This window comes from Corvus moneduloides, chromosome 12, assembly GCF_009650955.1.
Source record: "Corvus moneduloides isolate bCorMon1 chromosome 12, bCorMon1.pri, whole genome shotgun sequence".
In the NCBI taxonomy this organism is placed as follows: domain Eukaryota; kingdom Metazoa; phylum Chordata; class Aves; order Passeriformes; family Corvidae; genus Corvus; species Corvus moneduloides.
In genome coordinates, this window is record NC_045487.1 from 6,487,749 (window position 1) to 6,969,294 (window position 481,546).

The 481,546-nt window shown below is 49.0% G+C and overlaps 28 protein-coding genes and 2 non-coding genes across 60 annotated transcripts; 16 read left to right on the top strand and 14 right to left on the bottom strand.

Annotated features, from left to right (window-relative positions):
• Positions 1 to 305: 305 nt before the first annotated feature.
• On the bottom strand, positions 306 to 18,159 carry KATNB1 (katanin regulatory subunit B1). 4 transcript variants are annotated; one of them, XM_032121628.1, is made up of 20 exons: positions 18,032 to 18,157; positions 17,812 to 17,961; positions 14,446 to 14,576; positions 12,260 to 12,377; positions 10,475 to 10,575; positions 9,912 to 9,953; positions 9,175 to 9,258; positions 8,110 to 8,225; positions 7,536 to 7,607; positions 7,131 to 7,281; positions 6,553 to 6,740; positions 6,296 to 6,429; positions 5,466 to 5,513; positions 5,218 to 5,294; positions 4,461 to 4,580; positions 3,530 to 3,679; positions 3,139 to 3,215; positions 2,677 to 2,751; positions 1,886 to 2,002; positions 306 to 1,305 (listed from the first exon to the last, which is right to left on the bottom strand). In XM_032121628.1, exons 2-20 carry the CDS (start codon positions 17,849 to 17,851, stop codon positions 1,173 to 1,175), a joined length of 1,974 nt encoding a protein of 657 aa, XP_031977519.1. In that variant the 5' UTR covers positions 17,852 to 17,961; positions 18,032 to 18,157; the 3' UTR covers positions 306 to 1,172. The 4 variants fall into 4 exon arrangements, with proteins under 4 accessions (XP_031977519.1, XP_031977521.1, XP_031977518.1 ...); XM_032121630.1 differs by having other exon boundaries at positions 6,296 to 6,426; positions 17,812 to 18,159; XM_032121627.1 differs by having other exon boundaries at positions 17,812 to 18,157.
• A 1,351-nt stretch (positions 18,160 to 19,510) lies between these two features.
• DRC7 (dynein regulatory complex subunit 7) lies at positions 19,511 to 32,735 on the bottom strand. 5 transcript variants are annotated; one of them, XM_032122092.1, is made up of 16 exons: positions 32,651 to 32,735; positions 31,514 to 31,658; positions 30,817 to 30,991; positions 29,820 to 29,945; positions 28,490 to 28,684; positions 28,034 to 28,177; positions 27,493 to 27,711; positions 26,670 to 26,780; positions 25,798 to 25,873; positions 25,168 to 25,296; positions 24,771 to 24,899; positions 24,061 to 24,287; positions 22,971 to 23,186; positions 21,791 to 21,901; positions 20,590 to 20,691; positions 19,511 to 19,906 (listed from the first exon to the last, which is right to left on the bottom strand). In XM_032122092.1, exons 2-16 carry the CDS (start codon positions 31,645 to 31,647, stop codon positions 19,793 to 19,795), a joined length of 2,208 nt encoding a protein of 735 aa, XP_031977983.1. In that variant the 5' UTR covers positions 31,648 to 31,658; positions 32,651 to 32,735; the 3' UTR covers positions 19,511 to 19,792. The 5 variants fall into 5 exon arrangements, with proteins under 5 accessions (XP_031977983.1, XP_031977982.1, XP_031977984.1 ...); XM_032122091.1 differs by lacking the exon at positions 32,651 to 32,735 and adding an exon at positions 32,225 to 32,279; XM_032122093.1 differs by lacking the exon at positions 32,651 to 32,735 and adding an exon at positions 32,168 to 32,199.
• Position 32,736: 1 nt separating this feature from the next.
• LOC116450046 (uromodulin-like) lies at positions 32,737 to 38,616 on the top strand. The gene is made up of 9 exons (XM_032122096.1): positions 32,737 to 33,852; positions 34,700 to 34,766; positions 35,280 to 35,447; positions 36,027 to 36,232; positions 36,752 to 36,912; positions 37,113 to 37,358; positions 37,527 to 37,686; positions 37,980 to 38,124; positions 38,462 to 38,616. The coding sequence occupies exons 1-9, from the start codon at positions 33,850 to 33,852 to the stop codon at positions 38,560 to 38,562; spliced, it is 1,257 nt and encodes a 418-aa protein (XP_031977987.1). The 5' UTR covers positions 32,737 to 33,849; the 3' UTR covers positions 38,563 to 38,616.
• Positions 38,617 to 39,103: 487 nt separating this feature from the next.
• Positions 39,104 to 45,383, bottom strand: ADGRG3 (adhesion G protein-coupled receptor G3). Of its 5 annotated transcripts, XM_032121888.1 has the most exons (13): positions 44,580 to 45,383; positions 44,102 to 44,131; positions 43,854 to 44,013; positions 43,663 to 43,774; positions 42,977 to 43,117; positions 42,766 to 42,888; positions 42,643 to 42,682; positions 42,464 to 42,564; positions 41,875 to 41,987; positions 41,441 to 41,724; positions 41,055 to 41,148; positions 40,327 to 40,613; positions 39,104 to 39,888 (listed from the first exon to the last, which is right to left on the bottom strand). In XM_032121888.1, exons 1-13 carry the CDS (start codon positions 44,755 to 44,757, stop codon positions 39,773 to 39,775), a joined length of 1,779 nt encoding a protein of 592 aa, XP_031977779.1. In that variant the 5' UTR covers positions 44,758 to 45,383; the 3' UTR covers positions 39,104 to 39,772. The 5 variants fall into 5 exon arrangements, 4 of the variants coding, with proteins under 4 accessions (XP_031977779.1, XP_031977776.1, XP_031977777.1 ...); XM_032121885.1 differs by having other exon boundaries at positions 40,327 to 41,148; XM_032121886.1 differs by having other exon boundaries at positions 42,464 to 42,682.
• A 101-nt stretch (positions 45,384 to 45,484) lies between these two features.
• ADGRG1 (adhesion G protein-coupled receptor G1) lies at positions 45,485 to 57,902 on the bottom strand. The gene is made up of 14 exons (XM_032121889.1): positions 57,634 to 57,902; positions 52,268 to 52,355; positions 51,328 to 51,753; positions 50,736 to 50,859; positions 50,507 to 50,654; positions 50,302 to 50,430; positions 49,965 to 50,081; positions 49,357 to 49,402; positions 48,903 to 49,003; positions 48,711 to 48,826; positions 47,501 to 47,775; positions 46,767 to 46,878; positions 46,297 to 46,565; positions 45,485 to 46,130 (listed from the first exon to the last, which is right to left on the bottom strand). The coding sequence occupies exons 2-14, from the start codon at positions 52,305 to 52,307 to the stop codon at positions 46,027 to 46,029; spliced, it is 2,007 nt and encodes a 668-aa protein (XP_031977780.1). The 5' UTR covers positions 52,308 to 52,355; positions 57,634 to 57,902; the 3' UTR covers positions 45,485 to 46,026.
• Positions 57,903 to 64,998: 7,096 nt separating this feature from the next.
• CCDC102A (coiled-coil domain containing 102A) lies at positions 64,999 to 71,752 on the top strand. Of its 3 annotated transcripts, none has more exons than XM_032122037.1 (9): positions 64,999 to 65,048; positions 66,790 to 67,356; positions 68,496 to 68,698; positions 68,814 to 68,922; positions 69,161 to 69,277; positions 69,361 to 69,570; positions 69,827 to 69,997; positions 70,094 to 70,197; positions 71,230 to 71,752. In XM_032122037.1, the coding sequence occupies exons 2-9, from the start codon at positions 66,838 to 66,840 to the stop codon at positions 71,354 to 71,356; spliced, it is 1,560 nt and encodes a 519-aa protein (XP_031977928.1). In that variant the 5' UTR covers positions 64,999 to 65,048; positions 66,790 to 66,837; the 3' UTR covers positions 71,357 to 71,752. The 3 variants fall into 3 exon arrangements, with proteins under 3 accessions (XP_031977928.1, XP_031977930.1, XP_031977929.1); XM_032122039.1 differs by lacking the exon at positions 64,999 to 65,048 and adding an exon at positions 65,230 to 65,322; XM_032122038.1 differs by lacking the exon at positions 64,999 to 65,048 and having other exon boundaries at positions 65,384 to 67,356.
• Positions 71,753 to 72,501: 749 nt separating this feature from the next.
• Positions 72,502 to 77,939, top strand: DOK4 (docking protein 4). 2 transcript variants are annotated; one of them, XM_032121716.1, is made up of 9 exons: positions 72,502 to 72,583; positions 73,655 to 73,863; positions 74,741 to 74,848; positions 75,085 to 75,199; positions 75,296 to 75,415; positions 75,505 to 75,694; positions 76,003 to 76,141; positions 76,233 to 76,356; positions 76,450 to 77,939. In XM_032121716.1, the coding sequence occupies exons 2-9, from the start codon at positions 73,798 to 73,800 to the stop codon at positions 76,572 to 76,574; spliced, it is 987 nt and encodes a 328-aa protein (XP_031977607.1). In that variant the 5' UTR covers positions 72,502 to 72,583; positions 73,655 to 73,797; the 3' UTR covers positions 76,575 to 77,939. The 2 variants fall into 2 exon arrangements, with proteins under 2 accessions (XP_031977607.1, XP_031977608.1); XM_032121717.1 differs by lacking the exon at positions 74,741 to 74,848.
• A 1,264-nt stretch (positions 77,940 to 79,203) lies between these two features.
• POLR2C (RNA polymerase II subunit C) lies at positions 79,204 to 85,111 on the bottom strand. The gene is made up of 9 exons (XM_032121715.1): positions 84,929 to 85,111; positions 84,664 to 84,713; positions 84,343 to 84,411; positions 84,125 to 84,177; positions 83,887 to 84,015; positions 83,137 to 83,188; positions 82,503 to 82,671; positions 80,385 to 80,459; positions 79,204 to 79,714 (listed from the first exon to the last, which is right to left on the bottom strand). Exons 1-9 carry the CDS (start codon positions 85,012 to 85,014, stop codon positions 79,570 to 79,572), a joined length of 828 nt encoding a protein of 275 aa, XP_031977606.1. The 5' UTR covers positions 85,015 to 85,111; the 3' UTR covers positions 79,204 to 79,569.
• Positions 85,112 to 85,140: 29 nt separating this feature from the next.
• COQ9 (coenzyme Q9) lies at positions 85,141 to 92,141 on the bottom strand. The gene is made up of 9 exons (XM_032121718.1): positions 92,069 to 92,141; positions 91,166 to 91,337; positions 90,450 to 90,585; positions 89,951 to 90,093; positions 89,605 to 89,689; positions 88,347 to 88,451; positions 87,029 to 87,184; positions 86,599 to 86,652; positions 85,141 to 85,264 (listed from the first exon to the last, which is right to left on the bottom strand). Exons 1-9 carry the CDS (start codon positions 92,124 to 92,126, stop codon positions 85,229 to 85,231), a joined length of 945 nt encoding a protein of 314 aa, XP_031977609.1. The 5' UTR covers positions 92,127 to 92,141; the 3' UTR covers positions 85,141 to 85,228.
• On the top strand, positions 92,131 to 99,233 carry CIAPIN1 (cytokine induced apoptosis inhibitor 1). The gene is made up of 9 exons (XM_032121719.1): positions 92,131 to 92,213; positions 94,163 to 94,345; positions 94,640 to 94,792; positions 95,665 to 95,741; positions 95,987 to 96,155; positions 96,365 to 96,438; positions 96,768 to 96,883; positions 97,402 to 97,471; positions 97,998 to 99,233. The coding sequence occupies exons 2-9, from the start codon at positions 94,189 to 94,191 to the stop codon at positions 98,106 to 98,108; spliced, it is 927 nt and encodes a 308-aa protein (XP_031977610.1). The 5' UTR covers positions 92,131 to 92,213; positions 94,163 to 94,188; the 3' UTR covers positions 98,109 to 99,233.
• Positions 99,234 to 101,968: 2,735 nt separating this feature from the next.
• LOC116450013 lies at positions 101,969 to 108,260 on the bottom strand. Of its 3 annotated transcripts, XM_032122040.1 has the most exons (7): positions 108,162 to 108,260; positions 107,214 to 107,579; positions 104,547 to 104,810; positions 104,149 to 104,199; positions 103,653 to 103,757; positions 103,133 to 103,179; positions 101,969 to 102,835 (listed from the first exon to the last, which is right to left on the bottom strand). In XM_032122040.1, exons 2-7 carry the CDS (start codon positions 107,278 to 107,280, stop codon positions 102,647 to 102,649), a joined length of 723 nt encoding a protein of 240 aa, XP_031977931.1. In that variant the 5' UTR covers positions 107,281 to 107,579; positions 108,162 to 108,260; the 3' UTR covers positions 101,969 to 102,646. The 3 variants fall into 3 exon arrangements, with proteins under 3 accessions (XP_031977931.1, XP_031977933.1, XP_031977932.1); XM_032122042.1 differs by lacking the exon at positions 108,162 to 108,260 and having other exon boundaries at positions 103,142 to 103,179; positions 107,214 to 108,155; XM_032122041.1 differs by lacking the exon at positions 108,162 to 108,260 and having other exon boundaries at positions 106,042 to 108,155.
• A 121-nt stretch (positions 108,261 to 108,381) lies between these two features.
• GFOD2 (glucose-fructose oxidoreductase domain containing 2) lies at positions 108,382 to 120,805 on the top strand. Of its 2 annotated transcripts, none has more exons than XM_032121963.1 (3): positions 108,382 to 108,477; positions 113,531 to 113,874; positions 118,538 to 120,805. In XM_032121963.1, exons 2-3 carry the CDS (start codon positions 113,616 to 113,618, stop codon positions 119,434 to 119,436), a joined length of 1,158 nt encoding a protein of 385 aa, XP_031977854.1. In that variant the 5' UTR covers positions 108,382 to 108,477; positions 113,531 to 113,615; the 3' UTR covers positions 119,437 to 120,805. The 2 variants fall into 2 exon arrangements, with proteins under 2 accessions (XP_031977854.1, XP_031977855.1); XM_032121964.1 differs by lacking the exon at positions 108,382 to 108,477 and adding an exon at positions 108,697 to 113,337.
• Positions 120,806 to 121,971: 1,166 nt separating this feature from the next.
• ENKD1 (enkurin domain containing 1) lies at positions 121,972 to 134,008 on the top strand. 4 transcript variants are annotated; one of them, XM_032121893.1, is made up of 9 exons: positions 121,972 to 122,058; positions 124,692 to 124,803; positions 126,323 to 126,451; positions 126,726 to 126,956; positions 128,076 to 128,248; positions 130,339 to 130,500; positions 131,595 to 131,764; positions 132,644 to 132,780; positions 133,259 to 134,008. In XM_032121893.1, the coding sequence occupies exons 3-9, from the start codon at positions 126,367 to 126,369 to the stop codon at positions 133,417 to 133,419; spliced, it is 1,119 nt and encodes a 372-aa protein (XP_031977784.1). In that variant the 5' UTR covers positions 121,972 to 122,058; positions 124,692 to 124,803; positions 126,323 to 126,366; the 3' UTR covers positions 133,420 to 134,008. The 4 variants fall into 4 exon arrangements, with proteins under 4 accessions (XP_031977784.1, XP_031977785.1, XP_031977783.1 ...); XM_032121894.1 differs by having other exon boundaries at positions 126,345 to 126,451; XM_032121892.1 differs by lacking the exon at positions 124,692 to 124,803 and having other exon boundaries at positions 121,980 to 122,058.
• Positions 134,009 to 135,589: 1,581 nt separating this feature from the next.
• Positions 135,590 to 141,021, bottom strand: PARD6A (par-6 family cell polarity regulator alpha). Of its 2 annotated transcripts, none has more exons than XM_032121897.1 (3): positions 140,924 to 141,021; positions 139,408 to 139,630; positions 135,590 to 136,666 (listed from the first exon to the last, which is right to left on the bottom strand). In XM_032121897.1, the coding sequence occupies exons 1-3, from the start codon at positions 140,984 to 140,986 to the stop codon at positions 135,882 to 135,884; spliced, it is 1,071 nt and encodes a 356-aa protein (XP_031977788.1). In that variant the 5' UTR covers positions 140,987 to 141,021; the 3' UTR covers positions 135,590 to 135,881. The 2 variants fall into 2 exon arrangements, with proteins under 2 accessions (XP_031977788.1, XP_031977787.1); XM_032121896.1 differs by having other exon boundaries at positions 135,590 to 136,669.
• A 10,562-nt stretch (positions 141,022 to 151,583) lies between these two features.
• HERPUD1 (homocysteine inducible ER protein with ubiquitin like domain 1) lies at positions 151,584 to 158,664 on the top strand. Its single transcript, XM_032121997.1, has 8 exons — positions 151,584 to 151,748; positions 153,103 to 153,180; positions 153,267 to 153,341; positions 154,391 to 154,512; positions 154,984 to 155,106; positions 155,709 to 156,047; positions 156,905 to 157,010; positions 157,620 to 158,664. Exons 1-8 carry the CDS (start codon positions 151,617 to 151,619, stop codon positions 157,785 to 157,787), a joined length of 1,143 nt encoding a protein of 380 aa, XP_031977888.1. The 5' UTR covers positions 151,584 to 151,616; the 3' UTR covers positions 157,788 to 158,664.
• A 5,778-nt stretch (positions 158,665 to 164,442) lies between these two features.
• On the top strand, positions 164,443 to 172,188 carry CETP (cholesteryl ester transfer protein). 2 transcript variants are annotated; one of them, XM_032122139.1, is made up of 16 exons: positions 164,452 to 164,651; positions 165,639 to 165,753; positions 166,515 to 166,649; positions 167,163 to 167,233; positions 167,657 to 167,744; positions 167,855 to 167,924; positions 168,213 to 168,273; positions 168,872 to 168,963; positions 169,202 to 169,381; positions 169,792 to 169,842; positions 170,182 to 170,349; positions 171,134 to 171,201; positions 171,321 to 171,363; positions 171,450 to 171,519; positions 171,844 to 171,929; positions 172,024 to 172,188. In XM_032122139.1, exons 1-16 carry the CDS (start codon positions 164,507 to 164,509, stop codon positions 172,096 to 172,098), a joined length of 1,518 nt encoding a protein of 505 aa, XP_031978030.1. In that variant the 5' UTR covers positions 164,452 to 164,506; the 3' UTR covers positions 172,099 to 172,188. The 2 variants fall into 2 exon arrangements, with proteins under 2 accessions (XP_031978031.1, XP_031978030.1); XM_032122140.1 differs by lacking the exons at positions 171,844 to 171,929; positions 172,024 to 172,188 and adding an exon at positions 170,874 to 171,013 and having other exon boundaries at positions 164,443 to 164,651; positions 171,450 to 171,495.
• A 2,135-nt stretch (positions 172,189 to 174,323) lies between these two features.
• Positions 174,324 to 211,363, top strand: NLRC5 (NLR family CARD domain containing 5). Of its 3 annotated transcripts, none has more exons than XM_032122016.1 (48): positions 174,324 to 174,394; positions 178,453 to 178,602; positions 179,482 to 179,782; positions 181,136 to 181,198; positions 182,335 to 182,400; positions 182,818 to 184,570; positions 184,954 to 185,037; positions 185,400 to 185,483; positions 185,562 to 185,645; positions 187,170 to 187,259; positions 188,099 to 188,149; positions 188,506 to 188,571; positions 188,804 to 188,887; positions 189,225 to 189,308; positions 189,448 to 189,537; positions 190,137 to 190,202; positions 191,309 to 191,386; positions 191,819 to 191,902; positions 192,066 to 192,149; positions 193,115 to 193,204; positions 193,329 to 193,376; positions 193,838 to 193,906; positions 194,609 to 194,692; positions 195,455 to 195,538; positions 196,406 to 196,495; positions 196,605 to 196,667; positions 197,237 to 197,320; positions 197,939 to 198,022; positions 198,636 to 198,725; positions 199,643 to 199,708; positions 200,206 to 200,289; positions 200,365 to 200,448; positions 200,949 to 201,035; positions 201,485 to 201,565; positions 202,105 to 202,188; positions 202,554 to 202,637; positions 202,872 to 202,955; positions 203,459 to 203,542; positions 203,635 to 203,718; positions 204,390 to 204,473; positions 205,332 to 205,415; positions 206,268 to 206,351; positions 207,019 to 207,102; positions 207,876 to 207,959; positions 208,081 to 208,164; positions 208,654 to 208,737; positions 209,028 to 209,111; positions 209,553 to 211,363. In XM_032122016.1, exons 2-48 carry the CDS (start codon positions 178,597 to 178,599, stop codon positions 209,632 to 209,634), a joined length of 5,580 nt encoding a protein of 1,859 aa, XP_031977907.1. In that variant the 5' UTR covers positions 174,324 to 174,394; positions 178,453 to 178,596; the 3' UTR covers positions 209,635 to 211,363. The 3 variants fall into 3 exon arrangements, with proteins under 3 accessions (XP_031977907.1, XP_031977908.1, XP_031977909.1); XM_032122017.1 differs by having other exon boundaries at positions 193,841 to 193,906; XM_032122018.1 differs by lacking the exon at positions 189,448 to 189,537.
• A 2,926-nt stretch (positions 211,364 to 214,289) lies between these two features.
• CPNE2 (copine 2) lies at positions 214,290 to 259,146 on the top strand. 2 transcript variants are annotated; one of them, XM_032121900.1, is made up of 16 exons: positions 214,290 to 214,394; positions 225,345 to 225,541; positions 231,317 to 231,496; positions 234,554 to 234,628; positions 237,329 to 237,400; positions 240,955 to 241,038; positions 244,131 to 244,220; positions 244,452 to 244,550; positions 245,350 to 245,436; positions 245,615 to 245,674; positions 248,421 to 248,554; positions 249,210 to 249,264; positions 253,281 to 253,332; positions 254,240 to 254,373; positions 257,420 to 257,656; positions 258,558 to 259,146. In XM_032121900.1, the coding sequence occupies exons 2-16, from the start codon at positions 225,374 to 225,376 to the stop codon at positions 258,663 to 258,665; spliced, it is 1,635 nt and encodes a 544-aa protein (XP_031977791.1). In that variant the 5' UTR covers positions 214,290 to 214,394; positions 225,345 to 225,373; the 3' UTR covers positions 258,666 to 259,146. The 2 variants fall into 2 exon arrangements, with proteins under 2 accessions (XP_031977791.1, XP_031977792.1); XM_032121901.1 differs by lacking the exon at positions 214,290 to 214,394 and adding an exon at positions 219,613 to 219,750.
• Positions 259,147 to 261,852: 2,706 nt separating this feature from the next.
• On the bottom strand, positions 261,853 to 275,755 carry PSME3IP1 (proteasome activator subunit 3 interacting protein 1). Of its 2 annotated transcripts, XM_032121961.1 has the most exons (7): positions 275,650 to 275,754; positions 272,115 to 272,260; positions 271,846 to 271,944; positions 269,889 to 270,010; positions 265,774 to 265,907; positions 263,743 to 263,807; positions 261,853 to 262,599 (listed from the first exon to the last, which is right to left on the bottom strand). In XM_032121961.1, the coding sequence occupies exons 2-7, from the start codon at positions 272,242 to 272,244 to the stop codon at positions 262,382 to 262,384; spliced, it is 768 nt and encodes a 255-aa protein (XP_031977852.1). In that variant the 5' UTR covers positions 272,245 to 272,260; positions 275,650 to 275,754; the 3' UTR covers positions 261,853 to 262,381. The 2 variants fall into 2 exon arrangements, with proteins under 2 accessions (XP_031977852.1, XP_031977853.1); XM_032121962.1 differs by lacking the exon at positions 271,846 to 271,944 and having other exon boundaries at positions 275,650 to 275,755.
• Positions 275,756 to 276,019: 264 nt separating this feature from the next.
• On the top strand, positions 276,020 to 311,862 carry RSPRY1 (ring finger and SPRY domain containing 1). 2 transcript variants are annotated; one of them, XM_032121846.1, is made up of 16 exons: positions 276,020 to 276,125; positions 285,809 to 285,991; positions 288,032 to 288,528; positions 291,471 to 291,523; positions 292,987 to 293,099; positions 295,673 to 295,799; positions 297,181 to 297,239; positions 297,578 to 297,644; positions 298,289 to 298,420; positions 299,714 to 299,829; positions 300,611 to 300,754; positions 303,526 to 303,637; positions 304,643 to 304,745; positions 305,862 to 306,014; positions 308,151 to 308,255; positions 309,200 to 311,862. In XM_032121846.1, the coding sequence occupies exons 3-16, from the start codon at positions 288,182 to 288,184 to the stop codon at positions 309,294 to 309,296; spliced, it is 1,728 nt and encodes a 575-aa protein (XP_031977737.1). In that variant the 5' UTR covers positions 276,020 to 276,125; positions 285,809 to 285,991; positions 288,032 to 288,181; the 3' UTR covers positions 309,297 to 311,862. The 2 variants fall into 2 exon arrangements, with proteins under 2 accessions (XP_031977737.1, XP_031977738.1); XM_032121847.1 differs by having other exon boundaries at positions 276,029 to 276,125; positions 285,900 to 285,991.
• Positions 311,863 to 312,209: 347 nt separating this feature from the next.
• On the top strand, positions 312,210 to 320,750 carry ARL2BP (ADP ribosylation factor like GTPase 2 binding protein). 3 transcript variants are annotated; one of them, XM_032122068.1, is made up of 7 exons: positions 312,210 to 312,294; positions 313,011 to 313,128; positions 315,233 to 315,291; positions 316,762 to 316,868; positions 317,537 to 317,622; positions 318,454 to 318,550; positions 319,638 to 320,750. In XM_032122068.1, exons 2-7 carry the CDS (start codon positions 313,091 to 313,093, stop codon positions 319,698 to 319,700), a joined length of 450 nt encoding a protein of 149 aa, XP_031977959.1. In that variant the 5' UTR covers positions 312,210 to 312,294; positions 313,011 to 313,090; the 3' UTR covers positions 319,701 to 320,750. The 3 variants fall into 3 exon arrangements, with proteins under 3 accessions (XP_031977959.1, XP_031977960.1, XP_031977961.1); XM_032122069.1 differs by lacking the exon at positions 319,638 to 320,750 and adding an exon at positions 319,110 to 319,631; XM_032122070.1 differs by lacking the exons at positions 312,210 to 312,294; positions 313,011 to 313,128 and adding an exon at positions 313,148 to 315,123.
• Positions 320,751 to 321,440: 690 nt separating this feature from the next.
• On the bottom strand, positions 321,441 to 324,275 carry PLLP (plasmolipin). Its single transcript, XM_032122138.1, has 4 exons — positions 324,149 to 324,275; positions 322,651 to 322,824; positions 322,154 to 322,273; positions 321,441 to 322,074 (listed from the first exon to the last, which is right to left on the bottom strand). Exons 1-4 carry the CDS (start codon positions 324,251 to 324,253, stop codon positions 321,961 to 321,963), a joined length of 513 nt encoding a protein of 170 aa, XP_031978029.1. The 5' UTR covers positions 324,254 to 324,275; the 3' UTR covers positions 321,441 to 321,960.
• An 807-nt stretch (positions 324,276 to 325,082) lies between these two features.
• On the top strand, positions 325,083 to 325,165 carry TRNAL-CAG. Its single transcript has one exon. It is a non-coding gene; the product is annotated as a tRNA-Leu (tRNA).
• A 134-nt stretch (positions 325,166 to 325,299) lies between these two features.
• On the bottom strand, positions 325,300 to 325,382 carry TRNAL-CAG. Its single transcript has one exon. It is a non-coding gene; the product is annotated as a tRNA-Leu (tRNA).
• A 1,032-nt stretch (positions 325,383 to 326,414) lies between these two features.
• Positions 326,415 to 329,268, bottom strand: THAP11 (THAP domain containing 11). The gene has a single exon (XM_032121742.1). It carries the CDS (start codon positions 329,245 to 329,247, stop codon positions 328,516 to 328,518), a length of 732 nt encoding a protein of 243 aa, XP_031977633.1. The 5' UTR covers positions 329,248 to 329,268; the 3' UTR covers positions 326,415 to 328,515.
• On the top strand, positions 329,225 to 344,632 carry CENPT (centromere protein T). Its single transcript, XM_032121741.1, has 13 exons — positions 329,225 to 329,572; positions 330,110 to 330,236; positions 330,768 to 330,861; positions 331,034 to 331,167; positions 331,932 to 331,965; positions 333,096 to 333,238; positions 333,705 to 334,133; positions 336,798 to 336,974; positions 337,300 to 337,503; positions 340,145 to 340,235; positions 341,488 to 341,652; positions 342,400 to 342,504; positions 344,233 to 344,632. The coding sequence occupies exons 1-13, from the start codon at positions 329,246 to 329,248 to the stop codon at positions 344,354 to 344,356; spliced, it is 2,154 nt and encodes a 717-aa protein (XP_031977632.1). The 5' UTR covers positions 329,225 to 329,245; the 3' UTR covers positions 344,357 to 344,632.
• Positions 344,633 to 346,854: 2,222 nt separating this feature from the next.
• Positions 346,855 to 416,531, top strand: RANBP10 (RAN binding protein 10). 2 transcript variants are annotated; one of them, XM_032122234.1, is made up of 14 exons: positions 346,855 to 347,074; positions 347,966 to 348,077; positions 364,812 to 364,864; positions 383,301 to 383,468; positions 390,949 to 390,971; positions 396,962 to 397,146; positions 398,796 to 398,908; positions 401,266 to 401,374; positions 402,302 to 402,450; positions 404,360 to 404,555; positions 405,915 to 406,039; positions 406,925 to 407,070; positions 407,556 to 407,667; positions 409,476 to 416,531. In XM_032122234.1, exons 1-14 carry the CDS (start codon positions 346,870 to 346,872, stop codon positions 409,604 to 409,606), a joined length of 1,827 nt encoding a protein of 608 aa, XP_031978125.1. In that variant the 5' UTR covers positions 346,855 to 346,869; the 3' UTR covers positions 409,607 to 416,531. The 2 variants fall into 2 exon arrangements, with proteins under 2 accessions (XP_031978125.1, XP_031978126.1); XM_032122235.1 differs by having other exon boundaries at positions 406,928 to 407,070.
• An 834-nt stretch (positions 416,532 to 417,365) lies between these two features.
• CCL17 (C-C motif chemokine ligand 17) lies at positions 417,366 to 423,552 on the bottom strand. Its single transcript, XM_032122171.1, has 7 exons — positions 423,415 to 423,552; positions 422,920 to 423,031; positions 422,458 to 422,556; positions 420,737 to 420,770; positions 418,787 to 418,928; positions 418,057 to 418,162; positions 417,366 to 417,707 (listed from the first exon to the last, which is right to left on the bottom strand). The coding sequence occupies exons 1-7, from the start codon at positions 423,479 to 423,481 to the stop codon at positions 417,617 to 417,619; spliced, it is 651 nt and encodes a 216-aa protein (XP_031978062.1). The 5' UTR covers positions 423,482 to 423,552; the 3' UTR covers positions 417,366 to 417,616.
• A 5,277-nt stretch (positions 423,553 to 428,829) lies between these two features.
• On the bottom strand, positions 428,830 to 436,086 carry CX3CL1 (C-X3-C motif chemokine ligand 1). The gene is made up of 3 exons (XM_032122236.1): positions 435,819 to 436,086; positions 433,143 to 433,266; positions 428,830 to 432,506 (listed from the first exon to the last, which is right to left on the bottom strand). The coding sequence occupies exons 1-3, from the start codon at positions 435,886 to 435,888 to the stop codon at positions 431,405 to 431,407; spliced, it is 1,296 nt and encodes a 431-aa protein (XP_031978127.1). The 5' UTR covers positions 435,889 to 436,086; the 3' UTR covers positions 428,830 to 431,404.
• Positions 436,087 to 445,555: 9,469 nt separating this feature from the next.
• On the top strand, positions 445,556 to 479,689 carry LOC116450072 (hydrocephalus-inducing protein homolog). The gene is made up of 33 exons (XM_032122115.1): positions 445,556 to 445,974; positions 447,093 to 447,218; positions 447,480 to 447,599; positions 448,074 to 448,273; positions 450,115 to 450,239; positions 450,795 to 450,996; positions 451,429 to 451,612; positions 451,963 to 452,062; positions 452,555 to 452,673; positions 453,238 to 453,461; positions 454,292 to 454,359; positions 455,750 to 455,985; positions 456,719 to 456,819; positions 458,053 to 458,188; positions 458,637 to 458,801; positions 460,954 to 461,106; positions 463,620 to 463,858; positions 464,193 to 464,448; positions 465,442 to 465,585; positions 465,753 to 465,896; positions 466,384 to 466,697; positions 468,271 to 468,454; positions 469,578 to 469,676; positions 470,380 to 470,589; positions 471,385 to 471,522; positions 473,086 to 473,263; positions 473,778 to 473,936; positions 474,042 to 474,295; positions 474,962 to 475,095; positions 476,103 to 476,239; positions 477,092 to 477,213; positions 477,289 to 477,416; positions 478,280 to 479,689. The coding sequence occupies exons 1-33, from the start codon at positions 445,714 to 445,716 to the stop codon at positions 478,356 to 478,358; spliced, it is 5,439 nt and encodes a 1,812-aa protein (XP_031978006.1). The 5' UTR covers positions 445,556 to 445,713; the 3' UTR covers positions 478,359 to 479,689.
• The last annotated feature ends 1,857 nt before the right edge of the window (positions 479,690 to 481,546 follow it).

The window sequence follows — 481,546 nt, forward strand, 5'->3', positions numbered from 1 at the left end:
CACCACAGCCTCCCAGCAGGATGGGTGAGAATGGTCAGCTTCCCCTGGGACAGGCAGGGAATAGAGCTCTGCTTTTCCTGGGCACTCCCAGCCAGGAGCCACACCAAGGTGAAGAGGACTTCCAAGAGATTCAGGCATTTAACACAACTTTAAAAAAAATTACAAATATTTTAATAAAATTCATTATAAGTTACAGATTCCTGGAGAACAGGCTCCAGTGTATAAAATGGGAGACAGGCTGGGAAGAGCAGGGAAAGCACCAACAGGAACCTCTTTCCCCAGAGGAAAGAAGAAAGAGGGACAGAAAGGTTCTGACAGACATTTATTGGGGGAAAAAAACAAAACCAAACCTCTAAGAATGGTCCAGTGGATGTAGAAAGACATAAATCAGTCCATGTCCCTCTGTTCCTCCACCCTTCCAAATCCTCACCCCCAAAGGCAAACACATACGACGAGTCCTGTTTAAGTCACATATTTTAACAGGTCCAGGTAGACCTCAGATCCAAGCACAGTCTGAAGATACTGATCTTCTGCAGCCCTGGGTGCCAGCAGGGATGTCTGAGAAGCCAAGAGAAAGTCTCTTGGTTCAGGTCCTTGAGATGCACCGGCACAGTGGCACAGTGTCCTTGCCCATGTCAGATGAAGCCAAAGGGGCTGGTCCCCCATGGCAGTTGAAGTCCCTTCTGCATGGAAAGGGCATCCACCCCACAGCAGGCGTTTGTGGGGCGGTGGCTGCAGTCCTCAGCAGCTGCACAGCGAGAGCACGGCCCTGGCCCACAGGGCCAAGCAACAAGAACCGACAGCACAAGCGGGAAGGAGGGGTGACAGCAGGCTCAGAGCCCTCCTGCAGGGACAGGCCAGCACACAGAGCAGCCCAGAGCTTGATGCTGAGATGAAGAGCTGAAATGAAGCAGCTTCCCTACAGGGCTTTGTGGGGTCCTCCACCCGCCAGGGCCCCTCACACAGCACACACGTCTCTCCACTCGGGTCCTCCATCCAGCCCGTAAGGCACGAGGGCTGGCTGGGCGACCAGCCAGGCAGATTCCATTTCCCTACCATGCTGGAGAGGGGCAGGGGGAAAAGACGGACACACGGAGAGATCTGAAATCCAGCCAGACCACGAGCAGGGGAAGCTTGGCCACCTGTATTTGTACATGAGGAGGTGGTGGCTGTTAGTCCAGGACAGCCATGAGGAGAAGCAGTTCCCGAAAGGCACTACCATGGCGGCCGCTGAGCCCAGACTTGTTCTTAACAACATTGCTGATGTTTTTCAGCTGCTTGTAGCACAACTTGCATTTGTGAAGCCTGGAAAAAAATGACAGCAGACACAGCATGAATCCTTAGTTGCCTGAGGTGTGGCTGTTCCTGCAGTGCCAGAGAGGCAACTCAGCAGGAGAGAAAAGTCCTGAAAATGGCCTGGAAGAGGCTGAAATGTGAGCACAGCTCTGCAAAAACACCAGGCATTCAGCCCATGTCCTGATGAGACAGGAGAATGGCATCCACATTAAGGGCTCTTTCACCCCTCTTCCCCCTTTGGCAGCACAGTCCAGGGAGGAAGGAGGTACTGTTTTCCAAAGGCCAACTCTCAGAGAAGAGCTATTCAAACTCAAAATCCAGGGCCTGGCTACCAACTCATGTGTCTTGTGAGGCAGAGGGGGAAGCCACAGGGTGGTTTTACTCCCAATACTTTGTTTAGGTATGATTCAAGATACAGAGACAAAGGGAAAAGCAGTCCTTGGCCTTTTCCTCTGAGCAGGAAAGTTTGGTGTTTGCAGACAAAGGGAAGGCATGTCCAGTCTGGTATCAGAGCCTTGATGGCAAGGACATAGCTCTCTCAAGAGAAAGGCTGGTCCCAGCTGGGAGCAAGTGGAAGCGTGTGCCTCACCTTTCCTCTCTGCTGATGTCCACTCCAACAGAAGGTGGTGCAGCAAGGATGTCTGTGATGAGTGGCAGGAATCTCTGGAGAATGAGCTTCAGGGATGTGCAGCCAGTCTGCACGTAACTGAAAAACAGAATCGGGTCCCACCTGAATTTCATTCCTGTCCCCCCAGCACGCAGCCCTCAAACAACCCCACTCCACCACCTGTAAGCAGGGAAGGAGAGCAACAGCCAAGTACCAACAATACATCTTAGTTAAAGCTTTCACAAAGCAAGCCTGTTCCAAAGGTCCTGGCACATACCCCACCAAGTGGGACCTCTCTGCTCAAGGGTAGAGATGTCCTGCCAAGGGAACCTGGCAGGAACCTCTCTCCCAGAAGAAAGGAAGAGCAGAAACTCCCTCTTAAGGGAGAGGCTGCAATGTTTTCCCCCTAAAGATGAGTCCCCAGGGCTGTTGCAGGACTTCATTCCCCTTGTCCCAAGCTGACAGCTTCACTCCCAGCAGTGTGCAAAGCCCATTTGTCTTACATGGCCCCTCCTGGCTGCCAGAGCTGTCTTCCATCCAACACATCTACCACAAATCCCACTATCCTGCTCCTCCTGCCCATGCATACTTTCCGTGTCTTTTCCCACACACACCTGGCAACTCCATCATTCTTTTTCAGGTGTCATATCAGCATGGTACTGTATCTGCAGTGGTATCTCAGGATTTTCTTTCGGGTACAAAATGCCCAGCAGAGCTCCCCTATCACTACCTACACCCTGTCCCACAAACACACCATGCTCTTAGGGCCTCACCTTTCGTATTTGCTTTGGAGCAGTTTTTCTATCTGCGGCAGGACTATAGTACACAAATCCAGCTTCCAGAGAGACCTGAAAAGGACATATCCTGAGACTGGAGACTGAGGCTCTACAAAGCTGAGCCAACACAAATAACACTTCCTAGCAAATGCCCAGACAGAGACACTCAAGTTCACTGAGCAAGTTCACTGACTCCCCCTCGTGAGAGAAAGTGGCAGGTTCTGACATATTTCTTTGACTTTCAGCAGAATTACTTTATGAAGCCCAAGACTTTGATTTTCCTTGGCCTCAAACAACTCCAGCAGTTACTGTCACTGCAGGCTTGAAGATGCAACTACAAGCACATGAACTTCATGCCTCCATGGCCCACTGGACATGGGGCAGGTAAAAGGCAGAGCTCCCAACTCGCAGCCAGGCAGCTCTTGAGCATCCCAGGGGCTGACCCCACCCAGGACTCACGCTTTTTGGTTGACAATATTCAAGAGATCCACGACAACAGACAGATCATTGATTGCCACTGCAGAGTCCAGAGAGTTCTGAGAGAGAAGGGGAAGAAAAAGTCACCTACTGCAAAGCTCAAACTGGTTGGGCTAATGCAAATTTGTATCTAGTGCTGCTCTTCCAAAACAAGGTAGAGGAAACGTGAAGATGGCTAGGGAACTCTCTCATGGGAAAGTTTTTTTGGTGACCATTCAGCTGCAGGTGGGACACAGTAGCACTCTGTGGTGCACCCCTGGGAACAAAAGCTGTGAGACCCCATGTTTTGTATGAGGCAGAATCAGCCCCAGACACACAAACAGAGCTGCTCAGCTGCTCCCCTCATGAGCCCTAGGTATCTCCTCATGCTTGCCTTGATATCACTGGTGCTCCATACAGCCCGCACGGTGTCCAGGTTCTTGTGGCGGCTGGTGAGCACCACACACATGGTCTCGTGGCCTTTCCTGATCTGGGACATGGCTTCCTCATCCACCAGCTCCGTCTGGCTTTGGTTTTTCACAGCCTGGAAGTACAGACACCAATAACAGAGCAGGATGGCACGGAAAGGTGGGAGCTTTCTCTGGCCTAGGTGAGAGCCCATTTTGGCAGACAGGATGTCAGTGAATACTGATTTCTTTGCAGATGGTTGTAAAAACCTTTTGAAATGGAAATGCTCAATTTGTTCTGGTTTCAGTTACTGATTTTCTGCTTTTTCTACTATGTCAATCACGAACATGTTTAAAGCTTTGGGAAAACTCTCAAAAAAGATGAATTTAAAGTAAGTTTTCAAAACCAGTATGTTTTAATAAAGAAATGTTTTCACATAAACCCTATTTTTTTATGCGAAACACTTGTTTGGAAACAGCAAATTTTATTAGAAAGCATAGATACAAAATTTATTAGACTCTCAATTTGCTTCCTGCCCAGGCCATGCTAGAACAACTACTTCCTTTGTTCACATTTAGACCTTGGGATCATCAGGATGCTCTGGTCTTTCCCCCTTTTTAAGACAAGAGAATACCCTCCCCAGGAGAGACCAAGAAGCCTCCAAGATGCAAGAGGCAGAGATTCCTGTGAAATTATTATGTACATGTAATAGCAGACACCAGTTTTTTAAATGAACCACTATCTGGTACATGGAATAGTTCAGTGACTGTCTCACCCCTTGCTCTCTGCTTTGGTAACAGCTTTTTCATGAGCAGGGCTCAACTCTGCTGTATTTACACCAACCACAATGGGGGACCCCCTTTCAGATGCCACCCAACATAGACATTGGCTGGAAAACATTATCCAGAGACACTTACTGGGAGAAAGTCAGAGGCCTTCAGGCCAATGGGCTCATTCCTGGCTGCCGGAATCACTGATGGCTCTGTTCTGCTCAAAGAAGTTGAGGAGGCAATCGCTGGCCTCTGGACTGGATCAGGCTGCAGAAGAAATTGGGATAAAAGCTCTAGCAGGAACAGTCTGGCCCTAGTCTGGTGACCTTTATTTCTGACCTGCTTTCTTCTCACAGCAGGGTCCTAACGCAGCAGCAGTCTCCAGTTTGCTAGCATAGTTTAAGAGGCAATAAAGTATCTCTCAGGTACACACCGCTATGTAATTAAGGTTTGTAAAGAACATGGAGATACCCCAGCAGAAGTGCCAAGTGCTGTTACTGTTATGAAATTAGGGCAATGGGCTGTGGCCAGCCTGAAGGCTAAGAGAGAATTCTAAAGAAGCCAGTATAATGAATCCTGGCACATCAGCTGCTTGCAGTTTTGGCAACAAAACGGCCTCTGTTCAAGCATTTGTAGAAACCTGGCACTTGGTTCTCTTGAGTGCCCCAATTCTGAGATGCAAGGAGAAGCACCACTGCAAGCACAAGCAGCAAACTAAAACAATAGACCCGGTCGGAGGCTTGGCCTTGGTTCTACTGCTAAGGCAGCAGCACAAAGCCTAGAGCTGCACTTTTACTGCCCTTCAGTAAACAATCAGCCCAAGTAGAAATCACAAATTCCCCAGCTCTGCACATTGTTCACAGAGGGGGCAGGAACAGCAATTCATAGATCACACAGTACGTACGAGCTCTTGCTTTGGCAACGAGGTCTGGACATCCGCAGCTTGGCTGGGCTTCACTGCTTCCTTTGCAGTTCCAGGCTCTACCAAGAGGGAGAGAAGTGGGAAAGCAGAAACTGATGGTCACTTTCAAGAGTTGAGAGCAAGGGTTCTGTTTAGCTACACTGCAAGGAGCCATTTCTGCCTCCAGGCAGCTCTCCCTCTTTTGAGGGCCATTAACCCTATCCCCACCAAGGGGTCATTTCCATACTCACCATCCTCAGGAGGGGCTGGAAAGGGCTCATTTCGAGGAGGAGTTCGGCCTACAGAATAAGATTAAAAAAATAAACAAATGAAGGAGCATCCAAGGCTACTGATAAGTGGTAAGTCAACCTTGGAGCAGAGAAATCTCCAACAACTCCACACATGAGAGTAATCAGTGATACAACAAGCAGAGTTATCTCCTTTAGGCCCTGACACTATTGTTGAGTTTAGCTTTCAGCCTTCATGGATAGGAGGGACAAAACCGACCCGTCGTTCACTGCTGCTGTAGAGGTGTGAAGCCTGAGACAAGGCACTGTCACAACAAATGATACTAGAAAAAATCCACCTCCTGTTATTTATTTATATAAGCAAATAAAAATAATTGCTATGAATTCCTCAGAAAGAGTATCTCATTTTATCATTTACATAAAAATGAGATACAGACACTGCACAATGCCTCCTAAACAACAATCTTTGCTTTAACAAAACATTTTGCCTTTCCTTCTTTAACGAAGGCTGCTGATCTCATACATATCAAAATTCTAAGCTAATAAAATTTCCTTAACACTCTAATCAGGATAGGAAGGCAGCACGTTTACAATAAAGCTCTGGATTCTGAGGCTTCAAACAGACATCACTGTACCCTAGTAAAGGTGCCACCTTTCAGCTGCCCACCAACATGATCTGTGCTTCAGAATATTAAAGAAAAGCTTTCTGAACTCTCCAGTCACAGGTGAAGTCTCTGTTACAGTAAGCCAAAGGTCAGTTCTACTGAATCAGTTTAGTGTCCTCATCTCAAACCCAAACCCTACTCAAAAGCACAAAAACCCCTGGTACTGACAGATCGCATTCTTGGGCTGGAAGATCTCTTTGTAATCCTCCTGGTTCTGGATCTCAGCCTTTGACTCCTTCTCATCCCGGTCATCTTCACTGCTAGGACTGTGCCTCTCACTCTCCGAATTGTGCTTCACTCTGCTGTGGAAAAAGAGTTGTTGTCAGGGGAAGCCGTATTGTCAGAGAGAGAGAGAGAGCGAGCACTGAGTGCCTGGTGCATTTCCTTAAAATCTTGAAATTCAACAAGCCAGCAGACTCCCTCACCTCTGTGGCTTGCTGCAGCTCGTTGAGGGCCTGTCATAGATGCGGCGAAGGGAGGACCCTGTGGGGGTAGGTGGCACAAGAGGCTGGTCGTCCCTGATCAACCCATGAGGAATAGAATCTGACTTTGGGACTCTGCTGAGATCCACAACGAAGGAAGAGACTGTGCTTTGTGCAAAGGAAACGCCTATCTGCAGAGGCAAAAGATCAAGGTAATTCACCAAGGAGTGGGGTGCACACCAGCCCTTTTGAGAACAGGAGTGATGCAGTGACCCTCAGCAACTGCGCTTGAGGACTGCGCAGTTCAGTGCTGAGGATTTTTCAACCTGAAGTTGCCAGCAATTTATGAAAAGCTTGGATAGAACTTTTGCCAAGTATAGCTTCTAAATACTGGTCAAACTAAGCCCGAGTTCTTTCCTCCAGAAGCCAAAGAGACACGAAGTGGAGCACAAGGCACACAGCCTTTGGGCATGCTGCAAGCCCTGACACAATCTTACAGGTCTGAAGGCCTGCAAGGAGGCAGCAGGATTTTATCTTGTGTTTCACAGCTGCCTCCCCCCGCCTCAGGAGCAGTGCCTTACCAGCTGGTTGTTGCTGATAGACAAGTCAGCTACTTTTCCCCAGTTCACCAAGACCACATCAAAACAGCGCTCTGGCTCCCAGCCGTACACACGCAGTGAATCCTGGAAGCCGCTGTACAAGCAGCAGCCATCTGGGTTGAAGAGCACACACCTGGGAGGAAGGCAGGAAGAGAATCAGGCACAGCATTCCCACCTTGCTCAGTCCTTGTGGGTCTCTGACTACACTGAACACCTTCAGTTCTGTTTCTAACAATGAACCTTCCAATCTGGTGTGCAACCTGGTGGGCCTGTGCAACATCTCCAGCAGCCCAGACTTCTCCCCAGTAACGTCTCTCTCTGAGGAAACCCTCCCTTCACCCCACCTTTAGTCTCTGCCCAGTACATTTCAGTAGGAATTTAATGTACCTGACAGGAGTAGCTTCCTCTTCAATACAGCTCACAACTTGAAACTTCTCCAAGTCCCAGAACCGAACAGTCCTGTACACACAACACAACAAAATTCATTGCTCTAGAAATCACAGTAGGATCCAGATTTTTAACAAAACAGTTAGAATGACTTTTGCTGTTGTGCACATACAGTGACCCTAGACAGAAGGCTGGTCTAGCTAAGATCCATGAATCCAGACAGGGATACTCAGAGGCTCTAGACACAGACAGGCATTTAGAGCTGACCCAGAGCTAAGAGAACACCCTGCCAGCTGAGCAGGGCTGCCTGCTGTTCACACAGGATGTCAGCTGGATTAGAGAGATGCTTGGGGCTACACATTGGTTTCTAGTGTGGCAGAAGGTGCCATCAATTTTGGATGAGAAGGGAAGATCTCCATGTTCTGCCCATCACAGATGATGTCCAGATGTCTGGCTCTTGCAATAGCAGGTTTGAGTTGTGTGACATTCCTCTTTGTCATGTTTCTACAAGGAAGAGCATCAGGAAATAGAACAGACATACACATTTCTCTTCTTTCTCCCTCCCCTTATGTACCTGTCAGAGCTGCCAGAAGCCAAAAGGTATTCATTGGGATGGAATTCAACAACGTTTACTGGGCCAGTGTGTCCTGTAAACTCAAACATTAACTTCCCAGCAGTCAGATCCCACAGCTGAAAGGAGGAAAGAACAGAGACTCTTGAAGAGATTTAATGTTAGAGATTTCCAATACACTTGGGATTTCCTTGTACTGGCAACCTTCTAACACTTCCCCCCTCCAAGAACAGGATCAAGTCTGTCAAAGAAAGCAATAATCAAGGAAAAAGTACCATCCCAGTCATTTAAGGTTTTGTTTTGGTTTTGGGTTTGGTTTTTTTTGCATTATCTTTTATTTTCCATGTAATTTGTCCCTGAGAAGTTTCTATTTTATATTTAGAGACTGAGACAAAATATAGCAGTTCCATCTGTCCCCACAGACTGTATCTCAAAAGTGAACAAACAAAATTCCAAAAGCTCTGAATCCCTTTGGAATTCCCTCTTCCTGTGCTCTAGTCTCCACTTGAAAATGCAGGGAAATAACTGATCAGTTAATCATGTGAAACTGAAGATCAGTCCTTCATCCCCATTCCTCATACTCCATGTGAAACAACTGAAGTCACTACCTCAGTCAATACTTTTCTGAACTCCTTCTCTTACTCTGTTCAGTCCTGACACCAATTTTCAGACTGATAATCACATGTAATGTATATAATACAAGCAGAACCAGAAATTAGTCTGGTGAAGCAACGTGCTGTGGACAACTCATTCTACAAGGTTTACTGAGGCCAATGTTCAGGTACCACAGCTCTACTACCATCAAAACATTAATTTTTCTGTGCATAGTCTTTCCCAATATGTCTGCTGGATAAGGGCATTTCAACACATGCAGCTCTTCTATGGGTGTTGAGGGCCATCAGACACGATCCCCATAAGAAAACTGGTCTCTGCAAAGCCATGGGGCTCAGTCAGCTGCCTAATGAATGATGGGTGTTTATGAGTGAGTGCTGGCAATGCCTGGTAAAAAGACAATCCCAGCATTCCCATGTGCTGCAAGCACATAAGGATGGTGTCACAATAAATTACCTTTACAGTGTGATCATCAGCAGCAGAGGCCACCCATTTCCCATCAGGGCTAAAGCGGAGACACCGAACTGCTTCTGTGTGACCCTGAAATGAGGAAAAACAGTGTTCTGGCTTTTGTCTTTCAATCCTATACAATATAATAAACCAAAATCAATTAAGTGTTTTACAGAGTTCACAGCTTGCAGAACACAACACTGTACTCAAGACACTACACCCAGCCACACTAAATGTGTGTCATCTCTCTCATCTAGACATTAATGCCATCAGTTTGAGTATGGTAAATACAGATCTGGCTTCACTAATACGAATTAGTTCTAAATTACAGATTTACATATGGTCAGATAGAAGTGCTGTGACAGTCTCCAGTTTCTACACAAAATTAATATACAGCAAGTTCTTTAGGTAGAAGAAGGTCCCAAGAACAGAACCATCTCAGTGCAGAGGTAATACCATTAACAATATAAAGAAACCCTTAGGATGCTCTCAATCCCCCACTGAAGCCATCCTCACTATAGCACATTATATCCATTGATACCCCATAATATCCATTTCATATTCCCATACAGCTTGCAGAGGCCTGCTGAGGTTTGCCAGGCCACTTCACAAATCGTGCAGATCTTATTCTCATGCTGGAAAACCAGGAAGTTAATTGTACATAGTCACATTTAGGTTTGCTCACAAGTCCTCAAAAGAAATATTTCTCCCCTCTTTGCCTGAAACCTAATGAAACATCATACCTTGAATGTGAAGATACAGCCTTTTCTTCTTACATCCCAGAGCTACAAGGAAGAAAAGCAAACAAATGATACTTTTAGAGCAGTGTGTGGGGAGCCCAAGGGTCCTGCCAGAACAAGGGGTCTCTGTGTCACCAAGCTAACAGACACTGCAGAATGAAGGGGCTGCTGAACCCCTGTTGGCCTCAGGGGCATTTTCTAACTCCCCAAGCGAGAATCAATCCTGGAAGGTCTCTCTTACTACAGCAGCTCAGTTCTGACAGTCAAACACCAGCCTGAGGAAGCAGATATAATCCACAACAAGCAGGACATCTGTGCTTGCTGACACCAGGTCTTGGCTGGCACCTTACTCAGAGCCACATTCCACACCAGAGGAGTCACATTCATGAGCTGGCTGTGAAAATACAGGCACGGATTTCACAAGCACTCACAAATACACCTGCCCACACATGGAAATGATGATGTGCAGCATCTACCAACAGCTCAACACAAAACACGTTCTGGCACTCTTCAAAACAAAGACACTGCAGGTAAAGAGGGAAATCTCTAGTGGAAGCTGGTATTACCTTAATGTTGGTGTCCAAGGAGCCAGATGCCACAAAGCTTCCAAAAGGATGGAAATGAAGGCTGCAGATATTCGCTTTGTGACCTGGTAAGGTACGAAGAACTGGGAAAAAAAAAGGCAGAGCAGAAAGAAGGAATAGGGGAAAAATATTTAATAGTTCACTTCCACACGGAAGTGTAGCCATACTATTGCCACCGTTATTTTATGGAAATATATATTATTTTGTGGAAACACCTCTGACTTTACCCTGGCAATGCAAAGAAACAACAATAGAAAGGCAATGATCAATGAACCTAATGGAAGCCCTGTCCTTAGGTATGGAAGCTATGGATAGAATTCCAAAGGTCTCCATTCTGAAAATGAGGCAGCTGGCAGGCAGTGCATCTTCCCACTTGTTACACAGACAGCAAAATGGGCCAGAGGAGGAACAGTTTGAGCCAGGAAGTGAAACGGTCTTGACTGCCTGCAGCATTCACCTTGCAGTTATTAGACAGACCCTTTCCCAGGACTCTGCATCCCCATCCAGGCACCACCTCTTAGGTTCCAATATTCACCCCAGACTCCTTCAATTGTCCCTTGCAAGAATCCTTATAAAGACAGAAAATGGATGCTTAGGAAGCAGGAGACCAAGAAACGATCAGAGTGTTTCAGCAAGTCATCAAGTAACACCCCCTGTAATTCTGGAAACCAGAAAGGACCAGTAGAACTGGTACATCCTATCTCGGCAAGCAGTGACAAATGCAGAACTCAACTCTAAGAAAAATTGCTCAGATAATAATAAGGGAAATCCCTCTCCCTCATCCGTCATCTGGAACAAGCTGATGATTCCCCTGGCAGAAATCAGCTCTTGAGCCAGAGCTGGGGTGATCATTTGCACAGACACTGGCTCATAGGTCTTCTAATAAATGCACCCAGATCAGCTACTCCCCACAGGCCGAGCCAAAGTATTCCATAACTGAACTGATTCTAACTGTCTGAATGACAAAAGTGCTTTTCATTATTGATGCTGCCTGTGGTTTGCCTGCTTAGCTCAGACAGTGTAAGTCTATTTTCATTACACATTCCTTCTATGAAGAAGCAGCAACCTATAAGAAATACTCAGTCATTTTCTGGTATTCCTGCTGGAATGCACTCAAGTGATTTAAGATACCTTTGAAAACTCATGCTAGGATTTGAGCAAAATGCAATAAATAAAGCATGATTCAACAGTGGTCTTTAAAGGATCAGAGCTTGATGAGTTCATAGCTTTTACAGTTTATTAAAAATTAGGTCTTTGTCTATTTATGTGGCCATGCAAGAGCAGGAGAGCAGAAAAATTGCTTGAGGAAAAAAGAAAAGTTAGAACCTAAGAACTAGAAGTCAACAAGCAGGGGATTCCTGCATTTTTGCAGAACCTAATAAACTTAAAACTTCCAAGCTGATTTGGGATCCTTTTATTAAGGTTGGCAACTTGAAGCTGAGACTGAATACAAATTCTATATGCCTAGTTATCTACACATGCATGGAAACTGATCTGGAATGTAGATTTTGACACACTCAGGTCAAAACCATAGAAACTAGTTCCTCAGATCAGTGTCCCCAGTACATGTCCAAATTTCTGCTCAAGCATGAATACACCTCTACAGCCTCAGCAGAAGGACAAAAAAGAGTTGCAGATGAAGATGAAAGCAATGCCAGTCTCCTGCTCCTTCTTAAATCAGGAACCTTCTGGGTCAGCACAGATATTAAGCATAAGGATTCTCCAAAGAGTGTGCATGAACAGAAGCAGAAACTCATGGACACATACCTTTGGCAGCTTCCAGGTCCCAAACTCGAATGGATCCTGATCGGGACCCTGCAACTATGAGCTTCTCATTTGGGTTGACCTGTAGGCTCTCGATGGGGGTTGTGTGGCCAGTCAAGCTCTGCAAAGAAAACCATCAGTCACAGTCAACAGCTGCTGGCACAGCCCTGTATGAACCACAGCATCGCTCATACCTGAGGGGTGACTCTTTAGCCATGAGTTGGGACCACCTGGCTGTGCCACCAGTCCTTTTTTCTCAGCAGCCACCAGTATGGCAGAGCACACTAAAGCCCATCACTGCACCCAGCGCAGCACACCTGTCTTCCCACATTATCCCACTTTCTGGGGCACACTGACTAAGTTTTAAAGGATCCATCAACAGAGACACAGGTAGTTAAACATTAGGTGTGGATGCTCAGACAAGGCTGACACATTCTTACATCATAAAAATTATGCTGTGGTAGCACAATGGCACTGTGTTTGCTCTAAATGGGTCATGTAAGCGTCATGAACCAGTTACAAAATCAAAGCAAGAGCAAAAGCAGGGCTACTTTGAGATCTTCACACAAGCACCAAGCCATAGGTTGCTGTCAGCAATGGATGTCACAGTGACAGCATGGTGCTAATTCTGAAGTACTGACTTGAGGCTTAAGGCAGTAATTCACATGTATCAAGTTCCTTTCATCCTTGAGCACCTGAAAGCTTACAAATTACATCAGCGTTTTGAAAAGGCCGACATTTTAGTAGAATACAAGAATATTTAAAACTAGCTCTAGAAAACAAATTCCACCACTGCAGACTTTCTGCTTGCCAAATAAGCAGTATTCTCTGCTTTACTCCATCCTCAAATATGTCTTTTTAAATAGCTACACCGGCTCTGTGCCTCCCACACACATACAGAGGCTGGGAATGCCAGTTGGAAGCTGCCTGTTCTGATGGCACTTTCTTAGGAATCCATGTGCAATTGAAATCCTCTACAAACTCCACAGCTGCAACTGCCATTGCTAGTGAGAACTAGAGCTCACACTTAAACCAGGTCACAAGGTTACTTGAAAAGTTCCTCTTCTCCCTCTTTCCCAACATCTAAACATCCATAATCCTTATAATATAAACACTAAAAACTAATTTCAGAGGACAACCCCAAAAATCAAGATTCCTTTGACATACAAGAATGGCACAGGCAGCTTCAGTCAGCCCCTGCCTGTCAGAAACAGCAGCTCCCAACGCCTGTGGTTCCCAGGAAGCACAAGAGAGGTGCAGCTCTCTGATCCCACAGAAAGGGTACAGAGTCAGTTCTTCAACCTTCTTCTTGAGTAAGGCAATAGTCCAGTTTCAAACTACAGTCATGCTACCACCAAGGGCCTGGAAAGACACTGCTTGACTACACTGTGCAAGAAGCACAGCCCTGCCAAAGGTGACCCTTCATACACTGAATGAACAGAAAAATAAAGCACACACGTTCTCCTTTTAGCCTTTTTGACTTGACTTTCCTGATTTCTTCCTCACAAGGCTCACACTGGCTAGAGCAATGCCTTCAATACCACAACATTATTGTGTTGTTAATTAAACAAATGACAAGAGACACGTGCTAAAGCTGGTTTTATACAACACCCACTCAAAGTGATGCAGGATAGATATCTGTTAAATATATATTTATGGTGCACTTTAGTGATCACTGCTGGGGTAACCCTACCCTTGCTAACACGCTGCCAACAGAGTTACTCCTCCCCAGCCTACAGCAAACTATTGTGGCAACCTTTGTGCTGACAGTTAGGGATGGTGGCACAGGTGGGAATGCATCCTGCTGGGGATAGCCCCTGCTGTGACTGCGAACCCCAGGGTATAAAACTGGCCCCTGTAGCCTGCACTATAAAACTAGCTGTTCTTGCACAAAACTCTTCCTTTAATTATTTGTAGACTGGTAATATATAAAGCACAATATTCTTTATCTGAGTAAGCACTGGCCCAGCTCAAGCATTCCCACTATACCTCTAGAGCAGTGGACCCACCAGGCACCCAATCCTGTCCCTACCTTTAGCTAGAATCTGGTTACACAGCTTTGTGTTGGCAAACTCTATTCACAAGTCCCACAGGCTCCACCCCAACAATCTCTCCCCTCATTCCCTACCCTCCAAACCCCAGAATTAATATTCCCATCCCACAAAAGCTGAAAACAGGCCTGTTCTTACCATGATGCAGTTGGGCTTGCTAACTGACCATATGTTGACCCGACAGTCATCACCTCCAGTGGCCAGCATCCGGCCCGAACCTTTTCCCAGGACTACCGAGGACACATTGCTGCTGTGGGCCATGATTTCTTCTGCACAAAACAAAGCAAACACTTATTACAGATTAGTATAAAAATTTTCATCCCATCCCTCCAAAAGGTCTAAAAAAAATATTCTTCCTCCAGAAACTCTTTCCAGTTTCCACTGGACAAGCTGCAGCAGCCCACTGTTCAGATAAGAAGTCACACTATTATCTTGCTTTGAACAGTCCCTCTTGGCTCTGCCTGCTGCACTTAAAACATTTGCTGACCAAAGCTTCACAACTCCAGCGCTCACATGGCTTACTAAAAGCATCTTCTCCCACTTGCAGCAGCTCAGGAGCTTTTGAAGATTTGCTCAAATGCAGCAACCTGATCACAGAAGGTGCTTTACCTGCAATAATGCACAGCAGCCAGAGTCATCTAGTGAAAGGGCCTCTAATCCTGTTCTAGACAGCAGCAGCAGACAATCCAACCTGAGAGGAACTGGCAGAGGAGCAGCAGTACTGTTCGCTGCCTTACCCAGAAGAAAAGTCAGACTCAGCAGCGGGGAGAGGTGGAGCTCCCTCCCCTGAGTTTTGGCAGAGGCTTTGCTACATCCCCACTAGGTAACACAGGCAAAACTGAGCACTGCAGAGCATGCAACTATGACAAAGGAGAGTGAATATCTATCCAAAAGGGCAGAAAATAACAAATCTGATTGATGCTAAATGACTGTTAAAAAGCCAGGAGCTGAGAGGAAGTTCTGACACTGCAACAACAGAACTCTATGGCAACCTCATCAGAAAGAAACCAATTTGGGACAAAAAAGAAGCCGAATGAGCATCTTTGCTTAGACATCTCACAGCGGAATTTTCAGTTCACTCAACATTTTGGCAAGGGCTTTTGGCAGATGCATTTACCAACATCTTCACCTGACTGTTCTCTTCTTTGAAAGGTCACAGGCTTTGACCGAATAGTTATGAAACTGTAAAAATAGTTATGAGTCTGTAAAAAGGCTAGGTAGCATCAATGCAGCTTTCGTTCAGATTGTTTGGCTGGGAGGAGCAATTTGATTATTTTACATGCAACACTAATCCAAAAGGATATTAGATGGTTGCAATAATAATTACAGGTACTTTGATCTCAAACTCTCAAGACTTTTTTTGAAAGCAAAACTGCGCAACTTTCACTTGGGCTGGAGAAATACCTTTCAAATTACAAAGGTAACTGGGCCATAAATTACGTGTGAAGGGCAAATCTGAAAATATACCTGCATTGCGTTGAAAGACCAAACTTCCATATAAAAATGCTAAAACAAAGCCCGTATGGATACACAGACTAGAAGGTAACCAAAAGTACAATTAGCATTAATAGACCAACTCACTAGTTAAAATTGAAAGGACAGATGCTGAGCACTGCTGCTGGAACAAGTGTGTCAGCAGCTCCACTTTTTCCCTCTTGATTTCCTTCTTAATAATATATTGTAAGTTTAAAAGTCACTGTGGAAACATCCAAGCCTCTCTTCATAAAAGCCAGGTGATAACCTGACATCTGCCTTGGCCAGAGAGGTTCATTCGCTCCCCCATGAATGCCTTACACACACAAATTTTTTGTTTCATGAAGTTCTTGTCACCAGCTATCACCCACCAGCCCAGCACCACTAAACTCCTAATTAGCATTGCTGAAACATCCCTAACACTCAGAATGCTCTAAAGAGGATGCTAAGATGGGGCAGAGCCTAGTAAAAATGAAGATCGAGAACTTCTGCCCACCTAAGGAGAATGGAGATGCATAGACTACCAGCTTTTCCTGCAACTGGAGTTTCAGGGATGGGAAGATAACATAGCAAACTGGCTTTCTGCTCAAAAAGATACAAAATTCCTCAGTCAGTTATCTCAGATGACTTCATGTGTTACCAGTCAAGAACACTATTTCTGCCAGCCAGTTTCCAGACCCCACTCATTGACTAAAGCAACTGATCACATCCTATTGCTTCTAAGCATTCCCCAACAGCCCCTATGAAATAGCTCACCAGTGACCAGCTAGAAATTGGTAGTCAGCAACAGTCTACTGCTCCTTCAGAGGAAGAATAATGGACATGAAACCAGCAGATTCTTACTGTCTCTTTCAAACCAATTTCAAGACAGTGGGACACACAGGCCCTGCAAAGACTACCCCAGTCCTCCTGCAGCAGAGAGCTCAGTAAACCTTCTGTAACAAGTGAGCACCAATGAAGGACAACCCAACAGAGGCTAAGTTTGGGACCTTCTCCCTGATACTGAGGGAATTCCCCACCGCAATCTGGCAGTCTCCATTGAATGACAGAATATTCTAAGTTGAAAGGGACCCACAAGGATCATCAAATCCTATTCCTGCTTGTCCTGCACAGGACAAACCCCGCTTAGCCTGAGAGCGTTGTCCAAACGCAGGGTTGGTGCTGTGACCACCTCCCTGGGGAGCGTGTTCCTGTGTGTAACCACCCTCTGGGTGAAGAACCTTTTCCTAATATTCAGCCTAAACTTCCCCTGGCACAGCTCCAGACACTCCCTCAGGTCCTGTCATTGATCACAGACAGCAGAGATCGGAGCTGTCCCTCCAACACACTCATGAGGAAGCTGCAGCGCAAAATAAGCTCTGCCCTCAGTCTCCTCTTCTCCAGGCTGAACAAGCCAAGAGACCTCAATCACTCCTTTGCATGGCTTCTCTAGACCCTTCACCATACTCATAATCCTTCTTTGGATGTTCTGTTACAGCTTTAGATCCTTCTTGAACTGTGGTGCCCCCAGACTCGAGGTGAGGCTGCACCAGCACAAAGCAGAGCAGGACCATCACCTTCCTCGATGCACCCCAGGACACAGATGGCCCTTTGGGCTACCAGGGCACACTGATGACTCATTTTCAACTTGCAACCGACCAGGAACCCCACATCCCTTTCTGTGGGGCTGTTCTCCAGCCTCTCATTCCCCAGCCTCTCCCTACATCCAGGGTTGCCCCTTGACAGGTGCCCCATCCCTCATTGCCTCGGTTGTTCTTGTACTACAGTAGAACCATGTGGGGTTAGACAGGCTCTTAGCCTCGTGCTGCATCAACTAGTCAGAAAAAATAAAGGCCGTGACCCTTTGAAAACAGCACTGATAAGGCCACGCTATTCACTGTGCCGCTATGTTTTCCAACAGGACTTTCAGGAGTTAAATATTCCAGCCAGCAATGTAAAAAGAGGGCCGGGGCACCACATCCAGGGCAGGGATGAGGTGGCTCCCATCCCTCCCCGCTCCCAGCCGGGGCGGCTCCCCCGCCCGGCACTCACGCAGCTTCCATGCCGTCTTCGTGGTGACGGCCACGGCCATGGCTCAGCGCGGCGCCTCTCGGGCGGGCAGCGCCTTTCTCCTCCCGGCGAGGCTCCGCTCTGCTAGCGCGTCCTACGGCCAGGCCGTGCACCGGGGCTGCCCCGGCCGTCCTGCGGGCACACAAACACGGTCACGGCGAGACCCTCCTGAGAGGCGGCACGGCGGGGGACGAGGCCTCACCGCTGATGAACATCACGGGACGGGAGCGCTGGTCGGGCCGAGGGCGATCGCCTGGACGCTGGTGGCAGCGAGGCCCGGCGGTACCGGACCGGGACCCCCTGCCCGCCACCGCCCTACAACCGGCCCCTCACAACAACCCCGCGCCGCGCCGGGCGGTTGCCCGGGCTCCGCGCACCGCTCGGCCAATGGCAAGCGAGGGCGGGGTGGTTGCCACAGCGACGGCAGCGCGGCCGCCACTCACAGCGCGGCTTATTGGCGGAGCCCGGCAGGCGCGGCCAATGAGGAGGCGGCGCTCTGGATGGGGGCCGCCATTTTGCGGGGCCGCCCTGAGGGGCGGGGGCCGGACAGCTCCCGCTCTGCGGCCGGTTCGGGGCGCGCAGCTGCCCCGGAACTCCCGTGAGGGCGGCCGGGGTCGTTCCCGGACCTCGTAGCTCACGGTCTGCCGGCGGTTGAGGCCGTCGTGTCCCAGAAGGCGGTTCCTGGGTGTCACGGGCATGGTGGGAGCGGGACTCCTGCGAGGCTTCTGTGCCTCTCGCCGCCCGGCTGAGGTGCGGTCGCGCCGCTTGTGCGTTTCTCGCCGTCTCTGAAGCCGGTCACTCCACCAACAGAGAAAAATCAAATTAATTTGACGCTACTCCTTGATAATGACCCAAGAATGCAGGCTGAATTTCAAAGATCATATTCTTAAAGCGCAGGAGCGATGGATCCCGGCAAGAGGAAATCGGGCAAAAATGCCAGGAGGCCTCCGTGGATGGATAAGGAGCTGCTGAGCAGTAGAGGGGGGAAAAAAAAAAAAAAAGACCGTAGAAAAGACGACTTTTTTCTCAGAAAGGAAAAATAAACTTTCAGGAAGTGGAAACCAGGACAGGTGGCTTTGGAGGAATACAGGGAAATCCCATGGCCGGGGGGTTGGGACTAGATGATCTTTAAGGGCCATTCCAACTCCGTAATGTTCTATGATTCTGTAATACGCATTTGCTGATGGTTTGGCAGCTGCTGTGTCCCTAATGCCTGTAAAAGGATTTTTAAATTAATTTATTCTGGTGTCTCCTCTGGTATTGAATTAACATTGATGAGTTCATAACTACAGCATTATACAGGGCAAAGTTTTGTCATTATAGGGCTCTAAATGAGGTCAAAGAAATGTTATATTTATGAACTCACCAGTTCAAAACCTTTGCTTACGCAAAACTGAATTATAAATTCGTTAAAATATTATGTTGGGAAAGAATCAGTATTACTAAATAATCCTGCTCCTGATGCCAAGCAGCTATGGAGCAGATTTGGAAAAGAAGAGCCCTGAAAGACTGTGTATGGTTTGTCTCCCTTTCTGAAGCAGACCTTAGAGCCAAGGTCCAATTCAGACTCAGTCTCAAAAATGATGGGGTTTCAAGAGGACACAACTGATGTAATTGCAGATGGGCCTTAGAAAAAAATAGGGGAAAGGAAATGGTGCAAATTCATTAAAATCTCCACAAATGTGATGATAGTGAAAGATTTATTGCAGGCAGCTCCAGAAAAGGAATGAAGAAATCAGTAACGCCTGAGGTGCCCAGCCAGGAGAGGATTCTTGAGCACCATCTCTTTAAGTTTCTATTGTGCCAACTGCTTTTCTGTAGAAGAAGAAGGGGGATATCAGAGGAAAACTGCAGTGGGACATGGACTAGAATATTTTACAGAGTAGCTTCAGTTTCATGTTCTGGGGGGCTGACTGATAAACCTCCCCTGCTAAGGCAGTCATTCCCAGTCCCTGCTGAGTCTCTAGAACGAGGAGTTGGTTGCAGTGTGATGGGTGAGGGATTCATCCTCCCCTCTGATGAGCTGATTCTTGTTCTCCAAGGAACTCTGGGAGCTCTTCTGCTCCTCTTTCAGCACCTGTGAGGGAACAAGCAACCAGAAGTCAGGGAAATAGAGAGGAAAGTGAGGAACAAAGGCACACAAAAGCACAACTCAGAATTCAGGGAGCTGAGATGAAGGAAACCACAAATTGGAGCAGATTTATTTTTGAGGGGGCAAAAAGTTTGAGATGAGGTCTTAGGACAAGAAGAAAACAAGGGGAATCAAAATGTGAAGCAGGAAGAGGCAGCAAATCCAAATGTGTTGCCTCACCAGAGTAAAGAAGCCCTGAAGAACCAAAGCATCTGTGATTGAGATAAGGACTAAATTTCACCCTGGAGCTATTTTGTTCTTTGATCTCACATGCTAATTACAAATAAATATATATCTATATATACAGGCATATTTATGGCTCTCTTAAAATACTCCCCCCATAATCCCTATTATCAACTAAACATTCTTAATTATTTTCTTTATTAACTAAACACAGTAACACAGTAATATTTCTTGGAGATGCAAGTTTTTCCAGAAAGTAGAAGGTGACCATAGCGTGACCATGTTATGTTTCCCTGGGAGGGCAATTGAAACTGTGCTGTGATTTGTCCCAAAATATTTTAATGATATTAAAAGCTCTTCAGAGATAATTCCTGAGAGAGAAAAAGCTGACTCTGGATTTCTTTGACCACATGTATTGAATGCTGACATTAATGAAGTTTACCTACCGTGGCTTCATGCTGTTTTCCTCTCCTTGCAGTGTTATACATTGAAACTGACAATTTAATATTGGCTTCCTCATGCTCACGTTCCGTCAAAATATTTAACATCTTCCAAGAAATCAGAAGAAAGACCCCTCAGCATCCCCACAAAATGACTGTACCCTTACATGCTTGACCTGCTAACAGAGCAGATGCTGCATACAAGAATTGTAGAATAAGGTTAAATATAGATCTGTACAAATATGTCCGTGTCCTGCTGGTAGATCAAGCTGATAGTAGTCTTAATTTTAGATTGTTACTCTGTATGAAATTCTTGAATCCAGTTATTGATATTAACCGTTAAGAAAGCTTTTCTGGCATCACAGTTTTGGCACTACTTTAAAAATTGCACAGATAGCTTTGGCTTATTCTTTGTCTTATACAGGATATGCAGCACAAGCAATGGGAATATTTTGTCTGTTGATACATCAACACTGAGAAATTTGGCAAGGTGGTTCATGGGGTCACACTGAACTAGCCTCAAATTTCTGAGGAAAAAATGCAATTTTTGCAAAGTTGTTCTTAATTATTACTTATATTCTGGGCTAATATAGTTAAGCATTCCCTCTGCAGCTCCTTCAGGGGTTTCTCTTCCTCAAAAAACATTAAAGAAATCCAATAGCTGTGCCTCCATCTGCTAGAATGGTTATATTTATCATGAAGTTATCACAAAGAACATGGATGTGTTATACCAGTCAGTGTGATTAGCAGTACAAGCAAAGTATTTTATGAAGTATTTCCCTACAGTTTCTCACACAAGTCACTTCAGTATTTTGGATAGGATTTCCTGGCAATGCCTAGTACCTAGATACAGCACTACGTACAGTATCCTTTCCTTTTGGCCTCATTCCTGGGCAAATGGCAGATAGGCTTCCAGATGCCCCAGTTCATATATTGTCATTTGCGCTCTGAAACTCTTCTTCAAAGGGGAGGAAGAGTAAGAGCAGGAGCAGGAAAGTGTGTAACTCTCCATAAATACACTACAGCTACGTCTTCACTGAACAATGCCTGGGTAGCAAGCATGATAATTCAGCATGGAGACCAGCTTTCTCTTTTATCACAGTTTATGCTGAGGAGGCTTTGGCCTCCAGTCAGCTGGAGGCAACCAGTCAGCTGAGACTGTTTCCACGCCTGATCAGCCCTGACACTGTGGACACCTCCCTGTTACCTCTGCTTCAGAGTCCCGGACTTGTTGCTTCAGCAGCTTCTGTTCTGCTCTCAGCTCCCACAGCAAGTTGTACAGATGGAGCATGTTCCTGTGTTTCTCCGGGGCCCACGGCTGGAAGCAGATAAGTCAGTGAAAAACAGCAGCACTCTCTGGGTACACAGGATCGGGTACTCTGCTGACAGAAACTGGCACAATCCTGCTATAGCCAATAAAGCAACCCTAATTTCCGTCATTGAAACATCGAACCCATGGTCAGCATGGGTTTCTCAGACTTCATTTTGATTTGGAATCCATCAGTAATGTGAGCCAGATGGTATGTCTTGCACTTTGCTGATGCTGCTGTTTTATAGTTGGAATGAAATTAGATGAATAGGAATGTATAGAAACAGAGATGAAAAAAATGGGACTCCTGCAATGGTGTTCTGTGTATTCTCCCCAGTGGGAAACAGAAATTAAAAAAACCCCATAACATTAAAAAAATTCCCTATTTTTAATCTCTGTTTGGCTTTTTAAGGGTAATTGTGCAGCATCTCTGCAGAATTTACTGGCAGACTTCTGCGTCTGGTTACAGACTCGCATTGATGATGTTAGTGGGGTGACCTCTCACCCCTGATGAGATCATTTGGCTTAATGGCAGCACTCCACTTTTTTTGGGAATACCTTTAATTTAAGGCTATCTATCTATCTATCTGCAATGTATTAAGCCTCAGCATCTTGCTCTGCATCTGCAGGGTAAACACTGGGAGATTTAAGGAATGACAGGACTCAAGAAGCCCATGGCAGAAACAGAACCACAATACACAGTGTCTGCCTTTGCTGCTCTGTTCTCTCTCTTCTTGAAGAGGGAACAGCAGAGGAAATTTCAGCTTCCCTGCCACGTATCTGCAGAACTGAGCCCAACAGCTGCTGAACCTGCATTTTGCAGGGTACCAGGGAATGTGGGATCTGCCTGATGACCAAATCTGGGAAGATGACTTCAAGCATGGTTAGAGCAGGCCTGTCATGCCACATTATGTCCTGCACTCCCAGTCACTCCCAGCATGGCAGCACATCTGCCAGGCAGTTGGTGTTGTCAGCCTGGAGGTGTGCAGGTGGAGTAGAGGGGCAGCATGGAACATGTCATGCTTGTAGTTCTTCCACTGACATTTCACCTTCCCTTTGTGTCTTGCCATCTTCATACCTGGTATGTGACAGAGTTTTCTCGGCTCAGGAAGATTTCGTCTTCTCTCTTCTCCCTCCCTATTACTCTGCAGAAAACCACCTTTGAGGCAATGGTGTCATGAACCTCAAGGTGATACGTCAGCTGGATGATATCATCTATGACCATAAAGATACGTTCCTCTATATCTTCGTCAGCAGGCTTTTCTGGATTTCTGTGGAAATACTCCTTGATTTGCTAATGGAGAGTGAAAAAAAGATATGGAAGCAAGTTAGAAACACAAAACTGGCAAGTTACAGATTTGAGTAAAAACCCATGGTAAAAACTGTGCTTTTCTGCCTGGACTTGCATCTCTTGGCCAATGGTCCTACTGTTCTTGCATATGTCTTAAAAAAACCCCACCATAAAGCTGTTTAAAGCAATACAGAAGTCTCCTATTTGTGGAGTTGAGTATGCTCAAGTTAGCTTGGGATGCATCCCTGCCTGAGGGTTCTTCAGGAAGCAAGATATTTTGGAGAAAAGCAAACTTTCCCACATTTCCCAATATAGGGAAGGAAAAGGTAGCATGTTGGGTGCTAGTTCAAAGACAGGCCACTGCATGGTTCTGTCTTGGCAGGTGATGTGTCTGAGCCATACACACTGCCAGATGTCAGATTTCCTCCTCCTGTTCTGCAAACCAGATCTGATAAGAGGAAGAGGTAGATTACCTGCCTGTAACAAATCAGAGTGATGGGACAATTCATCAGGAACCTAAAATTATATTAGTTTGGGCTCAGCACACAAAATCATTTTCCTAGTTTTGAATCTTGTGAAAATTTTGTTCCAAAGTCATGGTCAGGTTTTTTTTCTTTCCTCTGACACACAATTTCCAAGCCTTAGTTTCCCAGTTTAATTCTAGGTGCTCAATGCCATTTCTGACAACTGGTCACACTGTAGCTGTCTGTCAGGCAAGCAACTGTGAGACACAGCAGCTGAACAATGCTTGGATGTCTCATCTGGAGTTTTACCTCAGCCATGCCCACTGAAAATGAACTCAAGCCCCAGGCAGTATGTTTTACATACTATAAATATCAGAGGGACACATATTTTTCTGTTCCTGCCTTGGCCATACCACTATAGGCCGGGGGTTAGCATCAGTTCTGATGCCAGCCGTTTGCATTTTCTTGTCTCTTTCGCCAAGCTCTATGTGCCGCATGTGCAGGAAGTCCTCCCGCCCCACGAAGTGCTCTGTTATCTCAGTAGCATTTTCAAAACGTTTCCAGAGGCCATCAACTCGTGCTGTATGGTAATACTCCACTGTGTGTCCAGTCTCAGGTTCCAGCGATGTGTAGGAGTGAGCTAAGGATATATCACACACATTTTCAGAGTTAGCAGCCATAATACACTGAACACAAGCGTGTCCAGGGGACGTCTCATTTTCTTCAGCTTTAGCAACAGATCTGATGCAGGACTTACCCCCAGCTGCACTGAACAAACATAATCTCTCACTGAACACTGAGAGAACAAACATAATCCTAAAGAGAAAGTTTCATCTTCTATCAATTCTACTGATAAAGGTAGAAATGTATTACCCTGATATACATGATAACTATGTATTTTTCTAATACATAGAACACTACATAGCTGGGTAAGCACTGCCCAGGACTGCAAGCCACCAATCCAACTCTCTACTCTTCACTGGAGACCATTTTATTTATCTAGGCAATTTATCCCACAAGTATCCTGTCCCCCCACCTTTCAGCTTTGGGCTTTTGCCATTGCTAGAAAGGCATCCTGTGGAATCCCGTCAGCTGCAGGGACTGCCCAAATGAGCTGGAATACCTTTAAGAAGGAGGGGGTGTCCTGGCCTGAAATAGTCTGTGATCAGCTGTGTTTGTTTATTCACTTCTCTCATATACAACAGGTCTTCTCGATGTTTGAACCACTCCTTCACCTCCACTTCTTCAGTACCTGGCAGGAGACAAGTCATTTTGCAACCTTAGGTCACCCTGTTGGAGGTGGCAAAATTCTGATGAGCTCTAGCAATGCTGGAAAGTTTAGGGGCTCGACAGACAGTGAGCATGATGAAAAGGTTGAGGATATGGTAGATAATTCCCCCACAAAGGTGAAAGGAGAATGAGAAGAGAGACTCTGTCAGAAAGCAGACCACCTCCCCCTCTCCATCAGCGTGCCCCAGGCTGTTTGCTCAGTGTGTGGAGTGTTCATTTGTCCCCCTTACAGTCTGAGTCTGTGTAGACAGTGACACGTTCCACCAGCCCATCTCCATTCGCATACGCCGCCCATTTCTCCAGTTTTGCTTTATTGTACAGGATCACCTTCTTCCCCTGGGAAAAGGGATTCTCATATTCTGCAGTGGGCAAGAGAGATGTCAGACAAATTGACTCCCCTGTACTCAGCCCAAAAAAAAAAGAATTAAGAGGGAGAAAACCATGGTCTAAGGGACACTATGCATTTATTTATTGCATTCTGCTGCCAATAAAGCTGTTCAAACCCTGCCTATTGTCCTTTAATGTTATAATGGTATAATAACTTTTTTCTCTCCCAAAACAGGTATTTGATAATGCAGGGGCAGTTCCTTGTGGGTAGCAGTAACAGAAAGACCATTCCAGGAAAAATTCTCAGCTGGCAGGAAAACACAGCGTGGGTGTGGGTGTGTGTCTGTGGAGGATGAGACAGTGCAGCACTGAGGGCAGCCACTTGAACCAATAGCTGTTGTGGCCATCATCTATTGTGCTTCACTGTTACTGTTTGACCACCCTGAAGGGAGAACCCAGTGAGATAAACGAATGTCCCAAATCCACTGAAAGGTCAGCTGGGGGCAAGCAAAAGGCAAAGGAAGAATACATACCTCTGTAAGATACCTTAATTGGGGCTACCCACGATAGTGGCATCTCAAAGCTCATGTCTATTTCCTCCTTTTCCTGCTGAAACAGAAGAAGAGATTTGTGGTTTTGGCAGCGTCTCTTACTGTGCCAGGAGGCATTTTGGTTCTGGTGAATCACAGTGATCAGAGCTCAGCTCGTGCGAGGCTGTGCTGGTCCTGAGGAACACCATGGCACAGTTACGACAGCACATCCCTACTTGAGCCTGATGAAATGATCTTCTCCTGGCCACTGCTTGTGCTGGGCAGGGAATGAAGGTGGCAATCACCAAAATGACCAGATTATTTGATGTAGACCCTGGAGGGCTTTTTGCTCCCCAGTTATGGGCACAGGCTGCGAAGAGTAGAGAGCAAGAGGGAATTGTTATTGGCATTCCTCCGTCCTGCTGTGCATGGCTGTTTTATCATGGTGTCTTCTCCCAACAGGACAACATTTTTTGCTTCTAGTACACAGCACTTTTTGTATATTGACATACATTATTTCTGCATTTTGTTGGCAGCTCCACCTTGCAGCCAGAAGGGGAAAGTGACCAGCACAGAAAGAATGTCCAGAAAAATCTCGTTCTGGATTTTATTTTTAAAAACTATTTCACCCCAAATGTCAATGCACTGGAGGTTTACAGAGATCCCTAGCCACTTATGACACCTGAAGTACCACTTGGGGTCCTGCTTCAGAAAGCATCAGAACTCTTCAAGATTGAGAAGGAATCTCAACTTGGCCAGAGTAGAAGGGATCTGACCTGGAGAAGGCAGCAGGCAGGCAGACATACACGGGCCTACGGGCACACTGGTTCCAAACAGCGTCCCCAGTGCACAAGGGCATCGCTTGGGTCACTCACCATGTCATCTGTGTCTTTCTTGGGTGACTCTGTGGGCAACTGAGAGGGCTCGTTGCTCTCTGAAAACATAATTTCCCAGCAGATAGAATCACTCAAGTCAAAGCTGAGATCCTAGGGCATACAGGAAAAACACTTCTAACTACAGGGCATTGTCAAGGGCCTGACACTAAACTTGACCACTGCCTCAATATGTCTGTGGTGCTCTGGACCTGCCTGGGTGTCAGAGACTTTAAGGACTCTAGAGATCTGGACCTCAGTGAGGTGAGCTCCTCAGACCCTTGGCTGGCTGGTGGGACCCCAAAGACTGTCCCTGTGCCTAGAGGTTGCAGAACCCATTCCTCATGGTGTGTCTTCCACAGATGAGAGGAAGTGGCTGGGAATACTTCTGCCTCCTTCCTCAGGGCAAGCATGGCCCCAAGGGCAAGCTGATCTAACTCAGACCCTCACCTTCCAGACTGTGTGTGTGCTGGGGAGTAGCTGAGGTGTGGGAAGAGCCTAATTGAGATCTTACCTGCCTTGAACCACGCCTGACGGACCCAAAACATCCTCTGCCTCAAAAGCTGTTGTTTGAGAGAATGACTGCCTAGCCTAAAAGCTGAAACTCTAGCACTGTAGGGATTTAATAGATGTGATCTGTATTTGCTAACTCAGAGTCTGGGATGTCCTGGAGTAGTTCCATAGTCTATGTAATCAGAGCAACATGACCAAAACCAACACAAGGAATGGTTAAGTGGAAACTGGACCACTACAGGTCTTGGACTTCCCCAGGACTCAGGTTAACCCAGCTGTCCCTCACATCCCCAGGGTACTAAGGGCTCCCTACCTTGCAGCCTTGCCGGCAGTCCTGCATGTTCACCCAGTAGTTCCTGTGGTTCCAGATGCTCTCAATCCCAAGGAAGCACTCATCCGTGGTGCTGTGGTGGTTTCCTGTGAACGGGTTGATGAAGAAGGTCTCGGGAACCTTCCTTTTCCCAGACAGAAGCAGAACCCATGCGTGCACCCGTAAGCCGTGCAAAGGGTCTCGCTTGGGCTTTTCCACCTCCTGTAGCACAGAGGATACAGCAATAGTTATTGCCATTTTATTGCCACTATAATCCAACCCAAGGGCAATCTCATCCTTTCCTCTGCCCACTTCTAAAGAACTCCAGGCTCTTAATGCTCTTTAAAAGTGAGGTAGTACATACCCAGCACATGTTCCTGTGCCAGCACACACTGTGCTCCTGGAGGCCAAGTGCTCATGGTCATGATCAAGGTCGTGTCATACTTCACAGAGGAGGGTGTGAGCTCCTCTTTTTGGCCAGCTATTACCTGTGTCTCAGCTCTTCTTCCTGGAGCTCACAGGAAGATGGACCTCGCTAACTCACCATGACAACCTCCTCTTCTCTTTCCTCCTCTTGTCCAGGTTCAGTTTCTTCCTCCTTCTTGTCCTTCTGCTGAAGCTCAAACTTGCTCTGTGGCTCTAAAGGGTACTTAATTCTGTACTTGTTGGGGTCCTCCTCTTTTGGTTCCTGCAAAAGCAGGGTATTACTATGAAACCCAGCAGAGATCAAGAGAAGGAAGTAAATGTATGGCTTACAGGTACCTCCCAGTTCCCAGCACTTGGCAGTTTGCAATATTGCACCTGGTGAGCAGAAATTCAGTGAAGCCAAAGAGGCCTTGTAAGGAACTGTAGAAAATCACTCAAAAGATGCCTTTGGTGAGGTCCCTGGTACAGACTGAAACCCAGTGTGCACCCCTAGCTCAGCTCTGGAACTCACTGGACATGAACAGGCTGAGCATGCGTGCTGGGCTCCTCCCTGCCTGCTCACTGCAGGTCTCACCTCCAGTGGCTTCCTGAGCAGTGGGCACACCTCCTGAGTCTGGTCCAGGGAGCACATTTCACGGGTGGCATATCCATGTACACAGTAGGCATCGTAGCCAGCCCCGATCAGCAGGGAGCACAGCAGCACAGTGAAGTCAAAGCAGTTCCCTCGCTGGTATTTCAGGATGGTGGTTGGGGAATAGAGCGAACTGGGCTTGAAAGAGAGAGATGCAAGTTCATAGTGCTTGTCATATGGAGCTGAAACATGCACCAGGCAGAGAGCGGGGGAGAGAGGCATTGCCCACATCCCTGGGCTCTGCACACATTGGGAATCTGTTATATAACATTCATTTAAAAGCCACAGACTCTAAAAGTCCCCTCCAAAGTGATCTGGGGAAACTCTGACCCCAAATCTGGTGACAAATTTACCCACAGGAAGAGAAGGGCATGCCAAACTCATTAAACTGCTGAAAACCTAATGCTAATCACAATCCTGGAATGGGATTTCCCTCTATCTCCTGCTGTTCTGGCTGCAGTATTTCCAAGGAAAACACCCATAAGCTAAATTATAGTTCACAGGAGGAAATATATTTCCTGGCCCTCACTGGAGAGCAAAAAAAGATCAGTACATACATACTGCATACAGAGAGGTTCTACTCCCACTCAGATCTCAGACATCACCTAAGGTGATCAAGGCAGTCTCCATCTGCTAAATAGAGATACCTTCTCTATGGTCACAAAGTGCCAGAGCTCATCTTGAGACCCTGGGACTCTTGGGACAGCCTGCAGCTGGTGTAGATTGTTTGGGTCACTCTGCAGTCCTTGCTAGCAAGGAGTGTGTTCTCTTAGCTGACTCTCATCAAGATCTTGCTGCAACTCTGGCATTATCCCTTTTTGCTAACCTAGAAATCTCCCTTCAACCATCCCAAAATATCCCCAGATATGACAATAGAAATGCCTAAAAGTCCCTAAGAATGGGTCATGGAGGTCAAGTATCATCCCCTAGGGTTTATGTGCTCCTCTGTTACAAGGTGTCTTGGTTTTTGGAGGGAAAGCTTGTCAGCCATTGCCTCCCACAGTACACCAGCTGCTCATCTGGGCTGGCTGAAAGCAGGGTCTGGTCTTGAAGAAATGGTGTTTAATTACTTAGAAGGTACCACACTGAACATGCACCGGGACTGTGGGTCCAACAGAGTGCACAGGGGCTGGGAAAATCAGGGGGTTGCCTAAATAGTGAGATGGTGGAAGTGTCAAAGACCTCTGTAAGCCCAGCCACTGGGACCTCCCCACTGAGAAGTCCTTCTGTCACCTCTGTTATGTCTCTGATGGGACTGCAGCCCCTTTCTTACCAGTGTGATTGGGCACTTGAGGGGCTCCATGATGAGGTAATCACAGACAAAGCTGGCACAGCCTGACCAGTAGTACAGCTCTGGGAAAGGCAGCAGGGTTGGCCTCAATGTCGTGCTTACAAACTTCTGCAAGGCAACAAGAGGATTTTTGGTTATCCAACAGGGCCTTGGCAGAGTCTCCTGCCCAAAGCCATCCTCAGACCACCCCTGGATGTTGCAGCTCATATCAGGACCTCCCTAGAGCATATCAACAGCATCAGTATCCCTCCTCTCCAGTTCCAAGATGGAAATTTCATGGAGTTGGGAGGTCATCTGCTTGCCTGTGGCTGAAACTTCAAGCTCATCTCAGACACATTCCCGATGTGAGCCAGTTCTTCTCTTCATTTTTAAGCAAGTCAAATAACTACTGCCCTTTCTGGCTTTTACATCCTCCAGCATTTTTTTTTTTCTTTTTGCCTTGCATGTTAATGATACAACAAATTTTGGGGAAAGCTAGTACACAGTAGCAATTCCAGGTGCCCAGGGGGAACATCAGGTACAGAACTCGACAACAGTTGTACAGCTTGGGCCCAGCAAAAACAAAACCAGACCACAAACTTCCACATTTACTTCCTTCCCTGTAACTTCTGTGAAGTTCAGAGTAAGATCTAACTCTGCATCCATACTCCCTATCTGTGGCTGAGCCTGAGCCTTATCTATTTCATGTTTCTTTTACTTCTCTTTATGTTTCTGTGGTCTCTCCTGTTTCCTAAGCATCACTCTGCAGCCCACATGGCAACACCACCACTTATATGGCACAATGTGCTCATGGATTTGGACAGCCAGGGTGTTCCCAGGGTTCTGTGTGCCTGCTCAGGGGCTGTGGGTTCAGCCAGCAGGTTCCCATTCCCTTTAGCCAGGAAGGAGGGCAGGAGGGGCTGCTGTTCTTTCACAGCATTTGGCACTATGGAAGCCAAGTGCTCCGTGTGCTGTGGGCCAGCCCCACAGCACCCCATACCTGCACACCACACTCGTTGACTGGGTGGACGAAGAGCGGCTTGCGGTCAGGGCACAGGTGAGTGTACTGCTCGAGGAAATGGTCAGCAAGCTGCAGCAGTTCCCTTTCCTGCCGGGAATTTGTCTTGTACGAAGATGGTAAGTGGGATGTGTCAATGGAGCTCCAGTCAAAACCACTTATGTGGCAGGGGGAGGCAGAGAGACACAAGTAATAAGCCAGGAACAATACAGGCAAGGTGACCTGCTATCAAAACATGGCAGGGCTTCCCTGTTTTACAGGTAAAAAATGGGGACCATATCCAAGGATATGATTTTGACACAGCCGAACATCTCTGGAGCAATGGCAAGCTGACATATACCCAGAGTCTCAGGGGATCTTTATACAGTGGTGAATGGATGTACAATCAACCAAGTTACCTTGTCTTACTTGCACATGCATGCTCTTGGACAAACTCATCAGGCACATGAAACTTGCTCAGTCCCATCCCTGTGCAGGGGGACCACACGTGCCATCCACACCTGTGCATCCATCCACACCTGTGCATCCATCCACACGTGCCATCCACACCTGTGCATCCATCCACACCTGTGCATCCATCCACACGTGCCATCCACACCTGTGCATCCATCCATACCCTGTGGGCCCCAAAGGGAACGTCTCTGCTCATCCCAGCCATGGGCAGACACACGTGACTTACGGTACATCACTTGGGACAGAGGCTTCCTCCACAGTTATATCTGCCTCCAAGTCATCGAGGAAATCACTGCTATTTAAAGAGTTCGCATCTTCTGGTGTTTGCCCCACTTCCTCCGTCTCCTCCAGGGCCTCCATTCTGCCTGGCACTACAGGAACGCACACACCAGGTGAATTCAGGGGTGGGACCCAGCTACACAGGAACAGAGAAACACATCGCGGCCACAGTGGTTTGGCACATGAGCATGGCTGAGCCAGCCAGAACCATGAGAGTAAAGGGAGAGCACGGAGTTTGGGCTGGGTTTGGTAAATAAGCGGCTCTGTGTTCCTGGACACCCTAAGCGTGGCAGAGCAGGCAGAGCCTGGCTCGGTAGGGCAGAGCACGTCCCCATGTTCAGAATGTGTACCCCGTGTCCTCCCTCCTGCCGGGGATGCTGCTGGCGGGGCAGGAGCTCCATCAATCCGCTGGGCACCGGCCGTGCCCCAGCCCGCAGCCGCGCAGGGGCCTTGGAGGGAGCGGGACGCTCTGCGGAGCCGGCAGCCCCCAAGGGCAGCGGGGGCCCTGTATCACCCGCCGGCGCGGGGGGTGTTCGTGTGCCGTCCCTGCGGTCAGGCTGACCCCGAGCGGGGCACACGGCGGGCACAGGGAGGCACAGACCTTGCCCGGGGGGCCCCGCAGCGCTCCCGGCCCTGCCCCGCGCGGCCGCCCCCTCACCCGCGGCTCCAAGGGCAGCGCGGCCGCTCCCGGGCCCGGCGCGGCTCCGCAGCGCTCACCGTGGCAACGCCACGGCCGCGGCACCGGGCACAGGGACCTGCGGCTCCCCCGCGCCGCCAGCCCGGCCGGGACACCCCCAGGGTCCCCCCAGACCTCCCGCCACAGTCCCCGGGCCCCGAGGCTCCTCGGGACCCCCGCGCACCCCCGGCGCTGCCCCAGCCCCCGCCCGGCCCCCAGCACCGCGCCCCGGGGCCGCTGGGAGAAGGGGACAACGAGGAGCAAAAGGAGGGGACATCGGCCAGCGCCTGCCCGCCACCGCGGCTGAGCCATCGCACTCCGAGACCTGCTCCGAAACTCACGAGTTCGGCTCTCCTAAAATGAAAGCCACCCCCAGCCATCCTTCTCCTTTGTTGCAGAGGCGCTTACCCAAAAGCTGGCACCAGACAACTTGTTCTCTTTTTCTTTCTCTTTCTCTTTTTTTTCTTCTTCTTTACCGTTTCCTTTTTCTTTCTCTTTTTACTTTTTCTATTTTCGTTTTACTTTTTAAAAATTTTTTTCCTATTTGATTTTTAATTGGCAGTTCACTAGGCTGTACACAGGATCAGGTGCTAAACACTTTTTTTTCTGGTTTGTTGTTGTGGTTAAGAAAAAATATGGATTGATGGACGGATGTTCACACTAGGTGCTCTGTTAAGGTCACTGTAGCAATTAAAGCTCTGAGAATGCACAGACTGCAGTCAAAATATATCAAGAAACATCATTTTGAGTGATTAAGGCAGTTTGCAGATGGTTACTGTTGCCCAAATGGCATGAAGCTGTGTTGAGGGCAGGAGGCAGGGGTTTAGGTTGGATATTAGGAACAGGTTCTTCCCCCAAAGGTTGTTTGGGCACTGGAAAAGGCTCCCCAGGGAAATGGTCACAGCACCAAGCCTGCCAGAGTTCAAGGAACATTTGGACAATGCTCTGAGAGGCACGGGGTGGGACTGCTGGGGGTGATCCTGTGCAAGGGCCAGGAGTTGGACTCAATCCTTGTGGGTGCATTTCAACTCAGGATATTCTATGAAACAAAGTGGGGTAGGACCCTCCATCTCTCGCCAGTTACTTCTCAGCAGTTCTTAGATGCCAGAAGTCAATAAAAAACCGGATAAGGCAAATATATGTTGTGGTTCCAAAACTGTGTGTACTGGGCACCCAAAGTTATCTGGCCTTCGCATGTGCCACTGTGGTATCTGTTGTTATTGCTGCATCAAAAACAGGTACCACAAAACCAGCTGGATGCAGAGACCCCAGATTCCTGAGGGTTTTGCTGTTACTCCCTGTTTGGGATCCTATCAGGGCCATGAATTGGGTCGGCATTCACGAGCTGTCGGCTCATTGGAAGCGCCGTCTGTGCCCGGAGGATGGACTTTCACAGAGTCCTTTCCTCCCCAGCCGCCGAGAGATGCTAAACTGGCTCTCGTGCAATCCCAGAGGCAGCCAGTTTGCGTGGGGGAGAGGGATGAGCTGCCGGAAGGCAATATAAGGCACACAGCAGGAGGCACAGAGCAACCCCGAGTGTGACGACCCACCCTTAATGCAAAGGAACCAGGGCAGTGGTGGATGGAGGAGCAGAGAGCAGCCTGGCAATGGTAAGTGGAATGAGTACAAGGTGGTGGGATCTCTCAGGCTTGCTGCAGCAAGCAAGGAGCAGAGCAGGGAATGAACCCTCCTTGCCCAGCAGTCTCGCAGTCACAGCTGCACAGGGTCGGTGGAGGCAGGTACGGGTGTGCTGTGTGAGGGGGGCTTTTGGTGTTGGCTTTGCCCTGCTCTCAGAGCACTGACAGAGCATTGCCCAGCCACCAGTCCTGGCTGACTCACATCCACATCTCTGATAAGGAGTATCTGGTGTCCAGGACTAATCCAGCACTGTAATCCATTATCTGTACCAACAGAAGATATTGACTTAATCTGAGTCCTTTTAACACTAATTTTAGTCATGTTCAAGGCTTGGGTTTGGTTTTTTACCCCGTTGTCTCCTTGTTATGGATATGGTTTACTGGAACAGTGAGGATCCTTTTACAAATCCTAACTCTTCAAACGAGTTGTAGTGGCAAGAGGGTAACTCCTTTCCTCTTTGGGGACCCCAGACTGATGCCTCAGCTGTGCAGTTTTACTTAAATTGCCTGTTCTTACTTAAATGTGGCTTTATCACTGTCAGCACATCCCTGGGGGTCTAAGGGCTTGTTTCTCCCACCTCCTCTTTCTGGAATAGCTACCTAAATTCAGGATAGTGTTTGACCCTTGTGTTAACCTGATGGGGGAAGGCTGATCAGGCCCTTTGGGTTGGGTAATGACTTTGTGCCATGGAACCTAGGAAATACAGTACAGAAATTATTGCACCCATGCTTGAGGGTTCACTCTTTCTGAATGACTGCAAACATCTCCAGTGAATTTAATAACAAATCCGAGTTATCCAGAGCCTGCTTGTTTTTCCAGGAAAGGACTGTGAGATGTTTGCTGCTGCTCTCTGTGCTCTGCCTGGCTGGCTGTGAAGGCAACAAGAGTGAGTCTCCCTGTGCTCTGCCCCTGCTGGGTCATAGATGGGTAGTATGGAAAGGAGAGGTCAAACCCTCACCTGATCCATGCTCAAGTTCCTCATTCAGGGCACTGCTGAAAGCTGTTAAGGCAGAACAACAGAGTAGGGCTCAGTGAGGCAGGAGCTGGGGTGCAGGAGTCAGCAAAATAGGCAGAAACTGCAGGCTCTCCACCCAAGCCACAGAGGGTGTGTAAACCATGGAAATGGGCACAGGTGCTGCAATGTGCCACCACGCTCCTTAGTGACAGTGACAGGCCCTGTGGCTCTGATCCAGATTACAGCTGTGCTGAGGAGGTCTCACAGCTTCCCAGCAAGCTGAGGCAGCAGGTTCTTCCTCGGATGTGTCTGCTCTGGCTCTAGGCAAAGATCTCAGGCCTTGAGAGCTGTGCAGAGCTTCCTGCAGCGGGGTGAGTTCTCAAATCTCTCATCAGGGAGATATTCTTGCTGCATTTCAGCTTCCTTGCCTTTCCTTTGCTGCAGGTGAGCTGGCAAGCACCCATGGCCTGGGGCCAGGGGTTGCCCTCCGTGTCAAGAGGAGCCTAGACGCCTGTCTGCCAAACCCGTGCCAGCACCAGGGGCAGTGCCAGGTGACAGAGGACAGACCAGTTTGCAGCTGCAAGCCAGGCTTCACAGGGGAGTTCTGTCAAGGTAGGGCTGGTGAGCCCTCCCCAGTCTGTCCATGGGCACTGGAGGGAAGGGTGATGGGCACAGTACGCTGGTGTTACCATTGCTCTCCACTCCTGGAGCACATCCCAGCTCCTGGTTCAGGTGCATTCCCCGCCAATATAACCATATTCTGGCTACATGCTGGTACAAGATGCAGCCACAGGCCATTTTCTCCTTCCCCAAAAGCCTTCATTTCTTGGCTGTGCCATGGTGTAGCAGGGCATGCTGCAGGGCACAGCTGCCTCACAGTCTCAGAACAAGCACATGCACCCTGGCACAGATATAGTGAAGTCCCTTCCAGACACTGACCAAAAACTGTGTCTTCCTCTGAAGGAAAGGGTCACTGTCCCTGTCCGGTGCCCTTGACAGACTGGGGGGGTTCAGCCCTCGAAAGGGACCAGACTGCCCTTTGCCCAGTGTCTCTGAAGAGCCCTAGAGCAGCCTGCACCAAGGATGGGACAAGGGGCTGCTGAGCTCAGTGGGACTGTGCCATCCCCCAGCTGACCTAGGGCTCCTTCAGGCCTCTCCCTTATTGCTATTGCAGATGGCTTTTTCCCCCAGATGTGGTACTGAAGTTGGCCTGCGAGGAAGAGCTCATGAAGATGATGGTGAGGAAGGAGGTGTTTGAGCTCTTGAAAATCCCGCTGGAGCTTGTCCACTTGAAGAACCAGGCATGCAAGGTTTCAGAGAAGGAAGAAGAGGGTGAGCTGTTCTTTGCAGCCACTCTCACAGGTGAAAACCACACTGCCTGTGGATCAGTAATCCAGGTGAGGATCCATAGATCCGAATCTGTGAGAGGAGCAGATATGCTGAGCGGGTACAGCGAAGGGCAGCCCCAAAGGCTTTTCCTTCTGGGTGCTGTAAAGTTTTCATTCCCCTTGAAAGTCTTTCCTGCAGATGTCAGAAAGCTCTTCCATCTCTGCCAAACCCCTGCTGGCAGCACATTTTGTCTTATTTAGAAGAGCTTGGAAGTCTCACTGTGCACTGATAACAGCCCTCAGCTTTCTGGAAACATTCTCTGAACTTTGCAGCCATGGCCCCTTGATCCCTCACTTGCTTCATGGAGCAGGAAGGGTGCAGAGGAAATGGTGCTCCAGCTCTGCATTGCGCAGAAGAGCCCTGTGCTCACTACAGTGACTCCTGTGCCAGCAGCCCCCAGACACAAGCTAGAACCCCAGCAGAAATCCAGGCCTGGAGCAGCTATAGCTGAATTGCACCCTCTGAACTTGCAGCTCTGTGTATGGCTTTAATCATGGTCTGGAGACTTAATTTCTGTGTCGTTCCAGCAAAACAGCTCCCACATCTCGTACTCCAACGTCATTGAGTCAGAGCAGGAAGCCCACAGGGCCATGATCTCCCGGAGTTTTCAGCTTGAGGTGCACTTCTCCTGCATCTACGCCTACGAGCAGGTTGTGAGACTGCCCTTTGCTCTCACTGCTGTTGACAAGTAAGTGTCCCATTTCACCTTGCTGCTGGCATGGTGTCTTTGAGTTTGGAGAAAAATAGATTCAGTGAGATAATTTGCAAAGGCCCTAGGAAGCCCCTAGAGAGCTCTGAGAGCAATGCCAGGCACTCTGGTGGCCTCACTTGTACTATGTCCTTCCCACTTTCTTGTTCTGCTCGTCAGCTCTCATCCTCTGCTCTCAGGCTGGTACAGTTCGTGGTCAGAGAAGGACGCTTCAATGTCAGCATGAGACTGTACAAGTCCCCCTCCTACCTCCAGCCTTATCACCTGCCAAGTGTGGCTGTCCCCCTTACGGACACACTCTATGTCCTGCTGAAGATGGAAGGGCAGCACCAGGTCAAGTACTTCCTGCTGAGTGTTTTGGACTGCTGGGCCACACCGAGTGTGGATCCACACCAGGACATGCAGCACAAGCTCATTGAGCAGGGGTGAGTGCAGTGCCCCCAGCACATCCAGTCTCCCTGCACCACAGTGTGTCAAGGACTGAGATAGAAATAGGCCTGTTCAGTTAAGCCTGTGTCCCTGTGGGATGTGGTGTCCCAGGCTGGGATGCTCCACCTCATTTGCCACGCACTGATCCAGCCCTCATGTCCCAGGTGTCCCCATGATGAGACGGTGACCTATCTGAATGCCATCGGGGAGAGCACTTCTGCCAAGTTCAGCTTCCAGATGTTTCAGTTTGTTGGTTACCCCGAGGTGTTCCTGCACTGCCGTGTCCAGCTCTGTCTTCCTGACAGCCCAGAGCCCTGTGCCAAGGTGAGCTCCCTTGCTGGTCTGCACTGTGCCCTGGCTGGGTGTGGGACCTCCCTTCCCTAGGCCTGCTGCTTGGAGAAGGGGCTCTCTTCTGGTTTTGGGTGCCTCACAAAATAAACACCGCCCAGAATCAGGAGCTCAGCCCAGTGCCCTGAACCAAAGGTACGAGAGCCTGAACCCACCAGAGAGCTCCTTTCCCTCTTCACTGGGAAAGGAAGGGAGGTCAACAGGCTGACCCGAGTGCAGGGTGCTTCTCCCCTGCCCTCCCATCACCCTTCCCTTGGCTTTGTTGACAGCAATGCCCCGGGCACTGGAGGAACAGGCGGGCGCTGGCAGATGACTACAATAGGATTGTCTCCTACGGGCCCATCCACCTGCTGGCTGCTCCTTCCTCAGGAGCAGAGACCCATCATTCCAGCACTGACCAGAAGGACCCAGCGGGTATGTATGTCCTCCTGAGCACCGAGGTCAGTCCAGGAGATCCAAGCAGCAGTCCAGGAGCAGGGCTGGGGGCAAGCCCACCTACAGCATGGCTCAGACCAGGCATGCATGCTGAGCTGTGTGGAACTCCTGGGCAGCAGCGGTGGGTGGAGGCCATTTGAGGTGACTGAGTCCCACTAGTGCCCTCAGAATCCCAAAGTACCCCCAGCTCCAGTGGCTCCTGCCCTTCACAGGAAGTGACCTCCCTGAATCTATCCCCAGTCAGACATGCCACACCAGGGCTCAGAGCTGGCTCAGGGGACCCAGATACATAACCAATCTCTCTCCTCTTTGGCAGGACCCAGCCCGTGGCTCTCTGGGGCCCTCGTTCCGCTGTGTGTGCTCGCTGTGCTCACCGTGGCTGCTGCCGCCGTCAGCGTGGGGCGGCGAATGGTTTAGGAAACAGCTGTTTCCCAATAAACGAATGTTTCTCAATAAATGAAGTAGCAGAGAGGCTCTTGCTGTGTCTTTATGGGTGTTTTAGGGAAGGGGGTAACGGTTGGATGCAAACAGTGCTTGAAGGGTGAGGTGCTTCAGAGTTTCTGTTTCCTGTAGCATCTCTTGGACCTTAGCCCCTCTAGGCCCACGGTCTCTAAACTCAAAGTATGTACCTAGGGATGGGAGGATCCTTCCTCCTGCTTCCCAGAGAGTCACCCTGGCATGTGGGAAGATGGAAGTACCCCACTCTAGATACCTGCCCTCCCAAAGCTGGTCTTTACATAGTTCTGTGCAACACCAAAGTAGCATTAGCAGAGAAGGGGCTGCTTTGTGCATGCACGTGTGTGTGTGCACTCATCCTTAGTGATTTCTGCCTTAATTCATGACATTTCTCTTTTCATTCATGACAAATTACCAGCAAAACTTGTGTCCATTGATACATCCCTAATATAAAGCAAATAACAAACAATACTGTAGGTATTAAAGACTAAATTCACAGTGCTCAGAGAGCTGGCAGGGATTTAATATTAAAATACAGATCAGGACAAGACAGTAGTTGCCCTGCAAGGCAGCTGTGTGTGCATTTTGGCTGAAGCACAGTGTCCATGAGGGAATTGTCACTGGCTCCAGAAGGTGTTTTGCAGGAAGGATATCCAGCATATCTCTGCCAGAGAGCAGGGAGATGTACTGCAAAGAAGCTCATGGGTTGCCTCTTCTTTTTGCCGACTCCCAGACACAAACCTCCCACATCTGGGCTGGAGCAAGTCAATCCTCTCCCTCCACTGTCAGGAAACTCACTGCTGGGCTGGTTCAGCACTAAAGACCACTTTTGACAAAGAGGGTGATGGCTCTTTCATGGCTGAAGGCAGGTGCTCTGTGGGCTTCCTCCTTGTCCCCTGGGGAATGAGATCAGGAGCCCCTCAAGACCATGGAAGTGCAGCCTGGAGAGACTTTGCAGAAGCATCATCTCTGGAGCTCCTTGCCCAGGGCCACCCACCAGGAATGAAAGGGATGAAGCAAAGAGCCCTGCTGAGGTGGATCATGCCCACTGAGGGGTAAACTGAGGTGTGGTAAACTGATCCCTCCCTCTGTGAGGAAGCTGCATCTGCCAGGATCAAAGATTGCTCTCAGTGGATGCAGGTGCAGGCAGGAAGAGAGGTCCAGCCAGGAGCTAGTCCTGGGAGGCTGTGGTGGTTTTGTCATGTCTGGTGATGTAGGAGAGGGAACCAGTGGTCTCCTTTGTCTTCGGGTAGTAGAGGACGACCAACCAGATGAATATGAAGATTCCTGCAGGGAAAGGAAGACAAACACTCAGCAGCAGCAGGAGACTGGGAAGTATCTTGCCTTTACCTTGCCAGGATGCTCATGACACTTCCACTTCCAGGGGGTTCCCTCATCTCACTCCTGTCCCCCCCTCCTTAAGGTGAACCATTTGGCTGGGACACGCCATGAGTGGATAATGTCCCTAGTCCTCTGCTAAGGAATGTCTTCCTTGCAGGAAAACCACCACCACAGGTGGGGTGGATGTAGTTGGAAGCCATGAGCAGCTCCATGCTGGTGGCTGAGACCTACTGCTTGACGTGCCCTGCCAAAAGGAAGGGTATGACAGTGCTGGGAAGATGGTGGTACCTTGGGATCCCTGGTCAACCCACAGCCAGGCTGGCTCCTGCCTCCTCCATCTTCCCCACCCAAGCCCAGGGAAGTCAGCTCAGAGTGAATGCTGACCTTGGAGAGAGTTGAGGATGGTGAAGATGTAGAGCACGGCCGCGGAAGAGATGCCGTAGGTGAGGAATGCCAGAGCCCAGGTGGCTCCCAGCAGGCAGAAGAGCCCTGCTGCCACCAGAGTCACCTTCCAGGGCTTACGGTGTCCCTGCACTGCCCCAGTGTTCCGCAAGCTGCAGCTCTTCTGGGTCACCACCCCGAAGACAGCCATGTTGAAGAGGAAGATGAGGCCAAAGTAGCCACAGTTGGTGATGTAGTGGACCAGAAGATGTTCGGAAGTGATCCAGCACCTGAAAAGAGACAACCGTGGTGCCTCCAGCAGCCCTGCAAACCCCAGCAGCACCCATGGGAGCCTTCCCTGTGGGTCTTTTTGGGGATGGAGGGACACCCTTGTGCTGGGGGATTTTCCAAGGCCAGGTGAAGCAGAGGGACAGTGGTGCATATCACTGCCCTTGTGTTGCTCAGCTGGGAGGGAGCCTGGGGAAGCTCCAGGTGGACCTTGGACGTCCCTCCATGACCTGGGAGGGCTGCAGGTGTCACTGAGAAGGCTCAGCATGAGAGGTGGGGGTGGCTGATGTGTTGCAATCACAATTAAGGAAGCAGAAGCAGAAGCATGGCGTAAAGCCAAGCCAGATGGGTGCAATCCCTGACCAGTGCGCTCCTGGCAGGACTGAGCTACCCCTCCCCGTGCCAAAGGGCCACCTGAGCCCTGGGGGCAGTGGCACACGCACAGGTGGGCTATGACCTGGTGCTCCATGTTCTGGATGCTGTATTCTCCATAGCTGCCAATAACTCCTGCCACTCCCACCACGAGAACGGGGAAGCCTGGAAGAAGGGAGACACAATCACGGAATTGTTTAGGTTGGAAAAAACCTCTAAGATCATCAAGTCCAGCCATTAACTCAGCACTGCCACGTTCACCACTAAACCATATCCCCAGGTGCCACAGCCACACATCTTTTGAACGCTTCCAGGGATGGTAATTCCACCACTGCCCAGGGCACCCTGTTCCAGTGCTTGAACACCCTTTCAGTGAAGAATTTTTCCCAAATATCCAATCCAAACCTCCCACTGCCCCTCTCACCCCCCATCTCTCGTCCAGGCTGGTGGTGCTCACCCCAGCCAATCAGGCACAGCTTTGCCAGGTAGTGGTGGATGTAGATGCCCAGGACCTTGACAAAGAGGAGGTAGAGCTGACAGCCCTCCAGCGCCGTCCAGGTGAAGCAGCAGAGCAGGCAATAGTGGGTGAGCCCCCCCAGGACTCTACAGGTCCTTGGGTGGCTCCTGCCAGAGAGCCCACTGTTGAGCAGGAAGACCAGGTTAAGGAGGAACAGGCTGCCCACGAGGTTGATGTGCAGCCCCAGGTTGATGTGGACGGTCTCTTCAAACCTGAACCTACACCTGAGTGTCCCCAGAGGGACCAGGAAAGGCAGGGGTCACAGCTGAGCAGCGCCCTGTGCTGTACCACAGCAGGTCCACGCACAGGCACCGAAATTGCCTCACATCTCTCCCAGGCTGACAAGCCCTCATGGAGCTGCTGGCACACCCCACCTTATGAAGATGCAGAAGGCGATGGTGAAGATGGCGAAAGCCATGGCTACCCCGCAGCCAGCAGTGGCAACAGCTATCAAGGCTTTTGCTGTGGAGCTGTCCAGAGCTGGGTTCTGCCAAACATGCAGATGTTGAGTTAGACAGGCCCTGGACCAGCCTAGAAAACCTAACTGCAGCTACCAGAGCCATGGGGCTGATAACCCCAGTGGGCTGCTGCAGAGACCCCGTACCAGCCCCCAGTCTGGCCCCCGGAAGGTCTTCAGGGGAAGCAGAGCAGTGGTGGCTCAGAGGAGATGCTCTGAGGTGGGGTGAGGGGTGGGTGAAGTGGACCACCATGCACACCCTCCTGGGAGTCTCCCCCAGGATGTGGGACCTCGAGCCTTGCTGTGTCAGAGCCTGCACAAGGCTGAGGCCTTTTCCAGCCTGTCCTGCTCAGCTGACCTGCTGCTGCCCTCCTGAGCTGGGGCCTGGGCTTGCCTGGGAACAGCTATAACTGTCTCTGGGTGGCTACTCATGACACCCGAGGGGCCACCAAAGTGAGAAGGCAGCACCGCCAGGGCACAGGAGCTGCAGGAAGTGGGATCATCACCAGGAGGAGGGTGAAGAAGGTGAGATGGTCGCAGGAGCAGACTGTCCCCTTGTCCCCGGGCTGCGTTTCACATCCACTGCTGCTCCAGCCTCCTGCCTGCCCTGCAACAGGCACGTGGGGATGGCTGTGAGTGCTGGGCACAGCACCTGTGCCCTGCCCCGCACCCGACGAGGATGTACCTTTGCTGGGATCCCAGAAAACGCATTGCAGGGTGACGCCCTGCAGTGGGGAAGAGCAGCATCAGCCGGCGCCACGGGGAGGGGCACTGGAGGGGAGATGGAGGGCAGGCAGGGCTGACTTACGTGGGGCAGCTGCCTGTGGGCGAAGGTGAGCTTCACAGGGTCCTGCAGCCCCGAGATGCTGCTCTCTCCCACTGTGATGCCCACCACGGTGTTGTCCAAGACCTGTGCTGTCTGGTTGACTTCCTGTGGAGGGGAAACGCTGCCAGAGCTGAGCTGGTGGTTAGCAAGTGCTGGTGGCAGCATGAAGGATGCTGGCAATGCCAGCTCATACCTTGAACATGCCAAGCTGCTGGATATCGAGGACTGTCACCACCACACTCACTGTTTGGCTACTCAGGGACCGGAATATCTCCCTGGGGAGGTGGATTTTACCTGTCTCTCCTTTCTCTGTGGTGTTCAGCCTGCTGGGGCCCTGTGGCAGAGAGCAGTGAGAGGCTGTTGCTGGCAGGTCACCTCTCTGTTCAGGACCCACCAATCTTGCTCCAGGCACAAATTCGGCCCTGCACAGGTGGGTTTGCAGGAGCCCTGAGGGCAGAAGGGGAGAACCTCATCCCCAGCACCCAGCATCCATGGGGGCAGAGCTGGCAGTGGGACCTCACAAATTCTCTACCCACCATCACCCACACACATGGTCCCCTGGGACATTCAGAGCCTGGGAGAGCCTGTGGGTGGGCAGGAGGCACAAGGTCACACATGTTCCTCCTCCTTTCCTACCTCACCCTCCCTCTGACCACCTCAGTCTGCTGAGATGGCTCCTTGGGGAGGGCTCTTTCCTCCCAAGCACCACTTCATGTGACTCCTTGCCAAGGGATGTTGAAGTTGACATGGGCCTGTGATGCAACCCCACAGGGAGGAGGAAGAGCACTGCAGGGCACACCAAGCCCTGGGGCAGGGGCTGAGGGATGCTTGCAAGGTGTGGGTCCTTCCAAGCAAGGGAGAGGGAGGGGCACATCTCACCGTCGTGGGGGAGAAGGTGATGAGGACGTCTCGGGTGACGTCCTCCCTGCTGACACTCAGGAGCAGCGTCTTGAGCCCTTCCAGCAAACTGTGCTGCCCCGACTGCAGCAGCCTGCGGGACAGGGGGCTGTGGGACAGGTGGACACGGGGACTGAGCCCAAAAACCCTGCCATGGCCACCCCTGCCACTACCTGAACAAGCGCTCCCGCAGGCAGGCACAGGCGCGGCTCTCAGAGTGCCACAGCTCCAGGCAGTGCCGGGACAAGTGCAGGAGGTGGGTGATGTTGCCTGGGTTCTGCTGCTTCACCATCACGTTGCAGCACTCATGGTGCTCATCACCCCGAAAAAGGGCTGGGAGGATGGGAGCAGGTGACCACTGGGCACCACAGCAGTGGGTGGGCACTGGGAGCAAGGGTGGGAAGGGGAGGGGACCACTCACCAGAACAGCTGTCCCGTCCTTTGGCAACATCTGGAAGAGGAGTACATGGAGAAACAAGGGGGGAAACACCAAAATCCAGGGCCAGCCCTCCCCCTGTCCGGAGGGAAAGGGGAAGGGAAGGCAGGAGAGTCTGGCGGCTGCCAGGTTTTAAAGGAACAGTCCTGCAGTTACGTGGGCTTCAAAACACCTGAACAGCGATCAGAGCTGGTGAGGGCAAAACTGCTGTGCCCAGCCTGCCAGAGGGGCTCACAAAGGAGACCCCAGACTGCTGGTCCCAGGTTTTAACAAAGCGCCCAGCAACAACCCCCCCCAGCCTCTGTACATCCCAGTGGGGATGCCCCCCTCTGGCCTGTCCACATTTCAGGATGAAATCCCCACATGGTCTTTTGGTGAACACTTTCCCATGAGAAAACCTTCCCACAAAGCCCATGCATCCCCTGGGTTAGGGATGCCTGTCCCCACTTCACCTGCCACTCACCAGGCAGCAGCAGAAGCAGCAGGACAGTGCCCAGGAACAGGTTCATGCCGCTTTGTGGGGTCTCCTGGCTGCCCCTGGCCATCCCACCACACTCTGCTCCCCTTGTCCCGGCAGCTTTGCTCCTCCCCAGGCTCCCCCGGGGCTTGTGGCCGCTTCCGAGGCAACAGCCGTTCCTCATTTCCCTTCTGGGAACCCCTCACGCCTTCCTGTGGCTGGCAAGTGACCTGTCCCAGCTCACAGCAACGGCAACAACCGCCAGAGCTGCCGAGTTTCCCCCGTGGCTCCTTCCCATGACCGCCCCAGGGCTTTTTGCTTTCCCTTTCTCCCCACAGTCCTGCCCTCTCCCCACAGTTGATGGCCCTCACCAGCCCGGCAAATGCTGGAGCATCCTCCTCCTAAATGGGGCATCACCACAACCCTCTAGGATAAAACATCCTGTGCCTGGCAAGGCACCCCTGCCCCAGCTGGGTGCTGGAAGGTGGGTGGAGGGGAATGATCCAAAACCACCTGGAAGGGGAATGGTGGGATGGGAGATGTGGTGCTGTGCTTGCAAGAGGCACAGCCAGGACAGCCAGACTCTGCCTGGCCCCACAGCCACTGAGGGGATGATCCCCATCCTGTGATGTCTCCCTCTTCAGATCCCTGTCCTCCACCTGCCTCCCTTTCTGCTGGGTAGTGATGGTCCCGAGAGACTTCCCAAGCCGTGGTATCTCCCTCCGTCACCCCAACCCCAACGGCACCAGGCAGCCAGTGCTCTGCCAGGAGCACCATTATCGGTCCCAGCTCAGCAGGATCCTACAGGGTAAAATGCTGGGTCCTGACCCAGAAATGGGGTAACCCAGAGGAGAGGTGGATCCCATCAGAGAGCCCACCAACACACCAAGCAGAGACCCCAGCAAAACACATTCCAAGAGGAACAACTTTAATGGGCACAACTCTGGTGTGCAGGCACGCTCACTGAACTCCTACATCACCCAAAAATAGACATTCAACAAAATAACAAAAATAGATTATTCCAGCTGCCTGAGGGTGTAGTGGGGGCAGAGTCCTTCTATCTTCCCTGGGCAAGAACCCTCATGGTGACCACCAGCAGGGGCTGAAAACTGGGCCTTTCCCACTCATCATCCCTGGCCTCAGGACATGGGAGGGGACATCCAAAGGCACTGGGGACCCTCTCCCTTCCACTTTTTACAGCCCCCACTGCCTGGGTAAGCATCCCTCCCTCCCTCCCTCCCTCCTGCCCCAAGGATGCCAAGCCTGTCAGAATGGAGTGGGTGGGGAAATTGGGGAGAGGGCCAGCAGCGGTGAGGGGTGGCCAGCCCCACTGTGGGTCCCTGGGCTCCTTGCAGCTCTACGGGGCAAGAGCAGTAGCAAAGCAGATGGTGTGGTCCTTCTTGTGGCCGTCCTTGGCGTGGGGAGCTCTGGCACGGCACAGCCACCATGGGGCTCAGCTGCTGCTGGGCTGCAGCTTGGCACTGTCAGAGCTGCTCTGCTCTGCAGACTTCCTCGCCTGCAGCACCATGGTCCAGTACCAGAGGAAGATGAGGAAACCTGGGAGAGGGGAGAGGAAGCATTGGTGAACCTCCTTGAAGGACAAACAGCAGTTGAGAGCGAGCCACCCAGCCTGACAGAGTTCCTCCTGCACCCCATCACCACCCCACCTACACCCCGTGAAAATCCTGGTGCCCTTCAGAGGAGCCCAGAGTCACAGGCTCACCTTGGAGGGAGTTGATGATGGTGAAGATGTAGAGGGAGACAAGGCAGAACACACCAGAGGTGAAGGAGAAGAAGATCAGTGCCCAGGGGATGCCCAGCAGGATGCTCAGCCCAAAGAGGGCCAGGACGTGCTTGAGCTTGTGACCTTTTTTGTTTTGCCGGAGGATCTCCCGGACCATGGCCCCCAGCATGACCGAGTTAAAGAGGAACACCAGGCTGAAGAAACCCAGGTTCACGATGTTATGGATCAGGGGGCTCGTGATCCAGCATCTGGAGGGAGGAGAAAGGGCAGAGCATTACGCTGTGTCATCCCACAGGGACACAAGTTGGGAAGTGTGGTACCAGCCCAAAACCCAGGAAGGGGTGATGCCCCGGCACAAAACCCCAGAAAAGCCCCAGGCCATGGTGAAGGTTTAGCCAGCTGACTTTACCTGTGAGCAGAGACCAGGTAACCCATCTCCCATGACTTACATGGTTGCGTTGATGGATCTGCCATCAATGGATTCATAGATGGGAACGGAGAAGGAGCCGTAGTTCGTCCAGCTAGCCAGGAAGATCAACATCACACAGCAGATGGGGAATCCTGGGTGCAAAGAGCAGAGTGAAGTGGCTGCCCTACTCCCTGGCCTTTGGACCTTCTGGAAGGACCTGTTGCCCCTTTCTCTCTGCATAGAGCACAAGCCAACATCCTCCCTCCCACCAGGAAACCAAGGATGGAGCACATGACAAGGGCACCTGGCATAAGCCCCAGCCTGGGAGGGAGCAGTGCTGTGCTGATCCCAGCTGGGGACCTCCCAGGGATGTGGAGCTTTAGGCCATGAAAGATCCTAAGATCTTCCTGCCATTACCTCTAGCCCAAAGCATGGCAGAGAAGCATGGGCACTTCCCTCATCCAGCCCATCTCTCTGGGCTGTCCTGGATGTTTCTTTCAGAAAGAGATGATCCCATTACTATTTAAAGATCCCAAGTGGTGGCTCTCACATGTCTCCATTGCTGGGTGACCCCCAGGGTGACCCACCCTTGCTCTAGCACCAGCTTCTGCTTCAGCCTTCAAGTCTCCTTCTCCACCAAGGCTCTTGACAGACGCCTGCTCCCCCACAGCTGTGTCTCCATCCCCATCTAGGCATCGTGTCTGGTGGGAAAGACCTACCCGAGTGCCCCTCCACCCTGTGCCCTCAGGATGTCTCTGCCTCCCCCATGCTCACCCCAGCCCACCAGGCAGAGCTTGCGGAGGAAGTGGTCATGGTAGGCGTTGAAGACTTCAATCACAAGCCGGTAGAGGTTGTAGCCCTCAATGCCCATCCAGGTGAGGCAGCTCAGGAGTGCAAAGTGCAGAAGCAGCCCCCCGACTCTGCAGACGGCCTCGCTGCCGCTGCCAGCCAAGTGCTCGGAGATGAGGAAGGTGACGTCCAGGACGAAGATTGCGACCAGCAGGTTCATGTGGATGTACATGCTCGTGATCTGGTCTCGTTGCTTGCTTCTGGAGAATCAAAAGCAGCAGACCTCACCACCATGCCTGGCCAGCACCAATGGTGCCCACAACACCCCACAGCCCTTCAGGGGCAACTCGCCCCAGCAGAAGAGCAAGGAGACTTTCTGGTAATGCGAGGGACTGAGAGACCAACCCCACAGGTGGGAACACCCATCCCCCACGCAAATCCAGCCCCCTGCAGCTGACCCTGAATTGAAGATGCTCAAAGGGCTGAAGCACTTCTCCTGTGGAGACACGTTGAGTGAGTTGAGGTTGTGTGGCCTGGAGAAAGCTCCAGGGAGACCTTAAAGCACACCCCTGTGCCTAAAGAGAGCTGGAGAGGGACTTTGAACAAGGGCATGGAGTGACAGGACAAGGGGGAATGGCTTCAAACTGAGGGCAAGTTTAGATTAGATATTTGGAAGAAATTCTTCCCTGTGAGGGTGGTGAGGCCCTGGCACAAGTTGCCCAGAGAAGTTGTGGTTGCCCCATCCCTGGAAGTGTTCAAGGCCAGGCGGGGGGGTTGGAAATGAATGATCTTTCAGTCCCTTCCAACCCAAACCATTCTATGTTTTTATGATTCTATGATTTCAGGTCTGAATCATCTGCTTAGGATCAGTGGCATGACTCAGGAGAAGACACCCACATTCTTCTCCAGGTCCTTGAAAAGATCTTTGCAGACTTCTGCTTGCTGCATCCATAACAATAACCAAGGAGATTTTCCAAAATCATTGAAAAGAGCTGGTGTTCCTGAGCACCCTGCAGGAGACCTGACCAAGAGGGTGGATCCTGTACAGGAGAACTCTGCTTTCTTCAAGCAAGGCTCCTTCATGATGCTTCTAGCCAGGCCACCAACTGCCCATGGACAGCTTGTGCCCACCCAGGTGCTGATGGCCAGGGACAGGACACAGAGAGGGGGCGTGGGGTGAGCCATCAGACTGTACCTGAAGTAGAGGAAGAAAATGGTGCAAATGGATGCCAAAGCCGAGATCAGGCAGCCAACGTAGGTTATGATACTCAGGTAATTCCTGTGCAGGGGGGTGATGTCTGGAGAGGATACCTGAGGAGGAGGAGAGGTGGTGAGGAAGAACAGCCAGTGGGAATGATGTAGGGATGTGAGGGAAGGTGCTACCCACCAAGAGCACAGCAAAGTAGGTGAGGTGGTTGCACTTGCACTCTGTCTGGCTGCTCCCTGCCACTGTTGTACACCCATAGCTGTCCCAGCTCCCAGAACTGGCTGTGCAAGAGAAAGGGAGAGCATCTGGTGAGCAGCAGGAACATCTGCCTTGGGCTAAAGGATCTTCAGGGCAAGGTGTCCATGGAAAGAGGGAGAACAAGAGTGGCGAGTCCCAGCTTGTCCCAGGCCAAGCACACATATTCAAATAGCTCCCTCAGCATGAGAACCCATCCCTAGGGAAGGGGAAAGCTCTTAGGTTAGCTATGGAGGGAAAACCTGACATCTGCCCTGTGGGAACGGCTTATGGAGATGGAGTGAGGAAGGGAAGTGCAGAGCAACCTTCGCCCTGCTGGCGGGGCTGTGGTACCTTGGAAAAAGGGCCTGACTTCACACCCAAGGGCAGGGGCACTCACCAGAGGCGTCCTCCTGCCAGAAGACGCACAGTGGGGTGATGTTCGTCTGCAATGACAAAACCACAGGCCCTGGTCAGGATGTAGTTGTGGGTTTGTTGCCTGCCCAGAACTTTTGTTAGGGGACAACATGAGGCAGGAGGCAAGATGGTCTCAGGAGACAAGCTATGACTTTGATAAACCAGACTCCCCCTACAATGGGAGTGGGCTCCTGGCAGTGACCACTCTGTTAACCATCTGATGGAGCAGATACCTCCTCCCACGTCCTCTTTTCCAAACAAGGGGTTCAGCTTTGAGCAGGCACCTGGCAGAGCCATGAATGAGCCAAGGGGCTATTAACTCAGAGTGTCCCCAGCCCTGGGGACTGTTCTGGATGTGACACATCTGCCATGAGGCATTTCCTGGAGAGGGGAAGGCAGTGCCACCACTAGTGCACACAGTGAAGCCATGATTGCGATACAGCCCCAGAAGACACAGCAGACCCTGCACAGGTAGGCCAAGGGCATGGAAGTGCTGGATTGTGACCACACCCTAAGCTGGCGAGGCCTGAGCCCTCCTTCCCCCTCCATTCCTGGTGGGATCAGGTTCTATGAGGCTGTTTCCCCACCTACCGGCAGCTCGTCATGGAAGAAAGTGAGGACCACCGGGTCAGAGAGGTTGGCCACAACTGTGTCCACCAGGGAGATGCTGACTACCTTGTTACCCAGGACATGGCTGCTGTTTTCATCCTGTTAGAGAAGAGGAGAAGGTGGCAGTGTGGGAAAGGAGAGCTGCCAGGTGTGAAGCAGAGGAGAGTTCCCAAGAAGGAGATCCCAGGACTTTCCCTGTCAAGCTTTTAGCTCATCTTTGAAGCATCTTCTCCCCGTGAGCACCAGCAGCCTGGTCTGGTGGCATCCCTGCAGCCCTGTACCACGGGACACCCCACCATGCCATTCACGTGGGCATTACCTGGAACATGGTCTGCCTGTTAATGTCCATGAGGAGCACTCTGTGTTCCACCACCTCCTCCCTCTCCTTCACCATCATGAACAGGCTGCTTGGCAGGTCCACTGTGAATCCCTGGACTTCTCCACCCTCCTGCAAGGAAAGACTCATCAGGAGAGAGAGTCGGGAGAGAGCACAAGAGCATTAAGGCAGACTTTCCAGGACCCACCTCTCTCTGGGAAGCAAAGGTCAGGTGCTGAGGAGCCCGACTGGGCTGGACCCTCAGGACAGTTGCGTGCACAGTGGCGTTCCCAAAGGTCTGGTTCTGCCCTTCGAGCTCCACCTTGGCCAGCATCTTCTCCAGCTTCCCAAGTTTGCTGTTGGGGAAGGGGCACAGTGAGCTGGATGCAGCAGGCACACATCGGCAGTGGCAGGAATGGGGCGAGCTGGGGACTCACCGCCGGAGCCTCTGCTGCTCCGTGGCTCCCATGGCTGGTGCTGGGGGCTGGGCAAGGAGGCTGTTGAAGGAGGTGAGCTGCTCCTCCACATCCTGCTCCCAGACAGGCATGCTCTCTGAAAAGGCTGATGGAAAGGAAATGCCATGAAATGCAGGGGTAGATCTGGCTTTTTCATGCCCTGAACTACCTGGCACAGCCCTGGTGGGAGCAGAAAGCAGAGAGCTTCAAGGTGACTCCAAGCCAGGGAAGCTGATAGTGACCCCAACCCGCAGGGCTTTTCTGCCACATGGAGCTCAGCTCCCACTGAGGCCATGGGGACCTCATGGTGGAGACTGGACCCTAAGAAACCACTGCAAAGACCTCAATTTTCCAGGATTTCAAGTGGCATTTTTGAAAATCTCCACCTTTAGGGATGCTGTCTTTGGGCTGCTTCAAGAAAACCTGCATCCCCTTCCATCACCCTTCAGCTATCTTCATATCACCAGGCTAAACCATATACTGGGAAACAACCAGTGCTCTGATGATGCTAGAGAACAGACTTGGGATAAAACAATTCTTTAATTTCCCTAAAATAACATTAAACTGCATTTACCAAGAAAGGCGTATTCAACTTTAGCATCCATGGAGGTGTTCTTCCCACCCTTTTCGATGTAGGACACATTGAAGATGTACGCGCTGGTTCTTTCAGTCTTCTGACTCTCCTGTCCCCCGGGGATGCTGCTGGATGGGTCCCCACCCAGGAGGATGCTTTGCTTCCCATATGCCAGCCACAGGGTCCTGTTGGACTCGAACCAGTAGATGCAGAAGCGGTACCTGCCCAAGGGGGGGGGCAGGTTGTACTTGTAGGAAGATTTTCTCCTGTTTGGCGAAAAGGGCGCTTTTATTATCAGTGCCTGGGCCGTGTTCTTGATGATGATGGAGTCACGGTCGTGCTCGTAGATGACAGAGCTCTCCTGGGTCTGGTTTCGGTCACCGCAGAAGCGGAAATCCTCTTCCCTGTGGCCATTGGCTCCCACCCCTGCATTGTACAAGCACACAGAGACAGCAGATCAGCTGGAGGGACAGCCAGCCCTGGCAAACATTGCAGCCCTGCAGCAGCTGTCACACGGCACGCCAGGCTCTCCACCCCAGTTACCCCAACCCTGTCCTATGGGCTGCAGGACACCAGCCACCTCCCCAATGTCACAGCCACGCTGCAAGGATCTGCCAGGGCCCCTCGGGCAACAGGACCTCCTGTCTTTCAGGGACACCCTCTCCCATGTGCTACCACCCACATCAGCAGAGACTGAAAGAGGACTTCTCCATTCCCAGAAGGGATGGATGGAGACCATCTCCTTTCCCTGGAAAGGACACATTCTGCCCAAAAGACCCACCAGAGGCACACTGGCCCATGAGATGTTTGACTTTTGTGGAAGCCTTGGTTGCATACACCTCATGGTGGCCCCCAGCCAAAGTTTTGGGGCTGCCAGTTACTCCCAGCAGCCCAAACCCAGCTCACCATCCCAAGGCAGGGCACAACCGGGATAGTCTACCTTGGAGAGGGGAGAGAAGGAGCAGGAAGAGAACCTTCATCCTGGGCAGCTCTCTACTTTGGCTTGGCCTTCGAGGAGACAGCAGAGCCTGGAAAAGGGAAAGGAAAAGGGGCCACATGAGCATTTGAGTATCCCCCATGCCATGGGGGCAGGGATGGAGAGCAAAGGCTGTGCAGGTGGGACACCAGCCAGTGTCACAGCCAGCTCCCTGCTGCCTCTGTCTCCATGAGGAGCCAGGATCACTGGGCATCCAACCTGCCTGTGGGCTGGAAGGATGGCAGAGGCTGGAAGCCCCTGAGCTCTCAGCACAGAGAGGGTGCCCCAGCACTCCAGCACAGGCTCCAATCACCTACGAATCCACATAGGAGGGGTCCCCTCTTCCGCTCTCTGCTCCATATCTCACTTAACACCTTGCCTTGTTATCATAAATGATAGGAACAGAAGGAAACTGTGGTTTCCTAACTTGCCAGCCCTAAAATTATTTTCTTGGGTGCTTTCAGCTCCTGCAGATTAGCTGAGGAGCTGGGCACGTTGCAAACCGCTCCATCATTTCATCCTGCAGAAGCAGGCTCTCCCAGGCACATCCTGGCAAGGCCAGCACAGCAACCATGGCTGCCCAAATCTGCTGCCCCCAACCAGCTGGGCCACATCCTGCACAGCCCCTTTGCCCATCCCTTCATCTGGCATTCTGCTCCACCACCCTTTTCTTTGTCTTTGCACAAGAGCAGGGCTTCTGTGACCTCCACCCAGGCCAGCACTGAGCACCCTTGGGTGCTGCTACACCCCTGAGCTCACCCAGCTACGCCTTCACACATACAGCCTTTTTCATCCTGCCTTCTGCCTGCCCCAGGCCACAAACTGCATCTCAAGCTCTGCTGGGATGCACCAAGTGTCATCTCCTCCTCACCCTGCTGTCACCTCAACCATGGGACACACCCTGCCAGGATCTGGCAGCCAGCAGAAGCCCCTCCAGGTCTGACACAGTATTGGTGGGGGCTGCTGGAGCAGCTGGCCCAGCAGAACACTTGTCAATGCCCAAAGTGAAGCCAGCACCCTGTTTGCCACTGCTGCACCCCCATCCTGTACCGCTCTCAAACATCCCCTCAAAGCCCACCAGCTGTCAAGTCCTGTTCTGTTTGCTGTGAGTGGCTGCTGGGGCACCAACCAGCATCACCTGCAAAGGCTTGTGAGTGCTCCCAGGTGCTCAGGGGTCTTGGGATGGGAAGGCTGGGGAAAAATCACTTGCCTGAGAACTCATTAGCAGATTTCTCCCACCAGTACAGGCTTTGTCTGGAAGTTTCTGTAGCCAGCACGCATCCTGCATGGGTGTACAGCCCACTCCCTGTCCCTCCCTGTCTATTTCTTGTGGCAATTTATCATCGGAAGACAGCGGCTTCGGGTTGTTAATTAACCGCTGCCGCGGCTGTAACTAAGTGACACTAACGAGGTCTCCCAGTGTGAGGTGGGAGGGTATGGCACAGGCATGACTTGGCAGCAGTAAATGGATTTGGATGGGGCTGGCACCCCGGTGCCTTGCCACGTACTTGGGACTGATGCATAAATATCCAAAAAACATAGACCTGGGGTGGCAAAATGCTGTTGGAGATGGGAAACACCTGGATCACTTAAAAGCAATGGAGCTGCACGTGAATTCCAACCGTGTTGAGGCAGCACAGAGCTGGCACACCAATAATGCATCGCCGCTGGATGGGGAATGCTGAATCCTAACGAGGCTTCAGCCCATCCCACTATGCTGACATCTTTAAGATTTTATTGGGATGGTTGGAGGAGAGAATCAGCCCTTTTCAGCTGTTACTCAACTGGGACCAGAAATCCCTACGGGAAAGTGGGTGGGGGGGCCGGTATTTCCCCTCCGAGCCCTGTATGGTCCCGCTCGCCCTGACTCCGATTGTCGTTTCCTGAGCTGAACAATAGCAAGAGAAAATCCCCTGAAAATGGTTTCACAGTGAGAAACCACGGCTTCCATCCACGCTGGCAATAAGAATAGGAAAGGTAGCCGGATGTGCTGAGTTCTCATCAGAGCTGAATCCTGCCTCGTCATCTTCCCATACCCGGATGGCAGTGGGGAAAAATTGCTGGTTTGGCCTCAAAATCAAGCAGATTATGTACAAAGAGGTGGCAGACACTCTGCCAGGGCTGCACAGCTTGGAGCAGGCTCCCTTATCAGCAGAGAGGGAGGCTCAGGCCCAGACACCAGTTCGTATCCTTCCATCACCATTAACATACTGGTCTTGGAAAGAAAAGCCAAAGCATTATATTGAGGTCTCTAAACCTTAGGTGAATGGGGGAGGAAAAAATACTAAAAAAAACCACGAATAAAAAGCCCAGTGTTTACTACCACCTTAATGCTTTCTGGGTAACTTGGCAGCAGGTATTTAAGCTTTTGGAGGTGGCACGTGGCTTTTGGATATGACGTTTTTTTCAAGGAGAAGGGAAGATGCTCTGATGACTCAAACAAACACCGGAAACAGGGAGATCCAGGGGCTTTTATCTCTTTTCCTTTCAGGTCCGTTAGGAAAGTGACGCTCTGTTCCTCGAGATGTTAATGAGTCTGAAGCTCGTCACCACAGTGGGTTATTCAGGCAGGGACTCAGCAACATGATGAGGAAACTGTGGCACGGAGAGGCAAGCCAGGACGGGCTCCCAGAGATACAAAACAGCTTTGCATAAACAGCTTCCTATAGCAGGGGCCACAGAAAATGTGCCCTAGGTCTGGAGCTGTCCAAGGATGTGAGGACCCCATCGTGGTCCCTCTGCAAAGGCATGCCCCAGTGTCGGTATCTGAGTGCTTCACAAAGTGCCCTTGTCCTTGGCCAGTGGCGTGTGTCCGGCAGGGGCCAGCCACACGTTATTCATGCCATCGGCATGTGATTCCCGGCACCGGTGGGCGGCCGGGGCCGACCGGGCGCGTTTGTTAATGCCCTAAGAGTCGAGGGGCAGCTGCACTGCGCCGGCAGCCCGGCAGGGACAAGCTGTGCCACGGGGAGAGGTGCAGTGCTTCAGCTTTTCCCAGGCCACGGTGCTGCACAGAAGGCCCAGCACCTTCAAGATGAGTCTTGCCAGCAGGATGAAACCAGATCTGATAGTGATTCCCACGGGAGCAGCACAGCTCCCTGCCAGATCTGTTCTTTGCCAGCCAATGGCAGCCGTCCCTTCCCACACAGGCGTGGGGAGAACCAAGGGGAGGCTGGCACAGGTGCCTGACAGTGCCTGGGGCTCCTGAGACAGAGAGTTTGCTTAGAGCTAGGTCTTGACATTCAAAACCTTTTTAAAATTTTCCATTTCCTAAAAAGCACCACAAACAGAAATATCACAGTGAACTAACCCAGCACTTCCTTCAGTGCCAGGGCAACACGGCGCCCGGCTCGGTGGCACACAAAGACTGCGGCTTCGGCAGCAGCCACACACGCTCTGCCAGGTACACCTACACTGGGCTGAGGCTGATGTGACACAGCAACAAAGTGGTGCAAGCACATCTCTGGCCACAGGGGCTACAGACAATTGTCCTTGCCACGTACTCCCACCACACAGACTTCTTTGAGAGTGACCCCATGTCTCCTCCTGCATATCAGCCCTATCTTCCCTCCATCCCCCTTCCAAACTACTCCCTTGGGTTTCAAATGGCTCCCAAAACACCCTGTCCCCTCCCAGGTCTTACTCGCCTTCACGTGAGCTGGGTCCCCACTGCTTGCCTGGGTGCCAGGGAAGGGAGGTGCAGGGCAGTGCAAAGTAGCTCAGGACCACCCCAAATCAGGCTCCCAGGCACTTGGCACAGAAAACAAGGTGCTGGAGCCTGGTGAGGGCAAAGCCTGCAGCACCCAAGGAGCCAGGTAAGAGACTGTGGGCCCCTCGGATTCCTGCCAGACCCCAGCTGTCGGGTGAGCTGATGGGAAAGGAGTTGGTGAGTCCAAGCGCTCCTGAAAAACAGGCGCCGACAGGCTGTGCCCAGCTGGTCCCGTGCAGACATTGGCACGCTGGGAGCCACCCAGCCTGCTGTCTGCAAACCACACAGCTCTGCGCCTGCACCCACGGGTGCCACCACAAGGTGCAGGGATGGCCAAATCCCAGGGATCCCCGTTCAGGCAACACACAGTTGTTTGCAAACCTGTTACTCTGCGAATAGCAGCCCCCAGGCCGTGGGATTAAGAGCTGGACTGCAACCAAGTATGCAGCATTTCAGTCCTTGGCTTAATTCACATGGGAGCTGCGAACCCAGCAAGGGACATGGCAAACCCCCCTATGGCTGCAGTCCCGGGCTCAAAGGATTTGCCCCCCCTCCTCCCCATTTCTGAAACACTCCTGGCTCCCCGCTGGCGGTGGAGCTTGGGGAGGGGTTACTGCAGCCCTCAGACCATGAAATGAGCTTTGGCTGCCTTCCCTCCTCAACAGCCATTCGGACTTGCTGCCAGGAGGTTATTCCAGGAGACTTCATTTCAATTCTCCAGCTGGTCTCGCTGGGTTTTGCTGGTCTCTCTGGAGGGGCAGCACAGACAGCGGACAGGGACCACCCCAAGCATCCTACATCCCATATCCCGCAGAGACATGCCGGGACCGGCAGCAGCAAACTGGGATGTTGCAGGAGGAATCCCCCCAAAAGGCATTTTAGGGAAGGGAGATCACCCTGTCGAGACATGCCAGCGATCCCACGGGAATGCTGCACCCTCCGCCGGGAGGGAGGAAGGGAAGGAATGGGGTGTGCTGGTGGTTCCCATAAAGTGGAAAGCAATGGCCACACACCGGGCCGACGGCCGGTGGAGATTCGTGGAGCTCAGCTCTGCCGCTGGCAGCAGCCCGGAACAGCCGGTCCCGGGCAGCTCAGGGGGCTTTGTGGCTTCATGGCCCAGGAATCCAGCCTGGCTCCCGGGCAGAGGAGTGCGAGCCCCATGGAGCAGGGATGAAGGTTGGTTTCACAGAAAACTGGCACCATGGCCACGAGCAGAGACCCCGGGCTCTGCCCAGCCGGAGGCATCACACCCACCGCTGAGCCCCCGCACCCACCGGAGCGGGGTGCAGCTCGGGCCCCCCCATAGAGACCCCTCCGCTCCATCCGTCCAGGCTGCTCTCTGCCCAAGCAAGCCGGGGCGCTGCCCGATGCCACCGCCCGCGCGGAGCCCCAGTGCCCCCCAGCTCTGCTGGGCTGCCCCAGCCCCGGCTGACGCCCACCCCGCTCACTCCCCACCCCGTGCTCCCGCCGCTCTGCCCGCGCCCGGAGCGCCGCAGCATCTTCTCGGCTCCCGATGCCGAGCAAACGCCCCTCAACGCGGCCTTTGGGACCCCCACGGCGGACACCGGGCGCCCCGATCCTCCCTCGTCCCCGGTTCAACCACTCCCCGTTGCTCCCATACCTGGACCCGGGGCGGGCTCGGCACGGCCCGGCACCGCCCGGCACCGCCCGGCTCCGCACGGGACGGCTCGGCTGGGCTGGCACGGCTCGGCACGGTTCGGTTCAGCACCACTCCACACCTCGCAGCCCGGCTCGCTCAGCGCGGTGCCCCGGGAGCAGCGCCCCGCCCCGTCCCGTACCCCCGGAGGCGGTGACTCAGCGGGGCGGTACCGGAGTGCCCCGCACCGACCCCTCCAAGACCCCCGCGATCTCTGCGGCAGCCGCGGGGTCACCGCCGTCGCTCACGGCACCTGCCCAGTTCGGCCCGGCCCGGCTCTGCCAAGTTCGGTTCAGCTCGGCACGTCACGGCTCGGCTCAGCACCTCGCAGCCCGGCTCGGCACCTCGCAGCCCGGCTCGGCTCAGAGCGGTATCCCGGGACCAGCGGCCGCACCCCGTCCCCCAGCGAGACCCTCCGAGGTCGCTGCGGGGGCTGAGGGGCCGCTGCCCTCGGTCACGGCACCTGCCCGGTTCGGCTCGGCCCGGCTCAGCCTGCGAGCACCGCGCTGGGAGCACCGGGCTGCGTCCCCCCGGCCGGCACCGGCACCACGATGGGCTGGGGGAGCTCGGCTGGGGACAGCCGGGCGTGCCGGGTCCCGCCGCCCTTCAGCGGGCTGGCGGGCATCCAGCGGCGGCCCGGGGCCGGAGGAGCCGGAGCCAGGAGGCTGCACGCCTGACTGCCAACGGGATTAAAAAATAACAATTAATGGGAAAGCAGCCGGGACGGAGTGTCCCCGTGACCCCTGTCCCGCTCCCCGCAGGGTGTGAGGGAGGAAAGGAGCAGGGCAAGGAGCCCAGATCCCAGGAGAGGCATACACAGCACTCCCCCGGAGCAGGTGGGCTGGGATCTGGGGTGTAGAGCCTGCATACGACCCCAGGGCTCCCAGCACCCACCCCAAGGCTGGAGATGGGCACCCCTGGCCCTGAGTGGGAGCTGAGGCTGGAAGCGTAGAGGCAGCACTGTCGGAGTGGGTAAAGCTGCTGCCAAGCAGCGCCTGCATCCAGCCCTTTGTGTGCCCCGGGAAACAGACGGGCTGGAGAAAGCCGAGACGCAGGGAGTGGAGGGAGCAGGGCGGGGGGAGGGCTCCGGGAAGTGCCCTGGGTAAATAGTTGCTCTTGCAGATATTTTCAATGGCTTGAATGAGACTTTTCTTTCTGCAGAGGGAAGGGTGGAAACAACGTCCCGCTCCAGCAGGCAAGGGGATGGACCTTGATCCACAAGGATTGTGCCACCACAGGTGCCACGGCTGCTTTGGGATCCCTGGAGCAGGAGACACCCCGCACGCTTGCATCGCCCCACCGCTTGGTTTAATTTCCATTCCAAGCCCCCAATTTTCCTGGCTGCCACGGGACAAGGCTCCCATGGGAAGCAGCTCACATGGCCGGACCGTGGCTAAAGCGGCCGGACCATGGCTAACAGAGCCGCCTTTGAAGTCCGGCGGTCCCCAAGCCTCGGGGAGCTGGGCCAGCTCTGAAACGCACGCTCATGGCAACCAGAGCCGCGGGAGCATCGCGGTGAGCCAAGCCTCCCACTGCGGGTCACCCCGACCGGCTCCTTCGGGAAACGCCATAAATCCACCTCCCGGGAATAACTCTGCTAAACCCAAGATTAGGCTCTCCTGGAGAGGGGAATTAGGTACAGACCCCTCGGACCAGCGAGGAAAGGACTTTTTGCTGCTGTTCATGGAACAAAGAGCCTTTTGTCTGCATTTGACGTTATCAGGAGTTATTTTTAGGTCAACGACTGCACTTGCTGGTGTTGTCGGGATTATCTGTAAATCGACAGACCTTCAAAGACACTGCCCGAGCACGAAGAGGGAGGAAATCCTTGTGTTGTCTCTTGCAAGGGACATTTGCCCTTGGGCTCGGCCTGATAAGGGTTTATTGCTCAAGATGGGGAATTCCTATAAAAGCCCTACAACATCTTAAGAGTCCTAAGAGCTCCTAAACCCATTAAAGGTCCTAAATATGCTTAAAGTTCCTGAAAGTCCTAAAAGATGCTGAAAGCCCTAAAAGATCCTGAAAGCCCTGAAAGTTCCTAAAGCACTAAAACCTCCTAAATGCCCTAAAATCCCCTAAAGCCCTAAAAGTTCCTGAATAACCTTGAAGTTCGTAAAACCCCTAAAAATTACTAAAAGCCCTAAGAGTTTTTAAACCCCTTAGAAGTTCCTAAAAGTCCTAAAAGATACTAAAAGTCCCAAGAGCTTCTAAACCCCTCAAAAGTTCCTAAAAGCCTCAGATGTTCCAAAAAGGCTTAAAGTCCCTAAAACCCCTTCAATTACCTGAAAGCCCTTAAAGCTCCAAAAGAACCCAAAGACTTCCAAAATCCTCTAAAAGCCCTAAATCTTCCTAAAAGCTCCTTAAGGCTCCGGCGCCGGCAGCAGGCAGAAGGGAGCATGCCAGCAGATCACGGCGGCGTGGCGATGGGATGGGCAGACTCCGGCAAGAGAGGGCACGTCGCACCAGGCTGCTGCCAAACAAGTGAGACAAGTGTGGGCAGGGGAGCCCTGGCACCGTCTGCAGCCGAGGGCTGTGCCAGCCCCACTGCCAAGTGCTGCCAGCCCCACTACCCAGCGGTGCCAGCCCCACTGCCACGGTGCTCAGACCCCCTAAAAGCCCCTTGGGTGCCCCCAGCAAAAATGCAACCATAAACACGGCTCAGCCCAGCTCCACTGGAGGGAGGTGGAAGAGGATGAGGAAGCAGATGGGTGCTGGTGGGAGGGGATGCCCCCAGATCTCTCATCCAAATCTGGTGAGCAATGCCAGGGCAGCCTTGGGAATCTCGGAGGATGGTGATCCTAGGGGAAAGCCTCAGCTACCTTTGAGCGGCTGTGGGTGCTGATGCTCCCCCATTGCTGCTGCTCCACCTCCCTCAGCCTTCCCTCTGGAAAAACATCCGGTGGGGAGGTGGGTCCACCCCACCCCACGTCGGGATTTGTCCCTCAACAATACCAGCGGCTCAACAGGTGCCAAGGCTGTAAAACCTCAACCTGTAGGCACAGCAACAAACCCGGATTATTTGTTTAGGCTCAGCTTTGCAAATAAACCCCTGGTGATGTCAGGGAAGTCTGGGGGAAAATTGGTCCCTGGGGGTATCTGCACAAGTGCCAGGTGAGGATGCTCCCATGGGATGCGGTAATTAGGCTCATCAGCTCCCCAGCAGACAAGTCCCAAAGGCAGATCCCAAAATGAAGCCAAGGTCTTCTTCAAACCTTCCATTTCCCACATGGATTTAGTGTCTTTCCTGGCTGCTTGTTTCCCCAAAATCTGGAGCATCTGCTATAATTCCACAGCTTTGCCCCTGAAGCCAGGCACCGTGGTGCCACCAACCTGCCTCTCCTGGAGAGAAAAGGATGGCGCAATCCCTCCAGCAGCCTGACCCTGGCCTCCTGCCAGGTAAGGTGCCTGGAAAGGTAAATGGCACCATTTCTCCTTGAGAAGATCATAGGGGCCGGGCCCCCTCCTGCCCGTGCTGCCAGGTGCTGGATTGAGCCGGCCCTGGCACCGTGGCACTGAGCAGGTGGGAGGCTTGATCCCAACTCGTGCTCCCCGGGGGCCTTGGGGAGTGCTTTGACCCTGCTCCTGGTGTGGCAGGGTGGGAAAAGGGTGACCCCTGGTCACCAGCAGTGGTCACCAGCAGCTACTCAAGAACCAGCATGTCCCACCAGTCCCCAACAGGCTCAGCTCCGTGGAGACCACACAGGGATGCAGTGTTCCCGCTGCCAGGAGGCAACCACCGAGTGATTGTTTTCCAAGCGCGACCGGATACCGGAACAAGGTGGATGTATGCAGACATCGGCAGCCAGCGTGACTCACACCACAAACCCTGAAATCTCGAGATGGGGAGAAGGGGCACGTAAAGCGCTGGGATGTGACTCTCCCTCGCTGGGGCTCATGGGGGAAAGTCGGGCACTTGGCACCTCACCAAACCCGCAGGCCTCTCAGTGAATAGCTGAAGTCACCCGCCGGAGCGGTGAGCCATGCACAGCTCATCCCCGCGCGGCGAGATGTGAGCCGGGGGCACGGCGGGGCCCTGCGGGCTGCGGGGAGGGGGCACAGAGCCCCGGCGGGACCGGCCTTTGTCCGGGATGCCGGCGGCACTGACGGGAACGCGGCGGCGCTGGTTGCCCTTTGTGCGCGGAACAAAGAACAACAGCCAGAGGCTTCCTTCGCTGTCCAGAAGCGGGAAGGAGCCAGAAAGGGAAACGTCACTCGGCAGAAATGGGCAGCGTATCCCGGTGGTGCTCGGTCCCCTGCCACCGGCCCAGAAACCGGCAGCACCAGCTAAGGGCACCTCCCTGGCGCACCCTGCAGGTACAAGCACGGGCGCGGTGGGGACCCTGATGTCACCACAGGCAGATTTGCCATGCCGTTGATGCTGGTCTGCGTCCCAGCAGGCGGAGCGGGATGCTCACCTCCAAAATCTCAGGCGTTAGGAGAGGCAAACCCTGGCCACGCTTCCAGGTGAAGTCTGGTTTATAGGGATGCACCACGGGATCAGGGCTGACTCGCTGCCCCCAGCTGTTGGATTTAGCCCCTGCAATTTTCCTGGCTATTTGTTTTCCACAGTCTGGATTGCTTCAACTCCGAAAGTCTTTGCTCACCTTGAGGAGCTCTGCTTGGTGTCTGGCTTCTTAAGTGAGAGCGGGAGGAAAGCCGAGTATCAGTTCACTTACTCACTTCGCATCCTCTCCTCCACCCAAACTCCTCTGCCCGATGCCAAGACAAAGCCCTGCTCACCCGTTTTCCCGCCACCCCAGGGCTGCAGATGGCCTCCATCCCTGAGCCGGATTTGGGGCGAGAGGGAGAGCTTTTGGTGTGGTGCTGTCGTGGATGAAAACCCAGGGTTGTGGTGGTTTTGAGGTGCCCCAGCCTTACAAACACCCTTGCCAGCCTGCAGCCGTGCTGGCACCAAATGGATTTGGGGGATGCAGCCGGAGAGCCCCAGTTTTTGACTGTGCCTTGTGAGATGCGCAGTGGCAGCTCCTCAAGGGGGCTCAGAGGTCCCCTCCCATTTGTCAGGGGACACTTCGGCACCGCTCACCGGCACCGCCGCAGTCCCGCATCGCCACCGGCCGTCCCTGCGCGTGCTTAGTCCCGGTCCGGGACCATTCCTGCGATCCTTGTGCCATCTAGTGGGACCTGCACCAACCTCACGGCGGGGTGCCCGAGCGGCAGCGGACGGTGGCGGGTCCCCGGCCAGAGCCGCCCGGCTCTCCCGGCAGTGGAGGAGATGCAGACGGGCAATCAAAAGGCGCTTCTAAAGAGAAGCAGCGGTCAGCGCTGATCGCTAACAGAGACACCACGGGCAGGGGGGCAGCCGTGGTCCCCAGGAGAGACAGCACCCAGAGGGGCCGAGCTGCAGCCCCCCAGCAGCAGCAGCTCCCACTGCCCAGAGATTCGGCTTTCAGCCCCAGTGCTGTGCCCAGAGTGCCAGGGTGCTCAAACTGTCCGGGATGCACGCTGTGCCCGAGGTTCATGCTGTGCCTGACACCTTTGCTGTGTGTGCAGCCTGCGCTGTGCCCAGTGTGCCTGGGATATATGGTGTGCCAGGGATTCCTGGGACGTACGGGGTGCTGATCTCCACTCTCTGGTGACCAGAGAAAGGATACAGGAGATGGAATGAAGTTGCTTCAGGGGAAGTATAGTTTGGACATTAGGAAAAGGCTCTTCACTGAGAAGATGGTAAGAGATAGGAACAGGCTTCCCAGAGAAGAGATCATGGCATCAAGCCTGCCAGAGTTAAGGAGTGTCTGGACGACATTCTTCATCATATGGTTTACTTTCAGGTTGTCCTGCAGGGAGTTGGACTCGATGTTTCTTCTGTGTCCCTTCGAACTCAGGACAATCTGGTTCTGAGATACCACAGTTTGATGCTATTGCCAGGATGGAGCCAGATTCCTCCATGACACCCCCAGTCACCACTGCACAGCTCTCCAGCAATGCCAGCTGGCCTAGCTAAGGGAACAAAGGTCTTTTTTTTTTACCCAAAATGGTTAGGTTTGCCCCAAGAGGCTTCATCTTGTGCTCCAGGGGCTGCTGGGTCCAACGGCAGGGCTGTGGCCATGTGCAGAGGGGCGGGGAGCAGGGATGGCTCAGCCACACCAGTGCTCATTGGGGGGCAGCGATGCCACCCTGCGCTTGCCCAGCGCCTGCAGCCACTTGTGCAACATTTCTAGGTCTCAGTTTATGACGTAGGGCAACCATCCGCTTCAATCTGACCTATCCCAAATGGGAGGTCCTTGGGAACAGATTTAAGGGGGCCTGCTGGCCATGGTCAGGCACCCTGCGTCAGGCTGGAAACCCAGAACTGGAGGAGAAGGGCGCCAGGACGATGATACTTGGACCACAGAGATGGGTCACTGGCCACATCTTCAGGTGATGTGCTCCGGACCAAGGAGGTTTGATTTTTGCAAGGGTAAACCCCACAAATCCCAGGATGCTGCAATGCATCCTTGAGCCTGCTGGTGTCACCAAGACACGCACGTCCTAGCAAACAGTAAACCCATGCTTGGAAAAAACTTTGCTGGTTTTAGTGCCGAGAGCGGGTTAAAGCCGCAACCACGCACCCGCAGCTCTGGCCAAACCGCCTGCAAAATCGCTTCACCGGCTGCAAGAGACGGCGCCGGCTCCCCTGGCACAAGACACTGGGATAGGGGCGTAGGAGAGCAAAGCATCCCTCGCCTCCAGCTTTTTGGGGTTGTTTCCAGCAGAAAAATTCCGATCTTGGAAAGAACACGCACGAGCTTTGCAGGTTTGCTTTAATTTGCTTTGGTTTTCCCTGCTGCGCTCGGTCTTGGGGGAGAAAAAGGTGTTGGTGTCCCATGGCATCGATTCCACGTTCCGCGGGACACGAATCCTCTCGGCCGCTAGTATTTCCACATTTTTTTGCCTGAAAGGCATCCAGCAAAAGGAAAGAGACGGGCAAAATGGTGGTTTGGGGTTTTGCCGCTTGGTCAGGAGGGAGCCAACACGCGTATCTGTGGGGATGCAGATGCTGCGTGGCCACCGCTCACCCGGGGGGCCCCGTGTCCCCCGGCCCGGCACCCACGCCCTGGGGCAGACACGAGTGTGCAGCCCAGCAACCCCCACGGGCAAACACCCGTCACACGCGTGTCCGGGCCCCCACGCGCGATCCGCGTGTGCAGGGCTGCGCGCAGCCCCCCGAGCACCGGAACCCCACGCGTGCGGCCCCCCCGCCCGTGCCACGGGGCAGGACACGCAGCGCGGCCCGGGACCGGCCCCCGGGCGCGGGCGGGGGGCGGGAGCGGCGGCGGGGGGAGGAGGAGGAGGGGGAGGAGGAGGAGGAGACTCGGCCGCAGCGCCCCGGCCCGCGCGGGCCGCCCGCACCACCGCCGCCACCGCGCCGGCACCGCCGGGTGAGGGACCGGACCGGACCGGGCCGGGCCGGGCTGGGCTGGGCCGGGCGGGCGGCGGCACCGGCAGCACCGGGAAACTTGCGAGGAACTTTGGCGGGGGAGGGGCCGCGCCGGGCCGGGCCGGGCCGGGCCGCGGAGGGGCGGGCGGGGCCGTGGCGAACCGGGCGGGGCCGGGCCGAGCGGTGCTGGGCGGTGCCGGCCGTCCCGGGCCGGACCCGGAGGAATTCCGGCGGAGCGGAGGAATGCGGGGCTCCCGCCGCCCGGGCCGCGGCGGGTGAGCGACAGCGCCCGCCGCCAACGGGGAGGCGCGGGGGGCCGGCGGGGCCGCCCCCGCCCGGAGCCCGCGGGGAGGGGGCGCGATCCGCGCGGGCCGGTGATCCACGCGTGCTTCCCGCGGGTGTTCCAGGGGTGTCCATGAGCCATGCGTGCTTCCCGCGGGCGTCCCATGGATGCTCGTGCTCCACGCGTGCTTCCTGCTGGTGTTCCAGGGGTGTCCGTGAGCCACGCATGCTTCCCGCCATGTCCCGTCTGCTCCACACGTGCTCCCTGAGGGTGTTGCAGTGGTGTCTGTGATCCATGCGTGCTCCCCGTGGGTGTTCCAGGGGTGCCCTGGGTCCACGCGTGCTCCCCGTGGACGCTGCATGGTTGCCGGTGCTCTGCATGTGCTCCCGTGGGGTTTGCGTGGGTGCCTGTGCACCATCTGTGCTCCCGTGGGCGCTGCTTGTGCCGGGTCCTGCCAGTGCCTGGGATTCCTCCAGGAGCAGCCCAGAGAGTACAGGCCTGGGCTTGCTGCTGAGTTTTAGCACAACTTCACCATTTCAGCAAATATCACCAGAAAAATTAGGTTTTTCCCCCATGCAAATCCCAGAACTGCCGTCGGCCTCTGCTCCCGCTGCTCCAGCACTGGTTCTCCCAGCCCAGCTGGATTTTGTAGCAGGTCTGGGCTGCACCGTCCCAAAAACCCGCCGGGGCTGCGGGCAGCCGCGGCTGGACCCTGTACTTATCCCATTAGGACACACAGCAGCCTCCCATTGAGGTTTCCTGGGGCGGTCTGCCTGCCTGGCCGCACCGGGATATGAGATCCAGGACAGAATGTGAGGTCTGTGCCGAGATGTGAGGTCCATGCCCGGGGTGGAGACACTCAGCACCGGCCCTTTGTTGCGGCATCACCGGAGAGCACATCCAGCTGCCGGGACACTGTCCTGCCAGCATGCCACACCAGTCCGGCAGCTCCGGCTCTCCTTCCGGAGCTGTTCCGGCTTTGCTGGCGCCGGATCCAGGCTGTAATCCTCGCTGGAGCTGCTGGGGTGCAGCTGAGTACCCCAACCCCAGCACCGGGGAGAGTCTTGGAGGCTCTCAGATTATGTCATCAGATGACCTCATGCAGATGACATCATGCGAATAACATGTAGATGTCTTCCCTTCATTGTGGTGCGCTGGCAGAGGTGCCTGCAGAGCCAAGCTGGGACAAGGTGCCGGTGGCTGAGCAGTGGGCTGTGGTCCTCATTGGGGACCTCACTGATGTCTTCATTGGGGATCTGGCTGGAGCCATCACTTGGCTGCTTACTGGGGACCTGGCTGGGGACATTGCCAGAGTGTTCCCTGAGGACCTGGCTAGGCTCCATTCCAGGGATCTTGTCACTCAGCGTGCTGCTCCCCTAAGCCAGGGACCGTGCCCCTGCCACCCCTTCCCTCCAGCCACCTACTGCAGTCCCCACCTGACCCCTCCTGTCTCCTGCAGGTCCCTGGCTGCAGGACGGTGATGGCCATGCCCTAGGGGAGCCCTGCCATGAGCCAAAGCGGGGCGTCTCGCCTGGCCGGCTCCCCGCCGCTGCCGGGGGGCTCGCTCCTGGCCCTGCTGGCCCCCGAGCCCTCCCCATCCCCTCCCAGCGGGACACCCTCGCCCGGGCCCCCGCCGGCGTTGCTCGAAGGGGACTGGGAAGGGCGGGAGGAGCTGCGGCTGCGGGAGCTGGAGGAGGCGCGGGCGCGGGCGGCCCAGATGGAGAAGACGATGCGCTGGTGGTCGGACTGCACGGCCAACTGGCGTGAGAAATGGAGCAAGGTGCGAGCCGAGCGCAACCGGGCGCGCGAGGAGGTGCGGCAGCTGCGGCACCGGCTGGAGGCCCTCACCAAGGAGCTCGCCAGCCTCCGCCGCGACCGTGACCGCGACCGGCCGGACGAGCGCCCGCCACGGCCACCGCCACAACCCAGCGCTGGCAGCTCACCCGCTGATGGAGCAGAGGGGGACGCTGGCCCTGAGCAAGAGCCTGTGCGGGATGTGGGGGCTGAGGTGCCCCAAAAAGCCAAGGTGAGGGTGCGGGGCTGCCCCGGGTGAGCAGGGCTGGCAGGGGAGCAGGGGAGCTCCTCATCCTTGTAAGCTACCCATGTGTACCCCCAAATCACCACTGCCTGTCCTGTAAAGATGGGCAGTGTGGGGGGACCGCTCTTGGGGCAAGATTGGGAGGGTCAGATCCCACTCAGAGCAGTACAGGGTGTTCAGACCCCCCCTTGGATTAGCATGGGGGGTGTCAGACCCCTCCAAGCAGGATTTTTGGCTCAGACGCCTTTCTGAGCAGCATAGGATGGGCAGACACCTCTTGAAGCAGTACAGAGCAGTCAGACCCCTCTTGGAACAGCATTGGGGGCATCAGACTCCTCAGAGCAGTGTCATGAGGAGGTCCAGAGCCCTCATAGCCCCATGCAGCGAGATCACCTTGGCACTGGCACCAGTCCCTTTCCTGGGGCTTTCCCTTTGGAGGCACTAGGCAAAAATCACTGTGCCAGTACAGGGGATGGTGGCATTGGCAGTGCTGGTGGCATCTCCCAGCCATGGCTCAAATGTTAGGGTGTCCATATGGGCTTCTGGCAGAGATTTGTGCTGAAGGAAGGAGGAGGAGGAAGAAGGGGACACCAGAACCACCTCAGGGATGCTCCCAGCTGCTTCAGCCATCCCTCCTCTGCTGCTGTTGACTCTGTCACAGCACAGAAGTCACTGCTTGGGGTGCAATGCCGTGACAGTTCAGTCCACCTGACAGCACAGCTGCCAAGCGACAAATCCGAAACTAATGTGAGCATCCCCCACGGGCTCCACACTTGGTCCCCAGGGACACCCTGTCCCCCAGAAACCCCTGTGGCTCATTTACTGTGTGCTCAGAGCACCTGGTAGAAGGTCACCCACGTGGCAGTCCTGGGTGAGATCAGTGTCATAAATTGGTTTGGATACCAAATTTCCAGCACAGCAGGGAGCTGGCAGCAGAGTGTGGTCATGTATGGTAGCTCCCCTCCATGAATGGGGCAAGTCCCTCTCCATCAGCCTGAGGGGATCCCTGGGGAATGGAGAGAGAGAAGCTCTTGGTTATGGGGTGAGGGCTAGGTGCTGTAGGGGCTGGGAAGCCAGGGCTGCCCCCTCACCCTGTCCCCTGTGCTGGGCCACCCACGGCGCCACAGGAGCTGGAGCTGATGGAAAACATCTTGACGAGCAAGCAGGACGAGAGCTGGGAGCAGCGGGGCCCCCGGGCCTCCTTCAGCCGCCAGGAACGAAGCCGCCTGCTCTGGGAGGACGTCAGCGTCGTGGAGGAGGATGCCACCAAAGTCACTGCCCTGAAGCTGAGGCTGGATGAGTCCCAAAAAGTGCTGCTCAAGGAGCGGGAGTGAGTGCTTGGGGCATCATCCTTGCAGGGTGCCAGCTGATACCAGCCTGGTCCCCACTGGGATGGGATGTCCCATGGGGTCCTGCAGGCTGTCACCAGCATTGCCTCTCCCCAGGGACAAGCTGGCGCTCAGCAAGAACATCGAGAAGCTGGAGGGCGAGCTCAGCCAGTGGAAGATCAAGTACGAGGAGCTCAACAAGAACAAGCAGGAGGTGATGAAGCAGGTGAGCGAGGTGCCTGGGGAGCAGAGGTGCCCCTGGGGGTGGCCTGTCCCTCAGAGGGTGGCACATCCTGATGGACGTGGTGGCCCTCAGCCACTTCCCCAACTCCAGGTTGCTTGTTAAGGGTCTTCATTAGTGCTACGGATCCAACATTCACAGAGGTTGGGTGGCTGAGTGTGGGCAGGGCTCAGATGGAAGGTGGGTGCTCACAGCCCCCTTTGGGTGCCATGTCCCCCCACAGCTCAACATCCTGAAGGAGATTCATCAGGACGAGCTGGGGCGCATCTCCGAGGACCTGGAGGATGAGCTGGGGGCTCGCTCCAGCATGGACAAGAAACTGGCTGAACTGCGTGCAGAGGTGAGGCCGAACCCCAGTGTGGGGGCAGAGGGAGCAGCGAGGGGGTCCTGCTGCCCTCCAGCCACCCCGTGCCCCTGTCCCAGATGGAGCGGCTGCAGGCAGAGAACGCGGCTGAGTGGGGCCGGCGGGAGCGGCTGGAGACGGAGAAGCTCAACCTGGAGCGGGAGAACAAGAAGCTGCGGGCGCAGATTGAGGACCTGGAGGAGGTGCTGGCTCGCAAGCGGCGCCAGACAGCCAGTGCTCTGGACACTGACCTCAAAACCATCCAGGCTGAGCTCTTCGAGAAGAACAAGGTGCCATAGGGGTGGTGCTGTCCCCCTCCACCCCATCCCTAGCTGACTCTGTCATGGGGCTCAGCGTCCCCAAGGACTCCCTCCAGCCCAAATTTTGCCACCACACTTGAAGGGATGGTGGTGACCCCGTCCTTGCTCCATCAGCTCCTGGGTCATGGGGTGGGGCAATGGGAGAGGTCCCTGGGGAGGGAGAAGGGGACACCCAGTGGTGGGGGTGGCTGTCCCACGCTCAGCCTGTGCCCCATACCCCCCACAGGAGCTGGCCGACCTGAAGCACATCCACACCAAGCTGAAGAAGCAGTACCAGGAGAAGATGGCTGAGCTGGCCCATGCCAACCGCCGTGTGGAGCAGCACGAGGGAGAGGTGAAGAAGCTGCGCCTGAGGGTGGAGGAGCTGAAGAAGGAGCTGGCCCAAGCTGAGGATGAGGTGGGAAAGCTCATGCTGGTGGAGAGGGTCAGGGAGAGCTGTTCTGCTCCCTCCACAGCTGCCAACAGCACCATCCCATCCCATCCCATCCCACAGCTGGATGAGGCCCACAACCAGACGCGGAAGCTGCAGCGGTCGCTGGATGAGCAGACAGAGCAGAGCGAGAGCTTCCAGGTGCAGCTGGAGCATCTGCAGTCCCGGTGAGCAGGGGCTGGGTGAGCCACATAGGGACCAGCAAGGATGGCATGATGTTCTCCTTGCCACCATCCCTCAACCAGCATCCGCCTGGTTGAACTCTTGGCTAAGCATGGCCAAAGTGCCTCCCACACCTTCGGAAGGGGCACAGCCATCCTCTGAGCAGTCTTCACCCCACTGCGAGCTGGGTGGCATTCACCTCCCAGTTAAACCAGCATAAGACTGCCCAGAGACCAGCACAGCCCAGTTTTATGCTGCTTAGGGTTGCACCCACCAGTACCCAGGGCCAGGGCAGGCTCCTAGCATCCCCACATCAGTTCGGGGAGGTGGGAGCTGAGTTTTCTTGCCCTCAAAACTTTCTCCAGCGCTGCTTTGCCTCTCCAGCAGTAAAGAGCTGAAATGGCTGTGGGATCGATGCCGCGGCTCCAGGAGGCGCTGGGGGGGGTTTATAATCGTCCTTTATTTTATTGGGACATCTGCATTAAATCATGGACGCATAATGGAGGATTCATAACCCCCCCCCCCCCCCCAGACTCCCTGTGCACTCAACCCTAAATAATTCATGCTTTCCAGTAAAGTGTAGTGGACTGGTCGGATCTCACTGGATCCTGGGCCTTTGGATTTCAAATTTGATTCATAAATTTTCCTTGATGAATTTTCACGCAAGAGCAAGTGGGGAGCTACAACCACCGCAGGCTCCTGGGAATGGGGACTCCTGGGGTTTTTGGGGGTTCCTCATTTTAGGGTGATGACACCTCCCTGCTCTGCACTCCTGTCTGGGTCTGTGCTGCCCAGCCCTGGAGGGGTTTAGCCTGTGCCCCACTTGTGCTGAGCACCATCCACAGCCCCCTGGCCCCATGCCAGAGTGTTGGCCCCAGGCTGGGGGGGCTCATCCTGCACCCAGAGCTTAGTGAGCACTGCAGGAAGGAGTCTCCCCAGGGTGCAGTCGTGCTGTAGGGGTGCAGGGGGATGGGCTCAGCTTCAGGGCCCCCCCAGGGCCGTGCTGCTGCCCCCACCCCAGCAGCTGTTCCTCGCAGGCTGCGGCGGCAGCAGAGCACTCCACTTTTCGGCAAGATGCGCAGCACCCGCTTCGGCCCTGACGACGCTGGGGACGGCACCAGTGACCCTGACGAGGACGAGGACCTGCAGATACAGGTGCCCTAGAGCCCAGGGCCAGTGCCACCACCGCAGGACGTCCCACATCAGTCCTCTGCATTCAAGTGCATGTTGCCACAGGGCCCAGCTGTGCAGTGATCCTTGTAGAGATGGGGAAACTGAGGCATGGAGCAGTGGAGAGAAATTTGCCCAGGGGTGCTCCAAACTCACTGCCTCTTGGATGGTGTTGGATGCCCCTTCAGCCACTGGCATCTCCCAGAACACTGATGTGGCCACCAAAGCCAGCATCGCTGAGGAGCCCAGGAGGAGGAGGCACAGGCAGAGAGAGGCACCAAGCCTGGCAGCCAAAAACTGCCCACTTCTTTTTATATATATTATATATATGTATGTATTTGTATATGATTTTTTATTATAAATACAGAGCCCAGATGGGCCCAGGCTCTGGTGGTGGTGTGAGCTGCTGGTCTGTCCCCACACAGGAGCGAGGGTGGGGAGGGGACACTTCGGGGAGAATCAGCATTTCTTCACCAGCCATGCACGGGTCTGAATGTCACCCACTGGCATCCCTATCCCCATGCCTGGTGTGGGGCTAAAGCCTGTCCCTGGGCCTGTGCAGTGAAAGGTGTTCCCCCAGAGCTGCTCACCCTGGGGAGGTGCTGAGCCAGGGCTGCAGAGGTGCTCACCTGTGGGTGCTGATCATCCCAGCACAGCCCCTTCAGCCCAGCCCCCCAGTGCAGGGCCTTGGGGGCTTTGGAGGCGCTCAGACACAACCTTATTAAAAATTAATATTTCAATGAGCTAATCCCCTCGCTCTGCCTTTTAATTGATTGGATAAAAGCGCAGCTCTTTGCTGCTCATGGCGTTTTTTAATGCCCTTTTATTTCCAGCGATTATTCATATTTTTATGGCCCAACAAGTGAGGCTGCAGGGGTAGGGGTGCCTGGGGGCAGTTTTAGTGAGAGGCCTGGAAACCACTTTGGGGGGCATAGAGGGGGGAATGGAGACACACCTGAGCTGAGGGACAGACAAGAGGCTGCTGCCGCCGCCCGTCAGTCGCTGCGGGGTGTTCACTCTGAAGCCTAGTGATGGAAACCTCTTTCCAGGGCGGCCGGTTGTGCCTCTGGTTGGGCAGCCCGGGGGTGGAGGGGGGGTACCGGGGCGGGGGCGGGCCCTGGAGAGGCGGGGCCGGGCGGGGCGGGGCCGGGCGGGGCCGAGCGGCTCCGGGGCTCGCAGGACGCGGAGGCTCCGGCGGGTCCGCTCGCACCGGGAGGCCGGGTAAGGCGGGGGGACCGGGGGGGGAACGGGGGCGGGCGGAGAGGGTGACACAGGACGGGGCTTGACCGAGGTTTGGGTTGACAAGTGTCGGGGGCAAGCGGGCGGGGGGTGACAGCGCCGGGAGGGATGTGCCGGTGGGAGCCCTGCGGGTGATGGGTGGTGAGGGGTTGGGGGCCGCCAGGTGTGGGAGTGCCGAGGTGACAGGTCGGGGGTAGGGGGCAGGAGGCATCTCCGAGCATCTCTGAGTTCCCTTGGGGTGTTCATGTGCGTGGGGTGGGGTGACGGGGATGGGGAAATGGGGGGGATATTCCCCTCAGAGGCGAGCGCTGCCCCCGGCCTCTGTCAGGATAGCGGGAGGTCCCCAAGGTGCTGTCCCAGTCCTCTGGGTGCTGGGCTTTGGGGAGTAGGGCGTCACTGGCGTGGAGGAGCATCCCCGGGGATGGCCCTGTTCTGTTTCCTGGGTTACTGCCTTCTGCCTGGGACTTCTCCAGCTGGGAGAGGAACCTGGTCCCCACCTGGTCCCACCGGTTGGGGCTGGGGGAACCAGCAGGGACCAGGCTGAGCGAGGCCGAGCTCATGGTAGGACTGGAGAGAGGCTGGGTTACACCAGGGGGTGTAAGCTTGGAAGCCGGGGTCCCTCTGGCAGCTGGTGCTGGCCGAAACACCCCACACCAGAGCTGGCCTGGCCAACAGGAGGTCGTTACCGCTGGACCGTACTGGTGCCCGGCCACCGGGGCCATGTTGCTGCCCAAGCGAGCAGCCTGGGAGGAAGGAGGTGATGGAGGTGCGAGAGGTGATGGAGACCTGCGGGCGAGGTCTGGTGTGGGTGTCCCCTCGGACACATGTTGGAGATGGTGGCAGGGGACCGACCACTTGTCTGTGCCATCCTGGCTCCACTGTCCTGGCAGGGGTTAACACCGGACTGTTCCACTCGGATGGTTCAGGCAGCGAAAGGAGGAGGAAGAGGAGGAGGAGGAGGAGGAGGGGAAGGAGGAGGAGGAGGACGACGAGGAGGAGGGGGAGGAGGACGAGGAAGATGTCACCCGTCGGTCTGTCATTTCTCTTTTTCAGCCAGCATGGGGGACACTGCTAGCACCAAGCTGGGCCGGTGGTGAGACAGGAGGGGTACGGAGGAAGAGGATGGAGGGGGGGGGGGCGAAAGTGAAGGCAGCCCCCCCCTCCCAAAATATCCCCTACCCTATCGAGCCATCGCCATGGCGACGAATTTTAACGACATCATCAAGCAGGGCTATGTGAGGATGAAGAGCAAGAAGCTGGGGGTGAGTGGGGATCTTGGGGAATGGGGGAGTGTGGGGGAGAACACCCATGGATTTGGGGTGCTGGTTTCCCTGTGAGGTGACGTGGCCAGGTACCTCTTGCGGCATCCTGTGCCCCTGTTTTGGGGTTGAATAAGCAGCATTTTGGGGGCTGTGGTGGCAGAGGAGTGGGGGATGGCAGGGAGAGGCCACTTGTTGGTACCCAAATCACCCAGCAGCCCCAGGGGTCCAGCTCCTGCACCGGCCGGATCCTGCACCGAGTAACACCCGTTCACCTGTCCCAGGTCACCCAGGGTGTGGGGGATATTCCTGAGCCCTCCTTTACCCCCGTGCCTCAGTTTCCCTGCACACGCAGTTTGGCATCGGGGATGCTCCTCACCGGCAGAGGTTGGAGCTGCTGGGTGCAAATTAGGGTGGTGTGGGACTGCAGCACCCATAGGTGGGGGGTCAGGGGGTTTGGTCGCCCATCTCCATGGCTTGGAGCCGGCAGCAACGAGCATGCTGGGTAATTTCATGCTAATTAGGGAGAACAAAGAGGGAGCGGGCTCGAGTGGGGGGGACATGCCCGGGGACGGTGGCCCCACCACCCTCAGAAGCAGGGGCTGTAGGAGAGGGGACGGGGAAATGCCAGAACAGCGGTCCCCTTGAGAGCTTTGTCTGTGTTCATTAATTAAGCTCTGTAATTAGCACTGGCGGGGGGTGGGGGCAGATGATGGCAGCCTCGGCATATCCCTATCGCCAGCATCGCCTCCTGTCCCCAGGCCAGCAGGGTCGGCAGAACCAGGCACGGGTCCTGGGGATGGGGACAGGGGGACGTGCGGATGTGGTGGGGACAGGGACCCCCAGGGGCCCCGAGCAGCCGCCGCTGTCTGTCCGGCAGATCTACCGCCGGTGCTGGCTGGTCTTCCGCAAATCCTCCAGCAAAGGGCCCCAGCGCCTGGAGAAGTACCCGGATGAGAAGTCGGCGTGCCTGCGTGGGTGCCCCAAGGTGAGGGGCTGCGCTGGAGGGGTGCTGGGGTGCTGCCCGCTGCTCGCGGACCCGTGCCAGAGCAGGTCCTTCTTTGCCGAAACTTGCTGGGTGGCTGTCCCCACGCGCTCCGGAGGGGGATGCAGCTGGCTCTGGGTGCAGCAGGGAACAGGGGCTGGGTGCAGCGGGTGACAGGGTCTGGGAGCAGCAGCTGGGGTCTGGGTGCAGCCCTCGGTGACCCCTTAACTCCTCTGCAGGTCACCGAGATCAGCAATGTCAAGTGCATCACGCGGCTGCCCAAGGAGACCAAGAGACAGGCGGTGGCCATCGTTTTCACCGACGACTCCGCCCGGACCTTCACCTGCGACTCAGGTACGGGGCAGTGCCCAGGGAAGCTGGGCTGGGGGTGCTGGGTGGGGCACCCCGGCGTGGCCAGGGTCGCCCAGGGGCTGCCGTGGTGTCTTGCAGAGCTGGAGGCGGAGGAGTGGTACAAGACGCTGTCGGTGGAGTGCCTGGGCGCCCGCCTGAACGACATCAGCCTGGGGGAGCCCGACCTGCTGGCGCCCGGCGTGCAGTGCGAGCAGACGGGTGAGCGCGGCGGCGAGTGCTCGCCCGGGGCTCCGCCTCGCTGCACCCCCCGCAGATTATTTTATTTTCTATTTTTTTCCTGTCTCCAGACCGGTTCAACGTGTTCCTCCTCCCCTGCCCCAACCTGGACGTTTATGGCGAGTGCAAGCTGCAGATCACCCACGAAAACATCTACCTCTGGGACACGCACAACCCCCGGGTGAAGCTGGTCTCCTGGCCCCTCTGCTCCCTGCGCCGCTACGGCCGCGACGCCACCCGCTTCACCTTCGAGGCTGGACGGTGAGAAGTCACCCTTGCTGGGACAGGGATCACCACTGTGTGCCTTCGTCCAGCTTGGTGCTCCAGGCAGTGGCATTGCTGGCATCATCACAGGCTGGCCTGAGGCTGGGGTGGTGGCCTTGGCCTGTACAGTGTGCCCGTGGCAGGGGGGGCTTGGAGCTGGTTCTGGTCCCAGCTCAACACCATGAAGGGACATAGGAACAGCTCTAACAGCGTGGGAGCTGTACCAGCTGCCACCTGGGGTGGGGTTTTTTTTATCATCCCTTGGCTTGAAGACCCTGGTGACATCCTGTGCCACATCCCCGTAGGATGTGCGACGCAGGAGAAGGTCTCTACACCTTCCAGACGCAGGAGGGCGAGCAGATCTACCAGCGCGTGCACAGCGCCACTTTGGCCATCGCTGAGCAGCACAAGAGGGTCCTGCTGGAGATGGAGAAGAATGTCAGGGTGAGCTCCAGCCCACGCTAACGGGGGGACACAGCTGGGGGAGACTCCAGGGGCCCTGTGTCACCCTCCTCCCCCCTCTCATCCACTGCAGCTGCTGAACAAGGGCACTGAGCACTTCTCCTACCCCTGCACCCCCACGACCATGCTGCCCCGCAGTGCCTACTGGCACCACATCACTGGCTCCCAGAACATGGCCGAGTCCTCCAGCTATGCCGGTGAGTGTCCCCACCCCACCCCGAGGAGCTGCTGCTCCCCCAGCCCCTGGAGCTTTCCCCACCAGGTGAACCCATCCTCTGCTTTGTCCCCAGGAGAGGCGTATGCAGGTGCCCAGGCCAGCTCGGACACCGACCTCCTCAACAGGTTCATCTTGCTGAAGCCAAAGTCCTCCAAAAGCGACAAGCCTGAAGGCAGGGAGCCCACATCGTCCCCGTGAGCTGGTGTAGGGGGACTGTGGCAGCGGTCCCCTTTTTCTTCTCCAAGGGGTGGCAAGGATGAAGGCAGCCACCCCTCAGAATCCCCAGTAGACCGAGCTGGGGCACCTCCGTGCCAAGACCTTGGGAAGCAGGCACTGGCTCACGCCCTGGTCTGGCGTTAGTGGAGGTGATGGCTGGCTCAGCCTCAACTGACTTCAAATATATATTGAATATCCATATTGTAAGAGATATTTCCTTCTCACATGAATGCAAATGTGGTGGCTGCTGAAGAGCCCTTGGGCAGATGTCCAGAGGTTTTTGACTCTCGGGGATCCAGCTGGGAGGTGAAGAGAGTTGGGGGGGTCAAGAAATTCGGAGTCTTCTGCATGGCAGGAAGGCTGGAGCATCATTCTGCCATGGCCATGGAGCAGCATTGGAGGATGCAGCTGTGCCAGGCTGATGGTGCAGGGTCCCACCCCCCTATGAAGAGTGGGGTGCTCCTGAGGACACCCTGCCACCCCTGAGCTGATTTTTGCACTTCAAGCTATTTAAACACTCGCTGTAGAATTGAGATGTCTCAGGAGAAACTGGTTTTCCTTCCAGGGGGGTTGGCTGGGGTGAGCGGCCGGGCAGAGCTGAGCTCCCCGGCTTCTCCCACCCAAACACTCCTCACTCCTCCCACAGCTGTGTCCCCCTGCCGTGCCCCCAGTTTATCTGCTGGTGGGCAACCATGGGACTGGTTTTGGCCAGTAGCATCTGTCTCTCAAGGGGCAGCTTTGTGGATACGAGAAGCCCCAGGGCAGAGAAACCCATGCTGATGAGGAGAGAGCCACATTCCTCTGTGCATTCCCATAGCCCTCACTCCCTCCTCACCCACTGGGGTTGGAACTGGGCTTCATGTGCTGAACTTAAAAGCAATTGATTTTTTTCTAGTTCTCCTATTTATTGACCTCCTTTAGAAGGGCTATCTTTTTATTGCCGTGCAAACCTTGGTGTTTCTTTGGAGTCCTCTTCCGTCTGGGTTGGATGCTTGGTGGTTTTATTTCTGCGCTTTAAAGCTCCAGGTCCATGTGTTGGGCACAGGGAGTGTCGTGATGTGGGAATCTGTGGTCTGTAAATACTGTGTTTCAGGGTGGTGTAGCTTGTGGCTGAGGGGACGTGGGGACAGAGAAAGGCTGCTCCTCGCAGCATGGCTGGGCACAGAGGGGCTCTGGGACCCCAGCACTGCCCAGCAGTGTGTCCCCCCTGGGGTGAGAGGTGGAACTTGCTCTTTTTCTGGCTACGCACCTCATCTGGAAAAGATTTAACATTTGTTACCAAAAATGTTTGGGTTTTCTGTTTTTTAAGGAGTTGCTCAATGAATAAACAACCCTTATCCACATCCACCCTTCCTGTTTGTCTGTTCCATCCAAGCGCGCTCGGGAAGCGCAAGTGGGAGTAGTGCCTGCCAGAGAGAAAAATGCTGATGGGGGGAGATTTCCTGAGGTTCCTGGCAGCAGGCTTGGCTCAGGGCTTTGTTCTGCCTCCAGCCATGGCCAGGACATTTCAAGTGAAGCCCTAAAACCACTGGGAGAGGAAGAAGGGTGGAGCGAGTTGCCACTCTCCATCAAACAACCCGAAGTGGAACAGCATGCCAGCAGCCCACTGTCACCCTTGCCTCCAGCTCCCCGGAGCTCCAGGGATGTGCCAGGGCGGTGGTGGCTCCAAGTCCCCACGTGAAGGTGTTTCAAGGCACACCATCTCCCAGCTCTCCCAGAGCTGTGCCAGGTAAGTTATCCATGCCATGACTGCCTGGCAGCACTGGCCTCAAGGTAAGACAGCCACGCCAGCCAGCGCAGTGACCCCTCCAGGGACGGGGACATGGGGACCCATGCTGCAGCCAGCTCTGCCATGGGAAGGAAATGGAAGCAGCAGCCTGGAGAGGAAGGCAATGCTGACATGGGCTGCTCTCCCCAGCTCAGCATGACCCTGTCACTACTCCCTGAACTATCCCCATCCACAGCGGGATGAGCACAGGGGCACACAGGCCTTCCCCTCCCTCCCAGCCTCCATGGTACAGGAGCTGTGGGTCTCTCCAGGAAAGTGTCACCAATAAGCTCATCCCAAGCCATGCTGGGCACTGATGGAGGGGAGGAGGAGGGGTGACAAAGGCCATTGCTGGAGCCTTTCAGCCACTGCCAGGGGGGTCAGGGCATGGGATCTGCACCAAGCTCTAGCCCAGCATACACTGGGGGCTGTGGGCACAAAGAAAGGTATCAGCCAGAGGCCATTACTGACAGACCCCGTGCCACCTAGCTCCTCAGAGAAAGGTTATACAGCACGGGTGGAGCCTGTTCCTGAGGAGTCTGTAAGTACAGCTTCACCTGCCTGGCCCAGCTGAGCTCCCCTACAGTGCTGCCTTCTGCAGCAACTCACCCACCCCAGCCTCAAACATCTGCTTTAAAAGCAAGCCCGGATCAATGAACGACGGGCTGCCTGCAGGAGGGGTGCTGCTCTCCTCAGGAGATAATGTCACAAGCAGCAATCAGCATCAGTGAGCAATGCTCCCTCCAAAGCAGATCTCATTAAGTTAATGTCTATTGGACAGAAGTAAATGATGTGACATCTCCTCCAGCAGCCTCGGATGAGCTTTCAGGGATGACAGAAAAATGTGGGGGTAAGGCTTTATTCAGCACAGTAAAAAACGGACATGTAAATAAAGCAGGGTTGTGTAACAAAGGTACACGCTTCCCGATCCCAAACACCATATGGCCAAAATCCAGCACCAGAACCAAAACTCTGGGATCACTTAGAAACAAAGCCTGCCCCAGCTAAGATGCTCACTGACTGGTTCCCCTCCTGTTTTACCCTCCACATCACAATGGCTTTCCCTGGGAAGGAAGGCCAGGGAAGAGGCGTCACCAACCAGGTGCTGGGCCAGGAAAGGCAGAGGGAGATGGTGGGGAGGTAAAAGCCTCTCCCTAGATCTCAGCCAGGCATCACTCACAGCTCAGCACTCTCTTGCAAGGAGCCACCTCAGTTGATAGTGAGGACGTCACTCTGGATCTCATGGCTCAGCTGTGTCTGGAGATCGCTCAGTTTCTTCTTGAGGCCGGACAGTGCAGACAGGACGATGGTCTCGGGGCGCAGAGAACCGCAGGACTCCACGTTGTAATAAAACCTGAGGTTACAATGCAAGGGGTTAAGTCACCATCTGCTCTGCAAGGAGGTGCACATTATTTCAGCCATCCATGTCCACAGCAGGGAGATCTGCCTGGAATCCCAACCATCATCATCATCATCATCATCATCATCATCATCATCATCATCATTCACCGCCCAAGCAGGGTACAGCCAGTGCTGCCCCTCTACAACCATCACACCAACACTCACAACTTCATGGGCTGTAAGAGCACTTCTGATATTGATTTCTGTTCAGCACTGTGACCTGCGAGCCACCACAGAGCCCCAGGCCAGGGACTAGGGCTGGCTGAGGCACTTTTGCAGTGTAAGTAACACCAGCAATCAAGAGCGTGAGACACACACAGGTGAATGAATACCTTAAGCCAGGGTATTTCCCCCACAGGCCTCACACTCCACCGAGTGTGCACCACCCTACCTGGCAACACAAACTCAGGAGTACTGTCTAGTATCTCCCAGAGGGGAAAACCTGCCAGACCTGGGCATATCACCACTTAACACCAACTCCTGCCCTGCTTTTCAGGGAATGTCAGCTCCCTGGTCTGGCAATTTCAGCACAAAGTAGACACTCCTCTATTAATGAGAGCCCGTGAGATGCACCCAGCCAGTCACGCCATCTTCCAGCTGCAGCACTGCATTCAGCTCCCTACCTTTCTGGCTTCCCATTGGGGTCATAGGGAGCCTGAGCATCCTCATCATCGATCTCCGAGTACTCACTCTTGGGCCTGGAATCAGAGAGCAGGAGAGGTTAGCACAGAGCCCCTGTTCCAGCCTGGCCCCACAGAGCCCAGGCACTCAGTTTGGCCCCAGAGAGTAAGCTCTGGGGCTCACATCCAGCACACAACAGGGTGGTTATCAAACATCAAGTTACAGAAAAGAGCTGTCTCACATTGCTCTTTCTGGCTCCTCATTAATGCCACAGAGTAATCCAGCAGCACTGCAAGAAGAGGATCAGCCCTGCTATGCCCAAACTCATCAAGCCCTGTACTGTGGCTCATAAACCACCTACACTGGTACAAACAATCTGGCAGCTGCTCACAGTGAAGGGATATCAATTCCTGAAGGGACTGTGTTTATGGAGCCTAGATGCTTTTATGGAGTAATGGACCTTGGGTTATCTTTTCTTTCTACTTTCCACTGGGCCAGGAAAGCAATGGAATACTCCAGTACTCAAGTCTGTGAAGCCCAGTTGGCTTGAACCCAGCAGGAAAAAAACCTCAGACATCAGCTGCATCAGTGAGCTCCATCCTGATGTCCTGTGCCTCCACTCCTCTACCAAAATCACTGCAATACCTGTGTGTCACATCTTTCTACCTGCTGCATCCCTTGGTTTATAGAGCACCACACCAGAGAGACTGTGTGGAACCCCTTAATCCGTGTAAGAAAACCCAGAGCCTTGAGCTGTCTGAGAAGCCAGCACAGAAAATCCTGTACCTACCAAGGTCTCCCACTGGCCTTCCTCTGCCCTTCTGCAATGCCCAGAAACACTGATCCCAGCACCCTGTAATCAGCTGCCTGAAATAAAACTGTATTTTTCAAACAAACCCTCTGCCTTTACAAACCACTGAGAGAGATGAAGTGCTAATTAATGGAGTTGGGATTTCTTGTTACTTGCAGAACCACCCATGACCAAAACAGTGCAGAGGTTTCCACCACCCTGACAGCTGTTTGGAGAGTCTAGCTGTATGCCAGTGTTCTGCCAACAGCCTCAAAAAGCAACTACCATGAAAAACTAAACCAAAAATCATAGCTAGCCTTGGAGAGCAGAAGCCTTTGGCTCTGTATTGTCTTCACAGGGAGTCAGATGAACTTGGAAAGAGAGACATATCATCAAGAACTGGCAGCTCCAATATCAAACCTCTTGTGGGATTTTTCCAACTTTTACATATATTTTGTCTAGAACTTCTCAAAAACTGTTTCCTGGTGTCCTGTTGTATGCCACACCAGGCTCCTGAGCCTGCAACCCATCAATGCTTACAGCAGCACATCCACTACCCTGCCCGGTCCCTGCTCTCAACCTGCCTTGCCTGAAGCACCTGGTTCCTCGCTATGCTCCTGGCTCCAGCGTGCTCAGTGGCAGGATGTCTGCTACGTGATCACTGGGATACAGAGCCAGGAGCAGCTCAGGTACCTGTTCATGAAAAGTGATGATGGATAAAGGCCTTGCCCATCGAAAGCAGGGCAGCAGGTTTCCAAATGTAAACTCACGTCACTTTTGGATGAGAAGCAGCATGCAACTTGTGCAGAATGGTATTTCAGAGGAGAGGAAAGGGCCAGAGAGGGAAACCCTGCCAAAGCTCAGGCTCCAGGAGTGAGGAGATGTATGGGTTAAATCAGAGCCATACTGGGCTTCCTTAAGCCAGGCTGAAAAATCAGCCTTGCAACCCAACCTTCCACTCTTTGCTCTCATAGCAGCTTCTTTCTTCTCATATGGATCTGTTCCTTCCTCAGACCTTACCTGACCTACAAAACACTTGCACAGGGAAGATCAGCAACAAGTGGTGAAAAGGGGCATAAAAGCAAGGTAAACCAGCAGTGATGGTACGTGAGGGAGGACAAGAGATGACCACAAACCAGTCCACCTTGTGTGCAGCTGCAAACAAGTGACTGGCCTTGCTACCCAAACCCAGGAGCCGAGTCTGTGCAAGGGGATGTGGCAGGCACGCTCCCCATCACTTACTGACCCAAATTATCCCCAGGGCTGAAGAGTAAGTTGTTGGCTGCTGGAAAATCTTTCCCAGTCCCTGCAGACAGACACCAGGACATACCACTCCTCTGGTTTGGGGTACACCGTGTGCCTCAGAGCGTTGTCGGGGTCGTACTCGAAGGCCACGCCGGCCGTGGGGTTCCACTTGGCGTGTTCCTTGCCAAAGCCCTTCTTGGCATAGGCTCGCAGCCGCAGCTCCTGCCCCTTGCGCAGCTTCACGATCAGGATGTCTGGAAAAGCACACACTGGTTTGAGAAGGCTGCAGAGGAGAAATGAGTGTGCAGGATCACACTGCAGCAAAGGCAGATTTTTGGTGTCCAGGAAGATGTCACCAGCATCCAGGGTTTGCTTGGATTTTTAGAGGGGCTCAGCTGTGTCCCCAGAGCAGCTAAGTAAAAAGGAGCTGCACAGGCCCCCAGGGAACAGCCAACATCACATCATTTCACTTCTTTGCTGTCTGTAAGCTCTCATAAGGAGAGACAGAAGCACCCTCTGGCTTTAGTTCTGGGACAATCTGTAAGTGGCATTAAGACAAAACACTACCCCACTGATGCAGTGACACCAGCAGCTCAGAAGTATCCGATTTATGGCTGCCTTATGGTTGCACAGCTAGTAAAGGAAGAATGAGTTCAAAGAACGTGAGAGAAAAGTTAATTTCCTCCTCCAGCTCTTATTCCCAGTGACCCACCACTCACCATCCTGCTCCACATAGTCATTGGGGTCGTTGTCTCTGCTCCGAGATGTCACCTGCAGCAGCAGAACAAAAGCAAGCAAATTATGACAAGATCAGCTTGGATGAGTGCTCCAGCCCTGCACAGCACATCTGCTCAGTTCCCAAAGTCACTCCCACAGCTGCCGTAGATGACACACAGCACTCAGAGCACCTCAGCCAAAGGCAAGTAACAGACAGCAGGCTCCAGATGGGCTTTACCCAGGCAGACATCATCACCAGCAGGAGCAGCCTCAGGGTGTGGTGACATCTGGATCCACCTCAACAGTGTATTAGAACATTCTCTGTAAGTCCCTTTGCATCTGTCCCACTTTGGCACCACCAACCCTCCCCAAGATGACCGCACAGGAGCTGTTTGGCAGCACTGCCCTGGCCCAGGCTCCTCACACTCTGCCATGCTGAGAGCCAAGAACCAGCAAGCCAGAGGCCTGTCAAGGGACAGCCAAGGATTTTGGGATGAGGGTTGCAGGATGAGGCCATACTGCTCTGCACCCCATCAGACAGCAAGTGAAAGACAACACAGCAGAGATGAGGAGGACACTGGCACACACGCTGCTTCTGCAGCTATTCCTGCTTTGCTCTCCCACTACAGTTTAAGTGGAGCTTTGGGCGATGTGAAACATGCTCAGAGGCCTTGCTGTGTCTACATTCCATGTGTTTGCTACCCTGCCTCAGCAGGAACGCAGAGCAGGACGCGCAGAGGGACGGCACCAACCGGAATGACACGGGGGTTGTTGGAGATGAGGTCGCGGGATGTGACGTGCCGAGTCTGGTCCTCGTTGCAGCGGACATCCAGCGTGAACTCCACGGAGCACTCCGGGCAGAACTCGTCACACGTGCAGTCCTGGGACACACACATGGGTTCTTCATGCAAGAAACTGCCAGAGCTTTCCATCAGATCAAACACGCACCACCCTCAAAAATGATTCCCCCCAGCATTTCGCCTGACTCACTCTGGAATATTGCATCTTATCCACAATGTCATCGCTGGTGAGTGGGATGAGACCTGTGGGAAGCAGGAAATCAGAGGAATGTCTGAGTGAGACCACAAGAGCCCCTAACTCTCCTGCCAAGACAGTGGAGGAACAGCACCTGACAAAGGTGCTTCAGCATCTCTGGACTGATTTTGCCCACAACCCGCCTTCATCTTCCTCCCCACCCCAGCACTCACCCAGTCTGTGTGCAATGAATTCATCGTGGAGCACGGAGGAGTTGGCATCTATCTGGACCCAGTCAATGGCTGCAGAGAAGAGAAAGTCACAAGCTGAGAAATACTCATGTGGGGAAAAGCCAGCCTGTGAGGTCACAGAAAACATTACAGAGACTGCAGAGACACACCGAGGCAGCATCTGCAGGGCACAGTACTGCCCGAGCACGGGTAAGGAGAGCCAAAAGCAGCGGGGAGGTGCCGGAGAACACGGAGGGGAAGTGATGGGAGCCACAGGGAGGGCAGCCTAAGGGACTGAGACCACAGGCAAGCAAAAGGCCTCACCTATGATGGGGACTTCTGCGATGAACACTCTTCGAATGGAATTTGCCACCCTGACGGAGGGAAACACCCGTGTTTAGGCATGAGGGAGCGTGGGGCTGCGGGCCCGCACAGACGCCGGCCAGAGCTTCTGCGGGGCTTTGCCTCAAGAGACCCTCTCGGAGACGCCCTCGGGGAGGCCGGGCCCGTGGGGCCGCTCCCGGGGCCTCCCGCGGCCGCTTCACCCCCGGGCCCGCCCGCCCCGGCCCGGCTCCGCGGCGGTGCTCACGCCAGGTCCGTGTTCTCGATGATGAACTTGACGTTCTCGTCCGTCAGCTCGGTGATGCGCACGGTGGGCTGGTTGGCATACGGCATGGCTGCCCGGCCCCGATCCCGGCCCCGATCCCGATCCCGGCCCCGATCCCGCCGCCCGGAGCGCCCGCCCGGTCCGTCCCCACCCCGCTCCCCCCGGCCCCGGTGCGCCCGCAAAAAGAGTCCGTGCCAGGCTGAGTACGACTTTATTGGTGCCGGGGAAGGGCCGGGCGCGGCTCCTCCGGTGCTCGCCACCGCCATCGCCACCGCCGCCGCCTCACCGGCGCTGGTTCAGCCCCGCCAGGTTCTTGATCTGTGGGCACAGGGAGAACGGGGTTTAGTGCCGCTGTCCCGGGGCGGCCGCCGGAGCAGGTGCCGAGGGGAGGCCCCTGTGCTGCGAGCAGTGATGCGGGGGGCGAGAGGCATCACTGTGGTCTGGGGACAGGCAAGGATCAAACTGGATCCACCTCCGGCCACCCCTCTGACCGGAACCTGCACTCCCGGTCAGTAGGTTTCAGCTTGGGTTTATTTCTGCGGCCATGCAGACCTCGGCAGTGAATTTACGCTCACTCATTCATTTTGCAGAGACCTGCAGAACTCAGCACGCCTGGACAGTGCTACCCTCGGGACACCCTGGACGTGGGAGGTTCGGGATGTGTTCCCCTAATAGTTATGTATTGGGATGATTCTGCCCTAAAGCCATCTGACTACAACCCAGCCCGCTTCAGAATCCATCCAGTTCCTCCCGTTTATCTGTGCAGTGGATCTGCTGCAGGGACAGACCAAACCTCGGCAATGGGAGATATCCCAGACCCGAGAGCATCGTGTGGATGTAAAACGGAGCCCGGGATTTCTCTAGTGGAGGATCCTTTTGGCATATGCAGGTATGAAAGAGGAGAGACACTAAATTTCACCATAACTGCAGGGGGAAGGAGGTGGGAGAAATTATTGAGAAGTGCTTCATCAGTAAAAACAATTTCTAATTTATGTTCCAGCCTGTTTGTCTTGTCCTGATACAAGGTAAATGTATTTCTGGTAACAAGGAAATCACTTTGTTGCTAAATGCGATGGGAGTTGTCCGAAAATAGAATCACAGCAAGGCCCTGAAGCCCGTCAAAAGTCACTCCTGGGTACACAAAGAGCTATTTCTCAGAGGAAGTGCAGTTCCCTCTGCATGGACAGAAAGCAGTCCAGGACACTACCAAGAAGTGAATGAATTCTTGGAAGGGCACTGGGGTCAAATGAAACAGCCTGAGGAAGTCACCCTGCTGGCTCAGGGACAGGTGCCACCTCCCAAGTATCCATGGGGCCACTGACCCTCTGTCAAGATTTCCAGCACAGGGCCTGGCAGAGGGAGAGATCTTGTGACAAGCAAGGGAGGACAGTTGTATTTATTCTGGTCACCTCTCTCATCCCTAAAGCTCACCCTGCAGCTTCTGACGTACTTTCCTTATGCTCTATTACAAGTTATTTCACCACAAAACAGTGAACTAACGCCAAACTACCCAGGAAATCACCCTTAAGTAAATCTAAGTTATGAAAGACGATTGTTTTTCCATGTTGTCCTCTAGATTTGGGAGGAAAACACATGATGACATTCAGAAGCAATTCTGCTCTCACAGCCCAGCTGGTTTCAGCATTACTTACAGTAACTGCAGCTCCCATCAGACCCTGGACAACGGCTTCTCCAGTGGATTGTACCTGGGAGACACAGGGAGAACACGACCTTTTGCTTCCTGCAGTTGCACTTGTGGCCCCCAAACACACAGATGGAACGGACAACAAACGTATTTGCTACAGAAAGGTGCTGACAGCACCACAGACAAGTGACAGCCGCAGATAGGACACATGGAAGGGGTTTCCTGGGATGTCTCCTAACCATTGGGACAGTCTGACAAAGAGGGCAGCTACATGTCATTTTACTAAAAAACACATAATAGTTTATTGATTGTGAACTGACAGCAACAAGGGTGTCTCTCAGCAGATGTGGGATCTGCAGGATGGAAAAGCCAGGTGTGCCCGCATATATCCTTGGGGAGAAGGGATTTGCTGCATGCACACTTGTCCCTAAGGTTACCTGACTGGCAGTATTGCTCATGGTCATGGCATCAGCTACTCTGTTTTCCAGGAAGCGCCAAGTATCCTCGAAGTCAGGGGACGAGTCCTGCATCATCACCAGCTCAGTGGTGTTGTAGATGCCAGTGAGCACAGCCCGGCGAGTGTACCAGTTAAACTGCAGGGGCACAGGAGGACAGAGACAAAGCTGTGATCTGAATGCACATCAAGAGTGCAGCTATCAGAGAACAGCAAGGGAAAATCACACACCCACAGCACGTTCCTTCCCCATACAGGCGAAGTTGCCATAGGCAGCTGGATCTCTCAGGGCCTGTGACAAAACTCTTTCTGTTCTCTTTGTGCTCCTAAAAACCCACGTGAAGGAGTCTCTGAGGCATGAGAATACTCTGCCTGGCTCCTGGTGTTGGGAAAAGCGACCTGCTGTGAGGACTTTAAATCCCTTTACTGGGAAAGAGGGAGCAGGCTCAGCATCACAGCTTGCCCGGAAAACTCATGTAACCAGTCAGAAGGTGCAAACAAAACACCAACATTAGAACCTCTTCTAATCCCTGCATCAGTGAGACTTTAGGAACAGCTCAGTGCAGACACTAGCTCCAACATGTTGATTTGACTTGCATAACACATAAGGGACTTTCAGTTCCTGAAGCAATTGTGTTCTTTCAGTTGTCTTCTGGTTTATTCCTTTAATTTTTCGGCCATCTTATTTATTTTTCACTGCAGTAGCTTCTCTTTTATACACAGATAAAAGAAGTTTATTAAAGTAGTTTGTTAAAATGGTTCATTTAGCTTTTTCCATCTCTCCCTACATCTATAAGAATTAAAGTAATTTATTAATTGCTATAATTAAGGTTATAATTTTCTTTTATTTCCTGCCAGAAAGATGAAAGCTTTAATAAGCTACTGGTATTTTTAGGTAGGTTCTTTAAAGGTTTTCAAGTCAAGTCTGTAAATGCTACTGCTGGTGGAAGAGAGCTGTTTGACAGACCCACTGCTCACTCACTGAAAACAGGATCAACTTCTTAGTCTCAAAATCTCAACAACTTTGTCTGTATCTTCAAAAACAAAAAAGAAGAGCACTTAAGAGCCTAGGAAAGTAGGTCCTTTTAATTTGCACTAATCCCATTGGCAGTAATTTGCATTTAGTCTCAGTGGCTCTTAAGAAATTAGACTGTAGTTTATAAAGACCCTTGGGTCCCTCTGCAATGTCTTCTTCACTCAACAAAGGAGCCATTTGCAGAGGGACTCAACCCCACTCCTACTTGAACCCATGATTTTGCTGAGGGGTAGAACCAGCTTGTCCCCAAAGCACAAGGACTCACATCTGTGGACTGGTCCCCAGCATAGTGCCAGATATCATCGATCATGCAGGTGAGGAGGTTGAGGCTCGAAGGGATGTTACGTGGGAGTAACAGGACACTCAGGGCCTGCAAAGGAAACACACACAGAAATGGGAGCCCAAGAGAGAAGGATGCAATTTAAGCAGACCAACAGTGCTCTGCTCTGTTATGTTTTCCCTGTTGCTGCTGACTTGCCTCCAGCTCCCAGTGACAAGTCCTCCCAGCTCTTTGCAGTCCTTACAAGCAACAGGATGTGCAGGGAACACACAGTGTGGCTGGCAAGTTCAGGCCTCACCCTGTACTGGAGCCGAAAGATCCCTGCTCAGTTCAGACATCCCTGTGCCTCTCTGGCATGGAAACATCTGAGGCTCAGCTGACTCATCCTGTGCTGTGCCCTTGTGGGTAGGGAGTCACATCTCTCATTTCTCTGAATTTGACTTTGAACTCAAGAGTGGCAACCAAGGGCAGAACAGCACCAGCCATAATGGCCCTGCTGGGATCCTGCAGCCTTTGAACATAATCACACAATGCCAGGAGAGACACAAACCACCCACATCCTTCACAAGGTAAATTATGCTAATCTGGAAGAACAACATGAAGCCTGTACTCTCTCTCTGTGCATGGGGTGCTGGATTCAGCTGCCCAGAGGCCAGCAGTGGTTCTGGACAGAGGCTGACCTCACAGCAATCTTTGCAGCCCAAGATTAGGAACTCTTTGCTTGTCACTGTGGCCACAATTCAATTCCTTTCCCACGCTGGGAAGAACGGCTTGAGAGTTAAATCTGTATTTTGAAGCATGGAGCCCTCTCAGTTCACAGCTCTACCCTCAGGCTGCCAGGGTTTTGTCAGTCAATGACAGTTTCCTGCAGCAAAGCAGTTCTGCATTTCCAGGTGTCAGGTGATCCCAGTGCAGCCACAGCAACGCTGCACAGAGCCTGACTTGCAGTGACACTGCAAATAGGACTGAGCAGAGACACAGGTTATACCCTGGGGATGCCAGATGGGTGGAGTGAACAACAGAGAGCTTTGCCTTTCCAGAACTGCGAGAAATAGTTGCTCTAAGGTCACCTTTAACTGCCTCCTTCCAAGGTTGCTCTCCTCTTGAAGGCTACTAATCATTTGAACCAGCCAGGGCTTCATTTACAACCTTGAACTAATCTGGTGGAGAGACTATGTTGAAAGTCACAGGGTGTTTAAAATACACACACGCAAAGGAGACAATGTTGGTATTACTTTTATACCTGGGGCCATTTCTCAATATATGGAATCAGCATCCTCAGTCTGGCTTCCACAGCATGCCTCAAGAATTCATCTATAGGCTTCTTCCTGGGTAAGGAAAAAAATAATTAGGAAGCACATCCAAGTTAAATTCAATTCTGATCTTGAAAGATCAATCTCCACCTGGCTTAGCATTAGATAAGCAAAGTGTTATATATCCTTCATGCCTTTGGTTCTAGTCTGTATCTGGGAAAATGGCTTTATTTGGGTAGACTACACTTTTAACTTATCTGTGTCCCAGGTGGCCTCTCTGTCTACGCAGTTCCCAAAATCTGCAAAGGAAGACATTTGTTCACACCTAGTACTCACTCTGCTTCACCCAGCTGCACTAGTTTCTGCTCCTTCTCCAGCAGCTTGGACAATTTGGTGTTGCACTCAGACACGAAGTGCAGGATCAGTTCACTGCCATCACTGTGAAACATCCCTGCTGCAGCAACAGAGAGGCCCAGGGTCTGTAGGGAAGAGGGGAGAAGCACAGACCAGGTCAGACACTGCTAAGAGGGATCCAGCTAGAAAAAGTTTCATTAATTTTGTGGAAGACATTATGTGAATTTAAACAAAACAACGCTGCATTAAAAAGCACTTCCTGTACATGTTTTCCTCTCTTTAGGATCACTACTCTACCTCATGCCTTAGTCTAACTCTGAGGGGGTTATCTGTAGCAGCTGGGTTTCATTCCGGCCCAGTAGCATTTGCTGACTTAGGTGCATCGCCCAAGAGTATGTGGGGGAAGCATGCAGGCCTGGCTGTCTCTGCACTTCAGCTCCATCCAGTTTTCAACTGGTTTGTTGCTTCTGTCCCCACATACCTTGGCTCCCTCTGCAATGGCCTCTGCAGTCCAGCCATGTTCAGGCACAAACTCCAGCGCCGCTGTGAGGATTCGATGCTGCAGCTGCTCCTCGCTCTCATAGTCCTCAGACTCCTGGCCACCCTGGCCAGTGTAACTATGAGAAGGTATTGTTACAGTGAGGGGAATGTCACCACCAAACATCAGAACCCTGGACTCTGCCACTCACTCACTGACACCAGGCACATTTTGAGACATGCTTAGTATAAATCTGGCCTCCTCCAGTAAAATCCTTCCCTGTCCAGAAAAACGATTCTTAACGCACCTTTGCTGTGAGAGAAGAGAAAAATAAGGGAAGGAGGGCTCAATGCAGATGCCTACACAGAGACCAATCAGCCCCACATTCCCCCTCCTTTACAGAAAACTAAACTACAACCTTTTCTAACACGGGCATATGGTCAACATATTGTCCCTATTTTTTTAGATTTACACAAAAATCCAGAAGCAAAGACATACCCTTTGCAGACAAGAAAGCTTCCCTCTTGAAAGCAAGTCCCATACTGTTTCCATGGTGGAATTTGCACTGTCACAGCAAACCAGCTCTCTAGCTGCTACAGTCTGGGGCTCCTTAACTCTGGATCTTGTTGTCTTCAAGTTTCAGATGCGAGTTTCAGGAAAGCAAAAGCCCTCCAATCCCTCTGCCCGTGGGACAGTGCCAGAAGGAGCTGGTGAGTTACCTGGGGCAAGGGCCCTGGGGTTCCTCTTCAGGCTGGTGCCCAGCTGGAGGCGAATCAAAGTGCTGCTGAGAGGAAGATGTCAATGGCTCCTTCCTGTGCTCGTCGGATGCTCTCCTCAGCGTAGCCGAGGCCTGGAGAGCACGGAGTGGTGGGTAGTGCTGGCACCTGACCACTGCAAGGGAAACCAAGAGTCAGCATCTCCTTCCCACACCAGGACACACAGAAAATTCAGGTGGAGAGTTGTGGTGAACACAGCTGAAAAGAACAGAAATTCGTAGAGCCTTTTTTTACGCTTCTGATTAGTTCCAGTCTCAGCTGAGCTCATGTCTACGTGAAAAAAAATAAAGCAAAAATGTTTTGTGAGGGAAAGAACAGTGAAAATGGCATGTATTGCAAATAGTTTCCCAATCTTGGACTGGAAACCAGGCACCCAAACATGCCCTGTCCCCTTTTTAGCCCTGATTAAGGGGTTAGGTGGAAGGCACTGACCTCCGAGCAGGGGCCAAGAGGCAAGTCCTACTCGGGAGCCGAACAGCCGTGACAAGACACCACATCGTAATCACTGACCGATTACTCAACGACACTCTGGGGGGAACTTTTAATTTAGCCGCTGGTTTTTGGGTTCGTTGGTTTGTGTTTTTTTTAACAAATTTCGTTTCACGGCCGACGCTTTTAAAGAAAATACCACCCAGCAACCCCTCCTTCAAACCCACCCGCTCGGCGCCCGCCGCGGTTCCCTCACAGCCCTCGTGCCCTTCACCTCACCTTACCCCGCCCCGCCCCGCCCCGCCCCGATCATCGGGGCGCGCGCACGGGAGCGCGCACGGGAGCGCGCACGGGAGCGCGCCTCCCCCCCCCCTTCCCTCCCCGCGCCGCGCCCCCGGCGCGCCCCCCGCCCCTCACCCGCGCGGCCCCGCCACAGCCGCCAGCCCGCGCGCCGCAGCCCGCCCGCCGCCGCCATCTTGGAAGCGGGCAGAGCGCGATGACGTCGCGGTGACGGCGTCAGACCGGGACGAGCGACCGGGGGCGAGCGGGCCGAGCGAGGGAGGTGAGCGGGGAGCGCGGCGGACGGGGACGGCGGTCCCCCTTTTTTCCCCTTAAAAATCTTTTCTCAGACCTCGCCTGAAGCGGTGTAGGGGGGGGCGGGGGACGGACTGTGTGTGTGTGTTTAATTCCTTCACGAAATTCCCCTACGTGTCCTGTCCTTGCTCCCTCCAAACCGTCCCTGCTCGGCGACCGAGAGGTTTAATTTCGCCTGTTCTCCATGTGCTTAAAATGCGCACCTGCTGTAGGGCCCGCAGCCTTGCGCCGCGTCCCGGCCGCTGGAAGCCGGAGCATTCCCGGCCGCTGGAAGCTGGCTGTGCTGCGTCAGGAGGCTGCAGTTTACAGCCCTGACGTGCTGCAGAACCCTGGAATGGTTTGGGTTGGAAGGGACCGTCACGATCATCCCGTTCCAACACAGCAGGTTTCTGATCCCGCTGAAGCGGAACCTGCGGTATTGTTTAGTCCCTTTCCTTTCCCTGTTCCTCAGGGACTGTTAAATGTGTGCGACACGGAGATAAGGGCCCCTCCTCACACCACCCACCCGGCATCTTCGGCCTCCTCCCCGCATCTCAGGGCACTGAAGGTGGTGGTGCTGTTGGTGCAGGTTGGGCTCTGACTGATCTTGAAAGGTCACAGCCTGCTGTTCAGAGAGGAAGGTGTCACTTCGGGTTTATCTTTCCCACCTTAGCCTAACAGCTTAAGTATCTCTTGATATTTTCAGCTTTCTTCTTGGGAAAGGTGACTTTTTAATGGGATTAATATGTGTGTTCATGAGTGTTACTGTCTGCTGTAGCTGCTTAGCTTGTGTCACACATGCAAAGCCAGCTGTGAGATGTTACAACCTGCGGTGTACATTCGAGGTGTACATTCCCCACCTGGTTGGCATTGTGGTTGTTTTAGTGTGAATTCCTACCTGAGTAGCTGAGAAAAGGCACAGAGTGCCCCATTCTAAATTTGTTTGCAGTTTCCAGGAGAGAGGGGGAGTCCACAGCACCCAGAGCCAGAGGAACTGTAGGTCAAAATCCACTCCCCACCTGACTGCAGTTAAATTTGCTACAGCATATCCACGAGCTGTGCTTCAGTGACAGCGTTGTGGCAATAAGGCATTACCCAGGATGTGTGATGTAGTGATTCCTGGTAAAGACCTTGCTTACAGCTGTCTCTCCTGAAGTAGGTGTGTGGTGTGCAGCTAATTGAAGACATGCTGGGCAACTGTTCTGGTCACCAGTGCTCTCTGTTCTCTGTGGTTGTGTTAAATTATGAAGAAAATAGGTTTATGTTGGATAGAGGAAAGAGGAGAGGTCATCGGGTTCAGTAGCTGGTGCTGCTGTGAGAACTGGTGATGATGGGATACTATTGCCATACAAAGAATACAATCTCATATAAAGTATCAGTGAGACAGCTTTCTCAAAACTGTCACTGAAGGTTCTGTTCTGCTCCTCCCTCCCTGTAATTTGCTCACCCTGTGCAACCAATCATAACGGTGGGAAGAGCCTCAATCTGGAATGCTGGAATGCTGAAAGTTACTTTTTTCTTCTGTTGTACTGCGTAAGCAAACTCTGCTAGGTTGTGTTTGGAGTAGGAGAGACAAGGCAGTGTTTATATTCAAATAGCTGTCACTGCTCAGGAAATTCAGAAATGCTGTCTTATTCAGATTTTTAAGGAAAGCAGGTGAGTTTTTTGTTGTTTTTTGGTTTCTTTAAAGCACAGCATGCAGCCTTCCAGCAAAACTAGTGCCTGAACGGGAGAGAAACTGAGTTATGGCCTGAAGTGTAGCTCTTTCTTCATGTCCTTTTAACGCACAGCTTGTGGGAACTTTGTGCTGCCTGCCTCCAGAAAATTATCCCCATTTATTAAAAAACACCTCAACCGATTACATCACAGTGCACAGAGGTTTGTGCTGTGCTCAGCACTTACCCTTCCTCTCCTTCTCCCGCCCTGTTCCTCTCCCAGCCACTGCCAGGTTTGCTGCTGCTGAAATGGGGGAGTATGGAGTCACTCCAGGCCAGCGTGTGGCCATCGTCTGGGACAGCTCCTCGCCGGTCGAAGGCCTCAAGGATTTGGTGGATAAAGTCCAGGCGCTGGTGGGAGCTGATAATCGTGTCTCTGTGGAAAACGTTAACCAGCTGCCTCAGTGTAAGAATGAGCTTAATTTTTCACTGTTTCCTTAACAGGGTAAGGGTTCTGCTGCTGTGTGAGCCAACACCTTCCTGCTTTGGGAGTCAGCACTCAGAACATCACCTGCTGCTGGCTCTTACCCTGGGCAATCCAGCAGGGGAAGTGTTGCACCCTGGCCGTGCTTCTATGCTTGGTGTCTTTAGTCAGTTGTTGCTGTTGCACACAAGCATGAGGGCTGAGGGAGGTGGAACTGGTGTATTAAGCTGTATGTGTACATGTGTAAAATTGTACCATCTTCCTCTTTCTTCTCAGCGGCTCACAGGGAGTCCAGTTTTGATGTAATCCTCTCGGGCATGGTACCAGGCAGTACAGCACAGCACAGTGTGGAGCTCCTGGCAGAAGTAGCTCGGATACTTAAGCCAGGGGGCCGTGTCCTCCTGAAAGAACCAGTGGTTACAGAATCAGGTGAGAGAATCTTGCTTCCATGGCAACATAGCATTTCTCGTGAGGATTAGGCTGAAATAGAAAGGACAGGAACCCCAATTGATGTTCAGAGATTTTCATTCTCCTGATACACTAACCCAAATCACGAGGTTTTTATCCTGTGCTTAAGCTGGTATCCATCAGAGATGTTTGCAGTCACTCTGCTTCTATCAAAAATGCTGGATAGGCTTGTTCCTAAACTACACTGAAAAGCTTCAGTGATCACTGTTTTCTCCTCAGGGTGCAATGTTAAGTAGTTGTAGATGTTGTGTTTCTGAGGAGCTTCCAAAGTGGTTTTAAAAACAGGTAACAGGTGCTGAAGAGAGTGCCCCAGAAGCCAGTTGAGAAATAGTTATCCAGAAAAGGTTAAAAGTGGTTGGACTGGGGTTTAAGAGAAAAGCCAGAGCGCCTGCCATGGTACAGCTAGAGGAGCCATGAGAAGGTGAACACAAGATGATTTCTTAATGTAATGTGTTCATTTAGGAGTCCATGTTTTGAAAACTTTATGAGTAGTTTTCTTTAATAAGTAAAAATGTTTGGGAGTGAGTTTGTTTGGGGTTTGAGGCTGGGTTTTTTATCTTATTTCAATGGGTATTGATTGGGTTGAGTAAAGTTTTGGCATATATAGAACATACTTGGAGCTAGAATGGGTTTGTGACCCCACGCTGTTATTTTAATGAACAAGCTGCTGCTGCTTTTTCTGCTTTGTTCCTGCTGTCAAGCAGAAAGGGCCCAATTTTAGTGCAGAGGTTTGGCTCAAGAACTTCCCTCTAAAGTTCTTGCTCTTCCAGGTTTCTCAGTGAGCTGTATTCTTGTTCTTGCCTCCTCCTACTCTCTGCTTTTGTGTCTTGCAGGAAGCAATGGCAAAATCAAGACAGCAGCCAAGCTCCTCACAACTCTGACTCTCTCTGGGTTGGTGGAAGTGAAGGAGGTAGGCATGTGTTCACCATTTCCAGAAATGCCTTCGGGCAGTTGCTTGGGGATTTGCTGGGAGATGAAGTTTTTAGCTACCCTGGTTTGCTGTAAATGGCCACTGCCTGGCACAAACTTTAGTTATTGTCAGCGTGGTGTTTTTCTTCAGGATTGAAAGTACTGACTATCTGTTCACTGGAATGCTGGGCTTGGTGGTAAAAGAAGGGGTTCTGCATGAGGTTAACTTAAAATCTTACTTTGCAGCTGCAAAAGGAAGCGCTGAGCCCAGAGGAGGTCCAGTCTGTCGGAGAACATCTGGGTTACCAAGGCAGTGACCTTCTCATTGTTCAGATAGAAGGCAGGAAGCCCAATTTCGAAGTGGGATCCTCCAGTCAGCTCAAACTGTCCTTTGCCAAGACACCTGGTCCTTCAGGTAAGGAGTGGAGCATGCTGAATATCTGGATTTCCTGGCTCTCAGTGACAGGCATCACTTGGAACAGGGAGACAGTTCCCAAGCAGGGAGTGCTACAGTAAAAACCTATGAAGTCGGGCTTTCCAAAATTGCTTGAACTCTTTATTTGTTGGGAGTAGATGGGGTAAAAGCTGCAATAACTGCTGTTTCTTCCTTTGTTTTGACTCCAGGAAAACCCTCTGTGGACCCAGCTGCTGCCAAGCTGTGGACACTGTCTGCCAATGATATGAATGATGAAGAGATGGTAAGTGGTTTTTTTTTGTGAGGCTTTGCTATTCTTTCTCTCTCCCCATTCTTTCCTATTCTAAATACTTTCAGTCATGCCTGTTAGGAAGCTTTACAACTTCAGAGGTAGAAAAATCTCCCTAAGACAAAATAGCTCATCTCCTTCATGGGGTCTGGAGAGCTCAGTGGTGTGGTGAGGGCAGAGAGGAGGCAGGGATAAGAGGGCACAGCTGCAGCACTTTAATGCCTGTGTACAGATAGCACCATGTCTTCGAACGTAACTTAGCAGTGTCATTCCCTACTGAAAAGTCCATTTCCTGCATTTTGTTTCCCATGGTGTGTTTTCAGGATCTTTTGGACTCTGATGAGCTGTTGGATTCAGAAGATTTGAAAAAGCCAGATCCATCATCCCTCAGAGCTCCATCCTGCAAAGAAACGGGCAAAAAGAAAGCCTGCAAGAACTGGTCAGTGCTGGAATTGATGTATCGGTGAACCTTTCAACTGGAGCATTAAACTCTTAAGAGTTGGAGGGATTTAAAAACGATTGTAGGCAATTTGCTGTTCTTCAGAGCCTTATTCTCTTGGTTCATGTCCTTTCTTATCTTAGTTATTGGAATGTAAACACAAATACAATGAGAATTGGCCTGTGACTGCTACAAATTATCACAATGGTGTGTATTATCAACAGCCATCCTGGAGGTGGCTGCATAGCTTGTGCAGCTTGCCTAAAACCCTGGTTTCTCACATTCCAAGGAGAAACAGCACAAGTAGCGAGTGCTGTAGTGTCATTTCCCACTCAGTTTTAACTTGAGGAGTGTTTCAACACTTGCTATACAAACCATGGTGCTGAAGAACAAAGTGAGGAGCGTGAGTCCCAGAGTCAGCTGTGAGGGCTGTTGCACGTGAGTAGGGCTGGCACAAGTGTTGATGACTCATGACCTTTAAGCAGAAAGATGCAGGTGACTTCTTTGTTTTTCTTCAGCACATGTGGCCTGGCTGAAGAACTGGAACAGGAGAAGAAGAGCTCACAGCCCAAATCTGCCTGTGGAAATGTAATTAGTAATTTTTGTCTCTGTACTGTGGTTTGCAGTATATGATCTCTGTGTAAGAATTGCATTCCCTAGTAACTGCTGTCTGAGCTGGATCACTGCTTCCACACACTGCCTCTGCAGCTTCTGCAGAGCTCCAGCCTTTGCCCTGTGCTCACGGGCTCTGTACCAGCACATGCTGTCTTTTCTGTCTTCCTAGGGGAGTCAGAGTGAGCAGTGAGCCTTTTCCCCCTGCTCAGAAGCTAACCAGGGATCTGCTCAAGGAGGGCTGCCTTTGGGGAGCTCAGGGGACTCCCCCAGCCTGGGCACACCGGGTGGGGTGGAGACATTTCTGTGTGAGCCCAATGCCTGCACAGCTCTGCCATCCGCACTAACCAGATGTGTTGAGAAGGGGGTAGAAGGGAAGCAGTTTCTGTGCTCTTACATGCTGAGGAGCATGAGACATCTCTTGAGCTGGAGAAACCATGTCACGGGAAGAAACCTGAAAGTGGCACCTGATAACAGACAGTGCTTCTCTTTCCCTTGCCAGTGCTACCTGGGGGATGCATTCCGCTGTGCCAGCTGCCCTTACCTGGGGATGCCTGCCTTCAAGCCTGGAGAGAAGATTCTCCTGCAAGAGAACCAGCTGCACGATGCCTAACAAAGACATGTCCTGCCAAGGACTCTGCTGCTTTTCCGTCACTCTGAGGTTCTTCCTGCAGTCCTCATCCTCTCAAACTCATGCTCTCCACCTAATACTCCATGTGTGGAGGGACACTGCGGGCACTGACACTGCTGTGAGCTCACCGCTTGCCATCAGCCTTGGGCTACCTGATCGTCTGGTGACAAGTCATGTATTAGACTTCATGTTACACCTTGTTTTGGCTGACCTGACTTGATCCTGGACGCTGGCTGTCACAGCATGTCCCACCAGCAGAGGGAAGTACAGTCACGTGTCAGGTTGTCCTTGTGTGCCTGTGGCATTTCCCATGCCCGTTTCCTACAGCTCTAATTAGTCCTGATTTTCCCTGGTGAATCAGCAGCTCTGGCTCAGCCCCCGGCATGAGTGGGCTCCTGCTCTCTTTGAAATTTGAACCTGCAGCCCCTTATCATGTGGAGATGGCTCAGCAGCTCCTGTGGCAAGTCAGGAGCTTGAGCAGTATGTACACTTAGCAGTATGTACTCTTAGCAGTGTGCATGATCTTCTTAGGAAAGGCTGGCAGGCATGATCAATTTCCAGGTGTTTTGGGAGTCCCCTACCCCCAGCTGTTTCCAGCAAAATGACAAAGTTTCAGTCCCACCAAGAACTCCTGCCTTTAAGGCAGGGAGCTGATGAAACTAAACTGATAACACAAGGGCAATCTGAGACTGTCACCTCTCTTGGTGGTCACCCAAGTGAGTTACCTGCAGTGTCAAATACTTAAGAACATAGCAATAACTTAATCTCTAGATGATCTTTGGTCGCCATCTGCTCCCTCTCTGTGAGATACTATTTATTTGTGTAGTTACTGCTAGTGAAGCATCCTGCAGGTGTGGGATGAGGGTGCTGTTCACATTTTGTGCCGGGCTTGCTTCTCACCCAGGGAGGGGGAGGAGGAAAGCCCACATCCAGTGTCTCAGTGGGGATTGTTTTGTTTGGGGCTCTTGCGCTACAGGATGTGACTGCTTATTGTGTGCTACCTGAGTTACTAAACTCATGGAGGGTGCTGGGATGAAAGGCTGCTCTGTTCTTGAAATAAAAGTGACCAATAATAAAGCCTTTGTTTTAAGGCTGGTATGAGTGGTATTCTAAGTGTGTTTCTCCTTCTTCTTGGCCTCTCAGGGATTTCTCAAACTGTTCAAATATTAGGTTGCATCACCTATCTTTCACTCTTCCCCAGTCCTTGCGTCTGTCATCAGCAAGAACCGCTGCCAAGGAGACAGCAGTTGTGTGGTAAACCACCTGTCCAACCAACTTGCTGCTCCTAGCTCATGATGTAAGGAAGTGGGCAAAAGCCTCTGCACACTTATGGCCTTTGAGAGTTTTATTGCCTTTTCTCAGCCTCACTGGTAGGAGAAAATCAGATCTCTATGATGTCCCTGATAAAAGGCATCCCTTACCCTGAACTCCACTTTCCTCTTGCCCAAACTGGGAGAAGCAGCAGTTTTACTTTTGTTTCTCTGCATGAGTCAGCCTTCCTTTGTATGGCCAGCAGAGCTTGAGGGGCAGCAAGGACACATTCCATGCTCCTGGCAGGAAAACCCATCAGGGATGTTTCACCCACCTGCCCTGGGTGCACACAAGGACAAGGGGCCCTCTCCATATGGAGGTGTTTGGGGCAAGGAGAGCATTACTGCGTTACTGCTTTATCTTCACACGTTTGCTTAGCTGCTTGTGATAGCATCTTTTTGAGAAGTGAAATTTGGAGGCTCAGCTCTGGCTGTAGTAGCTGCTTCACCTTTTTAAAAATAGCCAATGAGCAAAGATGCTGCCCCCACCCTTCCTGCTTGCATGGGAGAGGTTACCTCAGCTACTTCCTCCAGCAGCCCTGGCTGCCTTTCCCCCCCTCTTGCTTACTCATGTTGCTGCTCCAAGGCTATTTCATATCTTCTTGCCTGGTTCCCTGTTAAAAAAGCTATCCCAGATCTGATTGAGTCGCTAGTTTCCCTGCTGTTGACCTGGGGAAACAGTCTTTGGAGAGTTTTTATCAATTCCCCATTAACCTTGGGCACAAAGGAGGATGCAAATGCAGCACTATGAATGTCCCAGCTTCCTCCATTTCATTGATCAATAACTCTTCCCTGGTGAAGCAATGAGCCACATTTTCCCCTCCACTTCTTTTTAAGGCAGTTAAGCAAATGCAGAGCCTTTGGCAGCCCTTGTTAATCTTAAATTGATTTGTACCTCAGCTTTCCATTTTTGTCTCTTTGCAATTTAGTGAGCATGTCATTCTGCTCATACCCTTTGTGGTTTTCCTCATGGCCTTCTATTTTGACCAGTGGGATTCTGAAGAACTCTGCAGCTGTATTTGCCTCCTCTGAAACTTGCCCCCTTCCCTCAGCAAATAATAACTGGCTACCAACACTGTTAGTACAAGTCTCAGGTGTCTGGATCAGCTCTTCTTGAATTCATGAGCAGTCTGTCCCTCTTAGTTGAAGGTTTTTAAAACCCTTTTCTCCTTAAAATAACAACATAAGTAATTTCATGCTATAGACACATGAGAAGGGTTGTGCTGGTCCAGCTGAAGGACCACCTAGCCTGGCTATAGAGTATCATGGGATCCTTTTAGGTCAGAAAAAAGATGTTTGAGTCCAAGTTACCCCAGCACTGCCAAGCTGGTGCAGGTGTTTATGTCACTGGTGGCAGGAATATTGATGGGGCATTGAATGGAACTTGGTCATGCAGGTGCTGATGATGTCATGCCTGGCAGAGGAGCTGATGGGGTGAGTGTGAGAACCTGGCCCATGACAGATACACTTCACTTCTCACCTTACAGGATACTAGTACTAAACCAAAATCTATCTTGTCTGTCCTATTGACCAGCAGGCAACTACTTCACTCTATCAATATCGTTATCAGGAAAAGGCCAATTAGAGCTGTCCCTGAACTGCAGCTGGACTGCACACCAGTGACCCTCCTCTTGGGCTGGGAGCCCTCTCAAAATTAGAAATACCTTACCTGAGATGAAGAGAACCCTTCTTTATCCAAGGTGGAGAGATCCCTCACCTATGACAGATCCTCATTAAGTCACTGATAGCTTGCTGAACATATACTATGGAACATTACTAACCCATGTAGTTACTCCAAATTATAATAAACTTTGTATGGATAATTCATTAAGCATAAAGCATTGTCCAAGTCTGAGAATAAGACTGGACTGAGCTGCACTGTGGTGCCAGAAGAGGTTTGAAAAGCAGGAGGGTCCACTCAAACTTATAACCCAGTGGGAGGGTCCTCCTTATTCTTCCTGTCTACAATCCCCACATTGAATCATTCTAACTCAATGATCAATTTTCAAGGTTAGCCCCTCCATACATTCTCATTTGTTTAGCTAATTGAACTTAGAAATCCAGTGGGTGCTCTGTCAACCCTTACTGACAGTCCCCCACTTTATTCTGATCTGTTTTCATTCTACTCACTCCTAGGATTCTCAAAGTCCATCTCCACACCATCTCAAGGTGTTCCTCACTGCTTCCATACTATGATCCCATTCTGTGTCAGCCATTGGCCATGGTTTTCCCCCAGCTGCTTCTTCCCCTTCTTTGATTACACTCCTGGATTTTATACACTTGTGTAGGGCAAACACCACTTCAAATAATGGTTGGACATCTGCCCAAGTTGGATCATATGCTCTGAGAATAATCCAGAAGATCTGGACTACCTTTTTGGGGTCATCTCTGAACCTGAGCATCTGTTGTGGCTGTAACACTAAATCATCAGAGCTATGTGGTGGTTTCAAACCCAGCAGGAAAATTAACTCCACTCAAGCTGCCCCTCTTCCCCTATCCTCTTCCAACAGCAGAGGAAATACCAGCAGAGACTACAAGTGGGAATCACATTTTTACTGCAAAACTCACAATAAACACAACAGTATCAATAAAAGAGGGCACAAAAGAGAGTGCTCTACCCACGAGAAGGGTATTCACCACCAAACCAGCAAAAACACCTAACCACTCCCAGTACAAAGTAGATCCATGTGCATCACTGCAGCAGCACCTCTGTGAAGCAAGAAATGCTTTTCCATCCTTGCCCCTTGTGTTTCAAGTGAGTGAAACAGAGCAAGGTCAACACACATCACAGCAGGTGCCTGCACCAGAGAAAATCCAGAAAATTCCTCCAGGATTTCTCATGGCCATGCCACCCAGCACATCCAGGACCAAGCTCTTCCTGAACACCATGTTGGCCACACAGTGCACAGTGTCATTCCTGAAACACGGAGCAAGTAGCTAGAGGAGCCTCTGTCAGTGACAGGAGACACTGAAAAGAGTTGCTGAGGCTTGGCAGTGCTTGGAGCTGCAGAAGGCAAGGGGAAAATGGGCTCAAGAGCCCTGTCCTCACCGTGAGACATGGCTTCTTCCAGGGGAACATAAAGCAGGGTTGTGCAGCCACTTGGGGTAATAGGTGGCTTTGGTCACCGAGATTGCACTGCTGTATGAGCTAACACCTAGTTTTTGAGGAGGATGACCCCAACAGGTGGACAACAAGCTGCTCACCCTCCCTCATTCACCCTCTTCCTTGGGGGAGACATCCACCTCTGTGCTGGCAGCACTGCCATCCCCACCACTCTGCTTCTGTTGTGATGGCTTGATCTCAGTGTAAATGACGTTGGAGGAAGCAGATCCTGTCCCCTTGTTTCTAAAATTCAGGTTGGCATAGGTCAGGTCTGCGGTCCCTGTCACTGGAGCCACCTGCAGGGAGAGAGCAATGAGTAGAGCCTTGGCTTTTCTTTCTGTGTCTTCCCTGCTAATATTTTTCCACTGGCACAACTCTTTGTGCTGCCCAAGCATTACCCAGCTTGCTCAGAAATGCCACCTACTCAAACACTCATAAGCCCTTATTTAATAGGAATTAATAAGTGTTTAGAACCATGTTTTCAGAAAGCAAAGCTGATTTTACTGTGAAATCCTTTAAGTGGGTATTCAACAGCCAATGCTTTTTTTGACGGGGAAGAGGAAGCAATAGGTGCAAAGCTGTCCCTGGCTTACCATACTGACCTGATTCCCCTTCACCACTTCCCCACTCATGAGCTCTCCTGAAAAAGGAAACCTAGTTTAAACACAGTAGTCAAAACAATGACAATGATCATTATTTTAAATTAAGAAAATAATGAAAGAATAAAGCCAACATCTGCATTGGTCCTGCTTTTGTTGCAGGAGAGGATGCGGCACTGTGGCTCTGTGGTTCTGAAGATAGCCAAAGGGCTGGAGGGATTGGAAAGGACTTAAAAGCCCTTGAAGGGGCTGGATGAGAGCCCTGAGATGAACACTTCTGGATATGCAAGACCTGTTTCAATCACACAACAGGTTGTGTCATAACCAGACTCCCACCAGCAACTGGCCAGAAGGAAGGGAGAGGGGTGAACCTTCTCACCATGCTGGGACAGCTTGTTCAGGAGGACAGACTTATGAAGGGAACACAGAGTGAGCAGGAGCAGTAGGATGTCAAAGATGGACATCTCCCAAGCCTGGCTCTGTCCAGACCAACAGTTGAGGAAGAAATGCCAACCTGTTCTGTTCCTTCTGCACTGCCACAGCAGGAAGCCAATTACTGGCATGTAAAGGAGCGTCCCGACTGCAAAGCCAAAGAGGATGCACAGGAGGAGGTTAAGTCCTGCACACAAAACATCACAGAGGCACTTGTGAGCCACCATCCCCCCATGCAGGGATACATGCTGCCATTGCCTTCTTCATGGCAGGGTTAGATTCTTCCAAGACTTGGGCTTCCAGACCCTGAACCACCCACAGCATCAGGGTGCTGACAAAATCCTGTGGGGAACGGTCTCCAAACTCATCCCAACTCAGCCAGGGGGTAGTTGGAACATCAGAGCCCCTTCCCAGCATCAGAGCCTCTGATCCACTGGTACCTAGCCCAGTCTGGCAGTTGGTCCCACCCACTCATGGGAAAACATCTGGATGTTTTTCCCCTTACTGCTCCTCCCTCTTTTTCCCTGAAGACTCCTCCTGGCCCCCACTCTAGCAGTCAGGGGACTGTGGGGATGTACCTGTCCAGATCTTCTCTGTGACATTGGTCTGAGATTCTGCAGAGCCACAGCCTGAAAGGCAGAAACATGAGAGAGAGACTGTCCAGGCGCAGAGAACACCCTGCACCCTGCTCTGCTTTGGAGCAGGAGCCTTGAACCCACAGTCTGGGCTGTCCTGCTCCTGCCACCATAGCTCCAGCCATGGCAGCTGGAGTATACAGCAGGTCCTATTTCAAGGAACCAATGGCCCAGAAGCTCCATGGTGGGATCTGCCAAAAGGTGCCTTGCTGGGTTGGCTCCTCCAGTTCTTGGGATGGTTTCAGGGGAAACAACACATGGAGGAACCAGAAAAGCACTGGATATAGCATCCTTCTCTGCCCACTCATCTCCCCCATGAACACGGACCCACGGCCACTTACTGAGAACTGCTGCTTGTGTGCTGTTTCCAGCGTCTGTCGAGTTTGGTCTTGTGATGAAGACCCTACACATACAGATCCCTGTGTGGGCTGTACTCATGTTTGAGCTGGTGAAATTCATACAGTTTTCTCCTGGAACCACAATGTTGGTTTGATTCTTCACTTCCAGACATTTAAGTTTGTACCTATTCACCTGCATTGTGAGATTCTCCAAACAAATCTCGCACTGCACAGTGGTGCCTGGCTCTCCCAGCTCACTGGCTGTTCCTGGAAGAAACAAAACCAGAAGTGATAGCAGAAATATTTATGATCTTTCAGGGTCATGTCCCAAGTGTCACTCATGAAAGACAAGGTGAAATGACTGTCCTTTCCTGCACCAGCTGATGATCTCTTCCAAATCTGACTGCTAAGCATTCCTCAGCACTCAACACTGGAATGTTGCACGTTGACTAGTGCCACTGGACACTGTGCAGTGCACAAACTTTTCTGTGTCTCAGGAAGGACTGAAAACGTGAGGATCAGGGGGCAGGCACCTCCTCCTCCTGTGACACAGGCACCCAAGCAGGAAGTGCCTCAGGCTCCACCATTTCATGGAGCATGAGGTGGGACTGAGGGATTGGCAGTGGAGAATGGTCAGGCCTAGAGAAGCAAAGAAAATATAGTAGACAGATCCCTGCAGCCTCTCTGGCTTCATCCCACCCCCTAATGCTCACTCTGGAGTACTTCAGAATCACTGCTGAATCTCTGAGCTGAATTCATCTTCACATGTTCTCAGCTGAGTCCTCCCTCTCTCACCTCTCTTCAGTCCTTTCTTTCCACTCTAAGGGGTGTTAGAGGACTTCTGTCCCTTACCACCCTTGCTCAGTTCAGAACATCTGTTCTTGGATGTGTTGTGCTCTCCATCCTGCGTATGTACGTTCCTGCATGTGCTTTGTTCATGCTGGCAAAGATGAGTTGGGCCAGATGATTTTTCTTCTCCATATCATTCTGCTGTTTTCCATTGTTTCAGGTGACATTAAAACACTTCACCTCCCTGGCAGGGCTGCTCGAGCCTGCCTGGGGCAGACACTGTAAGATGAGATCTAACCCTACCAACACATCAACTGTGGCTGAAATCTGGTGAGCAAGTCCTGCTGGAAAAAAAACCCCTATAAACAGTTGGTTTTGGGTTAAGGAATATCCACATCTGCCATGTGAAGCTGACCCCTTCTGCAATAATCAGGCTTATAAGCGTTCCTGTTTCCTTCCCCCCTGACTGTTTTCTCTCCCTGCTGCTGAAGGCGAAGCTGGTTTGAAGCCCCCCAAGCTCACAGCCTGTGTGTGCACAGTTGCCAGGGGGACCCCTCTGCAAGGCACATGGCAAGGTGCTGGCACAGAAGACGGGCTAAACGATGCAAGAGGAGAGGAAAAGGCAGCAGCAGGCACTTCCCACACCTTCTGCAGGCATAAGCAAAGAGGGAAGAGCTCAGAGCAGAGGCAAGGGCACTGGGGGACTCACCAACTGGCAGCCAGGTAAGGAGCAGCAGGGGCAGAAAGGTGTTGGTTAGCCAGAGCTCCATGCTTCCCAACAGCCTACTGGTGACCACGCTGGGTGCCTGGTGGGATCGGTCGGGAGCCTCCGTCCCTGCCTGCAGCGTGGGGGTCACTGCTCAGCCGAGGGGAGCTGAAGCCTTGCTGGGACCTCGCCCCTTCGCCACTGGGCCAGGCAGTTCCCTCTGTGCTCACAGGCTTCCCCTCTCTTCCCCTTCTCTTGCCTCAGCCCAATTCTTATCTCCTCTCTTCTCTGTTTCCTCCTCCGGTTTCATCCTGACCACACGTTCTTGGCCCCGAGACCCAAGTAATGCATGCGGGAGCTGCTGATGGCCATTTCCCACTACTCTAGGGTCCAGTCCAGCAGCTCCCTGCCGCTTCCCCAGTTTCCTACAGCACCACCTCCCCACACCACCCCAGTCTGTTTTGTTTTACACCGGGGAATGGACCCCTTGGAGGAAGCAGTGCTGCTGTCACAGCGGGGGTGGGGTGATGTCCACACCCACCTGGTGATCGGGTGTGCTCGCTGAGCTCAGGTGGGAACCCACACACCCTGCCAGCCCCCAGGGACCTGCGGTTTGACATGGGGATGGGCTTGATCTGAGTGTTCTGGTTGTGGGATGTACACGGCCCTGCAGAGCCCTGCCCCCTGCTCTGGCCACGAGTACCCAGATCCCAGCTCCAGCCCAGCCCCTGTATTCCCCTGCCACCTCAGGCATGAGGGACACTAGGACAGGAACATCCACCAGGCCAGACACAGCTTGTGTCACCCCTGCCACAAAAGGGACATGGGCAGCAGTCAGCAGGTGCAGGTTGCTCTGTCTCCCCAGCTTCTGCGGGTGCAATCTCTGCTGCTCCCCACTGCCTGCCACTGCTTTTCCTCTTTGAGTTCAGAGCAAAACCTCCTCCCATCTGCCATTTCCTCCCCTTTAGCTTCTATCAGCATCCACAGTAACCACCCTCCACACCGTGGTGGGCACACACAGCCCAGCCACACGTGTCTCTAGAAGAAAGGGTGTTCACTGGAGCTCTTCTCCACCAGCCAGTGCAACCTCCTGGCTGAAGCTGAGGTCTCATCTGCAAACCAACCCACATGAGGAAACAGCAACACCAGCATAATATTTGCCGATAAGAGGGTACCAGATCCACAGGAATGACAAGTGAGAGGTTCTGTGTTCCTCTTGCTCTCCCCTCTGGACCTCTTCATCTCTTCCCATGCTCTTTCTGATGTTCACTTCCTCTCTGCATTCAAGTCATCTCCACTCATCTCACAATTGCATAATGATGTGTACTTGTTCGCTTCCTTCCCTTTGATCTCTATTCTGGTTCTCACGTTTCCTGGCACTGATGAAGCCAAGACCTTCTCCAGCAGGAAGTGCCTTCCCAGTCTTCCCAGCTGTGGTGCTGGGGGAACTAAAGGTTAATGTCTTGCCTTCTGCTGACTCCACAGAGCTCCTCTCCTATCAGAGTCTCTTCCAGCTCCACAGCAATATTCCATGGTGTTCTCTGCCAAGGAGAAAGGAGAGCAGGAAATGACAATGCTGCTGTTAATAGCATACAGGGTGCCCCATCAGGAGCAGCTATACCAGGCACTATACAGTGTCCACAGCAACAGCTGTCCATGGCTGCAGAGCTCCTCAGGAGCTCCCCACTCCCTTGAAGTGAACGAGGAAAATACAGAACGTGCCACCACGGTCTTCCTCTCCCAACTGCTGGGAGCCGGCCAGGAGCCTCCCGTGTGATGCTGGGGAGGATGAGGAGCAGTGTGAGAAGAGCTGTCCTCAGTCGGCCCGTGGTGGCTTTACAGAGGCTCCTCCTTGGGTGCTCTGCCCTCTGCAGGGTCGCCAAAAGCCATCCTGCCCTCCGCCTGAACCTCACAGCCCTGTGGGGCTGACGGGGCTCGCAAGCACATTGATCTGAGGTCCCGGAGCCCTCACGGAGCTAGGCATGGAAGGGTACGGTGACACCGAGCAGGATGTGTCTGCAGAGACTGGAGGTGTCCCGGGCTCCCTGGGGCAGAGCATCGTCAGGAGGCGGCCGCCCCGAGACCCCGATACGGGCACAGCCCGAGAGCCCGGAGCCCCTCACCGTAGCGCTGACCGCGGGGATGACGCGGCCCCGAGCTGATCTCTCATTGGCTGCTGTCTCTGTCCGTTACACCAAGTCCCGCCTCCCCGCCCATCTCCTGCCGTAGGATTGGGCGTCCCTCACGCGGCGCGTGAAGCCCCCTGGGCGCCGCCATGGCTGCGGCCGCTGCCCGGCGGAGGGGCGGTGCGGCGCTGGGCTGCCGCGCATGCGCGGGCCGGGCAGGGGCGCCGCCCCGGGAGCGCGCGGCCGCCTCGGGAGCGCGCCCGGCCCGAGGATGCACCAGGCGGGACAAGCCCGGCGGCCCGGCCGGGCACAGGTGAGGGTGGCTCGGACCTCCCGAGTCCCCTGGGCTCCTCCGCTGTTCCGGAGCCGCTGGGCGGCGATGGCGGCGCGGCCCTGCCAGAGGGCGCGGGGCCGGGAGCGGCTGAGAAGGGGCCGGGGGTACCAGCTCCGTGTGGGCCGGTGGGGTGGGGTGGGGTGAGGTGAGGTGAGGTGAGGTGGGGCCTTGTCCCATCCAGACCCCTGAAGGGGGTAGGTCAGGTGAGGTGAGGCGAGGTGACCCCTGCCCTGTTCCAGAGGTGAGGCGAGGTCAGATGAGCTCTGTCCCGTCCAGCCCTGTGAAGAACCCGCACACGACGAGCAGCTGCCCGAGCCCCGCACCTCCGGGCAGCACAGAGCATCGTGGGCCATGCCGGAGGCATCCCTGGGGCAGCCATGGCCATGCCATGAGCTTTGCATGAAAGCCGGTTTGGTTTCCAGGATTTTCCAACTGCTCCTGTCTCCGGCACGGTCCTCATTGCCACCTTCGACCTCGGGTGGCACCTGTGGGAAGTGTGCCTGGAACGGGGCCTTTGCTGCTGTACATGCAGACCAGGAAGGACAGAATGCTGTGCTGGGCTTGTCTCGAGGTGTGGTGGGAGTTCCTTGAAGCTGTGGACTCGTGGGTTATCACACAACCCGCTGGCACTGAATCAAAAGCATGTTTAGTAAAGAAAGCACGTCAGTTTTGACATCAACATGTGAACCATTTCATACAGAGCCTCAGGTATATTCATGCCAGAGGGCAGAAGTGCTTGCTGGTGTGCTCCTCCACCATGTACCTCATCTTGGAACCCAGATGGAACTTTTTAGAATAAGTTGGAGAATGTGAAAAGCTTTCTCTTTATGCAGAGCCAGTGCTACCCTGGCCAGTACCTTTCTGGACATAGGCTGTTACTCTTTCACTATCTGACCATCTGTAATGGTCTACAGCAGTTTCTGGGCCCTGTGATCTTTGACTGTACTATTTAATTTTTGAGACTTCTGCCTTTGGAGCTCCCAGACTGCTTCAACATGGAAGTGAACGGGATCCTTTAGGAACCGTCAGGTTTTTCATTGCATTGGGTCACAAAACTTCTTGTTGCTATGTGTATCAAGAGTCAAAAAGCTCCTTTCAGTGACTGGGATGGGACTTCAAACTCGCTGTGAAATTCAGCAAGAATTGAGGTGTTTTGTGGCCACCAAAAAAGGAATGGTAGAGCTCTTAAGTGGTTCTGCTGGGAAATTTTAGTCAGAATGATGTTGCAAAATTGATTATTTCATCTCTGTTAGATTGATTTTTATCTCCTGACATGCAAGGTATCTGTGGCAGTCTAGTTTCAGTTGCCCATAAAAGCTCTGCCTTTTGGGTGTTCCAGGGGAGGGTTCTCATTACAGTGTTCATTCCAGTGTTTGACCACTGGAGAGGTTGATGCACTAGGACTTTAATTGGCTTTTAAAAGGCTTTTCATGATTTTTGTAACTAATTTGCTGAGGCTTGTTGGAAGGTTTGAGGCTTGGTGGGTTCTAAAGTAAATATGTAGAAATTGAACCTAATTCTAAGCTGGTGCTGGTAGCAGTTTCTTTCTCAGAGCTGTTTCCATGCTCTGCTGAATCCAATTGTGTGTAGGTTTCAGTTCAGTGCTAGATGTGACTTCTGTGCATTCAGTGAGCCTCAGTGGATAGACAAGAGTCTCTCTTCTCTCCTGTAAATGACAAATGTCTGCATTGTCTCATGGCAAGGGCACTTCACAACTTTAAAAAGTCTGCTGCAAGGAACCACCTCCTTCAGATTGTTTTGATCCTGCCTTCTCTGAGCTCCATTTGATGTGCTCTTGTGTGGTGAAGGACTGTGAAAATTTCAGTTTTCTCCATCCTAAGCCACACTTGACTTTATTACCTGTGATGTCTCTTCCAAATCGAGGAATCTTTCCTTGCTTAGGTCTTCCTTTTCAGAAGATTTTGATGCTTTTGATCACCTCTGCAACACTTGCAGTTCTGTTCCCTCCCCACTTAGAGGAGAAGTACCAGATATGCACATAGCGCTCCAGACGATGGTGCTCTGGGGACTTACGTGGTGGCACAGTGCTGTTCTTTTGGGATGTCTGTTCGTTCTTCCTAAACTGTTAATTACAGCTGCCTCTCCTCAGCGGTGCCTTGTTCAGACACAGAGGGTTTAGGCTGTTTCCTCAGGGTGGCCTGGGCTGGAATCCCTCATCTGCCAGCACTGGAGTGTGTCTGCAGTGTGCGTGTGAAGGGTGGAGTACCCATGTGTACCCCTTTTTTGAAGCTCCCATTATGGGTTTTTCAGCATCTGCTCCAGTTCTGCTTGTGCCCCGTGTGCTCTGTGACTTGCCCTGTGTAATGACTGTCTTTTTGCTGCCCTTCAACATCCACATCCATCCTGCTGCACCTGCCCTTCCAAACCAGGACTTCCCAGTTGGTGAAAGTCTGGTGGGGGAAGAGGAGGCTGCAGGTGGCTCTCAGGGGAGGGCAGAGAAGCATGTCTTCTGCTCAGGGCTACTCTGCAGAGCTTGGTGGCTGCAATATTTGGGGGTCTCCAGCCCTGTGGGGCCCTCTGAGCCGTGTCTCCATACCCAGAGAACTGGGGCTGCCTTGCTGGAAGTCATTGCTGAAGCTGGGTTGGCCACTTCTTGATTTGTGGTGGTACTAGTGGTGAGCTGGTGACCTGAAGTTCTTGTAGCATCAGGAGCTGGTGCGTGGTAGTTAATCACTAGATTTTGTAGGTTTGTGCCATAGGTCTTAGTGATACCAAAGTAGAAGTATGCTATGTTTTAGGATAAGTGAGTTTAAAATTAATTCCACCTGACTGAGATTTTTTTAAAGATACAGTTGGATGGAAAACAGGAGAGAGTAACACTTAAAATGAGCAATTGTTAGCGAAATCAGCTTGTCTGAGTCTCCTGTTGCACATGCTGTGGTGTGCATTCTTAGAGCATTTTCAATGAATTCAGGCTTTTCTAAACTGTTGTGGTGTTGTGTAATTTGGACATTGTTGAGCACGTCTGTGTGATCTGGTGCAAGCAGGCACACACTCACCTGGTCTCTGTTCCACCTCACTTTGTGTCCCTTCAAATGAAGATGATGCTCTTTCTGCTGTAAGAATTTTTAATTCTTCCAGATCATAAACTGCCAAACAGATTTGTGGGGACTTCAAGAGTTATGCTTGCTGTCCATCCAGTTGCAAGATTTTATTTTTGTTTGTGTGATTTATATAAAGCAAGCCTGGGTACAAGCCATCCTCCTTGCCAGTATCCCAGGATCCCACCCCTTTATGTAGACTAGTAAATATTTTCAAGATCTTTTTGATCTTTGTCACTGCTAAATGTTGGATGAAAAGGAGTTTATGCCAATGAACTTTGTTCATCCTTATAAAGAACGACAGTGACAGTATCACTGCAAATGCTGCATCACACAGAATAAGGAAAAACATACTGAATTATTTAAGTAAATAATTCATAAGCTGTTTAATAGCATCTGTAAGCATTTGTGCATTTTGGAAGATAAATATTCTCAAGCATTTCTGTTTTCTAGTTTAGTGTCTGTACTACAAAAATACCTGGGAATTCAGTCAGGGTTCAGTTTTATAACAGGTGCTGGGCAGTGTAGGCACCCCCAGACTAATGAGATGCTGATTACAAACAAAGCACTTGCACTGGCAGTCGTTTCACTTCTGTGCTGGTACTGCCCAGAGCTGTGTCAGGATTTGCTTTCATGTGTTGTAACTTAATGTGAGTATCTTGGGATGGGGAGATGAGTAACACGCTCTTTCTGAAACAGGCCATGATTCTTGCTGGTCATAGATGTCTTTTCCAAAGGTGTTGATCTGGTGCAGGTACCAGTTCTCTTTTAAAATATGACCTTTGCTCTTTCATTGTAAGCTTCTAACAAAAACTGAACTCATCATGTTTTTCTCTCTAAAAAAATAATTCACACAAGGTCAAGTGGGCGTAGTAGATGACAACTCAGAAAGGCACAGAACAAAAGCTGGATCACAGGTTTCTGTGGTGTCAGAGGTTGAGGAGACTTCTGATGTCTCTCCTTGAAGTTGGTGCTAAAGCAAATGCTAATGGCAGTTTGGCCAGCTGTGAACAGCAGCTGTGCTAAGGCAGCCTGGCAGGTAGGGATTGAAGGAATTGATTTACCAGGAAATACTTGAAAGAACAAAAGGAGTGTGCCTTGACCAAATGTTTGTGTGTAGGGATTATAATAATTCTGTGCAAACCCTGCATTCCTGGAGGTTAAGTGGCATAGGCAGAAGGAGATATTTTTGACTGTCCTGAGCTAAGTAAAGCTTTCTACTACCCACAGTGGACACAGAGGAGCGCCCTTTTCCTTTCGGAAAGCAGCTTTCTGCGTATTTAAACACTGGCATTTTGTCTCCTTGTAGCCTTCTCCTCCCCAGGCAAAAAAAAGCTCACTGAATCCAGGCTTTCCCCCCAGGACATATTTTCTAAATGTTCTCTGGACTGACTTATCTATTTGCCATAAAATTATTAAGGTCCAAGTAGTTGTTTTCAGTTTGTGTATTTAATTTGGAAGAAAGATTTATGTGCCCCAAAGCATGTCTATTATTTCCAGCTATTTCAATTGGTCTAATAAAAGATATTACCTCATCTCACAAACCTTTATCTCATTTGGGGACTTACATCATCACAAATAGAGCAGCACTGCTTTTACTGCCGGTGTGACAGACTCTGTGTCCTGTCCTCTTGGTGCTTCCTGTCACTCCCAGTTTGTGCCTCTCTCTGTCTGGTTTGTCCTGCATTCTTGTGTGTGTTTCTGTCCCCATGTGCTGAGCTTTGAAGCTGAGGAGATGACTTTGTCAAGCTGCTTTCTTACCATTCTTCTGCAACAGGTTTGTTAGACTTGTCCCTTAATATGGTATCTCTACAGATGGCAGCAGCTTTTGGGGGTTTTGGTTTTTGTCATTAGGATGTTTGAGAATGTTGAAAGCCATGAGAAGGACTGAAGGTGGCATTCAGGATAGATGTGTTTGATACCATAATGTGCCTTTTGTTGATAATGACTTACAACTTTTCACATTTTAGGAAGTGTGGATGGAACACCAAGCTGAGGAGCTGAACATTTTATTGAAGGCCTGTGTGTAGACCCTGATGCTTGAATGAATGAAGAATGAAAATGCTCCCTGGAGTGGGTGTGTTTGGAACTGGTAGTGCTGCCCGGGTCCTGGTACCCTTGCTGAGGGCAGAAGGCTTCTCCATTGAGGCTCTTTGGGGGAAGACTGAAGAGGAAGCCAAACAGCTGGCAGAGGAAATGAACATCTCCTTCTACACGAGTCGGACTGACGATGTCTTGCTGCATCAGGACGTAGATTTGGTTTGCATCAACATCCCTCCACCACTAACTCGGCAAATCGCTGTGAAGGCTCTAGGTACCTTTTTATCCTTGCAGTTGGACCAAAAATCCGTAGCTTGTTGGCAGACTGAAATTTGGAGCTGTTATCCCAGCACAATTCTGATTGCACCAAAGGGCAAATGCAGTGCTAGAAGTTTCATGTGGCATTGGTAGTGGCATTTGTGAGAAAAGTTACCTGGGGTTTTTTTTGTAAAAATACTGTTTATAATTGCTTATAGCTCTGCTTGAACCAATTGGGCTAAAATATCTCATTCTGTTCAGACTGAACTTATGGTAGGGAGTTTATAATAAAAATCAGCTGTATCAGAGATAATAATGAGAGGGTAAAATGGAAATTAAAAATACCCAAAGCAACCAAAAAAAACAACAACCCAACCCCAAACAAAACAACTTGAATTGTTTAATTAATTTCAAATTTTCTGTACTAGAAAACAGATTTGCCTGGAAGGGGAGGGTTGTTCAGCTCTGATTTGTTTTCCCCACAAGTAAAATCAAACTTGGAACTTGAAAGCCTTTGAAAAAATATTTTTATGCACTAAGTAGAATCTTGTGAATTCGGATCTAAGAGATGCTGTTTTAGCTGTGACCCTGACCACTACCTGGACCACTCCTGGGACATCCATGGCCATAGCAGGCTGCTGTGATCCCAGGTGGAGGAATCCTACTACATGACACAGGAGGGCAGACGTTGGGGACAGCAGGAGGAATCCAGCTAGATGAGAAAGAAGGGATGACACCCCTTGGTGTCTGACTGGTTGGGCAGGGAGATGGGAGCCAACTGCCCGGGTATCCTGACATTTCTTCATTCCCCAGTGTAGTGTTAATGTCCTCTCCTGTAGTGCAGCGTGGGTGTCGGTTTGCGTGTAATTCTGTAAATAACAAGGGTGATATTTTTACTGTGTTTACAGGAGATACACAAGTTAATTTTAGGACAGGTAATCTCAGACCATGTGAGCCAGGGTGGTTTGTTGTGCCTCTTTGCTCTACGGTAATTTCTTTTGGAAGTAAACAAGTCCCTGCACAAACATTTGCAATGCCACTTAGATATGCAGAGACAGATTTGAGGCTTTTTTTTTCCTTTTCTTTTTAGGTTGTTAGATTTGTTTGTTTACCTCATTAGAGTACTGTCCTTTGAATTTTAAGGTATTCTGATTTTTAAATATTTGAACTGTAAGTTAGAATTTATCTCTTCAAATATGCTAAAAGCTCTTTAGAGCACTTGTTAGGTAATATGCATTTCACTAGGTCTTGCAGCTCTTGATGATCAAGTGGGCTAAAAAAGAGAGGATTGAATCTTCTTTGGTGAATTATTAACTAAAAGGGTTTGGGATTCCTTCATGGAAGGCTGGAAACCCGTAAGATGGCATTGTCCAGAGGAGGAAAAGGAGTAAAGCTGGTGCAGAAGTACAGAGGTTGTATGTATGCTTGAATGCAAATTTAGGAAGTGGAAGGCTGAAAAAGCCAGGGAAATGGATGGATGTAGCAGGAAAAGGTAACAATCACTTCCTCTGTCCTGAGATGTTTTGATCTGCAAACTGACGCAGACATCTCAGTGTGATGCTGACCTTGCCTTTCAGATTTCCAGGTTCATTGCAGTGGTATTTGTAAGTCTGCTGCTCAGTATGTTGTGACTTATTTAAAGCCATTGTTGGGTGGTTTCCTGTGCCTGAATGTTCAGAAGGAACACAGAACCAGGGTAGAGCCAACTTCTTTGGAAGTTGGGGTTGATACAGTGATGGTTATAATCAGAGAATTATTGGCTGCGAATTGTTTATAACAGATCGATGTTTACTCACCAAGAGACTGGGCTTTAGGAAATGTCAGATGTGGTGCAGTAATAATAGTCTTGTGTGTTGTGTTTTGTTGGGTTTGGTTTGTTTGTTTTAAAGTGCTGACACTTCTATTACTTATTTTTCTACATTTTTCTACTTTTTTTTAAATTGTGCTTTCATTTTTGTTCCTGGCAAAGAGGAGAAAGAGACCCAGTTTTTCTAGGTGGTGCAGTTTCTTTGCCTAAGTTTCTTACTGACAGACATCCACGAACAAGCCTGGGGACAAAGCAGTGACAAATGGTTTGAGTTCATGAACCAGACAGAACAGATCAAAGCCCAGGGGATAGTTCACATTAAAATGAGTGTAATCTTATGGTTTATCTCCACAACAGGCGAAGCATGAAGCTCTCCTTAAATTTGTGCTTCTTTTGATCTCAGAGGAACTAAATAAATTTCACCCAATGTCTGTGTTGTGGTTGATGTCCCACAGTTAAATGCACCCATCCATGTGTTCATGTCTCCTGGCTGGTGAGGGCCTCAGCTGAAAATTTTGCAGCTGTGGTTTAGGAAAACAATATGGTACAAAGTTCAGGTTATTCATTACCAAAACAATAGTAGCAATCCCAGGGATGTAAGTTGCACTACCTTGGAAAACAAAAGGCATGGCCATTACTTTTGTAAGGGACCTTGTAGCCATCTCTGACTTGGCCCTTGTCCTTGCTTCATGGCCATCTCTGTGAGCTTGGGAACAGCTGGAGGGATGTTCCACTGATGGCAACAGCAGGATTATCCCAGAACTGTTATGGTGTTCCCAGGTCTCCATGCTGGCACTCCAGCAGTGCACGGTGGGCTGCTGAGCTGTCAGTGTGCTGCACTGGCTGCCACCCCAAAAAAAGGCATCAACCAGTTTTAGCTCCTCAAGAGGCCCAGCCTGGGCTGCCACAACAGGCACAGCACTGAGCAAGGGCGAGGCTGGGCAGCAGAGCAAGGACAGCCCGGTGTGAGGAGCCGCCTGGCGTGACACGGCTGTCCCCAGGCTTGGCCCTCTCTGCTCTCAGTCCCCCCTGCAGGGACCCAGGGCTGTGTGGGTGGGGGAGCAGCACCAGCAGAGCACTGGCTGCAGAGCTGTACCCTGGGTGTACATGGAGCCAGAGTCACTTCGGTTTTCTGCAAGCTTTGAGGCTGCGGATCTGCTCGGGATGCTGTGAGCATCCTTTTGCTTTTTCTGGTGGTGTTTTACTGTAACCTGGCTTGGAGACAAGTGCCATTTAAACAAGGCAGATAAACTGGGGCTGAGGCAGCTCCAGATGCTTGTCCAGGTGCTTCAGCTAGCCCTGCAAAGTACTGAACCGAGTGCTGTGCCTCAGCTTGGCAGCAGGACTGGGGACAGGGGAGTTAGAAATGGTCCCTGAAATGGGGGGTTACCAATGGACAGCCAGGGTGTCTACTGGGAGTTTGACCTTACCCTTTGTTCATTAAAGCTGCTGTAGACTCGTATCGATTTAGGGGATTTCTCACTTGTAGTCTTGTCATTTTCTGACCGGATTTCGCTTGTGTCTATTAGTAGAGGTCCTGGGTCTGCTGTAGGCGCCCTGTGGCTGAGCTGGGCACGGCGATGTGTCACGGGAGCGCGCTGGCCCCTGAAGGTTCCTGAAGGGCTGGCTGGGTGCAGCCGGGAGGGGGAGCACGGAGAGCGGGAGCCGCAGTGGGGAATCTGCCTTCCCTCGTGTGCCGGGGACAGACTCAGGGGCCTGTGCTGGTACCTTCTCACCAGGAGTCGATTAAAAGCTGTTCTGAGCAGGGAGCACAGTCTGCTCTGGCTAAGGAGGAGCTTTCAGACAGGTGCCTACCACCGTGTGCAGTGATTCCTGCAATTCTTGGGCAGAGACTGTGGTGTGCCATGACGGACCTTCAGGTCTGATATCACCAGTTAGTGTCTGTAACAACCATGTTAGGAATAACATGGTTATTACACTGAAAAATGTTTAGGTAAGTATTTGATCAGAACAGATGTGAAATAGGAAAAAAACAGGAAAACTAAAGCCTTGCCATGAGAAGGGGAATACTAGAAAAGCTCCAAATGTAAGAATTGGTTAAAACTTGTATTGTTGTGCTCTTTTGTATTACTTTATTTCTGCTTTAAAGTTAGGGGGGAAAAAAAGGATTATTGACTGCCCCGATTCATTTGGGCTGAGCAGGATGTAAAGTGCATCAGTAGCAATAAAAGTGCAGTGGGTCGGCTTGGGGGTGCAGCTCCTGTCACAAAGTAACTCAGTCACTTTTTGTCTGATTGTACAAGCAGGCTGTATGTGCAGATCAAAATTATTTGCTTTCTGATTAGAAATGGTTGTTTTAAAACAGTCCACTTGCCAAAACATTAGTTCTAATTGTTGTGTTCAGTGCTCAGAATCTGTATGTCTTTTATATGTAAGTAACTTGTATGTCCCATTTCTAGTAATTAATTAAAAATAATAAATTTATAGTGATGGTGAAATACAAAGTGAAAATCAAATCTCCCCTCACCACTTCCCTGCAGGGTACATGACTTTTTTTCTTCCTCCTCTGGCTATACAGGTATTTAAATAATTTTGTAACTATAGCACTCATATTGTGTCTTGTTTTGATGCCATGTGATGCCATTTGAACATTTCTCTTTCATGATGTAAAAATCCTCTCTTTATCTGGAGCCTCTCTCTGTGAGACTTTGTCAGCTCTGCAACTGGAGCATCTTGGAAACAGTGTTGAGTCTTGCTTGGCATTCCTATTTTAGTTCCCAGACCTTTACCTTAGAAATTGCAGCACAAAAGCCAAACTCTTAAAAACACCACTTCTTGAGAGCCTTTGGGGCATCTGAGCACGTTTTGTTCATGTGTGCTAAATACTGTATTTTTTTCATTTGTGCTGCAGGGATAGGGAAGAACGTGCTGTGTGAGAAAGCTGCTACCTCTGTGGATGCCTTCAGGATGGTCACAGCTGCCAGGTATTACCCCAAGCTGATGAGCATCGTTGGCAATGTTCTCCGCTTCCTGCCCGCCTTTGTGAAGATGAAGCAGCTGATAGAGGAGCACTACGTGGGCAACGTCATCATCTGCGACGTGCGAGTCTACGGGGGAAGCCTGCTCAGCCACCAGTACAACTGGATCTGTGACGAGCTCATGGGTGGGGGTGGGCTGCACACGATGGGCACCTACATCATCGACCTCCTGACTCACCTCACCAGCAGGAGGGCAGAGAAGGTGCACGGTTTGCTCAAGACTTTTGTGAAGCAGAACACGGCCATCAGCGGGATCCGCCACGTCACCAGCGATGACTTCTGCGTTTTCCAGATGCTCATGAGCGACGGTGTCTGTTGCACTGTGACTCTCAACTTCAACATGCCCGGATCGTTCATCCATGAGGTCATGATTGTGGGGTCTGCCGGTCGCCTCATAGCTCGTGGGACAGACTTGTACGGGCAGAAGAACACTGCGCTCCAGGAAGAACTACTGTTTACAGACTCTCTGCCTGTCAACAAGGGCCTTCTGGATAAGGGGTTTAAAGACATCCCTCTGCTTTACCTGAAAGGAATGGTGTACATGGTGCAAGCCCTGCGGCAGTCTTTCCAAGACCAGGAAGACCGTCGGACATGGGATCATAAACCTGTGTCTATGGCAGCCTCTTTTGAAGATGGTCTGTACATGCAGAGTGTGGTAGAGGCCATCAAGAAATCAAGTAGGTCAGGTGAGTGGGAGACTGTGGAGGTGATGAATGAGGAACCAGATGCCAACCAGAACCTCTGTGAGGCACTTCAAAGAAATAACTTATGAACTTTCCTACCTTGGAAAATAGGACAATAAACACTTCTGGCTGTAATGTAAAAAAAACCCCTGTTTTTAAGATATGTAGATTCTTATTTAATAGCCTGAGTTTCTTGGTTTTTTTAAACATGTAAAATATGTTCTGATAGGAACAGTTCTGGTTTAAATTGTTTAAAGAGTTTTAAATGTTTCTGTTTTTTGCAAACATTTAATTTTTATCTTGGAGACTGGTAGGAAAACTTGAATTGCCCTTTGCACTTGCAGTAGCTGAAGTGAATCGTGGGATCTCTGCCATTGTGTGGCTTGGAAATGGGACACAACTCCCGTTGCACAGGTTGCTGATTTAACCATGAGAGCATGTAGAGCAAGATCAGGGAGTATCTGTTGTTCAGATGCCTTTTTCTTCTCTCTTGGAGACTGATTTACGTTTTAATCCTCAGTTTGTAAAATTTTATGAAAGAGTTTAGTGATGTTAACAGGTCTCTAAACTCCTATAGGACAAAAAGTAGGAGGAATGGATTAAAGTTAGTAACATAAGGATCAGCCTTTTGGCTTCCTGTAAATGTCTGTCAAATTCATTCAAACTGGTGTTTTATTTAAATGATACTATAATTCTCTGTTGTTGGTGTCTTGGCAGGAAAATCTTCAGGAAGTCTGTGATGCATTGAGCTATTCTTCCATATCTGTAGACATTATTCCTTCTACTGAAGAGGCTGCCTGCATCCAGCAGCTGTTTTTCCATAAGCTCTGTGCCTGTCAGTTGTGTTTACTGCCTGGCAGCACCGGTGCCGTGCCTGTGGGGCCGCATTCTCATTTCTGTGACTGTTAATAAATAAATGCCTCCCAGGGTCACGGGATTGCCACAGTTTCGTGGGTAACAAAGTTGTACAGCAGTAACCTTTCAGGGACCTGAAAGTGGAAGGAAGGAGGTATTTCCTACCTCTTGCAGCTCTCTTAACCCGTTGGCTGGGTAACTGTCACACTACACGCATCCTGATAGTTGAGAGAACAGAGACTGAACTGCCATGGGTAAATGTGCTCCTGATCTCAAACACTGGCTATTAACCCTCTGGCCCAGCCCACCCTCACGCTCTCCTGTAGCTGGTGTCCAGTGGAGAGATTTGTTGGCACATGATGGGGTGGAAGTTCATTCCTTTTGAGAAATGTTTCTCTCTGAGGCAGGTATGTGGAAAGGATAGTCTAATTTTACTACATTTGTTTTGTGTACTTGAAAGCTTTTTTTAAAATGTATTTCCCACTAAATTGTAACCCTGTGTATTTATGTATATTAACATGCACGCTGCTGTTTCATAAGCTGGACCTTCCTGAAAAGTATCATGTTTTCTACAGAAATAAAAAGTTGTGTTTGATGAGGGAATTCTCTCTGCAGCTGTGTGCTTGTGTTTGATTTAGTCAAGCTAAAACCATCCTAATAAAAGTGAACAGGAGACTCAGAGCTGGCACTCAGTATCTGGTGAACCCTTCCCTACTCCTTATAGAAGTTGCCAGAAGACACCAAGTAAGAAGCAAAATCCCTGCAGTACTGATGGGACTGCTTTCCTTGTTTGGTGTGTAAATTAGGTATTCACCTTTGGATATTTACTTTCCAGACTCTGTCAGAAACAAGTCTACTGCTGTGCTGTTTTAAAGGGTGGGAGCGTGGCTGCTTTTGTGCTCTGCGCAATCTCATCTCTACTGTGAGCTGTGTGAAGGAAGTGAAGGGAAATTCAGTTCTTCACCCAGAAGGTGGTTGGGCACTGGAATAGGCTCTCCAGGGAAGTGGTCGTGGCCCCAAGCTTGCCAGAGTTCAAGGAGAATTTGGACAATGCTCTGAGAGGCACAGGATGGGATTCTTGGGCTTGTCCTGTGCAGGGCCAGAAGTTGTACTCGATCCTGCCATAGGTGTGAGTATCTAATGTTATGTGGAGTGTGTGTGCTATGTAAAATGGATGAGATAATGTGTCCTGAGCTGACCTGGAAGTCACCACCTTCATTCAGATAGAAGAGCTCTGACTCTTTTCATGGCAGTTTGGGGCCTGTTTTGAAGCTGTCCTTCTGGAGCTGAGAACCTTCCTTTGTGCCTTTGTCACTAAGTTTGTATTGGGCAGAAAAAATCCAAAGTGCAGCTCCTTCTCTAGGAGAAGAAGGAAACACAAAACATCTCTAGGTGATCCCAGTGAAGGAAGGAGGGTGCCGAGACTCCTGGGTGCGAAGGAGACATGCCCGCAGATTTGTGCGGAGATGTGAAAGGGGCCTCTCGTGGGCTGGCTACAGCCTGAAGCTGCCCTGCCCAGGCACAGCAGGATGGTGACCACAGGAGCGCTCCTTTGGGCGAGGCAGATCCCAGCCGTGAAGCCTGGATTCTCCCGTGCAATCCCTGTGTGTTTAACGCAGATGTTGTGCAGTAGGGACCGGGGCCGGCCGGGGGGTCAGTGCCTCCCACGTGCTGCGGCTGCCCCGGCACAACCGGCGGGGCCGAGGGAGCAGCGCCGGGGGCGCTCCGGGCCGGGCCCGCCCCTCCCGGCGGAAGCGGCGGTTGCCGGGGAGCGGCGGGGCCGGGCCGGGCCCTCGGCTGCCTGCGGGCGGGCCCAGCCCAGCCCGGCCGGGAGCGCTTCTCCGCGGCCTCCCTCGGTGAGTCCTCTCGGGGCAGCCACACGGGCCCTGCCCGGCCCGGGGCCGCCCGCCGGGGCTCGGGAGCGGCGCGGGCCGGGGACGGCGGGGAGCCGGGCCCGGGGCAGAGGCAGCGCCCGCGGGGGAAGGCTGTGGGCCCCTGGCACCCCGGGACTGCGCTGCTGGCAGCGCCTCCCGAACCTCTCTCCCCGGACGAAGGGAGCCAGGAATGTCCCATCCCCCAGCGGTGTCCCATCCCCCAGCGGTGTCCCATCCCCCGGCGGTGTCCGGTCCCCCGGCGGTGTCCGGTCCCCCGGCGGTGTCCGCTGTCTCTCGCCGCGGTGCCGGGTCTCCGCACGTGTTCCCAGGCAGGGCTGGTGTTGATCTCCCGTGCCAGCCCGGCCGGAGGAGTCGCGGGTGCCACACAAGCTCCAGCCTCAGCACGGGGCTCGTCCTTGCGTCCGAGAGGAATCCCACGCGTTGAGGTGGGGCCTCCGTGTCGTCATTTGCCCTTGCCCTCCAGAGAGAGGACTGGGCTGCAGCTCTGTAATATCCACATCAGTGTCTGCCCATCTTCCCCGGCCCTCGTTCAGCTCCTGCTCCAGCTGCTGCAGGACATGCATCTGACTCCCTGGGCAGTCTGTCCAAGCTGGCTTTATTCCAAAAGGGCTGTTGGTAGACACCAGCTCCCAGAAATGCAAATACCACTATCACACCTGGCTGTACCTGCCCCTCTGTTTTCAGAGAGACAAAAGGAAAAATGAGTCTTTGAGACTGCCAGGTGGGGAAGAGCTGGTGAGACCTGGGGAAACCTGCCTGTGGAATAGTATTAGAAGGAGAATATTAATCTCTCCCATAGCAGTCAGCAAGGAGAAAGCTTACGCAGGGACAAAAACTACTGGGTAGTTTCACAGCACATTGACCTCTGGTTCTAACTCCCAGTTCTTCAGGAGGGATGGTCACAGATCCAGGAACCCCGCTGCTTCTGTGCAGCCCTCGGGCATGGAAGTTATCCTGATGTGACTTTCCATTTCAGCTAAAACTGTTGAGGAAGGAATCAAACATGCAAGACCAGCTGCACAGAGATTAGCCCTTTGATTTGCTGCAGATGACTTGCTCTGCTTATCACAGCTTATCACAGCCGTGGGATGTTTTTTCCCATGCTTTTTGCAGAGATTGGCTCATGAAGGCAAGAAGCTGGGCTGGCATCAGCTCTGTGTGTGGTAGCAGCTTCCTGGCCAGGGACCCAGGCACAGTGAAAATGTCATCTGTGAAGAAAAGGGAATGCTTCAAAGTCAGATGCAGTGGGTTCAAGGCTGTGAAATACACCTGCCTGAGGCTTGTCTGTTCCCATGTTTTGCAGTTACCTTAACTACAATGCCAAAAACAAGCCACAAAAGGAAGCTGTGGTTCTTACAGGCTCTGAAAGGGCTCAGTTTACCAGGGGAATAAGTAGCATTTTTACCACTTGGTCAGCTGCAGCAAAGGGCACAGAGTCGAGTTAATGGCCGTTAAACTTGCAGACACTCTGGGAGAGAGAGGGCTGGAACCTGCATCGCTTGACTCCTAGGCCAGCATAAAGCCATGGTTCTAGAGGAGAAGGGAGCAGCACGCTGGAGTGAATGAGCAGTGTTGAAGTTGTTGGGTTACTCCAGCAACTGCTCTGTGCCTCCTGTAGCTGTGCGGGGTGGCTGGGAGCTGTGACTCTTCCCCAGGGAGTCTGCAGGCTGGCAGGGTGGAGGAAGAGAGAGGAGTTGCACGCATATATCTGTTTACCTGAACTTTTTCAGCCTGGTTTGCAGAGTGTGGCTGCATCTCGCAGCCTGTGAATGCATAAATGGTGTGTGTCTGGTGGCAGCAGGTCGGGTACTGCGTTGTTGATGTTCAGCTTTCTGATGTGGTGGTAGAGAAGATGCTTTCCTGGGTGCAAGCAGTGATCAGGTCGCTGCCCAAGAGGGCTGACCCTGTTCCCTCATCCCTCTCCTCTGTGTTCATAAGTACATTCTCCTGCTGTGTTACCCCGGTGCTTGCTCCAGTGCTTCTCTGATCCCCCAGTGGAAGTAAAAGCCATGTCCCTTTTGGACAAAAGGTTACGTGGGCAGAAAACGAACCCAGTGAAAGAAGTGACTTGTTTGAGGCAGGGGTAGTGAATGGCATTGACTCAGCAGCCCAGGACTGTTGGTGCTGCAAAGCTGTCCCAAGAAATGAAGCTGGTAGGAATGACAGCAGAGGAGGTCACACATCCCCTCCTGGCAGGAGTGAGCCGTGAGGGTCTCTCACTCATGTCCCCCAAATAGGCCCGTGGTCAGCAGGAGCAGAGCAGCAGCTTGGGAGGTCTGTACCAGTGGTTGGTAACTGAGGCTTGGCAGCTGCTTCCTGGGGCTGGGACACCGGTGCTGGGGGCTTGTGTCCCTCATAGGTCCCTACACAGGCAAGGTGCTCTCTATTGTAATGAGGTTGTCTGATCTTATAAGATCCCAAGCCAGAGGTGATGTGACTTGCAAATCAGGGAGTGGGTGTCATTTGCAAATTCCCTGCAGCAGGGCAGGGTGCAGCTGGGATGTGAAGGTATAAAATGAGCCTTCCATCCCTGCCTCCCATCAACTTGCCTTTCCTCCTTCAATCCCCCGCAGTAATTGTCTGCTCTGTTACAGGTCTTGATTTCAGCCTGTCATTTTGCGTGTAAATCACTGGGTTGAGACTCGAGTTCAGATCAAGATCAGATGTGCATTTCAAAGCCAGTAGCTGCTCTGGAGTGATCTCATGGTGAATGCTTTTTTTTTTTTTTTTGTCTAGAATAAGAGATCCTGTTCTGGCTTAGTTGGATCCATTATGAGGAGATTAAATAATACCTAGCCAGCATCCTTCTTTTATCTCTGGCTGAGAGTCTGTGCCTGCTTTTCAGAAATAGCTTTTCCAAAGCAGCTGGGTGCAGGCTGCACATGCATGCTGGTGTGCAGCAGTCAGCACTGCTTACATTGCCTCTGCCGCTGTGTCCAGGAGATGAATAACAGCGTTTTGCTAATGGGTCTCATGTCAACAGGGGTGATTTAGCAAGAAAAAGACTGCAGTGCATTAGTTGCTAAGACTCAGACTCACTCAGCCTTGCCCTGATCGTTTATTGGTTTATAAATTAAACTGCAGATGCTGCGTCCCGTCAGTGCTGGCATGTCGAGGATCCTGAAAGGGGTTCTTCCCATCGAGTTGTCTCAGAAATGTTTAAATTACTGCCTCAGGAGTCAGGGAGTGCAGGTTGTAGCCCCAGCTCTTACAGAAGTGACTCCAGCCAAGCTGCCCTGGCACCTGTCAAAATCATGGTGTGACTCTGGTGAGGCTCTTGTGGCATCTGCTGAGAGCTCACCAGCAGTCTGTGCCTGCTGGTATGGCATCCTGCATCCTCATGTTCTGAGCAGGTTTGTTGTAGGCATAAAAATGTTATCCAGGAGATCTTGGTGGACAGTGCAGGGAAATTGATGCTGGCTGCTCCTGTCCCTTCCTGGTGGAAAGGTCTGTGCTTCTGTCGTGGGGAGGAGAGAGGCAACAGGGACCTGTGTGGGCCAGGGCAGGAACTTCTGGATCTGTGCTGCTTTGAAAAGTACTTCAGAAACGAAAAACATGTTATTCTAAGCGGGTAACTCTGTTCTCCCCAAAATCTGAGATACCATCTGGGCTCTTCCCCAGAAATCCAGTCTCTGCCCCTGCATGGTCCTGGAGTGAAATGTTTTGTCTTTTTGTAAAGTGTTTGTCCTTCTGAGGGTCAGCCCCAGCCTGCTCAGGGGTGGTGCCAGCACAGGTGTGTTCTCAGGGAGGATATGGATGGCTGAGTGGTGCAGGGGCTTCAGCTTCTTCTGGACAGGTTGTGTTTGAACCACAGGAGACATTTAGAGGGAGCCCAAGGTGCAGGATAATTCAAATCTCAGGCTAAAACCTGTCAGATGATGGCCAGCCACCTTGTGTTTCCTGTTCACTCCTTCTGTGTCTGCGTTGGACGTTTCCATATGGGAGGACAAAGCCAGGAAGGATTTTTTATACCGAAGGTACCAATATTACAGCAACTGTGGACATTTTCAGCACCAGTAAAAACACTGATTAGACCCACAGTAGGGACAGGGCTGCTGGACCCCTTGTTTCACCTGCATGAAGTCCAATTTGGTTTCTATCTGCAGGACATCTCTGTAGCTGGGGGTGAGCTGTCAAATGAAAGTCAGAAATTCCCAGATATAGATATAGATATAAAATGTAGCTTTTCAGTGGCTCAGTGGGCCCTGTTCATTTCTGTTCTCAGTGGTGGTTGGTTTCTGTGGCAGAGGCAGAGCAACGTGTGGCAGGATGTGTGAAGGGCCATCCAGGATTTCTGGACCCATTCCTCCAGACCCAACACTCTTTCCAGAGTATTACAAACGTCCCTTCTCAGGTGAGTCCTTGATGCTTGTTACAGGTTTGGGGGTTTGTGCTTTGGCATGACACAGCTTGATGTCTTTATCCCTTGGCGTCCTCGACAGTCTCTATTCAGATTGATGAAGGTGCTTCTGATGGTGATCCTAAAGTGGTCTGTACAGCTGGTTGAAAGATGGGAAAGCATAAGGCTGAGATGGAGAGTGGATCTTCACATTGTTTGTAGGCTGTGGATGCAGAAAACTGAGGTAAGATCATTTCCTGGCAAGGTTCTCCTTTTTCTGTCTCTACAGCTCGAGGGAGGCTGGAAGGAAATGCTCAGAAGCTGTGTTTAACTTTAACCTCTGGCCCCCTGGACCCAGTTCCCAACCCGTACCTCGCTTTGGGCAGTGCCCGCCAGGCCCAGCCAGCCCCCCGCATTCGCCCCAGCGGGAAGGACTTCCTGGAGAAGGGACAGAAAGGGACACTCAGCCTCTTACTGCAGCTTGAAGGGATCTCCCTTGACAGGGAGCTGCCAGTCAAGAGTAAGTACAGCCAAATCACTGCTGGCTTCAGCTGCCTTTGGGGCCAAGGATGAAGCTTTGGGGATTTGGGATGGATTCCCAGGATCTGATGCCTGAGGACAGCTTGAGCTTCACAGGGCTCGTCACCCCATCTCCAGCTTTTGGCCTGGCACTGGAGTCACCTGTGCTAGAACCTGTAATGTTTTGGCCTCCCTGGCTCCAGTTTCAGGTTTAGAATGGGAAGAGGGACTTTAAAAAAGGTGCAAAAATTTGGACTTCTTTATAGTAAAACTTACATAGGAATCAAGTAAAACCTCGATGTATTGAGGATGTTTAACATGGCAAGTTCCTTGTTGGGGAAGCCAGGCGGGATTTGGGAAGAGTGTCTGTGTATGTAGATGTGAGAACATCCAAAAGATGTTCTTTTCTCCAGGAATGTCACCCAGAATACATTCAGAGGTCCAGGAAGGAGATAAGGCTGAGCACTGTGTGTCATTTTAATTTACTTCATGTGCTGGCACTGCCCTTAGCCTGGTGCCAGTGTGGTGAATGCCACAACTGCTGTGCCCAAGTAGGGTGGGGAACAGGTCTGGTTATGTCATCTGAGATATTCCCTGTCTTGGGGAGCCCAAGGAAGGGTAATTTTTGATTCTAAAACGAAACAGAAAAAATCCCTAATCCATAGTCTTGATTGTGTCCCCTTGAATATGGGACAATGGCTGACCCTGAAACCAGGAGCAGTGCAAGCTCAAGGCTCTGCAGCTGCCATTAATCAGCCCTCTCCACTTCAGAAACACCATGGGAGCTGACATGGGAATTGACCTCACTCTTGAGAGGATGCTGGCATGGCTTGTCTGGCATAGTCCATACTGGAACAAGTGGAGAACAAGGGAGTCTGTGGACACAGCAGTGTGCAACAGACCTGTGCTGATGCTCCTCTGGCAGAAGAGTCGGTCTGGAAGTGTGCACCTAACAGGGGCAGGATGTAGAGATGGTCTAGTCTGCAGGAGAGGGGAGAGCTTGCTGGTTCTCTGGGCTGTTGGACCAGAAGGGATCTGTGGCTCTGGTGCCAGCACTCCGAGAGCCTGTGTCCTGTGGCAGTGTCTGGAAGGTGAAAGTGTGTCTCCCCTTGCTGAGCAGGGAAAGAGGCCAAGGACTACGAGAAGGAAAATGTGAGGCGGATAAAGGAGATTCAGAAGAAGTGCAAAGAGAAGGAGCGAGCCCAAGAGCACAGCCAGCCCAAGCCTGTGAAAGCTCTGTGGAAGTCCCAGAAATATGAAAATGTGGAGTCAAAGGTGAAGGCCAAACTGCAGGTTGGTATCTATGGAGGAGCTCTTGAACTCTCCAGGCTCGGGATGTGGCTCAGCCATGAGGGACGGTGGGATGATGGAGACAGGGGAGTCCTGGAGCCTGCAGGATCTGGGGGCATCTCAGTGCTGAAGCACAATGGGCAGATGTGGCAGTGGGGCTGTGAGTGAGTGTGTGCTTTGGGTCCAGAGAGTGATTGCTGCAGTAATCCCTGTCCTGTTTCCCCCTTGTAGCCATATTTCCTGCTGAGGGATGCTCCCATCTGGCTTTTCAGCTTCCCCGTGTTTGGGGCAGCGCTTCTCTGCAGTTTGTGCCAGAAGGCTGTGGCATTTTGTCCCACGGATTGTGGTTCTCAGGGATAGGTCTGCAGGCTGCGTTGAGCCTCAGTCCAACTGTTCCCAGCCTGTGGATACACAGTGGGCAGTGTGTATCCACACATTCTTCCCTGAATAATTGTCCTGGTGAACAACCACTGCTCAGTGGGGGCACACAGACATCTCCAGGCACTCAGGGTTGAGGCCTCATAGATCAGCACAGCCTGTGAGCATGCTGAATTGGATCCTTTAAGTTCCTCCTCATCTCTGCATTGCTTCCCTTTCATCTGTGGCCAGCTTTTGATGCTAAAGTGACGTGTATTGATAACAACTGCAAAAATTGGCAAGATGATTCCCAAGCCAGTGGTTCCAACTGCTGTGTCCCTTCTTCCTGGTGTGTCACCAACCTCTTTGGTGTCTGTGACCCTTCCACACATGGGAGCAAACCCACAAATGCTTCAAGAACACAAGCCTACGCTCTTGTTTGACAAGTCCTCTGGGTTAGAGGAAGATTGAGCTCATTTCTTCCTTTGTTTTGGGGAAAGGGGGTGGTCTCTGCGCAGGCAGTTTCTGCGTGGTGCATTACTTGTGCTCTGTGTATTCCTCCAGAGAGGCCCTGGCAGTGACTCATGATGCTTTAACTGTTGCTGTGGCTCTCCTGGAGCTCAGGTGTTCTCTGTGAAGGATCTTCATCTTCTGTGGAGCTGCTACTGCTGCTCAGAGTTCCAGTTGATTCTGCTGGATCTTGGTGACTAATGCAGAGTTTCTTCTCTGTCATCTGTCCCTGAGGCTGTTACCTGTTGCAGTTGCCTTGGAAAGGGCTCTGGCAGTCCCAGGGCTGCCGTGGAGGGAGGTGGGGCAAGCTGTTCTCTGCACTCCTGAGGTCACAGACTCACTCAACTTTGAGCCAGCTGTGCTAGGTAAAGGCAATTCTCATTAACTTACCAGAGAGATCCAGATCTCCTGTTGAAACAAGACTGATCATCCTTAGAGCATGAACAGCCTGGGCAGTGCTGAGGGCACCCCATACCCTGCTCCTCACACCCAGCCCAGCAATGTGGCTGCCCAGTCCCACCATCAGTCTGCAGCTCTGCCCACCTGAAAGGGCTAGGCAGGAAGGAATCTCCAGGGAGCTGCAGCTCAGCTGAGACCTTGGATATTTGTAAAGATCTGGGGGTGGCCCTGTTCAGTTCCCATCACTTCCAAGGGCAGAGCAGTGTCCTTGCTGCATTTATTGTAAGGTCACCCCCTTGCCACAGTGTCAACTTTCAGTTTTCAGGGTTTGTTTGCAACAAGACTGTCTGACATAGTCCCAGACCACCTGCTAGACATCAAGTACTGTCACCTGGTGCCAGTGCTAACCATAGCCATTGAAGATGCCCCTCAGTGCTATTCCACCAGACTCCTTCACCCTCTGCTCCTTTTTCTTTCTAGAGTGATATAGCCACAGATCTGAGGTGCTGAGCAGAGCAGCACTTGAGAACAGCACCTCAGCAGGCAGCTTCGTGCCTCCCTGTTTGATCCAAATGTGTTTCTGCAGACTCCCCCACCATTTCTTAGCAATTCTTTACAAAGTTCAGATCCCAGGTCCAGATCTGTGGCTGACTACAGATTGTCTTCCCCCAAGAACTTCTGCCAGGTCATGGCAGAAGGTGTGTGCTGTCGTGTGCCTGCTGGAAACCCGTGGCTGAGCTTGTGGTTGACCACCCAAACTTGGTTGGGAGGGTTTCTCTTTGCTCCAACCTCCCTCCACTGGTGGATCTTTTCTTGCCTTTCCCCAGGAGACCTCCCCACCTCCAAATCCCGAGGCTGTGAATTTCCTGAGGGCATATTCTCGCTGTGGCTCTGGGATCAAGCCGTGCAGACCACTGTCCCCAAGGCCTGTCAGAGCAAAAGCAGGAGCAGGCACAGAGGCTCCAGAGGCACAGGGTGCTGAAACCAAGGTGAGTTACACACTACCTGCATCCATCCCAGGGACTTCTGGCACTCATCCATTGCTCCTGCTTTGAACCCTTCATGCCTTCTAAAGTGTTGGGTCAGGTGTGCTGCATGAGTAGGGAGATCTGTAAATACTGATCCTGGCTGAAGGGAAGGAACAGGGTCTTGGTCACTGGGGTGGTGAGATGGGTGTTCAGGGGTTGTTAATGCTACCTTCTGACTTCATCTTCACTCAAAGAGATCATGAAGTTCCCTTTGAAAATTCCACCTCCTCATGCCAGCAATCTCAAATCTGCTCTTCCAAGGGCTTTGTGGGAGGTCTTGGAGATTTGAAGGCTGTTCCCACTGTAATCAAAGGATCTGTGGCTTCTGGATGTTAGATAAAAATTTGGGAAATGGGTGTGCTTTTTAGTAAGGAGAGTTAAATCAGCATGAGTAGTTAAACCTTTCAAGTAGTCTGTTTGGGAGGTCCTAAACAGCTCCATGACTCATGTCCTTTTCCCTTGGCAAGTGTGAGGTTGTCAGTTTGTTGGTTCCTAAATGCCATAAATGACTTAATTAAACAGGACATGATCTCCAAAGGAGGAAAACCAGGAAAACCTTAAATGCAAACACAGCCACCTTCTCCCCTGTTTTGTCCAGCAGAGGAGCTGTTGTGGAGGTGCTGTCTTTGGGGAGGTGGCCCAAGGATCAGCAAAGTTCCTGCTCTGCCAGGGGTTCTGGTGCATTTCCTGGCCTGGTGAGCGTCCAACCTGTTTTTCCTCTGCCCTCAAAATGCACCAGGAGGAGCCATGGGGACTATGTCAAGCCTGTTTATTTCTGTCCTTCTAGCTTTTAAGGCATGTGATCATCTTGGGGACCTCAAAGAGGTCAGGTTTAGGCTTGGCTTTTGGTGCCTGCCTTCCCAAACCACAGCCATAGCTCTTGCCTGTCTGTGGCTGCACACTGAGACAGGCTGTGCCGAGAGTCTGCCTGTCCTGCTGTCTTACAATTCAGTATCTTGTGTGGTGCCTCTTTCCTTTTTCCCTCCCCTGGGCAGTGGCAGCTGGCTGTGTGCATGCCCAGCCTGCCCCTGATGCCTCTCTCTCTCTTCTCCCAGATGCAGGTGGAGGGCAGGAGTATTGACTTCATCAGGCACAACGCCTGCGCTGCCAAGCGGGCCCCGCTGCGCCGCTCCCAGTCCCTGCAGGCGCTGGCCGAGCTGCTGCAGCAGAAGCACCGGGAGCAGGAGGAATACAACGCCAAGCAAAAGGGCCACGTCCCCCAGTAGTATGTGTGCCCCTCTCTGCTCCACGGGACTGTGACAGCCTTGATTGAAACCCCCAGCTTCTGCCCAGAGAGATGGGCTGGGCACAGAGGCGCGCTCGCCGTGTGCAGCGGTGCCATTTTCTGTCACCTGGGGAGTAAACGCTGGCCCTCCTGCTTTCTTGTCTTAACCAGCATCCCATGCCCAGTGTGACAGGCTCAGGGAGAGTTTTGTGTCCTCCTCCCTTGCTTGCTGTTGTACAATGATGCTGATAGGGGGAAGCTCTGTGTACCTTGAGAAATGTGCTCCTGCCCCTTTGTAAGCTTTGTTCCACGTGATGTAGCTTTGGCATTGAAAGATCTGGTATTGGAGAGGCAGACATCTCTCAGCTCTGCCTCACAAGTGTTCATCCTGCCTTGGGCCTGGGTTCTGAGGAACATCCAGCTAGTGCCGTGCATTTTGGGGTTCTGCATGGAAAACATGGTTCCTGGTGACCCTATCCTAGGAATGACCATGGTGCCAGTCCTTTGGCTGTGCTGTCCTCTGCCAGCATCCCTGGCCATGAGCTGCTCTGTTCATTCTGCCACTGGCCCACAGAAAGTTTGGCGAGGACTCAGTGAGCCAGAAACGAGGAGCAACAGCCCTTGTCTCCAAGTTGGCCTGAGTACATCTCTCCCAGCAGCCCTTTGGTGCATGTGGAGCACATTTGCTGGTCCACGCATGTGGGTTAGACCCGGTGTGTCCCCCACCACAAGGGTGTGTGCCAGCACGTGGGGCCCTGTGGTTCAGCCAGCGACACAGAGCCTGGCAGGGTTTGAAGGGCACATTCCTGGCCTCTGCCTGCGCCCCTGGGCCACCCCTCCTGCCAGATGTGCTGACAGCTGCTCTCCTTTGCCTCACAGCCTGCTGGAGAGGAAGGAGCTGTGGCGCAAGCAGATGGAGGAGCGACTGCGAAACCTGCCAGACCCCGACACGCCGCCCGGTCACACCATGATGCCAGAGAGCCAGCGGCTGGAGACCCTCAGCAATCTGAAGCAGAGTAAGAGCAAAAGGAACTGGGATTCCAGCTCAGAAAAACAGGCAATCCTAGACAGGATAAGGGAGAAGAGACACAGGGACACAGATTCCTGCCACTTGGAGAGGTGCCTGGATTAAGGCATGTGTAGGCAGGGTGTGAGCTGTGTGCATGGAAAGAGCAATCAATCAATCAGTGTCCTGCAGGTTGCAGGACTGGCTCTCTGCAGCAGTCTTGTCCAGTGGACCTGATGTTAGGGTTGCTATTGCTCCTAAAATGTTCAAAGTATTTTGGTTGGAAGGGACCTTCAGAGGTCTCTAGTCCAATCCTTGGTTCTCAAAGCTGGAGCAAGTCCCTCAAGTCCTCCTCCAGCTGAGCTTTAAATAGAGGGATTCTAGGTCCTTGTTCTGCTCCTGCCATCATGTTCGTGGTCATAACATTAGAAAAAGGATGGATTTTTTTGCTCTCCAACTTACACAACTTTTTTTTTTCTCTTTCACAGGCCAGGAGCAGCTGATAAAGGATCTGGTTCTGCTGCCAATGCGTGGAGACAGCCTCAAGATGCAGAAGAGGCGGGTAGAGCTCGAGAGGAAGCTCTCCCAGATAGAAGAGGCAATCAAAATTTTCTCAAGGCCCAAGGTTTTCATCAAGTTGGACTCCTGAGCTGGTGGGGCCAGGTGTGCTGTGCTGCTCTGCCTGAACATCCTTTATTGCTGGGCAAGAATGGACATCACTTTGGGAGGGAAGGAGAGGAAGCCAAGTTCCATACCCTGGGCCCATGCAGGTGCTGATACAGTGTCCAATATGCAGCTGGCATCTCTTGCTGACCTTTCAGTGCTGTGTCTTGACCACAGAAAAGGGAGGGAGATGCCTTAGTAAAGGCCCTGCTCAATGGTCTGGAGAACAGTTGTCTCTGCTGCTTGACTTCTCACAGATCAGCTCTCTACTCCAGATCCGTGGCATCACCTCTTACTTTCCCTTTTTTTCCTACTTCTAGAAATTGGTAGAAGGTTTCTTGTGCTGCTTCCTGTAGTGTTCCTTGTCACCCTCTTTCTCCTGAGCTGGACCATGGCCATGGCTCATCCTGAGCACCTCAGGGGACAGCTTGGGGACAAGGAAGAGGCACAGAGCTTCAGTGTTTTCTGCCCAGGGAAGGGCTGGGCTGTCAGGAGGATCTGGTGGGGTGTCTGGAGAAGCCTTTGTTGTCTGTGGGGCAGGAGATACTCCAATAAATCATCATTTCCATCCTGCAGTGTGTGTGCAGCTCCCAGGGGACCCAGCAGGGCCTGAGGAGTGGTGTGGGCAGCAGCAACCAGCAGCACTGGCACAGTGCAGGCAGGGGATGAGCCGTGGGTTTCAGAGGGCCGGGTGCTGGGACGTGGTGGTGGACATGGAGTGGAGACTGTGCAAAATCCTGACAGATCTCCATCCACAGGCTGGCAGCACAGAGCTGGGCAGGTGCCATCGTGGAGGTGAGCTCACTGCTGCCTTACCTGCAGATGCCATGCAGGAACCTGCACAGACCTTTGCAGGGATCCTGCTGCATGAAGCAAAGGAAAATTTAAGGTGTAAGGGATTGCTGGAGGGCTTGGTGCATCTCCTGCTCAGCAGAGGTGTGATGCCACAGCTTGGAGCCATATCCAGCTGAATTAAGAGAACTTCCAGGGATGAGGTTGCCCCCATCACCTTGCTGGGGCTCTGTCTCCAGACAGTGCCAGCCTCAGGGGGAACACTTTTTCCCCTGAAATCCCATCACGTTTTCCCATGTTGCAGCCTTTGCTGTTGCTCTGTCTCCTTTCGCTACAGGGTGGGGATACTGTGCACAGATCCCTCAAGCAGCTGCCTTATTGCAGGGGTTGCTCCATCCTGGGCAGGATTTTGTGGGGTGGGGATATTGTGGAGTCTTCCAGCCCAGCCTGTGTCACCTGGCACACTGCAGTGCCCTGGGATGTCAGGGCTGATGCCACTGCCAAGGGCTGGGAAATACTTTGGCACTTGAGGGCTGGAGGAGGTGAGATGCCAACTGGAAAATCACCCCATGTGCCCCTGGGGCCACCTCAGGGCAAACCCCACAGCCAGGCTGAGCCGGCTGGATGAGAGGGACTGGGGGCCATGGGCACAGCCCCTGGGCACCTCCCAGCCCAAAACAAGCCTGGGCTAACCAGCCCTGCTGCCAGATCTGCTCTCTGGTCTGTCTGGGCCCTGGCTGTGTGCCCTGAGTGCCCTCAGCCCTTGCTGCATTCCCTGCCTGCCCTGGCCTGGCTGAGGCTGTGAATGGAGAGTTGGCGCTGACTTTTCAGACCCTGAGAGCTGCAGGTCTTCCTCCTTGCCAGTCCCACCACAAGCCCTTGGCAGCAGTGAGTGCCACCATCAGCTTGGCACTTTGGGAGAGGAACTGAGGGTGCTGGGAGCCCCAGCAGAGCAACAGGGGCAGGTATGCACTGCCCCCTGCCCTGAGCTTGGGGCTGAAGAAGGAGGATGGGGCTGCACTATCCCCAGCAGCACTTGCAGGGCTGAGTGACAGCCAAGGTGCTGCTGCCAGACCAGTGGCCTCACCTGCATTAGTGAAGGCACTGCAGCAGGGACAAGGTGGGAATGGAGGGGCCAAGCAAGGCTCATTGCATCAGGCCAGATGGCTGCCCGAAGCAGCCTGGACATGTGCCATGGGACAGACATGATGGGTCTTGATGGGTCACCCAGCAGAGCAGCAAAGCCACAAGCTGTGCCAAGGTCAAGGCCACCACTTCCAGGCACTGCCTTACGTGCACAGGGCTGGGGTACCCACCCGCTGTCCCCCTCCTCCCTGCAGTGACACGAACCAGGGACAAGCACGGTGCTTTCTAGAAAAAGTTTTACTGTCCATTGCAATATATTAATGATGCATATTTCAATAAAACAATTAAAAACTCCCTCTTGCTTGGAAGGGGAGGCAAAGGGGCTCAGAAGGGCAGTGCCCGGCTCGAGTGGGTGCCACAGTGGGGCTCCCGGGGACGCGGGGGGTGGGAGAGGGCAGTGGGCAGCGCCTCTCCACCCCTGCCCGCTGGCCGCATCATCACCCCGGTGTCCACATCCAGCCTGGATGAGCAGAAACCCGGCCGGCCACCGAGCGGCACAGGCCCCTGCAGCTATAGGGTGAGGAGGGTGCCATCCTCCCGTCCACTGCCCCTGCCAGGGCTGCCGTCGTGGCTGCCGAGGGACTGCAGGGAGCCCCGCGAGCTGTGCGGGGACAGGCTCCGCTGGAGGGGTCCGTCCGCGGGGCCCCCGTTGGGGCAGCCCCCAGGGATGTAGTGGGACGCGCTGTCGCTCTCGATGACCAGGTCGCCCTCCTCGTCGCTCTCGGCCGTGCTGTAGTTGCTCAGGTACTGCGAGGCCGGGCTGGGGGTCTGCTGGCTGGGGGTGCTGTCCGTGGACATGCCGGAGCTGCCCGAGGCCTTGCTGCTGCGGATGACGTTGTTGCGCTGGTTGGCCGGCTTGACAGTGATGATGAGGTTGTGGCTGTTGGCCACCATCATGTCCGTCACTTGGTCCAGAGACTTGCCAGCCACATCGATGCCATTCACCTCCAGGATCTCGTCGCTCACTGCCAGCAGCCCCGTGCTCTCGGCCAGGCCACCCTTCACCAGGCGGGAGATGAAGATGCCGGGCACCTTCTCGACGCCCTGCGGGGCCACGCGCACGCTGATGCCGTCGCGGATGTAGAAGCCCAGCGGTTTGTCGGAGCCGTGCTTGTGGAGCCGCACGCGCCGGTGGGTCTCGGGCAGGATGTCCACGTCGATGATGGAGGAGATCTGGCGGAAGTCCTGGGGCATCCCGATGAGGAGGTGAGGCTTGGCCCGGTAGTGTGCTGGGCGCAGCAGCCCCTTCTTCTTCCGCTGCAAGGAGTTGGAGGCGAAGACGCTGGCATCAGACTCTGCTGTAGGGAGCAAGGGAGGACACAGGTCAGGCACCGCAGCTGCTGGGGACACGAACGTGTGCCCTTGGCCCCAGGTGCTGGCGCAGCGGTCAGGAGAAGGGCCCAGCTCACAGGTCTCACTGGCTTTTCCTCCCCAGATCATCAGCCTGGCTTTCCCTGCAGCCTGTCTCTGCTGGGGCCCGTCTCCTGGGATTACCCAGCGTACACAGGCCAGGATTACTGGGATCGAGGCAGTGATTCAGCCTTAATCACACTTTAAGCCAAACTCTGCAGTTTAACACTAGAGCTGCCAGCCCTGATGGTGTGGGAGCTGCAGCCATGCCCCAGTTTGGGTTTGGGGAGAGAGGATCCCCCCCATGAGTGTGCTGTGGTGGCAGCCAACTCCCTTAGCGTGAGTCCAACCCCAGGAGACAGCACCAGAGTTCCCTGCCCCACTAGAGCAGGGCTATCACTGGCATGGGTTAGTGATAGCCACCGCTGTGTCCTGAAGAACTCTGCCACCCCCAGGAACAGAGACTCCCCACCTCCTGGAAATCCATCCCAGGGCTGCAGCATCCTCAGGGCCCCTGAATATCCCAGACTGTGATTTGTGCCAGTGTCTCTCATTCCACTATCAGGTACCTTCACGAAGGGTTTGACTCTCTCCTTCTGAACCGTGCCCTGGGGCTGCTCTGTCAGGCCCAGCTCCAACCCATCATGTGTGGCCTCATCCACCAGGTGCTGCGGAGTATCCCCTGCTTCCTCTCTGGTTTCTCTCCATGTCTTTCCATTGGGGAGCCCAGATCTGGATGCTCCATGGTCAGCACATTCCCCACAGTGTCCCCCACCAGCATCTGGACCCTGCTCCAGCTGCAGGGCTGCTGGGGATCCCCCCAGGCCCAGGGGACATGGGATTTCTCCCTAGCCAAGCCAGCCTGACAGGGCTCCTGGCTTATAAATATCTCCCTGCACACACAGCCTTGGCATATTTTTAGCTCGGGGAAGGGCGGCGGAGGCTTTCCCACAGCTATTTCAGCACACAGCTCCTCTCCAAGGGGCGCAGAGTGGCTGGGCCAGGCAGGTGCAGCACACCAAGGGTGAGACCCACAGTAGTGCTGGCAATGTCCCACACTTTCCCCTGCCCCTCCCATGAGCCTTGGCCCAAGGAGGGGCAGTGCTGTTGTCCCAGCCAGGCTGCCCCACAGGGATGGCTTCACCCAACGGGGTGATGGCACAGAGGAGAGCCCAGCTGCAGCCTTTGCTTTTTGCCCCACTGTGGCAGGACTGGCTGCTGCGGAGCCCACTGATGGGAGCACACCCGTGTGTGTGCACAGCTCCCTGCAGCCGGCGGTCTGAGAGGCTCTGCAGCCACATTCCTCAGCGACCCAGACCGGTTCAACGACAGCCCAGCCTTGGGATGACCTGGATCCATTTTAAATTAGCTGTGAATCACCCAGGACTTGCTCCTGGCCTCTCTGCACACCTCCCTGTGGTGCTGCCGGCCCCTCGGCCCCTCTCCTGCGGGCACAGCCAGGTGCTGGGGCTCCCTGGTGCTGCCTGCTCGCCTTCCTTATCAGGCTGCCCATGGAGCACGCAGAGCCTGCTCGCTCTCCACATTGTGCTGTCTTGGCACAGTCAGCCATGGGCCCTCACAGGCTTTTCCAGCAGCAGACAGGGTGGATCTTGGGAGCAGGAGCGGTGCTCCCACAGCAGCCCAGGCACACCCACCCCTGCACCAGCACTCCATGTCACAGCCTGGGTCCAAGGAACAGGGGATGGTTTGGTGCTGGCAGCAACAGCCCCTGAGCACACCACGGGCTCCAGCAGCCTGGATCACTGCTGCCAGCCCCCACACCATGTGGCCACAGAGGAAACACATGTCCAGGGCATCCCACACCACCCTGATGCAAAAGCCCAGGAAAACTGGCACAGCAGCCAGGGCTGGCCACCAGCATCACCCCTCACCCAGAGACTTCATACCACTAACATGAGCTGGAAACACAGACTCGCTCTGGATGCTGTGCTGGGAAAACTGTGGCTCTGGGTCAGACTCTGGCTCTGTGAACTGCTGACTGATGATGCTATGAAAGAGAAAATCTCGGTGCTACTAAACTGAGTGGAAGGGGATGGGCTTGTTTTCCCTGCAAACAGGAGAAATACTCTGAGTATTTGTCACTTGGAGGCTTTCATCCTCGCCGAGACGCTGCTCTCAGGATGTTATCAGGTGCAAGGAAGTGGTTCCCTGGGAATATGCCACTAAGGTCAGGGCAAGCCCCTGATCTGCCAGGGAGGCACCAAGCCTCTTCCCAATATCAAAAATCCAGCGGCACCCAGCACCCTGAGAGCTCTGCCAAAATGATGGCTGTTGCCTCCTCAGGGCAGGGAGCCTGATGAGGTTGCTGGCGCAGCGCTCACGGGAGTAACACGGGTGTTATCTGGGAGCCCACGCAAGCTTGGCTGGAAAACACAACTTCAAAGGGGTGAATTTCAAGGATCTGCCTTTGCTCACCAGGTCGCACGAGGCTGGGCTGGGGCAGGTGCCCTCGGCTGCCAGGGAGAGCCTGTGTGGGTGCCACAGCCCTGGCAGGGTTCTGGGAGCCTTCCAGTGCCACCATCTCCACATCCATCCACCAAAGCAGTGGCTGGAGGGTATGTGACCAGCCATGCCCCTGCTGGCACAGTCCAAAGGTGGAACCAGAAGTACTGCGGGATGTGGCTCATCTCTCTTGATAGGAGGACAGATCCGGTGCCCTGCTTACCCTTCTTCTGGATGATGACCCTGAGGAGGGGGTTGGCAGAGGACAGGGCTTTGTGGTAGTTGTCGTCATTGTTGATGGGCAGGAGGTCGCCGTGGATGTCCGTGTAGCCCAGGAGCACGTCCACCCGTGGGATCTGGTGCACTGTCTGCAGCAGCTGGTAGAAGTCCTGGAAGCTGCCGGCTCCGGAGCGCTTCATGGCAAAGCGGCGAAATTCAGCGTCGAACTGCAGAGGAGGACGAGGAAGAGGAGGAAGAGGGGGACTCTGGGCAGGGCTGGCTCCGGCCGGCAGGACCGATGCAGGCAGGGCACCACAGAGAGCTGCCCCAGGGCAGGCAGAGCCTTGATGCTGCCGGCTCCGGAGCCCGGCCGCACCAAGGCAGCAGTGTCAGTCAGGAAGAGCCCGTCCCAAAAACAAAGTAAAAGGAGCGAAGCCGTTTTCCTGCCCAAACATTGAAGTGATGGGGCAGAGAGATGGCCCCGCGGCAGAGGAAGGACCCTGTGGCCGTACCACCAGCCGTGGCAGACTCCGTGCTGCCGGGAGGCCCTTCCCTGCGACACGGGCGCTGCCGTAGCACCTGGTGAGCAACAGTGCTAATTAATGCCTCCTTCCGTCACGACGAAGGGGAAGCCAATTAAGAACAGGCTGAGGAACACTGCGAGGATCGGGCTGCCCGCGGGGGTCACACCCCAGCTGTCGGGGTAGGCGGTGGCCACCACGTCCTGGGAAAGGGGGCACCCTGCACCCTGCCGGGGGTCCCGAGCAGGCAATGGCACAGCTGGGCGAGTGCACATCTGCATAAGGGTGCAGAAAGGAAGTGCACACATCTGGGTGAGCACAGAGATGGCTGGGTAGGCACAGGTGGATAATGGTGCATAGCTGGGTGAGTGCACACATCTGGACAAGGGTGTGCCAGGTGAGCACATATCTGGGTAAGCAGACACGTCTGGGGGAGATCACAACTGGGCGAGCGCACAGTCATGCAGGTGTGCACATCTGGATGCACGACAGGGGCTCGTCCCTTGCTGGGGGTGCACATCTGGGTGATGGCATAGCCGGGGATGCGCATGCCTTGGCGAGCACGCACATCTGGATGAGTAGACATCTGGGCGAGGTGTGTCCCCGGGGTGACCGCACACCCAGCACACCCGCACCGGCGGGGCCACCCCGCACACCGCGGCTGCGGGAACGGCGCACCGGCGCCCTGCGCATCTGGCGAGCGCTCCGCTGCGGCGTTCCCACGGCCGCGCCGAGCGAGCCCGCAGCCCGGCAGAGCCCACGGTGGCGGGACGCCGCGGCCGCCGGGCCGGGCTGGGCTCGGGGAGGCTCCGGGCAGCGCCGCCGCAGCACAGGGGAGCGGAGAGCCCGCACGGCCTGGCTCCCGCGCCGCTCCCCGGTGCGCGGTGCCACCCCACGTGTGCTGCCCGACGCGGGGGCGACGCGCTCGGTCGTGACCCGGCGGAACCGGCACCGGCATCGGCATCAGCATCACCGGCCCTGTCCCCGGCGGGCGCTTACCTTGCTCTTGACCTCGATGACGGGCTCGGCGGAGCGCGCCGGCGTGCGGTGGTGCTTGGCCATGGTGCGGGCCGGGCCGGGCCGCGGGGCCGCGCCGCCACCGCCGCTCCCGCGGCCACGGGGGATTTTCACCGGCCATGACGTCACCGGCGGGCAGGCCGGGCGCCGCCGCGCCATTGGCCCAGGCGGGGCCGGGGGCGGGGCCGGGCGGCTGCTGACAACGTCGCCGTGGTAACGGGGGTGGGGACGGGCGGGCGGCAGGACCCCCTCCTCATCCTCATCCTCATCCTCATCCTCATCCTCATCCTCATCCTCATCCCTGTCCGCATCCCCGTCCCCATCTCAATCCCCTCCACGTCGGCCCCGTCGCTCCACCCGAGCACGGCTCCACTCCCCGTTGGGCCGCCGCCGAGCCGGGACGGCACCGGGCACCGCGCCGGTAACCTCGGGCGTCCCATCGCTGTCAGGAACCTCACTAGCGACGCATTAAACCCAACAGCGGCCCCTCTTTGGGGACACCGGGCTCCGGCACGCGGCCAGCATCCGCACGGAATCCCCTCGAATGTCACCGGTGGAAGCCTCGACCCCGTCCGGGAATATCCCGGCGTTTCCCCATGCTGGCGGGAGGCTTCCAATGCTACCGGTTTGGTGGCCTTTGGCAGAGGGTAGCAGGGAACGTTTTCCAACTGTGCCCCTCGTTTCCCAACTGTGCCCCTCGTTTCCCACCTCCTGGTTACACGTTCGTTCTGGTTTTTCTCCCTTGTCTGGCAGGGAAGTTCTGTGCTGCCCTGGAGCAGTGTGGGCCAGGGAAGGTTCATTGTTTCAGGGATGATTTGCTTTGCTGAGCAGTGGAACAGCTGAGGGAGTGGAGGGAAACTGCCCAAGTTCACCGGGTGTGCAGCAAAGCCTCTCCGTGCCCGTCCCAGTACCAGGCTGCCAGGACATGCAGCTAGAGCACATCTCCTCGGTGCTGCCGGGCTGTGTCCACAGGTGATGCCCTTGGGATGTGTCTCTGGCAGAACTGGCTCGCTCGGGCACAGAAACACTCAGAGACAGCCAAAGAGCCCCTTCCCCGCAGACCCCGCTGCAGTGCAGCTCTGCTGGCAATGCCAGAGCACGCCGTGAGCTCCCTGCCTGCCGGCACCAGGGCCACCTGCCCCAGCGCCTGAACGAGACCGAATTCTTGTTCATGGACTGCGAGGAATCTTGGAGCCAAAGGGGTCATGACAGCAGTACCATGAAACAGTTTTTAAAGCCAGACACCTAACGAATACAGTGCTTCCGACAGAATAAACATATCGAACCAAGCCCGCAGAATCAGCTTGGCTTGTCTGGATTCTTGCTGCCCTTTGATCCCTGCCCTATCCTGGCCCAGGGAGCAACCTCTGGACAGGACAGAATTGTATCACACCCCGGCATCCCCACAGCACCAGGCCTGCGTTAGCTGGACTGTGGCTCCTGGCAGGCTCATCCCCTGCGTCACCGTGCCTGGGTGAGCACAGGAGCGTGCCAGGCTGAGAGACTGTGGGGCATCTCCTCATGTCCTGGCAAATTCTCTGCCGGCTGTTCCTGCTGTGCTGAGTGATTGCCACGCCATGAAAACCAGCCTGACCACAAACAGAGCTGTAAACTCATCAGCAATACCCCGCTCAGCCCCCACCGTTTTTGTTTTTTTTTTTTTTAAACAGAGTAATTGTGTTGAGGTCGGAGAGATAATCCTGATTTACACCGTGGTTAATATTTACGCAGGTGACAAAAGCAGCTTGCAGCCCTTCATCTCCAATTTTGGTAAATTGAAGTTAATTGTTCAGCAGGACAGTAGGGTGATGTGCTGGTCACACCTTCTGTATTACAGCTGGTGATGGGGTCAGTGGCTCTGACCCAGGAAGAGGTGACCGGTCCGGGGAGATGGTCCCAAAAGGAATCGCCTTCCCAAGGCCCGGTGTCTTCCCTCAGCTGCTGGCAGGAGGGCCCTTGCAGAGACTGTCAGCTCTTTAGTGATTATCAGCTCGTGATTCCAGCTCAGCTCTGCAGGGCAGCCTCCAGGCCAAGCCAGACCAGAGAGAGACAAGAGGCTCGTGTGGCTGGTTCTGCACGGAAGGAGCTTTATTGTCGGTCCGTACTCCGGCGAAGGGGAAAGCCAGGGATGAAAGCTCTCTCTGACCCACAGGGGCAGAGGCCTTTGCTTTTATAGGGATACAGGGGATGGGTAAAGGCCAATGGGTTACAAAGGATCTGCATAGGGTCTCCTAAAGGATTGTGGGTCTGTCTTTTCTCACCGTGACCAAAGAAGTGGTTGCCTTTCCAGGGAGTCCTGCTGGGCGATTATGAAATCTCTTATCTCAGCAGAGATCCCTCCAGGGCAGGGGCTGGGCATACCCCACAATTCCATACCTAGGAATAATTTGTTCTAAGAGGGTTTTACATACTACATTGGCTGTGGCTCTGACAGTGGGAACAGCTTTCACCCAATGGGGAAGATGGTCTGTTATTACTAACAAGAATTTCCACCTCTGCACTTGGGCGAGGTCAGTAAAGTCCACTTGGATACTTTGAAATGGTTGGAGAGCCAACTCATGACCTCCTGAAGTTGTTTTTCTCATCACCTTCTTATTTACTTTTTGGCAAACCATACATCTTTCAGTTATTTGTTTAGCCAACCCATAAATTCCAATACACCCATAATTCCTTAGAAAGTGATCACACAAAGCCTTAGTACCCCAATGAGTTTTTGATGCATGTTTTCTAATATTTTTCTGGTGAGTGACTTATTAAGTAACTGCCTTCTGTCAGGAAGTTTCCATTTTCCACATTCGTCTGGCTTTCCCCCCCTTCTTACTTAATTCTTTTTCCTCTGTTTCACTGAATTTTGTAGTCTCCAATTTTTTGCTCTTTGAGGTGAAAATTAACACAACCCTTTTTATCCCATTCCCTGCAGCATCCTCAGCCCCCCCGATCTGCCAAACTGCCTCCTCCCATCTCTGAGGCCACTCCCCCGGTGTCCCCCCATATGTACCACAGCTCTCTCTTCAGGCAATTCCAATGCCTCTAAAACCTCCAAAAGAAGTCTCCCATGCATCAACCCCTTTCCCTCTGAACCAAGCAATCCCCTTTCTTCCCAGATTTCCTAAAGGCATGCACCCCTCCAAAAGCGTACCTTGAATCAGTAGATGTATTTCCCTTCTTGTGTGCGAAATATTCCAGTGTGCATAGTCCCCCCATCAACTAAAGCATACCCTGACATTCTTTTTCCTTGGACCCATCTGGAAGAACCGTCTACAGATATTATTTCCTTCTGAAAGAGCTTGTTCCTCGAGATGGAACTTTGGTGTTTTGCTTCTCCTTTCAGAGGAGCAGCAGAAGCGGTCGTTGCCAGGGGAACGGTGCAGGCGAGGGAGGGAGGGGGGGTAGGAGGTGGGAATCCTCTCGGAGGCCGATTCCTCCAGGAGCGGGGGAGCAAAGGCGGAGGCTGCTGCCGGCACCGCCAAGGGCACCAGCTCTTGGGGCCGGTACCAGAGGCTGGCGTGGAGCCTCTGCACGGGTCCGCAGCAGCCACGGCGCCAGGAGGCCGAGCTGCCGGCGGGCCCAGCGCGGCCCGCGGAGCCGAAGCCGGGTTCAATGGAGCCGCGGCAGAGAACGCAGCGGGGGCACGGGCTGCTGGAACGGCCGCAGACATCGGGACCGGGGCCGGGACTGGGGCCGGAGTCGGGACTGGGGCCGCCAGCGGGGCCAGGGCAGGGCCGGGGCGGGCCCCAAAAGCGGCGGGCTGGGCTGGTGTGGAGCGGAGAGCCGGGCTGGGGACGGGCACAGGGACACCGAAAGCGGCGGGCTGGGCTGGTGTGGAGCGGAGAGCCGGGCTAGGGCCGGGCACAGGGACACCGAAAGCGGCGGGCTGGGCTGGTGTGGAGCGGAGAGCCGGGCTGGGGCCGGGCACAGGGACACCGAAAGCGGCGGGCTGGGAGCTGTGGAGCGGAGAGCCGGGCTAGGGATGGGCACAGGGACACCGAAAGCGGCGGGCTGGGCTGGTGTGGAGCGGAGAGCCGGGCTGGGGACGGGCACAGGGACACCGTGAGGGGGGGGCTGGGCTGGTGTGGAGCGGAGAGCCGGGCTAGGGCCGGGCACAGGGACACCGAAAGCGGCGGGCTGGGCTGGTGTGGAGCGGAGAGCCGGGCTAGGGCCGGGCACAGGGACACCGAAAGCGGCGGGCTGGGCTGGTGTGGAGCGGAGAGCCGGGCTAGGGCCGGGCACAGGGACACCGAAAGCGGCGGGCTGGGGTGGTGTGGAGCGGAGAGCCGGGCTGGGGACGGGCACAGGGACACCGTGAGGGGGGGGCTGGGCTGGTGTGGAGCGGAGAGCCGGGCTGGGGACGGGCACAGGGACACCGAAAGCGGCGGGCTGGGAGCTGTGGAGCGGAGAGCCGGGCTAGGGCCGGGCACAGGGACACCGAAGGCGGCGGGCTGGGCTGGTGTGGAGCGGAGAGCCGGGCTGGGGACGGGCACAGGGACACCGTGAGGGGGGGGCTGGGCTGGTGTGGAGCGGAGAGCCGGGCTGGGGCCGGGCACAGGGACACCGAAAGCGGCGGGCTGGGCTGGTGTGGAGCGGAGAGCCGGGCTAGGGACGGGCACAGGGACACCGTAAGGGGGGGCTGGGCTACCGCTGGAGCCGCAGGGGCTGGAGGGGGCGGCGGGAACAGCGGGGCTACCGGCGGAGCCGCCGCCGCCGGGACAAGCGGTGGAGCCGCGGGCGGTGCCTGAGAGCCGGCACAGGCGGGCCCTCGGGCTCCGGGAGCGGCGCTGCAGCTGCGAGCGGCGCCACAGGAGCCTGGGCTTGGGGTGAGGCAGGCGGGAATGGAGGGGGCGATGCTTCCAGGGGCTCCCAGCCCTTCTCTTTCTTGTTTGCCCTTTTCTCCTTTCCTTGGGTCTCCGACAACTTTAAAATTCTTATCCCCTTAGACTCTGTTTCCCACCCAGCATGAAGCATACTTGATTTCTTCTGTGTTAACGAGTTCTTTTGAATTTATAAATACTTGCGTTAGCGATGATGCGCCCTGCCCGCGGAGGGACCCGGCGGAGGGACTATTTGTGATGCGGTCCTGGCCGCGGAGGGATCAGCGGTGATGCAACCCCGCTCATTTCTATTTTCCCAAAATTCTGAAATGTCTGCGATCCCAAAAGAAGGATTTTTGTTTCTATCATTACTGAAAGAGTTTGGCATTATTATTGTACTTACAATTCTTTTCCTTCGTTTTTTCCTGAGTCCAATACAGAGCTGGTTTCTCGCGGACCCACCAGGTAAAAGTTCCGTTACTGACTGTCGATCACTTACAGGGACTATTTCCTACTTCGTTGAGGAAATTGTTCCCGCTACGCCAGGGACACTCCTCTCCTATCGCAGTTGAACTCAGTACCCACCCTGCTGGGCTGTTTTCTCCCCTTATCCTTGTCCGATTCCACTTAAGGACTTCTGTTGGGCTCAAGCTACTGCCTTTCCATGGCCATTCCTCTGCCATCAGAGGCCCTCCACAGACCCAGCAGTTGGTTACATTCAGCTCCTTACCTATCCTTTCCCCTAATTCCACAAACAGATTTTTTTTTCTCAATTTTGAGATTTCATTTTTTTAATTGTTGTTTGAATTTCACATACATATCTTGAATTGGGGTTGATACAGAGTTAGATTGTTGTGCTGGCTTTGCCTCTTTATTTACTAGTTGTTCTTTTACTAAGCTTGAGACTTTATTCCCAACAATACATGTGAAACAAACCCATCTTTCTCCTTTTGGAGTGCTCCCACTCATTCCTAGGTTTTCTACAATCCAGTGCTTTTTCCCATTCTGCATACAGTTTTCTACTTTGGATGGGTTGTAACAGAGACTGTTGACATGGGTACGTGCAATGAAAAAAGAACCTGGGTGTTTTCCAAGTACAGCTTTCAGTAACACCCATGGCGTGGCTGTGTCGGTATCCCCAGAGGGCAGAGACAAAAGAGGAGTGACAGATAAAGGAATAACAGAGGTCCCATATGGCTGATACCTCCACCCCCCGTGCCTATGGGGCTGCTGCCCACAGCAGAGGTATGTGATCTTCTTGGTGGCAGCTACAGTGGTCATTGGGCCTTGCCCTCTATTTCCTCGTCACTTCCTTTTCGCTGATTTCCAGGCAAATTGCTTTTGACACTTCTTAATTGTAGCTTCCCACTATTCCTCAGGTATCTCCCATTCAACAGGCACTAGTAATTCCCATCCACAAAGCAGGGTTACTATTTCAGCTGTTCTTTGCTCTACCTGGATGGGGAATAGATTTGGCATTCGACACTTCATGCAGTGAGTGTCGTTTCTGTGAACTACAATACCAATATTTTTTACACTCTAGACATTTACATTTAACCCAGCTAGCATGTCCAGTACTAGGATGAATTAGACAGGGTATGTGGTATGGCACTGTTGGAGGTAGCAATTCCTCCTCCTTTTTGAAATAAATCACAGGCTAAGGCCAGAATATGAGAACCCTCAGCCCGAAATAGTCCTGATCCTCCTGTTTGGAGTGGAAGGATTCCTCCCCAAGGAGGGTATCGGAGGTGTCTCAGGACCTGTCCAGGCAACACTTGAAACCACTGCTATAAGCTTCGCCTTATTTCCCAATCAGGTGTGATTCTTGGTGTATCTCTTGAATCATTTGGGTTTTTCCAGTGCATTAACCCCCAGTTCCCTCTTAAGAGTTACCTTGGAATCCCCAGGCTTAGATGTTCTAGTCCACTCCTTAGGTTCCTGCACGGGTCCTTTGATTCTGCTGCCGTGGATCCACCCTCGCTCCTTGGCCCGGATCGCTGCCTCAGTCGTCAGTAGCACCTGAAAAGGACCTTTCCCTTGTGCAGCTAAAGATTGCTCCTTCCATGTTTTTACTAACACCCACTCCCCTGGATGGATGTTATGGATTTTAAAGTCTAAAGGAGTGGTTTGAGGGATTATCCCTTTTAACCACAAATCTTCAAGGGTCCTTGCAATTGTGTTGACATATTCTTTAACACTCATTCCCCTAATTCATAGGTAGCAGTTTCATTTTGGGTGTTCAAAAAGGGTAACCCAAACTATAGGAAAAGGGTTCATGAAGGATGTCTGGACTTCAGGCAGCTCTCTTGAAAGCTGTTTATTGCATAGGCCAAGTCACAGCATTTCAGGGAGTGGGTATCCAGAGCCAGCCTCACAGCTGTCAGCTACAGATTGTAGGCATCCCTGAACCTTTCTGTTCAAGAGAGCATTGTACACCTTTCTTTGCTGAGTATCCCAATACATAACAACTAACAAGCACCATACACAACACCTTTACATTTGCCTATAGCCTATCTTAGCTACTACTACCACCATACTATACATATCCTATAGAACCCTACAGTCAGCAGCATCCACTCACAAGAGCAAGCAAGCTACAATTCAAGCTCACAGTGCAACACTTTCAGACCTCTCTTTTTCCTGCCATATCAACATTCCTTGTCTGCCTGCCATAGCTCTCTTCCTGGCAAAAACATGTTTTCTATTTACTTATGCTCTTCCTGAGACCCATCCACCTGGTGAAAAACATGTCCTTGTTTGCAGTCACATACCTCTGTCCTAACCACAAAAATCTTCCAATTCATCTCCAACCTTTGTCCTCTCACCCATTCAGTGATCAATGTTTCAGCAAACATCTTCCACTCTACATCAAAACCTGCTTTCATTTCTATCCCATCCTCAGGCTCCACACTCAGAGATCTCTCTGCCAAGCCCACACATCTGCGAAACTTTCTTACCAAACTTTCATCTTCAACACCAACCATCATTTCGTAAGGTGACACTCTCAGGTCTGACCTGGTTGTGTCTGAACTCTCAATAAAGCCAGAGGTTGGCATTTTACCCATGACATTTGAGTTTCAATTATTAATTCAGTTAAGGTTCTCTTTAAAGTTTGTTTCATCCTCTCTACCCGTCCTGAACTCTGTGGGTGCCATGGGGTATGTAGTTCTCATTTTATTCTTAAGGCTTGAGTTAGTTGCTGTAAAACTTTTGATGTAAAGTGTGTCTATCTTATTAACCATGCCATGTCAAGACACAGCTCAGGCCAGGTCAGGGGTCCAATGGCTGTTCGGGCACCAGTTATTACAGCTGGTGATGGGGTCAGTGGCTCTGACCCAGGAAGAGGTGACCGGTCCGGGGAGATGGTCCCAAAAGGAATCGCCTTCCCAAGGCCCGGTGTCTTCCCTCAGCTGCTGGCAGGAGGGCCCTTGCAGAGACTGTCAGCTCTTTAGTGATTATCAGCTCGTGATTCCAGCTCAGCTCTGCAGGGCAGCCTCCAGGCCAAGCCAGACCAGAGAGAGACAAGAGGCTCGTGTGGCTGGTTCCGCACGGAAGGAGCTTTATTGTCGGTCCGTACTCCGGCGAAGGGGAAAGCCAGGGATGAAAGCTCTCTCTGACCCACAGGGGCAGAGGCCTTTGCTTTTATAGGGATACAGGGGATGGGTAAAGGCCAATGGGTTACAAAGGATCTGCATAGGGTCTCCTAAAGGATTGTGGGTCTGTCTTTTCTCACCGTGACCAAAGAAGTGGTTGCCTTTCCAGGGAGTCCTGCTGGGCGATTATGAAATCTCTTATCTCAGCAGAGATCCCTCCAGGGCAGGGGCTGGGCATACCCCACACTTCTGGTTTGTGCTGTGGCCCCTTATCTGCTGCCACAGAGTGAGCTAAGCTAAGCAGACAGTATCAGGGCAAGTGTTTGTTTTGCCTTAGTCCCAGGAGCTCTGAATGAACCTCTGGAACTGGAGCATGGGCTACCTGATGTTGAGATGTGTCCACTGACTCCAGATCCACCAGTTCTTGGCTGCTGTGGGTGAGGGCAGTGAGGGCCTGGCTCTCTGGGGGGTCCAGCACCCCCAGACATGGAGGGGGGCTGCTGAGGTTTAGCACTCAGGTGCCTCAGGAGGTCGTTCCTCCAGCCCCTGCTCCAAGCCAGGTCAGTGCTGGATTCAGGTAAGTTTGTCCAGTGAGCAGGCATTTTTCCCAGCAATGGCTCAGACAAAGAATGGGCAGAGAGCAGCTCAGCTGAGTCCTGCCCCTCTTGTCTGTGATGAAGGAGAAACACAGGAGCCTGAGCTCGAGGCAGGATCAGCATTGGGGCTACAGCTGCTCACCTGGTCCACGGGCCAGCAACAGCACAGGGAGTCCCAGATAAAACACACAGAGTCTGAGATCCTGGTTTCACTCCAACACCTGCACAGCCTTGCCCTGTCCCTGCCACCCATGGGAGCTCTCTTGGCTCTCTGACTTAACTCTGCAACCAATCGAGCAGCAAAGTCACCTTGATCCTAATGGAGGACAATGGCAAGAATGGCCCTGGACACTGCGTTTGTCTTTCCCCACTGCCATTAGGAGCTGAGGAACAGGGATCATGGTCTGTCCTGATGGAGCAAGAGCAGCAAATAGCTCTGGCAGTGTCTCCTTGCGTTGCTGGGACACAGCAGAGGTTGGGGAGGAAGAGCCCACCTGGGCACTGAGCCCGCCCAGGGACAGCAAGGACAGAGCAGGCAGGAACGCAGCCTCAGTGCTCGCTGTGGGATGTGACAGAGAAATGGGCTCCGATGGAATTCTCCACCCGCACAAGGACATACCCTGGCAGCTGCAGAGGGTTCACCGGACCAGACCCAGGCTCAGCTCAGTTCTTCATGATTTTGTTTTGCCGGCTCCCACGGCAGCGCTGCCCTTTGGCTCGGCTCTTCCCCGGGAAGCCGCGGGGTGATGCATCCCCGTGGCAGAGTGTCTTTGCTGGTTGCTAAATCTGCTCTTGGCTGCAGACTCATCCGTGCCTTTGGGCAACAGGTCTGGCTGCCGAGGAATACTGAGCAGCTCCTGAAGCACGCAGTCAATACCTGGTGCCAAGAGATAAACCCGACGTCTCACGTTCCTACGGTTCTGTTTTGAAGGACGCGAAAACCCCCTCCTGGTGCATCAGGATCATTACCACGGGATTTTTAGACGCTGGATCGCATCTCACAGGAAGATGGGCATAAGGAGGAGCACTCAGAAGCTGCTGGTCCACATTTTTATGGCTTTTTATTTTTTGTCAGTAAAAATTTCATGAATTATTAATTTTCCCCAGCATCTCTGCACACTTCTTTTGGCTCCATCCAGAAGTTTGGTTTGTGTACCTGTACCCACAAAGCCCGCAGCAAACCTACACATCGCCGGTAAAATAACCACAGGAAAAAGGGGGGTATTTCACCGGGATCATGCCGTGGATCCAGCACGTGCAGGGCTGTGCTGCTCCAGTGGGCGGAGGGGAGAGGGAAGGCGAAGCAAAGGATCCCTAAGAGCTGCGTTGATGCCGGAGGTGATGTGGTGGAGAGACGGAAGGAGGGAGAGAGGCACAACAGCGCTACCCCCCGGGCCATGGCCTCCGTCCCTCACGGCCGGGGCGGGGCGGGGCGGGGCGGGTCACGGTCGCCGTGGTGACGGCATAGCCCCGCCCCCACCCGGCACCGCCCAATCAGCGCCTCCGTTTCCTCAAGGCGCCTCACGCGAGGCACCGTCCCATTGGCCCACGTGGAAGCCCCCGCCCCTGTCCCGGTCGCGGCCAATCAGCCGCAGCCACCGCGGCCCTGCGGCGGGGCGGGCCCCTATAAAAGCCTCGCCGGGAAGGTTTTGCAATCGCCGCCCGCCTCGCGCCCGCGATGGAGGAGCAGCTGTCGTTGCTGGTCCGGAGTCCCGCGCAGCGGCACCGCGACCTCCGGCTCCGCGCTGAGCCCGCCTGGACCGTGCGCCGGCTCAAGACCGAGCTGCGCCGGCTCCTGCCCGACGCGCCGGTGAGTGCGCCATCCTCTCTTCCCGCAGCCTCGCCGGGCGGGTCCCCTCGTCGAGCGGGTCCCTGCGGGCGGCCTCGCCGGGCGGGTGGATGGGTGGTGGGCGCTGAGTCCCCGCGGGGCAGCGGCGGCAGCTGCCGTGGGGCTCTCGCGGGGCTCCGGGACCGGTACGTGCCCCCCCGGGGTGTCCCGGTTGCGTCAGCTGCGCTTGGGGCGGGCTCGGGCTATTTTGGGACTTGTTTATGGCCCGGCCGCGGTTAATCATTAACCGCCCTCCCGGGACGGCGCGTCCTGCAGGTGTGTGGGGACGTCAGCGCCCGCGGGAGCCCGCTGGCACCGGGCTGTGCCCGGCAGCAGCGCCCGGGCACCGCACCCAGCCGGGCAGCGGGCGGCCAAGGCCCTTCCTGGCGGGTTGAGGGCGTGTTCCCGCTGGACGGGAGGCACAGCGCTGTGCACGGCGGGGTGGCGGCGCTTGTGGGGATGAAATGCAGAAGTGTGACTTCCCCCTGAGCCGCTGGACACGAGAGCTGACGCGTGAGTGCTGCTGGAGCAGCTGCGCTCCGTGTCCCGCTGCTCCCACGGGCAGTGCTCCCACAGGAGGGTGTGTGGCCTTCACAGAATCAATAAACTTGGAAAAGACCTCCAAGATCATCAAGGTCAACCTTCGACTAAATGCTGCTATGCCTACTAAACGACATTGTGAAATGTCATGGCTATACTTACTTTTTGAAGAGTTCCAGGGATAGTGACTCCACTGCTTCTCTGGGTAGCCCATTCCAATGTTTAACCATTCCTTCACTGAAGAATTTTTCATAGTATCCAACTGGAGACTGCCCTGTAAACTTAAGGCTGTCACTAGTTGCCAGGGAGAAGGCCTGGTTCCCATGCTTTTGCCATGCTTTCCCTGGGAGTGTGGTGATCACCCAGAAACAGGCTCCATGTGCTTCCACCAGCTGCTGTGGGACAGCTCCTGATGAAGAGCTGCTGGGTCCCATCAGATGGGGTGTAACAGATTCACTTGACACCACCTCTGGTGCTGATCAGATTAGATGGAACTCCAAACCTCAGTTTCTAAGAAACATGAATGTTTTTGTTGGGACTGTAAAAAAGACGGCATGTAACCAAGTTCTTTGCCCAAGGGACTTTGTATTCTTCTGCAGGTTTGGACCTCAGTAATATCACACTTGGGCATTTAGTTGTTCGCATCACTTCAGCTGAGTTTAGATGTGCACAATTCCCTCTGCACCTTAGTGTGGGGGATACTCCTGGCTCCATGCCTCTCTCCATCACTTGTAAGTTGTGTTGGTTAGTGCTTGGCAAAGCAAATAATCCTATTCTTTGTTTTCTTTCTTCAAAGCCTGAAGAGGACCAAAAGCTGATTTATTCTGGGAAGCTGCTGCTTGATCACCACTGTCTGGGAGAATTGTTGCCAAAGGTATAAAAAAGTATCTTTTATGATGTACTGCAATATATCTAGAGAAGTGATTTTTTTTTTTTAACAGATCATCCTTTATATTTCAGCAAGGGGAGCTGCATGCTCTTCATTTGGTGTACAACTTCAAGACTCCTGCAAATATGCAAGAAACCAAAGCAGAGGTAATTAGACTTAAGTTAATTCTGAATCTTGGGCTTGTAACTAAAAATGAGGAGTGTTGGATGGCCATTTTAAAGTTCCCTGTTACTGCAGGTTTTCCCTATTAGTGCAACAGCAGTATTGCTTTGTGATAATTTGTTTGGGAATGTGAGAATGTATTTGGATTAAGCTGAGTAAACAAATTGTGTCTACATTTTATCAGTAAAGATTCTCATGGCATCTGTTAAAAAATATCAGATGTAGTTGTGACCTGCTGCTCAGGGGAGAAATCCTTTCTGGTAAATTCAGTTTTATTAAATAGAATATGACTTGTTGTGTCCCAGGCACTCTTTTGGACAGATTGAGCTTGTGGTCAGAAGAGAGAAGCAGAGGGAAGTGGTTCTGATCTGTATGGGGAGGGAAGAAGGCTGAGAGCTACAGACACTTAAACTGCTGCCATTAATGACTCATCTTTGGCTTCCTCTCTACAGGCTCAGCCTTAGTGCTTGAGCTCGGTATGGACTGGTCTCAATTACAAATGGCCAAAACTCATTCTTTAAAGTGGCTGGGCAAAGGTTTGTACAGGTGTGATCCTGTTGCCCATTATAGACAATGTGAGCAAACCCTACCCATGCCTGGTGGTTGCTAGATGGGAGCCAGCTTTGGCTGGATGTTGGACAGATGTATCACCACAGGACAGCTCTTCAACTCCATGTACAGCAGTTTGTGCAAGCAGTACAAATTTGCCATAGGAAAAAACCAAAGTGTCTTTTATATTTTATATTTTTATAACCAGATGGACACTGAATGTGTGCATAAGTAGCAAATACAGTATAGATCTTGTGAAAGGGAAGAGTAGCATCAAATCAGTCTTGCATCCAAGTTGTTTTGTTTCAGGAGCTTTACTGATAGAGGTGCTTGTGGCATGGTGCCCAAGAGCAGGGGCAGGACTGAGAGGTGCTGTGCAGGACTAGGTGTTAAAACAAGGGCATATTCTGTGGGGTGCAACCTTTTTGCATAAAGTGTGTGTAGTGTCCTGAGTAAACCTCACTGGCTGCATTCCTGTCTGTAGGTTAAAGCTGATCAGCCCAAGTTACCATCAGAAGCCAGGCAGGAATCAACTGTGTCTTCCTCAAGTGGTGGAAGATTGAGGAGCTCTTCAGGTGGCCACTCTTCAGCAGAAGCCAGTAATGGGTAAATACAATTTTATGTACATCTTTAAAGGTTTTTAAATGATGTGTTTGATGTCAGCTCCTTATGCCATATATACTGTCATAAGTCCATAGAGCATGGACCAATATGGTGAGGATTTATATAAAAGCTTTAGTGGATGTAGAATAATTTGGATTGGAAGGGAGCCTTAAAGGCTATCTAGTCCAACTCTCTGCCATGAGGGATGCCTTCCACTAGATCAGGGTGCTCTGTCCAACCTGGCCTTGAACACCTCTGAAAATGTGGCCTCTAAAGGAAGATGCACTGCTCTGTTAGTTGAAAATCTTCCCTTTATTCATGTGAATAAAGGGGTGTCTTTAATAATCTAGAAGGAAGAATTGTAGTTGGGTGCACAAAATGGCAGAAGCTATTTACATTGTTCTGTAATAAATTACTCTTGCCATTTGTCCATGAATAGTGTTTGCTAATGAATGTGTTCAAATTTTGACCAAGGCTGGAAACAACTCAGCGTCCCTTCCAGAGCATGGCTCCTGGCTTCTCTGCTTACACAACCTACAGCATGCTTCAGATGTCCTGGTTCCAGCAGATTTATGCAAGACAGTATTACATGCAATAGTAAGTGTTCTATTCCAAGCTGCCAGTAGGAAGTAGAAACTGTAATATGAGAAATTTGAGAGCTCCTGGCAATTCTTCCTCTTTTGATGGTGCTTGGGGGCTTTTTCATTGTAACTTGTGCTGAATGTTGTGGGAATGTACCCTGTACTGTGCTGCTCTGTTGCCGTTCAGGCCAGTGGTTCTGAATCTTGCCCATTGCATCTCTGACTCTCCATTGGGAGGGCAGGTGTCTCTAGAGTAAATCTGATCCTGCTGATGAGCCTTTGCTCTTTTTCTGACTGCTCAAAGTAGCACACAGCATTGACTGGAAATCAGTCATAGGTCAAGCTGAGACTTGCAGAAGGCTTTTACACTATCTGCAGATTGCTCTAAATATTTTTTTTTTTTTGAGTATAGACATTATAAAGGGAAAGGTGCCTGTTTTGACTTGCTGAAGTGACTATACAGCTGTTATGGGTAGAACTAAAACTTGTTTTTAACCCTTTTGTGGCATCTAAACTTGATGCTTTCTACTTACAAGTGATCTGACTCAGACAGATTTTCAGGGCTTGTGTGAAAGAATTTGACTAAGCCTCATTCTGTACTTTATTCTCTGTTTCCAGCCTGGCTTCTACTGCTGCATCTTCTGACCCATCCCATGCACAGCGTTCTCAGGAGATACCAGTGACACCTCCAGCTCCTCTCCCAGACCCATTTCCTGCCCAAAACCAGCCCGGAAACCAGAATGTTGCTGCTCAGGTTAATGCAGTGGTTGACCAGAACTTGAGGATGAATGCCCAAGGGGGGCCCCTCCTGGAGGAAGATGAGGAGGGTGGCAATCGAGACTGGTTGGACTGGCTCTACTCAGCAACGCTGTTATATGTTTTTGTCAACATGGTCTATTTCTACTCCAGTATCAGCAGACTCCTCCTCGTTATGGGTGGCACTGTTCTGATGTATCTGTAAGTGTATGGTGTTAATATTTGCTGTTCAGAAGGGTTTCACAGAAGTACTGAGCTCTGTGCTGTGCTCAGCTCCCTGGCAGCTGAGCTTCATAGGACTCTTGGACCGACCTGGAAAGGGCAAACCACTCCTCCATATTCTGGTATAACTTAGTATTTAGAAAAAAGAGAATGATGCCTATGCCTGGATTAAATGAAGAATGTGGCTGATCTCACTAGGGTTTTGCAGTTTCTGGTGTGGCTCTCTTTCTAGTTCAGAAAACTGCTTGAAACTAAAGTAACCCCTGTTGTAAAGCTCTAGCAGCTCAGCAGCATAGAGCAGACCTGTAGGTTCCATGTAGAAAATGACAGTTATTTGTTGGGAAACAAGTGGTTGAAGTCTGGAAAGAGGGTCTCACACTTGCTGTTTCATGCATCCATGCAGTTTTTCTGCTGTGTTGCACTTCTGGAGAGAAGACCAGGCTGAACTGAAAGGAGTGTCCTGAACTGCCTTTGAACCTCTCTGGGTGGGGGGATATAATTAGGATAAACACACAGTAATGATAATGGACCCTCAGCTGCCATGCTTGGGATGTCTTACCTGAGAAAGATAATCTGCCCTCCAAAATTCTTTGATCACCTATGGAACAAGTGACTTAGGTCTCTGAATTTTAGGTCTAGGAGTTAAAACTGGAGCAGCTCTTCCAACATCTATGTAGACTGGGAGAGTGAAGGTTAATTGTTCCACTGGAACTCCTTAAATTTTACTGTTGCTAGTTGCCACCAGCTCTGACCAGTCAGATGTGCAGCTGTTGTGTAACAGGATGAGTAATGTTGAAACAGCATTAATTAATTAATGAACCTGTTGCCTTCCCCAGGCACCATGCTGGATGGTTCCCATTTAGACGAAGACCAGTTCAGCCCTTCCCAGGCAATGTTCCTCCTCAAGCTGCTCTAAACCAGGACCAGAACAATAACTTACAGGTATTGTTTTGCTATATTTTTAAACCATGAAACCCTGTGAAGTTTTGCTTTTGGTTTAATAATTATGTGTAGTAGAAAAAACTTTTTCTTGGAACTTCTGTAAGAGCCTGTCTTCCATGGGGGAATAATTGCCACCTGAGTCCTTCATTGATGTAGCAAATTCCTTTCTTCTACAAAATATTTCAGGCTGAATGTTACCTTTTAGCTGCTTCTGTCCTTTAGGAAGTTGTAATGGGGGGTGGTCTGTCACAGGCTGGAACTGAGGGCAGGGTTCAGGGTACACCTCTGTAGGATTTGGGTCTGGAAGAAGTCCAAGTCTTTGATTTCAAGCTGACAGTTCTGATGCCAATGAAAGTTAATTAGCTGTAAATACATAATTCACATGATCTGGTGCTTGATGGCTGTCCTGGACAGTGTTCTTGGACACCAGTGTGAGCTAACCAGTACTGCCAATGTGCAGCTTGGGTTTTTGACTTTGGATCTGGGGCTACTTGAAAAATTTTGTATTCAAACAGTGACATTTGGGAAACAAAACCGCACAGTTTGATGCCTGATTTTTCTAATGTATTTCTGAAATTCTCCTTTACCAAATATGCTTTATTTTGGCAGGGGGAAAATGGAGGCAGAACAAATGAGTCTGAGGTGCCTCCTGATGAGGGACAGGCTTTCCAAGAACTGCAGCAGGCCAACCCTTCGCTCATGAGCACAGCGTGGGTTTTTTTCAAGACTTTCTTTGCATCCCTCCTTCCAGAAGGGCCTGGACTGACCCGCAACTGATTTGTCACCAATCTGCTTGTCTGGAACTGCAGTGGACACCTGAGAGAACTGGATACCAACTCCAGACCAGGCATGGAAAGGGATGGCACTTCCTCTAGCTTTCACTGACCAAGCAAATAAAGCTGCAAGAAGCCTTACATCATTACAGCCTAGAGACTGAGATGCTTGTCCTCATTGCAAAGAACTTTGTTGCGTAGCATTTATTAGGTATCTGTGTAGAGGCTTGGCATTGTGGACTTGTGCACTAAAGGCACAGGCTCTGAGTGGGTGTGCAAAAATGTTAGGGAAGCAAATTGCTTCTTCTGTGCAATGTGATTCCTGTTGGAATGTTTCAAATGCTATTTTAATTACACTGAGTGTAGGACCTCAAACAAAAATTGCTAGATATGCATTAGCAGATTTTTAGGAAAGATCTATTGTTAAATTGCTTCAACAATATTTTAACTTTTCTTTGTAAATATTTTCCTATGAAGAATGTATTGTGCAATCTACTTGTTGGACAAAGTGGAGGACTGTAAGATTCAGTGATGTGGATAAGCAATTACCTCAGTGGAGTTGTGGACTAAATTTCATATTGCCAAATTCAGATAGTTCAAATTCAAGACTTAATTCCCCCTGCCCTTGCCCCTTCCCCCTGTTCCCCTGCCAAATCATGGGGGAAGAGTGTGTCCAGGTCTAAATAAATTTAGCAAAAACTTATGCAAAATGTAAACTTCTTCACTGCTTTTGGATGCAAAGTTAAAGCAGTCTAATTCCTGTATTCAACTTTGCCTCTCACTCCAGTGCAACTCTCTTGTATTACTTCATTGTGTTCCTTTTAGTTTCTGATATGGTTAAGGGCTGTTATTGCAATAAAATTTGCAGGCATTTATATCCACACTTGTATATATCCTCTACAGCAATCAGAAGACTACCTGTGCAAAGCACAGCATGTGCTCTTGCCTGTTTTTTATTGAAGTCATGATGAGGGAGTTGGGATATGAGGGGAAAAGGTGCTTCCAGAGCTTTAAACTCAGTTCCTTGCCCAACTGTGTTCCTCAGCAGCCTTTAGCAGGTAAAGTGCTTTGGGTAGCTTGGAGTTTGTTTTGCTTGTGGAAAGCTGCTAACAGAAGGGTTGTGGACATCTTGAAATGGGTGATTGTGTAGATACTTGGAAAGTTGGGCTCCTTGAGCCCTGCTTGTGACTCCTGGTGGAGTTGTAACACTCCCTTGGCTCAGGGTTTTAATTTGGCTTGCAATGTGATGTCTAAGAACAGCTGCCTCTGCTGGAACTTGTCATTCTTTTCCTCTGCTGCCTGCACTTGGCAGGACAGTTTGTTTAGGAGTGTCTTGGCAGGGCCAGCACACATCAGTTGGGACAAACAGTTGTAGCAGGTAATGCTTGATCTTGCTACTGCAGATCGGACTGATGTAGGACATGGTTTGTTGGTGTTACCTGTGGAAGCAACTTAATCATGGTGGTGTTTTTATTTGAGCAAATTCCTTTCCAGGCTTGTTTTTTCTGCCATATCTTCAGTTTGCTGGAGTCTTGGAGGATGAGTAGGACAGTGGTAAAATAGTCTAACTATTTAGAATAAAACAATTAGAGAGGAGGTCAGTTTTGTTACTACAGATATATCCTGCATAAGCCTTTGAGGATGTTCCTGGAGGAGGTGCCCACTCTTTCTTGCCTTGCTAATGCTCTGGTGCTGCTCTGGGAATCGCAATCCCTGAACAAAGGTGTCCCCAGGCTTTTGCACCCTCGCAGTCTGTGTCTCTGTCCCTGTGGTAGGCACAGGGTGGGTGCCAGGTGACAGCCATTCCCCCACCCCAGACACAGCTGCAGCTCACACAGCAGCTGCACCCCAAGCTGCTGCACTGGGTGTGTTCCTTATCAAGGGTGTTTTATGAATCATGGATTTTTCTCCCTCAGAGTGTAGCAAACCATCACTTGGGTGTCTTGGCAAAATGCCTAAATTAACTGAGCTGTGCCTGTGCTTGGACTTAGCAGGAGAGGGCAGTTCCTGGCAGCCAAAAATAAACTGGTTTGGTATGGTTGAGGCAGCAAGTACATAAGTGCTGGATTACTTGTGAAATCTCTAATCTGAAAATTTATCAGAGACAGCAAAACATCTGTTGTCTTAGGCTTTTGGTGTTCCCAGGAGCAGGCACATGGGTTTAGAACTAGTTGAGAAACTAATGAAGTGTAGCTAATGCCACTGCAGGGATGCAGTGGGAATCCTGGACCTTTGAGAACATTTTCCTCATGGCTCTGCCACTGGGGTGGAGGGGAGCCATGACTGCAGCAGAGGACACATAATGTGGAAGTAAACCCTGTGTAATCCTGTAGAGGCAGCTGCCAGTGATGCACCCAGGCAGGAGCATTGGGATGTGAGGGAACAGTGCCTGGCTGAGAGCTCCAAGCACCTGTGACTGAGCCAGCCTGGTGTTATGAGGAGTTGGGTGGCCCTAACCCTGTCACTGACCCCTGACCAGTGGAGGCCTCTGGTCACCCGAGGCAGCCTGGGAGCAAGCATGGATGAGTGAGGCATGAAAGGATCTGAGGCAGCTCAGCTTGGAGGGATGTCAATGTAAACAGTGAGGTATGTAAGGAGGGATGGCAAGGAAGGGGATAGAGCCTGGATGCCATCTGTGGGTGACAGCATGGCCCTGAAGATGAGGGAATCCAGATTAGACATAAGGAAAACATGAGCCTTGAATATTCCAGAGCAGGACTGCAAGAGCAAGACTATCCCCTCTGCTGGGACAGAAGTTGCAGAGACCAGAAGGGGCCTTGAGGCTGTGGGTTTAGGAGGCTGAGTTTGCCTTGGCTCACGCTTCAAGCTCAGATTCTGCTGCTGGTTTAGCTCCTCTGCATGCTTGTGAGAGGTGCTGTGTGCAGATCTGCTGGAGCAGCACCTGCTGCAGCACCCTGCCTGTTCAGCATGTGTTGTGCTCCTGAGAGCAGGCAGGTAGTGGCAGTGAAAGTCCTCTGAAGGTCCATAGGGTGGCAAAGTGAGCAGCAGGATAAAGCCAGTTCCTCTGCTGCTGTGTCCCCTGATACACTCTGGCAGCTGCTCCTGGTTGAGAGCAGTTCTCTGTCCCCACTGAGAAACAAGTCAGGGAGAAATGTACAATCTGTTTTTCTCAGACACCTTTGTTCTTGTTGTGGAAACTCCTAACAGGCTGCTTTCTTGGGGAACCACTCAAGTCCTATTTGTCACTACGGATATGGTCCTGTCCTCAGCTCCTGGAACATAAATCTCATGGGAATGAGGTTGCTGCTGAGCAGATAAGCTGGCGATGGTGGTGTGTTTGTTTGTGTCTGGTTTCCACTTTTCTCAGAAGAGCTGTTTCACTTATGCACTTGCTTGCCTGTTGTCTCTGCTCTCAGCAGCCAGAGCCATCCCAACAGCTCTGCCTGTGTCCAGCTGAGTGTTACAACCTCCCTCTGGTCTTTGCCCTGTGATCCATTTCTAGCTGTGGGATTTTCAAAGCCGTGCACACAATCGTGTCTCTTCAGACACCATGCCAGCTCCTCCCCCACTGTGTTACCAAACGTGCCAACTGCATCTTCATCACCTCCCTCCAGCCCTTCTGCTGCATAAGAATAGCTCTTGAAATGTCTGCTAGTGTTTAATGTGGTGTGAATTTCGAATGGAATGATATCATGGAGGTGAATCAGTTTTGGTGTACAGCTGGGTCACAAACCTTCAGTGAGGGCCTTGAGGTCAGTTCATGTTCAGCTGCTTGCCTGGGAGGGTTGGACAAATCCTGGCTTCTGGGCCCATGTCTTGTGTCAGCTCAGTGGCCTCCCCGGTTTCTTATAGCAGCACTGAAAGTTGTATTTGCTGCTCTTTCAGTGCAGATTTGGCAGTGCAGGGTCAGTGCCACAAAAGTACAGCTGGCTGCACTTCCAGCTCCAACCCAGCTGCCCTGGGCACCCTCAGCTGCGAAAAGCCTGGGCTGACTTAGGGCCACCTGTGTGTGCCAGCTTATTTTTTCTTTTTAGAGGTTGTTATGGATGATACCAGTACAGAAGAGAAGGAATTGAGCTGACTTCAGGGGAATTTGGAGTTGCAGTGGGTTAGCCCTTCCCTGAGGTCAGGACATTACCCAAGGAGACTCCTTGAGGCTGAGACCCCTCACTTTATCATGTGATTGTGGATTCCAGGTTACTCTTGCTTTCTAAAATTTTGAGACCTCTTGAGTAACTCGGGTAGTACCAATTTCATTTGGCATCACAAATCTGTATTCAAATGTTGGCATAGCTTTAATTTATTTAACTGGTTTATAAAATATTAATATTTTTATTAACATTTGAATATGTTATTTGTCTCAATTTTATAAACCTCTAGGACAGATGGGAGCAGCAGTCTTTGGGCTGACCCCCCCTGCCATCCCAGGGCTGACCTGCTGTGTGAATTCTGGCAGTGGTGCTGGGGCCCATCCTGCTGACGGGTGCAGCCAGGGTACCTGGAAGGCTCTCTCAGGAAGCATCTGCAGGGTAACACCAAATGTTTTGGTCAATGCAGCACAAAGATTAATGGCACTGTGATGTACCTCTGCCCTGGACAACGTGGGGATAAACAACCCCAGTTACAGGACAGCCCTCAGCTAGGTGGTGAGTACATGTGTGCGTGCACGGCCTTCAGATAAAGCCTTACACAGCAAATATTTATCAAAACATCTTCCAGCATCCCCTTTGCAGCTTGGGTGCTTAATTTTCTTTGGGGCTTAAAGCCTGCCCTGCCTCCTGCTAGCCAAAATTAACCTTTCCTTAGGCTTTTAAATCTGACCTGATTTGTCCTAGCCTGACCTTGCACTGGGAGGAGGGTGGGCTGTGGTGTCCCTGCTGCCCTGGCCTCTGTCTGGTTACTCCAGGACAAGGATGCTCACAGCATCTCTGTGTTCCACATGCTTTTGCTATTGTAGGCAGAAAGTCTCCAGCCTTCCTGTTCCCAGTGGAGGTCAATGCCCGGCAGTTCCCTGTCCTCCTTTTCTCCGAGCTCTGGTTGTCTGCTGACAGCAAACTCTGGGGCAGTGCTGGGGCAGGGGAGCTGGCCTGTGGGGGGGCTGTGAATGTACTGGATCTACCAGGACCAGCACAATTGGTCTGGGCTCTTGGGCTTTCTGCCTTTATCTACGCTGGGACACTGGTGACAAATACCTTTGTATGAAAATGCCCATTTTCCCTTTCCCCCAGGCTGATGTGAATTGCTGCCCTGGGCAAAGAGGTGGTTGTGGCCTCCTGGGGCCTGCAGGATTCCCTCTGTGCTGGATGTTGGCCAGTGTGCCCACACCCCTTGAACTGAGAGCTGTAGGGCAGAAAATAGAGCTGTTAGATGGTCAAATCCTCTTGAATTCAATCCTTTTGTAACATGCCCATGCTCTTTGCAGCTGCCCTGGGAAGAGCTCTCCCAGCCAGGGCAGTGGGGATGCCACGGCCGCTGAGATGATGCCATGTGGGAGCTCTGCTGCTCAAGCACCTGCTGTCTTTGTGCGTTGTGTTTCCAACAATTAGCTGTTCATTTATAAAGCACTTTGGGCTGGCAGCAGGCAGCCTGTCCACAGCCACCATGCTGCTCTCCTGGAGAAGCCAGGCTTCCCTCGGCGGGTCAGTGACCGTGAGTGCCTCCCGCAGGGTACCCGAGGCCATTCACTTCCTCAACTCAGGAAGAAAACAACACGGCAGGGTGGGGCTGCTGGACTGCGGGGTCCCCTCAGGAAGTGTGCTCACCCTGCACAGGGAGAGGAGGGAGGCTGGCATCTTGTCTTGCTCAGGGGGTTGAGGGTGCTCCTGCAGCACTGCAAAGTTCTTATCTGTCCTTCTCCATCAGTCTTTGCTGGCAGAAAGATTCACAAGAACTGTGTTGTGAGCCTCCTGGCTGAAGTAACCCCACTCTGTTTTATCCTGGAGTTTGTTTTGGGGTTGGGATGGGCCCCAGCAGCACAGCAGAGGTGTGGGAGGACAGCAGCATGCAGAGCACAGGTGTGTGCGTGGAGTGGATGTGAACTTGGGTCTCTCATGTTCCCCAAATAGCAGCTGAGAGTCTGGGTGCACGAAAAACTTCACCTTAGTGGGATTTTGCCCATCTGGATGGTGGCAAATAAGATTTTCAACTGATCCAGCCAAGAGGCAGAAAACATCCTAGTCTTATGGTCACAAAGCTTTGCAGGGATGTGGGAGATGGGGGTTCACCCAGTGGTAGCAGGAAGCACCCTCTTCCCAGGAGTGTGCCTCTGTTTCCCCACAGTGTGTATAAAATCAGTGGAAGGGGGAGCAGTTAATTATGTAGGTCCTTTCAAACAGGACTTTGCTGGGGAGTTACTGCAGGAATGCAAAATAAGGAATATTTCTGCATGAAGAAAAAATTGTGAACTGGCTTGAGGCAGCATGTGAGGCTGCTGCCTCGACTTTATCCTCTTCCAGTCTCCATCCCCCTCCAGCTTTTTCCACCCGCCCTGGTAACTCATGTGTAACTTTAACATGAGTTAAAGCAGTCTTGGCAGGAGCACCAAGCCCTGCAGCCCAAACTCCTGCCGAGGGAGGAAGGCAGTGTGCGACATGAAGGGTGTTAAGGAAACTATAGGAAGATTAGGAAATTGTGATGAATTTTGATAAGTGGAGGAAGCAGGTCATGTCCTGCTTCGAGTGGGCTCTGCTGGGGGTATGAAAGCAGCCTCTGCCTCTGCCAAGAGCCACTTGGTCTCATCAGTGCTCTCTGCTCTTGCTGAAGATGTGCTGGGCTGGCAGGATGATGCTGGGGACCTTCAGCATCTTGCTAGTGCTGGTCCACGCAGCAGCAGCGTGTGATTTTGGGCCCTTCCCCTACAGAGCCACAGGGATCGTCTGCAGGATGACCAAGCCCGCGGCATTGCTGTGTAAGTGCCTGCTCTTTGGGGCTGTGTTTGCCCCGTCTCTGCCAGAAGGTAGTGACAGATCAGCCAAGTGAGGGGGTTTCTTGCTTCTCTGTCTCTTGTGTAAACACCTGCCTGGGAGCACAGGTTAAAGCATGGGCACCTGATCTGAACAGGCAAAGGAACTTGAAAATTGTCCCCCACCCCTCTCCTCAGCCGCAGGGTTTAGTGCTGTTGCTGTTGGGGCTTGGCATGATGAAAGAGCTTGAATAAATGTGTGTTTGATTTCTCTCCTCACTGCAATCTCATCTCTTGGGGTCGCTCTGCAGAAGTGGGGAAATGTTCTCTGCTGCTGTGGGCTTATTTGCAAGGATTTGGGAGTTTTGCAGGTGGGGGAAGAACTTAGTTCTTCTGTGGAGGGTAGGATCAGCTGTGTCCTGTCCCATCCAACAGTGGTACATGCAGAGAAAGATGTATTCATGCTGGACCAAACTAAGAGATGGCATTTCTGGAAGGAAAAACCATGTACAAGCATGTGCCTGAGGCTGAGGCTGGAATGGGCTGGATAATGTCAGGAAAATGGGCACAGAAACTTGAGTATCAGAATTTTTTCTTTGTAGACCCAAGAGCTGACTGCAATACAAGTAAGCAGCAACAAAGCAAAGCACTGGGGTAAAGTCAACAGCTTATGTGGTGTCAGGATGAGCACAGCCTTGACCTTTCCAAAATCTGCTCCTGAGGTGTGTGAAAGCTGGCCATGATTCCCTGGAATCAGTTCCTGCTGATGGCTGTCGAGCCACATGTGCTGTTGTCTCTTGCTGCCATCAACTGTCAGAGTTAGGGAATTTTAATTTTTTAATTTACTCTGAAACTACTTCTAAGTGCTTTCTTAATCTAATGGACATGCCTCAGATAAAAGCCTTCGGTAGTGCTTTAATCCAGAGTGCGGATCTGGTTTGCAGCTAGCAGAGGTTGCAGTTTGACATCTTTGCCCTTTTCTTCCACTGCCAGTGAACAAGGAAACGGCCCAGGTCATTCAAGCAGCCTTCAGAAATGCCAAATTCCCAAACATCACTGGGGAAAGGTCCATGCGGCTCCTCGGCCGGGTGGCTTATGGGCTGACCAAGTGAGTATCTCCACGTCTCTGTGCCAGGGGAGGTGATGGGAAAGAGAGTGGAACAGGAATGGGCCTTGGAGGGAGCTTTGATCCAGCAATTCCTGGTGAAAGCAAAGGTCTGGACTGGGACAGACACACTTTTGGGTCTAAGTCTTGCTGACAATTTGCGTGTCAAGGTTTAGTCTGCTGCTGTGCTATTTAAGAGTTATTTTATTTTTCCAACTGAGTGGGCAGGCAGCAAGGCAGCGTGTAGGGGGGCAGTAATGTCCCTGTGGGCTGGGGCACCTGTGGCCACCAATGACAGATGGTGCCCAGTGCACATTGAGAGGCAGAGGGGACACATCCAGGGCTGCCAGAGCCACCCCTGTCAGCAGGATGTCACTTGGCTGTGCCTTGTGACAAACCAGGCTGGGTGTTGCTGTGTTACTCATTTTTATTTTGGGACCACAAACTCAGTGGTGCATTCCCAGAACAGACTTCCTGCCATAACCATGGCTGCACAGAGCTCTGCAATAAAACAGGGCTGCATTGCTCCATGTTTCCTGTTTAAAGCATTCCACAACCTTGTGTGCAAATATTGTGAGGGAGGCACAGTCCACAAAGGCTGAGCAAAAGCATCACTGTCACTGTCCTTGTGCCTGGCCCTGGGATTTGCAAAAGCTCTGGAGTCTGGCATGGGTCCCTCAGAATTCCTCAGGAATAAACCTGTCCTGCCCAATCACAGAAAACAGCTCTGGGTTGGGGACAAACTGTGTTTCTGTTGTTTCTAGCATCCAGGTCAACGATTTGTCCATAGAGAGGAGCCAGGTGGAGCTCAAGGAGGACAATGCCATTCACATTGCCATTAAAAACGTGACAGCCTTGTTCAAAGGGACCCTCACCTATGGCTACGCCGGGGCCTGGTTGTAAGTACCTGGGTCTGGGGGCTGCTGAACCCCACAGCCCAGCTCCTGCTGCTGCCCGTGGGACTGGCCCATGACACAAGTAGAAGTGAGGGGACTGCACTTCCCAGTCTCTCTGGCAATGGCAGCACTGATGATTGCCTGAGACAGGATTTTATACTTTAGCAGAGCTGCTGAGCCCCATCACTGCTCTGCTCATCTTGCTTTCTGCCTTTCTGCCCTCACCTTGCATGACGAGACCAGATGGCCAAAGCATATGAGTTGACTTCTTCCCTCCCCTTCACTTCTCTGTAAAGTCTGACTGGATAAAAAGGGGAGTTTAAAGCTCCTAAGTGCCACGAAGGCAGCAGTTTGCAATGATTTAAAGCCAGAGTACCTGAAATGGGCCGTGGTATGCTGGGGGTTTGCCCACTGCAGGGCAAGGACTGATGGGAGAGGTGTTATAAGATCCACATCTGTCGGGGAGAAGCTGCTCCTGGCACAGGTTCCTAAATCTCCCCTCTTCTGCCATTACAGTTTGCAGCTTTTTCATTCAGTTGATTTTGAAATTGAGTCTTCCATTGACCTCCAGCTAAGCATCAAACTGAGTAAGTATGTTACAATACCCAAACTTTTTGCAGTACAACTTAATTCCCTCCATGCTCTGGTTTGTGGGTTGCATGTACTCTTCAGGTTCTCCTGGGTCATGGTAGGGGACAGCTGAGTCTCTGATGGCAGGAGCTAGGGCAGCTGGCAGGTATCCAGATACAGCATGAAGAAGGGTGCCTGGTAGACCAGCCCAGCTGGAGCTGTGAGCAGAAACCCTTGATCCAGGTGCAAGGGTAGCCACATCTGCCCTGACTTGGCAGGGTCTGGAATCTTTTGGAAACATACCCTGGAGATGTGGGGAACCCTGGCTGGCCCTCTGCAGTGATGCCCTGCTCCAGGCCTGCAGTGTCTGCAAAGTGCACTCATCCTTCTCATCTGAGTAACAAATAATTTGTTTTTCTTTTTCCTTTCGTCCCATGCAGTGTGCCAAAAGGACCAAGTGGTTCCTGATGCCTCAGGCTGCTACCTGACTTTCCACAAACTCACACTTCACCTCCAAGGAGACAAGCAGTGAGTCTGCCCCCTTTCAAAATGTAGATTTGTGGTCCCCCTGCCGGCCCCTACTCACCCAAATAAGCAGACCACGGGTGGTCCTTGACTGTGCTCCCTGTCTTACATAGACCTGGCTGGCTGAAGCAGCTCTTCACAGATTTCATCTCCTTCACTCTGAAGCTTGTCCTCAAGAGGGAGGTAAGATCAGCCTGGGGACAGAGGAAAGCTCTGTGTAGCTTTGTAAGCCACACATTTTTCTTGCCCACAAGACAGTAGCAGTGTAATGTTAGTGCTCATGAAAAATAAGACAAATAAATTGAATCCACAAAAAAAAAAGAAAGCTTGGACAAAGTGAGAGGTGTTGCTGACCCTGAGGCTGCTGGACTCTGACCAACAGCCCCCACATCTCAATGAGGTTCAGCTCTGCTCTACAATCCAAAATCCTACCCCTTTCTCTAATTTTTGCCCCCTCTTCTCCTCATGTAGGTGTGCAAGGAAATAAATGCTGTTTCTCAGATGCTGACAAATTTTATACTTGATTTAGCAGGTAAATATTCCTGTTCTTTCTGCTTTCTGTTTTTGTGTGCAGCTTTTCATGTTTGAGCCCCAACAGAGCAGTAGCCACATCCATCAAAAATGTCCTTCTGAAATGTGTATGGGATCCCAAGCCCTTAGACAGCAGCAAAATAAACCTTGGTAATGTTATGTTTGGAATTTTCTGCATCAGGTTGATCTTTAAGGGTGATTGCACAGATTCAAAGATACATTTCAATTCATAAGGAATTTCTCCTTCAGTATGTACTGGCCAGCTGTGCAGGATACTGCAGGACCAACGTTAGCTAGAACAGGAGCATGCATTGCAGTATTAGGGATGAGATATCAGAGTATCAGGAGATTTTCCCAGTCCCAAATACCAGGGAAAAGGAGTGGAATGTAAAACTGAGCATAATTATTTCCCAGTGAAGAAATGGAGTCGGTGAGCTGTATTAGGATCAGCACTAGCATCCAAAGGAGTGGGAACCTTTGTCCCATCCCTGTGTCCTTTATAGCTCCCAGTCACCTGTACCAAGTCCTAAAAGCAACTGTCACAAGCTCTGCTTAAGGTCCTATTTCTGATGTGAGGTTTCTGTGTTTCCTTCCTGCAGCCGATTTTGTCCGGGATAAGGATATCATTGTTGATATCTCCCTTGCATCAGATCCTGTAATTAAAGCAAGCTACATAGAATCCCATCACAAGGTGAAGTAACCCAGGCTGCTCAGAAATGTTTCCTGGCCATGGTGTGCTCTGGAGGACTTGGAGAGGCTGGTTCCATGGGGCTGTGCCGTGCTGTGGCACTGCAGCCTGGGCTGATGCCAACCTGCTACCTGCTCTGTGTCCAGCCAGGCCTTCGCCTTGCAATGGAAATGCAGGTGTTGACTTTTTGTCCTATCTCCCTGCTGCTTGCTGTGGCCAACACACTTGTTATCCTTTACAGGGCCTTGTCCTGTACAGGAACAACTCCAGCGTGCTCAGTGACTCTGTTTTCTCCCCGTCACTGCTGACCGAGTCCCGAATGCTCTACTTCTGGTTCTCTGAGCACAGCCTCAGCTCTCTGGCTTCAGCAGCTTTCTTAGATGGGCAACTGGTGTTGAACTTCACAGGGGAGAAATTGCAGGTGATTCCCAGAGGGGTACCCTCCTTACCTCATACATCATGTTCTGGGGAGAAAGAGAAAAATTCACTAAATGCCATGTTTTGGTGAGAGCTGGTTTCTGTAGAAGATAGAAATGTACAGTCAGTCACTGCATGTGATCCTGAAATTAGTGCCTCATCAGGAGTGTGCTCCCAGGCAGTGTTATTCCCTTCAGTGATAATACCAGCTGACAGAAACCTTATCTGCCGAATTGTAAAGGGATGTGATTTTCTGGGGGAACACTGAAAAGCGTGAGACCTGGGGGAGTTCAGCCATGACCTGCACTGGGCACAGGGCCCACCTTGGTGCTCTGGCCTGTCCAGCCTGCACCAGGGGCAACCATAACCTCGTCTTTTGTTTTTCCACAATCTGTTTCTGGTTTGTTTCTGAAGGAACTCTTTGAGATGGAAGACACAGAAGTGCAGCGGAAGGCAGTGCAGATGGTAACTTTTTGTCTTATTCAGAATATTGTATGTCAAATGAGGAAATTTCACATGGATTCTGTTGCATTGTAATAACTTGGGTTCCTCCTTTGACAACCTGAGTCTTGGGTGGGCCTGATGGAGAAAAACAGGGGCTGATGGAGAAGCAGTTTTGCTTTGCAAGGAGGATTTCTCCATCTTCCATGCTGGCACAATTTCCCTGAAACCTGGCTGAGTTATTGGGCTTGTATGAAGAGAAGGAGGAACTGGGGACTGCAAAAGGAATGCAGCTGTGTGGCAAGTTGGCAGGAAATTGGTATGGAAAAAGCCCGACTCATCTGCTGCTCCTTACTTGACCAGGTTTTTCAAGGCACATCCTATAATGACTCTGTGGCCAAGGTGTGGAGTCTCACCCAGCCCCAGATTTCTCCTCAGCCTGAAGGGACAGTCGTGAGGTCCTTGGTAGCAGTGGAAGTCAGCATCCTTCCTGCAGGAGAAGAACCCCTGGTGGCTCTGTACATGGAGAAGGTCAGTTCTTGCACCTCCTGACTGTGCAGACCTTGGGACAGGCTCTGTCCTGAGTCAGGACCATTCCTGGTGTGCAGGGACAGCAGTGGCAGGGAGTCCTTTGGGAAGGGTGGGTGGCTAAACCATGGGAGGTGGAGAAGGCAGATCAGTTTCTTTTAACATTCTCATCTGTTCTTTAGACATTTGAGGCTGAGAATGATGGTGGTGACCATGTTGGCCCTCTATTAGGCCAGCCCACTATCAGGGTGCAAGGTGGTCAAAGCAGCAGAAAGCTCTGATGAGCCCCCATTAACATTTATTTGACACAGGGTAGTGTCAGTGAGATATTTTAGGAGAGAATGGAGGCACCATGGGAATGTATTTATTTTGAAATCTCCTTGTTCCCAAATTTTAGCTCTGGCCTCCACTTAGAGGATAGTTGTGTCTGAAATGGAGATGCAGCTCTGAAGAATGTGAAGCCCAAAATATAACCTTTTCCTCACAGAGAAACACCACCTCACACAGCAATTTCCATCCTTACACAGGACTTGGTTCACAAAATAGCAAAAGTCCAGTGGATGAGCCATCCTGGAGCCCCAGAGACTGAGGCTCTGGGCCTGAGGGGGGAGTTTGTTGCATGCAAGTGGAGAAGGAAAATGCTGGCCTTCTCTAGCAATACCTGGAGGTAAAGCCAAAAGGACGTTGAACTCTGGCTTCTAGAAAACAACCCAAAATGTCCAAATGCAGTTCCCTCCTATAAGGAAAGATTAGCTAAGCCTCTACTCTGCTGCTCTTCCCTCTGCAGGAAATCACAGTCACTATCCAAGCTACCTATGAAGAAAAGAAACTCATTTTGCAGCCTGTGGACTCCAGGTTGGTACTGTGGTCTCTTGAGAGTTGCCTCTTTTGTCCCATATTTAAGAGCAGCACAAAAAGAGGATCTCTGCAGATCTTAGTGACTTTTCTTCCCTTTTTTTCCCCCTTCCCTCCAGTATAGAGATTAAAGTGTTTAAATGTACAGCTGATCCAAGCGGGGTAAGTCCAGAAAAAAGTATTCTCTAAGTTATTTGGGACTAAATGATGTCTTTAAAGCATTTCTGTACTAATTTTCTGGTTTTCAGAAGGACCCATCCATACAAAGGTTCCTGCAGAACATGATCTTGGTTGCTGGCATTCCAGAAGTAACTTCAAGTGAGTTTTCCTTTTGGGGAAGTGCCAACATACTCCATAAATTGTCTAACATCCCATCTCCTAAACTGGAGCACTGAAAAAATACATCAATAACACTGACAACTGGGAAGGGGGTAACCACGTTAATGTTTTGAAATGCTGCCAGATTCACTTGGGGAATGAGGAACCCTTTGTAAATGGCTGAGAAAGGAAAAGTGAGTTTTCTGTCAGGCTGAAAGTTGTGGGGCATTGAGGCACAATTAGCTTTTGGCAATAGGCAGCACATGATGAGCAGCAAGCCAGGATGGACGTCCCTGTAACTGGATGGGTTTGCTGATTCCATAGGTATTGGATCAGCTCTGACTTCCCTGATGAACAGCAAAAGGCTCGATCTCTTTGATATCATAAATCCTGAGATCATCACCAGAAAAGTAAGCAGAGCTCAGAACTGCCTGGCCCTCAAAGCCCTCTTGGGAGTGTGGCATGAACTAACATAGTATTTTCTGTTATTTCCCTACTTTTTAGGGATATGTAATTGTACAGCTTGACTTTGGCTTCCCAAGTCATTTGCTTCTTCATTTTCTTGAGAAAAGTTGGTAGAGCTGATCCCTTCACAGAAGAGCACAGAAACTTGTGTAGAACCAGAAAGATTGTGTCTGAACCAATTAAAAGACAAGCTGATTTAAATCAGTTTTGATTGAATTTTATTTCCTTTTTCTGACAAACATTCTAGGCTCTGTACAATTGTACTTACATGGAGCCTTTCTTCTGCAAAGATTTTGAAGTCTGCACCTCAATCCACACTACTTTTTCAGGATCTTTTATAGGGCTTGTGTGCTTAGGAGTCAGGGCTGGGTTCCTGAAGTGCACAGGCTTTCGGTTAGCGCCCTCATAAGGCAGCAGAAATGGGTTTTGCCACCTTTTGGCATCTCTGTTGTTACATTTTGGAAATACAGCGCCTTTTGTGCTCATCCTGGGTTTCACTTCTGCCAAGAGTCTCCTGATGTTGACAGAATCCAGCAAGTCAAATGATATTACCAAACTCCAAGTAAGCTCAGAACCAGTAATGCTAAAAGACCTGGATATGGCTGAAAAAAGTAAACAGGATGTGAATTTGCAGTGCAGTACAATAACAGAGAGATCTTGTGCCCAGGGTAATTTCTTTACAGACCCTGGTGGCTCTGTGTAGAGCTCCAAACTGATAATGCCCATGTTGAGCCAGTGACAGCAAAGATGAGAAAAGCAATGAAAATTATAAGGAAATCAAAGAGATTATAAGAGAAAGTGTAAGTGTCTAGTCAGGCAGCAAGTTCCTGTTCCTTTCTACTACAGTGCAATAATTTATCTCAAGTGGCTGAGTTATTTTCCTGTACCAGATCATGCTTCTCTTTTTTTGTCTTGGAGGAGATCTTTGGTGACAAATCCAACACCTGTAATGGTGATCACATTAACAGAGGTAGAGAGGATGTTCTCCTCCCCCACAGAGCAGTATAAAAGTATTAAAGTTGGTCCCAGAAAGAGGCTGCTAGCAGGATGGGCTCTGTTTCCTGAGCTCCTTGGGTATGGTGGTTGCTCCCTCTGTGTTGCCATGGATGTCCTCCCTGGGATATGAGCCAGGTCCCTCTGACCTGCTCCTCTCTCACCCGCAACACCAGAGGCACTTCCTTCTTCTGCGTGACTGCTGAGCTGAACATCCCTTCAGTGGTCCTGGCGTCCAGGCTGGTGGGGGAGGAGGCTGGAAGGGGCTCAGTGCCTCCATGGCAGCCAAGGAAGGTCTGACCCAGCTGTGTCCATGCAACAGCAGGAGCCGAGGGGTACCAGAGGTGTGATGCTGTGGTGTGGCTGACTGTGGCCTGGAAGAAGCCCTGGTATAGTGGGCAGTTTTCTACCTCCCTTTCCACCCTGTTCCCATCGCTGCCTCTGCCAGCTATTTCAGTGCCAACTATTTCAGTACCAGCTAAGGGCTTGTCCATGTTCCCTCCTGCTCTAAAGCCACCACTGCTCAGGTGTTTTCACTCCCTGCATGACAATATCTGCTGAAGACCATGGGACTTGGCTTCTATCAAGCCACAGCGCTTTGGTTGTCCTAAATGACACTCCCCACTAGAGGAGTGAGTATTAATAAAAAGGAAATGGCAGGAAAAAACCCACCTTTTTTCTGCTTTTGAGGTGCCTTGCCCCTCTGGGGGTATTCAGTGGGGACTGGACTGGGCTGCCCTTCCATGGGGACAAAGGAGGGCAGTGGAGCTGGGAAAGGATCGGGAGCAGCAGTTTCATGAGGAGCAGCTGAGGGAACTGGGAGGATTCAGCTTGGAGAAAAAGAGGCTCAGGGAGGACCTTGCCACTCTACAACTCCCTGAACGGAGGGTGGAGCCGGGTGGGGCTCTGTCTGTCTCTTCTACCAGGTAGTAAGTGACAGAACAAGAGCAAATTGCCTCAAGTTACAACAGGGGAGAATTAGGTTGGATATTAGGGAAAATGCCTTCACCAGAAGGGGGGACAGCCTGTGCAGGGCAGAGGTGACAGTGTTCCAAAGCTGTATAGATGTGGCACCTGGTGACACGGTTCAGTAGTGAACATAGCAATGCTTAATGATCGGACGCGATGATGTCAGAGGTCTTTTCCAAACTAAACTATTCCAGGGGGGAGCGGTGAGACCTCCTCTGCCTTCACGGGGGTCCCGAGCTGCTTTCCCCATCCCCGGCGGCCGCCGCTCCTCCCCAGCCCGGCGGGGAGCTCCCGCGGGAGCGATGCCGGAGCGGGGGCGATGCCGGTGCCGGGCCGCTCGGCAGCCGCACGTGGTTTCCCGGCAAAGCCGCTTCGCCGCTCTGGTTTCGGTTTCGAGCGCGGCGCTGCCGCTGTCCCGGGCTGGCCGCGGCGGGACGGAGCGGGGCAGGTGAGCGCGGCGGGACGGGGTCATCGCGCTGGGCACCGCGGGGAGGGACGGGGAGAGGGAGTCCTGCTGCGAGCCCCACGAGGGTTTGGGGACTGGGGGTCTGGCTCTTTGCTCCCCAGCTCTTAGGCGTTCATATCCTATGGGAAAAGCCGGGATAGGGAACGGAATCTTGAACGCTGGAAAACACCTTCAAGGCCATCGAGTCCAAACTTTAGCCGAACAGGTGACTTGTGCTCCCAGGCACAGGGTGGACCAGAGGCGGGCTGGGAGGTGGCAAAGTGAGGCAGAATCTGGTAGGTGTCACCGCCGGCTCCCCCATCCATTCCCGGTTCCCCAGAGCTCCCCCACTCCCTGCGCTGTGCTCAAGGCAGGACAACCGGAGTCAGTGTTTTTGCCCGCAGACACAGGTGTTGCTGGACCTGGGTGTTTTTTCTTCTCTGATAAGTGATTATGGCACAGTGCAGTGTGCCCTCTTGACTTCTCTGGAACTCGGCTGCAGGCTCCCTCTGGTTTTCCAATACAACTTCCCTGGCCTTCAGAGCAATATTAGTAACATTTCATTGTTTGGTGCCGCCCATCCTGCTAGATCTGGAGATCTCTGCACACACAGCTCTATCTAGACATGGGATCTTTTATCAAATCATTCGCATCTGCTACAATTTCACTTAAACCTTGTCTTCATTCCAAAGGAAAAGCAACTTGTTTTATCCTCTTAGATATAATGGAAGAGGGAATTAAATATTTCCCCGTGTGCCAGAATAATCAGATTTATGCACGTAAATAGAAATATTCTCATTGCAAGTGCCTTAACCAAAACCAAGTCCGAGTTTACTCCACGAAGAGCATATTACGCTTCTTCTGTTCTGACTGGATATTTTTGCTCATTTCTCTCTTTTTACTGCAGATGAATTTTTAGTTGGGGAATTCCTGAATGATTTTACTTTCATTTTGCTCAGTCTTTTGTTCATCAGGTCCCAAAAGGCACAGAAGGACTTCGAAGTCTCGGGATGGTGCTGGGTTAGCACCTGGGGAAATTAAAGCAGTGGATATTGTCCTCCAGCTTGGTTGTTTGGTGACCCCCACACTGATTTTGGTGCTGGGGCTCTCTTTCTGGGCTTCCAGTAAGTACCCTGTGCCCCCAGAGCAGGCAAGAAGTTGATAGATTTGCAACAGGGAGTTTCACATTTCAGTTTAATTTTTTGTGGCTGGGAATGGTGCAAATGCCAAGTTGCGGAGAGAAAATTAAATTTTGCAAAGTGTTTTAAAGATGGTTTTGCATTTGAAGCACAAGGGTGAAGGCTGAAAAATGTTCTGGCTTTTCTTGGGAGGTTTTCGTGCTTCATTTTGGGGTCAGAGGTGTTTTACTGAAGGTAACTGCCAGTCATTCCTGATGATCTTATTGAGCAGAGCAGTAGCACAGGAGCTGTGCGGTGTCACTGAGCTTTCAACGAACTTTTCAGTGTTGTTTCGTTTTTGAATATGAGTCTTTCATTAATTTGTGAGTCTACTCTTTGTCTGAGTGGCTTTCAGTCTTCATTGGCATTAAGGTCTGATTTCATTCATTTATGTATGTATTTAATATGGCTTTATTAAGTCTGTTGTTCTTGGTCATCAGGGGAATAAGGTCAGGACATTGCTGTCTACAGATTTCTGGTTTTTTGCTGGAGAAATGTAAAATGAAATTTCCCAAAGCTTAACTGATAAGCCTACTGGAAAATGGAGTTTGGTTAGCAGGAAGCCCTGTTAATTTTCAGTTTGTTTAAGTTTGAGAAGCTTAAATGTTTTCTTTCAAACTTTCCAGTTAATTGAAACTTTTTTTCTTTGTTTTAAATGCATGTGTTACTATTGGAGTCCTTTATTTGTATGATTAAGGCTATAAAAAGAACCTCATAACAAAACATTTTGAATGAAAACTTGCAGAGTCCTTTCCAGTAAGGTTCAGAATTTAAGTTTTTGACAACATGCTTGACGACAGTTTTTGACAGCCTGAGGACAAAACCAATCATAGCTAAGCCCCATTTTTTTATCATTTCACCAGGACCATATTTCTTGTTTTTGTTAGAATAGTGAATGACAGGCAAGAAGGGTAAATGACAGGCATTAGAGAATATTTAAAAGCTGTGGGCGTTTACCCACATTTTGCTGGGTCCAAGAGCTGCCTCACTTTTTACATAATTTATCCTGAAAGTCTGATCTGGAATGGGAACAGGGTGAAGTCTTTCTTGCACTGATACCGTATTGTAACAGTGTATGGCGATGCTGTATAGGAACCAGCTTTGACCTGAAGAGTCTGAGTAGAACAGTGCACAATACCACAAGCTTTGCTCTTATCAGATGTCTGCTTGGTTTTTGGAGCACAGGAACAGAGGAGGTGGATTAGATGCTTTCCATCCAGCCTCCTGCTGTAGCGCTTGGGTCACATCCCTTTGCTGCATTAGTTTGCCTCAGTCTCAAAACATCCAAGGCTGTTCAAAGAGGTGGCACAGAGAGGGCAGAAAGTGGTGATGGATGAAGAGGGAAGAGATATCCTCTTAAACATGAGTGGAACAAATGTCTAGACCAATTTTACCTCCAGTTTTCCAACTTGGCACCTTCTTTTGTTTTGTCTTCAGCTTCTGGGTGCATGCCATGCCCAGCAGCCATGTGGAGAGGTGTTCCCTGAGTGCAATGTGCCCCAGGTAGTGGCATGGCTCTGCTCCAGCACAACCATAACTTTATGATGAATTAGGGGATGTCTCTGCTCAGACAGAAAGGTCTTGACTCTTTCCATCAGAGTGCCCTTCTGTTGTTTTGAGTTCTTCCCTTGGCTCCATAGAAATCTCCCACTTTGCTCCTTGGCCAGATCAAAAAGGTGGCAAAAATAAAAGCCTGAAGGGGTTTGTTGTACTTTTACTGAATACATGAATGGTCAGTGTGGAGGAGAGCCTGTCTGGGGAGTGAGGGCTGAGCACTAGAGCAGGTGAGTTCTGCAGCATGACTCCCATGTGCCTCCACCCTGGTTGTGGTGGGGTGGCCGCTGCCCTTGGCTTGGGAACACATTTGCTCAGAAAACAGCACTTGCTAGGGAATGGCACCATGTGCACCATCCCTGTTGGGGATGAAAGCATATGACCCAACACGATGTTTCCACTCAGCACTTTTTGCTGAACTGGACTGGTCACTGTCCCATCCCCCCCCCCCCACCTAAACTTGGGTGTTACGGCAACCATGGGAGCTTTTCCCTCACCACACACAGTGCAGCAGTCTTGGACCTGGAGGGCCTGTTCTGTCCAAGTGAAACACAGGTAGCTGGTGGGGGGCTGGAGCTTGGAGGTTTCTCCCTGTCGTTGCATATCTGCAAACACTGTAGTTGTAGTTGGATGTGGGTTTCAATATTCCTGTAGGGTTCTGTCTGCTGGACACAGCACAGTCCTGATGCTGCTGTAGCCAGGCTGGGACCCTGCTGCAGGATGTTTGCAGTTGTGCCAGATGGTGATCGTGCTCCTCTTCCCTTTCCCTCTGGCAAGGGTGGCTGGACACCAACTGCCACCAGCTGCAGGGCAGGCTGAAATTTCCCTTCGCCATTTCTGCTGAGAGGTGGGGAGCTGGCACTGACACTGGGGGCATTTTCAGCCCCCTACACTTGAAACTCTTTTGTGAAAGCTGTGTAGTCTCAGAGGATCAGCTTTTCACAGCTTTTCTGGTGTGACTGATTGCCTGACTTGAGCAAGATGCTGCTGCTTCTGCATCAGCTTCCACGGAGGGGCTAAGAGCAGCAGAGTGGCATAGCCCAGCTCAAATCAGACAGTGACACCAGAAAAGCTGTGATTCCCATGACATGTTCCTCTAAAGCTGTCTTCACTTGCAGCCTAGGGCACAAGGCTCAGTCCTGCATTTTCATCAGACCAGGAGTGAATCCTCAAATGTTGAAACTTTGTGGTCACTGCTGGTTTGAGTGAGAAGAGATGAAAAACATCACAGCTGACCCTTGGGTCAAAGGCAGGGCTTTTAGATTTGTGACCCATGTAATTTCCATGGCCTGGCATGTCTACATCAAGCTCTGTTGTTGTTATCCCCAGGCATTTGCACCAAGTGAGGCATGTCCCACATATTGGGGTGTGTCTGTGTGCTGAGACTGCCTCTAGCAGATTGATTCTCTGTTAGAATATGGAGCAGAAGCCACCTTTGCACTTGACAACTGGAAGGAGACTGATTACACCACAATGCAGGTAGGAGATTTTGTGCATGGCTTTGTGGGAAGGAAGTGGGAATGGAGGTGGCATTGTCACCAAAGCAGAAATGAGTTGTTCCTCCCCAAAGAATGAGCAGCAAGAACAGTTACCTGAGCCCTTTGTGCAGGGGAGTCCTGCACAAACTTGTGCAGCTGAACAGGTAAAGCAAAAGCTGCACACACAAGGAAAGCAAAACAAGGAATTCATTCACAACTTCTCATGGGAAAGCAGGTGCTCTGCCATCTCCAGGAAAACAGGGCTCCATCACATGTAATGGTGATGTGGGAAGACAAACATCATCACTCTAACTCCCTGCCTTCCTCCTTCTTATCCCAGCTTTATATTCTGAGTATGATGCCATATGGCCAGTTGAAGTCAGCTGTCCTGGCTATGTTCCCTCCCAACTTCTTGTGCATCCCCAGTCTATTTGTTGGTAGGGTGTTATGAGAAGCAGAAAAAGCCTTGACTCTGTGTAAGCAGTGTAAGCATTCAAGTCAAGGCTTGAATGATAACAAAAACATCCCTGACCTCCCCAGAGGTCCTGGTACATGTGAGAGATGCTTGGGATGTTATATTTGGCTGATGGCCGCTGCAGCAATACCAATGTCAACAGCTTCTCCCTGGCTGGTGCCAGAGAGACTGCCATGGATTGCTCCTGTCCTTCCCAGTCCTGCTGTCCGGCACTGTGCAGACAAAGACTGCCAGCCTTGCACCATCATGACTGGGCTCAGATCTCTACTCGATACTCTGGGAGTAAGGGCAAGAAATTCTGGGTTAGGCCAAGCGGTAGAAAAGCAGATAAAGCCATGAAGGGCTGTGTGGGTGAACATCTTGTGCTCCTGTGCCCGTTGCTGCCCTTTGTCTTCACCCCTCTAGCCCCCATTTCAGGATGACGATCTAGACCTGAGAGCAGCTGTAGCAAGAGCCCGCCCCCAGCTCGTGGAGTTCCTCAGTCACTGTCCCGACTGGCTGCTCATGACTTCCCAGCCCTTTGTCCCCGAGGCGGCCCTGAGCAGACTGGATGGAATCACTGACCACAAAGAAAAAGCCTCAGTGCTCCTTGACCTGCTGGAGAAGGCTGGTCCTGCTGCCTGGAAACACTTTGCACAGTCCGTTTGCATGGAGTATGACCTACCCCTGGATCTGGAGATCCTGCTCATGAGTTCTGCAGGAGAAGGTAAGAGAGGTCAGGCCAGCTTCCTCTGAGCAAACACCGCCAACACCTTGGCCACCCATCACCATCACCCAGTCTAGGCAGTGAGACCACCAGTGCCCTCATTTTGCATGGCCTTGTTTTTCTTGGAAGCACAACTTCTGGCTTAGAAATGTAATTTGAGGTTAAAAAACCTCCCAACATAAACAGATTAAACCAATAAAAATTGTGCACCCCCATCTCCAATAAAGCTGGGAGGCAATTTTTGGATGGATTTATTTGAAGGAGAAAAGACTACAATATCTTTGTTCTGTGGACTTTTAATCGTTATTTTTTAATTTTCCTGATCCAGAAAGGCAAGAAATACAGAAGTTTAAAATTACCACACAAAACCACTTCCCCACATCTCTCATTAGCAGAGGCTTTAGAGAAAACGATGCAGTTCATAAGGACCACAGTCAGTGTGTGTTATCTTGCAAACTACAGACTGTGCACACGCTCTCCCTTGTGAGGGCTTGTGGCACCAGCTAAGCTGTGCCCCTCCTTTAGTGGGTTGCTTTATCTGGTGATAAATTCTCTTCTGCATGAAGTCTGACAGGATAATACCTTCTCAACGGTACTGTTTTTCACATCCTGCTTGCAGTAACTCTTATGAGTTGCATCAGTTGGGTGGATCCAGCCTTTGTGACTAACTGCAGCAGCAGCTATTTTGGGAGATATGAAACAGGGCAAAGACCAGACAAGCAACAGGGAATGTGGACCATTGGGGGATTTCTCTCAGGACTGAAGCTGAAACAGTTTTCAGCCTTTTGATTCTGTGACATATCATAAAAGAAGATGTCTCTTAAGGTTATGGAGCTGGCTTATGCTTGTTTAACTTTTGTAGTAACAGCTGAGCATCACTAATCCTTCTGAAGGTGAATTGCTTCTGGTTATGCTGAGGGGGTTTTGTGGCAGCTTTGAGCCGTGCAGAGAGTCAGAGAAGGCCGTTGACTGGGCTGCTGACTCTGCCAGTGGTTTATTCACAGAAAACCCTGTTTTCAGGAGCAGGAAAGTAGGGCTTCCCTTTTGGGCCACATTGTGGTTTCAGACCAGCCAAAGCTGCCCATACGCTTGAGTTTGTTTGTATCAGAGAGAAAAGTTGTTTTTCTCCTCCTTCGAAAGCAGAATTTACCTGTACTTTAGAGCAATCTGAAAGGAAAACATCAGATGGGGACCCTGAAACCTGGATGTTTGCATCCCTCACACTGAGTCTTGGTTTGTGCCACTGTCTGTGTTGCAAGCTGCTCACCTTTTGTCTCTGGCCAGCAGCATGCCAAATTTCAAGAGCAGAATGCTCACATTAACCATATCTAATTTCCCATTCAACTCTTTTAGGCAACTTCAGCCAGACAGAAGAAGCATCCACAGATACGAGAGCCCAGTCATCTGTGCCAAAAGGTAAGGCCAGAACAGACCCTGGGGCACTGTGCTCTTGGAGTTTATTTTCTCTGCCCATGGCCTGGGCAGGGCTACAAACACACCAAGTATTGCTGCTCAGCATTGGCAAGGTGTGGAGAAACCACTGCAACTTCATGTTTCATTGTTCTGTTCTTGGTGCTTTCCATGTGAACCTCCCCTGTTTTTGTTTTCCCTCCCTGAATTTCAGAAAAGCCTTGCTGGCCCTCTGCTAAGGAACTCTCTCATTTTAGTTTCTCTGCAAGAATCTCCCACCCACTCTACAAAACCCATGCTTTTTGCACTTTTACTGTGGTCAGTTCATTGGTAGGTGGAGGAAGTTGGTCTGGCTTTTAAAGAAAGAGCAGAAAAATTATTCAGGCATTGATCAAGCAGAAACCACTCCAGAGTTGTCAAAATATGAGCTTAAAATAACAGATAGTAGGGTTTTCTTCAGGGCTGAATTTGGAACTTCCTAGTTGGTGCAGATCATGAAGAGACACTTCTGCCTCTGCTTTTTGCTCAGAGACTTCCGAGTCACAGCACTGCAAATGTCACATGGCACTGTCTTGTGTGTCACAGGCAGATTGAAGATCTTGAAAACAAGAAGGAAAAAGTGACCTCTGCTCTGCATTCAGACTGCTGCCAGCTGCTGTGCTGTCCTAGTGAGACTGTCTTGCCAGTTGCTGGTGGAATGGAAATGTGAAAATAGTGCTGAATCTTACTAAGACCAGTTAAGAAAGACGTGCCTCTTTCAGCTCTGGCAATTCTTGCCATCTGACAGTGCACCATAAAAAACCAGGGAATTAACCACCATGAACAACCTTGGGAATCTGTGGGCCCTGCATTCCCCAGAAGCAGATATTCCCTGCCACGTTCCCCAGGATAACAAAGCAGTTCTTGTGTTCAAAGCAAGGCAGGTGCATCACCCAGCCCACAAAAAAACTCACCTGTGAGGTGCTGGTGGCCCATCTCAGAAAAAGCAATTCTGTAATCTCAGCCTGAGTTTACAAATTGTTTTGTCTGTCCAATTTTTCCTCTTCAGCTCCCCAAATGCTTTGCTGGGGAGTCTTGCCCAGCTTTAATACACTGCCATTCAAAATGCTCTTTTGACACGGTTCTGACCTTTCGATTTTCAGGGTCTGCTCGCCGTCGCCATTGCAGCAGCTCTGGGGGTGACAAGGATGCCAAACAGCAACGACTGGGTATGTGGGTGTTCCAGAAGCTGTGCTGGGCTTCCCTCTTAGGAAAGGACCTATTTAACATCTTTGCAGAAACACCCAAGAAATCAGCTTCCAGGGTTAAGAGGCCAGCGTGGGTGAAGAGGGAGCTGGTGAACAGGGAATAATGTACATAATGCACAGATACCTAATTCTCACCTTAGAGATAGTAAGGTTTAGTTTTCATATGAAGCTGTTTCATCTTTTTCCTGAATGTTGTTCTCCTTTGGCCTCTGTGCAAAAATAGGAAAAGTTAAGGGTTATTTTCATGAGTTCAAAATTCGTCATTTCTACCCAGCAACCTCTGATCAGGGCCATTGTTTCTAAGTGGTATTTTGGATCTGTAATGACTCACAACTAACTTTTTCACCCTCATACCCCCTCTGTTGTCTTCTCTCACAGATTCATCTGCAAAGTACCGGCATCTCCTCATTGATTCTATCCGCCAGAGGTATGGAAGCAGGAGAGAAGCAGGAGCAGAAGCACAGGAACAAACACAGCCACCTTTCAACCAAGCCTTTGTCAACGTTGTCATTCATCAGAGAAAAGTCCCCCGCTTAAAAGAGAGAACAGAGAAACCCCGAGAGGATGTGGCAGGTGCTCCTGAGCCAGAAGAATGTGCAGATACAGCCATGAAAGTGTCAGATCTGTTTTGTAGTGAGGCCCCATCGGACACGACAAAGGTGGTCTTTTTGTTTGGTAAACCAGGTACAGGCAAGACCAGGCTAATGCACAGGATTTGTCAGAAATGGGCAGAAGGTGTCCTACCTCACTTTCTCTTCACTTTCCTGTTTGAGTTTCGGCAGCTGAATTTGTTGAAAAGCAAATTGACCCTGAAGGAGCTTTTGTTTGACATGTTCCTTCAGCCAGAGGACAGCCCTGACGCAGTGTTCCAGGACCTTCTGGAGAATGCCCAGCAGACACTGATCATCTTTGATGGGCTGGATGAGTTTGCAGCTAACATGGATGTGTCATTCTCCTCTAAGAGAGGCCCAGCTGTTACCTCCCCTATGTCCATAGCCCAGCTCTTTGCAGACCTTTGTCACGGGAAGCTCCTGCCTGGTTGCACAGTGCTGGTCACCAGCCGACCTAAGAGGCTACCTGACTTCTTATTATGTACAGTAGGTGTGTTGGCAGAAATTTGGGGATTTGACCATAAGAAGGTTGAGGAATATATCAGCCACTATTTTCGTCAGCATTCATTCCGAGAACGAGCCATTGCTCATGTGAAGAACAACACCAAGCTCCTCAGCATGTGCTTCATCCCTGCTCTGTGTAACATTGTGTGCATCTGCTTGGAGTATTTGCTCCTTAAACACCAGATGAGTGTGGAGCTTCCCCAGACTATGACACAGTTTTATATCAAAATGTTTCTCATCTTCCTAAACAAACAGCAGGGAGACTGCGCGGGCGATGAGGAGACTCAGCTGAACTGTAACAAAAAGGCCATTTTGGGTCTGTTTGATCTTGCACTGAGAGGCCTGGAAGAGAAGAAACTTGTATTTTATGTTGATGATATTCCCGAGGATGTGAAGGAATTTGCTTCCTTGCATGGATTGCTGACTCTATTTGAGGTGAAGACGAGTGGCACTTGCCCAGAGGTTGGCTATGCCTTTGTGCACTTGAGCTTGCAGGAGTTTTTTGCAGCACTGTGTCTCATGGTGAGTAGGAGGGTGGACAAGAATTACTTGAAGAAGAAGTTCTTCTTGAAGTCAAAATGGACTTTAAAGAATGAGACAAAGACCGAGTTTATGGAGAGTTTTCACATATTTCTCTCGGGCTTGTCGTCAAAAGAGTGTAGGACATTTCTGATGCTGCTAGCAGAGCAAGATGAAGCGTGGGTGCAGGAAAAGCAGGATGTGATCCTGCAATCTCTCAAGAAACTGGCAGCCACTCATCTGACAGGGCCTAAGGTCCTTGAGCTCTGCCACTGCACCTTTGAAACGCAAAACCTCGACGTAGCCCAGCACATTGGGAGCCTGCTGAATTTCAAGTATGAGTTTAAAAACTTTAGACTGACAACTCTGGACATGTCGGCTTTGGTTTTTGTCATAAACTCGGGCCAGGATTTGACTTGTTTGGATTTTGCAGGATGTCTTGTGGACCTTGAGTGTTTGGAGGTTCTGGCTGGCTGTAAAAATGTGGAACACTTGAGGTAAACACAGTGAGTGCTGTGAGCTGATGGGTGGGGAGAAGGACTAATGAGTTGGAAGGTCAGGCCTCAAGTTTGTTCTAGAAGAGAAAGGCGATGTGGGAAAATTTGATCTGAACAGCATAACTTCAGTACTGCAGAAATGTAGGAAATAAAGAATTTATGAGTGATTGAAGGATAATAAGGTGATAAATCCATTCTGGCTGTATTTTTGTATTTGTTTTTTCCATTTTGATTAATATGAACAACAGGGTAGTTAATGCAGTAGATAAGAGGGAAGATGATAGGCATTTCTCAACACTATGAGGGCAGGGTGAGTCCTGCAAGCAAATGAAAATATCAGCTTTTGGTGTGTTTGTCTTTTTCCCCTTTTCTTCACATTTTAGCTTTCGTAGCAGGAGATGTGGTGATGACTTTGCTGCTGCTCTTTCAAAGGGCTTACGAGGAATGGGAAGCCTGAGGAAATTAGAGTAAGTCTTTGCTTGTAACATCAGTGCCTTCTCCCTTCCTGTCTGTTCCCTACCAGTTCAGTGACATTGGCTCACTCCAGGCTCACTCCACTGTTCTGTGCTGTGTAGGGAGGGTAACAGTGCTACACAGAGCACCACAGACATGAGTGCCTCTTGCTTTATGCTGGCATCAAGAGCAGTATTGTGTTGCCCTGCTGGAAAAGGAGTATGAAGTTGGTTGCAGGTGGCAGAGCCAGGCTGCTGCCTCTGTGTCTGTGTGCTGGGCACACGGTGCAGGCACAGGTCTGAGACAGGCTTGCCATGTGCTGCAGGGGATTCTAGTCCTCGCTCTGCTTGGTTTGAGTGATCCTTTCTCTTTCCAGGTTGACAGGCGGGAGCATCACAGCTGAGGGGATGACTAACTTGGTCCAGTCTGCATCACACTGCCTCCAGCTTGAGGAAATAAAGTGAGTGTGTTGTGGCAATGACCATCAAATCAACCACTCCGTCCTTGGTTATGCTAATGAGAATGAATCTGTGTGCAGCTTGCAGGGCAATCGGATACGGGACCCAGAAGTGAAGAGGGTGATGGACCTGTTTTCCAGAATGGAAAAGCTGAAGAAAGTAGAGTGAGTAAAAATGGCTTAAACCTATTAAAAATGGTAGCTACTGTGAAGCCAAGCATAGCACAGAGATATGTGGGCCACCAAACCAAGGCACAGACACTTAAGTGCAAGCAGGACTGTGCTGGACTCAGTTTGAGATAGACCCAGCCTCACAGTTCTTATCCAGGTGTCTTAAAATCATCCCAAGGGAGTCCTGGCAGCACTGACACCTCTCCAGGAATTACAATGCATGTGCTCAGCTCAGTGCCTAGCTTGACTTTTTCTTCTCTTCCCCTTGGTGAAGTTCAGGTTGAGATGTCTCACCTCTGATTAAGGGAGGATTGGCTCCATCAGAGCTTCTCAACCTTTCCAGAGCCCTCTTCTCCTGTGCTGCTCCTTCAAACGCTCCAGTGGCAGTCCAGTGCTGACTGAGAGGGACAGCCTGCCAGCAAAACTCCCAGCATGGATCTGCAGCTTTTTAGGTGGAAAGAACCAGCCTGGCTTGTGAAGGGATTTAAAGCCTTTGAAGAGCTGCCAGGGGCAGTTGAAGCAGCAGCAGAGCTGCTGCAAGTGCTGGAGTCTGAGTGTAGTTTGTGTGACAGGACAGGGATAGACACAAAGCTATGAGGACAGAGCACTGCCTACTCACCCCAGCTGAAAGGGAGAGACTCTGCTTTTAAAGGTCTTCCACACACCCTCAGGTGCAAGCAGGTGAATCCAAAATACCTGCAGTCATTGCTGGATCCCATCCAGGAATGAACTACTGGCTTTGCCATATGGTTAGAAGTGTTTAAAAGCATGGCAGAAGGAGGGAGGAAAGGAGGAATGTACCTGCTCCTCTTGCTTTCCTGGGCACACTGATAACAGCTTGTGGGGAATGCCAGCCTGCCCCCAGAGAAGCAGCTTATCCTATGGAAAAGGCAGGAGACCAGTGCCATTTGTAATCACCCCTCCCTCACCCGTCTCTATCACACAGACACAGACACACACAGAGTGCAGTTCTCAGGGATGATTCCTTCGAGGCTCTCTGGAAAGGTGCCCCATGGCCCTGAGAACAAGCAGATCTTGCATTTCATATTTAATGAGGTCCAACGAGTAATGAAACAGAATGAACATGCAATTAAAGAACAAATCCTCGGAGGCTGGAGGATTGTGTTCAGGCCTCACTGCTTTAATAAGCCACACTTAAACTGGATTTGTTGTAGTGGGAGTTTAACTGCACTGTGGGTTGGTGGTGCAATCATGAAGGTATGAAGAACCTCCACTAACTAACCCTAAACTGGTTAATGACCCTTCTGCTGCACATAGAAGAGTTATCTCTGATTCTAAATTCATGGGAGCTATAGCTTGCAGAGAAAGAACTATGATCTGATAATGCTTTTGTCGAGTCCTAGATGCAAAATTCAGAAGTTTGGGGGAAATCCGCTAACTAAAAGAACGTGTGTGCGCTTCAGGATGTCTGGGGAACAGAGCAGAGGGCATTTGTGTAGCAAAAGAATGTGCTGTGGAGTCCAGCAGCTGAGGTTTTGTTTTTCCTCATGTTCACAGCCTGAGCAACAACCATCTTTCTTTGAACGCTGTTCTCAGTTTGGCAAAGGAAGGCATCGTGTGTCAAAATGTTACTGAACTGTGTGTCAGGTACCAATACTTGAGAGTTCTTACAAAAGCAAGTAGGTTGTCTCTTTAGATACTGACTTTAAATGGACACTGTTTTTCAGCTTAATTGTTGGCAAAATCAATTTGACTCATTTTTTCTTTTCTATTGGAAACAAAATGTGAATTCATCATACCATGTACTTCCTCTTTGTATTTTGAATAGGTCATTTTATCCTTGGTCTATAAAACCATTTGCAGGGTGTGACATTTCTTCCTGCATAAGAGAATTTAAACTTGCTTTTAAGCTCTCCAATATATCAGTCAGGAAATTCTTTACCAACTAGCATAAATTTGCTATCAGTCAGCTAAGTTTACTGAAAATGTGTGGATTTAGCTCTAGTTCTGCGTTCCTTTAAATTACAGGGTTTGGGGTTTTCATGTGTCCAGGATGACAAAGGGTAGATTTTTTAAATCATTGTGTTTCTTGTGGTTGTCTTATGTTCTAAGTTTAACAGGTCAAAGTAATCCCTGGTGTAACTCAAATTGCATATGGCTTTTTCTTATTTTTCTTGCTGGAAGGGAGTTTCTACTGAACCTTTTCCCAACAAACTTCTGGTCTTGCAAAAAAAACCAAACTCCTGGCCCAATCTTTTTCACTGTGTGACTGTCTCATCTGCACTGCAACCCCAGCTCAACACGTGGGGTGTCCTCTGCCCTCTGAGCACGTGGCTGCTGCTTGGCTGTGCCAACGACCTGGTGACGCAGGTGTCAAGGCCCTCTTTAGTATCCAGGCAAAAGCTTTGGTCCTTAGCAAACACCTCTGCTAAACAAATGGCATCCTTACACCTGTTCCCTAATACTCACCTGGATCTCTTTTTCAGGGTGGACACCACGATTATTTGTTTTTCTGGCGCATCTGAGAAAGGTCCAAGGTGAGAAACTGCACTGTGTTCAGTTATGCTGATTGAAACCATCAGCTTGGTGTCACCATAAACCACACTGACAGCAGAACTGGTGACCTCTGCCCTTGCAGCTGGCAGGGCTGGGTCCTCCTGAGCGATGAGAAATGTAACTAAAATAGCTGGTTTTGCACACACCTACAACCAGATCCACAAAAGCAGATCTTTAGTGCCTGTGTAAGCTTGAAGTGCCATGTTTCTATTGCAAAGCTGCTGAAAAACACACAACACTGACCTTGTGGTTTCTGCTAGAAAATATAAACCAGGACCCAAGTTGTCAGATATTTCATGAAGGCATATTAAAAGCCAAATATCTTGCTTGTTTGCAGATCTTTGGATTTGAAGTTGGAAGAGAATAAAGAACATGTAATTCCAACTAGACACGTGAAGTTATGGTAAGAGTAGACATTGAAAGTCCTGCTGGTGCATGTGATTTGCAGATGACAGGTACTGTAGAAGGGCAGGAATAGCAGATGTGTTGGTCCTTAAGGAGAGAGGGTATTTCCACATGTGGGAAAGTGTGAAATAAACCTGAATCAGTAAAGAAAAATAACAACAGAAATCCTATCTGGCCCAGACAGTGGCACCCCCAGCCCCTCATTGCTCACTAACCCTTCCTGTTCACAGCTTGCAGGATCACAGACTGTCTTCCCAACATGCCAAGAGGATTGTGGCCATTCTCCAGAGCTGTTCCTGTCTCTCTGAAGTGGAGTGAGTGCCTCCTTTCCTTCCTGTTGAGTGGCTGCAGGCAGGTGGTGGGAGCAGGGGATCATAGAAGGACAGACTGATTTGGGATGGAAGGAGCCTTAAAGATCATAGATTTTCTAAAGCAAGGTGATTTGGGTCTAAAACATGAGTCGTGTTGCCCAAGGGCTAAAACTTTTTTGGCTGAAGTTGATTCATGCAGAAATAAGCAAAGAAGGTTGATCTGGGACAGAAGAACAGTCCAGGAAAAAAGCAACTGTAAGAAAGGGAAAGCAAGCAGGTTTTGAGAGCTTTGTTGTTTTTCCTGTTCAAATCAGTCCTAACTAACTGGAAAATGCTTCAGTTTATCAGGCAACAAGCTTGGAGATGAAGGCTGCAGTTGCCTGCTGGAAAGCCTCACCTGCATATCGATTTCAAAACAGCTGAAGTAAGTGTTGCCTTGTACAAAACCAACTTGACCTCTTCTGAAGTGAAATGGTGTCAAGCATGCAGGACACTGGTAACTGCTTTACTAGGACAGTCCTGTGAGATTTCAGGGACCAGCTAATTGCCTTTTTCTTTCGTAGTCTCAGTCAAAACCACCTCTCTGTCACTGGCATTTGCAACCTGTTGAAGTCAGTAAATACCTGCCCGAAGGTGATGGAGGTGCAGGTCAGGTATGTAGGTCTTGAATCGTTCCTGGGGCTAATCCCAATATACAAGTCTGGGAGTCGTGCTCTGAGGTTTTTGTTGAGTGAGCTCAGGAGTGCGGTGGGTGAAGAACATGTCCCAGGGTGGTTGCTAACACTGACGCTTGGGGATACATTGCTGTAAGCTGATTTATCAGAGCCATCAACCACAATTTGAGAGCTTACAAAACTGGCTGTCCTTTCGTGCATGGCGGAGTTTTAAAACGCTTCCCTGCTCTCTGCCTTGGGAAGTTCTGGAGACAGGAGATCTCTGCGGAGCATGAGAACTGGTGACACCTCGTGGAGCAGAACTGGAAGTTCTCCTCTAGTAGTTGAAAACACACTGGAGTTCAAGTATAGCAATTTTGTCTGTGCTTTGTCTAGTGACTCAGAGAAACTGGATCATCAGATATTGCATCATTTGATCCAACCAGGATTTAAAACTGATGGAGATTATTTTTTCTTGCTTTGGGAGTGTTTTAAGCACAAGTGATTGGCGTCACCAGAGTTTTGCAGAACAAAACCAAACAAGAAGTCCTGTAAATAATCAAGCCATGACATCGATTGATTACTTCTCTTCTTCACAGCCTTTGTCGTGATATTGCAGTCCTGAGGTTTAGAGAAGACAGAGAGTTTGCTTCCATTCCTCCTAGGTAGGCTGTGTGCACAAATGGTGTTATCTCAGCATCCTGTTTAGTTCCTGCATCCTGTGTAGGTACCAAGGGTAGCATTTTACTTCACAGCAATTCCTACCTCCCTCCCCAGCCCCCAAATCTAAATGTAGAACTGTCTTCTGGCTTTCTCAGCCACTTTAAAAGTTGCCACTGCCTTCTGTAGTGTTTTATGTCCCTAGAGCACACTTCTACCCACAGCATCCTAAGCAGAGCAGGCTGTTTAATGACACCTGTGCTATCTGATAATAGTGAGGGTAAGAAACCAAGTGAATGCCACACCAAATTCTGAAAAGATTCACAGATCCATGCAGTTCAGAACACTAAGCATTCTGGATCATGGCACTCCTAAATCCGAGATGTTTGGAGTTTAATTTTTCCCCTCAGAAAAATATGGTTAAAACATCTCATCCTGAAGGTTTTGACCAAGAAATGGTTTCCTGTTGCTCCTGGAATTTTAGGTTCACTGTTTATACCTTTGTTCTCTGTGGACTGAGGCCACTGTAAAATAGCATTTCCCATGGTACACCTGCATTCCACCTCTTGGCCAGAGAGAAACAGCAGAGCTGTCACGGGGTACAGCCCGATGGTTGTGCTTGAAAGAGAGTGACAGCCTGAGACACATGATCTGTGGTTTCCTTTAAGGCACCAGTGACATTTCAAACTCTGATGGTTCAAGATTTGCATGTTCCATTTAGTTATGAATAGTCATATTTAGTTATAGTTTTAATGTTTGTAGTTGTGGTTTTTAGTTACAGTGTTACAGTTTAGTTAGTTACAGGCAGTTCCATTTAGTTATATATAGTCAGATTTTTGTACACTCTTCACAAAACTTGTTTAGGCAAAAGCTAAATTCAGCAAAATTCAGCTAAATTCAGCAAAAGCTGAATTCTCCATCAAACTGTATCTTAGATAGAAATATCTTTCCCCTTCTCCCCAGTTGCCTGCATGCTGAAATATTTGGTTAGAAAAGGAGAGCTTGCAATTGGCAAGATACAGGCATGGGCTGGAGCCATGGTAGCCCCAGGGATTTGCCAAATTGCTAAAGCAAAAGTGTTTTACCTTTGTCTGGCTTTGTGCTCACTTAGGGAAGAGTCTGTGTTCTCTACTGATGACCAACAACATGGGGAGGAAAACCAGACAACTAACAATTCCCCAAAAATAAGGTACCTTGGCCAATTTTCATTGTACTTCATGCAAGTCCTATCTCTGGATCCTGTATCCAATGTAACCTGCACCCCTGAGTGGTGAATCACAAGAGAACTGGGACTCTCCCCAGTGCCAGCAGCGCGGGGTGCAGCTGCCATGGAAGCTGCAGGCTGTGCTCTGGGTGGGGGGAATGGCTGGAGCCCCCAGCGAGGGGCTGTGACCTGGTACCCACCCTGAGCCTTACAAAGGACACAGGGACCTGCAGTGCCGGGCAGGGGGTGGCCCATCACCTGGAGACTCTGTGGGAGCTGGTGAACAGCAAGGTACTTCAAGGGGATTGTTTAATTTCATTATCTCCTCATTGATTCTCTAGTTTTCAGAGGAGTGAAGTTGATAGCCTTGTTTGAAATCCTGCAGACCTGGCTGCTTGATTTCTTTTTTCCCCATAGACTGACAGACTGTAATTTTCAAGCCAGTGACCTGAAGAATCTGTGTGCAGTCCTGAAGGAATGTGGCCGCATCTCCGAGCTGGAGTGAGTCCTCCTTAACTCCCATGGTCTTTACCTGCAGTTATTTGAGATGCTGAGAGAATGCCACTTGTTTGTTCTGCAGGGTTGTATTATTATAGATAATAGAGCTGATGGTGCCTATTGGGTTTTTTACCATGAAAATGAAATGCCTTTCTTTAAATCCTAGCCTATCACGTAATTATCTGGGAGATGAGGGACTTCTGCAGCTGTTTCAGTGCCTGCCAAAACTGAAAATGTTACGTTCTCTCAAGTGAGTAGCTCCTGTTTTTTCTTTATGCATGGATTGGGTTTTGTGAAGTATTGTTTGTGGAAGCACAGTGCACATTTGGGAAGGGCTCTTCAGGATCAGTTTCAGCGATGTTCTGTGTTGGGCAGATGCACTGTGCTGTGTGTGTGTCTCCACCTCCAGTCCAGAACAGATTGACTCCACCTGAAGCTTGATTGAGTTCCGTGCCTGAGAGCCCCTGTGCTTGCTCCTCCATGAAGGGGACAGGTGTTCTTGTGTCAGGTGTGGCACCTGGTTTCTGAAACGGCCAGAGGTCTTTAGCAACTCACTGCATTTTTCCTCTTCGAGTTCCTCATTGGCAGTGGGAGCAGTCCTTCCTCTCCTGAGGGGAACAGCTTTGGAGGAAGGGAAGTGCTGGGAAGCTTCAGCTTCAGTGATGGAGTCTGAATTCATCTGCAGTGGTGGCTTGTGTTTATCTGGGTATTTCACCTGGCACTCCCAGTGCAAGTGCACTGTACAGAACTGTGGCTTAAGGAGTATGGCACCATTCTGCACTATTGAAAGAAATATTTATTGTTCCTGTTCGATTGATTGAACTGTTCCCAAGACAAGACTGCTCCAGTTACTATCTCACTAGAACAGGTGGCCCTGAGAGACTGTGAATTCTCTGTCTTTGGAGGTGTTAAAAACCCAGATGTACAATGTCCTGAGCAGTCTCCTCCATGCTAACCCTCCTCTGAGCAGGAGAGTTTGACTAGATCAGCTCAGTTCCAGCCTCAGTTATTCTGTGATTCTCTGAACACTAAAAGTGAAGGACGAATTTAAAATATATGGGAGTGAGTTGTGCTTGCAGAACTGTAGTTGGAAACACAGGCAGAAGGCAGCAAAGAAGCAGCCTGAGAGTGCTGCACAAAGATCACTGTTCTGTGGCGTGGTGTAAATTGCTCAGTTCTGCTTGCAGCAGCTGATTTCACCTTTTCTTCCTGTAGGTTTAACAACAACCAGATCTCCCTGAACTCTGTGTTTTTCTTAGCTCAGTCCTTATCTACACTGCAACACATTAAAACAGTGAGCCTCAGGTATGACCAGGAGAACTTTTGCTATTTTTTTGCTATTTAAAACCTCAAGCTGTGGGTTTTGAGGAGTGATACGGGACCTTGTGCTGTCAAACCCCATGCTGATGATGCTCTTTTCTGGTTACAGCTTAGGACGCACACAGGTGGTTCACCTGACCTTTTGGGAAAGAGTCAGGTAAAATCATACCCACTCATCTAAGCCCTTTAAACTTCTTGTGAAATTCTAAACAGAAGGTGATGTGTGGTCCCTGAGGTGTGTCAGCCAAAGAGCCCCTTGGCTCCAGACTCCAGCCAGGGTGGGGGACGCACAGTGAGCTGTTCCAGGGCTGATGGATTGACAGCAGCTTGAGGGCATGGCTTAGCCAGCAGCATCCAGCTGCTGATACAGGCTGCAGTCATCTCCCTGCTGGGCCAGGACACAGCCACTGCCCAAGTGCTGAGTGCATGCAGAACTCTCTGGAAGAGGGGTAGTAAGGCTCTTTTTCTTCTGGGGATGGGCTGAGCCTCATTCCGGCAGGCGGTGAGGGAAAGCAGATTGGAACATGAGGCCACTGCCTCACCCCCTTCATGGGGAGTTGGCTACATAGGGGCAAGAACATCAGCAAAACTCATGGGGCTGAACTGTTCTTTCCCCAGAAGCACCGGCAGATGGAGAAGTGGTTCCCTGGCACATCCCAAGGAGGAAGCAAAAGGACGGTGCTTTTGGTATGGCAGCCCCAGCTTCCCTTTGTCACCAGGACTGTAGGGAGAGATGATTGTGGGGGTTTGTGTCTTTAGTGCAGCGTGGTGTGTGGGACAGACCCATCCCTTCAGCTGTCTCCTCAGAGAGGAAAATAAATAGTGCATCTTTTGCTTGGTTTGAGGGGATTGTCTTGCTTTCCAGCAGGGGAAGTTTCTACCCATAAATAATGAGAGACAGATCTGTCTGGCTACTACATTTGTCTCATGGAGACCTGCCAGATTGTCACCCAAAAAGGCTTCTATTATTTCCTTTTTGGAGAAGGGCATAGGAGGCACCATTTCCAGCCTTCCTCTGGGAGAGCTGAGACAGTGCAGAGCAGGGAAAGATGCTGTCCAGTCTCCAGAGACAACTGAATGACCAATGACGTGGCTCTAGGGAGGCAACACCCAAGTATGGGTATTTTGGTGGACTGCCTCTCTCGAATCAGCTCAGGGATGGTGAAGTCATCTGGTTGTCACAGGTTTTGATTTCTCAGTCCTAGACTGAGGGTAGCAAAAAATATATATTTTATATATATATATATATATATATATATATATATATATATATAGTGGAAGTGAGAGGGACGTTATGGGCCTTGTCCTGGGATGTCAGGCTCTGGGATATGCAGGGAATGCTGGCATCCTGTGGTCATGTTCAGCTCCTGAGTGCTTTGTTTGCTTCAGTCTCAGGGACTGCAGAGTGGGTCCAGAGGATGTGACCAGGCTGTGCCAGATCCTGGCTCAATGTCCCCAGCTGACAGAAATCGAGTAAGTATGGTGCACTTGTCAGCCTGTCTGCCTGTCTGTCTGTCTCCCCAACCCCCAGACACAGATTTGATGTTCAGGGTAGCAGCTGGTGTACATCAGCTCTCCTCTCACCACATTTTCCAGGGAGTCCCCACAGAACTTCACCCAGATACTTAGATAAACCCAGGCTTCCTACTGCCCTGTTTCAAAGAGACCTTGGCCTCTCCTAAGTCTACTATATCAGTGTGTGAATACCCCAGAACACATGTGTTCTCATAATCTTCCTTGGTCCTGTGTCAAGACACAGTTTTTGTCATCTATTCCTTGAGACTTTGGCTTGTACTACAGCCAGAGCAAGAGCTCCTGGCCCACTAAGCCATGAACTCTGCTCCTGAAGAGGTGGTCACTCCAGGCAGGAGCTTGGCACCAAGAAAATTGGAAGAATATTGGTCAGAACAAAAACTGAGGAAGAGCAAATAAAAGTAACGTAATACCCCTATTGCCTGCATGAAAGACATCAGTAGCATCATTTTATAAATGTACAGTAATGGAAAAGTAAGACTCTTGAAACTGGAATGCTAATTGGCTGTAGGATGTAGAGAAACACAGAGATCAGGCTGTAAGGACTAAATCTTGCCCAACTTTCATGGCATTTCTGGACATGTCCTTTTACAGAATTTGCCCATAACACCGTGTGTGTGTGCATGTCCATGTAAATGTTATAGAAGTAATTAGGGATTGAACCAGTTTCTCCTGGGTTTTGTTTCCTTCCATGTTTTACAGTCTGACTGGAAATTCATTGAGTGTCCAGAGCCTTGAAAGATTACTGAGCTTTCTGCCATCCCTCTGTCATCTGACACTGCTGAGGTAATGTTTGGGGTCCCTGCTTTGACTGCTGCCATGAAACATTGGTTTGAGAAGTGTTAATACCACAGCATATCTTAGGAGCATTAATCAGTAATTGTAGACAAAGGCAAAGAAAATGCAGAAATGCTTTCACACCCATTCTTTTCTTGTTCCTAGAAGAAAAGCAGCACTTTAATGGTATTTAGCAGAGAGGAAAAAAGGACAGGAGGAAAGCTATCTGCCCTAGGCACAGCATACCATATAATCCTCATTTAGCAGCTCCCATGGGACACGACTTCCAGCATCCACGACAAGTGTAGGAAATGTTGGTTGACACACCAGCTGTTTGTGTGGTCAGTGTCTCCCAGCTCTGCCCCTGCATGCATCTGACATCCTGCCACACTTGACACCAAAGGTGTTTTCTGGCAGCATATCAGCCATTTATGCTGGAATTCGGGCCAGAGAAGCGCTGTCAGGGGCTAGGGCACTCCACTGTGTGGACAAAAAGCCCAGAAGGAACTTGGCCATCTTTTACAAGATGTTGCAGCATGAAGGAGCTGCAGGGTCTCGTGAGACTGAGTTTGCCCAGTCAGGAGGTTGCTTCCAATGTGGGGTACCTCTAGTCCAGTAGCCCCAAAGAGGAGTTGTTCAGTGTAAGCCCTTGGTCTGTACCCCCTTTTTAGTCAAAGGGGACAAAAGGAGACTCTCCTTTAGTTAAAGGGTGCCAATGCTCAAATCTTCAGGTCCTTGCTCCCTCATCCTGAGTTAAATGGGACGTATCCAATATTTTGTGTCTCAAAATGAACAATGGGGAAATTGGGCCAGGTGTATGGGAGCCTCTCTTCTTAGGACCTGATTTAATTGTTTCTTCTTTCCCCTCCTTTACAGTATTAGGAGAAACCCCTTGTCCCCACGTTGTGCTGTTTTGCTCCTCAACTCCATCAACCTCTGTGAGCGGGTCAGAGTGGTGGAAGTCTGGTAAGACACTCAGACTGTTTGGAGCCCAGCAGCTCAGCCTTAAAGGGACTACAAAGCCTGTCATCTTTGAAGATCAGTGCTGAAGGGCTGTCCTTTGTGTCTGCTTTAGGTCAAGTGAAAATGCCTTCTTGCACTTAGGAGCAAGCATGCGAAGCCAAAGGACATCCTGCAGGTACTGGCATAGAACACTCACTGTGATTCACTTGTGGCTGGGTTTGAAGCACTAGTGCAGGGAGCCAGATTGCCTCTTGTATTGAGAATTCATGGGCTGGTGGCCAAGGAGCTTGGGCTAGCAGCTTAAGATTTAGGGCTCAATTCCTCTGCTAAAGTGCAATTCAGAACCATTTGGATGCATTGGGATGGCAGAGAGCCGTGCTTTTCTCTTTTTTTCTGGACTGCTTATGATCATCTTGAGTTGCACCAAATTCTGCTGCACAAGCACCGGAATTGAGCCCTCTTCACTGCGTTTTCCAAATGTGTGCCTCAAATTCTGGGTGATAATCTCCATATGAACATCTGTGTGATGTGAGATGTGTCTGCAGCCTCGCTGGGAGCAATGGTTCCTAAGTACCCCTGGAGAGAAAACTGTCAAGTGTCTCCATTTTGGCACCAAGGAGATGGCAAAAAACATGAATGCTCCACAGAGACTGGTGTAAAAGTGCAGCTGCTGGTGGGCAGTTCTCAGTGCTTGGGCTGAGCTGGTTGCTGGTCATGCTTTAACTCTCCTGCTGTTTCACACAGGCTGACGGGCTGTGCCATTGGGGAAGGGCAGGTAGAGGAGCTCTGCAACATCCTGGAGCAGCACGGGTGGCTGGCAGAAGTAGAGTAAGTAGGGCCTGGGGTGTTACTATGACCTTGAGCAGAGTCACTGAGGGAGAGCTCTGTTTGTGGGGTTCAGCATTGCCTGGAGTTTCCCAGCCTGTCTGCGAGGGTATGTGTGCTCATTCAGACTGCTGAGAAACACAATCAGTTGGAAATAACACAGGTCCTTTTGTGCTGGTGGGACAACTTCCTTGGGATCTTCACTCCATGACTGTTTTGAGGCATTTGTTGCTTCACTTGAGCTCTTCATTTGAGCTTGCTCTGGAGCTTATGCATGAGGTAGTTTCATAAGGCAGTGGTTTGTTTTAAACAGACCATTATTGGCTAAACTAGAATTTAATTCCAGGAAATTTGAGCTTTTTCTTCAAAGCTTCTCAGAGGAGCATTGCTGTTTAAAAGAATAATAGACTTATAGAATAATTTGCTTTGGAAAGGATCTTTAAAGGCCATCTAGTCTAACCCCCTGTCATGAGCAGGGACATCTTCAACTAGATCAGGTTTCTCAGAACCCTGTCCAACCAGGTCTTGAATATTTCCAGGGATGGGGAAACCCCCACCTCTCTGGGCAACCTGTTTCAAAGGCTGAGTTTTGGTTGGCCACATTGTTCTTCTGCCTTTCAGTCTCTCCAGGAATCAGCTGGGAGATGAAGGCCTGAGGTGCCTCTTGGACCACTTGCATCGAGTGCCCGGTACCTGTTCCCTCAAGTAAGAGAACACACAGTGAATCTGAGGGGTGTTGGTGTGATCCCTCCTGAAGCTGGTGCTTGTGCTTCTTGCCCTCTCCTGCCTTAGGAGGAAAGCTCTGAGTCATGAGCACAACATGAGACCTCCAGACCACAGTGACTCAGGGTCTGCTCCAAAACCTGCAGAAATAAGCAAAGGTCTTTTTATTAGGGTCAGCAGGAAATAGCAATGACCAGAGCGGGGAGGTGCGACTGAAGTTGACCCAGCCTCCAGAGTTTTCAGTTCATCACTTTTCTGTGTGTGTTGTCCTCTTTGAGTAACTCAAGACCTGCAGGTGCTGTGAGCTGAGCTGTGTCCTATAGCAGCCTTTCCCCTTCCCTTTCTGGTGGGACAGTAAGTGCTCCAGCTGCGGCTGCCTCTGAAGTGCAAGAAACAAACTGCATTTACTGTGTCCCCCAAGTCATCAGCTCTGTGTCCTGGAGGGGTTCTGTGCATTGACCACAGCTGAAGGGTCTCAGCACCCCCCAAACTGCTCTGTCTTTTTTGCCAACTGGAATTTTGCCTCTGTGGCTGAGGAGTCTGGGGACAACCCTGACTCCTGACACATGAAAATCCTTCCTTCTCTTTTGTGCAGTCTCAGCCATAATGGGATTTCTCAGGATGGAGTCCTGCATCTCATAAATGCCTTTGTCACATCTGGAAACACTACTGAAGTTCAAGTCAGGTGACTGTTGCTCTTCATTAATTCTTCCCTGCTTGTTTTCCTTTTAATTATTGAAAATTTGTCATTTTCAGGTAATAATGAGGGCTACGTTTTCAACTACCTTTATGTCCAACTGCCTAAAGCATTTGTTTATGTCCATTTCTAATGGCCAAACATAGCTGCCAAGCAGAACTATCTTTCCACAGGGCCAGGTTATTTTTGTGTATAGAGACACAGATACTCAGCTGTACCACTTATTGTCATGTATGTATCTGTTAATGAACCTCTTCAGGGCAGGAGTCAGCATTTGCTGTCTAAGGTTCTCTCCAGTATGTTGAGATTTCAGAGGCAATAGAAAGCAATTTCCCATGTTCTTTACTTGGATTTGCATCTTTATCTCCTTTCCTCTCAGGCAAAAATATCCCCATGGGCTCTGGGCCCGTTGCTAGGGCATGCAGTGCTTTTCTCACAGATTCCAGTCATGGGACTGGGCCATGCTGCACATCTGTGGGACCTTATCAGTGTTTATGTTCATGGGACCAGTTGGTCTGTCCTGAGCTGATTTTAACCGGGGCACTTCCATTCATTCCTGCTGTTACATGTGGTGCTGAATCTTTGGGCTACTTTAAAGCAGATAAGTCTCCTTTTGTACCTCTCCCCAGAGCTCAGCTGAGAGTGCAGAGGAGGCAGATAAAAGCAGGACAGGTCAGGATTCCTTCTCCAAACAGCAGTGCTGCTTTATGCCAATTTAGCTTTAGTGAGGTATTATTGAAGCATTTCCCTGGGCTAGTTTATTTCAGGGAGAGGTGAGCTGGGCCAGGTACCTCTGTCACTGCTGTGCTGGATTGCTTTCTGGAGTTAAGTATCATTAAATTCTGACCACTGGGAAAAATAGTAATTATCCCTCTAAATCTCGTACTCGTGTCTTCTCTGTGCAGTTTGTGCTCCAAAGCAACTTTAATCATCAAGCTGACAAGTGGACATGACCCAAGAAAGATTTTGAGGTAATGTTACAGACTTCTTGTGGTGATTTCTTTGGCAAAGGTGGTGTCCTTTTTCTAGGGACAAGGCAGACAAAACCTCTTTATGCCCCTGGCTTCTGGCATGGAGATATTTTATATTAATAGCTGACATGTTTCCTTTGACTCACCTTCAGAGAAGAGCTTTCTCACATCACAGAGAATCCCACATCCCTTTTTCTCTTTGCTTCCCCACTGCCTGTTCCCCACCTGGGCACCTGTAGGTGTGCCTCCAGTCCCTGTCACAGGACAGGGTGCTACAAAAACCAGTGCCACCGTAGCATGCAGGAATGTTCTACCAGAACACCTCAACAGATGCTTTTGAAGTGTTCCCACAATTGTTTTTGGAAGCCCTTAAAGGTGTTTCAGGTTTTTGTGCCATCCTTCTTTCTCTGTGGGGTTAGGCTTTGATGCCTGAGATTTCTGGATCAGAAAGCCTGAAACGTGATGAACTAAGGCAGTTCTCTCTCTCATCCTTTCAGACTGGCAGAGTGCAACTTTCAGCCAGAGCACTCGGAAAAGCTGTTCTCACTCCTGGAAAAGTGCACTGGTCTGACAGAGTACACGTGAGTTAAGGGCTCTTGGACCCGTTTGGGTGGGCTCGTTTGTGAGCTGTTCATTACAGTGAGCTTTGGTTCTAGGTCCTCAAATAACAACGTGACAGTCCAAGCTGCAGAAAGACTTTTGCATTCCCTGAGTAAAGATCTGGGGCTGCTGAAAATCAGGTACTGTTTCACTGTTCTTTTTTAGATACTGCTCTGAGGCTGGTCTGATCTTCTAAAATCTCCTTTCATCAAAACCAAAAGTGAACCATGTTTCTTCCAAAGGCGGGTAGCATTGGCCTGAGAAATTTCCATGGCTGACTCTGTTACTGGTATTTGGCTTTATCTCCTTGATTCCTACTGAGCCTTGTGTAGAGCTCTGGCCAGAAACTGTGCTGACTCTGTAGAGCACTGCCAGCCTTACAAAGAAGGGTGATAATTCTGGTGGACACATTCCTACTGCCAGAGCATCCTGCTCTTTACCTGGGTAGCAAATTCTCCACTCCTCTGCAGGGAAGCTGGGCTACTTCTGCCTGTTGCCAGTTTGCACCCTGTTTCCCATGCAGACATTACTCTGCTAAGCCAAGCAGCCTTGCCATGTATTGAGAGTGTGGAACACTCAGCTGACAGAGATGGATCCATGCATGTGAATAAAGCAGAGCTGCCTGCATTCTCCTTTGCAGCATAGAAGAGCCATGGGTGTGCAAAGAGAGAGTCATGAACCTTCTTGAGCTGGCTGTCCAGGTCTCTGGAAACATTACTGAGATCACGTAAGTGGCACCTCAGGTTCTGGTGTCTTTCAGATATTTTCTTTTAGCCTGATACTCTTAAGGAAATGGGACTGAAGCCAGCCCTGGATCTTCTGTTCTTTATTCGCTGTCTCCAGTGCATTTGTGAGCTATTAGTCCACTTGAAGCAATTTTAACCCAAACGGCTGGTGGGTAGAAGTGCTTAGAAGGTTTGTGGTCGCACAACTCAGAAGGTTTAATGGAAAGGAGACCATGTTCCTGGTTGCTCTTGGGAAAAAGGGGGCCAAGGTTAGGCTGGCTTTGGAGCTAGTTTAAACATTACAAACCTCTTCAGAGATGGATGATTAGCTTTCATCTTCCAGCAGAGTCCTGTCCCATCTGGTCCTCCTGATTTTTCCTACAGAAAATAGTATTTTTTCTCCCTCAGGAGTTCACAGTTTTATGATGTTCTCTAATCTCTACCTTTTCAGGATATGTAAAGATAAAACCCTCTTCCAATTAGTCATAAGTTTCCCAAACTGCCTGGAGAAGGTAGAATCAGTCATTAGCAGGTGAGAAAGCAACTATTTATCATTATTTTCTGCGTGCTCAAAATTTCACTGTGGGATGAAAAATATTTTCAGAGTGTCTAAGGCTCTGGTCTCCATGGGTTCAGTCTCAGAGTGCCTCTGTGCCACACATGTGGAAGAAATCTTCTGCTCGTGCATGTGTCGTTTGGGCTGCTCTTGTTCAGGCACATACTGGACCTAAACATGTAAAAAAATCCACCTACCTTTCTGGGAGCAAATGGGAAACAGGAGCACTTTGAAAAACCTTAGGACATGTTGGCTTCTGCATGAGTGTGCAGAGAGAGCAGCAGCAGTGTCCTTTTGTGCAGCTGAAGGAAGAGGCAGCTCTTGTCCTGGGCAGTGGGGATGGGCTCTGTTTCTCTATGCTGAACAGTGACATAAATGGGACATGGCAGGAAAGCCCCAGGTGGGCACTTGAAAGCCCTGATCTGTCCCTAATTGTGTCCCTGGGGGGCACCAGATGCTGCAGTGGGCTCTGCTGATCCTCACTGACAGTTGTGTTGTGTGTTTGTATCCTGCAGACTGAGTCTGTACAAGCCAGAAATCAAGAACTCCTCCTTCTGCCAAAGGCTTTGTGAAAAATGTGCTCAGCTTCAGGAGCTGAGGTGAGTTGCCAGGCATTGTAAAGGATTTTCTGGGAGGGGAGTAGCTTGTCCTTGGGAGTGTAGCATACTGAACACACAGCAGGGCATGGTAGAGGCCAGTTCAAGGTCCCAGTCCCTGCCCTTTGGGTGCCCTACGTGGAATGTTTGAATGGAAAATAGAAAAAACCCATAGACCTGGTGGCTTCCTGGGGTATCCTTTGAAATCATCTAACTCTCCCTGTGCCCAGCTCCCATGGGACTTTGCCAAGTACCAGTGTTGTGTCACTCCTTCAATGTCCCAGCACTGCTGTGCTTTATCTGTGAGCCTGGCACAGAGTTTTAGCCACCCCTGGACATAGCCCAGACCTGTCATTCCCTCCTTGCAGATGGTCTCACGTGGAACTCCATGAGGATGAAGCAGAAATGCTAGTCAGGATTTTGCTACCCCTTCCAGAGCTGAAGATGTTTGGGTATGTCCAGCAGTGACCTTTTCCACATATTTATTATTTGCTCAATCCTGTGCCTCACACCATTCCTCTTAGTTCTGCACACAAGGGGCGTGGAAATCTCTCCAAACTTACTGGTCCCTGATGTCTGTGCTGTCTGGGATTTGGGATGGGCCAGTTTGCCTGTCAGTGGAGTAATCTCTTCTTTCTCAGTGTGCTGAGACCTAATCTCCTCATTTGATCCTTGCTGTTTTGCAGGCTGACCTCTAGCAGTGTTACACCAACTGGAATCGATTATTTGATCTCAGGCTTGCAGAATTGCCAGGCCATTGAAGAGCTCAAGTGAGTGTGCTGTTACCAGGCTGTCCAGGTCTTTCTAGAAGCTCTAGCTAAACTTTGGCCTCTCTTCTGCATGTACTGTGGACAGATGTACTTTTCCTGATGGCTGGAGGACTTCAGATAGGGAAGAAGCAACAATTCTTTTTTATTTGTAACAAACAGTGAGTGAGAGACAGAGATTAGTAGTCTGGGGCAGGGAATTCCAGTGGAGAATCAAATGTTTTGGTAGGTTTTTTGCATGGATCTTGTTGTCTTGTGGTCACCTTGCTCCATGAGGGTCTGGGCTCTTGCTCAAACCTCAACAGAGGTTTGGGATTCTGCTGGTATTTTATCAGAATCCAGACAGGTTCATTAGAATTGTGTTAGAGAAGAAAACTGAAAATTATTCACAGGGACTGGAATACACTTCCCTATCTTTCTCACCCTTGTTTCACCACCCTCTGTGCCGAGTGCTCACACGACTGTCCCCGGGTAGTTAACTGTGCCTTTGTTATTTCACCTCTCAGCCTGGAATCCATGAAACTCAGCAGTGCTGCCATCCCGGAGCTTGTCCTGGGGCTTTGTGAGATGCCATCCCTGAAAAGGCTTAGGTAAGTATGTGACTGCAGCTCAGCTCTGGCCTGGCTTGAGATGCTGAGTAGCAGGGGTTTAATGTCCCTTTTCCTGGGGCTGTTGTTTTCAGCTTGAACCACAACAGTATTGGTAATGATGGCTGCTCCAGACTCGCAGGAGCCTTGAGGAATATGCACAACATGGAGGAAATCAAGTAAGTTTCTCCTTTCTTGCAGGGAGGTGACCATTAGTGCCAACATTTGGAGAGACCAGATGTGCCTATACACGGTGTTGTAACAAAAGCAGAGAGGTTGCAAAATGCTCGTATATGAGATACCTTGGACTAGAGGAAATCAGAACTTGATGTTCAGAAAATGAAACTTTGGTCTTATACCACTCTGCTGCAGTCATGTAGAAAATGGATTAAACAGGATCTAAATCTTCCCTGGGATCCAGAATAGGACTAGAGACTCCCTTCTGTCTTGGGAAAGCCTCAGACCCAGAATTTGCCTGGTCTGCAAAGATCTGAATCTGAAGTCAACCCCAGGCTTGCTCTGCTTTCTCCCTCTCTCTCTTGCCAGATGCTGTCCATTCTCCACTGTAGCAATTTGGAAAATAATAACAACCTCTCTTCATCCTGTCTTGGTATTCTGGCTGAAGTAATTTCCCACCCATCAACAGGATCCAGTGATTTTAATTGTTCTTTGCAATTTTTTAAATTCCTCATTAACACCTATTAATTTTTTGTGACATAGCTGAGACAAACAGCTCTTTGATTCTGCTGGCAAGGCCTGAGGTGTCATCCAACAAATGGGACACATTAAATAAGATCTTGTACTTTGCCTGGCATTTTCCTTTACAACACAACCTTCCTTCTCTTTAAAGTTTAAGCCACAACAAGATTGGAGATCTAGGCCTGATAAATCTTGCTGCTGTCCTGCTGGAAATGCAAAACCTGAAGAAAATCGAGTGAGTCCCTTTGTTTCGGCTCAGCTGTTTTGCTCATGGCCCTGGTTGGTGGGGAAGCCTGTGTGGGAATCCCTGTGCTGCCTTCTCTTAGACAATGTTCCACCTTCCAGCATTTTCAATGCACAATCCACCAAACCAATGGAAGGTGTTCCCTCTCCTGCCCTTCCTCTGTACAGCCAGGACTGGCCACGACTTTCTCTGCAGAGCAGAGACTCCCTGAGGGTGAAGGTTATGGCTATGTCCTCGTGCTCCAGAGACATTTGCCAGCCCTCACCAGCTGCTCAAACATGGAGATCTCTGGCTCAGTTGTGCCCTGGAAAATAAATCTGCAGCCTGTGGGGAATCTTACAAGTCTCATACCCAAGCAGCACCTTTCCTTGGGGTGTGTAGGGTTCCCAGTGTGGTGGCCCCCTGTGTGTCCACACTGCTTTCTTTTACTAGTGGAAGTAGAGGTGAAATTGAGAATCTGTCAAAGCCAGGACATGGCTTCTAGGCAAGGCTCTCCGAGACATGGATTCAAACTGCTCCTTCTCCCAGGGAAAAGAAATTAGAGCATCCAGGCTCTTTGTTAGGCCCAGCTCTAGGAGTAAGCCTTGTACCTTTTTGAAATTAAAAACCTGGAAATGACTTGAAGCAAGAAAAAGAAATTCCCAGTTCTGTCTGCGAGAGGGACAACTGCTCCTTCCCCCAGTACCTGCAGGGCCAGGAGTTACTCAGCACTTGACAAAAGAACCTAAAATTCCCCAGATCATTTCCCAGAGACCCAAGTCTCCCATCACAGCAGGCAAACAGTGAAATATCTTAAGCTGGTACATTCTGGTTCTCATTTAGTCACTGAGAGTCTCATGCTTCTTTTAGCCTTTCAGGGAATTGTCCTAGTCCTGCTGGAGGGGAAAAGCTGATGGAAGCTCTTGCCCATTGCAAGCACATCAAGGAGTTACTGTAAGTGTGTCATTTCCAGTGTCCCTTTGGGAAGATGGGCAAAAATCAAGGCATAGAAATCTGATATGGCTTCAATAAAGATAAGATCCGTTTTACCACTGATTCTTGTGAGAGCAGGGTAAAAACTCTCTGCTACACACCACAGAAATGTGTGGTGCTGGGTGTGGAGGGTTTGGGGATTGGTTGCTGGATTGCCTTGAAGATTTCTAAGAACTGTACAGTCTGCATCAGTGGACTAATGGATTCAAGAGCTGAATCTGCAGGTTTATAGGGAGTGTCTCAGGCATAGAGCTGTTCAGTGCCTGTGTTGCCCAAGAAATCACCATTAATCTATGTGGCTGCAAAAATGGAGGAGAAGTGGACAGGTAAACGCTTTACATATTCAGATATATTGATGTTCTGTTCCAGACCAGTTTAAAGAATGAATGTGCCCTGCCATGTTAAATAAATAAAATTTAAAATTATCGAGTAAGAAAAAGTTACAGTTAAACTGAGCTGTCCATGTAACCATCAGATTACAGTGTGTGGACTAAGGGCACATATGAAAAAGTGCAATTTCACTTCAATTCCAGCTCCGGTAACTCAGTAAGAAAGGGAGACAAGCGTGCTCCAGAGAAGTACAGATCGATTTTACTTCCCTGTTTAACTTCTGCTGCAGGATTGAAAAACCTCATTGTGTTTCTTCCTCCCACCCTCAGAGTCCTTTGAATCAGGGACATTGGGTCCTTTCAGCACAGTCCCAGGCACATGTGGGTGAGGAATGGGGATCACACATCCATGTGGGTCACACACGGGTGAGGAATGAGGCTCTGGACTTCACTGCCAGTAACATTTCATTTCTGCTTCTTCCAGACTATCAAGGAATGGTTTTGGAGACAGGACAGCAGTGACACTTGCCCTCTGTCTGCCTCACATGACCAACCTGAAGATCCTGCAGTAAGTGCCAGCCTCTGCACCAGGAAGGCTGGATATCCTGGGGAATATGTGGATCGCTGAAGGAAGGAATGGGAAAAGGCACTGGTGTCTTGTTTAGAGAGCAATTTCAGTGTCCCAGGATTGAGAAGCCCTCCACAATTATTCTGCTGTAAAAGTCACATAAACCCTTCTTGCTTAATCTCTTGCAGCATTAGTTTTAGAGATGAACCAGGTAGTGAGTATACAGTAAAATAAGCCTTAAAATTGTTTCTGAGTATGTTGGTTTCTGATGCCTCTGGTGGAATGTAAGCATAAAGATGAGCATCTTTTCTGGACCCTCACTTTTTTGTGCAGCCACCTCTGAGTCATTTCTTTTACCTGAACTCAGTGATATTGTATTTTCAAAATTTTTGTGGGAGTCTTTCCAGGACTCTAACATGTAGGACTTTCTTGTACTGTTTCATAGTAACAAAGCAAGGAATTGGTGAGCTAGAAGAGCTCACTGGGCTCAGTTAGCCTAGAGGTGTCTCTTCCAGCCTGTGTCTAAGACATCATCAAAAGATAACTTAGAAAAGGAATCTCACTGGTGGGAGACCACCTCTGGATAGGTTCTTGGCAAGTTAAATATAAGCTTTTGTTACAGCTTTATTCCAAAATAATCCTCCAATGCTTATGTTTCCTTTGTTAGCTTCCAGAACAATAACATCGGGCAGGCAGGAGGGCTGGAGCTGGCCAGAGCCCTGGTGGTGTGTGGGCTGCTGGAAGAGATAAGGTAGGACATGGCAGGTGCACTTGGGATGGTGCCAAACATATCACAGACTGGTTTGGGTTGGAAAGGACCTTTGATGATCATCTCATTCCAATCCCCCTGCCGTAGGCAGGGACGCTTTCTACTATCCCAGGCTGCTCCAAGCCCTGTCCAGCCTGGCCTTGGACAATTCCAGGGATGGGGCAGCCACAGCTTCTCTGGGCACCCTGTGCCAGGGCGTCACTACCCTTACCAGGAAGAATTTCTGCTTCCTAATATCCAATCTAACCCTGCCCTTTGTCAGCTTGAAGCCATTCTCTCTTGTCCTGTCTCTCCATGCCGTTGTTCAAAGTCTCTCTCCAGCTCCCTTCTAGCCCTTCTAGGTACTGGAAGGTCGTCTTCTCACTCTCCCTTACTGTCATTTCCTCTCAAGTCACACCAGTCATTAACTCCAGTATAACTTTTTATTTCCAGTTTCACATGCAACACATGATGTGCTGCAGATCTGTCCTTTGATACAAGTATAACCCCGTGTTTCCATCTGCAAGCAATTCCCTGCTGCAAGGACTGAGGTTGTGAGTTACAGCAGGGCTGTCATTCCCACTGTACCAAGCAGTGAATTGACCTAAAATTGCTATGTACTGATCTGGCTCATCCCCGCTGTCTACACAGTCCTCACTTAGTCTGGGTGGTAGTTATTAACTTGCTAGTTCACATAATTACATTTTCATGGTGGCTTTTCTCTGACGGTACCTGCTTTTTCTGCACCACTCAAAGCTTTTCCATTACCCTTACAGTTTAGCAGAAAATCACCTTGGGGAACAGAGTATCCATGCCCTGTCTGAGGGGCTGCCATGCTTCAAACGCCTCCAGAAGATTGAGTGAGTACCGGGGCACTGAGGGCTGCTGGGCCAGAGCGTGGCAGGACGTGGTGCCACGTGGTGTTCCCCACGGTTCTGACACCAGCTCACCGTGCCCTCTGTTCTCTCCCTGCTGCTGCAGCTTGAAATTCTGTGGAATCACTGATGATGCTTCAAGATCACTCTCTCTTGGCTTCCGACAATGCCCTTCCATGGAGGAGATAATGTGAGTGTGGGGATGGATGGGGAGACACTTCAGCACACACAGGTCGCTCTTGTTTTAATGTCTGCTCCTATTTGGAACTGCAGGGCACTTCTGACCCTGCTGAATACTTGTTAATATTTTACAAGTACTTAGTACACTAAGTACTTTTCGGTGGTAAATGTAGCAGTAATTAACTAATTGATGAAATACACTGCTAGAACATGTCATGGCATAAAGCTGTGTGCTCAGCAGTCATTTCTATCTTCCACATCTCATTCCCTGGGCGTGCAGGGCTCTGAGATAACCACAGTCCACAGACACGCCCTAGTGTCTTATCATATATGGAAATATGTGGTGAAACGGAGGAAACTCCTCAAAATTAAGCTTGTAATCCAGGGGAATGTTTACCTGTCATGATAAGAAGGTGATTAGCTCTTGCAAACTGGCTAATCCATGAGGGGAAATGTCACAGTAGTGGCACTCACAATTGGGATTTCTTGTCTGCTTTAGACTGTCCTGGAATGCCCTTGGAGATGGAGGAGCCCGAGAGTTGGCCACTGCTCTCCCAGAGATGGCAAAGCTGAAGGTGTTAGAGTGAGTACAGCCCTGAGAAAAACCCTGGGAAGACTCATTTGTCTGTCATTGAGCCTTCAATCACAGGACTTCCGAAGAGGGGGATGTACATTAGGAACAGCAGGCAGGCTTCTGCAGTTTAACTTCTTGCTTAGCCTGCTCCATGATGCACCAAGGGCCAGCCCTGCCTGGCTGATACACTTGAAGTAGCACTGATTTTATTTAAGGTGATTACAGCATGGGACTATTCAGCTGTTTTCCACTCTGGATTTGTTTTGGATTTCAAAATTCTCTTTTGATTTTTAAAACAGCCTGGAGAAAAACCGCATTGGAGCCTGTGGGGCCAAAAAGCTCGCAGAGAAACTTGCCAAGTGCCCAGAAATTCAGTTCATAAGGTGAGCAGGTATCACAGAGCTCTATGGCTGGGTCTTGGCTCAGCAAGGAGAAGTCAGGGTGACCAGTCTGGGGACAGATGTGACCTATTCCCCTGCTGCCCTGGGTTAGCTGGCATGGAATAGGGTATTGCATGGAGTACAGACACAAGCCAAGCAAGCTGAGGGTTTTCTAGGACAGCTCCACCTCCCAAGAAAGTCCAGGGAAAAAAGGAACTGAAAATCTTGCTGGCTTTAAATGAGGCAAAAATGAAGAGCCAGTTGTGTCATGTCTCCATCAGGGAGTTGTTGCATTTGTTCTTAAAAGTTTTCTTTCTCTCGTTCCTCCTGGTTTCACTTCTGATGTACATTCCTGCCCTGTCCCACTCTCTCCTGGGATCCATATCTTCCAGATACTTGGGTACCATACTTAGTCCTACAGTAACACATTTGCTGTCCTTGCAGACTGTGGGACAATCCAGTGCCCAAGGGCCTCGCTGAGAGTTTGACAAGACAAGACTCAAGACTGTGTTTCTCCTTCAGCTAGAAAAGAAGACCCTTTGCCTAACTAGGAGTTACTCTCCGTCTCCCACTGCCCTCAAAACTGCACTGAAGAACCCAGGAGCTCAAAGTTCCTACAACTGAATGCTGTAACTATTGGGTCTTTCTTTGCTGCACTGAACCAAGTGTAGACACTGTGGTTTTTTGTTTGTGTTGGGTTGGGTTTTTTTGTTGTTTGTTTTTGTTGGGGTTTTTTTGTTTGTTTTGTTTCTTGATAGCTTTTATTGTACTGAAGAGCAAAATACTGTCAAGAGTACTTACTTTCCAGAAAGTTATCAGCAAATAGTGATAAGAATGCTTATGTACTACACACTATTTATTTATGTATTGCACTAGTGAAAAAGGGACACAATCACCTCCATCCAAGCTTCAACTGTATTAAAAGTTAAATACTTAGTCTTTATTTTGAGGGAGGGGCAGTGAGTGACAGACCCAGAAAGAACAGGGGCCATGATTAAGTTCTCACATACAGTCACAAAAAAGCAGATATGAGTTTTTCTCAGAGCTGTGAGATTTTGGAGTCACCATCCCTGGAAGTGTTCAAAAAATGTGTGGATGTGGCACTTGGAGACATGGTTTAGTGATGAACATATTGATGCTGGGTTAAGGGTCTGATTCAATGATCTTAGAGATCTTTTCCAACCCTAACAATTCTATGATTGTATTATTCTAGGATGAGATGCATCTTCTCAGGCATCCAGAAAGCCAGCAGAGTATTTAATTATCCTTAATCAAGATTACAACACCTACAGGGTGTTGCAATAAAAGAATACACATCCTCCAGGAGAGGATGTAAAATTATTTACAAAATTGTCAATTGTTGGCATTGTTACAGATGAACTCCAACAGGCTGCTTGAAAATCATCTGTAACTGTGTGAAATTCCTCTATGATTTTTAGGAAAAAAATCACAGAATCACAGATTGACTTGGAAGGGACCTTAAAGACCTAGTTCCAAACCCCCTGCCATGGGCAGGGACACCTCACACTAGACCAGGTTTCTCAAATCCAGGTGGCCTTGAACACTTCCAGGGATGGGGCAGCCACAGCTTTTACTGGGAGAAGAAAAAAAAGGTAAGAAAAAAAAAATATTTGGTTTTGTTTTCTTCATAACAGCCTCTTTTTCACACAGAATTGCCTCAGTTTTCTGACAAAAACTTCAGGATGTTTGAAATTTCAAGTCATTGCCCAAAAAAGATCAATATTTATACTGTGGTAACAAGAAAACGCTGATACTGCCATAAATTTCAATGAGAAAATTGAAAGGACTGAGGTTGTAAAACAACTTGTAAGAAAACTGACTGCTCTGAGTGGGAGGAATGTGCTACTACTGATTATTTTCATGTGGGGTTTTGTAGAGCTTTGTGGGGCTTTTGGACTGGTTGCACTAACCTCTTTCAGGGGAAGCAAGGGGTCAATTAGCTTGAAACGTTATCCACATGAAAGATCCTTCAAGTCTCTACTATCCCCTGAACCCCAAAGCCTGTGTGTCTCTGGGCAGTGGATGCTGGACCTGTGGGAACTGCAGGGAGAAGAAGATCCCAAACACCGAGTTTGCTGCTCCTTAGAGGAGACAGACTGAAACTGCCCTTGGACCCGTGGAATTCTGGCTTGTGTCACAGGAGTGCAGCCACACTGTTCTCCTCTATTACCCACTGCTATAATGTTTTCTTTACGTGTTTGTGCTGGAAATATTCGAGTCTTGTGGTGGATTTATTTATGGATTGTGTTTGCAGCAGTGTTTGCCTGGGGAGATGTAACTGATCTGATTTGGGCAGGGCAGGCATCTGGAATGAGCTGGAAATGCTGGTCCAGCAAACCTTTGGGCAAATGGTTGTGAACAGCTGGTGCTGGTTATTGCTGGGGGAGCCACTGTCCCTATTTAAAGATCGGCAGCATGCTCTGTGACATGATGACGTGGTGGTGTAAAAGTGGGACACATTTTGCAGAGACTACTGTGAACAGGATTTAAAAATAAAAACAAAGGGAAAAAGAGGTAGTGAAATTTGTCATGAGGACATAATTCAATGGAGTAAGCAAGTACCTCAGATCTAAACACTGGCACTTAGGAAAAGCTTCACCAAATGTGGTGAATAGATATGAGGAGGAAATTCTTCCCTGTGAGGGTGGTGAAGCACTGGCACAGGCTGTCCAGAGAAGCTGTGGCTGTCCCATCCCTGGAAGTGTCCAAGGCCAGGTTGGATGGGACTTGGAGCAGCCTGGGATAGTGGAAGGTGTCACTGCCCACGGCAGGAAGTTGGAACGAGATGATCTTTAAGCTCCCCTCACACCCAAACTATTCTATGATAAATGAGATCTGAGATTCGCCCCCTGCAGTTCCCCTGATTCCTGAAGTCAGGAACTCTAGCTCTGTACCGTGAGGTTTGCAGGGACATAACACAGCACGCTGCAGATTCTCTTGCAGCACTGCTCTTAAGATGTTAAAAGAGGGACTCTGAAATCCAACTGCACACCTGCATTTCTCAGGGTCTTCCCCAAATTCAGGATTCCAGTCTGACCTGAGAAAGTGACCATCCAAACGGGAGCCAGGGAAGGGAACTTGCCCGAACAGCAATGTTTTCCAGAACACCAGGTGTCAGCAAAACCTCAAAAATGGGGAGTGGGTCTCTGTAATCCAGCGGTTCTGGATAAAAACGGGCTCTGTGCTGTATTTTGTGTGCATGGGTTGCATTTTTTTCAAAATCAGAGATTTGGACCGAGTTGTACACGGAGCACAACAACACAATCGGTCTGTGGCTCATTTCTTCCATGTCATGCCAAGGACTTCTGGGGCGTGCTTCCCATTTCCATTGTGCTTGCGATGTCCATGTTCCAGCTTGTGCTCATTTCTGAAAGTTTCTGAGGTGAACTTGGGGGCTTTGTCCAGTTTTGAGGGGTTAAATGAATCTTCTGGAATGCAGAAGACGTGAGGCTATTAGGGATTGTGTGTGATGGCCGAACACCAAACCGATTCCCAACCACCTAATTACCGTGGGCCATTTTTAGAGCTGTTACTATTAGGTTTCTGATTTATCATGGTCCAAAAACGGAAATGCATCAGGACTCTCTGCACACCCCTATTGTTTCAGGCTGCCTGCAGTCTCTGGAAGACAATGTCTGAGCTAGTCAGTACTGGTTTCATACACAGAAGGGATTTTGCCCCCTGAGACCAGATCTTTAGAAAGAAATACTGTGCTGTAAATAAACACGCTGCTGGAGGGTGGGAGGGAGCCTGGATTTTGTGCTGGGAGCAGCTGGAGCCAGGCTGGGATGGGCTCCTGCACACGATGGCGGCAGCTCCAAAGAGCTGGAAATGCAGCCGCTGTTTCCCCTCTGCTAAAACCAGTTCCAGGTAGCCCTGAACCTGCTGTGACTTGGGACCATCGTACTGGCAGGAGAGAAAACACAGGAAAAACTTATCTGGGAGAAAACAGGCATACTGGCATTTGTGAAATACCGTCTGCCTCTCCCTTTTCCCCTCAGAGTGACATTTTAAGCCTCAGGCAAGGAGGTAGGAGGGCAAGTCTGGCACAGACCCCACTTCTCCCACTGAATTCCTCTTTCAGGCACAACCTCATCCCTTTCTGTGATGGTTTCTGGCCAGGTTTACACAGAAAGAACGGGTTGCTCCTAAACACGAGGCTCAGCTTTTAGCTGGATGTTGGCTGTTGTGTTGCCTGAGCTGAGCAGGAGCACTGGTGACCCCATAGCCTGTCCCGTGTCCACTGCTCCACTCCTGGGGCTGGGAGGGGAGTGGGGCTGGCAGAGGGAGCACCTTGTGTGTGCTAAAAACTTGGGGCCTTAAAATTCCTCTGCCTTCCACAGCTCAGGGTGAAGGAGAGGAAAGTATTCCAGCTGGCCAGGGGAATACGGGAGTTGCTTATTTGCCTATGATCTTTCTAAGCACGAGCAGAGCCCATAGTAAAGAGCTCTGAACAAACACAGATGGTTTATTTAATCGGCAGCCTCAGAGGGAGGCTTTCAGCCTTATTACCCTATCTCTACACCAAAAACATCTCTATAAACATCCTGGACACCTGATGATGTGTCCACCAAGTGTCGCGTGAGGTTGCTAATGGCACGTTGGGGTCAAACCCCGGTGGTACCAGCCTCGAAGGGACCACATGCAGCTCCTTGGGGTGAATAGGGTGATGGGTCAGTGTGACAGTGGCCAGCCCTGTGGGTTGGGTTCCCCTTCACGTCTGGGGTGTGCATTTGGGCCTGCTTGTTTTCCTTCTTTAACCAGCTTTTCCCCATGGGAAGTGGAATCGGGGGGATACGGTCCAGGCCTGCATGATTTTGACACTGGGAAGCACCCACATTAGCTGGGCAGGGAGAACCCTGCTTACACCCAAACAGCACAAAACCCAATGGTTTTGCTTAAAAGTGACGGGTGTTGATCCAACAAAAGTTGTTTTCCTTGGATCTGAGTGCATAACACCGACAATAATTTTCTATATGTATTTTTTAGGCTGTTTTTAAGCTTTTTGCTTTTTTCTTTTTTTCCCCGAAGCAGCCAGCGAAGAAGTTTTGGGGTGGATCTCTTTCTCTTTTTTTTAAAATCCGAAACGGATGATGCTCGTTCCGGGAGGGGGGAGCCCGAGCACGGCCGCGCCCGCCGCCCGCCCCTCGCCATCAGCGTACGGGGCGGGTGGGCGGTGATGGCGAGGGGCGGGCGCGGCCGTGGGGAGGTTCTGAGCCCGCAGCCCCGCGGGAGCTGCTCGGCTCGGCCCGGCCCGGCCCGGCGGTGAGTACCGGCAGCCCCCGAGGAGGGCCCGGGGATAACGGAGCGGGGCGAGGAGCGGGGCTGCCCGGCGGGATCGTCTCGCGTGGGTCGGGCGGGTGGTGAGATACCGGGTGGGAGGGTGGGAGGGTGTTGCTGGCCGGGACAGCGTAACACCGGTGTCAGCCGCTGGATGGGGACTGCAGGGCAGTGTCCCGCAGGGCTCGTCCCGAGGTGTGTGGTGGCGCTTCTGCCCTCTATCCGTTTGGACAGATCCTCCGTCCTCCCAGACAGACCCTTCGTCTGCTGGGACAGACCCTCTGTCCCCTGGGACAGACCCTCCATCCTCGACCCTTCATTTCCAGGGACAGATCCTCCATCCCCGAGACAGACCTTTCATTCCTTGACCATCCCTCAGGATAGTCCCCCTGTCACGTTATGCTCCCCTTCCCCAGCCCAGGTCCCTTCATTCATAGGCGGTGTGGAAGTTGTTCTGTCCCCACTCTCTGTGTGTCTGTATCCACTTCTAAAGATGTCAGCTGGGCGTGCGAGCCCCAGGCAAATGCCAGGGCCTGGTGGCTTCACTCCCCAAGCCTGGGGATATTTGTAGGGCTTTTTCCTGGCAGCTGCTGCAAGCCCCTCTCTTTATCTTCTGGCATTGAGGCACAGGGGGGATCTGGCGAGTTGGAGGCTGGAGAATCACAGAGTGGTTTCTTCAGGAGCTGTTTGCAGCCCGATGCTGCTACAGCTGGCGATGATATCCTTCATGCCATGCATTTTGGGGGGACTGGGAGGGTTTACGCTCACGGATGTGCTGCCTCTCCCTCCTCTGTGCCCAGCAAGACGCTTTGTTCTCTGAGGAAGAGGCGAGCGGAGCGTTTCGCTCAGCAGTGTGAGGGTGCTTGGGGGATGGCAGGCAGGGAGGTGTTTTCCTGTCAGCTCTGCCAGCCTGAAGACCTGATGCAATAAGTCTTTGTGTGAATAACCCTAATTTAGGCAAGTGGCTGGACTAAAGCCAGTGGGGCTGCAGGACTTGGTGGGCAAACACACCCTTTGGAGCTGGTCACCACAAGGAGGGTGGAATAGGAAATAGAGGTGAGTAGAGAGCTGAGCTTCGGTGACAGAAACATCTCCGAAGGGGCTGGGTCCGTGCTGCTGACTCCCCAGGGTGTGAGCTGCTTTGTAGAAAGGAATTGGGAGGATCCTCATGAGCCTCGAGGACCAGGTTTGAACCTCCTGGCAATACACCTGAACCTTGCTGGAAAAGCTGGAGTTGCAAGCACAGCCCAGGTGTGCTCAGTTCTGATCCTACTCCCCTGTCACCTGCATCAGCCTCCTCGAGCCAGCCCAGGTACTGGGGCCTGTGATGCCACTGTGCTTTTCTGCAGTCATAAAATTATTTCTTATCAGCCAGAAATAGCCTTCCACTGAAGCCCGTTGGGGGCAGGGAATGGAGAGATGGGAGGAGGAAGGCTGGGAACAAAAGCTCGGGACATGTGGAAAGGAGCTGTTTTGAAGAATGCAGTCAGTGGAGGATGTTTTCCTGTAGTTGCCTTAGGGAAATGCTGCATTTGCTTTGGTTACAGCTGTCCGATAGCCTGGGACATACGTTTTCTGGTGATGTGTGTTTTTCTTTCCCTGCTGTTGCTGCTGGAGCATCCTGACTGGGATAATGTGGAGGGAAGGAGCGAGAGCATCTAGTGAGGCTTCCAAGTGTCCCCAAAATTTCATCTTCTTGTGGTGTAGGCAGCCCCTAGCACCTGACTTGAGTAGACACGCAGTCCTGGAGCTGCTCTCTAAGAGCCAACATGGTCCCCAACCCCCTGGGGACAGAGTTTCCCAGCAGCCTGCCTCCACTGGCACTGTTGGCATGTGCCCCATTGTTCCCAGGACCTGCTTGGTCAGGAACACAGTTTGCATCTCTTGGAGGGGCTGCAGGCACTGCCCTGTAGCAGTGTGAGGGTGGGCAGGGTTGTCTGACTGCTGTGGCGTTTCTCTCTCCCTGCAGCCCCTTGAGCTCTCCAGCTAAAGGGAACTGAGATCCTGAGGATCAACGGGTTGTCCTTGGGACATCCTTGCTCCTGGGGTCTGTGCTGCAAACAGCAAGGGACTTCATGCTGGTTGCTGACAAGCTGGTGCAGTTTGTGAAGCCATTGCTTGTCGGGGTTAGACAACTCCAGTGCATGGCCAGTGTGTGCTGTAGGAGGGGGCCCGGGCCCCAGGAACTGGGGATTCCAGTGTGGAAAATCCTCAGCTGCTGGAGCTGAGCTGTGGATGAAGATGCTCTTTGCACTGGGGGGATATATCAGCTGCACAGCCCTCGGCAGTCCTCGATTCTGCTCCTCTTCCAGCAATCCCCCTCCCTCACCCCAAAACAGCAGGATTTTGTGGTGCTGGAGCAGCTGCTAGCTACCCCGTGATTTACCAGTCTGCCCAGTTGTGTATTGGAATTGCATCAGCTTTGTTTGCCTTTTAGCAGTCTCAGTGTGGTGTGTAAAGAGTCTGGGAGGAATAACTTCTCCTGCTCCTCTTACACTTGGTGGAAAGAGTTTCCCACTGACTTCAGTGGAAACCTCTGCCCGGGGGGAGCTGGCCGGAGCCGCTCGCACCACCATAAATCAGGGCTTGTTCTCCGGGAGTCGTCGGTGTGCTGGGAACATAATTCCGGGTTAATTGATGAAAAGCAATGCTTGCAGCCTCCTGTCTGGGCTCAGAGCTGCCAGCTCTCATAAGGAACTCTTTATGTGAGAACCTTGGCTGGTGTTCAGAGGCAGGGTGGGGGGATAGAAGGAAAGGTGAATTTTCTGGTGTGGTGGAGTAGCCTGGCATTTGAAATAATGCTCCTGGCGGGATGTAAAACCCACAAAACAGTGAGGGGAAAAAAAAAAAAGAATTGAACATTTCCCCACCTTTTCAGCCCCTGAAATCTTACAGTTTGTCTTTTAAACCTCCATAAAGTATTTGTTGAGGGACCTGAGTCATTTCTTTTTTTGCTGCTTTGGCTCAGTTTCCTGGCTGCTGGCTTTGCAAGGTTACTTGTTAGGATCATGGGAGCAGGGGAAAAATTAATTCCTAGGAACTCAGGTGAGTTTGGAGATCATAACATTGTTAAAATGCCAGAAAAACAAGTGAGTGTGAAATTCAGCAAGAAGGGCTCCAGTTTTATTTGTCTGCTGCTTTTGCTAAGGCCTTGTGTTTGCGAGCTGTCATATTTTCTGCCTGTAGCCAGCAGGAAAAATCTTGTGTCTAAAATAGTCGCCTTCACCCCAGCCCTGGATTTTCCATCATCACGTGATCCCAGAAGCTGAGGATTTAGGAAGAAACATCAGCTGTCGTGAGGCTGATTTTAAAAATGAGACAAGCTGGGAACACAAGTTTTGCTGTTAAACAAGTCCAGTGCTGTGCAACCATTTAAACCCAGTCTGATATTCCCTCAAGCGGTGTCTAAAGCTGTTGAGAAGGGGTCGAGAATTAGTCAGACGTCATTCTCATAAACCACAGCATTTTTGTGTCGCTGGCACACAATTCTGTCTCAGGGTGAAGCTTCACACATCAAGTGGCAGCATCTCTCTGCTGCAAAGCAGGCCAAAAAAATTAAAATTCTGTGGGAAAATGTTGGATGTTAGTGACAAAAATCCCGTCTGTGAAGGGGAACGGATGGGGGGCTCTGGGTGGTGGGATGGAAGGGAAAGGGGAAGGTGGCTCCAGCCATGGGGACATCAGTGCTCTGCATGACTTGGTGTTGGTGTCCCAGTGCAAATGAGTGTTGCACATAAGTACCCATGAATTAATATTTATCTTATCAGCTTATCTGAAGCTCTGGCTGCTTTAGGGATGACATGGTGCATGGGATGGAGGGACCTGCACAGCTGCCTGCTACTGGGGCTGTTCTGGCTGGCATGAGGTTAGGCTGACGTGCAGTGAGGTCCAAAAGCAGTTAAGGATATTTCTGATCACATAAATGATGATTTTTTCCTTCCCCTCTCACATGTGATAGATGGTGTTGGCTGGGAACAGGAATCCAATTAAGATTCAGAAAGCCAGCATTTTTGTTTTCAATAGCATAGAAAAGTGGTTAATAAGTTAAACAGCCTGTTGTATACACCGTGCATAGTTAGTATGTGGGAGGTTCCCTGTGCACCTGTGAGGGAGCCCTGCTGGCTGCGTGTCCTCTGCAGCCCAGCCACCCTCCCCACAGCCCTGATCCTTCACATTCCATGGGGCCTGCCTTTAATTAAGTCCACTTTTCCCTCCAAATCCAGTTGTGAAACAGATCTATCCCCTCTCCTTGTGACAGTATACCCAGTTTCATCTGGCTGCTGTAGATGGGGCAGGGAATTTTTAATACTGGAAGTTAAAATATGCCCCAAATCCTGGGAGTGCTCTGTCCCCCCTCCCTGCATCTCCTGGTTTGCTTGTTTGTCCCACCCGGTGCACGTGTCTGACAAGAGCATCGCTGCCCTGGGGAGGTAGGAGATTTGTGTTTGGCGTTTCCCTCTTTGGGACAGAGGCTCCCACGGGTGCTGCCTGTGGCTGCTCCCGCAGGACTGAGCCTCCCACTCACCTGCAGAACGGGCAGCGTCCATTTCTGCCTGGGAACGCAGTGGGTGCAGAGCCCGCACACGAACCTTTTCCTTGGGTCTGCCTTGTAGGGCGGTTGTATGCAGGGTTTGATGTGATCGCCACGATTCACAGCGACATCACGATGTTTTCTGCCCTGAATCACAGATTTCCCTAAATTGAGCCCCAGAGGAAACTCGTAGTCAAGCGAGAACGTGCAATCCCTTCTCTGCGCATCTGAGCCAAATGCGTGCGTGCCAGTGGAGACGGGAACGGGGTCGCTCTGTGCGGCTCGGCCCTCGCTGTGTGTCCTGAACGGAGGGGGCTGCTACGCTCTCACCTCGCCCTGCTCCTTATTTCCCCTTTCTGCTGTGTGAGCAGCACGCCTGGCAGGCACACATGGGTCTGGTGCATGGTGCGGGACGGCAGCAAGGCTGGGCTCTGCCTCCCGCACAGGCACCCCGGTGCAGTTGGCTGGTAGCAGCCGTCAGAGCCCCTCTGTTTTCTCTCCGGTTTTGAGGAAGGACTTTTTCCTGTGTTTTTGTTGGGTTTTTTTTCCCCACGTTGTGGTTTTCTGAGCACACTCCCTGAACGCGCCCAGCCCCTGCAGCTGCTCCCGGCCCGTGTCACCAATGGTGCTGCCTCCGTGCCCGCGTCACCGCGGGGTGTGCAGGAGCGGGTTTTGCTTTCGTTTGCCAGCCCGGAGCCCTGGGCCCTGTGACGACGGCTGAGGATTGCAGAAACACCCTGAGAGCTCAGTGGCTCCGCTCTCTTCGGAGCACTTGTGTCTCCTGCTCTTGGGGCTCGTGATTTCTCGCCGGTAAGTGGGTTTAGATACTCTGGGGGACATCTTCAGACTTCATCTGTAGAGGGTTGGAGAACAAATTTGATCTTTGCTCCCCGGTGACAGGGCAGGCTCTGCCCGAAGCTGCCTCCATGCTGGCAGCACATAAAGGTGTTCGGTGTTCCTCTCACATCCCTGGCTTGCTGAGATTTCTATTTTTGGTGTCTCTGTGGGTGTGTGCCCCTCTGAGGACCTGGGTCCATCCTCTGGTCCTGGAGCAGTGGCCAGGCAGCGGCCATGCCCCTGCTGCTGCAGAGAGACCATCTTAAACCCCACAGGGATGCTGGCATAGGGGCTTTTGCCTTTCCCGGTGCCCTCCAGCAGCTCACCTGAGCTACAGGAGGGCTGCTCGGGACAGAGCAGTCCCAGGTCCTTCCAGTTCCTGCTCAGATGGGAAAGCAGTCAGGGTGGCAAGTTTGATTGTCACAGGGGGACCCTTAGAATCATCATCAAGGCTGTGAGGTGGCTGTGAGGGGAGCAGGGATGCAGGGCAGGGGGGAGACTGTGTGGAGGAGTCACTCCTACCCTGCGGACCCTTCAGTGTGAGCCAGGCTCTTCGGTAATGCCACTGCCTCCTGGAGTCCAGCAGCTGCTGTGCCATGCGTGGGGATGGCAGAGAGGCTGCTGGAGTTGGTGGATTCATGCTTGACATCAGCAGTGGCTGTCTCAGCTCTGTATTGGGTACGGGAAAGTGCTTTGCAGTTGCTTTTCAGGTGATGATAATTTCAAAATGAGACGAGCCACTTTGGGGGCACTCCAGCTCTGGTGCCACAGGGTTTGCCTTGGAGTTTTCTTGCGATTTGTGACTCCCAGGGCACCTTGAGTGACTTCTCAGAGCTCTGCTGATCATCACCCCCTGGAGAAGCTTTGCTGGGTGCTGCCCATGTGCCAGTTGGTGCAGACACTTGGAGTTTCAGCAAGATGGGCACTGCCCTCACTGGCACCAAACCTGCAAAGGTGGGTGAGAGCTTTTCTGGGGACAGCAGCAGTCTGAGAGGAGTTGGCCCTGTGGGTGGAGACGGCCCAAGCATGACCTGGAGAAGCAGCCGCTGTCACACCAGTGGCCACTAGCCCTTGAGAGGGATTTTTGCAGCACTGGTGTAAAAAGCCCAGCTGTTGGCACAAGCAGCATTGTCTATTGTAGCCCATTAGGGACAGGTTCCATCAGGAAGGGTTCATTAGAGAAATCACTTAATTAGGTTGTCCTGAAACACTTTGTCCTTCTGTATCAGGTGCCAGAGTGTCTCAGTACAGTCCCCTTGGCTTCCAGCAGGCAGGACTGTGGATCTTGTGCATCAGGCTGGAAACAAGAGCCCTGCCTGGGCATCTCCCTCTGCCAGGTTTACCCCAAATCTCTGTGAATTTGGGAGCGTTTGAGTGCAGTCCCAGCTGTGCTGCCTATGTTGGGATGCTCAGAGGCAGTTTTCAGCCTTTCCCTGCCTCATGGAAGAGATAGGGATTCTCTGATGGTAGCAGGTACCCAAGGAACATCTACAGGGATGTACCAAGCATCCCCTTTCTGCCTCCCAGCCTGCTCACCTGGGGCAGAGGCACTTGCTGGGATACCGGCAGCAAGGTGCTGTGTACATGACTAATTGCAGGTGTGTGCAGAAGGTAATGAGGCTGCTAAAAGAACCAGGTGCAAGCAGTGAATCCACTGAGTTGCCCGGGTGGGACTGAGAGACAAACATTTTTGCTTTGCAGAAGGATTCTGGAGATTACTCTGTTTGTTGGCAGGAGAGAGCAAAGTGGCCATTGTGAGTTGCAGTGGTGTGGGGTGCTGCCTCAGGCTTCCACTGCAGTTCATCCTGACTTTTCCTGGCATCTCCAGCTCCATATGTCCTGTGTTTCAGCTTTTCTTCTGCTCTGGGCAATGAGCTTCTGTATCCTCACACTCCTCTCCTGCTTCAGTCTTCTGACAACCTGTTTTCACCTGCTCCTAGTCCTCCCTCGGTACCGCTGCTCTGCCTCTGTGTCTCCCCTGCCTGTGAGCTCAGATATGTGATTTATAACAACCCCAATTTACCTGTTCCATACTCCTCTCGCATTTTCACGTTCCTGAAAGGAATTTTGCTTCCACAATTGCAGTAGGCTGTAGTGGGACAGCCTTAGTGGGGAAACAGTCACAGGTGACTTTTGTGGGCTATTACAGAAGCCATGGACCATGCCAAAGAAGGAACTCCTGTTCCCTGGGACAGACACAGCAGGATCTTGCATGGTATCACTGCTGGGTGTCGGTACTTCCGGGGCTGTTTCAAATATGCCTGGAATTGGCTATGAAAAGAAATGATTTCTTTCATGAGAGAAGACCACTGAATTTAGGGCACTATTAAGATTTTAAAAAAACCCAAAATGTTTCACATAAAGCACAGCTTTATTTTTTCCCCTCTGTTTTTTCTTGTTTATGCTTAAAACAGAGCTTTAGCATGACCCAAGGAACTGCTGCTCATGAGGCTGCTCTTCTGCAGAGGGAAAGGGGACCTCTTCAGTCACAAGTTAATTTGCAAAACAGATATCTCCTTCCCCTCCTTCCCTTTTGGATAAGAGAGGAAGTAAAGGTCCGAGGTTTTTCTGCTGACCTTTTTTACACTTTGTAAAAGTGCTTTGGCAATCTGCTGTAGTGCTGGGGTACCATGGGATGAGACTCTGCTCTGGGACTGCTAGATGTTCTTAGGGTTCTTAGGTTCCTCAGGGTAGCCCCAGGGCTTGTGTGCACCCCCAGCCAGCAAAACCCTGCTCTGTGGGATGTTGTGGACATGGAACAGCTTGGAAATGACCAAGCCATGGAGGAAAAAGTACTTGAAAGTTATAAACACAAAGATGTTCTGTTCAGAAGGTCCTGGAAACTGGAGCCCAAACAGGCTTTGGTGACTGTGTCCCTCCATTCTGGTCCTGCTCTTGTGACACCTCTTGATAGCAGGGGTGACCATGGGGCAGTCAAACCTTCAGGTGTGTCCCTGAGACCTCTCATTGGTAACCTGGCCGTGTTTTGGTGGGTGAGCACGTGTCTGGGTGCTCGGCACGGAGCCGGCAGCTGGGATAGTACATCAGGAGAATATCTGGCTGCAGACGCTGAGCAAGTCACAGGACTTTGTTAAGGGCAGTGACTGTGGGGAGAGGAGAACAAAAATGGGAGGAGAGACTGGAATACAGATGATGGCGTGCTGACTCTTTTGGTGCCAGCTCAAATACCCCCTGAATTTAAAGCTTTTGTGGGGTGTTAGAATGGTGCTGGCTCGCTCATGGTACCTCAGATGTGAGGCCTCTGAGCTGGGGGGACCCGTGGCTGCTGCTGAGGCAGCAAGGGCTGAACCCACACGTGGCCCTGTGGAAGGTGCTGGATCCATGCAGGTGCAGCAAGAGGACGGTGCTGGATCTGTGCCAGCGCAGTGGCAGGAGAGGTGGCTTTCCAGTGTTTGCTCTGGCTGGTGCTGGCCATCTCCTCATCCCAGTGCCTGTCATGCCCGTGCGCACCCTGGGGAGCCGGACAGTCTGAGCTCAGGGGCTGGAGCATGGGTGACGTGCTGTACACCAAGAGGATGTTTTGGTGTCTGTCAGCCCTGGGAAAAAAGGTTTTTCCACTGAGTCACTTGCTGCCTCTGCTTTTTATGAGACAGCACTGAGATCTGGGGGAAGGGGAGATGGAAAAACCCAGCCCAGATCTCCCTGCTCGGGCAGGACCAGGCCCATGCCAGCACAGCTGCCCCGTGTTTGCTTTTCAGAGGGAGCAGCAGACAGACAGCAGCATAAATAGAACAGGCTTGGCTATTTTAAGACATTGATTACATGATCTGTGCATTAAAGAAAAATAATTAAGTAAAATCTTCACTTCAGCTGCAGCTGGCAACATGGGCTTGGGTAGAGCAGAGGCAGGGACAGGCACCTTGGAGTTGGTCCCCCAGCCACAGTGGATGAGCCATGAGGACTTTTACTTCTCCATGTGTTCCTCCTTGATGCTGTGGTACATGGAAGGTTGTCCCTATGTGCCACCATTTTGGTGTCACACTGGCACCGTTCTGGCGTTGTGCTGCTGTGCGCAGGGAGTGATGGCACGAGATAGGCTTGGGCCAGGCAAGGGGGAGCCACACTTGGGAAAGGGACTGTTTTGGTGATGTACAGGAGTGTGTGCAGCCAAGGATGGGGATTTCTTTCTTCTGGAGAAGTTTCTGGGTTCTTAGGGAACTGGGATGTTTGTACCACTCTTTCCCTGAGCAGCGGGCTGGGATGAAGAGCTTGTGTTTACTGGTGGGGGTTAAAACCAGGCTTGTTTCTGGTGACTTAGTGCCAAGCAGAGATCTTGGCAGGCAGGAGAGGAGGGCTCCATGCCTTGGAAGCTGGAGCTGTTTTCTGCTCAGAATTCATTGCAGCAGGGCTGAGCACTCAGGAGAGCCGGTGGTGAGCCCGGAGCTCCCTCTCCCACAGCCCTGCCGGGATCACCCTATCCCTGCCCTCCGTCCCCATTCCAGCTTGGAAGCTGAGCTGCAAGGGAAAAGGGCAGCAGCCGAGCTCCCAGCAGCACAAGGGCTTGTAAATACTCATACCCAGGCAAAACAAATAGATAATATTAATTGGGGTTTCAATGCCAAACAGAAGCAGATGGTTTATCAAGGTGGAAGAAGACAATGTTTGGGGCTTTCAGATAAAGTAGATGAGCCAGGAGCCACTCTTGAAAAAGAAGACGAAAGGTATTAAAGCAGCTGCTGAGAAGAGCTCACTCTCCACTAGCAACCACAGCCACAAAGGCTTGTTAGTATAAATTCATCTGAAAATGCTTTTTCTTCTCTTTTTTCTCCCCTTTCTTCTCCATGGAACACCACTGGTAGTTTGTGACAAGTAAGATGTACATCAGAAGTCAAGACTGTCCTGCAGGATGGGGTTTTGCACTAATAATGGTATAAAATGCATTTATCTCTGCAAAATGGCTTTGGTAGCAGACTTTTGATAAGATTTTAAATGGATTTTTAGTTAGGGCCCTGTAAATCGTGCTGCAGGTCATGCAGTGGTTGTCACATTTGCCTTAAGCTTCTCGTCACTTTTTAACTGCTGCCAGAGCCACAGTTGTCTGCTGGCCTGGGAAGCAGAGTGGAGATGAGGCTGATCGAGGGTTGGAGCTGCCCTGCAGCACACTCACCCTCACAGTCTCACCCCCTTCCCTATGATGATTTGCAGGGCAGAGCTCAAGTTTGCCCCTTGTAGCTTAGGTCCATGGTCTGTTGCTTGGGGACAGCCAGACAGTAATCAGGTTTGTGCTGAAGGATGCTGTGGAATCCTCACCACAAACAAAAGCCCAGCGTGCTGGAAGGAGAGGTTGGGGAGTCCCCTTTCCCTTGAGGGGATAAGCAGAAGATGTTACCTTTCCTTGAAAATCTGTTATTTATGGAACAAACTCACAGCAGGTCGTGGGTACTCCGCTGGGAGATGGAGCCAGGAAAGCCTCATGGCTTAGATCACGTGTGTAACTTAGAGCAAGAGGCTCTGCCTGTGGCCACTCTGTGGCCAGCTCAGCAGTGCTGACAGAATGTTTGCTGCCTCCCAGCACTGAGGTTTGTCCCTGTCCTCCTGTCCCACAGACTGCCTGGAGCTGCTGCCACCGGGGCCCATGGCGTACACCATGACTCCCACGACAGCGGGGCCCATTGGCTCCCAGTACTGCGTCTGCAAAGTCGAGTTGTCCATCTGCGGCCAAAACCTTCTGGACAGGGATGTCACTTCCAAATCCGACCCCTTCTGTGTCCTCTTCATGGAAGTCAATGGGAAGTGGGTGGAGGTAAGTCCTGATGTTGTGTGGATTTACTCCTCCTGTGGTTTGCTTGTGCTGTGTCCTTCTCTCTGTGCTCGTTCCTCCCTGAGCAGAAGTGGAAGCTTTTCTGGTGCTCCTGAGGCTGTGTGTGGCACCACTGTGTAAATTCTTCTGGTTTTTCCCCCATCAGTGCTTTCTGCTTTGTGCTGGGTAAATTTTACTGCAAATTCTTTTATACCTGCAGCTGGTAGTTGGTCTGGGAGGGAGCAGGGTAGGCAGAGTATGGATGTGTGATGGATACAGGCACCCACGTTGGGTGCAGCAGAAAATGAGCATAAATGGGCTCTAAGTTACGCATGTGATTTAAAATCATGTAAACCAAACAAAAATTTTCCCAGTTCCAGGGAAATTAGGTGGTCTCATTTTTTCAGGTACTTGGCCAAGGAGCCAGTGAATCACCAGCACCACCTCAAGTGTCCAGCAGCTGATCTCACATTCAGGGGAAAACCTCACCTTGCCATGGTCTGCAATTAACTTTTTTCAACAGCCTGGATGAGACTAATGAGCTTTTCAACCTTGATAGGTGTCATCTCTGACCTAATTCTGCTTTTCAGGAATTTCTATTTCTGTCAGTAATGTCTCAGTCCAGCAGTTTTGATCCTGAAGCTTCCTTTGCAATACAAACATGTGGTGCTTTTAGTTTTTTTTTTTTCTTTTCCTCTGCTATTTTTAGCTTATTTTTAATTGGCATGGTAGGCACTGGATGTGAACCTTGGGTGGCAGCTTGCTCAAGTGCTCTGCTGCCATGGTGTCAGCAGAGGTGGAATGGGCTGGCAAGGGGTGTTGGTGTGAACTGGCTCTGGTCAGTAGCACCTCAGGGACACCGTTGGGATCGAGATCCCCCAGCATTCCCACGTGGCAGGGGTGGTGTGTGGGTTTGGGTCGTGGCTGGGTGCCGGGCAGGGTCAGGAGAGGTGGGATTGCCCTTGCAAGCCTCGCTGAATGGGATGTTTGATGGACTTTTGGCAACTCATGCTATGTGGTTCAGAGCTACTCCATTGCTCTGCGTGGATTTTGGCCACACAGACGTGCCCCTTGCCCTAAGATGAACCTCTCCTGTCTGAAAGTTATGGCCTCAATAACACAGCTGAAGTGTAGGGGATGGATGAGGACAGAATAAGTTCATTGGTGTGAACCCATCCCACCCCACTGCCCCTTGGTCCTCCACACCAGATTAGGGACACATCCCAAGCTTTGGACCTGGTTTGGATGGTGGGTCTCCTCCTTTGGCACCAGCCCTGGTGCTGGTTCTGAGCTGGATGGTGGAGCTGTGGCACCAGCTGATGCCAGCAGGAAGATTTCTGCTTGCTGTTCTTTCTAGCTGTCACATTTGTTCCCAAATACAATTATTTGTCTCTCTGAGCTTAATAGGAATTAAAAAATCTCTGTGAATCAGCCTTGGAGGGGTGGGGGATGGGGGAGGGAGGGACAATAAACCACAGGCTGGGAAGTGAAGATGGTTGATGTGTAAATGTTCTGCCCGGTGATGTCATCTCACAGAAGCCATGAAAGAGTTGACCTGTGGCACCAGGAACAGGGACATGGGACACATGACTCAGCCCTGTAGCTGCCTTTGCGCCCCTGAGTCATCCAGGCTGTCCTGCACCTTCAGCATGAACTTCCCCTGACACTTCAGACACCATCTCCCTGTGTTGGAGCATGAGGCACCTCCATGTGCTGGGGATGCTTGAAGGTCTCCAGCCAACCTCTGTTTGAACACTGGAAGACTCTCCAGCTGCATTCACTGAACACAAGGGCAATTGCTGGAGATGATTTCCCGGTTTTGTGCTTGATTTGCAGAATCATGGAATCGTGGAGTGGTTTCTGTTGGAAGGGACCTTAAAGATCACCTCGTTCCTACCCCCCCACCATGGCCCTTGCTTGAAGCCACATCCAACCTGGCCTTGAACACTTCCAGGGATGGGGCAGCCACAGCTTCTCTGGACAACCTGTGCCAGGGCCTCACCACCCTCACAGGGAAGAATTTCTTTCAAATATCTAACCTAACCCTGCCCTCTGTCAGTGTGAAGCCATTCCCCCTTGCCCTGTCACTCCATGCCCTTGTCCAAAGTCCCTCTCCAGCTCTCTTCTAGCCCTTTCAGGTATTCTAAGGTCTCCCCTGAGCCTTCTGTCGTCCAGGCTGAACAATCCCAAGGCTCTCAGCCTTTTCTCACAGGAGAGGCACTCCATCCCTCTTATTGTCTTTGTGGCCCTTTGAGGCTCTTATCCAAACAGATTTCTTTAATTAGCCTGGCTGCCTCTTAAAAACCCTTGTGCTTTTCTGCTTTTGGGTGGCAAAGGCACCTCTGTTCTTTGCAGGGACTGAAGATCCATAAGCACTGAGGTGGAGGGGATGGCAGGAGCTGATGGCAGGTGAGGGATGGTGTGTGAAGAGGCCTCGTCTGTGATGGTCACCAGCAAGGTGACTTGTGCTCACCAAACCAAAGATCAAACCTTGTGCAGCTGTCAACTGGGGTTTGGGATATTGTTGTGCTTCACACTGGCACTAGGCAGGAGATAGAACTGTTGAATCTGGGTGTTGAAGAAGCCCCATCACTCCCAAGGTTACCTCAAGCTGGCTGGAGTTTTCATACCCTTCCTTCAGCCACCTCTTCCAGAATGGAGTTGGAGATGGGACCTCATGTTATCTCCTTCAGACTGGGGTCTGGGTGTGAAAGGACTGGTTTCCCTTGGTCCCTGGCTTCCAGTAGTTCAAAGAACATGGAAAGACCTGAAGTCCATCTCTGCTGCCTGTGCAGTCTCCTGTCCTGGGCCTGAAGGGGGATTTGTGTGCGTTGTGCTGCTGAAATAAAGCAGAGCTGTGGATGCCCTCTGCTCCTGGTCCACAGCATCCCTGAGCAGATGCTTGGCTCCTTCGGTACGGGATGGCAGCAGAGAGGGGAGGATCTGTGTGAAGCTGTGTGGCCCTGGCCAGCTCACAGCCCACTGGTGTTGATGGGTTTGATTCCCCGGAGTGCAGCAGGTGGCTATTCTGGGAAGACAGCATTTACTTTAGTCGTTTCTTGGCAATTAAGACAGACTAAGCGAGCAATTTCAAAAAAACCCTGCGATCGTTGGGTGTATATATAGCAAACTCACCACATTTCCACTGAGCCCCTCCAAAACCTGCCTTCTGTGCTGAATTAGTTTCTTTGGGACTAAGGTATGTGTTTGCTTTTTCTTTTTTTTTTTTTTGGTTTTTTTTTGGAGGCTTTTTCCTGCTCTGCTTATTCCTGGCTCAGTAGCTCTGGCAGACATCCCACCATCCCACAGCCTGGTGCTGCCCAGGGATGCCAGCACAGGGGCTGCTTTCCAGAGAGGTCTTGCCCTGGGATCTGGGATGCACAGGCAGCTCAGCCTCGCCCAGGACTGGGTGTCCTGGCTGCAAGACACGGTGGAATGCCAAACAGGGCCATGGCATTGATGCCTTAGGTTTTAATGTTTATATTTTTCAAATTCTATACTGCTTAGTGTTAACTCTGAAGTTTCTTGTAGCCTGTTAATTTCTGCTCTCTCATGCTAGGTAGACATAACAAAGCCTCTCCGGGCCTGCTCTCCAAGGACACTCAGACCGTCCTAGTATAAACCAAAGAGCCTCTAAGGGGAGCAGCTGGAGGGGAAATTACATGATTAAACTGAAGCTTTAATTGGAGAATTAACCCTGATATGCAAATGAACCAAACCTATAAAAGTGTGAAGAACTCGTGACCTGTTGTCCATCTTGGGGTCCATCTTGGCAATAGCCTCTGGCTCCCCAGGGGTACCTTTGAAGGCTTTTCAAATAAATACCTACTTTTATTCCTTTATTCCTGTCTAGTCTCTGTTTCTAGGAGGCCTCTTAAGGCATCAGCATGGCCAGAGGCTTCATGCTGTCCCACAGAGAGACGGGATGGTCTTTCCAGACACTGAGGGCAGCAGCTTTTGATAAAATCACACTGGACAGTGCCTGTGTTTCCTTGTTTTAATAGTCCATGTTACCATATCCTGGGATAACAGGGTGATGTGGCAAAATGCCAGTGCTGTCACGACAGCTTCCACTGGACCAGGTTACTCAGAGTCGCATCCAACCCGGCCTTGAACACTTCCAGGGATGAGGCAACCACAACTTCTCTGGACAACCTGTGCCAGTGACTCACCACCTTCACAGGCAAGAATTTCTTCAGAATATCTAATCTAAACCTGCCCTTTGTCAGTTTGAAGCCATTCCCCCTTGTCCTGTCACTCCAGACCTTTGTCCAAATTCCCTCTCCAGATCTCTTGGACCCCTTTACATGCTGGAAGATTCTCAGAGGTCTCCCCAGAGCCTTATCTTCTCTGGGCTGAACACTGATATCAGTATGATACCAACTGTTGCTCTCCTAACAAAGCTCCTGCTTGCTTTGCATGCTGGAGGATTTTTCCCCCAGCTGTGGGTGTTTCTTGTTCAGCTCTCAGGCTCTGCTGCCCAGGCCCTTCCTGCCCCTTGCAGCTTCATAAGGGTATTTTGTATGTTGGGCTCTAAACTTGTGCTGGTCTTATGCCTTTCAGGGTGTCTGGGGAGAAATATGGGTCCTGACATTAGAATTCAGACTCTCCTTGCCCAATGACTTCTGGAAGTAAATAGACCAGCTTTTCTCAGGCTCAGTGTCCCAGTTTTCCCAGTTTCTAACACTTTGGCCAAAACCATGGGAATTTGTGCAAGCTCATGACAGGATCCCAGCTGGTGCTGCCACCCTTCCCAGCCCTCCTGCAGTGTGAGTTATGGGGTTTTGGAGGATCATTCCATTACTGGAGGGCAGCATTCTGGGATCTCTGTCATGACTGCCCTCAGGATTTGGTTTTTTTTGGCTCACACAAGGCTTTCTGTCCACCTGTGCCACGCAGTGTTGTAAACCCACACTTCCATCAGCTGTCTGCCAAGTTTCCTCTGCTCTTATCACTGCTCTTGGCCATGGGATGCTGCAGAGAGCCGTGGTGCTTCCCCTCTGATAGCGAGTTCCCCCCATGCCTTCCAGTTTCCATCATCCTCTCTGTGCCTGCCCTTCCAGTTCATCAGGGACATCACTGCTTCCAGCCTGCTCCCAATAGCTCGGAGTGACAATGCCTATTGAAGTTTTGTCTCTGAGCCCTCCCTGCCTCTTGTTTCTAGTAATGCTTGATGAAATCTATGAAAAAGGGACTGCAGTGATGGTTTTTTATCTTTTTTTCTGTGGAAGGCCAACAAAGAAGAAACCACATGGATGTTTTGGTTTGAGGTCTAGAGCGAAATGCTAGAGAGTTGTGTTCCGGCTCATCACACTTCTTGTTTTGCTTGTCCTTGTTGCTGGCTGCACAACCTGGAAGAAACAAGTTTGGCACTAGAGCTGTGAGGGTCTGGTTGAGGATCAGAGGTGTGTGAGAGCCTCAGCTCCTGGGAGAACAGGACTTAGAAGCAAATGAAGCAATTCTGGCTTCAGTAATCCTCAAATCCCTGCCGAACCCTGGCTGGGTGAGTGCTTCCATCCTGGCTGTTGGATGGGGTGGGTTGTCCAGCGCTGTGTACCCATCCTCGGGAGGCAGCTCTGCATGACGTGCCATTGTGTGTTTAGATGGGTCCCAGCTTGTGCAGCTGGGTGTCACAGCCTGTGTTCAGGGACAGCACTGCTGAGGGCCTGGCCTGCTCGTTCTGATGGTCACCACTGGGTTTCTGGGTGGCTCTGGCTGAATTCAGTTTCAGTTACAAAGCTGTGATGCACTTGCCTAAATGCCTCTTTTTCTTTGCAGCTGGACCGGACAGAGACAGCTGTGAACAACCTCAACCCAGCTTTTGCCAAGAAGTTCATCATTGACTACCACTTTGAAGAAGTGCAAAAGCTCAAGTTTGCCCTGTTTGACCAGGACAAGTCAAGCACGCAGCTGTATGAGCATGACTTCTTGGGCGAGTTCTCCTGCACTCTGGGCACGGTGAGTCTGAGGTCCCTGCAGCAAAGGGACCCTGAAACTCATCACCCAGAGCGATGTGGGGAGATTGCAGCTGCTCTTCTTACCTCATGCAAAGTTTTCTGGCTCCGTCCTGGAAATACAGATTTAATTCACTTGTCACACTTCAGCTATTGAGGTTGAACTGTTCCACATCAGGGCCACTCTCTATTTGTTCAAGTCTAAGGTAATCACAGTGTGGGTCTCTTCTGGTGCTGGCAAAGAGGCATCAGCTGGGGGCTTTTGGAAGTATCTCTGTCACACCATGGGTTATAGTAAGGACCCTGATGACCAGCTGGATTTGGGCTTGGGAAACTTCCAGATATTTAAACTTCCAGATATTATCATGACAAAAGTTAGTCTGCCTTTCTATCTCAGTTTGGTTTTTCTCTTTCTGACAGTTTTGTCCATTGTTGTTGTGTAGTAAAACATCCCTCCTGCCTGAGCATGTTGGTGCTGGAATGTGTCTTCTGCTTTTCCTGTGGAAAAGCTTTCGGGACACAAGGCATTTTATAAGTTTTGGAAGGTCTTTTCATTCATGAGCCCAGACCCTGTTAGAAGCTGGCAGCTACATTCTCCAAATGTCTTTGTCCTCTGGCTCAGAAGCAGGGAATGAGGAGGATTTTTTCCATCTTTTTGCAGCATCTGGCAGCTGAGGGCTGCTGTGGTACCTAGCACAAATGCAGAGGCTGGGAGAAACTGCTTGTGTTGTGCTCAGTGCTGGGATGGGGAGGAAGGAGGGACTGTAATAGATGGGTCAGCCTGGGGAGCCAGCCCAGGGTGCTCAGGGAGGCTCATGAACACAATTGCTTTGTTACACAGACTGCAGCATGGCAGGCAGGACCAGGGACTTTACCACTGCCAGCTCAAGAGCTTGACGTGTTGGAAGAGCACTGACATTTACAGAGTTTGAAGTTTAAAGGCTGGAGTTTTGGAAGTGCTCTGTGATGACCTAATTCTGCTCCTGCAGAAGTTAAGAGACAGTGCAGGCAATAGCTCTGGCCTGTGTTCAGTGGTTCAGCCCAAACCTATCCTCTACCATTCATTCTGCTGTTAGTTACACATCCAGCTCCAGTGTGGGGTAGATCAGCAAGGGCTGCTTGTGAAGGTCATGGCCTTGGTGGAAGCTGCAAGCAGAGGATTCACGGACAGAAGGAAACAGAACTGAAACCTTGCTGTTCGTGAATGTGGCTCTGCAGCAGTCCAGGGCTCTGCGGGCCCATGTTGGAGAAGAACATTATCCATATGCAGTGGGGAGGCAGGTGGAAGTGTCTGAACCATCTCCTCCTGCTTGTTGGGTTTCTCAGATGATCTCAACCCTTCTGGTGCTTGGGAAGGTGATTATATCAGAGATGAGCCTGGACAGACCCTCCTGGGTTGTGGTAATGCCAGGGATGGGCAGCTGTTGGCAGGTCTCACATCCGGGGGATCTCTCAGAACAGCTGATGGTTTTGCCATGGTGGCATCGCTGTCTGCTGTGTCTTTGGGCACAGCTGGTAGGCTTAGTCTGTCAGAAAGAAGATAGCTTGGAACTCTGCAACCTTGCACCAGTATTTTCACTCTGCAAAAGAGAACTTGACCTGTGCCCAGTTTTTGCAGCAGTTCCCATGTCAGCTTCTTGGTGACTTTTAGTCCACAACAAGACACCAGCTTGGAATGGAGGAATCTTTTCATTTCCCTTTTTTCCTTGAAATCCTGTTAGCCTTCTTTCCCTGTGGCCAGCATGGGCTTGCAGCACAGCCCAGTCGTAGAGCAGAGGTGGACTGGAGAGGTGGCACGAGTGCAAGGATGAGGAGAGGGGTGAAGCGAAGTGGATGGGGGCTTGTGGGTTCAGCCACCCTGCTGTGGGTTTCCTGCTCTGGGTTTCCTGATAGCTGGAGTTTGCCTGGTGAGATGTTTCCATAAGGTCTCAGAAGAGGAGGGCAGCTGTGGGCAGCAGCAACTGCCCAGTAAGAATCTGACTTTTCAGTTCTGAGTTTGCATCGGAGCTCTTGTCAGATTAGCTGGATTGCTTAGTGCAGCTAATGAGGGCTGTAGTAGGATTTAAAAGGACAGTTAGATCATTCCCAGGCCTGTAATGACCTCTGTGGCCAAAGGAAATGTAGCAGGGATTAGACTCCAGGCTGGAGGGTGTCCGTGATTCCTGCTAGGATTGTGAGGAGGTTTGTCCTGCCTGTACACAGTGTGGCACAGAGATCTGGTTACACTGTCTGGTGATTCCTGTCGATCAAAAGCTCTGGGACTTGGCTGTCTCCTCACAAATGGAAAGGCATTTTGCTTTGAAATTGCAGGAATCACAGGGTCACAGAATGGTTTGGGTTGAAAGGGACCTTTAAAGCTCATCTAGTCTCGAAGGGGACCCACTAGATGTGGGATCAGGGCACAGGTAGTTCCAGCAGGTTGCTGGATCTCCATGTGGGTGTCTGCACCTCATAAGGAAAAACGACAGGTTCCTCAGATCTGAAGGAGACTGAAACTCACTGAGCTGGGAAGAATCTCAAGGGTTTAATTCATCTCCCAGTTTATTCTGTCTGTCCTGTTACAAACCAGAAGTGGAGGGGAGAACATGCCTTTGGGGCTGCTGACCCTGCACAGGGGGTCCAGAATGATGCTGGGGGAGAGCATCCAGCTTGTGATCAGGATCCACCCATGGAAACGTGTCCTGCAAGCCAGGTGCTGGCAGGGGTCATGTTAGAAATATGTAAAATGGGTTTGAGAGATTGAGTGCTGGTTTTTCTGGGAACAAATTGCAGTAGCTCGGTCTGTGTGAGGACCCACTGATCTCCTCCACTGGTCCCTGGGTTCAGTGGGCAGCAGTGCTTCAGCCTCCTGTGCCATCACTTCTCTGCATTGTGCACCCCGAGGGCTGGGCTGTCAGTGGTGATATTCCCACTCTCACGGTCATCCCTGGATATTGGTGCCTTTCTTCTACTGTTGTGAATGCTTAATCTGAATTAATTAACATGAGCAATGATCAGTTGCTTATGAGTCTGCTTTTGATCACTTGTGCTATAATGGCTTTATTGTCTTTGGCTTCTCTAGATTGTCTCCAGCAAGAAAATAACACGGACTCTCCTTCTGGGGAATGGCAAGCCGGCTGGGAAGGGGATGATAACGGTAAGTTTGCTCCTCTGTGTTATCTCTGACTGTGTAAAGGTGGGTGGGGACAATGCAGGACACTTGCACAGGGTCCAGGAGATTGGGGTGTATCTCTTGAATATTTTTTGCTTTACTTCTTGTTTTCCTGGCCACTTTGGTCTGTTTGGAGGATGGTTTATTTGGGACAGGGACAATCTTGCCCAGTGTCTGTCTGGTGCTTAGCACTGCGAGTCTTCAACTTCTGCTTCAGTCTCAGAAATAAAAAAGACTTCAGTCTGGAGAAGTACCAAGTAAATCTATGCTGCTGTTGTTTGTTATCTGGTACGAGGCGCCTGCTCAGATCTCCCTGGTGCAGTGGCAGGTAAGAGGGCTCATTCCTGTTCCAGGGATGGGTGATTTTGTTTGTAGGATGAGGATGTGCCATGGCAACAACTCTCATAGCAACAGCCACTGAGTCTGATGCAGACCCCTTCGGGCAGTGGCCTTCCTGCTGCGGGTCTCTTTAGTGATGTTTTTTTTAAAAAGAAGAGACTAAATTTAGGTGTGTTTCTGTTCTACCACAGCTCCCATTTTTTGGATCTCGACTGTGTTACGGGTTTTGTGAGATGTGCAGCTGGGCTGCAAAGTTGTGGAAGGAAAGGCCAATAAGGAGTTAAACTTCTGTCAGGTTTAAAAGCACTGGAGAGGTTTAAAAGCCCGGGACCTGGTGCATCTCCACTGCTGTTCGCTTTAGAGGAATGTATTTTTCTCTCTTAATTGCTGCAGTTAGTCTTTAAGTGCGAGGGAAAAGCTGCAGTGAGGTTTAGAAGCGGGGCCATTCCCAAGGCTCTCTACATCCCATCCAATGATTGAGTGGGAAGAGCTGGAAAAGCTTCCAGTCAAGTTCAAAGGTTACATGCTTTAGAAAAAGGAAAGTCCTGTGTCATGAAGCATCCAAGGGGCAGAGACATCTGCTTCATTTTGCACAACAGATAAAATTTCCTGATCTGGGGTTTTTTGCCCTGGCCTGGACTAGGTGATGGCAACAGGGTCTTGTGTGGTGGGCACCTTTCCTTGCTGCTTGGCATGGTGCTGGAGCACAGGCTATGGACACCACTGGAGGAGCAGGCTTCAGGGAGTTTGGAGCCAAAGCCTGACTTCCGTGCCCTCATTCCCTTCAGTTTTGCCCAACTATCCATTTTCTTAACTGAGGTGCCACACGGGTGAATGCAGCAGAAGAACCTCAGCTGAATGGATGGGACTGTGTGGGGTCCCTAGATTTGAAGAGAAAAGATCCCAAAGCAAACCTCCATGTTTGTAGAAGTCAGTCCTAAAATCTTGCTGCACACCTCTTCTGGACATAGCGGAGGGGATGTTGTCATTGTCCGTGCTGGCCAAGAGAAGATGCCACCAGCAACCTGTGGCAGGGTGGCACAAGGACATTCCTGGCTTGTCTGCACAGCCTGACTTTTACAGCCTACAGCCAGCCCTGAAGTGCTGGACCCCAACTAGGTATGCTTTGTGGGGCTCAAGAAAGGGCAAATTTCATCCGCCTCCCTACAGCGCCTCTTCCTCCTGCTGGTTTTGGTGACTGCTTACACCCACCAGGGACTAAGTGGGAGAGAAAAGTAATACCATGGCATGGCAGTAGGGAACTTCTGTATGGAGCAGAGGGGAAAACTGGGGGTTTTATGCAGTGAATGGATCCTCTGTGGACCAAAGAGTTGTGTCCGCCTTGGGGATGCTGGGGGGTTGGCCAGGACCTGTGGCTTATCCCCTCACCCAGCTGCCCAGGCAGATGCAAAAGCTGCATCTCTGCCTCCTCATCTCTGCCAGCTCCCCAGCTCTCCTAAGTGCCAATAACCCTCTGATTGCTCGTTCTGTAGAAAATTGTCCCCTGGAGTTCTGCAGGTTCTTCTAAAAGCCTTGGTGTAATGACACTGCATAACTTCAGTGCAGGACAGCCCCTTGTGAGAGCCAGCAACCAGCCATGCTTGGGACACTGTGCACAAGGACAGTGTCCATGCTGTGCTCCTGGCTGTTCTGGTGCTGGCTCCTGCCCTGGGAGAAGGAGGAGGCAGGTGGGAATGCTGGGGAACAGCTCAGCCCACCCCAAGAGATAAGAGGAAGGAGAGGTGGGGAGCAGATGCTTGGGCAGAAAAAAAAAGACAAGTGATTCAGAAAATGGCTTGTAATAAAAGTGAATAAAATGTGGGGTTTTGTTATAAACATTCCTTTAAAATACCAAGAGACTGATTAGACCATATTCCAGACAAAACTGGCCCACTGGGGGTTGGCAGCTGAAGCCCTTCTAGAACACATGTGAATAAAGTCTCTTAAACTGAAGTGGTCTGGGCTGTGCTCCTGCCTGCTGCAGGTCCTCAGGAGCAATCATGGAATATTCATCCTTGGAGCTGCGTCATCAGGTAGTTTTGTGGAGATATGGCTCAAGTCCTGGGTTCCACCAGCACCTCCCCTAAGGGATGGGATGACTGTTTTTGCCATTCCCAGCCCAGAACGTGGAGGATGAGGTGGCACATCTTGCTGGCAAGGGTTTATATGGCTTCTCCTTCCTCTGGGCTTGGTCCTTGGAGGCTTCTCCAGGTCCTGAATGAGTCCTGGTGCAGAAAAGCCATGTGGGACCAAATCCAGCATGACACCCAAGAAAGGGGTTGAGTTTTTTACCAGAAGCTTTGTTTTTTGTGCTGAAAATGAATGCAGCCTTCCCTTGTCTTTCAGATAGCTGCCCAGGAGCTCTCAGATAACAGGGTGATTACTCTGAGCATGGCTGGCAGAAAACTGGATAAAAAGGTGAGTGGAGCTGTGTCTGGGGGATGCAATGTTAAACTTCTGTCCTTGGATTTAAAGAACCCTGCTTTGGGTATAGCAGTGACAGAAAGCAGTCCCACTGGAGAAAGCATCAGGGTGAAACTGGGTGAGACCTGCTGGCTGCTGGGTACAGCTGCGCCTCAGTTTCCCCATTGTCATGGTATTTCCTCCTTCATCACACGTCTTGAGATGGAAGGATTCTGTGTGGCACAGGAGCTGTGTAACAGCATGTCTCAGGGACAGCAGATCTGCTTCAGTGGTAGTTCTTTGGAATTGCCTCCTGACAGAGCTGGAAGTTTTGATGCCCTTTGACTCCGTATCTTAGGTGTGCTGAGAGCTCCTGGCTTGTTGCCTTCAGCCCCTCTGGAAAGGGAGCAAACATCTGCATCTGTATCAAACTGTAGGGTCTGTCTTCTCCAGGGAAGAAGTGTGGATCTCACAGAGGCAGGTAACACATGAGCTTTGGATATGATGCACAGGAAGCACTGAGCCTCTCTGAACAGCATCTTCTGACCTTACTTACCAGGCAACCAGAGCTATTCCTCTTGAACCAGTGCTGTTGCTAAGCAATCAATGGGAATATTATTTTTCCTTCTTCCTAGTCTCTCCAGAGCTTATTTTATTGGCAGGATGGCCCTCAGTTTTTTTGTAAACAGGGTAAAGCAAGCAGTCAGGCAGAAGGGTATTTGGTGGGGCAGAAGATGTGGTTCATCCAGTCCCATTGTTCAAACTGGACAGAGATCTGGTTTATCCGAGTGCTTTTTCCCACCTGTTGGAAATGGCTGTTTTCACACCCTTCTACTTACCTTGCCTAGTGCAAGGAGCCAAATGCCCCCGTTAAGAGGTAACAAATAACAACAGCTCCATTTAATCTCTAGGTGTCAGCAGAAAGATTGTGCTCAGTGACTGCCTGCTGTCACCAAGAACTAACAAGGTTTCTTTGCCAGTTCCCATACTGCAGGACAGAGTTGCAGTGCTCAAAGTCCTGCTCCTGAGCAAAGGATGCTCAGGTCACCTCATGCAAATTAAAATGGCCCTTGAACAAGGAAATTGAATGGAAAACAGTATTTTTGAATCATTTTTGGTTATGGGTGAAATGCAGCTGTGGGAGCTGGTTAAAACTTGTTTAAGCTTAGGAAAGACAGTGAAAAATAGAATAAACAAAAGAAAACCAAGGCTAAGGTTGCAGCCTGGGGAGTTACAGCATCCTGTACCACACAGCACAGAGCTGGGGAGCATGGCTAGAGGCTCAGACGTTATAGAAAGGGATTGGATCTCACAGGATTTTGTGGTGGGGTCATGGGATCATCTTTGGTGCACACACCGAGCTGAAACTGTGGGCATCCCTTACTGGCAGCTGTGCCACAAACGCTTCCTGGAGCTGTGCTCAGCCCCAAGCAGCTCCTTCTGCTGTGGCTACCCTGAGGCTGGGAGCTCTCTGAGGCTGCAGGCAGGGCCTCCTCTCCATCACATGTCCATTCCCTCCACCTGCAGCTCACTACCTTGATTTAAATGTTGAAGCTGCAAGGCAGGAGCATGTCAGCAGCAGATTCAGCCTGAGGCTCTTGTACCTTATGTCAGATCAGTTCTTGGGAGAGTTGTTGAAAGATAAAGTGTCTTGCAGAAGAGGAGGTACTTCCACCTGGGACCAGCCATGTGAAGCCCAGAGCTGTCTGTGCCACCACAGTGGTGGGCACAGCAGGAGGGCAGTGATGCTTCAGCATGGCTGGGGGACAGCAAGTGCTGTGAGCCAGGACTGCTGCTGAAGGCTGTGATTTAGGAAGCTGTATCTGCTGGAAGTGCCAGCTCTGCCCTCCTTCTCCATGGTGTGTAAAAACCAGTTTGGATCATTTAGATTCCTGGACCAATTTGCAGATCGATCTGGTCTGCTGAGCTTCTTTGGTTGCTCAGTTTCCATTTCCCGCCAGGTTTGCAGGGGTGAGATGTGTGTGGGTTTGATGTTTTAAAATAGCAGCCCACAATCTTGTGGCTTGGAGGCATCTCCTACTCTGCTTTGAACAGAACAAGGCCGACCAGACTTGCAAGCCAGGCTGATCCATGTGGGATGGCAGCAGGCATCCTTCAAAGCTCCCCGCTGCCCTCGGAGCTGCTGCCTCCACCAGCCCACGCTGGGCTGGTGCTGATGAAGCTGCATTGGGTTGGAGGTTAAGTGAGCACAGGCAGGGTCAGGTACCCACCCCTGGTTCTTTAATCCATCTATGAAGCCTGAAAGTGCCAAATCCAGGTGGTGGGTGAGCAGGATCAGAGCTGTGCTATAACCATAATGCTGCAGAAGGAATGGCTTGTGTTTCTATCTTACAAACGTGTGAAAAAGGGTAGGAAAAAAATAACCTCATCTCACCAGGGAGCATCCCTGTGAGCCTTTATGGTCTGCTTCTCTGCAGAAGAATTTTGACTGAAGCAGGTTGTAGTTTCCCCAAGCCAAAACACTTTGCAGCGATTTACTTTTCTGTCTGGCTTCAGAAACAGGGTTTAGATAGAAATGTTGACAGATTTTCTGCTGGGACATCGCTAGAACCCGTGTGCATCCCAGCTGCCATCTCCTGGGCTGGTTGTGGACAGGCGATCCTGGAGTGTCCATGTTTCCCCCTCCTCCATGCACAGCGCCTTGCATCCCCACTGTATCACTCAGAAGCCCAAAAAGCTCCTGTTCAAACCCACAGAGAGCTCCTCCAGCTCTTTGAAGGACTCAGACACCCATCTCCCTCTAGGAGGAATACCCAACTGAAATAACTTGAGCTCTCAATAGATTGTCTGGAATATTTGGGACTTGGTTTCTTGTTAGCAGCTTCTTGGTTTTTTTCTGAATGGGAATGAAGTTCTGCCTAGACAAGCTGGAGTTTCCCTGTCAGTGCCACCAGCGCCTCCTGCTTCCCCGGGCTGCGGGTGCCGAAGCAGCCCCCGTGCTGATTCCCAGCAGGGGCGTGTGTGTATGTGTACATATTCCTCATAAAGCAGCAGCCCTTTGTCGGGGGATTATCTGAGGAGATGCTGGCAGGAGAGGCAGCACACACTGACTCAGGGCTGCGTATCTCAGAGGGTGTTACATGATCTCTGTCAACACCAGGGCAGCTCGCTCCTTAAAGATTTCCTCTGCTTATGCTGTACTGCTGTGTGTAGGAGGGTGGATTTTTTTTCCTTCCTTCCCTAAGACACTTCATAATTCTGTTTCTCCTTTGAAGCTGTGGATGTTTTTCCAAGCCCAAACGCAGCTGCCTCCCAGCTGGGGTTGTTTTCCGTGGCATCTGTGTCCAGAGAGCTTGTCGGGTACAGGCACGTGCTGGGGTGCCAACACACCCAAAAATGTGGTGGGGAAATCAAGGGGATTCACACAACCAGGATGGGGAGGTGGGCCGGATGCTGGCCATGGGTGCTGCCTGTTTGCCAGTGTGCCTGACCCGGCCCCATGAGGACAGGAGAATGTCTGCAGGGCTGGCACTGCCAGGGTAACATCTCTCTTGGACCTCTGCTGCTTGCAGAGCACCATGTAACCCATCCTGTTCTTCTCCCTCCAGGACCTTTTTGGGAAGTCAGATCCCTTCTTGGAGTTTCATAAACCAGGTGACGATGGGAAGTGGATGCTGGTTCATAGAACAGAGGTGAGCAAAACTCCAACCTGAGCTGCTCAGACACCCCCATCCTCCATCCTCACATCAGCTTCTCTTGCCCTTCATGGTGTTATCCACTGCCTGTAGAGCAGGGTGGGGATCCAGGGATTTCAAAACCTTACAGCTCTCTTCCGGGTGTCCAGCTGAGGCTGCTGGACTCCAGCAGATGAAGATTCACTGAGGCTAGCAAAGTCTTGAGATCTTTTCTGTACTGTTCACTGCTGTATCTAGCATGCAGACAGGGAGATGGTCTTGAAGCCCAAGATAATCTCTAGGCTCATCCTGGGCTTAGACTGAGCCGTGGACCACTCTCCCTCCACTTGCTGGAGTATCAGGATGAGCTGTGACCTGGGGAGATGGTGGAGAGAGGTGATGTGAGGTGGGGAAAGGTTAAAATGAGCTTTTGCCACACCTTCCCCTAAGCTGGGTGTTCAGGCACCTCCAGTTTCAGTGCATGAGCACTTGGCCTCATGTCTCATTGAGCCAGAGCCACAGCCAAGGAGGCAGAGACCCCAGGTCTTGGTGGATCTGATCAGGGCTGGCTGAGCCCTCCTCTCCCTCATTTATACCTGCTGTGATATTTTGATCCGAGCTCCCTCTGGTTACAATCTCGAGCTGCTAAAGCCAGTGATGTTAGAAATACCAGGCACAGCACGGGCAGGGAGAAACAGACTGGCTTCTGCTTTAACAATGGACTAATAAGTACTTTTCAACTGCTTATTTTCTTCTCCTCAAAGCTTGTTTCAAGGCTTTTTTAGTTTGCACGTAGTTCGGGCCAGCTGGCAGAGAGAGGAGGGGAATCACTGGCAAGGGGAACTCACAGCAGCCTCCATGGCAGAGGAAGAGAGCTCCATTCCACCCCATCTCATACCCTTCTTTTTCCATCCCTTTTCTTGCCCCCTCAAGGCCTGGTTAAGGAGCCTATTGTACCATCACAGGAAACTGCTGTAACAAAACACAGGGTGAGCTGAGGTGGAAGGAGAAAGTGGTGTTTATTTACAAAGTCTCTCCATATGTTCGGTTTTACCACATCTGTGTGAAGTCCATGAGGTTTTCCTTCACTCATACACCCACATGCACATGAGCACCAGGGTGTGGGTAACACCTTGTGTCCTGTGGTACCAGTACAGGCCATCCTTACAACCCCAGCTCTGCTGTTTATTTTTCGGTGCTTTCCCACACACCTTTCTGTGCATATTTAGTTCATATCAACCTTAGTATTTCTCCTGTATTTCTGTGGGAGCAGGCTGGGACCTTGCTTGGCTTTTTCCTCATGATTCAGTGTGGGTAGCTGGGCTTTGACTCAACAAGACGTGTTTCTCAGATGTGGGGATTTGCAGTGGCCTCCAGTCCTACCTCCTGGAAGAGGCGTGGGATTTGGGAAGGTGACTGTGCACCAGCCATTGCTGGGATCTCCATAAGCATGTCAGGTTTGTGGGGAGCAGATGTCTGTACTGGTGTTTCCTCTGAGTTGCTGCCCAGTTCCTCCACTGTCCTGTCTCACTGGATCAAGGTCTAGCCAAGTTTTCTTTCAAGTAATGGATGCTCCAACAGCCTGCACCTTACCAGCCCCAAATGCATCCAGCTGCCCTGGGAGGAATCCCACGTTAGGTGACCCATCCCTGGAAGTATTCAAGGCCAGGTTGAAACAGAGCTCGGAGCAACCTGGTCTAGTGGAAGGTGTCCCTGCCCATGGCAGGGGTTTGGAGCTGGATTATCGTTAAGGTTCCTTATAACCCAAACCATTCTATGATTCTGTGACCATCTTTGTGTTACTAGGCTGGATGCAAAGAAATAAAGTTCTCCATTCTTGCAGCTTTCGGTGCAGGAATATAACCAGCGCTCAGTCTGATGCTGGCATTTCTCCTGCCACAACGAACAGGGCAGGTCTGACAGGGCAGGATTAGTGCACTATTGCAGCCTGTTATCTAAGCACAAGTGTGAATGCTCAGCTGGAGATACTGGATCCTTCCCCACCCTCCCTGGTGACCTGGCAGCCTATGGGCAGCATCCTGGGGTGTGTGGGCTCCCCCTGCTCTTCCACACTCCTGGAGGAGGTGTTTACAAATTCAACTAAACTGTTCCTGCAGGTTTCCCCTGCTCTCAGTAAGAGCCTGGCTGTCAAACAAGATGCCCATTCCAGGTCCCGTGCAGCTGTTTGCCCGCAGCAGCAGCCATGAATCTCTTCCTCGCTGCTCTGTGCTGTGACTGTTCCAGCTGCAAAGATCCAAGGTCCTCCATGCCAGATATCCCCCATGTTTGCCTTGAACAGAGAAGGGTTAATTTGCTGCTTATGCCTGACTTTCTTAATATCCATGTGACTCTCTCTCTCTGTGAGCACCACACCTTTTGTGAAAGAGGATCTTTGCCTGCCCCGCAGGCACCTCCGATGTACGCAGCGTGTGCCTGGAGCCCGCTCGAGTTTGCTTAGGTTTCTACTGAGTGAATGCATTCTCTCAGGAAATGTCAAAAAGCATCAATTAATATTTCTCCAGCTCAGGCAGCAGATGTTACACAGATGAGACAAGAGAGCTTAATGTGCCCAGGGATGTTTTGGCTTTCCAGAGCTGGTTGCAGCATCTTGCTGCTCCATCTTCGTGGTGGTCAGACCCCACATGGATTCAGGCTGTGTTTGGGTGCTCGGGGGCTGTAAGCAATGAGTAGGGGGCAAGCAGTGGGATGCAGAGGGCATATATAGTAGCTGCTGGCCTGGGAGTTGTGGGGTGAGTGGCTGTGCCTGTGCTCTGGGCAAGGCTGTACTCTGGGCATGGCTGTGCCATGCTGCCCAGGGTGGCACAGCTGTTCTCTCAGGCAGTTTCGTTTAATTGCTCCCAGAGGTGGATAAATCACCCAATGCAACGAAAACAAACCTGGTTTAACTCACACGTTCTGCAGCCTGAGGAGGGGAAGCTGCTGTGTCTCAGTTACGGAGGCAGGAGAGGGCTGAGACAGGCTTGCCTTGCCTGGCCTGTCCCACTGGGAACCTGGTTCAGGGTCACTTTTGGAGGTGTGTCCCTGCTTTGTCCTGATCTCTACCTGTGGATGTGCCCATTGTAACAGCATCCCTCTGCTCACACCCCCAGGTGATCAAATACACACTGGACCCTGTCTGGAAGCCGTTCACTGTGCCTTTGGTGTCACTGTGTGATGGAGATATGGAGAAGCTGATAAAGGTAAGGGGCAGCCCTCTGGCTTGTATTGTGGGGATCAGCCTCTGGGACTGACTGTTAAACATCTAAACCCCCATGACTGGCTCATTAAAAAAACCCAAAGCAACAAATGTCCAAAACAACAAAAAACACCTTGTTTGGGGTCTCCAGCAGGAGAGGTTGGGGACTTCAGCATGTTTCCTTGCAGGAGATAGTTCCTGTGTCTGAGGCTGGTTTGTGCTCCTTCCACCCCAGGTGGTGTGTTACGACTATGACAGTGATGGGGGACACGACTTCATCGGGGAGTTCCAGACCTCAGTGGCCAGGTTGTGTGAAGCCCAAGATGCCTCTCCAGTAAGTGCTGACATGCTTTTGGGGAAGAATGGGGAAGAGGCTCCTCGGGGTTGGTGACAGACTTTGGTACTTGCACCTTCAACCTGTGCTGAGAAGAAGCCAAGTCCAGATTCCTTTCTCCTTTCCCCCGCACCGTGAGTGACCCTGGCTATGGTTGTAGTTAAAACATCTGAGCTAGAGAGAGCTAAGGCAGACTTTGCTGAAAATCAGGCTCTGCTGGGATGTCTGAAGCAGCACCCATTATTTGGGGTGCCCTGTGGTTTGGGGGGCCAGAAGGGGAGGTGTGACTTGCTGGTGGGGCTGCATCTGCAGCAGGGGCAGCCTGGTTCCCAGGAGTGCAGGTCCTATGCAGCTCCACACCAGTTTTGTGCCAAAGGTGTCCCCATTTTCCCCAGAAGTGCTGGCCAAGGTCCTTGGCAGATGCCTCCTGCCTGAAGGTGTGTTGTGAAGGCCCCTGGATAGCAGGGCTTTGCACTGCTGCCTTCACTAGGATTGCAAACCAGCAGATCTTGGCTGAGGCACAGGGGCGTGTAAAACACTGTGTATGGTGCATTGAGTTTCCTCTCTGGGCAAACTGAGGCATGAAAGTGCCCTGTCTAGGACTGCACAAGATGGGGGTGCCAGAGGCAGACACTGAGCCCGTTTTTCCTCTGGATTTGCAACCTATAGCCTGGCAATAAAATCTTCTCTTTCAGCACTGGAGGGAGGGTATGCCCAGGACATGCTGCTGGTGGCATCTGCAGCCACATGGCACAGCCCAGCACTGCTCTCACACCAGGGTCTATCTTATGTGTTACAGCTCGAGCTAGAGTGCATTAACCCCAAAAAGCAAAAGAAGAAAAAGAATTACAAGAACTCTGGGATCATCATTGTCAAGTCCTGCAAAGTGAGTATGTCACTGACATGTTTCCTTCAGCTCGTGACTGAGCTTGGGTCTTTCAGAGCTCCCCCATCCCTTCTGCCTCTGCCTCCCTTATGTTTCCAAGGACAGGCCCTGCATAGCCTGAATAATGATGACAATGATGACAGTTGCTGAAACACTGGTTTTTTGTTTTTTCTTTCAGATAACCAGAGATTTCTCCTTCCTGGACTACATCCTGGGAGGCTGCCAACTGATGTTTACCGTAAGGACTTTTGCTTCTCCTTGCCCAGTGATAGTAACAGCTGTGTAATGGGCAGAACTGGGGAGGGAGGTTCTGTGTGAGATTCGGCACCAGCTTGGGGTGACTTCTCATGACAGTGAGGAGCTGCCCGTTTTGCTGTTAAACCATGTGGGTTTGGGGATTCTGGGGATGCTCAGGTACATCCAGTAGCATGGAGGGCGCTGGCTGGACTTTGGCTGACGGCCAGATGTTCAAAAAGACCTTCTGACCCTTCACAAAATGTCACCAACTTCTCTCCCCACTTCAGGCTTTAACCACCCATGGTTTTTTATGGAATCTCTCCTTATTCTGAACCCAGATGAGAGGCTTTGGGATGTTAAAGAGATGGTTTTCTGTGTTTTTACTGACATTTCCACCTTCTTTCAAGCTGGACCACAGCTTATCAGGAGTAAATAAGCAAGAACATGACAATCCTGAGTGAAATCACCACAATGCAGAACTGGGGTTCTCAATTTCTGCAAACTTTTCTCGTGCAGTATCCAGAGAGCCGCAGGCACTCGCAGTTAGTTCAGTTTGTATTTTGTTGTTTTATCTGAAAACATGATGGGGGAAGAGCAGGAGGAGGAGGAAGAGTTGCCATAGGAACAGCAATGATTGGGAGAGCTTTTTGTGTGCTGTTCTGCCTATGTGTGCTTTGGTCTTGGTGCTGGAGAGTGAATAGAAGAGAAAATCAGTGAATTTATTGGTAGTACAGAGCTCTTGCGTGAATTAGGTTTGAATGTAGAAATCTTCCCCCCATCTAAAGATCTGCTGGTTATTGGAGGGCTCCTCCTCCTCCCAAGGCATCTTTGGTCCAAAGGGTGTGTTTCCGAAGGGTGCACCACTGCAGAAACACCTGAGCTGGAAGGAGGATGCTGCACACACCCCCTGCAATTTGGAAAGGCCACTGGTGTCCTCCCCACCGAGGGAGGGGGAGGGGAGAGAAGGGCTGAAGTCACAGAGAAGAGAGTTTTGGACCCAGTCACATGCCTAGTGTTGGAAGCAGACCAGCTGTGTCCCTCTCAGACCCATTGCCCGAGTCCTGCTCTTGATGACGTTGCTTGCATGAGCAGGGCCCCTGCCTGGCTGACTTCACTGAGCCCCCACCCTGTGTCTCAGTTTCCCTCTTGCTCTCTGGCCATGGTGGCTTGGCCAGAGCTGGGTGCAGGGGCATTACAGAAGTGAACCACAGGTTTGGTGAGGCCGTACAGTTGTTTGATGAAGAAGTTGGGTCTTTGTGGAACCATAGGGTGGTTTGGGTTGGAAGGGACCTTCAAAGATCATCTCGTTCCACCCCCCTGCCATGGGCAGGGACAACTTCCATTAGACCAGGTTGCCCAGAGCTTCATCCAACCTGCTCTTGGACACTTCCAGGGATGGGGCAGCCACAGCTTCTCTGGGCAACTTGTGCCTCACCACCCTCATCGTGCAACATTTCTCCCTTACCTCCAATCCAAACCCAGCCTCTTCCAGTTTAAAAACGTGTTCCCTTGTCCTGCCATGTGGCGGGCAATTGACCTGTGGTACAAGAGACAGAGAGAGCTCTTGGTAAGACAGCCTCTGGTGCCAAAGACTTAGTGGTTATGGTGAGGGAAAGGAGCCTCTCCCAGGATGCCGTGTTTGGTTATGGTAATGCACCCCAGTTTGATTGCCCGGTTGGCTCCTGGTGTTAGCCACACCCCTGTACTTGAGCTCGAGCTGTGACGTGCTCGGGGTCATTTGCCTCTAGAACCCTTCACAGGTTGTAGCAATAAACTGCTTTCTGTGGAACTCTACTCAAGGACCCTTCTCAACTCCGTGCCATCAGCTTAATGTTACTGGAGCCATCCCTGTGTCTGTGTGCTCCTGCCTGTGAGCCACAGAGCCCGCAGGGAGCTCAGTAATCCTGACATGCCTGTTTTACCAGCCAGCCTGCTACAAGGTGGTGGCACGTCCTGGGCTGTGATGTCTTCTTATCCCAGCCAGGCCAAGGTCCCTTCTCAGGCAAACTGCCATTTGCCCTCTCCCATGATGGATATGGAGCAAAATCTCCCTCAGAATCCCTGAGCTCAATTTAGCCAGTGGAGTTATTTTGGGTTTGCCTCTTCCCAACTCTTCCTTCCCAGTCATATCAAATTGGGTGGCTCAGCATCTCGCCTCTTCTGACCAGATTTATCTGGGTCTGAGGCATTTCTACAAATGCCTTTAAATAGAAAGCCTCATTGAGGATGGAGGAAAAGGAGTGCCTTCCTGACAGAGTCCCCTGAGAGCTCAGCATATATTGGTCTCTGGGGAAGCCTGGTGAAGAGCAGATGTTCCTGCCTACAGGGAAAGATCTGCTCAGGGTTGTTATTCTTTGGTCAAAGACCTTGAGATCCAAATACCCAGATGGCCCTGGCTGCCTTGGTGCCATGGGGCTGCTCAGTTCCTGGGAGATGGGCAGCGAGAGTCCTGAGCTGGAGGTGGTGATGGCTTGCTCCAGGAGTAGGGGCTGCCTGGGGACACCTTATGTGATGCTCATTGATGAAAAGTGGAGCTGTAAGAGTGAATGACTTTGCCTAAGGTAGTATTTAATCAGCTTTTTGCAGGGAAGGTGCAGAAATGGATTTTGTTAAACTTTTTCAAAAACTTGAGGTTTGGTGTTTGAGGGAACTGTGTGTGGGCCTCACAGCAGTGAAGGCTTGGTGGCCAGGTCTCTGGTGGCATTTGCTGACAGAGGATAGGTTTATGCATCTCTCTTGTCCTCCAGGTTGGGATTGACTTCACAGCTTCCAACGGGAACCCCCAAGAACCCTCCTCTTTGCACTACATCAACCCCTTGGGGACAAACGAGTACTTGTCGGCCATCTGGGCTGTCGGCCAGATCATCCAGGACTATGACTCGTAAGCACCGTGCCCTTCTGCCACTACCCCTGATTTGCAGATGTTTCCCTGGCTTGCCAAGAGGCTTCTGGGATGCATCTGCCTTGATGCAGGGCTAAGTAATACCTTAAGGATGTTATTTACCATAAACATTGGGGTGCAGGAGGAGAGGGTTGAGACAGGCTTTCTCCTCTCCCCCCATTGCTGCTGTGGATTGTTAGCAGAGGTGGAGCATCATCTTCTGGGGGCAGGTGCCCTCAGCTTGCTGTTGTTTACTGTTTACTGTGATCCCAGATTGCCTCATTCTTCAGGCATCCAGTGGAGTGGAGAGAAGATCAGAAAAACATAATCTCAGACACTGATAGAGAAAACAAAACAGACGTATTTTGCTCTCACTGTGATGCCTTTTGTGACCAAAATGGATTGTTTATTTTTTAAAATCTCCAGGGTTACATGCCTGCAAGGGACGCCTGTGTTTGGGCAAGAGGATGCTCCTGGTCTCTAAGGGAAACAGAGCAAAGCTGGACTCTTTTTTCCTCTAAAGATCAAATTCAGGGGGGAATATCTATTCTCTCTGTTCAGCTCCCATTTAAAAGCACTGTATGTTTTGGGAGAAGCTGTGCAAGCCTGCCTTGTGTGTGTCAGTACACCCATATGTTTTCCTCCTTCTCTTTAGAGACAAGATGTTTCCTGCTCTGGGATTCGGCGCCCAGCTCCCGCCAGACTGGAAGGTGAAGTGCTGAGTGTTTGAGATGGGTTTGTCCTGATATTGCCTGGGCAGGAGCAGAACTGCCAGGGCTTGGTCAGGGAAAAGCTGCTGGTGAGAGGGGGAATAGGCAGATGTGGAGCCTCAGCCGGTGAGATGTGTCAGTGTGGGTGGGCAGCAAGGCAAGGATGGGGCATAAGCAGCCCATTCCTTCATTCTGCACTGGCATGAAAGCAGCAGCTCCCTGGCATTAATGGGCAGAGCCAGGCATTGATTCATTTTCCTGGCAGAAGGCAAGAACAATTCTGGGGAAGGGAAAAGGCCTCTGGATGCATGTGTCAGACGGCAGCTAAGTCTGGAAGGGGGCTGGGAGCAGGGGAGCCTTGATGTGATGTTGCACAGGCAGAGCCTGCAAGGACTGAAGCAGAGGAGCTTTCCCAAAAACCCACCTTGATCTTTGGTTAGGATTAGACACTGGTCCTGCAAGGGCTGAGCTGTGCATCCTGCTCATCTGGAGGGCGGGCAATGGGGCTGTTCCTGCAGCCTGGCTGGCAGATGGGGAGCATCTTCTCATGGCTGAGACAATGTGCTGGGACACCACCATCATTAATTACTGGCTGGGTCTTTTGGCCGCTCTTTGCTCACGCCCTTCATGTGCATTTTCTTTCTGCTCACTGGTTTTGAGGCGTTCCCAGCTTCAGGCTGGGGTTGAATCTCAGCGAGCCCTTTGTGTTCTGTGGGAGGGGAGCTGTGCTCTAGGCTGAGCACAGCGGGGCACATAAGTCATGAGCAGCTGGGAACTGGGCTGGGAAGCTCATCACTGCCAGCCCTCGTGGCTGGGGATGTCCTGCCCGCTCCGGCTTTGTGCTTTTCTCTGCTCTCCCAGCAGCCAGAATTCATATGACTCAAGTGGGAGCTCTTGCTGTTTGCCAGCCACAGAAGGAGATCCCTCCATGTGCAGTTTGGGGCTGATTCATCCTCCTTGGCCTGCAAATGTCTCTGGTCTGTCACTTTATCCCTTTTGTTGGGAAAATCTAGGTAGGCAGCTTCCAAGGTCTAAGAGCCAGCTGCTGCCAGGGATTTATTACTTGGGGAGAAGAATGGGAATGGCAAATGCAGTAGGGATGGAAAGAGCACAGCAGCTCGGGATCATCATGGTGAGCATCCCGTTCTGCTGCCCATGTGTGTGAGTCAGTGCCCACAGGAAAGGCATTGCTGGGTTGGAAACAGCCCTTCTGACAAGACTGGAGGTGGATACTGGGTTGAGGATGCTGGCTGAGGGCTCTGCACGTGCCTCCTGCAGCCTCCTGTGGGCCTGGAGATGCTCTGTAAAAGCTACCAGAAAAAAACTCCTTGTTTTTGCCCAGAATGATTTCTAAGCCTAAGTAAACCCCAGTGGGGAGCAGCTTCTCCCTCCCCAGGTGCTTGGCCCATGCCTGCAGGTCGCCCATGACTCATCAGTTGTCTTGTGTTTTCAGTGGGGCCATCCCTGGTGCATCTCCCTGCACCACTCCAGCCTGGGGCTTCATCTCACCCCAGCTCTCTCTGAGCATCACTGGCTCCACTCACTCATTAAAAGATTTTTTGGCTATCAAGGCTTGTTGGGTAATTTCAAAGCCAAAGCAGCAGCTCTTTGTGAAAACCTGTGACAGTGGACAGAGAACAGGGACCCACAGACCCAAGTAAAGATTGCCAAGAGATACAGAGGTATAAATGGTGCTTTGTGCTCCCGTTGCCATGGCTCCCCCAACGCTTCTCAGGCGCCCATCGGAGCAAGATGTTTTGCACACAAAAGTCGCGTTGGAAATGTCAAAGAACATCTTGCCGTGTAACAGCTCTGTAGAGAGCCTCGAGTGGTTTCCTAGTAGGGAACAGGAGAGGGGAGCAGATGGGTTGTGGTTTCTGGGGGCTGAGCAAAGGCAAGGCAGCAGCAGAGAGGAGGATTCTTTATGTCGGAGCCACACCGGTCACCTGGATTTGGGAGATGGGATCAGCCAAAGGAAGCTGGTGGCTTCACCGATGTGCAACCCCCATCCTTTTGCCTTTTATATATAGGGAAACTGAGTCATGGCAGGGGTGGGATTCCTTGGGGGGATGCCAGAGAACCCTCTGTGAGGTTGGTCGTACCCTTTGGGGTGGTTCAAAAGTTTCTCCCTGTGAGTTTCTGGGGAATGGGATACCTGTAGGTGCTCCATGTACATTTAACTGGACTCCACAGAAACTGTTTTCAAAGTACAAGCTGAATAGAGAATGACATCCTTTCTTTTAAATTTTTTGTTATTTTGAAGCCCTCCTGTTGATTTTTTAGCAGATACATATATAGAGAAAGCGAGATAGATATATATTTATATATATATATGTAAAATTCATAAACTCCAGAGGAGGTTTTGCAACATTTCTGCCACGTAGGGGTTCTGCTCTGTAGACAGTGAGGAACGCAGCTTCAAACCATTTCATTGCTTCTTAAAAGAAAGATAAACCCCTCTTTTGCAGTGCAAAACATGGAAATATTTCTGCCTGCCTTGTCTATAAATACTTGTGGCAGAATTTTGAATATCTTCTTAAAAAAAAAGGAAGCAAGCCCATTACAACCACAAATCAGCTGAATTTGGGTATATTGCCCAAAATCAAGGCTTCTGTGAGAAGGGGTGTTCGCAAAACACAGTTGTGCATTCAGCTTGTCTCTAACCTGGTGGCTGCGAGTGTTCCTGGTTGTGCTCTGCAGGCCCGGAGAGACCTGAGCAGGCTGTGGCCAGTCAGGCAGCCCATCAGCTTTGCAGCACAGGGAAGACTTTTGGTTGACTTTACTTCTGTTTGGTTGCTATTTCCCACCCTACAGCCTCTTGTAAAAACAGTTTCTGCTGCTTCTGACACAATGCCCAGCATAATTGGAAAGTCTGAATCAGACGCGTGGTGCATTTGCAGCCTTGGGAGGACTCCGGCTTCAGACGGCGCTTTGGAGGACACTCGTTTTGCCAGCATTGGGAATATGCGTGTCCCCAAGCAATTCCCTTGCTGAAAAGCTCAGCAAACCTCCACCCTTCTGAGAGAGAGACAATATTCTTGTTTTGTAATGCTGGCATGAAGAGGGTGGGACCTTTTTGTTTCAGAGTCCTTGAGCTGGTGGCCTGAAAGCCCAAATCACCCCTTCAACTTTCAGAGGTGCTGGAAGAGGCAGTTGCACATCCTTGATGCTCCTGAGAATTTGTTTGCTTCTTAGAGTGCCTAAATTGCTGGGAGCAGAGTGAGGAATGCCTAACCCCACACATGTGGTGGCTGTTCCACAAGCAGGCTCTTGACCCACACCAGCACTGGAAAGGTTCATACTGGCAGCCAGGAGCCCTTTCTTGCAGCTGGGCTGCTGCGCTGCCTTTGCTGGCAGAGACAGGTTCAAAGCAACTGCTGTCCAGTGCATCAGGCCAGGGATCAAGGTGTGAGGGCTGTCTGCTCTTGCCAGTGTCCCACAAGACCCTCTCCTTCAGCTTGAAAGGAGGTGGTGGAAAAGCTAAAGGATCTTGGATGTGCTGTGGCATCATCCTCCTGCAGAGAGATGGGGAATGGAGATGCTGCCAGGAGTGGACTCCCTGTGATGAGTTTGGGTTTTCTCCCTTTATAACCTGTAATAGGATGAAGTCATTTCTCCTAGTGACTGGTGAGATGGCACAACTGGCTGAGAGCCTCCCTTCTGCCTGCTTCCCCTCGGGGCTGCCAGTGGGAAGCCACGGAGACAAACCTGCTTTGGTAACTGTAGAAGAATGTATGGTGTGATAATTTCAGGAGACTCCATGATGGGGGCGCTGGGGAACTGGTTCATCCTCAAGTGCTGCTCAGCCCTGACCATGTTTGTGTTTGCTGTTTGGGTAGCAGAGGGCTGGGAGGTGTCACTGATCCAGCAGGATGGACCATAACTCTGTGACTACCTGTTTCTGCTCTAGGGAAGCATCACACCTAAACCTGCCCTGCAGCATCAGCTAAACTCTTAGTGAGCTGCCTGCCCTGCACTGGCCCTGCAAGTTAATTTGGGTCTTTTCTTCTCCACAGGTATCCCATGAGTTTGCCATTAACTTCAATCCCAGGAATCCATTCTGTTCAGGTAAGCATCTACCAGGCCTTTAGGACTCCTTAGGTGCCTTCAGTGCTTTCTGTCCTTCCTCTGCATTTCTTCAATGACATCTTCATCCGTAGTGGTGTTCAAGGCCAGGTTGGATGGGGCCCTGAGCAACCTGATCTAGTGGGTGGCATCCCCACCCACGTCAGCATGGTTGGCACTAGATGATCTCAAAGGTCCCTTCCAACATGAACCATTCTATGATCATGGGGGTCTTTCAAGGCGTGTTCAGAGACAGGCATGAGCGGTGAAGCAGAGCACATGCTAAAGGCACACTCAGAGGAAAGCAGAGAAAATTTGGGGGTGTGTAGGAAGGCCCAGGGTAAAATGCAACTGGATTCAGACTGTGTAAAATCCGCCTTCGCTCTGCTGTCTGGTGTGTCCTACCAGCCGTCTGCTCCCCCAGCAAGGCTGAAAGAAACACAGGGCCTGTTTAGCAGATGGGGAATTCAGACTTAATGCTCCATTTGGCAGCTGAGAGCTGCTCACAGTGATGGCTGAAGGACTGCTCAGATCCGAAGTGGTAAGGGCTACTGTGGACCCTCTCTATCTGTTTTTTGGTTATGTTCAGAGACCAGGAGTTGCTTTTCTTTTTGCTCCTCCTCCTTGGCTGATTCTGAGATTTTTTCACAGTCCCAAAGGATGCCTTCATTGACTGTGGGCACTACAAAGGCTTCCCTACCACAGAAGGTCTGAGGACCCACTGCAGAGTGACCAAAGAGCAAAGCTTGAATATTCAGAAATTTGGGGTGGAAGAAACTCGTGGATCTGGATGAGTCAGGCAGGAAGAGGGGGGAATAGATCTGACTTCAGCTCCATGACAGCATGAGCTAATGATTCCTAACTGGGTTGTGACACTCTGTAATGCCTGGTTTCTCTGCTTTCCCTGAAGGTGTGGAGGGCATTGTCCAAGCATACTCTGCCTGCCTGCCCCACATCCGCTTCTACGGACCCACCAACTTCTCCCCCATCATCAACCACGTGGCTCGTTTTGCAGCTCAAGCCACCCAACAGGAAACTGCATCAGTAAGTCCGTAAGATTCCGTAACGTGATGGCAGTCCTGATGGCTTTGGGCAGGGGAACACAAAGCCTGAGCTGGGTTTTGTGTCTTTCCCTTCTCTGTGGGTCCAGTCTTGTCAGTGGTGACCAAGGTGTCCTCTTAGGGGTGTGAAGAGCATGAGAAGTCTGCAAGATAGAGCTCCCTTGGGTCCATGTGACAGCAGGCTGCCCATGGAGGATGGTAGATCTGGCCCCTGGGTTTTGCTGGCCAAAACAGCTCAGCTTGGGCATCATCAGTTGCATGGCAGGAGATGTTGGGGTAAAAGCTTCCCTGATTCCTGCCTGGAACAAAGTGGGATCACACCTGAAACCTCTTCCCCACGAGGACCTTTTCCAGCCTTGCTGTGAGTGCTGTTGCTCTTCCCAGCTCCAGGCATAAGGAAATACGGAATTTGGTTTAATTCAGCACAGATCCAGGTCGCTCCTCATTTTTTCATTTTCTCTGTCACTGTCAGTGGGGGAGGGAGAGCCCACGGGCTCAGCACTGAGCAGAGGCGCTAATCGTATGCAAATTGCACCCCTCTGCTGGCACTAATAGTTTAATCAAGGGAGATTTTAAATAATGGGCACTAATAGTGCCGTCAGAGGCAAGCCTGGCTTGGCTCGGGCATTTTTTTGGCAGCACAAAGCGTTATTGATGAGGGATCTCACTCCCCCGGGGTCTTCTCCTCTTCCATCTCATCTTCAGCTCGTGCATCAAAGCCACCCCTGGTGCTGACAGCTTCAGTGGCTGCCTGGACCTGCCCTCCTCTTCCTCCCGCTCTCGCTTGCTCCCAGCATTTCAAATAAAACCAAAAAAACCTTGTAGTTTTTCCATAGCAACATAGATCACAAACAGAGCCCTCAGCTCTTAAGGGATGGGAGACTAAAACATCCTGGGGCTGGGGGAGGGACAGAGGGATATTACACCATTTGTCTCTTGGGGAAGGATTAATAAGCTTTGAGGAATTAAAACTCACCTTTCCAGCAGGGTCCCTGCATCCAAACTGCCCCTTTTCTTACCTCATGCTGTTTAATGCTGCCAATCCCTTCAAGTCCCGCTCACCCTCCTGAACCTAATTGCTGATATCATTAACAAATGGATCAGGAATCATCCCAGGAGCCCACGTGGATGCAGAGGTCGGCCATTTTAACAACAAAAGGATGAGAAAGGAGGCAGGTGCTGCTGGATTGGTGTGCCATGGACCCCCCAGCCTGGTCCCTGTGCACCAGCAGCTCTGATTGCGGCTTGGCTGGGTGCTGCAGCTGGAGCCCAGAGGTGCCACCAGCACCCCTTTCCTGCTGTCATTTACTGACACTGCCAAAACTGTCGCTGCTCCTTGGGGAATCTCCCACTGATGCTTTCTGGCAGTGCCCGCTGCTCCCTTGCTAATAGTGATGCTCATCGCCCCTACACAGCCCCTGGGCTTTGAAGCTGATCCCCAGCATCAGCTCTTCCTCCTTTTGACCTCTGAAATATGTTGTGATAAACATTTGACAAGCTCTGCCTCCCCACCCCTTTTCCTGCATACTTGCCAGCATTTTTCTCTGATCATGTTACGGATTTCACAGAAAAAAGGGAACAAAGGGAAATAGCCCTTTCCATGTTTCCAGTAGAGAGGCCAGGCAGGGAAGGGGAGAATCAGCTTAAAGTCATTCTCAGCTGCTCCCCTCAAGGTTTTATACTCTTCCTCCCTATACGCGTTCCCAGACAGGGTGAGGTCTGAGTCCTGCTTCCAGTTATGACCAGTGCAGGTCCTCTCCTGAAGTTTACTCTTGTCCTCTAGACTCACATGTTGCAGATCTGCTCTGCAAACTTATGTTTCACCATGATTTGCTCTCAAAAGTTCATATTTAGATAAAAACTAAACCCTGGGCAGTGCTGTGTAGGCAGGGTTAATGCATCAAAAGGGGCTGGAGTGGGGAAGGGTCTGGCTTGGGAAAACCTCCTCACCTCTGTCGTCAGGTTGTGTTTAAGCTCTGCGCAGCCTTGGAGTTTAGCACTGGAGACCATCAAGAAAAGATGAAGCTTAGGGAAGGTTTCAGGAGATGTGGGCTGGAGGAAGACCAGAAAAACAGGCTTGGGGCAGCACTCCCTCCTTTGCTTTTCCAGGACGCTGCACTAGCGGTTTTCAGAGGAAATGGAAAGAATGAGGAGCGGAACAAAAGGCTTTAATGCTCTTAAGTGCTTGTTTTCGTCATTTCTCCAGCACACACAAGCTCTGTAATGTGCCAAAATTGAGCCATTACCTTCCCTGGAGATGGAGGAGATGGGATTTTGGGGGGTCCACATCCTTCAGATGTGCTGAGCTGAGTCCAGCAGGACCATCTGTCCATCTGTTTGTTTGTTCATCCTTCCACAGCTCTGCAGGACTGCTCCTGGTGCCCTCCTTTTCCCAAGGGAAGGAGAGCAGCCTCTGATGCTGCTGCTCTGTCATCCCCCAGCTTGCTGGTACCCTCTGCATCCCCTCTCAGTGCCTCTCATACCCATGGCTTTTTACGGGAGATGGACAAGCCCTGAGCATGGGATGGCCCCACAGCCTGGTAGTGCAATAGGGGAGATGCTTCCCATCAGTGCAGGGAGATGTTGATGGGGAGCACCCCAAAACACACCCCACTGTGTGCAGGCAGGGGGAGATTTAATCTCCCAGCTGGGCTCATGTCCCAGCTCTGAACTCCTCCTGGCCCTGACATAAAAGTCCTGTACAGTTTAGAGGTTGGGTTTTTTGCATCATTAAGTACAATAAATCAGTAATTCAGAAAAATATTTAGGAGTGGGACTTGGTTTGTTATTTCTTCAAGATCTTTCAAAAGCCAGGGGGAATAGGAACCCTGAATTTCTGGGTTCTGCTAAAGGGAGTGATGCTAGCTGTCCTGGGAAATAGTGAACCTCACTCCCAAATCCCCAGGGGACCTGCCATCCCTCGACATGTGAAGCACCTTGTCCACTCACAGCCCTCACTGTGAGCCCTGGCTGCAGTGTGAGGGTGCTGGCATCCCAGTGGGTCTGACCCTGTGCCCTCCCCTCCACAGCAATACTTCATCCTCCTCATCATCACAGATGGGGTGATCAGCGACATGGACGAGACGAGGCACGCCGTGGTGCAGGCGTCCAAGCTGCCCATGTCCATCATCATCGTGGGCGTGGGCAATGCTGACTTTGCTGCCATGGAGTTCCTGGATGGGGACAGTCGGGTGCTGCGCTCCTACACCGGCGAGGAGGCCGTGCGCGACATCGTCCAGTTCGTGCCCTTCCGGAATTTCCGCAACGTGAGTGAGGGCAGCGGGGAGGTGATCACAGGGAGCAATGGGGTGTCAAGCCTGGAAATGACCCTGGAAGCAAACAACCATGGTAGAGGTAGATAGAAGCAAGAGGTACCTGCCTGTCTTACTCTGTCTTACCATCCCTCAGGGATGCTCCAGCATGGATCACATAAATCAGCGCTGCAGGCAGGGACAGAGAGGCTCTGCATCTCTAGTGGGACCTGAGCTCCCCCCTGTTTCTCCATCCCCTGTCATTGTCAGACGGGTGGGAGCAAACACCAGTGACTCAGAGCAGGGTCTGGGTTCCTGCAGCAGGGTGGGGCAGCACTGGGCTCACGTCCCTCGCCACAGTCCTGTGATGGTTTTGGTGTTTCCCACACAGGTTTCATCCAGCACCCGTGATGTGCCACACACCAAGGGCTTCATGCTTAGTTGTCCTGAGTGTGAGCCCTATGCCCCTGATCCCCTGTAGGAAGGGGCAATGGTGGCACTGGCCCTGCATATCCCCTCTGTGGAATGGTCCATTGCAATCATCCAGGAGACAGCTCTGGGCAGAGGCTGTTGCTGGCACAGGATTGATTGCCAAGGATGCAGCTTGTGCTTATCTTCCCCTTTTTCTGAAACTTACTGGTGTCTTTCTATTTCACCTCCTGGTACTCATACCTGTTTTTTCTGACCTTTCATGACCCAGCATGTTTTATTCCTCTGTACCAGTGAATTATGTCCTGGAGGGAAGGGTAGTATAGAATATAATAATCCCAGGTGTATAAAATGCTGGCTATCAGTAGACTCTAGGGGGTATTAAATGAAATGCGAAGATCTGGAGTTGGGGATAGCCCAGACACGTTTGCTTGGTTGGTCCCCTGTGGCTGTCCTAACACTGGTGTTGGTTCCCTTTGGCTCACAGGTCCCCAAGGAGACCCTGGCCAAAGCTGTGCTGGCAGAGCTGCCCCAGCAAGTTGTGCAGTACTTCAAGCACCAAAACCTGCCACCCATCAACTCGGAGCCCGCGTAGAGCTGTGCCAGGCTGCACCCTCTGCATGTTGCCGAAGCCTGTTGGTCCTGCCGAAAGCACATTCCACATGCTTTTAAGAGAAGAATACCCTCCCTGAAACACTTTGTACTTCTTAATTTAATTGCTAAGTTCTTAAGACTCATTCCAGCGAAGGGTCTGGATTAATTTTGTACAGTCTTGGCCCGAGGTAACACTAAGCAGCCAGGCCATGCCTTGGTCCTGCTCTGTTGAGTCACTTTTCAGTATTGAATGTACTTTGTATAATTTCAGTGGTACAGGATATAATTTTTATGATCAAAACTTGCTTTTTCCAAGCAATGAAATGCTTAATATATTATTATCATGCAATGAACTGGTCGTTGTATAGTTCATGTATTTGCGTTGTACCTGTACATGTCAGGTTCCGTGTTCATTTTTATACTGTGTACATGTTATATTTGTTATACTCAGGTTAATAAAGAAACTTGGACATTTAAAACAAGAGTCTCCTAGATGGGAAGGTCTGGGAGCAGCTAACACTGTCAGCAGTGCTGGGTGTTTGGAGTTACCCTGACAGGGCCTGTCCTGGTCCCTCAGATGCTCTGCTGGCTGTGCCCCAGGATCAGCCGCACGCTGTCAACGACAGCATCCCAGAGGCAGACTTAGTGAAGGTGGATATCCTGGGGAAGGCAGCATGCCCTTAATGCCTCCCTGAGCTGGGTCTGTGTGCTTGGGAAACCTCAGTGACCCCACAACAAACCATCAAAGGGAGTTTCACGGTTCACTGCTGCTTCAGCTCTAGAAAATTTTCCAAGTCTGAGTAACAAAAGCTCCCTGCTGCCTGGGAGAAGATGGGCTAGGTAATGAAATCCTGCTCTCTAGCAGTTCCTCGAGCTGCTCATCAGCAATGTGCTAATTGCTGCTTTCTGCTGTTCCTAACTAGATTAAGGTCTTTTGAAGTTGAGGATGCTGATGAATATCCATCAGGGATCACCAGGCCTACTCCAAACTCAAGCAGACTTTACCTCCCTCCTCCCTGTTAGTGGAAGCTTTTGAGATGGGAGGTTGCTGTCCCTATGTAAAGCCTGCAGCCCTTTCTGCACACGCTACTGGTTGTGCTCTCTGCCACCGACCACCCAGCAACCTTGTGGCTGTCACTGCTGTCACGGAGTCACCAGCACACAGATGGCCCTGGGCAGTCCCACAGTGAGCTGGCTCTAAGCACAGTGCTGGGTGAGACCCCATCCCTTGGGGGAGGTGGGACTGCTCCGTGAAACATTTGCCTTGCAAAACCTCCTGGAAGGAAAAATAAACAGCCTTCCAAAGGGAGAAGCAGCCTTTGAAGGGTGGCTTGTTTAAAAATAATGCTGTATCCAGCTCAGCTTCCAGATCGAAGTCTGCGGCTTTGGAAAAATTACTTTTTTTTTTTAATTTCCATAAGAGAACCTCACACGCAGCTGCAGGAGCTTGTAAGCTCTTCTGCTAGTAGAGTATTTGTGGGGGTTTGTGGGGTTTTTTTAACACCTCGCTGAAGCTTTAACAACTAGCACAGACAACAAGCGGTTTATTGAGCTGTCCCTGGGGAGGGGATGAAGCACACACTATGCAGTCATGGTTTTTTCTTAGAAATAACCAAAAAAAAGTATCTAAATCCACCAGTGAATGAGAGTTGCTGGAGCCAGCCAAAGCCAGCTCTTTGTCTCCAGCTTTGGCGGCCCAGGGCAAGGTTACTGCCACAGCTGCCCTTTTCAGGTCTGATTTATCCTTCATCCCATGCACTCTTCACTTCCCAGCACATCTCCCAGGGCACTGGAGTATTTTAATGTCAGGTGGCTTCTGCTGTACGAAGGTAAATGGGACCAACGGATGGAGTGAGGAGCTGGGACAGCTCTGCAGTTTGTTTACATGGGCCAGGCCCTGAGAACAGCAGAGCTGACTCAAAGGCATTCCCCAAGTGTCCTACTCCATTCTTTTAGGAATGGGAGAAAGGCAGAGGACCCTCACATCTGCTTTTCCTGGATTATGTATCCTCCTGGCCTTGCATGGCTCAGTATAAACACCATCTCACCTGCAGCCCACCACCACATCTACCACAACTGGCTGGCAACTCCCACTATAAATTTCTGTCTAAATCAGGTATTTTGATTGCAGCTGTGCAAGATACCACTCAGGATGCTCAGCATGCTCACAGCTGGGCCAGGTTGCTCTGACTCTACAGTCAGGTTATTGATCTAGTTTAATGCCAGGGAAGAACACCAGCAGCTCTTTTTTTTAATTCAAGTTGCCTCTGCAACTTTAATAAAAAAACATATTTTTTTTTTTTTTTGTGCATCACTTCCATTTCACTCCATAGCTCAGTAAGATGAAAGTCACAAAAGCAAAGCATTAGGGAGGCTGCATGAGATCTATTTATTTTCCACCTGAAAGTGCCTTAATTACAGTAACTAAAGAAGAGGCAGGAGCAACTCTGGAGTAAACACAGGAGGTGCCAGGCAGCCCAGAACAGGGGAGGAATTACAGTGTGTCTGTAAGGATCTGATTGTAGAACAGGGCTGTGCAAACAGAAAGGGTATTTGGCTAAGGATAGCTTCATTGTGACCACAACTCTCCCCATTTCCTTTGGAAAGTTCAACACTCAAGCTAAGGCATGAATCCACTACAGGCCTTGTTTTCTCTGCTTTTAGCCCAGCTGCTCCCTCACAAGTCCCTCAGTGTTGTGTCCAGGTAACTGTCCATTGGTATGCACTTACCAAGTGCTATCTCACAAGTGTAGCACATGAAGCAGGATTGCACAAAGACACTTCCACCCCTGAGAAGCTGAGCTGAGCTGTTCCAACCCTCTGAATTCCCATTAGCACACTGAGATTGAAAGGCCCTCAGCCCTACCTCTGGAGTTCTCCAGCTTCTGTACAAAGGAGTTTGGCTGAACAGAGGAATTCCACCCACTCTGGATTCATGCCCTTCAGGACACTGCTACTGAAAAGCTGTATAACTTGTCAAGCTCCCATGCTGGAGCAACAGCCTTTGAGCAGAAAAGCCAACTGCAGTTCCTGTGAACCCACTCAGACCAAGTTTTCCATTACCACCTCTGCTTTTGTGGGAAGCTGACCTACACCTCTCCTGGGTGGTGGTTTGAGGGAAGGGCTGGTTGGGTAGAGCAGAAATTGATTAATGGAATGAGAACAATTATGAATGGCACAAGCAGAGATAAAAAAATGCATTCAGAACGTCTTTAATCATGTAACACTAAAACTTCTTTACAGTGTCATGGCAATCTACACTTCACCATCTGCTCAAATTTGGTTCTGCCCCCATTTTTCAAATACAGAATAAAAATGACATTTTAAAACAGAACACATGGCTGCTTCTACAAGACTTCACTGTTCAAGTGATTATTTTTTGCCTGTTAGTCTTGTATAGACTCCTTAAATCAACATAATTCTTTCCATAAGAATTGTAAAAGATAAAGCTCTCTCCTTCATAGCCTCAGACCTTTGTTACATGGTTAGGTGTGCCTTCTGCTTTAGGATGGCAGCTTTTCTTCCAGGCTCAGTATGCACCCCAGAAATGGAAAGCTGGGGGTGGGGGGGAAATAATGAGTTACTTTAGGAGTTATCTGAGTGTATTAAAGTTGAGAGGTTAGCTAGAAAGATTATATTTGGGGCAGAAGGATGCAACAAGCATCCACCAGGGCTTTGGAAGATATTCTGCACTACGTTACACACGGAGGGATTTCGTTATGGACCATCAAAGAAACTGTTGCCACGAAAGACAGAAGAGACAATCTTCCCAGTGGAATTAATAGTGCCTTCGCTGTCCGAGCTGGACTCCGAATCACTGCTCCCCGAGTAGGCGCCCAGGCCAGGCAGGATCCCAATGCACACGGCTGCTGAGGGACAATGCACTGTGGAGCCTCCCACTGAGCTGCTTCCCAAGGGAACACAGGAGGGTTTTTCTGCAAGAGAGAAACCTCAGTCAGAAAAGAGAGTGCAGAAAAGGGCTTTCAATCAATCCAGGAACCACCACGTGTCACTCACCTGCTTTTCCCACATAAGTGGCGGATGATTTCAGGATTTAATTGAAGCATAAGGCAGCTTTATGCTGTAATAAAGCCATTCTGACAGGAAGGACTTGCTACCTCAGGGGATTTTTTTTTCTACTCATCGCTAGTTTAAGCCCGGCTCTATGCTGGCATTACAGATTTTTTATTCTAAAGTTGTCAGTTTGATGCTTGTCAAGTACCAAACCCACTAAACAAGAATAAATGGCTCTGCTTTGAGTAACTGAGTATTTTTTTTGCAATATAACAGCATAGTTGAGAAAAAGTTTTATTCCATCGTTCTGCTAGCCAACATCTCCCATCTTCCATGGCTAATTAATTATTTCTGCTGTTCTGAAAGTTTACTGAACAGAAGGAGATTCAGGAAGCGCCTTGGGTTGTCGTTACACAATTGCAGCTCACCCGATTTGTGTCAGAGTATCTTGACAGAAAGTCAATTGCAGCCCTGACAGCTAAAGCTAAAACACAACTTAATTTTTATTCTAGTTCCCCACAATTTTCTGAAACAAATTCATTTCAGGATGGACCAAATCACTTCAGAGCATGAAGCTGAAATGGATGTATACAAATACATCCAATGCTGCTGTGAAGAGGAAGGGGACGATCTGTTCTCCATGTCTCTTGCCCACAGAACAAGCATTAGGGTTGAAATGCACCTAAGGAGACTTCCATCAGTTATCAGGTTAAATTCTTTGAGATTAAATCAGTTAAGTGTTAGAATAAACTCTCTAAGGAAGGTGCACAGTCTTTATCTGTGGAGACTTAAGAGGAGCTTAAACAAACATCTGTCAGAACTGGTTTAGGCAGGGGACATCCTGATAACCCACAGAGGTTCCCTGCAGCCCTATTTTCCATGAAGGCTGTCAGCACCCACACTTAGCATTTCCACTGCTTTAAAAGAGAACATGCCAACCAAACTCTGTGCTGTCTTGCCCAGTGAAGGAACAGGAAGGCAAAACCTCTATGAGATTTAACCCCAAGTCAATTGCTGCTCAGTGACAGACACACATCTTCCCACATGCAGAAGTTGGGACATACCTTGATTCTTTTCGTCATGGTCAGTGTCTAGTTTCAACCTCTTCACACTGTTACCACCATCTGAACTGTGGAAAAAATAAGAAAGTGTCTTGTCTTAAGTGGTCTTGGCAACCACTTAATTACTGTGAAGTCATTGCTACATCTTTGCCTCAAATGCTGCAGCAAATGCCAGCAAGGTCCCCTGATGACCATCACCACTTCCACCGCCAGTAACTGAGGCTCCTTGGGGAACATGTGGGATCCAAGGAAGCATCAACATCTACACTACAAGTATCATTTGTTAAGCTGGGAAAGGAACACGCCTCATGGAGTCCTAGTCAAACCCCTTGCACAGCAACCCAGAGCTGCCTATTCAGCAGGATGTGCCCCACAGGAGACTGGGAATGACTACCTGAGCTTCAGGCACCCACATGACCACAGCCTGGCACATGTGGATGATTACCACGCTTGCTGGTGCTAACATCCATGGCTTTTCCCTTCCAGGGCTTCCTTCCCCTCCTTCAAGCATCTAGAGAGCCTGTTCTAAAACATCTAGAAATCTTGCACCCAGTACGCCCAGACAGTTTTATAGCAATTCACACAGCTGCAGTGTCTAGAAAAGTCCTTTTTTGGGTCCAAAGTGGCACTGGGAGAAAGGAGTATGGCTTGGACTTCTGACTGTTCAGAGCTTTCATAGCTCTCCCCTGTCACTGCTCAGATTCCCCCGCCTGCTCCTGCATGTTCCCAATTCTAAGCCATCCACATAAATAAATGCTTCCCAGATTCAGCTGTGATGAACTGATGAAGCATGAGCATTATTATGCATTAACTCTTTTCTGTCCCTATCAGAACACACAGTACAGATGAAAGGTTACTCTGTGCAGAGAGTTTTTAATAGTAATACATCCTTTACAGGAAATTACAAAGCTCAGGGAGCAGATGTTGCTACACTTGCTTTGGGCCACTTTGCAATAGAAGATAAGATGGCAAAAATAGAAGACTGCAAAGCAAGTCTGCAATGGCACTGACATGTCAGTTAAGATGCTCTCTTTAAACAGATGCCATCTGCAGACTTTAGAAGTACCATTAAGCACATGCCAGCTCCTTTTCTACATCCTACTGGGTTAAGTACTAGTAGTTACAAGACAAAAACAACATTATTGGCTGCTTGTTATCAGCTCAGGGTTTTTCTTCTCTGCCTTCTCAAAACCCAAACTATCACCCAACCCCACAGACATTAGGTGGTGGAAGTGCTCACTTCAGTTTTCAGACACGCAATTACTGCTGTACTGGGAGCTAAACATCACCCTACAAGTTAAGCTTCTAAATTAATCTTGCATTCTCTGAGACAATTTGAACACACTGAATTTTGAGATGTCAGTAATCATTTTAAGTATTAGATGATTCATCTGTGGGAAATAAGTCAGGTCCCACATGCCTGGTTTCTCCATAACCTGTAGCACACCAGCAGCTGTGTTTGCAGGCCAAGATCAAAGCAGCAAACACATCACAAACCCAGCTGCCACCTCCCTGGGGTGGAAAGGGTGTTGATGCATCAGTGCAAACCACTGAGGAACACGGCAAGTTTCTCTGATGTCCTCAGGACCAAACTGTCACACAAAGCTCCTCTCTTGTAACCCCATGCTGTCCTGAGCAGAGATTAAAACAATCCATTTTTAACACAGGTAAAATTGGCTGATAAATTAGGCAACCTGAATGAAATTGCATTTGTGAGGTGACACTGATATCTACAAACAGAGACATAAAATAGATTCCCTCGATCCCCAAGCAGGATTGCCCAAGCCTGGCACTCTAAAATGAAGAGTCTACCCACTTGCTTTACACACGCTTATCTATTTGAATTGCTTCATGTTTTTCCCCACAGTTTGTGAGAGCCTATAGAAACAAGACTGGTCTTTTCTTATACCTTCCCCCTTTTTTCTTTAGGGCTAAGGTTTACACCTCACTCTCTGGAGGCAGTTTTGGCCTGCCTCCCTTTACACTGCTAACTGGGTTCCGTTCCTCATGAATTTATAGAGGTGTGAAACTAACCTTCTGTGTTTCACAGCTCCTGCCAACAGCTTTGCCTGAGAAAATTTGTTCTTGTTTTCCACTGACTTCATGGGCAATTTCTTCTCAGTTTCCTTCTTTGGGTCCATACTGACTCCCACTTTAGTGAGAGTGCTGTGAATTAAGGGTTAAGGATCAACTGGGAAGGAACGGGGAGAACAGACATTTCCTCCCTGATATATTTAGCCAGCTCTGCTGACAGCAGTGACTGAAGTTCATTCACATATTCTATCAAAATAAATTTATTTGTAATGACATTAGCTGGTACCCTCGGCCAAAATAGAAGATACTTCACCCTCTGGGGTCAGAGCTCTGTCAGGTATCAGGGCCAGCTCTCCCATGCTGAAGATGTCCAGGCAGCAGCCTGGGAGCTGCTGTTCAGAAGCCAGAAAGGTGTTAACATAAGACACCCAGCATCCATAAACATATCCACCATGCTTCCTTTTCCTAAAGGCCTTAGAAAAGCAAAAAAGGTCAGGCTGGACCAAAATGAACAAACCAAACAGGCAATGCAGTACTTCCCCTTCCACGGGGATCAACACATTTGTAATTCAAATTTGCTGCTCCACACTCTAATCCTTACCAGAAAAGCTAAGTAGCAATATGTGCACTCACTTCCACTCCTCGAATCATCTTTTTGCTGAGCCCAGCAGATTTCAGCCTAGCAAGACAGAACAGTTCCATTTTTTTGGGTTTGGTCTTTAGCACTCTACCTTTTCAGCTCATCTCTCTGTAAGGGCCACAAGGCTGCAACTGCTAGTCCAAGCACCAACCCCAAGAGGAAGGAGACAGACTGGTTAAGGGGGAACGTGGTCCAAGATTCACCCAAAAAGACTACAACTGCACAGAAAAGCTGAGTAGATTTAAACAGTGTTAGCAAGGTGGAATGAAGCTGAAACCTATAATGAAGTAGAGAAGCTTAAGCAGGTTTTCAGATGGGATAAGAAGGAGCTGGGTCTGTTTATTACTAGGGCACACTCTACACACACTGAACACGTCTCCTTATGGCAGCATCTGATAACAATGTCCAGCTGCATCTGATGAAGGGGATCCGTCAAAGACCCTGTTTGTAGATGAGATGCCAGGAGAGTCACACAAAATTCTGCAAAAATTTTAACTGCACAGGCAAAGGCAAATTAACCTGTTTAAAAGCATGTTTAAAAGCATGTTTATTAAGTCAAATCTAGTATTCTAACAGTTTCTCCTCCGACAATTCCACAAACTGGAGTTTCACAGGTGCCCCAGTCACTGCAGACATATACTGGATAGTGAATTTCACATTGACGGCCCATATATTTGAAGCCATAGCTTTTTTCCCCACTGAACATTTACAAATCAAAAACTCTTAGACTTTGCTTTGAAATGACACACTCAGTCTCCAATCACTTTACAGTCAGGAACATTCAGATGCCATTTCTTATTTGATTTTCCTAAGGATAAAGCAGTAACCCAGACTGCTCCTCACTTCAAGAGAAAGTCTTCTCAGCCCAAACCACTGTTCAATTTTATCTATTTTTGAGATGGCACAGGAGTGCCATCCTGTGGCTGTCCAGAGCCATCTGAAAGCTCCTTGCACCGAACACGGTTTGATGTTGCCACACAATTCTTTCACACGCTGCAGTGTTCAACTTCCACATTTAGGTCCATTACCTTGTTATATTCTAAGCCTGGCTAAGGAACTCAAAGGCTTTTCTTTTAAAAGATACCAAATTACAGGCTTTAGCTTCCATCCAGGGTGGCATTCTCCTAAAACTCCTCAACTAGAAAGGCACAGCACATTTTTAGTAGGTATTTTATACATCCTGCTGTCATTAGCAAATGTAATGCTATATACAGCCAAGAAGTGTTCCCTCTGAGGAAGGCAACATTAGAAATAAACCTCTCAATCTTAAATATCAACTGCACTAAACAAGCTGTCCTTCAGTAAAGCCAGCTTCTTGGAGGGGAACTGTTCCTACATTTAGGTAGCAGTGAAGACAAGATGATCTTGTTCGCAAATACTTCTTGGAAATGGCTTAAAAAAAAATTGTAAATCTTTATCTGGACAGTGGGGTCTGGATAGGGTAAGGAACAAATGTAGTTGTTCATGCAGGAGAAAGAAAAATTCCTATTCATCCATGCATATGAATCTCTTATGCTCAAGAGTACATTAAAATATTCCAAGGCATTTTTATCCTGAAGATGTGTAATTTTGTGATTGTTCAACCCGAAAAATTAAGGAAAAGAAAATCTCTGTACTTGAATATTATGCAGTTTTTACCATGAAATTCATGCCTCTGGGTAGCTTAAATTAGATGCTATACCAGGAAAAAGAGCAAATAATGAAACCCATTGGGTTGACATTCCTCTTATTAATTTGGAAGAGCACTTAAACAGTACCTAGAGATGCAGCACATTTACCTAGTACACAATTTTTTTGTAACAGGTTTTGTTACTGCAGTGATAAACCATTAGTAACAAACTGCAGAAGCAAAAAACACTTTTGCATTTCAGAACACCACCAAAAGTTTCAAACAATTAATTTTGCTCCGAGGCTGCTTGAAATATTATTGTTAAATAAAAAGAACTTTAAAAAGGAAATTAAATGGGTAACATTTCTGATTTTCGCATGAGATGAGGTGACTACAAAACATTCTCCCTTCCTCCACCCCATCAGCAATAAGTTCTACAGTTTAATTTTTACAGCAAGACTTCGGATTCAGAGCCACCAATATTGCTAAGACTGAGTTAAGATGGCCTGAACATCTTGATCAGGCCATTCAGGGATCTGGGTGTTATGTGGCTAATTCAAGGCAACTCAAGATTCCCTCGGGGCTGGTATGGTTCACCCCAGATGTACGTGACATAACGAGAGCTGTCAGCTGCTCCCACAGCCCAATCTTACACTGCACAACCCTGGATCAGCCAGCCCCGCGAGCAACCATCACTGAAACTAAATATATCCCACGAATACCCCATTACTAGATCCAGCAAATCACGAAAATACTCCAAATGCATAAACTAACTGCAGCCTATTTCTGAAGTTAAAAAATTGCATCAGCTTTTTCATAAACGTATTCCTGAGCTAATTGAGATGCTCTTCACAGGACACATGCTCCAAATAGTAAATCATTGACTAACACAAGGTAAGACCAATCTTTATAGTATCAGCACTATTCAATTTTATTTGCTGACTGGTTTTGGTCACCTCCTTGTGTCCACAAACTCTTTCATTTATACTAAAGCTTCCCTGAGAACTTGTGTCTTGCTCACCCATGACTCAAAAGCAATAGAGACAAAGAAACCATCAGATTCTGCATAGGTTCAGTAAACGTCAAAAAAGCAGTATTTTGATAAGCACAGAAATTCGCAAATCATTCCAACCTCCCTTGACTGGCACTAATTAGAGAGAAAAAACATCCTATATGATTTTCCAGCATATCTTCAAGAAAATTAGGCATTTAACAGCAAAGCCACACTGTCCTGCTCTTAGTCCTGCCTATAAGTGTGTATTACCCAAAGGAGCCAAGTCTCCATGGGCTTCTCCCAGAAGAAAGTCAGCACATTTGCACAGATGTATTTAATTTCTCATCCTGCAGGTATCAGCAAGGGAGAAAGTATCTAATACTTCAAGAAGAGTAACAGAGAGAGCAATTCAAACATTATTTCAAACACATATATTAAAATCAGGCAATATACAACACAAATAAAATTTGTATTGTATACAAATACAAAAATTATTATTTAATTTTCCCTAAGAAGACAAAAGGAAAATAATAGAAATAAGAGGCTGGTTTTTCTTTGTGTTCTCATTCTCTTTTTAGTGATGGTATTATCATGACCCCAGTAACAGAAAAAAACCAAACCACAACCAAAGCCCAAAACAATGGAGAGGGGAGAAGGAAAGAAAAATACCAAAAAAGTGGGAGTTGAGGGGGGAATATCAAACATTGCAGTGGTCTATCAAAGCTACAATGAAACCATTAAACTTTGAAAGTGTATCATTATACACGTTCTGTAAAGTAGTTTTATAAAAAGAATGTCAACCGACAGAACAAACTCCAGCCCATTCTTACCCTCCTCTAGGTAACCACCAGCCATTTTAGTGCAAAGGATATTCTGTATTCATTTAGTTCTTTCAGCTCTTCTTCCCTTCGTTGCTTTTCTAGTAGCTCTTGCTGCCGAGAAACCTCATCAAGGAAATGCGTCTCATCTTCATCTAAGCCTCTTACCATATTTTCTGAATAAAGAAAAAAGAAATTTGTTGTTTTGGTTTCAGATACCAAGTCTAAGTCTGTCTCCTCAGAATGTTCTTCAACCAACCAATAACCTAAAAAAACCACATTACTTCTTCCCTCAGAAATCTTGCCTCAAAATAGGAAGTACATTTTCTAGAGCAAACAATTAGTAGCTAATTAGTTTTAACACCTGTTCAAAAAAAAAAAAGTAGAAGCAAGACAACTCCTAATGTCCAAATAAAAACAAATTCTTTCTAAACATGCTATCCTACTTTAAGGAAAGTACATGCAGCAGGAAGGTCTTTTATTTCCTGTTCTGCAAATGTTCAGCGTCTCTTGAGCACACAATTTAATTAGAATGACAATAAACAGTGTGTTTTAGAAAGACCAAATCTTGCTGTTTGTAGTCACCATTAGAAATCTTAGCCCAAACATCACCTTTAGTCTTCATTAAAGTTGAATTCCATCTGAGGATTTTTAGGCTTTTACATGAAGTCACCATATTTTTAACCTCCACCCACATAGGCAAGCCCCAGTCACTTTAAGGGCGTTAAATTATCATTTACACTGATAATTAGCAAGCTTGTGTCTTTGACAGAAAAGCTCTGGAAATCAATTATTATTTGAGGTTACTTTATAAAAGCCAATCCCTGCTCCTTCCAACTCACGCAGAGCTCATTCATAAATCTTTAAACAGTAACTTGTAGCACTCACTATTACTGCTGAGGGCCCCCTCAGAGAGCAGAAGTAGCGAAACTTGGGACATTTTTTGAAGCAAGTGACATGAATTAATTTTATTTTCTGCCTGCCTCATCTGCAAACTAAGAGGAGCAGCCACTGAGGTCCTTTGAGCTGAGGTTTTATTGAGGTTCCCTCCTAGGCACGCTGCAGTAGGTTTTGCTCTCCAGGTTAGCTGGTATCTAATATTCTGCTGTGGTTGCCTTAAAAGCAGAAGTGGGTTTACTTCTCAGGGCTGCTTCCCATTCCAGTACTTGGTTTACCAAAGCAAAGGTGTTGCAGATCTAATATAACTGAGCAAGAAAAACTATTAATTTAGACAGTTATTAGAATCCCTTCCCATTCAGGCTGACAGCAGTCAGGTTTTGGGTGGCTCCTTGGACAAGAATTGCTTAGTCATGTCACCAAAAATGACTGGGATCAAAAGTTTACTGAAGTTAACTGTAAACTCTCCAGTTGGAAAGAATCCTGTAGGCCCAGTTGGAGACTTTAATGCATTAATGCTGCTATCTGTATTTTCCATTTTTCAAAGGGCTTTTCTATAAAACCAGAAATTCAAACATCAAGAAAAATTAGGTTCCCATTTCATTAGAAGAGTCAAACATCTACTTTTGAAGAATCAAAACAATGTAAATTTACTTCTTCCAAATCATAATCTTAACTCTCAAATCACTTTCAGTCAAATAATTATGGCTTGAAAATGTAATAGCTGCTCTAACAGGATTTTTTAATTGATTCAAGCAGCTGAGTTAAAGCATGAGTTCAATAGTCACAAAACCACAATACACTTCCACTTTTCCATGAATTGCTATCAAGTTTGGTTGGTTTTTGTTTGATTTGATTTGATTTTACATGCAATATAAGCCTAGTATTCAACACTTTACAGGAATGCAGCTTTGTAACTGCAAACACCTTTTGAGTTTTGCACATGTGCAGTGCTGCCTCAGTATCCAGAACGCATTCCTTTAAGAATCCAGGATTTCAATAATACTCTCCTGAAGCCTTTGTTTCCCTCTCAGAGAGGGAGACAAGACACACAGATATGTCCTTTTGTCAGAAGTTGTGCATGCAACACATGCAGTTTGCTGCTGGTGCTTACTGAATTTAAATTGCTCCTCAAACTCCTGCTGCTTCTTTTCTCTCTGTTCCTGGAGCCTTTCATACAACGACCGTGGGTCATATGCCTCCTCTGGGCATTCTGAAAGGAACAAATCAGGATGGGAGACCATACGTTAGAAACACTCCGTTTCTTCATGTAAAAACCTTTTGAAATTATAGAATACAAGCCATTCCTTTTTATTTCTATTTCCCACAAAAGTGAAATATTCTCAGATCTTCTTCCTGTAATTATTAAAATTTATCCCATACCTTTTGGATCCTCAGGTTTTCGGACCTTTTCCCATTCCTCTTGCCTTCTCTTTCGTCGCTCCTCTAGCTCTGCTTCAGATACAAACCTCTTGTTAATCACAAGGTCAGCAGTACCATCTCCTCCATCCATTGTGGAATAGTGTCTCCTAAAAACACAATATGAAAGATATCAGGAGTCTGATTATGCTTTCCAATGAGTGAAACATTACTGAACATCCTGAAAAACAGACCTGCTGCCCTTAAAATAACTTCAGTTCTCTAAAGAACACTTCATAGTAAGCACTGAGACACCAACTCACTGTATAACTGCTAAGACTAATAAGCATCATCTATTACTCCTCCTTTACTCTTTTTCATTATTACATCTTTCCTGCTAGTTTTCTACCTCTGTTTTTCTGAAAGTCGTATTTTAATGGATTTACTTTGCTTAAATAAATATTAAAAATCACCTACACTCCCATTCTTTTATTTCTGTTCTTCCACGTCTCTGTTCGGAAGAGAAATAAAGTGAGAGCAAAACATCAAATCCCAAGTTCTTTTTGCCCAACCTATGGAAATTTGAGAAAGCTTGCCTGTTTTCAGTTGTTGAATGCATGTATTTATAAGTGATTAATAGTGAGATTTCAGAAATTAGCAACTGTTCTGGTTTTGGCTGGGACAGAATTAAGCTTCTTAGCAGATAGTACAGCTCTGTGGTTTGGATTTAGTGTGACAGTAAAATTGATAACACTTGCAGTTTTAGTTGTTGCTCAGTAATGCTCTAAGCCAGGACTCCTCAGTGTCTCATGCTCTGACAGTGAGGAGCTACACAAGAAGCCGGGAGGGAGCATGGCCAGGACAGCTGTCCCGAACTGGCCAAAGGGATATTCCATAGAACCGTGCCCAGTATATAAACTGGGGGGAGCTGGCTGGGATTGGCTGATCACTCTTCAAGAACAGGCTGGGTACAGGTGAGCAAGAACAAGAACAAGAACAGGTGGTGAGCAACTATATTGAGAATCACTTGCTTGTCTTGGGTTTACTCCTCTGTCTCCTCTTCACTGCTGTTACTATTGTTAGTTTATAATCAATACTATTAGTATTAATACTGTATTTATTTTGTTTCCATTATCAAATTGTTCTGATCTCAACCCCTGACACTTATTTCTCCCTGTCCTCCTCCCTGATGAGGCAGGGCAGGGAGGGAGCAACTCTGAGGTGCTCAATAGCAACTCATCTCTCCAGCCTCAAAAACCTCCTGCAGCTCCCTGCAGCCCCAGGGAGAGCTGAGCTGGGACAGGCTGTGCTCGGGGCTGTCGGGGTAACCTGGAGTTCAACCAGTGAGTGAGAGAGGGAATTCCCCAAGGCTAAAACAGAGCTTGGGTTAGAGAATGAGCAGCGCTTCCCCTGAAGAGAGCACAGCCCCTTCCCACACAGTGCAGCCACCCTCTGCTTCAAGATTTCAATACGAGGTGCAGGGTGAAGATGCTCCAAGTAGTCGACTTAACAAGGAGACTTGTCTTGACACCCATAAGCCCAGGATGAAACGAACTGCTTCTGTAAGTCTAGGCATCTCCTTTCAGAATTATTCTGCCAGCTCCATGCTACGCAATAAAGCCCTAATGCCTGCTTTTGTTTCAAGCCTGTACATCAAAACTGTACACAGAAGTACAACACGAACACAACCAACAGAGCTTTTCATTTAAAGACATACTAACGTAACTTTTTTCTGTTTTATTATCTCCCTGATATAACTGCAGCAAGTTAAGGACTACAGATGACTGCTCACAGTTCTGCCAAGCACTATTAATTTGGGATCTCACCCTGTCTGCATTTCAGCACGGAAGAGATCCCAGAACAGTTGCTCTTCCAAGGAGGAAGGGATGCAGTAGCCCAAGTAAGGGAAGAAACCTGTTTATCATCCTTCCTTCATACCACAAGGAATCACTCCTGCAGGCAGTCCGGAAATCCTTACAAAAACTGATACTTTTATGGGATATCATTTCTAACAAAAAAGAAAAAATTGAGGTCTCAGGAGAAATCCAGGTTAGAGCACTGGACAAATTTTTGTTACAGCAGGATGCATTCTGAAGGTGGGTGTTATCAAAAGAAGTTAAGACAAAAGGATTCTCTTAATAGTAGGCGACAGGAAGGACAGATCTAGGGCTGGTGATTTTCTCTTTTTTTAACTTTTCTTTCTTTCTTTTTTAATATCTAACCAAAAAATCCACCTTAAGACAAGTCCACTTTCCAGACAGCATGGAACACTCGCTCTTTTGAGTGTAATTTCTGAAGGTGGTTCAAGCTGGAAACCTACAGAGAAGATAAAAATTGAATCTCACTGCTGAGTACAGGTCCTGATCACAAGGGAGCTTTCCTATCCAAGTGCTGCCTAAACGACATAATTTATTTCTCCACTTGTGTCATCTCAACCCATATACTTAGGGAGGAAACAAAAGGTTCCAATACAGTGGTGAGAGACAGTAATAAAACCAAACTGAGAGAGAGGGATTCTACGAGAACATAGTATCCTCTGGGGACTAAAGCCTTCAGCAGCAAACCACCTGGATCAGTCAGTTCACTTAGACAGTATATTTTAAGATACATGAAGTGGATTAGGGTTTAATTATGGCCTGAGATGCAGCAATGGTGTTTTCAATACTGTCCTGAAAACTCGTGTCTGATACTGACAACCCCATCTTGGGGCACAGGGATGTGGGAGGAAAAAAACCCATCAAGCAGCATCATACTAAAGTTCGCTTACACTTACAAAGTTTGCTAACTTGTTATATTCTTTGCCCTCTCACATCTGAAGCAAACACACACAAACCAGACCCAACAAAAAACATGTACTTGGCAACTTTCCCCTGTTTATCTGTGTTTTCGTCTGGTGACTGTATTCTAGGGCTATGGTGTCACTGCAAATGACAGAAGTTTGTCACAGCTGCAGACTGCAGGGTTTTACACTACCAGATGGTAACACCCCCAGAATCAAAAAACCTCCCAAACTTTACAGCCCTTGCCACCACCTAGGCTCGAACACGTGTAGAGCAGCGACGGTGTCTTGGGTACCCGTGTGCAGCTTCCAATACATTCAGCCCCCATTAAATAACAAAGATTACTTTACCTACTCATTTCATCAACCCACCATTGAACCAACTCGGGCAGCGCTCCCCGCACCCCCGCAGCACATCAAATATCGCGCTGCGTGCCGAGCCCGGAGCCGCCCCGGAGACGGAGGGCATTAATCGCTCCCCATCAGCTGAACCCGCCCCCGGGCCCCGCTTCCTGCGGTGTCCGCGGAGCTCAATGCGGGGAACCCTCCTGGGCGTGCCGGGCTCGGGCTGCTCCGAGCCCTCACTGCGACCTCTTCTCCCCACCTTCCCTCCAGCCCCTCGTCCCGGGAGCGGCCCCCGGCCCACCGCGCGCGCAGGGCCCAGGCCCGGCCCCCTTCATCCCTGCACCCAAAGGGCCCCGCGGCCCAGCCACGGCCGCTTTCCTCGCCCCCGGGCGCTTTCCCCGGTCCCGCCGCCCCGGGCCCGCCCCCGGCACGTACCGCGGCCCCTCACAGCGAGCGGCACCGCCGGGCCCGCAGCGCCGCCATTGACCCCGCTCCCCTCCGCCGGCCGCCCCGCCCCTTCCGCCCGCCACAGCCAACCGAGAGAGCCCTTCCTCCGGCGGCCCCGCCCCCGCGGCAGCCAATCCCCGCCGCACTTACGGCAGGCAGAGCGGCGCGCGGAGGGGACGGGGGTTGGCTGACGGGAGGACGTCACGGAGACCCCGAGCCGCGATTGGGCGAAGCTCTCGTGCCGGGGGCGGGGCCGAGGGCGGGGCGGGTCGCCCGGGAGACGGCGGGGGGCGGGGCCGCGGGGCGGGCGGGGCCTGGGCCCGGGGCGGGGCCGCGCCGTGAGTCGCCTCCATCTTTCGGCACAAAGGAGCGGCGGCAGCGCCGGGCCGGGGCCGGTTAGGGGCGGAGGGCGCGCGGTTCGCGGCGGCCCCGCTGCGCTCCCGGCGGGGCTGCGCGGAGCTGAGGTGAGGCAGGGCGGGCGGGGCCCGGCGGGCGGATGCTGCGGGGCTGGGGTGGAGCGGGGCGCGCATTGGGCTCGGGGAAGGGACAGCGCCGGGCTGGGCGCTGGTGGCCCCGGTGCCGGCCGTGCGTTAATGAGCGAAGGCACCGTGCTTACCCGAACCCGCTCTCCGCTTCCCTGGGGGCCGCCGGGGCAGGTGCAGGTTGGGGCGGGGGCCGGGCCAGCGCAGCCCCCCCGGCCCCAGGCAGCGGCCCGGGGTCCCGTCGGCTCTGGTGGCTGATGCAGCTGCCCCCCAGAGATTGTAGCAACCCCCCGGCTGCCTCTCCGGGGCCACCGGTACCTCTCCTCCCGGGGGGGGCAACCAGCGCGAAGAGGCGGGTGGCCGAGGTGCAGCCCCCGGGTGGCCGAGGTGCAGCCCCCGGGTGGCCGAGGTGCAGCCCCCGGGCTCGCTGAGCTCTCCCGGAGGCCCCGGAGCTGGGCAGAGCTGAGCTCGCGTGTGGAGTTGGGAGCTCGGTAAAGAAAGCGGCAAACGGTGAATGAAAGGTGGGTTTGGCGAGCTGGGGCGCCCCGAGTCCGGCGCTGCTCAGGGCCGGGAGGGGTTGGAAGTTCCTAACGGCGCCTCCCGGGTGCGGGGAGAGCTCCCGGGTGCTCGTATGACTTGCAAAACAAGGGCTTGGCTATAGCGGTTTTGGTGTGCGAGGGGCAAAATGACATCGAATCGCGGAATCGCAGACTCGACGTGCTGCCCTGGCAGCTCGGAAACACGACAGTGTTCTTGAGCCCTTGAATATTGTTACATGAATGTGAGGAGTCAGAATCCTGAAAACTATTTCTCGCTCTCAGTGTAAGAGTATTTATGCAGAGCGAGTTTTCTGTCTTTACAGAGGAGGTATGAAGGTGTGGAGCAGGCCACTCGTTTACCTGTATCTTTTGTTTTGCATTCTTAAGCAATAGATTAGGCAGCGGCACCTTTGCTACGGGTTGCGGTAACACCTCGGCTCTGCTCTGTTCTCCCACTTCAGTGCTTATAAAGCAGGATTTTTTTCACTGCTTGTATTATGCCCGTATCGAGCATGAGTTTCTCTTTTAAGCGCTTTGATTCCGTCCTGCTGATCGCTGTTTCTATCTTGCATGCCTTCGTTGACCCCCTCTTTTTAGGAACTGCTGTTCTTTTATATGTTCTGCCGTGTAGCAGTAGGTGCAGTGTCCCTTCTGGCCACAATCTTAATGTAGGTCCCAAGAACGACTGTAGTCACCTTACTTTTCATTTTCTGTTTTGTTATTGCAAACTCCCATCCCTGAGGCCAGAGTTCATTTTGGTGCTCAGCTGGTGTTATCAGTTTTTCTCACACAGTGAAACTTTGGTCCATGGAGAAAGACATTAGAGCTGCCTTTTCTCTCCTAAATTTATTCAGCCTGCTCTGTTTTCTGAATGCTGGTGTGTTTGGTGGGGTTTTGTTTCATTTTATGTCTGCATCAGTGTCTGTTTTCTTCAATACAAGAGATTTTTTTTTTCTACTTAGCACTAGCTTTGCCTCAGGATTTTTGTTTTTCTGTCCTTTGTCTTGCATTGAATGCATGTATTTGTTTTGGTGTTGTTTTCTCATGGTGGTCCTCAGCTCAGTTCTGCTTTTCTACTAATTTTCTCTATATCCATCACTGCCATGAGGTTATCATCATGTGGAAGCCTACATCCACTTGTGTACTGTGACTTTCCCTTGTTTACTTCCTGGTATTAAAATTTTTGCTATTTTCTTGCTAAACTATACAGATTTTTAAGCGGTGAATGTTCTCATCACCTATGAGCCATCTGAAATACTCCCTTGCATCTTGTCTCCTCTTGGATTCCTGCATTTGACTGTGGATTTCCGGAGGACTGTGCATTCTCAAAACTTGTCATATTATTTTAAGAGTCTGTGATGCTGTTAAATGTGGTTTTGTTCTGCATTTATCCAAATGCACAGAATTGATCTGTTCTTTGATCTAAATCTGGCCCATTCTTCTGTAAGCGCTTTTGCCTGTGTCTTTGTTCTCTGCCGAAGTCCACTCAGCAAGAGAGGCCCTTTCTCCTCCTGGCACCCATTCCTCTGTCCCTCCCTTTAGGACATTGCTATTATTGCTTTGTGCCCCAGTCTCTGCTGTTTGTTTCTATTTACAGGTCTGCTTGAACAGATTGTGAATTTCCCGTGGTGTGTTCTTTTTCAGATGAGTGAAGCACAATTGTAGTTGCATGATCACTTCTTGTCTCTGCCCTTTTCAGCCAGATGTTCTCTTGAGGTTCCTGCTAACTGAAAGTTTTCAGCTTCCCCTGTCCATCACTTGAGTAGGAAGCTCCTCCAGGGTATTTTAGTGCTGTGTTTTGCATTCTGCACAACTCTTGTCATAACTCTTGCTGATGCTGATTGTTTATTAGCTTAGCCTTGCTTGTTTACCCACTCTTACATTGCTGATAGACCTAATCCAGCTTGTCCACCTCCCTTATCAGCTGTGATACCAGTGTGTGCTTGCATGGACATGGGCTTATTGGTTTCCCTGAGGTCTTTAACTTTCCTTTTTATTTACTTTCAGCCTCTTATACGTGGAGTTTGACTGCAATGCTTCGTGGTAGCCACTGTGGTATCCTACTCTGTGGCCTCATAATTTGGTGATCAGTCAGTGGCTCCCTTGTACTCTCACTGATAGATTATTTTGTGCTTTTCTTAATGTTCTTTTTTCTTCCTCTTGAGGGACATGATGGTTTTCTGCACAACCCTGCAGTGCTCTTCTTTGGTACATTATCAGTGTTTTCACATAGGAGGTCTTGGCTTGCAATGCATTTCATTTGCTGTGAATCTAATGGATAGGACTGAAATAGATCACTTATAATATTTTGGTTCCCTCCTATAAAGTAAAACATCTCTCATTTTCTGCCCATCAGGTGGAATCAGAGTCAATTTTCCTCAAGCTTTTTTCTTGTTTGTTAAAATTAAGGAATAACAGAAAGAGATTTAGTAGTGTAAGCAGTAAGTTAGTGATAAAGGCAGTGATTTGTCATGGAACACTTCCTGGCCTGTAACTCTTTAGGTTTCTTCATTCAAATTCTTTCATATCATTATCTCCCCTACCTGGCAATGTGCTGTGTTTGGAAATGTTCTCTGCTGGTCATGTAGTTATGTGGTGATATCCTCACAAAGTGGAGCAAGGCTCATCATGTGGACTGTGTGGTTTCCCTCTCAACACAGAGGCAGCAACTTAAAATGCTGTCACCTTGTAGTAAATTGAAGGCCAGCTAATGTCATGATATTTATCCTGTTCTGCTCTGTTATCAATGTGTTGTGTTCAGCATTTCAAACTGCTTTTGTGGGGTTTGTTTCCTCTATTAAACTAATGATTACTCAGTAGACTTTGAATTTATTCATTCATTTTAAAGCAGTGCAGGCAGTGGTTCTTTGCTGGGATTCCTTGTCTTTCAAGTATCTCATGTGCTTTGTATTTCCTTGTGTCCTCACAATATATTTTATTTTCCTGGTCTGTGTGTGGTAACTGTAAAGTTGGCATTGCAGGGCAGTGGCTGTGCCAGCATGACCTTTATTTCCTTTTCTATTCTTCATTATGTTGCTGAGGTCTAATAAAAGTCAAATGTTCACACATGACTCATGAGGTTGCGTGACTGACCAATGCATCACGATCTCTCTTCAGCAGTGCTTGTAATTACCTGCCCTTGATCTACCATTACTGTGACCAAACTTGTGCTTTGGAAGCACAGTTCTGCCACGGGAACTTTGTGTAGTTGGTGGGCTTTGCCCATTCAGTCAGGATACCTGGCAGTCCAAAGTGTGGGATGAGGTTGTTACTCCTTGGTTTTAATCCATGTTTGTTAGATGGAATTCAGTGAGTTGCCATGATCAGTAACAAGAAATCCATCTTTTTCCTAATAAATCTCTCCCCTTGGGGAAGGAGTGGTTTCTGAGTATATGAAACACAACTGTAATTAATTTTCTCCCTTTCTAAGGTGCTTTTTTTTTTTTTTTTGGTAGAAAATGCTTCCCTTTTGCTCTAATTATCTGCATATCTTGGTGTTTTGTTAGATGTGAGGAGAAGGACAAGAGTTGAGGACATTTTGATCTGAAGTGTTGGCACGGGTTTTTGGATTGCTGGCTTCAGTGCATGTGCACAAACAGATACAATTACAGCTTGAATCATAGGTTAGAGGGCAGCTGGTGAACTAGGAGGCTGCACTGTTCATGTGTATCTTACACCTTCCTGCAGACAGTGGGACATGCTAGAAAGTCATACTGAAAAAAGGAAATCCAGCATGCTTTTTTTTTTTTTATTCTTTTTTTCTAAAAGCAAAGCTGTCTGGCATGGAGCAGGCTTAGAATTGTTCTCCCTGCTTTTAAAAACATTCAGCTAATGGTGAATGAAGAATGGTGTGTGTTTGCACTCAAACTCTGGTTAATGTATCAGTCCTGAAATAAAAGATTAAAAAAAAAAGTTACAATAGGTGAGTTATCCTCTCTTTAGAGCATTACCCCTTTGTAACATTTAGTGAAGGGATGTTTAAATGTAATGATCAAAATAATTTAATCTTAATTCTCCTGAAATGCCTCAGAAAGTTATTTAACAGAAGCCCCAGGTGACTGAGACTTTGCATTCCTGGTACTATTACAGGATTTTGAAAGCCTCTTAAATAGTTTTTGAACTTTCTGCCTTTTATGACTAAACTGGGTGCAGAGTCTTGCTTAAACCATATGTAGACTGCCTCGTGAGACACATACGTGCTCATCTTCCTCCCACTTCTTACCCACCTGCGCTTGTCCGAGCAGTCTCTAGGGCAGTCAGCCCCCCTCCCCTCCTTTGACCAACTTCCCTCTGGGTTTCTTCGTACTGACAGAGGCCCTAAAGCACTGTAAGAAAATACCACAGCTCAGTGGTTGGAGCAGAACACCTGTGAGACCTGGCAGAAGCACTTGTTACACGTGGCTGGCTAATCCACACTGGGATCTCTCGTTCAGTGTGCTTCACTGGGAGACTTGTAGCAGGGCAGAAAGGAAAGGCCCTGAAGGCAGAATTTGAAGAGACAAATGGGGAGAAATGAAGCTGAGTTCTTGTGTGGGTGGGTTTTAATTTAGTGAGATAAGGGGGTTCCAGTGACCTGCCCAGGGCTGTGCATCAGGTATTCTTCAGCCCTGGGAGCCCCAGGTAGTTCAGGAATCACGCTTTCCATGAGTGCTTCCAAGGCAGGTTTGCTAACCTAGTGACCTACATGTTGTATTGGACTCAGATGACAGTCTCTTGAGCAGCTGTCACTGTATCCACTAACAGGAGGAAAGAGTTAGAAGGACATTTCCTGCTCTGCCAATACAGTCCTGAACTTTGTCTAACGAGGAGCAGCCAGCTTTCCATGGCTGGCAGAGAAGGCCACAAAGGTGGCTCTCAACTCTGGCCACTGGAAGGTCAGGCCATCCTCTGATGCTGCTTTGATTATCCAGAAATGGAAGTGTCTTCAGCCTGTTTCTAGACATTGTCTGCTCTGTGCCCTGCTCACTGAGGCAGTTGTCAGACAGCTGACAATGCAGGCTTCCAACTGAGGCATCACTGAGTTTTTCAGCAATGCTGTCAAAATGTTACACTGAAAGCAGTTTTTGGACATGTGAATTTTACATGTTCATAACAGCTTAGTCATGCCGTGTAGCTGAGCTTAGTTCTGTGGTCTACAGCTGGAGACTGTTCTGCCTTCTACAGAATAGTTCTGCACCCAATGTTCCCCAGAAAACAAGCCCAGTTCTGAGTTAGAAAAAACAAAAGCACGGAGATTAGTTTAGACAAGAAACAGCCAACCTCTGGGTTGCCACTGTTCTGGTTCAGTTACCTGAAGCTTGTGGTTTGCTGACAAGAATCTGTCCCTGCTTCCAGCACTCCCTCCTTGTAGCATATTCCTGGTTCCCAGAGTGTGATGCCTTGGATGCCCCTGTGTTAGCCCTAATTCTAGTTCCCAATGTGACTGAGCTGGCTAGTCTCTTGACTTGCCTCTCAAAATGTTTTTGTGGTTTATATTTTGCTCATGTACAAGGTGCTTTAAGTATTGCAGTTTACAAGGAGTTGATCTTCACATGACTGAAGAGAACTTTTCATTGGTTTCTGGATACTGACACAGATAAAGCCTTTTCCTTTCTGAAATGGACTATTGTAAATTTTACTAGAAAAAAGCTTTTTTTTTTTTTTTTTTTTTTTTTGGTATGGTTTCTTTGCCATTCTACAGTTCTGTTTGCTATGCAAAGAGTCACTTTCCTCCCAGCATTGTCTGTTCTGGAATTTCTTGTGGATTTTTTGGGAGACGTTTTGGGTTTTTTTGGTGGGGTTTTCTTATTTAATTTTGAATCCTGATATCATGAAGGCCTTTGTTAGAATTGTATTGTTGATAACGCCTTTAACTTTCTGGGCAGCAAGGAAGATTAACTTGAATTAATTGAAAGAGTTATTTATAAGCCTCCAAATGAATGTCTGTGCCAAAACTTAATAGGGTATAGCTAATCGATTTTATTTCATGTGCTTGTATCCCTGCAGTTTATAGGATTAGTGTTCCTTGCCATCTACAGGGCATTATCTTTATCTTCCTGCCACTTCTGAAGCAGTGCGTTATACTCCGCTCCTTGGGCAGCTGCTGAGCTTGTTCAGCTCTGCCAGACCACGTCATCCTGCTGGAGGCACCTCTTGTTCAACTTCACTGGGCTGTCAGATACCACTATCTCTTTAAAAGATCATTATCTCAGAAGTGCTTTCATCTGCCTCAAAGCATAACTTAAGCTCTGTCTCTGATAAGAAATTTAATGATCCATCTGTGGCTTGGGGAGCTGAGAAGCAGGAAGCGTGATCGATACCAGCTTTGATTTAGATGTGAAGCAAAGTTGAGGTTTTCTGGAGGCTGTAGTACAAAGGACAGTTCCACCTAAATGATTGTGAGATGACAAATGATGACCTCTGAGATGGGGAAGCTCAGAAGGTGGTAAATGCTTCCGTTTCCCTTTCAGAAAAAAAGCTGAACAGTCTAATGCCTGACATGTCCTAGTGTCTCTGTATCCAGAAGTAAGGGAAAAACTGTGCAGGGAGGAATCCCTACCAGGCCTGATCTGGAGACACTCATTTAAGTGAGAAAATGAAATTCACTTTAAATCCATGTTGCAATTTTAGTGTTCCTGTACCAGCTTAAAAAAGGGGTTTAAAGGAAGTGAAAAGACAAAGGAGTGCAATGAGCAAGTGACTATAAAATCTGACTTTCACAGTGAGTCTACAGAAAAAGAAGCTGTGGTGGTAGTTACTGTCTGCTTCTTTCTGCTTCTACTGTTACCACATCAAGTCAAACAAGAGATCAGATCCTCCAGCTCCTGTGTGTTTGTGACAAAGATGAATTACCTGGACAAGACATCAGGGTTAAAGCCTGATTGTTTGTGTAGTAAACCTTGTACAACCCTGGGGGTTTTCACTGATGAGCACTTGTGCAGGAGCTGGAAAGCTTTGAGACATGATGAGTCTCACTTTGTGAAACTGGCAAGCTCAAGGTCAGTCTGCTTTCAGTTTAGGGTGCTCTTGCTACAGCGAGAAAGCAACCAGCTGTGGCAATGGCTTTGTGAAATGCTGCATGCCAGTAAAGGCTGCTTCCCATCGAGTTTTGACACTAGTCTTAATCCTCCAAGGTATTTTTAAATAGAATTGAATTAGGGGTTTGCTTCAGATTACACAATATGGTGGTTGGTTACCACATGCAAAAGAACCAGCAAGGTATTTACTGACTCCTCCCGAAGCCTGCAGTCCCCTGACTGCGTGCACTGTGTGGTACCACGCTGGACACCCAGCAGCTCCTTCTCTTTAGTTGCACAAGTCTTACAGGTGAGAGGTTGACCTTGCATGTCAATGGGATCTCCTGAGAAAGTCTCCATTTCACATTCTAGCTGTATGTAATTTACTGGAAATTCTTGGTTTTCACTACTATCCCCATCATTTCAAAATTAAATTAGTCTCCTTGTTATAAAAGCTTGTTTTGCAAACAGCCTTCTTCTTTTTCTTATTCCTGTATCAAAGTTGATTATCTTGCAATGATTAATAGCTGTGTTTCCTCCTAGTTTGAACTTTCATCTGACTGGCATCACAAGTATTTCCATGTCTTCCTTTTTAGGAGCATTATTTCTTTGGGAAAGAAATGCTGAGGAAATATTTCTAATTACTTTATCTCCTTAATAGGAAACTGCTGGCCAAAACTCTCACAGTTTTGCTTTTGAAAAACTGTCAACTTTACTGTATGGTTTGTTGACTGAGCTCTTGTGTTACTCTGCTCAAGAGGAGAAATCACTGGTCTTACTCTTGTAGTGGTGACAGAAACTGGAAAAGTGTTTTTGGTAGCTGAAACCCTCCTCGTTTGTGTGCACGAGGGGTTTTTTGTTTGCTTGGCGCTGCACTCCATTTCATGGAAAGAAGAGGCATTTTCCATCATGAGGCAGTATTATGGTTGGCTGTAACCAAATATTTGAGGGGATGAATCACCGACTCTTGGGCTGCACATTGCAGAGAAATGATCCCAGTGCCACTTGGAGCCAACTCCTCCACTGGCGTGCTCGGTCGGATGATCCAGAGGAGGCCTGTCTGGGGCAGGCTGGGCATCTGCACTCCCACAGCATCCCTTTCAATGGATGATGATTTCATCTTTCCCATTTGGACCTGCAACCATGGCAGGTTGGTCACCCTGTGGAGCTCGTAACTCCTTTGTGCATCCATGCACTTGCTTGAGCCTGCTAGGAGAGCAGCTGCTTTCTGTGGTGGGGATGGTCCCAGTGGCCCATCCAGTGGAGGTGTGTGGGGGCACAGGAGGCTGCAGCTGCTTTTCTCCCATGCAGGGAAGGGGTCCTGCTCCAGCAGCACGTGATCCTGGGGCTTTGTCGAGGGCAAGATGTGCTGGAGCAGCTGTTCAGTGGGTGTCCCACAGGGGCTCTCTGGTGTAGAGAAGGGGTCAGGCATTAGCATTTTGTGCTGTTTGGTGAGAGGTATCAGTAGCAGCTATTTCTTATAGAATAACAACTTGTATTTTTATTATTTTCCTTTGCACTTCAGAACCTTTCTTCCTGCATTCGAGCTCTATCCAGACAAACTGGTTTGTGAGCAGATCTGTAGCAATCTCTCCTACCTTGTGTTCCTAATTATTTAGCCTTTCAGTTTGTTTGAGGCTTGACAATGAGCTCCTTGTATGTGATGGTGAGCAAGAGCCAAGTGAATGCTGTCAAACCCAGCTCTTTACTAAATAAGGGGAGTTTATCCTGTCATTTCTCTCTTCCTGTTATCTAATCAACTTTTATAGTGTACTTTTATTTTCTGCTGTGTCTACTTGAGGGTGATCTGGAGCAGATACTATTGCTTCTCTTCTTCCTCCAGTAGGGAGTAATTTGAGGTGAGGAGTTGGTCACTGCTCTGCACTTGGTGCTGTGGTGTCTGAAATACCAGGGCTGTAAAAACAGGTTGGGTTTTCTGTATCCATGTCTAGTCTTAAAGCTTGTAGATGACAAAGGGTTTTGAAGCCTTGATAGAATTCCCTCTGTAAAGGCTGGATATAGCTGAAAATAACAGCACGGCTTGATGTCATGGCAGGTGTAGGGAGGAGGTGGAGTACATTTACCTTAGATGCAGTTTCCAAGTGAATTCTTTCTTTCCTTCTGTCCTCAGGGACTCCTCAGCGTAGTTCCTAGAAGTGACAGCAGAGTCAGTAATGACTCACTGCCCGCCATAAAGGCTTACAGAGCACTGCCTTTTCCAGATACGACTTTGTGCCCTGGAGGAGAACAATCCACTTCTGCTACAGCACTTTGTGAGCACCCCCAGCCATTCCTGAACCAAGCAAACTTACAGGTGAGTTGATCATAATTACTTGTTTTTAATCACACTTTAAGTTGACAGCCAGAAAAACTTAGGTTTCAATAATCAGCTTTAATCTTGACATATGTCTATTGTTGTTTCTTTAGGTAGGGTCTTACTCACTGCTAATCTCTAAAATACAGCTTTTCCATTCTTGTTTATGACAAGATAGATTCACTGTGTTAACATTTCCATAAGTTACAGAACAACTTTATTCAGATTCTAAATCTGTAACAGTTTTACATTTTAGTATTATCTTGCTAAAATGCCCTTAAATGACCTAGATTCATAAATACATACATACTCCCTAGGAAGACATGTTTTGCATTTAACATAACTAGTTGTTTTTAAAATCAATAAAGTAATTTGAACCGGTTGTGAACTTAGACAATTCTGTTTGAGGTCCTTGCAATCTGCACTGGCACCTCTCATCTGCTTGTGACTCGCTGACTGAGAAGGTGACAGCTCTATTGGCTCAGATGGAAGGACTCTGAGCCTGGTAGCCAAACTTCTCAGGGGATAAGGCAAGCATGATGTGATGCTGAAACCCTTTTAATGATCTGTGGTTTAGGAGTTTCTTGAACAAGAAGTCAAGATCTTTTATTTTTTTCCAATTAATGTCCCTTGAGGAACTGATTTTTTTTTTCTTAGTTAGCCTCCAGTTAGTTTCTTGATATTGAACATTTCACTGTGCTAAAAGATGATGTGCTTCAAACTACAGAAGTGCCTGTGAGAGCTTTTCCAGTGACAGCTGACATCCCAAGACTTGCTCATATGACCAGTGTCTGGCTTCCTGAATGTTGTTGTGATCTTGTCCCAAAGGGCAGCCAGCAACTGCAGAGTTGCCAGTTGGCTCTGATGGTGGGGGCTTTCCACATTTGAAAGGTGTCAGCTCTTTGACTTCCTTTTGAATTTAGGGTGCTACGTGTCTGCTGTTAACGAGATTATTAATAATATCGTTAATAATTGTTAATTAATCTTCGATTAATAATCAAAGAATAGTAATAACCTATTACAGGATATTCACCGTAACTTCTAGTGTAAATGTTAAATTTGATTCCTAAAAGGATAAAAGTTAGTTATTTATTCTGACATGCTTGAAGTGTGTAAGTAATGAAATTATATCTTTTGTAGGGTTTTATTTTACCTGAGACTTTATGTAAGGTTCTACAGAAATATGTCCTATGGCTTGAAACATAACTTGTTATGAAACAGGGCTTTGAATCCTTTTTCTCTTGCATTTTCAAGTTAACAATTGGGAGAGACTGCCCTGTGGTCTCAGCTGCTACTGGGCCTGTATGTGATCCAAACCATTTGAATGAAGAACAGAAGAATGATTGAATTAGTCTTTGTTCCCAAAAAGGGAAGATTGGTTTGACACTAGATCCAAACAGGCACACAACACCCATTTCAAAATCCCAGTTAGATTTGTAAGGCATTGAAATGGTGTCTGTAATTCCTGTTTAGTTCAGCGTTGGTGCTGCTTTAGGTGAGAACGCAGGAGATGCAGGCATTTTCCAAAAATGTTTGTTTATGCACAGGTGGACTAAATGGTTCTCTGTTAAATCTATTGTTGTAAGATTAGTTCTTTACAATTTTGCCTATTTTATAGTCTGAAAATGTTCCTGATGTGAAATGAGAACCTTAAGTGTACAGCCTTTATTGGGGTGGCATAAGCCATATGTCTCTGTAAAGGGTAAATGAAACTGGTTCGTTGATACTTAGTATTTAAAGGGTAGTGGTGTGCAAGATTTACAGACAAACTTGTTCCTCTGCATCCAAAATCCGTGAAGGAGCTGGGAAGTAATAGGTAGTGTAGAAAGGAATGGTGCGTGGGCGAGAGCTGCTTACCAGGGGAACTTCCTCCTCCTCCTCTTCCTTCCTTTCCCTTTCCCCACAATAGACTTCAGGTAAAGCCTTGTGTTTCTTAGCTGCTTTATCCACCAAAACTGATTCTGTTTACTAAAATAGGAATTCTTCTGTTGTTCTCTAGCAGTAGTAACACTGACTCTTGTTCCGGGTTTGCTTTTTCAGACCTCCTTCTGGATGACCAATGTGTGTTTTAAGTGATTCTGTCGGCAGCTAAGTCTCCAACTTCCCACTCATTCCAGCTGGTAGCAACGTTTATAATGCAAAAAGATCACCGTCCAGGATCACACAAACATTTCTCTTAAAACTTCCTAGATGATTGTAGTTGCTTTGGTTGTGTTCTATGCTAGCAGAAGCCTTTTCCAAGGTCTGCTGTTGACTCTAGAGCACTACATTCCCCATTTCCTGGGAGCCTTGGGGGCTGGCAGCATGGGAAACTCGTGTGTTTGCCGTGACGACAGCGGGGCCGAGGACAACGTGGACTCTCAGGGCCGGCAAACGGAGAACAGCAGAGCACGCATCCCTGAAGCAAGAAGCCACCCAAGGGACCCTGTCCGTCCGCCCAGGAGGGGCCGAGGACCTCATGAACCAAGAAGGAAAAAACAGAATGTGGATGGGCTGGTACTTGACACACTGGCTGTAATTCGGACGTTGGTAGATAAGTAAGTACCTCCTCAAGGAATAATTCAACATGAATGAAAATGTTCTTGTCTTCTCTCAAACTGTGGCTCCAGCCTCTCACCGATCTACACCTGACCCTCCCTGAAGCAGCCACGTGTTTCCATCTGCAGGCTTAGGAGAGGAGCACCTTTCCTAGGTAATAGAAGTAGCTCCTGAGTGCCCAGGTACAGACTCTTCCAGGAGCTGAGGAGCTTTCTCACAGTTCCTGTATGGGCCTACACCCATGTGGGATGAGGAGTGTGCTCAGGATTTCTTACCTGGCACAGATACACAGTTTAGGAAGCAATAAACATTCCAGAGTCTGGGAACTTCTGTCCTAAAAATTGGTTGTTGTGCAGTTTTCTCTTTGCAGGCTGTATTTAACTACTTTGGAAATGGTGAAGCAAAATAGGGAGCTTTGATCTTTGTTAGCCTGGATAAACAGACTGAGGTTTTCCTTCCAGTTATAAGTCTGACTACTTTTTAAAGATCTCATGTTGTGACTGCCCAACTCACAATCCCAGTATTGCATTCCTGGCATGCTCAAAGCATCCATTAAGGGTGTGGGGGGTATTTATGGGCCCATCCTTTTTTTTTGGTCTCTTTTTGATTTTGTGTTGCTTTCTACAAAGTTTTAAAAGGCCCTTAAAAATGATGGGTTAAGTTAGCTTGTCACCTTTTGGATTAGGTGCAGTGTAGGAATTGAGAAGATCAGATCTGAAGGAAAAACCTTATTCCAGCCTGACAGCTGGGGTTTGAGTTTAAGGTGGATGAGGCTCAGAATAAGTGAGGCTTGATTCATGTACCTACATCAACTCTGGAATGTGCCTGCAGAGGAGGAGTTTGCTTTCCTGCTGTCTTTAAGCACAAATACCATGACTGATGTTTTTCACGAACATTTAAGTCTTAAGGTGTGTGTTTGGTTGGTTTTTTAACAGGTTTTATTTTGTGCTCTGTCTTCAAATGGTGAAGTTAAAATCATGGCAAACGTTTTTTAAAGTCTGCCCACATGCTGTCTCCTTTCCCCCAAGTTCAGCTCCCTAAGCTGTTTCACAACACTTTTGAGCACAGTTGATCCTGTTCCTGTGGGTACTGCAATCAGTGTTGTAATCTTGTAGGCACTTTCCTATGCTACTGAGGGACAATAAGCGTAGTTATTTCACTGCCCCTGGAGTTATTTCACTGCCCCTGTTTCTGACAAATTCCTGAAGCTACTGTATTTTTACAGGGGTTTTTTTGCAGACTGTAGTGAAATGCACTGTGATAAACAATGAATAGTTGCTTTCCCTGTTTGCTATTTGTTTGTTTTTTCTTGGGGTTCCTTTTTTTTTCTTATTGTTGTTTGGTTTTATCAAATCTCAAAGTTCTGACCTAAAACATGTCTGACAACTGATAATTTTTTTTCTGTCCTATCTGGAGATAGCTGCTTTCTAGAAGCTTAATTTCATAAACTCAGAAGGATAAATTCTAAATTTGGGGCTTATATGAAAAGCTGCCTTGCAAATTAAGAAATTCCCAAAATGGCTATTTTGTTTCAAAATGAGGAAGGTGTGTCCTGGAGGAGATGTTTGGAAATTAAGTGGTTAAAATGGCAAATCAATGGGACAGGACTGTCCTTTGCTCAGTGCCAGTACTGTGAACATCTGCTACCTAGGACAAAATCAGAAATCTTGCAGATAAAAATGTCATTCTTTATCATAGCCTTTACTTGTACTTATGGTTGGGATTTTTGTTGGGATTTTTTTTCTCCTTTCTTTGAATCTTTCTATCCTTTCTCCTGATGTAATTCTGCAGTACTGCACTTTTTTCCTTCTGGGCAGATTACTTTCCTGAAGAAAGGTGAAGATGCTTCAAGTTAAAAAAAAAAAAAGCCAACTGTTTGTTTTTAAATGTTGTGGCAATATAAAAATGGGATAAACTTCACTTTAGCATTTTCTTGTGGAAATATTTAAGAATGTGTTCACCTTTTTGTAAGGAAAAAAAGGACATGTATTTACATCATATATATTACATCAAAGCTGAAATTTTTCTCTTCTTTAGATTGATTTCTCAAACTAGCTAGCTTTATTATCTTCATAATTAATGTTGAAATTTTATAAAATTCCTCTGTATTTCACATTTCCAATTTCTTTTCAGATCTGTGTGATAAAAATTGAGCGTGGAACATAAAGTCTAAGCCTGGGGCTAGTTCTCAGTGCCCAAGGAGCACTGAATAAAGTATTTTAGGACATGCTGCTGGATAAGCTTTTTCTGGACCTGGAGGTGCTTACTGAACAGGATTTTGGGGTCTTGCTTTAGGTACTTTCACTGGCAGTGCGTGCTCAGATACACAAGCTTTGTGTCCTTACTTCAGCAAACTGGACTGAGGAGCTGATCTCTTGAACTTTTTGTGATTTTCATGTTGGAAAGGGGGTTGGGTTAAGTGTTTTCTGTTAAACTGCCTTAACTATTTCTTTTAACTGCTCTTGCTTGAAGACTGTGATGCTGGTGGCTTCCCTTTTAAGTTTTGTGGTGGTTTTTTTAATATATTTATATATTTAGCAAAGAATTTCTGAGAAAAAAAATCCTGTTGAAGCGATGCCCCTTATGCACTGCTCTGGGTTCACTTTGTGACCTCTGACATGCAGTGCCTCATTATGTACTACAAGGAACATGCTAATGAACAGCACCAAGCCTATTATGTTCAGCTTTTAGACATGCAGATGTGGATCACAATTTCCTTGTCAGCTGTTGCAGATGTGCAGATGTTGATGCTGAGCCAGAGAGAGGCTCAAATCCCATCTGTGTTTCAGATGTGAAAATGACATTAGCAATGTGCAGCCTGTGTAACTTCCTTTTGTTAAATGGTTACTGGATTTGTTTTCTGTCTGTGTAGAATCATTTTACTCAGTGTATTACGTTGATGATTGTGTGTAAATTTTGACCTGTGTAATATCTCTTTCAGTGACCAGGAGCCTCCTTATTCAATGATCACGTTGCATGAAATGGCGGAAACAGGTATCGAGGCATTGTGTTGGGCATTTCAGTTGTGACTCACAAGCAAAAGAAATGGAACAAACCCCAAGTCCCTCTTTTCTTTGCAAAGAAAAATACACTGCAGCAGGCTGTGTTAGGATGTGGTGTGCAGCTTTGGGGATGTGTGAACCAGAACACAGTTCTGCCCTTCAGAGCTTCACTGAGCTCACTGCGTTGGCCTGAAGTTTTTTTGAATTCAGTTAAACTTCCCACATGAGCTCTCCAGAAGCAGCCAATGGATGGCCCCAAACACATCGTAGTGGCATTAAAGTGTAAGCCACAAAGAATGGCTGTTTGCAGCTGAGCAGGAACAACCTCTATGTGTACATAGACAGGGCTAAGCCAATGTGCTCCGGTGTTGGCCACAAGCACGTTCCTTTAGGTTTGGGTATTGCTGACCCGAGACCTCTTCTTTACTGATGTATTTGTCCCAACCCCATCACTAAGTGTTCCTGCAAGACAAGCCACATTTGTAGCAAGGGCTGTGTTATCTTTGCTACAGTAGGAGAAATTCTCCCAGCTTAAGACTTCAAGCAGGCTTCTGGTTTAGGTGAATTTTTCTCTTTACTTAATAATGTTGGTACTGGTCTTAGGAAGTAATATTTCTGTATTAAAGTAAATTATTCAGCCCAGTTAGATATTACAGCATTTCAATAAAATGTTTTTCAGGGGAATGTGCTATGAGAACTCAAACCCCAGTGTGTTACTGCTGTGCTGTTGTTGAAGGGAGTGCTGCTCCTTCTACCTCACTCACCTATATACAGATACAGACTGTCTTTATTTTCACTTTTAAGGGAGCTATTTTCTTGTAACTCCAAATCTGTTTACTTTAAGAGTAGTTTAACATCTTCTATGTGGATTGTTGTCTGCTTGCAAGTAAAAGCCCTTATCTACTCATTCAACAGTGATAGCTGTTCCTTAGGAAAACAAACGTTCTTTAGACCAGCAGGCATGCGAAAACGCCACTGAGTTTCTCTGAACCTCATGTTACTGCAGGGAACTCAGGAAGAGGGATTTGATTGTGGTTAAAAGAAGTATTTCCTCAGTGTCATTGTGTATGCAGCATTTAACACTTAAGAGTTGACATTGCATGCTGAACTCTGGAGTATCACACTAGAACAAAGTACTTGTCCATACCACCATGAGTATTCCTTCTTAATAGTAGTGGGAGCTAAAGGATGCTCTGGCCTGGGCTAGACTATTCTACAAACAGTAGAGATGTTCACTATTACCCAAGCTGCTGTAAACTTTTTCTTTCTTGAATGTAAGCTTCTAACCTACTGCAAACTACGACAGTGGTGTAAAAAGCAAACTGTTTTTTCCCAATGTCTCTAAGCTCACTGGGTAATTTTGAGGATTTTTCAGTTTACATTTAGGGATGTATTTTGAACACTTCTGCATTGCACTGTTAATTCTGAGTGTGATTTCTGTTTTGTGGTTGACAGATGAAGGCTGGTTGGAAGTTGTCCAGTCTTTAATTAGAGTTATTCCATTAGAAGATCCCCTGGGACCAGCTGTTATAACGCTACTACTTGATGAATGTCCACTGCCAACAAAAGTGAGTCGAAAGCACATGTGTTTATCTGTGGCTGGATGTCAGTTATTCGTGGTTGCCACACCCATGATCTCTCTGGGTGGGTTTCACCAGTGATGCAAGACTGCTAGTGGCTCAGAATATGGGTGTAACATTCAACTTCGAGTAATTTGGGGTGACTTGGTGTCTAAATGCTAATTAATGCTAGGAGCATTCCCAAAAAAGGTAAATTTGGTTCATGGGGAAGGAACAAGAGACCTTTGGGTTTTGGCCGCTTTTCTTGCCACTCTTTCCTGCCACGTGGTACTTACACTGTGCAGGGAGGGTGTGCAGGTGCTGCAAAAGCTGCACAAGTTCTGCCCTTTTGTTCTTTCATTTGCAAAGCTGCGTGTTGACAAGTTACTTTGAAATTGTTCCTGCCCTGCACGTGAGGAATGTGACACAATGGCTGTGTTAAGCTAAGCAAATGACATTTTTTAACTATGAAATGAGAATACTTTTGTTTTACTGGCCACTAATCTGATTTTGGGTGGACAGATGACCTGAGGTGTTCCTACTGTGTTGGTGTAGGTGTGTAAGTGAAAGCCGCAGGCATTTAGGATGCTAAACATAATGTTTGTACAGAGAACTTGTCTGTCTTCAAATGTTTGTCATGATCTCGTTTCTTGAGAAATTGATGATCATATCATTGCAGCTTTCATTTCTGAAGCTCCTGATGCTGCCAGTTTTAGTCTTCCATTGGTGTTGTTAGGAATATAAAGAGCTGGTTACGTCAGTGACTGGAGAATTGGTCAAGTTCTCAAACTACCTGACGTGGGTTTGTTTCCTCTAGGCTATTGATTAAACTTATCTGAGACTTTGAAACAAGAGAAATTTATTATGACTGTCATATAGACTGCTGAATTATTTTGAAAATGAAGCTATGACTAGAAACTTTGTCTGCTTTAAAAAGAGATCAGGAAATGGAGACCACTACGAATGCATCATAGGAAGAGTGATTTTGGACTTTTTGTTTGGCTCTACAATGTACTTGGCAATCAAATGATTTGTTTTTCAAAACCCACATGACTTTTATTTGGGTACTTTTAAGGAGTTTGCTATAAAATAGTTGACGTTATCAAGACAAAAGGAGTGAGGTCCCTTTTTTTCTGGGGTGCACAGTGGTTTTTCCTGTGTCTTTACAGCACAAGGAGCTGCAGCTGTGGGGTCTGCTGGCCACATGTGACCTAGTAAAGTTGTGCTGCTGTTCATTTTCTTTCTATACAGGATAATTTTTAAGTTTTTTGTCTTATAGATTTTAAGTCAGTGCCTCACTTCCATGACAGCTGGAGAACAGCAGCAAGCTGTATTTCATTTTCTGTTATTGCAGGCTATAAAGTCCATAAAGTTAAAAGGGCAGTGCAGTAAACTGTTTATTCTATAAAGTCTTTATTTAACTCAAAGTAGTTGATCTCTCTGACAGTTCTAATAATGGCTAAAAGCACTATCAGAGTATGTCAAGAGTCTAATTTTAGTGAGTCTTTTCCATCCCAAGTCTGTAGCTCAGTCATTCTTTCTTCTTTCTCTGTTCTTTCCACTTAGCTCAGTCCTGTTCATCAGTTCTGTTTTTGTGGCTTTCCTTTTAAGAACATAACTACTTTTCAGTGTGATCTCTGTACAGACCTCAGACTCTAGCACAGTCAACTGATTTGAGTGTGGCTCAACACAGTTCAAAAAACCACATCTATTCAACTTGAGCAGTGCTCATTTTTCCTCCAAATGGCTGCTGATGACTTCAATATGAGGAGTTCTTCTGTTTTAATTAGATCCTTGCCTGAGATTATGCAGTTTCAATCTGAATCAGCTAAAACTTTCATGAAGTCTGGAAAGCTGAGGAGAATTTGGAACTTTTCAGGGTGGGGTTCTCCCTGTGGGATGACTTGTTCTGGCTCTAGATTAACCCCTAACTACCCTGAAAATGCAGAGTATGCTCTAGACCTATCTTGAATTTTATTCATACCATATTGCCTGAACAAAGCAAGTCAAAGCATGACATGTTAGATTTATTACCCTTATTGGTTACTTCCTAAATTTGTGTGACTACAGAAAACCATTTAGGCTCTCAAGAATACAGTTTGAGACATCCTGTAAAGTTGACAACATCCTAAATTTATGATGGGAATTTGGGCTTTTTGGGGAGGGGGCGTGTCTCTTTAGTCCTGAATTCTAAAATCTGCAACAGTCCCTTTCTTTTGAAAAGGGTGTCAGTTTTAGGACGCTGGAAATAGATCAGATGACAGTGGTGCCATATGTGCTAATTGCTTCCTATTGCCACGAGGAGCTCACTTAGGTATGTCCAGAAGTGTCCTGAGCTGTTGATCACAATTACCAACAATCTGGTGGTAATTTTAAAGTTACAGCTCTTAGGTCTGTTGAGCTTTTCTTCTCATCTGTCCATTGTTATCTTCTTATCTTAGGAGATAACCACCCCATGCTGTCTGTAATATGATGCTGACTTTAGTAATGTAGCATAAAAACCAATCTGTTGAACGATACTGAATTAGGGGAAACTGTATCTGTCAGTAACGTTGAAGAGATTTCTGATTTTTCTTTTGCAGGATGCATTGCAGAAGTTAACTGAAATATTAAACTTAAGTGGAGTTGCTGCTTGCCAGGATGCTTGTCACCCTGCCAAGCACCGGAACACGACTGCAGTGCTCGGCTGCTTGGCAGAGAAATTAGCAGGTAAAGCCCTGGGGTTCTCCTCACAACACCTGGGGCTCTCTACAACACCTTCTGCTTTAGCACCCATGATGCAGACTAGGTCAGAAGTGTTTTCTTAGACCTGAATAATGTTCTGCATAGAGGGGGTGCCAGGCATGACAGAATCTGGTTGATTCGAATGTCTGAATGAGCCATTCACAAATCCTTCTGATGAGTGGTTAGTGATTGAGGATCACTGTTTGTTATACTGCCTTAGCACTGGTAATCAGTCTGTTCTGCAGTCCCACTCTGGCTGTGAATTATTGAGGACACATTCTCCAGAGTGTAGGCAGGAGTATCAAGTTAGTGGTCTTGGAGGCTGTATAGAAATAAAAAAGAAATATGCTTTTTCCAGTAGACATGTCTTATTCTATTGTAGATAGCTGAAAAGATTCTCTTCTGTGTTGCTTAAAAGAGAATTGCTAAGATTCTATTTTAAGTGACTTTTCATATAGAATTTTATTCCCTGTCTTTCCTAGTACACTGTTGGAAGCTGATGATTAAGTTTCCTTCCTGCTGATGGTCTGTTTTGTATCTAGTTTTTTTTTCCTTTTCTGAAAGTGGGCAGGAAATAGAGGGGAAAAAGTGATTGTCCGGTGTCATCTAATGGTTATTAAAACCCAATTACTGTATTTCTGTGAAAAAACAAGTAAAGAACAAGGTCTGGAAGTATTTTTGTACTGTGATACTTCTACTCTATTATACTAAGCCAAAATGAGATACTGTCTCCACTTTCATCTTAGTGGACACAGATCTCATTGTGTCAGCTCAGGCAACAAATCTGTTAATGAAGTGGTGGAACCCACTGCAATTTTTTAAGAGTTTGTAGATGCCAGAGTTTGATTCCCTTGTGTCTCTCTCTTGATTAAGTGGATGCTATTTCAGGGCTTTTCCATTTTAAATTGGCTGCTTGCTCTGGTGCTGCTGCAAGCTATATCATTAACTATCAAGTTGGCCCTATCAGGTGCTCAGTTTTGCTTATTTTGAGCTATTGATAAATGGAGCTGGTCTTCACACATTGACTCTGGAAGTAAAGGGGAGACAGTCTCTTTTCAAAAGTAATGAGCGTGAAAACGCTGCGTGGAGGCTGCTGCAGTCTCGCTCCAAAATCTGAGGTATGGCTAGAACTCTGTACCCACTTAGAGCAGTGAACTGGACAGGACTAATGTGCCAGTAACTGTGTGATTATTAAATGTGCATCAAGTATTTTGCTGGGAACAATGATAATAGTTCTATATTATAGTTTTGCTTTGCTGTGAAGTTCTTCAGTGGTCTTTAATTTGTTACCTTGTGTTTAAAAGATCTGTGGTGATGGGTATGTGGTAGTTCCCATGGCGGCATTTAATTTCTGATGTTCTTGCAGGTCCTGCGAGCATAGGCTTACTCAGCCCAGGCATATTGGAATATTTACTTCACAGCTTGGTAAGTGTCTTTGATCTTTTTGTATGTACCCATACATAGCAATTATAATGCAATTTTTTTATTGTTATTATTGTGAAAAGTTGATATTTAGCAGACATGACTCCAGTAGTGTATGTTACAAAAAACTGAGATTCCAGAGCCTGTGGGATCTCCATCTTTGGAGATTAATTAGAAGTCAGTGGAACAAGGCTCTGATCTATTTGAGCCAGCTCTCCACAGGAGGGTGGAATACAGGAACTTTGGAGACTCCTTTGAACCTAAAACCTTCTGTGACAGACTTGCAACTCTGTCTATCTGTGCTGGGTATTAATTAATTTTTTCTTGCTGCCTGTGTTTAGAACTTCCAGTCCCACCCAACAGTGATGCTTTTTGCACTAATAGCACTGGAGAAGTTTGCACAAACAAGTGAGTATTGGCCTGGTACTGCTCTTAACACTGTGGCTTCTGCTGCATGATTGTCATTTGCTTTACCTGATCACTTGTGAGCATGAGAGTCTGCATTGGTATTTATTGCTGTAGTGACATCCCTCTACCCCTCAAAACCCTTGAGATACTTGCTGAAACTTTTCCCTGTTAGAAATTGCTATAAAAGGATTTGTGAGATGATGCCTTTGTCACTGACATAAATCTGTATTAGAGTTGGACAACAGTTAGGACTGGGAGTTTTTAGGCAGGAAAAAATATTTTTTTGCTTTAATGACACCCTCACCCAAAAGCCCTTATGAGATTTGCTGAAACTCAGTCCTTCTCATCTTAGAAATTACTACATAATGACTTACGACATGAGACCTTTGTTACTTGAAAAGAAATAAATCAGTATGGGAGAGATGGAGAACAGCCATGATCAGTCTCTTGATGCAGCTCTGTGCTGAGAAGTGAAGCTGAATGAAGATAATTCCACATCTGCTTGGGGGAACAATTTCATGCTGCTTGTAATACTGAAGTTTAGATGTGTGTAGAGAGTTCTCCTGCATTTGTAGGCTGTTACTATTTTTAACTAAACTTGCCCTTCACTTACAGCAATTATTCTTTTTGCTCTTAAATTGCAGGTGAAAATAAAATGACAGTTTCTGAATCGTGCATTAGCGACCAACTGATCTTGCTGGAGAAATGGACAGATAATCCAGACTACTTAAAACGCCAGGTTGGATTCTGTGCCCAGTGGAGTTTAGACAATCTGTGTAGGTATAACAAAGTGATGGATTTATTTAATAGTAACCACTCCTCCAAAGAGATGGAGGACTGCTTTGTGTTTGCTTTGTATGAACACTTGGTGTACCTGACTGGATTTGTAATACCTCCTTGAAAAAGAAAACAAACAAAAAAACCCCACACCAACAAATATATCCAGTGTAATTGTATGGAAAGAAAATTCTGGCAAGGAAAATGTTTTTGAAAGGAAGTGGTTTGTACTCTGCAAGTTGGAGCTGCAAGGAAAATTCTTCTTTGCACCAATTTCTTGTAACCCACACTTCAGCAAATGTGCTGAGTGGCTCAACAGTGCAGCTCTGTCTCTGTGGAACGTCTGGATTATTGACGTGTCCTGGTGATGGCCACTCCTGTGGTCATTCCCCACTGGTGCACTGGCTCAAAGAATTACTAAAGACTTTTTAAAGTAAATATACTTTTTGATTTTTTTGATAAAAAGTAAAAAGCGTTTGGCAAAGTGCTGCTCTGAGTCAATCTCTTGGATGACTAAAAATCACTGAATGTGCTTATTAGTTGTGATTTCAAGGGTGCAGCAACTCTAATGACCTTGTATTTTCTAATGCCTTTTAGATAAATTTGGGTAAAAGGTCTGTTGGGCTTTAGGGGCTTTAGTCAGCTTATGGAAAGCCAATGTCAGCTGTGTTTAGTAAATGTCCGTGTAAGTGTTGCAGCAGGTTTGAGTTATATGAAGGGTCCTAAGATAAGATCTTTGACTTGTAAATTAACATTTATGTGTCAGCAATTTGACACCTGGCAAGAGAAATGCTTATGATCCTTCCATGTAGAAAGGGCAAGCAGGGAGAGAGAGAGCTGCTGTGGCTCAGTTCATCACTTGAATCACTTAAAAATGAGACAGTAGAAACCTTTAAATCCTTGTTTTCCCCTTCTTCCCTATCCCCAAATCTGTTTCCACTGTAATGAATCAGAAAAACTCTCCCCACTGAATATACAAATACAATGGTAAATCCTGAAATAGGGGCATCTTGGTGTGACCTTGGATGCCTTCCACTTGCCTGTGGGTTTCCTGCAAGTTCTAATTATATTGTGGGAGTTCTGGTCAGAGGCACAGGTTGTGCTTTCATATTTAGAGGGTATTTAACACACAGTGTATTGGAGGCTGTTTTCATGCAGGCAAAATCTGTGTTTCATTCAGTTAGGCCAAAAATTACCTGGATCCTAGGGAGACTGACTATCAGTGTATGAAGTGTTTAAAATCAAGTTTTGCAGCAGTAACTAAAACTGGTTGGGTTTGGGTTTTTTTTCAGTTTTAAAAGAAGGCAGGCAGTTTACATATGAGAAGGTTGACTTGACCAACATTAGGGCTATGCTGAACAGTAACGATGTCAGTGAATACCTGAAGATCTCGCCACATGGATTAGAGGTAGGAAATTGTTTCATGTTTTCAACCTGAAAAAGAGGCTGAAGAAAAAGGCAGGTTTTGCTTTTGTACTTGCTCCTGAGATTTTTCTAGAATGAATCCAAGTTGTCTGCCAGCTTTGTACAGAAAACTTGCTTTGTCATCAGAGGGTTGTAACATCACTACACTGATTTCAGTTGTAGAAATGTTCACACTAAAGTAATGCCTGTACCTGTGCCCCAAAACTTCAGGGAAGTGAGGAGGATTCTTAAGAGTCAGATGGCTTTTCACTTACTTAGTGAACAATTTTAGTGAAAGTGTCATTCTATTGTTTGTCCTGTCTCATCTTGAAAAGCTCATAGCAGTCAGATTTGTCTTGGCCACGTGGGGTTTCTTCCTTCCTCTGTAACTCCTTCTAAAAACTTGTTTGACTGCTTAGAGATGAATTTTCATGAATTAACATTGAATTATGTTAATAATTGTCCTTCATACCAGGAATCAGTTAATAACCAATGATTTATGTTTTCCTGTCTTGGTTGTCTTAGTCTTTAAATCTTTAAATTGTTGCTGTCAAGTTTCTGCTTTTTTTTTTTTTTTTTGCCTGTGGCTTAACCACTGAACAGTTTTCAGTCTTGCCCACTCACTAGTTTGTGTGACAACTACTGCTATAAAGAGAGGTCACTTTGTCTGAAATGCATCTAAAATTATGTTGGTATATTCTTATATGCAAGAAACTTGATCCAGGGAAGAAAGGTGTTTGAATGCTGATTCTGTAGACACTGAATTTTTTGTTTGGATTGGGTAGGCGCGATGTGATGCCTCGTCCTTCGAAAGCGTAAGATGCACATTCTGTGTCGATTCTGGAGTCTGGTACTATGAAGTTACAGTCATTACTTCAGGAGTGATGCAGATAGGATGGGCAACCAAAGACAGCAAATTTCTCAACCATGTGAGTACCTGCAATGTCATCGAGCTGGGGATGTAACATCAGTGGTTTTCTTCTTACAACATCTAGGAAAATAGCTCTGGTTATTCTGTGGTCATAACTGAGCACTTGCTTGTTTCCTTCAAATTTTGTGTCCATGAAGAGCTGTTTTTGCTGAATTTGGTGGTACAAGAGAAGTCAGTATTGTCATTGCTACAGACTGGCACTGTTCACCCAAGTCATCCAGAGCTGCAGCAGAGGCAGCTTGTTATCTGCTGGCTGTTGTCTGGAAGCTATAGGGAACTTATTTCTTGTAGCATAATCTCTTGGAAATTCTTTAGATAACAGTAGTTCCTGTCTGGTTTTGGAAGTAAACAATAAGTCACTAGGAACAGCAGTTTCTCATGCACTGTCTTTTACACAGGTCACCAAGCAGCAATTTCATCATCCTCTTTAACATATTTTCCTATTAAATTAAATTTCACAAGGGAAATAATTAAAATTTCACTCTGGGATAGCATGGTATCATTGGACTTGCTGGTAGCAGGAATATGGTACAGTCTGGGAATGCAAAAGCTTCTTTTTAATTAAAAATAAGGATTACAAAAAGATTAAACCCTCTACCTTCTTGCCTTTTCCTGAGAGTACAGAACAAGTACACAGTCTTATTTTATAGTTTGCTTTACTGTCCCTCTCATCCAGATAATTTTGTATCTTATTCTTAGTTCTAAATATTCTTCTTCCTACTATTTACTTACAAGATTGTGTACTTGCTAGCATTAAAGCAAAATGTGCCATGTGCACGTGAAGTCCAAACACAGTCAGTCATCATGGAGATGTCACTAGGTCTTCCTTCTTAAATCTTTGCAGTAACTCTGCATGGCTCTTAGAAGCTTTGTATGCTTTTTATGCTATAGTATAACCTGTTTCAGTATTTCCATAATAAGAAAGAGTAATGGTTACTACCCAAAAAACTTGTCTACTTCAGCTTAGAGTTAATTTTCTGTATTATCAGCCTTCCAAATGACCATTAAAGTTCATTGAAGTGCAAGCTAGAATTTTAGGACAAAAGGTATGTTAGGCCTAGCCTAGTGCTGAGAATGGAAACAGTGCTGGGATTTTAAGTTGGCACTTCTACTGGCTAAGCTGGAGTGAGAAATTCACCTGTAGCCCTTCTTTACTGTTGGAATTGCATGGTCTTCTGTTCCTACTTAGAATTTATTTTAGGAGAAGAATTATATATTTAATGTAGAGATAAGCAGTTAAAACTGCTCATTTCTGATTATTATAGAAAAAGTCATTCTACAGCTGAGTCAAATACAGAAGCTAATATGAAGATAGGCCAAATACACACATGTGAGTAAATATTGATTGTGGGGTATGAGAGAAATACATTAAGGAGATTAAACAAACACCAGGGGTGAGAAACCCAATGGGAATGCAAGAGTAGCTTCTCTCACCATTTAACTTAAGTATTCCTGTGAGTTCAGAGGTCTTGCTCTATTTCTTGTAATTATTCATGGAAATAGCATTGTCTTCTGCTGATGTAAAACATGCATATATCTCTGTGTCACATCCGAAGTCCAGTCCCACATTTTTAGAATGGAAGTGTGATTTAAGTAAAAAAAAAACCACACAAAAGAAAAACAACACCAAACAAACAAAAATACCGTGCAGACCTGTGCTGAGCACAGTCCTTGTAGACACTGAGTGTTACAGAAACTGTCTGAAATAAAAGGCCATGTGTCTGCCTTTAGACTGCTAAGAGGCTTAAAAGATTTTTTTTTTTTTTTCCCCCACTTACTGTTAAGGAGCTTGGTGTATGTGCATTTTTCTGTGAGTGTGTCCTGTACAAGGTATGAAAATGGGAGATGTCATCTCTAAATAGGATGATTTTTCTGTTGCTGCAGCTGTTTTGCTGGTGGCCAAATGCTGCTCTTATTCATCAGGTGTGTGCCTGAAATACAAGGGATATTATCCTCTGGGTATGTCACAAACACAGCCCTCAGAAGCCATATGCTCTTTATTTACAGCATCTGTAACAAAAAGACTTGTCCTAAATATGACATTAAACACCCATTAGCTGGGCTTAGCTTTAATTTGGGACATGGGAGGCTTGTGTAATCAGATGCTGTCTGGTATTTGCACTCCAGACAAACCATGCTGAGGAAGTTACTTACCTTCCATAATGCTTTTGGGTTTCACGGTTGGGCTCTGCTACGTGACAGATTTTTCTCCCACTCTGAAACTCTTTAGTTTTGTGTTTGCCTTGGACCTTAGCACTATCACTTGATAATGTTTTCACCATTTGAGGGAGCCTGGCACTGAAAGGGACACAATATGCAACAAATTAGGTGAAGGGCCTGTATGTTTGTTCTCTGTGTGTGCTGTGGGTGCTGGTGGCACATGGATATCTTGTGGGGAAAGGCATTACAAATTTGGTACTGGGACTTCAAGATAAGACAGTGGTTATTCTGTGGTGATTTTTTAAGATGCAAAAATTTAACCTATTTGGGTACTAGGATTTTTAAATACTTTGACAGGAGTCATTTGAGGTCACAGAGAATGGAAGACACTTTGGAAACAATATCCCCTTCTCCCTTCCTCCTCACCCCAACAAATTCCGTTTTGATGTGAAAATGAAACTGACTAGTTTAAAGGAAAAAATTACCTTCATGGGGGGAGGGAGATACCCTTCCTGCTCTTGGAAGAGTGGTTTAGGTGAATGAAAATACACTTCAGCCCTCTGTGTGAGGAATGGCTGCAGGCTGAAATGTTCTGCTCCCTTTCTAAAGGAAGGTTACGGCATCGGGGACGATGAATACTCCTGTGCATACGATGGCTGCCGGCAGCTGATTTGGTATAATGCCAGAAGTAAACCACATTCCCATCCCTGTTGGAAAGAAGGTATTCAGTCTATCTTCTCCTGTTTATCCTAACTGTAGATTTCTGCACAGGATTTTTTTCCCCTTTCTGTTCATAGGTGTGAACAAAGCAGTTACTGCCTAATTCTGATGTTCGTAAAGTTTAATAATCACTGTGTCTTTAGCAGTGGTTTAAATGTGCACAGTGGGCACTACAGTCTTGTTCCCCAGTCTGTGTAAAGAGACTCTTGTTGGTTAATTGCTTTTTCTTTTCAAATGCAGAGGAAAAATCATAGCACCAATTAATATTGGACATTTAACCATGAGACCTTTTTTCACATGTTTGAAGTCGTACACAACAGGGCTGAAATCTTCCTTTCTGGGTTGAAAGAGTTGTTTTAGAGAAGGGAAAAAACCTTGATCTCTGAATTAGACTTTTTTTTTTTCTTTTTTAAGGAGGAGTTGCACTGTCTTGCTTACTTTAAATTCTTGGATAACTACTTGGACAGCAAAGTTCTGTTCTTGATCTCAGCTTTGAAATCTTGGTAGGATTCTGTGCATGCCATGCTTGTGTGAACTGTGCCGCCTTCTCTTCTATTAAAATTTTCCCCCAAGGATGGCTAAATTAAAACACCTCTGAAAAATAAATAGCACAAGCATATTGGAAATTTCTCCTCAGAACACCCACTTGCTAAAGTCTATCTTCAACAGGTGTAAAATAGCCAAGGAGTGACAGAGTGCAGCTTTCTTCTGGCTTTGGCAAATACTCTGCAATACTTCTACAACTATATAGTATTAATGCTCTGGCAGACTAAAATAATTAAGTTTTTTTACTATTTTCTCTTGGGTTTTTTGATTTTGGTTTGGGTTAGTTTTTTTTTTTTCGTTGCTGTCTGTATCAATGTTTCTTCTTTTGTGCTTTTGCAAACAGTTCCTTTTAAGTAAGACAGCTCACAGTGACATATGTGATACTTGAAACAATAACTGTTTCGGCTGTTGGCATTTAACAGAAATTAAATCTTTAAATTATTTTTGTTTTGCATGTAAGGAGACACAATAGGATTTCTACTAGACTTGCAAGAAAAGCAAATGATCTTCTATTTAAATGGAAACCAGCTTCCTGCTGAGAAGCAAGTATTTTCATCTGCTGTGTAAGTATCTGCTCATTTGGAAGGACATGACCTCTGTGGATAATTGTTTTAATTATATAAAGAGTTTCCAATTTGAGATGTAAATTCATATTTACTTACCTGAAGCCATCATTAAGCAAGTTTCCCTGTTGAAAGTTGCTTAGAAATCAGTAAGAAGGATATAATTTTACAGGTGGATTTCAGGGTCCAAAATAAATACTTTAGACTTTCCAAAGGTAGGTTCAACTCAATGTTTTATACTGTCAAATTAGCATAGCATTAAAATAGAATGAGGCTGTAGCAAAGATGAACAATTTTCTGGTGCCTGAGGAATTTATCTTCTGAAAAATAAAGCCTATCTTGTAAATGTTGGAGAGGGCTTGTTAACTGACTGCTGTTCACTGGGGTCAGCTCCTGGAGCAGCACATTGAACATTCATCAGAGGATGTCTCTTGGTAGCATTGCAGGCAGGTGTTGGGCTTATTTTGCCAGCTGTTGTTAAAATTAACACATGGTGAACTCCTCTAACTCTCATAGGGAAGTTCAGCCTTTTACTTTGGAAAAGATAAGCTGGTGTAATACTTGAGAAAGCAGCTTCCTATGCAGCTTCATGAAACATTACAGTACTTTGTCAATTAATCCTACCATGCTAATAATTTCATCCATGTTTTCTCCTCAAAATAAAGTTCAAGACGCAGGTAAAGAGCAGTTCAGTTTAAAGAGCTGCTGAGAATCTTCTTTATTCAGCCTTTAGTGCTCTGTTCTTTGAGTATGTAATTGATAAACTTGAGTACTTGTTAGAACTTGGGGTATTACTGAATTTTGGCCCTTTCTGTAAATTTGAAAGAGATGATAGTTGTGGTTTTGAAAGTGTGACTAATACAAGTTGTACAGTAGGCACTTTATTGACTGACTCAGTAAGAAATTCAGATAAATCCTGATAGTAAATTCAGGAATTAAGAACTAAACAAGGTAAGTATGTGCAGCTGCAATGTGCTGTTCTCCCAGTTAGCTGCAAAACACTGGTATTAAACTTGTCTCTGTCTCAGGGTATATTTTCAAATGGTAATAGTAACATGTCTGGAAAGCTCTGCTGTTATTTAAGTCATTCTAAAATGCCTGTCCATCATGTTGCAGATCGGGCTTTTTTGCTGCAGCAAGTTTCATGTCCTATCAACAATGTGAGTTCAACTTTGGGGCAAAACCCTTCAAGTACCCACCACCAGTGAAGTTTAGTACCTTCAATGATCATGCCTTTCTGACAGCAGAAGAGAAAATCATTTTGCCCAGGTAATCCTCCTACCTTGTGTGTTTGCATGCAGACAAATAAAATGCTTCACTGATGAGTTGCGAAGTCTTGCCTTGTACTCAGCAAATTAATTTCTTACGGGGTCATACTTCCATAGGTCCCTCTTCTAAAATGATGAGGCAATAGGCTCCAGTGCAATTTCATCAGTAGGGCAGGAGATGTGCAACCAAAATCGATTACATTAAAATATATCTTGTAATAGTAAGCTAAATTAAAATGAACCAGTACCATATAGTAAGCTGTTTTAGTAAAAGTACCTTCTGCCATCCAAGAATTTTTAGGTTGATTGAGGAGGTATAGTCTTAATTAGAAAAAAAGAGGTGCTATTTAAAATTGACCTAGTTTGTGGTGTTGGCAGCATGGAGGTGCTGAATGATTGCAAATCTTGAAATTGTCCTTTTCTGGTCCTGATGAAAATTTCCCCATTTTTGAATGATAGTACTGACAAAGGGTATTCAAATTTAGAAGTGTTTTTCCACCTAAATATAATTCAAACCAGATAGAAACAGGTCTGGATACATTCTTCTTTAACTTTTTCCAAACTTCTGGCAGGAATGAAAACTAACAGCTCATCTGATTTAAGTTATTAGTAATAAAATAACTTACTGGAACACAAACAGTAACAGATACAGTGTAGTCGGGTATGTACCCTGGATTTCCAGCTTTGTCTGAAGATAGCCCTCAGACTGGTGCTGATGTATGTGACTGAAACAAACCTAAGTTGCAACTAATCAAGTGGGGGCGAGGTTGTTGGAGAGGTACCCCAGCTGTAATAAAATTCAGAGCCTAATTTTGAATTACCTAGCTTTGATCAAGTGTATTTGAGGTACTTAAGGATCATAGTGTTTAAAAATAAAAGAAAACCCTTACTTCTGGGTTGGAGTCACACATTGGCAAAGTCTGAGGCTCAGGATATTGTATTTATGCAGAGAAAATCAAATGCAGCTTGCAAAATCTTTCTGTGCTTGCATATAGCCAGAGTAAATTACACCTGCTTGAGACTGCAGGTGCTTTAAGTGAAGAGTCTGATTTAAGATGATCTGTTAGGTACAAATTTGTCACCCTCCCTTTTCAAATTAAGTGTTCTTCTGTCTTAGTAGTGTCCCACACTGGATGAGGGGTTTGCAGTTTCTGGCTGATGCTCAGATGGGACTGGTGTTGTTCTGGCACGGCTCTTGCAATGTTCAGGCAATAGCTCTGAGAGCTGTTACATGATGGTGCCAAAAGATGAGAGATCAGCTCAGAGAGACTGGTTTCCTGTTAATGCCTGACTGGTGAAACCTGGCCTCCTGTGTTACAGACCATTCATTATGCAATAGCACTGAAAGGCTCCATTCAAGGTTGGACACTGTTGTTCTTTGTGTAAACAAAGATCATCCCTGCCCTACAGCCTGAACTGCTTGGAAATGATAAACCAATCCTAAATTAAAAGATAGCTTTGATCATCTTAAAAGTGATAGGAGATAAGGCAAAGGCCTGTATGAGTGGACCCTAATTATCCATGACAGGATTTAACAGAAACTCATGCAGAGCTGTGCTGAATTTAGTGCATCTGGTGTTGGGGCAAGACACATCACCCTGCCATTGAGCAGTTTTGATGAGTGGTGTGTGTGTTCCAGATGGGAAATGTCTCATTTCATCAAATAGGGGATTTTTATCTGTTTAGTCTCCCTTGTGGCTGTTGCCATACTGGAATGTTGATTTAATTTGCAGGTTTTATTCTTTTAAACTGTGTTAGAGCATTATAGGGTTTCTGTATATTGTTGATACATGGGTTTGTGAGGTTTATTTACTTGGGGTTTTTTTCTTAAGGCCTAGAAGTACCCACGTACAAAGAACAATTTCTTTAAATGTTCAGCTGCAGGAACTAGGAGAATTGTTATTTGATCCCCTCTTTGTCCCTTTCTGACAGACCAGAATAGGGAAGCAAAGACTGTTTTGCAGGTCTCTGGGTGTGTTAAGCCTTTTTTTGTGGGAAGTTGTGATCGATGTTTATCAGCAGTGTGGTGTAGCACAGGCAGGTGTTATGTTGGCCTTGATGCAATTCTCAGAATAGTTTTGAATCTATTGCTTTGAGTCAAACGAATTTTTGAGGGAGTCTGTTTCTCTCCCTTCAGACACAGGCGCCTGGCTTTGCTGAAGCAAGTGAGTATCAGAGAGAACTGCTGCACACTTTGCTGTGATGAGGTAGCAGACACAGAACTCAGGCCGTGTGGACACAGGTAAAACCTTAAAAAAACCCAAAACCAAAGAAATAGGAAAATGTGTGTGTGACATTCAGCTTAGATGAGGCCGTATGTAGTCCCTGCTCATCTTGATTGATTCCCCAGGATAAAGGAAATAACCTTCCCTCCTTTTAAGGATGTGACATGCAGAGGTTAAACACAGTATTCCCATTGTTCCCCTCACCCTAGACCTGAGCAGATTGAACCCCTAATTCTGTGTGTGTTTGGAGAAGTATTGAGGCTACATCTATGTGCTGCCCTGGGCTACTGAGTCTTAATTCCCTGATGTCAAAGGCTTTACTGATTAGTGCTTGATACTGGTGCTGCAAAATCCAGATCACGTGAGGAGTGCAGAAAATTCATAATATACTCACATACTCATGAAATGTTCAGCAGATGGATTGTCTCAAGTCACAAATTCCTCTAAAAGCTAAAAATGAGACAGCAGTACGAGTTATACCATAATAGCACTTGCCTGCCTTTAAGCAGCCTACTAGGAAATGAATCCAGTTAAGCCAATTCCTTAGGGTTTTAGAGCACTCATGGAAGGAATCTTGCCATGTGTCTAGATGCTGGAAAGTTAAAAAGAGATGTGCCTGGTGTGTGCCAGTAAGAAGTGGAGAAGTTGCTGCAGGGCACTGGGGCTGCTGCTCTCCAGACCAGCATGAGTGCTAGGATTAATGAGCACAGGGAAGTGGGATCCCGACCAACTGCAGGAGCAGCTGCAGGTCTGGGAGATGCTGAGCAGCAGGAGCTCCTCTCAAAGCCTGTAAATGGATCCACACCTGACTTGCAATGCCTAATCTCCACACTGAGGGACTTAACTTGACTGTGCCTCTGGCAGGCTGGCTGAACTGCTTAGTGCTTGTATTATTTTGTTGTTGTTGATTAGCTTTTCATACTGTAAAAGCAGGCTTTAACTGATTTTTCTTCTCCTTCAGTGACCTGTGCATGGAGTGTGCCTTGCAACTGGAGACCTGCCCTTTGTGTCGACAGGAAATACAAACCCGAGTCAGACAGATCTCTCACATTTCATGACACATGTGGAGAAATACCACAGACTTGTTTTTAATGAACTCCAACCAATACTGAAAGGGGAAAGCATCTCTAACCAGTCTTTATGCACATAGAACCATAGCCACGGCCAGATTTCATGCTAACTTGTAATCTGTTAATCTTAAAACCGAAATCTTTAATAAGCTATTTCCAGCTGCCAGCAATGGGAGCTGGTTTCAGCAGTCAGGAGCTATGGCTATTGGTTCCTCCGAGCAAGAGCAGAGGGAGTTGTCTCTTCTTCCCCTTTTCCTTCTCGCCTGTCACAAGTGCTGAAAAAATTTGCACTGGAAGTACACATACAATGCATTTTAGAAAAGAAGAGAAAATAAGTATTTCCTAAAACAGGGCTGTGCTGTCTTGTGCTCGAAAGTCTCTTTTTTTGGCAGAAGTCAGTACTAAAAAAAGAATGCCAATGTTTTCCTGTTTAATGTAGCCTCCTGCTGGTCAGAGACTCTGTATTTTCCGATATTAAACTGCTCACAGACTGAATCTGTACACAGACTGATTTGAAAAGACAGTGTGGAGACTGTAGAGAAACTCACAGGTTTTAATAACTTGGTAATTCCAAAGAATGTTCTGATTTGTTTTTAAAACGTTAAAAGATTAGTGGTATTTTCAAGTACATGATGTTTCTGATGCTTTTAACTTCAGTACCCACATTTTTTGGTGAGGTTATAATTTTCAGGAGGTATTCTTAACTAATTATAATGCTGGACTGGAATTAATTTGATATTCTGGGTATTTTTTAAGGTATCATCAAACATCTTTTTTAATCAGTGTTGTTTTTGAAAGTTAGCTCAATTTTTCCAAAGTGAATATATCTTAAAATATTAGAGGAGTATTCTGGACCAGTTTATTTAAAACAAGGTTATTTGGATAGCAGTTTCAGTCTTATTCTTAACTCCTTAAAAATGCACCTTGCTTGCCACATGTCAGTCCTGCTCTGAGCAGGTTTGGGGCCACACTTCCTATTTTTGGTAGGGATCATACAGTGGGAATCTCTGCTCCACTTTAATTACACATTTGTGATGTTTGTATGTTAAGGATGCACTTCGGTAGGCAGCTCTTGACTTTTACTAGGTTTCTACAAGGAATCAGGGTTCACAGCTGGTGTCAGGGAAGTAGCACAAAAATCGGTGGGGTTCTGCTTATTTTGCACCAACTGAGGATATGACTTGGTCTCTTCCAAGTCTTGCACCAGTTGATTTTTTTTTTAAATTGTCTGTATAGTAGAACTTTGCTAATTCACACACAACTTACACCAAAACCATCCCACTTCTTGGCAGTGATTCAGCAGCAGAGGCTGTTGTAGTGAATTCTCATGGTGTGATGTAACTTATTTTTAAAATCATTAATTATCTTTATTGTACTATGAAGCGCTAACAAAGCAGAGCTGAGGCTGCTTCTTCCTGCTGAGTGCTCTGGCTTCCTACTGACCTCCGTAGGAGCTGGGATCTCTGCACACAGGTTCCAGAACCCAGCTCTCTAGCAACTCCTTTCACCTTCTGCCTTTGCTAACTCAAGGGTGCTGAACTTCATCCAGACATGTGTGAATTAGGAAAGTTCTGTCCATCATTTTTATGTTGACTTTTGTCCAAATGTAGACTGGATTCAGAAGCAGAGTGCTCGTTAGTGTTTTTGCTAAAATGTGGATTCTCTTCCACCTTGGATGCCTGGTTTGATTAAAGTCAGACTGGCAAATCTGTGCCACAGGGATCTCATTTCCTCGCTGACTGTACTTTACAATGTTTTGCTGTATCCATGTTTTCAGTCAGGGCTGAGTCCCTTCCAGCTCGGTGTTCAGTGAGCAAACATGACTGCCATCACTGCCACAAGGGTCACTTGAAATGAAGTTTTAAGCGCTTCCAAATGCAATGGTCAGTTTTTATCCCTAAGGTACAAAGTTACAAATCATACTTTAGGGAAGAGGTGGGACAGAACCATTTTGAACTCTGCCTTACTAGAGTCTAGTAACTTCAGGGCTTTGGTTTCCCTGGCCAGGATTAACTGAGGTAAAATTTTCAGAAGTGCCTAGGACTCCTACTTTGTATCAACTGCTCTATGAGATTAAGGTCTTCAGGCCCAAGTCCACAATGGCTTCTAGGCATCTGCTGTCCCCTTGGACTGGAGGTGACCTTAGAGCCCCTCTGTCTTTGTGGACATGGGACTAAGTGCCTGTGTTCTTTGTGGAAAAGATGTGAATGCTTTGGAAAATTTTGCCCCAGACCGTCTTCCATGCAGCTGGTGCTGGGCAGAGGAAGCCAATGGTGGCAGAGGAGGGAGCTGTGTTGCAGAGAAGCAGAGAACTGTCCTGTTCATTTCACAAAGGGAAAGACTGTACACTTTGACTGGCTTTCTGCCGCCATCCACGCCGGGGGCACCTTTGTCAAGCTGGATACTCCATGACAAGTGCGGTGTCACCATTGCTCCCTCCCCTCCCCCTGGCTTTGGGGAGAGGGATGGGAGGTGGTGACTCCACAGGCCCTCATCGGGGGAAATGAATTGTAGCAAAGTTGTCCATTCAACAATAAAAACATCCTGAAGGCTGTTTGTTGTTCTTTAATTCCTGTCCTGGTGAGAGCGGGGCACCCGTATGCGCTCGGGGGGAATATTCGTGCCGGGGCGGCCCAGGTCATCGCTCTGATCGCTGGGCTGCAGCAGCTGCGTGCTGTCCCCAACCCTCGGAGCTCTACTCTCTGATGAGAAACCCCTTTTACTAACGCCACTCCCAAGCGAGTACCGCTGTCTCACTGTCCGCCCCGCAGGCCGGGACCCGGCCCGCCCAGGACGCGCTCCCCAGCCCGCCATGGCGGCGGCCCCGCCTTCCCGCGCGGCCCCCGCCGCGCTCTGATTGGCCGGGCGGGCCGGGGGCGGGCCCAGCGCGCCGGAGCCGCGCTGCCATTGGCTGCGGGCGGGGCGGAAGAGCGCGTTCCCCAGGAGACGGCCCGAGGGGAGGGGGCTCCGCGCCGGCCTGAGGGCAGTGAGTGCGGGCGGGGGGCGCGGGGCCGCGGTCCCGGGGAACGGGGGGATGCCACTGCCGAGGCGCTTTGTGGAGAAGGGAGAGTGACGGCCCGCTGTCCTGGGTCCCTTTGAGGAAAGGGAGACAGGCGGACTGGGTGCCGGGGGAGGGACGGGGCTTTGCCCCCTGCCGTGTTCGCGGTGGTGCCCCGGGGCTGCTCCGAGGGCCGGCGGTGGGTACAGCCCGGCGAGGGTGGCGGGAGCAGCGGGTTCCCATCGCCAGCGGCCCCGGGGTGCGTGTGCCCTGTTCCCGGCGTGGATCGGCATCTGCTGACAGCCACGGGCCGAGCGTCCGGCCGGGACACAGCCCCTGGGATCGCTGTCCAAAGCCTGGCCTGCGAGCCGGGTCTGGGACACACTGGAGCAGGGTGGCACTTTCATCTTATCTGGCTTCAGTTCTATAATAGCCATAGATGTTTCAGGAGAAAAGATGTAGAGGTGACCCGAAACCCCTTTATAGGGACTGGTTGCATTTTGAGCCTGTTCTCTGAATAGGTAGAAAAAGTTTCTAGAGAATTTGGGTTATTGCAGAAAAGTAGTAGAAGTAACTTTGGAAGAATGTGATGTTGGAATTCCTATGTTTAAAAATTAAAATTTATCTCCTGATTTGCTCTTTGGGAAATGTATGGTAATTTAGCAATTGAATTTATATTAACACTAAGTCGTGTTATTCCTTAGCACTTTGGTCAAAAAGAAGAAATAACCACTAACAGCAGCAACATACAGATTATCTCTTCCACTCTGGCTAGGCAGGAACAATGGAGACTTCTGATGGAGAAAGTTTGGGTGTAGCCACGTGAGTATGCTACATTCTCATGTGTCAGATTTTCAATAAGCTAATTGCTAATTAAAATATCTTAATAGGAATATAATTACACGAATGAACTTACACCATGCTGATGAGTAGATTCTGCCTCAGGAGAACAAAGGTGCAGAATGCAAAGCTGCAAGAGGAAATAACATCAGTGCAGAGTTAGGTGAACTAAATATCACTGTGGTCAGTGTGGCACTGGGTACCTCTGCTGAGGGATCAGAGCAAGCTGAAAGGCTTGGAAATTGCTTTTTCCGGTGTTCATTTTAAATTCAGAATTTCTCCTTTTCAAGAGTGTTTGTTGTCTTATGTCGTTGATCCTGGGAGGAGACTCTTCCTCTGTGTTTCAGTGCCCTCCGTCTAAACCTGAGACCATTCACAGGTGACCTCAACCAAATTTCACACTGGCAGATTCTAAATGTTGCTTCATCCCACAAGTGTCTGCCATACCCTTCTCCTAAGAGTTGTGGCAGAAGGGGATGTGTGACTGTGCCTCTGTCATGCATGGATTTAACTCTTTCAGCCTCAGACTCTCACAAATGGCCCCATGCCAGGGCTGCTTCAGCGGCACAGGTTGTGCTGGCCCAAACTGGGGATGATGAGGTGAATTAAACCACAGGGTTGGTGAGCACGTGTCTCTGTAGGTGTGCGGATGCACGTGTGTTGTATAAAGAGATGGAACTGGTGTCTTTTGGAACAGTTAAAATTCCATTATTTGCACGGACTTAAACCAGGGTTTAAATTAACACTTTTTCTGTTGCTGTTAGGATAAGCTATAAAACTAGCAGTAACATTTATTTGGAGGGGGAGAAAAGAGTGGAAATTATGCATAGCAAAGCCTGCATGCCAAGGGAAGCACTGAGGCCAGGTGAGCTGCCCGGGTGTGTCCCCTGGGCCGGGCCAGGCCAGCCCCGCTCCCGGCCCTGTGCCGCCCTCTCGTGGGCTCTTCCAGGCCTTGCCTTGGCTCCGCTCATCTCCCAGGATCAGGAATGTTGTTGCTAGGATATCGTTCGCTGAGCTGACGCCTTTTTAAATCAAAGGTTTCTTAATTTTTCCTGATCAGAGCGAGCCTGATTATAGGTAAACTGTCGGCTAAACTACTATTGGATTAATTTCACTGGAGTAGTCTCTAATAGCAAAGTAACTTTAATGAGCTTTTCAAAACTTTGAAGGGCTATCCTGCTCTGTTTACTGATGAGAAAGAAACATTCAATTGAATTTAAATGGTGCTTTCACTGATCGAGGCTAATTTTTTTTCTTAAGGACAAATGTCCCTGTTTCTTTGAGACTTGTTACCCTCGTGTGAGAAAAGCTTGTCTTTCATCTCTTGGAGAATATAGGAAGAGTTCATCTCCCATTAAAGATGAGCTGTGAATGCCAAAGACATCCTGTGGATTATTTACTGTGTCTGAACAAGTTGCACAATAATAGATCCAGACTCCTGATGCTTGTACCAAGGGTTTCTTCCCTGGATGACTTCAGATCCATAATGGTGTTTAATATTTGCTCATGATAGAATAATCTTAGGAGAGTCTCCCATTTATTTGGGGCACAAGAGGATGTTTCTTGCATAATAACAATATTTAAGTTCTTCAGTTATGTAGTACTTGTGTATACATTCAGTTTAAGTGGTTCCACAAGACCAAGTATTTCAAAATATTCTCTAGAGTGTCTACAGGTCTGTGATCACCATGTGCAGTTAATGCAGGAAAGAGAAGGGAAACTGGTAGCAGCTGGGATTTGTGGGTTGGAAAAGGCTTAATTTGCTGTTCTAATTACACTCTTTACATTCTTTTGCAGCAGAACTAGAATTATCTTGACAGTAATGCCAGTAAAACAACATTTATTCTTCCTTGCAGTTAGGCACCTTACTGGGAGGAAATAGAGTAGAGGCCTGATGAGAATCTCCATGGAGCAGTCTTCTCATCAGTGCCATGGATTATTTTGTAGGTTGAAACTAGGAAGTTTTTCAGTTATCTTGTAGTTACTGGGTTTATTTGTACTTAGGCTTTTGTTAACACTTTTTAATTTTGACTTTAATTTCTGCTGTGGTCAAAATATATGCAGTTCTGTCTTCCTTTGCTTTCAGCTCCACCACTTCTGATGAGTTTGATGCAGTTGTTGGCTATCTGGAGGATATCATAATGGGTAAGGTCTGCAAGTAGGTACAGACAACAACAGAACTGCTAAACATGTTGCCAGCTGCTCTTCTATTAATTAGCCAGCAGAGCTAAAATAGCTCCTGTCTGCTTCATGGAAGCTTTCCTTCCTTTCTTCCCATGAACCCCTAACCTGGCAGTGTAGTAAAAATATACATAGAAGTCTTCTGTGTGCTTATGACTCCTGAAAATTATTCTCCACATCACTGCAGTACACTGCTTCTTAGAGAAACAGTAAAGATGCTTGTGCATCTCACAGAGAAATCAAAGCTTTCTGGGATTTTTATGGAAAACACTGTGAAAGATACCTTCCCTTCCCGAGCTCTGCCCAAACTTGTCCTAATTTGTCTGTCAGGATGTTCTTAGAAGCCACCATGGTGTGTCTGGGCAGTTTTTTGCAGTGCCCAGCTGCTGCTGCTGCAGGGAGCCGTCTGCACTCTGATATAAAGTGTCTGAGCTGCAGACTGAGAGTTGGTGCTGTTCCAGCACTGAAAGCTGCAAGAATGGGGAACCTTACTTCTTTGTATCCAGCCTTAAAGCACGAAGATGGTGATAGAATCACAGAATGTTTTGAGTTGGAATGGACCTTAAAGATCACTGAACCCCCCTGCCATGGGCAGGGACACCTTCCACTAGACCAGGTTGCTCACAATCCCATCCAGCCTGGCCTCAGGCAATAAAAGGTGCTCAGTTCTCAAGGCTGTGGTTTTAACTGAGAAGTCAGTGTGTGCAGGGAAGTAGTTTGCAAGGTGCCAAGGCAGAACTCATGCTGATCAGCCATCAGCTGCTTTATAGGAACAGCACATCGTTTCTTTGGTCACGTCCTTCCCAGAGAGATGCAGATTCTGCAGCCTCAGTTGCCTAGTGATGCAGTTGAATCTGGAGAAATGCTAACAAAACTAATTTGGAACATGTCAGAGTTTGGAAAGCTGTGACTGGTGTCCTTTACCAGTGTTTATAGGTAAACTTTCTCTTCAGACCTGTTCTGTGGAATTCAATAGTGACCTCCCATGTTAATTTTTACTCTTATTTTCTTCCACAACTGGAAAAAAATTCTTTGGCAGTTGGAAATTAATCTGGGAGTTTCACTAATATTTGTAAATTCAAAGGGAAAAACATTGAGTTCTTGTAGGGAAGAGGTATTCACTTAATAAAAAATACAGATGTTTTGCTGACTTTAGAGTCAGAGCAAAAAGAGGTTCTGAATAAATAACTTTATTAATAAATGTAGAGCAGGAGGACTGTTTTGGTAATATTTCACCAGCAGCCTGTGTCCTCCCAGAGATGGGTCAGAAGTGGTGGTTTGGCAGCAGCTGCGGTGCTGATGTGATGAACTCTGCACATGTGCAGGGCTCTGTGGTTACAGCAGGGAAGCAGAGGATCAGCGAATGTGGGTTTGTGTTACAGAAGGAATGACCAAACTTGTAACTCTGTGCTGCATTTCTGTTGTTGTTGTCAGATGATGATTTCCAGTTAATACAGAGGAATTTTTTGGAGAAGCACTACCAGGAGTTTGATGACTCAGAAGAAAACAAGCTCATCTATACTGACATTTTTAATGAATATGTAAGATGCCTTTTCCTATTTTTCTTGTGTATTGCTTTTTTATCTTTATATAGTTTTCCCTTTATAAAATGTTAGCTTACATGGAGCAGATCCCAACATGATTCCTGTCTCCTTCAGAAGCACAGCCATGATCTGCAAGCAAGAAGGGTTTTTCCTGAGGCTTTAGGTTCCTTTCTTTTTTTGTTTCATACAAAATTTTCTAGAGATATTTTGTAAGTTGTGTAGCTCCCTTGAACAGAAATTTAGCCTATTGCTGTAGTAAATAATGTGTTTAGCATGTGTGCAAAGTTTCTTCTTTTCCAGTTGTAGTATATCTTGTATTGGATAATTCAATCACATCCTTCATGCAAAGCATAATCAAGAAACTAAACCAGTTTACTATTCAGTACCATTAAATCAGTTGAAAATAATTTTTTCCTAAAAATACAAATATAAATACAAATAGTCAGTGTTTGTTCTCACCAATATCCCCAGCAAACAATGTGCAGCTCTGTGCCTCAGGGCTGGTGTGAGAACAGAACCAGCAGCACCCACTGAGGAATCTGCAGTTGTGCCCAGTGAGGATCATGCAGAGTGTCAAGAAGGTGTCAGTGTAAGGATGCTGTTTGAAATCTGCTTCTGAAATCTGTTGTGATCTTATTGGGGTGGTTTGTCTGGGTTTTTTTCAGATCTCTTTAGTAGAGAAATACATTGAAGAGAAGTTGCTTGATCGGATTCGTGGGTTTGATATGGTTGCTTTCACAGTGTCATTGCAGTAAGTCTCTGCTTTGCTTTTGGCTGAGGGGTGGCTTATGTGCCTCTCAGTTATTTCTTTTTATCTAAAGCTTAGGTTTGACTGTTCTCCCCTTAGATACTGGTTCCACTTTAACTTAAAAAAAGAAGTGTTCACACAGGCAGTGGCTGATCACTTTTCTTGCCTTCAGCATGTCCTGCTACTCTAAATTTCTGAATTGTCATGCTAAAATACATTGGGTCCCAAGGGGTAGGAAGAGAAATTGGAATGAGAGCACTGGAGGATTTTCATATTTCTTGTCACTTTGAAGCCAGACCCTTAAAAGGCTGGGTCTTGTTTATTTCTTCCAGCCACTTCAGTAGCCTGGTGGTGTTTCAGTCATGTGGTTAAATTCTTTCATTGCAATTTTTGTATGGAGCATTCAGAGAAGAGTTTGGTTTGTGTTCAGATTTTGCATCAGGTCATTTTAGCTTAACCAGCTTCATGAAGAGATTGTTTTGAAAGATCACTGTTTTTCCCCTTGAATAAGAAAATCAAGTGTAATTGGGAGCTGAGTATCTTAAAATATTTGAATCTGTTTAATTTGTAATGCTTCTTAAATAAACAGGTTTGGTTTTCAAGGACTGATGTGATACTCTTAGGTCTTGGATGTAGATAAATGTAATAATGTAGTTGGATTGGAAATAATGCATGGTAATATTTGGCTGCAGTTTTGCTATATGATAACCTGCAGTAACATTCTTGTTTAAATACTGATACAGTTCTACTTGTCCTTTTTTGACCTTGTACCATTTTAAAATAACAATTTTTTCTCACACTATTTTCTCACTCCCCAACTTCTTTTCTCTGTAGACAACACAAAGATGAAATGCCAGGTGACATATTTGATCTGCTTCTCACATTCACAGACTTTCTGGCTTTCAAAGAAATGTTCTTGGAATACAGAGCTGTGAGTATATCACATTGTTTATTTTCAGTGGCACAGTAGCTGTTGGTTTTGTGTAGCTCCACCTGAGAGTGCTGAAGGTAGAGTTACTACAGTAGGTTACAGTATTTAATCAAAGGCTCTACCAGAGTCAAAAGAAAAATTAATTCACTGAGTGCCTTTTTAAACTCAAACTGCACATTTAATAATTTCTAGAAAACATGAATGAAGCTGGCATGTGAGCAGCTCTTCAGGAACACCACACTTCCTGCATCTGTGAACATTGTTTTCCAAATGAACAGAAGGGAACACTTTTTCACTGTGAAGGTCTCTGAGCACTGTCAGAGCTTCCTTGCCTAGAGAGGGTGTGGAGTCTCCATCCTTGGAGATATTCTCAAGTTGTCTGGACATGGTCCTGAGTGGCCCTGCTTGAGCATGGGGTTTGGCCCAGATGGCCTCCGGAGATCCTTTCCCTCCTTGGCCATTCTGATTCTACAGTATCTTTTTTTTATTTTTTATCCCTAGTCTATCCAAAATTAACTTTTTAAGCCTCTTTCATTTGTTTTCTCCTCTCTGTGCTTAGCAAAACTGCTAAGGTTTTTGGATGATGTTTTTCCTGGCAAAATGAAAATCAGTGCTCTCCAGTGTCTGTCCAGTCCTGTTCGACAAGGACCAAAAGCGTCACAGTTGTGGTTATGCCTCTGCCCCTTCCCCATCCCTGTGAATTTTGTGGAAATGGGGACAGGCTGAAGAGAAAGAGTCAGTCCATGTGTCAGCAGCAGGAGGAGTTTCAGATGGGATTTGCAGATTGGGGTGTCCTAAGAGGCAAATGACAGGAGCCAGATTTCAGTAGATCCCTGAGCCACCGGCACAGCATTCCCAACCAGATGTGAGCAAGACTCTGCTCTGACATGGACAGACAGCCCCCTCACCCCAGGGATTCCTGCACAATCTTGTTGGACTCACATTCAATCACACATGCTCAAGTAACATGTAATTTTCTCTTGATTTGATGCAGCAAGCAGAGAATGTATTGCCTGTTTCATTTTCTTAAATGCTTATTCCAAAACAGCATGGAGTCACGGATTTCTCTTTTTTTCCATGTTTGTAGGAAAAAGAAGGTCGAAGTCTGGATTTAAGCAGTGCGTTAGTGGTGACTTCATTAAACCATTAAACAAGTCATTCTGAAGGGAGTTCTGTTGTATTTTAAGCAAGGTCTACTAAGATTTCAGAGGTGAAAGGCAGCGATTCCCAAGAGACGGCTGGGACGGAGGGGTGGGGACTCGGCTCCACATCGACTCTGAGGGCGGTGGGTGTGTGGGCAGGGCCAGGATTGTGGGCCCCTCTCAAGGGGGTGAAATCAAAGCTTTCTGGAGTTTTATACCCTTTTACAAAATGGATGGAAGAGACTGGGAGAGGCAGCTTTCCCTTTCCCAGCTCTACCCAAACTTCTCCTAACGTGTCTGCCAGGATCTTAGAAGCCGCTGTGGTTTGTCTGGGCCATTTTCTGCAGTGCCCAGCTGCTGCTGCTGCTGCTGCAGGGAGCTTTTTGCACTCTGATATAAAGTGTCTGAGCTGCAGTTTGAGCTCATTGTTCTTTGTCCTGTCTGCTGAACACAGAACAGTTTATTCCTTCTATTCTTGCAGCACCATTGTTTAACTGGAAATCATCCAGTTCCAACCCCCCTGCCATGGGCAGGGACACCTTCCACTAGACCAGGTTGCTCACAATCCCATCCAGCCTGGCCTCAGGCAATAAAAGGTGCTCAGTTCTCAAGGCTGTGGTTTTAACTGAGAAGTCAGTGTGTGCAGGGAAGTAGTTTGCAAGGTGCCAAGGCAGAACTCATGCTGATCAGCCATCAGCTGCTTTATAGGAACAGCACATCGTTTCTTTGGTCACGTCCTTCCCAAAGAGATGCAGATTCTGCAGCCTCAGTTGCCTAGTGATGCAGTTGAATCTGGAGAAATGCTAACAAAACTAATTTGGAACATGTCAGAGTTTGGAAAGCTGAGACTGGTGTCCTTTATCAGCGTTTATAGGTAAGCTTTCTCTTTAGACTATGGAATTCAATAGTGACCTCCCATGTTTATTTTTATTAATTTTATTTTTTTATTTCCTTACTGTTCCTGATTTATATGTATGTCTATATATTCATATTTGTGGAAATTTGACCCTTGATTTACTCACTGACAACCAAATAAAGGCAGATCTGTCATGGGCCAATGCCATGTGTCCAGTTCATTTTCAGTTCTCACCTTCCAACAATGCAGTTCCATTTCCTGAGTCTGCCTCTGCAGACAACCTGGTGAAACCTCTCCCATGCAGAGCATGCAGTAAGATTTGCAGTGTAGCTCACCTTGCACCAGCTTTTGAACGCACTGAAGCTACTTTTACTACTTTGTACAAGAACGGTGTGAAAGGAAAAGCTGCTCTGCCTGGCTGGGCATCACTTCTCGTTCTGACAAACACCCAAAAGGTGAAATTTGTGTTCTGCAGCATGGGAGGAGCAGCATGGTTCTTCCCTCTCCCAAGGTGCTGATCCTGTGTTCCCAGAGCTTTTGCAGACTTGATTGTAATTTCTGAAAATGACCTGCAGCTAATGGGCAAAATTGACTTGCTGGTTAATTAGGTGAACTCGGGAGTGTGTGGTGCTGAGCCAGGAAGAGGGAGTGATCAAAGCCTTGGCACCTCGTTCGTATTCTTGTGGTCTTGGATGCACACTCTGAGCGTGTGTGTGCATAAAGCAATGAGAGGTGAACCCTGTGGACTTGTTCCTTCCATAGCCCACATGGGCTAAAACCCACATGGAGTGGGAAGGGACCGTCACCTCTGCAGTGACATCTCTGCTGTCCCTGCTGTGCTGTATGTGCTGCCTCCTCACAAGACAAGTTTTCTCATGACAGAATCCAGTGCTGGATTTAGGAATGTTTTTATTTAAAGCATAAAATTTATATTCAAATTGTTAGAAATCAATACAAGAGCAGTTACGACTGCTTCCTTTGCTTCTCCCATCTTCCAGCTCTGCCACTGTTTCTGCACCCCGTTAATTGCAATTACTTACACTGTAGCTGTGAATGAGCAGAGAGGAGAGCCTGGGCTTGGGTTAGTGAATTTTAGTACTGGACTGTGCCAAATTGGCTGAGCCCCCTCAGTGGAGCTGCTCCAGTGAGGATCCAGATGACCCCCAGGGATGAGCAGGAGCTGCAGCCCCAGTGAGCCCCAGTGGCGATGCTGGTGGGGCTGTGCTGTGGGCACGTCAGCTGGAAGCATCATCGGAAACCACAGGGCAGCATCCATGTGAGCCAGTGCTGACCACTACTGCCCACACAGGCTGGTCCCAAAACGAGCCCTGGTGGCACATGAGGCTCCAAGCCACCAAGCCTGGTACAAGCTGGCGCAGGGGGGCCCGTGGCTGGGCTTTGCTGTCCACTCCTTACGCGTGGTCAGTCACTTGGCTGGTGGCCGCGTTGCTGCCGAGCCCTTTCCAGGCGCGGAAGCTGAGGAAGGTGCTCACCCCATAGGTGATCATCGTGACACAGGCAAAGAACTGCAAAAGGAGCAGATGCCACGTGTGACCGCGGTGGCTGCCACAGTCCCTCGGCCCTCCCCTGCCCGCCAGTACTCACGGAGGCGGCAGCTCTGCGGTTGTAGTCCCACTGCCGCCAGGACGTCGGCTGCACAGCAGCCGCGCACGTCACGAAGGCGGTGATGTACAGCACGGTGGCCACAGCGTTGTAGATCATCAGCTGGGGAAAGCAAAGAGGAGGTTGTGAGGTCTGGGCTCAGGCTCATGCCTGCTGGGATGAGACAGGAGCAAAAGGCTCAGGTTCACATTCCTCCCCATTCCCCAGGAGAACACATTAAATGCTCCCCAGGTTGTGTTGGGAGGTTTTTGGATGACACCACAACTGCAGCAGTTGGTGGCTGTAACTTTCTGGATTGACACAGGACTTTCTGGTTTGAGCATTTTCAAAGCAATTGAGGAGCAGAATGAAACAATGTCACTGTGCAAAGTGCAGGGGACTTTGCTCCATCAGCCCAGAAGAGCCTGAAGCCTTCCCAGACTATCGTTCGAAGATGTTTCCCTCTTGGGATCCCCCCTCACTCCCTCTTGGCTACACACCACGAGGGGCCAGGGGATCATGTAGAACTTCTGATGAAGCTGCAGGAGGTAAGTCACGAAGAAAAGGAGTGTTAGAATCCAGAAGAAGAGGGACACAAACATCACCCAGCCATACGCCGCGTGCAGGTGGTACGTTGTGGCGGCGATGAGAGACCACACCAGTAAACCGAGCACCTGTGGGGTGAAACAGGGAACATGTTCAGGGGCTGGTTCCTGCAGGTGAAACACAGAACATCACAAGCCCAGGCACACCAGCACCAAGAGCAGCTGGGTTCCCCTCACTCCAGGAAAGCAGCAGCAAACTTGGCAGGAGAAGGGCTCCTTGGAAAGCCGCTCTGCCCCTGTGTAAGCCCACACCACTTATTGTCATGAGGAAACACAACAGCCTTTGTCCTGCCCGCATCCAACACCCTGGTGCTTGGCCGCCCCGACAATGCCTCCTTGTCTGTCTCATCCATTTCTGACACTCGTGATCACAAAATATGTGCTGGGGAGAAACATGTATAGGGGGCTCCTGCAAGAGTGAGAGGTGGCACGTGTGAGCTGCCCTGCTCTGGCTGCTGGCAGGGAAAGCAGGCGCCTGTTTAACAGTCTGGCCTAGGCAAGGGGCTGGAGAGGTGGGACCATCTGCAGAGTTGAAAGGTCTCTGCTGCTTGTCTTGCTTCCACCTCTCTTTCCTGACGCTCCTACAAGGCACCCCCAGCATCCTTCCCGGCCCCTTCCCTGAGCATTTGTCCCTGCGTCACCACCAGCTCAGCCATGCCCAGGGGTTGGAATCTGGAGCCAGGAGCCAGGTCTGTGCCAGCTGTTCCCCAGCGGCTGCTCGGGGCACATCCCACTGCTGCCCCCACAACACTGCCCCGAGGAGAGGGGACGAGCGAACAGGCTCCCACGCGGCGGTGCAGCACCGTAGGCAGCTGAACACCCACCAATTTGCATTCATGTGGCACCCGACGTCCCGGGGAGAGTACCAGCGGGAGATTATTGTGGTTGCCCGCTGAAGCAACGGGGAGGTGATGCTGCTGCTCGGTTTGACGGTGCAAAGACCCTTGGGCTCTTCTGAGAGCAGCCGCCAAAGCCTGGGAGGACAGCCTGGACAGCTGGGAGTGTTTCAGGGAGCGTGAGAGCCCCACGAGCAACCCCAGCACACCTCAGTTGGAGTCACTGTGCTTCACACACCCCCGACCCACCGGCTGTGCCCTGCGGAGATGTCGGCACGGATCAGCCCGTGCCTGGCACTGGGAACCACCATGTACTGAGCGGAGTTACCACCGGCAAGGGGTGTGAGCACAAGAATCCGAATTTTCCTCTGGCTTTACAGAGGGAAGGATGAGAGAAGGGGCTGCACTGTCTTGGGGCTGGGGACTAGCTAGGGTTAGACAGCGGAGATGGGGTCGGAGTGGCAGCCAAAGGGACCCCGGGCTGTTTCCAGCCGAAGAAAAGCGCCAAAGTGGGTGATGCCCTCCCCCCTCCGCTGTGCCCCCTCCCCGGTACTCACGGCCTGGGCGCCCATCAGCCCCCCGAGCGGCGAGAGCAAAAAGGAGCCGTCCAGGGCCGGGGGGGAGCCCGGGGAGGCGCTCCGGGCGCCGGGCAGCCCCGCCATGCCGCGCACCGGCCCCGGGACGGCCCCTCCGCGGGCGGGGCGCGGGTGGGTCCGGGGCGGCCGGGCTGAGCCCCGCGGCTGCCCCCGCCCCGCCACCCCGGGGCGTGCGGCGGAACCTGCGCCCGGCGCCGCGCTGCACTCCCGGTGTGTCCCGGTGTGTCCCGTACCGGGGTACTGCCGACACAGGGCGGCCCCCGCCGTGCCAGCCCCCGCTCCCCGCATCCTGGCGATGCTCTGCCTGGAGCAGCCCGGGCCACCGCGAGCTTTCTGTGCAGCCGTGTCCTGCTCGGTGCCCACCGGCGACATTTGGTGGCCCCCAGCGCGTCCTGGTGCCTGACGTTGATCGTCTGCGGGGCCCGGGCGACACGCGTCTCCTTGTTAAAGCCTGGAATAATTTGGGTTGGAAGTGATCTTAAAGCACCTCGTTCCAACCTCCTGCCTTGCAGGGACACCTTCCACTAGACCAGGTTGCTCCAAGCCCTTGGCCTTGCTCTAACCTGGCCTTGAACACTTCCAGGGACAGGGCAGCCACAGCTTCTCTGGACAATCTGCGTAGTGCCTCATCACCCTCCGCTCCAGGAGATTCCTGTCAGCCCGTATCTCGGGCCGGTCCAGATCCCTCTGAGGGGCAGCAGGACCCTCTGGACTCTCAGCCACTGCTCCCAGTTTGGTATCACGTGCCGAGGGTCCCGTCACGCAGGTCGTTAATGCAGACCGTGACACAGGGCTGGGCCCGGTGCTGTCCGCGGGGTGTCCCGGCAGGGAGCGGACACAACCGCCCGGCTGAGATCTCGATGGGACGTGGCCACAGGACACGAATCAGCGGCGGGTCAGGATGGCCGAGCGGTCTAAGGCGCTGCGTTCAGGTCGCAGTCTCCCCTGGAGGCGTGGGTTCGAATCCCACTTCTGACAGCTACTTTTGCGCCGCCCGGCGGCCGCTTTTGGCTGGGGAAGGCGGAAAAAAAAACCGCAACGGAACAAACGTACGAAATGAAAAGCAATGAACGAATGAACTCCGGGTGAGGCTAATGCAAAAAGCCACCCGTTGTCAGAAGTGGGATTCGAACCCACGCCTCCAGGGGAGACTGCGACCTGAACGCAGCGCCTTAGACCGCTCGGCCATCCTGACACCGCTGGGCTGTCCTCGCGGCCCGTGCTGCATTTGAGGGTCCTCTGCGAACGTTCCTTGAGCTCTCTCAGAATTCGGGCCGTGAGCGCCTCCCCAGAGAGCCTTTTCCAATGCCCGACCCGACCACCCTCTGGGTGAAGAACCTTTTCCTAACGTCCAGCCTAAACGTCCCCTGGCACAGCTTCAGCCGTTCCCTCGGATCCTGTCACTGGTCACAGACAGCAGCGATCGGTGCTGCCCCTCTGCTGCTTCTCCGGAGGAAGCTGCAGCCCTCAAGGAGCTCTGCCCTCAGTATCCTCTTCTGCACGCTGAACAGGACAAGTACCCTCATCCACTCCTCACATGGCTTCCCCTCTAGACCCTACACCATCCTCATGGCCTCCTTTGGATGCTCTGTTACAGCTTTAGATACTTCTTGTACTGTGGTGCCCAAACCTGCTCCCAGAACTCAAGGTGAGGCTGCAGCAGCACAGAGCGAAGTGGGACAATCACCTCCCCATCCTGCAGCTTCATTTAACATTCCCAGTTCAACGAAAAAATGTGATGGTTGAGGCACAGCTGAAAATTTTGCTGCTTACATTTGCTTGAGACTAACAGCTCTCAATCAATCTGAAACCAGGAACTTTGGCAAGTGGAATTACAAGTTCTAAGAGCACATGCAAGCTCTTCCGTGCACTAGGCTGGTTCATGGGAGGCCATGCCTTCCCCTTCTTCCACCGGGTGTTAGACAGGAGAGCCATGCTGGGGGAAGCGCTGTGGGGAGCCTGGCTCTCTGCTCAAATCCCTCCTGGTTACACAGAGAGCAGCCTGTGACTGATTGCTCATCCAAATGGCTCCAACCTCTGCGTAGGTAGGTGTGTGTTACACTGAACTGACCTCAAAATCGTCTTCCTCACCCTACATGAATGCAAAGATATCCCCACATTCCAGCTGTGGAGTTCATGAAGAATAAAAAGATGGTACAAAAGAGAAGACAAGCTACAGCCACAATCCTTTCAGAAATACATATATACACCACAAGGAGACAGGAAACATAAGAAAACAAAATATACTTTATTAAAATTAAGCATGTTAGCACCTCAGTGTAACCTGGAGAAGTCAAACAGTCCAGCAGGTAACCAGTCCAGCAAGGCTGAATGGCTGAACATCCTGAAGTGCATCCCAATGGTAGAAAAAGTACCATGACTGTCACGACATGCACATTCTCAACAAGCTCAGATGCACAACCAGCCTCGTTTGCAAGGAGGGATGTTGTGCTGCCTACCGTCTTGATGGGAGCATCTAGAGCTGCTGGACCAATCACATATGTTAGATCCAATAGTGGAGCAGGTATCTTCTTGTCCTACAAAAAAAACCAAAAACAAACCCAAAACAACAAGCCAAACCAACCAAACAAAAAAACTGCTGCTAACTCGACTCGCAGAAAAATCAGTATAGCACAGAGCTGGAGAGCTACATCTCAGATTGGAGAATAAATTAAACTGAAGTAACAGGAAGTACTTAGTACATGGATAGACATGTAGTATCCTTACAGCTGACCATCCAACTTGGCAGACACGTTAATAAAAAATGACCCATGCATCACATAGCAGGCTGTGACAACCTGGAGCTGAACAGGCTTCAGGACTCACAGAGAAACCTCCGGCTACAAAACCCCACTGTGCCCTTTTGTTCGATCGTATACAGTGTTGAAGCTGATGGTTGTAAAGCTACATTAGCCAGTGTTACAAAGATTACATAATTTCAAACTAAAGATACCTTTTACATTTAGAAAATACCTCTATAAAATTTAGTAAAAGTGACATCCCAATCTACCGAATGCAATGCACTCTGGTTCCAGAAGGATCTCACAGACCCAGGGAACACCTGGGAATTCTTCCCTCGAAGGTAAATATGGGCACACTGTGGTGAAGTGCCTTTTGTTCTCAACATCCATCGTCATGGCCCCCTGCCACAGGGCTGTGCTGGGGTGCCAGATACTCCCCTTCTCCTCCTCCTCCAAACTGCTGAGGGATCTGTTCCACTGGCTAGGCTGGCAGTGCATAACCAAGCCAAACCCGTGGCTTTGCTACCCTCACTCCACCCTCTTTCTAGCCAACGTTGATTTGGTTGCCTGTTGCAGAAAGTGAAGGGACTGATGCTGGCTAGAAACAGAGACTACACAATCATTCCACATAGATTTGTTACAATACTCTTAAATCTTGGTTTAGAACACACAAGCAGGTTTTAGTATGGTTTTGCCTAATGTACAGATTATTAGTCATGCCAACTAGTTTAGGATTAGACAGGAAAGGTTTGCAACCACTGCAGGTAAAGTCACTTCTGTTTCATCCCGGTTCTCTGAACGAAAGCCAAGGATTAAAATTCCGATGTGTTACAAAGCCTCCATTTCATCAGAGGGAGTCTTAAGCCAGTGGGATAAACTACAGCTGTCAAACGCCACCGGGTTCTTTGTACCAGACTGTAATCCTTACTGTTGTCGAGAGCATCGAGACATCTGTAACCAATACGCACATACTGCAGAGAAAGCAGAAACTACACGGTACAAGAACACTCTTTAATCTGGGGGTTCTGTCACGCTAGGAAGAGCAGTCTTTTATGGCATCAGTAATTTACTGAAGAAACACATCACCCTGAGAGGGTTTCTAAAGCTTTCCTCCACTGAGCAAGGCTGATCGCGACATCACCGACCATTCCTATGACGGGTACAGTGCCCACGGCAGTCGGACACGCCTTCTCCAGGGTAGTGTTGCTGTTACCTCACTTGACACAGAGCGAGTTTATTTGCTGAAAACTGATACCCTACGTCCACTTAGTGACGACTCGGGTCCCATCCACGCTACGAGCAGCGCGTTCTGACACTGCCGGCACAGAGCGGGTTTGATGGGCCCGGTGTGAGGTGACACCGGAGATAACGTCGGGGTGATAACGGAGCTGGGCACCGAGCTGATCCAGTCCAGGCAGGAGAATCCGATGGCGAGGCCTTGCCCGGCTGGGAGCTGCTGTGGCATGGGCTGAGCCGGGCACCTGAGAGGCCGTGGTCCATCCCATCTCTGCTCTGCCCGGCACCGCATCGAGGGCGGCGGAGGCTCCGGGATGGAGAGCCCCGCGCCGGGCCGGGCCCCGGCAGCCCTCAGAGGCCGTGGCGCTTGCGGGTGCCGGCGCTGGCGGCGTGGAGCAGCCGGTCCTTCTCGCGGATCTCCTCGCGGAGCTGGGCCTCGGCCAGGCGCAGACGACGGATGCTGCCCTTCATCTCCTTCATCTTCACCTCCAGCAGCGCGATGATGTCGCGCTGCTCGTTCAGCTTCCTCAGCAGCTCCTCCGACGTGGTGCCCGACGACAGCGAGTACGAGTGATCGGGGGGGCCGCCCTCCACCGGGCTCTCCTCCCCCGCCGCCGCCGCCGCCGGTACCGGCACCGGCAGCCGCGCGGGGCTGGGCCCGATGGTGGCGGCGGCCCCGAGCTCCACCTGCACCGTCAGGTCGATGGGCTTCACGTCCTCGGCCGCGCCCCCTGCAGGGGCCTCGGCGGCGGCCGCGGGGCCCTGCGGGGCGGCGGCGGCGGCGGCAGCGGGGCGGGGGCGCCGGGCCCGCTGAGCCTTGCGCTCGTTGACGCCGCGCAGCGGGAAGATGGTGGGGACCCGCACCAGGTAGGACTTGCGGCCGCCCTGGAAGTGCTCGCTGCAGACGCGGTGGCCCGTGGTGGGCTGGAAGGTGCTGAAGCAGCCGCTGACGCCCGCCCGGGAGACGTTCTTGAGCCAGAGGCGCCGCAGCTCCTCGTCCTTGGGGAAGGTGTAGAAGTGCAGCGCCTTGTCGCGGTGCGAGTTGTTGTAGCACCCCGGTACGCAGCAGGTGAAGCCCGGCATGGCCTCGCGGGGCGGGGGGACACCCGCGGCGAGCGGGGCGAGCGGCCCCGCCGAACTACAGCTCCCACAAGGCCCGCGCGGCCTCTCGCCGCCGCCGCCGCCGCCGCCCCGGAACTACGCGGACCACAATGCACCGCGCTGCCGGCGGAACTACCCGCCCCACACTGCGCCGCGGCCCCTCCCGGCGCGCGCACGCATCTCGCGAGAGGCGGCGGGGCGCGCGAGGTGTGCGGCCGTTAGCGGTCCCGTCATGGCTGACGGGCGGTCCCCGGCCGGGCCCGGCCTCAGGCGCAGCGGCCGCCACAACGCGCGGGCGGCGGCCCAGGTGCCGCAAGGGGTCCGGGAGGGCGGGAGGAAGGGAAGAAAAGAAAGAAAGGAGGAAAGAGAGTCGCTGTCGGGATGGACCATCCCGTGGGACTCGCCCGGCTCCGCCTGCCCGGTCGCTCTCGGTTTGAGATAGAAGCGAGTCCCCTGAAGCAGGAGCGGAGGCAGCTCTCTCGCCCTTTTTCGCATTTAATCGTGGAAAATGGGCCGACGCCCCTCGCCTTTCGCGCTGGCCGGGTACCCCTCGGCATGTTTAGGTCGCGGCTGTGCTCTGAGGCCACTCGGGATTTCGTCCACAGGAGGGTTTTGCACTGGAGCCCACCTGGGTGATACCCGAGCTGAATTGTCTCCCGTCCACACGTGAGGTGCCACCATTGTCAAAAAGTCTACGCGCAATTTCTCTTTGGAATTTGGAAAAAGTTTCTTATCAGCTGGCCTAGCTTGTTATTAGAAGATGGGTGGTGGATGCTTTTGATGTTGTGGTCTTTAATAATATAAATACTAGTGTTGAATTGCTTGTCTTTTGATTTCCCTCTAGACTGGATCGAGTCTAGAAAACAAGAGTAAATCTGTCAGAAGCACCTTGGTGAAGCAGAGACAGGCAGCGTTCCCTGATCTCAAAAATGGCACACCACGGCTTCTACTCAAGAGAGTCATGCAGAACGGTAAGTGTCTTTTTTTCAGGAGACTTGAGAACAGAAAGACAATGCTTTGGTAGAGTTGAGAAAACTTTAAAATCCTTTCCCTGTTACATGGAACAGAAATCAGATTGTTGTATGACTGATTTAGGTAACAGAGGAATCACTGCAGGGCAGCTGAATGTGGGATACAACTGTCTGAGAGACCAGGCCTTGCACTGGTGAAATCATAGCTTTGAAGATCCTCTTCAAAGCCCTCTTCAGGTGGTCTTCTTATCCTGGTGTCTGAGCACATAATCCTGGTGCTGCCTTTGGCTGTAGGATCGGGTGTGAGTTATAGAGGCACATTCTGCTGCAGTGCAGGGAACCCCCGTGCTGCCAGCTGTCACTGTTGGCTTTGTCACAGCCAGTAGAACCCAAACAGTTTTCACTAGGTCTTAATTTTAACCCATTAATAAGTGTAATTTACAGCCTGTAGTGTAGATGTGACAGTCTGCTGCGTTTTGGTGCTCTTGCTGTACTGAATTGTGGAAAGGAAATGTTCTGGTTTGTTGGCAGAACCCCAAGTTTCACCTCTGGCACCTCAGATATCTAACCATAAAGACATGGAAGAAGCTCATTCAGAAGTCCCATCTAAGAGAGTTTCAAGCATGTAAGTAGGGGTTTTTTATAATTTTCACTTTTATTACAATGCCAGGTATAGCTGCAGTTCCTGTGGTGGGATTAGGGAGCAGGACTTCTCTACTTATGTTTCAGTGATCAGAGTTGCATCTTGTCAGGTGGGATTATCAGAAATGTCTCTCCAGCTTGGTTTGTTTTGGTAGGGGGGAATTGCAGCTGCCAGATGTTGCTGCTGAGGACACATCTGTCAGCGTATTCCACATGACAAAGAAGAGAAAGAAACTCAGCATTTCTGAGTTTGAGAGAGCAGCAGAGAGACGACTTCCCCAGAACCAAGGTAAGGCTGCAGTCAAGGATTATCTTGTTCAGTGCTGCATTTGCTGTCAGCTGGTTCTCACCTGCTCAGCTCAGTTGTTAGGAGCTGCCCAGCTGGGCAGTTGTAGGTTTGGAATCCAGATTGCAGTATCTCATGCAAAGGGGATAATGGAAAAAATAAAAGCACCTATCCTACTGTATATAACTTATTTACTACTTTTGCAGCTTGGTGCTTTTTGAGTTTTGAAGTGTCTCCAGAGGAAGCAATCCCTGTCTTCCTCTCAATTCTAGAAACTTTAAAATACAAGCAGCTGCATACTTTCCATTGCAATTATATAAAAATAATTATGAAGTTCCTGGTGAGCAGAACAGGTTCGAGTTCCAGTTTCATCAAGAGTTTGTGGAATAGTTGTCTGTGCTTCTAAAGCTCCAGATGTGTTTGGGTTGGGTTGCTGAAGGGTGGTTGTGACCAAGGCCTAACATCTTGCTATCAATGTGGTAAAATTAAAATTATTAAGTCTGAGGGTATAGGCCATGTTAAATTTTCATTGAAATAACTGTTTTCTTACCCTTTCAGAAATTGCTTATTAGATTTCTAATACACAGTTCTGAAATGTAGACATGAAATAGTGAAGTGACTGTCATCTAATTCTGTTTGCATCAAAGTGTGACTTTTGAGGATTGTAGCGTGACTGGCTCTGAAAAGAGGAAGATCCATTGGGATGTTCCTGTAGCCTGTTGTGTAAAGGGTTATTTCTCAACTAATGTGCCATTGATTTTTTCTAGCTCAGTCAACGTTGGACAGCACAATTATGACTCGGTGAGTTTAATCTAAAATGTCTTAACTTCTGTCTGTCCCGAGTTTAGCTGCCTTCACTGATCACATCTGAAGTGGTGAAGAACAGTGCAGATACCTGGGTTCATGTTAAAGACCTGTGTTAATGTTAGCAGTAACACATTCACCTGCCCCTCTGCTGATGGAATTTGAAGGTGTTACACCACACACCTTTTGATTTTCAGGAACTGTGGCTCTGCACTGTGTGCCTGGGTTGGTCTAGCTTGTATTGCTGCTGTTGCTCCTATTTTTATTTGCTAGGATCATTCCTTTTTTCCTTTTGTTTTCATGCTTCCAACAGTAAGTCAGTACACAGTACTGGTTGGTAGTCTCATCATATCAGTTGCATCTATGCAGTATTTTCTGGACTTTAAAAGCTTTTTAGTGAGTCAAAGAACTTACTTTCCTGTGTTGCCTGGGTACTTTGCAAATGACCCTGGCCAAAGTCAGCGCATTATTTCACCTTTCTCAGTGCAGCCCTTGCCTGGGGTGCCACACAAGATGCTTCTTGGGGCTGCATTCTGTAGTTTTGACTTTAAACCCTCTGAACTCCCTTTTTACTTGGGTTGCCTGGAGAGAGGGGCAGGAGGTCATTGAGTATGGTCAGTCTCCAGGGTGTGAAACACCTCCAGTGAGAAACATCTTTTCCTGTGCTTTATGTGTTGCTATCAGCTCCCATCTCAAAACAGTCACAGTGTGTTGGTAGCTGTACTTTGCTGAGAGTATTGATATTAAGTAGCTTCTTAAACTTGTTGGGAAGTCCTCCTACCACCCCACTGTCATCTGGAGTATGTCTTCACTCTCAAACATTTGTTTTCTCTTTTTTTTGTTACTTAAGATTTTTTTAAATTTATGAACCTTTTGTCAGCTGTAGTGTTGCAGTGTCTCAGGGAGGCTGTAAACCAGTCTGCTTACTGATATCTGTGACACATAGCGTGATGTTGGGTGATACTATGAAAATAATTCATTTAGACTGACATATAATCTTCAAGGGTTTTTTGGAGAAATTTCTCCCAGTTCTGTGAAATGTGTCACTGTTAGTGCCACCATGTCTGTATTCTGAGGGTAAAAGGGGAGTGTGATTTTGACAAATGATTTCTTCCCTCTTTTTGCAGATCCCTTCGTATGTCTGTGGGTTCCTTGATGGCCCCAGACACTGTTGAGAAGAGGGGCTTGCTCCGGAGGCCAAAAACCCGCAAGGCTGTTGACATGCAAGCTTTTGAAGGCAGAGTAGAACAGAACCTGCTGAAGAGCAAAGGTTTCTTTTGTGTTGTTACTTCTCTTTTGGGAGGCAGGGCCTTACGTAAAGGGGCTTGTAGAAGCAGTTACTGAAGCATGGTCTGTGTTTTAGGATTTAAAATTTACTAATACATTTGCAGAAATAGAGTGGGATTTGAGAAGCAAGATTAGAATGAGGCTCTGCCTCAGCAGTTCCTTTGCTTCTATGCACTTAAATATGTGCTTTGTCCAGTTTGGTGATATAAGCCACAGGAATTGTTTGGGATCATTTTCTTCTGTGGGTACGGAGGTCTCTTGGTTTGGTAGGGGGAGAGCTGGGGGCACTGAAGTGGGGTCATAGAGTTTCAGTGTTTGATCTGTTGAGGATGAGTAAAATTTGGTTGAATGACTGAAATTCTGAATTACACAAGTCTTGGTAGTAAAGTGTGTCCCTATGACCTTGAACAGTTTTTCACATAAAATCTGTTTTAAAACTTTCTAAACAGAACAGAACTACCTTGTGGACTCACAATCTGCATCTGGGATTCGAACAAGCATCCTGACAAGTGATGCGGAAATGATGATGAATAGCACCGAGCTCTTTGTTCAGTCCCAGCTGGATGAACAGAGCCAGAATAAACTTTTTGCTCTTGAACCCCAGCTGTCAGACTCAAAAACTTCAGCACAGAGGAGCCTGATTTCTGATGTAGATCAAGAGGAATCAAGGCCAGAGGGCCTGGTATCCAGTGTGGGCACAAATGAGGGAAGGACCCAAAGATACTCCAAGAGCTCAAGCCTTGATCATGGGCATGTTGACAGAATGAGACATGTATCTACAGAAACACCTGTAAAACAGCAAGAAGATAAGCAGGATCATTCCCAGCAGAGTCAGCCAATGGAACAGGTTTCTTTTCCTGAAGAGGAAGTGGTTTGCAGTGAGTACTATGGCTTAAGGCTTAGGCTTAGCAGGTATTATCTGAAGTTACAGAGTGGTTGAGGTAGAAAGGGACCTCAAGGTTATTTTCTCCAACCCCTCTGCTCTGGCAGGGCCACATAGAGCAGGTTGCCCAGGACCCTGTCTAAGTGGCTCTTACCAGTCTCCAAGGGTAATGACTGCAAATTCTCTTCTTTATGTTCAGATGGAGCCTCCAGTCTGTTCCAGTCTGTGGCAGTTGCCTTTTCTCCTGACACTGGGCACCACTGGAAAGAGTCTGGCTCTGTCTGCCTTACACCCTACTTTCAGACACTTGTGTATATTGATGAGATCTGCCCCGAGCTTTCTCTTCTCTAGGCTGAGCAGTCCCAGCTCTCTCAGCCTTTCCTTCTAGGAGAGATGTTTCAGTCCCTTAACTGTCCTGGTGGCCTTTTGCTAGACTCTCCACTGGGTCCATCTCTCCTTTGTACTGGGACACCAGAAGTGGGCACTCTAAATTGGTCACAAAAAATAAGGAGATACGTAGGACATGTAGCAGACATGGAAGGAGTCTGGAAGTTTGTAGTCCAGACCTTCACTGTGATGTGCTCACTTACTTGTCACAGCCAATCTCTTCACTGTCTCCAGGGCCTTAAAAATCCTTGGACAGAGGCAGTTGCCTCCCTGCTCACTCTGTACCAACACTTTGCAATTCCTATTGTTTGCCAGTTTTTTCCTGGTGTCTGGTACCTTTCTTTGGCATTCATTTCCCTGGCCTAGTCCTGGTTGTGTAAGTGGGAACACATTTTCCTCATACTGCTTGGACCAGGCAAAAGTTGTTTTGAAAGGACAGGGGGAGGAATCGACAGAAAAAGGTTAGTTGCTCAGAGGAGCTCAGTGGTAGGCATTTTTAGGACAAAGAGATAGATACGCAGAGAAAAGTGTGGAGGATGTGGAATAGGGGACTGGATCAAATGAGAGGAAGATGTGGGGGAGTGAGCATATCTTTAAAACACTGGAGTTAGTAAGGCATTCATGTCAGAAGTTAATGGTGACCTAGTTCTCCTCTACCACAGGAGGCTGCTCTCAGTGTTGCTCCTCAGTGTCAACTGAAAAATGGTTGAAAGGATTCTTCCAACTGGTTCCTAAGATTCAGTGCAAACTCCCTAAACTGCTTCGAGTACACACAAGTGTTTCTTGTGTGTCTTCTTCTCCCTGCTTGGTTTTTTATTTACCAGGAAAGCTAAAAGAAAGTTTAAAAAGCTACCAGGAGACACATTAATGATCTGTTCTAGCTGTTTGTAGATGGAGCTCCTCTCTGTCCTCCAGAAGTTCAAGTAAATATTTGGAATCCCCAGTCACTCTAAGTCTTTCCAGCATGTCTTTGAGAGAAGTTGTGTCCCATGTAATTGAAGACCTAGAAATAAGTGATACAGAAGAAGAGATGATTAATACAGTTAACGGAGTGGAACAGGAAAAGATTTTCCAAGAGGGTAAGAAGTGCTTTGAGTGTAGAAAGGGAATGGAGTATAATCTGATTTAAACAGAGTTTTTGAGGTGACTTGCAGAGTAAAATAAGACTTAATTGTACATAAGATGCTGGAATTGAACATTTCCAGATAAGCTCTCTAAAAGTGGGCTGTGACTGGAAGTGGAATAAGGGTTCTTATGTTTTGGCAGGTCTGTAGTACTGCTCGGCTTCCCATAGGAAAGACGAAGAGCTCTCTCTTGGCAAAGAATACATCTGGCTAATCTAAGCTAGTTAATATTTCACTTCACTTTAGGCCCTGTGTTGGTGTAAGCAGCCCAGTATTCTGGTTAGTGAGAGTGGTATAACTGATTTTTGCACCACCTTTGGCCAGATGTCTTTGTGCCCTTCACTTGAGCTTGGGGTCCCAAAAGTATAAGGCCTTGCCACACTTGTACTTTCGAGTGTGAAAATTCCCAGTCACTGGAGGGGATGATAAAAGTGCAGTTTGACAGCTTTTGGTTCTGGACTCAGCCAAGATTTCCAAACCCTTCAGCAAGTGACAGCATTATGAGAGTGCCCAATTTTCTCAAAGGAATTACTTGGGTGGGTTTCTGCTTAACAGAGCTACATAGTAACAGATATGTGGACTGTATATGTAGTATAAAGGAAAAAGGAATGCTTAAGTAGTCAGTGGCTCAAGTGTTTTAAACAAAAGCAAGTCATGTGCCTATGTATTTTTCATCCTGCCTGCCAGAGGCTTGTCCAGGATGGTTAAAACCACTTTAGGCTCTCTTCTCTTTGTAATGGAGTATATCTCTTACAAAATTGTTTATTCAGAAAAACGGAGGAAATGAGGAGGAGAATCTGAGCACAAACTCCAGGTATTGTTAGATTTAAAGGAAAAGAAATTGGTCTTTCACACAATCACCAAAATTTGGAATAGCCATAGAGATGGCAGATCTGGAGGAGCTCTGCTTACTGTAAGTAAAATTCCTTCATCGGGATCTGATGTGCCCCTAATTAGGTAGCTGTGGAGCAAACACAGGAAAAGTTGGGCATTTCTCAGCTATAAAGGGAATTGCATCTGCTTTTCTTATTCACAGCTTAATGGCTGAGTTTATTTATCACAAATAAATTCTAGTGGTGGTTAAACTGTGTGCTGGCGGTTGGGGGTTTTTTTGTAGGTAAGATGTATGATAGAATTTCTTATTTTAGCTGCAGAATGTGGTGCAAGTGCTGAATATTCTGAACATTTGGAGAAGAAACTGGCTGAAAAAGCAGAATTGCAGATAACTCCAGCACAGGACAGCAGAGGTGAAACAGAAATGGCTCCTTCAGCAGGAGAGGAACTGGCAGAAGGCAACGTTGGAGCCCACGGCTCTCCCGGAGCTGGTGAGGACACCTCTAATGTTGACAGCTCTCTTTAGTGCCAAAGATCTCTCATGCTGCATGACTGGTATCAGTGCTGAGACAGAGACTTAATTTCCTTTACATTGTGGAATCTGGGCTAATTACTGGGGAAATATCAAACCAATTTTGTCATTTTAAGCTGGAAGACTGCATTTTATTTTAAGGGAAACCAAAATTGTACTGGTGGTAGTATTTAGAAATGTGTAGTTACAGCAGGTTTCTTTGATTAAAATTTACAAGTAGAAGTTCCAGAATCAAGCAAAGGTACTTGTTTCAGGGCTTTGTTTTTCCTGTTTTGGAAATGTAGAACGTGAGATTACCAAAGGCATTGGAGCTGAAAGTCCAGGCAGGCACTCTCATGCCTTTTCCTCATTCGATAAACCTGGGATGACTCCATCAGATGAAACTGATGAACAAGGAGATGAACTACAGGACCAGGCTATCATGCTAGAGTTGGATAATTCAGTGGAAGAGCCTTCTGAGGATGAAGCTGGACACCCTGCAAGTCAAGGTGAGGAACAGAAGGCGGTTGGAGAATTTTTTCCTCCTAGGCTGAAGAACAGCAGAGGTTAATAATGTTATTAACTGTTTAGTCCATCAGAGAGTCCAGGGGAAACTGTTGGCTGCTGTTTCTAGGGCCAGATCATTACTGGCTCATCAGGTGCTCCAGAGACCAAGATCATCTTGTACTTTTTGAGGTGAAAGTAATGGAAGTGCCCAAAACAGATGAAACTGAGTGCAAAGTGAGGTTATACAGTGACATAGGGATATCCTCCAGTCTGTTCTTTCCTTCCTGACTCCTAATTTCATGCCAATTTTTTAATGTCTTACCATTGAGTTGGTGTTACCACAGCCATTTATGTGACTTCAGACTTGAAACGTAATTTAGAACCCTGTATTTTGTATGTGTAGTTACAGGTTTCCTTTCCAGTTAACAAAAGTAGTAGCCCGGTTTTCCAGAAAGCTGAGAGAAAGTGTCTACTTCTAAACAGCTCTTCAGAAACTGCATCAGTCTGGCCCAAGAGTGCTGATGCCTTTTGGAAGAACAAATACATCAGACTGAGTTATCTTTGATCAAGGCCATGTTTGAGAATGCCCAGAATGTATTTTAGTGATGTCTCTTGGAACTGGTCTTAGTCTTTTGAAGAACAATACACCCTGAAGTATAAAGCTGAACAAAGAACATCCTAAAACCCATTGCGAAAATTTTGGCCATATTCAGCTGTAATGAAAATATCTATGTCTGTGTGTATTTGTGCAGTGTGCACAAGCACAACAGTTGAACTGATAGCCACAAGAAAAGCTGTAGGTGTTCTTAGGGTGTCTACAGTTGTGTTAATATGCTTATCTTGTACACAGCTGTATGAAGAGGTGGAAAGATCTGGCTGCAGATCTCACTGATAGGGTGGAACAGTAAGAGTAGCACCATACAGGTGTCATTGGACAAGAGGAGGAAGAAAAGGGAAAAAAATTATGTCCTTTTGTCATAAATCTTGCCTTGGACACTTCAGCATAACCAGTCCCTTTCCCTACATCCTGCTCCCTGTTCCTCCAGTGCACAGAAATGTTTATTCAGAAGAAGCTTGTAGGTTACTCGGTTCAGTCTGGACCGGGCGTAGACAGACGGAGACGAGAGATCTCTATAGGCAGGTCTTGGGACACATGGGGTTTATTGTAAAAGCGTGGGTATAAGGGCACTGCTCAGAGCTGCCAGACTCAGCTCTGAGCAGGCCCAAGAGAGCAAGAGAGTAAACGGGTGAGAGAGAGAGAGTGTAAGAGCAAGAGTGGAAGTAAGAGCAGGAGTGGAATAGTGAAGTCCTGGTTACAATACAATAAATCATCTTCTGTACTGAATATTCTAATTGTCACTAACCAATCTAATACAAGATACAAATCCTATAGCATTTACATACAGCCTATAAGAGTTCTTATATTACCATAGAGTGTTACATCTTAACTTCTAAAAACTACTCTTTGGACCCCTTCTGCTGAGCTAGTAGGGTCTGCTCTGACCCTTGGACCTGCTTGCAAGCAGAGGGTATTGTTCCATCAAGAAGGGATTACCTTCAGTCGGCCATACCATTGTTTTCTAGTTGTTCAGTAACTAAGACCTGGTATTTCAAAAGTGGCTTTCATTTCGATGTTGCCTGTAGTTTTCATATTCCCAAAATCTTTTGTCAGGCAATCATATTTATAAGGCTTTCCTGTTTCATCTTCCCCAACAAAGCTAATGCAGGCAACCACAGTGGTTTCACCCAGTCCTGCTTTCTCTGAGAGATTTCTGACCCTTTCATCTGGGGAGTTCAACTCTCAGTAGTCCCTGAAGCCTCTAGTAGTTGGGCTTGGCTTCTCTAAGAAGACAGGTGTCCAAGCCCTTTTAAGGGATCTTTGTGAAGTTGACGCCATTACCAGATAGGCTGGATTACTTGGCTGCACTCAGCTTCCAAGGGAAGCTGTTAGGCAAGAAGCCCTGTATGATCACTCCTCTTCTAGACAGGAAGCTGCTCAGTATTTCTATTAACATTGTTTTCTTTCCTTTGTTATGAAGTGAAGTGCAAGAGTGAAGTTAGACAATGCAGATTAGACTTGGAGGAAGCTGCTATGGGTTCATAGCAGGGAACATGTGAGATGCTGATAACAGGAGCCTTGCCTGGAGGGAGTTATGACAATCTGCAAACAGGGAGAAGTTTATATTCTGGCCCCTGTAATGTGAGTCGGTAGCTCAGCTTGTCCCTTTGTTCAGGAGAATTTGCCAGTGGCTTAGCAAGATGACAAAGAGGGAGCTTGTAGACTTTGAAGTTCTTTCTGGTTAAAAAGGCTGCAGCTTTGTGGCAACCTAAGTTAACCCAGCCATTAGCCCCTGCAGCCTGGCCCTGAGTGAGTGTGTCCCTGCAGCCTGCCCAGCCAGCTGGGCCAGCACAGGGGCCCGAGGGGAGCCCCCAGCCTGTGTGGCAGGAGCTGTGGGGGTGGCACTGCAGCAGCCAGCAGCTGTGCTGGCTCAGGGTGCTGTGGGGACACAGCCAGAGCACAGGAAGTGTGACCAGGACCAGGCGTGTCGGGAGGTGCCTGGTTTTCTGTCTGCTGCAGCAGCACTGCTTTCTCCAGGAGCTCTGGAAAGAGACTTCAGTTCCTCAAGTACTTTTTTTCCCCAGAGGTTTCCATGAAGACTCCTGCATTTGTCCGTGCTCCAGCCTACAACCTCCTGCTGTCAACTCCACATGTTGCAAAACCTGCTGCTCCCAGGTAAGCCTAAGCCACATCCAGCAGTGGCCTGGCAGAAGTGGGGCTGGGGGGAGAGCAGAGCCCAGCTTTGCCAGCTGTTCTGAAGGCTTTGGTTCTTTCAGTGCTGTAGCAGCTGAGTTCAGAGTGAATTGAGTGAATGTCAGTGCTCTTCCAGAGCAGGTCTGATGTCTTAAGGCTTTCCAGTGAACGTTCTTGTAATATTTTCTTGTGCTGAAGGGCAAAACTTTTCCTAGGAGTTTTTCAATTGGTAGGCTACTCTGGAGCCATAGTCTCCAGTATGGGATGCAGAGGCCCTTGCAGAAGAGGGGTAATTAAAGGTGACAGGACTCTGATCACATGGAATGACATACTTGCATTGACTGCAGAAGCCTAGAGCTGTGTGCAGTTGCCATGTGCTGACTATAGAATGAAGCTGTCCTAGAGGCAGAAAGTGAACCTGTCTTCTGCATTACTCCAAATTAGTTAACATTTGTATTGTCTTAATTAGAAATTTGGTGAAGCCGTTTGCTTCATCAGAACCACTAGCAGTGGGTCCTAGGGAACAGGAGGAATTTTCTAGCCCATGACTTTAGATTTTTGTCTATTAAAGCAATAAACAAGAAGACAAAATTCTTGTGCCCACATACAGGTGGACTGGCAAGAGTCAAGTGATCCACACACTCTTTCTGGGGGTTTTGCATGTGTTCTATTGCTGAGGTTCTATTTTTTTCCTGTTGTTTTCCAATCATGTACTGAGTGAATCCATGGATTTCACTTAACTCTTCCCTATTACAATTTTTCCTATTTTAGAATGGAAGACAATTGTAACTTCCTTTAGGACTTACGGTCTTGTTTAAGGGGGGGAAAAAACCCCAAAACCCACCAAAAAAGCCCTCATTGAAGTTCTTAATAGTGCAGAAGGATTCCCTGCAGAGCAGCCTCCTCTGTCCACCGATGCAGAGGTGACTTGTGGTGCCTCAAACTTTGTGCACTACTGGAAAGGGAATACTGCAGGGATGCAGTGGAAACTGCACTCATGTATTGGAGAGAACTCCAGTTTGCTGGCAGTGTGTTACATGAGCATGCTGGAATCAAGGGAACTCTTTGCAAACTGCCCTGTTTGGGCATGAGAGTTTTGAAGAATTGGGAGGGAGGAAGAATGAAGAGCTCAAGATAGTTCTTGTCCCTTCCAGTTCAGCTTAGGGTTTCTCCAAACTCAGCCTGGTGTTCTCTGCCGTTCATTCAATGTGTGAATTTTCAATTTCCCTCAAAGGTCTCCCGTGCAGCTGTTGCAGCCTAAGACAGTTCCAAAGAGATTGAAAACATCCCAGAGGAGACCATGTGAGCCTCAAATGCCAAGGAGTTTGATAAAGGAGATATTCAGACATTTTGTTAAAATGCCAGTGACCAGAGATGCATTCAAAATTGTTGAAAAATGGTAAGTAGCAACAAACTGCTCTTTCCATTATTTTTAGTGCTGGGTTTTCTTTCTTTCTTGAAGTAATAAATCTGTTTGGAGTGTTGCTGACAAGCTGACAGCCTTCTCTCTTCAGCTGGAAACAGTCTTGGGAGGCCTGATAAAAACAGGGGCAGAAATGTGCAAAGTGCCTTGGGCTGCTGTGTGGGTATCTGATCAGTGCAGCCTTGCAGGAGCATCTGGGTTTTGTCCCAGCAAATTGTACCAGTCACAGTCTTGTCATGATCAATTTCCATGGGCAGGATGGCTCTGGACAATGGTCATTGTGCTGGGCACAGTGAGGGTGTTCCACTGGAATCCAGGTTTCTCAGCTTTTTGAATCCTTCTACCTTGTTGCCTTCATGAGTAAAATCTGTGGATTTTTTGAACAGTGTCACTGCAGTAGCCAGTAGTCTGACCCTCAGTGCTGATTTCTCTCTCACTGGTGTCAGCCCCTGTTCCTGCACGTGTGGGAAGTTTGGGAAAGGTTCTGGTTGTCAGATGTGCAGCTGTTTCACAGCTGTCTTGGCAGTGAAGTTCCAGGGAGCCTGAGCTGAGGAGTCAAGCTTTGTCCGTGGGCTGGAGAGTTTCTTCTCCCCCAGCTTTCCCTGGCAGGCTGGGACCTGAACAATGACCAGCTCTAGTGCAGCTTGCCCTGCAGAAGTGGGTGAGTAGATGGTGTTCACATGGTTCAGTCTGATTTGATTTCCCTCCTCATTGTTCCCTCAGCTCTGAGAGATACTTCAAGCAGGTGAGCGATGATCTGGAAGCTTACGCCCGCCATGCAGGGAGGAAGACAGTGGAGGTGGCTGACCTGGAAATCCTCATGAGAAGGTAATGGAAGGGTTGTTGCTAAACTGCAGTGGTGGTTGGTGGTGCTTTGATAGCCCAGTAAACCTTGGTTGTTGCCAGGGTGTGCACCAGCAGTGTTTGCACAGTAAGTATGGGATCTTGAGATTTACTCTGTGTGAGGCCACTTCTGTCCCAGGAGATATCCGTGGACTTGGGTTGCACCACTGAGTGACAGTGGTGGTGGAGGGGCAAGAGGAAGTAGTGAAGGGTTGTGAGTGCAAGGAGTTATCTGAGGAGCCAAGAGGAGAGGGATTTGTGTAAGGGTGAAGCAGTAATGTCTGGGAAATGAGTAGAAAAAGTAGAGAAACGCTAAGAGGGAGGCTGGGCTACCCTGTTTGCATCCTTGAGTGATGTCTTTGCTAAAAGCACCTGCAGCTGACACTGTGAGCATTTTCACATGTCCTGCTGTCTGTTTTGGTGACTTCCTCTTCCAAACAAAATACACCTCTTCCTGCTGCTGCACAAGCTGATACTTGGGATCCAAACTGACAATTCCTCTCCAGAGCAGGAGAAGAAGCCTCCAGGCCAGGCAGCCAGGGCTGGCCTCTCATAACAGCAACATTCCTAGACAGCAACCTGGAAGAGCTGTTTTCGGAGCTGCCTCACTGGTGCTCTGTCCTCTGGACTCCCCCAGCTGCCTCATCTCCTGCCTGAATTCACTTTGTTCTGTTACGAAAACACAAGGGATTTATTCTTGGCTTGGAAGCCCACTGTAAAACTCTGTGAGGCCTGAAGCAATCCACCACTTTTCATTTAAAGTCATTACTCCAGGTTGTTGTTCTTGCTCTCCACTGGAAGAGTTTCAAATGTGATGTTAAAGTCACTTGGGGGATGGTGCAGGGCACAGCTGATGACATGAGCTTTGCATGAGCCTCTGTAGGTAGTGCTGGTGCTGCTGCTTAAAAAGAACAATCTATTGCTGTCCTGATCCAGAGATTTCATTTTCCCACCTGGCAGGTGTGTGCTGAGGTTGGTATGAGCAGGCCAGGAGGCATGATGGGTTAGTTGCCCTGGTTTGAGAATTCCATGTACTTGTTGTTTCACTTTGTTCTAGGTGTCTTTACGCTTTTTTACTGCCTCATAAAGAGATCAGGAATTGTTGCTGGCTCATGCATAAGAACAGTATTTCTGTTCCTTCCACACAGAAAGTGTGAATAAATGCTGCACTTTTTTTCTTTCTACAAAACTGGGAGATGCTGATTTTTTCAGGCCAGTCAGCTAAACAGTGTACTGGAAAACTACATGGCCTACACAGTTGGCAAATGCCAACCACCTCTGAGTTGTGACTGTAAAAATATCTGGGTACTGAGCTATTTCCTTCTGTCACATCATTCTGTGCACGTCTTCAAATGGTAGAATTTATCCTATGGTAGGTGGATTGTGAATTTAAAAAGCAGTGAGCCTCTACTTTGGTCCTGATCAATATAGCTGAATATCCCCATGGTAAACAGTGGGAAGCTCTGTGGGAAGCTGGTGTGCAGGAACCCTCTGGGTCTGCTCTGCTGTGTGGGCAATCCTGGCATTGCACCATGCACAGGAGCTGAGAAGCTGCCAGCAAACACGAGTCTGGAGCTGTTTGTCACAAGCAGCCAGAGCATTTCAGCTCTTAAATGCAAAAACATCACTGCAAGAAAACCTTACTCTGACATCGAATGGAAACACATTTCACTAACAGCTCTTGTTTCTTCTCTGCTCTCCTTTTGGACAAAGGCAAGGGCTGGTGACAGACAAGATGCCATTGAATGTGCTGATAGAGAACTACCTCCCTCTGGAGTACCGGAAGATCCTGATTCCAGTTGCTGTGAGTGGAAATAAAGTGATCCCCTCCAAGTGAAGGTGCAGTCATGGCCTCTGTGGGTGAGAAGATGGTCTGCTCCCAGGGGCTGGCTGTGGATTGTTCCATATCACTGCTCCAGGTGATGCTTTTCCACACGTAAGCAATCAGGCAAAGACTGCTGGATGTTCTCCGGAGTGGAGGCAGGTTGTGCTGTGGCCACCACACCACCCTGCTGGTCTCACCAGCCTTTGTCACAAGTGATTTGACTATCCATATTTTTGTATGTTACCTTTGAATACGTGTACAGCTCAGATAAATAAAATGTTACATGTATTCTGTGTCATGCCAATGCTGCTTATGCCAGTGAGCTGAGAGGCTCCTGAGCATTGTGGTGTTCAAACTGTTCCTCGCAGGCATTTAGCGGTGTTGGTGCTCTTCATGCCAGCCAGGTGTTTGTGTTTGACACACCTGTGTGGTTTCTGTTGCTCTGCTCCCAGTGGGAGCCATGGTGCCCCTTTGTTTTCCCCTGGTGTTCCTGTACTGGGAGTTGGTGTGCAGCTGGTCCATGCTGTGCTCCCTCATCCTCCTCACACAGGCAAAACTCTTGTGTATGATTGTACTGCTTCCAGTGAGCCTAAACCACACCAGGAATGAGGTCTGACACAGCAAAGGGTGCCAAGGACTGTGACTTTGTAAAACAATTCAGAAGCTGGGAAAGAATAATGCCTGTCAAATGTACCAGTTTTGGAGGGATGGAGATGGGTATTGAACTTTCTCTTCAGTGTCCTTCTGGGGGGTCAGTGTGACATGAGTTGTTTCTCCCCATCCTGAGCCTGTCCTAAATCCTACTGCAAGTATGGATCCTTCTCTCTGGGCTGTGCTGTGTGTGCAGTATAGCTTCCTAAAACTACAGCCAAATGGCACCAGTTACAGGGACTCCTGGAAATCCAGCCAGCTCCTGGCAGCAGAACTTGGAAGTTAAACAGGTTTTGCACAAAACTAAAGGACGTGATGGCCAATAGAGTTAAAATCTCTTCAGCAGGCAATGCCAATCCAAAGGGCAGGCATTTTTCAAGTTTGGTGGGGGTTTTTTTAACATTATTCCATAAATACCACGAAGAGCATTTTTGCTGATACAGTGTGACTGAAGTGTTGGAAAGACAAGGGTCCTTTGAGAAGCTCTGCTGGGAGCAGTAAATGCATGTCCTGCATGGATGGGATTCCCTTCTCCAATGTGTGTCAGAGTTCACTTTCTTCTCATAAGAAGGTGCAGCTTCCCGGGGAAGAATGGGAGGGGATGGTGCTTTGCACCTGCTGCCTGTCACAGTAGTGGGCTGGCATTGGGTTTGGATGTTTCACAGGAATTCTTCAACTCCCCAGAGCCTTTTCCTTGGACTGGATGTATTTCAAACAATTGATACCTCTTTGGCAGTCTGGAGTCTCAGAGGTTGTAACTTTTTGTATCAAACTTTGGCTTGTACAGATCCATAAATACATATAACTATATATCTAAGCATATAAAGTCGAAATATGTAACTATATAAATATTCTCTCAAGTAAGGGAAGATCATACTCTCAAGAGAGCCTTGTGTCAGACCTGTAACTTCAGCTGCTGGGAGCTCTCTTTAGTCAGGTCGAGAGGCTGCAGCTCTTTCCTTAAGTAGGTCTCCAGGTGCTCTGACGATCATAGGTTTGGAACGACGACAAGGGCCTGTTTATTGCTATGGAGACATGGAAAAAGAATGGAAACATGGAATTAAGTGCGTCACATACAGAAGAATGAACTCATAGTGTAAGTCAGCTCAGGGATCTTGTTTTTCTTCCTGCTGACCGTGGCTTCACAGCAGGAGTTCCGTTTTTTTACTGTACTCTGAAGACAAACAGATGGGGAAAAAAAATATGTACAAAGGCTGTATATCCACATGGATGCAGCTGAGAACCAAAGGAGCCGTTGTGAGCTGCAGCGGGCCGGCCGCGGTCCCTCATCCACGCCCTGGCAGCGCAGAGCCGCTGGTTATTCCGGTTGCTGGGATTTGCCGGAGCCGCCCGTGGCTGCGCTCGGTTCCTTCCTCAGTCCCGGAGCCGCCATGGCGCGCGCGCTCCGTTTACCCGTCGCTATGGCAACGGCCACGCCCGCAGGACCCCCTCCCGCGCCTCCATAGCTGCCCACGCAGCGCCTGACGCGCGGGCGCCGCGCGGCGGCCGAAACCGGCCCGTGCGCGGAGGCGGCCGGCGGGCGCCTGCAAGTGCGGGGCGGCACTTGGGCGCCGCGTTGTCGTGGAGCACGCTGGGAACGGGAGTCCCCGCACCCCACGGCGCTGATGGGAGCGGAGCGGAACGGGGACACGATTCCCAGCGTGCAGCGCGCCGGGGGGAGGGACGGGGGCTTTGCTTGCGCAGCCTCTCGGGAGTTGTAGTCTCAGCGAGAGCCGGGGACGAGGGGGTGGGCGTGACGTGGACTGCGCTTCCCGTCGGGCAGCGCGGCCCCATTGTGGGCACGCTCGCAGCCCATTGGCTGCCGGCCGCGGCTGGGCCTCGCTCCCCTCCCGCTGACACAAAGCGGGTCCAAGATGGCGGAGGCGGGCGCGGGGAGCCCGCGCGGCGGGGACGCGGCGCCGCCGGGGCCGCCCGAGGAGCAGGAGCTGAGCCGGCGCCTCCGCCGTCTCTACCCCGCCGTCAACCAGGACGAGACGCCGCTGCCGCGCTCCTGGAGCCCCAAGGACAAGTACAACTACATCGGCCTCTCGCAGGGCAACCTGCGCGTCCACTACAAAGGTGCCGGGCTGGGGCGGCGGCGCCGGGTTCGGCTTCGGCCCGGAGCGGGACGGCCCCGGCGTGGCCCTCGGCCCGGCTGCTCCGCGGGGCTCGCCGGGCGTGGGCTGAGTCGGCAGCGGGTCCGGCGGCCCCGGGGCAGGGGCGCCGTGAGCAGCGCGGGGACGGGAGGCGCCGAGCTCCGGCCGCGGGGCGCCCGCTTGGCCCGGGGTCCCGGCTGGGCTGCTTGGGCCGGGCTGCCTGCGCTCGGGAGCGGAGGCGCTGGGGAGCCGGGGTCTCTCCCCGGCGGAGTGTGTGGCCTTATATAACGCTGTGCGGTGTCGCTCGCCTGGGCCCGGTGCAGCCAGACCGTCTGTTTACTCTGTCATCCTGCTTAAAACCCGGCCGAGCGGTCGGATGGCCCCGACACGCTGCGTAGCTGGGGCTTTGGCTCCTCGGGTTTACACCAAATAGCTGTTCATAGACTTGTAGTGTGATGTTTTCCTTGCTTGCTATTGGAGCTGTTCTCCCTACCCACCCAGCGGAGAACTGATTATTCCTTTTCCTGCCTGGCTAGTAAACACTGATGTCATTCCCCTCTTGTGTAATCATTTTTGTCTTCTGTCTGTGTACCTTGGTCTTCAAATTATGTTTGTGGGGAGGGGGAGAGGTGTTACTGAGAGTCTTTCTCAGAAACTTCATAGTGAAAACAAAGGGAAAATTAAAATGCTCGTGCTGTAGGAATTGTTCCTGGTGGCAGTGCAGGGTTGCATATCCTGGTTCTCTGGAAAGTGTGCTTTAAATGGCTGGCTCCGTGTAGAAACAAATCCCTGCTGGCTTCAGATAGTGAGGTTTTAGATCAGGATGTTTGAGAGGCCAGATCCCCTCAGTACTTACATTTCTGTTCTTTCTTAGGTCACGGTAAAAATCACAAAGATGCTGCCTCGGTCAGGGCCACTCACCCCATCCCTGCAGCCTGTGGCATTTATTACTTTGAAGTGAAGATCGTCAGTAAAGGTAGAGATGGGTAAGTGCCTCATTCCAGCTCAATGGCTGGGGATGTGTGTCTGGCAGCTCTGCTGGACTCTGGCCTCCTTTCCAGAAGCGTTCGAGGTCCCGTGGCTGCTGGGTGCAGCAGGCAGGTACAGCATGGGCAGGTTTTGTCCTCCTGGTGAATAGATGTAAAGGAGGTGGAATGCCCTGGAAGCAGAGGCACTGGCACAGCTGTGTCCTGAGCTCTTTGAGGTGGGCACTTCTAAAAAAACTCAGTAAACTGTGGGTCTCCAGTGCAATTTGAATTAAAATAGGTTTTCTTCTTGCTGGCAAGGTTTAGTCACTCTGATTTCTGGAATTATGATGCCTTAGAAATGAAGTGAAGCAGAAGGGAGGAACCTTGAGCTTGATTTTGGACTGCTGCAGTGGTGTTGACATGGGGAAGAGTGGTTATAGGAGTGCTGGAGCACTGGGGCAGGCAATAAAGGGGCATTTCTGTCAAGGTCTGGAGTTCTCCTGCTAATGTGGATTTAATTTTTACTCATTATGAAGGTGTCAGCCTGCTGTGTGTGGATGTCCTTGGCACTGTTCATTGCTAAAGGATGAATATGGCAGGAATATTATCCAGAAGGGAAAGTCACACAGGAAGAGGAGTTGGGTGTCACTAATTAATCCAGTCCTTCAAGTATGACATTTGAACTCTGACCGGTTGAAGGGTTGTGGGGAAGGGCAGCAAATGTTCCTACTAAAAACCAAATGAAAGTGACAACTTGTTACAGTTGAATTTTTTTGCTGTCATTGTTGAACTGAGAAGTGGCCTACTTGTAAAGGGACTTGGAAGGATCTCGGGCTGTGCTGCATTTAGGCCCTTGATAATTACCAGGTTATCTGTAGAGGTGGATGCTGGGCTGAATTCCTTACAAATGCAGGGAAAAGACCATCTTTACTCCTTCATTTTACTGACCTGGCTATTAACTGCTTGTCTGTTTTGAAACACTGCCCTTGATTAGTTTATGTAACTGCTAAAACTGAAATCATTTGCAGTGAGCTTCAAGACAATTTTCCAAAGAAATCACATTACAAAAGGTCACTGAACAGTACTTAATCCTTACTGCACTCTAGATCAATCTTAAAGGGAGATAATGGAATTTTCTGCTTGTCTCCCAAGATCAGAGTTTTCTGTATTAACGATCTGTTGTTTTTATTGTATTCTGTAATTAGTGACTTTCCAGGAATAATTCCAAAGAGACAGAACCATGTGTGTTAACACAGCAACCTGAACAGGAGCTGCTGATAGCTCTGATCCAAAGGGCAGTGGCGAGGCTTTGAGAGCCTCTCTGATGTCTCAGCCATTCCTGTGCTTTGTTTTTCTTTTGCTGGTAGAGACAGATCCAACTTGTATCTCGCACAGGGTGGTGCTGGGGATTTGTGGTTGTGAATTTCCACTGTAGCTGCTGCCTGGCTGTCACTTGAGAAGGTGCTTTTGTGTATGTCACCTTTAATAGTTTGAATTGTTCCTGCTGGAGGCTCAGTGTGTTGTACTAGTGAGCTGTGGCAGAGATCTCTTTTGAGGAGGCTCCCCAGTGTTTATTCCACCATCGTGACTTCAGTTTAAAGGACTGAAAGTCCAGACATCTAAAGAAGGGATCGAGGGAATGAAGTTTTCAAGCAGTGTAAGTGGCAAAGGTTGTCCCTAGGAACAACACTGGCAGCCCTTTAGTAAGGGAGGAGGAAGAGGAGTCCTTCTGAGCTCATTTCCAGATGGGTATTCCAGGTGTAAAGCCTCTGCCCTAGAGCTGGTTATTTGACTTCTGTATGAGGTGGTGAGGTAAAGATGTGAAGTTATTCCCTGTGTATCTCTTCTTGGAGTTTGTGATGGCATTTCACATTTAGGTTTAAAATGTGAGTGATTTGGTTTTGAAACAAGACTTACTCAAGAAAGGCTTTGGTGAAATGAATTTCAGGAAGTGTTGAGGAGTCTGATTTTGCTCAAAGGTGTTGTCTTTCTGTGCTCACAGTTGTTAGTTAAGGGCTCTGCACTCTGGTTAGATACTGACACTTGCTAATAAACAACAGAAACGAAGGTTTCAGATAAGAAATGGGATAGAAGCTCCCAGTGGCTTTTAATGGAGAAGAATCCCAAACCTCACATGATGCCTTTTTGCAGCCTGCCAAGAGATGTTGCCTGTGTGTGACATGCTCTGATAAGAGGCTTCTTGAATTGGCATCAGGCAGTGCCATTTTGGATTGGTGATGTCACTGTGGTAGAGAAACCTGAGCTATGGAGATGACTCAGGTGTCAGGACCACCTTTTTAACTTCTCCCCTGTTCTTCATTGGACTAAGGGGATTTAAAACCAGTATGCTCTGGTTCTCTCCTCTGTTTTCTCCCACCCCATCATATCCTAGCAGTCAAAACACATGTCCTTGCCTCCCCCCATTTTCCAGGCTGAGAACTCCTGTGCTCACCCCAGAGCCAGCACAAGGGAAGAGGGAGGGAGGGACTGCAGCAGCACAGGTACAAGTTGCTTTGCACTGCCACAGCTGCTAGAAAAACTCCCTCTTCTGCACTGTCTTGTCTCCCCTGTGCCTTAATGCACCAGCCCCAGAAAGGTGCTTTTGCTAGAGAAGCAAACAAAATTATTTATGAAAGCTCTGCCTTTGCCGTCGCTGGACTTTTCTGCCTTAGCATCAGTGAAAGCATTTACTGGTGGATATTTCAAAGCAAGTACAGCATCCAAAAAGTCCATTTGGTGTTCGTAAGAAACTTTTATGATTGATGAGCTTTTCTTAGCTTTGGATCTTCCACTGCTCATGAGATAAAACCACAATCCTTTGAGAGAAACAAGCATGATTCAAACTTACTTTTAGTTGAATGGTGGCCATTTCTCATCCTGGTGGATTTAGTCTTTGCTGATAAGAGGTCATGTTTATTTATTGGGTTTGTTTTTTGTGCAGTTTTGGTTTGTTTTGTTTTTTTCTGGGAGAGGGGAGGCTGCCAGGATACCACTGAAAAATTGCCTTGACAAGGTTTGTAGGTAACATGAAACAAATCAGATCTGTCAGTAGGTTGATCTGTTGCTACTTCCTTGCGGGGGGAGATCGTTCTTATCCTCAGAGAGCAGAGGAGAACTTAGTTTGCAGTCTCTTGTCCCAGCCCTCTTCTCACCTCCTTGTCTGTGCTGAGCACACAGGGAGTGGTTCCACAGCACTTCAGGATGATACATGTCAGGGCTGTGGGACTCTGCCCTTGAATTTGCTGTATGTTTCTACTCCTTCCCTCGTGCTGACAGACTGCTACCCTATCCTCTGGTGAGCTGGTTCAGGGAGATAACTGGTGGAAAGCTGGCCAGAAAATAATGAATGATGATTTCATCTATTGACGTCACTGTCAGAAATTGCTCCCTTTTTTTTCCCCTCTTTAAATTGAGGACTACTTTTCAGGGTTCCCTTCCCTGACAGTAATTGAAGGCAAGTCCATAAAGGGATGGGCTGAGCTGGGAGACAGAAGGGTAGCATTGCAGCAACCCTCAGTTCCATTCAAAGTGTTGTTGAACAGTTTTAAGACTTGCTGGTAGTTAATTCCTGAACCATTGTGTGCTTGTCTCCTGAGTGTTGTCAACTGGAACAAAAGGACAAGAGGCAATGGGTCACAAGTTGTAGCAAGGGAAATGCCAGCTGGACATAAAAAAGAACTTTGCTTTGTGAAACTGGTTATGCACCCAGACAGAATGCCTGGAGAGGCACTGGCATCTCCCTCATCAAATTTGCCTAGGGGAGCCCTCAGTCTGCTGACTGATAGAAGTTTCAGAATTACTTATGCTTTGAGCAGAAGGATGAAGAAGGAATGTCCCAAGGTCCCTTCCCGTCCAAACCTCTCCATGAATCTGTGGATGGCTTGCTTCCAGCATTCCTCAGATGAGCAGATTGGCAGAAATGCCTGTGACTCTTCTGCTCCTGAGCTGCCACAAATAACTCAGGCTTTTATAACAATGCTGTTTGTAACAGTTCAGCCTTAGCTGTATTTGAAGCACTAAACTCTTCCTCTCTCCCTCCAATACGTGGTTCTGTTTGGTGGTGATTTGTCAGCACATCTCAGCCTCTGTTTCCCCACTAGATGATCTCTGCTTGGTAAACAGGAACAGGGAGAGACTCATTAGGGTAGGGCAGCCAACCCACAACTTAGAGGCTGTTGTGACTCAGAAGGACATGTCATCCTTGTTGTCCTCTTTATGCTGGGGCAAGGTGAGCTGCCTGTGGGTGACAGTGCATGTTCCTGACCACCAGTTTGGTTTCTTGACTGGTTTTACCTCCCCCAGCCACGTGCTGGGTTGTGATGGAGTGTGAGTGGGGAGGACATTCCAGAGGCCAGCCCTGATGATGCACAAGGTTCTGGATTCTGGCAAAAGTCACCTGTCCTGCAGCCTCCTCTCCATTTCTGAGCTGCTCCTGGAACAGACAGCCCAGCAGCCTGTGGATTGCCTTTGCAATGGCAGTTTGCTGTCAACAGCTGTCTTTTTCTGGGAATGGTTTGGTCTTGGACAGCTGCTTACTCACGGATGCTTGGGTGTGCTGGCATCCTGACCTCTCCGGTGGGGACAGAGCCACTGCCTGCCCATGGCAACTCTGTGCAAACACAGCAAGTGTGCTCTGTGGGCAGAGGAGGTGCCAAGGGGCCTGGCCCTCTGTGCCAGGGCAGCCCAGTGGTTTCATGAGGATTTTGAGCCATCCCAGGAAGCATCCCAGTATGGGTTTTCTTTTTGCCATGATGGGTTTTTGTGTGCCGGCACTAGTGACTTGTAGTGAGCTCGACTGTGTTCACAGTCTTTTTGCTGGATCAGTACCTGAAACAGTGATTTCTGCATTAGGTGAAGACCCAGAAAGGCAGGAGAGGGAAGCTGGAAAGACATAAGCCACAGGGAATGCTGGTATCCTTCTTCCAGCACCGTTCTACAGTTGCTTTGAGCTGTGTAGCCTCTTGTCCAGAGATACTGGTCAGCACTAGCTTAGGTTGAGGGCAGTTTTCTGGGAGAGGGAGAAGAGAGTTCTTTGAGGAGAGTGGCTGAAGAGCTAATCGAGCTTAGTCCATACCATAGTTTATTTCAGATCTTCCTTTAGCTTTCATACACAAGTGCACCATAAGCCAGACTTAAAAATAGCTTAGTTTCTCTCTGACTGAAAAAGAAAAATAAAGGTCAGATGTGTTGGTTGGTTGCAGTCTGTACATTAGTAACAAATCATCTGCCCCTTTCCTTGCTTATGTTTCTCCTTGCCAACTTTCCATTTCTCCTCAGCATATGGTGAGTGTGATGGCTCTGTGAAAAGCCTTTTGCTTGTGTGCTCTAATGGATTCCAGATGCTGACAGAGGCCTGTCCCTGGAGCACTCTTGACAGCACTGCCTGCTTATGCTCAGACACTTTGGAGTGTCCTGCCTGTCTGGATGTGGCTGTAGGGAAGGCTAAGGGATATTCTATGGGAACTGAGGATTTCTCGTGTGATTCCTGATTTGTCACTGATAAGTCTGTAAATAATTGATTTCCTCCCCCTTTTTATGTTTTTCCATCCTGGTTTCCAAGAATCCAAAACCAGCAGAGAGAGGGGGTTGTTCTGTTTGCAGGTAGGTCTGCTTGTTTGAATTTATGCTGTTCTGCAGACATTCATTTAAACAACCCAACACATAAATAAAGCCCCCAGGTAGATTCCATAAACAGTTCCTGCCTTGTTCCCATTTGCAGATTGCCCAAGCAAGTCCTTCTTGCTCAGCTGCCAACTGTGCCTTGATGCTCTCAGGTGTAGAGACTCATTTTCTGCAGAGGTTTCCTGTCAATTGGTGACACCTCATACAAGCTGTTATTTCTTTGTCATTGTTCTGCTATGCTCTTCAAAAAGGGAGTAATATTGAGAGCAGCTTTTCAGTGTAAAGCAGTCATGAGGTTTGAATATCTGATTTGCAATTTTTAACATTTTTCTTTAATTCCTTTCTTTTTTTATCAATGAAGTGGAAATTTAAACTGAGTGTTTTCTAGCAGTATCATGGGCCATCCATTGTAATAGTTGAATATCAATTTATCATTAAAATAATTTGTGAAATAAGGCAACAAAATGCAAGCAGTGATGGTGATATGTGACTTTTTCACTTGTGATGTGTGCATTTAGGTATGTCTGAGGTCTGAGATTTCCTGGATTTCAGACTGTGATAATTGTTTTTGTTGTTGTTGGGATTTTTTGTTCACCTGCTTATGAAATTTTGCACAGTAAAGAAGAAAAAATTCAGGAAGGGGTTATTTTTGTTTCGTTATTTTTTCTTCCCCCCCCCCCCCCCTTCTGAGTATCTGTTATAGAAATGGTAAGAGTATGAAAAAAGCAAACTCTAGCAAAATCCACATCTTTAGAAGATATGTAAAACATTACTATGCTCAGTTCCTCAGAATATGTTTGCAGTTAAATCACAGAATAATGGGAACTAATCATTTACATATTCTAAGCTTGCAGATCTAAGGAATTCTGTTTAATAATTAAATTTTGTAAGTTGGATAACTTTTATATAGGGAAAACCTTTTTCTTTCGCTTGAGAAGCCTTGAAATGATGAACTGCTGAAGACTTTATCATTCACTGTGAAGCTTTGACTCTTTTTCTTCAACTCTCCACTGAAGCTGAATTGTGATGATTGTGTTATATTGACTCTGCAACCAGATTCACTTTTTAAACTGCTTTTCTAGCAGTGGGATTTACTTTGTACCTGTGATACAACACTGGATCTCTGTTTTCACACTACAGTCTGCCTGCTTGTTTACAAGTTCTTTGTATGGATGCTCTGGTCCACATGAAGCCTTTGTCCCTTGTTGTGGAGATGTCAGTGTGTAAAGATCTGTGAGTTCAGTGTGTGGTGCTTTCCCAGTGCTTACCCCAGCTCTGACTCTCTGCTGCTGTTTAAAGAGAAAGTGTTCTTATTTCACCAATACATCTCTCAAAACTTCAGGTGTTACTTTCTCTCTTGTGTGTTTTCCACATAATTTGCCCCCTCTCCAGATCTTATGTAAATACTGCAGGTACTTCTTTCTGTAGTTTCTTTAATTATTGGCAGGTAAATCCTCCTTTCATAAGAATTGTTACTATCCAAGCATAAACCAGAGGAAATTAGCCTAAAAGGCTGTGAGAATATCCCTTAAGCTGGTGGTGGAGTGTTTTCTTCTGATTTGGGTATTGCATTTATATTGTTCCCCCTGTTTTTCAGAGGAAAAAACAGGGGCTCAAGGTACATTTTGAATCTGTCTGTTATGATGGACTGAAATGCAAGAGTAGTCACCAAAATGAAACAGTCTTTAAATGACTTGCCCTCTTTTGGATGCCTTTCTGTTAGACATTTGTGGTAACTCTAGCATCTTTCTTTACTGTTTTCTAGGTTTTGTTCATGGCAGAAAAAAATGTTCTGTTGCTTTGACTGGCAATCAAACAATCTTAAGTCCATTCAGTCATGAAAACCTGTTTAACTTCCCTAATATATTTTCAGTGAATATGAGCAATGCATTTGGAAGTGAGGTTTGTTAATCAGCAGGACAACCTGAACAAAAATCCTACTTATTCAGTTGGGTGTAACCAGAATAAATAATCAGAGAATGAGTATCAGTAATGCTTTGTTCTGTTCCCAGACTTTAGGCACCATTTGTCACTGAGATGGTTTGTGTGTGAACTTTGTTGGATATCAGCTGACTTGGAGAATGAGTCAGCTGCCAAGAGTGAAAAAAACAATAAATTGGTGGGACACCTTTGCTTCAGCTCCATTTGCATTTGAACACAGGGTTTGGGGTTCTGTTGGATGTGGTGATGCTTGGGGTAGCAGATGGAGAAACTGGTTATTCTGGACAGATTTTAATGGTGATTTTACCCTGGTGGTGCTCGTATTTTACCTTTTCTTTCTTACATGGTGCTCAGGTCAAGTCTTCTTCTCTGTATTTTTGATCTTTCAGTGTTCCTACAAACATCAATCTACATCATCAGTCTTTTCCTCTCCAGAAGGTAACACAGACAAGGGATGGATTTGGCCCTTCCTACAGCTGGCAGATACCAGTTGAACGTGATCCTAAAATTGGAAGGGAGCTGGGAATATGATACCTTGGTCTATCAAAAATAGCCTTTCATTCTTCCTCTGTCATTTTGTCACCAATTACTCATAAACACCCTGACAAGATGTGTTATGTTACCAGATTGCTGCCTCTCAGTTTTGTCCTGCTCACTCACCTTCCCTTCCATGATCTTCAGCTTTTAAGGCTTCTCTGCCTTCCCGAGGGCTGATGTACAATGGACTCCTCTGTGCCTCAGGATACTTGTAGTTGTTTTTAATGAGCTCTTAAAAATTGTATTTTCTTCCCTTTATCCACTTCTTTTCAGCCTTGCATTATTTGTCTTTACTGACCTCTTCTTGGGGATTTGGGATTCTTCCTAGAGCCCATCAGTGCTGTTTCTGAAGCACCAGCACAGAACAGCACTATATGCACAAATAAAACCAGAACCACGTCCACTCTGGAGATTATATTCCATTATGAAGTAGTTCCAAAATATTTGTTGTTAGACTAAGGAATCGGAGACAGTTGGAATCCAGTATTTTACGTGCCATAGGTAATTTTTTTAAACAGATGTAACTTGTTTTTTCACTTCCTTAAAACAATGTTCCCCTTCCCCCACCAGAACTGCGACAATGTGGTTTCAAGTGGTAAGTTGATAAGGGTTATCATTTCTAGCCACTCTTTAAACCTGGCATGAAGTCAGGACCCACCTCAGACAAGAGTGATAGTTCACAGCTTTGCACAAGAGACTGTGAAAGTCTCTGAAATGCCACCAGTGTGGTGTATTATTCACCTCTAACTTAATTTAGTTTGTTTATTTTAGATTTAACTGTGTGTGTTGAAAGAGTGGGGTGCATAATAGCTGGGAGGACAGGATTCCTACCATGTAGGTGTGGTTATTAGAAAAAACTGCAGGATACAGGAAGCCTTTGACTCACAAACCTCTGCAAGAGTGGAACATCCCTTGTTTGACTCGTGGCTCAGTGGGATTGCGTAGCTTTGGCTGAGCCATGTAATAAAATGCCAGTCCCAGGAATTTCTCCCTTATGTTGTGTTAATGTTGGTTCACAACTGAGCAGGGAACGACTGCTTTACTGGAAGTCATGGCCTTCAGAACAAATTATTCAACCTCTCTGGTCTTAACTCTTCAAGTTTGGACCTTGGTGCCTGTTGGCATCCCTGGCAGTCTTGTTCCAGCCTCCTATACTGTGCCAGGGTGGGACTGGGACTGGGAAAGAAGAGTTCTGGGCTGGTGGGTGTTACCCAACCAGTGTAGTTTTTCCCCCTTTGTTTCCCCAGCTTTCAGATGGGTTGAATTTTGTCTGCCATCTGGGTGAACCTCAGAGCCACTTGAAAGAAGAGTGGCAGGGATCGTTTCACCATCCTGACTTGGTACCTTTCAACAGGTTAAACAATAAATACAGGGGAAACCTGTAGATGTTATTTATTATTTATGCTGTCTTTCTCCTGGCAGAGCTTAAAAAATCTGCCTTGCTAATTGTTTCCTAGTGTTAGAGATGAGTATTCAGTCCAAGTTTACTGGAGGGAGTCTTGCAGCTTTTTGAGTAAAGAAATACCTCTTTTTGTTTAAAGTACACTGCTTGTCCAGTGAGGACCTTGGGCTAATTGCTTTCTCCCTCCTTCTGCCCTGCCTTTATTTTGCACATGGCAATGCTTCTCAAGTGCTGGGTGCTTTCCAGGGAGATGTCCTTTGCTCCTGGAATTCTTGAAACTGAAGAATGTAGTACAGGTCTGCATGACTTCTGTTGCTGTGTTCTCCTCTGTTTGACTCAATGAGTTCTTCATTCCTGCACTGGAAAAGCCAAATAGATGCAAATCCTGGAATTTCAGCATTAGCTGCTTGCTGTCAAAGGGCAGGACTGTTCTGAAGTTTTTCTGCTGGGTTCGCAAGGATTTTTGTGGGTTTCTTCATACAAAGTAGCTTTAGACTACACAAGAAACTTTTCTTATGTTGACTTTTTGGCAGGTTCTCTGGGTATCAGCTCGTCATCTCATCTGGATATCTGTGGTTTGTTCTGGAGAAGCATCTTTTGACTCAAAGAATTGCTTCTCATATGGGTGGATTCCCCTTCTGGGACAAACTAAACACAGCCATCAGTGTCTCTTCTATGACTGTAATGCTTAGAACAGCCTCATTAAGGGATCTTTGTTTCCGTTTAGGTCAGTCAAATGTTGACACTCCTGTGAAATAACTTTTCTCATTGTTTTTCAGCTAGTTTCTGCCCAGTGGCAATATATAATTCTTCCTGACTGAGTCAGTGCATTTATGATCTTTTCTATCTTTATAAATTTTAATTTAGAAGTACAGTCATCATTTTGGTCTTCCATGTATTTTCCAAGGGAATGTCTTTTATTGACAGAAACAAAAGATAATACCTATTTTTAAAAAATAAACAGATTTAAAATGCAACTTTGAAAACATCTGTGCTGCAGAGTCCACCACACAAGTTGTCTTAGGAGCCAGAAGTGAACGCTGTCCTGTTTAGATGTCACTGTGCTGGAGCAGCTACATGTGGGTGTTTACTGCTAAAGTACTTGGGAACTGGGGAAGGGACCCAGGAAGCTTTGTGTCTTTGAGCCTAATCTTAGCACAGTCATGGTGCTGTAAGACCTAGAGGGAAGAATCCTGGGAATACTGCTGGTTGTGTGTGGAGCCGGCATCTTCTGACATGAGAGCTTTTTACCAAGGTCCTTCATTCTTCTGCTGTGGCCAAGGAGAGCCAGGGCGTGGATAAAACAGGCAGAGCTGATGTCGTGGCTGGTGTTCAGTGTGGCTAATTTCAGTCACATTTTCTAAAGCAACCACTATTGGGCAGGGCTGAGGTGAAGTGGGAGTCTGGAAGAATTTGGTGCTATGGTAACTGCCAAGGCTGCTGGTGAGTGGAAACAAGACTGTTCTGACTGAATCACCAGCATGTGTCTGCGTTTATTTTTGTCAGTCTGCTCTATTTGGAATTGGTCTACTGATGCAGCATTTTTGAAGCTTCACATTAGGTGTGGGGGGCAGTTCCAAGTATTTCGCTGCTGAGAAGGTGGTTTTAGGAGGTCACTTTTGCTTAGCTTTGCATCTTACCTATGATGGATAATGGACATAAAATGTATTATTACCCCCAAAATAACTTTTTTCCTGTTTGAGACTGGGTGCTAACATTCCTGTGCATCCTTTTTCTTAAGAGGCTCTTTGAATCTCTCAAAAAGGAACTCCAGTTAAGGAATACCCCACAGGGAGTCTGTCTACACTATAATGGTCCAAAACCAGGGGTGATACAGGCAGGCAGACCATAGAGATTTATGTTGAATGATATTGAATATCATAATTGATTCATTAAAATAAAAAAAAAAAGGCAGTAATTTGCTCTCCCAAAAATACTGTTTAACTAGTATTGAATTTGTTGCATATACAAAACTGGTTTGGAGCATTTGGAATCGAGGAAGTGAGAAGCTGTTCTGCACCAAGAAGTTCAGAAAACATCTGATGCTTTTGGGGGTGGTGGAGTTGAATAATAATTTTTTTTTACCTCCCAATTATCAAGAGAATAGGGTGATTTTTTTGTTTGAGGCTTTGTAGATTTTAAAGCTCATTTCATCCATTACTTCTGGTACATAAATTGATTGTAGATGGGAAAAGCAAAGTAGCACTTTCTAAAACAAAACCCAGCAGTCAAGTCTGTGACAATTTGAAGTTCTGGGTATAAGATGTGGGCTGTGGAGTTGAAACTCAGCATGGTGAGGGAGTCTGTTTTTATTTTAGGTTGTCTGCAAATTCTGTGTGCAGTTTTACAGCCATTAAGGTCTTATTTTTAAAGTTTGTCTTGAGCTTTAAATGGGATCAGAAGTTGAAGAGCAAAAAACTGTGAACCAGGAAGGCTTGTGGTCATGTTCCTTTTTTTTTTAAGCAATATATTTCCATGGTGTTGTGTATCTAGATTAAAGTGTAGTTCTAAATTTAGTATTTGTGGAGTTGTAATGCTTGCTTTTTATAAAAATACAAGCTTCCAGTCTCAATTTAAAGCTATATTGTCTGAAAATGGAAAGATACTATTCTGTAAGTTTTGTCTTTGGTTATGTGCATCAGATTTGCTGCTGTACACAAAAGAGGGGGATGAATCTGCATAGAAAATAATGAAGTTAAGCAGGATAAGCCAAAGTGGGTGATGACCTATTTTATCTGAGTTCAACAACTAGGTTATTTCCTCTAATTTCCAATGTTTTCCTTAGTGTTGCCACCCATGTGGTGCAGTACAGTGCAGTGAGCCAGCAAGGGATGGGGACAAAGGGCACCCATTGAAGTGCTGCAGCTGGGATTGTGCTGAAGCTGTGCCAAGGCTGTGTGCAGAGGTGTCCTCTCTGTTCAGTTCTAGGTCTGTTAATGTCAACAGCAGCAGATGTAGAGGCAGAGGAGCAGACAAGCACCCTCAGGCAGTAAAGAGGGATGAAGTTGGCCTGTGGCCCTGTGCCAGCAGAGCTGTGCTGTGTGATACTGAAAGGAAGGAATCTGACACCACCACAAGACAAAGTGGCCACAGTTCTGCAGTGTTTTACCTTCAGCTGAGCCAAATAGATCAGGACATAAGAAACATTCCCTATGCCAAGAGGCATGTCCTGCTCTTTGAACAAGATTTGTCACAGCCAACAAATTTGGGACGTCTGGAGCTCAGTGATGTGACCTGGTGAAGTTGGTGGGGATGGTTCTGCCAGAGAAGCAGAATGGTCTGCTCCTGGACAGGTTTTTGTTCAGTGTTTCAGACCTGCCAGTGTCAGGATGAGCTCTCTGGTGTTACTGCTTCAGGCTTAGATGGTGCTTTTATATTGAGTTGAAGCAGTTGTGTACTTTGAATCACAGCTCCCCTCAGGTTTGAACAGTTGGCAGAGGTGGCACTTGTCACTGCTCTCACAGAGTTGAGTGCAGTTGTAGCTGTGGACTGGGATCCTGGCTGCTTGCACACGTAGTTGAAAAAAAAACACGTGGCAAAACCCACCATGTAGTAAGGAAATCTCTGTAGCAGCAGAAGATTCCAGACTCAGTTGGAATACAGAAACTGAACAAGAACTCCCTTATCTGCCAGTGCACTAAGAAAGTGGCAGTGAAGAGCTGGAGTACTCCCTGAAGATAGAGGGGAAAGTCTTCTGTATTGTGCCTGGAAGGCTGTAAACATATCCCCAAATTCAGTTTATTAGAGATGCATGTATGTCAGATGACACCATGAGGCTGAATTTTTAGATGCCATAAATGCCTGCTTTGGAGAGGCTCTCGTGAGTCAGGGAACTCATGAGGATGTAACTTCTGACTCGTGCTCTGAGCAGTGCAGAAAATGTTTGCAAGAAAGGTGTGTTTAGAAGATGCTCTGCAGCACTGACCATAATCACTCATGTTTGGTGTGCTTTGAGGAGTGCTATGAAAGGTCCCCAGACCCTCCCACTTCAGTGTTCATCCAAAAACCCCACCACCTAACAACAAAAAAAGCCAGAAAACAAACCTTATAAATTGAAGAAGCTTGTTTAAGAATAGCTAATAAAATCAGAAGGGTTAAATGCTTTGAGATGGTACAGAGACTGTTTAAGAAGACATTTTATTGGAGGATGAGACAGTTGACAAAATTAGACACAGGGATGAGAGGCAATAGAGATACACACCCCAAAAGTTTAAATTTTATTCAATGAGAAAAATTGAAAGAACAAACCCTTAAGCTTAAAAAACCCAATAGGGTTGACCAAAATGAGTTGAGGGACATCTGGCTCAAGGTCCGAAATCTTAAAGGAATATTTTTCCCTCCCAACATATCAGGGATGGGAAGCAAGCTGGAGTCTCTAAAACCAAGAGATAATGCAGGAGAACTCCTTATGAAGAACTTTGAGAACGTAGGAATGTTTAGAGGGTCATAAATGCCAGTCTTTTGCTTTTAAAGGATTGTCCTTCTGAAGAGAAAGAGTTAATACAGCAACAATGTCATTTGTCAACAAAACATATGCCAGTCTTTGTTTTTAAATGGTAACTTGGTTCCTGTTGAAGGATTAATACAACAACCCATAAAAGACAGGAAGAGATCATTGGGGTTATCTGGTCTTCATTCAAGAGTTCTAAAGAATGAAATAGCTGAGTCATGGACTATGGAATGTGACATTTAAAAAGTCTTGATTACAGAGAAGAGATGCGTGTCTGTGGGGTTTTTTTCCCCCCAAGGGATCCAGAGGAATGAGATCACATAGTCCTTCCTCTAAAGTCCCTTCCATCCTTGAGATCTCTGTATCAGAGCAGAACCTTCCTTGTTGCTTTTCTTGAACGCAAGGTTCAGGAGCTCAAGGGCTCAGGGTGGATATGCCGGGCAGTCACCACAGCATGTGCAGTGTGTGAGTTCAGGGTTGTGCTGTACATCAGCAACCAGTCTTTCCTGGATGATCTCATCTCCTTGACCACTAGGAAGAGAGCTGGGTTTAGCTGGTATGATCACATCAGGACTTGTGTTTGTGTGTGGCTCAGGGAGTTCTGTTTTCTCAGCGTGGTTGATAACCTGTTCTATGCACTGCAAACCGAGAGTTTGCTGCCTCTTTGCTCTCTCTGTTGGTCTGAGGAGGAAGGGTCTGCATCCTCTGGGAGCTGGTGCACTTCAGAAACAGAGCATGTCTTTAAAAGAAAGGATTGACTTAATTTAAAGCAGTGTAAAACTGGGCTTCAAGGATTTGAAATCCAGACGGTCATGCTACCAAAATGTGGCGTGTACAAGAGAGTTGGCCATGTTTGCGAAGATGGTCTCTTCTCCCAGGTAACAAGTGATGGGACAAGAGGAAATGGCCAGAAGTTGCATCAGGGAGGTGTAAGTTGGATATCAGGAAAACTTTCTTCATGGAAAGGTTTGTCAAGCACTGGAATAGGCTGCCCAGGGAGGTGCTAGAGTCCCCATCCCTGGAGGGATTTAAAAGATGAATGGCTGTGGCACTTTGGGACGTGGTTTAGTGGTGAGCTTGGCAGTTTTGGTCAATAGTTGGAGTCAACAATCTTAAAGGTATTTTTCCACCAAAACAATTCTATTTTGTGCTATTAAAGAAATTATAGGCTAAGATTTTATAAACTTGCAGATCTCTAAGGATTAAAATTTCCGTGTAAACAAAAACCAATCAGTTATTACCATTTCCACGTGACGGTGACTGAGATGGGGAAGTCAAGGACAGGGAGCAGTTTCTGCAGGGGACTTAATGCACATAACTTGAAGAAATTGTAACTAAGGGGTGAAATTCTGAAATAGTATTTTCATAGCTGATTAATGTTTTATGGAGCAGGTGGCCAAGGAAGCCACAGAAAGAAAACTGATAGCGTGGAAGAATAGCAGGACACTGTATGTAGTACTACAGTATGTAGGACTACTGGCTGTAGCCCCCTTGGATTCTTACTTTTACAAGAACAACAGCCCAACAGTTAGTTTCAAAGCTCAGTAACCTAAAAATATGGGAGTGTGTTGAAAAAAAACCTGAGCTGTGTTAACAGAGGATATTTAGAGAATTACAGACCATGCAAATTAGCAGAAACAGAAGACACAAAATGGGAATGTGCATAAGTATTTCAGTGAGGAAGAGGAGACTTTGTGAAGGCTGGCTTTGCCTTACTGTCCTGCTGGATAGGTGCAAAAGGATTCTCATGAGGGCAGAATGAACAATCCAGACTTGATACAAAAAATGGCCTCTGAGCTGCCTCTTAGAGTGCAGGGTCAAGCTGTGTCCCACTTCCATGGAAAATTGAGTTCAGTTCTCATCTGCAGTCAAAAAATAAATGCAGTAATAGAGATCAGGAGGGGGAGGGATAGAAACCAAAACAGAGAACATTGTTATGCTGTTATCTGTAATAATCACTGTGGGCTTGTGTTGTGCGATGCTGGTGGCTCTGGTTATTCCCTGCTTCTCAAAGAACTTACAGAACTGGAAGTGTAGCAGGAGCATTGAGGTAGAGATGAGCTTCCATAAGAACAGCTGAGTAGACTGTGATTAACCAGCCTTGAGAAGAGACCTTTGGGGGCTGGGGTGTGAATCAGGACTTTAAAATCCTTGAGAAAGTTGTCCGGAAAATGCTTTTCCTCTCTCTTCTAATTTTAAAAATGCAAGTACAAAGGAAAAATAGGTTGGGCAGGAATTGAATGGGGGAGCTGTAGGATGTTGCCTTTTCAAAGAGCTTACAGAGGTTCAGAAAGTGAGATTGTGTAGAATATATACTGGACAATGCAAGAATGTTCTTGGAAAGTACAACTGTGTGCTCTGTCCTCTGCATCCACTATCAGCTATTTCTGGAGACAGTACATCAGGCTAGACAGACATCTGTCCTCATATACTTTATCTGCACTTAGGTGGTTTTTTACTGTCTTGTTAATCACCTATATAAATAGGTTTTTTTCTGATATATGGGTAAAAACACCTCACAAATACCAAACTGGAAATTACATTGCTGATTGTTTTCCTTTTCCTAGCAATTAAGAACTAAAGAGTAGCTGTAGTTGTACATCAGAAAGCCGTCAGTTAGTGATATTTTATTTTGGATTCAATAAAAGACACGAGTAATGGAAAATCTTTAGTGATTTTGTCATTCTTAAATAATTTGTGTGTGGGTTGGGTTTATTTTAGGGCTGTATTTCTGCTGCAGGGGATCTTGTGCCTTAACCGTTCTCTTGCTTGACTGGTATTTTGTTTGGTTTTTTTGAAGGTACATGGGAATAGGACTTTCTGCTCAAGGAGTCAACATGAACAGGCTTCCTGGTAAGTCACTGTTAAGGTTTGTTTTGACTTACAATCTGTGTTAAATGTTCATTTGAAATAAAGATTTTTCTATATTAATATAAATAAATCAGTGACTGTGTGTTTCTATTAATAAAATTGCATTACTGTAATTGTCTTATATCTGGAAGTTTCAACCTATTGAGTGTTAAATTGAGTTACTGGTGTTGTCAATGCAGCCATGATGATTTTAGCAGATAACAGAAATTAATACTAAACTAATGAGTAATAGGCAAGATGATGACCTTTCAGACAGGCAAACTCTTCTTCGTGTCTGAAAAGTAAGTAGGAAACTCATTTTGCATATAACCTCTATATTCCACTTGATAAATTTACATGAAAGAATCTGAAAATGACAGGATAATTGGCCTGTTGTATTGTCTCTTCTTTCCTTCTTCCCACTGAAAGACTACAAAAAGTGGTATTTCCAGTTAATATTGTTGCTGCTTTTGTTTGAAATGTGTGTTTTTAGGTTTGCCTCTAAGTTGGTTAAGTGGCTTGTTTTTGGAAATAAGTAATTGGTAATCCTTCTTTAACAACATCCAATTTATTGAGTAAAACAACAATTTCTAGGTATGTATTGACATAGTGGCTTCTGTGCCAGAAATTCTTTCAACTGGGCTTGAAATTGGAAGTTTGTATTTGGTAGAAAGTAAATGTTCCAGGATGCCAGGATGAATGACAGCTGGTCAGTGGTGGGGGCTTTTTTGGCCTTGGGTGTTACTTCTGGTGAAAGATGAAATCTGTGTTCGGCCCTTATTATGGATGTTGGTATTTCTCAAGGAGAATATTTTGTGAATGTCCTAACAAAAGAGAGATCTGGAAACTGTCTTGGGGAGAATGGTTTCAGTGACACCTGTGCTTTAAAGAATTTGCACCTTACTGCAAAATGTATTCGTTTGTTATGACAACTGCACCAGTCAGCCCTACTCTCTCTGCACTTCCTCTCCCCCAGTCCTCCTGATCCAAGTGGGTTGTGTGCCATGTACAAGGCAAAGCACAAATGTAGTCCCGTCATCTCCTTCCAGGGCTGAAGCGTTTGGCAAAGGGGTTGTTCAAGAAATGGCTCCATGGCTTGTGTGGTGCAAAGATGGGGGGAATGTCTTCTAGACTTGGCCTGCAGATAGTTAGTTGGATTATGCTTAATTTAGGATTCTCCTGGGGTTATAACATAGGCACATACACACAGAGTTCAGCACTAACCTGAGATGGTGTGTGCTGAATGTCTCATGTGTGCTGTCTCAAAATAGAACAGCCAGTGTAATTTCTTTTTTTTCTTTTTTTTCTTTTTTTTTTTCCCTTTGGTGACTAAAAATTACCCAAACCACTTCTGATAAATGGCTTTAAAGCCTGGGAGTTACATGGGCAGCATTTGTGGCCCGTTTGAGTCAAAGTGCCTGTATACCACTATCCTTTTTTGAGTGCATGTGGTGAACATGGAATTCTTTTCTCTCAGTGAAATAAAGCATAAAGTGAACTTGAGACTTGAGATAGTGCTTGTTTAGCAATGAATTGTACAAATTTCATCCTATGAACCTGTTGTTTGTTTGATCACATGCAGATTATGCTGCCAAGAGTCATTCTGTAGTCATAGTTAGGTCGCTCTCCCATCATTTCTGTAAGATTAACTGCATGGCTCTGTATTACAGCTCAATAATTATCTTCCCGGCTTTTGGAGAATGAGTCTGGGGTTTTTTTAGTATATTGTTCAAGTAACTGAAGTGAGAAACATATTTCTAGGCTTAACTGTTATCAGGTCCTTCACAGCACAGAGTAAGTGAGAGCTCACAACGAAGTGACAAACTTTGGAGTCTTGACTTGGCTTCATGTCAAAGTGTAATTTTAACTTTTTGTGACCTGAAACCGTGCCAGGTTTGTCTCCTTAGACTCTTTTTAAGTCACTTCTGCTTTAACAGATCGATTTTCACTCAGTTTGCTACCAGGGAAGTGTATAACCACTGCAAGTGGTGGTTGGGAGCCCAGAGCCTGGTACAGGAGCCAAAGTTGGTCCCTTTCTTGTTCCCTGTTTCACTGGGGATCCTTGACACCCTGGCAGTCCTAATTCAAAGAACAATCTCACTGCTGGGTTCTGTCTCAAACTCCTTTTCCCCCCACAAGGACAAACACTTTGGCTATATCCAGTTCCAAGTCAGGGCATTTGTGCTTTATTCCAGATTTATTTTGGCGTCAGCCCAGCTGGGTGCTGGTGGGGGTAGTGCTGAGCTGTCTCTGAAGGTTACAACTGTGATTGGAGCAGCATGAACTGAGTTCCCTTAACTATCCCTCTCTGCATTGGGAATAGAGACTGCTTTTAATTGGAGAGTTTCCTGTCCATATTTGACTCAGGGTTTCTTCGTGCTGTGCTTTGAAATTCAGTCAGCAGGTCTGACATGATTGTGGGATTATTATTAACTACCAACTTTTGTGACCCTGACATATCTTGATTTTTAAAAATTGTTTTAGAGACATTTAGAACATTTACTAATGAGCATTCTGCTTTAAACCAGTGGCTTTTATTGAAATGTCTGCTCACTTCTTTCCCCACATACAATGTTTTTTCACGTATGCTCAGCATTTTGGTATTTGAGGATGAAATTACATGTTGCAGCTGAACTGATCTAACTCAGTGTCATCAGAGGAGAGAAACCTGACCCTTCCCTCCTCCCCACCCCATCTGCACAGTCACTCTTCTTCCCTGGTGCAAGCCCTTGGCTCTGGCAGTTGCCTTGGCCGGGCCAGGCCAGCTTTCAGGCCAGGCAGGAACCTGCCTGCCTCTCTGCTGTGTTGGGGTTGTGGTGGGCTGGTTCCTTCAGGACTCGTGGAGCAATGCTCTTAGCTGTGCATCCTGCCTATAACATCTCAATGTATTTTATTTTATTTTATTTTATTTTATTTTATTTTAATTTTATTTTATTTTATTTTATTATTATTTAGCCCTCAGTCCAGTAAGTTTTTCTGAGCCCAACTGAAAGTTGGTTGTTTGCTACAGGTTTTACCAAACCTTCATAAAACAGGAAGATGGTAAGTGTCCTGTCTTTAACATGGGTGAGATTGCACACTAGAAATTATTCTCCCATAATGTGATGTTCTGCATTGGTCAAGTCCTTCATGCTGTTGAGAAATAACATCTCATTTGTTTGAGCTCTTTGAGAGTAACCCAGCAGGAGCATAGAGCCAGGCAGAGAGGGAAGGGAGGATGAATCTCTAAAGTAGCAGCAAGGTCTTAGTTCAGCCTAAGATGTTGTGAAACCACACCCTTAGGCATACCCTGCTTCAGTTTCTTAAACAGTATAGATAGGATCTGACCAATCACTTTTAGAGACTTTAAACACCCTCTGGTTAATAAATGACTTGCCCTGCTATGCAGCATTGTACATGCTGAAGGGAGTGCCAGCTTTCACTCACCATTCTTTGGTTTTCAGAAACATTGGTAATTTTTTCAGCTTGCTTTTCAAACAAAGGGATACTGCTTGGCTTTTTCACCATCTGCCTGCTCCAAACCCTCTGTTAAAAGAACAAGCTTTCAAACTCAGTAATACTTTATGGACTTGAATTAGTGTGCAGCCAGATAAATCAAGAGAATTTGGTGTACAGAAACCTGCTCCGTGTTGGGGTTTGGCTTCTGGGACTGTAGTGCTGTAAGCCAGGCCTGCAAAACCAGAAACAGTTTGTCCAGAGTCTGTTCTGCAAAAGGTCCTTGTGAGTGACCCATTTTTGTAGACATGAAGATAAAATAAAAATGAGCCCTGGGAATTAAGAATTCCCTATGCTCTCCTCCTCTGTGAAAGCCATCCTTCATCCTCCATAAACCAACATGTGGACTGGGCTTTTCATTTTAGCTTTGTTTAGAGATCCTTTCCTTTGAATTTTCCTGCTAATAGGTTTTTGTTGACATTTTAGGTAGGACTTTATTTCTTCTCAGCTTATTTTACATGCTGTCAGAGGAGAGATGCAAGCAGGGGAGAAAGACTGCCTAGTACTCTGTCCTCCTGTTCCATTCTCTGAGAGGAAAAAGTTACTTATTTCTTCCTTAGTGATGTTCCCAAGGGTTTTTCAAGCTGGTGTGCTCCCCTCTGGGAGCAACCAGAGAAGAGAGGCTGGATAGGTATTGTATCATAAAATCATAGAATGTCCCAATTTGGTAGGGACTCAGAAGGATCATCGAGTCCAGCTCCTGGTCCTGCACAAGTAAAATTCTCATGGGAAGATGTTATTCCTCATCAGAGTTGGGGATGGGTTTCTGCAGAGGCTCTATATTTAGATTTTCAAACCTCAATTTGACAAAGCTCTTGGCAGCCTCATGTAACTCTGAAGTTAATCCTGCTACAAGTGGGAAGTTTGGCAAAAGACATCCAGATTTACCTTCTATCCAGCTTTCATTTTGATGTGGTTTATTTTTTATTTCTATGTTTCTTCTTTTGTTTTCTATGATTGGCATGGAATCTTTCTACTTCAGATGTGTTTAAGGAAGTTTTCAGTTTATGCTTTGGTTTGCCACTTACTGTGATTCCACTGACAAACAAAGGACCTGTGCTAAAGGACTCAGTCCCAGTGCTAAATGTAATAATTATAGAAGCTGAGACCTCACCAAATCATCTGATCTGAAGCAAATTCAGTTATGCATTAGTCCTGCCTGACAGGTGTGTGCCTAAACCAGTCTTTCATTATTTTTCTGGCAACTTCTTCCAACACTGTCCTTATGTTGGAAACTTTTCCTGATGACAAAGCTGAATATCCCATGTAGTCTGAGTCTATTCTTGGATCACGTGGAGGGGGAAAATAATTAATTTCTTTCCTCTTTGTAGCTCTGTACATGAAAACCTCTATCACTGCTTTGTTGTCTTCTCTCCAGATCACACATCCCTGGCTCTTCACCCTTCCCTGTTTGTCAGGTTTCCTTGATTTATGACAACTCTTGTAGACGTTTTCTGAACATTTAATCACTGGATGTATCACAAGCACCAGTATCTTACTTTTTATAGTAAAAGAAAACATTAAAATTCAGAGCAAGTCCAGGAAGTGGCTCTTATCCCATCTTGCAAACAAGGGCAAAGGAAAATCCTTGCCAAGCTTTCAGAGTTCTTAAGGCTTCAGCAGAAATGGGAGGGGAGGAAGCTACGTGGTTACCTGGGAAAAGAAGGCCTTTGGCTTCTAAAGCAATCAGCAAAAGCCCTAAAGTATGGGATTATATACATGAACAGTATGTGGCAAACAAACAGTGATTGAGTCTGCTTTCAGAGCCTCTTGGCTACATCAGCAGCTTGGACACACTGCTTTATTTTCTGTCTTTAGAAGTAATTTCTATTGAGTTTATTTATTTATGCAGCTGATGAAGTGCTGTCTTATAGTACCTTATGGTGTTTGTCCTGCTGCAAAGCTCTTTCAGAACTATCCTTAAAAAACAGTTGTCCAAAATGGCACATGGGATTTCCACATGGTGTCACAGCAAAGCCTTAGACAGGTGTTAGTTACACATGCAGCGAGTCCTTCAGCTGGCTGTGCTAGTTCCTATCCACAAAATTGCTTATGCCTCCAGTACCCTCTAATTTATCCTATCAAACCAGTTTGTGGGGCTGCGTGTGAAATGGGTCACGTAATTGGGTTAATAATAGTGGGTGGGGGGCACTGTTTGATTCTGGAGTTGTTAGTAACTTGGATCTGTCCACTTGCCTGCTTCATCACACAGGTAATGCGGGTTGAAACAGCTCCTCTGGGAAACTTTATTCTCAGGAATCACGTGGCTGACAGTGGTTGGAGGTTAGTTTTGATTGAAAGAGATGTATTGAAAACCTCAATTAAATTTCCCTCCAATTAACAGTTATCATGGTCATGGAGACATTTTTACAAAGGGGCATCTTTACAGGCATACTGGGCTGAAGCTGACTTGGCTGGCTGAATTTTTATTTAGGCTGAGAGCTCTTAAAACTTCACTTGGGTGGCCTTTTTGCTGACTTAACTATATTTTTACCTGAAAGCGTAATTTGTACCTCCTAAGAGGTCATCAGTATGTTTAGAAATGGCAGGTTTTAGCACTGCACAGTGGAAGAAAAGAGAGCTAAGTGGGTCAGTGTGATGGGTCAGCTCCAGAATTACTGAATCCATTTGTGCAGAATGGATTTTTAGAGAAAATTCCTCACTACATGAGAGCTCGCCTGGGTGGGTGAAGATTATTGTGGTACGTAGAACAGTGGTGGATAAAAAACATACACTACTAAAAAAAGATACATGTTACAGCAGATTTGAGATTTCTGGCTTTTGTAAGTCAGAGCCCTTTGGATTTATCTACATGAGTCTCTTATTTTTGGAGAAGGGGTTTATTTATGTAAGTGTATCTCCGGGTTGTCACTACTGCCTGTACTTTTATTTACATCTTTGGTTGTGCTACCCTTGTTTCTTCTAAACTAAACTGCAAGATGCACTCCAGAATCACAGTTAGTGCTCTCCAGCCTCTAATAACTGCTCAGTCCACAACACAAGGCTAAGCAATACAGGCTACCCAGCCCCATTTGAGAAAAAAAATTTAAAAACCTCATACTGGAGGAAGTGTTCTGAGACTGGTTGAAACTGGTTGTTTCTTTCTTGAATCTGCTCCTACTGTACTGTACCATCTGCTATTTTCAAATAGCTTTTTTAAATTTTTTTTAAGTTTAAGTCAAAATTAAGGTCATACTAAAGAAATTAATAAGAAATTTGGGCTTCTTGTAGTAAAACAAAAGGATTTCCTTTGAACTGAAGCTTTCACATATTTTTAGTGTTAAGATTTTTTCCCCATATGGAATTAATCTTGTGTTCAGTGTATGTAAAATGCCATCATAGGAGAGTAATCTGATGAGTGCTTAATTTTTGTTCATCCTGGGCATACATAACTCTTTTTTTTTCTTTTTTCATCTTCTCTCTAAATTCTATGTACATGTATTCTATCTATATTTTAATGGCTACCCTGCTGCATCATGTGTTGAAGAATCTGAGTTCCTCTGGCCTTACTTAACTCACTCTCATCTTTTTTCCTCCTGCTTCTACTCTCTGCAGATCAGTTGAATACCTTTCAAAAATTAAAATTTAAAACCACAAAATTTTTAAAATTTGAAATTTTAGAATTCTCAAAATTAAATGATCTCTATTAAAAAAAAGTCTTTGTGGGAATCTTTGGAGTTTGTGGTTGACTTGTCCACTGCCCATCAGCTTCAGCTGAGCTCCACTGAACTGCTCAGTTGTCTTTTCATCCCATGTCAGCTTTCTCTTTTTTAATCAGTTTTTTCAGTTTATGTGCTGAGCTAACCTGAACTTTTATGAAAATTCCAGCTTGAATACTGAAACAGATTTGTTGCATGTGCTGTGCATTCATTCACATCCCGTCTTTGTCCCCTCGAAGAACTGCAAGTTCTTTCTTTCACATTCTTCAGTTTTTCAGAAATCATTAATGGGCTTTCTGACAAAGTTCGGATTTGAAAGATCTAAATTTCACAGACATCCAAAGTTAAAACTTGCTGGTGTGTCATGAAAAGAATTAACTGGGTGTACTCTGTGTGGGTGCCTTGTGGTATGGGAGGGAAGGTTGTGGACTGAATTTGTGTATGAGGATGGTGGTGATGGTTTTGTTATGAATTACACATTGAGTGAATGGAAATTTAGGTAAGTTTGTGTTGTTTTTTGAATAACCTGAATTCACATCAGCCATTCTTTACCCTGGCAGCTGCCAGAGCTCCTTCCTCACACGCTCCTGTGCTCGGCACATTTGGGGTGTTGCCCCTAAGGAACTTATCATGCACAGAGCTGAGCACAGCTTGGTTGGGTGGGTGTGTTCTAGAACACAAGCCTTGTGCTCAGGGCTGATACTGGCTGAGCTGGCGTGGCACAGGGGGGTTGGACAAATGTCTTCGTTCCTTCATTATACGTGCTGAGGGGTGACACCAGAGCGATCAGGTCCTCAGATGAGATCAGACCTGATGCTATCAGGTGTGTTCAGAGCTGGAGAGTAACAAAACCAGCTCCTGAACCGCAGAATTGTGATGAATTACCTTCTGAATTAAGGTTAAATTTAATATCATGTTTTATTTATGGCTATGTGTATGAAAACTAGGACTGTATAAAGTAAAAGTTTGTGCCTTTTTCCCTTTCCAACTGACTTTAGTTCACGTGTTTGCTCGTATCGATTGTGATGATTGTCCTGTGTGCAGCCAGAGAAACTGCTGCCAGCCATTTGGGTGGGTTTTTAGGGAAGTGTTGGGTTTCTTTTCTTTTTCTTTTTTTTTTTTTTTGGTCTGTTGAATTAGACTGTCTTAGGGCACCCAGACTTCAGGTTTGACTGGAGGAGGCAGGCTGAGGCTCCGGCTGAGCTCTCAGCAGCCATGCCTCTGCTCCCTGGAGTAGTTGGGAAAGTGCTTTGCCATTAAAGCTGAACAAAACCATGAATCAGTATTTCAAGACAGTAATCCTGGCCTTGGAAAATAACCAAAGAAAGTGTTTCCACTGGCCATGAAGTGCTCAGACATCAGTATGGGTAAGTGATTCTCACTCAGGGGTTACGGCTGAACCATGGTTTTGCATGCCCTGATTTCTCTGCCGTATCTCTTTCAGAGCTGGGCTGACCTCTTTTAGAGGTGCTCTGCTCTGTTCTCATGCAACATGTTCCCAGAGATGTATGATATGGGTATGCTGGAGCTCCTGCCTTTGCATGGAGTTCTCTGTCATCCAGCAGGTTGTGTTGGTTTTGTGCCATGTGAAAACAGGGTTTCCAAAGCAGAGCAGAGATGGCATTGCACAGGGGGGTTTGGGGTTTGGCCTTCACCAATGCCACAGGTTGCATCTCCAGCTGTAGCACAGATGATGGAAAATCCAGGTATCTTAGTGACAGCTAAGAGTTGACTGGCACTTTAGAGACAGCAATTTAGCTGTCAAGTCATAATCACAGCACTGCTTGTTTTTCAGATTAAAACAAATTCTTTAATGTGGCCGTACCTATTGTCGGAGCCGTTTGGATAAAAGGTACCATCAACACAAAGCTCAGTTTCACTACAACTCAAGCTGCTGGTAGCAGCTATTTCTACTGATAGCAGCTATTTCTACTGATGGATAAATATGATCCTCTTCAGAAAACCCTGTTGCTTCACCTTGATTAATATGGAAAGTATTTAAGAAACCTCAGTTTAGAATCTAGAAGGCCTTATTGCAACCTCTTAACATCTGTTGCACATCTTAACACAGAGATGTGCTTCTTCTGGAAGACTTCTCTCTCCATAAGGGCTTGTGTTTAGATAAGTGGAATAATGAGTGGAACATAATTTTCTTAGCTCATTAAATACCATTTTAGGGATTGTTTTTAATAGTAGCTGGACATGAGCCCCCTGCATTCTACAGTGAACTCTAACATTGCTTTTGGCTGAATCACTGAACTGTCCTGCCATGATATCTCTGTAAAATGCCCATTATCTTGCAAGGTTTTGCTGGAGGTGTCTTAATATTTTATAAAGGTGTTCTTGCCATCAGCTGAAGGTTGAAAAGTTGGCCCATAAATGAACATATGAATTATTTAGTATGATGAGATTTGAAGCCTATGTATGTTATAAGCTTTTGATTTTAACTTGCCCTTTACCCGTTCCACTAAATAGATAAATGGAAAAGCTCCTCATCTGACTCCTTTTCCCATCCCTATCCTGCGTTATTTTGTACCCCTGCTCTGCTTCCCACCTCCTCCAGTGTGGTGTGTCAGGGAATATAATGGATATAATAGTGCAGTGGTGACCTGATCATGCGAGAGAGGCTTTTCCTTTGTAGATAGAATCAGCCTGTTCTGTAGTTGTTTTAACCATGGTGTGCTCTTCACAGGGCTGTAAATGGCTTGTAGCACATCTTGACCTCTCTGGTGTAGGAAAAGCCAGATCATGTTCTGACTCTGGCAGAAGATGGACCCATCAAGCTTGTAAGTTAGGAGGACTTGCTGTCTTTATTCATTCAAGGAAGTAGGATTTTTATCTTGATTACTACATTCTGTGGTGAGGTGCATGCTAAGGAATAATGAAATGGACTCCTTACAAATTTCTGGGGCTGGTGGAACAGACCTTTCCTGTTGAAAAGGTATTGCCTGTGTTGCAGCCATCCAGAGCCTTCTGATTTTGTTTTTTCTCTTTATGAGTCAATGGGTAGTGCCACTTTATATAATGGTGTAGACTATGGTTTGATGTTGTTTTGAAGGCTAGTTAACATGCGGTAGTTGTTAAATGCTAGGACTTGCTGATCTGGTCTAAAAATCACTGTGCTGGATCAATATTGTGAAAAATTGAATTGTACAGTGTTATTCTGCTTGTTGTCTCCATGGTGGATCAGGTAATGCTTGTTAGCACCCACATTCTGCTCAATCTCCCACACTCTTGAGTCATACTGATTTTTGGGTCACTGTGTCCTTTTTTTCCTGTGCTCTGTTAATATGAGAGAGATGTTGTGATTCCTTTTTTTTTCTTTTTTTCCTCTCCTTTGGATTCTTGCCACACGTAAGTCTTGCTGTGAGGATTTGGTCTGAGTTTTGTCTCTTTTACAGTTGCAAGTACTTGATTGAAAAACATGGAATAGCTTCTGAGCCAAAGCTGCAGCCAGGCCTGCCAAGAGTCCTGCGCTCTCTGATTAGCATCACCTGCTGTGGCTGTGCAGGGGCCAAACTGACTCTGCTTCATCTGCTGGGACCTGGGGTGAGGGGGAGGCCATGAGCAGCAGTGCCTGGCTGGGGTGTGTGTGGTGTTGGGCTGCACTGCTCCATGGCCTTGTACAGCATTCAGTGGGATACTGCAAAGGTTGTGGGACCTGAACCCATCCGGCCCATACTGTGGGAAGTTTGTGCTCCATGGGGTAAAGTGGTTTTAGTCTCTGTACAAGCATTGGTCCTGTAGTGCAGGGTTTGCCCTTCTACTGCGTTCAGTCATTTTGCCACCTTGTAGAAGAAATAGAAGCTGTTGTAAGCAAGAAAAGTTGGGGATGTTTCTAGCTAGGGTTTCCTCATATCCTGGTGACCCTGGGTAAGTGGGTTTTAGGGTCTTTTTTTTTTTTTTTTTTTTTTACCCTTGACATGTTCTGGGCAGATGTCCAGGCCCTTGAAGTTCTGCCAGGGAGATGCTGTAATGTTTTAAGCACGCTGTTCCCTGGTCCTATTCCTGTCCTGCAGTTGGTGTTGTGACTGTACCTAGACAGTTGTTCCATGCCAGGGCCATGCCTCCCCTATGCCCACCACCCCAGATCTATAACATAGGTTGCTGTGGCCATTGAGCAGCTATTTTTGTAGGCTCATTGTGGAAACAGAAAGATGTGTTGCAGCACTAATAGTTGATTTGATTCTAAAGCATGATTGAATAAAGAAAAGCAAATCAACCACCCTGCTCTCCCCCGAACATGTGCTGTGTGTGGAGCTTCATAAGGCTTGGCATAAATGCTTTAAAACTGACTTACAACTGAGATGCTGCAGCACCTCAGATGCTTCCCTGGGGTAGCAGGCTTCTCATGGCCAAGCATTTGACTTCTGAGGCTGTAGGAGCACCAGAGCTTGCTCAGCCTTCCTTTTACTGGGGTCAAAGGCCTGCATTCACTGTTCTGGACTGATGTGCACCAGAGGCACATCTACTTGCAGAGCCAAATCCACTGGAAGATGGAGTAATCAAGAGAGGGTGGTTCTACTTCTCCTGTGGTACTGGCTCCTGCCCCATATTCATTGTTGTCCTGTCCTTGCCTGGGACTGCTCAGCCCAGGATGGTGCAGAAGCAACATCCTACTTCTCTGTGCACCAGATTCCATCTGTTCAGCCTCTGTTGAACATACCTTCCCCTCCCCTCATGCTCTGCTACTGCCGAAGACCCATAGCTGGCTGAGCAATAGCAGCCTGCTCAGCACAGTGCATGGAAAAGGCCCTGCCTCCCACTGGAACGAGGTCCAGCAGCAGCTCTGGGCTCTGCTGCTGCACCCACCCTCCACATCCCATTCCCCAAGCACTGTACAAGCAAAGTTTGTACATCTGTTTTTGCTGGACTTTGGATTCAATAAATCTTATAAAATTATTTTGTTTGGTTTATTTCAGTGTGTTGACACAAGTTCTTGTCCCTTTGCAGCTAGTGTTTGCACACTACTCGTCCTGGCATGGGCAGCTGTGGGAAGCTAGGGTTGCTGACCCAGGGGAGTGGGAAGAGAAATGCCACAGGCAAAATACTCGACAAGAATAGAGGGGAGAAAAATGAAAAGTGTCCCAAAATATGAAAGAGAGAAAGCAGGTAGAGATAAAATTTGGAAAGACTGTAGAGCAGTCACTGGGGTCTGTCCTGAAGAATAAGCCTCAAACTCTCCCATTACTCCTGATACTACAGACACAAAACCTATTGACAAATCTTCATATTCTTTCTGAGGAACTTCATCTGCTCTTCATATGCCCAGACATGCTTCACCATTCTTTACAGCTTCAGATGTCCAAGGTTTCCCTGACTGCAGGGAGGTTACCACTGCATGCGTGGTCAGCAAGTCTCTGCCCTTTGCAGCAGCTTCTACACCCATTTTTGGTGAATGCTTGGGCTGAGTTGCAGTAGAACATGTTTCTTCTCTGGAATGTTCATGGGCAGGGAAGGGTCCATGTGTCAGTGATAAAGTTCATCTGTCTACCAACATCTTTAGCCCAGCAAGTGCAGAGCAGGAAGAGTCTGACATGTCTGGGTATAACTCACTGGAAAAGTATGTTTTCCATGATCACTGAGCCTCGCGTGTCAGTCCTTTGGCATGTCATCAGAGGGGATCTCAGTACAGATCCTTGTGGGTGTTGCCTTCCCTGTTCCCCTGTGCCCAATGGCAAGTTGGACATGTTTGAACCTCGATGCACTGGGGGATGTCATCACCTTGGCTTTCTTCTCCATGCTGTGTGAACAAAGCATCAGGCCAGAAAAGGCGTGGTGAAAATACTGACCTTGGTAACTTGCATCAGGGCATCCTGCCTCATCCATCCATCCATCCATCCATCCATCCATCCATCCATCCATCCATCCATCCATCCATCCATCCATCCATCCTCTATATGATGCTCCATGCTTTCAAGGTTGAGCAGCATATCCAGGTCCTGGTTTTCCAAGGTGTGAGATGTAGCCATGATGCCAGTTTTGCCCAGAGCCTACCAGAAGTTCTGTGCTCATTGCTGGTGCTCTTGAAGCAGAGAGCTAAATTGCCATGTTATTTCCATGGTGCTGAGACGTAAATGGTCACCCAGCTCAACAGAGCCACTTCCCACTTGCTGCCTTCTAAGGCAGTCTGATCTCTGAAGTCAGGATCTGACCAAAAAGTCAAGAGTAATGCAAGGCTGACATTGAATGGGAAAGTTGGGATTGAACAGGGACGGATGTAGGACAGTCAGGGATAGTAGTAGCACACTACATCTAACTCCAGTGCTTGCTTAAGAGTGAGTGTTTATCAGTTTATCCTGTAACTGTGTCCTGAAGTAACTCAAGTCTTTTCTGCCACGTGTCTGGCATTGCATAATTCTGACCTGTTTATCAAGCAGAAGCAATGGAACTTGCTGTTCATTTTTTTTCCCCTATGTTTTGGGATCAAGGTGGTCTGCCAAGAAGGTCAGCATATCAACTTTTTCTTGTTAGCAGGCCAAACAGAACTTCAGTTTGGTGCTGAACATATAAAAATGTCCTCCCGAGCCCTACTCATGGTTTTTGTTTTTCTTTCTTCCCGTTCTTTGATTGCACAATCTGAGCTATTCTGCATCTTGTTAGTAAATATGTAAGTATGTTTGGGTTTGGATGTTGAAGGGTTCAATTCAAAGGGATGTAAATTTAACCTCTTTTTACTCAATTAGGTGCTGAGGTCCTACCTGTAGAGTGGTTGTGATTCTATTATTTGCATGTTCAAAGGGTTGTCTTCAAAATGAGCTGTAGTGAGAACAGTGTTAGAGTCAGGACGTTGAGGTTCTGCTTTGACCACTGCCATGGGCCAGGTGGCCAAATCCTTTCTGTTCTTGGCCCGTCTCCCCTATTTAAATGATTTTGTGCTTTTGAAGAGAGGACGGGGAAGGGAAGGGAAAGGAAAGGAGGAGAGAACTGTGAACTGGACCCTGCAGCCACTCTAGCTCACTTGATTTTAGTCTGTAGAGTACAGTCCATCAGAAGTCCGTGACCTGTGTTTTATAAGAAAAAGCACATTCTCCAATTTTGTCCATGTTTCTGAAATTTTGAGAGAAATCTGCACTTGCATTTGAGAATTTTTAGACTTGGCCACAACTGCATGTAGGTGCTTAGTGTCCATTGCTCTAGACATAGCTATCACCAAGAGACTAAAATGGGATGTTCTTTAAACAGCCTTGTTGGAATGAGGTACCAGTCACCAGCTGTCAGTGCATGGGTTCTCCCAGAGTTTTCTTAGGAGCAGCTGCCTGCACCTCTCTGTCCTGGGATTTACAGCTTGAACTGCTGAGGACTGTGAGATTGGGGGTGGTGAGAGGTGCTGGGGGAACTGTGGGAGCCAGCTGAGGCGATGTGCCTCATGAGAATCTGTGCAGAGGGAGCATTGTCACAAGAGCAGTGAGGCATTCTGGAGTGATTACAATGGCTGCATGGAAACATCAGGTCAGTAGTAAAAAGGACAATAAAGGGAAAATGCTGGGATTAACTTGTAGAGGGCTAGGGAACAGTGCAGAGAACAACTGCAGCCTGCTTCCCTTCTCCATGGGGCACCTTCATCTCCATTCTCACAAGTAACTCAGTAAATCCAGAAAAGGTTCAGATGATGATGGTCAGAAAAGCAGGAAATAGCTAAATAAATTAGGAGTCATCAGCCTGGAAAAGGGATAATTATAGGGGATTTTGCAGAGGTCTGCATACTGACCTGTATTCTGGAGACACCAAATCCGTAGTTTGCCATCTTCTCCAGTGCAAGAACTACAGGATATCCAGTACAAGTAGTAGGAGGCATGTTTTCACTGCTGGCTGTTACACTGTCAATCTCCTTGTTGCAGGACACAGTGAACGGTATGAGTGCATATGTACTTAATGGAGGATTGAGCAATTTAATGGAAACAGAATCCTTTCAGGAATACTGAGTGAACAGAATCTCCATCTGGCTCTGTCTGTCTGTGCTTACAGATGGTTGGAAAGTGGTAACACTGTTCAGTCAGGGTGGGATATGTGCACATCCTGTACTGCTGTCTCACTTCTTGAAGAGCATCATTGTCTGGGCTGACCTACTATCCCACAGGGACAGCCTTTTTAAGAGCGTGTAGGTATCACCTCGTCTCTGCCTTCCAGGTCACAACGGTGACTTCTGCAAGTCCTTGAGTACAAGTGGCACAGAGGTTAAACTGTCTGGAGATAATTGCAGATGCAGGTGTGGGGAGGGCTTTCAGGAAGTTCTGATTCAGGCCTTATTAAAGCACTGCTGGATTTTTTAGAGGAAGATGTTGAGTACCTGGAGGCTCAAAGGGTGTTGGGGGAGTCACAGAGGAGGTTGTAATATGCTGGACCCATTCCTAGGTGGCGATAGCAAATTGTTAATGATGCAGGAAAAACCCAAGTTTTCAGAAAGTGTTTTGAGAAAAGTTGGAGTCTGTTTTCAAAGCACATGTGCTGAGTTACTCCCCACTCTGCTGGTAATCCAGGATAATGCCAAATGCTTTCAATAGGGATACAGTATTTAAATCAACAGGCCCAGATAACTTTGACCTAGAAATACTAGAAGTGCTGATTGTTGTTTTTAATTCGGATTATTAGGAAATTTCAGAAGATTGGCTGAAGCTGGCCAATGCTGGAATAACCTGTATGCCACCACCCTCATGTTTATTTTGGGCAGAATTTTAGAAATAGGGATCTGGTTTTTATTAATAAATAACTTAAGGTTAGGCATATAATTCATGCCACTCAGCTTATGTTTACAGTGAGTACAGTAAGTTCACTCAAACAACTCTGGCTTGTTTTTTTAAGATGACCATGGTGATCTGATAAGGCTGGCAGTCTAGATTTAAAGCCCCTAGTGTGGTGCCAGGTCCAAGTTCAGCACTACACAGCATTTGTGTTGAGAAAATGAACTCTACGTATCATTAGCAGAGTGCTGGGTGAGCAAATTTTCTTAAGTGGTAATGTTAGGGGTTTTCAGTGGAGAATAAGATTCAAAACAAGCTTTTTCCAGGCATTGTTGCTGTATGTACCATGTTTGTCATTGTCTTCAAAGGCCTTTATTCAGTCACTTTTCTCTGGAGTTCACCACCACCGTTGGTGTTGCAGCAAGAACTGACACTGTGAAGCTCAAGTCATAAAGGGACAGGAGGAGGGTTTTTTCAGTAGGATCAGCTGTGATCTGTAGGTAATGAAACCTTTATTTCTTACATTGCTGAACCAGTAAAGTCTGCATTGGTACAAGTATTTAGTGGGCTCATCCTCACTGTTGGACACACTGTTGTATTTCTTACAGGAGCCTTACCCACTACATGATGTGTAAGCACCTCACTGCTTAGATGTAACTGATGACAAGTTCTTGGTAGATGCTTTGTAATGCCAAGAATGTTTTGTATGCAGAAGACCTAGAAGTTTGTATTTGGATTGTGTTACGAGTAGGTTAGGAGATAAATTGATTTAAGTTATCATCTGAATTACAACTTACCAAGAGCTTCACTAGAGCAGTTCTGAATTGACACTCATGTGACAGGTCTGGTTTTGGGGAGACTAAAGTAATAGATCAGTGATGGTAACAGAGAAAGTAAAAGGGATAGTGGAAAGGAGCCACGATTTTAAAAATTCAAAAATATTTCAGTGATATTTTTACTGGATGGAGTCTTAGCAGTGGAAGTTTGACAACAGACTCTAGAGCCCCTATCGCTTCCTCCTTTGTTTTGGCAAGTCGATTTGGCATCGTTTTTGTGCTTGCTGAGGGTGCTGCCCGTGCTGTTGTCCCTGTCTTTCATGAAGATACGAAACAGGACTGGTGCTACTGTCAACAGCTTGTTTGGAGCTGATCCGAGGGACGACGGAGCTGACTCTTGGAACATCTCAGTCTGTTCCTGTTGGATGTGTGGGACTAAATAGAGGAAATTACTCATTGTTTCTAAACTAGAATTTGCTGGGAGTCCTTCATGCCTTTCACTCCCAAACTTTGCTCTGAGGTCCAAAATCTTGGACTGTGGCATGTTTCAGTCTTGCTTCATTCCCTGACTTTCCCACTGGCATTCATTTGGTGTGCTGCAATAAACAGGGGGCCTTAGACATGCACTGGCTGTTCTGTGCTTTTTCTGAGAAACCCTGAGCATGTGAGTGCTGATGCCACAGTGTTGTAGCACTATTTTACAAGATAAATTTCTAGTGCCCTCATGTTGTTGGTTTTGGAGGAAAATCCTGGCTCGCAGAAGTGCTCCAGCCCACCTTCCCAGGGCTCTGCTCTGTAGTTCTCAGTGTGCTCAGTCTTTTTGTGCCTCATTGCAGGATGTGCACTTCCTGCACAGTCTTTGTGTTTGTTACATAGTCCCTTTGCCAGAGCCATCACTCCACATTTAACAGATCCTGCACTACCCTTGGGTTGTTTAAGGTCAGTAGATGGCCAAAGCACCTTCTTTGCTTCCCTAAGGATCCAGTCATATCCATTTAAAACACAGGTGTCTCTTTGTAATGTTGTATCTGACTTTTTGGTAGAAGTCTGTCTCTCTGTGAGATGTGGCTTTGATTCTGCAATTCATAGGAATGCTCCAAATGAAATTACTGGCAGATAAAACAGAAAAGAACAAGTGGGCAGGGTGCAATCCCTGAGCCCAGCTGTAACCCTTAGCACAACGTTAACTGGCAGAAGAAATAAAAAATACTAATATTAGAATTGACCACTTTGCAAACTGCCCATTGGCATTTAAGGATTGTGTTTTAAGCTGTCTGGAGAATGGGAAATTTTGTATTCTAAGGGAGGCATAGAAATCCTTATCAACTGTTAGAAGGGAAATGTAGATTTGAGAATGCAAAAATTGCCTCTGTCCATTGGTACACCTGTGACAGCCCTTACAGACAAAGCTGCAACTGTCTGAGAATTATTTTGTTAAATGCTTTTGCTGGAAGATTGTGTTTTTGAGAAACACAAGTGTTTTACAAAAAGAGTTTGTTTCACCTCAGGTAAGATAAAAGAGAAACAGGGGTTTAATGTGTTGTTTTTTTTTTTTTAATCTATCAGAGTGACTTCTGACAAGTTGTTCTTTGTATTATTTCTCATAAGGGATAAATGATGTTGAAATGCCAATGATGTGTTCTGATTAAAAACCATTAATTTCTTTCCAGTTACCAGTATGTGAAAATTAATACTGGGATGAATCAGGAGTGGAAATCAAATTTTAAAACTACTACAGAAAATGGTGTCCTGAGAGCTGTAGTAGTTCCATGTGGTTCTGCTGAGCTGGCTTCACTGCTGTCCTGTTCTTTTGCCTTGTCTTTTGCAGGATGGGATAAACATTCTTATGGGTACCATGGTGACGATGGACACTCCTTCTGTTCCTCGGGGACAGGGCAGCCCTACGGCCCCACATTCACCACTGGAGATGTGATCGGCTGCTGTGTCAACCTTATCAACAATACCTGCTTCTACACAAAAAATGGCCACAGTTTAGGTAGGTGAAGGAAGGTGTCTCAGGAGAGGGATGCTCCAGCCCTGCTCTCGCTGCTCCTTAATACTTTGCTTGTATTGTAACTCTTGTCCCACACCTGTGAGTAAGGTTTAAGAAATGGCAGAGGAAAAGAGCTCTCAGCAGGAGTCAGCAGTTGTAAATTGGCTCCAAGACAGAAATACTTCCAGCAGGTAAAATGGTTTCTATGCTGCTCAGTTTGTTTATATATGTTAGAATTTCATCCACAGCTTCTGCTTTCCTCTGCTACTGCACAGTGGGTGGGAGGTTGGATAAGATGTCTAATGGCTGGACAACAGGGAAAGAAAGAAGTGGGAAGTTTAATTAGTGTGTTGTGCAGCTGCCTACAAAGCCATGGTACTGGTGTCTTCATTTTTGAAGGGACTGGTCCATCTGAAAGCCTCAACATGTTGGTCCGAGCATTCCCAGAGCCAGACATTAATTCAGCACAAGAGGTCTTATTTAAGCACTGAGACCTAATTTGGTTCATTCCACACTTGTTTCAGTAATTGTCCTAAAGTTACAGACTTAAAGATTTTGCCCAAATTAATGCCTCAGATGTTTTCCAGGCATCTGTCATATCTTATTTGTCTAAAATAGAAACTTCTGGCCATTTTCCCCTAAAATACCTTTTCCTTGGATGACATGTTCTCCACCCCAGATAAATTCTTGTCTTTTTTTTTTTTTTTTTTTTTTTTTTTTTGTCATATAAGATGTGCAGTAAGTTTTTGTAAGTTCATCTCACATTTCGTGCTGGGATTCATTTGAATTGGCAGGGAGGGACAAGCACTCCTTTCCTTTGCTTCTCCTTGCTTTGTCAATTCTACTTTGTTGAGTTCAAGATTAAATTGGTAGAAAAATACCCCGCTCAAAACACTTAACAGAGCAGAATTGTTTTGAGTTACTGGCTGGGCTGAAGGAAGGAGTGGGATTGGAGTGCAGTGTGTGCCTGGAGAGTGCAGAATTTTTGGTGAGCTCTCAGGAAAAGTACTGGGCTCCCCAATATTAGAGAGAGATTGACTTACTGGAGAGAGTCCAGCAAAGGGCTGCCAAGGTGATGAAGGAGTTGGAGCATCTGTCCCAGGAGGAAAGGCTGGCAGAGCTGGGGCTGTTCTGTCTGCCCATGTCAGTCCAGTGACTGGTAAGACAAGTAGAGGCTTGGAAGCATCAGCTGATGGAGGAGGAGCTTTTGCTTAGGAATGAGACAAGATAAAACAACAGCGACTGAGGTATGAAATAGTTAAAAAAAATTCACAAAATCTCTCCTTTTAGTTGCTGTCCTTGATTTTTAGCATGTATTTACACAGAAGCCCTGTAGTGGTTTGTGCTGTGCTCCTCTTGATGTTTTCTGTTGTTGAAGTGAGTGGTTTTCCAGCTTCACTGTTTTTCACCCTGATGGTGCTGTTGTTACTTTTCATCACAACAGAAGTGTGAGAGTCAGGAGGAGGCTAGGTCTTCTATTTAATGAATACAAATTTGTTCATTTGAAATTCAATTTCTTTTTAATGACCAGAATCTGCACAGTATAAGCTGTTCAGTTGAAAAGTTGTTGCTTTCTCCTTGTCTGTTTTGTATCCAGGACTGTGTTATGCCTGGGTGTCTGGGCAGGTGAAGCCAAGTAAAGAGCCCAGTTCAGTAACTTCTGTTACCTTTCATCATTACCACCCTCTGATTCTTTGCCTCATGTCCTTGCTCAGAGATTTGTTTTGTTTGAGACATTACCTAGTCTTTCTTTCTTAAATTTAAGTGTTCCTTTTCTTTCAAAGATGGGGCTTTTTCGGATGGAAGACTTGTGTTTTTCTAATCTGACACTGAATGACCACTTGAGGAACAGCCTATCCCAGCAGTGAACAATGCCAGTGGGAAGAAAGAGGAAAGGAAGGGAATTCAGCTACCATACTTAGAGAACAGCATTAGATATAAGCATTGCTGTCCCCTGGGTGTCCTCTTGAGCTCTTCAGATGTACAGTACAAGACATGAGCTGTCTGAGAAAAGGACAGGTAGAAGCCTCTCCTGAGCATTCACAGCTGGCTCCTGTGTGTACCAGCTTTTCTTTGAGCTGTAGTGGCATAATGGTTGTACTGAGAGAGGAGAGGTGGTGTGGTTAGAGGAGACAGGGAAGGAAGGGCAGAAGGGAGCAGCAGACCTCAGGCCTTGCCGGGTGACCCCACAATAGCTGCAGGAACATTTTACTGCCTTTTTACAAAAGCAGAATGAAAACCTCACCTGAGGAGGCTCTTGGTAAGGGCCATCAGTGTCTGTTTGTATCACTGATAAAGAAACACAGTGTCCAGGAGAAGTGCTTCCTGTGGAATGCTGAGGAGAGGAGCCCCTTGACCAGGGGTTACACAGCTCCTCGTGGGCACGGAGCAGAGAGATGTCGGGAGGGGGTGAGATAGGTGTCAGCAGAGGAACCAAGGCCAAGTGGAGGCAGGAGCAGTGATTTATTGGGAAGTCAGAATGCTTTCTTCCCTGATGGAAGCAACTCCTTGAAGGTCTTGAACTTCCATGATATTTAGTGCTAACTTGAGAATCTCATTTCTGTGTTGTGTGAACCCAGGGTTTACCAGGAAGTGGATGAATGTGTTTTTTCTTGGTGTTCCCTGACATAAAGCTGTGGAAGCCATGTATGTCTCCTCCTAGGAGATGAGGTAATTGTGTAATCCTACTGCAGATGCCAAGAATATTCATGAGGCTAATCAGCCCCTTTGTGAGGCCATTTAGCTTGAGAGCAGGGTTTCAGGGTTTGAATTTGTCTTTCTTTTAATGGAATTACTGTAGCTTTGTCTTTCCAATTCACCCTTCACCATTTAAGTCCTCTCCTTTTCATCAATTAATTAGACACCCCCCTTTTGTTTTCCTTGCAATTTCTTCTGTTGCTTAACTATTATCTTCCATTGTCTCCATACTTTTTCATTTAATCAGATCCATCAGGAGCACTGTATAAGAACTGTTTTCTTGGCCATCACAAATTCTGGATGTTCTGGTTGGAGCTAAGTCTTGAACTTTGTTTGGAGACGTCACATGAAAACTGTTTGACATCGTATGTAGTCTTAATTCTCTGTTCTGGAAAATGTCTTGAATGTCTTCTGGCTGCTGATGAAACACTTTTGACAAGTTCTGAGCAGAGTCCTGGCAGTAAAAAACATAATGAGATGTGGCTAGAAGGGTGATGAGAGTGAATTTGGAGAGAAAGAGGGAGAAATGTTGGGGCGCCAGCCATTAAGCAGAAAGTCTTGGACCAGGACATGAGGAGGAAGTGTGGCTGCTACAGGTCTCTGGGTTTAAGTGGATGAGTTTGCTCAGGGACTAATGTAGGAGTGTCTCAGATCTCAGACTTTGACAGCACACCAAGGTAAATGGAGCAACAGGGCTATAAAAAGAGCATTGAACCCTCTGAAGCCTTGGCATAGAAAACTTACCGTAGTTTGAGTTCTAGCGCAGGCTCTTGGAAAGACCAAGTTAACCTAAAAAGTAAAATATCCATTCTGCAGTCAGTTTAGAGACTAGGAGGAACATTGGGGGTAATGCAGAAATCTCTTGTCATAGAGAGACACAGATGTCAGTCCCAGGTTTAATAGGTTTGACCCCAAAGCTTCAAATGAAGTTTGCAGACGGCAAGAACATTGGGATGTTCAAAACAAGACTTCAGATGAATCAAATTTAAAATCATAGAATCCTGGAATGATTTGGGTTGGAGAGGACCTTAAAGATCATGTTGTTCCAACCCCTCTGCTGTGGGCAGGGACACCTTCCACTAGATCAGGTTGCACAGGGCTCCATCCACCCTGGTCTTGAACACTTCCAGGGATGGAGCAGCCACAGCTTCACTGGACAACCTGTGCCGGGGCCTCACCACCCTCATTCACTACCAAAATTAATAGAAAATACCAGACTTGGCTACAGCCTTGTTCTCTGTATGAGCAGTTTTACCCAAGTGGCCTGATTGGAGGATATCTGTTTCCAAGGGCATGTAGAACTGTGTGGGTTTGACAGTGCTTCTCCTCAGCAGCACATTGGAGAAGTATTCAAGTATTTTCCTGGGCTGCCATTTCCTAGTCTGCTCTTTAGGATGCCCACCCTGCTGAATGTGTTGTGTTTATTGCAATCCACCAGCACTGCTTAAGGATTCTCTGGATCACAGTTACCTAAACAGATGCTGGAGTACCCTGCTGTGCAGGCAGTGGAGTGCTGTGGCTGATCACCCAAATTCATGTTGTCTTATGCAAATTGAATTCTGAAAGTGGCCAGTCATGAGGCAGACAGGATGATTGTTGCTGGGTGGAGAGCAGAGATGGGCTGGAAGGTCCATGAACATGTTGTGTGCATGGGGTTGTGTGTAAGTGCACTTCAGTCATGGGAAGTGGAAGTCCTTTGATTGGTTGGCAGGTGAAGATGTCAATCACACTGTGCCCTAGCACTGAACGTTCATTTAATGTCTTTGTATCACTGCCTTGATGATCACATTAACATCATGGACTTAGGGGGGAGGCTCTTCACACGCTCGCTCTTGCTTCCTGACCTATGTGTCCAGTCCTTAAGTCTTTAAGAAGGTTGTGGTTTTAAGTTGGATCCAGGCTTTGGAGGGGCTGCAGAGAAAGCAAACAGTTTCACATTCAAGCTGTGATTATTTTGCTTTCTGCTGTTGGCTCTCCTGGATGCAGGTGTGTAGCAGGGCAGATGCAGAAACTCTTAAGCAGACGTGTCTGTGCAACAGATCAAGTGCTGTCTGCATAAAGCATTTTATTAGTCTGAGTTACATAACAGAAGGTGGAAAACATACATTTGTCTCATTGTAAAGTCAATGTAATAAGTTTATTTATAGACTCAGAATAATTTTCTCAGGGAGGGATCTCTGGAGGTCAAGCATCCAACGCCCTGCTGAAAGCAGGCCCAACTAGATCATGTTACTCAGAAATGCATCAAGTCTTTACTGTCTCCAAGAATGAAGATGACCTGGGGGCTTTTCTGGTCCTGATTCAGTGTTTGGCCACAATTCATACTGAATTTTTCTAATTAGAATTTTCCATGTTGCAGCTTGTCTCTGTTGTCTCCTGTCTCCTGCCACCGTGCATCTCTGAGAAAAGCCTTTTTTCTACCCTCCTATATGACAGTTGTAGGCAGCAATAAGTGTCTGCCCTAATGTTTTTAAGACTGAACAGAGTCTTTTCCCTTAGCCTGTCTTTGTCTTGCTGGCCTCTGGTGGACTCACTCCAGTCTCACTGTGTCCTGTGTTGGGGAGCCCAAAAGTGAACATCATAACCAAAGTGTAGGCTAACAAGTGTTGGAAAAGAAGGGAGAAATCCCATCCTTTAACCTACACTCTCACTAATACAACTCAGGATGTGGTTGATCTCCTTTGCCACAAGGACCTACCATTGGCTCCTGCTCTGCTTGTTGCCCAGCAGGACCCTGAATCTTTTCTGCAGATCTGCTTTCTCTCCAGTCAGTCTCATCCTGTCCTGTTTTCTGGGAGTATCACAACCTGGTGGCAGGGCTCTTCAGTTGCTTTTGTTGAGCTTTGGGAGGCTTGTGCTGCATCATTTCTCCAGCTGAAGCACTGTGCCCTCCAGCCTATTGTCCACTCTCCTGTTTGGTGACACCTGTGAGGCTGCTGGGAGCACACTTTGTCCCGTTGTCCAGATCATTAATGGAAGATATGAAACTGTTTTGGCCCTGCCATTGATCCCTGAGGGACAACTCTTGGACTTTGAGCTGCTGATCACAACTCTTCCATCCTGACAGTTCAGCCAATTTTCCACCCACCTTGTAGTACATTCAAAAACCATATGCTTGTCCAGGTGCTGGAAGCAGCTTCCAGCCACACAGCTACACAAGCCTGGCCACCTTTGGCTCTGCGAGGTGCTGGGGGCAGAGGAAGACTCCAGAAGGCTCAAGGAGATTGGCCTCATTCTGGCATAAGGGTAGGAACAAGTTTTCATCCACCTTTTCATCCAGCTGAGCAAAATAGTTGCAAAGTCAAAGAAAGGTTTGAGTGAGGAATAATATCTGGGCAAAGTGACAGGGTGAGAGAAATGCTTACTGAACGTTTTCCTCAACCACGTGTTCAGCATCACCTGCGTGCACAATCTTTGGCTGGGTTGTAGAGAGGGTGCTCGATAAACAAGGTCCAAACTGCCAGGATGTTCATTAAACCATATTGGTTATCTGCCAGGATGGTAATTTAACTTTATTGGCTGTTTCTTTAGTAAAATATTCAGGATTTCTTTCTGAGCATTTGATTTGGATCTGTGCTGTTTGGAATAGAAATTATTTGTTTCCTATGTTGAGTCCTAAAACTAGTTTAAATTACCATTTCAGACTGATCTGGTAACGTTACATTACAGCTCTGGGTTAAAATAGTCCTAAAATTAAAAACAGAGGGTGGTGTTCTCCTGCTTCTGCAGTGCCTTCCAGTGCCAGGCAGAAGGGAAGGAGGAGAGGTGGGACGTGTGTGAGAACTGGGTGTACTGGTGTGGGTACCAGCCGTCCTCTGGCTGGGGACAGAAAGCATACTTGGGAGCACACATGGGAAAAGACTGCAGCTTTCAGACTGACTCCTGGAATGTTAGCTGGAAGTATGGATTTAGCTCAGCCTGATGAGGTGATGGCAGCAGTGTCCCCTGTGCTATTGGTGAGGGTGACCCAAAGCCTGTGAGTAGAGCTGCTGTCTCTGGCTGATCTGTCTCACTGTGCTGCTGCCTGGCTGCACCCGTGGCCAGAGAGGGAGGAGAGGCACCGTCCTTTGGAGCAGTTACTGGCATCTAAATCAGATGCAGAGCTGTGCCTGGGGTAGCCTGGCTGTGGTGAGTGTTGTCTCTAGCCAGAACTCTGTTAGCCATCCCAGGCAATGGCTGCCTTGGCTTAAAAGCCTCTTTTCTGGTATGCCAAGTGTAAATAAAAAGCAAAACTGTACGCTTTTTTCCCATCTCTTCTATTTGGAACTGTAGCAGCTGAGTTGAGGATGAGGCTGTTCTTTGCACAGCATTTCTCAGGTGTTCCTGGCTGCAGCTTGGTCCTGTTGCAGGGCTGTTCCCCAGCTGTAATGCCAAGTGTTGAATGTTCATTCCTGTCTCTGGCTGATAAGAAGAACCAGTTACAGCCTAAACCAAAACAATTTTATACTAAAACTCTGTTTCTAACACCAAAGTGAGTCTTGAAAACTAACTGCTTCCTAGTAACAGGGGGAGAAGCAAAGGAAAGAGGAGCTGCTTTTAGAAAACCAGATTTTTGTGAGAGATGTTGAAAACATTTAGGCTTTTTCCTGAACCTTTCTCCAGATGCAAACCTTGCAGAGGAGGGGAATGGGGAGGGAAGTTACTTCTAAATACTTAAGGTGGTGAAATGCAGGGTCAGAGCTGGGATTTATTGGAATGCAGTAATGTTTTGTAGCATGTTAAGGATGTAGTCAAGCAGGGAAAAAAATCCTTTGTCTTTTTAATTCTAATATTTTTCCCCCCACAGGTATAGCCTTTACAGACCTCCCTGTAAGTACACCTATTTTCAGTATTTTAACTAAGGATGCAAACAGAAGGGAGGGGGAAGAGTGTGGGGGTGTGATTTTTTTTTTCTGTTTGATGGCCTGTTAAAAAAACATATGATAACACACATTACTGAATGATGTGGATGCTCCTTTTTCTGAAACGTCATAATCCTGTGACTGGGTTTGTGGGCTACTCACATACCTCTTCTCATCTCTCACCACCTCTAAGAATATGTTGCTCCTTCTCCTGGAATTAAAGCAAGGATGCAAACTTCATTACAGGTCATTGTCTTCCAAATGCAGCTTCGACTCTGAGGAGGACGACACGTGCATAGTTACACTGATGTCCAGTCAGGTCTCACAAAAGCACAGGGGGTCATGCACAAGAAAATGTTCCCTCTTTTCTAGACCCAAGTGTTCCTGGACAAGGAGGATGTGTTTAGTGAAAAAAGGTAAAACCAAGTCAGGCATACACCAACACATCCACTGCATCCATCTCTCATACACAGGACTTCTTGTCCCTAAGGTTGCACTCCTGTCTTTGTTCTTAATAACCCCAAATGAACTTCCTCTGAGAAATTTCTTAGTTTTGATAACTTTTTTAGGCCTCCAAAGTCATCCATTTTCTTGGCTGACTTTCCTGCCTGTTGTGTGGAGGAAAGGTTCCTTTGCTTTGTTCTGTACTTCCTGCCAAAAAAATTTATCTTGTTCCTCTAATTTTTGTATTGTGAGAAATGGTGGCTAGCACTCCCTGTTCACCTTCCCAATGGAATTTAGGGCTTTACAGATCTCTCCCATATCCCAACTACAGCCTGCACTTAAATTGCAGTTATTTGATTGGCCTTTTCACATCAGCTGTCAATACAGGGTTGGGCTTTTTTAGTCCTAGGGTCTTTGAACTTGGTAACATTGCAGTGTGTTCTAAACCAGAAACTCTTTATGTGGGTTGTTTCACAGCAGTTCATTCACTTGGTCCAAGTACAGTTTATTAAAGTACAAGAACATTTTGCCTGTCCATGAAGATTAACCTTTTGGAGTGAGGTCTTGTGACAACCTTGCATCCCCAGCAAGAAAATGCTTCTGTGATGTGCCCCTTAGTTTTTGGTGCTGTTTGTTTTCCCTCTGGATATAGATTGCATTAGTAGTCACAGGTTTACCATATTCCTCCTAATTTTTTCACCACTTTGTCTTCTGATTTGGCTAGACTGCTTCTCCTTCTGCAACAGGAGCAGTCTCCATGTTGAGATAGATAGAGAATTGGTATTTAGGCAGCTGTCCAGCACATGTAGCACTGCTTTGTCATTTACAGCTCAAGTGTTGCCGTGGAGCTTCACAGGACAGATTTGGCAGGTTGAAATTCCCTGTCCTGCTTAACTTAACTTGCATCCTGTTGATGCTGGAGTGCACAGTGAGCTGACGTAGACATTTAATGTTCATGTGTAAGCTGTTCACCTCTGTGCTGAGTCTCTGCTAGGCACAGGGGATGAGCAGCTGGGCAAGCAGAGCAGAAAGGAGGGTGTTCGCTGCAGTGAGGTCTTGGAGTGCTGCTGAGATTGAACTCAAAACTCTCCTGAGCCCCTGGCATCTCCTTGTCCTGCTGTTTCTTGATCTGGTTGGATCATCCTCACAGGATCTCAGGCTTGTTTGTCTGTATGTCTTGTGCAGAAGAGATGTTTGAGTGTGAAACTGGGAGAAGATCTGGCCAGGGTAGGTTTTGGCAGATTCCTTATGGTGAAGTCTCCAGTGGTTAAATGGTGTGTAAATGGTCTCTGTGCCTTTTACCAGCCAGTTTGCTGAACTGTTTTCTGGGGAAAGCCCCTTCTGGCTTTTACAGCAGCAGCTAATCCATGACACTCTTTCTGGGCCAGGAAGGAGAACAGCTGATGCCCTGTAGGCCTCCTACTATTGAGAATTATCCTTCAAGAGGTAATTCCTCTTTAAAAAGAGGAGAGAAGCTTGACTGCGTCTTTTCTCCCCTTAACCATGGATGTGAGCAAGGATGGGAGACTTCTGCCTCCGTGTGGATCTAGGACACTCTTCTGCATATGCTAAATCACTCTGCTGCTCTGCTGGCAGCTTCATCCTAAGGATGCCTGCACCTGACTTCAGCATTCTATTTTCCAATATCCTTCCCTTGGATTACTGCTTTCTTCCTTCACCCTTGCAGATACCAATGTATTCCATGTGCTCTTTTTGCTCCCTTGGTCCATGGATTATTGGTTGCTTCAAGCAGTTGAGGTTTCCTAAAGAAGGGGATGCCAAACCCAAGATAGACTTTGGTTTAAATATGAAGAATATTGTCAGAGATTGTAGAAGTCTTGAGGCAGTAGAGAATACGAAGTTGGCCACTTGTAGGTCATGTTTTTCATTTATTATAGTTCTCTGATCCAGGCTCAAACACAATATCCAGTCATTATAAGGTAAAGAAGAGAAAATATCCATTATAGGAAAGAGATGGAATGTAATCTGTGGTTTTTACCTGCTAAAACTGCAGTTCTAACAGTTTAACTGCAAACAGGAGTGGGAACAGCAAACTTACCTGAGTGACCCTTGAAGTGCTCTGGTTTGAGCAGCTCCACATGGATTTTTTGGCTCTGACCCATTCCTCATTACTCACCCTTCCAGGAGGGCTTTAAGGGAGAGCTTTTCCTTCTGTTACAGCCTAAGGGGTGTTGAAGCTGACTGGTAACATACATCTGTGAGAAGCTTGGCCAGTAAGCCCCATTACTTCCACGCTTTTTAAGATGAAATCTTAGGGTTGTCTCACGGCTCATCAGTGAGATTACACAAGGAATTAAATTGACCCTTCAAAATATTGCTAGGTGGGAAATAATTTCCTTGCTTGTTCCAAAATTCCCCTTTCAGAGGCAAATGGGGAAGACAATATTTTGCAAAATTCACAATATTAGGAAGTTGAAATGGGTACTTTAATTTGAAAATCAGAGACACACATGTTGAAACATACTTGCTTTGGCTTATTTCAGTTTCCAATAAAGGGTGTTTTCATTTGTACAAAAATACTGTGATAGGAAAAAACCACATTTTGGCTTAGCACAGGCTGAAGTTAAAACCAGAATAACTGCTGGAAATATGAGTGAATTCCCACAGAGGGAGTTTCCTTTTTTTTTTTTTTTTTTTTTTTTTGCCAATTTAAGTCAGTGCTCAGGCCTAACTGTTATTTACACAAGCCTGGATCAGGTCTATCCTGCCTGGAGGTTTGAAGGAACAATAGGAGATGAAAAAAAACCAGAAGAGCCCAGGGTGGGATTGTAGGAGTGCAAAGGCACAAGGGGCTTAAAAAACAGGTCAAGATGAACAAGGGGGTTGTGAGCAACTGGCCACGAACATCAGGGCAAGAGGTGGGCCAAATGTCATGGGGAAGGTATTCCTGAAGAACTTGGAAGGAAAAGCATCTCCTGGGTCAGTGGGTTCTGGGATCTGCATCTGGCAGGGTGCTGGAGATACGTGTAGTTCCCAACAGCTGCTAACCAGAGAGAACACATCCACATGTCAAAAATGGAATTTTAACTCAGAGATTATTTCAGAGACATAGAGGGTAGGCAGTTTCTGCTCAAAGATGAACTTAGCCAAAAGTGATTGAAAAATACATGACATCCTTTAAACTGGGGGGGCGGGGGGGGGGAATGCTTCCAACTTCCAAGTATTTTGGGTGTCTTATTCCAGGCTTTGGAAGCCCTTAGGTTTAAGATACCAAGAAGATAATAAAAAGTCTGAAGTCTGGACTGTGGAAAATGTCTGATCCCTCATTAGAGATATGTCCTTGTCAGCCAGTTTTGAAAGAATGGAGGCATTTTCCTCTGGCTCTTCCCTTATCATGCTGTATTTACTTTGCACATCTCTAACCTAGAGAGTTCCTTGGTGTGGGAACACGAAAGGAGGAGGTGTGGTGAGTCAGCAGCGATGCAGTCATTCTGATCTCTGTTTTCAATTTACAGCCTGTATTTATGGGTTCATTTCTTTCCTTTGTTTTTTCAGGTTTGATAATTTCAGAGGTAGAGGAGGTTGGTCAGGATCTTACCCAGTTCAGTTTTGAAAACTTTTCTGAGCACAGAGATGCTGCAGTTCCTCTTGGAACCTGTTCCAGGCCTAAATAATCCTCATCAGGAAAGATTTCTTCCTTATTTCCCATCAAGTATTCCTGGCTGCAGCTCATGCTATTGCCCATTCACTGAACACCTTTGAGAAGAATCTGTCTCCATCTATTTTATCACCTCCCCCTTGGGAGTGGAACACTTGCAGTTAGATTTTCCTTTTTGCCTCCCTTCCCCAAGCTAACGCCCTCAGCCTCTCCACGTATGCCATGCACTCCAGCCCTCTGACCATCTTAGCAGAACTCCACTGGATCCTGTTTGGGAGTGTCCGTCTTGTCCTGGGGATGTGGATGAGGAAGCAGGGAGCTGACTATGTCCTGCAGGTGAAGCCACCCCAGTGGAAACAGAGGAGCCATCACTTCCTGCTGCCTGCTGGCTCCCCTTTTGCCACTGACCAGGATTAGGCTGAGCTCTACCTCATAACAAGGATTTTACCTTTAGTAAAAGCAAAATCCACAACTACAGTAGGTCTCAAAGGGTCATCAATGACATTGCCCATGTTTCAGGTCTCTGCCACAGTGAAGAATAATTTGAAGAAATTTTCCAGATAATTGTAGGAAAGCCCATGTCTGTTGCTATAGAGGAGGAGATAGTCATCCTAGGTTTCTGACTGGACTTAAGGAGAGAGGTCTGCCCCTCTGCTGTTCTAATATCTGATATGGGCTCAGCCCTGAGCCAGGCATCACAGCCAGGCACATTCCAGACTTCAGTTCCATACACGTGTCCCTGTGCCTTGCCCAGTGTCCAGTTTCTGGCTGGATCAGTCTCCACTGTTTTAGAGCAAAGTGGAAAAAACCCAACACCAAACAGTTCCTGAGTGGTATGAGAGAGATTCCTTCCCCCACCCTGCAGGCTCTCAGCACATGCTGTGAAGCAGAGAATGAGTGAAGTTTGTGTCTGTTTTGCAAACATAAAAGTAATTTGTGCTGCACAGAAGTAACGTGACAGTGAGTGAAACACGCTCTTGAAAAATGTGATCGGAGTGATGAGAACCAGGCACCCCTGTGCCTTTTCTGATGCTGTTTCTCTTTTCCCAGCATTTAAGTGGGCTCAGGGATTCAGTTTGTATCCATAACCTTATTCTTAAAATAGCATGAGTTCAGAGAACTTCTAATAGACTTTGAACACCTATTTTCAATTGCATCATCCTTAGAAGCTGAATTATTGGCTGAATTTTAGAGGCATTTTCGTGGTAATCTTTTTATTTTCCCTGTGTTCTGGTGATGGGTCAAAGCTTCCATTTGGATCCATAGACTTATTCTTAAAATGAAATTCATCTATCAGTAGTGTAATTTCTTGTGTGGATGTCTTGGGATCATCAAAGACCTAACCTCAGAGCTCCACCACTGTCTGTTCCCTTTTCATCAGAGATGTAGAAGACTTAGGTAATGATTTCCAAGGAATAAAATAGTTCAGTTGAAACAGGAGGGAGTACATAGATCCATTGATTGAGACCACGCACCTTTCAATAATAATTATTATTATTATTATTGTTATTATTTTTATCGCTATTACTATTATTGTTGTTATTATTGCCATTATTATTGCTGTTGTTGTTACTGTGTTATCTGCTGCCTCTTGAAGCTTGGTAAAAAATTCAGAAAACTAATCCAGAAGTGACCATCCACAGACAGCAGTCATGGCCTCGATCCTAGGCTGCTAGGGGATTGAACCCATTGTTCTGGTTTGATGCCATAACTTTTCATAAATGCACAATAAGTCACAGGATTCCTTGAGAAGTACCCAAAGGGCTGGTGCCTCTTCCAATTCCAGTATATTTACTTCAGTTTAAAGAGCAGCTCTTCGGTTTGACCAAACCGTGTAACTGGAACTAGGAGGAGAAAGCTGTGTTTAATACAGGTTTGTTTTTCTTCCTTCCCAGTCAAACCTCTACCCTACAGTGGGTCTCCAGACGCCAGGAGAGATCGTGGATGCCAACTTTGGGCAGCAGCCCTTTGTGTTTGACATTGAGGACTACATGAGGGAGTGGAGGGCGAAGATCCAGAGCACCATTAAGCGGTTTCCCATAGGAGACAGGCTGGGAGAGTGGCAAGCCATGCTGCAGAAGTAAGTCACTGCCTTGGTGTTCAGCTTCTTCCATTTTGGTAGGCATTAAATACTTCTTAAATGCTAATTGATGCTGTCTTATGGCCAAAAATGCCACTCAGTGCATTTTGCTCAAATTGTTTTACCCTTTGTTTTGTTGTTTAAGAGTCTTTCCTGGGTAGATTGCTGCTGTTTCAAATGTAAAAGATATGGGAGAAGTTTTCAGCCAAAGATTGCCTGAAAGCTTGTAGGAATGGAAGAACACACATTTTGAGGTGATGCACTGGGGGAAGGGAGAAGATAAGAAGTCTTAACCTAGGAGAACAGCCAGTATGTAAGTCAGCTGAATTCAGAAATGAAAGAGCAAGAAATAGCCTAAACCAAAGGCTTCCAAGCCTAACTGAAGGCACAATTATGACATTTTATAAATTTATGAATATTGAAAGCACTTCCCATTGCAAAAGAGGATTGAGTGAAACTTGATGAGAACAGTTGGCAGGAGTTGTCAGAGGTCAGGAGTGTTACTGATGCTGCCTGCTTCCAAACTCCTTCCAAAATGGGACTAAATTAGAGAGCCAGGACCTCCCCTAACAAGAGCTGTTGATTCTGCTGCAATGGGACAAATTTATCCGTGTATTTGTTCCTTGTGTTCTCCAGAATTTTTTCTTATGTGCACAGTGGAGTTGTCTGGGTCACCACTCTGGAGTTCCTCCCGTAGAGCTCTTGGGCAGAAGCACTTGTATTTAACACAACTTCTAAAAATGACACACCTGCTTGCAGTGTTATGCCTAAAAATGATTGCTGCCTCATAAAATACTCGTTTCTTTTACTGAAAGTAGCCAAGTTGGGTGTGGGCTCTGAGCTGTGACTCGATCAGATCAATGCCAGCTTCATCATGAGAAGCCCCTTTTGAGATTCATCATGAGAAGCTTTGAAATCCTTTGCTGGCTTTTTAGATTTTGTTAAAATGCAGTAAGCATTAACATTGAGTTACTATGTCCTGGGAAGGCACAAGTGCATTAGAAATGGTCTGTTCAGGAAGACTTTTTTGTTGTGTTTGTTTTCTGACAGTGATACTCCTCCTTCCCCCAAGATTTTTTGAAAATGCAACTTCAAAGTATGTTAATGTTTTTAAAATCAGTGCTGACAGTCACCAGATTAAAATATCTGTGAATGTCCAGAATTCATAAGGAGGTTGAACTACTAAAGATATAATTGCAGGCAAATAAGCAATGGAAGAAATTCAGGACCAGAATATTTTCTTCTTTTTTACATGTACTTGAAAGCCATGAACCTCTCTGAAGTTCAGATTTATGTCTATAGAGGGTGTCACAGGCAGTAACACAGTACTGAGTCCTTACAAGTGACCCTTGGACAGCAGTCATTAAATAAATAAATACTGTACATACATTGAGATTCTTAATATTTTAATTTTTTCTTCCACTCTGTAAAGTGAATTTAGAGCTTCCCTCCTGTTTGCAGAGGATCAGGTGCCTGTCTTGTAAATATACACAGTTTGGACCCAGAAACAGAACCTTGGTTATGTCCTAAGCAAGCTGAGTTTGTCACTGAAATTGCAACTTCTGTTGTGTTGATTTCTTTTTTTCTCCAGTGTGATGACTCTGTTTCACCAGAGCCTCATCATCTCTTTGTATTTTCTTTTTTTCTAGTATGGTTTCGTCATATTTGGTTCACCATGGGTACTGTTCAACAGCAACTGCCTTTGCCAGAGTCACAGACACCACAATCCAGGAAGAACAGACCTCAATAAAGAATAGACAAAGTAAGGCTCTCGAGTAGTCATTCCTCAAGTGTGTTCCCCTTGGGACTCTGCAGAGGAGTGAATGCTGTGGAAGTTACTCCATGAGAGTACAAAGCTGTCCACAGCACACTGCTGACCATGGAGTAGGGCTTGGGAACCTCTGCTAGGAGCACCTTTCCCATCATCACTGCACCCTCTCCACACTCTGCCATCTTTGCCTGGAGAAATGCCCTATTCTTTCCTGTCCCTGTCTGCTCTGCTTGGCCTTTACCTAGCTGAGATCACTGTGCCCCAGAGATGCCTTTGGGTTTGAGTTCTTCACTGCAGGCTGTTGCAGCAGGGGCAGTTCCATTAGCCTGGGCACAGGGACTCAGACACATCCATTTAGTTTCATTGCAGCTCCCAGAGTTAAGGACTCTTCCAGTCCCTCTGCACGTTGTGATTTCAGGTAATGTGTACGTGCTGAGGGGTTTTCAAATTCACAGCCAACGTGTTCAGCTCACACTGAGTGAAGAAGTGGTGTTCTGTGTCTGTTTTGGTTGCTGCTGTTTGCTCCCAAGTGGCTCATCTCTCAGTTGGTAGGGCTGTCAGCACTTTTGGTCCTGCAGAATAAGGCTTGCAGCTTTCTCCTGCTGTACCTGTTTTTTTAAGCTTTTCTATTCACTGGCTCAGCGTGCAGAGTGGCAGAACATTGGTGTGTTTTCTGCATTCTCCTGGCTGTTGAATACAGGCCACATCCCTGTACATTTCCCTTCCCTTTGTGAACTGTTTCTCACATGACTGTTACGTATCAGAGCATTGTGCCCCTTTGTGGCTCGCTCTCCATACATTGCATGTGCTTAGCCAGCATTCGGGTTCATGTGGGGACTCTGCTTTTAAATAACTTGCAGTTGCTGCCTGTTAGTGCTGATGGGCTTTGTGCTTTCCAGGTCATGCATTATGCAACCCTGACCCCAGCCAGTGTTCCCAGTGGTGTGGGTTTAAGTGGCAGAGCCTCACGGGAGGCACGCGAGACGGTGCGGGCTCATTTGTCTGAGGACAGGTGACAAGGCAGATGGAGGGAAGGAATACAGAGCCCTGAAGCTGGGGCTTGAATAAAAGGTGTGAGGAAAACACAGATGGGAAAACAAAAAGAGGGGGAAATATAAAAGGGAATGACATCTGTGAGAGTTGCCAAACAATGCAAAGCAGAGCTGTCAAAAGCAGCAAGACGAGAAAATGGACATGCAAGAGAGTGAAATGAGAGCTCTGTGTTGGTGTGAGAGCCATGGCTTTGGTTCCAGATTTCAACTACGATAACAACCAGATAGACACTGAGAAGTGGGAGACAAGTCAAGTCATTGCAGTTTGTTACTGGGATTGTTAATGAAGATTACCAGGCTGGGCTTCCAACTGCTCCAACGCTTTGTGAAAGCCACAGCCTGTTGTTACCAGAGGCTCTGCTTGCAAAGCACCTCACAGGCCCTTCCAAACCTTCCCTCTGCTATTTGTAAGGAGTGCTGGAAAAACAATGCAGTTTTAAGTACATTTAATTTTTATCTGTAAGTACACTTAGAAAAAAAAAATGTGAGTCACTGTAGATCAGCAGCATCTCTGAGCATCTCGAGTCTTGCACTCGTGTCTTCTGACCCACTGAAGGAACATGCATGGGACATGAACACCCAGCATGATAAGTGTCTTCTGCCTTTTATCTTTGCACCTCCTAGAAGTGCACAACTCATTGAGCTGTTTCTAGCTTAGTCAACAGCTAGTTCTCAGAGCTAGTTTGGCTCATTGTAGCATTACTTCTCTGGGAATATACTGACATCGACTTGAGGAACACAGTTTTGTTGATACAATTACTTTTGCTTAGAGGTAGGAATATTGGGGAAGCAGTACTGTGCTATGGTTTAAGCCCACAAACCCTCTGAGAATACTCCGTTTATCTCGTGCTCAACTGTACATACACTTCCAAGCACGAACCAGCCAGACAATGCAGTATGAAGGTGACCTAGGGACTTGCCCTCTGAAATTGTCACTTCCCCAGCAGCCTCCTTGTTTCCATCCAGCTGGCGTATCCTGCTTTCGTTTCCATTGCTGCAGAGCTCTGTGACTAAAGGAGTAAAGTCTCAGAGCACCCCATCCCAACCCCATCCCAACTCACCCACTCCATCCTTCAGATCCTTCTGCTCTTGATGGTTTTTTGCTACTAACAGATCCTTCCTCATTTTCACAGAGTTTTCCTCACCCTAATCCATAATAAACCAAATGTGGTCTCCAGTTCTCCCAAGCCTTTGTGCAAGGTGGTAGTGGGGAGCTGGGTGGAATGTATGAGACAGCTCTTCTGGCTTTTCCTGTGGGCTGATCCTGTGTATCACTAGGTCTCCTTTTGCTTTCAGGAATACAGAAGCTAGTATTAGCAGGCAGAGTGGGAGAGGCTATAGAAGCCACCCAGCAGCTCTATCCTGGCCTCCTAGAACATAACCCCAACCTGCTCTTCATGTTAAAGTAAGTATGAAAAGCTTTATGCTCCCTAATGCTGAAATGTGTATATGAAGGAAGAAGAGCCTGTCCAGACATCCAGTCTGGCTGCACACCTTGCTCTGAATTTAAACTGTTTGGGATCCCTTTGGGAGCCCTTTGCACAGTGCTTGTAGCAACGTAGAGCAGCTTTTGTTGCTGCTCAGACCCAGTATGGCTTTGCCTCATGATGTCAGGCATAGGTGGGTGAATTTTAGTTCTACTGACTGCCAGAAATTCCTTCAGTGGAGTTTCTTTACTGGTCTTGTGGAGATCTTGCAGCGCTGGAGCAGTGGCAGTCACTGTGAAGGTTCCTAGAAAGCCAGATGAATGGAAAAGGCTCTCTGGGGTAGAGACTAAAGGAAAAAGTGTCCCAGTTCTCCCAGCTGTACAGAGTGGCTCTTCCCAGACTTCTGAGACATATGAGGACAATTTCCAGTAAAGCTAAATGAGGAGCTGTCCTCACTGTCACTTGGATATTGCATTTTTTACTCTTCCTTCTCTATTTTCCATTAGGCACCAGTATTTTTAGGTTGATGGAGTAGTGAAGGAGTAATGGTGTTTGACAGATTTAGTATCTTCTCCCTGAAAAAAACCCTCCACAATTTAATTCTGGAGTACCTGCAGAGGAGCTGGAGCTGAAAGCTGTAAAGGAACAGTTTTTTCTTAGCACAGTGGAATTAAACTTGCTTTTTTGGGAATGTCTCAACATCCGTTAGCATCAGAGGTGAAGTTTCTGAGCTCCTTCCTCTATAGCATCATCAGAGCACTCACAATACAAAGGCATCAGAAGTCTGAAATGTTTCTTTGAAAGCTTCTAGCACTTCCCCCCCCACTCAGGAGCTGAGGCAGGCTCAGTGCAGAGCATCCTGGCTGTCACGCACCCTTTGTCCCTCTCGCCTCCCATGAAACCAGGTGCCGGCAGTTCGTGGAGATGGTGAATGGCACGGACAGTGAAGTGCGTTGTTTCAGTGCCCGCAGCCCCAGATCCCAGGACAGCTACCCCGGCTCCCCCAGCTTAAGTCCTAGACATGGATCAAGCAACTCACACGTTCACAGTACTGGTAAGTGTGTCCTGTGTCTCCAGGTGAGGAGAGCAGATGTCAAAGGTGGACTTGGTTCTGTATGACATTACCTGCTGCTTTCCATGTGTTATTCTCTGAAATGCTCCTTTCCTTCCCCAGCTGAGGGGATATTCTTTTACTGTGAGTGTCTCTACCCTGTCACAGAATTGGTTTTGCATTAGTTATTTTCCACAATTGTCTGCAGAGCAGGTTTATTTCAGAATAAAAAAGCTTTTGAAGGCAGTCTTCTCCTGCAGCCACCTGTCACTCAGGGTTTCACTGATGGAGTGCTGAGAGGAGGTCTAGAAAGCAAAGCCTGTTTTCTGTACCTTGGAGTCTGCAAAATAATTGCTTTTCAGAAAGAACTGAGCAGAAGCTGCATTGCCAATGGAGCAAAAGGTCAGGGGGATGCATTGCATAAAAGCTTCTCCCTACCCCATGGACTTTACCTTGCAAGCTCTAAACATGTGAGAAGGGAACAGTTCTGTTCCAGTAAAACCCATCTCTGGAGCATCAACTCTGGAGTTTGGGAAATTAAACTTTAGAATTTGAAGTGGAAAGAACAGGATAAATGAGGACACCTAAGATAGCCTCCCTAGGTAATTACTGACTGCAGCTTTGGATCTGGAGTGAGCCAGGAAAAATGACCTGCAGAGCCCTTGGAAGCAGGCTGAGCTGCTTCACTGAGCTGTGAGCTGCTCACAGCCATCTGAGTGTGTTTTGGGTTGGTATTCCCACTGCTGCATGTGACAAACGGTGGACAGGCAAATATTTAAGGAAAAGGAAGACGATTATTTGAATACTTCCAAGCTGTCACTCACCTTTCCAAGCCAGTATCTTTGTTTTCTTGTGCTGTGTTGTGAGAAGCCCTGGGTGTGTTTCTTTGGCTAGATAGTCAGAACAATCTCATCAGTCCATAAAAGCTCTTGGTAATACCCATGTCTACATCTGCAACTGCCATGCAAGGCAGCATTTATATATATTTGTCTCTACACACGGACATCACCTTCCACAGTTCTCTGTCAGACCTTGTACTTTTGAAAGAGTGGTAATTTCACCCGAACATATTTTAGAGATGAAGCAGAACTGTTGTGAACAGTCTATTCTGTCTTTGTCATTAAAATGCACAAAACAGCCCATTTGAATCTTTGTGTTGCTGTGATAGAAAATAGAAATACATTCCCTGCTACAAATGTAATTGTGGGGTCAGCTGATCAATTTGGATATATCACTATCACCTCTGGAGGAACAGCCATGCCAGGTCACATCATTTCGCCAAGGTCCTGTGATCAATGTTGGTTGCCTAGGGAAGAATAAGAAGACAAGTCCAGAGTGAGCTTTTTCCAAAATATTAAAGCCCCTGTCAGTTCTGAGTCCAGATAAAACTTGTGGTAATGAGCAGACATTTGTGTCCTGTGTCAGTGTGTTCTGCAGCTTGATAAGCACCTTTTGTGGAGGAGCAGGTGAAATTTAAAGCCTGACTCTCAGTGATTTCTGTTCTCCTGAACAAGGAAGGTTAGCTTGTGCTCATTAAGAGGATTGCTATTATTTGCTGAGTGTTGGGTGAATCAAGTACATCCCTAACTTCAGATAGGTTGTGGAAAGCCTGGGCAGTTCTGCTTAGCAGTAATTTCTGTACTTGTGAACTGTTTCTGCCAATCTCTAATTTACAGCCCATTTTTAGAACTTCATGAAGCTCAGATGTTGCTGGTGAGCAGTGGGGTTCCTTTCATATTCATTTGTGTCTTCTCTAAACCCCACTGAATTTAAGAATGAGGAACCAGAATTTAAGATCTGCAGTCTTACTTTGTTTTCTTCCTTTGGGGCCTGCTGTCCTGCTAAACTGTTGGCTTCACAGCAGAGTGATATTGTCAGTCTGGTCTCATTTTTCTTTCTTCTTGGCTTTCAGGAGCAGATAGTCCAACCTGTAGCAATGGAGTCATGTCCACAAAAAGCAAACAGAGTCACAGTAAATACCCAACACTGAGTTCATCATCTTCATCTTCTTCTTCCTCTTCCCCTTCATCTGTGAACTACTCTGAGTCCAATTCTACAGATTCTACCAAATCTCAGCAGCACAGTAGTACGAGTAATCAAGAAACCAGGTATTGATTTTCCTCTGGAGACACCTGAGGGAGGGTGGGATGGTGGGAAAAGTCTCAGTCTGCTTTCTAAGGAGCCAGAAGGGCATCTATCCTGCCCTTTTGAACAGTATTTGCTAACTACAAGGGCACTACTATTCCCAGCAGACAGAAACCTGTTCTGGCTCCCCTGTTTTGGCTCAAGCTTGGAGGTTCATCTCATAAGGAATATTATGATGCTCTTGTTTCAGGCACCAGGCTGTCCCATTACACTGATGCCACTGGAGCCCAATGTGATAGATTGCCCAGAAGCTTTCCCAGTCAGCCTGGCATTGTTTCTGCTGCCTCAGCCAGGCACTTGTTCCTGCTGAGCAGCTTTCCTGCCCTGTACTGGGTGAGGCAGCAGCTCAGGCCACTACTGGCTTGGTGCATTGCTCTCGTGTGTAATTTCCTTGGGCTGCCTGTTGCCCTGTTCCTTCCAGGTGAGCCTGAGCCAGCAGTAATTTGTTTCATGCTGTGACAGCAGGTCAGACTGAGCCTCCCTTCTCCAAGAAGCCACAGGTGATCCAGCAGTTCAGTGCAGTCACTGCTGCCTTTCTGGAGTGTGGAGCAGAGTGAGCTGTGGTGAAAACTGAGCTTCTTTTGGGCTCACTCTCCACACTGCTGTTGCAGGGCTGTCTGAGGCCCCACTGGAGCAGAGGGTGTCATTGTGATTAAAAGAATCTCTTGCTAATTGCAGCTGGCACTCATCCTTTGAGTGCTGTGCTGAGCATGGCTTGCAGAGCAGTTTGTAGGCTCAGTTGTGACTTCTGGAGTGCCACCTAGCATGTAACTGAGTGAGAAACACTTGTTCAGACTCAATTTACCAGAATCGTTTAATGATGCTGGATTTGTCATTCTTTTTTTTAAAATGTAGAGCCCAAGTTCCAGTGAGATTTTCTCATAATTTCAGTTAATCAGTGGTTAATCAGCAGTCTCAGCCTGCTGTCTTGGACATTTGAATGTTCAGTAATGCACTGTTTGCAAGGACTGGGGACATATCATAGCCAAGATTCCCCTCCTGTGCAGTCTCTGAATGTGTTATCTGTTACCTGGCTGCTGTTTGCTGTCCCAGGGATCACCACTTCCTGAAGGAAAAATGCAAAGCACTCTGCACCTGGAATTATGATAGGCACTTAGGGAACAGAAACCTGCTTCATAAGTTGTCTTCAGAAGCCTGCAACAATTTTTGCTGCATTGACTTGGACCATCTGGCTCCCTGTAGTCCCACTGGCACCTTTTCTGGTGTGCTGGCCATTGCTGGGCACTGTTTGGCACATAAGCTCTTCATTTCTTACCTTTTTAATTGAGACATCTGACCTTTCTTCCCTCCTTTCACCTCAGTGACAGCGAGATGGAAATGGAGGCTGAGCATTATCCCAATGGAGTCCTGGAAAATTCATCCACCAGGATAATGAATGGCACCTACAAACATGAAGAGATCCTGCAGACAGATGAGTCCAGCATGGGTAGGCCCTCAGAGGCAGGAGGGTTAAAGGGAAATAGAAGGATCTGGTATCAAAAGTTGAAACTGTGATTGGATTGTGGGGAAAAAGCATATACTTTGGGCTTCTTTCCCCACCTACTGAATGAAGTGCTGCTTCATGGGGAAAATTAAAATTAATCTGTCCTGGAACTAAAACTAGGTCTGGCTTTTCATAGACTCACAGCAGTGCTGGTGATATTTTGGAGCAGGGAAAGCAATAGGAGTCAAAGGTTTGTTCCATGCTGGTCATGAAATGGAGCTCAGAGCAGTCCTGGCAGAAGTGCCTGCTGGGGAGCTGAGCTGGGCTGTGCCAGGCTGGGGATGTCCAGCTGCAGAGTGGCCTCAGCACAGCTGCTCAGCCATGACTGTCTTGTCTGTGGGTGCTTTAGCCAGGAGGGAGCAGATGAATCAGCTACACTTCCTCTGAAACTGATTCCTCCAGTTCTGATGGCTCCTGTGGGCACTAATACGGGGAAACGGGTGGCGTTGGCATCTCGACTGAAAGTTTTCTGAGTCCGGGATTTGTTAGACCAGGGGTTTCTGGGTTATGTATGCTGCATTACCTGCATGGAAGGGTAACAGATTGGAGTTGCAAGCTCCCAGGATTTTATCCCAGGAGACAAGATTTCTAGGTAGTCCTCAGGCATTTAACAGAGCTCAAATCTTCCCTGTATCTAACAGGCACTATGACAAACCCACTACTGGCTGTTGTAGGGCAGGGATCACAGAAAGCTTCCACTGGGATAAACCTAGGGCAGGAAGCAGCTACCTGCTCCAGAAGGGGAAGGAGTTTATGGCTATCATGACACACATTGGGCATTGGTGAGGAATGCAAGATGATTGTTCCTTCTCCACTGCTTTTCCTTAGAAGACAGCTGCCCCCAGAGGCAGCTCTGTGGAGGGAACCACGCTGCCACAGAGAGGATGATCCAGTTTGGACGGGAGCTGCAGGTCCTGAGTGAGCAGCTTTGCAGAGAATATGGGAAGAACACCATGCACAAAAAGATGCTTCAGGTAAGCTGGGGCCTTGTGCTGCATTGCAGCAATTCTCTGGGCCAGGTCTGGGGTTGTGGGTTCCCTTGCAGACACCTGGGTAGCCCCCACTTCTGCACCTGCTGAGCAAGAAGGGACCTACATGGGGATCAGAGATCAAAATATGAATGTAGAGCATCTACACCCAATTCTCAGCACTAGAGAGAAGAAATACAGCTCCTGCCTAGCTTCCTGGAGCAACTGCATGCTCTTCTTCTCTCCAGGTGGCACTCTACCTGCCTTCCCGTGCTGGCTCCCCTGCCAGGTGGAGGGGGCACCCTCTTTAATCCACTATCTTGATGGCCCACTGTGGTCCCTTGCTGCCAAGAAGAAAAGGGCCATTTCTTTTCAGGAGGTAGGCACCTGTCACCGTGGTGATGGCAGGAGGTGCCCCTGCTGGACTTGGTGGTTTTCCTGTGTATTTGCAGCCCTGCCTGACCTCACTGTGCCTTTCTGTTCTCTCACAGGATGCCTTTAGCTTGTTAGCTTACTCAGACCCTTGGAACTGCCCCGTTGGCCAACAGCTGGACCCGATCCAGAGGGAACCTGTGTGTGCTGCTCTCAATAGTGCTATTTTGGGTAAGATCTGGTTCCTATGGGAGTATTCCCCCAGATAAACCTGTTTTCAACGGCTGTCCTGTGGCAGGCAAGCCAATTTCCCTGAATTTAGGGAAAATTCAGAAATACTTGTGTTTAGCTTTTGCCTTTCTTTCTTTTGCTGAGGATTGTCAGGGCAGTAATGCAGGAAGGGAGGTAGGAGGGAAGCCTCCAGAGAGCAGATCCCCTGATATGCTCTCCTTTTGACTCCCGTCCTTGCATTTTCCTCATTGCTGCTCCCAAGGATGCTCCTCAGGATTTTCCTCCCCTGCTTACTGAAGAAGCCAAGATCTCTTTCATGCACTTCCCGCCCCTCTCCCTTCATGCTCTGAACCCACCTGAATCATTTTGTGGATTTTACCAGGGTTCTTTTCCATGCTCTATGGATTAGCAGAGTTCAACCCTCATATTATCCTACTTTGTAGGAAGGACTGTGGTTGCTCTGTTGCAGCATCTCATAAGTGAAACTGTTTTCCATAGTACTGGCTCTAAAGCGTGGCAGAACCATAATTCCAGTTACCTTTGAGTTCATGCTGAACATGCAGAGTTAAATGCAGGCAGGGTTTGTCTTCCCTGTGAGCATTTCCTCTGTGTGTTTCCATCATTGCTGTGCCTGCTAGAGCGCAGAGAGCCTGGCTGCCTGCAGCCCAGTGTCGGAATCAGACAAGCACTGTTGCTCTTTCCCTTATGGACTTCACTGTGCTGAGAGATCTCGTTATAAGTTCATTTTCCTCAGCTAGCAAGGCAGCTCCCCTGTTTGTGATGAGCTTTGCTCTTCGTGTCAGCAGGATGCCAGTTTGCAAGAAAGGGATTATTTGTTCTAGGCGGGACCCTTGATCCTGTCACCAGACCATGCCCACAGTGTGTCACTGCTCAGGTAACTTCGAGGACACTCCTCAGTCTGGATTAGTTCAGTTCCTCCACAGGGGTCAAATACTGTCCACTGAACAACTTCTGTGTCTCAGAAACCCATACTTGGCTCCTCTTCACAGTCTGGCTCACCGTGCCCATGCAGATTTGCTATGGGGTCGGTGAATCTCACACTGAGTGTTCCAGAAGGAGATTTAGAGATTATCTTCTGGGGAAAGGAACAACTTGATGGACAGGCCCATGAGGGCTGCTGTTCTGACTGAGTAGACGAACAGAAATTGCATGTTTAGGGAAGGAGAGTCCCTTCCCCTGACAGTCAGCAGTTGTTTGTCCAGTGCTTGAGGAGCATGGACAAGTTTCTGAGGGCTGTCACCAGGGAGATGTGGTGTCTGGACAAGCTTCATCACAGAGGTTACCAGACACCTTGTCTAGCTCAGCTGAGCATTCCCTCAGAAAACATGCCACTGTAAAGACATGGTGATGAGGGAGTGAGTTGGTCCAGGGCTGGGGCTGCTGTGCAGCCTTGCACAGGTGGGAGAAATGGAGGGGTTGCCTCTCACCTGGGGCCAGATTCTCCTGCCTTCCCTTATTCCTCCATGCTTTGATCTCTCATGTTTTGAGGGTTTTCTGGCAGACAGCATCAGTAGGAGCTTCGTTTCCTTTTTGTTGCTCTGGCTACCACAGCAGCACTTTCTCAAAGGCCCTGCTGATCTGTGGGATGTGTCATGGGTGGTGGGGTGTGTGGAGCAGCAGCAGCACAGAGCTGGCAGTATTTGGAAGTAGCTTCCTTCCAGAGCCAGCACCTTGTGCCAGGGATCTGGGCTTGGTGCCCAGGTGGGATGGAGAGAGGCCTGAGTGCAGGTGAGCCAGCACCAGCCAGAACACCTCTTCTAAACAGCTCTCTTTCCTTGCCCCCACAGAATCTCAGAACCTGCCAAAGCAGCCCCCGCTGATGCTCGCCCTGGGCCAGGCCTCGGAGTGTTTGCGGCTCATGGCTCGCGTGGGCCTGGGCTCCTGCTCCTTTGCCAGAGTAGACGATTATTTGCACTGACCACCCGAGCGGGACGGAGCCGACGTCGTGGAGTGCTGCCCTTCACCCTCCGTTGCTGCCACTGCACCACCACCTCGTTCGACAGCCTGAGCTCCCTGCCACTGACACCCCTCTAGCACACACACACTGCCTGTGCAAGGATTGAGTGAGTCCCTCACCGTGTGGCTGTTCCTGCCCCCAGGAAGACTGGCAGATCTGACCCGTCTCCCTGCCGTTGCTGCGGCTCCAGCGGCACTCAGTATTTCGCTGGTTATTCTAATGTAGCGCCTTCTGATGTAGGGATTTTTCTATTTGTTTTGATTTGAGTTGTTTCTCATGGTTCCACCAATATTTTATCTGGAGAGTTTTGCTGAGGTGGTTTATGCTGATTTACTGAGGAAGCTCATCAAATTGGTGACAGCTTGTTCTTTTCTTCCCTTCTCCCTCCATCGTGCACATACAGCATCATCCGTGCTAGTAATCCGAACTCTTTTCACAGTGGCAGTTCAGAGGGATTTTTTATTTTATTTGAATCATGTTTATTAAAAAGGTCTCTTCCACCTCCACAAAGTCATCGATGTATTTATTGCCCACAGACTTGGTCCCAGCCACACACATCATACAACCCGTCAGGAGGCCGGGTGAGGTACTGTCACACACTAATGATGGGAGTTGGAGGAGCCTGGTCCTTCATGGTGCCTCTCTTCAGAGCCCAAGGCTCTCAATCTTGGCTTTGTGAGTGGGAAGAGTAGAAGATTGACACTGCCTGCGTTGGTGGTTGTGCTGTAGAAGCATCTGACAGCCCTGAGAAAGAGTTAAATCCAGCTCTCTGAACAGCTGGAGGGACAGGACTGATTAATATGAAGTCATCTGCCACTGTATGGGTAGAACCAGGTCATGTGAGTTGGGCAGAAACATCCGTGGGTGATGCCCTGGTGGGCTGACAATTTTTAATGAAATAACAAGTCCCCCTTTTTCTCCATGGAGGAGGGCTCTGCCAGTGACTAACAGTATTTCCTGCCCTCTCCCATCCCCATAACACTGATCTAAATGAGCACTTCTAAGTTTTGGAAGTGTCAGGAGAAACCTGGGCTGAGCTGTGCTTGTCCTTGCAGGTGGGACAAGCTGAGGTCAGGCTGCAGGTTGGGGTCAGTACCAGCTTTGTCGGGCCTGAGCCATTCAGAAAGGAGCAGCAGTGTTTCTTTAGGGATTATTAAGATAATTATCGAAGTTTCAGGCCCAAAAGAGACTAGCAAGGATCTGTGGGTGAGTTAACCTCCGAGTAAAATGGACTAATGTGTCCATGTTGTGTGCCAACCCCAGGGACTCGAGTGCTGCCAAGCATTCAGACCACCTGTGAGTGTTTCTGAGCATGTTCTGTTACCTGGCAAGGCTGCCTGGCAGCACCGTGTGCTTTGCATCTTCTGCTGTACCATTAAGAGGTGGCAGGTTCAGCTGCACAGGAGGAGTTGGAATTCTGCACCAAATTAATTGTAGGTCAGTAGCTCTGGGGAGGACCCAAGGGAGCTCCAACCAAACATGGATTTTACTGCTGTTAACAAGTTTTTTTTTGGAAGGTCAGTGAAAGATGAACAGCTTTTGTTGAGGTTTATTCTTAAAATGGAGGTTGGCCTGTGCCAGGACTTCAAGCAGCAAGAGAGCTTGTGTGCCACTGAGAAGGAGAGCAGCAGCAGCCCAAAGCTTTAAGAATTTTCTGGGTTTGCAGGCTGGATCTGCAGCTGGCACCTCAGGTCTGCAATCAAGGCAGAGCAGGGGTGCAGGTGCCAGGGCAGACTGTGGCAGTGAATGTGCAGATGGTGTTGGAAATGGCTGGGAACATTTTCCCTGCCTTTGGTGAAGGTGTGCAGTGTGTAGGGGCAGTGCTAGAGCCGTGGTGGTCTAAGAAAACAGGACATTTAGAGATGGAGGAGATACTTTTATCAGATCCCTGGTATAGCTGCAAAAAGCAGAGGGAGCTCTACCACAGCCGTTCTTCCAGGGAGACAGCTGCACCAAGCAGAATTTAACCTGCCAATCTGGAGCTCCTGTTCCAGCTCTGGGGAACAGCTCATGTGCCTGAAAGCTCATCTGTTGCTTTTCAACTCTGCTGACGCATCCCAGCCCAGCCTGCTGTCCTTGCCTTGCTGCAAGTGCAGAGAGAACTCAGTGGGCAGGTTTCCTTCCCAAAGCCTCTGGCCCCAGACGTGCCAAGGCAGCATGTGACCTTTGCCTGGTGGGCTTCTCCTGCAGGCTTTCCATTCCTGAGGCTCAGACTGTCAGCACACTGCTGGGCTCATTGTGGGTACTGAGGCTGAAATACTCCAGGACCTTACTTTGCCTCCCCCATTTGGTGACTTCCTCTGCTGTTGGTCACCACTTTGCAGCAGTCTGGCTGCAGTCAGACCTCTCTCTCTTTGTAGCAACACCATGTTTATTTCTTTCTGAGGTCTTTTTGGTTCCTTCTCTTTGTGGTTTCTTTAACCCAAGTCTCTTCATCATGTGTCATATTAATGCCCCATTTGGTCTCTCAGCAAAGCTTTGCTGACTGTCCTAAAGCATTTTTTTTAATTTTGGTTTCACTACAAAAGAAAACAAAACAAGAGATATTCCTAGATATCTGGTTATTTTGGTGCCAAAAAATGTGTGATGGATGTTATTTGGGTTTTTAAAATTTATTTCAAGTCTTCTGGTGGTTTCACTAGTGGTTTCTGCTTCTTGCACTCAGATTCTGACTAATGTGGCCATGACTCAGTATGGGGAAGATAAGCACGTTTGTGGTGTGTGGTGGGATGTAAGCCTCAACCTACCCCTGATTCCTAGATGGGATTTCTGATGTGGTTTTCCCAGGTTGTATTTCAAAGCTTGTTGCCTTTGAGTCTCTCTGGCTGCTCTTTGATGGTTCATATAGGCTGAAGCTTGGATTATCGCAGTAGTTTTTTAAAACAGAGCTAAAGTAAAATGGGGTCTATAGCACTGAATGTGGCTGTACACCTAACCAGAGGCTACATGGCAATTCAAAAGTTACTTTTATAAAAGTGATTTGGGATTTGTTATTGCAAGTGCCTCAGGCAACCTGGTCACTGCTCCCAAGAGTCCTTCAGTAAAGCCATGGGAATGACTGTGGAGCCTATAGGAGAAACTGCTGGTTTCCCATTTCTGGGTGAGGGGACAAGGACTCAGCTACAGCCCTGTGTTGTAATGCTGATGGCACTGCATATATACTTCCATCATGTGTGGTTGTCTCAGGTTGCTCTCTGCTGGGCTGGCTTCAGATCCTGGGAGAAGGTTTTCCAGAGCTCAGCTGGACTCTGCACAAGCAGCATTCCTCAGCCCCAGCTGCGTGTCCTTCCCAGGACCTGGGAAATGCCACTGCTGGGACAGCTAAAACCTCTTCAGCCCCGCTGTGGCCGCACACTTGGAGGATCTCAGCTGTGCTCTGGTTAATCCAGAGGCACCACCAAAGAGCAGCAAACACACTCCAGCCCTGTCCTCTGGACACCCCACCCACCTTCCTGACACTCTTCCTGACACTGGCACTGTAGCAAAGGCCTTGCAGAAGGAAAACATTTCACAGGGACCTGGTGGAACCTGATTTCAGGGGTGGTAAACTGCAGGCCTGCACATCCTGGGCTTTGGGTTTGAATCCAATGCCCTGCCTGTTAAGTGGCCTTTTGAGAGGAGCATTTTGAGAACTCCAGACCTGGAGCCTTGGTTAAAGTGTCCTTCAGGGGTTCTGTGGAGAGAGCTTCAAGAAGCTGAATTACATCACCAGACTTCTCTCCCCATGGACAAGGGTTTATGCTGCCCCCATAAGCAGAGAGTGAGAGCATCAGGAATGCATTGGGAGAACTCTGGAGTGAGATGCACTGGAGAAGCTGGAATAAGTATTTTTTGGGAGAGTATCCACCTCATACACCTGGTACTCCAGCCTGTGACCATCTTAGTGGCTCTGCTGGATGCATTCCAGTTCGTGGGTATCTCTCCTGTGCCAGGGGAGCCAAATCTTGTTCCTCTTGGTTCCTCTTGTTCCTCTTGGAAGCGTCTTGTTCCAGATGATTCCTCTTGCTGCCCATGAGCCTACCCTAGCAAGTATTTAACCAAAGCTAATTCAAGACTTAAGAGTGTTGAGAGGGCTCTCAGGCAGGGGGGGGTAGAAGTCTATTTCCTGTGCATCCTTGGTGAGCTCCCAGAGCCAGCTGGTTTTGGGAAAACTTCTTGCTGCTACCAGCAATCCCTTCTTGCTTCTCTGCCTTCCACAATCCCAGTATTCTCCCAGCTGCATGACCACAGTATCTGCAGTGCTGGGTGCTATGGGAGCTGCTCCAAGACCCGGGCCAGCTCTGTGGCTTGTGTCTGTGCCAAGCATAGATGTGGCAAACTCCAACTGCCCTTCTTGGCTTGCTCTTCCCTGCTGGCCTAAAGGGGCAGGTCCACATGTGACAGTCCCTTTTTGCCGCCATACAGCATTCTGTCAGCCTGCAGCTGGGCTGCCTGCAGCACTTCTGCCATTCTTTTGGAGGCTGCTAGGAATTGAGCCCTTGTGTGTGGCCAGCAGGACGGAGAGGGACTCCCAGTGAAGTGCTGGACAACGTGCAGCATCCAGCTCTTTAGGGGAGGTTGTCCAGTGGATGCTCGCCCTCAGCCCCATGTGAACCAAAGCTGGAGCTTGTTGCCTTGGGATGTTTGAAGGGTGTGTGGTGAAAGATGGTTGTAAAGCCTGTTTCTGTTTCCAGCATCCTGGTGGTCCTCACTGTGCTGCTGCCCACTGAATTTGGACACCAGGAGATGCAGCTGTGGCTGGTGTGGAGAATGGGCCCCTCTGGGAGTGTTCTGAGGTAACCATTCCTCATGGTTACCTACACCTAGGATCTTCCCATACCCTTCCTTCTTCTCTTTTTTCACAGTGACATCTCAATCTCTCCTCAAGCTGTGTCCTTGTTTTTCATGTTTTATTAAGGCATCTTTACCATTCTTTAAATAGCTTTGTTCTTGAAGCTGCCTTGAAAAACTGGAGCAACCAGAGCTGCTGGAACTAGTTCTGGGGATTGAATGTATCATTTTCCACTGTGGGTATCAGGGATGATGAACCATCTCCTCCTTCAGCAAAGCAAACCAGGCTGGATTGTGGCTGTGCTTTGGTACCTGTCTGTGTTAACACGTAGCACGTGTTGCTTAGGCACACGTTTGGGAGTTCTGCTGTTGTGGGGTTGATTGAGGAGGTGACCTGTGGCAGCCAGGCTGTAGAGCAGTGTGAAGTGCCATGGAGCTGTGTGGTGCACCACATGGGATCAGGAAGTTCTTCACATGAAAAAGCAGTGCAGACTTGAAGTGCCCCGTGGCAGCAGGTGCAGAGAGAGGTCCCTCACGCTCCAGTCCTGGGTGCAGTGAGGCCCCGTGGAGCTGGTCACAGCCTGGGAGAAGGCACAAGGGGCCCCATTCCACCAAGGAGTCCCCTTTGCAGAAGGAGCATCTTCCTTTCAGCCCTGCCAGTGTGAGAGCAGCGTCAGTGGTGGGTCAGAGAGAGAGCAGGTCTCTGGTGGAGAGCAAGTGTTGGGTCTCCAGCTGTACCAAGGTGTTTCTGCAGAAGGACTTGGTGGGGATGTGCCAGGGACATGCTGGGTGCTGCTGGGACCCTTCTGCCCCAGAGGGAGGAGTGATGGATTGAACTGCAATCCAACAGTTCTTGGTCAGAGCCAGAGCTGGCTGTGAGCCTTGTCCCGTCCGCTGTGCAGGGGCAGAGAGCTGGAGGAAGCATTACTGGGGCTGTGTGGGGGGAACTGCAGCAGATTTGGGAGGAAAAGGGAGGAGTTGAGAGCCTGGAGGCCTCTTCCATAGGAAGCACTAGCTGCTCTCCACCATCCTTTCCTGCAACAAGAGGTGGCAGGTGATGGATGAGTGAACCGGGCATATCTGTCCCTCTCCCCACATCCCAAACCAGAGCTCAGAGCCTGCAGCTTGAGCTGGAGCAGTGTCCGGCAAGCCAGGGCATCATCCAGGCTTGAGGAGCACATGTCCTGCCAGCTCTTTTATTCCAAGAGGGAGGCTTGCCTCTCTCCTGCTTGCAGGAAACCCATGAGTCCTGTGTGGAATTTACACTCACATCACCACAGAAACATTTCTGGAGGCCGTGCAGACCTCTGCTCCTTGCTGAACGTCCCATGGCCAGGCAGACACCTTTTCTCTGGTCACTCCACTTGGGTGCAGGTGTGTGCTTGGATGTTTTTGCTCGGAGGACTTTAGCTGCATCCTTCCTCCAGAAGGGAGCACAGAGGGATTTTTGTATGCTGAGCTTCTCACAGCCTCAGACTTGGAGAAAGGAGAAGCAGCAGCAGCTCTGGGGATAATCCGGATTTTAAAGAAAATTTGAAAAACACAAGTATGGTGACTTCCAGACCAAGGACTGCACCAGGGCTGGATTGGGATTGCATTTCTCAGTCCTGCCTGTGCAGCCGGGAGGCAGGAGGAGGCTGCAGCCCCTGAAGCCCTCACAGGCAGCAGTGCAAACCCCAGGACCTGCCCAGCACACAGTGGACTCTTCTCTCCTGCTGGTTGCTCAAAACTCAGGTATGAAATGCTCAGCTGGAGCACGGGGTGCGAGGTCTCCGCAGGTTTCCTGGCAGCCCTGGAGGAGCGGCCACCGCTGGGCACAGCTCCCTGTGCCACTCCAGGCTTCTCATCGCCTTCAGAAGGGAGTTTCACCTCTTTGGTACAACATTTGGCTACGTGGACATTACACAAACTGTGCACATTGGTTCAGTCTACGCTTAGTATTTGTGAATTAAGTTATCTGACGCTTCGCATGAAAACTTCAAAAAAGGGGGTTGGGGGGGTGGATTTTAACTGAGAAAAAGCCTATGAAAATATACTGGAAATATGGTAAAGAAATCGACATTCTGCTGTATATTGACAGAATTATTTTTATTAAAATACACATCCATGTGCAAGAGCCAGTGTGGAGCCGTGTGCTTTGTCAGTCCCTGCTCACTGGGGAAGGCCACTTGTGTCCCCTCTGACAGGGGATGCACAGTCCTCAAGGTGTTTGTCCCCCAGTATCTGATTCTGCTTCAGCTTTCCTTTCCACCACTGCTTCCTCCCATGGTGCTTACAGTTCATGGGCAAAAATGTCATTAGGGATGTTTTTCCTGTACCATTCAGTGTCCTAGAAAATACAGCCCTGAAGTGTTTTCTAACCATGAGCACAAAACACTGATGAAGCTTTAGGCTGAGGATCATTTGCACATTGCTTGCTTTCACCTTTCTGAGCTTTTCCCATGTATGTTTGCACCTCTCCCATGAGAAGATGGGCCAGCAGCCTGGTTTTAGTATCTGGGATCTCATGCTGCTCCCACCCTTCCCCAGCCCTGTGGAGGGACAAGCAGCCAGGACACCTCTGTCCAGCTGAGGGGTTGTGTCCTGGTACTGTGGGCATTGTTTCTCATCTCCCTCAGATACTTTGCAGTGGCCACCAGCACATTTAGAAGCTGTCAAGGTATTAAAGGTTTGGTAGATCAGTATCTTATCCCAGAACCCTTCCCTTAATTCTGGAGCACCTGCAAAGCCCGTGGGGCTCTAAGGGTAACTTCACCTATGGATCCTGGACCTGTGGGTCAAGGCCTGGCTCCACCATGGCATCCCCAGTGAAGCACACTGTGACCAGGCACAGTTTGCTCCTGGAGAAATACGAGCTTGTGGCACCAATTTTTTTTTTGGTTGCAGCATCCCCTGGGCTTGTAGGATCTGCTGCTTAGGCCAGAGAATCAGGAGAAATTCAAACAGCAACTTGCAGCAATGAGTCTTTATTATAAATATTTGCCCCACAGGCACATCTTGGCAGGGCAGTGACAGCAGGAGGAGCTCGGTAGCTGGCTGCTCCATGGCGCTGTGACACCTCATCCCACTGGGGTACAGGATGGCTCCTCCTGCAGTGATGGTGCCCACTGCCACAGCATCCTTTGGAGAAGAGCTGCAAGCACCGTTGGCTCCATCCAGAGACAGGAGGACTGGATGGGTGAGTCAGATGGCAGATGGATTTCAAATTTTCCTTTGAAGCCGTTTTATGGCTTTCTTCACCCATTGCTTCTCGGGGTCAGCACAAATCTCATCACCACTTGCAGTCAGAAACCTGCAATGAGAAAGCAATGAGGAAAAAGAGTGAAAACATGAACCATGAGCCATTCCCTTCCCGTGCACTGTTTCTCCCCTCCCTTTGTGCAGCCCCGTGCTGGATTGAGGCTTGGAGCCCTCTCCAGCAGCCCCTGCGCTCCTTGGGCTGATGGTGAGTGTCTGAATCCTACCAGACCACTGGCATTAGCAGAAAGCACTGAAACCTATTTTTTCCCCTCTTTGCCCACCCCCCAGAGCTGCTTTCCTACCACAGCTCCCCCTGGCTGGGACTGAGCTGTCTGTGGGGCAAGATGGGATGGGGGAGCTGCTCCAGCTCTGGGATGGGAAGCAAACCCTGGGATACTCACACAACTGCAGGCTTGGGACAGTCTTTGGATGTCTCGTAGAAGCTTTGAGGGTGTCGGATGGGTTTCTGTGCGTGCTCAAAGCAGCATTCCACGGGTGTGAAGTGGGCTGTGGAGGGAAGGGGGAATGTTGTGAATTACATCACCAGACAATGGCACCACAGGATTTGGAACACAGAATGGAGGCTGTGGAGCATCTCAGCAGCTCCCATAGCATCCTATGACAAGGGTTTGTCACCCTTCAGGACAGCAAGCACAGGACTGGGACATGGAGAGCAGTGGTGCAGGGAACAGCCTGGCACCTGGCAACTGACAGCCCAAATTGCTGCAGCCCCCAGAGCACGCGGTAAGGTTGGGGTGCTCAGTCTGGTTTTGGGGGTTTCCAAGGCAGGGGCACAACTTGCAGGATGTTTTGAAAGGCTCCGAACAGCTGCATGTTCTCCCTCCCTCCAATCACTTGCTCATCCAGCTGAGACTGGGGAGCAGCTGCCAGAACGTGCTCCAAGTTCCTGCAGCCTCTCCCCAGGTCTGGCTTTGCTGAGACCACCCAGCACCTTCTCCATCCACCCCTGCACCCCGGGATGTGCTGCCCTGCCCTGACCAGGGGGTTGCTCCTCCTGTCAGCAGCACCATTCCCACTCCCTGCTGGGGTTTCCTGCCTGACCTCCCCAACAAGACATCCCCAGCAGGGCCTCAGAGCCCTGACCCACAGCAGTGGCCGGAGGTTCCTTACCTGTGCTGTGGTGCAGGGAGAAGGTGAGGAGCAGAGTGAGCAGCAGGACAGTCCTTGCAGGGAGCATGGTGGCTGTGAGGTGGCTCTTCCTCCGTCCTCTGTGCCGCCCTGCCCGGTGGCTGTGGCTGTGGCTCTCGCCGTGCTGTCATTTATCCTCTGCCTGCCGCCCACTCAGGCTGCACTTCCAAAAATTTCAGACCTGTCCTAAGAAGCCAGGGTCAAGGGGGTTTCTGTAGTTTATTTTTGGGACGCATCCAGCAGTGGGTGGAAAAGTTCAAGGAGCAGTTCTGCATTCTATGGAAGAGCCATGACGTAGCAAGGAACTTCCAGGAGACTTGGGTGGAACTGAAAGTAGACTAAAACCATCTTCCCATGAGGGCAGAACATCACGTCTAGTGCTTGTTTGTTTGTTTCTAACAGGAGGGACAACCCACAGTCCATGAGCAGGGACGGGTGAGTTTAATTGGTTTGCCCAGATGGTCAAAGGCAGTGATTGAGTCTCATCCAAACTGACCTCCCCAGCCACCTTGGCCACACAGAGAGCACTGGGTTAGGCAGGAAAGGACGATGGGATGGGATGGGATGGGATGGGATGGGATGGGATGGGATGGGATGGGATGGGATGGGATGGGATGGGATGGGGTGGGATGGGATGGGATGGGATGTCAGGCAGGAGAAGCCACACTGGACCAATCCAGGAGGGACCCCAGAGCAGGGAGTGTCAGAGGTGCTTTCGGTGGGTTCAGCAGACTTTACAGAAAGGGAAGAAATGGGGCAGTGGCAGTGGCGTGTCTGAGGAGAGCCTGGGTCTGAACACAAGTTGAGCCCAAGTGTTGCCTCTACCTCCCACACCAGCACTGGGATTGAAATGAGAGTCAGGGGGATGGAGGCTTGTGGCCATCAGTGCACAGACAGGGCATTCCTGCAGGGAGATGGGACAGGTCCTACCACAGCCCCAGGAGAGTCATCCCAGACACCAGAGAGGAGGGGCAGGTGGCACAGATCCTGATGGCAGCACCACGGAGCACTGGTGGACATCAGCCCAGTTTCCATGCAGGGATCTGCTCCCTGGGAAGGCAGATGCAGCTGTGTGTGAGGAGGGGGTGAGGTCCTGGTGGGAACCCACATGGGATGATGCTGAGTGGGAGCACAGGAGGGAACCTGGCTGTGGCTTGGGGGATGAGGCAATCCAAGGCTTCTCAGAGGGGAAGAAAGGTGGAAATGGGCTTCTTAGAAGATAATCTCATGTCTGCACGACTTCTCTGAAAGGAAAAAGGAGAAGGAAACAGATCAAATGGGCTGAAAATGCTGGTTTAGAAGAAATGGTCTGCAGGACATGGGGCAGGGTGGGCATGCAGAGAGCTGGGCACAGCCCCACTGGGTTCTAGTGCCACTGTCCCCAGGCAGGGCTCTGCAGGGAGAAAATGCCTGACACACAGCAGCCCAAGTCATCTTCTATGGACTTTTCATCACCCCCAGGTTCTCCTGCCCTCCCTATCCACGTCCCCAGTGCACAGACCCTTGGGCCCAGCAGCCACCAGGGTCACACCAGCTCCTAGACACTGGTTAAAAGCACAGGGCTGTAATTAAGGGAGAACTGAGCTAATGGCTTTTTCCAACCAGCATGTCCTGGCACAGAAAACCTTAATGTGCCAACTCTGAGCTCCCTTTTCAGGCTTGTCTGAGGCACACAGTTGCTCTTCCTTTCCCTTAGCTACTTATTCCCATCCCCACAAGCATTAGTAGATGCCTCCTCTGTCTGCTCTTCATAAAATAAATCAGTGCACGTTGGGTGTTTGAAGGCCTGGAAAGGCCCCACAAGGCTCTGGGGGACTGGGCTTCCCTCTGTGTCCCTGCCCCAGCAGTGGACCTTTGGGTTTGGCTTTAGTCTTCTCCAGCCTCTTCTGCAGTGCCTGGGGTGCTCCCAGCAACCTCCTGAGCCATCCCCACCAGTGGCACGGCCTCCTCCCCGGGCGTGGAGCTCCTGGTTAGGCAAATGCAAAGGCAAGTGGAGAGAAGAGGGGTTACAGACTCTGCACAGGATTTTATGGGTGTCCAAACCACCCACAACCTCACTACAATTAATGATTGAATAAAAATTTTCTGACTGAGGAAAACCCCCACTTTAGAAATTAAAATGGATAGGCACGGACAAAGAAAGCAATGTAGGGATGGGAAATATTCTCTGACTCATAAAATTCTTTGGGGTTTGACTGGGTAATCACAAAAGTTAATACTTTAACAGAGAACATAAACTGTCTGCACATGACAAATGTTGGTGTCGGGCTGGACCTGCTTCCCCTGCCGGAGCCCTGAGGTCTGCGCTGCATCCGAGCCACAGCTGTCAGGAGAGGGCACCAATTCCAAGCAAACAGGGTGGTTCCATGGTCTGAGGACTCCTGAAGCAGAAAGGCAACAGTTTAAGAGGCTTCTGCAGGCTGAAGCCTCTCCAGGTGCACCCAGAGTTCTCCACCTTCTTGGTGCCTGTAACACCTCAGGTTCCAGACCTGCAGTGTGCCAGGGTCATCCCTCAGCTCTGGATGGGTTTTGCCTCTGCTGTGAAAGCATCCCTGGAGCTGCTGCAGCCAAAATCCCCTTCCCCAGGAGCTGGGAGTGATGGCAGCAGGGCTCTCAGGGTAGCTGTTGCTCAGGGACTGCCTGAGCATCATCTGGCTGGTGGCAAGTAATGGGTTTTTTATCACTTGGTGGGGTTTTTTTGGTAGGTTTCCTTTTTAGGTTGGTTCTTCTTTTTTTTCCCCTTATCGAACTGTCAGAGGGAAAGAAGGAGGAAGTAGGGGGATATTCAGAGTTGCAGCATTTGTGTTCCCCGGTCACTGTTAAACGTGAGGAAGCCCTGCTCTGCTCCTCATGGCTGAACACCTGCCCACCGGAGGGAAGGAGAGAATGAATCCCTTATTTTGCTTTGCTTGTGCGCTGGTTTTGCTTTATTTATTAAACTGTCTTTAACTCACGACTTTCCTCACTCCTGCCCTTCCAGTTCTGCTCCCCCTCCCAAAGCCCTGGCAGGGATCACTGCTGAGGTCTCCATGGCCCCTGGCAGGGGCGGAATTTTCAGGGCTGTATGTGCAGGAATCCCTTGTCTGATTCAGCATCCCCTGTCTGTCCTATCTGCCCAGGGAGCTCTGCAGAGAAACCCTTCCTCTCCAGCCCAGCCCAGAGACACCACAGGCCTGGGCACATGTGGTAGACAGGCTGTGCTCCCTCATGGGGCAGCACATGGGACAGGCTGAAATCTCTAAGCCTGAAACTGATGGCAGTTTTGCACCTAAAAACCCTCAGAGGAGTCTTCAGCCCCTTTTGGGTCCCCTTGAAGTCCCATCCATCCCCTCCCTTTCTGCCCTAGTGAGACCCAGTGGGAAGAGCCCCCATCCCAGCGCCAGTTGCGGGGCTGGGAGAAGAAAGGACACCACTCTCTAGTATCACATGAAGTAAACTTTATTTTGTGGCTGTGATCAGCAGGCAGGTGCTGGCAGGGCCAGCAGAATTCCAGGAGCTGGTGCCCAGCTGTGGATGCAGCACAGGGCTCTGGGGAGTCAGTGCCCTCTCCCAGCAGCTGGAACATCCATAGCCCCTTCTGGGAGGGTGACTGTAAACCTTCCTTCCCACCAGGACGTTGGGTAGCCTGAACCAGGGCATCCACTCTACATCACGAGGCACGAAGTACTTTCTTTTTTAGTTCTTGAACTGCTTTCTGCACCCACTTCTCCTTTGGGTTTGCACAGAGCTTGACTCCTTTCTTGGTCTCAAACCTGCCAAGGTTAAAGGTGAAGCTTTGTGAGGAACGGCAGCTATGATTCCACTTGCGCCCACACCATCCTCCCTCCCCTGCACTCTTTCTCCCTTCCTTTTGCTCCTGAGTGCTGCCCCTGGGTGCCTGGTGTCCTACAAGCAGCTCATCCTGCAGCCCAGCACCTCTAGAGCCCGTGCAGAGCCTTCAGGAGCTGTGACAGCCTTGTAGAAGTGCCCAGACAGTCCCATCCTCCCCTCCTCATGCTGGAAGATCATGGAGGTTATGCAGACCTGTCCCTGTCCTTCCCTCAGATGGAACAGATTAACAGAACCCGTAGTGGCCCAGGAGACAGCACAGCAGTAGGGAAGTTGCCAGGACTTACACAATTGCTGGGGAAAAACATTCCCTGGGAGTTGAGTAGAAACCCATGAGGTTGGCCAGCCGGAGACAGCCCTTTACGTAGCTGAAGCAGCACTCGGACGGAATGTAAGGAGCTGGAGAAGACAAAGAGAGATGGTGAATGCTGGCTCTGGAAGGCAGCCTGTCTTCAGGACCTTCCCCCATGGTGAACACAACATCCCTCAAGCTCTGCAAATGCTGCTGTGAGGAGCCCCAGGTGCCCTCCTCCTTCCTTCCTGGGGCAGAAGGATGCTCCAAGTTATCCCCCAGCCCTGCAGCAACTCTGCCAAAGCTACCCAGCCCCAGGAGCAGTCTCCATCCTTCCCTGCACCCCAGGATGTGCTGCTCTGCCCTGGCCTGGGGTTGCTCCTCCTGCCAGCAGTGCCATCCCTGCTCCGCACTGGGGTTTCTTTCCCGACCACCCCAATGGGACAACCCCAAGTCCCAACCAGCAGCAGTGGCCCATGAGGTGCTTTACCAGCATCGGAGCATGGGGAGAGAGTGAGGAGCACCACGACCAGCAGGACTGTCCTTGCAGTGAGCATGGTGGCTCTGGGAGGGCTCTTCCTTGCAGGATGCTGCTCTGCCTCTTTGGAGGAGCTCAAGTCTGAGCTCAGGCAAGGAGATGCTGCAATTTATCCTCTCTACCCCTCCCCAGTTCTCCCTTTTCCGAAGAACGAACCAAATTCAAGAAAAAGCTACCACTTCATTGCTCATGGGGATTTCTGTGTCACATGGGATCAGGATTACAGACAGACAATACCTGGAAAGATTAAGTAAGTTATGTCAGCTTCTGTATTCACCCAGACAGGAAAAACCATGAGGGAAGTGAATCCTCCTTTCTGCAGATGTAAACTCAAAAGCTCCCAGGCCTTCAGAGAGGGGATTCGTAGCCATAGGAAGGGCAAAGCTCGGTGTTCCATGCAAAGTCACTCAGCCCAGAGCCAACACAAATATGCTGGAGATGGCTTGTGAATCCTGGAAAGCACTGAAGGGAAGCACAGTGACTGCTGCTGCCACCAGCCCTCTGTGGCTCGAGAGCAGCACACTGGCAAATACCAGCAGAAATTGCATCACGTTCCATGCTGGTACTGTGGAGAGGAACACAAGTTTTCCACCAAAAATCCCTGTTTAGAGCTGCACAGCGTGGGGAGAAAAGAGAAGGGGGTTTAGTCGAGCCCTTCCTTGTGGACAGGGCTGGCTTAGCCCCTGGCTTCAGGGCAGGGCAGGAGTCAGCATCAGGGTGAGGGGAACTGATGGAAAACTTGCTGTTCTAAGTTTTTGGGTGTCTTTCCTTCATCTTTCTCCCTCCACAGCCTTGAGGCATCCCAGATCCTGCAGGGACCTGCTGAAAGGGGTTAGCCTCTCTGTGTTAACCTAGGGGACAGTTCTCCCCCCTGTGCTGGGCTCCCCCTTCCTCAGACCTTCTGAAGGTCTAAGGAGCCCCTCTGTAGGTCCTTGTCAGTCATGCTCAGCTTGGACACTTTTTTCACCCTTCCCTCTTTCTGACCTCTTTTTCAAGACTCTAAGTGGATGCATGGAGCAGCAGGGTCCCACACAGATCCCCTGGCACCACAGTCCCCCCTCACCCCCTGTGAACTACCCAAGAGGCCACCTCAAGCCCTTCTTCACACTGGCACCCTCCAGCCACTCTCTGGAGCAGGACATTGTGCCTGGGACTGTCATCCCTGCATGTCTTTGAAAAAACTTGGGAGAAAAACCACCCAATGCTGAGAAGTGCTCTGGTCATGCCCAGTTCTCCCCAAGCTCAGCTTCAGTCAGACATGTTTCCTGCTGATGGAGGCTCAAGATCCACTGCTCTGGATGGACCTCAAGAAGCTCTGCAGAGCTGTGTTTCTTTTTCTGGCAGAAGATCTTCTGGCCTAGGATGCTCTGCTTCCCTTTTCTCAGGATATGAAGCCATGTCTGTTGAAGCCAGATGAATCACAATCCCTGGAGACCTTTTGATGTTTCTTCTTTTTTTCTTTGGAAAGGGAAACGCTGCTGTGCAGGCATTCACTGTTAAGTGCTGGAAAGCCCCTCTGCTGGCCCACGTTTTCCTTTAATTTGAATGGACTCTGAAGAATTTGCTCTCAAAAAATAAACAGCATCCTTGTTATTCTGCAAGAGGAGGAGGGAAGCTGAGGGGACACGTCAGGTGCAGCCTTTGCCAGCAACAGTGCCAGTGAGGGGATGAAGGAGTTGGGCAGAACAGGCCCGTGCTGGGTTTGGGGTCTCAGTGGGTGACTGAGCACTCCCAGCTGAGCTGGAAAACACAATCACGGACATCGTGCACTTGGGAAGCACTGCAAGAGCAGCTGGGCTGCCAAGGCAGGAGAAAGGGGGCATCACCCAGTGCCTGAAAGCTGTCCCCAAGGAGGCAGTGGGAGGGTTTGGAATAAGTTTTCGGTTTTCTTCTGTTCTACTCAGTCATTTTGAGTCTTCTCCATTTACAATATGGGACATCCTTGTTTTATTAAACCCTCAGCTTTCTGAGTGTAAAGCTCCTTCACATTTCTTTGGGGTGCTCACTCGAGGGTCTCCCCAGCTCCATTTTGAAGCTCTGATTGACTCAGGATGCAATCACAAACAAAAGGCGATTCCTTCTTCCCTCCCAAAATCCCTGTGATTGCAGGTACAGCCGTGCCAGCTCCTACAGCCTAGAAAGACACTCTAAAATTAGAAAAATGAGAATCTCTTCCAACGTCTGCTTCCTACAAATGGACACTGGGGACCACCAAGTACTGTGAGCCATTGATCTGAGATGCATCCTGTTTGGGAAGTTCTGCCTGCAGTCACGAGACACGGAGGTTTGCAGGAAGGCTGTGTCCAGGAGCCCTTCCCCAAGGTTCTGTCTGCACTAACTCACTGGGCAAGCTCGTCCACAGGCACAGGGACAGAGCAGAAACTCACTGTGGGCAGGCAGAAAACCCTCCCAACTACAGCCAAGAAGAGGCAGGGGTCAATGCACCTGCACCAGAAACTGGAAGTGGCCTTGTTTTGCTAAGGAAGATAAAAAAATGGATCTGATGTCAGTTTTCTCAAACACGCTGAAAATGAGACATTTTTCTATTTTTATCCAATGAGGTCAATCAACTACCTCAGGGTTAAGTGAAGGATGGACCTGGGGTGCGAAGGAGACTCTGCACTGGAGAGGCTTCTGTGTCGAGTAACAATGAGGGGAAATGATGCTTGATGAGGACTTCAGGCTCCTTTTTTTCAACCTAGACCCTTTTAGAGCTCCTAGAGTTTAAGCCAGCAGCAGACAGATGCTTCAGCTCAGCTTTTAAAGCAAAACTGAGATAACAGAAAAAAACAGGACATGGAAGCAATTCCAGTTTAATTTTTAGTGATTTAATTCTGAACAGTTAGTCCTGATAATTTCAAGATGGCACTAGCACAAGTTATGAATTTATCTGCTCCTTAGTGTTTGATTAGTATAAAACCCCAGCAATCAGAAAAATAAATGCAGTTAAAGAATGTGATGAGCAAGACACGTTAAGGTACCTAGATACTGTAAAGAAAATGTGTTTGTGATAGGGTTATGGTCAGAGTCAGCAAGCTGACATCACACCCCTCCTTGGAGGATGACTCTCACTTACTTCTATCTTTTTCTTTTCTTTTTTTTTTTTTTATTAATGATTTGCTTCATGGCAGAATTCAAGGGTGAATTCTGAAGGCTCAAGAAATGAGCCTTCCTCCATCACCCGTGACGGCCACCGAAGAGGTCCCAACCACCTCTGTGTTACCCAGGCTTCATCAACAAGAGCAGCCCTTGTAGTGACATCTACAGGGAGAAAATCCTCATAAAAGTGGAGAACCGGGGCTGTGCACCCTGAGAGCCAAAGCAGCCGGGGGACATCCTGCCTTTTGCTGAGCCAGCAGTGTGAAAGTGGTGGTGCACCGGCTTTACCAGAGGCTGCCCCAAGCATGAGAGTCCTTGTGCAACATTTCACAGGAAAACAACCGTGCAGAGCAGGGGCAGGCATGCCATAAATCACAGCCCAAATGAGATGGGATGGAGGCGGCAGTGTCTCTGCTTCACCTCACGCGCCACCCTGGGGAGAAGTCAGAATTTGGAGGAGATAATGGCAGAGGGGTCTCCCTGCCAGGTCCAGAGTGCAGGGAGCAGAGGGAGGGGACAAGCCAGGAGCCAGGGGTGATCCCAGCACAGGCAGTGTCCTCACCAGCGAGGTGACAGCCCACAGGGTCTGAGCACAGGGGTCAGAGCCTCCATCAATGGCTCCAGGCACACCAACGTACAGAACCAAATCCAGAATTCATTTGAGAAGGTTGAGGGAATCTTCTCAGCAGTAGCAGGGCTCCAACACCAGAGGGTCCACCCAGCCAGGAGACAAGACACCTACAGCATAGATCCAAGGTCTGTGCAAGAGACTGGATCAGAGCCAGGACATCAGAGCAGCACTCACAACACAGCAGGGACCAGAGGCTCAAGCCTGAGCTTAGATGAGTTCCTGAAGCTTGGGCAGAGGGTTGGGGGGTGCTGTGGGGGTGAGTCCACCCACAGATGAGGCTGGTCAGGATGATTATGGCCAATTAGTGCCCTCAAGGCCTGACATTTGATGGATTCTGTGGGAACATGAAGGGATGGAGGTGAGCCTGTGTGGAGCCCCAGTGACTACTCCTTCTCACAAGGTCAATCAAAACACCTGCTAATGACATGGTGGAGATGTTGTGGAGCTGGGAATGAAGCATGTGGGTTGGTAAGGGCTGAGAAAGGTCACTTCATGACCATGGGTCCCCCATCTCCTGTGGGCTGTAGGAAAACTTCAAGGCAGGACACTTATCTTTTGCACCAGCTGCAGAATGCAACCCTTGTCCTCCCTGAGCACAACAGACCTGGCATTAGTTATCCTCTGGACCAAACTCTACCCCTGAGGCAGCCCACGGAGCTCCAGGAGAAGCAGGGGAAGGTGTGTGGAGAGACCTTGGCACAGGGTCTTTCCCTGCACTGCCAGACACCAACACCAGCAAAGCCAGGGAGTGTGTGTCGCCCCAGCCCAGGGACTGGGCACCCAAAACTCCAGAGGAGCAGTCCCCAAGCAGCCCTGCTGGCGCCAGCTCTGACTGTTGGAAATGACCGGAAATGATTCATCCCGTCAGGCCTGGCTTGTTTGGACCAACTCCTCCTTCCTCGCCTGCCCTCTCCACAACAGAGAGGAGAAATGAAATTAAAGAAACAAGAAAGTGCTTTCATTTCCTTAGAGTTTCTTTACCCCCCCCCAAATGACCCTTCTGGCCTGGTGACTCAGCTGCAGGAAGTTTTCATTGACTTCTGCATCCACCTAGAAAGGCACGGGGCTGAGAGATGGTTGGGACCGAGCACTCCTGAAATGAATGGAAGATTCTCATCCCTGACCCTCTTGCTCCTGCCAGCTCCCCACTCCAGGCAAATCCCTGGGAACTGACCCTTTCATCAAGTTGCCTTTCCCACCTCTCCTCTCCAGCACCAGTGAGTAGCACATAAGGGCAGCCCAAGCCCTGGCTGGGCTGGGAGAGGTCCTATCTCAGCCCTTGCCCTCTTGCCTCCTTACAGAACAGACTTGGAGCATAATGTTTGTTGTCTCTGAGCTGCTGTTTGGCCATAGCTTTGCTTAAATAAAGCAAAACCCCAGCTGTTTGTTTTCTCTATTGCCTTAGTAGGATGGGAACTACAAATCCCTGTGAGAAAATCTATTTCCTGCAAACATTTGCAAGACCAAAACCCTTAAAAGAGATGGAGCAATAGCCTGGCCACATCCAGCTGTGCTGGCTTTGCCATCTCTTGATGATGCTGGGATGCTTTCCACAATGCTCAGTCATAGGTGTTCATCTCTGCATTTCTGCAGGGACCAGGGTTGGTAACCCAGCTCAGGGCTCAATCCCCTGAGGATGAAAGTTTTTAACGTAAGGACTTTATTACTTTTACTTCTATAAAAATGTACAGCTCATATCTCATGCACACACTCAATATACAAATGAACTGGAGCTTGTAACAGTCACTGTGCTCTACAGCAAGTGAAATTTTAACCCCCAGAAATGGGTGACACCCACAGGCTCCATCCTCCCTCCCTCCCAGACTTGCAGAGAGAGGAATAAATAGCAGTGTCCCCCGTCCTGGGTTTTACCTGTCCCCTGTGAGGGTGCCAGCACCCTGCCTGCAAACAGCTGAGGGACAGGAGAGGGGAGCAGGAAGAGCATGAGGACAGGGCCAGCCTGGAGAAGCAGCTCCCCCGATGAGTCTCAGTGGGATCACGGCAGCTGGAAGACGGTGGGAGCTGGTGGTGGAGCTGAAAGCAGTGTCCTTTCAAAGACTGGTGGCACTCCAAGCGATCTGACTAGTGCACATCCATCTCCCCAGCACTGGTCCAAGACAAGCACTTCACTGGCAGCTAGACAAGTGTCCACTCCATTTGCTGAAGGGCCTGGAGAGTGATCCAGCTCCCGTGGACATGCACAAGCCATCTAAGACCAGCAACAAAACAGACAAGGCACAGTGTTTTCCAGTGCTGCCAAAAAGGTCTCGACTCCAAGCAGCTCAGACAGGACATCATACACATTCAAAAAGCTATAAAACTTCTTTACAAAAATAACATTTCTAGTGTTTCATATAAAAATAATGCCACAGTACATTGCCTCATGAGTTCCAGCTGTGCACAAGTGGGGTGCATGGGGAGGTGGCACTGACAGCCCGATTTGCCCTCTAGGAAAGTCAACCCCAACCAGAGTTCCACAGCTGGGCTGCTGCACAAGGAAGGATTTCACTCCAAATTCATCATTGCAATTAATCTGAGTGCATGCCATACTTGCAAAGGCTGAGATGAATCCCCAGCTCCCCTCTCTCAAGTCAACAAAATGCAGAAGTAAGGGATGTGTGATGGCAGAACGCAAACACGGTTGTAGTCTGTCCCCTCCCCCTGCAGGGCTGGATGGATGCCCTGACGGTGCAATCTGACAGATCTAACAGGCCACATTCCTCAAGCTCTGCTTTACAGCTGGCCCATCTTTTTTGATAATCTTACTTATTATGTTTTTCCTTTCATTTTCTGCCTGCGTATTTATACTTAGGGATCTGATTCACTGAGGCTGGTTAGGATCTGACCCTTGATATGTATCTACTTACAAAGCATCATATCATGAAGACCTTTGCACCCTCCAGCAGAATTCATCCTAGAGTCAAAGATTAATAAGGGCTTTCAGGATCTGACCACAGATAAAACGTAAGACTTATGTACAGCAATGTCAGGATGTGTAAAAATCAAAATCAATTTGGGGTTAAAAAAAGCCTGGTTCTGTTACAGTGCTTTCGTAGCCTGGTGATCAGTGCTATCCAAAATGGAAAAACTAAAATGTGGCTGAAATGTAGGACCGTGAACAGGCATTCTGTGCTTTTTTTTTTTTTTTTTTTTTTTTTTTTTTTTTTTTTTTTTTTTGTGTGGATCAGCAAATGTGCTTATTTCTAGAGAGAAAATGGGATCAAAAGGACGTTACATCTGCTGTGGTAGAGTAATTCCTGCATGGCTAAATCCAGAATGGCCTTTAGCTCTTCCAAGAGCATTTCCTGGGTTTTGTGCTTGCAGAGAACAGCAAAAATGTTCCAGTGATAACACAGAAATAGCAAAATTATTGGGTGACTTCTTCTTTTCTCCCATTTGCGAAGATTAATCAGCATTATCCTGCCCTGGTGTTGGATGCAGCTGGACACAGGGTGCATCAGCTCGCAGAAGGGATTTATTGCATTGATTTGCTGAGAACCAGCTCTCAGAATTCATCTGCAAGAAGAAATGCCCACAGCTGCTAAAAGGAAGGGCCTGACTTCAAGGAGGAGAGGGACTGTGGGTTGCCAGCTTCTCTGGGGGACCTTCAGTCCCCCCATCAGATGCAGTGTTGGTCACCTCTTTCTGAAAAGCTGGGCTATCCCTTGTGTCTCCAGCAAGAGAAAATGATGAGAGTAAATTCAATCAGCCCAAGGAGAGACGGCCACCAGCTTCAGTCTTGGTCTGACAGAGCAGAGACCTGAAGTGCAAAGAAAGAAGCAGCAGAGAGTTTAAGTGCAAATTGTGTGGGTTTGGTGTTAAGATTGCTCAAGGTGGCTGAGCCCAAGTCCAACAGTGTGGGTGGGTGAGTGGCTTCTTGGCTGGGCCATGATGAACCACACAAAAATTCCCAACAGCAACTTGGAAGATCACATCACCTGGCAAAGAGCCACCAACAGCAATAGAACAGCCACAGCCTTCGTACGTAACAGTGCCAGTAGAAAAGAAGTGTCTCCCTTATTTCCAAAACACTGTGATTGGTCAACGATGAAGTAGATATATTGTTGGACATCCTGCTCTACAAATAAATCAGTTTTCTCTGTGATTTTTTTTCCCAGGCTTGCTTCCTACTGGTCACCAGTTCAGCATGAACAGCTTTTCTGCAGCAACACACATATAGTTGAGGCCAGAAATGTCCATGCCATGAAGCATTCAGATTACTTCCATTGGATAGACATTGTCTTGATGTCCTGCCTGCTGGTAGAGCAAGCCCTGTACCATTTCTCTTGACGTTTCTTCTGGTTTGACTCCAAATTTCAGATACAGCCATACAAGAACAACACTGCTAGCCATCAGTCCACACACCACAGAAACTGGGATGACAAAGTGCATTTGAGACTTCGACAAGAAGCTGGGCAGAGGCACATTGTTTGGCCTGACTGTGATCATCTGCACTCTGGCTTGGCCTGAGAATGCCTGGTGAGTGGAAACTACTGTGTCTGAAGGCCCTTGCTTTCCTACAGGCGATGAATAATCAAATGTTCTAGTACTAAACACATCTGCAGGGGGACCAACAACCCTGTTGGTATGGACAGAAGCAGCTTTGTCTATGGCTGTGGTGGAGCTTAGAGTAGAAACTGAAGTAGTCTGTGGTGCTTTCTCTGGGACTGTTATGGTCTCCATACTGCCCCAGATGGAGGGGAGATCTGATCTAGAACTGCTGGAAGCAGTGTCTGGTGTGTTGGCTCTGGCACTTGTAGGCTCCAGGGATCCATTTGTAGGAAGTACAGGTTGGTCTGATCCTTTAGTAGCAAGCATCAGGTCTGAACTTGAGTTAGGAGAAGCTGTATCTTGAACAGTGGGGTGTGGGGAGGGTTGGCTGGAGTCCATGGCTGCTGCAACAGTTGTTGAAGATGCAGGAGAGTTTGAGGACTCTCTCTGTGCTTCTGGAGTAACCTCGGAGTGTGCAGCCTCTTCCTGTATCTCAGGAATGGATCCTGCAGGGAGCTGGGTGGGGTCCTGCCTGCCCAGTGGAGACTTGCTGGACACCTCTGTCCTGGCAGCAGGAGCATGTATTCTCTCTCTAACTGTTGTTCCAGACCCTTGGAAGAAACTAGTTGGAGCAGTGGCTTGAGATGGAGCCACTTCTGGAAGACCAACATGTTTCTCAACACTACCGGGCTCTTCTGGTGAGGTGGCATCACGTGGAAGTGGGGACACTGTGGCCTTTTTCCGGTCCAGTTTCTCTCTGATCTTCTTCACCCACTCTTCATCTGGATCTGCACAAATCTCCTTGGACTTCAGAGTGGTAAATCTGAAAATAAAAAGGGATCACTCACTGAATAAAGAAAACACCGGTTCAGGTGATCAGAGCTATGGGGAAAGTGTGTAGATAGCAAACACCGAGTATTGTCTGGATGATTCATCTCAGGAAAGGCAGGTGCCTCTGATATCTGACTGAATGAGTAGCAGCAGAACATGACTCATGAATGAAAGGATTTTCCCCTAAGACTTTTTCCTCTTTCAAAAGCATAATGTCCTGCTTGGACATAGCGTTTCCCTCCTGCACCCAGGGCAGAAAGCTTCACAGGCCCCAGCTGCCCTGGGGCACACATGAGTGAAGACAAAACCCTCTGATTTACTGGGTGATGTGAGACTTTCCGAGGTCAACCCAGCAGCTTCACTTTGGAGCCACTCCCTGGGTTGCAATAAAACGGTGTCAGTGGTGCGTCAACTTCAGCTTAAGTGAAAAAAAACAATTATCCCAAAGAAAAGAAACGGAGCTTGTCTCACTTCCAGACAAGCTCACAAGTCTGAATCTGTCCAGACAACGTATCTGCTTTCAGAGAAACACACAAGCTCTCTCCCCACCTGGTTCCTCTGCCCTGTTTTGCCAAGTACATCCCTCAGTCCCTTTCCCCAACCCACTTGGAAGTGGGGCAGCACTTACATGATGGCTTCTTTTCTGCAGCTGGGTTCGGTCCTGCGGTAGCTCCTGATCTGCTTCTCTGCTAACTTAGCTTTTGTAAAACTTATGCACTCTATTGAACACTTCAGAGGTGCTTTGGGTTGCCCTGAAATAAAAATTTCAAATTATTAAGCATTGCCTTTTTGTCAGGGCCTCTCAAAACCAGCACTGTTTCTTTTCCCCCTTCTTCAGGGAGAAGTCCAAAATTTGCCACAAAAGTTAAATCCTACAGGGTTTAACTGAGGGGGGGAAAAGCACTGTGAAAATTGTGGGCTTTTGAGACAGTGTTTCAGCTTGTCCTGTAGGATGTGCAAGCCCTTGGACCTGCAGGTCCTCTCCCCTTTGGGTCCCAGGAGGACTGGTCTCAGCACAATGCCCGGAAGATACATTTCTTCATCTGCCAAAGACCTGCTGCAACCCTCACCAGAGGGCTCTTGGTGCAGGAGATGCAGACCAGTGGGCAGGGTGCTCTGTCCTCTCCTTATCAGCTTTATCTCTTCCTCCTGTGGGACTTCCCCTCCAAGGAAGCATCCTGCCTCTCTGCTTGCTGGTACACGGTCTCTGAATGCCACCTGGGCTCAGAGAAAGGGTGCAGAGAAAGAACCTTTTGGTGAATGATGCTTCACTCCCACAGGTATCTCAGCAGCCCAGCTACCCAAACACATCTTTTCCACCTCCACTGGAAAATATGGTTTTCAGTTTGCAAAGTGTAAAAATAAACCCCCCCTTGACCCCTTCAAGGGGCACGGCTGGTCACACCACTGGGGATCATTCATGCCTGCATCCACCTCCAGCCTCTCACAACAGGCACTTGCACAACACATCCTGCCAACTTGTTCCTGACATCCCTGGGGGCAAGATTTACAAAAACAAGCCCTGATTTATCTGGGGCCCCTGTGAAGAAAGGAACTGGCATCTGGTTTCAATCAGGCTGTGTCTCACAAAATGTTGCCTCTGGTTCCCAAGTGAATGTGGTGAATTTTATGCAGCTCTGTTAGGAATGATCCAGGTACAGGTACAAGAATGAGCATCAATACAGGAGAACTCTGAATTATTTCAACCATTTACTGGGGAAACCCGTGGTTGCAAAGAAATCCCAAGCAAACCCTCCTGTGGCCCCTGTACAGAAGCCCATTTCCACCTCTAGAAAGTTAAAGCAAAACTCTTTTGTCACGCAATAATGTCTTCTGTGGCACTTTAGGGTAAAGAATTCCCCGCTCAGGGGCAGCTGCCTTCCCAATTAACTCTCATTAACCAGAGGATATTCTGCTGGTGTCCTCCACTTTCAGAAGCACAGTTCAACAAAACTGTGACAAGAGGGCCAGACCATCCCAGTGGTCAGTCCCTGACTGCTCCCAAAGTCCCTGTTCCCCTGAGAACCCCAAACTGATTCTACAATTATTGGCACCAATGAAAATGGTTTGTATTTGGCTGAACTCCTGGTAGGTTTCTCCCAGAGTGGAGGAGCTTGGAAAGCACCTTCCAAGGACAGAGGGATGCCACAGGGAGGATGGAGCATGGGTGGAGGATGGTCCTCCTGGGGCACACAACCCCACTTCTCTGAGTGGCATTTGAGTGTTTGCCAGAGGGATCTGGGATTTCTCCACCCAGGACCACTGCTCTTAGGAGCCACTGGTACCTGCTTTTCAGGACAGTTCCTCCAAAGACCCAGGGAGCTCCACCAGCCTTTCAGCAGAGCCAGCCCGATTTCCTCATTGTAGGGAAACGGATGTTTGGCCATGGGTGAGCAGAGTCAGGCAGTGCCAAGCAGGCAGCAGGTTCCCAGGGCAGGGTAAGCTTCCTGGGGTCCCTGCTGCCCACTTTTCTCGGGCCAGCCCTGGAGAACCTGCCCAGAGGTGTGAGGAGGGAGAAGCTCCATCCCCAGCTGCCCGTGCTGTCCTGACTCCTGTCCGGCGGCAGCAGGACACGGAGCTCAGGGGCTCTTTGCCCCTCCCCCTTCCCATCGTGGGAGTAGATCACCCCTTGGTCCTGGACAAAGTCCAGCCTTGCCTGCGGTGCTGAGAGCCTGTGTGACAGCCCAGCACCCCCCTGCTGAAGCGCTGCCTTGGGCAGCGATCACCTGGGCCATGGGCCACTGACACCGAGCCCGGCCCCGGCGGAGCGAGCCCACCACGTCCCGCTGCTCCGAGCCCGCTCAGCGCCACCCGCAGCTCGATCTTTGTCCAGAGAACCGGAGAGCGTTTCCCACACGCACACACCCAGCAGGTGACAGCCCCCGCCTCACGGTGACGGCAGCGCCGGCACCCTCAGGACAGGGTGCAGTCTCCTCAGACACCCACCCTTGGCCAGCTGCAGTCTTCCTGCCACGTCCCCAGGGACATGAAAAAAGGGGGGAAAGAAGTACGTTATGCTTTTTTTTTTTTTTTTCCTAATACAGGTTATCAGGACGTGTCTCCGACACTCTCCCCATCTGCCCTCAGGCGTGACAAAAGCCATCACGGGGCTGCTCGGATGTCCCTGCTGCCAGGATTGCGGCCATAGGCTTCCCCCGCACTGCTTCCCAAACCCAGCCAGATCCTGCTAGGAGATTTCCTGCATCCCACAGAGGTCCCTATAGCCTGATCCGGTGCCACCTTTCCCCTTCCCCGGCCCCATCAGCATCCCCTCATGAACGTGGCTCATGGAGCTGTGGCTCACCTCCAGCCAGGGTCACCAGGCACAGGGCCCACAGCAGAAGCAGCAGGATCTGGAGACAGACAGCCTTCATGTTACCGTGGTCGGCAGAAGGAAAGGCGGGCACGGAGGGATTACCGGCAGTATTTCCCACTCCCGGCTGCTTATTGCATCCTCCGGAGCAACACAGATGCTGCCGCCCATTCCAGGATTATAAAGCTCCGAGACAGAGCGTTAGTTGTTATTCAGGTCCCTCACACGTGTCCAGGGTGACGACAGGAGGCGGAGGGAAGAGAGGGAGAGAGGGGAGGGAATAGCGACTGCTATGGAGAGGGATAGCTCCTGGAATTCCCCAGATGTACTTACACCAGCTTTTCCTAACACATGCAGAGCAACCCCAGACTGCTTGGCAAATTATTCAGGGACTTTCAGGGGTCGGCTGCTGCCTCCTCCTATCCCACCAATGTCTCTTGGCCTGTGCCAAGGCATCACTGTCCTTAGGCTTGTAAAGCTCTCCCCACCTCCAACTACAGCTCCCCGCTTCTCAGTAAGCTCATTAATTACCACAAATGCAAAAGCAGTTATTCCTTTCCTTTTTGGCAGCCATCTTAGAACAGCAGTCATTAGGCCAAAAGAGATGGAATTTGCTAATCAGGATTATGAGTTCATCAGCTACACTTCGATGTCAGGCCAGGCTGCCTCTAAGAAGCACCACCAAAGAGAGGGGTGAGCAGGGACCCAGTGACTCTGCAGGTAGCTCCTGTGCCCGGGCCATGCTGTCTGCAGTGTGTGCTTGCTATGACAGCCTGATTTTTCCCATACACAGGGGCTCAGACATCGAGATCTTGCTGATGCTGAGAGCAGGAGCACGACACCCCCAGCTCTGCAAGAACCAGGCTGTCTGGGGACTTTCTGGCACCAGCCCCAAGCCAGGTCAGAAGCGGACATACCAACAATGAAGTCACATCCTAAACCTTTACTTTCTCTTTTATCTCAGGTCCCAGCAAACAAATCAAGACTGAGTCTGAGACTGCCTCCGAAATCTTTTTGGTGTTTTCTTAGGACTGGTGAGAATCTGGCATCTCTGTTCTGTGGGAAATTCCAACTGTGCCAGTTGGGATTTTAGTTTTCAAAAGAGAAAACCCCCAGTTTTTTATATAATGCATTTGGTGAAAATCCCAGCCTGTGACTTCAGCTTTTGCTTATATTGTATTACAAGAAAAAGCCCATTTCAAGGAAATAAAATAAAAATTAAAGCTTGAAATAGTCTGTTTGATCCAGCCAGAACAGAACATGCTGTGTCTATTGGGATGTTTTCTGGGTCTTCCCCAAACAGTGTTTTCTCAAGCTCCACAGAGCCTTACAGGAAAATTTTGTCCCAAGAAGTGGCATTGCCTGAAGCCATTGGGCACCTCAGCTGCTGGAAGTGATGGCACAGCCCATACATGCTCACATCCCCCCTGAAGAAACAGGTTCTGCTTCTTCTGCAAAGGCTTTGCTGCCAGAGATAGGTAAAACTGAGGAAGGGCTCTAACATTCAGGTAAATGGGAGGGGGAGTGCTTTGTTTGCCAAAGGCATGACTTGCCATAGGCATTGTTGTTTTAAGGCACAGACTGCTCTCTGGAAGATAATGCAGCTGCTTTTCCTCTGCAGATTGGGCTGCAGGTGTTTTATCTGGCAGAGAACTCCTCTAGGTCACTTTTGGACATCTCCATTTGCTCCCTGTGAGCTCAGCAGCTGGATTTGGAGGTGGCACAAGGAAATTCCACAGCAGGAGTGTGGAGGGCAGCTGCAGCCTCAGTGTGGCTTTGTAAGACACCACGAGCCATCAAGTGCTGGCAGCAGCGAGGGCCTAAGCCACCACCAAGCCCTGTATTTCCTACCAAAAGCAGGACACAGAGGCACAGCAACTGCCTCTAACAGGAGCAGGCAGCTCCAATGAGTAGTGACAAACCTGGGCTGCAGCTGGCAGAAAACTGGCACCATCATTCCCAACCCACTTCCTATACCACCCTCCCATCCCACGTCTGCTCCTCCACACCAGTGGCAGACCCTTACTGCACTTCTTTGGGGTCTTGCAGCATTGAAGAACCTAAAGTCAGAGGATCTGATTTATTCCAGGAGATATTCTTAATACAACTAGTGGTAAACCATAGGTGTTGTGTCAGTCTGACAGTCAAGGATCTCAGGACTCCTCTGAGCTCATCTTACCTTCAACTGATTTTAGCTTCTTTAGTTACAGTAGGAATTGTCTGGGCACTTGTTTTCTCAATTTGATTTGGTTTCACTTTAGTTTCCAGAAATAGCAGGTCATTTTTCAGTGTAGATCTGGACTTGTACATTAAAGTGTGACATGGATGAGTGCAGGCAGGCAGGTGACCTCCTACACAAGCAATCCCAGTCCACAGAGATGAATCACAGCATCCAAGAGATGGAGTGTGCAACCCTGAGAGTCAGGGACATCCAGCCTGCAGGGAAACAAAGAGCAGAAAAACCGAGTAACTGGGAACCAGGGCCAGCTTATCCCAGCCTGTCCCCATTCCTCCTTAGGAGACTTCCTGAGGTTACCCTTTGCACCCAAAGGTTCTCTGAAGAGTGTTACAGCACCAAAGAAAAGCAGTAGATAACAGGAAGAGGGGTGGTTTTTCCCCCTGTGTGTGACTACAGTATGGCTGAGGAAGGCTTGGAAACACGGACAAGGGAAAAACGTTCGCAAACATTTGCCCGTGCTCCTGCCATGGAGTGTGGGCAGAGGGACCACACACTGGGCACTGGGCACCAACAGGGGGTCCTGCAACCTCTGGGCCTTCCAGCACTGCCCCAGGTGTGACCCTTAGCATGCACAAAAGGATGTCATGCCAGACAGTTCAGTGTCCATGCTGGCATCTGGGCTCTCTGCCTCCAGCTCCTGCTCTGCTTTAAGGACATTCTTGTATCAGGATGGATGTTCTGCTACCTAAACGCTGGTTTTGATGCACACAAAAGGAGAACAAGGTCTGCTGGGGACGTTGGTGGCAGGCACCAGGCACACTCAGAAGCCTGATCTGCTGTCATCCCCTAACCTTTGGTTGTTCACTGGCTACCCTTAGCCAGGAACTCGGTTTATTGCTCCAAACCACAGACACCACAGGTCAAAGTGCCAGATCCCATCTTACCCAGGAGAGATATGAAAGCAGCTCCAGCATTTCCCACCCACCACAGCTTTGCCAGGACTGTTCACAACCAGCCTGAGCTGTGCATAGGGTCAAGGTCCTCACAGGTGGAGGGAATATATGACTCATACCTGGGGAATTGCTCGTGAAGGCACAAAGCACCTTGAACCTGCAAAGCTTTATATGCAAAACAATATATAAAGAGAATGTGGGCTGTGTCCTAAACAAACAGGAAATGGCCCAGAACACCTCCCATCTCCTTCAGGGAGTTTCCATTCTGGCAATTTTTGCTATTTTGGTTCTTTGTGAAAGAAGAACTGTTTTTTACAGTAGATTCGTATTCCTTGAAATAAGGTGAAGACTGAGAATTAAAAGGGAAAGTAAGTGAGAGCTAGGAGCCTGTATCTGACCTGAAAGAAAGATGCCAGAGTGGATCAGATGAGAACGTTGATGATTTCCACTTCATGGGAAGCATGTTCAGGAGCCTCCAAGGCCTCAGGAGGTGGTGACACTAGAGCAGGGCCTGGTAACAGGTACTGACAGCATCCTTGTCTGCCCACAGTATTGTCCTCCATCCCAAAGGCTTGCTGGGAAGAGGCAGCAGGAACATTTAGCTTTTGAGACGACCCAGCCAGTGTTGGTGCTGCAGGGAGACACACTGATACATGACTCCAGCTCTGGACATACGATGGGATTCTCTTTCCCCTGACACAGCTCCCAGCTGCCTCGTGGCAGCTCATCCTTGCACTAACCCCCCTCTCCTCAGTGGCATTGGCAGCTCAGCCACTGCTCTGACACAAACCAACCCACCAACCCCCTCTCTCCTGGCCAAGGACATCAGTGCCAAACTCAGGAGAAGGCTCCTCAGAGCCAAATGTGGCCTCTTACACTGGAGATGCCCTTTGAAGAAGCCTCTGTGCTTTCTGTAGAGCTCTTGAGCCACTGCTGTAATAAGGGAGAGAATTAAATGGCAGGGGATCAAGAGAGTCTGCTTGGTACCGCATGATTTTGTATTTTCTCACATTTAAGAATAAAGCAGGAAATGAGGAGCAGATGTCTGGACCTGTCTGGAGCCAGTGTCTCCACAGGGAGTGGAAAACCCTCAAATTTTGGAAGTATCAACCACTCTGAGACTTGTTTTTTAAGGAAACTGCTTTACATAGAAAATGTTTCCAAAAGCAGTAGAGAACATCACTCTGGCTTTCACTTCTCTGAACACAATGGGTTCCTCCTTCTCTATAAATGAGAACCCATTTGGAGTCCAGCACACAGTGCAAAGTGCTGATACTCTGTATTTTCCACAGCTACCAGTCAGCATCCCAAGGCAGCCAGGCTGTGGGGTGCAGCTCTTCCCCTGGCAGCATCACACCTGAGCTGCAAACTGTTGGCTGATCCTAGTGGGACATTGCAGGGAAAGGTGCACACCTTCAGTGGGAATTGGTGCCTCTCCTCCGTGGCCTGGACTGAGGAAAACTCATCCTGCGCCTGTCCCACGGAGGCTGCCAAGGGCTGCACTGTCTGCTGCAATGAACAAGATTGAAGTTGTTTGAAAATATTGTGTCTAAAGAAACAAACACGGAGCTCTCCAGTGCACAACATGGTTATGCTCTTTCTAAACAAAGAAGAGTCACTTGCCTCCCACAGAGCAACTCAGCCACCAGGAACAAGTTCTTTCCTAGGGAAGGGGATGGGGAACCCTTGGGAAAGGTGCCTGGATGGCAGAGGTGAAACTTGGGCAGCTTTTCAGCTGAGGGGAAGGAGCGTGAAAGGACTCTACCAGAGCAGGCTTCCCTGAACACATCAAGCCCTTGGGTCCTGCCCAAGTCCCTACAGAGCTGGGGAAATATCCTGATGTTGCAATCCTTCTGTGTAGCTGCAGGCCCTGAAGAGAACAGTTCCACGAAGCTGGCACAATGGGGGAGAGACAGAGGATCTGCCCCCCAGCCCTGGGGCCCCAAGAGGAGTGTGGAGCTGCTGGAGCATGCCCAGACACCACCAAGATGCTCTGAGGGCAGGAGCACCTTCGATATGGAGACAGGCAGAGAGAGCTGGGGTTGTTCAGCCTGGAGAAGAGAAGGTTCCAGGGAGACTTTAGAGCCCTTCCAGTACTAACAAGACTACAAGAGAGCTGGAGAGGGACTTTGGACAAGGGCGTGGAATGACAGGACAAGTCAAGATGGCTTCAAACTGTCAGCGAGAAGGGTTAGGTTAGATATCTGGAATAAATTCTTCCCTATAAGGGTGGCGAGGCCCTGGCAGAGATTATCTAGAGAAGCTGTGGCTGGCCCATCCCTAGAATTGTTCAAGGCCAGGTTGGATGGGGCTCTGGGCAACCTGGGATAGTGGAAGGTGTCCCTGCCCATGGCAGGGGGGTTGGACTAGATGGCATTTAAAGATCCCTTCCAGTCCAAAATGTTCTGTGACTCCAGGATCCATAGAAGGGAGGTCTCTTGCCACTGCCCTGCAGGGAGGAGAGGTGAGAGTGGCAGCAGCGGTGGTCAGCAGGACAAGACAGAAATCTCCATGTGCCACAAGAGACTACAGCTGCTGTTGGAGCTGCTGCCAGGCTCTCCCTTGGCACAGGGATAGCTGTGCCGTGCTTTGTCCCAGGGTGATAAAGAGGGCTCTCCCCTCCTTTGCATCCTGGAAAAAGATCCTTCCAGAGCCCCTGTGCATTGGACAGAAGATGGGGAGCAGCAAAATGCCATGGCTCTGCTATTTCACCTCTGCCAGAGCCTCAGGCCAGGCCAGTGCCTGCTGCCTTTGCTGTGGGAGAGGATAAGGCACATGCCTATTTGCAGCAGCCCCACTTACTTCCCCTATTTCTCCCTCCCCTGTCAGCAGGAGCAGCAAGTGCCTGTGTAAGGCATCCTCATGTCCTGGAAGGGTCTTCCTGGTAGGAACAGCCAGGTCCTGGCCCCAGCCCTTTGTCTGGGGTGCTGTGAGTTCCCATCTGCCTCAGAACCAGCCCTCGGGCCCCATCCCATGGCGTGCATGGGCCAGCACAAACAGCACCTCTCCGCATCCCCTCTTCCCACTTCTCCATCCAGCATGTCTGCACATGCTGACAGTCCCTAAGAAAGGAGCTTACCAGAAGCAGCTCTGTTCTCGGAAAGGCTCACCTCTTCCCGTCTCCTCTGGGCAGGAGAAGTCTGTGAGCCTTCCAGCAAAGGCTGTGGGAACTGTTTGACATGAGGTTATCATTAAGCCATGATGGTGGGTGAAGGAGAGATCCCCAAACCTCTCTCCAGTGGAGCCATGGGGCTGATCCCCCGCAGTGTCTCCATGAGGGCTGGCCAGCCCCAGAAACAACATGCAGTGCTATGACCTGATAGATGTGGCTATGCTGGGGCATTGGCAGCCCCGGGCTGAGCTGAGCCCTTCCATCCCAGCAACTTTCCTATAGAATGGGGTATCACAGCCTTCCAGACTAGAGCTGTCACCCCACTCATTCCAGTGGCTCTCTCTGCTGAGCCTCAGCCACAGGCAAGCACCGAGCTCTGGCTGGTGCCCAGGGTTGCACACAGGCAGCAGCAAACAGTCCCAGGAGCCTGCACAGCCTTTCCGTGGCCCAGCACAATAAACAGACACACACGGGCTGGGCAGAAAAACAAGCCCAGGCAAGCATTTCCCTGCCCAGGTGCTTAACCCTTTTCAAGCCTTGCTGGCTCAGCTGGGAGACCAGGGAGTCACTGGACCCCTTCCCTCTCCCACCCCAGCTTTTCTGCACCCCATGTTGTAAGAACGGGGTGTATCCTCTGCCTCTGCCCAGAGCCTCCACACTCCTGTTGGTTTCAGCTCTAACCCCACTGGGGAGCTGCTGCCTCAACAGTGTGTTTAGATGAACAGAGTCAGCCTGTTTCCAGGGCAGCACGCTTTTGCCTTAGCCAAGCTTTCTTTCTGGAACCATGACAGCATCGTGCCTGTCTCACTGCCTGATGCATGAGATTCTTGGGCTCCTGACCTGCTGTCGTGACTGTGGGTGTGTTTCTAGGGTCAATGCAGCAAGTATCTTATCGATTAAAAGAGCAACAGATGCCAGCCATTAGCATTTTGTTGTTGGCTGGGGATAGTTAAAAGAGAGGGTGCTGAGGATAAGGGTAAAAGAGATTTCTGCCCCATGCTATGATTCTTCATATCAACCCAAGGAGGCAGCAGGGAAGAACTGAAGAAAGCAGAGATGAGGTATGTCTGGGATTCAAAGTGTTCTTTGGGGAACAACCTCCTCCCCCAGGACAGCCCTGATGTCAAACCAGGGCTGTGAGCAAAAGCTGTCCCGTTCACAACTGTGTGCCAGCAAAATGAACTGTCTGCACAAAGAGCAGATGTGTCTCTGTCCCTTCTCATTGACCTGGCCCACAGCCCAGAGCCCTCCCTGTGGGCATCTTCCCTGTCCAGCCCCAGCCCATGACTCTAGAGAACTGCAGGTTCACCCACTCTAGGCCAGTGGGGTGAAATTTAGGGACCAACCCACCTGCAGGGAGCAGGACCCTCTGAGGGCCCCTCCGCGCTGTGACAGAAGGGGTGGGGTAGCACTGGCAAGTGCTGGAGCAAAGGCTCTCTCTGGGAGAGGTGCAGGGCAGGGTGCAGCTGCCCCGTGAGCCCCCCGGCCACCACTGGCCGGCATCCGCCGGGAGGAAAAACCCTCATCAGCAAAGGATGCGCCGCTTCCCCTGGGCGCTCACGGGATGGCTGATAAGGAACAAACTCACCCGCGCCTGACCCTCGGTCAGGGCCCTAATGGCCCCTCAGCCCTAATGTGACAGGCTATGAGGAACGGACACACGTCCTTTGTCCTCCTCTGCTCTTGAAAGGGTCCCGCGGGCCCCGAGGAGCTCACACCCCGCTCTGCCCCCAGCGAGGCTCCTGCGGCGTTTCCCGAGCTGGAAGAGCCTCTGCCTCTCGCCGCAGCACACCATGCCACCGTGTGGCAGGTATTGCTTCCCGGCCTGACGCATCCAGGCTAAAACTTGCTGCTTCCATCCCGGAGTTAGTAAGCAGAGCCCTCTGTCCTGCCGAAGCGTTTCCATGGCACGAGGAGAGCCCTTAGCAGGATGCTGCTGACTGGGAGCTGCTATGGGTGAACCAAGGCTCCCAAACGCTGAGCTGCCTCTGGGTTCCTGGACACTTCCAGAGACCGGCAGGGCAGGAGAGGGACCTCTGGGACAAGCCCAGCCCGTGGAGGTACCAGACTCCTGTGGATGCCAAGCAGGAGCTGGCCCCACAGCTGGAGAGGCCACGTGTGGGTGATTTCAGCGCTGTTGTATCGCTTCCTGCTCGCTGAGATGCAGCCTGTGGACGCATATAAACATCCCGGCTCTGAGGGGACTTTCGCTGCAAAACAATGGGCTGACTCAAAAGTCTAAAAAATAGCCTTCTCTGCTGGCTGTGTATGTCACTCTGGATGTGTTTTTTCCCCTTTCCACCACCCCCCTCCTCATTCACTCTCATCTGGCTGCTCTCCTACCTTGTTTTTGTAATAACAGCTCATGCCAAGAACTCCTCTGAGCTGTACCCATGGGCTGGTAGGGCAGGATGTTGCAGGCACGCTCCATACAGACCTTTCTCCAATTTCCAGCTAGAGTATTTCAAGGAAAAGCCATTTCTGGGAAAGGCTTAAACCAAGCCCCTGGGAAGCTCATGACCAGTGGTCTCAGTCACCCTCTGGGACTCAGCAGAGGCTGAGGGGTTCCAGTGGCAGCAGCTTGAGGCGGGATGTGTGACCAACTATGTGCCACAGTAGCAGATGCTCTGGCCCCTCCTCAATCCCCCAGCAGTGGTCACTTCTCCAGAGTATGTATGACCACATCTCATGTAAAACTAAGATTAAATACACTGTGGACAAGCAGCAGGAGCTGCCAAGGGGTGCTGAGAGGATTTGTCTTTTTCTGTAGAGAAACGCAAGCACTGACTCCTCTGGCCCATGTAGCAAAGGGTCATCTTCCCTCATCCCCTCAGAGGGACACCACTGGCTATTTCTTTTTAATATACTAAATAAGCAGGTGCACACTGGGAAGGTCGTGGTGTTCCAGCAGCAATGCAGCAGAGCAGCAGCCCAGGAGCACAGACACGAGTGTGCTTTGGCTAGTGTCAAGCTCTGAGCTGTCTCCTCTCCTGCTCTGCCCACTCACTGCCCAGGTTCCATCCACACATAGACCTGGTTCTGCCCCATTCTGGGTTCCATCCATTGTGTCCCAGTTCCATTGATCTCTGTGAAACCACCAACCATAGAGCAATGACTGATTGTAACATCGATGTTAACAGTCACACCTGCAGTACCTTGGCTGAATTCTCATCTTCCACGTCATCTGCAGCCATCAAGCAGCCTTTGGTGAGTTGGAGTCTAATTTCAGGCAGTTAGACTGGGCACTTTGTCAACTGAATCCTCAAAATGGGAATTACCAAGGTAATGAGGAATTACATGTCATCAGCCTCCTCACAAGTCTTATGAGGAGCATCTGAAGGAGCTGAGGTTGTTTAGCCAGGTAAGCAGCCAAGTGACATTCACTTTCCTTCTGTTCCCACCAAAAAATATCTTGTAAAGTGTGATAAAGGACAGTTTGGATATTAACAGAGATTTGGTTAATAATTTCAGAAAATGGGGTTCCAAAAGTGATGGAAAAGGTGGGAGATAAGTGCCACCAGGCTCTGACAAGTCTTTGTGGCTCGTGGGACTGCACCCCCAGCAAAAGGCTGTTTTGTTTCAGGGTCTGTTTGTTTTGGGGTTTTACTTCTAATCTTAACTCAGACACTTAAATATGGTCTTATGATGAATCAGGGTGGGGTGGCCTCATGTTCTTCACTTCTGAAGAATGCCACAGCCTGGAGACACCATTGTATCCTTTGGGTCTGCCGTGAATGGGATTCTGGATTTTCAGAGTTCCATTGTTGCTCCTTCCAGGTGAGCCAGGACATGGCCGGTGGCACAAATCATCCATCTGAGGCATTCTCCAAAATGGCTTCTGGATCCCAGGGCAGAGTGGTGGAACATCGTACTCAAAAGCTGGTCAGAGAAGCAGAGAAACCTGTGAGTACCTGCTGTGACTGGGCCTGAGCTGTGTTAAGGCTGGAAATCCCCCTCGTGTCCCTCCCCTTCCTGCCCCCTGTGTTGTGCAGCAGCACTGGGAAGCTGCAGACCCTCTCCCCACCTCTTTGTGCCGTGCTCCTGTTGGTGGGGGCTGTCGTGGTGCAGGAGGGAACACCGTGTGTTGCTTCAGGGGCAGTCCAGTATCTTGCCTGGCTGTGCCACCGGAGCCGAGTTACCAATGTAAAGCTGAAGCTGTGAGCGTGTGCTTCTTTCCATCCCCTCTGTGTGGCAGTAATTCCTTCTGCCAGGTTGGACACTCACCTGTGCTGCTCTCACCAACCTGCCCTTAGGCACCTCGCAGGGGGAGGGCAGCTCAAACTCTGCCTGGAGCTTCGAGAGACGTGGTCCCAGCTAGAACAGGTTCCAAAACAGCTCTTCTCTCTCATCTCCTGTGTGGAGCACAGATCCAGCCCAGCAGTGGAGTCAGGGCAATTCCTCCTTCCCATCCACAAATGTCCCTTTGCTGACTGGAGCTCACTTGACTGGAGATGCCCTGGTGCTGGGGCTCTGTCAAGGACATCTCTCTGTGTTCTGCTGTGGTGGGGTCTGTGAGGCCAGACAGAGAAAACACACAGTGCTCATTAAAAAGAGAGCACTGAAACTTGGACCCATTCCTGTGCACTTCAGTCTTGGCACAGTGCTGCTTTCCTGCCTCCCTCGGACTCACTCAGCAGTGGCATCTCCACGCTGTGGGTTGTGAGTGTCATGCAAGGATGGAGTTAGAGGAGTTCTGATAACTCCTCCCCACTCTCTGCAAAGGTCACTGGCTCAATCCAATGGAACTAAACTGGAAACAAATGCCCAAAGAGCAGAAATCCCCAAACGTGTCACATCAAATCACAGAGAAGCTAATGGGACAGAGCCACGTGGTTACAGCATGTGCATTCTGCTCTATATCATTAATTTACTGATGTTAAATATTTCAGCAGGTAACTTCCAGGGCTTCCAGAACTGTCCTAGTGGCTGTGATCACAAATTATTCATCAGTAGCAAGTGAACAAGAAAAGCCTCTATGAACATGCATTTCTGAGGGTCTTGCTGGTTTTTTTACCTTTCAGCTGACTCCTTCTGCCTTCCAGAAGGAGATGTCTCTCACCACCAGGAAGAGGCTGGTCAGCAAGAAGAAGCTGAATCTGCCCCAGATTGTCCAGCCTCAAGACAAGCCTGAGACCTCCCATCATAAGGTAGCCCTTCCCTGCCCTTGCTGTTTGATGTGATATTTGAGGAGGGTGCCAAAAGAGCTGCTTGGCTTGAGCCTCCTCGGTGTGGTGCAGCAGCTTTTGAGCAGCCCAGGGCAGAGGTGGAAGAGCCACTGTTTCCCCAGTGTGAGCTGGGCAGATGTACTCACCCAGAGTCTGTACTCACTGGGGATCAGTGCAGGATTCTCATTCACGAATGTTCCTCCCAGCAGCTGAACCTCTCCCTGCTCTCTCTTGCCTCTGCAGTTCTCAGCAGTTTACCCAGATCACCGCTCACTTCAGCCTTTCCCACCAGAGGTGGTGTTTCAGAATTACACCCCTGGCGAGGTCTATGAAATGCCAGTGGTTCTGAGGAACAGGGACAAGGTAAGTGCTGGGATGTGGAGGTTTACCACTGTGCTGGAAGAGGAGAGCAGAGAAAGCTGGTTAAGGATGGCACCAGGGCATGTCCACCTGTTTCCACAAGTGGCAAAACCATCATTCCATGTCTTTCCTGCAGGTTCCTCAGCAGGTGAAGGTCACCTGGGAGAGCTCACCTTACTTCCAGCTGGTGGGCCCCAGTGGTATGTGCCATAAAGTGCCACCGGGCCTCTCTATTACTATTCACATCCTCTTCACCCCTTGGCAGAACAAGGTGAGTCTGGAGGTCCCAAGAGATCGGTGTCTTCATCGGAAAGTGAACCTGCAAGGCTGGATTCAATGCAAGGCATCTGGCCTGGGTTTTGAGGACCTCTGCTGGTTTCAGTGGAGTTGCACTGGATCTAGAACTGGGAGATACTCTTTGCCCATGCTGAAGATGGGGATAAATGTCCTGTGCTGAGACAGTTTCTTTTCCTGCAGGATTATTTCCACCAGCTCCTCTGCATCACTGAAAGGGAAGAGTTCATTGTTCCAATTTGTGCCGTTGGTGCCCGAGCCGTCCTGGACTTCCCTGACCTTCTGGACTTCTCGGAGTGTCCGGTCAAGTACAGCAGTGAGAAGACTCTGCTGGTTCACAACCTTGGTAACCGGACAGCTCGTTACCACCTCAGCACCCAGAGGTGAGGCAGCTCAGCATTCAGTGTGCAAAACAACAAAACCCAACTCTGTTTGGGTGATAACAGAGTTGGTAAAGAGCAACAAAAGGAACCAGAGCATCGGAGCTGCTGCCCTGCAGCCATGGCTGGAAGCGGGCAGGACGTGTGGGGTTTGCTGTTGCTTCTCATGTTTTAAGCAGGATGCAGCCTTTGAGCTTTCTCTGTCCCAGATTTCCTGGAGGGTGCTGGAACATGTTAGGTATTGGCTGCACCCTCCTGAGCATAAGCACCTTGTGAAATGGTTACTCAGCACTGTCAGCCAAATAGGCCTGTTCTCTGGGAGGCCACAAGCACGTGGTTTTCCAGTGGTCCTCTCATGAGATGCCCAACGTGAGCCGTGCTGTGGACAGCCTGTGCTGTTCCTGTCAGTCTCAGAAGACAATCACTGTTTCTCCAGTTGGCTGAACTGGAGAGGGAAGTGCATTTTTGACACCGTATCTGCAAGGAAACCAGTTCAGTTGGCTGGTGGTGAGTTGTGGGTTACTTGATCCCAGAGGTCTTGGTGTAGGAGCTGAGGTCAGGAATGCAGCACAGACCTGCTGATTAACCTGGGGCAGCTGAGTGGCTTTGATTTTTTTTTCCCTGGGAAAACAGAGGTCAAAAGGCAACTTGACTTTTCTGCTGTGAAACATGAAGGTCTGAGAGGAGCTTCCAGCAAAGCCTGCCAAAGCTATTTAAGCAGGCTCCTCAGATGCTATTCAAACAGGCTGCTGCTTTTGACTGTGCAAATATGTAAGCAGGAACTTGTAAATCCCTGTACAGTTTTTCTCTGGGGTTTCCAGATCTTGTTTTGTCACTGCCAAAATAAATACCCAATAAATTTTGGCATCTTTTTGCAATGTACTTGCCAGCTGTTCTATTGAGTGCTACAGAGCATGTTGGATCCTGCTTGATAGGGATTTAAAGAGTTTCTGAACTTCAGGAATTAAATATTGAAATAGAAGAAATAGAGCCTGGGTGCAGTGACAGAGGCAAATGGAGCTTATGAGCTGCTGATTCTGTACAGAATTTTTCAGCAAAGAGATGGAGTAATGGCTGCTTTAACCTAACAGACTGGGTTTACTGGAATAATTAGTGCTGTTTGACTTCAGCTGTTACACCATCACTAGCAGATAATATATGTTAAGATTAAATGATATTTGGGTTTCTTAGGCGTTAATGGACAGGTGAAGCAATTCAATTAGCAGTAATTTTTCTGTCTTCCTTGGGGTGAGAGGTAACTTCTAATGAGATCAATTCTTCCAAAATCAAAAGATTTAACAATGGCAGTTAAGGCACCAGTGGACAAAAGAAAATTTGGCTGTAGAAGATAATTACACCACAGGACTTGAAGTCGATTGCAGCCTCCTTGCACACAGCATTTACCAAAAGTGCAGGTGCATGGTGCTTTGAGAGCTTTGGTGACAGAATTGCCAGCTTTGTTCACTTGTCAGCTGTTTCTAAATTATGTCAGGAGTACTTGGTCCTTGGTATCCTCATGGCCATAACTTTTGCCCAGCTCTGTCAATATGGGGAGCTGATGCCTGATGAAATGCAAGATGTAAATGACCCTTGAGCCTCATTGCAGATAGCTGGATGCAGAGCATGGGGGAGATGAGGTCATTTTATCCCACAGGATCTTGTGAGGGCTGGATCTCCTCCCGCAAGAGTCAGTAGCTGTTTCTGATCCTGTCTGTTCTGTTCATCTTCTGCTGGCTGTGGTTGGCTTGCTCCTTGCTTGCACAAGTGAGCAGAAGTGAACTGGACTGCAAAAGGGATAACATCTCCAGATCTCCCCCAGGAATCCTGATATCTCTGTGTTGCAGCCCTTTCTCTGTCACTCCGGAGGTGGGAACTCTGGGCGTTGGCGATGTCGTGCAGGTGACAGTGGGATTTCAGCCACTCCAGAGTGGTGACCATTCTGCATCCCTTGTAGTGCACTACGACACAGGTGAGCACTGCACAGAGCACTCCCTGCATCCCTCAAAGCAGAGCCCTTTCTAAACAAAAAGACTGCTGTGGCCATGGGTTTAAAGAGGGAGATGATGACAGTTTTTGTGGTGTTCATTTTGTAGTGGTTTGTCATCTTGATCATTGTAGAGCTCCATATAAATGCCATTTCTAGAGAGTGTGTCTGATACTTTTTGTTTGCATCTCGCCTGGGAAACACTCACCTGCAACAGGAAGGGTGAGCTTGGTACTGAAGTTTGAGCCCCGATGAATCCCAGGAGTTAATTGGTTGGAAATAATGAAGGTTTGAAAGCTCCGGAAATGAGGAAGCCTTTGGTAGGGGTCTGTTCTAGAGGGTGAAATGCTGGCAGGTTGTCCAGGACATCCTCATGCTGTGCACATGCAGCTCTCAGGCTGTGATAAATGTACTGATCCATGGAACTGTTCACTCAGCTAAAAGCTGTGACACTTTCTTCTGTCACCTGTGGTTTGCTCTGTTCCTTGTGCTTCCATCAGCCAGTCAGCTGAGCAAAGACTCCCCTTTGCTTTGTTCCAGGTGAAAACACCCACACGAGCCTTCATGGAACAGCTGTGGATGTCCACATCAGGCTGGACAGGGATACTGTGACAGTTGGGAAGACGTACATCACAATGTCAAACCACACAACCGTGCGCATCCACAACCTGAGTGGTATCACAGCCCGCTTCCAGTGGAAGGCTTTTGATACTCAGGAAGAGGAGGATCAGCTGAAGCTGAGGTAGGTTTGAAAGATCCATTTCAGTGACATACCTCTCCCAAAGGTAAAACTATGTGGCTTCAGGAGATACTGGTGCTTTTGAATGGCTTAGTGTAAGTAAACCATCCCATCTCTATCTTCCTCCCCCAAGCAGTTGTGTGTCCAGAAAAGCCACTTGTGATGGGTAGTGGATTCTCCCACAGTTGTGGCAGTGGCTTTGAGCCAGGAGGTTCTCTTGAGGGCTGCTGGCTTTTGAAACCTCTCTTGAGATTGTAAGTGTGGAGTAAAACTGTGTGCTGTGCCAGTGAACAACAAGTGATCCTCTGATCCAGTTGGGACCTCATGGCTCGGGGTCAGCCCCTTGCTGAGGAGCTGCCTCTGCACTTCCACTTCTCTCTGCAAATACGTGGCTGATTAAACAACCTGCTGGGCTTGTCTCTCCTGTGGCTGCAGGCAGTATCACAGGCTGTGTCGGCAGGAAAAGGACAAGTTATCTGATTTTCTGAAGGAGCGCAGAGTGGACACCACTCACCGAGAACACTCTGCTCTTCTCACCCGCACCATCCAGAGAGAGAGGGCAAGGCTGCAAGGAGACCCCATGCTGTTCAACAATGACATTTTCTCCCTTGAGCCAAAGGTAAGTGATGGCTGAGAACCTCCCTTCCTGCTTCTCTTCCTCCTCTTCCTCCTCATCCCTGAATGAGGTCACTTGACAGATCCCTGCCTCAGCTGGCTTTGTGTGCCAAGAGAGAAGTCATCGGGATTCTGGTGAGGCTGGAGAGCTGGTTGCAAAAAGCATTTCTGCCCTGTGGGCTCCTGGCAGGCAGCAGGAGCCTGACTAAAGCTTCCAGTCTGTTATCAGTGTTGTTGATAACTGTTACTCCTTGCTTGTCATTGATGCTCTAAGTAAAGGCTTACAGGGCTATGGTTGAAAACAAGAAATGCGATGTTTGAAGATGGATGTTTTGCTGTCGCCTTCTGCTTTAGGAGGGAGAGATCAGGCCGAATTGTTCAGCTGAAATCAATGTGTTCTTTAAGCCCCAAGCAGCCCGGGTCTATGAGCAAGCAGTTTACTGCGACATCTCAGGTACAGCTCCTTCTCCTGCCCTCTCACCCCAGTGAAGGCGAGGTGCAAATACTCTCCCAGATCGCTGGGCTGCTGTGTAATTGCTGGGAAGGGTCTGTGGTCAGCAGGGCAGTGCTGGCACATCCCCACTGTCCCTGCAGCTTCCAGGGGATCTCCTCTATTTGTTTTTTTTTCCCTCTCAGCTGTTCTGAATGCTGCCTTTATTTAGTCTGCCCCTCCTCCTTTGGGAAAAACACTTCTGAGGTGCACCCAGGAGGAAGAAAAAAATTTCTGGCATTTCCTAAAGTTCCAGTATCAAATATAGGGGTAGAAGAAAGCATGGTCTCTCTGGATGGACCGTATCTCCTGAGGGAAGAGAAGGGTCCGTATCTTCTCCTGGAACAACAGGAGCTGGTCCCAGGCAGCTCAGAGTCAGGGACTAGCACTAAGGCAGCCTGGAAAATGCAGGATAGCAGAGGGAATTGCTGTACTGAAATAGAAATCTCTCCCCAGGCCGTGAGACCAGGCTGCCCCTGCTCCTCATAGGGGAAGGCCTTGGGCCCCAGCTCCACTTCAGCTTTGAGGAACTGGACATCGGGGAGGTTTTTGTCAGAGCAGCCCACAGCTATGAGGTGAGCAGCAGGGTTGGAGTGGATCCTGGTGGCTTCAGAGGCAGCAGTGAGCTTTATGGACCTGTGGAATTCCTGGGAAGGAAGCAAAGGAACTTTGTACATCTTTGCTTCTGGTTTCTTGCACTTGCAGTAAATGGGTTGGCTGCAATGGAAGCTGAAGGTGCCCTGCCCGTGGTGGGGTTGGGCACACCTGGAGCAGCAGCAGCTCTGTGCTGATTTCACGGGTGATGCTGCGATGCCCAGCATTGCTCTTAGGGCCTGGCGTGAATGAACTTGGTGGTGCTGAGCAGCTCCTCTGTGCTGCAGGTCAAAGTGGACTGTGTGTGCCAGTGGGAAAACCCCAGAGTGCCTCTGGTCATGTGAAGTTATCACTACTTTGCATGAAAAACCCCAAGGCATACAAAGTTGTATTTCAAAGCTGTATTTTTTGGCTTCTGCCATGCAGCAGCCCAGGGCATCTTCCGCCTTTTACAGGTGTTAATCATTTAATTCAAAAGCAACTCAGACTTCTGTAAGAAAGGAAGATTCCTCATGTATTTCCATGTTGCTTTCCTGCTGCTGCAGGCGATCCTGTTAAACAATGGACCTATTGAGGCTCCCTTCAGGCTTGCCCCTCCAGCCACAGCCATGAGCTCCTGCTTCGCCTTCCTGCCCCAGGAGGGCATCGTGGCACCAGGCAGGCTCCAGGCCATCCAGATCTCTTTCTGTCCCACCATTCTGGGGGAGTTCAAGGAAGAATTCTGGTTCCATGTGACTGAATCCCCTAAGCCTGTGACCTTGACTATCAGGTGAGGAGTGCTTTGGGAGCTTGCTGGGCACATCTGCAGCTGTCTCTGGGTAATCATCTCCCATCTTACCTCATTTTGTGGTGCAGAAAAAAAAGGTGTTCCCTGAGGTCTTAGTCTTGGCTGTGATCCTGGCATCCCTTTAGTGTGGGAGTGCCTGCTGCCCTGTGTGGGGTACCCAGGAGCTGGAGTGACTCCTTCCCAAAGGGAAGGCAGTGGGATGGATCAGCTTTGGGCAGTACCTGGCCTGGGATGTCCCACCTTAACACCCATCAAGGCCCCCAGAGCTTTGGAGATGGGCCAGTCTGGGTGATTCTGCACCAGCAGCAGTGTTTTTAAAAACTTCTGTTAAGAATCCATCCCAAAGGGGCAGCAGCAGCCCCACCTCACCTCTCATGCCCATGCTGTGGGAGACAAGCTGTGCTCCCACCTCCTGTGCAGAGAGTGCATAGCCAGGAAAGGCCTGATGTGGGACAAGGAACTCTGCAGCAGGAACTGTCCCAAGGACTTGGAGTCATCCCACAGACTGGTGCCGTTGCAAAGGATAAAATCCTCACTCAGCAAAGGGTAGAGGTGGGAAAAAAAGAAAAGTGATAATAGGAGAAGTAAAACTCACTTCTCATGACCACAGCAGCTTGAGGGCTTGTCCCAAATAGTCTGTCAGCTGCTGACCACTTTGCTTTGGCTGCCTCCTGTCCACATGGGTGCTGTGCTGAGAACAGGATGCTGGGTTGATCTGAAACCCAGGGTGGCTCTGACAGCAGCTAAAGACACCCGAACCCTTTGCAATTCCCTTTAACAAAGCCACTGCCTCCCTGCCTTTGTCCTTGCAGGGGCTTCGTGATGGGACTGACTTTCCATTTTGATGTGCCTGCCCTCCACTTCGGTGACGTCTCCTTTGGTGAGTGTGCCCTGGGCTCCCACCACAGTGGGAGAGGTTTGTGCATTGCTGAAATGGAGCACTTGAACGTAAGAGCATCCGTCACTCGTGTTCCTCCAAACAGCCTCTTCAGGGTGTTAACTCCAGGGCTGCTGGTGCCTTAGGCAGCATTTTGCCATCGTGAGATCAAATACGACCAAAGGGATACAAAGTCAGCATCACTGTTTGGCCACTTCTTAGTTTCCTTTTGAATAAGTGGCACAATAATAAAAGGCACCAGGCAGGAATATGGTTCTGTGATAGGAGATTCATCCTGCTTAATCTGATTTCATTCCTAAGGCCTCTTCAGCTGAAGGCAGCTGTTTTATCTTTGTTGCTTTTAACTGTGCTGCTGACTGTTGTCTGCATCCAGCGACCTTGGTGGCATTTGGGATTGTGAAATCTGTGTCTGTCCTTCTTGTGTCCCTCTTGCCTCTGTGTTGTAGTCACTGCTGGAGCTGGCAGTGGCCACTGTTGATGGGCATGGAGAAGCTCTGGGCTGTGCCTGCAGTTGGCTTTTCCTCCCTATCTGTGTTCAAATCACTCTTGGTAAGCAGCCTGTGGGAGATGTCTCCTCCACACACAGCTGGCCAGCCAAGCCATATATCCCCTGCAGAGCAGGTTGTGGGCTGGTGTCCTGGCTCTGCAGGACATCCCCACGAGGTGTGGCTGTATCCCTTGCTTTCCATGATGGAAACCAAGTCTCGGAGTGAACTGGTGTGAACCTTTGGGGGCAGCAATCACAGCCAGTGAGCAGCGTGGGTGTGATGTCCCCGTTTGTTGTGTGAGGTGGTTCCTAATTGCTGATCTCGAAGCAAGGCTCAGGTTTGCCTTCAGTGGAGTGGGCTGTGAGTTGTCATGAGCTCAGTCTGGTTGCCCCAAATCAGGAGATACCTTAAGGATCCTGCCCAGAGAAACTGCATTAGGGTGCTTTGCATCATGTTCTAGTTCCTAATTCCATCCTCCCTTTCTTTAACTGTAGCTTCTCCTCGATGACAAATCACTGCTTTTACACCTTGAGTGTTGGTGGAGTTAGCAGGGAATTTTACAGATTGAATTTTCAGAGAAAATGATCAGTCTGGATGCACATTCATTAGTGAGAAAAAACTGGTGCTGCTTTGGGACATGTGAGAGAGCTCCTCCTTCTCAGAGAGAGAGAAGTTTGTGGCGTTCTAAGACTGGACATTTCCAAGGCAGCAATCTGGGATCAGTGTCAAAGGGAACTGAGGATTAATTCCTCCCTCTTCTACTCAATGAGCTGTAGTTCAGATGACAAAGAGCTAAACTTCAAGCAGTTTTATCCTACCAGGACATTCACACCAGGAATCATGGGATACTGATGCCTAAATGGATATTTGTGTCATTTTCTTAGGCTTTCCTCGCACCTTGAGGTGCTCCCTGTCCAACACCTCCCTGGCACCCATGGCCTTCAACCTCTGTATTCCTGAGGACGGCTTGGGAGAGGCCAGCATTTGCAGCTCTCTTCAGATATTCAAAACCACTCGCCAGTCTTGGAGGAAGGGAGCTCAGGGTTTTATGAAGCCAAGGGAATTTCACATAAGTCCCTGCAGAGGGACCATCCGCTCCCTGGGATCCCAGGATATCGAGGTATGGGAAGAGTCCAGCTGGTGGGGCTGAAGTTTCACTGGTGTGTGGGAGGGCTTTAACCCTGCCAGCTTTGAGCACATGTGAGTGAGAGATCTGCACTGGTGTGAGGCCTCTGTTAGCTGGGTCACTTGGGATATTCCTGAAGGAGCTGTTTTGTTTCCAAAATCACAAGCTGAAATCATGTACCAGATGATCAAGTACAGAAGCCATTCTTGTGCTTTTGAGAGTGATTTCTTTGATTGAAAGTGGGCAGAGGAAGGATGAGGACAGAAAGTGGCTGTTAAAGAGAGAGATATCATTGTATATAGCAGTTTGCTTTTCTTCCTCATCGCATTTCTCCTCTCCTGGGGAGCAGATGAGTTGTATTCACTGCAGGGATCTCCAGTGGGGACAGAAAAAATTCTGCAGCCCCAAACTGCCCAGCCCCTGCTGGGCCACACTTTGCCCTCAGCTTCCTGCTGTAAAGCTGAACTCATTCTCTTCAAGACAACAGATTTCTTCTGCATTTATGTCATTGTAGTCAGGTGAAAAATTAGTCCCTTTAACAAATCTTTTATTGCCAGAAGGCTTTTGTTACTCCCAAAGACTGTGCTCTACTTATGGACCAGCAGACGAATTAAGGCAAAATCCTCCCTTTCTGTACCATGGAACAAGAATGGGAGGACACTACACATGGGTGATGAGGTTTTGGGAGTGAGAAAATATTTGCTGCCCTTCTTTTCTGTTCTACCAGGTCACTCTGTGTTCCAACACAGTCCGAGAGTACAGGCTGGAGCTGGTGGTGGACGTGGATGGTGTTGGCGAGAAGGTGTTGGCGCTGACCCTCACAGCCAGGTACCAGCGCTTTTCTTGCAGCTGCTCGTCTTTCCTTGTGCATGCAGCACCAGCACACTGCCTGGCTGCAGCTCCAAAGGAGAAGTGTTGCTTAATGAGCTGGATCTGCCCATCTAGACATGAGAACAGTGCTAGGAAAGCAGCCTGTGGTGAGACGCCCCCCTGCTCACAGCCAGGCATGGCCCTGGGTCTTTTTATCAAGGGAGCAGGAATAACATTAATTGTTGGCCTGGGGTTTGGTGCTTGAGGTGTAACAAATTTCCCAAGGGTTGCCTCTCCTTCTTCCTACAAGTGGTGAACTGGTGCTGGGTTGTGACCACCCTGCAGCATTGGTTTGGGACACAGTGAGCTGCCTGCTCAGAGCTGGGACCTGGTTTACTTCAACTGTATGTGCCAGTGGGGAAAGAGGCATGAGTGGGGAGGGCAAAAGATCTTATGAAGAGGAATATAGTCCTTCATGTGGCAGGTGAACTCAGGTTTTGCTGCTTCTCTCTGGCTCTTTTGAGTAATGTTCTCAGAGTTGAGGCCAAAAGTTTTTCCTGCTGCAGCCAAACTCCATCCTGCTATGCTGCTGTGGGCATCAGTTTAATGACAAGAGGGATGCAGTTCCCTCTCCCAGGCAGAGCCATGCAGTCATTGCCTGGGCTGCAGTTTTGTCAAGCAAGTGCAAATGGGGACAGTCAGTGTAGAGACCCATGGGGTGAAGAATCAAGGGAGCTGTACGAATTGGAAGAAGTTGATCACCCACTCTGTAGGGCTTGTGCCCTCCACTGCTGGAAGAGATGGCTCAGTTTTCAGGCAGGACAACAGCTCTGTAGGAGAAGAGGGAGTCATTTTTACTGAGACACTGGAGTCTTGTGTTCCTTGAGCCTTGATGGGCACTGGTCCTTGTGGGCAAGGCTCCCCCAGAGCTCATGGCTCACTGGGACTGTTACAGGAATCCTTGCAAGTGTCCTTGGGCAAAGAAGGGGCAAAGCTGTTAAGACAGCTCTGGAACAGGGCACATGCTCTGCCTGGGTATTTGAAAGCTTTTGCAGTGTGGAGCCTCAGGGTTTGTCCCTCCTTGACAAAAGGTTTGAGTGAAAAGAAGTTAAAGGTGATTTATCACTGTAGGAGTATTAAATCTCTATTCAGTTTGACAAATGTCTTACGCTCCATTCCAAGCTCTTCGAGGGCAAAAGCTCTCAATGCTTTCAGTATCTCTAATTCTCTTGGGGTCATCTCTTTGCCCAGATGCATCGTTCCTCCACTGCAAGTGCTCAACCCTGTCGTGACGTTTGGGCGGTGCTGTCTAACGGTCCCCTACAACGAGAAGCTGACCCTTCTGAATGACAGCGACCTTCCTGGCTGCTATGGGGTCCTTCCTCAGGTTTGGCCTTGCATCTACCTCCTGCCCTCAAATGTTATCGAGAGGGCTATTAGGGGAATAAAAGGGTTTGGATAAGACCTTGCTGGTTTCTATTCAAACTTAAAGGTTTGCTGAGAACAGGAACCTGAATACAAACTTTAGGAAGCAGTTTAACGTCTTGAGGAAGATGTTTATATTCTAGTCTTTGACTTGTTTTCAAGTGGGAGAGCTTAGAGGGTTGTGAAACTCTGATGTAAGGAGGCTGCCAGCACAGAAGTGGGTGTCTGTGGATGCAGCAACTTTTGGACCCCCTGGGGATGCTCAGCACCTACAACTTGTACCTTGTTTTTTGCCTTTTTGCTTTCTGCTGAGGATTTTTACAAGTGTGTGTGAGTTGCTCTTGTGGTAGACGTTAAGGAGTTTAAAGTTTCCTCAGTTCTGAAGTTGCTTTTGATTCTGTCCCTTCCAGGAACACAAGGAGAAGGCTGCTGCATGGTACTCCAGCTCTGCGCCGTCCGGGATCATCGAGGCTCACAGCTCGGTGGAGATCCCACTTACACTCGAGGCCCAGTTGCTGGGAGAGTGCAGCATCACTGCTGAAGTGGCCGTGTTTGGGAGCAAAGGATCCCCGCTGGTGAGAGCGAGGGGAGATGTGTGCCTTTGAGCAGCTCATCCCAGTGGGGCGTAAAGCGAACAGGGATTCTCCCAGGAGCTCGTGATACACAGCTGGCATGGACAAGGACAGAAGGGATTGGTGGCACAAGCAGCAGCTTATTCCTAGAAAAGAGAAAGGATGGAATCCTCACAGGTGGCAGTTTCAGTGCCTGACCCAGCATACAGTTACAAATCTGGGAGATGGGATAACAACCCCAGTCTGAAACCCAGACCAGTCCCTGAGTCTCACACTCTGCCGTGCTGTCAGATGAACACAAGTGCTGCTGCAGCAGAACTGTTCAGGAGCACACAGGAGCATTCCTGGATCCTTCTAAAGCAAGCACTGTGTACAAGACCACGCTGAAGGGATGTTTTGTGCAGGGCTGGGCTTGTCTAAAAGTCAGGTCCCTCAGATCTGAGAAATAGCCATCCTATCTCTTCAGCAAAAGCCCAGCCAAAGATATATGAATGTCCACACAACTTGCATCTGGAGCACACACTTTGCTTGTTTTTTCCACCAAGTTTGGAAATGGACGAGGCAAGCAATTCCTGGACTAAAGCCTCCTGAAAGAAGATTCAGGCATATGTCATAACAGCAACAGTGGCTACAAACTGTAGGCCCTGTCTGCCAGGCATGGATGCTCTTCATCCCTAAATAGTCAGATGTGACACTACCACACCACCAAAGCCAGCGGGGCTGCAGGATGTAGGGGTGTGTACGTAGCAGTAACAGGGCAAAGTTGCCATCTGCTTTTATTCCTGCTCCTGTGTGTCACATTGCCTGTAATGCTGCTGAACAGGGCTTTCCTTGTCCCTTTTAAGAATACTGTAGGAGGAAGGGTTTGGGTTGTGGTTTTTTTTTTTTTTAATAAGCCTTTTCCTCAGTGAGGATAGATCCCATTGTCGCACACTAACTGAAGCCGGGCCAGGCATCCTCCAGGTGCTATTCTGCTCATCCCAAAGGGCTCTGCCCTGCCTTTGCTGCTTCTGCCCCACTGTCACCTGGAAGCAAAGCCAGCTGGTGAGGCACAGCTCCTTCCAGCTTCTCCTTCCAGGGAGCCTTGGGCAGCATCAGCCAGGCTGCAGCCCCCTGGGCCTCCCTTCTCCCAGAGGGATAAAAGATCCATCATCATGGAGGGTTTTAGTTCCTTATTCTTGAGGTACCAGCCATGGTACATAGTTTTTTACTCTTCTTTGCACACAATCATCTCCCAAAGGGATGTGCATTTCTGGATGCTGCTCCTTCTGACTGAAGGTAATTCCGGCAGCTGTCAATGGCATTCCCTCAAGTCAGACATCACTAAAGGTTTTACATCATGGAGGCTGGTTTCTTCTGTAGTTAAATCATACTCCAAGCCCTCCAGTGAATCTTACTGGTGTTGTGAGTTTTATGCATTCAAGTCCTGTGTAAGAGTTGGGGTATTTGGGACCAGTGAAATCCAGCAAGACTGAATGAATTGTCCTGCTTTCCACTGGTGTGAGCAGGTAGTTTAGCAGTGGGATCCATGTTCCTTGTTCCACTGTCTGCACCAGCTCTTCAAGAACAACCCTTTTGGGTTTCAGACTGTTTTTGAGTCAGTTCAGACTTTGTTTTTTTTTTAAAAAAAAAATATACTGCTTGAATGATGCAATTACTAATTAATGCCCTTTACTCATATATATGAAGAATACACACAAGCACAAATTGAAGGAAGCTAACTTGCCTCATCTCTACTCTGAAGAGCCTGCTTTGCTTCTGACTTGTGCTGGTTTCACACTGGCTTCTTTCTTTGGGAAGAACTTAGTGTTCAAGGATGGCTGTGCAGCAGCAAAAGTTGGGAAGGTGGTTTGGGGCAAGATGGAGCAGGGAATGAAGCAGGCAGGAGGAAGTAGCAGTGGGGAGGAGGTGTGAAGAAGCAAGCATGGCAAACAGCATTTCTTTGTCCCCTGATAATGGGATCTTGTGGCTTTCAGATGGGATTGCTGCAGACCCCCCACTTGCTCCAGGCCTTCTGTTTCAGTCTAGATCACTGAAAACTTCAAACAGCCATAATTATCCCCAGTCTAGGAGTGCTCTTAGAGCTGTCTAAGCTTTTGAAACTCTCCTCATTTAGTCTTCTTTTTTAATCTTTCCTACCTTCTTCCTGAAACAGGAAATCCATTTAGAGTGCATTGGACAGGGACCAGTGGTCTATGTATATCCGAGAAAGATAAACTTTGGCACTATCCCAGTCTTACAAGATAGTTCCAAATCTCTCCAGCTCTCCAATCAGACTGACATTCCTGCAACCTTCTGGGCAGAGATGGTAAGTGTCTGTGGGGCTGTTTTCCAGTGAAAATGGCTGGTTAGTAGCAGCCCTTGACTTGTTTTTTTGTATGCAATGTTTTTCTATTGTTCTGTGTAAGTGGAAGCAAGATACTGCATCCCAGTGCAGCAAGAGAAGCCAGGATCTCGGGCACACCTCAGTGAAATAGTTTGTAGAGAGGTTGGAGCAGAAATTAGTCTGGATCAGGTTTGCAAGTTCTCTCTTTATTTTGTGGAAGATATTTAGCTGTGCAAGTCATGTTTTTGGAGCTCTGGGATCAAGAGAAGCCTGTGGCCCTTTGCTCCTGAGAGGGCATGGATTTCCTCATGGATTCCCCATTCCATCTGCATTTGTTTTGTGACAAACTTCTATTAATGGCAGAAACCAGGGTGTGAGATCTGCCCTCAAACTGCTCGTGGGGAGGCAAGTTTCACACACACTGCTGGGTCAAAGCAGTAGGGCCCTTGCACACAAATGCACCTGGGAGGGTTGTGCACCCGCAGAGCCTGTGGGCTCTGTAGCAGTGCAGAGTATCTCAGGAGACCTCCAGCAGAGAAGGGCTGTTTATTTCGTGGAGGCCACACAGGGGAATGAGCTGCAGGGCTGGAGCTGTAGCAGGGCTGGTGCAGCCGGGAGGGGTGCATGGCTTGGGGCTGAGGGGAGTGTGCTCCCTGCAGGAGTGGGGATCTGGGAGAGGCTTGGAAACAGCATTGAAAAGATGTTTGATCTTCGTGTTGGGTGAGTTGAACTTCTGGAGCTGGTTAAAGCCAGCCCTGACACTGTGGACTTGTTTGTGTTTGTGGATGAAGCATCAGGTGTTGTCTGAGAGTCCAAGCTCAGCCTCCTGGGCCAAGGAGGAGGGGGGTGAATCTTCCTCTTGCTGCTTTTCCAGCTGTTTGGGGGATAAACATAACCCTGAAGTGGGGGATTTCCAGGGCAGCTTTCCCTGACTCCACAGTGAAATTCTGCTCTCCACCCCTGCAGGGAGCGGTGCACCTTGGCTGGGTGGGCCTGGCATGGAAAGGATGGGTTTGACATGCTTGTACCAGACCCTGACCTGCAGAGCTGTGTCAGTCCAGCTGTGCTGCTGTAAAGGCTTCGCTGCCTCCCCTGGGCAGTTCCAGCTCTCCTGCCCCATCTGCAGAGGGAGGTCCATGAGAAACCAGAGGATGAGAACGCTTAGGAAGGCCATGCCATGCCAACAGGGCACGTCTTGCAGGGTTTTTTCTGCTTAATGCTTTCCTGCCCTGCTATAACCATTTAGAGCTGACTTTTCCAAAGCAGAGGGCACTGGGGCACCTCTCTGCAGCTGATGGTCAGTGGGAAGCGAGGGCTTCGGTCCTTCAGGGGCTGTTGAGAAGCACTGAAGGCCCCTTGGGAAAGGAGACTTTGGTGTTGGGGTTTTGCTCAGCTGGCTTTGCAGAGTTATTCTTCAGGCTCTCAGCAGTGTCCTCCAGCCGTGTGGCTGCTGGGGTGGTATTTGAGCAGTCCTGGCTTCCTCTGGCCTTGAGCCTTTGTGCAGATCCAGCTCCACTGTCAGGAAGCCAGGAGAGAGTAAATAGCTTCCCTTGGCAAGCACTCCAAAGAGAGACTGGAGGGGGAATAACCTTCTCCTGAGGAGGAGCATCCCTCAGGTTGAGCAAAACTGGGCTAATGACGTGAGTCTGTTAAAGGAAGGTAAAATACAGGTTGTATAAGCTCTTGGAGAGTTGCTGTTGCCAGACTCCATATCTTAGACTTAGGGAAATTACAGCCTTTATGATTTTTATCCTCTCTTAGTGCTTGTTATGATTAGAGTTAAGAAAGTTGGCTTTCACAAAGTTGTTGATTAGTTGTTGAAATAAAGTTGGTAATTATTGAGTAAAGAGGGTTGTTAATTAGGTTGTTGAATGTTTCTGCAGTTGAACAGTTGTACGTTGATCAGATTAAATTGTTGCAACTTATCAAGGTTAAAAGTTATTAGTTAATGTGTTCACTGTTAATAAAATCATTAGAGATAGTGGTACAAAATGGAGAACAGGGGAATGTTCCAGAGCCCCCATAAGATAATCATAAAAGAAGGGCCTCAACCCTTATCTACATAAGGGTGGAAATGAAGGACTCTTTACTGGATGTTCCCCGGTCCAGTCAGAAGACCCCAGACAACAGCCAGAGGACAACAAGCCAACAAATGGACTCTAGACAACAGCGAGCCCATCGTGATGCTCTGGTTGGGTGGGGAAAGGGGCGGCCGGGAGGCAGAGACTGGGGGATAAAATGTGTTGCCCAAGGCTGTAAGTGAGCCTGTGATCTGTTCTGCCCTGGCTCGAGCTTGCAGCACTGCACCCCTTTGTCTTGTGTGAGGCAAATAGCTGCAAGTGGTCTCTTATTGTATTTTAATTTAGTTTTGGTTAATAAATTTGTTTTAAAGCTCAATCCTGAGCCCGTTTTTAGCAGTTCTCCTGTTTCCTGCACCTCACAGCAGAGCAGGTCCATGGTTTCTATCCTAAGTTCGTGTTTGGCTTGTCCTACAGGCTGGCAAACGCTCACGCTGGAGGATTGAACCCAGTAAAGGAGTGGTTCCCCCTAAGTCTGAGGTGTCTCTGATTGTCACAGCAAACCTGGATGACACAGAGAAATTCCAGGACAAGGTGAAGGTGTTCATTGAGAACAGCTATATGGACACCATCCCTGTCCAGGCTGTGGGCACCGGCACCACAATTGTCACTGACAAACCTTTCGCTCCAGCGCTCAACTTTAAGCCCCACTTCAGGTAGGAGACTCTCAGCTTCCACTTCTCCTGTGGGTTCAGCAAGGAACAATTTTTCCACAGTCTTTCAGGCTGGATCTTCTTCAATACTCAAGGTCCCAGGTCTGTTTCCCTTTAGAAACATGTCATCTGAGAGTCATCAGATATCCTGGAAAGCCACAGAAATGGAAAAGCTGGAAGACCTGACTGTGGCTGAAGCTTTGAGCTTGGGCAGCCTTTTGGGCGGAGGTTTTATTGCAGAGTGTGCAGTCAGGGAATGCCATCAGGGTGCTGAAGCTGAGTGATCACAGGGAAATAGCAGCTCCCTTGACATCTTCCACCTCTGCTTCTCCTCTAGCTTCACTCCCTGCTGTTACCAGTTCAAAATGACGAACAAAGGACGACGCATCCATCGGCTGTACTGGACCACAGAAGGTTTCCGCATCTTTTGGCGGAATACTCGTCCCCCCGCCCTCGGTGGCACCAAGAGTAAAAATGCTTCACAGACCCCCAGAGCTGGCAGCCCCGTGTTTAAGCTGCGACCACTGCAGATAGACCTGAGGCCAGGCCAGACTGTGGAGATGGTGCTCGAAGGCTGCTCCAGCACTGCTCAGGTGAGGTCCCTGCCAAAGGCTGAGCCTTCCCTATCAGATCCCCTCCACAGGGGCTTCTTCTGCAGCCCCTTGACATTTGCCTGGGAAAAGGAGCAAGTGACTTCAAGAAACTGTTTTAAGGCCACAAGTTTCCATGGCAGCACCAGTTGCTTTCCTTGCTGGCCACCATCAGTTGCTACGGCTTTTTTGTGTTTCCATAGCTACCAAAACCCCGTGCTGAGCCCAAAATCCAGGCTGAAGGAAATACTGCTCCTTCGGAGCAAACAGGAGATTACCAGTGTTATGTGTTGGGGCAGAAAGGAAGAGAAAATAAATTACACTTAGACTAGAAGCCCAGGCAGGAAGTAAATTAAACTAGTGTCAAGTGATTTTTCTGAGGGAAGCAAGGAGCAAAACAAAAGCTCTGTGAAGGGTGGGAGCATCTGGGAGCAGCTTTCCTTTTCCTCTGAAGACAAACATGGGCAGAGGGCTGGTCTAGCCCTGAGTCCTAGAGGGGGAAAACTCAGTGTGCCAGCTCTAATGATCAGTGTGATGTCCATCCACGTGGGAAACTGTTCCCAGGATTATTAGAATTGACAAATTGGCTTTTGTCAATATTTCCATAACCGCTCACCCCAGTCTCTCAGCCAACCCTGGTGTCCCAAGGGCAGCCAGGTTTTGCAGCACCCTTGGAGAGCAGCTCAAGGGGAGATTTTAACAGAGTCTTGGGGTGTTCTCCTCTCTGTGCCTTTCTTCCCAGGGGAAGAGCAACTCTGCAGAGAAAATGCCAGCTAACCCTGGTGTGCATTCCCTGGCTCTAGGACCACTGGGCACAGATATTTAGAAGAAATAGGTGGCAGCACAGAAAGAAAAGAGGGCTGTTGAGGAGAGCAGAGACTAATTACAGTCACTAATAATAAGTGACAGGAATAGGGCCCATGGGTGGGTGGCAAGCCAATGTGGGGTGTTTGGCCTGCCAGCACCCACTGGGTGACAAGTGACTCTTGCATGCAGGAGGTGAAGGAGCGGCTGCTGTGTCACGCTTTGGTGGGGAAAGAGAAAGCAAAGAAAAAGATAATGCAAGTGAATGTCACCTGCGAGTTCATTTGCCCTGTTGTGCAAATGTCTTCCAGAGCAATCACTTTCCGTGTGGAGAAGGTAAGTTTCTGGATTGCATCTTGGCATTTAAAGATATAACTGTTAAATTGGCTGGAAGTAAATAGAGGTGTATGCACTTCTGGAGTTGAAAAATGTGAAATGCATCAGAAGGGGAAGGAGGTCTATGGCTACTTGAGGTTGTTTTCCCTTGTCTCCTGTTTCTGTAGAAACCCAGTGATGTCCTGATGCTGCAGTACAAGCCTCTGTCTTTAAAAAACATCTGCTCCCTTCCACTCAGCATTGTACTGGACTTGGAGCAGCCGTTCCTAATCTGTGATGTGAACCAGCAGCCCCTCCCTGCAGACTCCAAGGTGGGCATCTGTGGGCTCATTCTGTGGGGTTTGAAGAGGAGGGATGTGGTGTTGAGAGGTCTGTTGAGAGGTCCTCGAGTTGAGAAGTTTATTCTGTAGTGTCAGCAGTGGATTGGCCTGAGCTGCATCAGCAGAGCTGCTGAAAGAAGCAAAATCTTACCTGAATTGGTAACATCCATGCTGGCTCTAAGACACGAGGAGAAGGGAGCAGGAAAGCAGATCGGGGCAAGCCATGCAGTAAAGATGTCTCCTGGAAAGCATCCCAGCTCTCCAGCAGCCATCCCCTTGTATTGCTGCTGAGCACAGAAACGTGAGCCTGACAGGATCTCGGGCCAGAGCGTGGTGCCTGCAGTCAGACCCCCACTGTAAAGAAATGAGGGTGAACTGAGAAGCCCAGGCTGGGGTCACACTTTGAACATTTACTGTTTCCTGCTGTCAGACTGGGACATGATCACAAAGGTGATTAATGTTCTTCATCTCCTTGCAGCCCATGGTGCTGGATGTAGGGGAGGAACTTCATTTCTGCATCCAGTTTAACCCAGCTTATGAGAACGATTTGAACAGCCGGGTAGCAGAGAGGGCTCTCAGGGTGTCCTTCATGGAGCATCCTCATGAGGAGCACATCGCTGTTCGGGGAGAAGTCCACTTCCCAAATCTCCGTCTCCAGGCCAAGGCCCTGGACTTCGGCTGTGTCATGAATGACACTAAACAAGTGCTGTACATGGAGATGACCAACTGCAGCCCGCTTCCTGCCCTGTACCACTGGTCATTCCAGACAGACAGCCAGGTGAACACCATAAGGTAGGTGCACCTTTGCCCTCTGCTTAAAGCTCTTCTTCCTGGTGTCCTGTTTGTACTTTGCAAAGACCAAAGCTGTTTGCCTGGGATTTGACAAAGTGTTCTTGAATTTTCCTTGTGGAAATAACACTGGCCAGCCATGATCAGGCTGGCAGTTCAGGGAATAGGTGATCTCCACCAGTTTGACACCAGACTGGAAACAATGTCCTCCAGCCAAACTAGGCTTGTAAGACATTCCCAACACTTTTCACGTAGCCTGTAACCTGGAGTCCTGATTTATTTCTGGAGCTACAAAGCCATGCTTAGGCACTTGGACAAGTGGATCTATGTGACCTCTTTTCCCTCCTTGCCAACCTGATTTGTGGTGCTTTCCTACAAAGCACCTACACAGAACATGGTGCTGTTGTTCCAATCTCTTACTGCTGCTTTGCTGTATGCCCCATAGTAGTTTCCCCTGGGAAGTAAAGCTGCTTTCTCTGTGGCTGAGGCAAAGACCACCTTTAACACCTGTTAAACCACACTCACCTTCCCAGAGCAGCTCTTTGGTGTTTGACAGAGATCAGCAGGGTCTGCAGCTTTAGGAACAGCTGCATCTGTTGGGGGGAGCACACGTCTGAACACCCCTGGAAGCAGGGCCGTCCAGGGCTGGGCTGTGCTTCCCAAGCCCAAGAGCAATCCTGCACTCATATTGGGGCACATCTATAAATACATTTCTGGCAGTTCCTCCTGCTGTGACCTCTCTGCAGAGTGCAGAAGTCTGGGCTGGGCACTTTTCATGACAGCAGCAAATGGTTTTTCCATAATGCCCCAGAAACCAAGCCAAGTTAACCACTGGGCACTGAAGTGCTGCTGTTACCAAGAACGGAGCTCATCCAGAAACAGCTTCCGTTAGGGAATTGGGATCTAGCTCAAAGGGAATGACCTCAATAGCTCTGAGGAGAGTTGTGTTTGACTGTGTGGGGAACACTTGCAGCCTGGCACGGTGTCAGGCAGGCACGGCTTGAGTGTGTCCCCAGCATGGCATTAGAAACACAAGCAGAGCACCTGCTGTGATTTAAAGCAGGGAATGTGACCTGAGTTACCTGGGAGTGTTGGAAAATAATAACTTCCCCCTAACCCTCCCAACAACGTTGGGGAAACACTCCACATAAACACCTGGGAGAGCTGCAGAGCTTCTGGCGTTGGCCTTGAGGGGGACGAGGAAGGGTTGATGCTTTCAGACGGGTGCCAGGGGGGCTGTGCTGGCTCATCACTGGCCAGATCTGCCCCTTTGTGCTTCAGTCACACTTTTTTGCAGTTTCTCTCTTTTCCTTTCCTGCTGTGCTTTTTGCCTCCCCATGAGGTCTTCATCTCTGTTCTCTGTAGTTCCTCACTGCAAGCAGTTACCATCTGCAAGCCCAGCATCATCCCTGGGCTGTGCTGAGCATGGACCTGCTCCAGTCTGCTTTGGCAGTGGCTGTTACTGAGCTCACCACACCAGCACCCAGCCAGGGGCCACATCCCGATGAGGAGCTGCTCTTTCAGGCATCCCTCTCTCCCGCTACAGGGCCATGATCATAGTTATGTTATTTTCCAGGTTCCTCCCGTCACCACCTACATTCAAACCCCAGTCATCAAAGAAGGAGCAAGTGTTTCCAAGGAGACACTCCAAGACTGAAGGTGTGGAGGAGCCAACCGAAGCCCCGGAAGCAATGCAGGATCCTGCTCGGGAGAATCCTGCCCAGCAGCCAGCAAATGCAGAGGACTCCCTGGAAGCAGAGGTAGATTTTCTTGCACATCTACCACTTGCATTGCCTCCCCAGCTTGCCACCAAAAAATCACGCTCGTGCCGACCTCCCTTTTTGCTGCCCTGCTGTCCTGTGCCCTGAGAGTGGGCTGGGCAGCAGGGCCAGTGGCTGGACATGAGGTGTGTGGGGAGGGAGAAAGAGGATAGTTTTGCTTGGAGAAGCTCACTCAGATCCTGCAGACCTATGCTGAGTTTGGGATTTTTTTGGCTTATTTTCTTTACAATGTCAAATGAGGTCTTTATCTGCATCATGATGAGAAGACTTCCAGCTTCCTTCGTGTGTCAAGCTGTGAGGAGCCCTGATCTCCATGTACCCGCTTCCCAAGCCAGCTCGAGCGCTCACACCTCTGCCTTCACCCGACAGCTGCTATTGCAGTGACAGCCCCAGAGCTGTCTTTTATAGAGCAAGACCTTGCAAAGTGACTGTCTCTTCCTCCAAGCAAGGAAAAAGGCCTTTGCTCTGCCAACTTGCCTGGTGAACATCAGCACTCTGGAGTGGAAAGTGGGTCCTTGTTCTGCATCATGTGGAACAGAGGCTGCTCATGGGGAAATACGACGAAAGGAAGCAGAACAGTTTCTCAAAGTGTCAATGTTGGCATTAAGTTTAAGGAGAGGGGTTGTACCTGCTCACACACAACACCGTTCTGAATCAGGAGAAACAAAGCCCTATAGATGCAATGAATAGTGTGGCTGAATGTTTTCAGATAGAAGCGTAAAATCATCTTTATTTCCTGGTTGTTGTCATGTATGCACAAGTAAACCAGGGAAATTCAAGTGGTCATCCTAGAATCCTGGAATGGTTTGGCTTGGAAGAGACCTTCAGAAATTGTGTAGTTCCAGCCCTCCCTGCCTGAGTGCTGGGGGCACCCAGTTCCCTTGTGCAAGTTTGATGTAGGAAGTGTAGATGGAACCCAGGTCTCATCTGTAGGTGGGCTTGGACCCACACTCGACTGCTGGCATGGACATTTTCACACTTGATTTGTGCCCAGGTCCCTTCTCAGCCGCTCCTGGTGTGGTGAGGTGGTGGAGCCTGCAGCGGAGTGATCTTGCTCAGACCAGCCAGCTGCTCACTGCAGCCTGTGGTGCTTGTTTTCCAGGAGCTGTCATCCACTGCTGTGGAGCCTCAGAAGCTGGTGAGGATGAGGGGATTGAGTCAATTCACAGCAGTGGAGCACCTCAACTTGGGAATACAGGAGGTAAGTGGGAATCTGTCTCACTTCCATGTTTCCAATGTGGAAAGCGGTTGTGTAGCCCCCACTCCCACTGGTGGCCCTCAGCATAGCCCACAGAGGGGCCTCGCATCCCTCCAAGCCCATCACAAAGCTCTGCTGAAGCAGCTGGTCACTGGACAGGCCATGTGGGACATCTTGTAGGGCTGCCCCAGGACATTCCCTGTGCAGCACCTGTGGAAGGCATTGCTCCCATTTACCTCATCAGGTGGTTGACAGGAAAGTTTGGTAGGAACTTTTGCTGTAGCAGCTTGAGAAAGCAGCACGTAGATCAGAGAGAGAGGGAAAAGCCTCAGAAGTCAGATGAGCTGGGCTAGAGTCCTTCCCCCAGCTCCACGGGGCTCCCGCCTCCGAGTCTCCTGTTTTTCTGAAGGCAGCGAGAAGTGTTTCTAAAGGCAAGTTCTGCAGCAGAGAGAATTTCTTGCTGCCGGGAAACACTCCAGTTTACTTTAATGTAGTGATACAAATTGATAAGTGATGATGGGAGAAGACTTTCCCCATGGTCCCTCTACTGGTCAGTGGCATGGACACAGGATGAGAACTGGGTGATTCTGGCTGTGTTTGGGGAGTAGGCCCCTCCAGAGCTGACTGTACTTTACTCCAAGCCACAGCTGCTCTTCTGCATGCATTTCCACACTCAGCACCTCCATCTCTCCTCCCCTCCCTCCAGGTTTTCAATGTCCAGCCACTGTGGGGTGTGCTGCCGCCGGGCCAGAGCGAGCTGGTCACCTTCAGCTTCTTTGGCCACGCCAACATCGTCGCCCGTGTCACGGCGCTCTGCCACGTGGAGGGGGGCCCCACCTACGAGGTGGCGCTGGCCGGGGCGGCTTCATGCCCCAGCTACCAGCTGGACATGGAGGAGATCGACTGGGGGCTGCAGGTACTGCACACTTCTCCTGGCACAGCTCCTTGGCTTGGAATCACAGCCAGCGGGTTCCTGCCCACCTCGATGCCAGGCTCTGTCCCCTTCTCAGCTCCTCTGTTGGCTCTGGGGCTTAGAATACAGCCTTTGAGGGATATGTCCAGCATCCAAGCTGGTTTAAAACGGCCATCTCCATCCCTCCCCTCCCCCCCGGCCGAGGGACATAACACCCTCCTCTTCAAGGCACCTAACACTGCCTCCTGGGGAAGGCAGGGCCCCAGTGAAGATGTCCAGAGGGGTGTGTCCCTGAGACATCCCTCCACTGCTCTGCTCCTAAAGCTTGAGCTTCAAGGAAATGCTCTTGTCTAATGCTCTCTTAATCCACAAAATAATCCAGGGAGGAAGTTGGGCTTTCAGTCACTGTAGCTGAAGAGAATGTCCCAGAATAATCCCCACTTTACTTCTTTTCAGTTAAAAGCCCACAGATACTTCCAGCTGCTGGCCCTGTCTGTGTTGCCCTATGTGTCTCTCTTGTCACCAATATTTCTTGCCAATATTTGCATGCAGGTGCCTTTTCTTCTGGAATGCCTCAGTGCCACCTCCTTTGTTTCTCCTGGCTGTTGGTGACCCCTCAGAGTGCAGAGGACCTGTGTCCTCTGGTTCATTTATTACTGGCCCTTGCATGGTTTTACCACCCCTCTGTAGCTGCATTGTTGCATTGTGGCTGTTTGCTTTCAACCCCGTGGAAGAGGAAGGAGCTTCCCAGCATCAGGCCTTTATCTATAACTTCCCACTCCTCTATCCTCTCTCCAGGTATTTAACCAAGTCCTCAAAGCAGAGGTCACCCTGCGGAACACCGGGGCGGTTGAATTCACCTACGTGGTGCCAAACAGCAGCACTGGCACTGCAGCAAACCCTCTGCCTGGTGTGCCCGTGGTCGTGCCCACCACAGTGAGTAGCACAAGTATTTGGCTCTGGCCTTGTATCAGGTAGCCCAGGAGAGGGTTAAAGGAAAAAAGCAGGAAAAAGAAGGAAAAAAAGCGGGGGGGGTGTGTGGGGGGGGGGGGGAACCACCAAACCCAGCCCTGAGAGATAGGGCTGTGAGCAATTGCTGCTGGGGGCAGAGAGGTCACGTAAGTGCTCACCTAAGGGACTCCCCCATGGCCTTGGCTGGCAGGTACCACTGGCCAGAGGCACGAGTGCTGGGCTCTCTGGCTGATACTGGAGTTGGGTGCTGCTGACTTTACTGAGGGTCACCTTATTCCTTGTCCCTGCCTCCCCACTGCCAGCACTAAGCAGCATTTACATAATCCTTGCTTGGGCCTGAAAATGCTTTGCCAGAAATTGTCACAGCCTCTGTACTGGTTCCTCCCTCCTCCAGCTTTGCTTCTCTGCAGCAGCTTTGTGGGGCAGTGAGGGGGCCAGGGAGGAGTGGGGCTGAAAGACCAAGGAGAAGAGTTTGCAGCATCCCACCATCCTAGCTTCTCAGTCCTGCCTGGATGTCTTGGAGCTTTGGCAGCATTCCTGTCTTTGGCCCTCTTTGGAGCGGGCAGAGGAAGCCAAATGGCTTTCTCACTGTTTCATGCCTGTCTCGTCCAAGGGATGACACGCTGGTGCCCTCTTCCTGCGAGCACCCGCAGACACAGCTCTGCGTGGGCCCCGCACTCAGTTGCTGGAGCAGCATCCAGGTGCTGGCACCTTGGCCGGGCTCCCTTTGGCTGCAGCCGTGTTGTGTGCCGGAGGAACTCGGGAGAGCGAGTGGCAGGGTTTGTCCTGCTCAGCTGCTTCTCCCTGCAGTGCCAACAGGAATGGGGAGCCGAGGGCCCCGCCCAGTGTACTGGGGCGAGCCAAGGAAAGCTGCAGCTGCGTCCTGTCACCCAGAGCCGTGTTTTCCTTCAGCCTCGCTGGCGTGAGCCCAGCCTGGGGCTTGGACAGCATTTCTGGAAGCCCAAAGAGGAGGATGGCCCTTCCTGCCATCACTCTCATCCCCAGATCCCATCCTAGTCTCTGCTCCTGCATTTCCAGAGACGTATGTCTGCAAGAAGCCATGGGTCAGGATGCGCTTGGTGGAACTGCAGGGGCAGAAAGTGTTTTTGTTGGGATCAATAATAAGGGATCAGGCCCTTCAACACCAGCCTGGAATTGCTGATGTGCTGTGACAGGGCCTGCTGGCCCTCCTGAGAGTGCAGGTGCTTCACTCCTCTTCCACAGAGCCTGGCAAAAGAGCTTTTATTTATTGAGCATGGCCCTTGCTGGCAGAGGGCAAATGCCGTGAGCAGCAGAGCTGTGTTCACATCAGGCTGTGCTGGGGCTGCAGCCTTTCGAGCCCTCAGGAGGACACACTGCACCCCAGGGTTGGAGGTGCAAGCTTTTGGGCACAAGGAAGTTAGAAAGTGATGTGGTCTGATATTTTCTTCTAGATAAGAACCTGTCTTCTAAGCCTGTCTGTCCCCTGATCCATCCCCATCAAACCTTCTTTGATGCATTCCCTTTCTCCTCTCCCGTCCCTTGCAGGGTTCCATTGCGCCTGGCAAAGAGCAAGTGTTGAAAGTCTATTACCTGCCAGGAAGGCCAAGAGTCTTCTGCACGACTTTCCAGGTTCAAGTGGGTTGTCTGGAACCAGCAGAAATCCGCCTGAAAGGAGAGGGGGCCTTCCCTGTGATTACCATGGACCTACCCTGGATGTTGAAAGGTCAGCACTGCCTGTCTTCTTCCAGGAAGATCCCCTGTTTTTTCCTGTACCATAGCGCATTGGGCAGCTCACACCCATGTCCACCAAGTCTGGAGGTTGCAGGGCTGCCAGACCAACACTTGACCTCTCTGGTTGCTTCCTGAGTCTTGAGCAGTTGAGCCCATTTGGGCTTTCTCCCAGGAACCATCCTGCAGATCTTGCCAGCATATTGTTGGAGGCCTGGAAAGATGATGGCTAGGCAGAAAAGCTCAGGGAAGCTGTAAGAGAGGCTGGCAGGGCTTTTGGCAGGGTTGGATTTGCTTGACATTGCAGGGGATGAGATGCTCCTCTGTGAGGTGGAAGATAAGTGAGAGTGAACATGAGGACTCAGAGAGGAGCAGCAGCATCCACTTTTCATAGATGGCTTGAGGGGTTTGTTTCTGGGAGAGGCCAGTATTGGGGAAGTGGGACTTCCTATCTTAAATGGGATTGGCAATGTACCCACGCTTCTATTTGTGGATAATTTTTCCTTCAGGAAATAAAAAATATGAGAAGATACTGAAAGAGATAAGACACAACATGGAAATACCCATAAAGGGCAGCGAACCATCTATTCTGAACCTGGAACAATGCACGGATGACTCTGATGCCAAGAAGGAGCAGTGTTCACTTTCTGTAGAGGACTCGGAGGAGGGTTTGTTTCTGGGAGAGGCCAGTGTTGGGGAAATGGAACTTCCCTACTTAAACGGGATTGGCAATGTGCCTAGTCTTCTATTTAAGGATAATTTTTTTTCTTCAGAAAGTGAAGAGATACTGCAAGAGGAAGAAGAAAACCTGGAGGAAGAAGGACAGAGAAGTGAATCATATTATCTGTGGTCATCTGCAGTCATGGAGTCGCCCATGGAGTCGTCCCGGAAGTCATCCAGGAAGTTGTCCATGAAATCATTGATGGAGTCATTGATGGAGCCATCCATGGAGTCATTTATGAAGTCATTCATGGAGCCACCCATGGAGTCCTCCCCAGAGTCATACAAGGATGAGTCTGGCACCATTGTAAGAACAGCTGCTCCCCCATTTGGCAGATGCCAACTTCCCCATGTCACTTGAGCCCCTTGCACCCCATAGTAGCTTTCTGGTGCCCTGCTGGCACTTGAGACCTCCCTGCCCATACCTGGCCACGACCATGTGTCTGCTCAGCATTGCCCCAGGGGCTGCCCCTCTGGTCATGATCCCTCATGGAGATGCACTAACTTCCCAGTTACCCCAGGGAGGGATCCTGAAGGCCATGCTCAAGGGATGGAAGGAGAAGCAGGTAATTTCTGGGAAGCTGGATGTTCCCAACCCAAGCCCTGCAAGGTTTACAGACCTTAACAGCAGCAGCTTGACTGTGCCATGGGATTGTGTTGGCAGTGCTTTTTTCCAAACTGCTTTGGCACTGGCTGAGGGCAGGCAAGTATTTGGAGCTCTGGAAGGTTCTTGGCTTGTCTGTGTGTCTGGCCAGATCAGCTTTGCTAACAGTGGCTGGGCAGGCAAAGATGCTGGAGTTACTTCCCTGGAGATGAGGTCCTGGCTAAGAGAGCAGGCGGTGTCACAGACACTGAGCAGCCAGACAGGAGCACCCCATCTCCCCTCTCAACAAGAGCAGGGTGGGATCCTTCTATCAGATGCAAACCTTGGGGAAGACCTTTGCTAACCATACACTGTCTTTTCTTTTGTCAGTGGGAGACTTGGATGCAGATGGAGATAGAGAAGAAGCTGATAGAGGATCGTGTTCTGGAGCTGGAGAGAGCTGTCGCCTCCTGTGGCCCGAAGGACAGGGTCTTTAATAAGCAGATGCGCCAGAGTCTTGTCAAGTGAGTAGGGACTCCTGTCCCCACTTCCAGGTGCCCTGTGGGTAACACTCAGCAGTGCCCTCTGCTCCTGGGAGCTCCTTGTGTCTGCAGAGCTGGGAATAGCTGGGGACTTCAGAAAGGGTCTGGTCCTGCTGGCTGTGACATGCTCTCTGTGAGCAGCTGAGTGCCCTCCCTTCCCCACCATCATGCTGAACTTGGGACTGCTCAGCTTCCCACAAGTGTGGGGCTCTGTTCCTAGAGCTGTGGGGGTCCAGTGCAGACCATCAAGCCCTTACAGAGGCAGCACAGACACCGTCCCTGCTGACAACTCCAAGCTGCTATCTTGGTTCCAACTAACAGAGCACACTGAGCAAGAGGTCAACAAACCCTTGGAAACCCTAAGTCAGGTAGCTTGCATGCTGGTGAGGTGGCAGGTCTTACCTAGGTAATTTTCTCTGTGCTCCTTCATAATGCAGCACAGGCACAGGAGGTTCTACTTCAGGAAGAAGATGCTCTGCAAAACAGTTCATTCATGTGCTTTCCTGAGTTGGATTGCTCTGGGAAAGGACCTTCCTGTGAATTTTGCCAGTATTGATTATTACATTTATTGATGCTGCTTTGGTGGCAATGCTGGTTGCAGAGCAGGTAAATCTTGTACAGGCAAATCTTATTCCTAGGCCCCAAAGCAATTTCAGGCTCAGGCTGTACACCAGGCTAAGCAGTTTCACTGAGACCACTGGCGGCCCAGTGTCCTCACCTCTACTGGATTTTCATAGCAGGGGAGCTGTGACCAGTGTCCATTTTAAACTAATTTTATTTTCAGGTATCACTGGTAGCTAATAAAACCTAGGACCTGCACTCCCTGTGATTTCTCAGTCATTGCCAAGTGGTCAGGCCTTGAGTTTCATAAGCTTGAGTTGAATTTTTACAGCACTGAATCCAGAATTATCCACTTTATTTGTATCTTCCATCCACTTGAAGATGTAGCCAGGCTGTGGTTTAAGGACTGTCCTTACTCCTTCTTCCAGCATTGAGCTGTCAGAGTACATCCTGAGGATGGGCAAGGTCCCTCTCAATGAATCTGTAAGTCATACTGTGACCATCAGCAACCCCGGGCTGCTGCCAGTGTCCTTCCAGGTCAATGGAAGTGTCCTGCAGCACACAGGTAAGAGTGCTGGAGAGACTTCCTGTGGGCATGAAGAGGCTGTCTTGAGCAGATTAGCTTAAGCCACTAAACATGGGGCAGGGTTTTGAGTGTTTTCCTCCTGGGGCCCCTGCTGGGAGCTTCAGAGCCTGAACTCTCCTGGCCAGCCATGCCCAAGGACCTGGCCTGCCTGCAATTGCCTTAATGCTTCAGTGTAGGGGCCAGATGGGCTCATCACCCTGGTCACCTCTCAGCATCTTCTGCCCTTCGCTCCCATGAGCATCAAGCACAGAGTTTTTGGGCACTCTGTGAACTTGTGTTGCAAACTCGTGGGATCTGTTGTGATTTGGAAGTGCTTTGTTTAGAGTTCACACTGTCACAGCGCTTGTGTTAAGCCTTTATTGAGAAAATAGACTGTGATATCCTCTGGTGGATCAAAAGAGGCTTCCAAAAGAGGCCTTGAGGCAAGGCTGCACTTCCATCAAACAGTGGCTCACTGTGTCTAAGGGGAGCTCAGGTGTCTCCCCTAAGTTGTTGTCACAGAAACAGCACAGCATGGGGGGATCTTAATTGGAAATTCTCCTTTGTAGAGCTCTGTGCAACCTTCACTGAGGTGCCTAATGAAGGAATTGCTGGTGCTCCTCAGCTGATCTGTTTTGGTTTTACCATCCAAGGTGGACCTTGGATGCTGGCTGTGAAAGCCCTTTGTCTTTGAGTGGTGGGTGACAAGGGAAAAACAGCAGAAGCATCTCCAGAAATGCAGAAGGGTCTTTCCCAGAGATGCCAGCCAGGACACCTGTATGACCTTAACGTGCTTGTGACACATTTCCTCTTGCTTGTGTATCTCAGCTGCTTTATTTTCATCCGTTCAAGGTTTCAGCGTGGACCTGGACCACGTGCAGGGCCTGACATACTGCCACTCCCACAAATTTGAAGTGCACTTTAATAGTGCCAACCTGCCACTGGGAGAAGTGGATGTGCTCCTGCCCATCAAGGTACCACAGGTTTTTGGGCTAGCACAGTAGCAGATGTCACCTGGACTCCCAGCTGAATCCTCTGTCCTTCTCTAGGTAGCAGGAGGCTGCACAGTTCACATCCATTTCTATGCCACTGTGATTGACACCTTCTCCACCAAATGCAAATTACCCAGAAAGGGACAGAAGAGCAATGGCAGCAAGATCTTGAGGAGCTCCAAAAGGTCTTTTGACTTTTCTTTGTTAAGGTGATGATACAGTTGGGGTCTCTCGGTTTCAGCAGAAGCCAAGGACTCTTAGTGCACCCAAAAATCAAATCCTGTGGCTCCTACTCAAAGATGCTTTGGTTGGAGAGCTTTGGTTGCTGCCCCAGGGATGAGGAATGCTCACTTCAGCAATAACATCCTTGCATCAATCAGTTGCACGATTTTTCCAGTTGGGAAGGGGAGGTGTTTACAGTGGCCTGGCAGAGAGCTGTATTGCTGAGCAGAGAAAAGGGGTTTTGCTCACAGGCTGGTGTCCAACATCTCTCCAGGGCCTCTTCAGCTGAGGGGGTTCCCCAGCATCATGCTGGGTCTGGGAGGGTTGTTCCTACTTGGGAAACTGGAGGAGCAGTAGCTGTGCTCCCTCTCAAAGCTGCCTTTACTTGTGGCCACCCCACCCTCCATACTTTGAGCTCTCAGATAGATACTGCCATAATCAGGTGATAAGATTTCTGAGCCACTTTCTGAACTTGGAGAGCTTGTGGTGTGTTCTCTCTTGTGACTGAGAGAGATTTGTATTTAAGTGTTTATACCTATAAAGTAAATAGAGTATTCAGAGTCAGTAAAGGGTCAAGCACCAGCCAACTCTTCTTCACTTGCTGTGTAGATAGCAGGAAGGGCAACTGAACTGGTGACCTTCCTGATTTCCAAATGGCCTTATTTAGGGTAGCCCTCATTTACTTTCCTCGTTGGTGTATGATTCCATGAAGCATTTTCCTCGTGTTCTGGAATACAGAGGTTAAGCAGGAAAAATTGTTATTTTTTTAAAAAACTTTGCCTATTTCCATACCTGTGTGATTGAAATGACATGGTTTCTTCTCCAGTGGTACTGCCAACCTTGCAAGTTCATCTGAGGATAAAGAACCTGAATCTTCCATATATTCCTCAAAAGACAAACCTTGAAAAGTTCAGTCCTGAAGTTCTTTCTGAAACTGTTAATGTCTTTATGAAGAAGTTTTTTTACACTAAGCCAGTGAATGCTTTTACATGTGATCACATGGAATTTCACTTACTCTGAAGGACTCAATGAATGAAGAAGCTTAACTGAGTGATAAGAACCTGGAGGACTGGCATCAGCACCCCTCATTTACCAATAAAGCAGAGAAAATAATGTCACATGCAAAGAAATCTGTGAACGCTGAGCTCTGTACCCAGGCATGGTGCAAATTTCATGAGATCCTGTGCAGTTTTTCTCTTCTCCCCAAAGAAGCTCTTCAGGACGGAGAACTGAATTCTGTCCACCTCTGTGAAGCACCTGGAGCTTTTATAGCCAGCCTTAACCACTACTTGAAGTCCCACCATGTCCCTTGCCATTGGAATTGGGTAGCTAATACTCTAAACCCGTATCATGAAGCCAATGACACCCTTATGATGATCATGGATGACCGTCTGATAGCAAATATGTTACCGTGGTGGTACTTTGGCCCAGGTAACACTGGGGATTGTGGCAGACTCGTAGAGAGAAGATTCATGGTCAGGTGTGAGATGGATGACAATGATTATGTGGATAATTATGACTAAACTTGTTGCTAATACAGTATCTAATTATTGTCAATGCAGTATAAAATATAAGCAGGTCTAAAGGGTTTTAATATAAGCAGGTTTGGCTAGAAATGTAGAGGTTTAGAGTCTTTGGCACTGCAGAACTCACACTGACAAAGTAACAAAGCACCTCTGGAGCCACTTCAGGATTTTATCTCCAGACATGACTGGATCTTAGTTGGATCTGCACTCAGAGGCACCAGGAAGCCTGGTGGGGCATGCAAGGAGCTCAAGTGGCACAGGGGGAGGGTGGCACGTGCCTTTCAACACTTGCTCCTTGCCAGGCACAATGGAACCCTGCAGGGGATGGGAGAAGAGGGAGGGAATGAACCAAAGAAGCTTTGATGGGGGATGGCTCAGGGGACAGACAGGCTGAGAAGACAGGTTCTCATCTAGAAGAAAACATCAGCCCACATCACCTTCGAACTTCCTTGTGCCCAAAAGCTCGAGCCTCTGAGCCCAGGGTGCAGCGTGTCCTCCTGAGGACTCACAAGCCCCAGCACAGCCTGCTGTGAGCACAGCTCTGCTGCTAACAGGACTTGCCCTCTGCCAGCAAGAGCCATGTTGAGCAAATAAAAGCTCTTTTGCCAGATGCTTTGTAAAAAAATCTCATTTGACTATATTATTTGCCTTGTTTTTATAAGATTACACAACATTTTACTTGGCATAGTTGGCAGGATGCCAAAAGGGTTTTGGGGAGTCAGGGCTGTGCCCCTTCTCCTTTAGGGATAGAATGGGTGAAGGAGAAGGGATTGGACCTGGAGGAGGTGATAGAGAGACGCAGCAGTGCCGCTGCGGCAGAAGAGGAGATGGTAAAGAGACCGCGTGTGCCACCTTGGGAGCGTGCCTGGTACAGGCACAGGCACATTGCGATGATTCCAGAAGACTGGAAGTAGAGAAACAGCTAGAAACAGGTGTCATAAAACAACTAACAGGGAAGGAGAGCAAATATGTTTATTGGAATGAAGGATTAAAATAAAGCTGTCACCAAAAAAAAAAAAAAAAAAAAAAAAAAAAAAAAAAGATTATCCGCTTCTGGATGGTGACAGCAGCTGTGGATCCAGAGGGCAGGTATGGGGATATTTGGGGAGCTTCTGATGAAGTTCTGAAGGATTAGGGGAGTTAGAGGAAAGAAGCATGTGGCCCCTTATTTAAAAAGGTCTGTAGGTCCACGTGGCCAATATTGCCTCTACCACTGTACACCCAACCCCAGGGATGGGGCTGGAACTTGGTGCACTACAACCTAAACTTTTGTGTAGCCCAGGGGAAACAGAAACTGAGTGTTTGTGGAGAGTCTCTGTACTAAGGGGAGATCAGATCGTGGGAAGTGACAAAGAATTGTGTGGGTTTGGGGGTCCTGGAATGGGTTTGAGTGTTGGGCCAGCAGGTGTGGTTTAGGTGAATTAAGAACCAGCAAAGGTGTCAGGGCAGTGGTCACAGTACCAAGGCTGCCAGAGTTCAGAAGTGTTTGGACAGTGCCCTCAGGCACATGGTGTGATTGTTGGGGCTGTCCTGTGCAGGGCCAGGAGCTGGACTCAATGATCCTTGTGGGTCCGTTCCAATGGAGGATAAACTCTGATAAAGGCAGACATTTTTCCTCATGCACACTTTCTCACATTTCCTGGTAAATTAAGGAAGTGAGCAACCACACCTCAGGGAATTAAGAGGTTAATTCTGTAGGAAGGCACCTTATTATGATAACAAAAAACCCTGTGCTGCTGCTCAGTGCAAACATTTTTCTTCTCTTTCAACCCTGCACCTTTCTGTATTCTAATCCAGCCTGTACCCTTGCAATATTTTTCTTCTACCAGTTTTGACTATTTTTGGTTGTCACATTTCTGTGTATTCTCAAATGTCAGCCCTAGAAGGGGACTTGAAGAATGTTTATTTTAAATTGCTTTTATGATTCTAAGGGAAAACTTTAAGGTCATAACAATTCCTCTAGAGATTAATAGTGACTCCCTTTTTGGGTTCTGTACCTATTTCTAGAAATTACGGGGGGGGGGGGGGGGGGGTTGGGGTTTTTTTGGTTGTTTTGTTGGGGGCTTTTTTTAGGTTTTTAAAAGTTTTTATGTAATAATATGATAGCCTTTGGCCCAGAGGGTTAATAATTTTATTTAAGATGATGTATTCTTGCCCAGCATCCCTGAGCTGCAGAGCTCAAGCACTAAACAAGTCATGTGTTCCCTAAGTAGCCCATATCCAGCATTGTAGTTAGTACAAGATCACCTACCAGTTCAGCTTTCCAGTTACACAAGAAATCTAGGAATGTAACTCTGTCCACAGCCCATTTAGCCATGTAATCCAAAATCCTGCCAACTCCTGTACCTTTATGAGTCCTCTCTGCTGCTGCTCCAGGGAATATGGGAGGGCTCCAGTGAGACCCAAACCACGCTTTTAGACCATTTACCTATTCACAAGTATTTATTTGAAGGCGTTTTTCTACCACCCCACACCTTCTCCGATAACTTTTCACTGCAATCAAGCCAAGCAATTTTTTAACAAATTGTCAGTGTAAATCCTTTATGGGGGGAACTAAAATTAACTTC

Bases quoted from the DNA above. Each gene is read 5' to 3' on its own strand.
- COQ9 (XM_032121718.1), bottom strand. From the start codon at position 92,126: ATGGCGGCGGCGGGCGGGCTGCGGCGCGCGGGCTGGCGGCTGTGGCGG. The intron at 91,338-92,068 runs GTGAGGGGCGGG...TTTCCCTTGCAG, and splicing joins GCTGTGGCGGGGCCGCGCGG to TGGTCAGGTGCCAGCACTAC. The intron at 88,452-89,604 runs GTATAAAAGTAA...TTTCCTTTGCAG, and splicing joins ATATTGAGAAATGGCCCCAG to GCCCTGAGTGTCCTGTTACT.
- GFOD2 (XM_032121963.1), top strand. From the start codon at position 113,616: ATGAAAATGCTCCCTGGAGTGGGTGTGTTTGGAACTGGTAGTGCTGCC. The intron at 113,875-118,537 runs GTACCTTTTTAT...TTTGTGCTGCAG, and splicing joins AATCGCTGTGAAGGCTCTAG to GGATAGGGAAGAACGTGCTG.
- DRC7 (XM_032122092.1), bottom strand. From the start codon at position 31,647: ATGGAGGCCCTGGAGGAGACGGAGGAAGTGGGGCAAACACCAGAAGAT. The intron at 24,288-24,770 runs GTATTCCAGCTC...ATATATCCTTAG, and splicing joins ACACCCCCTCCTTCTTAAAG to CTCACTCCTACACATCGCTG. The intron at 19,907-20,589 runs GTAGGTAAACTT...GTTCCCTCACAG, and splicing joins GAAAACAGCATGAAGCCACG to GTGCTGAAAGAGGAGCAGAA.
- ADGRG1 (XM_032121889.1), bottom strand. From the start codon at position 52,307: ATGAAGGTTCTCTTCCTGCTCCTTCTCTCCCCTCTCCAAG. The intron at 49,004-49,356 runs GTGAGTGCCCCT...TCTCTTGCACAG, and splicing joins CTGGCAGGAGGACGCCTCTG to CCAGTTCTGGGAGCTGGGAC. The intron at 48,827-48,902 runs GTGGGTAGCACC...CCTCCTCCTCAG, and splicing joins CCTACTTTGCTGTGCTCTTG to GTATCCTCTCCAGACATCAC.
- RANBP10 (XM_032122234.1), top strand. From the start codon at position 346,870: ATGGCGGAGGCGGGCGCGGGGAGCCCGCGCGGCGGGGACGCGGCGCCG. The intron at 347,075-347,965 runs GTGCCGGGCTGG...GTTCTTTCTTAG, and splicing joins CCTGCGCGTCCACTACAAAG to GTCACGGTAAAAATCACAAA. The intron at 390,972-396,961 runs GTAAGTACACCT...CTTCCTTCCCAG, and splicing joins TAGCCTTTACAGACCTCCCT to TCAAACCTCTACCCTACAGT.
- CETP (XM_032122139.1), top strand. From the start codon at position 164,507: ATGTGCTGGGCTGGCAGGATGATGCTGGGGACCTTCAGCATCTTGCTA. The intron at 171,520-171,843 runs GTGAGTTTTCCT...CTGATTCCATAG, and splicing joins CATTCCAGAAGTAACTTCAA to GTATTGGATCAGCTCTGACT. The intron at 171,930-172,023 runs GTAAGCAGAGCT...CCTACTTTTTAG, and splicing joins CTGAGATCATCACCAGAAAA to GGATATGTAATTGTACAGCT.
- LOC116450072 (XM_032122115.1), top strand. From the start codon at position 445,714: ATGATGAATCAGGGTGGGGTGGCCTCATGTTCTTCACTTCTGAAGAAT. The intron at 466,698-468,270 runs GTAGGTGCACCT...GTTATTTTCCAG, and splicing joins AGCCAGGTGAACACCATAAG to GTTCCTCCCGTCACCACCTA. The intron at 468,455-469,577 runs GTAGATTTTCTT...CTTGTTTTCCAG, and splicing joins AGGACTCCCTGGAAGCAGAG to GAGCTGTCATCCACTGCTGT.
- PSME3IP1 (XM_032121961.1), bottom strand. From the start codon at position 272,244: ATGGATGGAGGAGATGGTACTGCTGACCTTGTGATTAACAAGAGGTTT. The intron at 271,945-272,114 runs GTATGGGATAAA...TGTTCCTTTCAG, and splicing joins AAAACCTGAGGATCCAAAAG to AATGCCCAGAGGAGGCATAT. The intron at 263,808-265,773 runs GTTAGTTTCACA...TTTTTTCCACAG, and splicing joins GGAGCTGTGAAACACAGAAG to TTCAGATGGTGGTAACAGTG.
- HERPUD1 (XM_032121997.1), top strand. From the start codon at position 151,617: ATGGAGGAGCAGCTGTCGTTGCTGGTCCGGAGTCCCGCGCAGCGGCAC. The intron at 151,749-153,102 runs GTGAGTGCGCCA...CTTTCTTCAAAG, and splicing joins GGCTCCTGCCCGACGCGCCG to CCTGAAGAGGACCAAAAGCT. The intron at 153,181-153,266 runs GTATAAAAAAGT...TTTATATTTCAG, and splicing joins TGGGAGAATTGTTGCCAAAG to CAAGGGGAGCTGCATGCTCT.
- CENPT (XM_032121741.1), top strand. From the start codon at position 329,246: ATGGCCTCGCGGGGCGGGGGGACACCCGCGGCGAGCGGGGCGAGCGGC. The intron at 336,975-337,299 runs GTGAGGACACCT...TTGGAAATGTAG, and splicing joins CCACGGCTCTCCCGGAGCTG to AACGTGAGATTACCAAAGGC. The intron at 341,653-342,399 runs GTAAGTAGCAAC...TTGTTCCCTCAG, and splicing joins TTCAAAATTGTTGAAAAATG to CTCTGAGAGATACTTCAAGC.
- DOK4 (XM_032121716.1), top strand. From the start codon at position 73,798: ATGGCGACGAATTTTAACGACATCATCAAGCAGGGCTATGTGAGGATG. The intron at 75,200-75,295 runs GTACGGGGCAGT...GGTGTCTTGCAG, and splicing joins GACCTTCACCTGCGACTCAG to AGCTGGAGGCGGAGGAGTGG. The intron at 76,357-76,449 runs GTGAGTGTCCCC...CTTTGTCCCCAG, and splicing joins CGAGTCCTCCAGCTATGCCG to GAGAGGCGTATGCAGGTGCC.
- ADGRG3 (XM_032121884.1), bottom strand. From the start codon at position 44,757: ATGAGGAACGGCTGTTGCCTCGGAAGCGGCCACAAGCCCCGGGGGAGC. The intron at 42,889-42,976 runs GTATGAGCTGGC...TCCCCTCCACAG, and splicing joins AGCAGCTTGGCATGTTCAAG to GAAGTCAACCAGACAGCACA. The intron at 42,683-42,765 runs GTAAGTCAGCCC...TCCCCACTGCAG, and splicing joins CCCACAGGCAGCTGCCCCAC to GGCGTCACCCTGCAATGCGT.
- PLLP (XM_032122138.1), bottom strand. From the start codon at position 324,253: ATGGCGGGGCTGCCCGGCGCCCGGAGCGCCTCCCCGGGCTCCCCCCCG. The intron at 322,825-324,148 runs GTGAGTACCGGG...TTCACCCCACAG, and splicing joins GGCTGATGGGCGCCCAGGCC to GTGCTCGGTTTACTGGTGTG. The intron at 322,075-322,153 runs GTGAGTACTGGC...CTCCTTTTGCAG, and splicing joins ACCGCAGAGCTGCCGCCTCC to TTCTTTGCCTGTGTCACGAT.
- CPNE2 (XM_032121900.1), top strand. From the start codon at position 225,374: ATGGCGTACACCATGACTCCCACGACAGCGGGGCCCATTGGCTCCCAG. The intron at 237,401-240,954 runs GTGAGTGGAGCT...TTCTCCCTCCAG, and splicing joins GCAGAAAACTGGATAAAAAG to GACCTTTTTGGGAAGTCAGA. The intron at 253,333-254,239 runs GTAAGCATCTAC...CTTTCCCTGAAG, and splicing joins CAGGAATCCATTCTGTTCAG to GTGTGGAGGGCATTGTCCAA.
- RSPRY1 (XM_032121846.1), top strand. From the start codon at position 288,182: ATGATTGTAGTTGCTTTGGTTGTGTTCTATGCTAGCAGAAGCCTTTTC. The intron at 297,645-298,288 runs GTGAGTATTGGC...CTTAAATTGCAG, and splicing joins GGAGAAGTTTGCACAAACAA to GTGAAAATAAAATGACAGTT. The intron at 298,421-299,713 runs GTAGGTATAACA...GTTTTTTTTCAG, and splicing joins GTGGAGTTTAGACAATCTGT to TTTTAAAAGAAGGCAGGCAG.
- LOC116450013 (XM_032122040.1), bottom strand. From the start codon at position 107,280: ATGAAGAGGTCCAGAGGGGAGAGCAAGAGGAACACAGAACCTCTCACT. The intron at 103,758-104,148 runs GTACATCCCCAC...TTTTGTGTGCAG, and splicing joins CACAGAGAAGATCTGGACAG to GACTTAACCTCCTCCTGTGC. The intron at 103,180-103,652 runs GTTGGCATTTCT...TTCCTTTTTCAG, and splicing joins GTGCAGAAGGAACAGAACAG to GAGAGCTCATGAGTGGGGAA.
- ARL2BP (XM_032122070.1), top strand. From the start codon at position 315,041: ATGAGAATCTCCATGGAGCAGTCTTCTCATCAGTGCCATGGATTATTT. The intron at 315,124-315,232 runs GTAGTTACTGGG...CTTTGCTTTCAG, and splicing joins GGAAGTTTTTCAGTTATCTT to CTCCACCACTTCTGATGAGT. The intron at 318,551-319,637 runs GTGAGTATATCA...CCATGTTTGTAG, and splicing joins TGTTCTTGGAATACAGAGCT to GAAAAAGAAGGTCGAAGTCT.
- POLR2C (XM_032121715.1), bottom strand. From the start codon at position 85,014: ATGCCGTATGCCAACCAGCCCACCGTGCGCATCACCGAGCTGACGGAC. The intron at 82,672-83,136 runs GTGAGTGGTGGG...GTGCTTTTCCAG, and splicing joins TGACTATGTGGAGCAGGATG to ACATCCTGATCGTGAAGCTG. The intron at 80,460-82,502 runs GTATGTCCTGGT...CTCTGATTCCAG, and splicing joins TACCCCAAACCAGAGGAGTG to GCCCAAGAGTGAGTACTCGG.
- PARD6A (XM_032121896.1), bottom strand. From the start codon at position 140,986: ATGGCCAAGCACCACCGCACGCCGGCGCGCTCCGCCGAGCCCGTCATC. The intron at 139,631-140,923 runs GTAAGCGCCCGC...CCTCCTCTGCAG, and splicing joins TCATCGAGGTCAAGAGCAAG to TTCGACGCTGAATTTCGCCG. The intron at 136,670-139,407 runs GTAAGCAGGGCA...TGCTCCCTACAG, and splicing joins GGTCATCATCCAGAAGAAGG to CAGAGTCTGATGCCAGCGTC.
- CCDC102A (XM_032122037.1), top strand. From the start codon at position 66,838: ATGAGCCAAAGCGGGGCGTCTCGCCTGGCCGGCTCCCCGCCGCTGCCG. The intron at 67,357-68,495 runs GTGAGGGTGCGG...ACGGCGCCACAG, and splicing joins AGGTGCCCCAAAAAGCCAAG to GAGCTGGAGCTGATGGAAAA. The intron at 69,571-69,826 runs GTGCCATAGGGG...TACCCCCCACAG, and splicing joins AGCTCTTCGAGAAGAACAAG to GAGCTGGCCGACCTGAAGCA.
- LOC116450046 (XM_032122096.1), top strand. The intron at 34,767-35,279 runs GTGAGTCTCCCT...CCTTTGCTGCAG, and splicing joins TGGCTGTGAAGGCAACAAGA to GTGAGCTGGCAAGCACCCAT. The intron at 36,913-37,112 runs GTAAGTGTCCCA...CTCTGCTCTCAG, and splicing joins GCTCTCACTGCTGTTGACAA to GCTGGTACAGTTCGTGGTCA.
- CCL17 (XM_032122171.1), bottom strand. From the start codon at position 423,481: ATGCTCACTGCAAGGACAGTCCTGCTGGTCGTGGTGCTCCTCACTCTC. The intron at 422,557-422,919 runs GTAAGTCCTGGC...TAACCTTGGCAG, and splicing joins TGTTTTTCCCCAGCAATTGT to GTTTGAGACCAAGAAAGGAG. The intron at 417,708-418,056 runs GTGAGTATCCCA...TTCTCATTGCAG, and splicing joins TGTCCCAAGCCTGCAGTTGT to GTTTCTGACTGCAAGTGGTG.
- CX3CL1 (XM_032122236.1), bottom strand. From the start codon at position 435,888: ATGAAGGCTGTCTGTCTCCAGATCCTGCTGCTTCTGCTGTGGGCCCTG. The intron at 433,267-435,818 runs GTGAGCCACAGC...TTTTTATTTCAG, and splicing joins CCTGGTGACCCTGGCTGGAG to GGCAACCCAAAGCACCTCTG. The intron at 432,507-433,142 runs GTAAGTGCTGCC...TTTTATTTTCAG, and splicing joins TGCAGAAAAGAAGCCATCAT to ATTTACCACTCTGAAGTCCA.
- CIAPIN1 (XM_032121719.1), top strand. From the start codon at position 94,189: ATGGGGGAGTATGGAGTCACTCCAGGCCAGCGTGTGGCCATCGTCTGG. The intron at 96,439-96,767 runs GTAAGTGGTTTT...GTGTGTTTTCAG, and splicing joins ATATGAATGATGAAGAGATG to GATCTTTTGGACTCTGATGA. The intron at 96,884-97,401 runs GTCAGTGCTGGA...GTTTTTCTTCAG, and splicing joins AAGAAAGCCTGCAAGAACTG to CACATGTGGCCTGGCTGAAG.
- NLRC5 (XM_032122016.1), top strand. The intron at 185,038-185,399 runs GTAAGTCTTTGC...TTCTCTTTCCAG, and splicing joins GGAAGCCTGAGGAAATTAGA to GTTGACAGGCGGGAGCATCA. The intron at 200,290-200,364 runs GTGAGTTAAGGG...CTTTGGTTCTAG, and splicing joins ACTGGTCTGACAGAGTACAC to GTCCTCAAATAACAACGTGA.
- THAP11 (XM_032121742.1), bottom strand. From the start codon at position 329,247: ATGCCGGGCTTCACCTGCTGCGTACCGGGGTGCTACAACAACTCGCAC.
- KATNB1 (XM_032121628.1), bottom strand. From the start codon at position 17,851: ATGGCCGTGGCCGTCACCACGAAGACGGCATGGAAGCTGC. The intron at 10,576-12,259 runs GTATGTGTCCAT...TTTTTTTCCCAG, and splicing joins GGACCTGGAAGCTGCCAAAG to TTCTTCGTACCTTACCAGGT. The intron at 2,752-3,138 runs GTGAGTCCTGGG...TGTCCTTTTCAG, and splicing joins AATATTGTCAACCAAAAAGC to GTCTCTCTGGAAGCTGGATT.
- ENKD1 (XM_032121893.1), top strand. From the start codon at position 126,367: ATGTGTGAAGGGCCATCCAGGATTTCTGGACCCATTCCTCCAGACCCA. The intron at 126,957-128,075 runs GTAAGTACAGCC...CTTGCTGAGCAG, and splicing joins CAGGGAGCTGCCAGTCAAGA to GGAAAGAGGCCAAGGACTAC. The intron at 132,781-133,258 runs GTAAGAGCAAAA...TCTCTTTCACAG, and splicing joins CCTCAGCAATCTGAAGCAGA to GCCAGGAGCAGCTGATAAAG.